General features: G+C 42.7%; 3 protein-coding genes across 6 annotated transcripts; 1 reads left to right on the forward strand and 2 right to left on the reverse strand.

Moving 5' to 3' along the window:
* Nucleotides 1–7,353: 7,353 nt before the first annotated feature.
* On the reverse strand, nucleotides 7,354–207,542 carry SPATA6L (spermatogenesis associated 6 like). Of its 4 annotated transcripts, XM_033925542.1 has the most exons (15): nucleotides 194,601–194,684; nucleotides 183,678–183,726; nucleotides 163,932–163,972; nucleotides 162,469–162,531; nucleotides 147,757–147,798; nucleotides 141,747–141,871; nucleotides 118,760–118,837; nucleotides 107,150–107,401; nucleotides 103,657–103,768; nucleotides 75,488–75,531; nucleotides 63,477–63,664; nucleotides 34,093–34,152; nucleotides 13,801–13,894; nucleotides 11,738–11,854; nucleotides 7,354–8,359 (listed from the first exon to the last, which is right to left on the reverse strand). In XM_033925542.1, exons 4-14 carry the CDS (start codon nucleotides 162,479–162,481, stop codon nucleotides 11,756–11,758), a joined length of 1,107 nt encoding a protein of 368 aa, XP_033781433.1. In that variant the 5' UTR covers nucleotides 162,482–162,531; nucleotides 163,932–163,972; nucleotides 183,678–183,726; nucleotides 194,601–194,684; the 3' UTR covers nucleotides 7,354–8,359; nucleotides 11,738–11,755. The 4 variants fall into 4 exon arrangements, with proteins under 4 accessions (XP_033781433.1, XP_033781406.1, XP_033781424.1 ...); XM_033925515.1 differs by lacking the exons at nucleotides 162,469–162,531; nucleotides 163,932–163,972 and adding an exon at nucleotides 206,900–207,067 and having other exon boundaries at nucleotides 194,601–194,738; XM_033925533.1 differs by lacking the exon at nucleotides 163,932–163,972 and having other exon boundaries at nucleotides 194,601–194,671.
* A 118-nt stretch (nucleotides 207,543–207,660) lies between these two features.
* Nucleotides 207,661–263,972, forward strand: CDC37L1 (cell division cycle 37 like 1). Its single transcript, XM_033925556.1, has 7 exons — nucleotides 207,661–207,813; nucleotides 221,000–221,281; nucleotides 228,638–228,728; nucleotides 240,975–241,090; nucleotides 247,768–247,890; nucleotides 249,562–249,726; nucleotides 262,835–263,972. The coding sequence occupies exons 2-7, from the start codon at nucleotides 221,000–221,002 to the stop codon at nucleotides 262,937–262,939; spliced, it is 882 nt and encodes a 293-aa protein (XP_033781447.1). The 5' UTR covers nucleotides 207,661–207,813; the 3' UTR covers nucleotides 262,940–263,972.
* Nucleotides 263,973–272,712: 8,740 nt separating this feature from the next.
* AK3 (adenylate kinase 3) lies at nucleotides 272,713–316,862 on the reverse strand. The gene is made up of 5 exons (XM_033925570.1): nucleotides 316,656–316,862; nucleotides 300,349–300,468; nucleotides 285,960–286,132; nucleotides 278,268–278,386; nucleotides 272,713–275,974 (listed from the first exon to the last, which is right to left on the reverse strand). The coding sequence occupies exons 1-5, from the start codon at nucleotides 316,801–316,803 to the stop codon at nucleotides 275,851–275,853; spliced, it is 684 nt and encodes a 227-aa protein (XP_033781461.1). The 5' UTR covers nucleotides 316,804–316,862; the 3' UTR covers nucleotides 272,713–275,850.
* Between the last annotated feature and the right edge of the window lie 259,854 nt (nucleotides 316,863–576,716).

The following is a 576,716-nucleotide window of genomic DNA, read 5'->3' on the forward strand; positions in this document are numbered from 1 at the left end:
TGGACTCCGGGGAGTCTCTGGACATAGTATACTTGGATTTTAGTAAAGCTTTTGACAGTGTCCCACACCGCAGGCTTTTAAGCAAGATGAAATCAATGGGGATAGGTGAGACGCTAACTACTTGGGTCAAAGATTGGCTGAGTGGTAGACTTCAAAGGGTGATGGTCAATGGCACCCTCTCTGAAACATCGGAAGTGGCCAGCGGAGTCCCGCAGGGCTCAGTCCTGGGTCCACTCCTTTTTAACATATTCATAGGGGACTTGACACGAGGGCTTCAGGGTAAAGTAACATTATTCGCCGATGACGCCAAAATATGCAATATAGTAAGGGAAAATGATTTGCAGGATTGTATGACGCAGGACCTGCTTACATTGGAGAACTGGTCCTCAACATGGCAGCTGGGCTTCAACGCCAAGAAATGTAAGGTCATGCACCTCGGTAGCAGGAATCCATGCAAAACCTACACCTTAAATGGAGAAACGTTGACCGAGACGATAGTTGAGCGAGACTTGGGAGTGATCATCAGTGCAGACATGAAGGTTGCAAATCAGGTGGAAAAAGCATCATCCAAGGCAAGACAAATGATGGGATGTATCAATAGAAGTTTCGTAAGCAGGAAACCTGAGGTCATATTGCCACTGTACAGAACCATGGTAAGACCTCACCTGGAGTACTGTGTGCAGTTCTGGAGGCCACATTACCGCAAAGATGTGCTTAGAGTCGAGTCGGTTCAGCGGATGGCCACTAGGAATATTTCGGGGCTCAAGGGTCTCTCGAATGAGGAGAGACTGAACAAACTGCAGCTCTACACTCTGGAGGAACGCAGGGAGAGGGGAGACATGATTGAAACGTTTAAATACATCACGGGTCGTGTCGAGGTAGAAGATGACAACTTTCTACTCAGGGGACCCTCGGCCACAAGAGGGCATCCGCTCAAACTCAGAGGAGGGAAATTTAAGGGTGACATTAGGAAGTATTTCTTCACGGAAAGAGTGGTAGGGCACTGGAATAAGCTTCCGGAGCAGGTGGCCAAGGCCAACAGCGTGCTTGACTTTAAGAATAAATGGGACATCTACGTGGGATCCCTACAGAGGCCTAGTAAGACACTCAGACTTGATAGGGCGGGTCAGTAGAGTGGGCAGACTTGGTGGGCTATAGCCCTTTTCTGCCGTCACCTTTCTATGTTTCTATGTTTCTATACTGTACATCTAGGCCACTAATGTTCATTGTTACAGATTAGCACTTTCACAGGTAAGTGTACACTTACCCACGAGTGCCAGAATTCTATATACTGTATACTGTATATACTGAATTCTATATACTCATATTTGTGCATACAAGGAGCATATAAATGCTGGTACTCAGTTACAGAATTACCTTTAATAAGTATATTTCATCTCTTTTTAGTTTGTTATATCAAATAAATATCAAAACAATGCAAATAATAAAAGTTGATTTAGTATTTTTGCTAGCTCTCAGAAGCAATGATTGACAGGTAATATGGAGTAATCTTCACTGACAATTCTTCCCCTCTTTTGTCCCTCCTCCATTATTGAGAAGACCATAGTGTAAGACATTAGAAAGGCTATTTACTGAAGACTGATTATTCAATGGAACTTATTTTCATGTACTTTTAAAGAGATGCAATAATTAGCTCTCCACAATAACTGAAAGGCAATTCTTTAATTTCCAGTCTCTTGAAACTGAATTTAAACTTTCATATTCTCTCATATATTGATTTCCTGCAGCCAAATTTAGACATGATTTAGTCAGCTTTTTTCTGCAAAGGCACAGAAAGGGAGACAAACCTTAGCAAATCAGGCCTTTAATGTCTATATTTTACACGCTCAGGCAGCTTTTGCATCTTATCTTTCTATTTATTACTTTATAATGGCAATGAGCTTGATTTAGTACACATTTTCCCCACAGCCATAAAATTGTAGAAACTACTTTATAACCTGGATTCAGTGTTTGCCAACAAATGTCTTCATCTTAAAATCTCACATATTCACCAGTTTTTAAAATTAAGATGAAATGGTTTCAAAGAACAGTGACATTTCTCTTTTTGACTGTTCTATTAAGAGAACAGAAGGAAAGAGAAGGAAGAAAGGGGCCTGGGAAGAATGGCACAGTAGACTAGGCCATGCATATAAGGAGCAGACTAGGCCCACCAGATGATGTGAATAGCAGAATGATTTATTGAAGAATAAATAATCAAAACTTGCCCAGGTTTCTTATTCTTTTTCTCCCAAATCTCAATGTCTTTCAGGATAAATTTTTCATACATTTGTATTACTGGATTTGTGCTACCCGGTGAGATCCATGTGCTTTCTTTCCTGACATTGGGTTGATTTATTGTAGTAGTTAGTTTCCTTGCAAAATAATCAATTATTTTCAAATTTCTGGTGAATTTGAACAGATCAGTTTGTCCATTGAAAGCATTATATTTAGGAGTGAGGACAAATGACATACCTTTTTGTAGGACTGAAACTTCCATATCAGTTAAAGGTCTTTTTGGTAGACTAAAAACCATTTCAACTCCCAATCTTAATTCTGATTCTCCCTCTGTTGCCATATCTTGCTCTGCAACCTGTCTCTGACCATTCCATTAAGAGAACAGAAGGAAATAGAGGGAGGAAAGTCCAGAATTAAGGCAAAGGTAAACTAGGCCCACGCCTAGGGACCAAATGTTTAGATTAGAGCTGCAAGTTAATCATAGTTAACTCTGCAATTGATGCATTAATTAGTAATGGTGATTTAAAAATGATTCGCAGTGCAATAGTAAAATCTAGTAACACTAGGCCAAGCAAGGGTCATGGAGTTGATGTGATTACAATCAAATTGGTTTACATATTATATACTTATTTTGTACCTGGGGCAATGGAAGGTTTTGTGACTTTTCCAGAGTCACAAGAAGCCACTGTAGGAAATAAATAAATACCATTAATACTGTGATTAACCATGATTATAAAATTTTATGTGTAATTTTGTTTATTGTCACAAAATATTGCCATACAAAAGCAACAGCCCCCTTTTATCAAGCCGCATTAGGATTTTTTTTTATCGCTGGCCACTACAGTATAAGTGAAAAACAAAAAAAACTCTGTGCAAATGCAAGCAGTGTCTCACTTCCGGCTCACACAATTGTTTCCCACATACTCACCTTTATAGGACCCCCAGGGACCCCTGAAGAAGACTTTTTGTCGAAACGCGGACTGTGTTGGGTCCTGTATCCCTAGCAGACTAGGTCCTTTAAGGCTCTTATGTGGATTATTTATTTTGATGTGGATGGAATTATTTTATGTGGATGATTTCAGTGTACCTTTGGAACTTTGACACTTTTAAATAAAGTCCATTTAGGAACATCGTCACTCTACAGAGTTTTTTTTGTTTTCTCTGGATTTTCTTCTTTGTGGATATTTTGGGGTCAATTCCTTTTGTTTTTTTGCTCACTGCAGTATAAGTTGCATCGCTCATAGAATGTCTATGAGCACTGGAGCTTTTACCGCAGTGGCCAGCAATAAAAAACCCTAATGCAGCTTGATAAAAGACGGCCACAGCTCTTTAAACAAGGTCCATTAATCTCATAAACTGGCTATAAGTCAAAAGTCAGTGTTAACCAGAAGACTAGCCAATAGAAGCATAAGAAAAAATATGGTATCCATCTGTGTTACTTGTGTATCTGAGCAAAATAAGCTATTATGATAAATTTTAAAAAATAAAAAATTAGAAGACCTTCAAAAGCAGCGCTCACATAGGAAAACTTACAGAGAATACAAAGAATATGCTGCCGACATGCATGTTTCACAAAAAATCTGCATGTTCTAAAAAAGACAACAACAAAAATGTTAAACATCATATCTTTTGGGCCTTATCAATAATAAATATACTCACGTTATGGCCCTTTTAGATTCAAACAATTTTTATTGATGCATACAATATCAAAAACAACATAAGAGTATCACATTATGTATAATACAACAATGCATCAAATAATATAAAATAAGAAGCATAAATACCCTCCACCTCCCCACCCAAAACCCTCCCTCCCTCCCCAATGGTATTCTCTAATTCACCTCACTATGGTATACTCTAATTCACCTCACTATGACACATCAATACACTCTAGGAAACCCATCTTAAGACCGCACTACGGCCCTTAGGATGCAAGGTTTGTAAGTAAGGTTCCCATATATTCATAAACATCAACTTTCGCTTCTCAGGACTTCCAGCATCTCTCGCCTTCCAGATGGCCAACTGATGTAATTGGTTTCGCCAATGCCAAAACTTTGGGGGGTCAGGGACCGTCCAATATTGTAAAATACATGTTTTGGCCAATAAACTCATCTTCCTACACAGCACCCGATGACCCCTAGGCAAATGTCTGAAAGCCTCTGGCAAATCTAAAACAAAATGGATCAGAAAACTACGTAAAGATCTCCCAATTATTTTTGACATATAGGATATTATTCTTTTCCAAAAATTTTGAATAATGGGACAAGTCCAAAATGCATGTCCCAAAGTATGACTCCCAATCCCACATTTATGACATAATGTTGTAGGGAGACCTCCACTATAATATAACTGTGTACGAGTATAATAAGTGCGTAATGTAACCCTATAGTATGTTTCTCTTAACCATGCACATGGTGTCGACCTCAGAGTTCGAGCTATATCCCGCCCTTTTTTACTAAGAGATTTTTACCACGGCCCAGAGCACTAAATGCTCTGATGCTCATAGAATTCTATGAGCGTCAGCACATTTGCGTTCATAGCTATACCAACATGGCAACACAGCATCAAAGATGCCTATTAAATCCACCTCCAGCTGACATCAGAGGAAATGAAATCGACACTCAACCAAGCTTATAGGTCATCTCATATTAGGGACATCCCAATCCAATTCTGCATTCAGTCCCCTGGGTTCAAGTGTAAATTAAAAATCCAACATTGCTCTTTACAATTTAGCAATGAAAGATTAGGTTCTTACCTGGATAATCTTGTTTCTATTAATATACACAGGATGGGTCCATACATTAGCTTGCCACACCAGGTAATGGCAAAGTCTGGCTGAGGAGGAGGGTATCTGCCTCCAACTGGTGCTGGAGGAAGTAGATTGTGTAGCAAGCGCTCTATATGACATCATTAGTGTCATGAGCAAGGTGTTGGCTTGAGCAGTTTCTGCCGAACACATGCTCTGGACCAGACAATGGACGAGCAACTCAGCCTCCAAAGTCACCTTAAGCAGACTAGGGTTACCAGATTTTCCTTCAGGACCCATAGCCCATGGCCCCCCAGGACCACCCAGTTCTGTCTTTTTCCCACCCTTTTGTCGCCCCCCTGCCTCGCCCCCAGATGGCAACCATGCATGTGCAGACATGGCACAATGACATCATGTGTGTGCGCATGACATCACCACATTGCATCCGCAGATGTCCCTTCCCAACACGATTATGTCGGCAAGCTTTTCAAAACTCGGACAAAGTGCTGGGTTTTGAAAAGCCGTCCGGAGGACATGTCCGGGGAAATCCAGACCTCTGGTAATCCTAAGACTGCCCTTCAAAGGGCAGATGCTATTTAGTAAGGGCCTCGAGGACCTTATTGCTTCCCTTGCATCCAGTATTATTCCTCTGCATCCTTGTCCCCCATGTTCAGCAATGCCCTTCTGTATTCTTGTCCCTATGTTCTCTCCCCATCTTTCTCTTTGCTGTGTCTTTTTCCCTCCCCAGGTTCTCCCCTCTCTTCAGGTTTTATTAAAATTAGACATACCACACATGGAAAGCCATCTAGGTGGTTTACAATTAATATTAATTACAATTATTAAGCAAAAGTCTAAAATCATGGAAAGGAACTACAAATTCAATAGGACAGAGGAATAGCAAGTATACAGTACTGGAAAAGGTAGTGCAATAATAGTAAGGATCAATTTTGTAAAATAGAGGGAGTGGGGAAAGAATAGAAGATTTCAGGCTACTGTGTACAATCCCATTTTGTGCTGTATAATATTAATGATTATCATATGCATCTGAAAAGAGAAGTGTTTTTAATATTATTTTAAACTGCAAATGGGAAGATAAACATATTTATAAGACCATTGGGTGGGTGGGAAGTAGGCAGATAGGCAGAGAGGGATGCCAGACTCACAAAGTGGGGAGCGAACAGAGAGTGAGGAAAGAGAAAGAAAGTTAGATTGGATCAGGCTGGGTTCTTCAATACAAAGCCTGTAGCCTATTTGCAACCGAAAAAAAAAAAAAAGAGAGAAGAACTACGTAGGCTGCCAAAGAGGTCATACAGGGTCGCCATTGGTTCGTGGGCCTTGCATTGAAGAACACTGAACTACACAATCTTATTGATCAATTGAGAACAGCAGTAGTTCTGATGATACTAAACAATAGATTATAGAAAACCTGCAAAGGATTCCAAAGAAAAACTTGCACCATGCATTGGTTTTGTTTTATTTTTTTTTATTTAAAGAGAACTTGTCAACTTTATAATGATATCAAGTACAATACGAGGAATTTTGTTTATTCTCACATTGATACAAAGAGAAAACAAATTGCATATTTGGAGTAGTTTTGATGGCATCTCATGATATAAAAGGAAAGAACTGCTATATTAAAGCTATCCTTATTCTTCAATAATCCAAAGAGAGCACCACATTTCTGTACTGAGGGTATAGAGTACCATATCAGACCTTTGATTACTGTCCACTTTAATGCTATATTATGCATGAAACCTGATTTAACAATGATTTGTAAAACTGTTGGCATCTTAGACACAATTACATAGTTCACTGCATTGCACTGACATAAGTCGATTCCAAAATGCACTACCAATTTTAGCAACTAGCACAGGTTGGCGCGTTCACAATGCATACGCTTTCAGCTGAATTACAAAGAGGCATTCCGGGGGGGGGGGGAGGTCAAGGAAGTGAACCCTATGTGTATATGTATACAACTCAAATATACACCTAGGGGGTAATTTTAGAAAGCATTTTATTCATGTTTAATCCATGGAAAACGGTACTAATAAAATTGTGTGAAGGTATACACATGCACAAGTATGTATGCCAAACAGAGCTATTGATCTGCATGCAGGCATTCCCAGGGGCATTGAGTGGAGCAGGGGAAGACTTGTGAGGTACTTCACATGATAAATGCAGAGCACACGCACATACTGTATGTGTACACACACATTTGCACCTGCTTTAGAGCACAAGTAAATTTGTGCAAGAGCATTTGTGTGCTAATGGTGATTACTGTACGAGCCTATTTTGTAGAGGCCCATAGATGCTTATGGCACCTTATAAAATAGACATAAACGATGTGTGGTTTTGAAAATATTACAGTTGCATTGTTATAAAATTACCCCCATATTGTTTTGTTTCCCGTTTCACTGCAAAATTTCTAGATACTTCTCCCCCCCCCCCCCCAATATTCAGCCAGCGGCAATCAGCACTGATCGACACCAGCTAAATTATCCGGTGATATTCAGTGCTAGGCCATGTCCGGGCACCAGCAATGAATATTGGGGCATAACTCTGGGCTGCAGGATGGGGGGGAGGGCAAGGGGGCATGGCCAGGGGGTCAGGTATTGACTTTTTAAAAAAAATGTTATGCATGTGCCGGCCCAATATTCAGTGCTGGCACCTACATAGCAAAGCGGCTGTTCTAAATCTGGATGCTTTGCTATGCAGGTGTCAGCACTGAATGTGTCATCACTCACATAACCTGGGACTCTCCCCGGTGATGCTCCCCCCCCCGCCTCAATGCTGTACCTGACATGCCCATTTTTTAGTTGGGTAGTCAGAGAGGATATTCAGAAGCACTCTCCAGTTGAGTGCTGTTGAATATCTCGCTAGATGGCCAGAAGCAATTTAAGCGGGTAGGAGAAATTCCTGTCCTCTTAAATTGCTCTGAATATTGGGCCCTTCTGTGTCCATGCAACTTGTAGGCAACTTTCAAAGGGAAACTACCTGAAAGATTTCCCTTTAAAAATTTGTTAGAAGGTGTGCTAGTAGGGAAGAAGGCCTGAACTTTGTAACTAACTAACCTACTGGAAATTGCTCCTCCCCGTATGCTGAGGCAGAAAAAGTTAAATATAAAGGGTTAAATTATATACCCTATAAGGTAAATTTAATTTTTCAAGTCTGTCTAATCAGCAATGCATTGGAAACGAAAATATTGAACTTGTAATCACTAAACATTTTAATCTGTAACTCTTATTCGGTACATTATCACACCAATTTCAGTATTTAATGTTTAACTTGCTTAATCACTTGTCTTTATGCATACATCTGTTCTACTGCAATACGTAGAGTTTGGATTTAATTGGCATAATATCCTTCTTCTATTTGTTCCTGTCAAAATAGAAAATGAGTTAAATCAGCCAAAAGAATTTTAAAATAAAATGAATTTTCATTTTAAAAAACCTTGAAGTTGATATTCAAAAGGCACTTATGTGGTCAGTGGTGGATATGAGAAGCCTAAGCACTTTGGATCTGATTCTATAAACGGCATGATTATCAATCAACCGCTAAGCGCCGTTTATAGAATCATGCCTAGCGGTGCCTAAGCAGACTTAGGGCCTGTTTGACAAAGCCGCGCAAGCGGCTGCCGTGCGGCAACAGCCCCGAAGCCCTTTAAATCTCTATGGGCTTCGGGGCTGTTACCGCAGCGGCCTGCGTTAAACGGCTTCGTAAAAGAGGCCCTTAGGTGTCGCCGGGAGTCCTAAAGGTAGGCACCGATCCTTTAGGCCAGGTTTCCACTGGCCTAATTTACCAGCGCCTACATCGGACACCTAACAACAATACTTGTTTAAATGAATAGTGCTGCGAACACCTTTCAGTGCTATAGAAATGATAAATAGTAGCAGTAGTACTAGTAGTAACTGAACCTTGTCTACTCTCCACACTAACCATGCCTACTTTTTCAGATAAGTGTCGTTAGGCATTCTTAGGTATGGGAGGGAGAGGCCACGTAGGTGTCCTAAGAGTTCAGCGCCAAACTCTTAAATTGTTTAATGTTGTTTTTTTGATTGGCTGAAAACCAGCGCAGTCAATTACTGTGTTGAATAAGCCAATTAATAAAAAAAAAGTTCCACGTGGATTCTGAACTTAGGCATCACTAGGCGATGCCTAATGTCGGCATCCTATATAGAATCAGGCCCTTTGAGACAGTTATTCATAAGCAGTTCACCTACTACATTCAGGTTCCTAAGTTAGGCTTCTCAATTTGTGATGAATTTTCAGCTGAAAATTCATCTTAATTTAGGAGCTTAAAAGTGATTATCAATTTATTTGCCTAGATTTATGAGCCAAGGGCTGAAAATCAGTGCTCCTAATCTTTATTCCCTCCCTAACTCTGCTCCAACTTTCACCCACTTTTTATGCTTGTAGATTTAGTTCAGTGAAGTCTTGAGGATATAAATTTAGGCACAAAGCCCCAGTAAATTTTCAAAGATGCCAATTTAGAAGCACAACTCTCAAAGTTAGGAGCACAAGTCCTTTGCCTATTTGGCCATTTGCTTTAAAAATTTGGTGCCAGTGAATAGATCAATTTTGTCTGCATAAGACAATATACAGTAAAAAAATTATGAGGTCAATATTCTAAGCCATTGAACAGGGGAGAAGAAATGTCTGTCTGTTTTATTTTTCTTTGTCTCTCTCTCCTTGGACGCTGTTCGTCTGGTTTTTTTTTGTTTTTTGTTTTTTTCTTTCTCTCTCTCTCTCTCCTTGGACGCTGGCTGTCTATCTGTCTGTCTGTCTGTCTCTCTGGCCCCCCGTTGGTCTGTTATTCTTTCTTTCTCTCTCTTTCCTTGGCTACTGTCTGTCTGTCTATATTTCTTTCTGTTTGTCATTCTTTCTTTCTCTCTCTCTCTCCTTGGCCGCTGTCTGTCTGGGTTTTTTTTCTTTTTCTCTCTCTCCTTGGACGCTGGCTGTCTGTATCTCTTTTTTTCTTTGCCTCTCTTTCCTTGGCTGCTGTGTGTCTGTCTTTCTTTTTGTATGTCTCTCTGGTCCTCTGCCTGCCTATATTTTTCTGTTGTGCCATCCCTGACTGTTTCTCCGTGGCACCCTTCTGTCTTCCCCCCCAGAGCAAAGCTGTCTACCCCCCAGCACACCCCTCCCCCCAAAGCAGCCCCCTTTCCCTCTCCCTGTCTCTCCGTGGCCCCCTTCTGTCTTTCCCCCAAGAGCAAAGCTGTCTGTACCCCAGCACCCCCCACCCCCCAAAGCAGCCCCCTTTCCATCTCCCTGACTGTCTATCCGTGGCACCCTTCTGTCTTCCCCCCCAGAGCAAATCTGTCTGTCCCCCAAAACACCCCTCCCCCCAAAGCAGCCCCCCTTTCACCTGTAGTACCGGCACGACACCCTCCAGCCGTTCCTAAACCACCAAATTCCTCCAGCGCCGACAGCCATCCAAGCCGGCGCACGCACCTCAAGCCGCCGCAAGTTGCCTCATGCGCCTCAAGCCGTTGCACGCGCCTCATCAAGCCACCCTGTTTGCGTCATCAAGCCGACGAATATGGCCACGGAGGGACACAGCACGAATCAGGTAGCACAGCCTCCTATGTGCACATGCGCGCTTAGAGAATTATTATAGAGGATATTCTAAGACCACTATCCACTGGATGATATATGTACCCCTGAAGCAGGCTTTCAAGCCAAAACACAGACCTTGTAGGGTCTGATCTAATAATTTAAGCATAGACTGTTTTAATTCACTATATTAAAATCTTCATATTAAAGCCTTATTTATAGAAACATAGAATATGACGGCAGAAAAAGGGCCTGCGGCCCAACAAGTCTGCCCACTCAAAGAACTCTCCCCACCTAGATAGAAACATAGAATATGACGGCAGAAAAAGGGCCTTCGGCCCAACAAGTCTGCCCATTCAAAGAACCCTCCCCCCTAGATAGAAACATAGAATATGGCAGGTGATGTACACAATTTCATTCCTGCTTTTTTTTGCCTTTGATTGCTTTTTGTGGGGTTTTTGTTTCCTTGTTCTTTTCTTTGCCAGTCATTTATTCATAGGGTTACCAGATTTTGGTACGGAGAAACCTGGACACATGGCCCCACCCTTTTCTTCCTTTAGCCCCACCCTGTTCTGCCTCCAGCACTGCCCCATTCTGCCTCTAACCCTGCCCCAGCAAAGCCTCATCTTTGGCTTTCGACCTCCGGCCCACGATTGGAGGATCTCCGCGCATGCGTGTATGTGTGTGACGTCATCCCATGCGTGTATGTGTGTGATGTCATCCGTGTATGCTCAGAGGCCCTCCAGATGTGGCAGGGAGGTTGGGTGCTTTCCAAAACCTGGATAAACTACGAGGTTTTGAAAAGTCCCACAGGGCACCCAGATAGCCCTTTAAAAAGAGGACATGCCCAGGTTTTCCCAGACATCTGATAACCCTATATATTCTCTATATATTCACCATGTACAGGTAGATTTGTAAACTAACCGCTCCCGTTGCAAATGTCAGTAAATACAGGTGCACTCCTGCAGATATTTAGAAAAGGCTCTAAGTCAGCAGATCCTATTCTAAAACATCACTGGAACTGAGCAGGTCCCAACCCAGTCTTTACGTTCTATGTAAAATGGGGTTCCATAGTTTACCTTGACACATATGCAACAAACTGTAATAATATAGATTTGAACTAGGTTTGTGTGAGATATTTCTACTCTATTCTCTCATTTTTACAACTGTGCTTTAGAGGGAAGAAGCATTTAAACTCCTGACCTTTTTGATTTTGACCTCTCAGCAATATCTTTGCTCCAGTAAATTGCTGTTTGGAGAATTCCTTAAAGAGATGGACTTCCTTTCTAGAACATCCTCAATTTCAGCATTAGTAGCTCCCTATAAAAAATCATACTGTATTAGTTTGAACTATTCAATTAAAGCATGTTTGTTCAGAAACTTAAACACATCTGGTAAAAGTTCCTTGGAGAGTTAGGGCTAGATTCGCTAAGGCCACGGATCCAATCCAATCCATGGCAGGGGGGCTGATTCACGAAGCGCCCTCAAGCAAATGAGGGCAGTTGTAATCACGCCCCCCACTGACCACATGGATTGCTCTCTAGCGATCCTGACGCATGCGCAGACCATCTCCTTTGCCTGTAGATGGTCTGCGCATGCTCACCGCCGAGCTTGAAACTTTTTGTTGTTGTTTTGTTAAGAGCTGGAAACTTTCACGAGCCCGTGGTTTTAACCTGTGGGTTGAAAGTGGGGCAGCACCACGGGTTAAAACCACGGAGTCGGGGTAGAGAGCAGGGTTTCTGCTCAAACGACTGGTCCTCATCAGTCACTTGTTTTTGGATCAGCCAGCCCAGTCGATGTGCCTTCTTCAGTTTAGTGAATCGCGTCCTTCCTACTTTGCATGCCGTTTCCCCTCATTTGCATGCACGGATCGGATCGGATCGGAGGATGATCGGTCACAAGGTTAGTGAATCGGGTCAGAGGAAAATCGAGTCGCAAAGTGGTCAGGACACGATCGGTTTCCTTAGTGAATTTAGCCCTTAGATGTCCTTGCTACATGTTCTACATCAGGGGTGCCCAATAGGTCGATCGCGATCGACCTGTAGCTCGCCAAGGCAAAGTGAGTCGATCCCAGGACTCACTTTGCCTTGGCGATCTATCGAGCCGATCAATCTTCCTCTCCACGACGTCAATTCTGCCGTCGGAGAGGAAGTTCGGGCCAGCCAATCACTGCCTGGCTGGGCGGAACTTCCTCTCCGACGGAAGAATTAACGTCGGGGAGAGGAAGATTGATCGGCCGAAGCAGAGAGAGCATGGTGCGGCGTCGGCGTCGGGGCCTGTTATCCATTGGTGGTGTTTGGGTCCCGTTCCCCGATGGCAGCGGCAGTGGCTTGGGGAAGGGCAGGCAGAAAGAAAGAAAGGGGGCAGGCATGGAGACAGAAGGAAAGAAGAGAAACAGAAAAAAAGAAAGGGGGCATGAAGAGAGAAAGAAAGAAAGGTCAGGGAGAGAGGAAGAAAAAGTTGGGGGAGGGAATGAGGTGTGGAGGAGAGGAAGCATACAGGCTGAAAGAAAGATTGGATGCACAGTCAGAAGAAGAAAGTGCAACCAGAGACTCATGAAATCACCAGACAAGGTAGGAAAAATGATTTTATTTTAAATTTAGTGATCAAAATGTGTCTGAATTTATATCTGCTGCCTATATTTTACAATATGGTCCCGTTTTACTAAACCGCAATAGTGGTTTTTAGCGCAGGGAGCCTATGTGCGTCGAGAGCAGCACTGGGCATTCAGCGCAGCTCCCTGCGCTAAAAACTGCTATTGTGGTTTAGTAAAAAGGGAGGGGGTGGGTATTTGTCTACTTTTATATGGTTGTTACTGAGGTGACAGTGCATAGAGTCATCTGCTTTGACCTCTTTGAAAAAACCCCGGAATAGGAATGATAATTAACAATTCTATGCGTACGGTGTCCGTTGTGTTTTTTTTTAATTTTATTGTTGGTAGATCATTTTGACTTGGTCATTTTAAAAGTAGCTCGCGAGTCAAAAAAGTGTGGGCACCCCTGTTCTACATCAAAGGTTCTAGAAACAAGTTTTTTTCACAATGCTGTCAGTTTGGATGAAATACCAATCATCATTAATGAACTTGTTACCAGAACTATTAGTGGTTCTGGGAAAAATATTTCATATTAGATAATATGAAACAAATTAATTTTAACTGATGGAGTTTTATGCACGAAAATAACAATGAAATCACAACAGAGAAAAACAATTCAGCAATAATAAAATAATACTTAAATCTTCACTGCCTGCTAAATATAAGAACTCACCAATGAAAGCCTCTGCCTGGCACCATGTGTGTTCAGAAGACTCCGCACTCTGTCATGAATTGACTTCCACGAATCTGACTGATATGAAGAAGGCCTAAAAAATTAAAAAAGTTTTGGTCCTGTTAATCATATTATCAGGGTAATTTTGTATATGTCATTTAGATGGAGGAGAAAAATATTTATAAATTGTTAAGAGTAAATTTTGATAAAATAAAAAATCTTCCTAAACAAAGATAAAAAAAGAAAAAAGATTAATAGTATTTAATTCTTTGGCCGATGATTGGAGCAAGGAGTAAAAACACTACACTGACTATTCCAGTTTGTGATATTATAACTGTGCATAGGCTCCGATTCTGAGGCCTATAATGTAAATAAGCTGAAAGACACTAGATGTACTTTCCAGAAGAAATGGTGTGTAATATATATTGTGTGTCTTGTATGATTTAGATGGAGGAAACAGACATTTAGGGGCAGATTCTATAAACGAGGTCCCAATTGTAGGCGTCCTACCGCTGTCTAGCCAGCCAATCATGATGCACATTAAAAAAAGAAAAAACACCCCGAGGCAAGCTGCCTACATTGTAGGTGCTTTTGCAAGCCTAGGGAGGCACTTAGGGCCGCTTAAGCTTGCCCAAGGCTAGGCTCTGTTTTTGGGCATCCAAGTCTTGGCATCCTGAGTTGGACTTACAATAAATGACCCATCGAAAATGGCCCTCCACATGTGAATTCTAGAATGGCAGTCCTGCAAGGAACTGCCATTATAGAATACTAGCATAAGTCTACAGTTTCCTGACCAACTATAGTCGTATAACATCACAGAAAGCTTCCCGTAATCATCAAATATATATTTGTTCTCAAACTCAATAAACTTCTTATGTTCTTATTCTTATGTTCTTATTTGTTCTCAAACTCAATAAACTTTTTAAATGGTAGGATTGTGCTCAGAGACCTGGAGGGGCTCAAGGAGGTAAAACCCCTAACCACCTCACCACCCTATCATTACATGATCCTCCATATTTTTAGTTATTGTGCAAATTTTCAATTTAAAAATGACGTGGAAATCTTGATTTCTTAAAGAAGTTTTTGAAAGTGAAAAACACTTATCTATTTGGTGGTTTTGATGTGACACGTTTCATTCACTGCTTCAGGAAACCATAAAGTGTATTTATTTAAAAAGATTATCGATCAGCATAGAAGGATGAGATTTCTGATAAGAGGAAACCTCTCATTTCTTCCAAGACACTCAGAAGCACTGCTGGAGGATCATGCAATGATTGGTTGATGAGGTGGTTGGGAGTTTTACCCCCTTGAGCCCCACCACATCTCTGAGCACAATCCTAACCACTGTGGCGCAGTGGTTAAAGCTACAGCCTCAGCACCTTGTGCTCCTTGTGACCCTGGGCAAGTTACTTAATCCCCCCATTGCCCCAGGTACATTGGATAGATTGTGAGCCTGCCGGGACAGACAGGGGAAAATGCTTGAGTACCTGAATAAATTAATGTAAAATGTTCTGAGTTCCCTTGAGAAAATGGTACAGAAAATTGTATAGATTGAGTTTGAGAACAAATATACATTTGATAATTATGGGAAGCTTTCTTTGATGTTATATGGTATTTTTAAACTTCCTTTATTGATACCTTGTATGGTATTTTTCCCTATGTGATTTTTGACTGAGTCTGTAACTATAGTCTTTAGCATTTATATCAGGTCAAATGCTGGTTTAAGTGGTTGTGCCAAACAGTTGGCAGTTTGGCACATAACTCCTAGTATTCTATAACCTGTGCACCTAATTCCTACATTTCCCCGGGAAGTTGCATGCAATTAAAATTTAGTATAGAACTTTTCAAATACCAGCTACAGAAATTTGTGCATGCCAACTACAGCCAGTTAACACCAATTTAAGTCAGTTCAAATTAATAGCCAATTATTAAATTAAGTTGCACACACCACTGACCTTATTCTATAAATTGTGTACACAAACTTGGGCTCCCGATGTTATAGAATTAGAGGATATGGAAAAAATTGGCCAGGAGTGCTATTCTCTAAATGATGCACTGTGTTGAGCGCTATTTATAGAATTTCATGCTGATTCCCATGCCTAAAGTTGAACACCAGTCTTTAGGCTAGCTAAAAGCTGGTGTAAATTCTGGTGCTCAACTCCTCGCACTTCAGTACAGAACTGGGGCTGTTCTTTAACCCCAAGTACAACTTTTTGGAAAGCCCCTGCCCCTTCCCCTTTCGAGTTGCTTGCTACAGTATTTAGCATGAGGGGTTATAGAACAGCACGCAGGCAGATGCATGTGCAAATTCCAATTATTGCCAATTAATTGCAATAGATTGTTACCATCAATGACTAGCTCATTAGCAAATTAGGATGTGCACCCCATTCAATTTTCAACATCAAAATCTCAGCGCTATATATAGGATCCAGGGGTTTATGTGTAAGTGGTAGCATGTACTGTAGATGAATATGTGGTACACTACTTATCCATAAACAATATGTGGAGGATTTTGTTAACTTGCATATTCAAGAAAAGTTAATTAGGGAGCAATCCTTTGAAGGTAAATCTTTGTCCCATGGGAGGTGGTTTTCAACATCAGACGTAGCAATATCTCCTTCCTCCTTCATCAAGCGCTCCTCCAAATTTGCAGGTCCTAAATTCAGGTTAGTTGGGCATTATGTGCAACTTGGAACAGATGTAAATAACAGGGGGGAAATTTTCCAAGATATACATGTTGTCACCAACACTCCTCAGCGCAGAGCTATCTTGTGACAAACACTGGAATTCTGGCGTGTCCCCTTTAACAAGGGTATCTTCAGGTCTTCTAGTTAGCCCTAGGTGCGTGCCTAGGCTTGGGAGGCAAGGGTCAATATAGGCTTCAAGTTATCACTCCTCAGACAGCATTCTTAAATAAAGAATCAAAGCTTTATTCTGACCTTGGTGGTCCCAAAAAGGTGAAACATAAAAGGCAAATATTGGCAAAATAAATTCAGCTGAACAAAAGGGAAAATCAAAATATACAAGCAAAAATCCCATACAGGTTATCTTGTCAGAGTTCTTGCACTCTGATTCAGCAATATGCTTTATAATGGTATTCAAACATGGCTCAAACTTCTTCTCAACAGTATTTGTTAGAAGCATAAAACATAAATAACTTCCAGCAGTCAAGACAGGGACTAAACAAACTTGTGTCACAGCAAAGGTTAGAAACTTTGTTTGGCAGTAAGCCCCAGCACTGCCTTGCAAAGAACCCCGGTCTCTTCAGCTACCTTCAGGAAGGCAAGGCAGCTGTGTGAGATCAGGTGATTAGCTGCCAGCAAACGGTAGCCACAGTATGTTTGCAAAATTCCAAACAAACTCATTCACACAGTTCACAGGTTCTATAATTTCAACCTTTACTTTTAGAAAAACATCAGGTGCCAGCATTCAAGTAAGTCAATTTCTGAAATCAAACTATTAGTTAGCTTCAAAAGCAAATGGCAAATTCTTCAGGCTTTCTGGCACAAAAGGAAAGGCAGAAGGGGGGAAAAAACAAACAAACCCCACATTCACTGCTTTCCAGCTACTCACTGCCTGGCTCAATTTGTGTTCATAAGATCTATCTGGTTCTCATGTACAGGACCAGCAACTTGTACCTCCATGCTTTCCACACAATCAGCAATCTGAAAGCTTGAGGTGGGGAGGATTTCTTCCTCCTCCTGCATAGGCCAATCTGGAACTTCTGGCTCTGCTGCCTGGCTCCCTGGCGGCTCCTGCCCTGCCTTGGGCTGTCGGAGTGCTCACCCTGGTCACTCGCTCCTCCCCTTGCTGCTTGCATCAGTCTGCTCTTAAGCAGCTCAGAGCCAATCCCCTTCAGCCTGTAGCGGGGGATGGGCTTTGGTTCTAAAGCAGCTTTTCTCTGCCTGGGTTTATTCAGAGCAGCTACATTCCTTGTAGCTTCTCTAGCTGCCCTATAGCCTGACGGCTGCTGTTGACAGTCTGCCTGCCTCTGTCCCATACCACTATCATTCTGAATATAGGGGCCAGAGAGATCAGCCTCAAGTTGACCGCCAGAATCAACCTGGTCAGCTCTTCTGCACCGGATCTTACCAGGGGCAAAACTAGAGCTGGTGCTGGGTTTGTCACAATGTATAGGGTTATCAGACATCCAGGAAAAACCGGACATGTCCCCTTTATAGAGGACTGCCGGGTGCCTGGATGTTTTTAAATGGGGGAGTCTGTCCGGGTTTAGCCAGCTCTCCTGACTCCCCCACCTACCTCCTTCCTGGGCCTGGCTGCTGTAATTTAATCTTTGGGTAGCTGGCAGCAGCAAGGTAAGCCTTCTGCCGCTAGCCTGCCCCACCTCTCTGAAGGTCCTGACTATGCAGGAACTAGACATTTTTGTAGAGAGACAGGTACTGCCTTCAAGGAAGCAGGAAGTAGATGGGACCAGCAGAGAGTATGGTAGAAGCCAGAATGAGCATGTGAAGTTGTGAAAGCTACCACTGCTGATGGTAAGAGAGAGAGAGGTACCCATCCCAGCAGGAAGGGGAAGTAATACTGCACCCAATTGAAGGAGGAGGGAGGGGTAAGAGAAAAAGCCATCCAATTGTGGAGAGGGAGAAGGAAGACCAGGGAATGGAAGGGAATGGAGAAATGCCAGACCATGGGAGAGGGAGGGGACCAGGGAATGGAAGGGAATGGAGAAATGCCAGACCATGGGAGAGGGAGGGGGGAGGAAGGAGAGGAAATGCCAAAGCATGGAGGGGGAAGGGAGGAGAGGTGGTGATAGAGCATGAAGGGGAAAAGGATACGGAGAGATGTAAGGGAAGGAGAGGAGAAAAATGCCAGAGCATAGGGGGAAGGAAGGGAATGAGACAGAGATGTCAGACCAAGGAGAAAGGAGGGAGGAAGAGAAAGGAAGAAGAAGAGTTGCCAGAGCATAGAGGAGGAGGGGAAGGGAGTGATAGAAGGAAAGGAAAGAAGAGATAAGAGATGCCAGTGCATGGGGGGAGGGAAGGGAAGGAGACAGATGCCAAACCTTGGAGTGGGGTGGAAAGGAAAAGAGAGAAATGCCAAAGCATGGGGGAGGGGGGAAGTTAAATGAATCATGAATAAATGAGAGAAGGGGCTCAGGATAGACGAAGGACCATTGAAAGAGGGAAGATGCCATATAGAAGGGGGAGAGGGAGTATGGTCAGTGGATGCAGAGGGCAGAGAGATAGAGTGGACAGTAAATGGAAGGGACAGAGAAAGAGGGCAGATGCTACATGGGAGACAGAGAACAGATGCAGGATGGAAAGAAGAGAGTGAAGAGAAGATGAGGAAAGCAGAAACCAGAGATGACAAAAAGTAGAAAAAATATTTTTTCTGTTGATTTAGAATAAAGTAATATTGTAGTTTTATTGATAAATGTTTATAAATAGAAAATGGAAATAAGGTAATCTTTTTATTGGACTACTAACTTTTGGAGACCAAAACCCCCCTTCCTTTGGGTCAGGACAGGATACCGTAACAGGTACTGACCTGAGGAAGGAGGTTTTGGCCTCTGAAAGCTAACTGAAAAATAGATTAGCCCATTAAAATGGTATTTTCTTATTTTCTATTTTATGTTTTATTTCTATTTGTTAATTTGTAAAGTGATGATTGTTATGTCAGTTTTTTCAAATTTACATCTGCTATCTTTATATTTTGCACAGTATTAGAAGACAAGTATCACTGATTCTGTGGTGTTACATTATATGCAAAGTCTGGTATAAGAACATAAAAACATAAGAATTGCCGCTGCTGGGTCAGACCAGTGGTCCATTGTGCCCAGCAGTACACTCATGCGGCGGCACTTAGGTCAAAAACCAGTGCCCTGCGTACATTCTCGTTTAGCAGGAACTTGTCTAACTTTGTCTTGAATTCCTGGAGGGTGTTTTCCCCTATAACAGCCTCTGGAAGAGCGTTCCAGTTTTCTACCACTTTCTGTGTGAAGAAGAACTTCCTTACGTTCCTTATGTCCTTCCCATTTGTGCTTTTACTTTAAACAATGTAGTTCTACCACTTTTCTTTTGTTCCAGTTTGTCTGTTCATCCTATGAAGTCTTTGTATGACTACTTAAAACTTAGTGTTCTGTATTTAAAAATATATGTCAGAACACTAAGTTTTAAGTAGTCATACAAAGACTTCATAGGATGAACAGACAAACTGGAACAAAAGAAAAGTGGTAGAACTACATTGTTTAAAGTAAAAGCATAGCACTGACTATGCTGGATCGATCTGTATTAATCTAACCTGGAGGACCACCAGGCCAATCGGGTTTTCAGGCTAGCCCTAATGAATATTCATGAGAGAGATTTGCATATAATGGAAGTGACAGGCTTGCAAATCTGCTCCATGAATATTCTTTAAGGCAAGCCTGAAAAGCTGATTGGCCTGGTGGTCCTCCAGGACAGGGTTGGGAACCACTGATCTAGCCTGTTTAGTTTTACAATGGGTGTATTCATGTTCTAGTGATCACTGCAGTATTTAAGATGCTGCCTTTTCCTAGGTGCACTCTTGTTGTATAACTCATGAATTATTACTAAAAAATAATTTTTTTGTATAGAGGAGGGGGGTGTTAAAAATGATCAGCCTTGAGTGTCAAATATACTAGATACACCATTGTTACATTGCCCTCAATCCCTTCTTTCTTCCACCAATGAAAGAATCCCCCTCTCAAACCCATGTGCTGGCAGCAGCCCTCTCCTGGGCCTATCATGTCACTGGTGGCTAGAGGGGGCAGGAGTGATCCCCACTTACTCTTGCCCATGGCTAGATTCTGCTCTAAATGGCTTCTGGTACTTCTGGTGGCAGTCTTGTGAGTTGCAGATATTCCTTTTTAGAGATATATACACAATTTTGTTCTTTTCTTTCTCCCGCGTCCCATGTCTCCTTTCTTTAGTTGGATTTGAAGGTTTACATAGCTATCCTTATGTTTTTCCCTCTCCCCCTTTCCTATCAGAAATTGTAGTGGCGTAGAGAGGGAGGTTGGCACCTGGGGTGGTGGCACCTGGCATCGCTGCACCGTGCATTCCCCACTTTCCTCTACTGCTTGAGCGCTGTGTACCCACCCCCAGCATACCTCTTGAGATATTTCCTGGCATGAACAGCATCTTCCGCCTGCTGCTCGTGCCAGCCTCAGCTCCCTTCTGACGTCCCGTCCTGGTCCTGTGAGGTACGCGAGTAGCGGGGGAGAAGTGCCAGTGCCCCCCCGCGAAGACTGCACCTGGGGCAGTTTTCCCCCCAGCAGCCCTCCCCTACCACGCCACTACTACCCTCTATTCCCACTCTAATATCCGGAATATTGCGATGCGCCCCCTTCCTGTTTTTAGATTGTAAGCTACTAAGAAGGTTTTTAACCAAAATGCAGGATAAGAAGACATAATAAAACTTGAATGATTCTCAGTCGGTTCTGCCTGCCTGTTCCAATTTCAAAATGATTACAAAGACTGCCATTGGAACAGAGCTTAAAATGGCTTACTGCTCAGGTATCCTGCAGTAAGTGCCAAACGTGTGCACACCAAGGAATGAATTCTATATATTGTGCCTAAAAAATCAGAACTGAAAAAAGTGCTATTCTGTAAATCACGCTTAAAGTTAGGTGCAGTTTATAGAATAGCATTTATACCTTGGAACCACAACTAAATTTAGGCATGGCCATTTGCAGCAACAAAAACATTGTGCAAATACTGGTACCTAAATTTGGCGAAACTGGACAACATTCTGGGGAAAAAGCAGGTACTTTAGAAAAGACGGTCTACACCTCACCAAGCAGGGAGCGAGAGTCCTAGCTGAGAACATGAAGAAGTTCATTGAGAAGGTTTTAAACTAAAGGTCAGGGGAGAGCCGACAGTCGACAACCAGTCGATGGCCCGGACACCAGGATATCCGGAAGATGAAACTTCAAAAAAACCACACAACTATAGGGGAAGAACAAGATGAAACTACGGGAGGCGATGAAAATGAAAAAGATCAAATGGATACAAAAAGTGGTGGGAGAACCACTAAATCCAGGAAATTAGCACGAACAGATCTTAAATGTATGTATACAAATGCTAGAAGCTTAAGAAACAAAATGGGCGAACTGGAAGAACTAGCAAGAAATAAACAACTGGATATCATAGGAATAACAGAAACGTGGTGGAATGAAGAAAATGTATGGGACACGGCATTGCAAGGATATAAACTATACAGAAGAGATAGGATTGGGCAAAAAGGGGGAGGCATTGCCCTGTACGTCCAGGAGGAAATAGAGTCTGTTAGAGAGGGGGAGATGGAACAAATGGTAAACTAGAGTCCCTCTGGATAAAGATTCCTGGACAAAAAGAAGCAGATATACAAATTGGCCTCTATTATCGACCACCAGGACAGACTGAAGAAACAGACAAAGAAATGATGGAGGAAATTCACAGTGGATGTAAATCAGGAAATGTAACGATCATGGGGGACTTCAACTTTCCGGGGATAGACTGGAAACTAGGAACGTCAAACTGCGGCAGAGAGACAAAATTCCTGGAGATGATAGGAGATTGTTTCCTTGAACAAATGGTGGGAGAACCGACAAGAGGAAACGCAATCCTGGACTTGGTTATAAATGGCATTACTGGAAGGACAGCAGATGTAGAAGTTACAGCCCCGCTGGGGACAAGTGATCACAATATGATCAATTTTACCATTGGCATCGGAAAGGGGAAGCCAATCAAGACTAAAACCACAACCTTTAACTTCAAAAAAGGAAATTACGACAGCATGAGAACCATGGTTAAAAAACGGCTCAAGAAGGGCAAAGCAGAAATCCATTCAGTTGAACAAGCATGGTCTCTACTGAAAAACACCATCATTGAAGCTCAGAATCTTTACATACCGAAGATATCCAAAGGAGGGCGAAAAAACAAAGGAGAACCAGCTTGGTTATCCAAAGAGGTGAAGGTTGCAGTAAGCGAGAAGAGGAACTCATTTAAAAAATGGAAACGGGAAAAAACGATGGAGGCCTGGAACTGTCACAAAATCGACCAGAAAAAGTGTCATAAAGCGGTAATACAAGCCAAAAAGGACTATGAAGAAAAGATAGCGCAAGAAAATAAAAACTTTAAGCCCTTTTTTAGATATATAAAAGGGAAGAAAACAACAAGAGAAACTGTGGGCCCTCTGAACGACCAAGGAATGATAGGGTCAATCAAAGAAGACAAACAGGTTGCTGATAGGTTAAATTCATTCTTTGCCTCTGTCTTCACAAACGAGGACATTACAACAATGCCAGACACTGGGAGGGTATTCACCAGAGGCATAGAGGAGAGCCTAACATCAATAAATGTGGAGTTGGACCAGATTTACTTTCAGATTGACAAACTAAAAAGTGATAAATCCCCTGGACCGGACGGGATTCACCCGAGAGTTTTAAAGGAACTTAAGATAGAAATTGGGGAACTACTACAATCCTTAGCTAACATGTCAATTAGAACCAGGCAAGTACCAGACGACTGGAGGATAGCAAATGTCATCCCAATTTTCAAAAAAGGATCAAGAGGTGAACCAGGAAACTACAGACCGGTGAGTCTCACATCGGTTCCTGGGAAGATAATCGAAACACTAATTAAAGACCGCATTGTACAACACTTGGATAAGCACAACCTAATGAGAGATAGTCAACACGGCTTCAGGAAAGGGAGGTCATGTTTGACAAATTTACTTCAATTCTTTGAGAAGGTTAACAAGCAAATAGATAGTGGAGATCCAGTGGACATAATTTACTTGGACTTCCAAAAAGCGTTTGACAAGGTTCCGCATGCAAGGCTTATGAGTAAACTATTAAGTCATGGAATAGGAGGAGAAGTGCACGGATGGATTGGAAATTGGTTAGAGAACAGAACGCAGAGGGTAACCATAAATGGGAAATTCTCGGAATGGGAAAAGGTGACCAGCGGTGTGCCCCAGGGCTCGGTTCTTGGTCCCATTTTGTTCAATATTTTTATAAATGACCTGGAAGAGGAAACAACTTGTAATATAATCAAGTTTGCGGATGATACAAAACTATGTCGGGCGGTTGGCTCTCAAAGGGACTGTGAGGATCTTCAGAAAGATCTAAATCAGCTGGAAACGTGGGCGATAAAGTGGCAGATGAGTTTTAACATAGACAAATGCAAGGTGATGCATCTGAGAAAGAAAAACAAAGAACATGAATACAAGATGTCGGGGGTGACATTAGCCAAATGCGAACAAGAAAGGGATTTGGGGGTGCTGATAGACAGAACCCTAAAACCATCGGCTCAATGTGCGGCGGCGGCGAAAAAAGCAAATAGGATGTTAGGCATGATTAAGAAGGGGATCACGAGTAGGTCGGAAGATGTTATAATGCAACTTTACAGAACAATGGTCAGACCACACTTAGAATACTGTGTCCAACACTGGTCTCCATACCTTAAGAAGGATAAAATTCTGTTGGAGAGGGTACAGAGGCGAGCCATGAAACTAGTCAAAGGCATGGAGAATTTAAGCTACATGGAACGCCTCGGAAAACTGGGACTGTTCACCCTCGAAAAGAGAAGACTGCGTGGGGATCTAATAGAGACTTTTAAAATATTAAAGGGATTTGATCAAATTGACCAGGAAGCAGCATTACTGACATTTTCAGATGTGACGCGGACAAGAGATCATAGCCTAAAACTGAATGGCAGCAGGTTCAGGACAAATGTCAGGAAGTTCTGTTTCACACAAAGAGTGGTGGGCGCTTGGAATGCTCTCCCGGAGGAGGTGGTGGTAGAAAATACTGTGCTGGGTTTCAAACGCATGTTAGATGCACACCTTCTTGCAGATCATATTGAGGGATACGGGAAAACCGGGTCTCCAAAAAGGAGCACCTAAATGGGCCTCCGTGTGTGCGGATCGCCGGACTAGATGGACCTTGGTCTGATCCGGTGAAGGCGTTTCTTATGTTCTTATACTAATTCTGTAATTACAAACGTAATTTATAGGGATGCCCCCAATCTGCACATGATCTACCCATTTCTGCACCCCTTTTTTTGACTGGTGTAAAATTTAAGCATGGATCTTGCGCCTAGGTTTATGCACATACTGTAACCCTTAAGTGATTTTAATTAACACCAATAATTGCTTGTTAGAATGCCAATTATTGGCTCTAATTAGCTAGTTATTTAATTAAATTGCATGCACAATTTGGGTATACACGATTTGGGTGCACACAATTTTTGACTTTTTAAATAGAATTAGGATGTAAATGTGCATGAAATTTTTTACAAAATTTTTTGAGGGGCATGTCTATGGTAGCAGTGAGTAAGTGTTCCCTTACTATACAGTGCAGCTATGTTACTGCATGCTAATTGATTAGCACAGAAATAGGGTGTGAGCCCTTACTGGTAAGTTCATATGCATTAATTGCAAAGATTAGTACATGTAGCATTCAAAACATTAAAAAAATTATCCCAGAGTCAGATGTCATCTTATAATAATGTCTTGCAATAATGACAATGTCCTTGAATTCGTGGTATGATATGTATGCTCAGAGACCTGGAAACCTATTGAAGGAACAAGTCCCCAAGTATTGGTCTCACCATCCAATCACTGCATATATTATTACTCTCATAAAGGCTAAGGGGCTCATAATCAAAAGAGAAAAATGTCCAAAAACTGGCCTGTCGGCACTTGGACGAACATTTCTCATAAACGTCCAAGTGCCGATAATAAAAACGGGTTTTGGACATATTTCTAAACGACTTAGGCCTTCATAGTGCCACTGAACGACCAAAGCTAAATGGGGCGTTTCGGGAGGCGTGTCAAGGGCGGGAGTTGGGCGGGACATGGGCTGGCTTAGACTTAGTCGTACCGCATGTATATCTGAAAGTTATACAGCCCACGATCGATGGAACTTGGACGTTGTGACTCAGACCATATAAAACATGGTCTAAGTCACAAAAACCCACCTAAAGTCACCAGATAAGCACTTTAAACACATAAAACAGACCCCCCCACACACTACCCCAGTGATCACCAATCCCCCCATCCCCATAAAAATTTTAATCATAACTTTAAAATTCTGCCTCCAGACCATCATCACCTGGCCGCCTAGCATAGGAAAGCCTAGTCGTGCTGCACAGAGGCGTCTTAAACCATCTTGGGAGTGGATTAGGGACCCATAGAGAGATAGACCCATGCCCATAAGCCCCTGTAATCACTGCATTGATATTGAAACATGTGCACTCCCCTATACACCCCCAAAACCCTTTTGTACTGGCATATAAGTGGCTCCTGCAGCCATAAGGGCTATTGGGGTGGTAGATAAGTGGGTCTAGGGGATTCTGGAGGTGGTTTGGGGGGCTCACCGTAACCTATAAGGGAGCTGTAGGGAGGAGAAGCCATGGTACCCTTTTTGTGAAGTTCACAGCAGTGCCCTGTAAGGTACCCCACTGTTTAGGTGGCATGTCTGGGTGTGCAGTCCATTACTTTGCAGACCCCTCCCACGTCCAACAGGTTTTGTTCTTGGCGTTTTGGACTTGGATGGAAGTTGGACGAAAATGTGGTATAAAGATGGACGATTTAGTGGCTTGGATGATCAGATCGGCAGGACGTATAGTTAAACGATTTTCTTAATAAAAAAAAAGTTAGACATATCTTTTGAAAATGTGTCTTAAGCTCTTTTTAACTTTGGATGACTTGCGAGACAGACGTAAACGGACTTAGATGTCCCTTTCGATTATGCCCCTCCACACATATACCGTATTTTCGCGGATATAACGCGCGCGTTATACGCGTTTTTACCTACCGCGCATACCCCTCGCGCGTTATATGCCTGAGCGCGGTATACAAAAGTTTTTAAACATAGTTCCCACCCCGCCCGACGCCCGATTCACCCCCCCAGCAGGACCGCTCGCACCCCCACCCCGAACGACCGCTCGCACGCGCTCCCACCCGCACCCGCATCCACGATCGGAGCAAGAGGGAGCCCAAGCCCTCTTGCCCGGCCGACTCCCCGACGTCCGATACATCCCCCCCCCCCCGGTAGGACCACTCGCACCCCCACCCCGAAGGACCGCCGACTTCCCGACAATATCGGGCCAGAAGGGAGCCCAAACCCTCCTGGCCACGGCGACCCCCTAACCCCACCCCGCACTACATTACGGGCAGGAGGGATCCCAGGCCCTCCTGCCCTCGACGCAAACCCTCCTCCCCCCCCAACGACCGCCCCCCCCAAGAACCTCCGACCGCCCCCCCAGCCGACCCGCGACCCCCCTGGCCGACCCCCACGACCCCCCCACCCCCCTTCCCCGTACCTTTGGTAGTTGGCCGGACAGACGGGAGCCAAACCCGCCTGTCCGGCAGGCAGCCAACGAGGAATGAGGCCGGATTGGCCCATCCGTCCTAAAGCTCCGCCTACTGGTGGGGCCTAAGGCGTGTGGGCCAATCAGAATAGGCCCTGGAGCCTTAGGTCCCACCTGGGGGCGCGGCCTGAGGCACATGGGCCCAACCCGACCATGTGCCTCAGGCCGCGCCCCCAGGTGGGACCTAAGGCTCCAGGGCCTATTCTGATTGGCCCACGCGCCTTAGGCCCCACCAGTAGGTGGAGCTTTAGGACGGATGGGCCAATCCGGCCTCATTCCTTCGTTGGCTGCCTGCCGGACAGGCGGGTTTGGCTCCCGTCTGTCCGGCCAACTACCAAAGGTACGGGGAAGGGGGGTGGGGGGTCGTGGGGGTCGCGGGTCGGCTGGGGGGGCGGTCGGAGGTTCTTGGGGGGGGCGGTCGTTGGGGGGGGAGGGGGGTTTGCGTCGAGGGCAGGAGGGCCTGGGATCCCTCCTGCCCGTAATGTAGTGCGGGGTGGGGTTAGGGGGTCGCCGTGGCCAGGAGGGTTTGGCTCCCTTCTGGCCCAACTACACAAAGGTACGGGGAAGGCGGGTGGGGGTGTCGTGGGGGTCGGCCAGGGGGGGTCGCGGGTCGGCTGGGGGACGGGCGGAGGTTCTTGGGGGGGGGCGGTCGTTGGGGGGAGGGGGTTTGTGTCGAGGGCAGGAGGGCCTGGGATCCCTCCTGCCCGTAATGTAGTGCGGGGTGGGGTTAGGGGGTCGCCGTGGCCAGGAGGGTTTGGGCTCCCTCCTGGCCCGATATTGTTGGGGAGTCGGCGGTCCTTCGGGGTGGGGGTGCGAGTGGTCCTGCCGGGGGGGGGATGTATCGGACGTCGGGGGGGGGGCATCAGGCTTTCAGGATGGGGACAGACCTTCAAGGGGGGACAGGACTTCAAGGGGGGACAGTGCACGGAAAGTCAGGGGGGGTGAACGGAGAGTCGGGACAGCGCACGGAAAGTCAGGGCAGTGCACGGAAGTCAGGGGGGGTGAACGGAGAGTTGGGACAGCGCACGGAAAGTCAGGGCAGTGCACGGAAGTCAGGAGGGGTGAACGGAGAGTCGGGACAGCGCACGGAAAGTCAGGGCGGGCGAAAGGAGCGTCGGGCATCATGCGCGGTATACCCGTGAGCGCGGTATACAAAAGTTTTTGTACATATCATCGTGGTTTCTGCGCGCTATACCCGTGTGCGCGTTTTACACGGGTGCGCGTTATATCCGCGAAAATACGGTAATTCAAATGGTTTTAAACTTGAAAATGATATGACATCTTCTGAGCTTATCTCTGACTTATCTCCAGGGTCCCAACATGGACTGTGTTTAATCTGCTGCCTCAGGGAACCCTCTGATAATAAATCCAAAGTTTGTTCAAAAAATGGGTTTCTTGTCTTCCAATCTTAACTGTTTTGCACCGAGCAAAAGAATCCCAAAGAAAAAAGTACTAAAAATACTGAATAAAGTGTGGAGAGCAGAGTGAACACAGTCCTGCAGGAACAAACTGAAGGTAGAGTTAGGAGCTCAGTGAAGTACAGAAGAAGCACAGAAAGAAAAAATCCACACAGGATTCTTTCAGCACATGGCACGAGGCCATGGGGACACTACCCATTGGTCTAGAACAGGGGTAGGCAATTCCAGTCCTCAAGAGCCACAGGCAGGTCAGGTTTTCAGGATATCCACAAATAAATATGTATGAAATGGATTTGCATGCACTGCCTCCTTGAGAAGTAAATCTATCTCAAGTATATTTATTGTGGATATCCTGAAAACCTGACCTGCCTGTGGCTCTCAAGGACCGGAATTGCCTACCCCTGGTCTAGAATATCTCACTTATTGCACTGGAATATATGTTAAAAGAGAAACCAAGAAAAATGATCCAGGAATTCCTGCCTAGATTTGCTCCTAGGGTGGCAAAAGTCTAAAGTCAAAGACATGACAAATTTTACAAAAATATTTTTAAAACGCAGTAACAAACTAGCATATAATCAATAAACTTTAAACACTGGACAACTATCTACTAGTCTTTCTCACAAAATGCTGTGATCAGCACAATACTTTAATTATCTAATGTCAATTCAGAATAATAGCATGCTAGGCTACGCTATCCCAACAGAAAGCAGCAGTATTTCAAAGCTAATCCACAAAGTCAAAGTCAAGAGAGAACAAGAAAAGTATACTGCTGATTACATTCCTGTACATAACTTTAATATTTTCCAGCTATCTAAATCAATGGTCTTCATTACACTTGGGCCACTTTGGATTCTAATGAGCTGAAGGAGATCCATCAAATATCTTCCCATGTGAGGCCATGACACTGCTGACCAATGTGTGTCAATAACATCCATGCCTACCAGACTACCTTCAAATTTCATTTGGGGATAACGTCAAGGTTGTGAGCATTTCCAAATGCATTCACTTTTGTCTACCAAGAAGTGCATTTACTTGGATCAAGGTGACATAGATAGGCTTTCCCTGCAGACGGACTGACATGACTCTATCAACTATCACAGATAACATTGTACTTTAGTACCGTCTTTGAAAGCTTATTATTGAGGATGAATACCACACCATTTTTCTTGTATGTTTCATGACCAGAGTAGCAGATCCAATGCTCGTTTGATAGAAAATGGCCCTGTCATTGTCATTTGAGCTCACTGATCCCTATCAAATCAATTTTGTTTTTTTCCAATTGATCTTTAACAATTTCCAGTTTTCCTTGATTCATGCTTCGTACGTTCCATGTTCCTATGTTGAGAATATCTTTACAGGTCCTGATCTCCCTTTTCTGTCCAACAACATCAGCATCATGACGTCCTGGTGGCTTTGATCCATCAGCTTCATAAACACTGGGCATAATCTGGGAGACAGTCAGCTCTTCCCTAATAGTATGGTGAGTGCCTTCTGACCTAGGGGACTATCTTCCAGCACTATATGTTGATTCTTTATGTCTCATCATCAAGTTTTCTTGGAAGAATTCATAATTAGATTGCCGGGCCTTTTTCTGTGCAGTATAAATTCAATGTTGTCGCCGTTGTCACATCAAGCGCGATCCTCCAACTCCAACACTGCCCATCTGCTGCTGCTCAGCATATGTGGGTACCAGTGCTGAATATCTGTGTATAATGCGGCCACCGACCCTTATCCCAGTACCAACAATATTTAGATCTGCCTTAATTTTGCCCTAACTTTATCTGGATAGTTTTCCATTTAGTGGATTGAATATTGCCATATACCTCCCAGCTCTGCCAGACTCTGTTCTCTGGACCACTCTGGCACTGCTTGGGCAGAGCCAAAGTAATCTGACCAGATTTTCAACAGTACTAATTGGTAAGTGCCACTGAAAATCTGGGCATGACCAGTGAATGGAACTTATGCGTATAGAAGCCTTTCCTATCCAGATTAGTCTCCCAAATTATTAATGCAATAAAATAGTAAAATGGAATAAAAACAAAAATCCATAAAACCGTTACCTGATTATACCCACTCCAAACCCAATCCAGCTCACTCTCTAATAATTAGAAATAGAATGGTTTACAAAAGTTTTCTAAATTTCAATAAATTAGTATCTTGCCATTCAAGCAATTTCATCTAACCTCTGTGCTCAAATTGAACTAACTTCAATTTTATTTGAGGCCAGTGAGTGTGGAACTCATCTGATTTATTCAGATTATGGAGTCTTTGACACTTCTTTTCGATTTAAAGCATCAGTCTTTGTGGACAGGCACCTTGCCTAGTTAGAGGTCACATCTTTGGTGAAACATAGAAAATGACAGCAGATAAAGACTATATGCACCTATCAAGCCTCCCCATATACATATCAACCACTAAGCTCTAAAATCCCTTCCTCTCCCTTATATATCTTTTGTGTTTGTCACATGCTTTCTTGAATTCAGATACAGTCCTCATCGCCACCATCTCAGTATTTTATTTTGAATTTATTGACTGAAATATGTTAGCTTCAAAAAATGTTTATAGCAGATGTCTTTGTACTGTGTTCAATAGAACAGTGGTTCCCAACCCTGTCCTGGAGGAACACCAGGCCAATTGGGTTTTCAGGCTAGCCCTAATGAATATGCATGAAGCAAATTTGCATGCCTATCGCTTCCATCATATGCAAATCTCTCTCATGCATATTCATTAGGGCTAGCCTGAAAATCCGATTGGCCTGGTGTTCCTCCAGGACAGGGTTGGGAATCACTGCAATAGAAAACAAAACACATTTATGTTTTTATTTCTCCAGTGTTGAAGTACCAGCTGAGTTTAACTTCTTGGGGTTCCCAGCTCAATTTTTTGTCTACTAATTTGTGATTCATTGTTCTGTATTTGGTGAGGGTCTGTCAGCATGATAAAAATGGCAGGTGAAACATGGAAACATGATGGCAGATAAAGGCCAAATGGCCCATCTAGTCTGCCCATCCACAGTAACCATTATCTCTTTCTCTCTCCGAGAGATCCCACCTGCCTATCCCAGCCCTTTTTGATAGAAACATGATGGCAGACAAAGGTGGGGAGCTTAGAGAGAAGGCAGGGAGGAAAAGGGATCAGGGGCCCTCCTTTATTTTATGTCTTGGGCACCAGCATGTCCAACACTGGCCCCAGCTCTGACCCTTCCTGTAACTGGTGGGGATCTCTAAGCACTGCCATCTGATCTCTTCCAAAGGTAGCTGGAATTCCCTTCTATCAGGCGTGGCAGTCATTGGCAGTATCCTTGAGCCACTGAAGTGTCATAATCTGTGGCTCAGAGATGTTGCTGCCTGCTAAGATTGGCAAAAGGGAGTTTTAGTCACCTTCTGAGGAAATCCTCATAAGCTAGAGTATTTATTTTTTATATTTATATGAGAGGCTCTGGCAGAGACCCATTTACATAGTAAGTATTCTTCCCAATTAATATTAGTGCCTTTGCTTATTTGGAAATGTAATTGGGAAGAATACATGCTTTATAAATGGGTCTCTGCCAGGGCCTCTAATGTACTTCAGTAGCATAATTAATTGATATAACTACTTCTGAAGGCTATGGGGCTCATAATCAAAAGAGAAAAACGTCCAAAAACCGGCCTAAGTTGGCACTTGGACGAACATTTCTCAAAAAAGTCCAAGTTCCGATAATAAAAACGGGTTTTGGACATATTTCTAAACGACCTAGGCCTTCATAGTGCCGCTCAACGTCCAAAGCTAAATGGGGCGGTTCGGGAGGCGTGTCGAGGGCGGGAGTTGGGCGGGACGTGGGCTGGCTTAGACTTAGTCATACAGTATGTAAAACCGAAAGTTTTACAACAGAGCTTAGACGGAACTTGGACGTTGTGACTTAGACCATGTAAAACATGGTCTAAATCACAAAAACCCACCTAAACTCACCAGATAAGCACTTAAAACATATAACACAGACCCCCATACACTACCCCAGTGATCACCAACCCCCCCACCCCATAAATATTTTATTCACAACTTTAAATTTCAGCCTCCAGACCATCATCACGTGGCTGCCTGGCATAGGAAAGCCTAGTCGTCCAGCCCAGAGGCAGCTTAAGTCATCTTGGGGGTGGGTTGAGGACCCATGCCCATAAGCCCCTGTAATGACTGCATTGATATTTAAACATGTGCACTCTCCTATACACCCCCAAAACCCTTTTTTACTTGCATATAAGTGGCTCCTGAAGCCATAAGGGCTATTAGGGTGGTAGATAAATGGGTCTAGGGGATTCTGGAGGTGGTTTGGGGGGCTCACCATGACCTATAAGGGAGCTGTAGTGAGGTGAAGACATGGTACCCTTTTTGTGAAGTTCACAGCAGTGCCCTGTAAGGTACCCCACTATTTAGGTGCCATTTCTGGGTGTGCAGTCCATCACTTTGCAGACCCCTCCCAAGTCCAACAGGGCTTGTTCTAGGCATTTTGGACTTGGAAGGAAAGTTGGACGGAAATGTGGTATAAAGATGGACGATTTAGTGGCTTGGACGATCAGATCGGCAGGACGTATAATTAGATGATTTTCGAAAGTAAAAAAAAGTTGGACGTCTCTTTCGAAAAAGTGTCTTAAAGGCTCTTTTTAACTTTGGACGACTTGCGAGATGGACGTAAATGGACTTAGACGTCCCTTTCGATTATGCCCCTCTATGGGTATAGGTGGGGGATTTTATAGAGACAAGCGGGGATGGGCTAGATTTCTGTCCCCATGCAACTCTCTATTTCAAAGTAAGCATATTTAGATCTTTAAGTCTGCCCTTGTGTGCTCTATGAGGACCACTGCCTTTTTTTAGTAGCCACTGTCTGGACTGACTCTATCCTGTTTTGGGGGGTGTGGTCTCCATAATTATACTCAGTACTCCAAATGAGGTCTGGCCAAAGACTTATCAAGAGGTACTATCACCTATTTTCTTGCTGGCCATTCTGCTTCCTATGCACCTAACCATCCTTCTGATGGTCAGTACCATCAGAAATCATTATATGACCTAGCAAATCTATCTGCTTTAGTCTCAGAACCTATGTCACTCTCTAGGTAAATGAATATAACCCAATATAGAAGTTTCTCATATAGGGAAAGGAGCTCCTTTCTATCTGTCAGTTCAACAGGTCCAAGTTCAAGTCTTACTCTAAGTTTCCCCAGAAAGAAAGAAGACTATTCCTGTTCAGCCCAAACAACCATTATCTCTTTGATTGAACCGTCCAAACAGTGTCGCTTTTTATCTACCTATAGGGGCTTGGATACAATTTTTTTCTACAGAAATGGAAAAAAATAACAGATTCCTGGGTACTCAGCATCATCAGGTCTGGATTTAACCTCAAGGTTTCTTTCCATTCTTCCCAAAAAACCTTCCAGTTGCTCTCACCTACCACATTCTCATACCAATTTCTTAAGAATGAGAATCATCTACATCAAGCCAGTGCAATAGAAACTGTTCCACTGTCAGAGAAATAATCAGGGGCTCTATTTCAAAAGCTTTCTCACCACAAAGAAGATGGGGAACTGGATCTCATCTTGGACCACAGGGACTTCAGCATTTTTTGCCTGAAAGAAAGGTTCAAAATGAACACTCTGCCCACCAAAATTCTTCCCTACATAACCAAATGCTGTTAGATCTCAATACTTTAACTCATATATCCTAACTGCAGAAGGTATCTTTGCTGCATCCTGTATTTATGTTTAGTTTGCAAATCCTCCATTTTAGACATTCCTCAGCTCCCAGGGTATTGACTTAGCAGCACACTCACAAGCAAAGTCTCCTGAATTTTTTTTTTTTTTTTTAACACTTTGAAGATTTGTTTCTAGCAGCACCATTTTCTTATCTGACCCTCTTCTTTACAGAGGGCTTTAAAGATCCTACAGTACTAGGGTTCCTCATAAATTCTGACAAGTCAACCTATTTAACAACAGAGATTTCCTTTATAGCATCACTTCTGGACTCATTCTAAGTGAAAGCCTGCCTTCTAAAGGACAAAGACTTATCCAATCTGTTCAAATAGTTTAATGTTTCCTTTGGTTCACAGTCAGAATCTACTTAAACATGTCAGCAAACTAAACTCCCCATTTGTCCCTCTTGTACACCGCAAAATAAAAAGGCCTCAATAGAACCTCAAGTTTCTATGGAATCAAAAGTTCTAGCCTTTATCTTCAAAGATATACCTGTCTGCCTCATTATATAACATGCTATAGTGGTGAACCTCAGAAAACAACCCAATCAAAGGACTCCCCTTTACAACTCAGGAGTATCTTTGTGTACTTATCACAGTGCTTCCAACAAGGGTTGATCCTCAGCCTATGCAGAGCCTCAGGTCAAAAGCTGCCAGCTTCTTCTAAAGTTAAGAGCAATATTTTATTCCAAGTATTTACTCGCCTCCTACATCAGTAATAATGATCCAGTCAGATAATCAGATGGCAACATGAATATAGAATTTTATAATCCTCACTAACATGTAGCAGTGTTTTAGAAAGGACTTTCAAATTGAAATGTATACATCCAAGACAAGATGTCTGTCTGAAGTTTTGCTAGTATCTCAGAATAGGAGCTACCAGCATAGAGTCTGTTCTAAAATACATGGTGAAATGGTATAGTGTCCTATTGTAGTGGAGGAGTGGCCTAGTGGTTAGAGCAGCAGTCTCTGTTCCCTGAGGTTGTAAGTTCAATTCTCACTGCAGCTCCTTGTGACTTGGAGCAAATCACTCAACACATTATTGCCCCAGATACAAATAAGTTCCTGTCTAAGATATGTAATATGCTTTGATTGTAACTACACAGGAAAAACAGTATATCAAGTCCCATCCCCTTTATCTCCTATTGTGGATTAAGAACTGGTTCAAAATAGGATTAAATGGCCAACACTCTCAATGGAGAAGGGTAGATAGCAGCATTCCCCAGGGGTCTTTGCAGTGATAGCTGCTTTATAACATATGTATAAATGATCTAGTGAGGGGAATAACTAGTGAGGTAATTAAATTTGCTATTGGTATAAAGGAGGGGGGGGGGGATTCACTAAACGGACCTACCGATCCGGGTCCAGGGGGGCTGATTCACGATGCATCCTCATGCAAATGAGGACGCTTGAAATCACGCCCCTAACCAACTGCATGGAACACTGAATAGCGATCCCGACACATGTGCAGACCATCTGTAGATGGTCTGCGCATGCTTACAGAGCAGCAACTTTTTTAAAAAACTTTTTTTGCTTCTTTTTTTCTTCATGAGCCCTTGGTTTTAATATACTTTAAACCCGCGGGCTAAAACCACAGGCTCGCAGTGCGGGGAAGGGCAGGAGAGTCAGGGTGGCAGGAGAGATTCGGGGCGAGAGCAGAGCAGCAAGTCGGGGCGGCAGGAGAGATTCGGGGCGAGAGCAGGGTGGCGAGTTGGGGCGGCAGGCAGGAGAGATTTGAGGCGAGAGCAGGGCAGCGAGTTGGGGCAGCAGGCAGGAGCTCGTGGGAGATAATAGATCTTGTTAACTGGAGGAATAAGGTCAGAGGAATACTTTAATATTTCCACCAAATATCCTTTAAACATATCATACAGGGAAATCCCAGAAGTTTGGGGAAAATTCAAAATTCGTACATTTTAATCAATTAAGAACATAAGAAATGCCTCTGCTGGGTCAGACCCGAGGTCCATCGTGCCCAGCAGTCCGCTCACGCGGTGGCCCAACAGATCCAGGACCTGTGCAGTAATCTTCTATCTATACCCTCTATCCCCTTTTCCAGTAGGAATTTGTCTAATCCTTTCTTGAACCCCAGTACCGTACTCTGCCCAATTACGTCCTCTGGAAGCGCATTCCAGGTGTCCACCATACGTTGGGTAAAAAAGAACTTCCTAGTATTTGTTTTGAATCTGTCTCCTATCAACTTTTCCGAGTGCCCTCTTGTTCTTTTATTATTCGAAAGTTTGAAGAATCTGTCCCTCTCTACTCTCTCTATGCCCTTCAGGAGGGAAGAAGAAAACAGAAAAGAGAGGGAGCAAACTTGGAAATGGGAAAGGTGACCTTCCCTAATCTCTCCAGTGGAGCACTGCTCAATAGGAACACTTTTCTGAAACCTGGACAATCCACTCCCATGTAGAAGGTCTAACTCCCAACGTCCATCTTTTTGGACACAGATGTTCATTCTCCTTCTGAAATGCCCTATTGCCCCCTTGCTATTTGGACATTTTTCAGTTTTAGACATCCACATCCCATTTTTGCAAAATCAGAACTTAAGATATCTAGTTTATTGATAACTAAATGTGAATGACACTTCTGAAATAAGCATCCAAGCCACCTACATTCTGGGGAAACAAATCTTTTTGGACGCAGACATTCATTCTCTTTCTGAAATGGGAAATAGCTATATTTTGGGCCCACCCTAGTCCCACCTAAAACACACACAGACCACGCATACAAGGTCTGACAATTAAGTTTGCAAACTCATCCTAGAAAAAGTGTTACATACCTCATTGCTGAATATCACTACGGTCACCTTCGAAGAACTCCCTCTTGGGAAGCTACGCACTGATGCCAGTATCTAGTCCATCCTTCAAAGAAATTTTGGAATTCTTTTCTGGAATGGCCATCAGAGCTGTTGTTGTATTACCCTTGATTTCTTGAATGTCATCAAAATGTCTTCCTTTCAATATTTCCTTTATCTTCTGGTAAAGAAAAAAGTCATTGGGGGCCAGATCAGTTGAGTAGGAAGGGTGTTCCAATACAGTTGTTTTCTGGCTAAAATCTTCCTCACAGACAGTGCCATATGAGCTGGTGAATTGTTGTGATGCAAGAGCCATGAGTGGTTGGCGAAAAGATCAGGTTGTTTTTATCTAACTTTTTCACACAGCCTTTCAGGCACTTCCAAACAGTAAACTTGGTTATCTGTTCGGCTGGTACAAATTCATAATGAAGTTTCAAGTTTTATTTAAAATTTGATTTACACGCTTATCAAATATTTCTAAGTGATTACAATTCTAAAATGAACAATCCCTCTGATATCAAAAAAGGTTAGCAACATCATTTTGACTCTTGATTTGGACAGGTGGATCTTTTCTAGTTGTGCACTTTGACACTTTGTTTCAGGGTCATATTGGTACACCTATGTTTCATCACCAGTGATAACATGGCCCAAAACATCTTCTTGCCTCTTCAAATGATCTTGGCAAACTTCGACTCTCCTTTGCTTATGTTCATTGGTGAGCTCATTCACACACATTTATCATGCCAGTATTTTCAGTTAAAATTTTCCTGTTTCTCTATCGATAATTACTTGGTCTGCTATGCTTCTCAGTCAGCTGATGTTTTTGATGTACAATTCAACAAATCTTTGCAATGTTTTCATCAGTTCTGTTCATTACTGGCTTCCCTGACCTTTCTTCATCAGTGACACTTTCTCTCCCCTCAGAAAAACGTTTAATCCATTTGTACACTGCTGTTTTCTTCATTGCATTATCCCCATAAACTTGGACTATCACGTCCATTATTTCACTTCCATTTGCTAAGTTTAACAAGAAATTTAATGTTTGTTCATTGCTCTAATTCAAGCTCCGACACAAAAACATGCACACAAAATCATGCAACAATAATAATGAATAGCACTCAAAAAGACACCGCCACATGTTGACACAAACACACCTGAGACACTGATATACCAAGGTTATGAAACCTTACCAAGTTGTTTGTATAGTGCTGCCAAAGTAAGTGCACGGAGGTAAGTTCATGAACTTAGACCTCATATAATAAATGTAAACAGAAAGGCAATATATCAAATCCCATTATCTTTCTTTACCTTACTATGCCCCATTGCCCCTTTGCTATTTGGACATTCTTTAGTTTTAGACATTCACATCCCAGCTTTGTAAAATCAGAACTTAAGATGTCTAGTTCATGGATATCCAAATGAAAATGGCACTTCTGAAATAAGCACAATAGCCATCCAAGCCACCTACATTCTGGGGAAACAAAACAACTTGGAGATCACCTCCGGGGTTGTGGGAATCCCGTGATGATGAAAGTAGTTCCTGTGGGGCTCTCACGGTGGCGTACCTGCCTCTCAGTGACCACCTACCAACTCAGGATCTTCCAAGAACTGCCTTCTCCTCCCCTCAATAATTTAGGGCAGTTGCACCTGCTTTCTGCCCTTAACAGACATCTCTCTTCAAAAGGTCTTGGGTAGTTTCACAAGTGGTTCCTGGAGCTCAAATTCTACAGTAAATATTCAATGATGGAGAATTCTTCAAATAGGCTTGTTTGCCCTGAGTGAAAACACAAAATGACCCATCTTGCACAAGATGCTCTAGCCAGAGACTGAATCAGTCTCTCTTCTACGCTTAGTCATCCATTTAAATACTAGCCAAAATCCTACACAAATTTCAATTTCAGTGAATCTCTCAGTATCCTATTACCTTAACAAAGCTGGTTTTCCTTTTTCAAAAGACTCTTTCGTATATGTTCTAAATCTTTCAAGTCTTAGTAACAGAAGATCAGGATGCTCACTTGCACTCCAACTTCAAATACTTACCTTTGAGTACATGTTGCCTACTTAACACATCCTTATAAATTGGGCTCTAGCATTCCAGTGTTTAATTGTAACCAAACTGATAAGAGGTTTTCTTCATGTAAAACCTTTAATTCAAAGCCTCAAGTCCCATAGGACCTGAATATTATGCTTTATTTCTCTCTTAAAGAGGCCAAGTCGATGAAATCCTCATCACTAAAGAACTTAACATAGGAAGATACTTTTTCTAACTGCAGACAATTTGATTAGTAAAATTAATGAGTTTCAGGCCTTCATCATCATATTTGCCTTATACACAATTTAATCTTAATAAGGTAGTCCTACATACCTATCCTACCAATTAGCTCACTTGAATTTAATAGAAGTGTTTACTATTTGTTGGAAGTAGAACTACATGCAGGAAAGCAGAACAGACAGTTAGATCTCACATAAAAGAGGCTAGCAGTTTTCTTCTGACTTTCAAGTTTTTATTAAAATTTGATTGAGTCGCTTATCCAATTTCTAAGCGAGATACAAATTAAAATATAATAGGAAAAACAAAAACATGACTAAAATAAAAACAATGACAATAACAGGACAATTAAAAGAATTTAAATGAAATATCAAATAAATGGTGTACTAATGGTAGACAGATTGAATGATAAACATGAGACAGAAAGGAAGCTTGTTTGAAGCTACAAGTTATATAGGAAAGAAAGACGAATAAGGAACAAACAAAAGGATGGGGAACATTGCTACTTGTTTCTGTAGAGGAATTTGAAAAATGAAAAGAGTAAAAAAATAAAATGTTGAAGGCTCGTGAGTAGGCCCTTGAAGGTTATTCTCCTCCCTTACGGGAGCTGGAAGGGTATTCCAAAATTATGGAACCACCACTGAAAAAAATGTCATGCCTTTTTGTTCCTATTATTCGGAGGGAAGGACTGTAAGCAATTTATGGTCGAATGATCTAAGAATCCGGGATTGCTCATATGGAATAAGATATTTATCGATGAATTGAGGTGATTTGGAATGTATTGTTTTAAATGTTAATAATGAAATTTTATAAGAAATTCTTTGATTGTTAACCAATGGGCATTCCGAAGTAATGGGATTACATGGTCATATTTCCTAGTTCTTGTTATTAGTTTGATTGCAGCGTTTGAATTATTTGAAGGTGTCTTAATTCTTTCTGAGTTATTCCTGTTGCAGTAATCCAGTTCTGCAATGATTAATGAGTGAACTAATATATTCAGAGATTTCGGTTCTAGGAATTTAGAGATTGACCGAATCATCCTGAGCTTAAAAAAAACAGGATTTAATTACAGAGCTTATGTGATTGTGGAATGTCTATTTTTTTTTTTTTATCAAAGATAACTCCTAAAATTCAGATTAACTGTGAGAAAGATGAAAATTTTAGTAGGTATTTTGCTCTCTTCTTTCAACAGGTGCAAAAACAAGGATCTCCAGCAGAGGGGGAGAAGAAGCTGTGCTGAAAGATGATGCCTGAAGTTACCAGATTCTGTTTAATGAACATCCAACTTCAATTTTTCCTCAAACTGAAGAACAAGTATAAATCCCTGAAAGTAGAGGAGGTAAGAATATACCAGAAAGAGAAACCAAACCTCAAAAAAATCTAAAGTTAGTGGATTAGTGACTAGTAGGAAGAGAAGGGAGAGGAAGGAAGAAGGTATAAGTACAAAAGGAGATCATCCATACTCTTGACTGTAACTACCTCTTGCTTATTGTCTCCCAAGAACAGTCCGTTACAATTTATACACATCTTTATGTCTCCTTCAACTATAACAGACTTGGCATTCCTGTAGCAAAGTATACAATAGCTAATTTCATAGTGTCTTGTATTCAGTTGGAATGCCTTTACCCAACAGAGTCAAGCCTCATCAATTCAGTCACTGCTGCTATTGTAGCTCTCTTGAAATTCTCTTCACTAGAGAGCAGCTACTTGGTATTCACTCTATTCCAGTGTCTCTCAAACTGTGTGCCAAGGCACAGTGGTGTGCCTCAAAGAGATTCCGGGTGTGCCATGAGAGATTCCAGAATTTTACTTTATTTATTAAAATTCCCTTCATAAGTATATACCAGATGGGATGACATGTATGTTGTGTACGCGAGAGTCTGTCAATGTTATGACTGTCTGTGTGTGCAAGGATATAACTGTTCAGACAAGCATCAGACAGGTATATCTTTGACGTGATTGGTCCTTGAAACCTAAAGGCAAGTAATTTTATTTTTTATGCAATAGTTATCCTAACTTGAGCAACAAAGCAATCAAGGCTTTGTTACTGTTTGGATCTTCTTATCTTTGCAAACTTGGATTTTCAGCTGACAGAAATTACTATTACTGCTACTATTTATCATAAGAACATAAGAATTGCCGCTGCTGGGTCAGACCAGTGGTTCATCATGCCCAGCAGTCCGCTCCAGTGGCAGCCCCTAGGTCAAGGACCTGAGCCCTGAGTCTAGCCTTACCTGCGTATGTTCTGGTCTAGCAGGAACTTGTCTAACTTTGTCTTGAATCCCTGGAGGGTGTTTTCCCTTCGACAGTCTCCGGAAGAGCTTTCTGGTTTTCCACCACTCTCTGGGTGAAAAAGAACTTCCTTACATTTGTATGGAATCTATCCCCTTTTAACTTCAGAGAGTGCCCTCTCATTCTCCCTACCTTGGAGAGGGTGAACAACCTGTCTTTACCTACTAAATCTATTCCCTTCATTATCTTGAACGTTTCAATCATGTCCCCTCTCAGTCTCCTTTTTTCAAGGGAGAAGAGGCCTAGTTTCTCTAATCTCTTACTGTATGACAACTCCTCCAGCCCCTTAACCATTTTATTCGCTCTTCTCTGGACCCTTTCGAGTAGTACCGTGTTCTTCTTAAAGTTCGGCGACCAGTGCTGGATGCAGTATTCCAGGTGGGGTCGTACCATGGCCCGGTACAGCGGCATGATAACCTATGATCTGTTCATGATCCCCTTCTTAATCATTCCAAGCATTCTGTTCGCCCTTTTCGCCGCCACCACGCATTGCGCGGACGGCTTCATCGACTTGTCGACCAATACTCCCAAGTCTCTTTCCTGGGGGGTCTCTCTGAGTACTGCACCAGACATCCTGTATTCGTGTACAAGATTTTTGTTACCGACATGCATCACCTTACACTTATCCATGTTAAACTTCATTTGCCATGTCACGGCCCATTTCTCGAGCGTAATTATGTCCTGTTGCAGGTCTTCGCAATCCTCCTGTGTCTTCACTACTCTGAATAACTTCATATCGTCTGCAAATTTAATCACCTAACTTGTCGTTCCAATTTCCAGGTCCTTTATAAATATGTTGAAGAGCATAGGCCCAAGCACCGAACCCTGCGGCACTCCACTGATGATGCTTTTCCAGTCCGAGTATTGTCTATTTACCCCCACTCTCTGTTTTCTATCCACCAACCAGTTTTTGATCCACGTATTTCACCCTCAATCCCATGGCTCACAATTTTTCAAAGTAGTCGTTCATGCGGGACCTCGTCAAACACCTTCTGAAAATCCAGATATACAATATCAACCGGATCACCTTTATCTATCTGCCTGTTAACTCCCTCAAAGAAGTGCAGCAAGTTTGTCAAGCAAGATCTTCCTTTGCTGAAGCCTGCTCAGAAGAGCTTACAATCTAACATGGACAGACAGACCTGACATGTAGGGTTGGAAATGCAGAACCCAAGGTGAGAGGAGTTAGGAGTCGAAAGAACTCTTAGAGGTGGGCTTTTAACTGGGCCTTGAACAGTGCCAGAGATGGAGCCCATTGTAGGGATTTGGGCAGCTTGTTCTATGCATACAGCGCAGCAAGGCAGAAGGGACAGAGTCTGGAGCTGGCAGTGGAAGACAAGGGCATAGATAGGAGGGACTTACCAACTGAGTGGACTTCACGGGGGGATAATAAGGGGAGATATGCGAAGAGAGATAGTAAGGGGCAGCCGAGTGAGTGCATTTGTAGGTCAGTAAGAGGAGTTTGAATTGTATTTGGAAACGGATGGGAAGCCAATGAAGTGATTTTAGGAGAGGGGTAACATGAGTAAAGCGACTCTCCTGGAATATGAGTCATGCAGCCAAATTCTGGATGAATTGGAGGGGAGCGAGATGTCTAAGCAGAAGGCCTGAGAATAGCGAGTTGCAGTAGTCTATGCACAAGGTGATGAGGGTGTGGATAAGTGTTTTGGCAGTATGCTCAGAGAGGAAGGGCCAGATTTTAGTAATATTATACAGGAAGAAATGGCAGGTTTTAGCGATATGTTGTATCTGGGCAGTGAAGGAGAGAGAGGAGTCAAAGATGACCTTGAGATTATGAGCAGACAAAACAGGAAGGATGAGAGTGTTGTCCACAGAGAAAGAGAATGAGGGAAATGGAGAGGTGGGTTTAGGCGGGAAGATGAGCAACTCTGTTTTAGCCATATTCAATTTTAGATGGCGATGAGACATCCAGGTTGCAATGTCAGACAGGCAGGCTGAGACTTTGGTCTGGGTTTCAGTAGAGATATTTGGCGCAGAGAGGTAGATCTTGGAGTCTTCAGCATAGACTGTGATACTGTGAGGAAGTGTAGATTGAGAAAAGGAGTGGTCCCAGGACAGAGCCCTGAGGTACACCAATCGATAGTGAGAAGTCTGTGGAGGAGGAACCACCATTGCATACACTGAAGGTGTGATGGAAGAGACAGGAAGAAAACTAACAGAGGGCAGAACCCTGGAATCCCATCAAGGACAGCGTATCAAGGAGTAGGCTGTGATTAACAGTATCAAAGGCAGCAGACAGATCAAGAAGGATGAGGATAGAGTAGAGGCCTTTCAATCTGGCCAAGAGCAGGTCATTGAAAACTTTAGTAAGGGCAGTTTCTGTGGAATGCAGGGGCGAAAACCTGACTGAAGCGGATCCAGAATAGCATGGGATCCAGGCAACAGTGTTAAACAGCATGTTCAAGTAACTTGAATAAGAAGGGGTGGAGGGAGATGGGGTGATAGTTGGAATCGAAAAAAAAGAGAACAACTGTAGATGGTGGATGAAGAAATGCGTGTTTGTCAACTATTGAGCTGAGTTTAGAGTTAATTTGCACTCAAAAACAAGCACATTTATCACATTGATTAGCAATTCTATTCTATATACTTTAGTTTTGCTGTTGTTCGTTACCCATGCATACTGTAGCTTAAAGACCTTTAAATAAAAAACTCTCAAATTTTTTGTTGGTTTTGCAATTTTATAATTTCAAATTTTAATGTGCCGCAAAAAGCTTTTGCTTTGTTTATTATGCCAGAGCTAAAAAAGTTTGAGAGATACTGCTTTATACCATCGCTTCATACTACTGCCTGGATCAGAGTTCGATCAGGGCAGTGCATTTAGCCAAGAGTACTGTATGCCTGATTCAATCCTGCTTATCTTCATAAATAGCAGAATTATCTGGTACACAAGTTCATTAACCTACCTATGAGTTAGATATGAGCTTTAAACTAACAGAAGACTGAAGAAACTATTGCATGCATGGTTGTGCATGCTCAGAACTTATTTTTGAACTCTAAGTAAACTGTCTCATCCCATAGCTGTCAGATGAAATCACCCCACTTGTATATTCTAATTAATCCTGCTATGTACAGAGAACCCCTATTACTGGTAAGCAATTTTAGTAGACTCAGGGACCCTTTTATCAAGCCGCGCTAGCGGTTTAACACATGTAATAGTGCGCGCTAATCCGCTGGCTACGCTAGCTGCTACCGCCTCCTCTTGAGCAGGCGGTAGTTTTTGGCCAGCGCAGGAGTTAACACGTGATGAAAAGTCACGCGCATTAACCTCGCTAGCGCGGCTTGATAAAAGGAGCCCTCAGTATATTCTCTCAATTTAAATATAGGGTTTGCAGTAGAAAAGCAGAATATTACCTCCTCTTTATCTGCAGGGGTCCGCATAATTGTAGTTATTCCTCAATTTTTTCATGAACTTTTGCAGTCTATCTCTTGCTGCAGCACATCCGTGAGCAAGTTAAACATGGCCTATATACAGGAGGGATGTTATCTTTATCTGCAGTGTCTGTACTATCATTACCATCATTAGTTTCAATGCTTAATCTATGTGTGAGCACCTTTTTATTTTGAGTGATGTGTGGCCAGTATGAATATTCCTTTTTTCTTCCTGTCATACTTGAATTGTAGTAGTCACCTTTACTGAGGGTCACCATGTGAAGGTACTCAGCAAGATTTGGTGAGAGCAATTTGTTCTCTCATCCTCAGAGATGCACAACAATTCACGAACATTACTGCTGAATTTTAGGTCGTGTTCTCTGTTGACCTCACAGTTTTGCTGAATGTGCTATCTAGTGTCTTGCTTTCTATCTCTTGAATTCTGCTTTGTCTGTAGAGAATTCTTTCACATTTCCTCTTCTTCTCTTAGTTTCACCATCACATGTTAGTTCTCAGGATGCATAACTAGTTGGCAAAAGTATTATAAACTTCAGAAGTGAAAAAAAAGATCTTCCAACCATCAAGATGCTGAGAAGGACCTAGCAGCTCCCATATTGTATATATTATGGATGTGTAATATGTTATTGACACATGAAAATGAGGAGACATTTCAAGTTTATTGTATATTTGATATCCCACCTATCATTACATCTAGGCAGTTTACAATAAAAATACAAGCTTAAAACCGAAGGGAGAACCCACCCCCTCCACACACACGAAATTTCATGCCTTTTCATTTTGCTGCCCATAGTGTACTACTGGTGGAATTCTGCGCAATTTCTCAGCACAGAATTTCAGTAGAATTCCTCATTCAGAATTCTGCACAGACCTTCAGTCCAGCTCCTGACCTGACAACCTCCCTCCACTGCACGAGTCTGACCTCTGACACACACCCCCACCATGTGATCCGAATATGTCCTATCTGCTGGCCTCCCAAAGCAGCAGCAGTGGGGTTGGTGGCAAGCTGGCAGAGGCAGTGCTGTGCCGCATTTCTTTCTGTACATGGATGGTGTGGCAGAAGGAAGACCTTGATGTGGCTGGATGCAAGTAGCCTGTTCCCAGCACTGCATCTGCTGGCTGGCCAGCCCGCTGCCATCACTACTGCTCCTTTGGGAGGTCCGCAGGTAGGACAGATGTTGGAGATGTCGGATCACTTGGGGAGTGGGAGGGATTGGATGGAGAGAGGCCACAATTGCACAGAGGAATGGAGGAGGAGGATGAGAGGACTACAAGTGGGGGTAGAGGAGAGAACATTGATGCTGGACCCACAGGGGAGAGGAGGGGAAGGAACATGGATGTTACACTGCCAGTGGAGGAGAGAGGAGGGGATATGGATGCTGGATTGCAAGTGGGGGGGGGGGAGGAAGAGGAGAGGACCCATGGGGGGAGAAGTGCAGGGGACTTGGATACTGGATGCTGGACCCATGGGGGGAGAAGTGCAGGGGACTTGGATACTTCATTACAAGTTAGGTTGAGAGGAGGGGATATGGATACTGGACCTATGGGGGGTTAGGAGAGGGGACATGGTTGTTGGACCCATGAGGGAAGGACAGGGGAGGGGACATGGATGCTGGACATGTAAGTAAGGGGGGGGAGAGGAGAGGACATGGATGCTGACCTATTGTTAGTGATCTGTAATCTGTCACTAAAATCATCTGTAGTACCTGAAGATTGGAGGGTAGCCAAAATTATGCCAATTTTTAAAAAGGGTTCCAGGGGAGATCTGGGAAATTACAGACCGGTAAGCCTGACTTCAGTCATGCAATAGGTGGCAAAGTTCAGTTGTGGATTAGGAATTGGATATGGGATAGAAAACAGAGGGTAGGGTTAAATGATCATTTTTCTCAATGGAGGAGAATAAACAGTGGAGTGCCACAGGGATCTGTACTGGGACTGGTGCTATTTAATTTATTTATAAATGATCTGGAAACTGGAATCACGACTGCGGAGATTAAATTTGCAGATGACACTAAACTGTTCAAAGTTGTTAAAACCCATGCAGATTGTGAAAAATTGCAGGCAGACCTTAGGAAATTGGAAGACTTGACGTCCAAGTGGCAGAGGAAGTTTAATGTGGACAAATGCAAAGTAATGCACATTGGGAGGAATAACCCAAATCACAGTTACTAGATGCTAGGGTCCACCTTGGGGGTTAGCACCCAAGAAAAGGATCTGGGTGTCATTGTAGACAATACGATGAAACCTTCCACCTAATGTGTGGCGGCGGCCAAAAAAGCAAACAAAATGCTTGGAAATATTTTAAAAGGGATGGTTAATAAGACTAAGAATGTTATAATGTCTCTGTATTGTCTATGGTGCGACCTCATCTGGAGTATTGTATTCAATTCTGGTCTCCTTAGCTACAGCAATACTAGAAAAGGTTAAAAGAAGAGCGACCAAGATGATAAAGGGGATGGAACTCCTCTTGTATGTGGAAAAACTATAAAAGGTTAGAATTCTTCAGCTTGTAAAAGAGATGGCTGAGGGGAGATATGATTGAAGTCTACAAAATCCTGAGTGGAGTACAATGGGTACAAGTGGATCGATTTTTCACTCCATCAAAAATTACAAAGATTATGGAACACTCGATTAAATTACAGGGAAATACTTTTAAAAACAATAGGAGAAAATATTTTTTCACTAGAGAATAGTTATGCTCTGGAACACATTGCCAGAGGTTGTGGTAAGAGCAGTTAATGTAACTGGTTTTAAGAAAGGCTTGGACAATTTCCTGGAGGAAAAGTCCATAGTCTGTTATTAAAACAGACATGGGGGGAAGCCACTGCTTGTCCTGAATCGGTAGCATGGAATGTTACTACTTTTTACGATTTTACCAGGTATTGGTGACCTGGATTGGCCATCAGGAGGACAGGCTATTGGGTTAGATAGACCATTGGCCTGAACCAGTAAAGCTACACTGGGTCAGGAAGCAGAGCTCAAGTTTCAACTACTCTAAAAGCCAAAGATCAGTTCTGCAGTCTTGGTGTGATACTGGATGGCCACCTTTCTCTCTCTGCCCACATCTCCCAAGGTCTCTACCTCATTCTATTACCTGTACCAATTACGGAGGATCTACCCTTACCTCTCTGAACCGGACTTTGCCCAGCTTCTCTACACCTAGGTGCTCTCACACATGGATTTTTGCAATACTCTCTTCAATGGCCTCACTGCAAAAAATCTGAACGGTCTACAGCGAGTACAGAATGCAGCAATCTGCCTCTTAAAAAATCTCAACTACCATGACCCTGCCTCACCTGAACCAAGAGCAGCGCACTAGTTACCTATCAACATGTGCTGTGCCTTCACTCCGAAACAGAAAAACAATTCAGCATTCCCCCAAGAAGAGCCCTTCAATTGGAAACTATACCTGAATGCTCCTATAGCCACTTCCTCTCTAAGCTATGGAATCATCTACCCACAGAAAGAGCTACAGGAATGGTGGGGATAAGTGAAGGTGTGTGCATGTGGCAAGGGGAGGAGTGGGAAGGAGCTGGGGGAGAGGATGGGTGCCAGCACCCCCACCAAGATGGCACCTGGGGCAGACCACCCCCATACCTCCCCCCCATTACTACGCCATTCCTATAGATACTTAACAGATGGCCCTCATTCTTTTCGAGCTGGATGGGCTGACTATGATCTATTAAAATAGTGTTAGTTCTAAAGGTCAATAATATATTGAGTAATGCTCTCAATGCAACTTCCTAGATCCTTTTATAGAAAGGTAGAAAGTAAGATTCCAACTTTTCAAGGAATAATAAGCTTCCAAGGATTGCCTTACATAAGTTAAAAGCTACTAAAGCACAGGGTAGGCTTAATTTTCCTGAATTTTTAAAAATACCACATGGATTTTCAATTGTGTCAAGGAGTGAGTGCTATAGTTTCAAAATTTATTGATTACTCATTGGTACAAACTGGAAAGAGACCATGTAGCACCCTTCCCCATGGAGTTGGTCCCTGTAGAATACCAAGATCTTTTGATGACAATCCCAGTACATACCATAATGACTCCAGCATTCCAGGAACTATCTATTATCCTATAAACTCAAGAGATGCAAGCTCCACAGATGCTATTGTGGCTGAATCAACTTGTAAGAATAAATAAAAATTCACTTAGCAGGCATATTTGACATAATTGGGTATTTGTTTTTAAGAACAGAAGAATAGCCATACTGGTCAGAACAATGGTCCATCTAGCTCAGTATCCTGTTTCTACTGTGGCCAATCCAGGTCACAAGTACCCAACATAAAACTAAATAGTTGCAATATTCCATGCTATCAATCCCATGGCAAGCAAGTCCTGGTAGAAAAACAGATCAAATCCTTGGGGAGTTAGAAAGGGAATTCAGCCTACTAGGTTAGACCTTATTTCATTGGTGTCAGTTCTCATATTGCTTATAATCCTGCATCAAATTGGAGGACTACTTTGATTATAACTGGAATATAAAAGATATTTGTAATAAATTGATAGCAATCAAGGGAGTAACACTGAAAGAGATAGTAACAATATTGTTGGTACTCACAATTTTAGGGAGAACTATGTAAAAGAAGATTTACCTACAGCAAAATGTCCATTTCTATAAGTGGTGTCTACTCTATTCTCTTTTTATGTCTTAGACATCTCTCTTTTAAAAATGGCCATAAATCGATCTCGAATGTTCCAAGTGGCTGGACCTCTACTATGGAATTCTGTTCCAGACTCAATTCATCTAATTTCTGATTTCTTGGAATTTCAGAAAAGCTTAAAAGCCTATTTCTTCAGACAGACCTTTTCAAATCTGGGCAGTTCATAGTTTAGCAATTATCCAACCTTATCTTGTTTAAGATATAGGTTCAAGACTGCATATTGTCATTTTTTCATGATTTGTTAGGTCTTGTTTTAATTATTTATGTATCACTGTTACCCACATAGATTTTGGATATGCAGGCTATAAATGTTTTAACTAAATATATTCTCTACTTATATTTTCACAGTTGTCATATATTAATATCGTATTGTTTATAAATTATGTTGTTTATAAAAAATATATTTTTAAATATTATGGTGAAGTGCTCAGACCATGTTACCCAAAATAAAGTGAAGTCACTGCAATGAGGATAACGAGGGGACCATCATCGCATTCACCTGTCCCCAAGCCTCCTAGATAACTTAAAACATATTCAGATATATTGATAGTACTTATCTGAATGAGGAGGTGGTTGATTGTATTCTCGATAATTCTCATTGGTGACTGTGTATTAATAAATCAAAGTGCTCTTTAAAATCCAGAAACCATTCTTTCATTCATCCGATTCCCATCCCCCCGACTCGAGTTTCACCTCTTCATCAGGGAGGGACACTAGAAATGAAATTAAACCTCATTTTAACTTGCACATACTACCATAATTCAACCTGAATTCTCTAAGCACTTACAGCTATGTGTCTATAAACTAATTCGTTCTAACATATTACTACAATCTTATGATACCTGATACTGGCTCACACTGTCCAGACTCCTTCAAAGCCGGCGGGCTATCACAAGCTTGCTGCTCTACATGTTTGCTTTTAAAAGAAAATACAGCGGAAGGGGGTGTCCGCTTTGAAGGCGGAAGTTGTCACTGCCGGGAAAATTCTCTTAAATCGCTAACCACTCAATTTCCACGTTCAGGCCCTTTGGTTGCAAGGTCTGCCAATTGTATATGAAACGTTGTTCCTTTTGAATTAATAGTTTGGATACATCACCCTCTGTAATATGTGTTTGGATCAAAACCGTGTATTTCAAATCTTCCAATGCATGTGATTGTTGCATCCAATGCGAAACCAAAGGGGCGGAGATACGACTTTTTCTGATATTACTTAAATGTTCTATGATTCGTGTTTTTATCATACGGATCGTTTGCCCTATGTATATTTTTTTGCATGGGCATTGTATGTAGTAAATCACCCCTTTGGATTCGCAATCGGTTCCTGTATTCAAAATGAAATGACGTCCTCCTGAGCCTGGGTGGTCTTCAACATGGGTGGTCTTCATTATATATTGGCAGACCTTGCATTTTCCGCAGGCCCCTCGTTATCCTCATTGCAGTGACTTCACTATATTTTGGGTAACATGGTCTGAGCACTTCACCATAATATTTAAAAATATATTTTTTATAAACAACATAATTTATAAACAATACGATATTAATATATGACAACTGTGAAAATATAAGTAGAGAGTAATAGAGTCACAGAATTATTTATCTTATCTCCCTATTCAGTAGAAAATTAACTAAATATATAAAATAAATAAATTGCCTGTGATGCTGGCCAGACAGCTTCCCCTCCTTTCCACCCATACCCTCTATCCTAACAAACATTGTAGTTTTCTCTCCAACCCCATCTTTTTTCACATTTTAACCCCACTAATATCTTCTCTTTAAACTTTACCTAAATTATATTATATTGTAAACTGCTCAGATGTACCTCTATGGGTGGTCTATCAAATCTCAATAAACTTGGAAACTTGGAAAATGGAAGCAGTTTTGAAGCAAATTAAGTAGGTGCTTATAGGCCTTTTTTGGCTATATGGTCACCAGTTAAAGTGGCAAAAGTTGTCAAACAGGGCATTGACCTTTGTTGTTCTTGTAAATTAGAGAAAGGAACCTTTTCCCATACTACAAAGCTCTAATTTGATGCTGTGCTGGGATTTAGGATAACACTAAATGTCTGCTTTTCTTCACTTAAAGGAAGCACAGGATAATGGTAGTGGTCTCCAATGTGCAGCCCCTGAAGTCCTCCATTGTAACCATCAGTTGGCTGAAATGCTCTTCAAATTTTTTAATGTGTTAATTTCAATCTTTCCCACTTGATAATAGTAACTGGAAACAATATCTTAAGTGTGTTACTCAGGTGTCATTTATGGAATTTGCTATTGACAATATAAATAAAGTGAATTTTAAAATATGTTCTTGAAAATATTATAGAATCAATATTCGTATTAATTTTTAATGTTTAATATCCTGTCTGAACAAGCAGGTTTACAAAATCAGTAATATGTGTAAGCTTGAAATCTTTTGCTGGCCCTCAGAGCTTTGTTATATTCACACTGCAGCTATTTACATGAAAAAGGTTAGGAGGTCACTGATAATGATAGAGAAATTTAGGACTGAAGACTTATTCAAGAAAAACTCACCTCTTTTTACTGCATTTCTTTCACTGGAAAGACAACCAAGAACTTGGATTTTATCTTCTGGTGGAACATGGTCTGCCTTATTCACAAGTTTGAATTAGTGGTAGAAGGTAATTGAATCTGTGGCCAAAATTTACCACTTGTTTCAGCTGAAGCCAAAATTGGCCACTACTGGCCCGAATTGGTGCTATGTCCTGGCTTAGCCCCTACTGTCTCCCCAAACATAACGCACTCCCTCTAAGAAAAGAAAGCCATTCCTTCCTCCTCTCTCCCCAAAGAGGAGGGACCATGCATCCATCTCTCTCTCCTTGTCCCTCCCCTTTGCACCCTGGAAGGACCATCCCTCCCTCACCCTTATGGACCCATTTGTAGATGCCCTCCCAAAACCTACCTTGGATCTTGGTGGTCTAGTGCCCATGATGTCTCCACCATCAAAATGGCTTCCATGACTTTTGGCTGCATTCTAAGATTGGACCCAGCATAGATAGGAGTAACTGTGAATCACTCTTGCCTATGCTGGCTCCAATTGCAAAATGGCTACATTTTACTCAGAAGAAATCTCACAATGTAGACATGCACATGCCCCTCCCATGCTCTGTATACATGAATACCTCTTGTAGTTAAATGTTATTTAAATTTTGACTTATTTTACTGTTTATATACAGTGCTCATAAGTGCCAATTATCTCAGCATATGGGCATGTGTAACTATATATGCACAGTTAAAGAACTGCTCTTCACATCCATAAATATGCGACAATAACCAGTGTTGTTTAAAGTACCAGGTCAAACTACTTAGGTAAAAGTAAAGGTAAATGCATATTTTGATATTTAAGTAAAAGTAAAAAGTATAATGAAAAACAAATTAAAAATTTACTCAGTTAAAAGTAAAAAGGTAAGGCCCATATTCTATAAATGGTACATTAACTTAGGCGCCTAAGTGTAAAACGCCATTTAAAAGTGGTTGGTTTTTTTTATTCAATTCATGGTCCCTACTAGGGCCTATAAAATGGTGCCTTCATCACATCTACAGAGGTGCTTTACAATGCTTAATGCCACTGTAGATGTGGCTAATGCCAGAAGTGGCTTAGGCGTTGAAAAGCACCTCTGTAGGCATGATTTACATGAAAGGTGGCACCGGAAATGTAGGCCTTAAAAACCTTGGCCTACATTTCCAGTGCCTACTTTTCCCGAAGGCACAATTCTATAAACAGCATCATCACATGATTGACACACTTGGCAACCGTTTTGAAGGCAGCCACCACCGATGGAGCTATTTATAGAATCTGAGCCTAAGTGCCTAAGATAATACTTTTTGAGTAAAAAGCAAAAGTACCGCAACTACAATGGTTCATCGAGAATTGCTATGAGCTTCAGCTTCATCTCCGCTTTAAAGTGACCCAACTCATCTAACCAGTTCAAACACAGGCACTCCACTGTTCTTATAGTCTATATTCACTGAACAGCAAAATTTAAGATGACTACTGTTTGCATGACAAAGTTTGCAATAGTAAAATCCTGTTCCCAGTTTTGTAGTTTCATTTAGTTTACTAAGGAATTGTCATTTATATTGCCCTTCAATTTTACTTTTAACTGCAAGCATCAAAACATACAGTCCGTTCTCTTTATTCACACATTCCTGATTCATAATTTCACTTATCCGCAGTTGTATGCAATGTGACTGCTATTTGCTATTCGTGCCATGTGTTTGCGTATTCGTAGACCTTCGACCATAGAAGAAAAGCTTTGTTTCCTTTCACATTCACTTCTAGTTTTGGCTTTGCTTCCAGAAATAGCCAAGTGTCAAGAGACTGAGTTAGAAGCATAAGAGAGTAAGTTAGAAGCATCTACAGGTACTGCTCCAAAGAGAATGGTCACCAAGCATCAAAAGAGTGAATTAGAAGCATCTGAAGGTACAGCTCCAAAGAGAAAGAAGCATGTCATGTGTCTGAGTGACAAAATACGTGTTTTAGACAGGCTTTGTTCTGATAAGTCTGCTTCTGCAGTCACCTGTGAGTTCAATGTGAATGAATCCACAATCCAATCCATCTGACAAAAAAAGGAAGATGTTCATCAGATCAATCTGTTCATGAAACTACACCGGAAAGTGTCTGTGGTTCATGACCAGTTAATGGAAAAGATGGAGAAGTGTCTAAATTTGTGGATAATGCAAATGGTGAATGAGAAAAAAAGCACAATGGACAGCATTGTTGTCAGGATGAAAGCCAGAGATATTTACAATGTGCCAATGCCAAGGGTGATTTCAAATGCAAGACTTTTATGGTCTACAAAGCCCAAAATCCTTATGCACTTAAAGGAAAGAACCTGAACTGCATGCCAGGATGGACATCAACATTGGAAAAACTCTTCAGTAACATGAAGGAAAGTTCAAGTGTCTGACAAACTCTGTGTTTGTCTCTTACACTGAAACATTTAAGGACTTGAGAAGGAAAGCCAAGCAGACTAGGCTGACAGTTTTTTCAGTCAACAAGTCATGAGACTCAGGAACCAGAAGTTGATGTGACAGCAGTTGACTTGCCTGCCTCGACTCATGAGCCAGAGGTTGATCAGGCTGAATTCAACTTACCAGTGCCGACAGCTCCATCTTCATAGTAACATACTAAATGATAGCAGAAAAAGACCAACGGTCCATCCAGTCCACCCATTGGTTATTCACATTAAAAATACATGATTAAATTAACTTGTCTCTTCTTTGATATTTCTGGGCCATAGACTAAAGTCCACCTGGTATTGTCCTAGGTTCCAGCTGCTGAAATTGCCATCTAAGTTCACTCTAATCTATCCAACCATCCCGTTGTTTGCAGGATATCTACCTTAAAGTCTGGCCAGTAATGTCCTCATGTTCCAAGTTAGTGGAGTTCCCATTGATGCTCTCCCCAGCCCATCCTACACTGAATCACCATATATGGGACACAAACCATACAAGTCTGTCCAATACCTTTCTTAGTTCTTTAATTTATACCATTTGTTTTCTAATTAGAGATCCTCTGTGTTTATCCCACACTTTTTTGAATTCCAGCACTGTTTTCCTTCTCTCCACTACCTTCCTTGGGAGGACATTCCAGGCATCCACCACCCTCTCCATGAAAATTTTTTTCCTAACATTACTCCTAAGTCTTCCTCCTTGCAACCTCAAGTTATGCCCTCTAATTTTACCATTTTCCCTTCTCTGGAAAAGATTTGGTTCTATATTAATACTTTCAAATATTTAAATGTCTGTATCATATCTCCCTTGTCCCTCCTCTCCTCTAGAGTATACATGTTTAGGTATTCCAGTCTCTTCTCGTACTTCTTTTGATTCAAACCCCTTACCATTTTCGTTGCCTTCCTCTGGACTGCTTCAAGCTTTTTATATCCTTCACCAGATATGGCCTCCAAAACTGAACTCATTGCTCCAAGTGTGGCCTCACCAATGACCTATAAAGGGGCATCAACACCTCCTTTCTTCTTCTGGTTATTCCTCTTTCTACACAGCCTAGAATCCTTCTGGCTATCTTCTACAGATACAGTCATTCTTGAGCTGCATGCCTGTCCCTCTCCAGAGGCTGATGTGACAGAAGTCAATATAAGACTTGCCAGCCTTGACCCATGCACCAGAGTTTGATCAGGATGAAGTTGGCCTACCAGCATCAACGGCTTTGTTTTCTACTGTCATTTTGGAGCTGCAAGCATTTTCCTCTCCAGTGGCTGATTTGAAAGAAGTTCACCTTGAGTGATACAGTACAGTACTGTATACCTGTATGTGTATAAAGTTGTTTTTTGTCAAGCAGTGTTTTCATAATGGTAGTGTACCATCTTTTTATATATGTCCATTTCCTAGTCTATGCTGTAACATCCTACAGTACCTCTGAACACACTAATGGTGAACACACTAATGGTCCCTTTTAGAAAGTCCAAAAGCATGTCCCAATGTAGCTAATGCAGTTCTTTTCTTGATGAATATGAATTATATATTGTAAACCGTTTAGATCCTTTTAGGCTGTTATGTGGTATATAAAGTTCCTAATACATATAAACATACTGTAATTGTTTACTGTGGTAGTGCAATACTGTACGAGACAGTACATTACTGTATTCATTTTTCAGCACTTTTGTGTGCAATTTTTTTAACAGTGTTACTGTGCTTCTAACAGTGAAAAATCCATAGTGCATGTGCCCAACCACTCCCTCCACTCCAAATCAGAGAGACAACTCAGCGTCCCCCCAGGAAGAGCCCTCCAACTGGAATCAGCTCCTATAGCCATTTTCTACCCAAGCTATGGAATCAGCTGCCCAAGCAAATCAGGTCGCTGGACGCTGGACCCTGGACACCCCCCCCATGGCCTTCTGGAGGGCAGTTGACTTTCCTCTTCTGTTAACAGCCTCTCTGGAACAATTTTCTAGACCAGAAAAAGAGCTGTGTGGAATTGAGTAGAAGGAACAGTTCACTCTATGAGGTGGAGTAAATGCTAAGACCTCAGCAGTCCTCAAGTTATAAGAATACAGTAAAACCTTAGATTGCAAGTAACTTGGTTTGCAAGACAAGCAAAACATTTTATTAAATTTTAACTTGATATACAAGCAATGTCTTGCAATACAAATACATACAGTATACACACATCACAACTGAGCCGATGGTTCTTTTCTCTCTGACGATGCAGGAGTGTAGTGACTGTTTTAAATGAGCGAGATCTTGCAATACAAGTACGCAAAGTATTTTGTATTAACGTTTTGGGTTGTGGAACGAATTGTCTGAGTTTCCATTATTTCCTACGGGGAAATTCGCTTTGATAGATGAGTGCTTTGGATTACAAGCCTGCTTCTGGAACGAATTATGCTCGCAAACAAAGGTTTTAGTGTATATGGTACCACTGTCTTGCTCTGCTTCTATATGCTACAAATATGTTCCTTCAGTTTTGAAACCTGGTATGCGCCCTATGTTGACTAAATTCCTGCTTCAAAAACTTGTGTTGTAAGTAGGTTTCCCTCTATATATGATACTATGTAGCCTACAGTATTGTACTTAGGCCCCCTCTATTTACTGAAACTGTGTATGTTCCACTGTAACCCGCCCTGAGCTTTCTGGGAGGATGGGATATAAATCAAAATAAATAAATAAATATGATGGTTGTGCAATACCGTACATTTATTTCTTTTCTAACGCTGTTCTGTGCAATTATTTTAAGAATGTTACAGTGCTTCTATAAACAATACTGCAAATTTTTTTTAAAAAAAATGTTTGCAACATTTTAAATGTTCTACTATGGTTTTTGTCAAATGCTGTCCCATGCGGGAACCTAATCCTATTCTTCCTATAGGATCCATTATTTACTTTACACAGTTTTAGGCCCTCTTTTACTATGGTTTGCTAACCGATTAGCACGCGCTAAATGCTAATGTGTGCATGTTAGTTTATGGACGCGTTAGCGTTTAGCGCACGCTAATCGGTTAGCGTATAAGAGGGGGTTAATGCGCAAAATGTACTGCTGGAATTTAATCTCTATTTTCCTACAGATGTAGAGTTTCATTATTCACGATTTCACAGTTCACGGGCTTTCCCAGGAACCATACTACCACAAATAACGAGAATGGATTGTGAGTAGGTAAAAGTAGTATGAATTTTCAAAATTATTACTTCAGTAAACGTAACATAATATTATCTTGTACTTCTTTACAAGTAAACATGTCAAAACCTTTAAGTACAGCAATTAGTAACATTTACCCCCTCTTTTACTAAGGCATGCTAGCTGATTTAGTGCACGCTAAATATTAGCGTACGCTAAATGCTAATTCATCCACAGAATACAATGGACGCGTTAGCATTTAGCGTGCGCTAAATCGGCGAGCACGCCTTAGTAAAAGGACCCCTTAGTTAGTTATTATACAACACTGGCAATAACCTGATGGATATATAAAAAAGAACTGTACTTAAAATTTGTTTTGATGCTTGTGACTTTTGTCTTTATGCAAGACAAAGAAGTTCTTCATCTTTTTTATAAGACCGAGAATGTTGAATTTTATGACCACAAGATTGCTATATTTCCTGACATCTCAAAGTGGACGCAGTCTAGGCGAAAGAAGTTCTTGACGTATCGTCAATCAGTTTTGAGTCTGGGTGCTACTTTCCAACTTCGATTTCCTTGCAAATGTTGCACTATCAGGCAAATAAATATATCTTCTATGACCCTGATCAACTGCAATTTTTCTTGGAAGACAAGGCTGCCAAACGGGCTCCAGGCTCCTCTGTGACTCTTGCTATCCAGGCTTAATTAATAATCCAAAAGCACTCTGTATTTCTTTAAGTCGTGCGTTTGCTTGACTGTAAATTGTTATAATTTCAAATTTCAACTTCCCTTGACTGGGTATGGCTTTTCTCTCCCTAATTTTGTGGACTATGTTCTTAGTATTAGTAGGTGTGAACGTTCCCACCTATTTTTTTTCTTTTATATTAATGTTTTTCATGAATGTATATTTTATTTCATTTGTCAAAGTATTTTGTTTTTTGATGTGAAAATGAATAAAAAAAATTTTGTTTTGATAAATGGAACTTTTGTTATAGGTTTATTTTGCAATATGTGGCTGGGGTATATTGTTGGATGTATATTCTATAATTCAATCAAATTAGAAGAGCAATAAAAAGAAAGATGGGAGAATAAAACTGTATCAGATAAATGGAATTACTGTATTTTCACGTAGATAACGTGCACCCGTGTAAAACGCGCACACGGATATAGCGCGTGGGAAACCGACATATATGTAAAAAAAAATTTATATACCACGCACACCCGTATACCGCGCATGCTGCCCCGACTCTCCTTTCGCCCGCCCCGACTCTCCTCTGGCCACCCCAACTCTCCTTTCCCCCGCCCCGACTCTCCTCTCCCCCTTGAAGTCCTGTCCCCACCCTGAAAGCCTGATGCCCCCCCCGACGTCCGATTCATCCCCCCCGCAGGACCGCTCGCACCCCCACCCCGAAGGACCACTTGTACGCACCCGCACCCCCACCCCGAAGGACATCAGAGAAAGGGCGGGACCGCCGGAAGACAAAGCAGCGCAGACGCAGGGCTCACAGAAGGGACGGGACCGCCAAGAGGAAGCAGCAGGACACCGGTAGGAGCTTCTACATGATGAGCGGGGGGAGGGGGGTCGGGAGGCTTTGGGGATGTGAGCGGTCCTTCAGGGTAGGGGTGCGGGTGGGAGTGCGTGCGAGCGGTCCTTCGGGGTGGGGATGCGAGCGGTCCTGCGGGGGGGGGGGGGGAATCGGACATCGGGGGGGGGAACTATGTAAAAAAAAATTAATAAAACGCGCTCACACGTATAACGCGCAAGGTTATGCACGGTTTGTAAAAACCGTGTATAACGCGCGCGCTATATGCGTGAAAATACGGTAAACTAATATACATGGTAGAATTCAAGACTCTTGTGTTACCAGTAATTGGTTATAATTTCTTCAACTCACAATTGGGATATTAATGATTCTCTGTATCTTATCATAAAAATTCTTATGTGGAATGCCCCACTACAGACCACTTAAATGATCTTAAATATTGACTTCAAAGAAAAGTGTGGAGGGGCATGATCAAAAGATATGTCTACGTCCGTTTTGGGCCTAAGTTGTTAGTCGCCCAAATTTGGACATGGGAAAAGGTCCATTTTCGAAAAATATGTCCAACATTTTTTTTTTTCTGCTAAGTCGTCCATATTTATACCCCATTTTCATCCAAAAATTCATCCAAGTCAAAAACGCCTAGAAAAAGATCTTTTGGACGTGGGTGGGGTCAGCAAAGTGATGGATTGGACACCCAAACATTGCACCAGAGTAGTTGGGTACCTTACAAGGCACTGCTGTGAACTTCACAAAAAGGGTGCCACATACACACCTCAGCACAACAACGTTTTAAGTCATGGTGAGCCCCTGAAAACACCCTCCAGAACCGACTAGACCCACCTGTCTCACCCCAATAGTCCTTATGGCTGCAGGTGCCACTTATATGGCAGTACATAAGAGTTTGGTTTTTTTGGGGGGGAGTGCACATGTTTCACCATGCATGCAGTAGATAGAGTGGCTTATGGGTTTGGGTCCTCCTCTCCATGGTTCACTAGGCCATCCCCCAGACCACTTAAGCCACCTCTGTGCAGTTCTACTAGGCTTTCTTATGCTAGGCTGCCAAATGCTGATGTTCTGGAGGCAGATATGTAAAGTTATTATAATTTTTATGGCAGTGTGGGGGAAGGGTCAGTGATCACTGGGGGAGTGTGTAGGGGTCTGTACTTTGTCCCTACAGTGGTTATCTGGTCACTTTGGATACCTTCTTATGACTTAGACCTGGTTTTAGACGGCCTAAGTCATAACATCCAAGTTCTGTCTAGGCAGTGTTGTAAAACTTTAGTTTATACATGCAGTATGACTAAATCTAGTACGGCCCACGTCCCGCCCAAATCCCGCCCTTACCACTCCTCCTAAAACACCACTGCAGCACTGTGAAAGCCTAAGTCATTTTTAGATACGTTCAAGTTTCAAGTTCAAATTTTATTAAAATTTGATGTGTATACAATGTCAAATATTTCAAAGCATATTACAGATTAAAATAGGAGAAAGACTTTACAACAATTTATTACCAAATAATATATACATACAAGATTCAATACTGACACAATAGGAAAGGGGGGTGAACTACAGTCATTAAAGTAAAAAGAAGACATATATAGGTAACACATTAGGGGGCAAAGAATGAAAAAGGAAGATTGAATTATAAAAGAAAATAAATAAATAAACAAACAAACAAAAAAAGAGAAAAATGAAAAGAAGAATAAGAGGAAGATTATCAGCACATGGACGACTTGTCTCACTGATCGTCTAAGTGCCGATTTAGGCCAGTTTTTAGATGTATTTCCGTTTCGATTATGAGCCCCTAAGCACTTAAATCATGTGGTCAGCCACTGATATGGCCCTTAACTGGGTAGTGCTGCTAAATCCTGGCAGTAATATTGGTAGATGCATAGAATAGTCTCCCGGTAGAATGGTAGCTTGATTCCCTTGCATCTGCATATCTGAGCTTTCTTGAAGAAAGGAGTCTTCACAAAATATGACAGAAAATCCTGATCCCCTGACAAAGCGACTTGTGAAACGGGACCCATCAGGATCATTTAAGATTAGTGATGTTTATTCCTGCATTTGCATGAAAGTGCACATAAGGATGGACATTGATTTTGCACAAAATAATATTGATAGATATATGAAGAAAATTCAGTTTAGGAGATTTTTGGCCAGCCTTCTGAGATCATTTCTTCCACAGTTTGGAAATATCAATTTGAATCAATGAGTAGTTAATCCCACAATCAGTGTTTGGCGCAGTTTTTGCATATTTATTTGTATGTTGTGGAATAGTTTTCCTTGTTTGAGGATTATGTTAAACTCTAATGAACACACAATTTTATTTTCTACATGCTTCTCAGATTTCTTAAGTAGCTCAATCCTATCTTTGCATCCTACTCTTCTCTAACAGTCATTAATATATTTATAGGAGTATCCTCTTTCAAGGAACCTAGATTTAATCCATAGCTCTTGTTTTATATGTAACATTCTCTGAACAAACCTTTTAGCTCTCAAAAATTGATTTTATGGTCAACTTTTTTTTTATATTCTGCTATGATAACAATCATAATGGAGCAATTTATTCTCATTAGTTGGTTTTCTATACAGGTCAGTAACAAATTTGTCATTCTTCTTAATAACGAAGAAATCAAGGAGTGCTATCTCTTTTCTGCTATAATTTAGTTAGAATTTCAAATTGCTGTCTAAACCAATGGTTCCCAACCCTGTCCTGGAGGACCACCAGGCCATTCGGGTTTTTGGGATAGCCCTAATGAATGCATGGGGCAGATTTGCATGCCTGTCACCTCCATTATATGCAAATCTCTCTCATGCATACTCACTTTTACAATCATTTTACTTAATTTTATACTTTGTTCTCAATTGTCCAAGTAATCAATATCAACTTCTGCAACTTGAAAAATATGGTTCTTTAGGAAGATGTTCTTGTAGGATTTCCTCCCTGTAGCTAAGGATGTTTTGCAAAGGGAAGAAAGACATCTGGCCTCAATCAACATCCCACATGGAACAGAGAGGCTACTCAGATCTGTGCCAAACCAATATAGAAAAAAGCAGATCTCAAACTAAAGGGTCCAAGGTATGAGAGTTCTTTATTTGCAATAAATACCTGACATGGTTCATATTTTGCCTACTCAGGTTTGCATCAGGGGTAAAGATTAAAACAATAACATAAATACACAAGTCATAAAAGTATGTAACTACAGTAGTATAACACATAAAGGGGCTCATTTTCAAAGCACTTAGACACACAAATAGGGGTATAATCAAAAAATTAAAACATCCCAAAAACCATTTAAGTTGGCACTTTGGACATCCTAATCACCGGGACATCCAAGTGTTGATAACTGAAACCATTTCCTGGACATCTAGTGAGATGTTAAATTTACTGTGCATCCAGAGCCCAAGGGGGAGTGTTAAGAGGCATGTCATGGGCGGCCTTTGGGTGTGCCAGACTTGGACGTCTTGCAGGGTAAGCAAACCTTTCCAAACATGTCCTGGATGGAACTTAGACGTTTTGGGCTAGACCTTTATTGGAAGCATCAAATTGTCAAAAAGGTACCCAAACTGACCAGATGACCACTAGGAGGATTAAATAATGACCTCCCCACACTCCCCTAATGGTCACTTATCCCCTCCCACCCACCAAAACAGTGAATGAAACAGTACAGACCTGTCTCTGGAAAAGCAGCATCTGGTTTGTGAAATCCTAGTAGAGCATCACACAGGTATCTTAAGTAGCCAGGTGGGTGGACTAGTGAACCATAGGGAGGAGAAGCCAGGCCCATAAGACACTCTAACCATAACATTTATGGTGTTAAATATGAGTCCATCAAACCCCACCAAAAACCTACTATACCGTCATATAGGTGCCACCTACAGCCATAAGGGCTATTGGAGTTATAGACAGGTGCATATAGTAAGTTTGTGGGAGGTTCGGAAATGGACGTTTCTGTGCTTCCAAATTTGAATGTTTAGCAGGAAACATTCAAGTCGGACTTAGACGTCTTTTTCAAAAATGGACCTCTATGTTCCTCTTTTTTTGCTTCCTCCTTTTACATTTCTTTCTTAATCCCATCCTTCAACAACTGTATTGAAACATAATAAAAATTGAATTCTTTACATATATCACTACTAACCTTCGACGGAGAGGAGAGTTATTCAAACTGCAACTTGAGGATTTGTAGTCCAGGTAGTTATGAACTGAAGATGTGCGGGGAAATGAAGAATCTCTCTCAGATTTAGAATAAGAAGTATATGTAGGTTCATTTATATCAAAGTATGATAGTCTGTGTTCTGATGAATTTAGATCCTCTGAATCCACGATCTATGCACAAGAATGACATCTTATTGTAAGTAAATGTGTAAGAAAAGAATTGCAGAGCAATTGTATGAGCACCTTTTTTGGGCAAAAAAAAAAAATGGAGACAGATTAATACGATTTTGGGATAGTGAAAATGCTTACCTGTAAGAGGCATTCTTTCAGGACAGCAAGATATCAGTCCTCACACACTGGTAATATCAACTGATGAAGCCAGGCCAGAAAATTATAAACAAAGCTCTTAGCTTTCTAAATGGGTGTATCATATTTCTGCTGGAATTCCCACACTTGTGTGAGACTTCCTGTGAATACAAGATTTTGGCAATTGTTCACCAGGTTATTTATGGGGAAACTCCTTTGTACCTGAGACAGCTCTTGACGCAGTATGCACCTTCTAGAATTTTGAGATCTCAATTCGCAATGATGTTTTTGACTGACGCATTAGGTGAAACACATTATAGAAGAACACAAGTAACAACTATTTTGGTCGTTGGTCCACATTTATGGAACACTTTGCCAGAGTGCTTAAGATAATGCAAAGAGAAAATATTATTTAAGAAGCAATTGAAAACCTTTTTTGTTAGCTCTGTATAATACTGCATTTTGTGGTTCATAGAGGATGAACATTTTTACGAGCATTATGCTAGTTTTAGCTATTATATGTGGACGAATAGGATAGGATGCATATATTATAACATGTTTGAGTATGTCCTGAATATGTACTGTATGCTTTCTACTGTTACCCGCTTAGGTGTTAAGTGGGGAAGAAAATTTTAAAATAAATAAATCATCATGCAGAACCACCTCAGTTCTATATAAATTATTATTATTATTAAAAGCTAATTCCTAGGAGATACATATGGATTGTTTTGTGAGGACTAGTATTCTGTAGTTCTCAGAGTACACCTCTTACAGATAAGCAGCTTTGCGTTCTCAAAAGACCAGTAGGATATCATTGTCTTCTTTTGTTATATATATATATATATATTTATTTATATTTTAACAAATTATCAAGAAATACACTTCTTGTACAGAAAATTGAGTAAGATATTCAATAATACAACAAAAGGAATTAAGTTGAAAGGGGAAATCATTCACTTAATCAATATTAAAGTCCCAAATAAAAGGATCCAAGATTCTAATGAGTAACAAAACTGAAAGAAAAAAGGACTCACGTCCTATTACAAAAAAGGCGGTCAGCTGTTAGTGATCACAAGAGCATTATTTTTCTTTTTTAAGTTGTTGTTACTATTTCCCTTTCAAGATGTTTCATGGTAAGAAATCCTGATAACTGCGAAGGTTCAAAGAATATATAATTACAAGACTTGAATTTTATAACACATTTAAATGGATATCGTAATAGAAAAACAGCACCCATTGCAGTACCTCTGGCTTAAGAAGCAAGAACTGTTTTCTATGTTTCTGGGTTTCTTTTGTCACATCTGTGAACATCTGAACTTTTTGAACAAGAAATTCCTTATGTTTATTATTGAAGTATAATTTTAATATCCAGTTCTTATCAGGTAACAAAACCACTGTGACCAACAAAGAAGCTGGTCTAGCTAATTCTTTCAATGATGTATCCAACATAGCTGTTATATCCATCTGTTGATTCTGATCTTGCTGTTGCAGGGATTGTCGTTCCTCTTGTTTTTTTTATTGGAAGATAATATATTTTTGAGAGAGGAGGAAAAGCTACTTCTGGGATATCCAATATCTCATGAAAATATTTTTTTAGCATTTCTTTAGCTGAAAGCATAGATATTTTGGGGAAATTCAAAATTCTAAGATTATTTAAATGAGCATTGTTCTCCAGAATTTCCATCTTTCTTCTCAAATTCAAACTATCTCTAATTAGAGTAGACTGAATCTGATTTACTTCCAATACATCTTTTTCAATTTTTTCCACTTTTGTTTTTACTACGATATTATCTTGTTTCAAACTTTTTAATTCCTCCTTTTGTTCCTGGAACTTCTTTTCTAAATCTTTAATTTGTGGTGACAAAGTCTGACTCAAAGTAATTACTAAGTCCCATATAGAGTCAAGGGTAATGTTAGTGGGTTTATTAACAGTGAATATACTTGCAGGCTTTGAATTATCTTCTTCAGTTCTCATGGCTCCCTCTTGACTGTCTTGCTCCACTGCTGGTTCTCCCGCAGTCAAGATTTCTTCAAGTGCTTGGCCCGATACAGCCTCCCGGGAGATAGAGTCTACTGCTTTGGATAGACTGTCCTCCCGTGGGGAGATAGTTCTCTGCTGTTGTGGAGGCGGAGTCCTGGCATCGGGGCCCAGCGTGGATTCCAGTCCGAGGAAACTCGCCACGGCTTCACTCATAGCCTGCGGTTCCAATGGGCGATTCCCTGATGTTAATGGCTCCTGTCGTAGATGCCTCAGAAAATCATCAATAGTTGCCTGAGATGGAGTCTCCAAATGCCAAAAGGCACTGGCATTTTAGAAGAATTAGGTAAGTTAAGAACCAAAATTTCTGAGAGCATCTTGCTCACTCTCAGCGGCAAGCGGCCATCTTGTAACTCCAATCTCGGATATCATTGTCTTCTAATATGGGAATCCATAGAAAATGTTCTCTGTAGACAACAAGATTCAAGTCCTCACAAGTAAGTGACACCAATCAACAAAGCTTGATTGGAAAAAACCCCAAGGTACCTACCTGTAGTATGTGTTCATGCATCATGGAGAGAATGTAAATGAGCTTTCGCCCATGGAACTACCTCTATGGTTGCTACCATTGACTCCCAGCACCTGCAGATAGTGCCAAGCTATGGGAGCTGTGGAGAACCACCACTTGGTTCTCCAAAATCTGGCATCTTAGTTTCAGTTTGTGTGTCTCTGGCAAAAAAGCACGGTGTTCTAGGGATTGTATGGGCTCCAAGTGACTCTTAAGAGACATTCCAGTTTCGATGGTTGATACCATCAAAGTACTAGGAATTATTCTAGATTCCAAATAACTTTTCTTCAACAAATAAGCTCTGTTGTGAAAAATGTTTTCACAAATTACGAATGATTATTGGAACCTTCATCTCTCAATATTTTGGTTCATCAATTTATTACTTCTCACTTAGACTACTGTAATGCTTTATATCAGGGAATCACTCAAAAGGAATTGCTTTAGAATTATTTAGAATTTGGGAAACAGTAGCTATTGAACGGAACTCCCCTGGAAGGAGCGGGGGGGGGGGTTTCCCCACTTATTCCCTCTGTGCTTTTGTACTCCCCAAATCCCAACTGTATAGGGAAACTGGCCACTGTAAACAATAACCAATTATTATTCCAGGACAAGCAGGCAGCATATTCTCATCATGTGGGTGATGTCACCAATAGAGCCCCGCAGCGGTCAGCCTCGCAAGCAGACTTGCTTGAAGATCTTTTAAGAGCTTATGAATGCTGCACCGCGCATACGCGAGTGCCTTCCCGCCCGAGTTAGGGTGCGCGTCTCCTGTGAGGTACCTCAGTTCAACGTTTCTGCGGAGCCGAGAAATCTTATTCATTTCAGCTCTGCAGCTCTTCATTGCCTTCTCGCATTGCGGCTTTATTTTTTTCAGTTGCTGTGCCAGCACTTTTTCTATCTTTTCTCCTTATTTAAAAAAAAGTTTTTATTTTGTCTTTTTTCGGTCGGCAGCCTTTGGGCCTAGGCCAGGCTACCAAATCTCGTTCCTTCGCGGGACTCTTTTTTTCTATGTCCCAGCCTTTTACCAGGTTTAAAAAGTGTAGCCAATGCGGCCGAGTTATTTCAATCACCGACCACAGATCATACAAAACACTGCAGCTAAACTTATTTTTAAGGCCAAAAAATATGACCACGTCACCCCACTATTACACAAGGTGCATTGGTTGCCCATTAAACACAGTGACTTTTAAAATTTTACTTCTGACATTTGAATTTATACAAAACAGTTCTCCAGGATTTATAGATTGTTTACTCATCCCATACATTCTGACTAGGACACTTGGTTCCAGTCAACAAAATCTATTAACCATTCCATCTTTAAGACATATAACTTATGACACAACATATAAGACCATTTTCTCCATCACCGCTCCCACTCTTTGGAATGCTCTTCCATTATACCTTCATCATCAAACCTCTTTAATCAAATTTAAGTCTAATCTTAAAACTTTTTATTTAATGATACCTATGATAAGGCATTTTAAGATGTGCTATATTTAAACTAAGACATACATACAAAATAAATCACAGAGGTATATGTAAAATTCCTTACCCTTATTTCCTTTTGTAATTTTCCCTTACCTTCTTTCCTATCAAGATACTGTAGTCCTTCCCGGGTCCCTCCACCTTTTTACCTTATTGTATCTTTGTCTTTGTTATTATTTCTAACTCTATGTATTTTTATATAATTTTATGTAATTCTTCTTCTTTTTACTCCCCATTATTTTTTTTTTTCTAAACTACTTAGTCTTACAATGAGCTGTATATCAAAACCTTAAAATTGAAAATCTTCCGAAAGTTGATAATCCAACCAAGGTCCTGCAGCAGCTGGACAATTTATGTCACTGTTATCTTTCCCTTATGCTTGGATAGAGCTTTGATCAGCCAGTTGTCCATGTACGAATGCACCCGGATCCCTGCCTTGTGCAGGTGTGCTGCAATAATAACCATAATTTGGTAAAGATGCGTGGCGCCATTGCCAACCCAAATGGGAGTGTAGAGAACAGGAAATGGCTTTCTAGTACATGGAATCTCAGGAACTTCCTGTGAGCCATAAATATGGGAATATATAAGTAAGCCTCTGACAAATCTAGAGAGGCCAGAAATTCCCCCAGTGCCACCGAAGCTATGACCAATTGCACGGTCTCCATTTGGAACTGATGCACCTTCAGTACTGCATTGACCAACTTCAGATCCAAGATTTTTTGGCTGGCATGGGTTCTATGTCCTGAATATTCAGAAGCTATGTCACTGTTGCTCAGACTGCTATCTCTGGCTGACCAGCTGGAGTCCACAAATACATTCCGTAGAAGATGAAAGAATTTGAGTTTGTATCCCAGTGGTCCGAGCAAATCCTCGCCCAAGCCTCACAATAGGCCTACAACCTCAGTCCAATCAGAGGGGGTTCGGTTACTGACCTGGCATCATTGGGACTTCTTGGAGACTGCTTGGGGTGTGCACTAGAGGTCTGAGCTCTCCTGGAGCTTCCAAACTTTGCCAGGATCCTTGAAATGATCTATGGGCATAGGACCTCACTGAGGACTAACGAGATCATCAAGAACCCTTAGGGGCCCACGGTCTGCTATCTGGTAAGGACTTTGGGCGACAATCTACAACACTGGCCATAAGATCATCCAGTCCGTTTCCAAAGAGCATTTGGCACTTGAACAGAAACCTGCTCAAAGTGGCCTTGGACACTGAATCTACCACACATTGTCTGATTCAAAGCATTCTATAGGCAGAGATCGAATAAGCAGAAACTTTGTTCATAACTCTGACATCATATAGATCATCTGCCACGTAATCCACTCCCTAAAGTAGAAAACTGGGAGCATGCGTCATCCTGCACCAAAGGGGCTTGACGCAATCTGTTATGGTAGGCATATGCAACAAAAGAAGCTACAGCTGCTGCCTTTAGACCTAAGGCCAAGGCCTCAAACTGCCTTTTGAGGACTAAATCCACTCTGTGGTCTTGCGCATCCTTTAAAGTTACTCTACCTTCGCTAGGCAGCAGAATAGGTTTAGTCACTTGCGCTACCAGCAAATCCACTTTAGGCAGGACAAACAGTTGCTGAAAATTCAGAGCCATCACTTTGTCATAGTCCTGGCAACCTGCAAGGAGCCTTCACGAGTCTCCCAAAGCTCTGTCAGCATCTTGGTAATACCTGAAAGCAAAAGAAAAATGTGGTCTGAGCTTTAGAGCTGCTTATACTCCTGGCAGAATTCTGTGCAAAAAAATCAAAATTCTGTGCACAAAATTAGCAAATTCTACAAGTTTATTTGCCAAAATGTAAACAATATTTTTACTAATTATTATCCATATTCTATTTAAAACATTTAAAATAAAATGTTTTTCTTCTACCTTTGGCCCCCTTTTATTAAGCCGCATTAGGGTTTATTATCACCAGCCACTGCAGTAAAACCTCTGAAGCTCATAGAATTCCTATGAGCATTGAAGCTTTTACTACAGCAGCCAGTGATAAAAAACAAACAAACACTAACACTGATTGATAAAAGGGGGCCTTTGTTGTCTAGATGTTTTATTTTTCCATCTTGTTGGTTCCAGTTTTTATTTTCTGCTTTCCTGTCATCTGCTAATTCTTATTCAAGTGGCTGCTATCCATTTGTCTTTTCTACTTTCTCCTGTCTATTCCCTCATTATACCTGCCTCAGACATATTGATCATTCCTTTTAAGCTCTTTTTTGCCTCTTTCTTACCTTTCTCCTCTTTTTCATTTTTCAGATACCTATCAAATTTTCATCTTTTTTCCCATTCCCCAGATCATTCCTTCCTCATCCCTCCATTCTGTTTCAACTTCAATCTACCTCTATTACCATATTTCTACCCTCTATTATATCTATCCTCTCATCCGTTTCCTAGCCACCCTCTCTTCCCCCTCGGGATTTTACAATTCAGTGTCTTCCTTCCTCTTCCCTTATAGCCCAACATCTGTTCCCTCTTCTTTCCCTCCCCAGCATCATAGCGTGACATCTCCCTCTCTCTTCCCTCCTGCACTCTCTGCCATGATCCAGCATTTCTCCCACTCTCTTCCCTCATTCCCATTGCCAGGCATTTCTCCATCACTCCATTCTGCTCCTGGATCCAACATCTCCCTCCTTCTCCCCCTCCAACTGTGCATCTATCTCTCCCTCCCATCCACCCCCACGCCCAACACCTCTCTCTTTCCCTCCCTTGCATCCCTCCCCCATGCAGCATTCTCTCCCTTTCTCCCACTGCCATATCCAACATTTCTGTTTCTTTCCCACTGTCTACCATATTTTGCTCCCCTTGCCTTGTGTCCTGGATCAACCTGCCCTATCCCCCTCCATGCACCAACTAACCCTTCCTCCTCTTCATTATCATGTGCAACATTTCACCCTCTTCCCTCATAATGCACATATCTCTCCCTTCCTCTTGTGCCAGTATCTTTCCTTCCTCTTACCCCTCTCTGTGCCAGCATGTTTCCTTCCTCTCCCCCTTCCCTTCCCCCATGCCATTATCTTTCTTTTCTCTCACACGTCCCCTCCCTTTGTGCTAGCATCTTTCCTTTCTTCATCTTTCCTTCCTCTCACCCCTCCTCTCCCCTGTGCCAGCAACTTTCCTTCCTCTCACCCCCTCTTCCCCCTGTGGTAAAAACTTTTCTTCCTCCACTTCTCCATACTCTCCCTAGTAGACGTGCTTCATTGGGTCACAGTTATCGGCAGCAATTCACATGTGCTGCCCGCCACTAACCCAGAAGCCTCCCCTCTTCTGTGGAGAGACTTCTGGGTTAGTGGCAGGAAGCATGTGAGAATCACTGCTGATACCACGACCCAACAGCTGACACCATCTGAGATTCTATACAGGAAAGGGGGATGTGCAATTCTGCTCAAATTCTGCATTGTGCAGTCGCACAGAATTTCACCAGGAGTATGCTTATAACTGAAAACTGAGCCTCAGATGTCTTAGGGGCTCAAGCTTTAATTCCATAAGGATTCTGTAATTATCTCTAGCAGTGCTACCTGCTTAATAAAGGCAGCACACCATCAGGTCTTCCCCCTCATCAGGGATGTCACAAACTCCTGGTTGGTGGTTCCTGTCTGATACCCTGCATTCTCCAAGATTGAGGATCGAGACTGGGGTATTAAGGGCATTGACTCTGATCACCAGATCACCATTCCTCTCAGTCCTTCACTGATTGGACCTGTGTGTCCTGTGGATAACTCTTAGGCAGGCAACCCCTCCCCCATGCAATTACAGACGTGACCCCAGGCAGTGCCTGGGTTTTAATATTTTTCTGTCCCCTTTACTGACTCTCAGTCAATCCACTGAATTCTCGGCTTATGCTTATGCAGGTGATATACAACTCCTGCACTCCTTGAACACGGAAGATCCTAATGACATAAGTAATATAAACACCAAACTAGAGCAAATTAGTCAGTGGTTCAAAGACAACATGTTGGCATTAAATATATCAAAATCAACGTCAATGCTGTTCCCATGGAAAGAAGATCTTACATTGTCATCTCAAATTCACCTAGACAATATTCCACTACAAACTGTTAAGTCCATAAAAATCCTAGGAGTAGTCCTTGATCATAAATTCTCTTACCACGACCAAATCAGCTCAATGGTTAAAAACTGCTTCTACAAATTATGCTTAATCAGATCTTTAACAAAAGTGTTGGAACCAGCAGCCTTAAACATTCTAATTCATTCACTCATAATATCAAGGCTGGATTACTGCAATTCATTATATAAAGAAAGAACTCCCACCGCGAGACAACCAAAAACCTCCCGACTCCAGCAGCGTCCGCAGCACTGTAAACATGCTGCTTCGTGGCCTTCTACTGATTTCCTCTGCCGCATCCCTGAGACACGGCAGAGGAAATCACGGGCAGTAGAAGGCCGCGAAGCAGCGTGTTTAGAGTGTTGCGGACGCTGCTGGAATCGGGAGGTTTGTATGTCGTCTCACGGTGGGAGGGTCAGATGGGAGGGCCAGGGGAGTCGGCTGCATGGCGGCGGTAGTGGAGAGGGGGGGGGAAACAATGGTTTTACTGCACAGGGGGATGGGAGGGATAGAAAAATGCCGGGTTCTACTGTACAGGGGGATGGGGGGTAGAAATGGAAAAATGCTGCTCAAGGGTTCTACTGCACAGGGGGATGGGAGGGAGGGAGGCAGGCAGGCTGGCTTCGGGAGTGGGGGTGGGACAAATTCTGGAAGGTAGTGAGGGGGACATAGGAAGGAGGCACTGGAGGCACTAAGGACATAGGAAGGAGAACTGAGGGCACTAAGGACACGGGAAGGAGGCACTGGGGGCACTAAGTATACAAGACCGAGGCAATGGGGGCACTAGGGACATGGAAAAGAGACACTGGGGGCACTAAGGACATAGGAAGGGGTACTAAGGACATGGGTAGGAGGCACTGGGGGCACTAAGGACATAGAAAAGAGCACCTAGCACCCGTTAATGTAACGGGCTAAAACACTAGTTATTAAATAAAAGCACAGAATATTCAACAAATGGGTATTTGGAGATAGGGAGCCCAAATACTAGCCCCAGAAACCTCTAAAATGTCAATATGTAAACCACCCTGTCTCCCACAGGCTACAATAGCCTGTACTCACTGTTGCGCTAGTGCTGTGCTTGCTTTTGCTCAAACTGTAGCTGGGCAATGAAGAAGAAAGCTGCCTCAGACAAGTATGAAATTCCACTCCAAGTGCTTGTTTCTTTGGGTTGCCAGTCAGACACTGAATGAACCTGAGACCCCAGACCCCCCCACAACTCCTCATGGGTCTTTGGTGGGAGGGGGGGGGGAACACAGCTGGCACCCGCTAAAGTCCTCGGGACCGATATGGGGCCACTCAGCCTGCACTTAAGCTCTGATAACAACCAGGAGTGAGCTGTGATTCCAGGGGAATGGTTCCCGTTCCACCAAAGTGTTAGGGCAAGTTGGCAAGGCAGGTTCCTGTAAAAGGGTTGCCCTCTCGGCTACAGACTTCTGGCCACAGAGTCTGTGTCTTTTCCCAGGCAGAGCTGTCCCAATCAAATTGAGGATCTCTGGAGCACCGCAAGCCTCAAGGTTCAAATGAAGACATGAAAATAAAAAAAATCTAAATCAGAGTAGATCAGAAAGACTTTCCAACTCACTTGTAGAAGGAAAAACTGAGAAGATGGGGCACAGCCCAGAGAAGCAGGAGGTGGAGCAGGGAGAAAAAGGTAGATGATACCTTATACAAACTCGCGAGTTCAAGACTCATATGCCTTTTGCACTAGAAAGAATCATTAGACATATAGATAGCTGGGTGGCTGGTAGACATGATGATTGCTTCGTTACTTGCCTGTCTGATGCAAAGGTGGAAGAACTCACATGTCACTTAGATAAGATTTTAGGCAGTGCTGGGGAGGAGCTGATTGTTTTGGTACATGAAAGTACCAATAACACAAGAGAATGTGGGAGGGAAGTTCTGAAAGCCAAATATAAGCTTTTAGGTATAAATCTGAACTCTAGAACCTTCTAGGGATGCATTTCCAGAAGTGCTCTCTGTTCCATAAGCAGGACCCATGAGACAGGCAGATCTCCAGAGTCTCAATGTATGGATAAGAAGATGGTGCAGAGAGGAGGGTTTTAAATTTGTTAGGAAATGGGCTGGCATCAACAGTTAAAAAGGAGATCAAGCAGTTTTTAAACTAGAAAGTGGGGGAAGACTGACAGTTGCTCAAAATTGCATGGATTGGAACAAGGCATCTTTGAAGGATATTGCCAAAACAGGGAAGATAGGACATCCCAATAGTGAAGTTACAATAAAGGCCATAATAGACCAGGCACTTTAAAATACAGAACAGACAGATTTCAAAGACTGCAAATTATCACTGTCAACTGCTGAGCAAATTGTAAATAGGAATAACAAACGTTGTTTCAAATGTCTGTATAGATCTCTAATTAGAAAAAGAATGGCATTAATTGAAGAATACGGGCCGGTTCTAGTCAGACTTGCATGGTCTGTGCCCCATATATAGCAATTCGGTTTAGGATGGGCTCGGGAGGGCTTTGATGGGAACGACAGTAATTTAGAACTTGAGAAAAGTGCTTGGCTGTCTTTTATGGTCTGTATCCTGCAAATGATGAGTTGGTTTGGATAGGGTGGAGTGAGCATCTGGCGACAACTTCAGTAGTTGGAACCCAAGGTATTGAGCTTCAACAGTAACTCCAGTAGTTCTGGGCAGACTTCTACGGTCTAGCACTCAGCACTATCAAATAAAACTGTTGGGAAGCCAGGTCTTTTATCTGCCATCATTTAATGTTACTATGAAAATGAAGAAGCCTAAGAAATAAGATGGGAGAATTAGAATATATTGCACTAAATGAAAAGGTAGATATAATAGGTGCCTCTTTGTGTACTAAATAATGAGTGTAATTTTCCAAATGTTTCTTTTTCTTGATATTTCATATTTTGTGAATTTTGAGTCTCTAAATCTTTATTCAAGTAAAGTATACTTGTTTGAAATTTGAAAATTTAATAAATAATAATTTTAAAAATAAATAAATAATAATTTTTTAAAAAGAAAAACCTAATTGACAACACGAAAGAAAAAAAATTAAACATCAATATGGCATACCAAAGTGTATGACAAAAATAGTTTGCTAGAAAAAATACATAAAATACTGCTGGCGGAAAAAAAAGTATTGCTGTCCATGAAAACAATGAGAAGAACTAAGACACAACTATTGTACATACATAACATAACAAAATTCCTTATATACCGCAGCTACCTTGCAGTTCTGTGTGGTTAACAAAAATTAAAATGCAGGTGTACATGGTATAAACACAGTTAATTAATCAAAATATTTCCTGAATAAAACATAAACAAAAAGGAGTGTCAAAAGTTCTCAAAAAAGCTCTGGAAACATGTTTTGTGTTGGTGCCATTGCATGATATCACCTTGTCTTCAAAGGAAATAACATATTTTTTTATATCTATTATTTGGAAGTAAGTATCACCTGTGATTACACTTCAGTGCACTTCTTTAATTTTTCAAGAAATGCATACACTTTAAACATAATAATCAAACCACCTTTATCTATGATTGAAAGAAAATGGAAGTTATTAGAAAAAAAAGCACATTCTTATGTTGCATAGACTTTATATTCTAAAAGTACCTTTTCTGAGGCCTTTGCAGCTTCATAGCTGTCAAATGATAAAGCTGGAAGAAAGTGAAGAAAAGAAGTATTTTTTTAGATTTAAATAGTTTTATTGATGATAACCACTGCATTTACAAAAAGTCGGAATGCAAAATGTAACAGACAATGCTATATATCAGAACTGTGCCCGAATAACAGTGAACTCAAAAGTCATCAAACATTTTCTCCCCTTTTCTCACCCCCACTTCCTCCCCCTCTCCCTTCTCTCCCAGTGATTCCGATCAAAAGAAAAGAAGTCTTTTTTTAAAAAAATTAATTCTTATGTTGTTAATTTTAGAATGCATTTAAAAAAAATTCATAATCCTTAGCTACTCCTACTTTTGGGTGCATCTTTCAAAGGGATTTTCAGCAAATAAACAGGTTATCCGCAATGAACATGCATGAGAGAGATTTGCATACCAAGAAGGCAGTGCAGGTAAATCTCTCTCATTCATATTCATTGCGGATATCCAGAAAACCTGTCCTGCCAGTACATCTCAAGGACTGGACTTGGGCAGCCCTGCTATAAAGTATCTGTAGGTCAAGTCCCGCAATATTTGGGTAAATCGTTTTATATTTCAGCACAAAGGTGCCCTCATAAAATACATCCTTTTTTTATATTTCCACCCGTTTCAGGTTGTAAATTTTAAAAATATCATGAGCACACACTTCGTATCAAGCTGCCACTCGGGATAAGGAGTTCAAACATCAATCCTCTGCTTCTTATTTACATTTTAGGAAACAGAAACTTATTTGTTCTCCAAATTTTTATGTAATTAACCGCAAACTTTCAAGTTCCTTCATCCATTTATAGCTTTATTATTTAATCTTTTGTTAACCGCATAGAACTTAACGGTTATGCGGTCTAGAAATTGCTTTTATGTTATGTTAAATATAATCTGTCAGCTAAAGTTTCAATGACCACCACAGACAGTGGCTCTAACTGTCAAAGTTTCAGTTTGTTTTTAGATGATTCAGCTGATTTGAATTGATCTGAGCAGGAGAGAGCAGGAGAAAAGCAGCTACAGAGAGAGGCAGAGGCAGAGAGAAGCCAATGGGGGAATAAAAGCAGATAAAAGAGCAGGAGAGAGAAGCAGAGGCAGGAGACCAAGAGGGGAATCGGTGAGAATTAGCTCTGCCCACCCCTCCTGACGTCGACCACCGAAGCTCCGCCTTAAAAAGGGAGGGGCCAATGGAGCAGAGTTGATCTGAGCAGGAGAAAAGCAGCTACAGAGAGAGGCAGAGGGAGAGAGAAGCCAAAGGGGGAAAAAAGCAGATAAAAGAGCAGGCACAACCACAGCAGACACAGAAGGCATCCGCAGCAGACCGGCAAGCAGGCAGCAATGGAAGCAGCAGACGGAAGCAAGATGTTGAGCTACCCAGTTTTCTGCATCTCCCTCCGGGTGGCGGTCTTACATATGCGCTCGATGAGGAGAACTGGAGAGCCTGAAGAGACAAGTCAGACTCCTGGAGGGTAGAATACTGGAACTGGAGGCACTTCATGCAACGGAGGAGGGAGACAGAGATGCAGAGAACGTCCAGGCAGAGGAAGCAGAGAACAAGACAAAGGACACCATCGAGGAAGAAGTCCGAGAGCTGGAGAAGTTCATAGAGGAGGCATACAGGGCGGCCATGTAAAATCACTAGCAACAGTGGAACTGCCGAAAGACACCTACAGAGAGTGTGGACCACCTGACGGACAACCACCATGAAGAAATGGGTGACACAGCAGCAAGAACGAAGGATAAGGCAGGAGAGATGGACATACACCAGGGACACGGACCTGCGGCTGGAGAATCAGGAGAAGATAGAGAGGACAGCAATTGTTGTAGGGAACTCCATCATCAGACAAGTTGATAGCTACATAGCGGGAGGAAGACTTGATCGGCTGGTGACCTGCCAACCAGGAGCCAAGGTAGAAGACATAGTGAGCCACATCGACAGGATCCTCAACAGTGTGGAAGAAGAAGATATGGCAGTGGTGGTCCATGTGGGGAAGAACAACGTGAGCAACAGGAACTACAACAGGGAAGTACTGAAGGACCAGTTCCGGATGTTAGGAAGGAAGCTGAAGACCAGAATACAGAGGATAGCATTCTCGGAGATCCTGCCGGTACCCAGGGCAGATGGAGCTGCAAGCAGTCAACGCATGAATGCTGGTGTGAGGAAGAAGGATTCAATTTCGTGCACAACTGGACAACGTTCTGGGGGAAGAGCAAGCTCTACAGGAAGGATGGACTCCACCTCAGCAGAGACGGAATGAGGCTACTTGCAAGCAACATCAAGAGAGAAGTGGACAAGTTTTTAAACTAGGAAGAAGAGGAAAGCCGACAGTCGACCAAGAGAGAGAGTCGATAGTTCAGGAACCGGTATACTAGGAGGATACCGTGCAAGAAGATAAAGGGAAAGACTCACCGGATTATAGGCAAGACAGATCGAAAAGGACATAAGAGGAAAGGAAATGCAAGAAAGGAATAGGCCGCAAACTCAAGTGTAAGTACACGAACGCAAGGAGCCTTAGAAATAAGATGGGTGAATTAGAAGCCATGGCACAAAAAGATAACGTTGACATCATAGGCATCACGGAAACATGGTGGACTGAGGAAAACGACTGGAACACTGTGCTACCGGGATACAAACTATACTGAAGAGACAGAGTGGCTCAAAAAGGTAGGGGTATTGCTATATACATCAAAGAGGAAATTGAATCTACTGGAGAGAACACGCCACAACTGACGGATAAGTTAGAGTCTCTATGGGTCAAAAGTCCAGGAACAAATGGCCTGGAAACGAAGATCAGTATCTACTATCGACCCCCTGGGCAGTCCAAAAAAATTGATGAAGAAATGACAGATGAGATTAAATGCAACTGCAAGGGAGGCAACATAGTTATCATGGGTGATTTCAACTATCCGGAAATAGACTGGAACCTAGGCACCTCCGGCTGCATTAGAGAGACCAAGTTCTTTAATGCTGTAGGTGATTGCTTCCTGGAACAATTTGTCAAGGAAAATACTAGAGGAAATGCAATTCTGGACTTAATTCTAAATGGCCTGCGAGGACCGGCACAAGATGTAGAAGTAGAAGGGACGCAGGGATGCAGCTATCACAATATGATCCGCTTTGATCTGGACGCAGGGGAGAAACATCGGTCCAAAATGACAGCCACGGCACTGAACTTCCGAAAAGGGAATTACGAAGGGATGAGACTCATGCTAGGGAAGAAGATTAAGAAGAGGATAAGCACTGTAAAAATGCTAGAGCAAGCTTGGTCCCTTTTTAAGGACACAGTCACCGAGGCGCAAAATCTATATATACCGCGTATCAACAAGGGATCCAAGAAAAAAAAGAACAAAGAACCGGCGTGGCTCACTGTAGAGGTGAAGGAAGCGATCAGAGACAAGAAAACTTTATTTAAGGAATGGAAAAGGTCAAAAATGGACAAAAACTGGAATAAGCACAAACAACATCAACTCAGGTGCCATAAGTTTCAAGTTTCAAGTTTTATTAAATTTTGATTTTACGCAATATCAAATATTTCAATGCGTATTACATAATTGAAATGTACAATAAAAAAAAACTGGGGTGACAAATACAAATACAAATAAGACAAAATTATACAAACTAATCCTTATGTATTATTAATACAAACTGAAACAAGTGGGTAAAGAAAAAATGGAATTACAATTTAAAAAAAAAAAAAAAAAAAATTTTAACAATTAAGGTTTATACATAAGGGTAGCGTAGGTGAGAAAAATGATGAAGGAAAGAAAGAGAGAAAAGAAAAAAAAAAAAAAATGTTTTGCATGTTTGATTCCTAAAGGATAAATATTGTGTTTATTATCATTATCTATTTATGTATTGAATGCATCTCTATAAAGAATGGTTTTCAAACCATGTTTAAATTTGTCTAGTGATGTTTCATTACGTAAATAAATAGGTAGATTATTCCACAGTTGAGGTGCTTGTACTGAAAATATAGTTGTTCTTCTTGTCCCAATTATTTTTAATGAAGGGATAGTTAGTAAATTTTGTTGTGTTGATCTTAGCGTCCTTAACGAAGAATAAGGGATTATTAGTCTATCTAGAAATAATGGCGCGTGTACTTGTTGGATTTTAAATGTTAGTAATGCAATTTTAAATGTAATTCTATGTATAATTGGTAACCAGTGTGCATCTTGTAAAAGCGGAGTAACATGGTCATATTTCTTTGAGTTTGTTATAATTTTAATGGCTGTATTTTGTATTATTTGTAATCTTCTTATTTCTTTATGAGTTATTCCACAATATAAAGAGTTACAATAGTCTAGCCTAGAAATAATCAGAGAGTGGATGAGAATATTAAGTGCTTCTGGTTTGAGAACTTTTGCAATTGATCTAATAAGTCGCAGTTTATTGAAACAGTTTTTGACAACCGTACTGATTTGATTATGATAATTTAGTTCTTGGTCCAAGGTTACTCCCAATATTTTTGTTTTATCTACATGTTGAAGGGGGATATTATTTAATAATATCTGAGATGAAAATTGTTCTTTTAAGTCCATAAGGCGGTAAAAGGGGCCAAAAGAGACTACGAGGAAAAAATAGCTAAGGAGGCAAAGAATTTCAAGCCATTCTTTCGATATATTAATGGGAAACGACCCGCGAAGGAAGCAGTGGAACTGTTGGATGACCATGGAATAAAGGGAGCACTAAAAGAGGACAAAGCATTTGCTGACAAACTGAACACATTTTTTGCGTCTGTATTTACCGAAGAAGATGTACACACCATACTGGAACCCATCAGGCTATATGCTGGAAACGAAGACAGAAAGCTGGCCGGAATTGATGGTCAGTCTAGAGGAGGTGTGTAGACAGATTGATAGGCTTAAGAGCGATAAATCCCCTCGGATGGCATCCATCCGAGGGTCATCAAGGAACTGAAAAGGACCATAGCTGAAATTTGACCATGTCACCCCTCTGTTGATAGACTCCCAATGGCTTCCTATCGCTCATCGAATCCCATATAAAATATTACTGCTAGTTTTTAAATCTTTGAACTATAATGAACCTCAGTTCATCACCAGACTGCTCATTCCTTATAACGCTTCACGAATCCTTAGATCAGCTTCAAAAAATTTGTTAACAGTTCCATCTTTAAAAATTATTGGTACTACAAGACAAGACATGTTTTCAATTATCGCCCCTACCTTATGGAACTCTATACCTCAGTATATTAGAGACATAAAGGACCTCATTTCTTTTAAAAGAGCTTTAAAAACCTATTTTTTTAAGGAAGCTTTTAACATATAAATCTTAGATTTATAAATGTTGTTTTATTAACGCTAGGCTTAATATCCCTTAATTTCGCTTTTTTCCCTTCCCTGAGTTATTTTTTCCCTTATATGTATATTTTCCTCTACAAATATATTGTAACTTTTCCCCTCTACCCGCTTGTTTCATGTGTGTTAACCCAGTATGGTTTTTTTTTGGGCTTTTTTTTTTTTTTAATTTAAAGGTCAATGTATTTGTATTTATATTTTACCTGAATTGTACATCGCTTAGGTATTTAATAAGCGATTTATCAAGCACTAATAAAACTTGGAAACTTGGAAACTTGCTTCAACTAATAGCCAATCTGTCGATCAAATCGGGAAAGATTCCAGAAGACTGGAAGGTGGCGAATGTTACGCCGATCTTCAAGAAAGTTTCAAGGGGAGATCCGGGAAACTACAGACCTGTGAGTCTGACCTCAGTACCGGGAAAGATGGTAGAGTCACTGATAAAGGACAGCATCATTGATCACCTTGACGGACACGGGCTGATGAGGACCAGTCAGCACAGTTTTAGCAAAGGCAGATCGTGTTTGACGAACTTGCTACACTTCTTTGAGGGAGTAAACAGACTGATAGACAAGGGCGATCCGGTCGACATTGTATATCTGGATTTTCAGAAGGCTATTGACAAGGTTCCGCATGAACGACTACTTCGGAAAATTACGAGCCATGGAATCGAGGGTGAATTATTCACGTGGATGAAAAACTGGCTGGAGCATAGGAAACAGAGAGGGGGAGTAAATGGACAATACTCGGACTGGAAGAGCGTCACCAGTGGGGTGCCGCAGGGCTCGGTGCTTAGACCCGTGCCCTTTAACTTCTTTATAAACGATCTGGACATAAGTACGACGAGCGAAGTGGTTAAATTTGCGGACAATACAAAGTTATTCAAAGTAGTGAAGACGCAGGGGGATTGCGATGATCTGCAACGTGACATAATCAGGCTCGAGGAATAGGTGTTGACATGGCAGATGAGGTTCAACGTGGATAAGTATAAAGTGATGCATGTCAGTAACAAAAATCTCATGCACAAATACAGGATGTCCAGGGCGGTACTTGGAGAGACCTCCCAGGAAAGGGACTTGGGAGTTAAGATCGACAAGTTCATGAAGCTGTCCACGCAATGTGCGGCGGCAGCAAAAAGGGCAAACAGAATGCTAGGAATGATAAAGAAGGGGATCACGAACAGATCAGAGAAGATTATCATGCCGCTGTATCGGGCCATGGTGTGCCCTCAGCTGGAGTACTGCGTCCAGCACTGGTCGCCATACATGAAGAAGGACACGGTACTACTTGAAAGGGTCCAGAAAAGAGCGACTAAGATGGTTAAGGGGTTGGAGGAGTTGCCGTACAGCGAAAGATTAGAGAAACTGGGCCTCTTCTCCCTCAAACAGAGGAGATTGAGAGGGGACATGATCGAAACATTCAAGGTACTGAAGGGGATAGATTTAGTAAATAAGGACAGGTTAGGGAGAACGAGAGGGCACTCTCTAAAGTTGAAAGGGGATAGATTCCGTACAAACGTAAGGAAGTTCTTCTTCACCCAGAGAGTGGTAGAAAGCTGGAACGCTCTTCTGGAGGCTGTTATAGGGGAAAACACCCTCCAGCTATTGAAGACAAAGTTAGACAAGTTCCTGCTGAACAAGAACATGCGCTGTTAGGACTAGTCTCAGTTAGGGTGCTGGTCTTTGACCAGAGGGCTGCCGCATGAGCGGACTGCTGGGCATGATGGACCACTGGTCTGACCCAGCAGCGGCAATTCTTATGTTCTTATGATCATGACATTTCTTAATCCTGAATCTGAATCAGAAGAGACTGGCTTTACAAATGTAGGCTAGGTCTTTTCTGATGGTTTCATTACAGCAGAAGAGCAGTATGCTTTGCCACTACACTGATGATGGGCTACACATACTCTAAACTTGATAGCTGTTAATGACTTGGAAGATGCTGGTAATGATACAGGGTAAAAGAAGATTTTTTTTTTTTTTTCGAAGCTCAGTGGCAAAGTTTTCAGCATTATGAAACAAGAAAAGTAGAAGTGCTCGGGCAGCTGATATTGTACAAGAAAATGCATTTGATCATTCCTAATGCAATGTGGTAGAATTCTTTCTTCTATGCCAGGGGTCTCCAAACTTTTTCTAGTAAAGAGTCACAAAGTGAATGTGAGAATGCTCCGATGGCCACCAAAAGATTTTTGGCTTATACATATAACTCTACATACAAATACCTGTAACTCAAATAGGCTCTTTTAAAATTGCCCAGGGATGTGCAGAAAAAGTAAATTCTAGAAATATAGGACCATTTTTACACAATTACACATACAGGCATTTCCAGGGGTTGTGAATAAGCAGAACAGGGATGAAGTTAGCATTTATATGCATATTACTTTGCCTGAAATAATTTTATAAAGACACTTAGGTACATATGTTGTCTTTATAAAACAAATGCAAGATATATGCTTATGTGTCCTTCCTGTGTGGTCACCCTATTATGAAATTACCCTCAGTGCATACCCAGTATATATCTACAAGCCCTGTGGCTGAAACAGTCAGGTATTACAAGCAGGAGAAGAGATACACAGAGAGAGTCTTGCATTGATGATATATAGGTTAGTCTCTGGAGATCCCAATCGCAGTCTGAAAGCAGGGAATACTGAAATATTGAGTTAGCATGGTGGAAGTATGAGGGCATACTGATAGCAGAAGATGATGAAAAGGGAGTTGTCATAATAGTTCTTGCTTACTCCTTGTATCAAGTCAGAGAGGAATGAGCTCTCTAGAGGCTCAAAACTGGCAGGTCTAGCCAATACAAAAAATGGTTTACTAAAAGAGCAGCTGCAGCATTTAAAAAGTCATGTAAACTCCACTAAGGAGGGGACCAGGAACTGAATGTGCACTGGCTTATGGGCCCCATTCTGACTGGCACTGCTGATGATATGAGTCCATTTGGATCCCCAACTACAGAAAGGCACCATTCTACATCTATTAATTATGACTGCAGAATTGCTATATTGCCAGTGACTCTGCTCTTCCTGTGGTTGTGAGTAGAGAGTTGCGCGGGGACAGAAATCCCACCCGTCCCCACCCGTCCCCGCCAAAATCCCACCCATCCCCACCCGTCCCCGTGAGGAATCCCTCCGTCCCCACCCGTCCCCGTGAGGAATCCCTCCGTCCCCACCCGTCCCCGCGAGGAATCCCCTCCGTCCCCACCCGTCCCCGCGAGGAATCCCCTCCGTCCCCACCCGTCCCCGCGAGGAATCCCCTCCGTCACCATTCTTCCCTATAAACTTCAGAAATAGTTATTTTATTTAATTATGCTACTGAATTAAAGGCTCTGGTAGAGACCCATTTACAAATAAGCAAAGAGACTATTAATTTGGAAATATTAATTGGGAAGAATACATACTTTGTAAATGGGTTTCTACCAGAACCTCTAATGTAAATATAAAATATAAATACTCAGCTGATGAGAACCCACAAACTGTCAGCTGAGGACTTCCTTTGCAGTTGGCCTGGGGTCCCTTTTGCCAAGCTTGGCAGGCAGCAGTAGCGTCCCTGAGTCACAGATGCTGGCACCTCAGTGGCTCATGGATGCTGCCAGCGACTGCTGCGCTTGGTGGAGGGGAGTTCTGACCATCTCTAGAGGAGGTCCTCTGCTGGCGGTGCTTGGGGATCCCCACCAGTCACAGCAAGGGCCAACAAGTACTTCAACACTGTAGAAATAAAACCAGAAATGCATTTCCTTTTCTTTTGAACACAAAACAAAGATATCTGCCATATACATTTCCCAAGGCAGATGACTCTATGCAATGTCACCTCGGTAACAAAATACAAAAATAGACAAATACACCCCCTCCCTTTTTACTAAACCACAATAGTAGGTTTTAGCACAGGGAGTTACGCTGAATGCCTCGCGCTGCTCTCAATGCTCATAGGCTCCCTGCGCTAAAAAACAATATTGCGGTTTAGTAAAAGGGAGCCATAGTGCAAAATATAGACAGCAGATATAAATTCTCAAAACAGACACATTTTGATCACTAAATTGAAAATAAAATCATTTTTCCTACCTTTGCTGTTTGGTGATTTCATGAGTCTCTGGTTGCACTTTCTTCTTCTGACTGTGCATCCAATCTTTCTTCCTTTCTTTCAGCCTCCTGTATGTTTCCTCTCCTCCAGACCTCATTCTCTCCCCCAACTTTTTCTTTCTGTCTCCCTGTTCCCCCTTCTTTCTGTCTCTCTGTCTGCCCCCTTTCTTTCTTTCTCCGTGCCCTCCCCCAAGCCACTCGGTTTGCTGCCACCGCCATCGGGGAATAGTCCCCAAGCCACCGCTGTCCCAAGCTTTCCCTGCAGAAGCGTCGCGCTGACCAGCATTCCGCTCCCTGACGTCAATTCTGACGTAGGAGAGGAAGTTCCGGGCCAACAAGGCATTTCTCCTCATTCCATCCAGCCTGAGCCCCATCTCTCCTTGATCCAGCATTTCCCTTCTGTGTCTGTCAGAATTACCATTCCACCTATTTTCCAGCATCACCCTTCTTTGTGTCCATCTCACCTATATCCCTATCTCACCACTTTTTCAGAATCTTCATTTGTCTCTGTCCTTGTCTTTACCCCATATTCACCATTTGCCCTTTCAATGTCTTTATCTCCCCCCCCACACACACTTTTTCAGCATTACTTCTATGTCTCTATTTCACCTCCTCTTCATGTCCCCTCTGTATCTCTATCCTTATTCAGAAGGTCCTGCTTACCCTTTCTCTTCTTTGTGTCACTATCTCCATTTTCAGCTTTCCCCCTTTTTCCTTTGTTAATGCACCCTGTAGCCAGAATCTTTCCACCCTCTCTCCACTCCGGCCCAGCCCAGTATGAAATATTTCCTTTTGTTTCTCTCCCCTCTCTCTTCTCCTCCCTCACCCACGAGTCCTGCATCTGGCCCTCTCCCTTCTACCTGCACCTGGCAACACCCCCCTGCTCCGCGGCTCTCTTAAGCAACTCGTCAGCAGCGGTGATCAAGACAAGCTGCCGACATCGAGGCCTTCCCTCTACGAGTCCCACCTTTGTGGAAAAAGGAAGTTGAAACAAGCGGGACTCGCAGAGGGTAGGCCCCGACGCCAGAAGCTTGTGTCGATCGTTGCTGCTAAGTTGCCGAAGAGAGCCGCAGGTAGAAGGGAGAGGGAGATAGGAAGGCTGTAGAAGCTCCGGAGCATGACACCGAACCCGGCCAGGATGATTTCTTTTTCAGGCTGCTGCTGCCGCTGCCATCCCCCACCCGAAATGACAAAAAACAGCCTAATGCCCGCGTCGGGAAATAGCCATGTTGAGCAGTGAGCTCAGCACGTACACAGATGAAAGCCTTGCTTGCTGATTGGTCCGGCGGCACGGTGGGGCGGGGCCGCCGGACCAATCAGCAAGCAAGGCTTTCATCTGTGTACGTGCTGAGCTCACTGCTCAACATGGCTATTTCCCGACGCGACGCCAGACTTGCATCGCCAGAATTTAGGTAGGTTGTTTTCATCCCCGTGGGAGTCCCGTGGGCAAGGGGGCGTCCCCGTGGGAGTCCCGTGGGTCAGGGGGGCATCCCCGTGGGAGTCCCGTGGGCCAGGGGGCGTCCCCGTGGGAGTCCCGTGGGCCAGGGGGGGAACCCGCGGGATCCCCGCGGGACCCGCGGGATCCCCGCGATCCCCGTTCCCGTGCAGACCTCTAGTTGTGAGCTGCTTGATGTTAAGAATAATTTCATTATACATGCGCTTAAGGGTACAATAACACATGATAGCAACAATGCTACTTCTTATAGCCGCATTGCCTATTTTCAAAAATTTCTTTCTGAATCTATTCTGTAGCTGTTTATATTATATGCGTATTTTACATGCTTTCAGTATAGCATTTACAATTCATGTTACATTTGTACGTTATGGACTAGATTTTATAAATGGCACCTAAAAAAGAACGCTGAGCGTTATTCTATAAATGTCACTCAAAGGTTATAAAATAGTGTTTAGCACCGGAAACCACACTTAACTTTAGAAGTGTTCATTACACCTACTGAAATGTGGGCTAAATCCTTGCATCTAAACTAGACACAGATAACCCTTTATTCTGTAACTGCATGCATAAATTGCAGGGAAGCCCCTGATCGGTCCATGACCCTCCCTTTTTTGGATTTCTCACCTAAATTTACACATGTAACTTTTACTTAATTCCAATTAGCCCCAATAATTGTTTGTTAAGATCCCAATTATTGGCACTTCTTTTTATAGAATTTAAACTCATTATTAGGTATGTAAGGCTACGTATGTGCATAAATGGGCTATTATAAAATTCTAGCCTGCATAAAAGTACAGCTCTCCCTCCGTATTCGCGGGGGTTAGGTGCAGAGCCGGCCCGCGAATAGGGAAAAATCGCGAATAAGTTTTTGGGCCGGCTGTGACCCACCCCCATTTCCCTCCTGTGTCCATGGGCCTTACCTGGTGGTCTAGCGGTCCATCAAAATGGCTGCCGTGAATTCCCGTTGTAGTCTGTTAAACATCCCTGTGGGAGACAGGGTGGTTTACATATTGACATTTTAGAGGTTTCTGGGGCTAGTATTTGGGTTCCATATCTCCAAATACCCATTTGTTGAATATTCTGTGCTTTTATTTAATAACTAGTGTTTTAGCCCCCTCCTATGTTCTTAGTGCCCCCAGTGCCTCCTACCCATGTCCTTAGTACCCCTTCCTATGTCCTTAGTGCCCCCAGTGTCTCTTTCCCATGTCCTTAGTGCCCCCAGTGCCTCTGTCCTGTGTCCTTAGTGCCCTCAGTGCCTCCTATGTCCTTAGTGCCCTCAGTTCTCCTTCCTATGTCCTTAGTGCCCCCAGTGCCTCCTTCCTATGTCCCCCCACTACCTTCCAGAATTTGTCCCACCCCCACCCCCGAAGCCAGCCTGCCTGCCTCCCTCCCTCCCATCCCCCTGTGCAGTGGAACCCTTGAGCAGCATCTTTCCATTTCTACCCCCCCAACCCCCCCGTACAGTAGAACCCGCCATTTTTCTATCCCTCCCTCCCATCCCCCTGTGCTGGAGCACGGGGATGGGCAGGAGCATAGGAAAATCGCTTCTGCCCTTTGTCACCGCTAGACCACCAGGTAAGGTCTGAGGAGGTTCGGGCAAACTGCAAATAGAAGAAAAAAAAAATTGCGAATAATCGAATTTGCAAATAGGGAAACCACGAATACTGAGGGAGAGCTGTATGTATGTTGACAAGATGGCAAGTATGTCCATAGATTATAAAATATGCTAATTTTATCCACATACTTAGGGGACATTTAGACCTCGTGTAGAATAGGTAAGAGTCTGCACCTACAACATAGGCACAATTTTGCTAGCATTTTATAAAGATACTTAGGGCTTCTTTTACTAAGCTGCGCTAGCGTTTTGTGCGTGCTGAAGATTAGCACGCGCTAATCCCCATGCTACACGGAAAATATTAACGGCAGCTCTATGGAGGCGTTAGCGTGTAGTGCGTGTGGCAATGTAATGTGCGCTTAGCGCGCGCTAAAACCACTAAAGCAGCTTAGTAAAAGGAGCCCTTAGACACCTATTTTTCCCTTTGTAAAAGGTTTTGCCCCATGGAAACACACAGAGTTTGCACAAGCAGACTCTCTGCTGGGAAGTATACTGTATATGCCAAGTTATAAATAAATTCTCACTCATGCTTTGCTAGGGTGTTCCCCTACCTGTCCATTTTTCTTGTGGGGAGAAAGTGTGTGCATTGTGGAATGCACATGTCTGTTTCCTTCTGTTGGGAAAAAGGGATAGCTTTGAAAGAGGATTTGAAATCTGGCCTGCCGGGAGATCTCGAGGACCTGACTTGGACAACCCTGCTTTATAGTAAATGCAGCCCAATTTAAATATGATATGTGCCTCTGCTGGCAACCAGTGCAAATCCTAGAAGTGGACAGTCTCAAGAGTAAATGACAGCAGATAAAGATTTAAATGATCCCTATTCAGTCTGCCCAGTCACATTATCAATTCATGATTAAACCAACAATAAATGTGATATAAATATGTGATCATTGTCTTTCTTAGGCATGTCCTACTGGACTTGCTGTTGAAGCCCACTGTAGCCTAGCCTGAAGGAAAAGGGGATTGAAAGGTATAGATAGAAGATTAATATGCAGGTCCTGGACCTAATGGGCCGCCGCGTGAGCAGACTGCTGGACATGATGGACCTCTGGTCTGACCCAGCAGAGGCACTGCTTATGCTCTTATGTTCTTATTTTGTCATTTGCAGGACGCAGGCTGTATAAGCCTGTCTAGCACTGTCGTCACATTCCAATTACTGGAGTTTCCTCTTCAATCCTAAACTGGATTGCCTTATAAGAACATAAGAATTGCCGCTGCTGGGTCAGACCAGTGGTCCATCATGCCCAGCAGTCCGCTCACGTGGCGGCCCTCTGGTCAAAGACCAGCACCCTAACCGAGACTAGCCCTACCAGCGCACGTTCTTGTTCAGCAGGAACTTGTCTAACATTGTCTTGAATCCCTGGAGGCTGTTTTCCTCTATAACAGCCTCCAGAATAGCAGGACACAAACCATGCCAGTCTGTCTTTTTTTTTTTTTTTTTAATTTATAAATTTTTCAAAATTTAACAAGCATACAATCTTGTACAGAAAAGTGCAATCAAGAAAACATATCATTAATTATTCTCAAACTTGAAAATAAATCAAAATTACATAAAAGGTAATAAATTTCAACTTAATCCCACATTAGTCCTCAACATTGGATCCAAGATTCAGGAATTAGGAGTAAGTATAATAAAATAACAAATTAAACCGAATCACGTCATCTGTTGCTGAAAGGGAGCTTAAATTAATTATTAGGACACTGATGTTTCTCCTTTTTCAAGGCGCTTCATGGAGAGGAAGGCCGTCAAATGAGAGGGTTCAAAGAAAATGTATTTAAGGAAATTATACCTAATTACACACTTACAAGGGTATCTAAGAAAAAATAATCCCCCTATCTGGGTCACACCTGCTTTTAATAATAAAAATTCCCTCCTTCTCTTTTGAGTTTCTCTCGAAACATCAGGAAAAATTTGAATATGGAAGCCAAGGAAGTCTCTAGATCTATTTTTAAAGAAAAGTTTAAGGATCCAATCTCTGTCCGGAGCCAAAGCCACAGTCAGTAGGAGAGTGGCTGGACTAGCCACCTCTCTATCAGATTGTTCCAATAAAGCAGTAACATCCAAAGAATTTTCCTGTGGTTTTCCATCCTCGTCTTTTTTTTGAGAGTCCTGATTTTTTTTATTAGGCAAATAGTACACTCTTGACAATGGTGGCAGAGAGTTCTCAGGAATTTTTAGGATTTCCAGAAAGTAACGTCTTATCATCTCTCCTGGAGAAATTGACAAGACCTTTGGAAAATTAATCAAACGCAAATTGTTAAACTGACTATTATTTTCTAGTACTTCTAATTTTCTTCTCATAATAAGATTATCTTTCACAATTAAATCTTGGTTACTCTTAAACATTTTTAAGTCCTTCTTTTCTTCCTGAATTTCAGTTTTTATTACTACAATGTCTTGTTTCACAGTTTTAATTTCTTCTCTCTGGAATTCTAATTCTTTTTCCAAGTTCTTTATCTGAGGATTGAGGGAATTTCCCAAACTGGAAACCAGATCCCATAGCGAATCCAGTGTAACCTCTGGGGGCCTAATAGGGGCAAAAGAAGGTACTTGTGCAATATTAATTAGTTCAGTTGAATGCTTTACCTCCCCTGTGCCTTGTTGTCCCTTAAGCACAGTTGTCCCGGTCGCTGGTTCTTTTAAAAGGAGAAATTCCCCTTGTGTTGTTCCCTGCAGCAAGCCCTCCAATTCACTGGCCTCTCGGGAAGAAAACTCTGCCTCTTCGGACATGCTCTCCTCCCGCGGAGAGCTAGCTCCCAGCGGCAACGGCTGTAGGGGAGGCGTCCTGACGTTGGGGCTCAGCGTGACGTCCAGCCCGGGGGCATCCGCCGCAGCACTCCTCTCAGCCGGCGCTCCCAACGGGCGATTCCCCGAACGACTCGACTCACTTTGAAGACGTCGGAAAATGTCGTCAACAGTAAGAACCATGGGGCTCGAGCGCTGGGAGGCTCCACCAACGCTCCTACCCCTTCTCTTCGGCATTTCCTAGCAGGTAAGAGAGACACTCTCCAGCGTCTTGCCAGCAATCAGATAGCAGCAGCCATCTTGGATCATGCCAGTCTGTCTTAGTTCTTCACAGTTGAAATTGTTATCTAAGCATCACTCAATACATCAAACACACACATTTAAGCTTGGGCTTTTATACCATTCATTTTCTAATTAGAGATACCACACAAGAAAACAGGAGATGCTACCTTCTCAAGGTAGAACAGCAAAGAAACAGTTAAGGTGACCTGAGGTGCTCAATTCCTTTATTTTATCAATTAAGACTCGACATGTATGTGTTTTGGACAAAGGCCTGCTTCAGGAGTCTTGTCATTAATATTCTAATTGAATAAAATGCATGTGAACACTATCGAAATGCGTGTGACAGCTACTGCCTTTGGCCAAAACCCATATGTGTCGAATCATAATTGATAGAATAAAGGAATCGAGCACCTCTCTTCACTGTTTCTTTGCTAATTAGAGATACTCCATATGTTCATTCCACATCTTCATTCCGTCACCATTTTTTGTTTCCACCAACTTCCTCGGGAGGGCATTCCAGGCATTAACCATGCTCTCCATGAAAAATAATCTATTGACATAACTTCTAAGTCTACTACCCCACAACCTCAATTCATGTCCTTTAGTTTTACCATTTTCCCTTTTCTGGAAAAGATCTATTTCTATATTTGTAGTCATATTAATAATCATATCATAAATGTATCGCCCCTTTATCCACTTGCATGTTTGAGAAAGGTATTAGTGGTACTATAGAAAGGTATTGTCTAACCAGTGAACAATCACACTGAAGAAACTGTGATTATGTCTTGTCCAGATAGCAGCACTTGTGCAAACATGACATTTTTCTCAACGAGCAGTCAACGTTTCCTTCATTTTGCCAAACTTATCCTCAAAACATCCAACCAGAGTTTTCTGACTCCTAACCAATAACGTTGGTTGCAACCTAGTGACAAGCTCGACAATGCTAAATGCATGAGTGCTGAAGTTCCCACACTAAAGAGTTACTTAGACAAGAAGTGTTGCTGGCTGTTTCAGGCGACCTATGGTATAGCATGAAGGCTCTGGGTAAGGCTGATGAGGTGATTTCAAGATGGGATTTACCCACCTTAGCTCCAGTCTATGGAAACCCACAATTTAAATTTGGCCCTGATGCTTAGAGCATACAGCATAATGCAAACATACTTACATGTAGCAGGTGTTCTCTGAGGACAGTAAGCAAATATTCTCATATGTGAGTGATGCCATCTCTGAAACCTGGTACGGACACTACCAAGTGCACTGTCACTTTAAATCTTTAGGCAGTCCCATACTGCGCACATGCTGGTGTCTTCCCACCTGATATCAGCTCATGGGACCATCAGTTCAGTAAGAAAGCTAAGAAGCCAACTAGGGGAGGTGGACAGATTGTGAGAGTATATGCCTGCTGTCTGGAGAACACCTGTTACAGGTAAGTATTTTTTGCTTTCTCTGAGAACAAGCAATTATAATATTCTTACATGTTGGACTCCCAAGCTGCCAGGATCATGCCTATGGATGATGATATATATACATGATGAGGCTTATATAAACATGAACCTGGTGAAACCCAAGAGGGTTGGAGGGAAAGTTGGTATCCAGGAAGTAAAAAGATTCTGCAGAACTGCTTGTCCAAACTGATCATCTCTTCTGGAGTTTTTTTCCAAACAGTAGAGAGAAGTAAAGGTATGAATTGAGGACAAAGTGTCCTCAATAGATGTACAGTGGAAATGAGCTACTGAAACAGCCATAGCTTGGACACTGTTGGCTGTTACATGGCCTTGTAGAATCAGCCCAGCCTGAGCATATGAAAAGGAGATACAGTCTGCTAGCCAAGTGGGATGGTTCTTTTGTAACAGGAACTCTGAGGCTGTTAGCATCAAAAGCCACAAAGAGTTGGGAAGATCCTCTATGAGGTTTAGTCCAGTCCAGGTAGCATGTCAGAGGATGTCTGCAGTCCAAGGTGTGAAGAACTAGCTGCTTATCCAGGATGGGAATGTGGCTTTGCAAAGAAAATGGGCAAAACTATGGATTGGTTAAGGTAGAATTCTGAGAGAACTTTGGGTAAGAATTGTGGATGAGTTTGAAGCACTACTCTGTAACGGTATAATTGTGTGTAGGGAAGGTTTGAAAAAAGAGTGTGAAGTTCACTCACACAGCGTACAGAAAAGAAGGCAATGAGTTAGAGAGTAGAGAAGGTATCCTAGAATGGATGGATATGGACATGTGGCGGGTTCCAGAGAATGCAATGTAAAGCATGAAGAAAATCTTCTCTATTTGAAGAGGTAACAGCAAGGAGTGGAATGTTTTCTAGATGCTTTAATATCAGCAGATACTGCAGCTGAGAAGATGAAAGGATTTACTTGATTGGTGAAAGAAACCACACTATTATTGTTAATGAGCGGGGATTGGGGATTCCTCATTCTGTGCCAGCAGCATTGGGAACAATTGCAACTTGCATTGTTTCTTGGTCCAGAGCTCTAGGAGGCAAGGTCAATGTGATGCTATGAATATCATTGGGCCTTAATCTTTGCAAAGCTAGAATAGAATTTTCCCGATGAGAGGTAGCAAAGTGTATACATACAGGAATTTGTCCTCCCAATGAAAGAGAAAGGCATCTGATGTAATGTGATTGGGAGTATAGAGTATGGAGGAAAACTGTGGAAGTTTGCTGTTGGGGGAAGCAAAGATGGGTTGTCTGGTGAACCCCTTTTAGGGAAAACATAAAGATGGTTGTGCTCAGAGACCCATTTGTGAGGCAGAACTGTGCTCAGTTTGTCTGCCAAGACATTCTGCTTCCCACTAAGTATGCCGGGAGCACTTGCTCAATTCCAAATGTCGATTGCTTCCATGCAAGGGGTGAGATCCTGTGTTTCCTTGTTTGTTCAGATAGGACATGACAACTTAATTGTCTGTACAAACAAGGATTACTTGGTGAAGGAGATGTTTCTGGAATGTACTGAGAGCATTCTTATTGTTTGCTGTTCTAGAAGATTGATATGAAGAGTTTGTTTGTGGTGAGACCATACTTATTGAGTGTGGAGGCCATCCACATGAGTACCCCATCCTAACATCAAAGCATCTGTTGTTAGAAGCTTTTGATGGCAGGAGAGCTAGAAGGGAAGACTTCTAGTAAGATTGTGAGGAGCCATCCACCACTGGAGAGAGTGACAGAGATCCGAAGTGATCCAAAGCGTGTAAATTGAGACAGATGTTCTGTGGTTTGAAACCATTGGGTCAACACGGTCCACTGTGGAACTCTAAGGTAAAGATGTGCAAAAAGAGTGACGTGCACCATCAACACCATGAGACAGAGATGGCATAACACCTAATGTGCAGAAGTGCGTTGAAGGGTGGAGACTGCTTGACATACAGTAGGTGAATGAAACTGTTGACTTCCTGCTCCAGTAGAAAAGCTCGACCCTGTGTAGTATCTGAGAGAGCTCCTATGAACTCCAGTGCTTGAGAAGGGTGTAGATGTGACATTTGGTAGTTAATGGCAAATTCGAGCAGCTCCAGTATATAAACTGTTGAGTTGATGGCATGCTGAGCTGATGATGAAGCCTTGATCAAGCAGTCATCCAAGCAGGGAAATACATGAAACCCCAAAGTGTGAAGAACTGCTGCTGCCACTACTACTAGGCATTTCATGAAGACAAGAGGGGCCGAAGCTAGTCCAAAGGCAAGCCTTTGTATTGGAAGTGTGACAAGACACAATAAGAAAAAGCAAAGATACTTTCTGTAAGCAGGTAGAATGGTTATGTAAGTATAGGTTTCTTTCAGATCTAGAAAGCAAAGCCAATTGCCTTTTTCCAGAAGTAGAAGGGCACTTCTTTGAGGGAGTAAACAGACAGATAGACAAGGGCGATCCAGTCGACATTGTATATCTGGATTTTCAGAAGGCGTTTGACAAGGTTCCGCATGAACGACTACTTCGGAAAATTGCAAGCCATGGAATTGAGGGTGAAATACTCACGTGGATTAAAAACTGGCTGGAGCATAGGAAACAGAGAGTGGGGGGTAAATGGACAATACTCGGACTGGAAGAGCGTCACCAGTGGGGTGCCGCAGGGCTCGGTGCTTGGACCCGTGTTCTTAACATCTTTATAAATGACCTGGACATAGGTATGACGAGCGAGGTGATTAAATTTGCGGATACGAAGTTATTCAGAGTAGTAAAGATGCAGGGGGATTGCGAAGATCTGCAACGTGACATAATCAAGCTCGAGGAATGGGCATCGACATGACAGATGAGGGTCAACGTGGATAAATGTAAAGTGATGCATGTCGGTAACAAAAATCTCATGCACGAATATTGGATGTCCGGGGCGGTACTTGGAGAGACCTCCCAGGAAAGGGACTTGGGAGTTCTGAACGACAAGTTGATGAAGCCGTCCACACAATGTGCGGCGGCAGCAAAAAGGGCAAACAGAATTCTAGGATTGATAAAGAAGGGGATCATGAACAGATCAGAGAAGGTTATCATGCCGCTGTACCGGGCCATGGTACGCCCTCACCTGGAGTACTGCGTCCAGCACTGGTTGCTGTACCTGAAGAAGGACACGGTACTACTCGAAAGGGTCCAGAGAAGAGCGACTAAGATGGTTAAGGGGCTGGAGGAGCTGCTGTACAGCGAAAGATTAGAAAAACTGGGCCTCTTCTCTCTCGAACAGAGGAGATTGAGAGGGGACATGATTGAAACACCACGGAACCTTGAGGAAGGCGTGTTGTCCGAAACATGGACCATGTCGGGTCCCCTGGTTGGCTTTAAGGTTGTATATGTTACTGCATTTTTTCTATTAATAAACAACGCCTGTATGTTGTACATCATCATCTGCAGTTTCTTTGTTTTTCTGCTTGCTGCTTGTTACACTGCAGACCACGTTGGATTTTTTCTTCTTTTTTGGCATTAGGAAATACTTGGAATAGAACCCATAACATGGAGGTACTCATCCAAATGCACTGGGAAGGCCGACTGGCCCAGGTGCCTAAGGTCCCTCCTGCCAGCTCAGCTGATTGGAGATTCTCCTGCCGCGATCAGCTGATGGTAAACTATGGTCAAGTTTATCAAGTTTCAACTTTGTTTAAAATTTGATTTTAACACTTATCGGCATTTCTAAGTGTTCTACAAAGATAAAAAATGTGGGATACAATTAAAATATTTACAACAGACTTAAATAGACGTAAATAGACTTACAAAAAAAACATAGAAAGGAGGGAGAATTACAATGTTTATAGTATGTAGAGACAATTAAGGTTTGAACAAAGGGGGGAGGAACATGAAATAAGAAATAGTACTAAAAAAGTGATGCTGAAAAGAGAAACTTTAAAAAAAAATTTATTTGGCAGAGCTCTAGTCATAAATTGATTGTGCTCTAGTCATAGATTGGCTAAGCTCTACTAATAAATGTCAAAAGCATTCTTAAAAAGAAACCTTTTAAAGAAACCTTTAAATCTTTCTAATATGGTCTCCTTCCTGAGATAAGATGGGTAGGGCGTTCCAAAGTTGGGGGGCTGTAACTCAGTTCTGAAAATCCAGTTCTAGGGTCCCCTGGCAAAGACAGACGACTAAAATGTAGGCCAGGGTTTTCCGTGCCTACATTTCAGCTGCCTATCTTTGTGTGAATTGTACCTATACAGGCACATTAGGTCTCCTAACGCCACTTCTGGCACTGGCAATGCCTACTTTGGCATTCAGCGTCCTAAAGCGCCTACTTAGGCATGATTCTGGCACCTTTTATTTAGGCACCAGTAGGCGCCTCAACCTTGCCGTTTCTAACAGCATTTTTCAATTAATTTAGGTGTTTTAATTAATTTAACATTCTTTTGTTAATGGTTTCGTGTAGAGAATGACACGGGGACAAATTTGTCCCCGTCCCCGCAGGAACTCAATTTCCCCATCTCGTCCCCATGAGTTTTGTCGCTCTCCCTGTTCCTGCCCCATTCTTGTAAGCTCTGTCTTAACTGCACAAGCCTCGAACACTTATGATTTTAAAGTGTTTGAGACTTGTGCAGATGAGGATAGAGCTTACAGGAATGGGGTAGGGACAGGAAAGTAACTTGATGGGATGGGAAAATGAGTTCCCATGGGAATGGGGAAAAATTTGTCCCTGTGTTATTCTCTAGTTCCGTGCTAATAGCAACATTAGCATATGGTCAATAATTTAGAAAATGGAAAATTGTTCATTTTCCAGCTGTGCTAAAAATAGCCTTAGCACATGGGAAAACCCCATCTAAGAGTGAGCTATGGCCATTTTTTAGCGCAGCTTAGTAAAAGGAACCTTAGATTGTTAAACCTTCCAAGGACAGAAGAGCACCTGAATATAACTTACCTAGAATTACTGAGAAAGGTGGAAACTAAACTCCAAAGTAGAGAATGACATGGGGAAAAAATCTGTCCCCGTCACCGCCCCGTCCCCGGCCCACCATCCTCTGCACCGCTCCGTCACCGCCATTCCCTTCACCGCCCCGTCACCGTCCCCGCAGCATCCATATAAGCCTAAGTACTGTAATATTTAGCTTATTCCTTTCTTATAAATCAAAGTTCCTGCTGCTGAACTAGAGAAAGAGATGTTCAGCTGGCAGGGCTTTGTTTATAAATTTTTATCAACACAACTAATATACTACTTTATCCTAAAGCAAAAAATAAATAGAATTTTTTTTCTACCTTTGTTGTCTGGTTTCTGCTTTCCACATCTTCTCATTCAATTCCTTCCATCCACTGTGTGTCTTCTCTCTGCGCCTTCCATTTGCTGTTATTGTGCCTCTCCTTTTACCCTCCACCAATTGGTCTAGCATCCATCTTCTTCCCTCCGCTCCCCCATAGTCTGGCATCTGTCTTCTTCCCTTCCAGCATCTTCTCCCCATTCTGTCTTCCACATTTCCTTTCAGGGTCTGTTCCTCTCTACCCTCTTTCAATGTCTGTTCTATTCCTTTCCACCACCACCTTTCCCTCCCTCCTTTACAATCTGTTCCTTTCTACCACCCTTCAGCTCCTCTCGCGTGGCCTATCTATCTACTTCCCTCCCTCTTATTTTCGTGGCACGTTACAATGTAATTTGTGCAAGCCACTGGAGCCTGCGAGCTCTGTCCCTGCCCCATTCCCACAAACTATCTTGCTTCTGTATTCCTATTTTCCCCATTTCTAATATCTCTCCTATGTATCTGCCATTTCCCCCCCCCTGTGTCCATATACCATCCCCATGGCATGTCCCCTTTATGTCTCTGTCCCTATGCCCCATGCACATAATTTCCCCTCTTTCTGTTACCTTCCTCTGTCCAGATTTCCCCTATCTTCCTCTTTCATACCAGCGTGCCTCTTCTTTTCAACCCCATCTAGCTTCTTTCCCTTTTCTCCCCCCCCCCTGCTTCCAGCATCTGGCTCACCTGCCTGGCTTCCCCTTTCTTTCCTGCTGTGGGTTTCTTTCTTTCCCTCTTCATCCCCTTGGCCCAGAATATTTTTTCCTTTAAGAACATAAGAAGTTGCTTCTGCTGGGGCAGACCAGAGGTCCATCCTGTCCAGCGGTCCGCTCTCGCAGAGGCCCATCAGGCCTAATTGCCTGAACAGTGTCCATAACTAATTTTGTAACTGCCTCTAATCCTATCCCTAATACCTACCTCTACTTCTATCTGTACCCCTCAATAAGACCCTCAATCTGTACCCCTCAATCAGAGCCTCTTTGAAGCCCTGTATCGTGCTCCTGCTTATCACATCCTCCGGTAGCACGTTCCATGTATCCACCACCCTCTGAGTGAAGAAGAACTTCCTGGCGTTTGTTCTAAACCTTTCCCCTTTCAATTTCTCTGAGTTCCCCCTTGTACTTGTGGTTCCCCGTAATTTAAAAAATCTGTCCCTGTCTACTCTTTCTATGCAGTGGCGTACCTAGGGTATGTGGCACCCGGGGCCCATCATTTTTTGACACCCCCCCCCCATGTAAAAAAATATTTTTTGTAATGACCATGAAATGGAATAAATGGTCAGAATAGAAACAGGCAGTGAAAATTTTCTTATATTCCAAACATAACATAACATAAATTATGTCTGAATTGTCATGACATCAGAAGTACATATGGAGTAGTTGCAGGTGATGCTTGGGACAGTTCTGATTGTGTTAGTTCGGTTTTATGTGTTTTTTGAATAGAAGGGTTTTTATTTCTTTTTGAAGGTTTTGCAGTATGTGGTCGATGTCAATTGGTTGTAGGGTTGGGGGTCGAGTGTTGCAGCTCGAATGGCTAGGAGGTTGTCGAACAGTTTTTTTTCTTTTGACGTTTTTGGTTGGAGGGTGTGTGAATGGTGCGTGAGTTCTCCTATGTCTGTTTGAAGTGGATTGAATTATTTAGCTGAAGAAATTAGTTACCCCCTCATCCCACACACATTAATTCTCTTCCATTTTTGTTCCCATTATAAAAAACACTGATAAGTTCCCAGAAAAAAAATACATTAAAATAAGAAGTGAAAACAAAGGCCCCTACAGATGAGAACATAACATAAGAATAGCCTAACTGGGTCAGACCAATGGTCCATCATGCCCAGTAGCCCATTCTCATGGTAGCCAATCCAGGATACTAATACCTGGTCAAAACCCAAAGAGTAGCAACATTCCATGCTACCGATCCAGGGCAAGCAGACACATCCCCCATGTCTTAATAACAGATTATGGACTTTTCCTCCAGGAATTTGTCCAAATCTTTCTTAAAACCAGCTACACTATCTGCTTTTACCATAACTTCTGGCCACTTCATTTTTAAGTTTAGATCTTTCCTTTCAAACAGAGACCTTGCTAGATGTCAAATACAGCACAAGGTAACTTCACATGGACTTAGCTGTGCAGGAAATGTGAATCTCCTCATACACCCACCATATAGTGCAAAAATGTGCAAAGGTCTGTTTTTTTCTTTCGATCACTACATAGCCTAATGCCACACAAGCAGCACTGTTACAAACATATTCTGTAGGTCAATGCTAAGGATAACAAAGTTTCCTTCCTTGGACCAGAAGGAGATACTGATAAACCACTGGAAGAGATCCCAACACAACACCCAAAGACCCACTCAGTGTGTGAACCAGTTGAGTGGAGTGGACTAACTGGGGGGTGGAAATGGGCCCGGAGTTTGCTCAGCAGAATTTCCCAGACCACCTCTTCCTCTCAACACATTGACATGCTGCCACCACCACCACTAGAAACACCTCACTGGGTAGGCCAGCTATGCTATAAACTTTATAAAACACATTATTATATTTTCTTATAAAGCACATATTTTAACTGAACTCTCTGACATCCTCAGCCTTTCCATTCACAAAAATAGAAGGAAGAAAAGTTCCCATTTCCTGCTGTTTCATGTCCCCGGCCTATACAATATTTTTTTTCTGCAGACCCTTCAAAAGTCTGACCAAATCCTCGTTTCACTTGCATTATAAAGTACTGAGGATGCCATCTCTCCCCAATCCCAGGTCCTAAAGTCTAAGACAGTAGCGCAAACTAATGCTGCCAGATTCAGGAAAAAAAATTTCGATTCGATTCAGCCTATTGAATTGGTTTTTCAATTCGATTTTCCTGCCCAGTTGGGTGATTTTTTTCAAAACTCCTGGTGGGTTTTATAGCTTTTTCACCCCCTTTGGCTTCTCCTAACCACACTGGCGCTGTGGTATAAATAAAATAAAGAAACAAAAAGGACTTTTCCTCTCTCTGTTAAATCCTAGCTCACGTTTGCAGTCCAACACCAGCTCTGTCAGGATACACATTTCAAATCTGACATATTATAATCACAAAACAGAAAATAAGATTAATTTTTCTACCTTTTGTTGTCTGGTTATATTTCAAATCTTGTTGGTCCAAGGCTCTGGTTTTCTTCTGATAACTTGCTTGCCAGGGTCTCCTTCTTTCTTCTTTCTGCGTGCTAACCATCCATCTGCCAACTCTGTCCTCCCTTTCCATTTCCCTTCCCTCCCCAGGAAGTCTGGTATCTTTCCTTTTTTTCATCTCCCTCCACAGATCCACCTTTTCTTAACTACCCTTTCATCCGGCATCTCTCCCTCCTTCCCCACCACCCCAGAGTCCACCATCTTTCCCTTTCTTTTCCCAATTACCCTCCTATCCAGTATCTCTATCCCTCCTCCACACCATCCCTTGTGTCCAATTTCTCTCCCTTTCAGTTCCTTCCCTCCCTAAATCCCATGGTCCATCATTTCTCTCCCTCTCCTCTATTTTCAGACCCATTATTTCTTCATCCCCCTCCCCAAAGTTTGGCATATGCACGTCTCTTTGAACACCCCCTTCCCACCATGTACTTCTAAACCAGGGTCCCCCCAAAGGCCTGTCCCCTCTTAAAGGTCTGCCTGTCCCCCCTTGAAGGCCTGTCCCACCCCCTTGTAGGCCTGTCCCCCCCTTGAAGGCCTGGCCCTCCCCCTTGTAGGCCTGTCCCCCCACCTTGAAGACCTGCCTGCCTGTCCCCCCCTTGAAGGCCTGTCTCCCCCCCTTGAAGGTCTGCACCCCCCCGAAGGCCTGCACCCCCCTGAAGACTTGTCCCCCCCTTGAAGGCCTGTCCCACCCCCTTGTAGGACTGTCCCCCCCCTTGTAGGCCTGTTCCCCCCCTTGAAGGCCTGTCCCCCCCTTAAAGGCCTGCACCCCCCCGAAGTCCTGCACCCCCCCTGAAGGCCTGCACCCCCCCTGAAGGCCTGCCCACCCCCTTGTAGACCTGTCCCCCCTTGTAGACCTGTCCCCCCTTGAAGGCCTGCCTGCCCCCCCCCCTTGAAGGCCTGTCCCTCCCCCTTGAAGGTATGTACACCCCCCGAAGGCCTGTCCCTCCCCTTGAAGGCCTGCCTGCCTGTTACCCCCCTCCCCCTTGAATGCCTGCCTGCCTGCCCACTCGCCCCACCCCGAAGGACCGCTCGTCCCCCTGGCCTCCCCGCACCACCTATGAAGCAGCACTACCTATGCTCCCGGCCTTGTCGTTCAGTCACCACCCCCGAAGGACCGCTCGCCCCACTGACCTTCCTGCACCACCTATGAAGCAGCCGCAGCAGGATCGCGACATCAGCTATCCCTGCGCTGCTTAGGCGCTGCTTCCTGCGCCGCGTTCCCGCCCCTCCTCTGACGTCAGAGGAGGGGCGGGACCGCTGCGCAGGAAGCAGCGCCCAAGCAGCTCAGGGATAGCTGACCTCGCGATCCTGCTGCTTGCTGCTTCACAGGTGGTGCAGGAAGGTCAGTGGGGCGAGCGGTCCTTCGGGGGTGTGGGGGGACTGAACGGCCAGGCCGGGAGCACCCCTTCAGGGCTGGCACCCGGGGCGGACCGCCCCTCCCGCCCCCCCCTTGGTACGCCACTGTTTCTATGCCCTTCATGATCTTGAAGGTTTCTATCATGTCTCCTCAAGTCTCCGCTTTTCCAGGGAGAAAAGCCCCAGCTTCTTCAGTCTGTCATTATATGAGAGGTCTTCCATACCCTTTATTAGCTTAGTTACTCTTCTCTGGACTCTCTCAAGTACCGCCATGTCCTTCTTGAGGTACGGCGACCAGTACTGGACACAGTACTCCAGGTGCGGGCGCACCATTACACGATACAGTGGCAGGATGACTTCCTTCGTCCTGGTCGTGATACCCTTCTTAATGATGCCCAACATTCTGTTTGCCTTCCTTGAGGCTGTGGCGTACTGCGCCGACGCCTTCAATGATGTGTCTACCATCACTCCCAGGTCTCTTTCAAGGTTACTCACCCCTAGTGGTGATCCCCCCATTTTGTAAGTGAACATCGGGTTCTTTTTCCCTACATGCATGACCTTGCATTTCCCTATGTTGAAGCTCATTTGCCACTTTTTGGCCCACTCCTCCAGCGCTGTCAGATCTTTTTGGAGATTTTCGCAGTCCTCCTTGCTTTCAACCCTGCTGTATAATTTGGTGTCATCCGCAAATTTAATAACCTCACATTTTGTTCCTGCTTCCAGGTCGTTAATGAATATATTGAACAGGAGTGGTCCCAGCACCGACCCCTGCGGAACTCCGCTCGTGACCCATTGCCAGTCTGAGTAATGGCCCTTTATTCCAACCCTCTGTTTCCTGTCCGCCAGCCAGTTTTTGATCCATCGGTGGACCTCCCCTTGCACTCCGTGGTTCCATAGCTTCCTTAGTAGTCTTCCTGTTTCCGGATGCGTCAGAGGAGAAGCTTGATGGACTCGCGCAGCCGCGCGTGCACGGCTTTTTGAACGCATGCGGCTCAGGAAAATGGAAGCCGGCAAACTCAAAATTTAAGGTGAGGTAGAGGGAGGGAGCTGGCTAAACGCTACGGGCGGGCGGTGGCTGCGGGGACCGCGCGATCCTAAATGCCTCACTGCGGAGACAAGACCATTCACCGTTCCACGGGCGGTGAATGGCCTTGTCCCTGTCCCCGCAGCGACTGTTATTTTTCATTCCCCATTCCGGCGGGTTATCCGCGGCTAAACGCGGCTAGCCCCGGGTAACCGCCACCGTGTCATTCTCTACTCCAAAGGTTGCAGATCTTTTTATTTTTCAAAATTTTGCTATGGCCTGACTGTATAAGGATCTGAGAGTGGTAACGTAAGAAGCTGGGGGGCAGTTTACCTGACGGAAGTAAGACACTTCTACATCCAATGTTTCAAGAGAGCTATGTTTAACAACAAAAGGAAAATATATTTTGTGCAGTACCTCTTCTTAACTGAGAAACGAGTGAGCTGTTTCTGAAACTTGAATTCTGTCTGATATTTCGAGCAAGCAGCTGTGACGAATTCTTCTCACCAACTGGTTTTGAATTGTCAACCTATAAATGAATAAAATATAGATTGGGTTTTTTTCTGTGTTGTAAATTTGAACTTTACCTCATGCATGTAAAATTCCATTCCACATTAAAAAATAATAGCAAAGTTATTTTAATAGACATCAGCAAACTTAAAAATATTTCAATATTGCACCACTAAGAGGTGCTTCTCTGTGCAGGTATGATATTTTAGGGACATAAGAATATCCATACCGGAACTTTACCTCACACATGTAAATTCCATTCCACAATCTTCTATCTAATATAATAAAACGCTAAGCCGCGCATGCGCACTTCCTCTGCGTGCGTCCATTTTCCGTGACCTGTAGCAACCCGCAGGTAGCAGTGTGCATGCGCGGCTTAGGGTTCTGTTTTTCGGTCTGACCTGCTCCCTGCTGCTCCTTGCCCTATTGTATTTTTTAGTTGAAAGACGCAGCGGTGGCTCCTCTCACGATCCCCGCCTGCGTCAGACTTCCGACGCAGGTGGGGATCATGAGGGGAGCCACCGCCGCGTCTTTCAACAAAAAAAAAAAAATACGGCAAGGCGAGCAGGAAGCAGGCCAGACCAGACCGAAGCTCAGAATTGAACTGCCAGTTGGCCGGCTCCCTTGCCAGAGTTATTTTTTCTGTTTAAAGGTGCCGCCGCGGCTCCTGTCACCAGCCACACCTGGCTAAACACTAACATGCCGCGTCTCACCCCCCCCCCCCGACGACCCTACCCGGCACAACTGAAACCCCCGTTGACCCTCCCACCGCTACAAGGCTGACAAACCCGGCAGGAGCAGCAGCGTCCCAGGCACACTAAACGCTGCTTCGAATCTTCTAATGGCCTAATTTCATCTGCCGCGTCCCTGATGATGTCATCAGGGATGCGGCAGAGGAAATTAGACCAGTGTAATTGTTTGATGAATGCTGAGATCGAATCATATTTCTTTAGATTGAAGATCAGTCTTACGGCTGTATTCTGGATGAGTTGCAGTCTGTGGATTAGAGTGTTGTTGATGCCCGAGTAAATGGAGTTGCAATAATTCAGTTGAGGCAGAACCATCATCTGGACGATCAGAGCAAAATGTTGTGGATGAAAGTATGGCCTAGTGAGTCTCTGTTGACGCATGGAGTAGATGGTCTTTTTCCGAAGGTTAGAGATTTGTGGTTCCATGGTGAGAGTGTCATCTAGGATGCAGCCTAGTACTTTAGAGGATTTCTCCATTGTGAGTGTGATGCCATGTTTTAAATGGCCTAAGTCACAACGTCCAAATTCCGTCTAGATTGTGTTGTAAAACTTTCGGTTATACATTCAGTACGACTAAGTCTAGCACGGCCCACATTCCGCCCAAATCCCGCCCTGGACACTCCTCCTGAAACGCCCCGTTTAGCTCTGGTCGTATAGTGGCACTGGGAAGGCCTAGGTAATTTGTAAACATATCCAAAACCCATTTCGATTATCGGCACTTGGACGTCTTTCGTTTATGATTGTCCAAGTGCCGACTTAGGCCGGTTTTTGGATGTTTTTCTCTTTCGATTATGAGCCCCTTATTCTCTAAATATACCTACTTTGCAGCTGTGAATTCTCACAAAAAATAATGCAGGTAGCTTTTGAAAGGTTGAATAAAGTACCCAGATTAAAATACTAGCTGAAAATAAGCCTCATCTTTGTGCACAAACTTAGGGGGTGCTTTACTAAAGGTCAGCATATATTATCTGTCACAAGACCCATTCATTCTATGGATTCTTTTGCAGATAACATGCACTAATCTTTAGTAAGAACCCTCCCCCCTGAGCAGTAGTGGCTCATGGCCAGTAGGGGGTGATGTCTATGGGACGGTAATGAAATGGACATGATGGTGCAGTATTTTGTGGAATTTTTCTACAAAAGCGCCTGCTTTTCGTATGATTCTGGGTAACTCTAGTCAGATACAAGCATATGTGTTAGTTAAGGCCACACCCAATAGAAGCGTATGAAAAATTGGTGAATAAAAATCTGAATATGGATGTAGCCAAGGCCAGAAAAACACACTACAGATTAATATTAAGGAAAAGCATAATATTATTTTTATGTACTTTGCTATTAGGCTAGATCATGAAGGAAATCAGGATATACCTGACCACCATTTTGAGGTGGTGACTCCATTTTGTTCTCTGTCTTTCTGTGTCTTCTGCTTGGCTGTACTCCATTTTGTGTTCAGCCTATGTCCCTTTTGTTTAGTTTCCCGCTTCTAGCCTCGTGGTTCTAATTGATACCAGATGTGCCTTAGGCTGGTTAGGAAGAGCATATTAGATTTCATATTCTAAACTGAGATATAATATGCATTAAATATGAATGAAATATATGGTCTGAATGAATGGAGGGGCCCCTGAATATGTAGTGATATGAATGATTTGTAAAAGAATTTGTACTTAAAATGAAATGGTTTATAAAAAGAATACTAAGGAAAAGTCCTGAACACAGCATCTGGAAATGGTTAAGTTAGAATCAGAGACTTGTAGTAGTTTCCAACATAGGAAGGGGGGCATTGGCAGCCCACGCTTAGCACTGTGTAGGTGTAACATGAAGCTATCAGTTCAGGGAGAGGGGGAAACAGCCCCTCCTTTTTCTCTGAGGCTGAGAATTTCTCAGCACTGTTTAACAAATGCAGGTTCTCTTAATATACCTTTTTGAAAAGGACAAAAAAGAATATTGGATATGTAATAAAATGTTAATGTATATTCAGAAATGAATGTAAACAAACAAATATGATTTCTGAAACTTTTAAACATGTAGAGGAATTTTCTTTGTCTAAATTTAAAGACCACCACCTCTGTTATTTGATTGCACCATGGCCAATGAAGTCACACTGGACTGAAGGTATATATTGGGGAGCTTCGAAGTATCGAGCTGAGTTCATTATCAGAAGGCCAGCATTTTGGCAACTATAGTGATAAAGCAACTAGCCTTTCGAGGTCCATGATGGAAAAATAAAAGCAATAAAATTATATTTTGGTAAATCTTGCGTTATGCGTCATTTCCATGTTTTTTGTTATTTTTCACACCTTGAGTGAAAGCTAGCAGCTTAATTGGCAGCTGTAGCTTTATGAGTGCGCTGGTGTCTCATGATCCATGCTTACCCTTTATAGCCTTATATGAACATAAGCAGATAGCTACTTTTCTTTGACAATTTACTTCCTAAAAATCTTAAGATCAGAATTTAATACAGATATTATGGTATTATCTCACCATCATAATGGAGGTTATGTTATTTAAGTGGTTTGAAATTTTTCCTTCACATTACCTGCAACTTTCTCCAATTGCATCTGGATAAAAATTTCATGGGTAACTCAATGGATTCTCATTTCCAAATCAGTTCTGCATAATACCGTAACCTGGAGAATCAAACCAATACTTACATGTCTGACTACAAATGGAGGCCTATTGTCAATTTCAGGTTTGAACTCAAAGTCTCCCAGGTTCAGCTGAGCCATGCGTTGCTGGTTTTCATTGTAAAGCTCACACATACGTCTCCTGGAATATGGAGATGGGGATCGGGATCTGGAAGACCGTGTAGGTTTCAGGTAATTCTTTTCTTTTATTTTTCTATTTCTCAAAGGAGATGAACTCGGCCTTACTGGAGATCTTCCATGCCTTTCGTAGATATCTCCCTGCAACATAAAGTAATTAAATATAGTATGACTATATTTGCTGTATAATCCACTTCTGATTCTCCTCACTGCCTCTATTCACTGGAACAAAAGTGCTAAAACTTTAATATCACAATCTATCCTACTTTTTCATCTATGCTAACATTTATGTCTCTGGTTAGATTTTGCCATGGTAAGATGGACTCACTTGAAACTGAACATAAACTCCAGTAGAAATGTTGGAAGGAGGGACACATGGAAAAATCTTCAAACTTATATTGCAGTATCTTAATTTTTTTTATCTTTACTCTTTCAGTCAGGTGTTCCAGGGAGGGAAATCAGAGTTGGAGACACCATCTTGGAGGAGGTGAGGCAGAGTTAGAGGGTCCATTGGGAAGGGGAGATCCGAGTTGGGGAAGCTATGAAGAGGGGAGCATTGTGTCATGGCTTTGTAGACCAAAGTTCCTGGAATAACATGTTTGCAGTGTTCACCGCAAGCTGCATTATTCACTTTACATACTAATGAACTGTTCTGCATGCTTTGCATCTGACTACAATTTATCTCGTGGTACCTAATATTAATATGCATTTTGGTAATATTACACAGATTATTATCCTTTAACATGCACTAAGGGGCATCAAATGCACATTAGGACAGTAGTGCATATTAATAACTACACCTTTTAATGTCTGTTATCTTCTAATTTTGTCTTTTACTCCTTGGGGATAGTTAAATGAGTGTTTCTTAACACGCAGTGCGCATTCCCTTAGGGCACTTCAGAAAGCCGCCGGGGAAATTGCCTGCCCGCCACCAGAGATCCCTCCTTTTTGCCTGCCCCCCTCCATCAGAGCCGCCGGAAGGGATCCCTCCTTCCTGCCTGCACCCCTCTGCCAAAGCTGACCCAGAAAGCTTCCTCCCCTTGTCAGAGCTGACATCGGAGGAAAGTCTTCTGGGTCAGCGGGGGTCCCAGTTACCTCCTGCTTTCTACGGCACTTGATGGAAGAACACGTCAGCAACTCTTTCACGCTGCACGTAGCTGACAAAGAAACCTTCTCCCCAGCGTCAGAGCTGACGTCAGAGGGAAGGCTTGTGGGTCAGCCACGTGCAGCCTGAAAGAGCCGCTGAAGGAAGATGGAGCAGCTCAGCTGGAGGCCCTGAAAGTGTGGCTTGAGCAAGTAAGGTAGAGAGAGGGGACATGATCTGGGACAAAGGGGGGGGAAGGAGCATGTTGGGACATGGGACGGACACGATTTTGGGACAAAGGCTGGAAGACAGGGAGAGGGGGCACAAACTCGGGACACAAAAGAGAGGGAGGAAGGGGCACTATCTTGGGACATAGGAGAGAAGGAGTAGAAAGGGAGAATTGTTGGGCATGACTGTGAGTGAGAGGGAAAGAGATGGTGCACATGGGGAAAGGAAGAAAAAGGAAATTTGGGCATAGAGAAAGAGGAGTGAGGTAGAGATGAATGGGGAACAGAAGGATGAGAGGAAGAAATGTTGGATATGGTGGTGGAGAGGGAACAGAGTGACAGAATGAAGGGGATGCAAGGGGGAGGAATGTTGGACATAGTGATGGAGGGAGAGATGTGGCATTTTGCTGGAGATGGGTTAGAGAAAGAGAAATGGGCATAGGACTGGTGGTGGGCAGTGGTGAAAAATGCTGCATATGATCTGAGGGATAAGAGAGGGAGAAATATTGGATGTGGCAGTAGAGGAGGTGGGAGAGATGCACCCTGAATTTCTATCTCTATTTTTTTCTTTCTCTCTTTCCCCACTCTCTTTGCAGCAAGTGAAGGAACGAGAGAAAGACAGATGGACAGTGAGAGAGGGGGAGACAAAATTGCCAATAGGGGTGAAGAAGAAAGGAAGAAAAGTAGTACTCATGGAGGAGAGATGTTGGTTGGGGAAGGGAATTAGATCTTTAGGAGAGGAAGCATGCAGGAGTCAGAAAGAAAGAAATATTGGATGCACATAAGAACATAAGAATTGCCACTGCTGGGTCAGACCAGATGTCCATCATGCCCAGCAATCCGCTCAAGCGGCGGCCTTCTGGTCAAAGACCAGCACCCTAACTGAGCCTAGTCCTACCTGCAAACGTTCTTGTTCAGAAGGAACTTGTCTAACTTTGTCTTGAATCCCTGGAGGGTGTTTTCCTCTATGACAGATTCCGGAAGAGCATTCCAGTTTTCTACCACTCTCTGGGTGAAGAACTTCCTCACTTTTGTACGGAATCTATCCCCTTTCAACTTTAGAGAGTGCCCTCTCGTTCTCCCTATCTTGGAGAGGGTGAATAACCTATCCTTATCTACTAAGTCTATCCCCTTCGGTACCTTGAATGTTTCGATCATATCCCCTCTCAATCTCCTCTGTTCGAGGGAGAAGAGGCCCAGTTTCTCTAATCTTTCACTGTACGGTAGCTCCTCCAACCCCTTAACTATCTTAGTCACTCTTCTCTGGACCCTTTCGAGTAGTACCGTGTCCTTCTTCATGTACGGCGACCAATGCTGTATGCAATACTCCAGGTGAGGGCACAACATGGCCCGGTACAGCGGCATGATAACCTTTTCCTATCTGTTAGTGATCCCCTTCTTTATCATTCCTAGTATTCTGTTCGTCCTTTTTGCCGCCGCTGCACATTGTGTGGATGGCTTCATCGACTTGTCGATCAGAACTCCCAAGTCCCTTTCCTGGGAGGTCTCTCCAAGTACCACCACGGACATTCCGTCAAGGTTATCAATGATGCGGTCCTTTATCAGTGCCTCTACCATCTTTCCCGGTACCGAGGTCAGACTCACCGGTCTGTAGTTTCCCGGGTCTCCCCTCGAACCTTTTTTGAAGATTGGCGTAACATCCGCTACCTTCCAGTCCTTCAATTGACGGATTGGCTATAAGTTGAAGCAGTTCAGCTATGGTCCCTGTCAGTTCCTTGATGATCCTCGAATGGATGCCATCCAGTCCCGGGGATTTATCGCACTTAAGCTGCTCCTTGTGACCCTGGGCAAGTCACTTAATCCTCCATAGCCCCAGGTACGTTAGATAGATTGTGAGCCCACCGGGACAGACAGAGAAAAATGCTTGAGTACCTGACTGTAAAACCGCTTAGATAACCTTGATAGGCGGTATATAAAATCTTAATAAACTTGAAACTTGAACTTAAGCCTATCAATCTTCTAGACTGACCGTTAACCCTGTCAGTTTCCCGGTTTCACTCCCAGCATATAGCCTGATGGGTTCCGGTATGCTGTGTATATCCTCTTTGGTAAATACAGACGCAAAAAACGTGTTCAGTCTGTCGGCGATTGCTTTGTCCTCCCTTTATTCCTTGGTCATTCAACGGTCCCACCGCTTCCTTCGCGGGTCGTTTCCCTTTAATATATCGATAAAGCGGCTTGAAGTTTTTTACCTCCTTGACTATTTTTTCCTCATACTCTCTTTTGGCCCCTTTTACCGACTTATGGCACTTGCATTAATGTTATCTGTGCTTATTCCAATTTTCATTCGTTTTTGATCTTTTCCATTCCTTAAACGAGTTTTTTTTTGTCTCTGATCGCTTCCTTTACCTTTACTGTGAGCCATGCTGGTTATTTTATTTGCAATTTAGTGATCGAAGTGTGTCCGTTTTGAGAATTTTTATCTGCTGTCTATATTTTGCACTATATTTGTCTATTTTTCTATAGTTATTACTGAGATGACATTGCATATTTAAAGTCAACTGCCTTAACCTCTTTGAAACCTCCCCCCAAATATAAATTATAATTAACATTTTCTCTGAACACAGTGTGCTCTGTGAGTTTTTTTAATTTTATGCTATATGGCCAAAGTCAGCCATTTTAATTTCGGGTGGGATTTGGAGCAAGTCAAGAATTTATATGGGTAACAGCAATTATATATATTATATTATACTAGTCTTATAGCCCATTACATTAACGGGTGCTAGAATATATGTGTGTGTCTGTCTTTATTTCTTTCTCTCTCTCTCTCTCCTTAGCCGCTTTCTGTATTTCTGTCTTTCTTTCTTTATTTTTCCTTGGCTGTCCACCACCACCCCTTGCTTGGTCCACCTGTCCATTCTCCCTTCTTTTTACCTCCCCTGTGTCCACCACCACCCCTTCACTGCTCTCCTTATCCAGCAGCAGCCCTTCTTCCTTTGTTTTACTTCCCCCCTGCTAGAATATATGTCTATCTGTCTTTCTTTCTGTCTCCCTCCCTCCCACTATCTGCCCCCTATGCAGCAGCATTTCTCTCCCCCCCTGCAACTTTAAAAAGGTCTTACTTCACCACCCTGGCACCAAGGGAGGGAACCGGGCAGCCTCACCTCCATGGTAGAAACGGTGCTAGGGCAAGGGAAGAGTTTAAAGGTTGTCAGCTTTTTTTTTTTATTGGCTTTAGCCAGGCTCTTTGCCGCTTTCTTGGCTTTAACCGCTTTCGCCTTTTGGAGGCTCTTGGCTGCTTTCTTGATGGCGGTTGCCAACGGCTTCTTGGCCCTCTTCGGACTCTTTCACTCCGGCCCCTGCCACCTTTTTTGCATTCTTCACTGCCGCTTTCTTGCTTTTCGGAGGGCTCTTCTTCCTCGCTTCCGGCTGCTTCCAGAGCCTTCTTCAGGGCTGCCAAGGACATGCCGATCAGCTCGGAGACGCTGGGGCCCGATGCCTTGCGCGCTTTCGCTGCTCCCGCCGGTTTCTTAGCCCTTTTTGGTATCTGCCCTCCGCCGACAGCCCTCCTCCCGGCAGCCGCCACTCTGCGCTTCCTGGAGTCCTGGTGACGTAGTAAGCGCACATGCACACTCTTGCCGGCACAGCACGACAGATCAGGGATCAGGGAAGCACGGGATAAGAGTGTGCATGCGCGCTTAGTGTTTTATTATATTAGATACTTATATTAATTGCTATTAATATAAGTGCCAATGCACAAATTGCACATAAATTTATATGAATAAGACATCCAAATATTTAGGAAATTTGTACTTTGAGTAGTTAAATATGGTTTTGATGGAATTCTTGACGGTTGTTCAGTCTTTCTTTTGTTAATCACTTTGAACTCTAATTGTTATAATGCAGTTTCTTTAATGTAATGTAAAGGAGTAGCCTACCCTGTTTCCCCGATGGTAAGACACTGTCTTATTTTTTTTGGAAGGCCAAAATATGCTCTAGGGCTTATTTTCGGGGGGATGCCTTATTTACCCATGAAGAAGACTACAGTACACAGTTATTGTTGAAAAAAAACAGAATTTTATTACCTGTATATGGTACAGTATAATGGTAATAACGGTAGTTGTCATTACAAACCAGCATAACCAGACAAATTGAGCATCCATAACTTGTAATGGTGTTATTGTTTCCATACAACAATCTATGGCATAGTACGGTACATTTACACATTTATTCAATGACAACCAAGTCATCATCTTCTGGAACATCATCGTAACAAACCCCACTCTGAATTTCCAGGTTAATTACTTCTGACTCGATTTCTTTTAGAATCTGGTGACCAAATCTCTCATGTTTAGCAACAGCACTGTCCTTAAAGGAGTACTTCTTATCAAGGTAGCCTGCTCGTAGCGCATGTTCAATGCAACTGTCAGTGATTTTCTCCCATGAATTCTTCACCCAAGTCACAACTCTTGCAGTTTAGGCTTCACAAAGTTTCCACGCTGATTTCTCTCCATTCTATTTTCAATGTAGTCGTTAATTTCCATGCGCAGATTGTCCTTGAATGGCTTGTTGATTGCAATATCCAAAGTCTGGAGATAGGCCGTCATTCCTGCGGGAATCATTACTTGATCTATTTTTCTTTCATGAAGAAATGACTTCATATCTTTAGCGCGATGAGTGCTGGCTGCATCCCAGACTAGCAGACCTCTTTGGCTCCCTCGCATAACAAGTGGCAGCATTAAATCGACCCATTTTCTTATGACTGCTTGTGTGGCCCAGGCTTTTTCAGTTTCAAGAACAAAAATTCCTGAAACACGTTCAATCTTTTCCTTCTTGCCCTTAGAAATGATTAGAGGTGTGACTTTGGTGCCATCCAGACGAATTGCCAAAATACAGGTAACACGTGCACTTTCGTATGCAGTGGAGGGAACGTACACTGAGGAGGCACCCCGCTGTTCAATTGTTGTTTGAGATGATTGGCCCATAAACACTGCAGTTTCATCCATAGCAATCATGTTGGAAAGATTGTATTTTGAGAAATCAATATCATCAATAAAGGACTTGAATGCAAGTGCTCTCTTAATAACTTGAGCATCTTCCAGCCTAAACAATGTTGTGGATCTTCTTAAAGACAGTTCGTTTCGCTGAAGGAAATTATCCAACCAGTGTTTTGATGCTTTGAAGTTTTCCGGGATGTCAAACTGTGGTGCTATTGCAAGCGCATATTCTTGAATCTGAGCCCTATTCACAACCAAGGCCTTTGCTCTCCTGTCAACAACCCATTCACAGATCAGATCTTCCAGCTCTGGAAATGTTGCTTGGCGACCTGATCCACTCTTGCGTTTGGTACCTCTTCCATTTTCCACTTGTTCCATGAGTTTACCATACTCTGCTCGCCACTTGCGGACCATTCGGATATTCAACATCTTTTCCTTGCAGAAAGCAGGAAGAGTTTGGCCCCAAGATTATTCCACAATTCTCATCTTGTACTCCATCGTTTAGCTTTTCCTTTTTGTGCTCATGTCTAAGGGTAAAAAAAAGATATGGCATTGAGGTATCCGAGTGGGGGGAGGACTTAAAACTTCAGGGGGGGGACCATTTTAGTAACCCCTTCTGATCCTCATGTGCCATTCCTGTCCCCTTCTGATCAATCATGTGCCATTCATGTCCACTTCTGATCACTATGTGCCAATCATTGTCCCCTTCTGATCAATCATGTGCCATTCATATCCAGTTCTGATCACTCTGTGACAATCATTGTCCCCTTCTGATTAATCTGATCCATTCATTGTCCCCTTCTACTGTAATCAATAATATACCGTACCATTAAATGTCCCATTGTAATTCATCATATACTGTACCATTTAATGTCCCATTCTAAAGCTGGCCATACACGGTACGATTTTTCTGCCGACCGTTTTTTCGACCGACCGATTTTTCATCCAACAAACTTAATACGAACCTGTCTGCGTGTCTCACTTGTGGATGTTCTGGCTGTGAACAAACTCCTGCAGTCTCCGTTAGGGAGGGATGAGGGAAGCTGCCTGTGTTTCCTGGCGCGGAGTCACGTGCGCGCGCTGCAGTCCTGTCACTTCCTCCTCTTCACTTCATGACGAGGTGCGGCACGCAGCCATGGAGGCAAATACGGTAGACGGAGGGACCACACGGAGTCACCCACCCAGTTCAGCATATGGGCAGACTAGATAGGCCATTTTGGCCTTTATGTGGCATCATGTTTCTATTTCTCTGTTTTTTCAAATTTACATCTGCTATCTTTATATTTTGCACAATATTAGGGGACATGTTTCTGTTTCTGTGGTGTTGCATTGTATGTAGAGTCCAGCTTCTTGGTGGTTCAATTTAACTTTTGTCTACATATTTCTATTTTATCCCCCCTTTTACAAAACCATAGAGTATTTTTAGCGCCGGGCGTGGTGGGAACAGCTCTGATGCTCAGAATTCTATGTCCGTCTGAGCTGTTACCTCCGTGGCTAAAAACCACACTACAGTTTTGTAAAAGGGGGAGAGGTTAGTTTGTGATTACATATTCCATACGATTCGGGTAAGCGCAGGTATCGGTGGGTGGCTTATTTGCGGGGGGGTGCCTTATTTTACATTTTTTTCTAAAAAGGGGGGGCTGTCTTATTTGATGGCCCTGCCTTATCATCGGGGAAACACGGTAGTAGTTAGACCTCAGGAAAGACCCCACACACAGATTCAGGACGCCTCTTTTCCATATTAGGCTGCAAAACACTGGAACCCTTTATGTTCAAATCTATTTTATTAAGCAACAGTAAATACAACAGCAATAACAAACATGGTATGCATTTTCATCAAACACCCGCGGAGGACTGGACTCTTATGTCCTCCCCGGACCCACCATACCCCCACCCTCCTACAAAGAAGCCCCTACCCCCCCCCCCCCCCACCCCACCCCATCCCCCCACGGACACCAAAAAACTCGTAAGCACTTTAGCTTCCATTTTGAGAACAGAACTCTTCTATGTCAGATTTATGAAGCTATTGAAATTTTATTTTTTAGAAAATATATTAAAGGTCTGAGTGAAGAATTTATAAATGGTAGGAATAGAATAGGCTAATTCTCCATTCTGTACTCTGTTGCAATTTATATTAAATTTAATTGTAACCAGAGATATTATGTTACCCTTTTCTATCTTTTGTAATCCGCACTAAGTCCAATGGGCAATATGGCGGAATAGAATTCTCTTATTGTATTAACAACTTTGACATCTCCTGCCGTCAGCATGCGTGGCTTCAGTAGCATCATGAGCTACTCCAGGCTTTTAAGTGGCTATGCCTTCATGACACAGTGTCAGTAGCTTCAGCTTCTTGCATCACTCTGCTTCAGTGATGTCATCTGTCTTCATGGCACAGTTTCAGTAGCATCCTCTTCCTGCATTTCAGAACCAGCTCCCTCCATGCTTTAGGATCTGAAGCACCAGATGTCTGCATGGCACAAGGCTTGCAGAAATGGCTCTTGGCTTGGCACAGTATCTGCAGCACTAGCTCCCTGCAGGGCACAGCTTCAACAGCTCTTGCTCCCTTCAGAGCTTAGTATCTGTGGGACACAATTTCTGCAATACCAGCTTCCTGATTGATGTGCTTTTAAACAACTCCAAATCTCTGCATGGCACAGCATCCAGCTCAAGGAGCAAAGTTGAGATCTGGGATGTGGTTGCAGAGTTTTACAAAGAGTAAAGAGTGGAGCTAGGATTCAGTAATTATGCAAGAAGAAAGCCAGGGAACCAAACCAGGAAACACACAGTTTGTGAGACAGCATGTCTAAGGTGATCATACGTCCCGTTGTGAACAGGATGGTCCCGTTTTCAGACCTCCTGTCCCGTTGTCCCCACAAACAGATTCAGGACACTGAAATGTCCCGTTTTCAGGGACAGCGTCCCAAAGCTGTGCTCCTTCCTTTCCCTCGATCCACTGCTATCTTACCGCCCTGCTGCTGCTGCTAAAGCTGACAGGAAGTCTTCTTTCCGATGCCAATTCTGATGTCAGAGAGGACGTTCTGGGCCAGTCAGACAGCCCAATGGATCCAGTATCACCCAGAATGTGGCCAAAGAGGAAGTATTTACAGCAACTGAATTAAAGGCATGGGAAGAATTAAAAAGGTGATATGGCGCAGTTAACTACCAAGCTGATAAAGATCAGTAACTTGAGAGACACTGAATTTCTGCTGAACGGGAAGCCAGCGACTAGAAAAGGTTGCTGCTGTACCGGTGAAAAGATAAGCTCTATCAAGCAGAGAGCCCGAGAAAAGTTCCACCAGAGAAGAAATTTCCACCATTCTCTCAACCAGTGGCATACCAGGGGAGGGGAGAGGGGAGTGCTCCAGTACCTTCCCCATGCTGCAGCCTGAAATCTTCGGAGCGCCAGCAGCTTTCCCTCTACAGAATCCTGCCTCTGCAGGGACAGGAAGTTGAAGCAGAGAGAAGGCTTCCAGAGCCACCGAAGGCAGCATGTTCAGCTGCTTGATACTACTGGCGGCCTAAAGACTGCAAGCGGCAACCTTGAGGAGAAAAGAGAGAAAGGTACCCATCCCACAGGGTAAAGAGGGGGAGAAATGTTGCAGTTGATTGGGGGAAGGGAAAAATAAAGGATAAATTGGGAGGGAGGAAGAAGGAAGACCAGGGAAGGGAAGGAAATGGACAGCAGAGAAGAGAGATGCCAGACCACAAGGGAGGGCGGGCAGGGAAGAAGAGGAGATGCCAAACCACAGGGGGAGGGAAAAAGAGATGGAAGGGAAGGAGGCAAAGATGCCAGACCATGGAGTGGGGTGGGATTGGGAGAGAAAGAAGGAAGAAAGAGGAAGAGAGAGATACCAGAGCACATGGTGGCGGGGAGGGGGACAAGGGAGGGAGAGATGGAAGGGAAGGAGACAGAGATGCCAGAACATGTGCCATTATGGTGACCTCGGGTGTACTTCCTGTCTGATCAATCTCCTCTGCATTTTGGGACACTTCAGGCTTGATGGTCGCCACTAGTACAATCCCTTCAGTTAAGAGATACTCAAAGTGAATGCACTTAAGAAGCAGTTGAAAGCATTTATTTGCACAAGCTCTTCATTGACTTGGATGGTTTCTGTATTATTAGGTGACTTTCTGGCACATTTGTCTTGTATATTGAAGGTTTGTTTTATTGTTTATGCATGCATTATTGTAATTCACTTAGGAATAAACAGTCATGTGAAAAAATTAGGACACCCCATGAAATATTCAGTTCTTTCTTAAGAAATGTTCACATATCGATGTCAAATCTTTTTTTTTTTTTTTTTAATCTCTGGAAAAGAAAGTGATGTAATTGCAGGTAAACAACAAAAACTTTTCTTGATTTACTCATGAAACAAAAGATATCCACAAAAATGTGTATTCTAACTGAGGAATAAATTAGAACAACCCCACATATCCTCCCACTTAAAGTGGCTCAAATCACACACAGGTGTATCACATCAGGTGTATGTGATTAGAACATCGTTACTCAGCATTTTGAAGGGGATTTGCCCTACTTAAACCTTTAGTTTGGTGTGCTCATGACTACTGCGGTGAGAGTGAACACCATGGTGAGATCAAAAGAGCTGTCTGAGGCCTTCAGAAAGAAAACTGTAGCAGCTTATAAGTCTGGTAAGGGATTTAAAAAGATCTCGAAAGAATTTGACACTAGCTATTCCATAGTCTGGAAAATAGTGTACAAGTTGAAGACTTTCCATACAACTGCCAACATGCTCAGGTCTGCCGTCCAAGCAAGTTGACCCTCAGAGCAGTCTGCAAAATGCTAAAAGAAGTCTCCAAAAACCCTAAAATGTAATTACGGGACCTATAGCAGGCTCTTGCTACTGTTGATGTGAAAGTGCATGCCTCTACAATCAGAAAGAGACTGCACAAATTTAACTTACATGGGAGGTGTGCAAGGAGGAAATCTTTGCTCTCTAAGAGAAATGTCAAGGCCAGACTGAAGTTTACCAGAGAGAACACAGACAAACACCAGGATTTCTGGAATAGTGTTCTATGGACAGTTGAGGCTAAAATTGAATTATTTGGACACTAGAAAAGAGGACATGTTTGGTGTACACAAAATACTACATTCAAATAACAGCTAATATTCTTCAGATTCTGAATCACATGCATAATCACAAGGGAAAATGATTTATACATGCAAACAGAAATTGTCAATAACAGTGAAATTTTAGTGTCAACTTACGCAGGTTCTGTGTCTTGAATCCACTGGAAGTTCCTTTATTGCTGTTCTTGTAGAAAACTCTAACTTTGGAGCAATTCCCTTAAAACAAGAAGCATGTAAGTCTACAAGAGATTAAGTATAATTATCCATCCACATACAACTCCACAAACTGAACACTGCAGTAGAGAATGACACGGTGAAAAAATTGGTCCCCGTCACCGCCCCGTCACCGTCTCACTATCCTCTGCACCGCCCCGTCACCGCCATTCCCTTCACCGCCCCGTCACTGCCACTGCCACCCCATTCACCGCCCCGTCACCGCCACTGCAACCCCATTCACCGCCCCGTCACCGTCACAGCTGCATACATAAAAGCCTCAAACGGGTACGATTTTAAATACTTTTCTTTATTTACGTATAAAGGAAACATTCTTTAAAACTTAGTTAAATATTAGTTAATAACTATACAAAAACAAACACGACATGTACTTTTAATGCTTACAATGTTAGCCTACATGGTAAGTAGACGCGGCCGCTGTACCTAATCGCGGCAAAGATCTCCCTGCCGTGATTAGCATAGTGACCGCGGCTACGGCTGCAAGTCTCCCCTCCCCCCAGCGATCACGGCAGGAGGGCACCCAACCCCTCCTGTAGACCCCCCCAACGGCCCTCCCGACAATCGCAGCAGAAGGGTACCCAACCCCTCCTGCCGGTCCTCCCAATGGCCTCCCCTAAGATCGCCGGCAGGAGGGTACCCAACCCCTCCTGCTGGACCCCCCCCCAACGAACCCTCCCACCCCGGAACCCCCTTAGTCTTACTTTCCAAGTTGGACCGGACGGCTCCTCACACGTATGGCCAGCAGGCTTGCCTCCGTCCAAATGAGGCGGGCCCGCCCCTACCCTGCCCAACCCACAGGATCCTAGGGCCTGATTGGTCTAGGCACCTAAAGCCACTCCCGCTATAGGAGGGGCCTTAGGTGCTTGGGCCAATCAGGCCCTAGGATCCTGTGGGTTAGGCAGGGGAGGGGAGGGGCAGGCCCGCCTCATTTGGACGGAGGCAGGCCTGCTGGCCAGACGAGCGAGGAGCTGTCCGGTCCAACTTGGAAAGTAAGACTAAGGGTGGTGTTTCGGGATGGCGGGGTTTGTTGGGGGAGGGTCCGGCAGGAGGGGTTGGGCACCCTCCTATTGGCGATATAGGGGGCCGTTGGGGGGGGCCGGCAGGAGGGGTTGGGCACCCTCCTACCAGTGATCATAGGGGGGCTGTTGGGGAGCTGGCAGGAGGGGTTGGATATCCTCCTGCTGCGATCGTCGTGGGGGCTGTTGGGGTAGGCAGGAGGGGATGGGTACCCTCCTGCCGCGATCGTTGGGGAGGGCTGGTTCTGTCGGCATGAAGGGCTGAGCACCTTCCTGCCGGCGATCGTCGGGGGGGGGGCGGGTTCTATTGGCAGGAAGGGTTGATCTGACAAATGAGGAGCCAGTATATTGGGGAGCGGAGTCAATGCGGCAACGTGCAAGTTGGATCGAGAGTTGGAGGAGACAGACAACATGGCGGAGACATCAAACACCCGGTCACGAACACGGTGAAACACAGGTAAATAGCGGTTCCTAGAAGGGGGTACATTGGCCTGCGGGGACAAATCTTTTCACCGTTTTTGCGGGCGGTGAAAACTTTTGTCCCCGTGTCTGCGGCGATTTGGCTTTGGAGTCTCCATAACCCGCAGCCAAACCGCAGCCACGCCGCAGCTCCCTGCGGGGATCGCTCCCCGTGTCATTCTCTACACTGCAGAGTGGCAGTTACATTCCTACCACCTTACTAGGTAGAATCGATTTGCCATTTTGGTCTTTCTCTGTAATCATCGACAGTGCTGGAAAGTGAAGTTACTCATCTGTAGCAGATTTCGCTGAGGACAGCAGGATAGATATTCATACTGAAGGGTGATGCCATCTGATTGAGTTTGGTGCAGGAACATTCAATAGTGTCCTTTTTAGAAGACTTTGGTAGTGATTCACCACACATGCTATCATCATGTGGGTCTAGCTCCATCTAATATAATAGCTATTAGAATTCAACTCCAAGGGAAAGTGGGTGGGACAGTAAAAATATGTATCCTACTGTCCTCAGAGATTATCTGCTACAGATGAGTAACTTCACTTTCCAGCACTGTCGATGATTGCAGAGTAACTTCATTTTCACCAATGATAAGCAGGATGAAGCATTCTTACTGATGGAAAACCTTCACTACCAGGCTCTTCAAAAGAAAAAAGGGGAATGCAAATGAGCCCCGTAACAGGCAGGGTCCTAAAGCAAACTAAGTGTTAATGGCATCTTTTTTTTTCCATACAAGTTGGAACTGAAACAAATAGGCCTAAGGAGTATAATTGGATTTTAGATCCCATATAGATTTTGAAAGACTGTTTCACCAAATCGTCTGTTGTGTTGGGAATCTTGTTCTAGACGGTAGTGAGATGTAAATATTTGGACTGAATCTACATTGCAATTCTGCAGATTTCCTCTATGGAGGATGACCTCAAGTGGCCTGCTAACACAGCCACGGCTCTGACAAGACCCTTCAGCCTGAACATAAGTACATTTCCCCCTTCGTATTCGCGAATTCTGTATCTATGGATTCATTTATTTGCGGTTTTAAATCAAAAAATACATTTTCATTTTTCAGGCTATTTTAAGCCCTGTAAGCACCTCTCCCCCCTTAAGCCTTATCTGGTGGTCTAGCTCGAGAGACTACGGGAGCTCAAGGCAGCCATTTCCTGTGAGCAATCTGCATGGGGCAGGAGCGTAGGAAGACTGCTCTTGCCCCGAAAACCCGCTAAACCACCAGGTAAGGCTTAAGGGGGGAGGGGGGCTTTCAGGGCTTAAAATAGCCAGGGGAAGCAGGGGTTAGGGGCAGAACCGGCCCAAATATTATTCGCATTTTTTTTTAATATTCGCAGGCCGGCTCTGCTCCAAACCCCCGCGAATACGGAGGGGGAAGTGTAAAGGAAGTGCAGTCTGCTAGACAATTCAAGACAGTGAGCCTGACAGTCAGACAGCGGGAAGTAGTCCAGCTACCTCCCACAGTCCATGGCAATCCCAGATATTCTTCTAGCGGAGTGTCACAGAACTCTGCTACACTGTGTACAATGTTCTGCAAGTGCCTGCACATTAACAGCTGGTAAGAAGCTATGTAGGAAGTGAGCAAAGCATTCTAGAAAAATTTCTTCCCAAAAGACTCCAATGTCCTAGTCTCCTGCCTAGGAGCACTAAGGAATGATTCTTAGAACTCTTTTTTTTTTTTTTTTCAATTCTTTATTCATTTTTTATCTTACATCAAGTGTACAATAATACATCAATTGGGTCATACACATCACTTGAAATTCTTTCCTAGTATCATCTACAATATATAAATTAATTCCCTTTCCCACCCACCCTTTCCACAAATATTATAAAACAAACATTTCTCATATATAATAAATTGAAAAAAACATTGATTTAACCAAAAATATAACTATACTAGTATTTTAGCCCGTTACATTAACAGGTCCTAGAATATATGTCTGTGTGTCTTTATTTCTGTCTCTCTCTCCCCCTTTGTCTGTCTTTCTGTGTCTCTCCCTGCCCCTGTGTCTTTCTTCTTTTCTTTCTATCTGTCTCTCTCCCTGCCTCCTATGCAGCAGCATTTCTCTCCCATCACTTCCCTGTATAGCAGCCATAGCAGGATTCCCTCCCCCTCCATTTCCCTCCCCCCACACCACTTCCCTGTGCAGCAGCCCTGTGTTTCCCCTACCCCCCACTTTCCCTTCCCGCAGTCTGGCCAGCTCCATTAGTCCCTTACTGCCCCCCCCTTCCCTTCCCGCAGTCCCGACTAACCTCTCGATTCCAGCAGCGTCTGCAGCACTCTACACATTGCTGCTTCGGGGCCTTCAGTAGAAGGCCCCGAAGCAGCGTGTGTAGAGTGATGCAGACGCTGCTGGAATCGAAAGGTTTCAGGACCCACAGCCCTTGCCGGACCCGAAGCGAGCTCTGGGTTTTTGTTTTTGTTTTTTTACGCGGGCACAGCTGGAGCAGGAGGAGAAGCCTGGGAGGCAGCAATTAAAGTCCGTTCCGGCCCAAACATTCTAATAATTTTTTATGATTGACCAACTCAAAAGCAGAGCTCATATCAAATTACATTACCAAAGCACTAAATTCCTTGCTGAACAAATTATATAAATTGTCTAAAAAAGCAGCAATCACTGTCTCAGTGCTGTACAATGGCCTAAAACATGATTGTGATTCATGTAAAAGAGAATGATGTTCCAAATATTCCAGCAGTTGAGACTGAACAAGACCTTCCATTATCTTAACAAAAAAAGGGATAGATGCAATTGGCCTATAATTTGCTGTTGTTGCTATTAACTCCTTAGGATTTTTAACAATGGGAGTGACTACAATATGTCTGTCCATGATAGGAAATTTACCAATTTCCAAACTGTATGCCAAATATTCCAGTAGTTCTAATTTAAATTCCAATGGGGCTGCTTTCATGGTTGCCAGAGGGCAAGGATCCAGTATACAGAATGATTTGATGTACTTATATCATTTTATGAAGTTATTCCAGTCTGGTTTACTGAGAGACCTCCAATCTAAGTCAGCATGATTTACATCTTCCTCAAAGGACAAAGTATGAGAATCTAAGTACACTTCTCCCTCCGTATTCGCGGTTTCAGCATTCACAGTTTCGATTATTCACGTTTTTTTAGCTTGCTGGCTCCTCCCCCCCCAATTACGGCAGCTTGCATAGAGAAATCGCTGATTCCAAGCATTTACAGAGAAAATTGCAGTTCATAGTTCATTGTCGAAAACGCGGACAATCGAGTGTCGACAATACAGAGCAGGACATCAGCGCGCCGGACTTAAATTTAATTTTAAAGTGCTCCGAGGTGGGGTTTGGGGAGGGAACCCCGCAGTTAAGTTAGTACTGTTTGCGCTGCCATTGGGTGGGGGTGTTATGGGGAACCCCCCCATTATAGAGGGGAGAGGCATTTTTCCCTTTTTATAGGGAAATGTGAGGGGGTTCCTCCCCACATACCCCCAACGGCAGTGGCAACAGTACTAACTTAAGGGGGGGTTCTCCCCACCCCCTCGGAGCACTTTAAAATTAAGTTTAAGTCTGGCACGCTGATGTCCTGCTCGCAATTGTCTCCTCGGTACTGTCGACGCTCGATTGTCTCACGCGCTTTTGTATCTTGGGTGAAGAATACCTCCATACTAAGTTAAAATAGTAAGTAAAATGTTCTGACCAAATATTTTGGCAAAAAATACCACCATCTAAGCGAATTGTTGGATATAAAACATTTTTAGACAAAGCTACTAAATCTAAGTGATGACCTTTCTCATGTGATTGTGTAAATTTTGGGAGAATATAGTCAAGTGTAGATAAAAAAAATTTGAGATCCTTAATTTCTACATTGTCATCCTCCTCAAGATGTAAATTAATGTCTCCCAACAGTATAATTACTGAATGGGGCAATAATAGAATTATTTACAACAAATTCATAAAAATCCTTCCTGGCCTTCATCCAACTCCCTGGTGGAATGTAAAACAGTATGCAAGAGAGAGGGTCCTCTAACTCTTTCACTAAGACTCTCTCACTCACTGACACTCTCTCACTCTCTTGCTCACACACTCTGGGGACCACTCTCTCAATCTGTCACACTTACACTAGTACTATCTCAGTCTCTCTCTCAAACTTTTTTTTTTTCAATAACTCTCTTCTCTCCATCACTAAACTCCTCACTACACCCACAAAGAATAATCATTCCACGTGCAGGGCTATATATAGACATGTAGGACATTGGGAATGTCCTGTTACTACCATGGTGACATTTTGACATCATCAGGGACAACTAATGGGACATCTTATTTAGACATCTTGCGGGTCATATAATCAAAATGCCTGGAAGTCCAGTAAAACGTGGTTTGGATGGCGATTTCTCATTTAACTAGTTCATTTTAGAAATGTCCTGCTCTTGGACGTCCAATTGTGAATGTCCTGGATCAGATTTAGTGCCATTTTCCTTTTGGAAATCAACTTGTCATAACGTAGTTCCCCTCTGAATTGGAGAAGTCTATGCTTCAGCTCCAGATAAAGGAGGTGGAGACTTTCCGAAACGGAGCCCCATAGAGCTTTTCACTTTGACTGGCATGGACAACACTGTGGCAGGAATGAATGGACTGCCAATGATTGTTAGATAAGTACTCTCTAAATTCTTTGAAGTTGGATACATCTCATGCAATTATTTCAAGTATCGGAGAAGGACACAACTTTGAAAGTTGAATATTGCCATTTGGACTTTGTAGCAATTTTTATTGCACAATACATCAGAGAGATTACAAAATTCACCACGGGTCCAGGGATGTTACACCAGTGAAAAAACCCTGTTGGGTTACACTCTTTCAACTCTACATTACAGGCTGTCCTGACTGTGAGTTGTGTAAACTGAGGACCTTACACAATTTCATTAATTCATTTAATTAATCACACACTTTATTATTTTCCCATCATGATAGTAATCTCCCAGTGTATTGGTCGCTTATAGGAGGAATTTTTTGTTGCACTATTTACTTTTTCCTTGTTATTGGGTTTAGTTTTTTGATCAAACAATTCTGGATAAGATTTAGACATCCTATTGAAAATGGCCTCCAGGTACCATCTCTTCCTAAGCTCTGCCCACTGACTGCCCTGGCATTAACTGGAGAGTACATGGATAGTTAGTTTTGATATTCAATGGCACTGTCCAGTTAAGTACCACTGGATTTCAGCAGTTAAGCAGGCACAAGCAATTTAACTGGTCAGGAGGCTCTTCTGTCTGGTTAAATCATTTTGAATATCAGAGGGGTTTTTTTGCTATTAGCAGAATGGGTGGGGATATACAAAAAAAAAAAGAGTCCAAGTTCAGGAAATTGCTAGTGCATCCAAAGCTAGAGTGGTTGAAGGGTAGAAGGATCAAGCAATACAGAAGTAGCTTTATTTTCTTGTTGCTGTAGAAGGAGCATCTAGGGACTACTCACCGCTGTCACCTACGCTATTTAACATCTATATATCATCCCTAAACCTAATCTACTACATATATGCAGATGACATTTCCATTTTAATCCCAGTAAACAGCATAACAAACGAGACCTCAGAATACATTTCTCATATTATGACCAAAATAGAACACTGGACAATAAACTTCAAGCTGAAACTAAACACAGAAAAAACAAAAGTCTTCCTTGCAAGCCCAACAGACAAAATTACCAATACAACGTTACATATAAAAGATCATGCATACCCGATTACTAAAACAATAAAAATATTGGGAGTCACACTAGGCACACACTTAGCAATGGTGGAACACACGAACATAGTAGTAAAAAAATATTTCCTGACACTGTGGAAATTAAGGTCCATCAAAAAATAATTTGACCCTCTATCATTTAGACTACTAGTGCAATCAACACTGGACTACTGCAATATTGTTTATATGGATATACCCAAAAAAACTGTAAGGAAACTTAGGATTGTCCAAAACACAGCAGTCCGCTTGATATTTGGATTAAAAAAGAGCGCCCATGTTAGCCCCTACTACAGACTGCTTCACTGGCTACCAATGGAGGCACAAATAATTTTCAAGTTCTCTTGCATATGTTTCAAGCTGGTTTGGGGACTAGCTCCTACCTACCTGCTACCTCACTTCATTCTATACAGCCCTACGAGACAAACCAGAAACAGCAACCTATTTGCATACCCAAGCATTACCGGCTGCAAATACAAAACCTTCCTGGATAGAACTTTTATGTACTAAGCAAACAAACAACAACACTGGTTAGACAGCTACATAAATGGAGCAAGACTGACATATAATGCCTTTAGAAAAGCCATAAAAACTGCCTTATTCAACAGAATTATCACCTAAAAAAGTATCTACACCTAACACTTCATATGTCCACTCCCGCTTTTAAGTCTGAAATGTCTAACATTATTTTTGCTGCCTTTTTAAGATTCTGTTTGCTGTATTTCACTGCCATTTGTAAGATTCTATGTGCTGTATCTCTCTGCCTTTTTGCAAGACTCTATATGCTCTTTGTAAGATTCTATATGCTGTATCCCGGACTTTTTGTAAGATTCTATATGCTTTTTGTAAGTTTCTATATACTGTATCCCGGACTTCAACATACTGTAACTCGCTGACTGTCCAGCGCTCTTCAGTGTGAACCACCTAGAAGTCTCACGACTATGGCGGTATAGAAGAATAAAGTTATTTTTATTATTTTTAACAGTTTCTGAATCTATTGGCTACGTGGTTCTTTCTGAAAATCGGGAATGTAAGCAGCAAATATTTGGACGTGATTGGCTATGACAAAGTCCCAGATCTTTGCTGCTTTTCAACAAGATGATCCCATTAACCCTTTCCTGTAGACATAAAACACTGCCACCTGTTTATATGTTTGAATCAAAACTGATGTGCCTTTTAACTGATGAACAAAGGCTCGAATGGCATATTAGATGGTTCAGAGCTTCAATTGATTGTTAAAGGAAAATAACATTTGACTATCTTCTTTGGCTGTTCAACTAACACTAGATGCATTATGGTAAAGACAAGATAAAATTCCAAATGGAGCAAAGGAAATGCCTGCTGTGAGACTGGCCTCGAATGTCTACTGTGACCCTAAACTTCAATGGCCATAAGTAACTCAAGAGTTAATTTCTGAAACAAAAGTGTAAGAAATGTTTTTCCACTTTGTCAAGGGCAAAGTCATAAAGAAGCATAAAGGAGGAAATCATGTATGTCATGGGAAGAATTTTTAAAAAGTGATAAGATAGGAATGTACAGTAACTGTAGCTAGTGGCGTACCTAGCGTATGTGGCACCCGGGGCCTATCGTTTTTTGACACCCCCCCATCTGCATGAAAAATATATATTTTAGTAACAATCCAAACGTCACACAAGAGTATACCTAGGAAAAGGCAGCATCTTACATACTGCAGTGAGCAGTACATCAATACACCCATTGCAAAACTAAACAAGCCAGACTAGTACAGATCAATCCTGAAGTTAATCCTAACAGAAAACTATGTCTTTCGAACACACAGAACAGAGAAAACACCTTCGCCTAGTATGGAATATTAATAACAAACTAACCCCTCCCCCTTTTACAAAACTGTAGTGTGGTTTTTAGCCATGGTGGTAGAATTCTGAACATCAGAGCTGCTACCATCACGGCTGGCGCCAAAAAACTCTCCACAGTTTTGTAAAAGGGGGGATAAAATAGAAATACATAGACAAAGGTTAAATTGAACCAGCAAGAAGCTGGACTCTGCATACAATGCAACACCACAGAAACAGTGACACATGTCTCCTAAAGCAATAAATAAATAGAAAATTTTTGTTCTACATTTGTCTTCTCTGGTTTCTGCTTTCCTTATCTTCTTGTTACTCTCTTCCTTCCATCTACTGTCTGCCGTCTCTCTGCCCCTATATGGCATCTTCTCTCCTTCCAGAAACTGTATGCCTCCCCCTTCCATCTCTCCTTTCACCCCCATTGGTCTGGCATCTCTCTCCTCTCCTTCCCTCTCCCACACCTCTCCTCTGCAATCTCTTTTTTCCCTCATTTTCCCTTTCAATTTATTTTCTGCATCTGTCTAGATTACATTCTTACTACCCTCTCATCAATTTCCTTTTTTACTGCCTACCTACAGCTCGCCACCTCTTTCCCTCACCCCCTCCAGGATTTCTCTAACTCAATCCTTTTCTCCCCATCATGTGCCCTCCTTTTATTTATCCCCTCCTTCCATCATGTGCCCTCTTTCTCTACCCCTTCCATCTAGTACCTTCTTCTCTCTCTGTCCACTGTCCATGCTCCCCTCTTTCTCTCCTCCCATTTCCTTCCTGCATTTACTCCCTTATCTCTCCCATCCGCACTTCCATCCAGCATAGGCTCCCCCTCTACCCTCCCCACTACCATCCAATGTCTGCCCTTTCTCTCTCCATCCACCCTTATTCAATTAGCATCCACCCCCTTTCTTTCCCTCCAATCCAATTCCATCCAGTATCCTATCCCCTTATGCCTCTCTCCCCTTTCCCTGCACACCAATTCCATCAGCACCAACCTTCCATACCACCCCACCCCCTTTCTCTCCATCCACCACTCTTCCATACCAGAAGACCTGCTCCCTTCTCTCCCTTCATGTAGCAAGGTCCCACGATGACTGTAGCTGCTGGCTGTCGGTCCACCCCACTCCAACGTACTTGCTCTGGAGCAGAGTCGGCAGCCGCACTGAGGTGCAAGAAGGACCCACGATGAGTACGTCTGCTGGCTCTTCTCGGGAAGAAGTAAGTTACGTCAGAGGGGGTGGACCCAGGAAACACAGTCATCGCAGTTAGTTGTCTCAACTCCCTGCGTCTGCCGGGTCCACCCCCTCTGACGTAACTTACTTCTTCCGGAGCAGAGCCATCAGACATACTCATCATGGGACCTTCCTGCACCTCAGCGCTGTTGCCGACTCTGCTCTAGAGAAAGTACATCGGATGGGGTGCACTGGCAGCCGCGCTGAGGTGCAGGTCTTTTTCAACAGTAAGGCAGGATGTTCAGGACCCAGACCCGGATGGCTATGCACCCCCCTAGGGTGTGCACCTGGAGCGGACCGCCCCCCCCCCCCCACTTGGTACGCCACTAATTGTAACCCATAGAAACATCATTGTGTAAAAATGCTATGAACACTGTTTCTTTGTCTAACCAGAGAGAATAACAGACTAATACTGTACTCCAGGGGTGCCCAAAAGGTCGATCGCGATCGACTAGTAGATCGCGAAGGCAATGCGAGCCGATCGCAGAGCCCATCCCGGGTTCCGTGATAGACTTGCGTTGCCTTCACATTTTACCTGCTTCCCGATGCCGTAAAGAGAACGCAGAAGCGCCGGGCCGAGCAGCCTTCCCCACCCAACATCAATTCTGATGTCGGAGAGGAAGTTCCAGGCCAGCCAATCACTGACTGGCTGGCCTGGAACTTCTTCTCCGACGTTAGAATTGATGTCGGGTGGGGAAGGCTGCTTGGCCCAGTGCTCCTGCGTCCTATTTATGGCATCGGGAAGCAGGGAGACCAGAACTCAGTTTTGGTGGCTTGGGGGCCTGTTCCCCGATGGCAGCGGCGGTGGCTTGGGGGAGGGAAGGGAGAAAGAAAGACAAAGAAAGAAAGGGGGCAGGCAGGGAGACAGAAAGAAAGCGGGGGAAGGGAGACAGAAAGAAAGAAGGGAAACAGAAAGAAAGGGGGGAGAGAGAAAGATAGACAGAAAGAAAGAAGGGGGCAGGGAAAAAGAAAAAAAGGGGAGGGGGCAAGGAGAGAGGAAGAAAAAGTTGGGGGAGGGAATGAGGTCTGGAGGAGAGGAAGCATACAGGAGGCTGAAAGAAGGGAAGAAATATTGGATGCACAGTCAGAAGAAGAAAGTGCAACCAGAGACTCATAAAATCACCAGACAACAAAGGTAGGAAAAATGATTTTATTTTCAATTTAGTGATCAATATGAGTCCGTTCTGAGAATTTATAACTGCTGTCTATATTTTTCACTATGGTCCCCTTTCACTAAACCACAATAGTGGTTTTTAGTGCAGGGAGCCTATGAGCATCGAGAGCAGCGCAGGACATTCAGTGCAGTTCCCTGCGCTAAAAACCGCTATCACGGTTTAGTAAAAAGGGAAGGGGTATATTTGTCTATTTTTGTATAGTTGTTACTGAGGTGGCATTGCATAAAGTCAACTGCCTTGACCTCTCTGAAAAAATCCCGGAATATAAATAATTAACATTTTCTCTGTGTACAGTATGCTTTGTGTTTTGTTAAATTTTATTGTTGGTAGATCATTTTGACTTGGTCATTTTAAAAGTAGCTCGCAAGTCCAAAAAGTGTTGGCACCCCTGCTGTACTCTGTTTTCTTTCTCATCTGCTTGAAGAAATTTTCACTGGCAATGATATGTTTACATTTTACTTCAGATTGGCAAACTGGAGACTCATCCAGGATACCAAGCATACCTTTGCTGGACAAATGGTCCCTTTCTCCTGGCACCAATAGAAGATTGGGAATTCCAAGTTTGGCTCGGGCTAAAAATATAGAAACATAGAAACATAGAAAAATGACGGCAGAAAAGGGCCAAAGCCCATCAAGTCTGCCCACTCCATTGACCCTTCTGTTTGATTTTGCTCACCACCCCCTGCCCTCACCTCATTAGAGATCCCACATGAATGTCCCATTTATTTTTGAAATCTGCCACGCTGTTGGCCTCAATCACCTGCCGTGGGAGTTCATTCCAATGATCGACCACCCTCTCAGTGAAGAAATACTTTCTGGAGTCTCCATGAAATTTCCCTCCCCTGATTTTCAGCGGATGCCCTCTGGTGGAAGAAGGTCCTATAAGACGGAAGATATCCTCTTCCACCTCGATACGACCCGTGATATATTTAAATGTCTCGATCATGTCCCCTCTCTCTCTTCGTTCTTCAAGTGAGTACAGCTGCAATTTATTCAGCCTTACTTCATACGGAAGATCTTTGAGCCCCGAGACCATCCTGGTGGCCATCCGCTGAACTGACTCCATTCTCAGCACATCTTTCCGGTAATGTGGTCTCCAGAATTGAACACAATATTCCAAATGTGGTCTCACCATGGATCTGTACAGTGGCATTATGACCTCTGGCATCCTGCTGATAAAACCTCTACGGATACAACCCATCATTTGCCTTGCCTTAGAGGAAGCCTTTTCCACCTGATTGGCAGTTTTCATGTCTTCACTAATGATTACTCCTAAATCCCGTTCTTCCGTGGTCCTAACTAAGGTCTCACCATTTAACGTGTAAGTCCTGCACAGATTTCTTTTACCCAGGTGCATCACTTTGCATTTTTTAGCATTGAAGTTAAGCTGCCAAGTCGATGACCATTGTTCTAATAGTAGTAGGTCCTGTGTCATATTGTCAGGCATAGTGCTTTTACCTACTATGTTGCACAGTTTGGCGTCGTCGGCGAACAATGATATTTTTCCTCTGATCCCTTGGGTCATATCGCTTATGAATATGTTGAATAGGATTGAATTTAAAAGTATGGGTTAGCTATATTTCAATTTGGCACAATGTACAGTTGTACACACTTGCACATTAAGGGGGTGGACCGCTCCGGGTGCCATATTCACAGGGGTGCCTGCGCCAGTGCCATTCCTCCTTTCTGCTCCCTCCTGTGCACCTCTTGAAATGTCTTCCGGCGTGAGCAGCATCTTCCACCCTCTGCTCAGGCTGGTCGCGGCTCTTTTCTGATGTCATGTCCTGGTCGCGGGACAAAAACGTAATGTCAGAAGGCAGCCGAAGCTGGTGCGAGCAGCAGATGGAAGATGCTGTTCATGCCAGCAAATATCTCAAGAGTAAAGCAGACAGAATAGATTGGTGGGAATATCAGAGATTAAAAAAAAAATTGAGGGGGATGGTTTTTCGGGTGAGGTTTTTCTTTTCCTGTGGTGAGACTGCTGCGGGATCGCACACCGGACACATATATATACTTGTTTGAATTGTATTCCCTCTTCTCTCTTCAAAATGACTTAAAAATCTAAAAACTTACAATCCCGAAGGTCTATGCGTGAGGAACACAGGAAATGGATTTTTTTCATACCGGAAACACAACATGAACATATAATATAAAATATAAGAAGAAAAAAGAAGAAAAAGAAATCAGAAAATGGATTACAAGAACTTTGGAAGATCGTAAAGAACTATTCAATATAATCTCCTTAGGAAAAGAAGAAGAAAGAAGACAAGGAAAAAGAAGAAAATAAAAATGAGAAGAGATAAAGAGAGAATCAGATAAGTGGAGAAACGATGTATGTGCCTGGTGTGTGATTTTAGCGGTGTTCTCTCATGGGGGGGGAGATTCTTTACTTGTGAAACTATTGTTCCTATATCATTATGTTCCCATATTAATGATATTACTATAATAAAATATAAGATGAGAGGAAAAAGTTTTTTGGGATATAATAAAAGATAAATACTATATTTATTTATTTATTAATGAATTAATGGTAATAAATATAGAATTTTTAAATATCCTAAGAAATGTATATGAAACTGACTGAATTCATAGATATATAATATATGAATTATTTACATTTTAATATTATTTAAATATTTAATGACTTAAACTGTATTTGGAAAGCTAAAGGGTCTTCTTGGAGTGTGTTATGGCTGATCTTGATATGCGTGTTGCCAAGTATACACTATTTTTGCTAAATGGGGAGGGAAGGGAGGGGGGTAGGAAAAGGGAGATGAAATTAATTAAAGAAAATCTTAAAAGTAAGGGTTTAATAATAAATAAAAGAATAAATATTAAACATGTGTGGATATCTGATCAAAAATATATTTATAGAATTTTACTTCAAATATTACTTATTAATTTAAATGGCTCTTAAAATTTATTCTCTTAATGTCAATGGTCTTAACCATCCAATCAAACGAAAGAAAATACTAGATTTTCTTCATAAGCAAAAAGCTGATATTTATTTCATACAAGAGACACACTTGTCAGGTATTGAATCTAATAAACTAAAAGAAGGTTGGGTGTCCAAATGTTTTTTTGCACCGGCTGTTGGAAAAAAAGCAGGAGTAGCTATTCTCATAAATAAAAAATGTATAGCAGATTTTAAGTTAATAAAATTTGATCCATTAGGAAGATGGGTACATATTAAAATGGATCTGAGGAATACAACCCTGGACTTATTTAATTTATATGCTCCTAATTCAAATCAAATGGAGTTTTTCAAAAATATTCAGCAGATATTACTACCACTGGCTGCTAATAATTTAATAGTAGCTGGAGATTTCAGTGCTGTAATGGATCCTATTCTGGATAAAAAAACCAAGTAAAATTATGAAATCATTAGGATTAGATAATTTGATACAAACTTGTGATTTAGTAGATATATGGCGTATCCTTCATTTTAATGATCAAGAATATTCTTTCTGTTCTCAGGTCCATAAATCCTTTTCAAGAATTGATTATATATTCGTTTCTAATAACATAGCACAAAAAGTGATGAAAGCAATTATTGATCCTATTATTATATCAGATCATGCTGGTGTGTGGATTGATCTGCAGAATGATATATCAGTTTATTCTAAACCAATTTGGAGATTTGATAATGCTTTACTTGCAGACATAAAATTTATAGAAAATATTAAAGAAAAAATGCATGAATTCTTTCAATTCAATAATTCGGATAACATAAACATTGAAATTTTATGGGACGCTTATAAAGCAACAATGAGAGGGAATATATCATATTCTGCATATATGAAAAAACAACTTAAAAAACAATTTATACAATTGGAACAAGAAATTAAATTATTAGAACAAAAATTAATTATTAAATGGGAACATGATACATTGCAGAAATTATTAAAAACAAAAGTTAAATATAATGAGATTTCTTCTCAATTTGTAAGGAAAGATATGTTCTGTCGGCAAGTACAGTATTATGGAAATTCAAATAAAAATGGAAGATTATTAGCAAATTTTATTAAAGCAAAAAAAAGAAAATCTAAGATTATTGCAATTAAGGATAAACGGGGCAATACACACACTAGTAATGAAGATATTATAAAACAGTTTCTTGATTTTTATAAGGATTTATATACTTCTGATACTTATGAAAATAAAGAACAAGATGGTATAGAATTTTTAAAGGCATTTATTGGACCAAATATTCCGGATCATATAAAAGGAAGTTTAGAAGAACATATATCTTTAAAAGAAGTAGAATCAGCATTGAAAGCTCTTAGAGTTGGATCCGCTCCAGGTGGAGATGGATATACTGTTGAATTTTACAAAACATTTCAAAATATTTTATTACCTTATCTATTAAATTTATATCAATATCAAATAAATAATGGAAATATATCAGGAACTATGGCTGATTCTGTTATAATTGTCTTACCAAAACCAAACAGGGATCCGACATTGATAACAAATTATAGGCCTATATCTTTGATGAATGTAGATGCTAAATTAATTGCTAAAGTGCTAGCTATAAGATTAGCAAAAACTCTTCCTTTTATTATTGATATACACCAAACAGGATTTGTTGCTAAAAGACACTCTTCACATAACACTAGATTAGCATTTCATTCTTTAAATTTAGCAAAAAATTTGAATGATCCAGCTTTTCTAATATCATTAGATGCAGAAAAAGCATTTGATAGAGTAGAATGGAAGTTTATGTATCAAGCTCTAGAATGGTTTGGTATAGGACCTGGTTTTATTAAAATGATTCAAACATTATATAGCTCCCCTGGAGCAAGATTAAATATAAACAATAACTTATCTGATAAATTTAACTTGCTAAGGGGAGTTAGACAAGGTTGTCCTTTATCTCCCTTACTTTTTGATATCGTTCTAGAACCCTTATTAATTGCAATAAATCAAACTAAGGGAATAAAGGGAATCACATTTTCTAATTGGGAATTTAAATTATCTGCATATGCAGATGATATATTATTATATTTAAGAGAACCAGAAGACACCATTCCACATCTACTTAATTTAATAGAAAAGTTTGGAAAGTTTTCTGGATATAAAATCAATTGGGAAAAATCTGAAGTTCTTCCAATTAATATACATTGCACCAAAGGATTATTTGATTCATATTCATTTAAATGGAAAGAGGAAGGACTAAAATATTTAGGTATTCTTATAAAAAATACAATTGATGACACAGTTAAAGAGAATGAAAAACTTTTATTAAAGAAAATAAGAGAAATGTGCGAGCAATGGAATCCTTTACATCTTTCTTGGTGGGGAAGAATCCAAACAATTAAAATGATGATTTTACCTGTGGTTTGTTATCAAATGAGTATGATTCCAATATTTTTTCAGGGGTCAATTTATAAAAAATTAAACAGTATACTAACAAAATTTGTTTGGTTTGGGAAAAGACCAAGAATCGCTTTAGCATCATTACAAAAAACAATTAAGGAAGGAGGGGTAAATTTTCCAAATTTCTATAGGCAGTGGCATACCTAGGGTATGTGGCACCCGGGGCCCATCATTTTTTGACACCCCCCCCCATCTATATGAAAAATATGATTTTTAGTACCAATCTACATATCGCACCACAAGAGTGTACCTAGGAAAAGGCTGCATCTTAAACATTGCAGTGAGCACTAGAACACCAACACATACATTGTAAAACTAAACAAGCCAGATCCCGCACAGTCAATTGGTCCTGTAGTCAATGCCAACTGAAAACTATGTCTTTTTCAGAACACACAGAACAGAGATACACCCTCGCCCAAAATGGAATAATCACAAACTAAAAATAGAAATATGTAGACAAAAGTTAAACTGATCCGCCAAGAAACCAGACCCTGGATACAATGCAACACCACAAAAAACAGTAACACATGTCCTCTAATACAGTGCAAAATATAAAGACAGTAGATGTAAATTTGAAAAACCTGATACATAACAATCACCACTTTATAAATTAACAAATAAAAATAAAACAAATAATGAGAAATAAAAAAATACCATTTTATTGGACTAATCCCCGTAAGCTCGGTCCCCATCCCCGCAAACCACCTGATTCCATCCACACAAGCCTTGAATTGTTTATATTAAAGTATAAAAAGAAACAATATTCTGTACAATTGTCAATTTATAAATCAGCGTCTTCTCCCCACTCTCTTCCCCATTTCCCTTCAGCATCCTCAGCCCACTCTCTCTCCACTTTCCTTCAGCGCACGCACATAAAAACAAGCAAGTAATTTTATATCATTTTCATTCTATTCATTCATAGAAATTAAAGTCTAGATAATGCCAGTCACATAACAAAACATGATTTTACAAAAATAATTCCCTGCAGTCAAGCCTGCAAGGATTACTAGATGTCTTTCAGCAGTTCCCCTCCCTCCCTCCCCCTTACCTTTGTGGCCAAGTCAAAATGATCTACCAACAATAAAATTTTAAAAACACAAAGCACGCTGTACGCAGAGAAAATGTTAATTATCATTTATATTCCGCGGGTTTTCAAAGAGGTCAAGGCAGATGACTTTATGCAATGTCACCTCAGTAACAACTATACAAAAATAGACAAATATTCCCCCTCCCTTTTTACTAAACTGCGATAGCGGTTTTTAGCGTAGGGAGCTGCGCTGAATGCCCCACGCTGCTCTCAACGCTCATAGGCTCCCTGCGCTAAAAAACTCTATTGCGGTTTAGTAAAAGGGGGCCATAGTGCAAAATATAGACAGCAGATATAAATTTTCAAAACGGACACATTTTGATCACTAAGTTGAAAATAAAATCATTTTTCCTACTTTTTTGTCTGGTGATTTCATGATTCTCTGGTCCTTCTTCTGGTCCTTCTTCTTTCTCTCTCCCCCTGGCTCCCCTCTTTATTTCTGCCTTTCTTTCTCTCTCCTCCTGGCCCCCCTCTTTATTTCTGCCTTTCTTTCTCTCCCCTTGGTCCCCCTCTTTCTTTCTGCCTTTCTTTCTCTCTCCCCCTGGCCCTCCTCTTTCTTTCTGCCTTTCTTTCTCTCCCCCTTGACCCCCTCTTTATTTCTGCCTTTCTTTCTCTCCCCTTGGTCCCCCTCTTTCTTTCTCTCTCCCCCTGACCCCTCTTTATTTCTGCCTTTCTTTCTCTCTCCCCCTGGCCCCCCCTCTTTATTTTTTCCTTTCTTTCTCTCTCCCCCTAGCCCGCACAAAGCCATCGTGCCGATTTCTCCACTTCCACGATTCTTTCCCTACCCTCACCCCCAAGCCAGCAGCCGATTTCTTCCTGCTCCTTCCCCGATGTCCTGATGTCCTGAACTTCATCGGGCAGCAGCAGCATTCACAATTCACTGCTGTTGCCCGCTTCAGGCCTTCCTCTCTGTCGGGTCCTGTCTTCATGAAAACTGGAAGTAGGCAGGACCCGGCAGAGAACAAGGCCTGAAGCCGGCAACAGCAGCGAATTGTAAACGCTGCTGCTGCCCGAAGAAGGTAATGGAGCACCGAGGCAGTCCGCTTCTCCCCCCTCCCAGCCGAACCCCCGCTGACCCTCCTATCTCCCCCCCCCCCGTGAACCTTTCCGACCTTCCCAGCGAGAGCAGCAAACCTCCTTCGCGGCTTTCTCCTCCCTCTGCCGCGTTACTGATGACGTCATCAGTGATGCGGCAGAGGGAGGATAAAGCCGACGCTACTGGAGGGAGGTTTGCTGCTTTCGCTGGGAGGGTCAGAAAGGTTCACTTGGGGGGGGGGAGAGAGATAGGATGGTCAGCGGGGGTTCGGCTGGGAGGGGGGAGAAGCGGTCTGCCTTGGTGCTCCAAGGCCTGGCGCCATTACCTTTTTCGATAATGGCGCCGATGCTGCTTTCGCTGGGAGGGTAGGAGCGCGATAGGGACCGGGCCAGCTGTGCACCCCCCCCCTAAGGCGGCACCCGGGATGGACCTCCCCCTCGCCCCCCTTGGTACGCTACTGCCCTGGGGAAACAGCCTGCAACAAGATCGCGCGATGCCAGAGATCTTTGCCTGCTTCGGCTGTTTCCTCCGCCGCGGTCCCGCCCCTCCTCTGACATCAGAGGAGGGGCAGGACCGTGGCGGAGGAAACAGTCGAAGCAGGCAAAGATCTCTGGCATCGCGATCTTGCTGCAGGCTGTTTCCAGACGCGACACCCGGCGCAGGGGGGGGAACTGGACCGGACCGGGAGCACCCCCTCAGGGCTTGGTACCCGGGGCGGACCGCCCCTCCCGCCCCCCCCTTGGTACGCCACTGTCTATAGGTACCATCAAGCCTATATTTTAAGACAGGGAATGTATTGGATCCTCCCAGATCTCATGGAAAATGTACCCGACTGGTTATATTTAGAATGGCGCCTCATGTTCCCTTTACATCCAGAACATTTCATTAGTATAACAATACCTAGGAGATATAAAGATCATAGAATTCTAATAGATACATGGAAAACATTAAGATTTATAAGCAATTTATCAACAGATCCATTGGCTAAATCTTTAAATCAATCTATTTGGGTAAACTCCAGGATCAAAATTGGTGGATTTAAAATAGTATGGAAACAATGGATAAAAGCAGGTATACGTACTTTAAAAGATGTAATAGTAAATGGATCACTGCTTAGTTTTTCACAATTGCAACAAAAATTTGGATTAGAAAAAACACAATATTTTAAATGGATGCAATTGAAGCAGGCCATTCAGGAAGGGTTCCCTGAATGGAAGAATCTTAACACTCAATATAGTTTACCAATCCTTTGTTTTCAAGCGGATTTTCTAGGACACCAAGCCGCAAAATGGTATAAGAAAATAAACGAATTTTTAAACAAAAAAAAGAGATCAGGACTTAGGGATATTTGGAGTATTGAGATAGGACAGATAATTTTTCCATCTCAATGGCAAAAATTTTGGTCCTGGAGAATACATACTACAAGATCAGCATCTATGAGTCAAACATGGTTGTTTTTATTACATAGAGTTTTATGGACCCCTACGAGATTACAAAAATTAGATAGTAATAGATCTAATAGATGCTGGCATTGTAGGATAGAAGTGGGGACATTGGACCATTTACTATTCTTTTGTCCCTGCATTAATTCCTTTTGGAAATTAATTTGGCCCCAAATTAATAATTTATTAGAAAATCATGTTGGACTATCATATGATACAATATTATTTGGAACAGCAATGAGAACACAAAGTCCGATTTCAGCTAATAATAATAAACTTTTATTAATTTTAACAGGGGTCGCCATACAGCAAATTACTCAGAACTGGAAGGATTACACTAAATTGAATTACACTTTTTGGTGGAATTCAATTTGTCATATATATAAAATGGAAAAAGTATTGGCATTACAACAAGGTTATATTAAAAAATTTAATAAAATATGGGGACCATTGACAAATTATTCTACTGATCAGATATAATAACACATGTATAGAACATATAGAAGGGGTAGGGAGGGAAAACTATTGTAATATTAATATGATATAAAATTCTGATAAAGGGTTTATTTAATTCACATTGTAAGAACATTTAATAATAATTTCAAGTGTTTTTTCATAATTGAATGTATTACATGTATTTCACTTGAGGTAAGAATTTAAAAAAAGAATAAAAAATATTTATTTTAAAAAAAAAAAGAGGAAAGCAAGGGGAGGTAAAGGGGGCAGCGGGTGCCAATGTGGTGAGAGGTGGGGGTGTAAGGTGCCACAGGAGGGTACACAACACGGCGATGCTGGGCGCACCTCCCCGGGCACCAACCTCCCTCACTATGACATTGGTTGTACAGTGTTATAGTCCTACCCATGACCTTCATTTTACAATCCTTCATTTTACACCCCCACCTCTCACCACATTGGCACCCGCTGCCCCCTTTACCCCCCCCTTGCTTTCCTCTTGAGATACCCTCTTGAGATACCCTCTTGAGATACCCTCCTCTTTTCCCTCATTAAGCGGAATTATGGGCTAGATTCACTAAGTAAACCGATCGTGTACCGATCAGTTTGCGAGCCCTTTGTGACCCGATTTCCCTCCTGCAGTATTCACTAACCTGTTTTGCGATCCGATTCAGATCCACGCATGCAAATGAGGGGAGCTGCATGCAAAGTAGGCCGGGATGCAATTCACTAAACAAATTTGCCGATTTGACTGTGCTGGCCGATGAACCCAAAAAGCGACTGCTGATGACCAGTCGCTGAAACCCTTTCTGACTGCCTTCTGCCGCCCTGCTCTCAACCCTGTCAGCCCCAATCTCCTGCTTCCTCGATCTGCCTGCCTGCCCCGACGCTGCCCTGATCACCTGCCTGCCCCATCTGCCTGCCTGCCTCGACGCTGCCCTGATTGCCTGCCTGCCCCCATCTGCCTGCCTGCCCCGAAGCTGCTCTGATCTCCTGCTTCCCTGATCTGCCTGCCTGCCCCAACTGTAGCTGCCCTGATAGCCTGCCTGCCCCAAGCTGCCTTGATCGCCTGCCTGCCCCAACTCTCCCACCCTTCCCCGCAGTGTAAGCCCGTGGTTTTAACCCGCAGGCTTTAAGCAGGTTATAACCACAGACTGTAAAAAAAGTTTTAAAAAGAAAAAAAAAAGTGCCGGGCCAGAGGTCCAGTGCATGCGCAGACCATCTAAAGATGCTATGAGCGATCCGTGCCGTCAGATGGGGGCGTTCCTCCGATTGCCCCCATCTGCATATTGGAGTTTGCTGAATTTGTCGGACATGCCCGGATCGGGCCCGATTGGGCAGGTTAATGAATCTGGCCCAAAGTTCATTAGCAAAAATTTCATACTCCTTTCCATACTTGCTAACTGCGATATGGGATGGACTACCTCCCAAAATTAGATCGGGTTTATCTCTTCAGATCTTTTGCAAAACCTTAAAAACTACCATGTTTCATCGCTTTCCAGGCAATAGCTCCAATGAATGTTAAGGGATCTTTGTTTGTGATCTAATTATGTAAACCAAATCGAGCTCCTATTTTTAGGAGATGATTTTGGTATATAAGACTAAATTAGATTAGATTAGATAAGATTAGTTGAACCCTCTGACTAATATGCATGTTAATAAGTTAATTTCATTGTGTTGCAGATATTAAATAGTATTCAATTAGCAAACAATTAATAAATAGAGGGTGAGCGTGCCACATTAAATTATATTCCTTCAGGTTACATGCAGAGACATGAAATTTTTTGCATGCAAAATAGTCTTAAGGTGTATAATAAAGTTTTCTGCAAAAAACCCCCACTTAATGGACCCATTCAATTTGCCTTTAAGATGGTTAACTGAAGGACGGGGTACCAGTTCCAATTCTATGTTCTATTGGATTTTTTGCATGCACCATGCTTCAAGATTTCAAAATAATTTGGTAAAATCAAAAATAAGGATCATTATTACATCTGCCTTTGCTTTGCTTTTTCTATTTTTTTTTTTAATGCTATGACAAAACTGAAACTATGTTCCACAGAGAAAACTTACTGGAAAGGTATATGCAGTCTTCATTAATATTTCTCTGTCCACCCCAGGTAATGAAGGAGTCAATCTAGGTTCAGGATACAGAAACTCCCGTGTGTTCTCTTCATAACAAGATAACATTTCCCCTACTGCAAAAGAGAAGACAATGAAAACAATTTCTGAAGTACATGGGGAGGGGGGGTTTCAGCAAAAAAAAAAGTATTCACCATACATTGTGTGGGGACTCTAGGATCCTGTTATATTGGACCTCGCAGTGACCTCTAATGACTACAAGAGTGCTGAAGGTTAACTTTATTTTTACCTTGCAGTATCCAGAAAATATTTCCCCTTATCCAGTATTATAATCAGGGGAGGAGATTTAATTTGGAGAGAATTTGCCAGGGTATAAAATCTTTGTCTTTGGCTTCTGCCTCCTTGGCCAGTGACCTGCATGTGAGGGGAGAAGCCATCCATCCCAACTAGCCAACTAGCCAGACCACAAATACAGAAGTGAGTTATGGTTACCTTAATCAGAGAATCTAATTAGAGTCTTTAGCAGTAACAGCAGCTGTTTTAACCTCTGTACTGAAACTGAGAGTGAAAACATGGAGCCTATTATACCTACTCTTTGGGTAAGGAGAAAAGGAAAAGTTTGGCACAGTCATGTATTTCCAGCAAGGTGCCTAGTACAACCGATGGGCAGGGATGGGCGGGTCTAGGGGTCTGGATGTTCCAATTGAAAAATCTGGCAACCCTATATGAGATGCTATTAAAGCTTGTATATACTAAATTGCACCCGAACATATCCAGTTTCTCTGGCTAGAAATTGAAAAGGAAACTGAAAGATATGAATGTGACCTGTATAGAATGCAGAGCAGAAACAGGTCTAGAATTATAATTGTATCTATTAGAACTTGGGTAGTATGCACTGATGTTTGAACATATAATGCTGTAATTTTAGACCGTGTACTGAAACCTTCGGCCCAGAGACTCTGTTTAAGATAAACTAGAGTAAAATGAAAAAAAACATCTTAAAAAGGATGTGGTGGAAAGATACTTCAAAGTAATTATATGAGCCTTCTGGAAAATACTGTTTGAACATTGATGGTACAGAGGAAGGCATGTTTCAGTAAAAAACCTGGTTGATCCTGCTTATAGGATAAAGCAGAGATTGCATTTTGCTTCAATGAATAAAATAGAGAAAGAGAATGTCCACTGATAGTGCATAAGCACAAAAGTAAACACTGCTTGTCATATTTATTTTTTTTAAACATGGTAAGGAAACTAATTTAACAGGCTCTATATCCATGTTAGATTTTGCCACTTGTCTTTGCATGTTTGTATCTAGAGAACAGGAAAAAGACCACCTTACAGGCTCTATACCCATGGTGGATTCCTGAAGTTGTATGGAAAGGCAGTTGCAACGTGGATCGATGCTGGTTGACCCTGGTATCTAACTTAACAGGTTCTACATCCATGTTAGATTCCCCCACTAGTCTGTGTGTGATTGAGTCCAAACAACAGGAAAAAAAATTGTGGATTCCTGTCACAGTAACCGATGAAAATCATTGATGTTGTTGTTTTGGACCCATACTGACTGACGCTTCAAGATATGCAGCTATGCCATCTGAGACAAAACATCAATTCCTTTTCTTATTCACTGTTTCATGACAATGTTTAGACAAAGAACGTTGATGCTCTGATGAAGAACGTCGATAGATTGATGAACTGACTCGATGATTCGAGGACGAACTTTGATGTATCGATGTAGTTTTTACAGACATATGACGATGTTTCGATGATGCTCTGATGCTCTGAAGATGAACATCGATGATGACTTTGAAGAACAGAGGCTGAGATGGAACTGATGTCTTCAGTACCCCTCTGATGAAATCCTCAAACAGCAACTAATGCTCTGTCAAAATGGGGATTGTGAAGATCTGCAACGTGACATAATTAAGCTCGAGAAATGGGCATCGACATGGCAAATGAGGTTCAACATAGATAAGTGTAAAGTGATGCATGTCAGTAACAAAAATCTCATGCACGAATATAGGATGTCTGGGGCGGTACTTGGGGAGACCTCTCAGGAAAGAGACTTGGGAGTACTGGTTGACAAGTCAATGAAGCTGTCTGCACAATGCGCAGCGGCGGCGTAAAGGGTGAACAGAATGCTAGGAATGATTAAAAAGGGGATTATGAACAGATCGGAGAGGGTTATCATGCCACTGTACTGGGCCATGGTGCACCCTCACCTGGAGTACTGCGTCCAGCACTGGTCGCCGTACATGAAGAAGGACACGGTACTACTCGAAAGGGTCCAGAGAAGAGCAACTAAAATGGTTAAGGGGCTGAAGGAGTTGCCGCACAATGAGAGATTGGAGAAACTGGGCCTCTTCTCCTTTGAAAAAAGGAGACTGAGAGGGGACTTGATTGAAACGTTCAAAATACTGAAGGGAATAGACTTAGTAGATAAAGACAGACTGTTCACCCTCTCCAAGGTAGGGAGAACAAGAGGGCACTCTAGTCTAAAGGTGAAAGGGGATAGATTCCGTACAAATGTAAGGAAATTCTTCTTCACTCAGAGAGTGGTGGAAAACTGGAACGCTCTTCCAGAGTCTGTTATAGGGGAAAACACCTTCTAGGGATTTAAGACAAAGTTGGACAAGTTCCTGCTAAACTGGAATGTACACAGGTGAGGCTGGACTCAATTAGAGCATTGGTCTTTGACCTGAGGGCCGCTGCGTGAGCAGACTGCTGGGCATGATGGACCACTGGTCTGACCCAGCAGCGGCAATTCTTATGTTCTTATAGTCTATGAAAACAATGTGGAGCAATGCACATAAAGTCATCGACCCTGGAACCAATATCCTGCACAGGTTGTTGAGGGGTAGTACAAATGGAGACACCAGTGTCGAAGTGGAGTTATTGCTCGATGATGGATTCCGGACAGGTACCATCGATATAGATGCCCCAGTATTGAAGAAAAATTGCTATATGCAAGGAAATACTACACAAAGGTTCGATGATCATCAATACTACTTTGCAAGAAGAACCTGGAGAAAGTACCGTTGTTGAACATGCTACACTTAGTATGGATCGGTACTGAGTGATGTACGGAGTGATGTATGAAGAGGAGGCACTGCACTTCAAAACAATAATCTGTATCGAGGTTCATTGATGAAGTGGAAGCACCATGACCATGTAGCATCAAGTGGTATCGAAGGCGCCACAGGCATCAAAGCGTGAGTGCCTGAAAATGCAATGCACTTCAGAATGACAACCTATATTGCCCAGAAAGCCATGCATCAAATGGACTCGATGCTTAATTGATAGGGCACCACTGCCCACTGCGATGCATCTTTGTCAATGTGGTGGAAACATCAGTATAAACAGGCATCCATCAAATAGACGCGATGCTAATATGCCACCGATGAAGGTATGGATGTCTACCGGTACTGGCAAGTCCCAGTCACTGGAAATCTGACTCCAGACCTATATGTGAAATAAGAAAGAAACAAAAGAAGAAAAACTTTAAACAATATAGCTTCTCTTCTCCTAAACCATAGCCCTGGAGTCTGATATAATCGAAGAGGGCAAGCCGGAGTAAATTAGAAATAAGGCTGAAAATCCATCAATGATCCCGGTATGAAGTATGGATGGAACTTTGCGTGAGGGCTGTTGAACTTTTAAAAAAGTTTGTTTTCAAATAAATAAAACCCAAAATTTCTGTCTACTATTCTTCTTCATTGATTTTCAAAAATAAATAACAGAAAAAGAAACTGAAATACTTGAAAAAGTTCACTTAAAATATTAAACGGGAAGGCAATTCGATGGAGAAAAAAGAGATGCGTCTTCTTCACTCTGCAGAAAACAAAAAACTGATGACCTCACGAGCTGGCGTCGAGTGGGGAGGCACTCACGCATGCGCGGTGTGGGCAGTCTCAAAGCTTGCTAAAGTTTAAAGTGATACTACGCTTTTCTCTGTCTGTACTGGGGCTCTGTAGATGACATCACCCACATGTGAGAATATGCTGCCTCTTTGTGGTCTAGTGGTGTAGTCAAGGTAGGAGCAATGCACCTTTCATGGCAGCCATTTTGAAGGCAGACCCAAAATGGGCAGGAATAACTCAGGATCCCGCTGAACATCAGGGATTATAAAATAGGCCCAGGGGGATCTCTGCGTAGGGGAGACACTTGAGGTGGTCTTGGAGGAGAGGCAGCACCTGTTCGGGAGGGGGCAGGAAGGAAGGAAGGAAGGAGACAAATAGAGTGTGATGCAGTGGTTAAAGCTACAGCCTCGGCATCCTGAGGTTATGGGTTCAAACCCATGCTGCTCCTTGTGACCCTGGGCAAGTCACTTAATCACCCCATTACATTAGATAGGCCGTGAGCTCACTAGGACAGACAGAAAAAATGCCTGAATAAATTCTGAGCTCCCTTGGGAGAACGGTATAGAAAATTAAATAAATAGAATAATGCACAAATTTTGGGCTTCCACCAAAATGCATGGTCATTTTTGGCTGAAACTGAAAACATGGCCAAAAATTAAAATAACTTTTCAGCTGAAACTAGACAGAAAAAAAGATTTGGGGTTGAAACCAAAATTCATTCAGCCTCTAGTTTGCACGCCTTCCCTTTGCAAATTATAGTAATTTATGTGTGTACGACCTGCACAAGTTAGATAAGCTGTTACAAAATGTATTTGGGGGGTGTAAATATTTAGAATCACTATATTAATAGTTATTCATTAAATGGAAGAAGAAAGAGAAAAATGACTGCACACGTTTCATGTCTATAAAGCCTAAGCTACAGGGTTATTCTGCCACCTTGTGTCCATCTCAGTATAATAAACTACTGTACATAAAGCAGTAAGCAATTGTAATTTTATCACCAATTCTGATAAAATGAAAGGGAGATGCTTTCTTGCTTAGCTGTTAATGCTATTAAAGTGAGCAACTAATATACAGTAATTTTCCACATTAACACCTAATGCTGAAAGGAGAACAAGATGGACAGAAATTGTGTCTTACAGTTAATGTAGAGGGTAGTTACTGTGTATTAACTGTTAAATGGCAGATGACACAGTTAAAGCCACCTGAATAGGAAAACACTCCTCCCTCCATATACGCGGGGGTTAGGGGCAGAGCCGGCCCGCAAATAACTTTTGGGGCGACTCCGACCCACCCCTGGACCTTACCTGGTGATCTAGCGATAACGCGGGGCACGAGCAATCTTCCTACGCTCCTGCCCCGTGCAGAGCCATCATCGAAAATGGCTGCCGTTAGTTCCCGTTGTAGTCTCGTGAGACCACGGGAACTCACGGCAGCCATTTTTGATGATGGCTCTGCACGGGGCAGGAGTGTAGGAAGATTGCTTCCATCCCGCGTCACCGCTAGACCACCAGGTAAGGTCCGTGCACGAAGTTGCCACCGAAGCTGCGTCCGTGGCTGAGAGCTGTGCTCCTGGGGCAGCTGCTCGCCTGCGATTGTCCCCTGCTCCTCCGTTCGCCTCCTCCTCCTTGCTCCGATACAATTCTGATCAATGCGGGCTACCTCCGATCGATTCTCTAAGGGGGGGGGAGGTACAGGCAAAAAAAATTACGAATAGTCGAAACCGCGATCGCTGAAACCATGAATAAGGAGGGAGAAGTGTAGTTAACTGTATCATGTAATCTGCAATGCAGTTAATATATACAGTATTAAAAGATGTTTTCTCTGTATTAACTGAAAAGGGTCTGCTAGGAATATTCCCAGCAGATAACACAGAGGTTTTACAATTATAGCATATTAATTCTATTGTACTGGCTACTAGCTTCAATTCCTCCCCAAGAACTGTAACTTGGAAATTGATTAAACTGTATTCATCATTTAGACCTCATTTACTTGCTCAGTTTGGTTAAATTAATTCTGGCATCCAATCAAAAGTGTGGAAAAATGCATTAATGTAACAGTGTAATAGTCAACTTGATCACATGAAGAAGTTTATATTACAAGTGAATGAAATGCTTATTAAAAGTGATCGTTAACAATACCTGGTGGTGTTAGTTGTGTTAATTCAAATCTGGTTTTATCACCTACAAAGAAAAACAATATGCGATTTACTGCAGTAATTCTAAAAATATATTTGAAACACTCTTTTTATGCTTACAGGATAAAGCTTCATTTGGCAGGATATGAAATTATGGCCATTAAATATAGAAAAGTAACAAAGAACCCTGGCTTTCCTGGTTTTCAGTCCACTGTTTTAATCCAAGACTACTCCTCAATTCCTAAACATAAGATATCTTATAGCTACAATAATATATTTGTCATTTTTCTTCCGTATTCTAATTTGCCTGCATGTTACCTCAGGTGAAAGAATGTCTTAAAAAATAACACATAGTGTTCCTTTTACTAAGCTGCGTTAGGGCTTTAACGCACGGAATAGCACGCGCTACAATGCCACGCACACTAGATGCTAACGCCAGCATTGAGCTGGCGTTAGTTCTAGCCATGTAGCGCGGGGTTAGCGTGCGCTAATCTGCTGCGTGCGCTAAAAACGCTAGCGCACCTTAGTAAAAGGAGCCCATAGACCAGGGGTGTCAAAGTCCCTCCTCGAGGGCCGCAATCCAGTCGGGTTTTCAGAATTTCCCCAATGAATACGCATGAGATCTATTTGCATGCACTGCTTTCATTGTATGCTAATAGATCTCATGCATATTCATTGGGGAAATCCTGAAAACCCGACTGGATTGCGGCCCTCGAGGAGGGACTTTGACACCCCTGCCATAGATTTTTTCTGCAGAAGACACACAAAAATGGCAAGGAAATAATCTCAGTTCATGCTGACTTATAGTATGTGTACTTAACCCTCCATTGCCCAAGGTACCATAGTTACATTGTAAGCCCTCCTGGACAGATAGGGACAATCCTTTAGCACCTGAACTTAAAACCTGCTGTAGACCACCTTGGGTGAATCTCTTCATAAAAAGACAGTTAATAAATCCCAATAAGCAAATATGCATCTTTTTCTTTCCTATCTTACCCTCCCCCCATCTTTTACAAAACCATGCTATGAGTGTCGGAGCTGTTACCGCCACAGCCGGCACTAAAAATGCTAGCGTGGTTTTGTAAAAGGGGATTTATTTTTTTTCTATATGTTTTAGCCTGTATACCGCTTTGAAATGTACTCAGGAAAAGTGGTATATAAAATGTAATAAGCTATAACCATAACAATTAAGCAATTAAGAAAACCTAAATCCTGTAGGGCAGGGGTGTCAAAGTCCCTCCTCGAGGGCCGCAATCCAGTCGGGTTTTCAGGATTTCCCCAATGAATACGCATGAGATCTGTTTGCATGCACTGCTTTCATTGTATGCTAATAGATCTCATGCATATTCATTGGGGAAATTCTGAAAACCCGACTAGATTGCGGCCCTCGAGGAGGGACTTTGACACCCCTGCTGTAGGGCAAGCTTTTGGGCCCAAATGACCACTTCGGGAAGCCAAAGGTAACAACTGGAAAGAGCAGACACAATTAGCTGGGAACTCTGGGCCGGATGCTCTAAAAATGGTCGATTCAGGTGAGTGGGTCGCTGTAAGCTGATTCATTGTCCAATTTTAGAACGATTGATGTATGACTTACTTTTGCATGCAAATTTTGCGAAGGTCGGCCATAATCCCACCCCACCAGTTGCTGGAAAAGTGACTTTCAAACATGTGCAGAGCTGATAGGGGAAGCCCAAAAAGCTGAGTGGCAAAGGAAGCCCCAAAAGGAGCCTCCTGCTGCGTAGCTGTTCGGGGCAGGAAGTCCGTTTTTTTTCTTTTTTATTTAATGGGACAAATGTGTGTGGAAACACACGCACAATTCCTGTCCCCATTAAAATAAAGTTGTGCTGGCCACCCCGACAACAGCTGCAGAAAAAAAAGAGAGAGACAGGAGGGATACCTACTCCCTTCTGCCTTGGCCACCTGGACCCACCACACTCACCCCACCCCCCTCAATAACGGCTACCCCCCACACCTGACGGCTGCCAAAAAAAAGAGAGGCAGTAGGGATGCTCACTCCCTCCTTCCTCGGCCACCTGGACAGACCACATTCACCCCGTCCCCCTCAACAACAACTATCCCCTACCCCTGATGGCTGCCAATAAAAGAGAGGCAGTAGGGATGCCCACTCCCTTCTGCCTCGGCCATCCAAACCCCCCCTACACACAGACCAATCCCCCCCAACAATGGCCCCCCTCTCCAACAGCCCAATATTCAATCTCTCCCACTGCCGTGCAACACCTCCCAACCCCCCTCAGCAGTGGGAGAGATGCCCATGCTCTCCTGCAGCCACACAACACCCCTCCCCTCTGTGCCTCCAATTACACCTGCCCTTTCCCCCTAACCTTACTTTCAGATGAATGGCCAGAGGGATGCCAACTCCCTCTGGTCAGCTGGCCAGCTTCTTCAAAATGTCAGGCCTTCCCCTCCCTGGTGCATCCTGGGATGCACCAGGGAGGGGCCTGAGGCTCTAATTGCCCAGGTTAAGGCCTCTTCTATGGGTGGAGCCTTATGCATCTGGACCAATCAGAGCCTTAGGTCCCTCCCCGGATGCATCCCAGGGCATCTCTCCTGTTGCTGGGGGAAGGGTGTTGGTTGGCGGCAGGAGAGATTGGGTATCTCTCCCTTTGCTGGGGGGGTGTTGGGTGTTTTGTTGCTTGGCGTTGGCGGCAGGAGAGATTGGGCATCTCTTCCGCTGACAGATGGAGGGTTACTTGTAGCTTGATTTTTTTGTTGTTGGTTCGGGGGGGTGGTTACTTTTATTCTACCCATGTGCCCATCGCTATTACCAGTGATAGGCACATGGAAATTTAGCAAATCTTTACTACTCTCCACCAATCTTATTTGAATGACCATTTTTGGGAGAATGACTCGCTTTTTTAAAATCGCTACTATAACACCTGCGACAATGGTCCATCGGTTTTTAAGGCAACTTTTAGAGAATCTAGGACCGGGGTAGGCAATAAGGATTGCAATCCAGTCGGGTTTTTAGGAGCTCCCCAATGAATATGCATGAGATCCATTTGCATACAATGGGAGGCAGTGCATTCAAATAGATCTCATGCATATTGATTGGAGAAATCCTGAAAACTCGATTGGATTGCGGCTCTCGATGCCCACCCCTGATCTAGGCCTTAATCTTTACAGTAGCTCACACAGTCAAGTGTGATAGTGGTTAGGTGATAAGGACAGATTGGCCAGCTCTGCTTTACCACAAACACTATCCTGTGCTGAAGTCTGGTCCAAACAGCAATATGCAGTGAAGGTATGAAGAGAGGACAAGGCAGCTGCCTTGCAGATTTTGGTCACTGACCTAGATTTCAAGAAAGCTACTGTAATTGCTATAGTTCTAATTGCAGATGAGTGGAATAAATACTTATTCAAAGTACAACTATAGCCAGTCAATTTGCTAAGGTTCTTTCCACAATGGGCCTTCTAGTTCTATTTGGATCAAATTAAATAAATAGATGAGTTGACTTCCTGAATGAAGCAGTTCTGTTCAAGTAGCAGACAATAAACAATTTACAGTCTAGAGCAGGGGTAGGCAATTCCGATCCTCGAGAGCCGGAGCTAGGTCAGGTTTTCAGGATATCCACAATAAATATACATGAGATCGATTTGCATCTCAAGGAGGCAGTGCATGCAAATCCATCTCATACATATCCATTGTGGAGATCCTGAAAACCTGACCTGGCTCCGGCTCTCGAGGACCAGAATTGCCTACCCCTGGTCTAGAGCATTCAAATGAGTTCTTGAGGGTTCAAATGAGACTTCGGACAGACAGTGGGAAGCACTATTTCTTTATTAAGATGGAAGGTGTTACAACTTTCATTAAAAACTTAGGATGTGGGCATGACAACTTTGTGCTGATGGATTTGGCAGCTCACTAACTCTCCTAACTGAAGTGATACTTATGAGGAAGAGTACTTCCCAAGTTAAGAACTTGAGAGATGTTGTTCCTAGAGGTTCAAAAGAAAACTTCATATATTTAGTTATTTACTCATTTCAGGTTTCAGGTTTATTAAAATTTGATATACAGCCTTATCAAATATCAAAGTGGTTTTACATAGTAATTTCCTGGAAATGTCCAGCAATCTTCCAATGTAATGTAACTTCCTGGAAATGTCCAGATATCTTCCAATGTAATCCGCTTAGAACCGCAAGGTACAAGCGGAATAGAAGTCAATAATGTAATGTAATGTAATAGTATAAAAAAACTATATAAAATACTGTAAATTTAAAACAGATTTCAATATGGCAATCATACACTGACAAACCATGACTTACTGATACAAAAGGTAACTGGGCAGAACTACAATATTTTGATAGAAAAGAACAGAGGAGGGGCCTAAAGCTAGGTGGATTATAAAATAACTTACATAATTTCCACAGTCATAAAATTCATAATTATCACAATCTACAATACAATATTAAAACACTACAATAAAATAAAATAACAGAACAATAAAACAAAAGCAACAACTAAATATTATTCCCCGTAAAAAAAAATCAAGCCTCCTTTTACTAAGGTGCGCTAGCGGTTTTAGCGCGCACTACAATGCCGCGTGCACTAGACGCTAATGGCTCCATAGAACTTGCATTAGTATTTTCCATTTAGCACGGGTTTTGCACACGCTAATCTTCAGTGCGCACTAAAAACTAGCGTGGGGTTTGCATGCGCTAATCTTTAGCGCACGCTAAAAATGCTAGCACACCTAGTAAAAGGAGCCCTCAGTCTGCCAAATGATGTTCAGTTCAATGCCATCAATTAAAGCACTTAAATCCCCAAGGCGTGTGTAAAAAGATAGGTTTTAGCAGATTCATAAAAGTTGTAGTGTTCATTCTCAGATTCAAGGATAGGTAATCTCAGCAGTAATTTCATCTAGTTTACACTTACATCATCAGCCTTCTTGAACTTTACGGTTATGTATGGCAGATTTATTAGATGTTCCATTTCATATAATATGGCTAGTTGAATACAGAGCATCTAATTTCTATGATGAAAGTCCTAAACTCTGGAATGAATTGCCAGCTCATATTCACACTCTAAGAAATTTTAACGAGTTTAAAATTGTGGTAAAAATAATCTTATTTCAATAAGCGTTTGGTGAAAATCTGAATGAATTAGGACAAATTTATTGATGTAGCAATTATCTCCTTTTAGTGTTGAGTTGCATGATGTCTAAAGCAGAAAGTTATCATAGCAGGATTAGGTTTGATTATAAATATATTGTTTCATTATTTTTATGTTTTTGTGTTTGTAATCCATTTCAGATTGATTATGTCTATGCATAACTTGCCTAGAGTTTTATGCCTAGATTCTCTAAAGTCACCATGCATTTAATGATTGTGTTAAACCATCATGAAATGCACATATTTTACCGCCCAATTATCAAAACGGCTCATCGTAGTCTTTTCTGTGCTTTCTAACAGTACTAAGCAAATGTAGTATTCAATTAGGTCATACAATTAAGTAGTATAATGAGGCCATTAATATCAAAATGAGCTCTCCGGGGGAGGGAGGGGGGTTCTCAAAAAGGAAAACTCCTCCATTTACGAGGAATCAAAGTCGATATTTACTGGCAGTGTCTAAGCTGTCATGGCCTTACTTTCCTGTCAGTGCATGAGTACTGACTGACTCAGTCACTGACAGGAAAATAAAGCAGCTCAGACCTGCCACCAAAATGGCTCCGATTCTCTCTCCTCCCCTTGCAGAGCCAAAAAACAAGCCCGGTGGTCTAGTGGACCACCTGTCATTGCTGACCCCACTCCCCCGAGCCTCAAGAATAGGCAGGAGAGATGTTGCGGTTTCAGGGAGTCATGCCAGCTCAGCTGATCAGGGATTCCTCTGATGCAATCAGCTGAAACAGGCTGTGGATTATCGTCGAGATCCCCCAGCAAAGATAGGTGCCAGAAATGCAGGCCCAGGTTTTCCAGGCCTACATTTCTGGCGCCTATCTTTGCATGAATTGTGCCTATGTAGGTGCTTTAGGCTGCCTACCGTCACTTCCGGTGTAGGCCATGCCTACTTTGGCATTCGGCAGCCTAACGCATCTAAGTAGGCTTGATTCCGGCTCCATTTATTTAGACGCCAGTAGGACACCTACTGCCACCTAAGTTTAGGTGCCAGTTTTAGAATTTTCCCCCAAGGTTCTTATTTTGTAGATGTGTCTAGTAGTCCTGAATGCTAGGGTTATGCATCTGAACCAGCAAGTTGCTTGCAGAATGCTGTAAATCAGTGTTCTTCAACCTTTTTACACCTAAGGACCGGCAGAAATAAAATAATTATTTTGTGGACCGGCATCGGTCTGCAGACCAGCGGTTGAAGAACACTGGGCTAAGTCGTGGGCCAGACTCTGCCCATCTCTACACAGTCTCCACCCCAGACCCTGCCCCCATAGTCCTAATTGTAACACTATTTTTTCCATTCATTTTTCATATATACACATAATATAATCTTATTAACAACGCATCGATCGCACCGTGGATCGGCAGTTGAAGAACACAGTTTTGGGCCTGATGCACATGCCGGCCCTATGGACCGGCAGGAAATTTCTGTGGACTGGCACCGGTCCATGGACCGGTGGTTGAAGAACACTGCTGTAAATCATCTTTTCAACCTCACCTCCTTTCCAGGAAGCTGCTCCTGCCCCCTCAGTTTGTACAAAAACAATCACGGAGCACTGTAATGGAAGACATAATTGGAAGGAAGGGAACGGGGGGAAAAAATCTGACACTACAATTCTGTTCTGCTCTTTAACAAACATATGAATTAACATTATAACATTCAAGTACCTGATTAAAACATATAAAAACATTGTGCAACCAGCTCATAGTTACTTGTATGTCTTGCTATTAAGCAGACTTAGATTTTATATTCTTGAGCGTTGTTTTTTCCCCCCCAGCTTATCTGTGAAATAGAGAATTCTCCAAATCCAGACTGATATAAAGGCAGAAGGCAGGTGAAGCACACTTACAGGGCAGGGCTTCAGGACTACTAGACACATCTACAAGAAAGAAGATTATCAAGGTAAGAACCTAATCTCTCTTTCTAGTGCAATTTGTCTATGCAGCAATTCTGAACACTAGGGATGTGCCATAATAGTCCCCTGAGTCTAGGGTAGGCCCACTGAGCCTGCCTTAAATATGGAGGACCTGAAAGCGGCATCTTTACTGGCTGCTACATCTACTCTATAGAACCTGGTCTTCCAAGGGAGCTCAGAACAGTTTACATGAATGTATTCAGCTACTCAAGCATTTTTCCTTGTGGGCTTACAATCTATCTATTGTACCTAGGGCAATGGGGGGGGGGGATTGAGTGACTTGCCCAGGATCAGAAGGAGCAGCATGGGTTTGAACCCACAACCTCAGGGTGCTGAGGCTGTAGCTTTAACCACTGTGCTACACTCCCCCCATATAGCTGCTCTACAGATTTCCTCAAATGAAACCACTTCCACTGTGATCGGTGGCTGCTTACTGCAGCCCATATACAAGGAGGTAATTGCCATTTTAATCCATCTGGAAATCAATTCCTTAGACACTGGCCTCCCTTTACACAAAACTCAAAACTTTGAAGTACCAGAGAAGCAGTTGCTTGACATCTAGCAAATGCAACGCTCCTGTAGGATGGAAAGTGGACTTCCTGAATGAATTTTGGCAAGAAGGACATAACCATACATAAGGAAAGCTTTGCTTCCGTAATCTTAAGGAACAGCTTCCTACAGCACAGAGCTTGTAACTTGGAGACTCTTCCCACCAAGGTACCATATATACTCGAATATAAGTCAATCCGAATATAAGTCGAGACCTCCATTTTCCCCCTAAAAAGGAGGAAAAATGGTTGACTTGAATATAAGTCGGGGGGCTTAATATTCAAGTGCCATGCTCTGCCAGGATCTGCATCCAGTGTCCCCTCCATCATGCCCTCCCCTGCAAGGTTCTGCACTCAGCCCCCTCCCTGCCAAGTTCTGCACCCAGCCCCCTTCTCTCCCTGCCCTGCACTCAGTCCAATTCCCTACCAGGCTGTGAACCAAGCCCCCTTCCCTGCCAGGCTCTGAATACTGTCCCCCCCCCCCTCTCTGCTAGGCTCTGAACACTGTCTCACCTTCCTTCCCTGTACAAGTTTCAAGTTTACAAGTTTATTAGTGCATTTGATTGATCGCCTATTAAAATTACTAAGTGATGTACATAATCTAATACAATTAATAAAAGAAGGCTGACATTTAACAAAATTGTTACATATTTACAAACATGACTCGGGAGGAAAAAGAATAAAGTTACATTTTAAGTTGTTGGTAGAAAAACAAAGGTAAAAACAAAAGGAAAGGGTTATATAAACCATAACATTATTAGGAGCATCCCCAAAAAAATAAAAATTTCAAGTATAAATAAGTCTCTAGGAGATATAAAAGTTTCAAGTATTAAACGCATCGTTAAATAAGTATGACTTCAATAATTTTTTAAATGTTATGATGTCTTTTTCTGTTCTAATGTATTGTGGTAAGGCATTCCACCATTGAGGCCCCATAACTGTGAACATATCTGATCTTCGTGTTCCAATAATTTTTAGAGAGGGCACTGAAAGAAGATTTTGTCCTGAAGAACGGAGTGGACGTTGGGTATTATGTGGGATTAAGTATCTGAGTATAAAAGAAGGTTCGTTTGCTGCTAATGTTTTAAAAATGAGTAGTATTATCTTGAAAGAGATCCTATGACTGATTGGTAGCCAGTGGGCATCTATTAGTAAAGGTGTAACGTGGTCATACTTTTTTGCGTTATATATCAGTTTGATGGCCGTATTTTGTATTAGTTGTAATCTCCTTTTTTCTTTTTGGGTAATATTGAGAAGAAGAGCGTTACAGTAATCGAGTTTTGATATTACTAAAGAATGTATAAGAATCTTAATTGAAGTTAGGCTAAGAAATTTTGCAATTGAACGGATAAGTCGTAATTTATAGAAACAGTTTTTTACTATAAGGGAGATATGTTCATGGTAAATCATTTTGTCATCAATTATTACTCCGAGAATTTTGACTGAGGAAACTAAGTTGAGAGGGGTATTATTAAGAATAAAAGGGTTTGACAGAGTCAAACCGTTTTTCCAAGCAAATAACATTGTTTTTGTTTTATTTATGTTTAACGCTAGTTTGTTTGTGTTAAGCCAGGTTTGTACTATTTCCAATTTGTGATTAATGGATGCAATTTCTGAGTTATTTCCTGGGTCCAAGGGATGAATGAGTTGTATATCATCTGCATACGAAAAAGGAATAAAACCTATGGACTGGCAGATACCTAGTAGGGGAGAGAGAAAGATGTTAAAAAGTAAAGGGGATAATATGGAACCTTGAGGGATTCCGAAAGAGGAGGAGTAAGTCGTGGATTCGTCATTATTAAACCTTACCCTCTTCCCCCTAAAAAGAGCCAACCTCATCAGTGATGTCACAATGGCTTGACTGTACCGTACTCCCCTCTGCCCTCTAACCCAGCCAGCAGATTACCGGTAACCATTCCCCTTAACTTAAACCATCTAGTGGTAGGCTGGGACAGGAGGGATCCCTCCCGTCTCCTTCCCCGACCAACACTAACAATTACCACCCTCCCTCTTTTCCTCCCTCGCGTACCTGTTTGTTCCCTGGTGATCCAGTGTGTATCCCGTGTTGAAATCCTCCAGAAAATTGTAAAGGTAAGTAGCCAGCGGTGCACCCAGGCCGGCATGCAGCAGCAAGCTTTTTGTGCTACCGGCTGGCCCTGCACCACTTCTTGATAGGCTGCCGCAAGTTCTTGCGGGATTCACGGTTCTCGCAGCAGCCTATCAAGGAGCGGTGCAGGGCCGGCCGCAGCACGAAAAGCTCGCTGCTGTGTGTCAGACTGGGTGCGCTGCTGGCTACTTACTTTTACAATCTTCTGGAGGATTTCAGTGCGAGATACACGCTGGACCACCAGGGAACAAACAGGTACGCACGCGAGGGAGGGAAGGAGGGAGGGATCCCTCCTGTCCTGGCCTAAGGGAGGCCTACAGGAAGTCCAGGAGGGTTTCGGGTGGTCACTGGGGGATGACCCGAATATAAACCAGGACACCCATTTTTGGGCCAATTTTTGGGTCCATAAATCCCATTTTATATTTGAGTACCGTATTTTCGCGGATATAACGCGCGCGTTATATGCGATTTTACCTACCGCGCATACCCCTCGCGCGTTATATGCCTGAGCGCGGTATAGAAAAGTTTTTAAACATAGTTCCCACCCCGCCCGACGCCCGATTCACCCCCCCAGCAGGACCGCTCGCACCCCCACCCCGAACGACCGCTCGCACGCGCTCCCACCCGCACTCGCATCCACGATCGGAGCAAGAGGGAGCCCAAGCCCTCTTGCCCGGCCGACTCCCCGACGTCCGATACATCCCCCCCCCCCGAAGGACCGCCGACTTCCCGACAATATCGGGCCAGGAGGGAGCCCAAACCCTCCTGGCCACGGCGACCCCCTACCCCCACCCCGCACTACATTACGGGCAGGAGGGATCCCAGGCCCTCCTGCCCTCGACGCAAACCCCCCTCCCTCCAACGACCGCCCCCCCCAAGAACCTCCGACCGCCCCCCCAGCCGACCCGCGACCCCCCTGGCCGACCCCCACGACCCCCCCACCCCCCTTCCCCGTACCTTTGGAAGTTGGCCGGACAGACGGGAGCCAAACCCGCCTGTCCGGCAGGCAGCCAACGAAGGAATGAGGCCGGATTGGCCCATCCGTCCTAAAGCTCCGCCTACTGGTGGGGCCTAAGGCGCGTGGGCCAATCAGAATAGGCCCTGGAGCCTTAGGTCCCACCTGTGGGCGCGGCCTGAGACACATGGTCGGGTTTGGCCCATGTGCCTCAGGCCGCGCCCCCAGGTGGGACCTAAGGCTCCAGGGCCTATTCTGATTGGCCCACACGCCTTAGGCCCCACCAGTAGGCGGAGCTTTAGGACGGATGGGCCAATCCGGCCTCATTCCTTCGTTGGCTGCCTGCCGGACAGGCGGGTTTGGCTCCCGTCTGTCCGGCCAACTTCCAAAGGTACGGGGAAGGGGGGTGGGGGGGTCGTGGGGGTCGGCCAGGGGGGTCGCGGGTCGGCTGGGGGATGGGCGGAGGTTCTTGGGGGGGGGGCGGTCGTTGGGGGGGGGGGGGGGTTTGCGGCGAGGGCAGGAGGGCCTGGGATCCCTCCTGCCCGTAATGTAGTGTGGGGTGGGGTTAGGGGGTCGCCGTGGCCAGGAGGGTTTGGGCTCCCTCCTGGCCCGATATTGTTGGGGAGTCGGCGGTCCTTCGGGGTGAGGGTGTGAGTGGTCCTGCCGGGGGGGGGATGTATCGGACGTCGGGGGGGGGGCATCAGGCTTTCAGGATGGGGACAGACCTTCAAGGGGGGACAGGACTTCAAGGGGGGACAGTGCACGGAAAGTCAGGGGGGGTGAACGGAGAGTCAGGACAGCGCACGGAAAGTCAGGGCAGTGCACGGAAGTCAGGGGGGGTGAACGGAGAGTCGGGACAGCGCACGGAAAGTCAGGGCGGGCGAAAGGAGCGTCGGGCATCATGCGCGTTATATGCCTGAGCGCGGTATAGAAAAGTTTTGGTACATATCATCGTGATTTCTGCGCGCTATACCCCTGTGCGCGTTTTACACAGGTGCGCGTTATATCCGCGAAAATACGGTATATACGGTAATCGCCACCAGAAATACCATTTTGACTGTAAGAAACAGAAGGGAAGCCTCCCAGAAGGGAGCTAAGAAACTGGGTCATTAGCACTCAGACTTGATGGGGTGGGTCAGAAGAGAGGGCAGACTTGATGGGCTGTAGCCCTTTTCTGCCGTCATCTTTCTATGTTTCTAAGGGTTCACATGGAGCTCTACTGAGATCTTGCAATATGGTGTTAAGATCATGAAAAAATCTAACAAAGTAGAAAAAAAATAAAGATTAAATAGAAAAGGAGATGGGGCTGAACCTGAGGCACACTAATAACTAGCATGTGTGCATCTGAGTATGTATAAAGTACGAGTTCATATACAAACAAGCAAAGTTTGTATACAATTTTTATACCAATCAGTTAAATAAAAAGAAAACCAGAAGAATACAGTCCCAGTGGACTCCATGGAACCAAGACATTTAAGTAAATCATGATTAATCATATCAAATGCACTGATAAGTTAAGTACAACAACAACAAAAATAGCATAAACAGGCTCAAAGTCTTATCACATACTAGCAAGTTCTATATAGTCCGCCTAAAGTTAGGCGACTACATCAGCGCGCCTAGCCAATGTAGCCACCTATCTTAATTAATAGGCTTAATAGGCACTGATAAGTGGCACTTAACACCTCATAATTGGCTTTAATTGGACTTAACTAAAAGTTAAGTGCCTAACTTGAAAAATACGATTCTATGAAAAGTAAGAGCCTAATCCAAAGTGCCTACCTAAAATTGGGCGTGGTTTTTGTTAGGCACCACTTTGTGAATTAGGTATTCTTAGGCGCAGGTATTTAGGTGAAGAAAACCCTGGGATAAATTGGGTGTGCCTAAGGTTAGGACACCTAGCAACATCTAAGCCCACTTGGGTGGCACTAAGCATGATTCTATACAGTGCCCCTAACTTTTATAGAATCGTGCTCAGCGCTGTTCTAGTCAGGTCCATAATATTTACAGTACATATCAGCAAGGTCTCTATATTCTAAGCCTTTCAAAAATGTATTTAAATATATCACAATTTACAGATTTCACTAATCTGTTGAAGGTCTACCTTGGCACATTGTGGAAGAGCAGACATATCTAAAGAATGCATCTTAAGAAATATCCTAACTATAACACTTTTTAAGTGATAAAGGCATTTTCCCAGGATTAAGGGAGTTCACTAGAATGATAAGCACAGGAGCCATATATTCATCCAATGGTCATAGGGATTAGTGACATCAAAACAGTACAAATTTTGGATTTAGTGGCTAGTCCTAAAACCAGACCAGCTATTTTCGGTATCAAGCAGTCTAATATGAGAAGGACAGACACCAACAAACTGCCAGGGAAAAAAAAGCTTGGAGCGAATTTCAGATGATCAACAAGGGCACTTCCGGTGTACCTGCTGTGTTTACTGCTTTGGAAACTAACAAGATATTATATCTCCAGATGTGAGACCAGCTTCCCTGATGCAAGCAAGCTAACAGGAGAATGTCCCCAATGTTATTTTCCTCCCTCACTTTGCTACAAATTTTTTGCATTTCTGTCCCCTGAACCTCAATTTTATATATTATGTTGGTTCTTATTTTTGTATTGTATTGTTATTATAATTTGTCTTAGATTGTAAGCCACCCTGAAGGCTCCCCCTAGGGTGGGATAGAAAATTTTAAATATACTTGGAAAAACATATACTTGCATGAACAGATACTCAATTCTGGCATTAAAAAAGTGCACAAAATTATTGGATATCAAGATCTCATCAACTGCTTCAGGTCTCTTTGCTTGTGTCAAAAATCAAATGATTTTGAAGAGTTCTTTCCATTTTTCCAAGCATTTTAAATCCTGAACAGATAAAAGCTGTTCCTAGTTCATTCACAAGTCTACTACATTCTAGTAAATGTACATTACAAAACTCATGATCTTCATCAAACTGGCACTTTCTAAAGACCCTCTCAGGATGCCTCAATTCCCTACTTGAAGTTTTCAGAGCAATATTCTTCTAGGGACAAGGATTAGATCAAGTACTACTGTAACTCTAACAGAGGTCATGGAGGAAAACTGATCCAGCGCCATGAGATGAGTATCTCTCCATAACTTAACTCCATCAACACCCAATAACCTTAAAGCAGAAAGACACAGGATCCATACATCAAACAATCGAGGTACATCAAACTGAGGCCTCACTTTTAACAAGTGATATGATTTTACAAAACATCTAACAACCAGAGCAGTGTAAGGCAAATTTAATTAATATGTGATCTGACCACATTACAGGAGAGATTACTGGAAAGGACAAACCTTGTTCTTCAATGCCTCCAGCAAGAAAACCAGATCTACTATATGACCAGCATTATGAGATTTTTTTTTCTCAAAATGAAAAATGGCTGATACAACAAACAACAACAAACAAAAAACCCAAATGGAGATGACAAATTGGTGAGTTCCAGAGTAACGTACTACATTCTTCACTGGCTCGATAAGGGCCTGTGTTTTGGTTGTATCAAGAGTTGAAAACTGGTAATGGTGAAGAATAAAAATGTTTAAATATTAAAAATATTGCAATAAATAACCAAAAACAACCATATCAAATAATTTTTATTCTTAAAAAGCAAACATTATCCCAATCATATTAATAATGTATAATATAAATGATATAATTGTAACAATCAAATCTAGATAAAAGTTAATAGAAAAACAAATACAAATTTATAAATAAATATGCAAATAATCAAATAATGTAAAAAATCTATGTGCCACTCAACTAAAAATTATGTTAAAAGCCAATACAAAATGGAAAATGAATTATCATCTAATGTCAAGACTAATCATAAACATGTATCAAAAAATTTTTTTTGCAGAAACAGTACATCTAAAGATAAATTAGGCAACGCTAACCTAAAATAGCATTATAACTAAAGAAAAGAAAGGAAAAGGAAAGGAGGGAAGGAAGGAAAAGGAAACAAAAACAAAGAGAATGACGAGAGAGATTTTTGCCTACAGTACTCATCAAGCATGTGTGATCAATATGTACCTGAAGTGCTCATGGACCACAATCAATTTATTCGGAATCCAAAAGCATTTGTGAACCACTTACCTAAAATATATACAAAAAAATCAGCAAATCAGATCATTCAAAAGCCATACTAAAACAACACAACAACAGAGTAAGCCAAATACGAGGGTAGTTCAAAAAGTATCAGACCTTTATTCATAAAAAATACTCGTATTCAGATACAACAATCTTATACTAATCACATTCAAAGTAGTCCCCTTGGGCTGCTACATACTTCTTCCAACGATTCTGCCACTGTCGGAAGCAGCGCTGGAACACCTCTTTTGAGATTGCTTGTAACTGGTCCTTCACATTGTACATGATGTCTTCTCTTGACTGAAATCTGGTCCTTTTCAGGGACATTTTCAGCTTGGGGAAAAGCCAGAAGTCACAAGGAGCCATGACGGGAGAGTAGGAAGCCTGAGGAACCACAGGTGTGTTGTGTTTGAATAGGAAACTCCGTCTCAAATGTGAAGAATGGGCAGGGCATTATCATGATAGAGCTGCCAATTGCCAATTGCATCTCACAGCATTACGAAGGCGACGCAAAACCTCTTGGTAGTACCCCTTGGTGTGGTGCGTACTTGTGATGAACCACGCTACTGGAGTCAAAGAAGACAGTCAGCATGACTATGACATTGCTGCAGACCTGCCTTGCTTTCTTCAGCCTCGGGGATGTTGAATGCTTCCATTGGTTTCTGTTGAAGGTCTACCTTCGCAATAATCTTGGCACATTGTGGAAGAGCAGACATATCTAAAGAATGCATCTTAAGAAGTATCCTAACTATAATACTTTTTAAGTGATAAAGGCATTTTCCCAGGATTAAGGGAGTTCACTAGAATGATAAGCACAGGAGCTATATATTCACCCAATCGTCTCTGAATAAGCAGAGAACAGTGGTTGTGAAAATGGTCATAGGGATTAGTGACATAAACCCAGGACTCATTGCCAGTTATCACTGTGCTGAGGAAGTTGGGATCACTGTTTACAGTCTCCAGCATGTCCTGTGCGATCTCCAAACGGAGTTGCTTCTGCTCGATCGTTAGCAGCTTTGGCACGAACTTCGCTGAAATTCTCCTAAAGTCCAAATCCTCAGTCAAAATAGAATGAACGGATCCAACGCTGATGCTCACCTCGTCTACAAGTTCTCTGATCGTGATTTGACGATCCTGCATCACCAGTCAATGACAATCTCACTTCTGGATGTTGAGGGCCTACCAGAACGTGCTTCACTCTCCACTTATGTGTGGCCATTTCTGAAGTGGTTGTACCACTCCTTTATCTGTGTGGTGCCCATTGCTTCGTCCCCAAGGGCCTGTTAAATCTTGCAGATCATTTCCATTTAGGAATCACAAAGCTTTACACAAAATTTAATGCAGTAGCATTGTTCAACTTTTTCTGTCATTTTGTCAAAAATGAAAATTGGACGGCGCTCACTTACACTTTCTCACTCATCGGCGGTCTGCTGGCGACTGACAGCTTCTGTAGGTGGGAAAAAATTCAAGCATGCACATTAGGGTCACCTACATATGTGCACCAAACCACGCCTCCCTAGCTTTATTTGTTTATGCAAGAAAAATTAAGGTCTGATACTTTTTGAACAGCCCTCGTACTTAGACAATCCAAAATAGAGTACACACTGTTAGTCATGAATAAAGCTAATAAATACGATGATACAACTTCGTTGTTCGCAACTTCAACAATTTGGTATTGAACCACTTGTAAACTCTGTTTAATTGATGTGAACCACCTAGAACTCTTCTGGGTATGGCGGTATATAAAAATAAAGTTATTATTATTATTTTAAATGCTAAGAAACAAATGTGTCATGAAGAAATATATACATACAACTGAGGTGCTAGTAAATGATATTATAAATGTATGAGTCTTATAATAGAATAAATTTAAAAATAGAACATGTGCATCAAATATAAAATTATGATAACTTGTGAATATGTTACAAGGATATAACCAAATATACATACACTCAGGAGGAATAAGTACCACACTCTTGTCTACTTAACATGTGCACCACTCAACAAACTTAACAGAAATTAAAAAAGATTATTCGAAATTAATGAGCACAACTCAATAATCAAAGATATCTGTCAATCATATGGAATAAAAAAAGGCTGTACTCCTACCTGATTGCCAGCTTGAAATCCTCATCTAGCAAAAAAAAAAAAAAAAAGCCACACAAGTTCTCTGGTGTCTAAAAACTATCAGCTAAACCAGAAATGAAAAAAGTGCACCAAAAACTAAAGGATATTAAATAAGTGTAGCGTTATATGTTAAGGAGGACCTTGAATCAAATGGACCTAAATGGTGTACATTCAGGTACTCCAGCATTTTTCCCTATCTGCCCTGGCAGGCTCACACTCTATCTAATGTACCTAAAATACTGTTTTACACTATTAGATCATTTCAATTGCAATGATATTTGCAACACACCAGCAGAATACTTATGGTTTGACTCCTGTTGTCGGGTGGTGTTCTGTTTCAGCTTTCATTTACAAAGTGTTTCCCTTTGTTTATAACAAATCACCCTTTACTATAAAATGAACTTAAGGGATGTATTCTTCCTTCTTGTATATTGTAGTTTATATTTATTTACTTCTTTCTTTATAAATCTTTAATGTTGCTTACTTAACGGTTTTTTAACCCATGATTTTGTGGGGAAAGATGACCTCAAGTGCTTGCAGTTGTGTGACTTTAGAACTAGTCTTGTCGAACCAACCACATGCGAGCTATCGTAGTCTTCTTTTCCCCCCTACTCAATCAATATTTTATTTAAAACTCTTATTTATGAAATATTTTAATTTTTCAAATGCTTAAAATTTCATTTATATTGATAGTAATGATGGTAGTAAAGTCTTTTGTTCCAATCAAAATAAAGCCTTGGTTATACTTAAGCTTCATTCCAAATGTATTGCAGGTACTTTCAATCCTTTGCTTCAGTGACTGGAATCGGTCAACTGTTTTTGTCGAGATGATACTATTGCTCAACGGAGCTTCACCGTTTCACTCAATTAAGAGCTTCCTCAGGAGATATTCAAAACCACATAAGATTCTACCCATCCGCACTATTTCAGACGCGATAACGTATTTTTCGCTGCTCCCTGAACTGTGGGACTGTATTTTTCTTCCCGTATCTGATTAATGGCGCTGATTTGTCCCTTTGTTTATAAGCATGATTTGTAAGTGATATTGCCAGCATCAAAGTCTAGCACAGTGTTCTTCAACCTTTTTACACCCGTGGACCGGCAGAAATAAAATAATTATTTTGTGGACCGGCAAACTACTAAGACCGAAATTTAAAAAACACATTTTCGCCCCATCTCTGCAAGCTTGGTCCCCACAAACCATCTGATCCCATCTGCACAAGCCTCAGTTATGATTTTATATTGAACGTATTTTATTAAAGTATAAAAAGAAACAATATTCTGTACAATTGTCATTTTATAAATATAAATATTCAGAGCAAGGACCAACAAAACCCCTGTCTCCCCTCCCCTTCACATATATCCCCTCTACTAGCAAGAAAACTGAACAAGCCAAATTATTACAGAATGCTACACAGAAATATCATGCTAACAGAATACTGCAGTCACACATGATAGGAATAGTGTTAGGCTTTGCAGTCCCCAGTTATGTCTCTATCAGGATATATATTTCAAATCTGATATATTGTAATGACAAAATAGAAATAAAATGATTTTTTTCTACCTTTTGTGGTCTCTGCTTTCATCTTCTTTCCACTCTTCCTTCCAGCGTCTGCCCGTTCCATCCACTGTCTGGCCTCTCCCCCTTCCATATGTATCTGACTTCTTTCTATGCCCCTCTCCCCTTTCCATCCAGCCTGTGCCTCCTCTCTCCGTTTTACATCATTCATTCCAGCTTTACTGCTTTCTTCATTTTTATCTCTCCTACACCAGATCTAGCATCTTTATCCATCTCTGATTTCTCTGCTGACCCCCTTTCCAGCATCAATCTCTCTCTACTTTCTCATTCCTCTCTCTCTCCCCTTTCCCTCATCTGATCTCTCCATTCCACCCGACCCCCTTCCCCTCCTGTAATCTCCCTGCCAGCTGTTTCTTTCCTTTTTCCCTTCTCCCTTCCCTCCTTCCCCCTATCCAACATTAACTCTCTTCCTATCCCTTTCCCTCCTCCCCTCCCAGTAGCATCTCTCCTTCTACCTCCCTCCAGGTCCAGTAGCAGCTCTCCCATTATCCAGCAGCTTCCCAGCCTCCAACAGTGGCTTCCTCTCCTTCCAACAGCTCTCAGTACTTGCCTGCAGCAGTGATTTCCTTAGGCAGCCTTGGGTCCGTTGCCGCCTCTGAGAAAAGGGGAAGTTGCCGAAGTGAATCACTGCCCTGGTAAGTACAGAGCTGCTAGGAGAGGAGACAGCCACTGTTGAAGGCTCCCCATGATCTTACTCCTGCTGTGCCCTGCACATTCGCGCCCCCCCCCCAAGCCGGCAAAAACAGCTTTACACCGCAGGCCCTGCCGCCCAAGACGAGCCGGAGGCCCCTACCCGCCGCATCCTGCATGTGGGCAGACTCTCAGCACAAACGCTGCTGATGGCCCCAATCGACACGCTGACCTTCCCGCGCACGCTGACCATCTCCTCTCTGCCTGCAGTTTCCCCGCGGCCCTCTTCGGCGACTCGGCAGGGGCAGCGATCAAGACAGGCTGCCAACGTCGGGACCTTCCCTCTCTGAGTCCCGCCTATTTTGTTTCAACTTCCTGTTTCTGCATAGGCGAGACTCAGAGAGGGAATGGCCGACGTCGGCAGCCTGTCTTGATCGCCCGATGCTTGGAGGAACAGAAGATTTCCGCGAACACCACTGGGGCAGGAAATTTAAGGGCATCCATCTCGCCGGTCCTACGTGGACCGGCAGGAATTTTCTGCGGACCGACACCGGTCCGCGGATCGGCACCGGTCCGCGGATCGGCGGTTGAAGAACTGTGGTCTAGCAGATTCAGCTTTTTTGTTACTGATTAATTACCTTCTTTTTGTTTATTGTAGTACATATGTTTTTTGATTAATTCATATTTTCTTTTTCTTAGTGAGCTCTCTGTTGAAGTTCTCTTTCTAAAGAATTTGTTTCACTCTGATTTTATTTATGGTTGCGACTTATTGTATAATAGGCAGTCATGCCCCTGTTAGCGATCGGCAGATTCAACCTTTTTTATGTATGAGAAATCATTATATAATGTTTTGTTGGAGTGCTTTTCTTTTTATCAAATACATTTCAAGTTCTATTTGGTTTATCACACAAATGGATTTAATTTAACATTCTTTAGTTTTTGGTGCGCTTTTTTCATTTCCAGTTTATCTGATAGTTTTAAACACCAGATAACATGTGAGGCTTTTTTTTCACTAGATGAGGATTACAACCTGGCAATCAGCCTTTTTTTATTCCGTATGGTTGACTCATCAATTCTGAATAATCCTTTTTTATTTCCATTTGTTAAATGGACAGGAGTGTGGTATTTATTCCTACTGAATGTATGTATATTTGGTTATATCCTTGTGATATATTCACAAGTTATCATAATTTTACATTTGATACGCATGTTCTAGTTTTACATTTTATTCTATTTTAAAGCTCATCCATTTATAATATTATGTTATAATCTGTTTATTGAAAATTAAAGTGCATCTAAAAATAAAGGCCCTCTATTACTAAGGTGCGCTAACCAATTAGTGCATGCTAATCAATTTAGCGTGCACTACATACTAACACATGCATGTTAGTCTATGGACATGTTAACGTTTAGCACGCACTAATTTGATTAGCACGTGCTAATCGGTTAGCGCACCTTAGTAAAAGAGGGGGTAAGAATCTCAACATTGACGGTGCAACAGATCCCCTCTCCCTACCCACCCAATACATATATTATATATACACATACAAATGAGGAGCTATTAAATATTTCTTCATGACACATTTGTTTCTTAGAATTTGTTCATTTCACCTATGATAAATCAAGTGCAATTAATCAGTATCACCATATTTATTAACTTTATTCATGATAGTGTGTACTTTATTTTGGATATTCTTTGACAAATCATGAGCATCTACTTTAGTTTTACATATTTTTTGATGTCTAAATATTTGGCTTACTCTGTTATTGTGTTGTCTTCTTATGGCTTTTGGAATAATCTGATTTGCTGATGTTCTTTGTATATATTTAAAGTAGGCAGTTCACTAATGCTCTTGGATAAATTGTCTGTGGTTCATGAGCACGTCAGATATGTATAATTAATATGCACCTGATGAATATTGCAGGCATAAATCTTTTGTTGTCTTTTTGCTTTTGGTTATTTTCTCCTTTTCCTTCTATCCCTCTTCCCTCCTTCCCTTTTCCCTTCTTCTCGTTTACTTTTTATTCTTTGGCTATAATGCTATTCTAGGTTAGTGATGTTTAATCCATCTTTAGATGTACTATTTCTGTAAAAAAAACAAAAAAACACATTTTTTGATTCCACTTGTTCACTATTAGGGGCTCCTTTTACGAAGCTGCTTTAGGGCATTAACGCGCAGAATAGTGCGCACTACACTGCCGCACGCGCTAGACGATAACACCAGCATCGAGCTGGTGTTAGTTCTAGCTGCGTACGCAGTGTAGCGTGCGGTAATATCCTGCGTACGCTAAAAACACTTGCGCACCTTAGTAAAAGGAGCCCTAGATGATGGTACCTTAGGAAACAGGAAAACTGGGCCTCCACATGGCAGATGAAATTTAATGTGGACAAATTCATAGTGATGCACAAGGGGAAGAATAATCCAATCAAAGCTGGAGCCGAGACTAGCATCATGAGCATTTATTGAGTGGAGGTATGGTCTAGTGGTTAGAACTGCTGCCTCATCACCTTATGAGTTCGAACTCAGCCTGCTCCTTGTGACTAGGCAAGCCACTCGAGCCCCCTTTTATCAAGCTGCCTAAGGGATTTTTATCGCAGACCACTGGTGCTCATACAATTCCTATGTGTGTCGGAGCTTTTACCACAGCGGTCTGCAATTAAAAAATACTCTTAGGCAGCTTCATAAAAGGGGGTGGGGGTGTTAATTCCTTCATTGCCCCACTTACCACAGTTGTGAGCCTGCTGAGACAGATATGGAAAATACTTAAGAGTACCTGATTATTATTCATTGTATTGTAAACTGCTTTGGGTGAATCTCTTTATGAAATAGGCGGTTAATAAATGTCAATAATAAATGGTTTTAAAATTTACAGGTTTTTATTCGTCATCGTTATCAGTTTTCAGACTCCTGATGCAGGAACTTCAGCCAAACTACAGGTAACTTATCGAGTCAGTGAAATATGCAATAAATTTCTCTGGAATGCACCAATTTGTCATCACCACTATTTGGGGTTTTTTTGTGGTGGTGTTTACTGTGGAGGTTTGTCCTTCTCCTTTTGTTCTTCTTGATACAGCAAACAAAACATGATCACGTGCCTTAAAAATGTTAGACGTGGGATCAATAGACACCAGTCAATATTCAGCCTATGGTAGTCATCTTTTTTTTTAATATGCTGACCACTGTGTATAGAATTAGCCCCAGATATTAGATTGCAGACCATGTCCAGGCACCAGCACTGAATATCCATTAATAATTCCCAGTGAGCTGGCCACTACAGCATATGCATGTCTCAGCTGATAATTCAGCCAGGACCCTCATAAGACAGTTATGCGGGCCCCAACTGAATATCAGTCAGGACCCTTATATGTAGAGTCCTCGTATTCTAATACCTACTCCAGCCTTCCCCCTGAGGACCTCCAATCACCCCTCCTGTCCCACATGGGCCTCCAATCTCCCCTACAACCCCCCACCTAGACCCAGAAGACCCCCTTGGGCCTACTTACTGTCCTAATGCTCTAATGGTCCTTGGGGCAGAAATAAAATCCCACTCATTCCTGTCCCTCACAGTTCCTCCTTGAAAATTACATTACGTTACATTAGTGATTTTTATTCTGCCATTACCTTGCGGTTCAAGGCTGATTACACAAGAGGTTATCCATTTCCAGGAGAGTTACAAAGTAGAACGGGTTGCCTGGACATTTCCAGGAGAGTTACAAAGTACAGCAGGTTATTTTGGGGGAGATCTGGATAGTGTAATTACAGGGTCATTACAAGATAGATAATTTAGTTAGAAGGTTGTGGGATCTGGAAGAGATTGAAATGCTTCCTGCAGTGTTAGTTTGTCTTGATGGATTTCTTAAATAACAGGCCTTTTATTTCTCTTTTGAAAGTTTTGTAGTTTGGTGTCATGATCAGTAGATTGGAGAGTTGATGGTCTAGTTTTGCTGCCTGCGTGGGTAGTAGGCCGTAGTACATTTTTTTGCATTTGATGCCTCTGATTGAAGGGTGATTGAATGGTGTCTGGGTTCTCCTTTGTCTGGTTGTGATAGTTCGGACAAGGCGGTTGTTCAAGTAGGCTGGGCTGTCTCCATTTACAGCTTTGAATAGTAGACAGTAAAATTTGAATAGAATTCTTGCTTGTATTGGGAGCCAGTGTGAATCGAAGTATACAGCTTTGATGTGGTCGTATTTATTCAGCAAACTGTGTTTTGTAGTTTGTAGTTGTTTTATCATGACTGCGGGGCAGGGAAGATAAGAGGATGTTGCAGTAGTCTAGAAGTACTAGGACTAGGGATTGGACCATGAGCTGGAATTGTTTTCTGTCGAAGAATTTTCTGATTTGCCTTACATTTTGCATGACCATGAATGATTTATGGTTTGTTGTGTTGATTTGTGGTTGCATGGTACAGCATCTGTCTATCATGGGTTGAATGGGGTATGTGATTGAGTTGATTACTAAGTTTGTTATGATTGGGGGTTTTGGTTTTTTTCGAGGAGTATAAATTTTGTTTTGTCTGGGTTCAGCTTTAGTTTGTGTTCTTTCATCCATGTTGCCACTGTTTCTAGTGTTTTATGTTATGTCTGTCATGGTGGGTGCTGGTTGATCAAAAGGAAGGATGATGGTGATATCGTCTGCATAGCTATAAGAGGTTAAGCCTAATTTGTCTAGGCAGGTGCTGAGGGATGTAATATAGAGATTGAAGAGTATTGGGGATAATGGCACCCCTTGGGGTACTCCACAGGGGATGGACCATGGTTTTGATTTTTCTTTGTTTGTCTTTACTCTGTAGGTCCTTGACTGTAGAAATCCTTGAAACCATGCACCTTTCCTGTGATTCCTTTTGTTTCTAGTATTTGTAGTAGGATGTAATGATCTACCAGGTCAAATGCTGCAGTGAGATCTAGTTGTATAAGGGAGGCTTTTTTTTTGCCTGTGCTGAGGTGTAGTCTGGCTATGTCCAGGAGGGAACCTAGTAGTGTCTCTGTGCTGTAGTTTGTTCTGAAATCAGATTGTGTAGGGTGGAGTAAGCTGTGGTATTCTAGATAGTTGGTGAGGTGTTTAGCTATGAGGTCTTCCATTAGCTTGACATATAATGGTATTGAGGCTGTAGGTCTGTAGTTGGATGGTAGATCTGTTGCTTCTTTTGGGTCTTTTATGATCGTGGTGATGATGATTTCACTTAGGTCTTATGGGAAGAGGCCATCTGAGAGCAGGGATTGTATCCATTGTAAGAGAAGAGTACAGAATTTTGGGCTGGAGGCTTTTAATAAGTATGGAGGGTAGTGCTGCCTGATTCAGGGGAAAAAGTTAAGATTCGATTCGATTCAGCCTATTGAATCGATTTTTTTATTCTATTTTCCTGCCCAATTGGGTGGTTTATTTATTTTTTTTTTTTTCAAACATCCTGGTGGATTTATTTTATAGCCTCTTCACCCCCTTTTCTCTCTCCTGCCTACACTGGCGCTGTGGTGTAAACAAAATAAACAAACAAAACTTTTCCTCTCTCTGTTAAATCCTAGCTCACGTTCGTGGTCTAACACCAGCTCTGGCAGGATACACATTTCAAATCTGATATATTGTAATCACAAAACAAAAAATAAAATTATTTTTTCTACCTTTTGTTGGCTGGTCATTATTCAAATCAGGTTGGTCCCAGGCTCTGGTTGTCTTGTGATAACTTGCTTGCCAGGGTCTCCTCCTTTCTTCTTTCTCCATGCTAACCATTCATCTTCCATCTCTGTCCTCCCCTTTCGTTTCCCTTCCCTTCCCTCCCCAGGAGGTCTGGCATCTTTCCTTTTTTCGTCTCCATCCCCGCAGCTGCAGCGATGGACCCCACCATCCTCAGATCCACCATTTCTCTTTTTCTCAACTAACCTTTCATCCAGCATCTCTCACTCCTTCCCCACCACCCTGGAATCTATGAGTTCTTTCTTTCTCTTCCCAATTACCCTCCTATCCAGTATCAATATCTCCCACCTTCCTTCACACCATCCCTTGTATCCAATTTCTCTCCCTTTCTGTTCCTTCTCTCCCTAAATCCCATTGTCCCTCTCTTCTGTTTTTAGACCCATTATTTCTTCCCTCCCCAGTCCGGCATTTTCACGTCTCTTTAAACCCTCCTTCCCTCCCTCCCTCTGTGTACTTCTCCAACAGGGCACCCCTCCCCTGAAGGCCTTCCCCCTTGAAGGCCTGCCCCCCCGTCCCAAAGGCCTGTCTCCTCCTTGAAAGCCTGTCCCCCCTTGAAAGCCTATCCCCCCTTTAAGGTCTGCACCCCCCCGAAGGCCTGTACCCCCTGAAGGCCTGCACCCACCCCCTGAAGGCCTATCCCCCCAAAGGACTGTCCCCCCCTTGGCCTGCCTCCTCTCGAAGGCCTGCACCCCCCTTTGAAGGCTTGCAACCCCCTGAAGGCCTGCATCTCCCTGAAGGCCTGCACCCACCACCTGAAAGCCTATCCCCCTGAAGGCCTACACCACCCCCCATGAAGGCCTGCGTGTTCCCCCCTGGCCTCCCACTCTTCCATTTATCTAATTCCAGCAGCAGAGAAGCCTGCAGAGAGGATCACCGGTGCTAGCGATCATTGCAATCTGCCATCGGCCTCCAGAGCTGTCTTCCCTCTGCTGAGGTCCCGACCCTCCTCTGACATCAGAGGCAGGATTGTGGCAGAGGAAACAACAGCTCTGGAGTCCGATGACAGCCTGCAAGGATCGCAAGCACCGGCGATCCTCTCTGCAGGCTGCTCCGCTACTGGAATTAGGTATATGGAAGAGCGTGAGGCCAGCAGCATTTCCCTTCTGACCCTTCCCCCTCACTCTCTAAAGCAGGAGTGGCAGCGGCAGGCCAGCAAGAGGCAGTGCTGCCGCTCCTGCTTTAGGGGGCGAGGGAGGAGGGTTAGTCACTGAATTGGGAGGCAGATATTTTTCTTAATCGATTCAAATCGATTCACCCTAAGTGAATCAGTGAATCGATTCAAATTGGAAATCGGGCAGCACTAATGGAGGGCAATGGTTGAGGTCACAAGCAACGTGGTTGTATTTTTTATAGAGACTGTTTAGGTCGGACCACTGTATTGTGGAGAAGTCGGACCAGGTCCTGTCTGCTGCAGAGGATTCTTTTTCTGTAGGGGGCATTGTAATCTCATCAAGGTGGTTTGGGGTTTCTGTGAAGGTGGTCCTGGCAGTTGTAATTTTGTTTCAAAAGAATTTGGCTAGAAGGGCGGCTGAGGGGGTGGAGTGTCGTTATTGGCCAGGAAGGGTTTGGTGTCTGTGCAGGGCAGGATTAACCAATGGGCCAAGTAGTCATGTGCCTAGGGCCCAAAATGGTCAGGGGGCCCGATGAAGGAGGGCATCAACATTGTTTTTTCCAAATGGTGATGGGTCCCTCCAGCATCGATCGGCAACGTGGCCCCACCCGATCGGCAAAGCGCTCCCCCCCCCCCCCCATCGACGGAAAGTAAGACAAGCAAGCAACGCGGGTAAGAAAGGCAATGGGAACTATAATTGTTTCCCCCTGGGCACATGGTGGGATGGGGCGGGACAGGGAGTCCAGTGTACTTGTATACCTAGGGGCTCTCAACGAATTAATCCTGCCCTGTGTCTGTGAGTTCCTTTAGTAATTGGAATAGTTTTTTAATGTATTTCTCTTTTCTTTTCTTTTATCTAATCTAATCTTTTATTTGTGTGTCGCATATACCTATTCAGGCTCTAGGTCACAGTTCTTCAACCGCCGGTCCGCGGACCGGTGTCGGTCCGCAGAAAATTCCTGCTGGTCCGCACAGGGCCGGCGAGATGGACGCCATTAAATTTCCTACCCTGGTGGTGTTTGCGGAAATCTTCTGTTCCTCCCAGCCTCGAGCGATCAAGACAGGCTGCCGACGTCAGCCATTTCCTCTGTGAGTCTCGCCTATGCAGAAACAGGAAGTTGAAACAAAATAGACGGGACTCAGAGAGGGAAAGTCCCGACGTTGGCAGCCTGTCTTGATCGCTGCCCCTGCTGAGTCGCCGAAGAGGGCCGCGGGTAAAGTGCAGGCAGAGAGGAGATGGTCAGCGTGCGCGGGGAGGTCAGCATGTCGATTGGGGCCATCAGCAGGTCTGTGCTGAGAGTCTGCCCACGTGCAGGATGCGGCGGGTAGGGGCCTCCGGCTCGTCTTGGGCGGCAGGGCCTGCGGTGCAAAGCTGTTTTTGCCGGCTTGGGGGGGGGGGCACAAATGTGCAGGGCACAGCAGGAGTAAGATCATGGGGAGCCTTCAACAGTAGCTGTCTCCTCTCCTAGCAGCTCTGCACTTACCAGGGCAGTGATTCACTTTGGCAACTTCCCTTTTCCTCAGAGGCGGCAACGGACCCAAGGCTTCCTAAGGAAATCACTGCTGCAGACAAGTACTGAGAGCTGCTGGAAGGAGAGGAAGCCACTGTTGGAGGCTGGGAAGCTGATGGATAAAGGGAGAGCTGCTACTGCACCTGGAGGGAGGTAGAAAGAGAGATGCTGCTGGGAGGGGAAGAGGGAAAGGGATGGGAAGAGAGCTACTGTTAGATAGGGGGGAGGAGGGAAGGGAGAAGGAAAAAAGGAAGGAAACAGCTGGCAGGGAGATTAGAGGAGGGAAAGGGGAGAGACAGGAAAGAGAAAGTAGAGAGAGATTGATGCTGGAAAGGGAAATGAGAGAGGGATAAAGATTCTAGATCTGGTGTAGGAGAGATAAAAATGAAGAAAGCAGTGAAGCTGGAATGAATGATGTAAAAAGGAGAGAGGAGGCACAGACTGGATGGAAAGGGGAGAGGGGCATAGAAAGAAGTCAGATACATATGGAAGGGGGAGAGGCCAGACAGTGGATGGAACGGGCAGACACTGGAAGGAAGAGTGGAAAGAAGATGAAAGCAGAGACCACAAAAGGTAGAAAAAAATCATTTTATTTCTATTTTGTCATTACAATATATCTGATTTGAAATATATATCCTGCTAGAGACATAACTGGGGACTGCAAAGCCTAACACTATTCCTATTATGTGTGACTACAGTATTCTGTTAGCATGATATTTCTGTGTAGCATTCTGTAATAATTTGGCTTGTTCAGTTTTCTTGATAGTAGAGGGGATATATGTAGAAGGGGAGGGGAGACAGGGGTTTTGTTGATCCTTGCTCTGAATATTTATATTTATAAAATGACAATTGTACAGAATATTGTTTCTTTTTATACTTTAATAAAATACGTTCAATATAAAATCATAACTGAGACTTGTGCAGATGGGATCAGATGGTTTGTGGGGACCGAGCTTGCGGAGACGGGGCGAAAATGTGTTTTTTTATTTCGGTCTTAGTAGTTTGCCAGTCCACAAAATAATTCTTTTATTTCTGCCGGTCCACGGATGTAAAAAGGTTGAAGAACACTGCTCTAGGTGACATTCAGAGAGGGGTTGAAAGGGGATCAAGAAGAGGGACTAAAAGGGGCCTTGAAAGGGGGGTAGGGTAAGAAGAGAGCAAGAAAATCATAGTTGTCTAGGAGCTCATCTAGAGAAAGAGGTGGAAAGATTCATTTCTGAGAAGTCAAGTAAATTCAGCTGTCAAAGAGGAAGGTTTTCAGTTTTTTCCGGAATATTGTATGTTTAGTTTCTTTTCTGATCATTTCTGGCATATTACATGTGTTTACTCCTATGAATGTAAGCATGGAGTGGAACAAACGTCTGTAATGGAGATTTTTCGTGGAAGGTAGATTCAACTAAGATATTGGGAGTATTATTGGACCATGAATTATCCTTCCATGATCAGATCAGTTCCGTAGTTAAAAACTGTTTCTATAAACTACGCCTCATTAGATCCCTAGCCAAAATCTTAGAACCCAAAGCTCTCAATGTCCTAATTCACTCTTTGGTTATTTCCAGGCTGGATTACTGTAATACATTATATCAAGGCATTACACAGAAAGAAATAAGAAGGTTACAAATCATTCAAACACAGCAATAAAAATTATTACTAATTCCAAAAAATACGATCATGTTACTCCCTTTTTGCAAAACGCACATTGGTTACCTATCTCACACAGAATAATATTTAAAATTGCATTGTTAACATTCAAAATTCAGCAAACTAATACTCCACTATTCTTACATCGATATTTAATACCATATTCCCCAGCTAGATCTCTAAGATCAACAGATCAGCATTTACTGACCATTCCGTCATTGAAAGTAATAGGCACCAGAAGAACTACAATCTTTTCTATCTTGGGACCTCAGCTTTGGAACAAGCTACCAATCTATTTACGCGCTGAAAGCTCTTTAGATAAATTTAAAAGCAAACTAAAAAGTTACCTATTCAAGGATGCATTTGAGTCTTAGATTAGATAATTTTCTTTTTAAATCAAGTCTTATCTTTAAATTTTCTAATAACCCGTCAGATGTTGTCCTTCCCTAAATGTTTTTCTAAATCCTTTTTTTTCTTTTTTTTTTTTTAACAATTGTAGTTTGTCCCTCCCTTTCTTATGTATCATTAATTAATTATGGATATGATTGTATGTTCATTGTTTTAAATGGTTTTATTTGTCTCCTCAATTTATTATTGTTATACGCATTGAATATATTTGATAATGCGTTTATATCAAAATTTTAATAAACTTGAAACTATTCAGTTTATGAGTCTCCTGGAGGTAGACCAGGCCGTTGAGAATAGTTGGGTGAATTAGTTAGTTAGTTTTTGCTTGTATTGTTGATTTAGTTTTCTCCATGCTGTTTTTGTGTGTTCTTGGTTACTTTTTCTCCATTTTCTTTCAAGTCGTCTGCATTGTCTTTTGAGTAATAATAATAATTTAATTTCTTATATACCGCTATACCATAAGTTCAAAGCGGTTTACAAAAAGATACATACAATGAGAGTATGAGACGTTTACAACAAGATACATACAATGAGGGTATGAGATGCAAGGGGAAAAGATACAAATTACAAATGTAAGAGAGCCAAGTTGGTTTGAATCAAAGGAAGTAACTAGTCAGAGATTGGGGTGCAGGGGGAACAATTTGGGTGGAATACATGGGAAGAGCATGAGTTAATCTAAAATCAAGAGAATTGGGGATTGGGATGGATATCTGAGGGGGATTGGACAAGAATTGGGATCAGAATTTGTTGAAGAGACGGGAGTAGTTGTCGAACCATTTGTCTGATCATCTGTTGATTCTGGTTTTTGTTTGTACTGGGACTAGATCATCAAGGATAGCTGTACTTAGTGTGCACCTTTGTGAGATGAATTCCATGGGGTTACATTCTTGGATTGGTGCATCTGCTTTATTTCAGAATTTGGAGGGGTTGATGTTTTGGCGTGATTTGTAGGTTAAGTTTTAGGTTTTTGGTTTGATTTTGCCTTTAGCACAGTTGATATTGAAGGTGTATATGTAGTGGTCTGACCAGAGGGAACGGGACCACATGCTGTTGAGGTGTGAATCTCTGGTAGAATAGGCTGTTGGGTCATGAAGGCTGCAATGTCAAGTTGGTGGCCTTTCTCATGTGTGATTTGTGGGTCTAAAATTTGTAGGCTAAGGCTTCAAGGTAAGATAGTAGGTTTTCTACTTGTTAAGAGGTCTGCAAGGTGGAGGTTTAAAATTGGATGTGTGTGTGTATGTATGTTCCAGCATAACTCTGAAACGCATGGACAGATTTCAACCAAACTTAGTATACATATCACTTATTATCTGGGAACAAACACTGTGTGGGTGGGAAGGGGGGTGATGTAAACAAATTTAGTGTCTACCCCATACTGTTTTCGGGCTCACTGAGATGAATAATCGGCATAACTCTGAAATGCACGGAGAGATTTTAACTAAACTTACTATCTGGGGAAAAATACTGTAAGGGTGGGAAGAGGGTGACGTAAAAATTATCGAAAATGACAGATATTAGTGCCTAATCCATAAACGCATGGACACATTTCAACCAAACTTGGTATACATATGACTTACTATCTGGGGAAAAATACTGTGGGAGTGAGAAGGGGGGTGACATGTAAAAATTATCATAAACGACAGATTTTAGTATCTACCCCATAGTTTTCAGGCTCACTGAGATGAATACTCAGCATAACTCTGAAACGCATGAAGAGATTTCAACCAAACTTAGTACATAAATGACTTACTATCTGGGGGGGCGGGGGTGACATATGGGTGGGGTAAGGGGGTGGGTAGGGAAAATGACAGATATTAGGACTCCTTTTACGAAGGCGCGCTAGCGGGTTTAACATGCGTGACTTTTCATCACACGCTAACCCCTGCGCTGGCCGAAAAACTACCGCCTGCTCAAGAGGAGGCGGTAGCGGCTAGCGCGTCCGGCAGTTTAGCGCGCGCTATTACGCATGTTAAACCGCTAATGCGCCTTCGTAAAAGGAGCCCTTAGTGTCTAATCCATAAACGCATGGACAAATTTTATCCAAACTTGGTATACATAAGACTTACTATCTGGGAATAAATACTGTGGGAAGGGAGGGGGAGGGAGTGACACATGGGTGAGGGAAGGGGGTAACATCGAAAACAACAGATATTAGTGTCTAATCCATAAATGCATGGAAGATTTCAACCAAACTTGGTATACATATGACTTACTATCTGGGAAAAAATACTGTGGGGGTGGGAAGGGGGTGATATTAGATACTGTATTAGTGTCTAACCCATACATTTCAGGCTCACTGAGATTAATGCCGACACTCCCAATGCCATTTAAGTCCAAGTTCCAGGCGTAATCACTGAATACAAGTCTATCGATACCAGAAGATTGGGATAAATAAATATCCAGGCAATGCTGGGTAATCAGCTAGTTAACTATATAACTAAGCAGCCAGGCTTGAGCTCTTAAATAAAGAAATGTTGCTATTTATCAAATGTGAAGTGAAAGGCCTTGTCCTTATAGTCTTTCACCCTATGAAGGCTGTCATTTTCCACTCCTACCCACCTAAATGCAACAAATCTCATCCCAAAGGAATGTAAGCCCAATCCCATCAAGCGAACAAATAGTGTGTCTTTCTTCAAGCACAATTTCATAACAAAATAAGTCTAAGGGAAGAATGCACAAAAACAAGCCATTGGAATGTCTGGCCACTCAGACATCCCAGCCTAGGAGGCAGTGCAGTGTGATGAGGCTCTTTTGAACCTGAGCGTGGCAGCCTATTAAAAATGGACAGCTATGTGGTAGAATGGGCAAGCATGAAAAATAAATTATATTGTCCTTCCATTGCTCTGGATTTACTACTCAGGGTTTGTTTATAAGATAAGGACCTATCCAAGGGTAAAGGAGGAGGGTTTAAATGGCTAGATAAAATTACAATTGCAGAAGCCAGAACACAAACCAGATAAGACAAACAGGGAATAATATATTGACCTAAATATGTGTTTTGTGCTGAGGTCACTGGAAACAGGAGTAGGCCTTCTCTCATGTCACTAGAATTAATATATAAGCTCTGTTGAAGACCAGAGAAGATACACACAGGCTGTAGCTTAGTTTTATGAAGTCCCATTGTTACAATGTGTGCCCAGTCTGGTCTTCAGAGACCTGCAGAACAGATAAGGTTTGGCTTTTGACCTGGTTGCTACAGAGATGGACTTTTCTTCTTACTACGGAGATTACATTCCAGGGGAGGGGGTTCCCTCTCCTTTTTTTGCAGGGTAAAGTTAGAAATGCTAATTGGATTACAAAATGATGAATTAAATTTTAATAAACTAATAACATAGGGACTTTCATATTTAAGGGTTCAATATGAAATATAAGGGTTCAAGACTGAAATATAATTGCCTCTAACAATTGTACTGGAGGACGCATATAGGAAAATGTAGGGTTTGTGGGAGTGGATTGGCCACTCCCCTTTTCTTTCACTGAGACACAAGATTTTCAGTGCATGCTCTTAAATGACTCAGTAACATGGGAGCAGTAGTTTGACTCTTAAAGAGAAATGATTTAAAGCTGTGTGAATGGATAATTTTTCCTCTGTAAGTATATTGTAATACTTTTTCCTGGTTTCTTTTGTACCTTTCTTTATTAGGTAAGCTAGTATTAAAATGTAACTTTTAAGAATCTTTGTGTGAGGGGGGCGGACACTCCCCCAATATGCATACAAGCGCCTTATATGGTATCAAGTATTCATGACCAATTTAGATGCAGGCAGTAAAATAGGTATATTTAAGTGAACCTAGCAGAACAGAATTTTGAGCGCATTATGTCAGGGAAGTTGCATTTACACTCTCTGACTTGTAATGTTCCTCCATTGTACAAATGAATGCCTTGAAACAGGACTGTCTGTAGAATTTTAATAAAACAATATTTTATCTGAAATATTTGTACAATTATCATCATGTCAGTGCACCTATGGGCTGGGTAGAACCAAAACTCTGCTCAAGTGGAACTTTACATAACTTTACATAACTAGAGGCCCCCCCTGACTTCAAAATGGAACTATTCATGTGGTTAACAACTGCCCTTACAAATGGAACATTAAACAAGGATATGGGACACATACTAATTACTCCTATCCCCAAAGATCAAAAAACCTCAACAGCACTAACATCCAATTACAGACCCATAGCAAGCATTCCCCTTTTCACAAAGCTACAGGAAGGATTGGTCAACCTATAACTAACAGACTACCTAGACAAATTTAACACCCTCAGTGAACACCAATCAGGCTTCAGGAAAGGATACAGCACAGAAACCGTCATAGCTTCCATACTAAACCACCTCTATGATCTTTTCAGCAAAGGCAAAAGCGCATTGATTCTGCAACTAGACCTTAGCAGTGCGTTCGATCTAGTAGACCTCAAAATCATGCTACTGTGCCTTGACACAATAGGAATCTCGGGAAAGGTAATGAAATGGTTCCAAGAATTCCTAACAAGCAGATCCTACCAAGTAACCAGCAACAGAAATTACTCCAACCCATGGAAAAACTCATCAGGGGTGCCCCCAGGCTCCCCTCTATCACCCACATTATTCAACATCTACCTCGCATCCTTAGGTCACCTACTACAAAAATTAAACTTAAAGCACTATATATACGCAGACGATATATCCATCCTAATCCCCTTAAATGACATCACAAATGAAACTATAGATAACCTCTCACACACAATGATAAAAATCGAAAAATGGACCACCAGCTTCAAACTAAAACTAAACACAGCAAAAACAAGTCTTTTTGGCAAGCCCCAACGACAAAATAACGAAAACATCGTTAAAAATAAACAGCCATGAATATCCAATCTCCAAAACCATAAAAATACTGGATATCACTCTAGATACTCACTTAACCATGGCTGACCACACAAACCTACTGGTGAAGAAATGCTTTCACATGCTGTGGAAGCTAAGGACTATTAAAAAATACTTTGACACAACATCCTTTAGATTACTGGTGCAGTCGCTGATCCTATCTACCCTAGATTACTGCAACATTGCCTACCCGGGTATCCCCCCAAAAAATAGTACAAAAATTAAGATTAGTGCAAAACACTGCAGTTCGCTTGATCTACGGACTGAGAAAAAAAGCCACATTAGCCCCTATTACAAAAAATTGCACTGGCTACCAGTGGAGGCGCGAATACAAAGTAACATAGTAACATAGTAGATGATGGCAGATAAAGACCCGAATGGTCCATCCAGTCTGTCCAACCTGATTAAATTAAATTTTTTTTTTTTTTTTTCTTCTTAGCTATTTCTGGGCAAGAATCCAAAGTTTTACCCGGTACTGTGCTTGGGTTCCAACTGCCGAAATCTCTTACTCCAGCCCATCTACACCCTCCCAGCCATTGAAGCCCTCCCCAGCCCATCCTCCAAATTTGCATGTATCTGTTTCAAACAAGTCTGGGGCCTAGCACCTTCCTACCTGCAAACACACTTCACTCTACACAACCCCACACGAACAACCAGAAACAAAAACATCTTTGCATACCCAAAGATCACAGGCTGCAAATACAAATCCTTCCTAGACAGAACCTTCATGTTCCAAACAAACAGACAGAAATCCTGGCTGGGAAACAACATAAATAAAGCCAGTCAGACCTACAACACATTCCAAAAATCATTTAAAACCGCTCTATTTGACAAATTCCTTGTCTAATCAGATGACCTCTCTCAGGTATTCTTTCCCCTTATAACCCCAATGTATTATTTAACATCTTTCTTTTCTCATGTATTCTTTCCCCATGTTTCTCCAATTTATTATGTAACATCTTTCTTCTTGCATTCTGTAATTCGCCGATTGTCCAGCCTTCTTTCTATGTGAATCGCCTAGAAGTCACTTTGACTATGGCGGTATAGAAAAATAAAGTTATTATTATTAAGTTATTATTATAAGTGTAAGCTAATTGTGCTGGTACTTACTTTTCCCTTGAAAATGTAAGCACATTCTTTTGCACTTGTGCCTTATTCTTAACTCTGTTCCATAAAATATCTGTAGTGACTTTTTTATTTAAATTTCAGGTTATTAGGAAGACTTTAATCAATTTTTGTGGACATATTAATATGATTTGTTTGAAGTAATACACTTTGAGTGGATCTATCATTCAGTAAGTGAGCTTCTGTTTCATCCAAGAAGGATTTACATCTGCTCACATAATGCTACTAAATATTTTCATAAAAGTAAAATTTCTAATAAAAGCGCAGTATAAAAAAAGTGCTATGCACAGAAAAATAGTCACAATATTCCAATATCCAATATTTAGCACCAGTCAGTCAGTCAGTCATATTTTTGTAACTGGTTTCTCTCATACATATATGGAAAAAAGAACATTTTAACTGTGGTAATTACTCATATGTTAATTCACACACTTTAAAGGATTTTTATCAGACTGATACATACTTTCCAGAAGTTGTGTAACATCCGCAGGATCAATGGCAGTTAGAAATACCTGCACAGAAGTAATATAGAAGTCAGAAATTAGAACAGATATTTTAACAATGTGGTAAACCAAAAATATCCAGATCAAAGTGAGAGACTATATAGCCTGGAAGGGCATAGGTTCATTCACTCTGGGAACCTATCAATTGCTGTTTTTTCCCATAGGCGCTTCTCCCTTCCCACACCCTGCAGATCCGTTATGGTCTTTCTCCCCGTCCGCCCTCCCATACACATTTCTTTTTCCATGCCACTCCCCCACAGCACAAGTCCAGCATATCTTTCTCCCTCTCCCCACTCCCCTTTCTCCATTCTTCTGGCGTAAATCCAACATCTCTTGCTTTTCCTTCAAACTTGCATGGTTTTTTCTATTTGACAGCAGCAATGAAGCCTAATAACCTTTGGCCAGCTTGGGAGCCTTCCCTGTGCTGCAACCCATCTTTTTGATGCAACTTCCTGTTGTTGTGTGTGTATGGGATACAGCAGAGGGAAAACCTCCGAACTGGCCAAAGGCAATCTGACTTCATCACTGTCAGTAAAAAACATGCAAGTTTGAAGGGTAAGGGGGAGATACTAAACCAGTTTTTGGGGGGGAGGGAGGAAGAATAGGAGAAAGTGATACCAGACCCATCCAAAGACAGTCTGACTTCATCACTGCCAGCATAAAACATGCAAGTTTGAAGGGTAAGGGGGCGGTACTGGACCAGTTGGGGGGGAAGGAGGAAGAATAGGAGAAAGTGTTACTGGACCCATCCTGGGTGAAGAGAGGTGAAGAGGCAGGAGAAAGAAATGCAAAACAAACCAGGGAGTGGGGTGGAGGGAAGGAGCTGCTAAGTTACCACCCAAGTTAATTCTAGGTCAGGGCCGGTGTTAGGCAGTGGCGTACCTAGCATATGTGACACCCGGGGCCCATCTTTTTTTGACACCCCCATCTATATAAAAAATATGATTTTTAGTAACAATCCACATATCGCACAACAAGAGTGTACCTAGGAAAAGGCAGCATCTTAAACACTGCAGTGCGCACTAGAACACCAACACATACATTATAAAACCAAACAAGCCAGATCCCGCACAGTCAATTGATCCTGTAGTCAATGCCAACTGAAAACCATGTCCTTTTCATACACACAGAACAGAGATACACCCTCTCCCAATACAGAATAATCACAAACTAAAAATAGAAATATGTAGACAAAAGTTAAACTGAACCGCCAAGAAACCAGACTCTGCATACAATGCAACACCACAACACCACAAAAACAATGACACATGTCCCCTAATACTGTGCAAAATATACAGTAGATGTAAATTTGAAAAAACTGATACATAACAATCACCACTTTACAAATTAACAAATAAAAATAAAACAAATAATGAGAAATAAGAAAATACCATTTTATTGGACTAATCCATTTTTCAATTAGCTTTCAGAGGCCAAATCTTTCTTCAGAACAGTTATGCTATTCTGTCCTGAGGAAAAGGGTGTAGTCCAAAAATTGCCTTATTTCCATTTCCTATTTATAAACTTTTATCAATACAGTTACAATACTACTTGATTCTAAGTAAAGCAACAAAAAAAAATATTTCTACCTTTTGTCGTTTCTGCTTTAATCATCTTCTCTTTGCTCTCTTCTTTCTATACAGCGCTTGTCCTCTCTCCCTTCCATGCAACATCTGCCCTCTCTTTGCCCCTTCCACCCAGCTTCTGCCCTCTCTCTCTCTATCCCTTCCATCTACTGCCCACACTCTCTCTGCCCCTTCCATCTACTGTCCACCCTCTCTCTCTTCCATATGGCATCTTCCCTCTTTCTATGTCCCTTCAATAAACTGTATATCTGGGGTCCCTTCTCTCCTTTGCACATGATTCATTTCAGCTTCACACCCTCTCCATTTTTCTGTCTCCATCCCTCCCCTATGCTTTGGCATCTCTCTCTTTCTCTTCTCCTTTCCTTCCTTCCTTCCCACTCCACACCATGGTGTGGTATCTCTATCTCTTTCCCTTCCCTCCCCCCATACCATGGCATCTCTTCCTCTCCCTCCATGGTCTGGTATCTCCTTTCCTTTCCATCCCTCCCATGGACTTGGCATCTCTGGTTCCTCTCCCTTGTCTTCCTTATCCCTTCTTCCCTCTCTCTCCCCAATTGGGTGCAGCAGCAGCAGCAGCATTTCTCTCACCCCCTTCCCTGTGCAGCAGCAGCATTTCTCACCCCCCACCTCTTCCCTGTGCAGCAGCAGCATTTCTTCCCCCTTGCCTGTGCAGCATTTCTTTCCCCCCTTTCCTGTGCAGCAGGAACATCTCTTCCCTGTCCAACATGTCTGGCCAGTTCCTCTGCTCAAAGCAGCGGGCATCTACACCTCACACGATCCACGGCTGCGTTGGAAGCCTTTTCTCTGACATCGTGACATCAGAGGGAATGCTTCCGATGCAGCCGCGGATTGCGTGAGGAGCCGAAACCTGCGGCTTTGAGCAGGGGAGCCGGCCAGAAGTGAAGCAACCACCGGAGGGAGCACAAGCTGGGACGGACACCACTATTTACAGAAGGGATGCCCACACTTTTTGGGCTTGCGAGCTACTTTTAAAATGACCAAGTCAAAATGATCTACCAACAATAAAATTTAAAAAAAACACAAAGCACACTGTACGCAGAGAAAATATTAATTATCATTTATATTCGGGGGGGGGGGGGTTTCAAAGAGGTCAAGGCAGATGACTCTATGCAATGTCACCTCAGTAACAACTATACAAAAATAGACAAATACCCCCGCCCTTTTTACTAAACCACGATAGTGGTTTTTAGTGCAGGGAGCTATGCTGAGTGCTCCACGCTGCTCTCGACGCTCATAGGCTCCCTGAGCTAAAAACCGCTATTACGGTTTAGTAAAAGGGGGCCATAGTGCAAAAATAGACAGCAGATATAAATTCTCAAAAAGGACACATTTTGATCACTAAATTGAAAATAAAATCATTTTTCCTACCTTTTTGTCTGGTGATTTCATGAGTCTCTGGTCCTTCTTCTGGTCCTTCTTCTTTCTCCTCCTGTCCCCCCCCCCTCTTTCTTTCTCTCTCCCCCTGGCCCCCCTCTTTAATTCTGCCTTTCTTTCTCTCTCCCCTTGGCCCCCCTCTTTAATTCTGCCTTTCTTTCTCTCTTCCCCTGGCCCCCCCTCTTTCTTTCTCTCTCCCCCTGGCCCCCCTCTTTCTTTCTGCCTTTCTTTCTCTCTCCCCCTAGTCCCCCTCTTTATTTTTGCCTTTCTTTCTCTCTCCCCCTGGTCCCCCTCTTTATTTTTACCTTTCTTTCTCTCTCCCCCTAGCCCCCACAAAGCCATTGTGCCGATTTCTCCACTTCCATGATTCTTTCCCTACCCTCACCCCCAAGCCAGCAGCCGATTTCTCCCTGCTCCTTCCCTGAGCCAGAGCCGGCGCGTACAAGCATCGGGCCCACAAAAGTCTTCACTTCCGGCGTCAGTTCTAACGGGGAGGAAGTTGCCGGCTGGCCCAGAACTTACCCTCCGACGTTAGAATTGACATTGGAGGTGAAGTCTTGTGGGCCCTGCACTTTTTCCCCGCCCACCAGCCCGCCTCACCTTTTGTCTCCACCTACCACGCAGTTGCCAGCTGGCTGGGTTAAGGAGTGACTCTGCGGGGAAGCCGGTGCCGGGATGCAGTGGTGAGACGGAGCAGCGGCAGAACAGGGAGGGTGGCCGGCTGTGCACCCCCTTGGGGCGTGCACCCGGGGCGGACCCCCCCCGCCCCTCCCTTGGTACGCCACTGGCATTAGGGGAGGGCAAACAGGGCAGCTGCCCTGGGCTCCACAGCTCCAGGGGGGCCCCTCAATCCAAGCAACTCTTCCCCTTGTCAAGGCATCTTTTCCCTTTGTTGGAGCATCTCCCTACCTTCCCCTCACCTTCGTGGCGCTTTCCAAACCAAAGCATCTGCTCCCCTCTCACCCCCCCCCACTTCCATTCAGCATCTATCCCCCTCTTTCTCCACACAATAAACCTAAAGTGCCACACAACCTTTTCCCCTTGTCAGGCCATTTTCCTCCCTTCCCCTCACCTTCGTGGATGCTTTTCCAAACCAAAGTTTTCTCTTTCAGAGGGGCCCTGACACGGCAGCTGTTCTCACCAGTTACATGCAGCTACCCCAAAGCTTCTCCTCTGACGTGACCTGGCAGAAACAGGAAGTTGTATCAGAGGAGAAGCTTTGGGGCAGCCACATGCAACTGGTAAGAACAGCTGCAGCGTCAGGGCCCCTCTGAAAGAGAAAACTTTGGTTTGGAAAAGCATCCACAAAGGTGAGGGTAAGGGAGGAAATGGCTTGACAAGGGGAAGAGGTTGTGTGGCACTTTAGGTTTATTGTGTGGAGAAAGAGGGGGATAGATGCTGAATGGAAGTGGGAGGGGTGAGAGGGGAGCAGATGCTGGAAGGAAGTGGGGAGGAGAGAGAGAGAGGGGAGCAGACGCTGAATGGAAGTGGGGAGGAGAAAGAAAAAAGAGCACATGCTGGATTGCAGGAAGAGGATAGAGTTAGATACTGGAAGGGGTGAGGGAAAGAGGTGGCAAGCTATAGGTAGACACAATGAATAAAGGGAAATTGAGGACTGGATAGCAAGAAAGAATTTAATCTAGACAGAGGCAGAAAATAAATTGAGACCAGGGAAGAAAAGGAGGAAGGGAGAGGAGAGAGAGATTTCAGAGCATAGGGGGAAGGGGAGGAGACAGATACCAGAGCTGAGGGGAGGAAAGGCGGAGAGAGGGATGCTAAAATCCACTGTGGAAGGAGGAGGGAGGGAGGAAGAGATGGGAGGTAAGTAGATGGATGCCAGACCAATGGGGGGGAGGGAGGGAAGGAAGGGAGAGGCAGTTGGTTTCTGGAAGAGGCATAGAAAGATAGCAGATGCCATATGGAAGAGGCAGAGATAGGGAAGATAGCGGATAGAAGGAAGAGAATGATGAGAAGGTAAGGAAAGCAGAAACCAGACAACAAAGGTAGAAAAAAAAATTATATTTATTATTTTTGCTTTGGGATAAAGTAGCATTGTAGCTGTATTGATAAAAGTTTATAAATAGAAAATGGAAATGTGATCCTTTTTAATAGATTTTTGACTAATTCAGAGACCAAAACCCCCTTCCTAAGGTCAGGACAGGGATACAGTAACAGCAGTATACTTTACTGACCTGAAGAAAAAGATTTTGACCTCTGAAAGCTAATTGAGAAATATATTAGTCCAATAAAATGGTGGGCACTAAATTTTCTTCCTGCCATGCCTCATGCCTCATGCCTCCTACCCAAATGCAAAATATAAACACCTAAGTTGGTGGGCTTCCCAAAGGCCTTCCGGATAAAGATTTCTTCCTCTACTTCAGTGGCCGGAACTCTTCAAGCTCTGCAACTGTGGCAGCTCAGAGACACTGGCGCTAGCTGCAGAGCTTGGAGATTACTGGTTGCCAGACTAGAGGAGATGGTTTTCAACTGGCAGGGTTTTGGGATCCCCATCAGCCACAGCAAGGGAAATGGATAATGTTTGGTGGACCTGGGCCTGGGATCCCTGCGTGCTCAGTACAGAAAGAAGTGCATATCTGTTTTTATTTCCAGTGTTGTAATACTTGTTGAGTTTAATTTCTTGGGGTTCCCAGTTCAATTTCTATTTGTGATCCTTTGGTAAAGGTCTGTCTGTGTTTTGTGTATAAAGAAGTCATTTAAAGTTGTTTTATGTGTGGTAGTAATGGGAGGTGGGGATACGGGGGTGGGGTGGGGGGTTATGTGTAGTAGTAATGGTAGGTGGGGATATTGGAGGTGGTGCAGAGAGGAGAGGATACAGGGATCCCCTCCTTAATTTCTGCCCTGGGTCTCAGCATGTCTAAAACCAGCCCTGGTCTGGCTATTCTACTAACTGTTTTAAGTGCTCTGTCAAGAATATGCTGTCTTTCTCTTAGCACAAACAAAATTTTGTTATACCCATTAGAAACTGTGGTATTACCAATAATCTGTATATTCTGAAGGTCAGAGATTCACTCTTTAGGCATACTATTGAAAACACAGATATACAAAATACTGGAAAACAGCAAATAGGCCTCAGGAATTGGTGTAGAGAGCAATCTTTTTTAGGAAAGACCCAACAAGGACTGTGTTTTGGCAAATGCCTGCTTTAGGGGTCAGCAGTGATTGTTATTTTAAAGAGTTCAGTCCAATACCGTATTTTCTCGCATATAACGCACGCGTTATACGTGGTTTTTACGTATCGCGCATACCCTTGCACGTTATACGCGTGAGCGCGTTGTACAAAATTTTTTTTACATAGTTCCCCCCCCCCGACGTCCGATTCACCCCCCCCACGCAGGACCGCTCGCACCCCCACCCCGAAGGACCGCTCGCACGCACCCGCACCCCCACCCCGAAGGACCGCTCGCATGCACTCCCACCCGCACCCACACCCCCACCCTGAAGGACCGCTCGCAACCCCACAGCCTTCCGACCCCCCCCCCATCATGTAGAAGCTCCTACCGGTGACCTGCTGCTTCCTCTTGGCGGTCCCGACACCCGACACGATCGGGGCAAGAGAGAGCTCAAGCCCTCTTGCCCCAGCCAACCGCGGCACCCCCGACACGATCGGGGCAAGAGGGAGCTCAAGCCCTCTTGCCCCAGCCAACCGCGGCACCCCCGACACGATCGGGGCAAGAGGGAGCTCAAGCCCTCTTGCCCCGCCGACTCCCCAACTCCCCGACAATATCGGGCCAGGAGGGAGCCCAAGTCCCCCTGGCCCTGGCGCCCCCCCCCCCCGCTAGTTGTTAGGGCCAGGAGGGAGCCCAAACCCTCCTGGCCACGGCGACCCCCTACCCCCACCCCGCCCTCCTGCCCTCGACGCAAACCCCCCACCCCCCAACGACCGCCCCCCCCCAAGAACCTCCGACCGCCCCCCAAGCCGACCCGCGACACCCTGGCCGACCCCACGACACCCCCACCCCCCTTCCCCGTACCTTTGTGTAGTTGGCCGGACAGACGGGAGTCAAACTCGCCTGTCCGGCAGGCAGCCAACGACGGAATGAAGCCGGATTGGCCCATCCGTCCCAAAGCTCCGCCTACTGGTGGGGCCTAAGGCGCCTGGGCCAATCAGAATAGGCCCGGGAGCCTTAGGTCCCACCTGGGGGCGGGGCCTGAGGCACATGGGCCCAACCCGACCATGTGCCCAAGGCCCCGCCCCCAGGAGGGAACTAAGGCTCCCGGGCCTATTCTGATTGGCCAAGGCGCCTTAGGCCCCACCAGTAGGCGGAGCTTTGGGACGGATGGGCCAATCCGGCCTCATTCCGTCATTGGCTGCCTGCCGGACAGGCGGGTTTGGCTCCCGTCTGTCCGGCCAACTACACAAAGGTACGGGGAAGGGGGGTGGGGGTGTCGTGGGGGTCGGCCAGGGGGGCGGTCGGAGGTTCTTGGGGGGGCGGTCGTTGGGGAGAGGGGGGTTTGCGTCGAGGGCAGGAGGGCCTGGGATCCCTCCTGCCCGTAATGTAGTGCGGGGTGGGGGTAGGGGGTCGCCGTGGCCAGGAGGGTTTGGGCTCCCTCCTGGCCCGAACAACTAGCGGGGGGGGGGTCGCCAGGGCCAGGAGGACTTGGGCTCCCTCCTGGCCCGATATTGTCGGGGAGTTGGGGAGTCGGCGGGGCAAGAGGGCTTGGGTGCCCTTTTGCCCCGATCGTGTCGGGGAGTCGGGGGGGCAAGAGAGCTTGAGCTCCCTCTTGCCCCGATCGTGTCGGGGGTGCCGCGGTTGGCTGGGGCAAGAGGGCTTGAGCTCCCTCTTGCCCCGATCGTGTCGGGGGTGCCGCGGTTGGCTGGGGCAAGAGGGCTTGAGCTCCATCTTGCCCCAATCGTGTCGGGGAGTCGGGACCGCCAAGAGGAAGCAGCAGGACACCGGTAGGAGCTTCTACATGATGGGGGGGTCGGGAGGCTGTGGGGGTGCGAGCGTTCCTTCAGGGTGGGGGTGCGGGTGGGAGTGCGTGCGAGCGGTCCTTCGGGGTGGGGGTGCGAGCGGTCCTGCGGGGGGGGGGGGTGAATCGGACATCGGGGGGCATCAGGCTTTCAGGGTGGGGACAGGACTTCAAGGGGGAGAGGAGAGTCGGGGCGGGTGAAAGGAGAGTCGGGGTGGCCAGAGGAGAGTCGGGGCGGGCGAAAGGAGAGTCGGGCAGCATGCGCGGTATATGGGTGTGCGCGGTATATAAAAATTTCTGTACATAAATTTGTGTTTTTCGCGTGCTATACCCGTGTGCGCGTTTTACACGGGTGCGCGTTATCTACGTGAAAATACGGTATATGTATGTCCAATAAACAATATATTAAACACTAATGCCAAACTTGGCAGTATTGAGGACCTTGAAAATCAATGGTATACACAGCTCAAAAAAGTACAAAGAATGTGCGAAACTCACACACATGGCAAAAAAATGTCAACTCAGATATACAAACAGGTTAAAGTTAAATGTGAAATATGCATATTTCAGCTTAGTTCAAGGGATGGAATTTTGAAAATTTCAACAAACCTACTGGAGAAATCCATTGGATTTTTACCTTCAGATGTAGGAAAACTTGAAATAAATGAGAAAAAAATAGAGTATAAAACTCTTAAGAAGACACCATGTCTGTGAATTTTTCATAACACTTTTTCTGAAAAGGTCTGACAGATATAGCAGTTAATCTGCAATGAATATTCATGAGAACAACTTGTATACAGTGAAGGCAGTGTTTGCAGATCTATCTCATGCATATTCATTATGGGTATCCTGAAACCCTGACTGGCTGTAAGATCCCAGTGGTGCAGTGGTTAAAGCTATAGCCTCAGCACCCTGAGGTTGTGGGTTCAAACCCACGCTGCTCATTGTGACTCTGGGCAAGTCACTTAATCCCCCCATTGCCCCAAGTATATTAGATAGATTGTGAGCCCACCGGGACAGACAGGGAAAAATGCTTGAGTACTTGAATAAATTCATGTAAACCATTCTGAGCTCCCCTGGGAGAACGGTATAGAAAAGTGAATAAAATAAATAAAGAACAGATTCTGGAAGCCCTTCCCTAAATCCCATTCTGGAGATTAAAAAAAAGCAATTCCATCACCATCTCTCCAATGAAGTGCACTCCTGACTCCCAATACAAGCTTGGAGTATTTTAAACCAATCATATCACTTAAGCAGTAAAACAGTATTTAATATTTTATTAAATAAATTAAATTAGATGAAACTTTGCAAAAATGTAAGTCAGTCTAATGGTTTACATTTGAATAGGGACTCAAGGTAAGGTCTCCTAGGTTCAATTTCGTTCTGAAATCAGTTAAAAAGGCAATGTTCTGAGATAATGCACATGAAAGACCACCTGCTGACATGTCAGAAAACCACACCCACAATGAAGCTTTTAACATACTGACAGGGGTAGATGAATAAAGCTCCGGCACTGTTCCTCTACAGCACCAGAGAAACACTGGTCTTTTCTTAGTGACCAATGCTGAAAACGAACAGCATGGAAATTATATAAACACTGTTGGTGCTGGAACATTAGTCGCTAAAGGTATTGGAACTTCCTGGGTCACGCTGAGTGGTAGGCACAGCTCTTGGGTGCATGTTCAGGGACCCCCCAACTTCCCCCGCTGACTAAAAAAAAGACCTTGGTAGACCCCTCCTGGCACCCCCTAAATTTAAAACACTCTGGTGGCCAAGCTCACCCCTTCCAACCCCTTACCGCCCCCCTCCCCCAAGGCTTATTCCAACCCCTTATTGCCCCCCCCCCAACAAGGCAGTCCCCTCCCATCCCCCACCCCCGAAGCTTAAAATAATCCCTTGTGGTCCAGTAGCCAGGCCAGGCCCCACGCGCACCTCACCACCAGCACAACCTTATTTCCTCTCCCGACACCACATATACCTCAGAACAGGAAGAAGGGATACCACACCCTCCTGTCTCAAGGCCCACCCTTTTCAAAATCCTGGTAGCACTACTTCTGATCAGTATATCCTGGAATGCACTGGGAGGGGTCTAAGTACCATTTAAGGAGTTTTTCTCCTTGAATGCACAGGGCAGAGGGCAGGCCCTGAGGCAGGAAGGAATAGGTATCCCTTCTTCGGTATGTGTGAGGTAGAAAGGTGAGGGGAGGGAAAGTGTATGGGAGCCCAACCCAGCCAATAGACCACCAGGGATTCTTTTAAACTTTGTGAGGGAGCTGGAGTGGCTGCTGGAACATCAGGATTTTTTAAAGCCTGGAGTTTGTCCGTGAGGGGTCTGCTGAACCACCATGGGATTCTTAATTACATTACATTAAAATACATTTCTAGACTGCAATATCTTCCAGATAGATGCGGTTTACATCATCAAGAGACTGTACACCATAATGAAATACAAAAAAAATATCATCTTCCTCAATTAAGCCTGGGGAGGGGGTCGGGATGGGTCTGCAGAATCACCAGGTTGCTTTTAAAATCTGGAGGGACGCGGAGGAGGTCTGCTGGATCACCTGGTGAGAAAGGTCCAGGGGTGTGATTGACTTCCTGTCAGTGGCTGAGCCAATCAGCACTTAGGCACTGGCAAGATAGTAAGGCAGTGGACTCTACTGACCATTCAGAGCTGTCAGTAGTTTTGCAGGGGGTTTTTTGTGTGTGGCCAGTTGCTCTGGGCATGCATGGATCTGCTAATGAACTCATTTTAATACTATTGTCATTGCGTCTGTGCACAGTAAAGCAGTGGCCAAAAGCCTCCATGCATTGGCCGCATAATAACATTTCATTTAGATTGGGTAAAACCAGTCTAAATGAAATGTTGCCAGCACAGTGAGCTTTGTGCATCTGCCTCTCAGTGGTAATTCAAACACCTCCAGGAAGCAATGTCAGAGAAAACAATACACTGAATAAAGTGAAACTCACCCTTTCAAACCTCATTTTTTCATGGAAGATTAGTGGAAATGTTGGTACAAGACATTTAGTCTCCTTCCACTGACCCAGAATACAGATACTGAGGTAAATATCCTCTCTCTCCGGCAGGAACACACCAGGACACGTGATCTGAGGAGGAAGAAATATCTCAAGTCAAAATTCAATAAGTCATGCTTAAGACTGACATTGTCTGCTTGAAAGGTACCAGCCCCTTAGACATCTAAAACCCAAAATACATAAACAACCACATCTTCTATTTTCTTTTATTATTTATCCCATTTCCCATCCTCCAAATTATCTTTTGGGCCTCCATGTACAGTATATTCAAATTAGACATAGATTTACTACTAATAGTATGAAGCTCCTTGTCTCCCCCAAATAGAGAAATCAAACTCCATGGATTTTTTGACCAACTTCTGTTCAAAGCCTTGTATTATATTATCAACTTCATTATCAAGTTTGGATTGCTTTTCTTATGTCTTGAACATCTGGAATTGGCAAGAGGAAGCACACTAAACATGCTTTCACCATAATGGTTGCTCAAACCAAGGACAAGAAGCACAAAATGCTTGCCTAATTATGAATATCAAAACCAAAACCGATCAAATAAGGTGTTCCACAGGGAGCTCTACTATCCCTCCTATTATTCAATATCTACATTAGACCTGTCCTTGACATAGCCCACAAATACCAAATACAGATTCACTCCTTCGCGGATGGCATCTACCTATATCTACCACTAGGAGAAACTCACGACGCCCAGATCACGGAAACTCTGTCTCTCAGAAATCACAAACTGGATGTCCCTCAACAAATTACAATGAAATGCCTCAGAAATAGAACTCCTTTGGATTTGTAAAGAGCACTGCAACTGCACCCATCCCTTCCTACACTGGGACTCAACTACCATCAATGCAAAGGACCAAGCGCTTAGCCTAGGAATACTCCTTGACTCCATCACTTTCCAACCATATCACTCAGATGGTATCTTTCTTAGAGATCAGACTCCACAAGTGACCCTTGAAGTTAATTCCCTTCCTCCCAACCCAAGGCAGAGCTTTTTTGGCTCTTCAGCCAACCAGGAACAGGGCATTGCTTTGGTAGGATTTTTCTTCCAAGTGTAAGTACTTCTGCAACCACAATATGGCTGGGAAACATCGTGTCACTAAAACTGCTGCTCAGGTTACAGCTTCTGTCTCTGTGCAGACAGAAAATGTTACCCAGGCAGAGGCAGTGGTTCCATGTGCAAGCTGTCTTCAGTTTGAATCCCTCATGAAGGAAGTAAAGGAACTTAGAGACTAAGTGGCAAGACTGAGAAGCATCCTTGAGATGAGAGGTACATCGATGAAATGGTTCATGAGATGTCAAAAATTTCCAGCATTGGAAAAGAACGGGCTGTGCTGAGGGAAGACTGCTGGACTCACATTAAGGAACCCTGCAAAATTGGTACTGTACCTCCATCTGCCCTTGAACTGAAGAACTGATATGCTGCCCTGGAAGTGGAAGAGATGAGAAGATCCCAGGGAGAGGAAGGACCAAAACTTGAAATCCCAAAAATTGCTGGATCCAAATGCAAATGGAAGAAAAAAATAGCTGACACGGTAAAACAGAGAAATAAGACATGTTTTGGATATATTAGTGATAGGAAGAAGTGCAAAAATGGCATTATGCGACTCAAAGGAGAAGGGGAGAAATATGTAGAAGCTGATAAAGAAAAGGCTGAATTACTTAACAAATATTTATGTTCTGTATTCACGGCTGAAGCGTGGGAGTGAGATCGCAGAAGCCAAACATGAATAGGGATGGAGGAGTGGTAGACCCTGATCAATTTTCAGAGTTGGATTTGTGAGGAGCTAGCTAAAATAAAGGTAGACAAAGTGATGGGGTTGGATGGTGTACATCCAAAGGTACTGAAGGAACTTAGGGAAGTTTTGATGGTTTCGCTGACTACCTTTTCAATGAGTCTCTAGAGTCTGGAGTGGTACTGGAGGACTGGAGAAGGGCAGATGTGGTCCCTCTCTACAAAAGTGGAAGTAAGGAAGAAGTAATAAATTACAGGCCAGTAAGTCTGACTTCTGTGGTAAGCAAATTAATGAAAACATTTTTAAAACAGAGAATGGCCAAGTTTTTGGAATACTGTGAATTACAGGACTGGAGGCAACATGGATTCACTAGAAGTAGGTCTTGTCAGACAAATCTGATCAATTTCTTTAACTGAATGACCAGAAAATTGGATAGAGGGAATGCGCTAGATGTGGTACATTTAGATTTTATCAAAGCCTTTGACAATGTTCCACACAGATGTCTAATAAATAAACTAAGCGCTCTCGGGATAGGTCCCAAAGTGACAGGCTAGGTCAAGAACCGGTTGAATGGAAGGCGACAGAGGGTAGTGATCAATGGAGATCGCTCTGAGGAATGGAATGTTACCAGCAGTGTGCCTCAAGGTTCTATTCTTGGGCCTGTTTTTTTTAACATTTTTATACACGATATTGCTAAAGGGATGTTGGGTAAGATTTGCCTCTTTGCAGATTATATATTTATTGGTACTAGATTCCTAGTATGTGTCAAGTTAGGATAAAAACCTGTATTGAAAAAAACTTGTACTTTAACTATGGCAAATTGTAATCCATTAACTATATATTATGTATGTTAACCTGTAACCTGTTCTGAGCTCGGTGGGGAGAACAGGATAGAAAATGAATTAAATAAATCAATCAATCAGTCAGTCAGAAAGCTGCTATTTCCATGTATAGATGACTGAGATGCAGACTTCCAAAGAGGCATGGTTTGTTATGTTTCAGACAATCAAATACTTGAAAGGTATTAACATAGAACAAAATATTTTCCAGAGAAAGGAAAATGGTAAAACCAGAGGACATAATTTGAGGTTGAGGGGTGGGAAACTCAAGAGCAACGGAAGGAAATTCTTATTTACGGAGCGGGTGGTGAATGCCTGGAATGCGCTCCCGAGAGAGGTGGTGGAGAGGAAAACGGTGATCGAGTTCAAAAAAGCATGGGATGAACACAGAGGATCTAGAATCGGAAAATAATGGTAAATATTGAAGAACTAAGGCCAGTACTGGGCAGACTTGCAGTCTCTGTATATGACCGTTTGTGGGGAGGATGGGCTGTGGAGGGCTTCAATGGCTGGGACGGTGTAGATGGACTGGAGTGAGCTTTGACAGAGACTTCAGTAGTTGGAACCTAAGAACAGTACCGGGCAGAGCTTTAGATCCTTGCTCAGAAATAGCTAAGGAGAAGAAGGAGGGGAAAAACCCCCATTTTTAAATTGAATCAGGTTGGGCAGACTAGATGGACCATTCGGGTCTTTATCTGCCATCATCTACTATGTTATGTTACTATGTTATACATATTAGTGTTACAAAAAGTTTATATACATACAGTAATTGATAAAACATGTACCTACAGTAAATGACAAGAAACTAAGTGCATCTTTAGACAGATATTTCAGTAAGCTTTGATTTACAAATAACATTTTCAGAGGTAATGGGTTGCAGGTATCAGTGTTGTACCTAGTAGTTTGGGCAAACTGAAAAAATATATGCACATTTCCCATTTTATAATAGGGATACACATAAGAGGAAAGTGTGGCATTGTGGTTAGAGCAACAGCCTCAGCACCCTAAGTTCAAACCCACTGCTGTTCTTTGTGACCCTGGGCAAATCACTTAGGGCTCCTTTTACTAAGCTGCGTTACAGGTTTTAGCACGTGCTACACGCTAACGCCTTCATAGAGCTGGCGTCAGTATTTTCCGCGTAGCGTGGGGGTTAGCGCGCGCTAATCTTCAGCACACACTAAAAACACTAGTGCAGCTTAGTAAAAGGAGCCCTTAATCTTTCATTGTCCCAGATACGCTAGGTAGATTGTGAGCCCACTGGGAAAGGAAGGGAAAAAATGCTTGAGCACCTGAATGTAAAAACTGCGTAGACAACCTCCATTGATAGGCAGTATATAAATAATGAACTTGGACCATATATACTCAAATATAAACCGAGGTAATCTTTTTCCCCTAAAAAGGAGAAAAAAAGGTTGACTCGAATCTATATATATAAAATCGGAGGTATGTATGTGTGTATGTATGTGTGTGTGTGTGTATGTGCCGCGATCACGCAAAAACGGCTTGACCGATTTGAACGAAACTTGGTATGCAGATCCCTCACTACCTGGGGTGACATGTTCTGGGGGTCTCACAGCCCACAACTCTATGTTGCTTGCTCAAGGGTGGGTTCACCCAAGAATTTATATGTTCTTGCTCCTGGAGGTGAAACTAAAAATGTTGTTTATAATCAAGTTTTGCTTTAGTTGTATTGTATTCATTTTGTCAAATATTTCACATTATAATTTGAATATATGTGTGTGTGTGTATGTATGTATGTTCCATCATAACTCTTCAATGCATGGACATATTTCAACCAAACTTGACATACACATTACTTACTATCTGAGGACAAACACTGTGGGGGTGGGAAGGGGGGGATATGTAAAAATGATTGAAAATGACAGATTTTAGTATCTACCCCATAGTGTTTTCGGGCTCACAGATGAATACTCAGCATAACTCTGAAACGCATGGAGAGATTTCAACCAAACTTGGTACACATATGACTTACTATCTGGGGAAAAATATTGTGCAGGTGGGACGGGGTAAAATACTGTGGGGGTGGGAAGGGGGTGATATGTTAAAATTATCAAAAGCTACAGATATTAATGTCCAACCCATAGTTTTCGGGCTCGCAGAGATGAATACCGACACTCCCGATGCCGTTTAAGTCTAAGTTCAGCCCCATAGAGAGGGACATTCCGTTGGGACATGGGGGTGGGGCATATGGGACATGTGGGGGGGGGGTAACGTGGGGGGTGGGACATGTGGGACATAGTGGGGTGGGACATGTAGGGGGTTGGACATTTTGGGATAAATAAATATCCGGGCAACGCCGGGTAATCAGCTAGTATAATAATAATAATAATAACTTTATTCTTTTATACCACCATAACCAAAAGTTCTAGGCGGTTTACACTAAAAAGAGCTGGACAATTAGCGAAATACAGTAAAAAATACAAATATTTGTAAAATAGAATATCAATAATAAAACTCACTAAGTAATAAACTTATCGAACAAAGTGGTCTTAATTAATGTCCATAAACTGCAATAGGATAACATAGCTTGCTGAATACATTCACCTAACCAAGATTGTTGCCTACCAGCTTAAAATGCTAGGGTCCTATCTAAGAAGGTCTTATATCTACACCCATTAATTTTTGGATAAGCAAATAAGTAGAAGTTTCTAGTTTCTCTTGATGGTCTATGCAACACAAAATGAGGAAAAAGGTAAGCTGGAGACAATCCCGATATTAGCTTAAAGCAGATACAGGAAAATTTGAAATACTCTTGCCTCCAAAGGCAGCCAATGAAGTAAACAATAATATGGACTAATATGGTCATTCTTTTTTGAACCAAAAATCAATCGAACAGCTGTATTCTGAATTATCCTTAATTTCCTTAGAATTTTTTGGGTGCTTCTAAATAGATGATGTTACAATAGTTTAAAATTGATAAAACTAATGCCTGCACCAATAGTCTGAATGATAAAGGATCAAAATATTTTTTTGTGATTCTTAATTTCCACAATGTAAAAAAACATTTTTGTACCACTAAGTTCATGTGTTCTGCTAGTATTAAATGTTGGTCTAATGCTACTCCCATAATTTTGATAGATTTAATAACTGGGTAGTCATGACCATTAAGATGAAGCAATGAGTTTGTTATTTTGTCATTGGGACTAGCCAAGAAAAGTTTGGTCTTTTCCGTATTGAGTTTCAGTTTGAAATTAATCGTCCACTGTTCTATCTGAGTCATAATAGAAGATATCTGGTTTAAAATTTCAGTGGTAAAATTATTTAGAGGGATTAAAATAGAAATGTCATCTACATATATATAAAATTTTACATTTAAATTCTGTAATAAATGTCCTAAAGGGGAAATGTAGATGTTGCATAACGTAGGCGATATCGGAGAACTTTGGGGCACACCAGATGGGTTGCTCCATGAATGAGAATAGTTACCGTCACAAATCACTTGATAAGATTTTTTCTTCAAAAAACCTTGAAACTAGTTCCAGACCCTTCCTGAAAGTCCTATTATGTCTAAACAACACAACAATATTTCATGATCTACTAGATCAAAGGCAGTACTAAAATCTAGCTGAAGAATTAAGGCACTAGTGCCTTTGCTAAATAGACCATGAAGATAATCAAGCATTGAAGTTAAGATGGGGCGGGTGTTATATTCAAGTTCTCTGTCTTGCACCCAAGCCTTCCTTTCCTCCCTCCTTCCTTCCCTTCCTACCCAGCCCCGATACCCACTACAGGCCTGCCTGAAGCCTTGGTGGCTCAGTGAGTTGGGACAGGAGAAATCACCATAGCCTTAGGCACCTGGGCCAATCAGGGCCTTAGACCTCCTTCGTGGTGCACCCTGTGATGGAATGGGAGTGGCCTAAGATTCAAATTGAGCCAATCAGAATCTTAGGCATCTGAGCCAATCAGGGCCTTAGGCCCCTCCCCAGTGCATCCCAGAATGCACCGGGAAGGGGAAGGTCCACCATTCTGAAGAGGCAGACCTGCCAGTTGGAAGGAGTGGGCATCCCTCCAGCCGGCCATCCTTCATCAAAGGTACAGGAAGTAGGGGGTGGTCTTAGCGGTGCAGGGTGGGTGTCTGGATGTTTGGGGAGGTTTAAGCTTCAGGGAGTGTCGCCAGTTGGTGGGGTATCAGGGGTTCCAGGGAGCTTTAGGGGATGGCAGCAGGAGGGAGTGGGGATCCATCCTGCTGAGCAACTGGGTGTCAAGGCTTCCGGGCGGGTGTCAAGGCTTCCGGGCGGGTGGCGGCAGGAGGGAGTGGGCGTATCTCTCCTGCCACGATACTTTCTGAGAGGGCATCGGGAGTTCAGGGGGATCCTTTGCTGCACCCACTCAGCTGATTGCAGTAGGTGTATCTTCCCCCCCCCTCCTAGATCAGCTGTGATTGCAGGACTGAGGCTTGCTGGCTCAGCTGATCAGGGATTCCTTTGCTGCAATCTGCTGAGGTGGCAACGTCTACTTTTAAGTTTTAGAAATGTAGGCCAACATTTTGATGGCCTACATTTCAGGTGTCTGTCGCGACCCTAGGGAGATGCCTAGGGCTACTTAAACTCACCCAAGGCTATTTCTGGGCAAAACCACACGCCCTGCCTTGGGCGAACTTTAAGTGTCCCTAGGTGTTTCTCTGCACCTGCGACAAACACCTACAGAATAGGCAGCCTGCCTTGTTTTTTGTTGGGTTTTTTTTACGTGCATCCCGAATGGATGCCATATGGTGGTAGAATGCCTACCAGCACTTACAATCAGGATGCTCATTTATAGAATGAGCTCCAAAAGGTCTAGAAAAAAGTTGGAACAACTGTATTGAGTTAAAAAGAGGCTATGTTGAAAAATAAATGAATTTTCACCAAAAAATGTTATTTTCTTGATCAGGCCTGAAACTTTTCAATTGACCCTATTATGACAGCAGCAGATATGTCAACAACCACTGAAATTTGTTAAATGTCTTTGTGATTTATAATTATCTGACAAGGAAAAGAGTGCTACTGGAGCTGTAGACTTCTTTGATTTTTTTGTCCACTGCAAAATGCCACTTTCTAGCAGCCAAATCTGAAACAAAGGATGCGGTTGAGCATTACCTGGAAAAAGGAGTGTCCCGAGCCAGAAATGCGCCCTGTGAAACATGCCCCCTTCAGTTCCTTTCCCACCCATTGATTCACAGCCAAGAAGGGAAGGCAATGGACAGGGCTCAATTTTGGAGCCGCTGCATTCCTTGCACCCTGAGCAGCCACACTGCCTGCACATAACTTGCTATGGCCCTGCCTGGAATGTTCAGACACTTCCATAAACAGCTTGCTTACATTTCCAAAAGTGGCAAAAGCTTTTATCAAGTTCAATGCTGCACTGTCCATTGGTGAAGTAGTAGACCAGTTATTTAGTTGCTCAGGACAAATTTTAAACCCATAACGGGTACTCTCTAATGATGTAGTGAGAGGAGAAGAGTGAGTACAAAAGAAAAGAAATGTGCACTGGGGATTAGATAAAAAATAGAAGACTCGGGAAAGAGTAAGATGGGAAAATGGGAGAGCTAGAAGAAGGTGGAAAGTTGATAGGTAGGTGAAAAGTAAAAAGAAGGAGCTTAAAGACTGGAGAGTGAGAAAAAAGGTAAAATTTTACTGGACATAGAGGCAGAATAGAAAGGGGGAAAAAAGGCTAAATATGTCAGAGGCAGAGGTAGTGAGGGAATCAAACAAACAAAAGGGTTAAAGAGAAATAACAAATGGATAGCAGATGCTGAAAAGAGCAGAAGACAGGCAGGAAAGCAGAAAAGAGAAACGTGTACTAACGACTGAAAAAATAAATTTTCCAGATAACAAAGGTAGAAAAAAGTACTGTGTTTTGAATTTAATGGCTGGAATATGTTACTTTTAGGAAATGTGCACCATGGATATCTTTATATTTCCAGTCCAAGAAGAAATGCATCTCTGTTTTTATTTCTCAAGTATTGCAGTACATAGGAGTCAGAAAGTGGGGGGAGCGGGCACAGGGTTCATGGCCTCAACAAAATTGGCAGAACTTTGGAAGAGTCATTTATAGCTCTCTGACTCCCCCACCTACTGCCTCCCCAGTTGCTGTAATTTCAAATCTTTAGGCAACTGGCGGCGGCAATGAAGGGAGCCTGCCGCCAATGACCTGCTCCTGAAGTCACCATTCTGCAGCGACTTCCTCTTTCCACATAGGTGGGAATGTGCAGAATGATGACTTTCTAACTTCATTGTTGCCATTGGTTGCCCAGAGTTTTGAAATTACAGCAGCCAGGGAGTCGGGGGCTGGAGGAGTCATGCCCCTAACCCCCCCTGCCGCAGACATTTGGGGGGATTCGGAGATTCCGACAGGAGGGAGTGGGCATCCCTCCTGGCCGAATTCGTGGTTGGGGGATGGGTTTCCTGCTGCGGCTGCTAAACTGATCGTGGCAAGGAGATTCCATTGCTGCGATCAGTTAAGTGGCAGCGTCTATTTGAAATGTAGACCAGCATTTTGCTGGCCTACATTTAAGGCACCTATCGTGGCCCTAGGGAGATGCCTAGGGTCACCTAAGCTCATCGCCTAAGGTCACTTCTGGGCAAAACCACACCCATGCCCAGCCTTGGGCGAGCTTAAGCAACCCTACTCGTTTCCCTTGGCTTGCGAAAATGCCTACAGTGTAGGCAACCTGACTCAGGGTTTTTAATGTGTGTCCCACTTGGCTGGTTAAACAGCGGTAGGACACCTACCACCACCTACAATTGGGATGCCGTTTATAGAATTTGGTCCAGTATAGCCCCATCCCGGGTTGGTTCCATTACTAACTGCTAGAACAGTTCTCCTTGTGGGGAATCCAGGATTTCCTTACTTCTAGGAGATCCCGCAATCAACATCTGGCATATTAAAATCTCCTCTTAGTAGTACTTCATTTTTTTACATCCCCCTCCAATAACTTTCATACCCCTAATCTGAACCCCCTCCCCAACGGTGCAGGGATGGGGACAGAGCTTGCAGGAATGGGGTAAGGACAGGGGCAGAGCCCATCATACACACTAATAATGACAATTTTTAATAGTCAGCAACAGACCACCTTTTTGGTTGGAGGGGCCAAACTAACCAATGCCCAGCCATGTCCCATGCTATTTAGTTGCTGATGCCATGTTGTGCACATATTGGCAGTGGTGGTGGCAACAGTGACCCACTTCACCCTGTTGTTTATGGCTGGACATGCTGAAACAAACAGATGCACTCCTTTATGTCCTTATACAGTACATATTTTACAAGAGGTTCTACACTTGGCAGAGCTATGAATGTTGCAACATGTATTATTTATTTATTTTTATAGCCTGTCCTCCCCAGGAGCCCAGAACGCATGTCTCAATTTCTACCACAATGTCTATGTAAAACACAAAGTCATACAATACTATTTGTGACATCATTCATGATTCAGCAACAAAAAGGGCCCACTTTCACAATGAAAACATTTCTTTACAGTAATATTTTTGGAGGGTTCGGTAGTTTTCTCTTCCTTCTTTACTGAGTTTCTATTTCAGTTGGAATCTGGTATCATGCAACTTTGCAAGTGCCCAGGATTTTTCACAACCAGGGCCAATCTGAGGATATATGATACCCTAGGTGAACCATCATCCATGCACCCTCCCCCAAGGGTGGCTCAAAGCCCTATCCCATAGTTCTGCATCTCTTTTCCCTTCCCTACTTTCCCCAGATAGCCAGCATCTCTCCTTCTCCTCTCTACTCACCATACAGTCCAGCATCTCGCCTTCCCTTCCTTAAGGGAAGATTATCTTATTTATAGATTTAAAAGCAAGTTGAAATGCTTTCTTTTAAAATATACTTTTAACTGCTAACTTTTTTAGAACTTCATTGCCATTTTAATCTCAGCCAGATTTTTAGTTGATGTTATTTCTTCCCCTATCGTTTTTTCCTTATTCGTCTCATTGACTGCCACATATTGTATTACCTCCCCCATTTCCCTTTTGGGTTTGTTTATGTCTAATAATTGGTCTATGTTAATGATGTTGTCTCCTCGTATTCAGAAATGTATTATGTGCTTTTAGACTTGTTCATCGCTTTGTATTAAGATTAAGCGATTTATCAAATTTTAATAAAACTTGATTCTCCAAAGTTGCTAGTGTCTCTTCCTTTCCCTATCCCCAAAGGTCTCCAGCTTGGTCCCTTTGTCCCCTTTGCCCCAAATGTTCAGCATCTCGCCTTCCCTACCACATCTCCGAAGTGTCCTGCATCTCCCCATTCCCTTATCACCACTCCAGAATCGAAGCCAAGTCTTCACATGAATCAACAGCCAGCCTTGGAAACATTTCTAAAGGTGTATTTTACATAAGTGTGGGATGAAAATAATGTTTACAGTGTGAACAATTATAGACAATGGAATATTGTCAGCTGTATCTGACTTTACCATACCAGAGTATGGCCCTCTTTTACAAAGGTGCACTAAGCGTTTTAGCGCTTGTTTAACGCGCACTAAATCAATGCATGCGCTAACCGCTAACACGCCCACAGGATAACATACATGCGTTAGTGTTTAGCACGTGATTAGTGCTCGCTAATATTTATCATGCGCTAAAAAGCATAGTGCACCTTTGTAAAAGAGGGCCAAGCTTATTTTCGCTAAAGGCAAGTTCGACCACGTCTCCCCACTCCTGTCCAAACTTCACTGGCTCCCAGTTCACTCCAGAGTCCTCTTTAAATATGCCTGTTTAGCTTTCAAGATCTTACATGGCATCCTCCCTCCCGTTATCCCACTCTTCTGGAACTCCTCTAACCCTAATTCCACTAGATCCTCCCAAAAACTGAAATTATCATTCCCCTCTGCAAAAGGTATATCCCGCGTAGGAAAACTTGGATCATCCCTCCCCTTTAGAACCACAGAACTCTGTAATAACCTCACATCCCCGCTCAGAAAATCAAGCTCCCTCCAATCCTTCCGCAAACACCTGAAAACTTGGCTCTTTTCAAAAATCTAACACCTCCCGCTCTTTGGTACCCTGTCCCTCTTTATCTTTTTCTAGCTCCTTTCCTATAACCCTTCATTGTAGCTCCTTTTCAACCTAATCCTGTAAACTGTGCCGAGCTCTACGCTTGTGGAGATGGTGCGGTATACAAACCTAAGGTTTAGTTTAGTTATGTTTTTTGTTTTTAAGTAAGTACTCTGTTTAAAAAAAATCTCATTTCTTTTTTTTTTTCTTTGAATATTTTTGAATATTTGAATATCTTTGAATATTTAATATCTTTGAATATTTTTTTCAGTTTTTCATAGTCTGGTAGCAGTATAGAAATTAATAGTAGAAGTAGTAGTGCATGTCATTATCTAGATGGCAGCCTTGTGATAAAAGTTCAAGTTGGTAGAACAATACATAAATTTTCTAATTTGCCAAACCTGGAACAACTATTCTGAATATTTTTTAGGAAAAAATATTTTATAAATACTAAGGTCTTCTCAGTAAATTTTTTTTTTAAATTGAGTTTAAAAGCAAATGCGATCTTAAGAATTGTGTTTAACTACACACTGACGTGTCCGACCTTCGCTGGTCTCACCAAAATGTAAATCCCGACCCTCAGCCAGGGTGGGTTACACAGGATGCGCAGGGAGATGGGGAGAGGGAGGGATGCAACAGGCGGCTCTTACCGCCTGAATGTGCAGATCCACCACCACTTTCAAAGGCATATCTGCAGCATCTCCCCGGCGCCCGCGCCGAGCCTCATAGGCAGGTTGGCGACTGCAGTCTCATCGGAGCTACCGGCGGCAGACTGCGCTCTCGGGCTCCTGGTGCCGCTCTGGGCTGTGGCGGGAGATGGGAAGCGTCACGTTGCCATGGAGAATCAAACATTCTAACCTTTGACACTTACGTGCGCGTCGTCGCGTGGGGGCGGTGTAGAGGCCCGATACATTCATCTCAGCTGGGGGCTTATGATGTGCCACGTGTCGTCACAGTTTGATAGTACAGTATAGTCTGATGCTACGTTAGCCATTTGAATGTGTGGATATAAAGAAAAATTATATAAGATGCTACTTTAAACACATTCATACTTTTTTTTTATTAACAAAGAAAGAAAAGTTACACAAAGCACAAAATTTATTGGACGAATAACACTTTCAGACCATGCCGCGAACTTGCAGACAGCTTTGTCTGGACGGATGGGTGAGATGGGAGACCGCACCCGTCCTCCTAAGGCAAGGCCTGAACGGGGGAGGGAGCAGGGCAATAACCCAGGGATCCCAATGCTACCACTAGAAGGCGCAAGTGTGCTTCAAGCTGGAGGAAAAACACAGCCAGCGTTATGCCTTCGAGTCCAATGCCCCAGCATGTTCAACTCAAGTGAAGTGACGGCACACATAAGAGCCAGTTGCAAAGCAACGGAAACATCCACTGCGCAGCTGCCGCCGGAAGCAGGAGGAAGGGAGGGCTGCGCACGCCAGGGCGTCAGTGTGCGACTCGTAGCCACGGGGGCGTGGCCGCGCGTGCGCCCCGTTCGTGAGGTCGGCAAAGTGGGGACACGGAGGGAGAGGCGACTCCGGAGCTCGTAGCGGGGAGCTTTCAGGTATCACCGGCCATGGGGGGGGGGGGGGGGGGGGATGGGAGAAAGTGACAGATGGGAGGGATCAGCGCAAGGTTTGGAGGACGGAAACATGGTCCGTCCTCGGTACTTTATGCTGTTTCTTTTTGTTATTTATTTATTTTTTATACATCGCCCTGTTCTTGCAGTTAGATAAAATAGGATGGGGGATCGGGCTGTGAGAGTTATCTGATGGGTGAGCTTTTAGTTTAGAACATGTCTGTCTGAAGGACGAATTTGTGTGACTTTTTTTTTTTATTATTAGTCTGGTTTATTACTGTCGATAACTGGGAGGGGGTTTTTCATTTGCTTTATGTTTAATTTATAGAATCTGCCGGAATGCATTCCTGTTTTCTTCCTTCGTTATTCTCGTTAGAGGGTTTCTTTGCTTCCCATAGTTCAGAATTTCTTGCTGGTGTTAAATCTTGCGATCTTGTTTAGCATTAAGGTCTTCCTCTTGGGTTTATATGCAGACCCCAATGTACCATTAGAATTGGTTTTAATTTTCAAAATTTTATATTTTTGCATTTTTTTAAATTATAATGTTGATATCTTTTCTATGTTCATTTATTGTATGAATGTAATTGTGTAACATATTCTGGGCATTATCGAGAGAGCGGTCTAAATACATGAATGAATAAATAAATAAACAAATCGTTTTCCTCAGTCTGAATTAGCTTTACCCAAAGTGTACATAAGCACTGGGAGCATCACATACAGGCAATCCCCGAATTACAGATGCCCAACTTAAGTACGACTCCTACTTAAGAACGCAGTCGTGGCTTTCATTTGATTTCGCTGAGCAGTATTTCCAGTGGCATAGACTCCCACACTTCTGTAGCAGATTCAGGAATGATGCATAACCACATTAACAGTGTGTGGTTGTGCATGCTGTATCTTAAAGGGAGCACTGGTAGGGATAAAGAAAAATCTATTATCTTTATACCGTTACCAAGTTTTCTAGTTGTTTTTATTTTTTTTTAAACAACAACCATTATAACCTCCCTATTTGTTTTTCCCTTTTATGTTTCTTCTTCTCTTCTATCAAAAATTGTAACTATTCCCCCTCTTAACCACACATGTCTTGTATGTTTTACCCACAAAATTATTTTCAACTTATGTTTACACTCAGTTTTTAAGTGTGTTAAATTTTAACTAACAACAAATTTGTTTTTATGTCACCATTAATATTGTGCTTGTTTCATTTATTAATATATGTTAATATTATTGTACATCGCCTAGCAATTTAAATAGGCGATTCATCAAGAATAAATAAACTTGAAACTTGAAACTTGACAGTTGGGCCTTTGGTCAGCTGGGGCAAAGATGAGCAGCAAGAATCTTAAAATCTACAAGTTCTGAGTTACATACAAATCCAACTTAAGAACAGCTTTAAAAACCTAACTTGTTCTTAACCCAGGAACTGCCTGTACCTATTTGAAAGTCCTGCTGAGACACTCTGATTTGGTATAGATTTTCCCCATTTAAAGTAGCGTGGTTCTTGTATTTTGTCCACTTGAATATAAAATTGAAGTGATCCAAGAAATAGCATTTTCCATTTAAAATGATTAGATGGATTAGAATTGATATGAAAGGAGCTATGGATTTCTTAACTCACTGCCAGCTGTAAAATTCCATGACCCATTACCTCCTGATCACTCTAACAAAGTAGTGGCTAAGTATTTTCAACAGTGGTCCATAGTAGATATTTATACTCAGCAATTTCTTCTTAAAATTGTGATGGTATACACCAAATAGTTCTCTAACAGTTCAAATAGATTTACACTAGCTAATTAGGAAAACTTTTTTTATCTAAAAAATCTCAAGTAGGCCACAATCCAATGTCAGGTGAACTGCATTGGGCTCACTTGCCACAAGTTGGATGCTCTAAAGGTTGCCACCCTCTGGGGGGGGGGGCACAAAACCTTTACAATGTAGAACTGGCAATTATAAGGATTAACATAAGTTGCCATACTGAATTGGACCAAAGTTCTATTTAGCCCCATATCCTAATTCTAATAGTGGCTAGTTCAGTTCACAAATACCAGGCAGAACCTTAAATAGCTGCAATAATCCATACTACTTAGGGTCTATTTTAATAACTGTTGATGGATTTTATCTCCAGGAATATAACTGCTTTACCACATTCTCTGGCATCAAGTTTGACAGCTTAACTATGCATTTTGTGCATTGTTATACAATTGGCCTATTAAGTCCAAACATGCCCCTACCTATATCTCAGGGTGCCTTCTTTTTATCGTGTGACTCCTAATTATTAGGTACACCATTACAGAATATACATAGACTGAAATGAGCATAATATTCAATTAGCATTGGTTATCAGCCCTGATTATTCAGTTAAGTTGTGCGCACAAGGTGCACACGATTTGGGTTCTATATATAGAATTTGGAAGTTAGTGAAAAAATGTTTTCTTTATTTTAAATCTATTACTGTGTAATTTCATAGTTTATGCCCTAGTCTTTGAATAGTTTGAATGAATAAACAATTCAGGATTTTATTGATCTCCTCTCAGATGTCTCTTCCAAGCAAGAAGAGCTCTGATCTCTTTAGCCTTTCATTATAAGAGAGTTGTTCCATCCACTTACTGATTTTGAACTCCTTTATCTGTACATTTTCTAATGTCACTGCATCTTTTGAGATGTGGTAACCAGAACTGCACACAGTTCTTCAAGATACGATTGTACTATGCAGTGATAGAGAGGCATTATGATATTCTTTGTTTTATTGCCCCCAGGTACAAAAACAGATTGTGAGCCTACTAGGGACAGAGAAAGTACCTGAATAAAGGGCCTGATTCTCTAAAGGACACCGGTCTCAGCGGCCATTGATTGCATGCCAATCATGCATCAGCATTCTGTAGAGAATCGTGTCTACTTTTACTAACAGATGCCTTTAAATGTAGGCCAGCATTTACAGGTCTACATTCAAGGCATCTGTCTTGAGCCTATGGAGATGCGTAGGGACGCTTACGGATGCCTAAGGCCACTACCAAAAGTTCTAGGCAGTTCACATTAAGAAGCCGCTGGACAATCAGCGGAATATATACAATCAATAAATCCATTCAGTTAGTTCTAAACAAGAATTATCTTAATTACATCAGACTACATCAGTTAAGTAATGAATTTACCAAAAAGGGTAGTTTTAACTAGTTTCTGAAAAGAACAATAAGACGTGGCCTGGTAAATACATTTACCCAACCAAGATTGTAGTTTACCTGCTTGAAATGCTAAAGTTTTATCTAAAAAAGTCTTGTATCCACAACCGTTTATCTTGGGATAGGTGAATGGATAGTTTTTTGTAACAGGTTATAAAGTTCAAAATGAGGTAAAAGGTAAGTTGGAGACAATCCTGATATCAGTTTAAAGCAGATACAGGAAAACTTAAACAGAACTCTTGCCTCCAATGGCACCCAGTGCAGAAGATGGTAGTGGGGACTGACATTTTCATTTTTATTTAAACCAAAGATTAGTTGGACTGCTGCATTTTGGACTATCCTAACTAAGTCTTCTCACGATTTTCTCGGGGGATCCCAAATAGATGATATTACAGTAATCCAAGATAGATAAAATCAATGATTGTACCAGTAATCTAAATGCTCCTTGGTCAAAATATTTTTTTATGGTTTGCAATTTCCATAGTACAAAAAAAACATTTTTTTCTCCACTAGACCTGTGTGTTTGTCCAAAGTTAATTGGTGGTCTAATGTAGCTCCCAAGATCTTGATGGAACTAGTTATTGGATGATCATATCCATTGAGGTGTAAAACCGTGTCGGTTATTTTATCATTGGGACTGTCCAGAAAGAATTTAGTCTTTTTTGTATTACGTTTCAGCCTAAATTTAGTAGTCCAATGTTCAATTTGGGTCATAATGAGCGAGATATGATTTATGACTTCATTGGTTAAATTATTTAGAGGGATCAGTATAGAAATATCGTCCGCGTAAATATAGAATTTGAGATTTAGCTTCCATAATAAGTGACCAAGTGAGGAAATATAGATGTTAAATAAAGTTGGTGACAGAGGGAAGCCCTGGGGTACACCACATGGATTATTCCATGAGTGAGAATATTTACTGTCGTTAACCACTTGGTAAGATCGCTGTGGCTAGGCTAGTTGCGGGTAAGTTGATCAGAGTTTATTCTTTCCACTCCTTCTTGGTTCATATAGGTGGAAGAGTGGACTGGAAGTTGGATCAGCTACCTCAGTGCCTGAGGTTGCCATGGTATCTCCTTGGGACTCTGGAGAAGACACTTGTCACTTCGTGGCATTCTTCTTGACTTTCGTCAGAAGTTTGCTTCCTGTGGGAGCCCTATGGACGTTGTGCTTTAAGAGGGCTGCAGTTAGAGGGGGAGTCTTCACTTGTCATGTTTCCAGGCTTGATGCCCTAGAACCTTGCTAGGAGAGGGGGGTCTGGTCTGCGGCGGTGCTCATGGGTTTTGCCATCAGCTAAGGACAATTGCTAGACATGATGATTTCATTCCACAGGAGGTTATTTGGGGCTTGGTGATCACGATAGGAGGCTGCTTTGCACTCATTCTATTCGTGGAGGGGCACTGTAGCTGAGACTTCCTCAGCGGGGTGCTCTAGGCGAGGATTGCTCCTGCTCATATGTGCTATGGGAGTTAGCCTCTGCATGATCATGGTATACATACTCTCTGGAATTTTGTATCTCCTTGGACGTGTGCTGCAGGGCAGGATTTGGGGATGGGGGATTTCAAGTTTGCTTGTTTATTTCCCTCCCTACGTTTGGGACTGCTTTGGTACATCCCACTAGTCTCTGGATAACAAGGAAGGTAAAATTATGTCCTTTCCTGATAATTTTCACTCCTTTAGTCACAGCAGGTGAATCCAGCTTCCCACCCTGTTGCGGCGTTTGTCACTCTCAGGTGCGGTTTGGGCATGCTTTTTGGCTGAAATTGTATTCTCGATTTTAAAACATCAATGGTTCGGGTAGCGCATGTGAGAGAAAGTTTAATATGTCTCAAATGTTTCATTCCTTTTATGTGCTTTATTTCAACTGCTTTGAATAGACCTATACTGGTTTGGAGTTAATATTCAACTGCCCTGCCATGATCTGCACCTAGTGCCCCCTCCTTCACTCCCTGCCCTGCCAGGCTCTGCACCCTGTCTTCCCTCCCTCACTGCCCTGTATCATCTCTCTCCCGTTGCTTTGAAGGCCTTCACTGGGCCTGCTGTAGGACCTGGTGGTCCAGTGGTAGGCCGAGATATGAGGGCATAAGAACATAACAATAGCCTTACTGGGTCAAACCAATGGTCCATGAAGCCCAGTAGCCCGTTCTCACAGTGGCCAATCCAGGTCACTAGTACCTGGCCAAAATCCATGGAGTACCTGGCCATCTCCTGTCCCAGCTGAATCCCCCAAAACCCCCGTGCATCCTCCGACTCCTCAGTGGCCTCGCAGTGGGCAGGACAAGAGGAATCCTGTCTGCATCCTGTGCCTGCCAAAATTGACAACCACACCTCCGTCCCACCTCCCCCATGTACTTTTCGGGTTCCTGGTAACCAGCTGGTGCACAGAGCAGGAGCGATCTTCCTGCCCTCTTGCTCCGTTCAAGCCCATTTGCTGCTTATGAGTTGAGCATCTGTAGAGATGTTACCATACAGAACTACAAAGAGCTTCTGTGAGGTGTTACAATACATGGGCTGTATACTGAAGGAGCTCTGTGGTGATGTTACAATACAGAATTATTAATAGCATCATAATTATGCCATAGTCAATCATCCTACTTATGTTACTGGCACATTGATCATTTTACTTATATGCACACGTTTATATCAAATCAATCGTCCTACATATATACACATATACCGTGTTTCCCCGAAAATAAGCCCTAGCATGATTTTTAAAGATGTTCCTAATATAAGCCCTACCCCAAAAATAAGCCCTAGTTAAGATTGACCCCTAAAGCTCCCCCCGAATGTCCCCAACACTCCCCAACCCCATCCCTGACACTAGTGCTGCCCATTTCACTGAAAAAATTGGACTCATTGATTCAACGACCCTCGCTCTGCTGAGATCTGATTTACCTCCACTCCGAGGCTTCCTAAAGCAGCAGCAGCGCTCTGAATGGGCTGCTTGATGGTCTTCCCCGCCAGGGCCTTCCCTCTGCCGTGTCACTGATGACACCATCAGTGATGTGGCAGAGAGAAGGCCCGTTGGGGAAGGCCGTGAAGCAGCCTGTTCAGAGCACTAGCGCTGCATCTGTTTTGGGAGGCCTCGGAGGTACAGTATATCAGTCTCATGGTGGGAGGATCAGTGGGGTTCTGCTGCACAGGGGAATGGGAGGGAGGGATAGAAAGATGCTGCACAAAGGGATGGGTGAGAGGGGAGGAAAGATGCTGCATGTTGGGGGGGGGAGAAAGGAAAGAAGAAGAATTGGGGTGGAGGAAAGGAAAGGAGAGATGATTGTTATACATGAAAAAAAATAAGACATCCCCCCCCAAAATAAGCCCTAATGCGTTTATTGGGGCAAAAATTAATGTATGACCCGGTCTTACTAGGTTTACTGTTGCAGCTAAATACACTATACTGTATTTACATACTTCCTAAGGTGCACAGGTTGACATCCCTTCACTTAGGTGTTTAGGGGTTCATGGTCCTTGTTGCCTGAGGGCCCAGAACACTGTCAGTCCACCCCTAGGTATTAGTGTTTATCCCAGGACAAGCAAGCAGCATATTCTCACATGTGGGTGACGTCATCCACGGAGCCCGGATGTGGACAGCTTCGCAAGCAGATTTGCTTGTAGAACTTCAGAAAGTTCACGACTGCCGCACTGCGCATGCACGAGTGCCTTCCCGCTCAGCGTAGAGCGCATCTCTCCTCAGTTTTCCGCGGAGCCGAGAAGTCCTATTTTGACGCTCTGCACTAGTTCTTGTAAACCGTGTCGAGCTCCATTCTCATGGAGATGATGCGGTATATAAACTTAAGGTTTAGATTAGATTAGATTAGATTGAGTTCTCTCACCGCGGCTCGTGTTTTATTTCTTTTCAGGATCACTGTGTATTTCTTGCGCGTTTTGTCAAAAAAAAAAAAACCCTTTATTTTTTTTTCTTTCAGTCATAGCGGGGCCTGCCTTTCGGCCTCAGCCAGCAGGTTTCGACTTAGCTGCGGCTATCTTTCCATTTATGTCCCGGCCAGTCACAAGCTTCAAGAAGTGTAGCTGGTGCCAGCGCGCGATCTCCCTCACTGACCCACATCGGTGGTGTATTCAGTGTTTGGGACCTGCAGTCCAGCCTGAGCACTTAGCAGTATCACAAGGAGTCGAGTCCTTGGCTGTATTCGAGCTGATCCTCCTCACTCTATACAAGGAGTCGAGTCCTTGGGAGTGCCTTGAGAGGATTCCTCACACTCTATGCAACGAGTCAAGTCTTTGTGAGTGTCTCGTCTGGAGCATAAGCACACTATTCAAGGAATCAAGTCCTTGTCAGTGCCTTGAGATGCCTCGACACCAGGTGTTCAATCCCTTTTAGTGTTTCAATCTCGATCTCCAGCTTCTAGCCCTCCCTCCTCGTATAAGGCATCGCCCTTCCCGAGGCATAGGGCAAAGAATCCTTGACTTTTTCAAGACCTGCCTGGTTCGAGGTACGGTTCTCCACATCAGTCAAGGCATTCATTGAGACATAGATTCTCTTCTCGAGACAAGACTCGTCTCTCCAGACTCTTTGAGACCTCCAACTCCGGAGTCGAGGACACCACTTCCAGATACTGCTGCTGCTGCTTCTCCTGCGAGAGATTCTATCTATTCTCTCAGTGAGTCATCTATAACTGCATATTCAGTCCTCAGATATCAGTACTCCAGAGAAGTTTCACCCTCGTTCTCTGCCTTGCAAGGCACCTCGAGGTCACCTTCTTCTTCTCGAGGTCAGCCATCCTTGGAGCAGATATCCTTTTCTTCTTTCCTACGTCAAATGAGTAAGGAACTCAATATTACTTTGGATTCTGATTCCAAATACTCTCAGGAGTATTTAGAAGAAATGGGTATGTCTCATCCTCCTGCGGAGTCTCTCAAATTACCCATTAATACACTTATTTCTCAAACCTTCAAGAAAAACCTGGAGATACCTTATTCCATTCCTGCTGTCCCAGGGAAGCTGGAGTCTTGTTATAGGATGGTCCACTGCAAGGGCTTCAAGAAATCTCAGTTATCCCATCAGTCCCTTCTTGTGGAGTCCTCGCTGAAAAAGACCAATCCTGCCAAAGTTTATGCCACTGTCACTCCTGGAAGAGAGGGCAGGACCATGGACAAATTTGGCCGCCGGTTGTATCAAAATTCTCTCATGGCAACTAGAGTTTTAAATTACAACTTTGTTTTCATTTCTTATTTCAAGCATTTGGTTGACACACTGCCTGAATATTTCAAATATATTCCTCAACATCATCTTCCAGGATTTCAGCAGACGATCACCACTTTGACTCAACTCCTCATGCATCTCCTTCAATCTTACTATGAAGCATATGAGCTTTCCTCAAGTGTCGCTGCCTTCTCAGTAGCGATGCGCAGGCTAGCCTGGCTCCACACTATAGATATGAACCCCACTCTTCAAGATTGCCTCACCAACATCCCTTGCCAGGGCAATGAATTGTTTGATGACTCCATAAAGGCAGCTACTAAACGATTGTCTGAACATGAAAAATCGTTTGCTTCCATCACTCGTCCTAAGCTGAAGCCTTCCACTTCTAAAGGCTTCAGACCTCGTCCATCTTATCAGAGGCGTTTTCCACAGAGAGCAGCTCCTTATACTAAACTAAACTAAACTAAGCCTTTGGTTTATATACCACATCTTCTCCACTGAAGTGGAGCTCGACACGGTTTACAGAGTTTAAAAAATATGGGAAGAGAGAAGAGAAAGAGCATAAAAAGAGGGGATGTAATCAGGAGAAGAGATTATTATATGCTAGAGAAAAGCCAGGTTTTCAGTTGTTTTTGGAATAGTTGGAGGGAGTCCAGGTTCCGCAGCGGGACAATGAGGTCGTTCCAGAGGCCGGTGATTTTGGAGAGGAGGGATCTACCCAGTTTACCTGCGTGGAGGATGCCGTGTAGAGAGGGGAAGGATAGTTTATGTCTGTGGGCAGATCTGGTGGTAGTTGGTGTCGGGGCGAGGAAGGATAGAGGGATTAGGGGCGGAAGGATGCCGTGAATGATCTTGAAAGCCAGGCAGGAGCATTTGAAATGAATTCTGGAAAGTACTGGGAGCCAGTGAAGATTGGTAAGTAGAGGGGAGACGTGGTCGTATTTGCGTTTAGCAAAAATCAGCTTAGCCGCAGTGTTCTGGATAAGCTGGAGTCTGCGAAGACTTTTTTTCGTTAGGCCTAAGTAGATGGCGTTACAATAATCGAGTTTGGATAGGATGATGGATTGTACAAGGACGGTGAAATGCTTTTGGTGAAAATAGGATCTAACTTTCCTCAGCATGTGGAGGTTGAAAAAACAAGATTTTACCAGGGAATTCAGGTGATCGTTGAGGGAAAGAGCACCTCCTAAGAAACAACCACAACAGCAGCAGAGGCAACAGAAACCTCAGACTCCTGCTGCGCCTAAGGCCTCTCAGCCTTTTTGAACATTTAATACAGAGCATAACCTCCATCGTTCTGCCTCTGTCCTCTCCCCTTCCCAGTGGAGGTTATCTCCATCATTTTTACCACCGCTTGGAGACCATTACATCAGATCTCTGGGTGCTGTCCATCATCAGGAAAGGATACTCTCTTCATTTCATCCAGGTTCCTCCAGATCTGCCTCCAAAAGAGTATCCTTCCAATCCATCCCAGACCGCACTTCTTCTTCAGGAAGCTCAAGCTCTGCTTCGTCTCCATGCCATCGAGGAGGTTCCGCTGGAACAGCAGAGCAGGGGGTTTTACTCCTGTTACTTCCTAGTTCCAAAGAAGACGGGCGACCTGCGGCCTGTTTTGGACCTCGGAGCCCTCAACAAATTTCTTGTCAGAGAGAAATTTTGGATGCTGTCTCTGGCATCTCTATACCCCCTTCTAAATCAGAACGATTGGTTATGTTCTCTAGATCTCAAAGAGGCTTACACTCACATTCCCATTCATCCAGCCTCTCGAGAATTCCTCAGATTTTGGGTGGGGAATCTGTATTTTCAGTACAGAGTGCTACCTTTCAGCCTTCAAGAGTGTTTACCAAGTGCCTCATGGTAATGGCAGCAGCTCTGTGGAACCATGGTCTCTAGGTGTTACCATACCTGGACGACTGGCTCATCAAGGATTCAACATCTCAAGGGGTTATTCTAGCGATTCAACGGACTACATGGTTCCTCCAAAGTTTGGGATTCAAAATCAAGTTTCCCAAATCCCAGCTACAGCCCTCTCTATCTTTGCACTTCATCGGAGCTGTTCTAGACACTGTCCGGCTCAAAGCATTCCTTCCTCAAAAACGTCAGGATGCTCTCATTCATCTCTGCCACAAAGGGTCTTCCTTGACTACAATTTCAGCAAGACACATGATGGTTCTCCCGGGTCACATGGCTTCTACAGTTCACGTGACTCCTTTTGCCAGACTTCACCTCAGAATTCCTCAATGGATCCTGGCATCTCAGTGGCGCAGGCTTACGACCCATTCTCTCAACGCATCAGAGTGACTCCTTCATTGAGACAATCTCTCCAATGGTGGATGCTCTCTTCCAATCTCTCCAGAGGTTTACTGTTTCAAACACCTCATCATCAGAAGGTCCTCACGACAGATTCTTCGACCTACGCATGGGGAGCTTATCTCGACAGTCTCCGTACTCAAGGCCATTGGTCCAGTACAAATCGTCAGTGTTGCATCAATTTGTTGGAACTCAGAACAATCTTCAATGCTCTCAAAGCTTTTCAGCATCTTCTTCACAACCAGGTAGTCCTCATTCGGACAGACAACCAAGTAGCCATGTACTATGTCAACAAGCAGGGAAGAATAGGATCTCTCCTGCTTTGCCAGGAAGCTCTACAGGTATGGGATTGGGCAATCCTTCACAATACCTTCCTCAAAGATGTCTACATTCAAGGAGAGAAAAACTGTCTGGTGGACAAATTGAGTCGTCTTCTACAACTTCACGAATGGACACTCAATTCCTCGCCTCTTCATCACATTTTTTCTCAGTGGGGGATTCCTCAGATAGATCTCTTCGTGTTTCCCCACAACAACAAACTGTCTCAGTTCTGCTCCAAGATATACTCTCTTCACCGACTGGAGGCAGATGCTTTTCTACTGGAATGGGTGAATCAGTTTCTCTGTGCGTTCCCTCCATTCCCTCTCATTCTCAAGACACTTGTCAAACTCAAACAGGAACATGCCACCATGATGCTGAAAGCTCCTCGGTGGCCCAGGCAACCTTGGTACTCCCTTCTACTTCAACTCAGCAGCAGGGAGCCACTGCTTCTACCAGTTTTTCCATCTGCTTACAGAGTCAGGGGTCTCTGCTTCATCCCAACGTAGTCTGTACACCTGACAGCTTGGTACTTCTCAACTTAACTGCCACTCTACAGTTTTCTCAATCTCGTACAGGACATTTTAGAGGCTTCTAGGAAGCCTAATATTAGACAATGCTACAATCAGAAATGGACTAGATTTTCTGCTTGGTGCATCATTCATCACAAGGAGCCTCAATCTACCTCCTTGTCTCCAGTTTTGGTTTACTTGTTCCATTTGTCTCAATCAGGCCTCAAATCCACATCCATTCGAGTCCATCTCAGTGCCATTGCTGCTTTCAACCTATCAAAGGGAAACCCCTCTCTGCGCATCCTGTGTTTCCAGATTTATGAAAGGACTTTTCAATTCAAACCACCTCTCAAACCGCCTCCAGTGGTTTGAGATCTCAATATTGTTCTTGCTCAATTGATGAAGCCTCCTTTCGAACCAATGGATTCGGCTCATCTTAAATATCTCACTTGGAAAGTGGTTTTTCTCATTGCTCTCACCTCCTCTTGCAGGGTCAGCGAGCTCCAAGCTTTAGTTGCAGACCCACCTTTCACAGTATTCCATCATGATAAGGTAGTCCTCCGTACTCATCCTAAATTCTTACGGTTTCAGAATTTCATCTCAATCATTCTATTGTACTTCCAGTGCTTCTTCCAAAGCCTCATTCTCACCCTGGAGAAACAGCTCTTCATACTCTGGACTGTAAGCGTGCTTTGGCTTTCTACTTGCAACACACTCAACCACATAGATCTACACCTCAACATTTTGTCTCCTTCGATCCAAACAAGTTGGGACATCTAATTTCCAAGTGCACCATCTCCAACTGGTTAGTTGCTTGCATCTCTTTCTGCTATGGCTCAGGCTGGACTGTATCTACAGAGACGAGTCACAGCCCACAAAGTCAGAGCCATGGCAGCATCAGTAGCTTTCCTCAGATCTACTCCTATTGAGGAAATCTGCAAAGCTGCCACTTGGTCCTCGGTTCATACCTTCACTTCTCATTATTGTCTGGTTACTTTTTCCAGACGGGATGGCCATTTCGGCCAGACAGTTTTACAAAATTTATTTTCCTAAGTTGCCAACACTTCCATCATCCCATTTTGGTTAGCTTGGAGGTCACCCACATGTGAGAATATGCTGTCTGCTTGTCCTGGGATAAAGCACAGTTACTTACCATAACAGGTGTTATCCAGGGACAGCAGGCAGATATTCTCACAACCCACCCACCTTCCCTGGTTGGCTTCTCTGCTAGCTATATGAACTGAGGAGAGACGTGCCCTATGCTGGGCGGGAAGGCACTCGCGCATGAGCGGTGCGGCATTCGCAAACTTTCTGAAGTTGTACAAGCAAATCTGCATGCAAAGCTGTCCGCATCCGGGCTCCTTGGATGATGTCACCCACATGTGAGAATATCTGCCTGCTGTCCCTGGATAACACTTGTTACGGTAAGTAACTGTGCTTTCTGTACTGTGTCCACTTTTACTTTTCCTGGGAATACATACTGTAGATTCTCAGTTTTGTTTGTAGCTCTCAGATGACACGTAAGTGTAAATGAGTAAAATCTTTTTATGCTTGAGCCTAAATAATAGACCTAAAGATAGAATAACGTGGTTTTGTTATGGTGCACTATTTAAACATGATTTAGGATTTTGGGCAGTGCCAAATTTCATGGTTAAGGTTGGGCTATGAAACTAAAAGGACTTTGTATTGTACAGATGTATGCTGACAAAATGGAAATGGCTTGCCAACAACAAGAAGAGAGTGTGAAGAGTTCTGTGGAGGGTAAATGGAATCTCGCCGAAGCCCAACAGAAACTGAACAGCTTAGCCTTGCATAACTCTGAGTCACTGGATCAGGAGCAGGCCAGAATACACGCCGCTCCTTCGGAGTTGAGGCAGAGGGAGGTTGAGTGGCGACAGAAAGAGGAGGCACTTTTCCAAGGAGAGAGAACACGGCTGTGCAACCCAGATACTGTAAACCAGGATGTGTTTAATAAGGTATTGTTATTGCTCAAGGGTGAGAAGAGTACCATATATACAGGCAGTCCCGGTTTAAGAACACCCGACTTGCGTCAAACTTGTACTTACGAACCAGGGTCATGTTTCTCCATTCCTGTGTCAATGCGCCCCTTCTTCCTCCCTTTTCCCTTCCTGTCAAAACGCGACCAACCTCCATTCCATGTCCCAACGCACCCCTTGTCATATTTCCCTCCGTTCTGCATCCCAGATTTGTGTCGTCCCTTGCTTGTGTTCACTTCTTCTGCCTGGCTATCTCTTCCCATCACAGTTCTCTTTGCAAAGCCACGGCTTGCAACTGACATGGCAGCCTGACCCTTCGTGCCTCCCGCGGGTGTTTACCACTTTGATCTTTTTTTGGCTAGTTAAGCAGTATATAAAGATTTTTAATAAACATAAACATACTTCCTCTGGCTGGCTCTCTCCTCCCAGTCTGTTAAAGAAGTCACGGCCGCTGGGTCCTGCACGAGTTTCACAGCTGATCTAGAAGCCTTCCCTTCCCTCAGAAGGCTTCTGGGTCAGCTGCGAGCCATGGCTTTGCGAACAAAAGTGTCACTGGGAGGAGGGAGCCAGCCAGAGGAGTTAAACACCTGCCAGAGGCACAAAGTTGGGACACAGAACCGAGGGAAAGATGATGAGGGGCATGTTAGGACACGGAAGAGAGGAGGAGGATTGTGTTTGGACAGAAAAGGAGGAAGAAGGGGCGCGTTGGCACAGGAAAGGGCAGGATCGCATTGGGACACAAAGAAGGGAGGGAGCACAAACTTTGGACAAAGGAAGGAAGAAAGAAGGGAGGGAGCACAAACTTTGGACAAAGGATGGAAGGAAGGAAGAAAGGAGGGAGGGAGCATGAACTTGGGACATAGGATGGAACAATGGAGAGAGTGAGGGAACGAGATGCTGAGGTGGGGATGAAATAGAAAGGGAGAATTGTTGGACATGGGTGTCTGAGTGAGAGAAAGAGAGTGCACATGGGGAAATGAAGAAAAATGAATTGGGCATAGGGAGGGAGAAAGAAATATTGAACATGGTGGTGGAAGAGGCGTGAGGTGCATATGCATGGGGATGAGAGGGAAAAATGTTGGATGTGGTAGTGGAGAGGGAACAGTGAAACAGATGAAGAACAAAAGTAAATGTAGATCTATCTTTTCTTTTTATTGGAACTACAGTACTTTGTTTTGAAGACTGTTTCTTTAATGTTTAATGTTTTTATAGACTGTATAGGTGATACAGGATCCAAGTTACATACAAATTCAACTTAAGAACGATTTAAAAAATGGAACTCGTTCTTAACCCAGGTACTCCTGTTCTTGAATATAAACTGAGATATAATTCCCCCACACACTGTATTTTTTAAGATAGCTAATATAAACCGAGGTTTTATATTCCACAATTCCTCCCCTTATATCTTTTCTTCTGTCCCCTATGGTGTCGGGCATTCCCCTCTCCTATGATGTCCACATTCCTACCACCCTCCCTCCTGCACCGCTGCTGCAATTGCTGTCAGCCTCTCTCCCAAACCAGCAGAGTTCTCCTGTCCTCATCGCCCCCCTATCCTCACCAAACTGGCAGAGTTCTCATCCCTCCCTTCCCTCCCAAACAAACATGGCTCACCCCTCAATGAACCCTGTTCCTGGATCCACCGGAAGGCTCCCTCCTAGGCCTACCATACTTTTCTGGTGGTCTAGGGGGAACATTGAGGCAGTGGCAATTACCACTCCTGCTCATGCTGTTTCTATGGTAAAAATGGCTGCTGGAAGTTGTAGCAGCCATTTTTACTGTAGAGATAGTGTGGGCAGGAGTGAGTGGCACTCATTCCTGCCCCAACACACTGCTAGACCACCAGAGAATTATGGTAGACCGGGGGGGGGGGGGTTCTGTTAGGTCTGGAAGGGGCTTTGTCGAGAGAGAGGGGAAGAGTGTGAGTCGTGCCTTTCAGAGGTTTGTGGGGGACTGATTGGGGGGCTGGCTAATGGTGGTAGAACTCTGCTGGTTCGAGGGGGGCTGACAACAGTGGAGGAGGGACAGTATCAGGAGGGAGGGTGGTAAGCATATAGACATCAGGAGGAAGGGAGGACGGGAGGACTCGAATATAATTGAGACACCCAGTTTTGGGTCATTTTTTTAGGACCAAAAATCTCGGTTTATATTCAAGTGTATACAGTAAGTGCTCTCATCTACAGGTCCCAATCGTTTGGAGTCTTCTAAACTGCATGAATGAAAAATGCTATCAGAGTAAGCTGAAATGTTTCTTGTAGGTGTGGTGGTTTGTTTTATATTTGTTACTGCCAACTAAACATCTTGAATTTGGTCTTTAGCTTGTGGAAGATGGGACTGAGAAGAGAATGCTGCTTCACAGGAAGCGGGGATTATGAGTACTATTGAAAGAGGAGTGAAGTATCTCATTAGAAGCTGGACATAGCATAGCTTCCATTTCCTGATTAGTTGGCTTCAGAATGCTATATGCTGCTCTGCCAAATGCGTGCCAGCCTCCTTGCTGTGCAGCAGTCATTTGTGTGTGTGGGGGGGGGTTTGCCCCTCCTGAAAACAGATTATGTACACGTATAATTATTTTGCCTATTGGTCCATTTTTAGGGGGGTTACCTATACTCTCAAAAGAGCCTTATCACCAAGATGCACTTTTGAACTTATTTGATACATTGGTCCAGTTTCAAGGAGGGTCCCAATTCAACATCTTCTACAGATACATAGAAGTAACCTAAATAAAGGGGGCCCCTAATTCTAGACCTAATTGAGATCATGTCCCAAAACTCGGGATATCTACATTAGGTGCCCCCAACATATCGCCTGGAAAAAATTTAATCAGTTTCTGAACTGGTTGAGTGGGGAGCTCTGGGCCACTTGACATGGAATGACCCAAATGCTATCTGACACTTCATAGCAACAATATGAATGAAGGTAGATAAAGACCTGCATGGTCTCAACAAGGTGACCAGAGCTATGTTGTTATGGCTGCAACATAGTCAAATTAATTTTCAATACATGATTAAACCAACTGTATTGTTAACAAGATTGTACATACAAATGTCAATCTTTTCCCCTCCCTCATTGAGAAACACAGCTCCATTCATACCATATAATATGAAAGTGATATAAAATGTCCATATTTGATCCTGGTTTGTCTTTGCTGTTTACAGGATACAGACCATAGAAGTCTACCCAGCCTCTTCAAAGAGCTCATAATGATATACAATCCCTAACAGTTTGTCAAATGCACAGTCATGCAGCATCACTCTAAAATCTACCCAGGCAACAAACCTTGCTATCAGATGCCAATAGCTAGTTGGGAGCCTTTTCCTCTCCCAATGCTTGGCATGGAAAAGTTACTAGAGCTGAAAGAGGTGAAGAGATAATAACGAAGATAGATGGAGGCTAAGAGGAAAAGGGAAGGGAGGTAGATCAGGTGCTCAATTTGGTCACTGGTAGGAACAGCACAAGATGCTCTCCAAGCTGCATACTTGCAGATTTTTGTGTACTACAGTATAACTAATTTTTATTTTCTTGAGTGTGTGTGGTGTTGTATTTTTTTTTAAACCATACTCTATAAAGTATGTAAACAGTTTGGGTACTTTTAAGTGTAGAACAAACTTTAGATAGCAACAGTGACTGAAATTTGGTGACCTATTTTAAAATGTCAGCTAGATACAAATAACTCGAGTAAAATGGTTTTGTATGTTCACTCCCTGCTCCTGCTCTTTCAGTGTTTTTCATGCACTTTTCACTTAATCTCATTCATGTCTACATGCTGTCCCTCACAGTCTTTGCTTTTATTTCTTCTTCCGTGAACTGGTAGAGAGATTTGACATAATGTGGCTCTCAACTATAACTCCTGGGAATTTCGGGGTAGGAAATAGGAAGAAAACCAGGTATGGTGAAACTTTAGAATTGAGCACTGGTAAAAGAGACCTATTGTGGTGTCTCTTTGTCTCTTGGGTGAATGTCAGTGAAAACTTTATTGGGACATGAGGGAATCATGTCCTCCCCATTCCAACCTCCTACCACATTGGTATCAAGTGATTCATTTTCAAGAGCAGTTTCACAGAGCCAACAGATGTACTGCAAAATCTTTCTGTGAGCTAAAGCTACTGGTAGAAAAAAATTAGGGGTGTACACTAGGCCACAGAAGTAAAACTTAACCAGCTGTAGCAGAGTTTCATTTCGGTCATTCCCCAACATTCTCTTGGCCTTGGGTGGAGGAAGCAAATGCCTTAGGATAGGAGTACAGACTTTGAGAACTTCACTATTGACTTTAAAGTAGAGAATGACACGGTGACAAAATTCATCACCGTTCCCGTCCCCGCGGATAATCGCGGGAAACCATCTTTATGTCATTCTTTAAAGAGAGAGGGAAGAATCAGAGTATGAATGGCCACAACCACTGACCCGCAAGCTTTGCTTTGAAGAATGCTGGTGTAGAAGGATTGAGATTGAAATAGACACTAGAAAATGACATGGGATTATTTCCCGCAGTTATCCACGGGGACGGGAACGGTGATGATTTTTGTCACCGTGTCATTCTCTACTTTAAAGCCTCATTGAAGAATAGTGAATTAGTTGTTTTCCTGGAGAATAAAGTCTGATACACTGTACTGTGTTCAGCAGGGGTAACTGAGGCTCAGGGACATAAAAAAAAATCTTGGCTTACAGTTTATCAACATCATTTCTGAGACTTGCATATGTAGGGTTTCCAGACGTCGGGATTTCCCCGGACATGTCCTTTTGAGCACATGTCCAGGGGTCCGGACGGCTTTTCGAAACCCGGCACTTTGTCCAGGTTTTGAAAAGCTTGGAACAAATCACCATCGGGCAGGAGGGCATCTGTGCATGGCAGCGGAGGGCGGGACTGGGGCGTAATGGGGCAGGGATAGGTGGAACTGGGCGAGCCTTAGGGCAGGTCTAGGGGTCCTAACCCTATGCATATGCCTTTTCTTCTTCCTCTAAATAGTATCCTCTGAAAAACTCCCCCACCCTGGATTTATCTAGCTTACATTTTCTCTCCTGAATAACTTCCAGCAGTGAATTGTGTCCTCTTAGTTTTGCAAATTTACAAAGTCAGCTGCTTAAGGCATGACTATGAGGCTCTATGAGGGAAGGGAGGGGGAGATTGTATATGTCTTGAATCTGTTCAGCTTGTTTTTCCTTTATGTTTTATTGGGATTTGTTAACCACCTTTTTATGAAGAGATTCACCCAAGGTACAGCTTAACATAAAACTTGTAATTTTGTTAACAACAGTAAAATGATCAAATATTGAATAAATCTAATCAATGAGATAAACTTTCAGATAGCAAATTGAATTTTAGTAATAGGACTAGCATGAAACAGGGTCATAAAGATAAACATTTACCAGCACAGTAGAACAGTGATATAACAGAATATGGAAGAACATAGATGTGCTACTTACCATGCCAGTAAAATACAACTGAAACAACTTGACAGATATGCATCAGAACATTCAAATATCAGAGAAATGATGCTAGTTGTTTGCACAATACATTGAAACATTTTAATAGGTAGCTGAGGGGACAAGAAGCAGCATTCAGGGCCTAAAAAGTCCCTAGATACATCCAGAAAATCAGTTTGATTATCGGCACTTTAGACATGTTTAAGTTTTGATTATGAGCCACTAAGTATCTCAGATTATTGTACTTTAATGTATCAGCAGCAAGCTGCAGACAGAACTGCTGCCTGGAAAATTAATCTCTGCAATTCTAACATAGAATGAGGTGCATGTTTTCATTTTTCAGAGAACAGCAGACTGTTTAATATTTAACACCGAAGCTGACATGTTCAAAACTGACAACAAAGATGATAAATATTGCTGTTTTTAAGACAGAGACTATTAGTCCATAGTACTGATCCCCTTAATTACCATGTTTATCAAAATTCTGTGCAGATAATAGATTTAGTCAAACCAATGTTTGCTTGAAATGTCTGTCTCCTGGATGCCATGGAAACTTCTAGAGGACTAAAGGGACAAATGTGACTTGTGCATGCGATCTGGAATGTTGCTCATGCTATCAAGATGTGCCCTCTCCCTCCCTAAGCTAGCATCTTGATTCTGGAGCAGTGCCTCCTAACCTGGTCTCTAGGCCCACTCTACAAGTTTAGGTTTCAAATATTTGTCATAAGAGATAATTGCATATATGAAGATCTGACTTAGACAAATCTGTCATGCTAATGCTTGTGTTTATCATGTTAGGTGAGCACTGGATTGGAAACCATTGCTTCAACCTGAGGCGTACTGATGCTACAGCTTGTCTAGCAGCACCCATCACAACCACTTAGTTTAGTAGAAAATAATTTATTTATTAAGATTTATTTAAAAACCTTTTTGAAGAAATTCACACAAGGCAGTATACAGCAAGAATAAGTCAAATGGAGACAATTATGGCACAAAAAATTTAAAATGAGAGTACATTTTAATATTGCTATTTTACAAATTAAGGGGTTATTTATCAGGGCTGTGGAATCAGAATCTGTAGAAATGTACCGACTCCAGCTTCAGAATAAAAAAAAATAATGATATATGGTAAATTTATAATTTCATATTTATAAATACATATCTTTGTCCTGGATGTATAGTTATAGTTATTTAGTACATTAGATCCAGAACAATAAATGTAAAGCCTAATATCAATAGAAGATAAAGTTTTCATATACAGACTCCACAACCCTATTATTTACTAGTGGATGGTGTATGCTGTCTACAAGAAGGCCCATTTTAGCCCAAGATACCACAAGCTAGCTTTTATTGAATAATCCTCTAAGGGCCCTTTTTTCAAAGCCCCAGTGCACCGAAGCCCATGGGAAATGAATGGGCTTCGGTGTATTTACCGCAGCAGCATCGCTGTTGCATCTTTGTAAAAAGACCTCTAAATTATTTAAATACTGTAGATGCATAATAATAACATAGAAGCTGTAACGTGTGCGGTATGACTCACTCTATTAATGAATTCTCTGTCCTCTACCTCTTAATTCTTTCTCATGTTCAGCTTTGTGTTCCTTTTAAAAATTGTTGTGGTAGCATGCTTAGCTGATTTTAAAAATACTTGGTAAATAATGATGACAGGGAATGCGGAAAATAAGTTATTTTTGTAGACAAATCATTTCTCCGTTTCCCACTGAACACATTTCTTTCCAGTACTAATGAATCCTTTGTAGTGCCCCGTTAAAGCTGAAGATATGTTGTCCGTCTTCCACGCTTGTGATACTAGGCTGGAACAGAAATGTCCATATAAGTTCTAATCATAAGACAGAATGTTATCACTGTAAGGCGTTGATCACACTGCTCACTGGGTTCTGTTTTCCCAAACAGAGCTTTATTAATCGAGGCAGGGAAAATGAAGACAGGAAAGATGCAGCACAGTCATTCATTCAGAACTATGAACCAAAGGTCAGACATTTTGGTAAGTTGATGTTCTGTGTCATCTCGTCAGGATTATGCTGTCTGTTTGTTTCTATAGCAATACTTAAACTCTATAAAAAGGGAAAATTATGAGCAACAAAAACATCTGCTGACAAAAACAAAATTGCAATCACTTATTGTCCCTCAAAATATCATATCTAAACAGTGGAGAAAAAGGCCTCGGACACCCAGGCCATTTTCAGAACCAACAATACTGCTTTAAACTATAATGTGAAATTTAAATGCATTAAGAATACATTATTTTGCAGGATAAAATAACGTTTACTTGAAGAAAGATCGCAACGTTTCACCTTAGGCTTCATCAGGGGATCAAAGTGTTCTTGTGCTGCAGCAAATCTGACGAAGCCTACAAGTTTCCAAGTTTATTAAAAATTTGATAAACCGCTTATAATATACCATTGCAATCTTTCTTCAAGTAAGTGCTGTTTTATCCCGTAAAATAATATATTTTGAATATATTTAAATTTTACATTATGGAGGCATTTTGAGCAGTGATTATGTATAGCCTGGTTTAAAGCAGTGATTGTCTGTTTTTCAGTTTTGTTGTTTCTGTAGAGATATGGTACAGCACATGTGCATGTATGTCTATGTGCACTTTTCTTGTACAATCCTGGACTAGTGGGTTATTTTCCTTTGGTCGCCAGACAGCTTGTAGGACGCCTTAAACAAACAATGCTTTGAGCCCTTCCCCTCTTACCTCAGCACAGCAACCCCAGTAATCCATTTTCTTTCCTACATGAGATAGGTGGCAAAGTTCAGTTGTGGATTAGGAATTGGTTATCAGATAGAAAACAGAGGGTAGGGTTAAATGGTAATTTTTCTCAATGGATGAGAGTAAACAGTGGAGTGCCGCAGGGGTCTGTACTAGGACCGGTGCTATTTAACTTAAATTTATAAATGATCTGGAAATTGGAACGACGAGTGAGGTGATTAAATTTTCAGATGACACTAAACTGTTCAAAGTTGTTAAAATGCATGCGGATTGTGAAAAATTGCAGGCAGACCTTAGGAAATTGGAAGACTGAGCATCCAAATGGCAGATGAAATTTAATGTGGACAATTGCAACGTGACGCACATTGGGAAGAATAACCTGAATCACAGTTACCGGATTCTAGAGTCCACCTTGGGGATTAGCGCCCAAGAAAAGGATCTGGGTATCTTATAATACGATGAAACCTTCCGCCCAATGTGCGGCGGTAGCCAAGAAAGCAAACAGGATGATGGGAATTATTAAAAAAGGGATGGTTAATAAGACTAAGAATGTTATAATGCCCCTGTATCACTCCATGGTACAACCTCATCTGAAGTATTGCGTTCAATTCTGGTCTCCTTATCTCAAGAAAGATATAGTGGCACTAGAAAAGGTTCAAAGAAAAACGACCAAAATGATAAAGGGGATGGAACGCCTTTCATATAAGGAAAGACTAAAACGGTTAGGGCTCTTCAGCTTGGAAAAGAGACGGCTGAGGGGAGATATGATTGAAGTCTACAAAATCCCGAGTGGAATAGAACAGGTAGAATTTTCTTCACACTTCTACCTCTAACCCTCTGTTGTAGTTCCTTCCTATTTCTCCTACTGTAAACCGCGTCGAGCTCTACGAACATGGAGATGATGCGGTATACAAACCTAAGGATTAGATTAGATTAAATTAGATTAGGTACAGGTGGATCAATTTTTCACTCCGTCAAAAATTATAAAGACTAGGGGACACTCAATGAAGTTACAGGGAAATACTTTTAAAGCCAATAGGAGGCTGTTTGTGTCAGGCTAGGGGGGGGCGGTAGTCAGAAGGCCAGAAGACCTGTTTGTATGCTTGTAGAGGCAGAGGATCTCCATGTAAGCTGCGGATCGGGGAGCGGCTCTCGACCTTTCATGTGGAATGACAGGCCATCATCTTGGACCATTGGAACCTGGAGGTTCTTCAGAATAGCTACAAGCTTGAGTTTAAATCGCCCCCTGGCAGATTATTTTCTGGTTTCCCGGACAGGGAGGCCAGAAAAGGCAGCCCAGGTGGAAGCCGCTGTCTGCAGGCTGTTGGACATTGCGGCCATAGAGCCCATTCCAGAGAAAGACTCAGCCTCAGGCAGATACTTGATATACTTCATCGTGTCAAAGAGGCTCTGATGACTGGAGGCCGATCCTCTACCTCAAAGCAGTCATTGTGGCACTCAGAGTACCTCATTTCTGGATGGAGACTGCGTTTGGTGATTGCCTCGGTGGTTCCGGGGGAATTCTTGCTTTCCTTGGATCTGACGGGAGGCATATCTCTATATTCCCATCTTTCTGGAACACAGGAAGTACCTGAGATTCTACATTCTGCAGCAGCACTTTCAGTTTGCAGTGTTGCCCTTCAGATGGCAATGGCGCCCAGGACCTTCACCAAGGTGATGGTGGCGGTGGCAGCTCATTTGCGCACCTTAGGAGTCCTAGTACACCCGTATCTGGAGGACTGGCTTTTTAGGGCCATGTCAGATTCCAGAGGGTGTCAGGCGTATTTCCAGGTCATTCAGCTGCTTCAGCGCCTGGGCTGTGTGATCAACTTCAAAAAGAGTCACTTTTTGCTGACGCAGGACTTAGAATACTTGGGGGTTCACTTCCACACGGGTCAGATCAAGGTGTTCCTGCTCAATTGGTCAGGGATGTTCTGGACACACCAGTCCCAATGGTCTGGCAGTATCTCCAGGTACTGGAGACCATGGTGGCAATGATCGATGTGGTCCCTTGGACCAGGGCACATTTGTGCTCGTTGCAGGATGTTCTGATTTTGTGCTGGAGTTCGCAAAGAGACCCTTGCATGCCCCACTACCCTGGATGATGGTGGCTCGGAGTAGGCTAACCTGGTGGCTGGGTCCTCTTGCCTAGTGAGTGATCTTGATGGACGCCAGTCTCAAGGGCTGGGGTGCTATTTGCATGGATGCTTCAGTTTAGGGCTGATGGCCCTCTCTCTGAATGGAAGTGGTCAATCAATCGCCTGAAGCTTAGAGTGATCTTGACTGGCTCTCCTCTACTTCGAGGGTTGTTTCCAGCATTGAGCTGTCCACAACGTCTTGGACAACGCCACGGTGGTGGCCTGCATCAATTGCCAGAGAGACACCAAAAGTGTCTCCCTGAGTGTGGAGGCCCAGCTTCTCTTCCAGTGGGTGGAGAGACACCTCAAGGCACTTTTGGCTACACATGTGACTGGAGTAGACAATGTCCAGGAGGATTATCTCTGTCATCAAGACTCTGGACCCTGACGTCTGAGAGAAGCAGCCAAGCAGCAACGTCAGAATTGGTTAGCACAAGGTTTGGAGGATGAAAACATAGTGTGAGGGTCTGGAAATAATTTGCATGCAAAAAAGATAGTGAATCAATCGCTGTTTTAAAATCAGCCAGGAATCGACCAACATCGATTGACTCCACTATGTTTAGTGAATCTGGGCCTTAGTCCAGTATGTCATAGGCCTCCTTAGGGCGATGGCTCCTGGGGTAACCTATGGCAGAATTTAATAGCCTATGGGATCAATTTGAGCCTCATAGGAATAGTCAGGAAAAAGGCACGTGAGCATGAAACCACACACCATCAGTATTTCAGTTCCCAGTTCTGGTCTCTTTATTATCCTAAGGGAAAACAAGGCTTATGGCTTCCAAGCCAAAAATATAATGTTCAACAGAAAAAAGACAGCTTCAGATTCAGCTCAGCAGGAAACAAATCAAATACAAAACTTCCCCAGTTCAAACTCCAACTCTCTCAGGAACAGTTCCCTTGGAAAGTTTTAAGACAGTTTTAGGCTCCAGCGAGCCTGCAATTCATAAGCTGAACAGTTTCATATGTAATAATGCAATAATCAATTCCTCCCTGATATGAGATAGGCTTATATGGCAGTTTGCCTAGCCCATTCCAGTGTTAGGACACTGGTTGCCAGCAGTTTAACTGCTGGTGAAAAGTGACTGCTGGATGGAAAAAGTTGTAACAAAAATATCCCACTTAAACCCATCACTGAAGCAAAGCAGAGTTCTCTCACTCTTCCTGCTGCAAACAGGCAGCATATGCCCCAGCCCCACTCATACGCAGTGGGAAAAAGCAAAACAGCATGGAAAATCAAAAGAGAAAACATTCTCTGTCTCTCTGAATCTTGGGGTCTTTGAAAAGGGTTAGCAATGCTTTCAAAAATAGTCCCACAACAAAACAGCTTGCGAAAGCTCTCTAATTTCTCATGGCTGTTAGCTGGCTCTAGTAGAGCAACATACCTCCATTTCAACAGATTCTCCAGCTGGCTCAACGTCCATATATTGCTCACTTTGAGCTCCCATCCGGAGCTCTCAACCCATCCAGCCTCTACATCTGCCTATCTCTCACCTTTTTCTGTTCAAAAACTGTGGCTTGGCTGGTCATCCACCTACAGGCACGCCTCTCCCTATCAGGTGTAGGGAACTCTCTAATTAAGTTAGTCCCTTCCCCCCACATGTGTAGAGGGAAAAGTTCTAGCAGGACGTGCTCTGAGAGGTGACGTTAGTGTTGTGTGTCTATTCCCTCTAGTGGTAGCTGCAGGTGCATCCACAGCCTGCTTAAAAGATGTTTTAAAGTCAGGAAAGGAATGAGTGTCAGGCTGCTCTGTGTATGCTTCTGGAGGGACATAGCTAGCAGACATAGTCTGAGTATCACAAATATGACCCCCATCCTGCATGGGTTCCATTATTAACTGCTAGAACAGTTCTTGTAGAGCAGGGATCTCAAAGTCCCTCCTTGAGGGCCGCAATCCAGTCGGGTTTTCAGGATTTCCCCAATGGATATGCATGAGATCTATGTGCATGCACTGCTTTCAATGCATATTCATTGGGGAAATCCTGAAAACCCAACTGGATTGCAGCCCTCAAGGAGGGACTTTGAGACCCCTGTTGTAGAGAATCCAAGATCTCCCTATTTCTAGTAGATTCTCCAATAATAATAACAGCTTATATACCGCAATACCGTGAAGTTCTATGCGGTTTACAAAGATTAAGCAAAGGTACAAATTGATTGGCTTTAAGAGGGGAGGAAGAAAGAGGGTTAATAGGACAGGAAATCCATTTTTGAGGAGAGAGTGATCAATAGAACCAGTTAAATCGCTATAGAGGGGAGAGATACCACAATCAACATCTGGTATATTAAAACCACCTATTAGTAGTACTTCTCCTTTTACAGCTATGTTTTGAATATCTTCATTTAAATCTGTGCACTTCTTCTGTCTGTGAAGAAGGCCTGTATATTGCACCAATGTAAATCCATTTTCCATGACCTCTTTCTAGTTTGACCCACAGTGCTTCTTTACCCTGTAGATCAGTATCTTTCAAACTTTTTCGAGCCGGGGCACACTAAAGGTAGTGACCATGGCTCAAGGCACCCAGACGTTGCCGTGATCATCATCACACTGACACCCACGCATGCGCAGAGACCCTCCAGACAGGCCCTAAAATGCCAGTAGGGCTTGCCAGCAGGGAAGTCTAACAAATATCAGCTGAGTACCCCCAACTACAGATCTCCCAAACTCCACCCTAGAATCATGCCTGATGAAACTGTGGCTAAACTAGTGCTAGCGGCAGCTGAGTGGTGAAGTGAAAAGCACACAGAGCTGCCGCTGCTGGTCTAGGGATGCGGAGAGAAGACGAGGAAGGCAGGAGTCCCAACAGATATGCGACCATAAAAGTCAGTCCCAGCATATGTGACGGAAAGAGCAAGTCAGCTGACACAGGCGCCGGAACCTCTCTTCCTATCCAGTGTGCTGTGGCACACTTAAAATCTCAAGGTACACGATACACTGCTGTAGATCATGCAATTGTATGACTTTAATATAATCTTTAACATATAACACAACTCCCCGTTTTCTTCCTACCCTGTATTTCCTGAACAGATTATAGCCCAGTATAACTATATCCCAGCCATGGGTCTCTATGAATCATATCTCCATGATCACCACTAAATCCAACTCAGCCTCTTCCACCACAGCCTTTAGATCCAGAACCTTGTTTCCCATACTTCAAGTATTTATATGTACTGCTTTCCAGTCATTGCCCCTTTTTCTCATTTGTGTAGAGATATTTAGTGGTTCACTTACCTGAGGGCTAATACTTCTGGGGGCATTTATTTATTTATTCAATTTTCTATACCGTTCTCCCAGGGGAGCTCAGAACGGTTTACATGAATTTATTCAGGTACTCAAGCATTTTCCCTTTTCTGTCCCAGTGGGCTCACAATCTATCTAATGTACTTGGGGCAATGGGGAGATTAAGTGACTTGCCCAGGGTCACAAGGAACAGCTGGGTTTGAACCCACATCTTATGGTGCTGAGCCTGTAACTTTAACAACTGTGCCACACTCACCCACTCTGCCCCATTGATTCTAGTTTAAAGCCCTTTTCAGTAGGTTAGCCTGTCTGCTACTGGAGACACTTCTTCCCTTCTTTGATAGATGCACACCATCCCTGCTCAGCAGCCCTTGGAAAATCATCCCATGGTCCAGAAAGCCAAAACACTCTTGACAGCACCATCCACGCATTCATCTCCAGAATGCGAGCTTCTCTGCTTTAGCCTTTACCCCTGACAGGGAGGATCGATGTATTTTTATGTCATTCTTTTCCTTTTTACTCCACACTAATTTTTTGTAAACTGCTTAGTCTTACAATGAGCTCTATATTAAAACCTTAATAAATTTGAAACGTGAGAACACCACCTGCACACCTGACTGCTTCACCTTCTCTCCCAGAGTCACAAAGTCATTTCTGATGCGTTCGGAGGGGTACCTAGGAGCATCATTAGTGCCAATATAGATGAGCAGCATCAGATAATAGTCATTAGGCTTGATGAGTCTCGGCAAGCTCTCCATAACATCTTGAATTTTGGCACCAGGCAGGCGGCACATCTCCCGGGACATCATGTCTGGTCTGCAGATGGACGCTTCTGTACCCCTCGGAAGGACATCGCCTCCTAGCAGTCACGGATTGAGCAACTTTGGGGATTTCAAGCTTTGGTCCTTCCTCTCCCTAGGATGCTCTCATCTCCACTTCAGGGTTGCATACAGATTCTTCAGTTCAAGGGTAGGTAGAGACACAGTATTTGAATTTGGTGGCTTATCTATGACAGATAGTCAGTAGCTGTGTGAGATATCCAAGGGGGCTCCTAATACAGTGACTATAGAAAGTATACAAGCATCCCCTGAACATTTTTTCACTCTTTTGTTGTATTGGTGTGTCAGACTTTCATGATTTAAATGGTGATTTTTTTGCCATTCAATAGGTTATAATTCATAGCTTTTGAAAAGAAAACTGAAATGCTTCACAAAGAGTAAAAGGTGAGAGAGCCAGCAGTAGCACTAAGGGGTGGGGAGTTCTGGCTTAGGAGGGGGGAGGACAATAAGACAGCTAAGTGCTAAACAGTCTTCAGCAGCCACCAGACAGATACAGGTGCAGGTAATTTTGGCAGCATCTGTGAGGAGAAGGGACAAGTGTGGGTGGCAACCCACAGGAGGCTTGAGAGGGGGGAGGGGGAGCTCCTTATTGGTGGTGTCATCAACTGCATATTTTGAATCTGGGAAGTGCAGTGGTCTGGTAGGAAATGCCACCTTTCCATGCAGACTATATATCAATCTTGGATGCAGCAGTCAGGCTGCCTTCTCTTTTCCCAGTCATAATCGGTAGGGGGGAGAGGGCAGGGAGGGAATGAAGAGGAGGTCTTTGTGCTGAGATGACATAGTAACTGGTGCTTTAAGTACTTCTTCCTTAGGGGATTTCTCCTTTTGAGTTAGCCTTGCTAATATACTAGACCTTCTGTTTTAAAGAAATGTGAGGCAGGTATCTCAGCCCTAGACATCCATATCTCAGGGACCAAGATGGTCTGTTATCTGGATGAGAGACTCCATGACTTCAGCCAAATTCATGGAGCTGATTTAGGAGACCTTTGAGGAGGATGGTGCAGGATTAGAGGATGGAGAGCTCCTGCTGGAGGAAGCAACTGTGGTGCACATCTTAAAAGATGAATTGCTTTCTCTGATTGTTCAGGTCCTTTGCAGTACTGAAGATTGAGGATAACCTAGCAATCCAGAGCTCTTGCACATTTCCACTTTTAGAAGTAATCCAGAATTCAGAGGTTTTTCAAGTCCACAGAGCAATTATAGACAGACATGATCACAGCACAATGGATGACTCCAGATATAGGCCTGAAGGTAGAGAGTTCTTTGCATAGGCTTTATTAAATTCCTATTGAGAAGAAGGAAAAACTACAGTTGTGCAAGGTAGATGCCCTGGTCTGGGTGACTGCTAGGAAGACTACTGGTTTTGGGGAGGCTAAAGTCCAAAGCTCCCAGAGGATAGGTCATGAGGGTGTCCGTTTGGCCTTTCCATCCAGGGAATGTCTTCAGAACCTTCACAAGCCTCATTCAAGAAAGCATACAGAATTGCAGAGAACTTGTTTTCAAGCTAAGGGCTAGTCCTTTTGCAGTGGAAGGAGAGGTTTTGGGATTTTATGGTCCAGGAAAACACAGAAGAGGGAAGCAAACTCGTTTCATCTGTACATAGACCCAAATTACCCTGTGCCATTGGGTCCTGGAGGTGATTAATTATAGTCGCATTCTTGAAACTGCATTTCTCCTGTTTTTAGTGCTTTTATGGTGTTCCCCCAGTCAAACCTAGCACAGTTGATTCACTTGAAGACTTTGGTACCAGAGTCTCTAGGGGAGTGGAATCGGGGAATAAACTCCCATCTGCTTCATGGCCCTCAAAAGGGATGGCTTGTTTCATCCCCTCCTGGACTTGAAAACAGGTCAACAGTTTTTATGCATTCCTCATTTTCATATGGAGTCTTTGCACACAGTAATAGTTGTGGTGAGGCAGGGGAAGTTCTTAACCTCCTTAGGTCTCTTAAGGTCTATCTTCACATTCCTATCATGTTTTACTGTTGCTTCCAAGGATGTTTTCAAAGGTGATCCCTGGTGTATCCCTGTTTTGATGATTGGCTGATCCAGGTGAAGTCCTTGGTGACGAGTGTGGCAACAGCTAGGGTGATTCACCTTCTGCAAACTGAGTAGGATAATCAATTTTTCCAAGAGCAAAGTGGGCCATTTGGCCTTTATCTGCCATCATGTTTCTATGGTTCACTTGTAGATCTCAGAGTACCTCGAGGCTCAGTTTATCACAAATAGGGGGAATATGTTTACCTTGACTGCGGGGGGTGCTCCGGGCCCTTCCCCATGCAGCCACCTGCAATCTTTGGGTTGCTGGAAGCATCAGTCAGTTAAACATGCTGCCTTTGGCATCCTTGGATGCTTTCCCTCTGCAGGACAGGAAGTTTGAAACAGAGGGAAAGCTGCTGGGGCCGCTGAAGGAAGCGTGTTCAGCTGATTAACGCTGCTGGTGGCCTGAAGATTGCAAACGGCAGCCTGGAGGAGAAAAGAGAGCAAGAGATACCCATCCCACAGTGGTAGACAGGGGAGAGAAATGTCATACCCGATTGGGGGGAGGGAGGGGTACAGGGGAGGGAAGAACAAAGATCATGGAAGGGAGAGAAGAGAGAGATGTCAGACCATGGGGGAGGGAGAAAAGGGAAAGGAAGCAGAGAGAGATGCCAAACCACAAGGGGAGAGGAGACAGATGCTAGACAGTGGGGTGGTGTTGGGAGGGAAAGGAGGAATGAAAGCAGGGGAGAGAAATGCCAAAGCTTGGTTGGGGGGGAAGAAGGGAGGGAGAGATGGAAGGGAAGGAGACAGATGCCAGACCATAGGATGGGGCAGTGGCATACCAAGGGTAGATACTGAATGGAAGGGGTCAAGAGAGAAAGGACAGATGCTTGATGGAAAGGAAGGACAGATAAAGAAGGCAAACACTGGATGGAAGGGCAGAGAAAGAGGGCAGATGCTGGATGATTTGGTCATTTTTTGCGCCTGAAGCAACCATCTGGCAAAATGTGGCCAAGTCAGATTCTGTGTTCAAAACCCTCCATTCCTTTTGTAAAATAAATATATTTTTATATTATTTTGGACTTCTGCGGTCTTTTTGTGGTTTGCTCACCATTTCCTTTGGTCTAGATTTTGCAGACTGCGTACCTACTTGTTTTTTAGGACAATATCATAGATTTTAAGGCCATTAGGTTGAAATCCGTCTTTGCGGATGAAGTTCCAACTATAGGACTACTTTAATCATGCTTCAGCTGCGCATACAAAAGAGATGATTTTGTGAAAAGAGCCAAATCCAGTTTTTTCCTCTTTTCATTGTTTGGAAGGTTGACCCCTAGTTCCATGAAAATACTGCTAGAAGTCTCTGGCCCCATTTTGAGAGCCAGAGCCACATGGCAAGGGAGTGGAAAGATAAATGTTGCCTTGGTCACCATGGCACCTGGTAGTGGCTACAAGGTTCATGGGGGATGGGCAGGAAGCGGTATTGGAAACGTACAATATTTGACTTTGCCACTTCTGAGGATGCCAAAGAGAATGCAATCCATTTTAATAGTATAATTTCATGAAACTCGACATTGCCATGTTTCAGCCATTAGACCTGCATCAGAAGTCTGTAATATGAAATGTGTATGTATTAATAAATCTAATAGAGTTGGGGAATGTGAAACCAATCTTGTGTCTAAGGAAGATTCTCGCAAAATGCAGGACAAGAAGTCAATCTCAGTATAATGACACACACAGAAAAATACTCCCAAAGTATCTCCTGCTGCAGTTACGATTAACATTTTTTTGAGTTTCAGGGGATCTCATGTTGATTCCTGCCCCCATCCCAATGAGATCTCCCCATTGCTAGGGATAAATGCTTCCTTGATTCCAAGCGTTGCCTCCATATCTAGGCTTTTAGAGTCCAAAGATAGCAGAACAAGTCTCTGCAAGGTAGGTTGGACCAATGAAGGGTTGAAAGTTCCCACCGAGGGGTAAGCACGAATCTTCCACTTTTGTTTTACCATAGTGATCAAGGGTCCAGTATTGCCAAGTAGTAATGCATCTTCAAGCCAGGAGCTCAAATCTGGTGGCTGCACATTCTGCTTTCTTGAACCCCTTGCCTCATCACACTCCATTCTTAACTAATCACAATAACTCCATGCTTGCCAAAGTTGAGGATTAGACACTTCAGCTTGTATGTGTGCTATGGAAAAGAGGAAAGTTTTACAGTAAAAATGATCCTTTGTTTTCTTTTCCAACAGACTGCATTTGAGACTTTATGAATACCATTTCGTTTTCTAATTTGTTGCTTGGTTTTGTTAAATGAGTATTTTGGCATAGGCTTTCAAGTTAAGTCAAAATACCTCTTTCACTGTAATTTAGAGGCAGGTACCGTAGACCATCTAATATTCTATTGTCCTTATATCATGGCATTTTGGAAATCAATCTAATTAATTTGTTAGAAAACCACGTAGCATTGTCATACGATACAATAATGTTTGGGATGTCAATGAGAACAAAAAGTCAAATTTCTTCAAGTAATAATAAACTTTTATTGACCATGACAGGGGTCGTCATATAACATATTACCAGCAATTGGTAAGATTGCAGTAGATTAAGTTATACATTCTGGTGGAATTCGCTATGCCATATTTATAAAATGGAAAGAGTTGCCACACAAAAGGGTAGTTATAATAATTTTAAAAGGGTTTGGGGGCCATTAACAAATTTTTGCAATGACTAGACACCTTTATTCATAGAAAATACATTTATGCATAGGGGGAAGGGGGGGTATCAAGTTATATTATGGATGATCAATTGTTAATATTGATATGAATCTTTTGATTATAATATTGGTGGGAAGGAGGGAGGGAGGGGAGGGTATAAATGTGTTTCTAGATGTGATTTAAAGAATTTTAAGAAATGTGTATATGATATCAATGTTACTATATTGTGATTTTAATATTGGATGGAGTGTTGAATAAAGATTTTCGTAATTCTTGGTGGGTAGGGGGGATGGGGGAATAAATTTTTCTTGTTGAGATTTTAATTGAAAGTTGTTTAAGTGACGTATAATTTTTAAATGTTGTAATATTGAACACTTTTTATAAGATGAAAAATGAATAAAGATCTTGAAAAAAAAAAGTACAGTTCAATCTGGCCCTGTTAGATAGTGAAAACCTATCATGACAACTCCTTGAGAATTATCAGATGTATTCACAGAAATCTATATACTGATGTAAAGTGAAATTCAGTCTCCTCTTTCATGCATAAGTATTCTTTAGCTGCTTCCTGTCAATTGAATCAATATGGAAAATGATCTTTCTTGTCTTACTAGGCATGCTTAGTCGATGGAATGACAGCCAGAAATATTTAGCTGACTGTCCAGACCTCGTGTGTGAGGAAACAGCAAAGTATCTCATCTTGTGGTGTTTCCATCTAGAGGCAGAACAGGTATGACATTACCTCGGATTAATACATCCTTTATCATATAGCCATTTGGTGGCTTTGCATCTCCGTACTCCTTGAAAATGCATGATTGGCATGTGGCAGTACAAAATGGCCCCACATGTTTTCTGTGATTCATTAATGTTGTGTTTATTATATTAAACTTTACTGAAAAGCCCTATTATAGTTAGTTTTGCATTTGATTGTTACAGGAAATGGCAGTCTATTCAGAAGATGGGACGTCTGCAAACCAAAAGCTTACAGGGAAATTCTTAAAAGCTTTTACTGCCCATCATTCAAAAAAAAAAAAATCACAATGAAAAAGTCTCTGTAGGAAATAGCTTATGATTAGTACATAAAATATTGTATATATTTTACAGATATCATCTAAAAGCTCTTATCTATTGTGTTTTAGCTTTTGTACACAGGTTAGCTTTGATGCAAGGAAACCAATTTACTTAACAGCTAGTAATTACTCCTGGGAGGAATTCTGTGTACATTTGAAAATTCTGCATTGGTTATTTGTAGTGCTTTTGCATAGAATTACCCATTCCTAAGGCCTTTTTCCCCCTTTAGGCTCCAGCCTTCCCTATTCCACCTTTATCTCCCAGCAAGACTCTCTTAATTCTGTCTGTCCCCAAAGTCTCCTCCTGCAATACTCTCACCTCTGTTCTCCCTTCCTCCAGGTGCACACACTCCACCTCTCCATTCTTTTTCCTTCTCCTCCCTATCATATCACTCCCCCATGGTACACCCTCAAACTTGAACTTGCACACTCTCTCTGTCCTCCTTTCCCTCTCCATGGTACACTTATGCCCCTTCCTTCCAAACCCCAGGGTATACACTCATCTTTCTCTATTGCTCTGCTCCCCTCCCACCCTCCCCATAACACACCTTGTTTTGCCCCCCTCTCCCCCTCCATCCGAAGGAGCAGCAGGAGAAGGGAGGAGGTGAATCACTTCACATCAAGTCATTTTCCCCTCTTCCTCCTCTGCCAGCTTACACTTGACAATTTAGGTGAACCATACGGCCCTCTCTATAGCACCATGGATCATCTAAACAGTTGGATGTAAGTCGGCAGAGGAGGAGGAAGTGACCCAATCTGCAGCGGTTTACTTTCTTCTTCTCTTGCCACACAGTCTCTCTGAGGGGAAGAGGAGAGAGACCAAGGACAGACCAGATGGTGGCTCCTTCGCAAAATTCTGTTACTGAGGGATGGGGAATTCTGAGCAAATTCTGTGCTGTGCAGTATTTCCCCAGGAATAAATGATTTTTTACACTATGGTGTCTCCTGTGCTTTTTAATATTTATCTTGCATCTTTAGCTCAGAGATTATCTTCATTTAACTTGAAAATATTCACCAATGTAGATGACCTTACCATTGCTATACCTATTAATTCTTGTCTCTCAGCTTCAGGAACACAATTCAGGAGATTTTCACAGTGAATAATTGGATGAGGGAATACAAATTAAAACTCAATACTGATAAAATGAAAATTTTTTTATGCTTCTCCTTCAAAAAAATTGATAGAAAAGGAATTGGTAGTAGATGGGATAAATTATACCATTGATCTAGAATTTAACCATGAAACCATTTACAAATGCTTTGGTCAAAAAACCTTTCTCACTCTTTGGAAGTTATGTACGATTAAGTCTTTTTTCAGTCCCATTGCATTTAGAATATTAGTCCAATCTCTGGTATTTAGTATACTGGATTATTGTAATTCAGTTCATTTGCAGGTCTACAGTCAAATTTACATTGATTGTACAAAATCTAGAATGTTGCAATGCGTCTAATTTTTTATTTAAGGAAATCAGATCATGTTACTCCATATTACAGTCAACTCTACTGGTTGCCTTTTGAGGCCAGGGTTTGATTTAAATTTGGGACTCTGTTACAAAGCTGTACATGGTCAGGCACCTGGTTATTTATTAAAGCAATTTACACTTTTTAAAGTAGATCGTCCACTAAGGATAACTTCGGTGTTTGTGTTCTCTCCAGTGCATGGATGTCTTTATAAGAAATTTTTGCATCAAACAATTGCATATCAGCCTGCTAGTTGGGATTAGGAACTGCATATTTTGTTTGCTTCTTCGATTTCATATATGCACTTCCAAAAATTATTGAAGATGTCCCTTTTTGTAAGATTTCTAGGAAAGTAAAGAAGATAATATTTCTTTTGTATTTCACTATGGTATACAGTCTCTTGATGTAAACTGCATCGATCTGAAAGGTATTGCGGTCTAGAACTGTAATGTAGTCTTTAGAGCGGAGATTTACATCACCTACCTAACTTAGGCCCAATGCAGGAAGGTTACATGGTGAATTCATATTGAGATATAATCAAAAAACAGCAAGGGAATATATTTATCCAAGGTGATACTTATAAATCACTGTTGTACTAATCACCTTTGTTTTACTTCAAACTAATTGCAGCACAAGCTGATGTGGTTAAGTGAACACTCAGACCCGCAGCTGAGGTCCGGTGAAACAAGTTCACGGAGCAGCTGTTAAGGAGACCATCATTGTTGTTCACAGTCTCCTCCACCAAACAAAGACTAAATAACAACACATAAACTTGAAGAAAATAAAATAATAAATTTAACAGCAACTTAACTTTGAATGGTGTGGATGATACACATAACTGCTCCGGGCTCCTCCGTTTATTCACAATACCGACCCCCCAACCTAGGTTTCACCCGCTGGCTTCTTCAGGAGGGGTACTACAATTACAAGATGACTCAAATCAGCACTGCACCACACAGCTTGCTAACTTAATAAGCAATACATTTTGAAATACTCAGTATAAGCACTCTCTCTGCAACTTACCGGCACAAACACTCCATACTGCACACACACGCACTGCTGACAAGAGGAACTTCCCAGCAGGCCACGCTTTAAATACACTCCCCTTTTGCTACCTGCTACGTCATCACTCCTTACATCATGAGTGAAAGATTATAGTTGAAACCATTCAATATCATTGTTTAATCCTGCGGGGGCCAAGGTATGCCATTGGAATATAAACTTCTGCTCTAAATGGAGAAGATGTTGAGTAATATTTCCGGATTTTTTATGAGCACACATAAGAACAGTATATTGTAATTCCTCAATGGAGTGCTGTTGTTCAATCCAATGGCTAACTAGGGGGGTAGTAACACGTTTGCATCTTATATTGCTCAAATGTTCGGCAATGCGAATTTTAATAGCACGCCGAGTATGTCCTATATAATATAGCCTACAAGGGCAAATAATACAATATATTACTGCAGATGACAAACAATTAGTGCCTGTTCTTAGATAGAATTTCTTGCCCCCTGTTTGGGGAATTATCACTCGGTCAGTGTTGAGGACATGAGGGCAGTACACACACTGATGACAACGTACGTGAGGACCCTCTCTGTTCTGTTGGACAGGGTCACGATGTTTCAAAATCTGACCTAAGTTCCGGCCCCTAGTGTGGGCAAATAAAGGGATATCATTCAAGCTCTCATGTACCTGCAGCACTGGCCAGTGTTTCAGAATGATTTTTCTAATTTGTTGACTTCGATTGGAATAAGGCAATACACATACCACGGCCCCACTATTCTCCCTTTGTTGGGGATGAAATAGCCACTCCCGCTGACAGTTGCAGGCTCTCTTCCATGCTCGTTTGACTACCCAGGGAGGGTAACCTCTCTCCATAAACTTTGTGTATAAAAGCGTGGCCTGCTGCTGAAAGTCCCACTCGTCAGAGCAGATCCTCCGCAACCTTAAAAATTGTCCCACCGGGATACTATCCCTGAGGGGTTTTGGATGATGACTATGATAGTGTAGGAGAGTGTTCCGATCGGACGGTTTCCTATACAAAGTAGTATCATAACACACTTGAGAGTTGATCTGAGATTTTACTACTTGGATATCCAAAAAGGATACCCTATCACTACTTACTTCATGAGTAAGGGTTATGTTAGGATCTGCCTGATTCAACTCTTTTAGGAATTCTTCCAATTCGTCACACTCCCCATTCCACAAAAAGAAGACATCGTCTATATACCTTCTCCATAGACCAACTTTACTAAACCATCTAGAAGTATAGACATGTTTGTCTTCATATTCAGACATGTAGAGGCAGGCGACGGACGGGGCCACCGTGGCCCCCATGGCCACCCCCTTGGTCTGAAAGCAGAACCTATTTGTGAATTGGAAATAGTTTTGACACACCACAAATTCAGCTAAAGTTCCTACTAGCTCCTTTTGAATTGAAATATTGGATTTACTAACTACCTGCTTGATAATTGCCAGGGCCGCCGATTGTGGCACGTTGGTATACAGGGCGGAAACATCTGCAGTTACTAACAGTTTACAATCTTGACCCTCACAACTCTGCAAACATTGCAGGAAGTGAGAAGAGTCCCGTACATAGGACTCTTCAAGTTTATGTGTTGTTATTTAGTCTTTGTTTGGTGGAGGAGACTGTGAACAACAATGATGGTCTCCTTAACAGCTGTTCTGTGAACTTGTTTCACCGGACCTCAGCTGCGGGTCTGAGTGTTCACTTAACCACATCAGCTTGTGTTGCAATTAGAGTTTGAAGTAAAACAAAGGCGATTAGTACAACAGGAATTCATATTGAGAACAAGATTAAAATATTGGAATAATATTGTATGTGTTATCACTTTCTAAATTCACAGCAGATTATTAGCTTTTTTTTTTTTTTTTTTTTTATAGAACCATCTGAAAATCTGGAGTTTATTTATAATAGCAATAATACAAAACTGTGATTAAAAAAAAAAAAAAGAACAGCATTGATGATTGGGTATCCTGGTTTTGAAACTGTTGGTAAATTTTTCCCCAAACTGAAAAGGACTGAAAATCTTGGCTTTAGAAGGTTTTTTTTTCTCCTCCAGAGACAAGCAGGGGTTATTTTTAAAAGTCACATCATGGTAATGTCTTTTTTCTTTTTTATATGCATATTGATTGTTTCTCATTAAGCTGAGTTTTATGCAAAAAGATCTTTCATCTGGTTATAGGGAGAGCATATTGCTTTGAAAGTCCTTGGATATCGTTAATGACTTTTTTCCTCCGAGTATGTACAAGGAGATTTGTACAAGGAGATTTTTTTTAAACCAAATATTTCTTTTCTGTTTTTACTTTTGTTATATATTGTGGGTACCAATTCCTTGGTTCGCAAAGTTTCCTTGACTCCTCCTGTGCCCTGGATTAACTTTGGGGGTAGCTCTTTGCCTCTGTTGGGTATTGCATAAATTGTGCTGTGCAAAGTTTAAGCAGAGTAGGAGCAATAGCAACATTTCTTTGGAAAATTGTATAGCCCAAGTGATTTTGGAATGGAGTACTTTTTCAAGGGGACATGTTTAATCAATGTCTTCGTGGCTAGGGCAACTTCAATAAAGGAATGAATAGGGAGTGGGCCTATATATGGGTTTTACAATCGAAACAGTGGGTGCGACTTCCTTACATGGGGCGGCCTATCTAACGACATCATAGATAAGCCGTCCTATTAGTAGACTCCCCCATACCTCTTAAAATAATGCAGCTCCCTTGCTGGCCTCCTGAAATGTTGCGGCCGTGGTGCTGTGCAGGAGCGATCTTTTCAGCATCCAGCCGCCACCATGCTGCTTCCTCAATGCCTGCGTCAGTTCTTGCGGGACTCGAGACTGATGCAGGCATTGAGGAAGCAGCGCGGTGGCGGCTGGATGCTGAAAAGATTGCTCCTGCCCTGCGCCCGCAGCATTGCAGGAGGTGGCCGGAGGAGGTACGATATTTACCTGGGGGGGGGAGGGATGTATAGGCCACCCCTATGTGGTTTTAAAATCCCTAGATAAGCCACAGTTTGTAAAATGGGGGTGGCTTATCTAGAGTTTTAAAACATCTATAGGCATTTTTTGCGGCCTATACACTGGGATGGCCTATATGTAGTGAAATACGGTAATCATTCTTCATGCAGCCTCTTTTCTTGCCTCCTGAAAAAAGTGCTTAAGCTCTTGTTGTGAAATGTTGCCCATCAGCAGGAAACAACGTGCTTAAGTGCTTCTAAGAACGTCAGGTAGATTCTGCCAATTTAATTGCATGCAAATGTTGGGAGATATTATTAAAGGTGAGTACAGTGTTTGTTTGCTGTGCACAACACCTGCTAAAATTGAGGATTTTGGAGTGCTAAAGAAGAGTCCCCACCCCTCCCTAGCAAAAATTTAATTACAGGGCCCAAATTTGGACTTGCACCACTAGTGTAGGCTCTGCATCACAGTTTCCCACCTCAGTACAGCCACCCAGCAGTGCACATTAATGAACAGCATAAGTTGACACGCTGACACGCTGCTGGTGTGTGGCGCAGTGGTTGGAGCTATGTCCTCAGCACCCTGGGGTTGTGGGTTCAAACCCCACGTTGCTCCTTGTAATCCTGGATAAGTCACTCAGTCCTCCATAGCCTCAGGTATGTTAGATAGATTGTGAGCCCACCGGGACAGATAGGGAAAATACTTGAGTACCTGATTGTAAAACAGCTTAGATAATCTTGATAGGCGGTATATAAAAACCTAATAAACTTGAAAAAAAAACCTCATAGCTTACTGGACCGGGACATGAAGTTTGCCGAGTACAGTGGTTCTCTGTTGACATGTAAATTTTAGTTTCATGGAATCCTCTGATATAATTATTTTTGAATTGTTTGCTTGCTTTCCAGAAAGGAGCATTGATGGAACAAGTGGCACATCAAGCAGTTGTGATGCAGTTCATTATAGAAATGGCTAAAAGCTGTAACATAGACCCAAGAGGGTGTTTCCGTTTGTTTTTTCAAAAAGCAAAGGCAAGTACTCGAAGTACACAGTTATTTTTCTGGTAACTATATGAAAAAAATACTTTTTTTTTTACATACATAGAAACATAAAAACATGACAGCAGATAAAGGCCAAATGGCCTATCCAGTCTACCCATCAGCAGCATCCACTATCTCTTCTTCCTAAAAGATCCCACATGCCTGTCCAGTGCTCCACCACCTCTACAAGTAGACTATTCCATGCATCTTCCACCCTACCTGTAAAAAAATATTTCTTTAGAGCCTATCACCTCTTAACTTTATCCTGGACTCTCTCATTCCAGAGCTTCCTTTCAAATGAAAGAGACTCACCTCAAGTGCATTTATGCCAAGTAGGTATTTAAACGTCTCTATCATATATCCCCTCTCCCACCTTTCCTCCAAAGTATACAGACTAAGATCGTTAAGTCTATCCCCTTACACCTTATGACGAAGACCACCAACAGTTTTAGCCTTCCTTTGGACCAACTCAATTCTATTTATATCTTTTTGAGGGTGCGGTCTCCAGAATTGTACACTGTATTCTAAATGAGATCTCACCAGAGTCTTATACAGAGGTATCAATACCTCCTATTTTTTTTTTTTCTATTAGCCATACCTCTCCCTATGCACCCTAGCATCCTTCTAGCATTTGCCGTCACCTTTTCAACCTGTTTGGCCAACTTAAGATCATCACATACTATCACACCCAAGTCCCTCTCCTCTTTCGCGCACAAAAGTTCTTCACCCCCTAAACTGTTCTTTTGGGTTTTTGCAGTGCAAATGCAAAAACTTTTTCTCCAAACAGCTAAACTGTACCAACTGTAGGATAGTGAAATTAAATAACAAAAGAGAGAGCCTTGTTAGTCATTACAGTCAAACCTCGGTTTACGAGTGGACCGGTTTGCAAGTGTTTTGCAAGACGAGCAAAACATTCGCAAAATTGGTGCCTCAGAAACCGAGCTTGACTCGATTTATGAGCGTCCCCCGCGATCCGGCATCCCTCCCCCCTCCGCTCGCATCGCATCCCCCCCCGCGATCCTATATCCCCCACCGAGCACCCAAATAACATCCCTTACCCCGATTTGGCACCAGCACCAACGCACAGGACATGCCGGTGCCCGAAGATCCTCCCTCTGGGCTGGGCTGGGCTGGACTGAGCATCGAAGATCCTCCCTCTTGGCTGGGCTGGACTGGACTGGGCCTTGAGCATTTGTGCATGCTCAAGGCCTTCTGATCTCGCTCTCTCCTAAATTCTCGGAGATCTCAATAAGGGTCATAGAAGCAATTGGGAAGTACTTCTGCATTAATCTCTCTTCCCTTTTTTATAGCTTTCTCACTGGGGCAACTGTTAATATTCAGGATTAGAATAATGATCTCATGGCATATGCTTTGTTCCTGATAAAATAGAAGTATAACCGCACATAAGAATGGTGTTCTTTCCCTGAAAAGTACAAGGAGCCCTTTTGTGATAAAAAACAACAACAACTGGATTTTAAATATCTCTTCCTCCAAGACTGGGGGGTTGGGGTGGAGGTGCATGTGCTTGTATGTAAGAATTAGTTTTGATGTATGCACTGCATGTAGAATGTTGGAATCCCATACACATCTCTGTTACTTTAAATGACCAGTAAAACTTTCCCTTCAATATCAGGAAAGCGCTTATGTATATTTCTTATACAGGAAGCAGAAGAGGGTTACTTAGAGGTTTTTAAAAGCGAATTGGAAGCATTCAAATCGAGGGTGAGGGCATACTCTAAATCAGGAAGCTTTGAAGCTATGGAAGCTCAAAATTTTGCCTTTCCCAAAAGGCTGTGGTCAGCATATTCGGTGGAATCCAAGCAGCAGGTAATTATAATGTTTCTCACCTTTATAAAGCACAAAAGCTATACTTTTAGTACTCATGAAGAGAAATCTTGTTGAGATTAAGTTCAGTTGGGAAACTTTGTTAATCTCCTCATTTCCAGTGCAATAGGGTTGGTATGCTAAACCAAAGGTCTTGCTTCCACTCCAGCGAGTCCGTTGCAGGAGATACTGATCACTGGTTTCAGTACCTCCTTCTTGCTGCTCTCTGCTGCCCCCAGTCAGTTATTTCTTCTGCAAGCGAGCCTGCAGGAGCAACTTTGATCTGCTCAGTTGTCTTTTTTTTGTTTTCATGGGATTTTGTGTTCCTGCATGAGAGGAGCAGACTTTAGTCTGCAGCTGACAGGTGGATCCTGAAAGGACCTGCTCAACCAGCCTGCTGGAACTATAGAGCTCAGGGGTTTCCCCTGCTGTTTGCTCACTCCTTGACTTCATCAAAAATGCAGTGCAGGTGTTTCTTCAGAGCACTTTCCTCCCCACCTCTTTGCGGTGTTTGGATCCTGGTCCTGGGGGTTGAGGCTCAGTCTAGCTGTGGCCCGACTGGCAGCTGAAGAGTTAGAAGAGTTAGCTTTCCTGGTGGCAGAGGTCCTCTCCTTATTCCAACTACCCTAAGAGGAGCTGTGGAAGGCTGCAGCACATCTTCCCAGTGACTGGGAGTAGGGCTGTCATAACCCACAGGGCAGTTCAAGGAGAGGAGGAGTCTGAAATTGTGTTTTTTGAGGTTATATATTGTTGTATCCTTGTTCCCCTACCCCAGAAATCCTAAAATTGCTGGGGGTTTTTTAGGTCATCTGGTGCAGTTATAGTTGGGTTTTTTCAGTGTGAAATCCTGGTGGTGGCCATCTTAGATTTCTTCCGATTTGAATTCTAAGTTCTCAAACTTCTTCAAAAAACCTCGTATTTTATTGTAATCACCAGGGATGGAGCCATCATGCTCCACTGATATGAATTCATGCCAAGTTTGTGCCAGATGGGCAACCAAAGAGCACCCTTGTGCCACATGTTCTGCTACACATGCTGGGAAATTTCCTTCAGAAATCTCAGGGGTATTTGGTAAGATACAATAGAAGCCAGAAAAGTGCTTAAATCCAAAAATATAAACTGACCTCACATTCAGACAGGAAACCCAAACATGGATTGTGACCAACAAATTATGAGTCACTCAGAGACGTGAAACTCTACAAGGAGAGAACGCTCACCCCTTGAAGATATACCAGAGTTTACCTTCCAGTCATTGCAACTGTTTCAATGCTGGTCACGCTCCATGTTGGATTCCAGAGTGAATGAATAAATAAATAAAGGTTACAATCTTGCAGTCTTCTGTGCAAATATACTTTCTTGCTATTTTCTTATTTCACAAACATCAAGAGCTATAAGGGTTTTGAAACTTAACTCAGCGTTCTCAGCCTAACGCTGAGCTAAGTTTCAAAACCCTTATAGCTCTTAATGTTTGTGAAATAAGAAATAAGAAAATAGCAAGAAAGTATATTTGCACAGAAGACTGCAAGATTGTAACCTTTATTTATTTATTCATTCACTCTGGAATCCAACATGGAGCGTGACCAGCATTGAAACAGTTGCAATGACTGGAAGGTAAACTCTGGTATATCTTCAAGGGGTGAGCGTTCTCTCCTTGTAGAGTTTCACGTCTCTGAGTGACTCATAATTTGTTGGTCACAATCCATGTTTGGGTTTCCTGTCTGAATGTGAGGTCAGTTTATATTTTTGGACACATGCTGGGAAGGCAGGAACTTTGGGTTTAGCCTCTGACCACCTTTATTAATACTGCCAAAAGACTGTTGGGATGAATAGGGGATGCTTTTACCTTCTTAGGGTCTCGTGATGCAGTGCCAGTGCCTAATAAAGATTCTGATTGTTCCAAAGTGAAAAGAAAGTGCTCTAACCTTCCTCCTTGAAGGTTTTTTTTTCTTCCTCTCTGTCCTTTATGCCTGACTTCGTGAACTTGCTCTGGCAAGCCTATGTTGGTGGCGCTGTGATGCCTTCTGGGTTAGATGGAGAGCAACCTCCTGTGCAGCCTCCCCGTATTCCTGCTTCTTTTTCTCCACGGAGACCTGTGGCTCATGTGGACACTGACAGCTGGTCGGACAGGGTTCCTGAGGATGATATCTGGATGCTTATCCTTTATTCCAAGGAGATGCCTTGGTCAGAGACATGCGACACTGGGCGATGTGGATCAAAGTTTGAGTGCTGCTGCGGACCAGGGTAAAGACTTCAGGCTATTTGTCTGCTGTTCTGACAGATCTGCTCATTGAGTCTCTGAAGGAGCTCAAAATTGATCCTCCTCAGCCTACTTCCCATTATTCTCTGTTCACCAGGGTCTGCTCTCAGCCTACTGCTTTTCTGAGCACTGAGAGACCCTGGAAAGTTCCCTTAAGGTGGCAAAAGCAATGTCTAAGCTATATCCTGTGGATCAGGAGTTCCAGCAAATGTTTCCTATGTCTAAAGTGGATTCTGGTGGCCCAGGTGACCAAGCGCACATCCTTTTCCAGTGAGGGGGGTGTAGTGCTTAAGGATCAACAGGATCATAGACTTGAACATGTTGCTTAAGAGGCAGTTTGAGGCCTTGTTTCTGGCAGTATGGGCTGCTGTGGAAGACTCCTTTGTGGCTCAAGTATGCCATTCTAGATTGTATGACCTGAGCAGGATGCATTCGGTTCCCCCTTCCCAGCTTGCAGGTACGAGTGGAGTATGTGACTGATGCCTTGTATGATGATCTGCTTCGGGTAGTGGGCAAAGTTTCAGCTTATTCTGTGTCTGCTCACAGAATCCTGTGCCTCAGACATTGGGCTGGAGATTCTACCTCCAAAGCCACGCTTAGCAGGCTTCCTTTCAGGGGCAATATGCTGTTTGGCCAGGAGTTGGATGACCTCATGGCTGGTGTCTAGGATCACCGCCCGAAGTCACTCCCAAACAGGCCTAGGACCTCTAAAGGACAAGTCTTTGGGTCCTTTTGCAGCTCTCACTGTTCCTGCCTTTTCTCCTCTGGGTCCTCGTCCCAGAGGTCCTTTCAGAGCCCAAGGCAAAGATTCTCCGGGAATAGAAAATCCCAGGGTTCCACCTCCCGCCCAGGGGGTTATTCCAAGAAGAGAAGTCACAATGATGCCAGGCTCCCAGCCTTTCTTAGCAAGATCATAGGCAGGCTGCAAGACTTCTTGGCAATTTGGGAAGCTATCATGACTGGCCAGTGGTTTCTGGAAGTCATCAGGGATTGCTGCAAGTTGGAGTTCGCCCATCCTCTCTTTGCCTAGTTCATGGACTCGCTTGTGGGCAGACTGGAGAAAGCAGCCAAGGTTCAGGTGACTGTCCAAAGGTTGCTGGACATTTAGGCAATCAGAGAATAGTTAATCTCTGGAACGCATTGCCAGAGGTTGTGAGAGTGGATAGCATAGCTGGTTTTAAGAAAGGTTTAGACAGTTTCCTGGAGGAAAAGTCCATAGTCTGTTATTGAGAAAGACATGGGGGAAACCATTGCTTGCCCTTGATCTGTAGCATGGAATATTGCTACTTCTTGCTGACCTGGATTGCCACCAGAATGATACTGGGCTTGATGGGACCATTGGTCTGACCCAGTGAGGCTAGTCTTATGTTCAGCCGCAGAATTAGGCTCCAGCAGATACTCCCATATACTTCATCATGCCCAAGAAAGGCTCAGAAAATTGGAGGCCCATCCTGGACCTCAAGTACATCAATGTGGCTCTCAAAGTGGCTCATTTTTGTATGGAGAAGACTCTCCAGTCGGTTATTGCCTCAGTGCAGCTGGGGTAGTTCCTGGCAGCACTGGACTTGATGGAGGCATATCTCCATATCCCAATATTTACGGATCACTTGCACTTCCTTCGGTTTCATGTCCTGGAGCAGCATTTTCAATTCAAGACTCTCCCATTCGGTCTGGCTACATCCCCGCAGTCCTTTACCAAGGTGATGGTTGTAGTGGTGGTTCATCTCCACAAACTGTGTTGGCTTGTCCACCCTTACTTGGACAACCGGCTCATCAGGGTGCCCTCTCAGGAGGAAGAGGAGAGAGTGGTTCAGACTGTCTTAACGACATTTCAAAGTCTGGGATGGATTGTCAACCTGAAGAAGAGCCAGCTGCAACCCATTCAGTCCCTGGAGTATCTGGAGGTTCATTTTGACATGGAGCGTGGCTAAGTGTTTCTTCGCGAGGCATGCAGACAAACTTAGGAGCCAAATTTCAGCTCTCCTGGCGCAGCTGTCTCCGTCGGCCTGGGATTATCTTCAAATCCTGGGCTTGATGGCAGCCATGATAGAAGTGGTCCCTTGGGCAAGAGCTCATATGTGCTCCCTGCAGAATTCTCTCCTCTCTCTCTGAGCTCCGCAGAGAGATCCTTTACATGATCAAGTGCCCTGGACAAAGGAGGCCCACAGCAGCATGTCCTGGTGGCTTTGCCCTCAGTCGCTATCCTCTATTATGCCTCTAAGCATCACCTATTGGGCCATGCTGACAATGGATGCAAGCCTACTGGGCTGGGGGGTGCTTTGTGAGGATTGACCAGAGCAGGGGCAATGGTACCCATCACAGCGCCGTTGTTCCATCAACAGGCTGGGACACCAAGCCATCTGGTTGGTGCTGATTCATTTTCAGCCCCAGTTGCCGAACAAAAGCGGTCAGGGTATTTTCTGACAACGCAACAGCAGTGGCTTACGTCAACAAGCATCATTGCGGCTCATGTCGCTGGAGTGCAAAATGTACAGGTAGACTCTCTCAACAGACAGACTCTGGACCCAGGACAGAGGTCCCTTTTGCCTTGAGCATTTCAGAGCATCATTGACCATTGGGGTAGCCCTACATACAGTCTCATGGCACCAGCAGGCAGCAAGAAAGCAGTGCAATTCTTCAGCCACAGATATGAGTGTGGAAGTGCTGGGATCAATGTGCTGGATCAGCCTTGGCTGGTGGACAAACTCCTGTACTTGTTCCCTCCCTGGCCCATGGTTGGGAGAGTCCTGAGACAAGTGGCCAGACATCGGGGACAGGTTATCCTAGTGGCCCCAGACTGGCCTCGACGACCCTGTTACGTGGAGCTAGTATCTCTTCAGATCAGCTGTCCTCTGAGATTTCAGCCATTCCTGGGACTCCTCTCTCAAGGTTTGTTCATCCTTCAAGATCCAGAGCGTTTTGGTCTCACAGCTTGGCTCTTGAGTGCTCCGTTTTGAGCCAGAAGGGCTACTCAGATCTGGTTGTATGCACTCTTTTGAAAATCAAGAAGCCTGACACATTCACATCATATGTCAACATTGGTGCCACCAGGAGCACCTGGATCCTGCCACGGCTTCTGTGTCAGCTATCCTGTCCTTTCTTCCTCTTTTTTTCAACTGCTGGTCCAATCTCTGATCTTAAGTTTCTTAGATTATTGCAATATTATATACTTGGGATCCTTTAAGAAAACCATCAAACGATTGAGAGTCATTCAGAATGCTGCCATCCATCTCATTTATGGTCTCAAAAAATCAGATCATGTAAGCAGTATTACAAAAAACTACACTGGCTGCTGATGGAAGCAAGGGTCATTTTCAAGTTTGCCTGCCTCTGCTTCAAAACCATAACAGGTTCATCCCCAATCTACCTATAGCACCATTTTGAATTTCCAGGCACCACTTGCACACGTAGTGCCTATCTGTTTGCTTTTCCATTCTTGAAGGGCTGTATCTACAAGAGATTCCTTGATAGATTATTATCATTCCAAGCAGGCAAATGGAATAAATGTCTAACCATCTTCATTTCAAATGCACCCTTCTACCAAACCTTCAGGAAATCAATTAAAACCTTATCTTTAAAATGCTTCCGAATAAATCTTGACTACCCTTAGCATGCTAATGTAATTTGAAAGCCTTTTTTTGTAACATCGCTGTCTGTATACAGTCTCTTCCTCTGTAAACTACTCGGAACTCCTTGTGGTATTGCGGTATACAAAAATAAGTTGTTATTATTATTATTATTATTCTTTAAGAAGGTCTGGATATGGGGATGGTGGTTTTCTCACTGAAGGTTCAAGTGGCTGAAATTTCCTGTTTCAGGTTCCAGGGTGCCAGATGTTTTCTCTGCACATCTGGATGTTGTCAGGTACTTCAAGGGCACTCTGAGGTTGCAGCCCCCAGTTCACCAGCCCTGTCTGTCCTAGAATCTGAACATTGTGATGGAAGGGCTTTTGAGGTCTCCGTTTGAGCCCTTGGAGGATGCTGCCCTAATGTACTTAACTATCAAGACAGTATTTCTGGTTGCCATCACTTCTGCAAGGCGTGTCCCTGAACTTCAAGCCTTGTCATGCAGATACCCTTACCTGCATATCACGGAAACTGGAGTCTCCTTGAAGACTGTTCCCTCTTTGTTGCCAAAGGTGGTCTCGGTGTTTCACATCAACCAGGAAGCTCATCTTCCAGCATTCCAGCCCTCGGGATCTAAGAAGACGGACAAAGTTTTAAAGGTGCTGGATGTCCAGAGGGCTATTTTGCATTACCTCTTCATGTTGATGAATCCATGAAGACCACCTCTTCATGTTGATGAATCTGGCTAAGAAAAAGAGGCCGACTTTCAAGGCTACCATAGCTGACCTGATTTATCTTGATATTTCATCCTGCTACATAGTCTGCTGTAGACAGCCTCCCTTCACGCTTAGAGCACATTTGATGAGAGGGATTGCCTCTCCCTGGGCTGAAACCAGGACAATTCCACTGGAAGAGATTTGCTGGATGGCAACTTGATTGTCCCTTCACACTTTCACCAAATTTTATAGGGTGAATGTAGCAACTCAAGAGGACTATTCCTTTGGAGCCTGTTTTGAAGGCAGGCTTATCTCTCTCACCCAGGGTTTCTGGGACTGCTTAGGTATGTCCCTTGATTTGGCATACCTTTCCTATTGCACAGGAAAAAGATTAGGTTCTTACCTTGCTAATTACTTTTCTAGTAAATAGGGATGGTATGCTGAATTCCCCCTCTCCTTCCCCCCATCATTGTCGATGCTCCTGCCTGGACTTTCTGTTACTTGAAGGCTGCCTCTCTGACTTTTCTGCCAGCTATCATAAATTGGAAGACATTGTATATTGTTAGTTGGGGGTTTCCCAGAGTTCCACAGTCTCATGGCTTTTTGCTAATAAAGATTGTTATTTGTTCCTTTCCTGTCCATGGTGTGTTTATGAGCTATGTCTTTATATTTATGAGCAGATCACTGTCTTATTGGGGGGTCTCCCTGTTTCTCCTTCTCCTGTTCTCTCCTGTAGGGCTGTTGCTGGCTTTGAAACTAACTGACTAGGGGCAGCAGAGAGCAGGGAGATGGAAGAGGTACTGAAAACAGTAATCCAGTATCTCCTGCAACAGATTCGCAGGAGCGAATGCAAGACCCTTGGTTCAGCATACCATCCCTATCTACTGGAAAAGATATTATCAAAGTAAGAACTTAAACTCTTCATCTGTTTGGAGATATGGTGACCAGAACTGAGCATAGTTCGCAAGGTAAGTTCACACTATGGAGCAATACAGAGGCATTATAGTATTCTTGATCTTATTTACTATCCCTTTCCTAATAATTCCTAGCATTGTTTACTTTTTTGATCACCACCGCACACAGGGCAGAAGATTTCAGTGTAGTGTCTACATTAACGCCCAGATCTTTTTCTTAGGTGCTGGCTCCTAAGGTGGACTCAAACATTCAGTAACTATGACTTGGATTATTCTTCCCAATGTGCATCACTTTGCATTTGTCTACATTAAATTTCATCCGCCATTTGGATGCCCAGTCTTTCAATTTCCTAATGTCTTCCTGCAATTTTTCACAGTCCACATGTGTTTTGGCAACTTTGAATAGTTTAGTATCATCTGCAGATTTAATTACCTCACTTTTTGTTCCAATTTCCAGATCATTTATAAATATGTTAAATAGCACCAGTCCAAGTACAGATCTCTGCGACACTCCACTATTCATCCTCCTCCATTGAGAAAAATGGCTATTTAACCCTACCCTCTGTTTTCTGTCCAATAACCAATTCCTAATCCACAACAAAACATTGCCTCCTATCCCATGACTTTTAATATTCTCAGGAGTCTCATAAGGAACTTTTTGTAAAAGCTTTCAGACAATCTAGATATACTATGGGGCTCATTTTTGAAAACAAAAAAATCCAAAAACCCTTCCAATTCACTATTTTCTAAACCCATTTTGAGTGTCTCCAGTGCATCTAAATTTGAAGGAGCTGTGTTGAAGGTGTAGTTTGGGCAGGCCTAGGGAGGGCTTATGATTTGGGCATTTTTCTGCAATAATTGAACATTTTAGAAAATGTCCAGGGCACAATTTGGACATTTGAGGCTAGACTTCTTAACAATGAATAAGTATCAAAAAGGTACCCAAACTGACCATATGACCACTGGAAGGATAAATGCATTATTCCCCACCCAGCCCACACACACACTCCCCTAGTGGTCACTGACCCCCCTACTACCCCGAAAGATGTAAAGATATAAATGAAACATGCCCATAGTAAGGAAAACAAAATTTCATATCTAGAGGCTCTAATGGTAGAAGCTGAATTAGATTTAGTGGCGTCAGAGACGTGGTTCAAAGAGAGCCATTATTGGGATATACCTGGCTATAATCTATTCAGGAAGGATAGGTAGTTAGAAAGGGTGACGGAGTGGCATTATATGTTAAGAATAATATTAAAGTGACACAATTGTGAGAGAGGGGGGTAAAGAAGAAGTACTGTGGGTTAATCTGGAAAGAGGGAATGGAAAATGTATTTATGTTGGTGTGATATTTATTTTTTTCATTCATTCAAATTTTTTAGCTCTTCCTCCCAAAAGAGCCCAGAACTGGTTACAAGTTTACATACCTAATATAAATTAGCGATATGATAGTTGGAGTAAGGACTTCAAAAAAGGATAAGACATACAATACAAGTTAGCAATATTCTTATAACTTATTTAAATTCTTTATATTTATTGCTGTAGTACAAAATATGGCATTACAGAATGAAAATATAGTCATTACTTATCACCACACAACAAATCATAAGCCACACATTTCATTCATACTTTTTGTAGCTGATATTTTAGGCAGTCAGGCTTAGGTAAGCATACCACCAGTATGAAGAGAGCAGCAGCCAACAGTACAGTAATCGCCACCCCCAGAACACCATTGAAGAATCGGCTGAAACATCTGTCACATTTAAAGTCTACAGGATCAGACCAGTCAGTATAAGCTTTTGGGCTAATGTAATCCACAAAAACAACCCCACGTAAGGTAAACCTGAACAATGCAACAAGTGAGGAACATGTCAGCCTTGGGAACAAGTAAAGTTTATTAAATGTAATTATATATTAAAATATATCACATATATAAATATCAGTACAATAAAAAATTTGTTTCCTTCGTTGCTGGACCCAACACGGTCTGTGTTTCAGCTTTAGAAAAGAAAGCCTTCCTCAGGGTTGACAATGTCAATCCAGTAGATGGCTCTGAAGTCATGAAAATCTTCTCGTCAAATTCAAGACCAAACTGAAAACATTCTTATTTCAAGATGCATATCATAACCTTTAAGGTACCTCCTTTCCCAAAGCCAGTAAAATCATCTCAACCGCTTTTACGAAGCGATCCCATTCCTGATGTCATATCCCCCCTCCTCCCTTCTCTTTAAATTTTGTTTTAATAATGTACTTATTGACCCTTCCTTTCCCTTATTACCCTCAAATTCATGTAAGTTCTTGTTAATCGTCTTTTTAATGTTCACTCCTCCCCCATATATATACAATTACTATTTTACCTTTTATTTTATTTTTTAGCATTGTAAACTGGCCAGATACATGTTGATGGTCGGTATATTAAAAACAATAAAACTTTAAACTTAAGAACAGCTTTAAAAACAAAATTTTTCCTTAAACCGGGGACTGCCTGTTCATAAAGGTAAAAGAGAAAAGAAGGTCGCTTTGGTTCTCAAATTCGCTGAATGTCCAGCCTTCTTATAATGTAAACCGCCTAGAAGTCGCCTGACTATGGCGGTATAGAAAAATAAAGTTATTATTATTATTATTAGTTGAAAAGGTAAGAAAAAAAGATTAGCCTTCATAAATTACAAGACGTCACAGAAAGAAGAAGACAGATAAAACTATGTGGCAAAACTACAAGAAATGGGAAAAACTGTCAGAGAAGCAAAGGAAGAAAAGATAGCCAATATGATAAAATATGAGAGCCCATTTTTTTTTTTTTTTTTTAAGATATGTAAGTGATAGGAAATGTCAAAATGGCATAGTGAAGCTCAAGAGTGAAGGGGCCAAATATGCAGAAATTGATAAGGCTGAACTGCTTAACAATCATTTCTGTTATGTATTCACAGATGGAAGACCGGGGATAGGAAAGCAGAAAATGAATAACAATGTGAATGGATGTGTGGTAGACCGGGAGAGATTCTCAGAAGACTATGTTTCTGAGGAGCTAACTAAATTAAAAACATACAAAGTGATGGAGCCTGATGGGATACAGCCAAGGGTAGTCAAGGAACTCAGAGAGGTTCTAGTGGTTCCATTGTCTCATCTTTTCAATGCTTCCTTAGAGTCTGGTGTGGTCCTGGAGGACTGGAGAAGGGTGGATGTGGTCCCTCTTTGGAAGTAAGAACAATAGCCTTACTGGGTCAAAGCAAAGGTCCATCCATCCCAGTAGCCCGTACTCACGATGACCAATCTAGATCACTAGTACCTGGCTAAAACCCAAAGAGTAGCAACATTACATGCTACCAATCCAGGGCAAGCAATGGCTTGCCCCATGTCTTTCTCAATAATAGACTATGGACTTTTCCTCAGGAAACTTTCCAAACCCTTCTTAAAACCAGCTACAGTATCTGCTCTTACCACAACCTCTGGCAATGCGTTCCAGAGCTTAGCTATTCTGAGTGAAAATAATTTCCTTCTATTGGTTTTAAAAATATTTCCCTGTAACTTTGAGTGTCCCCTAGTCTTTTTGTAATTTTTGACAGAGCGAAAAATCAATCCATTTGTACCCGTTCTACTCCACTCAGGATTTTGTAGACTTCAATCATATCTCCCCTCAGCTGTCTCTTTTCCAAGCTGAAGAGCCCTAACCTTTGTAGTATTTCCTAATATGAGAGGAATTCCATCCCCTTTATCATCTTGGTCGCTCTTCTTTGAACCTTTTCTAGTGCTACTATATCTTTTTTTGAGATAAGGAGACCAGAATTGAATGCAATACTCCAGGTGAAATCACACCATAGAGCGATACAGAGGCATTATAACATTGTTGGTCTTGTTAACCATCCCTTTATTAAAAATTCTTAGCACCTTGCTTACTTTTTTGGCTGCCACCACACATTGGACAGAAGGTTTCATCATATTGTCTACAATGACACCCAGATCCTTTTCTTGGGTGCGAATCCCAAGGTGAACCCTAGTATCTGGTAACCATGATTTGGGTTATTCTTCCCAATGTGCATCACTTTGCTGTTGTCCACATTTTCATCTGCCACTTGGACGCCCAGTCTTCCAATTTCCTAAGGTCTGCCTGCAATTTTTCACAATCTGCATTCATACAAGATCCCTGCGGCACTCCACGTTTACTGTCCTCCATTGAGAAAAATGACCATTTTACCCTATCCGATAACCAATTCCTAATCCACGACTGAACTTTGCCAGCTATCCTATGACTCTTTAATTTTCTCAGGAGCCTCTCAAGAAGAACTTTGTCAAAAGCTTTCTGAAAATCTAGATACACTACCATCCACTGGCTCACCTTTATCCACGTTTATTCACACCTTCATAGAAGTCACTGCCCACTGCTTTTATTTATTGTACACCACTTTGATTTGACTTTTTTGTTAAAAGTGGCATTATATGAAAATAACTAACTGTAAATTGGTGAGGCAAGATCTTCCTCGACTGACCCATCTCATTAAATCATATTTGCCTATGTATTCCATGATTTTATTTTTTATAATTGTTTTCACCATTTTGCCCAGCACTGAAGTCAGGTTTACTGGTCTATAATTTCCCGGATCTCCCCTGGAACCCTTTTTAAAAATCAGCGTTAACATTGACTACCCTTCAATCTTCAGGTGCTACAGACGATTTTAGCAACAGGTTACAGATCACTAACAGCAGGTCGGCAGTTTCATGTTTTGAGTTCTTTTAGTACCCTGGGATGTATACCATCCGGTCCAAGTGATTTGTCACTTTTTAACTTTGTCGATTTGGCTTAGTACATTTTCCAAATTCACCGAGATTTCTTTCAGTTCCTCCGCATCATCACCCTTGAAAACCATTTCCAGTTCAGGTAGATCTCTTGCATCATCTTCCATAAAGATCGAAGCAAAGAATTCATTCAGTCTCTGCTATGGCCTTATCTTCCCTTAGCGCGCCTTTTGCTCCTTGATTATTCAACGGTCTCACGGATTCCCTCACAGGTTTTCTGCTTCTGATGTACCTAAAAAAATTGAGTTTTTGCCTCTTTTGAAAGTTTCTCTTCATATTCTTTCTTAGTTTTCTTTATCTGCAGGGTTCCTTCCTTCCTTTTTGTTTCTGTAGGAGTTTTTAACCACCCAATGAGGTGCAGGGTTATTTTAGTTTCATGGTTTGAATTGTACAGAGCCACATAATCTCACGGGACATACTGGCTGTGGGCATGCCAAATTGTAAGATGGCATAGCACCAGAGGTCTCCACACAAATTCTATAGGAATACTGGTTGCCAAGGTACCACCCTTCTTTCCTTGTTTCTAACATATTGCCTCTGCAGCCCTGTTTAACCCCCTTTCTCCCTTGCCAGGAAAATAAAAATTAAGTTGGCTAATACCCGAGCCACACAGCCAGCCCCAAACACCTATTTCTTTTAATTACACTTTCTGAAATACTAAATGCTAACACAAATACAGCTTTGTTAAGAATTGTTTCATGCCTGCAGAGGAAGGGAAGGGATTAAATGAGGTTTTTGGGAAGTTGTTTTAAAATGCCCTGTTTTACTCCTTCACAGTACCAAGCATTATCCAAAGCAAATTGCCACAGTTTGTGTATTGCATATGTTTTCTGAACCAATATGGTCTTTTTTTCCTTCCTTCTGCAGAATGCTGATCATTCTTTCCATTGCTATCAGGGCACAGGCCTCTGCAACACAAGCCCAACAGATCACAGGGAGGATGATGAATCCAAAATGATGGACACACTATAGTTTGAAGAAACAAACTCAAGAAATATTTTACTACAAATAATGGCAGAGCGCGGCTATTTTCCTATTTGAAATGATATTGGTGCTGCACTTTATTTTTGCTATTTGTTGGAGAAGAAATGCCAGGAGCACTTTTTGTGGTGTCTCTGTTTGAACATTTTCTCCCATGGTTATAGGATATGAAACTGGATACAGAAGTATATATTTTTTTCTTTTAACACTATCTACCGGATTCGCTATATGATGCCAATAGCGGCGGCCGCTGATCGCTTGCCGTATACAGAATCGCGCCCCTGGGAAGGATAGGTGCTGGAAATGTAGGCCTGGGTTTTCTAGGCCTAAATTTACAGCACCTAACTTTGTTGCAAATCGCACCTTTGACGTTTTAGACCACCTAATGCCATGTCTGGCGTCAGCCATGCCCACAGTGGCATTAGGTGGCCTAAAGTGCCTACGGAGGTGCGATTCTGGTGCCTTTTATTTAGGCACTTTAATATTGTGGTTTTTGGCCATTTTAAACGGTGTTTCTTAACCTAGGCGTTGGTAGGGCACCTAAGTTTAAGCACCGTTTTTAGAATTTCCCCATGTTTGCTTGTATTCTGTTGTGTTTTTTTTAGGAATATAGAAACATTCAGTGCTCAAATATAATAGAAAACTAGTGTTTACAAGATTTGGTTGATTGTGTGTACAATATTCTGTGACCTTTTGTTATAAACCTTTGCTGCTTTTTGTATTAATAATAATTATGACTAAATGCCAAATATCTATGTGATTATCCTGTGTGCTCAGTCACTAAACCAAAAATAATCTGGTGTTGCATCACGTTAACAGCAATAAACACCTGACATTATCTTTGCTGATTCTTTTTCATTTAAATATATTTTTAGGTGTGGGGAGGGATTGGGGAGGCCTTCCCATTATGACGTGTCCTAAAGGACTGCAGCAACTCATGTGGCACAGGTTACATTTTTGTGGATGGCTCATCCCTGTAGTGGAGTATAGTTATTGATTTGAGTAAAAGTGATTCTAATTATGACTCTTGGTTTCTCAATAGCTTCATGTTTTTTTCCTTCTAAAACAAAAGGTGTCTGTAGTTTGGGACTTATTGCATGGTATATTTTTGTCTTCTGAAACTGTAGTACTGTTTTAAAGATTAGCATGGTTTCTGGATGGTTTGTTACCACCCCTGGCTCCCACAGGAAGCAGAAGGGCTACCTTCATGTTGCCCACAGATGTGACGTGCAATGTATTTTTAACTTTAGGCTCCTTCACTATTGCAAATACTGGGCCTCATTTCTACAGCAAAATAATGCAAGCTTTGAGTTAATACCACCATTTTGGATATTTATTACTTACTACTACTATTTATTATTTCTATAGCACTGAAAGGCGTACGCAGCGTTGTACAGGTTAACATGCAATAGACAGTCCCTGCTCAGAAGAGCTTATAATCTAATTTAGACAGGGCATTTCAGGGTTGGGGAGGTTTCTTGCAATGTGAAAACACCTAAATATGAAAGCAATGCTTATATGTTTTATTCATCAAAGAACCAGAAAGTTATACTGAACTTCTTTCAAAGAGAAATGGAGATGCAACGCTGCTTATATGCCAAAGGACCCAAGGGACAAATACTGGGGTCAAACAGTGATGGGGAGTTTTATGCATTATTAGCTTGATTAAGAGACTGCATTTTTTAATGGTTTTTTTATCATTGCAAACAAGAGCCTTCATATGAGTTTGGGTTTAAATAAGTAAGATCGATTTACTACAAAAAATTTGCTTTTGAAAGTGCTTGGAATCAGTTCATGTGTTGCTTGTATAGAGTCTGATCTATAATCGTATTTGTTATTGGGGACTTATAAAGCCTGATTGTGTAGAAGGGTAGAAATGGGAGCTCAGTGGTTCCTAAACCTGTCCTGGGGGAACCCCAGCCAATCAGGTTTTCAGGATATCCACAGTGAATTTGCATGAAAGGGGAAGTGCATGAAAATCTCTCATATGCATATTCATTATAGATATCCTGAAAACCTGATTGGCTCGATGGTTCCAACAGTTGGGAACCATTGCTCTACATAAGGTAGAGATTTCCTGTGAAAGAATGCATTGCAGAAATCTAGGTCTGGAGCTCCTGTAGATGTCACTACATCAGATATAATGGAAATAACCAGTTTTAACAAAAACTTATGGGTTTAGTAGAAAATAGGAAGATGAAGCCATGAGAACACAATGAAGATAGTCTGTCTTTTTTTTAAGGATGTAAGGACATGTTCATTGACCTAAACTTAATAGGAGTTAACTATTTTAGAGGCATAATACTTTAGGAAGTACGGTAAATAGAGAAATCCAGAGAGATGCAATGAATGCTGCATGATATTGGAAGCATCAGAACTGCTGCAAATTTTGTTCATGTATGATTATTGATTGAACTGCTAAGGATTGAAGCATTACATAATATATGGGTCCAACTTAAGTGGAAGAGAGACCTGGTTGCATTACTTGTAAAATGTAAAAGACTTGCAGAGAATTGTTGGGAAATGCAACATGCATCTATTAGTCCATGTATATCTTAACATCAAATGTTTTATGGAACTCTCTCTGCCCACTGCGTTAAGAGAAGAATTATCTTTTTCTAAAACGATGTAAAGTTTAAAATCCTGTTTCAGCAGGCTTATGCGATTATATTATTTATTTTAGGTATTTATATACCGCCTTTCAAAGTTATCTAAGCGATTTATAATCATGTACTAAAGCATTTTCCCTATCTGTCCTGGTGGGCTCACAGTCTTTCTAATGTACCTGGAGCAATGGAGGATTGAGTGACTTGCTTAGAGTCACAAGGAGCAGCATGGGATTTGAACTCACAACCTCAGGGTGCTGAGGCTGTTGCTCTAACCATTATTCCACTCCTTCCTATTAGTATTAGTAGAATAAGGTGGTTTTTGATTGAATGGGTATTATGTTGATAGGGTATGGGGGGGTTTGTACTTTGACTGTTTTTGATTTCCTTTCTGCTCATATTTTGTTTTATATAACTGCTGATTTGTACAGGTTGTAACTCAAAATAGTGTATAAAATATAATAAACCTGTAACTGCTTACTCCAAAGAGGGAGATACAGCTGTTTGTAAAATATATATTCTTGTCAGGAAATTGCTCCTACTTCCTTAAATCAGGATGCACAGGGACCACAAACTGTTTGCAACAATTGTCAAAATTTGAGAAACTTACTCAGTTTATTAATGTAAACTCACGCACTGGCTAATGTACCTCATCCCAAAAAACAAACTGGCCTTAATCCACAGTCTTACTACTCAAATAATGTGCAACAATTCTGGAGCATAAATTTTACTTCTTTACGAATGCAATTGCTGCCCATCACTTCTGATGGACTGGGAAAAGAAGTGCACCAGTGGTGTTGAAGATGAGGAGGCAACAGAGGGTAGGCACTTAAAGGATGGCATGAGAGACAAGGAGGAATCAAGGATAGAGAGCAGTGGGGTCAGAGGAGAGAGAGAGTGGGGACAGAGGGTGGTCAGGAATGGGTAAAACCATAGGTACTAGGGGACTAGATCAGTGGGAATGAATTACAGTTTTAGAGAAGAGATGTAGGAGTGTTGAGATTCAGGTATGGAGAAGGGTGAAGCCTTTTGAGTAAAGTTTCAAGAGTAGAGAAGACAGAATTCAGAAGCAAAAAAAAAAAAGTTTGGGCCGTTTTTACTTTGTAGTGCATCAAACCTACTCTTGGATAGATATGTAGATGAGAAATATTAAAGTATTGAATCAGGTGAAATTAACTCAAATATATTCATAGACTTGATCAGATCACTCCTGTGGTGATGATCTTATAGCCTTGGGTGATGAGAATGGGATTTAGATATTGGGAATTTCAAGATATTTTATTACAAGATCCATCTACTCGTAATGTTGAATTTATTGGGCAGCAAAATACTTCAGCATTTGGAACTAAATGATACACCTGAAGTTACAGTACATCTGTAATATGGGAAGGATTGAAGGTAGTCCTACATGGATAGATTATATCTTTTCAAGATCATATTTGAAAGACTGAGGCGCAGCAGAAATATCAGTTGCGTGAGGACTTAGATAAATTACAACAGGAGAAGAAACAAGGTAAAGGGTTACTCCATATAGATCAGATGTTACATGAAACTAAAATTAAATAAAATAAATTATATGATTTAGATTTAGCAGATATAAATGAAAAATTAGATTACACAACAATAATTTGAATCACATCGACTATGATGGAAAAGACTAAAATTATATCATTGAAATAGAAAGGCAAGTTTATATTGATGCTTATGAATACAAGCAACATTTTTTAAATTTTTGTAATAAGCTTTCTAGAGATGCTGCTCTTTTACAGTTTCTCAAAGGGATAAAATTACCACAGGTGACAGACACAGAAAGGCTAGCTCTTGACCATCCAATCTCTTTAGATGAGGTTTTGCAGGCTTAGATGGCTATATGAATAAATTCTGTAAGACATTTGGCTGTTGTTTGATTCTAGTATTGACCACTGTATGTATAATAATATTCATGAGAATAGAGTTTTACCACATTCTTGGAGTCTAGCTGGAGTTTCTCTTACCTTAAAACCAGGGAACGACCCAAGTAAATGTAAATCTTATTGACCTATTTCATTTTTGGACACTGATTACAAAATGTTGACTAAAATATTGGCAAATTACCTTCAAAAAGTTATACCTCAGTTTATACATGAAGACTAATCTGGCTTTGCTGGAAGATAGAAATATGATCATAATAGAAGAATATTACATGTTATTCAGGCAGCGGGAGATCTAGGGACCAAGCCTTCTTATTTTCCATTGGTGCAGGAAAAGCATTTGATGGGATTTCTTAGCCCTTTTTGCAGTTTTTTGAGAAAATGAAACTCCCTGAATTGATATATTGGATGGATTGTTTCTATATATAATAAACCTTTAGCTTGTCCATTTAATATTGATACATCATCGATAAGCATAGTTATCCTATTCAACCAACCATTAAGATACTAGGTGTTATATTGAGCTGGACTCTGAGGAATCAAGTGGACTCTGGTCAGGAAGGGATTTTTTTACCCGCTTGAAGCTTTGCTCTATCAGGGCTTACTTTGATACCTCATCATTCAGACTCCTGGTGTAATCCATGATCCTTAGTCAACTTGATTATTGCAACATTGTTTACCTGACGGTTTCTCAAAGATGTGCAGCGACTACTTATAGTTCAAAATGCCATGGTCAGATTGATTTTGGGGCTGAAGAAGTTTGACCATATAACACCTTTTTTTCGTGAGTTGCACTGGTTGCCAGTAGAGGCACGAGTGAAGTTCAAGCTTGGTTGCTTTTGCAACAAAGTTTTGTTTGGACTTACCCCTAAATATTTAACTGATCTCTCTTCTATTACCACTAATAAACACAAGAGATTCTTGCATTTGAATTTTATCTTCCTGCCTGTAAAAGGTTGCAAACTTAAAAAAAATAATCACCGTTTACTGTCCTATCGGGCAGCTTTATGGGGTAAGAATTTAGATCGATTGATTGTAACTTCTAGTACTTAGAATTTAGGGGGCATTTAGAAACATACCTGTTCACCAAGTATCTGGATAATTAATTTTGTTCTTGCAATTGTACATTTTATCTTTTGTAAACCGCATCGAGCTTCACGGTCCTGCGGTATATAAGCTGATCATTATGTTATTATACGGAAAAAACTGAATTGTTTAGAGGCACGAGACAGGGGTGTGCCTTAGCAAGGGAGACATTTGCCTTGTCCATTGAGTCTTTAGCACAACCAGTGAGAACCAATGAAGACATACAAGACATAACCTGTGGAGGGTATAACCATAAGATCATGTTATTTGCTGATGATGTCTTATTAATGCTAACAAATCCAGGTAAATATCTTCATAATTTCATGGACATAATACAATCATTTAGCCGGATATCAGGATTCCCACCAAAAAGTATAATTTAATTGATCCCAGTTTTTCCAGTTCCTCAAAATAAGTTTTATGGCAACCCCTCTCATTATAAAGAGAAGTTTGTTAGTTCGAGCAGATATTTGGCGTTTAGCCCTCATTAACGTGCCAAATAGGATGGGATTGTACATCAGTGCCACTGGATTTTCCAATATTTTGTTCACTTGATCCCAGATGGATTCCCAAAATTTAAGTATCAAGGGACAATAGTACAATAGATAAACCAATGTCCCAACTTCAAGATGACAGCGCCAGCATCTATTGGACTTAGAACTATCTAACTTCTGTAATCGAACAGGGGTCAAAAATGCTCTATGTAACAAGAAAAACCATGTTTGTCTCATAGATGCAGACACTGTGCATCTCATCCTCCAAGTCCAGATTTGTGGCCATTGAGATGCAGTAATTGATGCTTTATCTCAATGCTCCAAATGTCAAGAAGACCAGTCTTTTGTTTCTTATTCAAAAATTCAGATATTAATTTGTACCACTGAGCGGCCTGGTGTCCCAGGAAATCTGTCTGGAAGCATAGGACTGGCAATCTATACTGATTTTTAAGATTTTGCCAATCTCGCTCTGAAGGCCTTTTGTCACCTGCTTCGCAACTGGGTGATGCTGGTTCACACGGACAACCAGGTCGCCATGTATTATATCAACAAACGGGCGCACGGGGTCTAGGACCCTTTGCCTGGAGGTGGTGCAGCTCTGGGATTGGGCCATCCGCCGCAACATATTCATTCGAGCTGTCTACATTCAGGGCCAGCGGAACTGTCTGGCAAACAGGTTGAGTCTGCTGCACCCTCACAAGTGGTCGCTCCACTCCAGGACCCTGCGTCAGGTGTTTGCTCGTTGGGGGATTCCAGACGTCGATCTGTTCGCGTCCCCCCTCAATCACAAGTTGCTCCGCTTCTGCTCCAGGGTTTACACCCCTCTCGGGACCGAGGCAGATGCCTTCTTTCTGGATTGGACGAACGAGTTCCTGTATGCGTTCCTTCCATTCCCTCTGATTCTCAACACTCTCGTCACTCTCAAGTCCACGAGTGCCACCATGATTCTAATAGCTCCTCGGTGGCCCCAACAGCTGTGGTTCTCCCTTCTGTTGCAACTCAGTGCCAGGGAGCCTCTTCCTCTACCTATTTTTCCTTCTCTGCTTACACAGAGTCGAGGGTTCTCTGCTTCATCCCAACCTCCAGTCTCTGCACTGACATGTATAACCTGGACATACGGATGATTGAACTGGACTCTACAGACCTATATTTTCACTTGTGTATGCTGGACACTATGCTGGACACTACAGACATATTTTCCCATAGCCAGGCCCAGCCTGTACCTTGCTGTCTGTAATCATCTTCAGCCTTTGCAATGCTAACAATCATGTTCTTGTTTCCATTCCCTGCTGGGAAGATATCCCTTCAAGGTTCTGCTGAACTGTTATCAGTGCTCTGCTGAACTGTTATCAGTGCTGTATGACTTCATATGCCAGACACCCTAGAAAGCCATAAAACCTTTATAATGAGCAAGGAGCCCTGCTCATGTGGGTGTAACGAGATGAAAGAACTTGGTACCAAAACATTTGCTCTCTGTCTTTGAACCAAGCTATGGGAAACAGACAGTTGGATTGTTGAAAGGTCACCTTTGCCAACTTTTCATCTTACAAGGACAGCATCCCAAATATGCACAGAATTGTAAAACCACTAATTAGCATCTACAAAGTGATAAAGTGATCTCAGCGCTTGGGAAAGAAAGTTCACCAAGAGTTCTCTGTTTCTGCAAGGCCCCCCCCCCCCCCTTTACTGAGGGTGTGTGTGTGTGGAGGTGAGAGAGGCGTGGACGGAAGGGAGGAGTTAGCTATACATTATGAACCAATAGGGAATTACATAACCAGAATTCGGGGATGGACTTTCTTGGAACAAAGGAAGAATTTCTCTGTATAAAAATCACGTGCATTCTAGGTAAAGCCAGAGAGAGATTCACTTACTTATGCTACGGGGAACTGCTAGCCCCCCTGCTAAGCATATGGGTGCAAATTCTTCTCTCCATTGCATATTCTGAACTGACAATACATTTTTTATGATATGCCTTTGCTGCTGTAATACTTATAGTTTTTATACTAACAATAAATGAATATTGTCTGTTTTGGAAGATACAATGCCGTCTTGTAGTTATTCCAATGAGGTAAACAAAGCAGCTTTTACTTCAGCACTTAACAGCTTGGTTCCTCAAGACTTAATGCCCTCGTTCCAGTTCTCCCAGCCTGTGCTGGATGTTCTGGAGGCGTCTCGGAAGGAGTCCACTCGCCACTGTTACCATCAGAAGTGGACCTGCTTTTCTTCCTGGTGTGCTACTCGACAGCTGGAGCCTCTCTCTGCCTCCTTGTCTGCTGTCCTGGATTATCTGTTGCGCTTGTCTGGCGCTGGGCTCAAGTCCTCTTCGGTTCGAGTCCACCTTAGTGCCATTGCGGCTTTTCACCAGCCGATAAACGGGAAGCCTATCTCTGTTCATCCTGTGGTTTCCCGCTTCATGAAGGGTCTTTTCCACGTTCATCTGCCCCTTAAACCTCCTCCGGTGGTTTGGGATCTTAACGTGGTCCTTGCTCAATTGATGAAACCTCCGTTCGAACCGCTAGCGTGAGCTCACTTGAAATATCTTACTTGGAAAGTTGTGTTTCTTATTGCTCTCACTTCTGCCCGTCGAGTCAGTGAGCTTCAAGCCTTGATGGCAGACCCGTCTTTCACTGCCCTCCATGATGATAAGGTGGTCCTCCATACCCATCCTAAGTTCTTGCCCAAGATTGTTTCTGATTTTCACATCAACCAATCCATTGTTCTTCCTGTGATTTTTCTGAAGCCCCATTCTCACCCTGGAGAAGCGGCTCTGCATTCTCTTGATTGTAAGCGTGCATTGGCCTTCTACTTGAAGCGCACCGCTCCTCACCGTACTGCTCCCCAGCTGTTCATCTCCTTCGATCCCAATCGTTTGGGTCGCTCTGTTTCTAAGCGGACCATTCTAAGTGGTTGGCCGCTTGTATCTCTTTCTGTTACGCTCAGGCTGTCTCTCCCTGCCAGGTCGAGTCACAGGCCACAGGGTCAGAGTGATGGCGGCGTCCGTTGCTTTCCTCCGCTCAACTCCCATCGAGGAAATCTGTAAAGCTGCCACTTGATCCTCGGTTCATACGTTCACCTCGCACTACTGTCTTTATGCTTTTTCCAGGCGTGACTGCCACTTTGGCCAGTCTGTTTTACGGCATCTGTTCTCCTGAATTGCTAATTTTCCCTCCATCCCATTGTAGTTAGCTTGGAGGTCACCCACATGTTGAGAATATGCTGCCTGCTTGTCCTGGGATAAAGCACAGTTACTTACCATAAAAGATGTTATCCAGGGACAGCAGGCAGATATTCTTGCAACCCACCCACCTCCCCGTGGTTGGCTTCTTTGCTTGCTATCTGAACCGAGGATATGCTGAGGAGACGCATGCCCTAGGTAGGGCGGGAGGGGCACACGCACATGCACGGGCCAATCGCAAGCCTGAAGGTCTTCGAACAAGTCTGCTTGCGAAAACGTCCACTAGGGGGCTCCATCGGTGACGTCACCCACGTGTAGAGAATATCTGCCTGCTGTCCCTGGATAACGCCTGTTATAGTAAGTAACTGTACTTTATTGCATATGAAGCCCCTACATGTTTCTAAAGATCAACAAACTTTGGCATGTGTACTGTTTATAGCTGGAAAAACATTGATATCAGCAAATTGTAAGAAAAACAATGCACTGAGAATGATTCAAGTGTTAAAAGATACTTGATTTTATTAACCTTATGAAGCAGCTTACAGCATTGAAAAATGGACAGTTATGTACAATGAAAATACTCTTCTCAGCAACCATAAGTCTTTATAAATGTTGCTTCTATTCTGATGGAAATGAAAGGTATAGAGGGTAAAGGACCCAGGACTGATGATGAGCAGAGGATCAGTGGAGGGGGGTGTGAAGATCTTGTTACATTTAAATAGAAGATGGAGGGAAAAAATAAATTGGTCTGTATGAGATGATAAAAGAGAGGAGGCTTAAGGATGGGAAATGGCTTGCGAAACGGAGGAAGGAGGAGGAGAGCAGGTAAAAGACAGGTTTCAGGAATATAAGGCTGAAAAGGGGGGTGAACGATGGCACTAGTCTTGGTTCTATCTGCTGCTAATCTTGTCTCTCTTCAAATGCTGCCACTTTCCACCTGTCTGAACTTACAGCTGCTTTTCTTTGATACTGCCCTCTCTCTGCCTATTTTACCTAATGCTGACCCTCCCTTTCTCTTATTCTATCTTCTTAGGGCTCCTTCCCTCATCTTATTTTCTTCCAGCACTTCTTTATTTCTTCCAGTTGTACTTTTTTCATTTCTCCCTCTTGCCCAGGGCTGTTCTATTCTTGCCTTCCTGATGCTGCCTGCCTTCCTCTCTTGATTGCCCTGCTGGTCCCCTGCCCTTCACATGATGGAGGGAGAGATCAACAGAACAAGGTAGAAAAAAGGGAGGAGAAAGTACAAAAATCATACAACAAGGAAAGAGGAAGGGTTAAGAGAAGAGAGATAAAGGAATTAAACTTTAACTGAAAAGTCAAAGCAGAAACAACTGAAATGGAAAATTACAAAGGCAACATTGTCATTGAACCCAAAGAGAGAGAAGCAAAAAAAAAAAAAAAAGGCAATGAGAAGTGGTGTAAATACAAACTTTGATTTGCAAACCCCTCCCCCCAAAAAAAAACCAAAAACAAAACCACAATCATGGCTCCCCACTACCCAGGAAAAGAATTTAGGAGTCATTGTTAATGATACATTGAAAACCTCTGCTCAGTGTACAGCAGCAGTGAAGCAAACAAAGGAATGGAAAACAAAAATGAGAATGTGTACAATTCTGGTCAATGCATCTCAAAAAAGATATAGCCAAATTAAAAAAGGGTACAGAGAAGGGTGATGAAAACAATAAAGGGGATGAGATGACTTTCTGTATGAGGCAAGGCTACAGTGGCTAGGGCTCTTCAACTTGGAGAAGAGACAACTCAGGGGTGATATGCTAGAGGGCTATAAAATACTGATTGGAGTGGAACAGGTATCACATGTTTACTCTTTCCAAAAATACTAGGAACAAGTAACAATGAAGCTACTAAATAGTAAATTTAAAACAAATGGGGGAAAATATTTTGCTCAACATGTGGTTGAACTCTGGAATTTGCTGACAAAGAGTGGATAAAAGAAGTTAAACTTAGCAGGGTTTAAAAAAAGTTTGGATAATTTCCTAAAAGAAAAGTCCATAAGCCATTATTAAGATGGCCTTTGGAAAAGTCACTGTCTATTTCTAGGATACAAAGCATAAAACATGCTTTACTCTTTTGGGATCTGAATTGGCCACTGTTGGATACAGAATACTGGGCTTGATGGACCTTCAGTCTGTCCCAATATGGCAATTCTTATGCTCTTATGTATAATACATTTACCTATGCAAGTCTCCATGCCCTAATTGTTAGTTCAGTGGCATGAGAACGAGGGGAACTGAGTTCTTTCCCACTGCAACTCCTTGTGATCCTGGGCAAGTCACTTAACCCTCCAATCCCTTATGTTCTCTATTTCTGACTATAGGTTATGGCTGTGAACAGAGTAAAAGGCAAGAGAGATGTCCTAATCAACCACTCATGCCTTTTACTCTGTTCGCTCTTATGCTCTGAAGGTAAGTTCCCTCTCGTTTTGCTGATTGTGTATAGGTTATGATTGGACACTAATGCACTAATCTAAAACTTTATCTAAGATTATTATTTTTTTCCTATTTTAAATGATTTTATGTAAATGTAAAATTGCGCAGATGGTGTTACCAATTGAGTAATAAACTTTTTGACCATTCCATCTTTTAGACGGGTGTTCTTAGACATCCATAGCAATGCTTCCTTTTCTGTTGCTGCCTCTACTGTGTGGAATTCTTTCCCTTTTTATCTCAAGACTGAATAATCTGCAGCAAACTTCAAATCTCAACTAAAAGCTTAGAGGGGCATAATCAAAAAAACGTCTAAGTCCCATTTTGACCTAGGCCCTAAACGCTGAAAGTAGAAGCAGAAGTAGAGGCACGGGAAAGGCCTAAGCTGGTTTTAGATGTATCTAAAACCAGCTTTGGTTATGGGTACTTGGATGATCAGGCTTTTTAATCGTCCAAGTACCCATTTAGGCCACTTTGTAGATGTTTTTTTTTATTATTATTATGAGCCCCTTACTATTTTACTCTAGCATTTGACACTTTTCTCTGATATTTGACTAGCTCCAACCTGATCTATACCTTTATGGTACTTCATGAATTTTAACAAAATAAATTTACCTATCCATTTGTTTTATCCTTACTCAACTATCCTGGATAAATTTTAACACTTCCCTTTACCTTGTTCTTTCTTTCTGTACCAGTACATCTTGTTTCGATTCTGTGTTTTTGTACTGTTTTCTAGTTCCCTCCCTTGTATCTTCTTTTAAATTGTATACTGCATAGGTTTTACTCCTTTGTATATATTTGCGGTCTATCAAATAAACATAAACTAAACTTAGAACCCTGTACATCTGTGATCAACTCCTAATTCTAAATTAGTGAAGAAGTATAAAAAAATTTTATTTATTTAATTTGAATTAGATAAATCTAGTTGTGCAAAGTATGCTTTCGATGAGAATCAAAGATTAGTTAGAACTTGTCATTTATGCTTTCACATTATTTGAAAATGTAATTTGATGGCACAAAACAAACCTGATCTTAGCTACTGAACAATCCAATTCAAGCATAGCCAAAAATGTATTTTCACTCAGGATCATAATCTTTAAAATATTCACATTCATTTTTTGGCAGATACAGTCCTAAAAAGTCCTTTTTAAATTCAGCTGTTTCCTACTGTTCATGTCTAGTGTTCATCTTTGACTAGCAGCCTCCTTCTGGCTCATATCCGGTAGTTTGGTGCACAGGAAGGCATGCACATGAGGCCAAATCTTATTGGTCTCTGTTCCAGAGAATGTTTCCAGCACACCTTTGTTTCTAAAGGATAAAGAGGAAAAAAAAGTTAAATGAAAAATTCATGCAGTGCAAGTACAGGCCTCATACCAGTTTTCATTTCAGGAAGTCAGAAAAGTTCATGTATTTAATTTTTTTTTCCTTCTGAGAATTCCCAATATCTCTGTTTTGAGACAAAAATAGCCCCTGCATTCTCCCATTTCATAGCCTTGATTAGCCATAACCACACTCACTTCCCTATTTTCAATATTTCCAAGTTCCTAATAAAAGGAGAAATATTAGGTAACCCTTTTTGAATAATAAACCTCAACTCCATGGAAAGATTAACTGCTTTTCTATTTGTAGAGGTGTATAATAAGATGTCTATTAATCCAGTCTACAATAGTCTTAGGCCTGAAGCTATATGGTATAATCTCAGTTCTGACCCTCCCCAAACTCCCTTTATTCCTTGGAAGCATCAAAAATTTCATAGGGATCCATGCCTTTTTCCCTTGCCACAAGAATCTCCCCAAAATTGTACTTATTCTCATCAAATCTTTTTTTGCACTAAGATAATGGGAATTGTAATATGTAATGTTGCACGTTGCAATTAAAGTGGTAATTAAAAATATTAATTGTAGTTAATCAAATAAATTGCTCGAGTTATCTTTTCTACTCATCACATGACTGCTGCTGGAAGTCTTAGCAGCCATTTTTACCGTTGAGAGAGCCTGGGCAGGAGCGAGTGGGAATCGCAATTTGAATTGTATTCGGAAATGGATGGGGAGCCAATGAAATGACTTGAGAGGAGTAATGTGAGTATAGTGGTTCTCGTGGAATATAAGTCGTGCAGCAGAATTTTGCACGGATTGAAGGGGAGTGAGATGGTTGAGCGGAAGACATGAGAAAAGCAAGCTACAATAATCTACGCAAGAGGTGTTGAGAGTGTGGGTCAGGGTTTTGGTAGTGTGCTCAGAAAGGAAAGATCAGATTTTGGTAATATAGAGGAAGAAGCGACAGACTTTAGCATTTTCTTGAATCTGAGCGGAGGAGAGAGAGGAGTCAAAGTCAAGAGTGTGAGCTGATAAGACAGGGAGGAGGAGAGTGTTGTTCACAGAAATAGAAAGCGGGGGAGGGGGAAGTGGGTTTAGGCAGAAAGATGAGGCACTCAGTCTTGGCCATATTCAGTTTTAAATGGCGGTGAGACATCCAGGCAGCAATGTTGGACAGGTGGGTTGAGACTCGGGCCTGGATTGCTGTAGAAAGGTAAATTTGGGAATCATCACCATAGAGGCGATACTGAAAACCATGGGAGGAGATCAGTGCACTGAGGGAGTGAGTATACAGAGAAAAGGAGAGGTCTCAAGATAAAGCCTTGAGGTATACTGTTTGACAGTGGGATTGCAGCAGAGGAGGATCCACCTGAAGAGAACAGAACTCTGGAATCCCAGCCAGGACGACGTATCGAGGAGTAGGTGGTGATCAATAGTATCGAAAGTAGCAGGTAGATCGAGAAAGATGAGGATAGAATACAGGCCTTTTGGATCTGGCCAGGAACAGATCAACAGAGACTTTAGCCTGATTGAAGTGAATCAAGAATAGCTTGAGATAAAAGGAAGTCTAGCAGAGGACTATGACTGGATCTCTTGTATTTCAATAGTAACCTAATATACTCCAGTAATTAAATGGGTAGACTAAAGACCAAGATAAAATGTAACTGGTAAGCTGGAGGCCAGGTCAGCCCTTGATTAAACAATTTTCCAGGTATTGCTGAGATGAAAACCCTGGTGCCGAAAGCCATGCTAAGTAGAGAACCATGTATTACAGATGGCATTGATCCACCATAACCTGAGGAACCACTTGGTATCCTGAAGTATCAGGCCATAGGGATAGGACAGAGATCAAAGCCAATTCCCTTGCTGTAACAGAGACAGGATCTTTGGCAATATGACCATTTTTAATTTGTCTTTGCTTAGAAACTTCTTGCTCACAGGACCTGTCTTACTGGCCTGGCTTACATGAGGGATGAAATCTCTCAGCTTAGATGGCTCTAACCTAATTTTTTTTTATGGGGACTATCTGAAGAAGTGAAACCTGTAACTCTCTAACTATGCATGGAACCTAGAAATCTGAGGTGATCCAGGGCCCAACACAACCCCAAGATGGATTCATCCTGTTTTACTTTGGAGTTAGATCACTTCCATCTTCAGCACAATCAGATGTCACTCAAGCATGACTGATTTTTCTGTTTATCCATGAAGAATCTCACCTTTATAACAAGAGACTGGCCTGTTACACAGCTGAAGGAGAAACACCAGGTAAATGAACAATTACTTACTGATAATATTCGAGTACAGGTTTCGTGAGCACTTCGTATGCCTTCAGCCTCTTGGTGACAGTTTCTGGTCTGTCGTCCTCACGCTGAATAAGAGGCTCTCCAGTGAGGTCATCGATGCCCTTATTCATAAAGCATAGAGAAAAAAAAAAGAGAGACTACCCATTAATTAATTTTGTTTATTTTTAAAATTCCTATATCATTTAAAACTAAACGGTTTACATGATTTACATACATAAAATTGTAAAAAAACATAATTAAACAACAAATAATCCTCAGGAAACATATCCATAACATGCCCATATTTTAATTCCTGCAATGTTTATGCTTTCTTAATTAATATTAACATCTGATGTAGCATAGCTCTACCAGCTGCTGAGGTCACATCCTGAAAGAATCAGGGAGAGTAATTATGATGTTAACACTGGGATCAAGGAGGGAGAAGAACAGACACACCCTCCCATATTCAACATTCTACTCAATGTGCTACCCTGTACCACACATACTACATATATTATAAATAGGAAATCTGGGCATATTGTGCAGCCTGTTCTTACAGTTTCCCTTCAACTTTGCACACACACAATTCCTCATTGCCCTAATGTGCTGTCAACACGATTACACAGATGAACAAAGCCTACATGCTCTACACACACACACACACACACAGAGTATAGTCTCTCCCCAGTAAGTCTCTCCAGGTCATAAACCTTTGAGACAGGAAGTGAATAGGACTGAGTCAGATGGTTATCCTATTCGTCAGTCACACATTTGTGTTTCCTTTCAGCAGTGTAGTAGCTCTCTTTCTATACATTCAGCTTCTTGGATTGTGGGACCTCTACATCAATTCAGTGCGTGGGGAACTTTTGTTTAATAGCTGTGTGCAATGCCCCATGGAGGCTGCATGGGAGCTAAACTTGAAGTTCCTGCCTCCCCGTTTCACTTGGAGCAGCATGTGGTGTAAGGGCGCTCTTCAGCCGCCCCTCCTTTGCAAACGGCATAAAATAAGGGTATAGAGTCAGAGGACTCCATCCCTGGCACTTTAGAAGCAAAACAGAGGTGTTTTGGAGGAGTTCGAGACCTTAGGGGGGAAAATGGTTTTTTTGGGGGGATGGGGAATCCAAGATGGCCACCATAGGTAAATTTAAGGGCTATAAAAGCAGCTTAAAATCGTCTCAGGGCCAACCAAAAACCTCATAAAATAGAATTTTAGGGGAAAGGACCAATGCCCTAGCTGTAGAAACAATCAAAAACAGCTTTTGAAGAATGCCCCCTCCATCCCCATTTTTCCCACAGGCTGTCACAGCCTTACTCACAAACCATGTGCTGAGTAATGGTAATGCTACTGCCTGCTTCAGCTCCTCAGGTGTAGCTGTTCTAGGAGAGGCCCTCTGCTTCCAATCACTCGGCTGCTTTGCTGAGTTCAGACCTTCCTAGACAGACCCTCAACCCCCAAAAAGAAAAAAAAGATGGGGAGAGACGAACGTATCTGGCGCTCAGAAAAATGCTATTAGTGCCTGAACAGCCCATGCTCCAGCCCCTGACCAAGTCAAAGTAGGAACAGACCCTGAGCTCTTCAAGCAGGCTAGCTGAAACAGGTCCTGAAGGATACACCTGCCAGCTGCAAAATTAACATCTGCTCTTCCACGCAGATAGAGAAGACCCTTAACAGAAGAGAACTCTAACTTCACAAAAAAAAACAAAAACGTGATTTAGAGGGGAAAAAAAAAATTGCAAAACTAATGAATAAATAATGCAGAGCAGAGGAAAAGACACCTTCTCAACTCACTTGTAAAAGTTAAGACTGAAGAAAGAGGACACTGCTGAGGGAGACAAGGAGATAGAGCTGAGAAAAATGATTGATGCCTTCTATAACCCAATCTTGAGTTGGGGTACACAACCCATCCATAAGGAATCGTATGTTGTTTGCATAGGAAGGAATAGCTTATCTCAGGATATTCAAGCTATCTTTTCCCATTTGATCTTTAGGAGAGCAGTTAAAATGCATTTATTTCCTCAGTTTCAGACTTAAGTGTTTATTCTTAACTAGTCTTTAAGCCCGTTACATTAACAGGTGCTAGAATATGTGTGTCTGTATTTCTTTCTCTCTCCTTAGCCTATTTCTGTATTTCTTTCTTTCTGTCTTTCTTTTTCCTAAGCTGTTCACCACCACCCCTTGCCTGCTCCCCCTGTCCAATCTCCCTTCCTTTTTCTTCACTGCTCCCCTTATCCAGCAGCAGCACTTCTCCCTTTGTTTTAACTCCCCCCTGTCCAGCAGCACCTCTTTCCTGCTCCCATTGTCCAGCAGTAGGCCTCCCTTCCTTTTTCTGCCGCCCCTGTCCATCAGCACCTCTTTTCTACTCCCCCTGTCCAGCAGTAAGCCTTCCTTCCTTTTTTTGCCCCCCCCCCATCCATCAACACCTCTTCCCCTGTCCAGCAGTACCTCTTTTCTGTTCCCCCTGTCCAGCAGTAGGCCTCCCTTCCTTTTCCTGCCCCCCCCTGTCCAGCAGCACCTCTTTTCTACTCCCCCTGTCCAGCAGTAGGCCTCCTTTCCTTTTTTTTTTTTTTTGCCCCCCCTCCTCCTGTCCAGCACCTCTTCCCATGTCCAGCAGCAACCCTTACCTCCACCAACAACTGCCTGAAGCCGCTGCGGCCTGCAGGCACCAACAGCCTCTGCGGCCTGCTCAGACTTCCTCCTCGCCGTAGCTTACCGTTCCCCCGCTCAGACTCCCTCCTCGCCATCGCTTGCCATCCCCCGTCTCCCCCCCCCAACCGGGAAGCTTGGTGCGTTTCGGCAATCTGTCTGCGGGCCGCCCACCCGTGGTCCCCGGCCCGTTCGAGAGAGGAGCCGCAGCGGGCGGATGAACAGGCAAGAAGGAAGATGCTGGCAGGTGCGCCTGTGCCCCCCCCTCCGAATCAGCGGCAGCAGTGAGGCAGCACTCTGGTGGTGAGTGATGGCGAGGGGGGAGTTGCTCCGTGTTCTGGCCTGCCTCCGTTTTCGAAAATCGAATTCGGCACGGAGGCACACCTCACGGTGCCAGGACTCACTAAGTTTCAAGAGCGCATGCGCGCTCTAGAGTTTTATTATTATAGATGAACTACATGTGATTTAATTTCTTATAATTTGGAGGCCTGTCTCTCATTATTTGTAAGTCATTTTCTGACCAAAGCCTCAAACAGGAGAAAAGTGTGGCTAAAGCATGCCCCTGAAGAAAAGGAAGGGGTGAAACTTTGAAGTTACTATAGGCAAGAGGGCAATTAGAAATGGTAGTTGGTAAAGTAGCAGTGGAGAGGCAGCCGCTTGCCCTACCTCTGAAGTCATGGGCAAGTTTTGCTTTGCCCCTGAACAATGTAATCTAAAGAAGATATGGATTTTAGAGTACAAGAAATAATGGAGAGAAGAGATTTAAAAGTAAATTTTGTTTGCCTCAGCTCTGGGAAATGGTTATGTGAGAGGGTTCTTTTTGCCAATAAAATATCTTCTTCAGCCCTGGAAAACAGATGCCAGGGAAAGGGGCAGAAGCAGTTCAGTATTGAGATTTAAAAAAAAAAAAAAAGGCACTGGAGAATGGTGGAAGTATTTGGAGCCACATGCTGAGCTTTGAAGTAAAACTGTTAGGTAGATGCCTGAAAGCTGTGAGCCTCATTAAGGGTGGCTGTTAATTAATGCTGCTGGAAGTAGTGCTGGCTATGATGTTTAAAGGAATTACTGATATTGAAGGAAAAAAAGTGGCATGGAACAGAAGTTGCTGTGAAACCAGAGTGCTTGATAAGGAAACAAGGGATTCTGTGCAGGTGTTGTGAGATAACAGAAAAAAAAAGGAGAGAGACTAGATTCACAAAGCAAACCGATCGTGTACTGATCGGTTTGTGACCCCTTTGTGACCAGATTTCCCTCCGGCTCGATTCACTAACCTCTCCTGTGATCCACTTCCAATCTGTGCATGCAAATGAGGGGAAATGCATGCAAAGTAGACAGAGACGCGATTCACCAACGAAATTTTTAAAAAACGACTGGGTTGGCCGATCAACCCAAGAAGCGACTGCTGGGGACCAGTCACAAACGTCTTTCTGACTCTCCAGCTCCATTGATGATCTGCTCTCTGCTGCCCCGAATCTCTCCTGCCTGCTGCCCCAATGCTCTTCCCCGATCTCTCCTGCTTGCTCTGCCCCAAATCGCTGCCCTGCTCGTCCCCAGATCTCTCCTGCCTTTCCCCGCACTGCGAGCCCGTGGTTTTAACCCACGGGTTTAAAGCGGGTTAAAACCATGGGCTCGCTGGGCTAAAATGTTTTTTTTTAAAGTCGCAGCTCGGATGGGCATGCGCAGACCATCTACAGGTGGTCTGCGCATACGTCGGGATCGCACACTAGCAATCTGTGCCGGCAGATGGGGGCTTTCCTCCGATCACCCCCATCTGCATATTAGAGGTTGAAGAATCCATCGGACCTGCCCGGATCGAACATGGATCGGTCCCGATTGGGCAGGTTAGTGAATCTAGCCCTAAGGGCCGATCCGATTCCTATCTACACTTGCAAATGAGGGTAAGCAGCATGCAAAGCAGGAAGGACGCGATTCACTAAACTTTTTCAGCAACACCGACTGTGCTGGCTGATCCCAAAAGAAGTGACTGGTGGGGACCAGTCGCTCACAAACTTTCCTGCTCTCTGCCAACATCTCCTGCCTTTCTGCCCCAACTTTCCTGTTCAGCCAGACTCGCCTGCCCTGCTCAGCCCTGACTCTGTCGTCTCCTTCCTTCATGCCACCCTGCTCAGCCCCAATTCTCCTGCCTTCATGCAGCCCCTATACTCTCCTGCTTTGCCTCCCTTCCCTGTAGCGCGAGCCCGTGGTTTTAACCTGCTTTAAACTCGCGGGTTAAAACCACGGGCTCACACTGCAGGGAAGGGTGGCAGAGCGCAGGAGAGTTGGGGCCAGTAAAGTTAAAAAAAAAAACAACCAAAAAACCCCCAGACAGCAAACACAGACAGGAAAAGCAGATGGGCTGTGCATGCGTCAGGATCGCTCACTAGCGATCTGTGTAATCAGTGGGGGCATTCCTCTGATCACCCCCATTTGCATGCTGAGCCTTGGTGAATTGGTCGGCCTGCTGTGGATCGGGCACGGAGAGGCAGGTTAGTGAATGTAGCTGTAAGACCCAGATTCACTAAAGCAATTCACTAAAGCAATTCAATCGCTGTTGTCTGATTTTAAAACAGCGATTGACTCACTATCGTTCAGCAATGGCCAATCAGGGACTTCCTTAGGCTTCTCCCTAAGGAAGTCCTTAATTGGCTCAGGTGACTCAGGCCCCTCCTAAGGGAGGAGCCCAAGGCGCCTGAGCAAATCAGGGCCTTATGCCCCTCCCCATGCATCAAATGATACACCAGGGCGGGGTCTAAGACCTCAGATGCGTCACTGGAGTCATAGGAGCAGAAGGGACTGAGCACCCCTCCTGCTCCCTTACAGTTACAGGGAGAGGGGTGGCCGGTGGCAGGAGTGAGTCAGCATCTCTCCTGCCGTTTGTTGTTTTTTTGTGGGGAAGGGGGAAGTCGGGAGTGGGCCCGATGGCAGGAGGGAATGGGAAATGGCAGTGGCGGGGGGGATTAAAAATTTTTTTTTTAATGGCACTGATATTTTGCTTGTATTACACACACAATATATCAGCCCGATTTAAAAAAAAAAAAATTTTTAAACCAGGCAGACCTATCAGTAACACAGTTACCAACAGGTCTGCAGCAGTCGGATTTGACAATAGTAAAACCAATGCAAAAAAGCCAAGCAATTGTTAGTGAATCGATCGCTTGGCTATTTTGCATAGGGTTTTATTAATTTGCATGGGTTGGGTCGGATCGGATAGGAGATTGATCGGGCAGTAGTTTAGTGAATTGGGTCAGGGAACAATCGCAAAACCAGTGAAACTGGTTTTGCAATTGTCGGTACAGAATCGGAAGGTTTAGTGAATCTAGCCCTGTGTTTGCAGAGTTCAATGCGGACTGACTTCTAGATAGTTATATATACCCATCATATGAGAAGACATGCCAGAGCGAACTGTTTGAAATTTACTGTATGAAGTTTATTCTGGATTCAGACTGTACCCAAGCTAAGTGGAATATATAGGAAAGCCAGCTGGGTTAGATAGTTCCAAGCAATAGATAGGGGCCAGATGTACTCTGAGGCTTATCTGAAATATAAGTGGCAAATGTAAAGAGAGTGTTGGCTGTTCTCCTTTGAATAGGGTTACCAGATGTCTGGAAAAACCCGGACAAGTCCTCTTTTTTAGAAGACTGTTCAGACTCCCGGATAGACTTTCCAAAACCTGGCATTTGTCCAGGTTTTGGAAAGCTCTGAGTTCCAGCTGCGTCTGGAGGTTCTCTGAGCATGCACGGATGACGTCGCACATATCCGCGCATGCTCGACGCCCTCCAGACATGGCTGGAGCTTGTTCAGAAAAAGAGAGGAGGCTTTGTGGGGGCAGAATGGGGCGGAATCTTGTGTCCAGGGTTTCCCAGAGGAAAATATGGTAACTCTACCTTTGAATAACATGAGACTGCTGTAGAAATCTGTCTCGAGAGGCTGTTCTGCAATAGCAACAAACTAGACCCATTCTAGAAGGGGACTCCACCTATCCACCATGCCAAGTAAACAAAACCCATACATGCAGCCTGATCAGCAGGGGGCGACACTCTACACATCTCTCCCCAGAAAATAATTCCTTTAACTTTCTGAATGTATCAATCCCATGCCAAAACTAGCTCTCACACACAACTACACGATACAAGCCACATTATCCAATACCAGCGAACACCGAGTGAATTTCATTAGAGGTTGTTCCCCCATTGGGCCTCAACCAACCTTATCAACTGCAACCTTGCTATCCACCAGGATCCCCATTGGGCTGCAATGTCCACAATGCTTTGAAATACATGTGCACTGGCTTGCAGAGAGTGCCCCCTGTTGGCCACCTGCAAAACAGCAAGAAAACTTACAGCATCCTACCAGCAGTTCTCAATCCATTCCTCAACACACACCTAACCAGTCAGGTTTTCAGGATACCCATAATGACTATGCACGATATAAATTTCCATGTACTAACTACACTGTATGCAAATCTCTCTCATGTATATGCATTGTGAAAAGGGTTACCAGACGTCCAGGAAAATCTGGACATGTCCTCTTTTTAGAAGACTGTGACTTTCCAAAACCCGGCAGTTTGATCAGGTTTTGGAAAGCCCTGAGCTGCGGCCGCGTCTGGAGGACCTTCCACAAGCATGCATGGATAATGTCACACAGATCTGCGCCTCCTGGAGACCCTCCAGACGTGGCCTGGAGGTTGTAAAAAAAGAGACAAGGCTTTTTAAGGGTGGGGCAGAACAAGGCGGAGCCACACATCTGGGTTTTCCCATCCATAAATATGGTAACCCTAATTGTGAATAATCCAGAAAACCTGACTGGCTGGATGTGTCCCGAGCATTAGATTGAGAACCTCTTGTCCTAAGTATTTCATACTTCTCTGGCTATCATAAGGATGAACTGGAAGAAGCTGTAATGTTTCCAGATTGCTCTGTTTTGCATATGCAATGACAGAAATAAACCCCATTCTTATATGCAGGTCAAAGCTTCAGTGAAACACACAGATAAGTCAAATGCAGCAAATTAGCTGCTCATTTTTCACTGTTGGATTGGTAACAATCACTCACGGGGAGTTTGGGAGGATTAAATTCAGTGTTGTAGACTCTGCCAGTGGCAGGGTGGATCCAGCGAGCAGTTAGGCGGTTTTTGATGGTTTCAAATGGCACATTCAAGTCAATCACAGAATCAATTTTATAAACTTTATCCAGAGCTTCTGCTTGTGGGACAGTCCTTGGAAAACCTTGGAAAAGGGGACAGAAATGAACAGGAATTAATAGGACTGCACCAGGAAGGAGAAGACCCACCATTCAATGGAGACTGGCCTGCCGGCCAGAGGAGTAAGCATCCCTCTGGTCAGCCAACTAAAGAAGGGGTTCGGGTGGGCTTGGGGGAGGTTGGGGTGCCGGAGGATGTCTTGGGGGAGGGGACTGGGCATCCCTCCTGCCAATGATCTTTGGGGGGTGGGGGAGGTTCCAGCAGGAGGGGCTGGGCATCCCTCCTGCTGGGGGATGACAGAGGGGTGGGGAGGGGTTCTGGCAGGAGGGTTTGGGTATCCCTCCTGCCGGCGGATGTATCACAGTGGTGGCGGCAGGAGAATCTGGCACTCCTCCTGCTACGAGCATTTGGAGGGGGGGCTTAGGGGGTTCCAGCAGGAGGGAGTGGGCATCCCTCCTACTGGTCGTCTTCAAGGGGGAGGGATGGGTTCCCTGCCACGGCTGCTAAACTGATTGTGCCAGGGAGATTCCTTTGCCGCGATCAGTTTAGCGACCACATCTATTTGAAATGTAGGCCAGAATTTTGCTGGCCTACATTTCAGGCACTTATCATGACCCTAGGGAGATGCCTAGGGACGCCTAAGGTTGCCCAAGGCCACTTCTGGGTGAAACTATGCCCATGTCTAGCATCGGGTGAGCTTAGGCAGCCTTACACACCTCCCTAGGCTCTCGAAGACGTCAACAATGTAGGCAGCCTGCCTCAGGATGGGTTTTTTTTTTTTTTAACATGCATCCCGATTGGCTGGTTAGACAGCGGTAAGACACCTACCACCACCTACAATTTGGACGCCATTTATAGAATTGATCCCTATATGTCCTCGGGTTCTATGAAAGTAACAGATGTATGATCTCCGCTATATATATGCAACTTACAACAAATGTAACTTCTCTGCAATAGTAACCGACCTGAAAAATAACTTCACCGCAAATGTAGCGTCGCCGAAAATGTAAATGTAGCTATGCCAAAAAAAAAATATGTAACTTCGCTGTAATGTACAGTCTCTTCATCTGTTAACCGCATAGAACTTCCATGGTAATGCGGTATACAAAAATAAAGTTATTATTATCATTATATGTGATAATCATAGCATTCATACATTGAAATAAACCATAGTGGATATACATTTTAATGGAGTAGCACATAAAGTTGTTCCCCCTGCAAAAGAAACAGATTGTAGACAATAATAAGCAGGAAAATATGCAAATTTAAACAATAAATAAAACCCACTATGGTTACTAACTTATGGGAAAATGCTCGAGTACCTGATTGTAAAACCGCTTAGATAACCTTGATAGGCGGTATATAAAATCCTAATTAAAAAACTTGAAAAAAAAAAACAAAAACTTGAAACTTCAAAAGGCTCTCAATCAAATTATTAGTGTAACTTATTTCTGAACTAATTGTTCTTCATATTTAAATAAATATGATGAATTGGATAAAATATAAATTTTGAAACAATGTGACAAAGGAACCAATGCTCGTATGGAACTAATTATAAGGATGCCAAATCTAAATCTTGGTATAACCCATGTGGGCTCATTGTATTAAGTTCAAAAACAATTCTTTGTTCCATTTGTAATAATGTGAGATCTCAATTGCCTCCTCTCCATTTAGGTCTTAAGGTTTTAAAAACAAAGAATTTCAAATCTTGAATTTGATGTTGAAAAGTAATCCAATGATTAAGAAATGGCGCTGAAGTTACTTGCCTTAAAATACAACTCCTATTCATGTCCATATTTTTCTTTTAGCTTTACCAACAGAGCTTATTGCATGGGCATATGATTATGTAAATGGCATGATCTGTACTGCAATCATTAGTAAATTTAAAATGATATTGTTTATTTGTTTTCAGATGAACTTTGGTCCTTTTCCTGTGGGTTTTGGATCCGCCAATCTTGTAGCATACCCTTCTTGTGGATTTTAGATTTTTCTACTCTTCAGTTTGTCAAATTGCCCCATTCTCATATATCTTTTAGGAATACAGAGATTTCTTTTAGTTTTTTTGACTCATCAGCATTGAATACCATTTCTGGCACTGGTATCTCCCTGGAAAAAAGAAGGGTTGTAGTGGTAAAGCTCTAGGCAAAACCACACAATATATGAAAAACTCACTACTGGTAAGTATTGAAAGAACTACCACAGATGTTCAAACAAAAGCTCAAATAATAAATAATAAATTGTGGAGAAAAACAAACCTCAATACAGTGGTTCCTGGGCCGCAAGGTACTCAAAAGGAGCCTGTATCATCACTGGAATGAAAAAAAACTCCACATCAATATAACTAGCGAATGACACGGTGGCAGTTATCCACAGCTAAACCGCTGAAACGGTGGGAGGGAAAAAGTGCTCACTGCAGGCACAGGGACAAGGCCCTCTACCACCCCGTGGAGCAGTGAATGAATGGCCTTGTCCCCGCAGTTAAGGGAGGGAAGGCGCGTGGTCACTGATCGCACGCGGCCCCCTCCCTCCCTCCCCCTTACCTTCGCAGATCTTTAGTGAAACTTACTGAAGCCAGCGAAGCCTGCCTGCCTGCAGTTGCGTGTGGGGGCGGAAGCTTCTCTGATGCAACCGGAAGTTGCGTCAGAGGAGAAGCTTCCACCCACACACACACGACTGCAGGCACAGGCAGGCAGTCTGTTGGCTTCAGTAAGTTTCTTTACTAATGTGCCGTGAAGGTAAGGGGGAGGGAGGGAGATTCTCGGGCCGCTGAAGGGCGGTGAGGTGGCGAGAAGGAAGGGTGGATGCTGCGGAGACGGGGCGGTGAAGGGGACGGCGGGGATGGGGAGATGAAGGGGACGGGATGGTGAAGGGGACAGATTTTTTCCCCATGTCATTCTTTAAATATAACTCAATCCTATACATTGATATTAATCAAAATCTTCCTTATCACTGTGAGTCTGTTGAAATCAGGGCTCCACACCAATAAACTTCAAACTGAAAGCTACAATTGTGGGCATAAAGCGATGTTTTGAAAGTGCTCTTAATTAGCGTGTAACAGCAACTCTATCAAAAATAAGTGGAAACACTGTTCAGAGAAAAAGCGTATAAAGCCACTTATCTCAAATAACTGGAATCAGTCTTCTAGAGCACAGCCATTAAGTCCAACTTGCTTTTCTTATCCTGACAGGGGTCCACCTGTTTCGCCTCATAAAAAAGCTACATCGGGGGGGAAAAAAAGAAATCAAGCTGGTGTCAATAACACGCCTTTGATCCGCTAGCACAGTTCTCCAAAATGGCCGCACTGCTGAGAGATGCATTCAGCTTTTTCAAACTGAGAATGATGACATCACAAAAGGACATATTGTACTGACATCATCAATGACATGTCTCCAAATAAAGATGAACTTATCTGGCAATACTAAAATATCTTGCTGAATAGTAAAAATTATTTCAAAAACAAAGTTTCAAAACAATTAGAACACCCAAGACCTTCTTAATACATCCCAATAACATGATAAAAATGTATATATATAAAAAAACAACTGATGTGTAGACGCAGGCACTCACGACTCCCTAAAGAACCGCAAACTAAGATATTATCATCCGCATCTGGATACCCCCCAGATCAGGGTCAGGCAACACAAGCAAAGTGTCAGGGTGAATCTAAGACGTGTCCAAAGGAGTAATGCCACTGATAAACGCCATGTAGGCAAATTGGGAATGCGTAGGGGGAGAACACATTGGTCCAAAATCCAGAGAGCAAATATTTCAAAATTCAAAAAAGGTGTCCGGCTCTTGGGGCATAGGGCATCTTAAGGTGGCTGAACTGAGCTTTTCTGAGGCTGCACAGGGTCTGCAGCCCGGCAGACGGAATTACCAGCCGTTCCCCGAAAACCATGAAAGCCGCCCCGCCGGGCTAGCTGAGCGTTTGGTCATCTGCTTAAGCAGGGGAGAGGCTAAGCTCACCCCCCGCCCCCCCTGGCTGTGCCACACAGTACCTGGTGCCCAAACAGTATACACTGCTAAAGATAGCCACCATCATACAATTTACACCAAAATTGCAAATTTTTCATACTTTCCAAACACAAAAAACTGCAATTTTAGGATTTTCCAGAAAGGGGAACATTCAGAAACACTCAAAATCCCACTTTCCAAGCTCCCTTGATGTCTCTCACAGGCTATCAGCCTGAACTCACTGTGACCTGACAGGATCAGTGCTGGAAGCCTGTTTCAGCTCTTTCACAGTAGCTGGATGAGAATATTCACTGCCACAATGCTGGGAATTCTGCTGCAAAGCTGATCTTTGGGCTGCCAGTCAGACTCCAATATCTGACTACAACTCCACCCTTGCGGATCAACAGGCGTGCACCGGATAGGGTGGAGGCATGACGACGCAGCCGGCACCCTGCAAGACCCCACCGAGCCTCCTAAGGGTGCCAAACAGGCTGCGCTCGACCCCTGATTAACAGAAGATGAGACCACCTCAGGGACGGCCCTGTGTTCCAGAGAAAATTATGCAAGCTGGCTAACAGGTACCCTGTAGGATCAGCCTGTCAGCTACAGACCAAAGTCTATGAATTCTCACGCAGGCAGAGCTTTAAAATCATTCCAAGCACCAAATTACTCAAAATGGGTAAGATTAGAAGAAAAAATCTCTGTTAGTAATTCCCTCACTAAAAATCATCTATTCAAGGAGGGATATGATCTTTTCTGTTACAGCTCCTCAAATTTGGAACTTACTTCTTTTCAACATAAGAGAAGAAAAATTACTTAACAAGTTCAAAGGCCTACTAAAAAGTTGGTTGTTTAAGGACGCCTTTAACTGACCCAACTAAAATCACATGACCTCACTCTGGACTATATCTGAACAAGGAACACTGTTAAGTAGAAATTAAGTGGGTAACGTTCCGTAACCTTTTGTCTCTTTACCTATCCTTTTTCATTTATTTTGGAATTGTATTTACTCCAATTTTTTTTTAACCCCCCCCCTCAACTGCATCTTTATGTTAGAATTAGTTTTAGTGTCCTGTTTGAGTTTTTATTATTATTATTTTTTTTAAAATCTTTGTAAATCGCATTGGATTTGGATATTGCAATCATATCAAATATTTTAAATAAACTTGAAATTAAAAATAATAAAATGGGGAGAGCAGAACACACACACAACTGCAGCCATGCGTGTAGATGGAAAGAACTGTAGAGGGAGCTAAACAGCCCAGTGAAGTACTATAGAGGCAGAGTGGACTATCTGGAGTGAATTCCTTCACCATGCAGCTAAAGGGAAATAACCCTACTGCCTAAAATGTCTCACCTAATGCCCTTTATCAAACTGGCTGACAGACTGCATCTCCTTCACTTATGCCCAGATTAGACTGACTTCGGAAGGTCATGTGATAGCTCACAATGTCAGAGCCATGGCTGTCAGTAGCCCACTTAAGGTCAGCCTCTATTGATGACATGTGCAAAAAAAACCATGACATGGTCTTCATGCCACACATTCGCATTAGGGTTCCTAATGTGACGGTCAGTTTGGTCAGACAATTCTGCAGAATTTGTTTGGAGTCAACCCTTCTAGTCCCATTTTTGTTCTGTTCCAGGTGCACAAGCACAATAGGAATGTACATATGAGTTTAATTACTCTAATTGTTTACTGATTGACCTTGCCTAAATTGCTAGTTCCTATTGACCGCTATTTATTGTTTTCAGTAAGCCTGGTAGCTAGGGATTCCCATGGGTGGTAAATGATGTCCTACCTGTTCTTGGAGAAAGCAAAATTACTCACCTATAGTAGATGTTCTCTGAGGACAACAGGGCATATACATTACCACATACCTTCTCAACTTCCCTAGGAACTGTATTCCTTAAGCTTTTTACTTTACTTCCTGCCAAGCAAAGTGAGTTTCAAAACCAAAAAAAGGGGTAAATCAAAACCTACACATACCAAGGATAATGTAATGCAATATTCACTGTTGAAGACCCCATCCAAAAAATATATTCAGTTCTGTAAGTTTTATACATTATACTTAGTAAAGCTTATAAATGCTCATATAACAGTAGTTCATACTGGTACTTTAGTTCATTTGCTTTTCCAGTGTCCTTTACTTCGACATTACTGGACTAAAGTATGGTGTACCATCTCTGATATTTTTTCTATGCAAACTGATCTTGACTTTTTTCTCTTACTGTTTGGTAACTATGAAGGCACTCATATTCATGATTATTTTGAGGCCCAACTTTTCCACATGTTAACGGCATTAGCCCTTCAGAATGTTCTTCATAACTGGAAAAATTTGGCCAATGTTGAATATAATGTATGGTGGAGTTCTGTAGGTTTATCAGCTAAATATGAAAAAATTAATGCTGAACGACGCAATACATTCCATTCTTATTGGAAGATTTGGTCACCTATATTATCTTACTGTGACAGGGGTCTCAATACATAACACAGGCCCGCTTTGTGTGTTCTGTTTTTCTCATAACTCATGTATTTCTCATCACACTTATAAGTATTTTGACAGTGGCATCTTCACTATTCTTCGCTAATAGTTTACAGCTTCTTTATTGCATTTTGATGTATAATATTTAGTGGCGCTTTGTATACAATCCTCACTATTGTCTTCTGGTTGTTCTATTGTGACGTGACCAATTCTTGTTGTTTACTTATTCTTGAAAATAAATAAAACCCCATTGCTGAAACAAGGCTGCCCTGTGAACTTCTAAAAGCTAAGTTACTCAGCATTTCATATTCTGCTCTTTTCACTGGTTTTCAGCATTATATCTGCTTAATTTCTCTTCTCCTCCCTGTTTCTTATTAAAAAAAAATATAAAAAAGCACAAAAAAATAAATCCTTCTCTTTCCTCTGTTAAATCTTATTTCCTCTTCCTGCGTTTTTGTTTAAAATACTGTGTTTTAGGTGGTATAGAGCCTATATTTCTGGTGCCTGTGGCTCAGGGTGACTAAAGTAGGGAAAATCCTGTTATAAATCCTGTGTTTTAGGGTAGCACTGATAGAACCTGCATTTTTGTTTAAAATACTGTGTTTTAGGTGGTATAGAGCCTATATTTCTGGTGCCTGTGGCTCAGAGTGACTAAAGTAGGGAAAATCCTGTTATAAATCCTGTGTTTTAGGGTAGCACTGATAGAACCTGCATTTTTGTTTAAAATACTGTGTTTTAGGTGGTATAGAGCCTATATTTCTGGTGCCTGTGGCTCAGGGTGACTAAAGTAGGGAAAATCCTGTTATAAATCCTGTGTTTTAGGGTAGCACTGATAGAACCTGCATTTTTGTTTAAAATACTGTGTTTTAGGTGGTATAGAGCCTATATTTCTGGTGCCTGTGGCTCAGGGTGACTAAAGTAGGGAAAATCCTGTTATAAATCCTGTGTTTTAGGGTAGCACTGATAGAACCTGTATTTTTGTTTAAAATACTGTGTTTTAGGTGGTATAGAGCCTATATTTCTGACTCACTAGTTTTTAGCCATTGTGTCTGATTAGGTGGAGAAGGGAGGGACTCTGTTTTACTTCTAAGGTTAATTGCATTATCTTTGGGACATTGCTGAAACAAGGCTGCCCTGTGAACTTCTAAAAGCTAAGTTACTCAGCATTTCATATTCTGCTCTTTTCACTGGTTTTCAGCATTATATCTGCTTAATTTCTCTTCTCCTCCCTGTTTCTTACTAAAAAAAAATATAAAAAAGCACAAAAAAATAAATCCTTCTCTTTCCTCTGTTAAATCTTATTTCCTCTTCCTGCATTTTTGTTTAAAATACTGTGTTTTAGGTGGTATAGAGCCTATATTTCTGGTGCCTGTGGCTCAGGGTGACTAAAGTAGGGAAAATCCTGTTATAAATCCTGTGTTTTAGGGTAGCACTGATAGAACCTGCATTTTTGTTTAAAATACTGTGTTTTAGGTGGTATAGAGCCTATATTTCTGGTGCCTGTGGCTCAGGGTGACTAAAGTAGGGAAAATCCTGTTATAAATCCTGTGTTTTAGGGTAGCACTGATAGAACCTGCATTTTTGTTTAAAATACTGTGTTTTAGGTGGTATAGAACCTATATTTCTGGTCACTTCACAACCAATCAAGTCACTTCACAACCAATCAAGATGACCTTTATTCTATGCAATCACTGTGGTGCTTTAATTCCAAGACATACTATTTGGAGGCTTAAGGCTTGCCCCATCTGTCTTCAACTTGCCAGTATTAAGGAGGAGCTCTGCAAACTTAAACAGGAATTGAATACAATTAAAGCAGCTTCCATCACTCCACAAAATCATACCAACTTACCACCTCTACCTCAAAGAATAAACAGCCCAGGAATAAATGGGTCACGGTAGGCTCAGGAAGACTGCGACATGTAACACAGAAACATCCACCTTCACTAATATTACCTCTACAGAATTCCTTCGCTCCACTAGTGCACTGCGATACTCAGGAAAACAGAAGGGAGGTGGGACTGGAACCAATGAAGGAAACTCAAGAGAACAAGAGCACCCTAAGTACAAATAAAAAAGCCAAAAACAGAAAACTATTACTGTTGGGGGATTCCATCATCAGAGGCATTAACCTTGGAACACAGGGCGAGGAGACCAAAATAGTGAAATGTCTTCCAGGATCCTCAGCTACCAGGAGTTCCAGGCAAATACTGACTGAATGCGCTCCCGAGAGAGGTGGTGGAGAGTAAAACTGTGACTGAGTTCAAAGAAGCATGGGATGAACACAGAGGATCTAGAATCAGAAAATAATATTAAAATTTGAACTAAGGCCAGTACTGGGTAGACTTGCATGGTCTGTGTCTGTATATGGCCATTTGGTGGAGGATGGGCTGGGAGGGCTTCAATGGCTGGGAGGGTGTAGATGGGCTGGAGTAAGTCTTAACAGAGATTTCGGCAGTTGGAACCCAAGCACAGTACCGGGTAAAGCTTTGGATTCTCGCCCAGAAATAGCTAAGAAAAAAAAAAAAAAAAAAAAAAATTTAAATTGATTCAGGTTGGGCAGACTGGATGGACCATTCGGGTCTTTATCTGCCATCATCTACTATGTTACTATGTTACTATGAACTAAAAAAAAAACAGTAGTTCACAAGGTGCTAATGTGGTCAAAGCAATGTACCAGTGGTGCAGTTCTCTTTTTAAAATCACAGCACATAAGCTTTCTTGCTCAATACAAAAACTTTGATGCTAGTAATAAACGTTTCAAAAGAAAGCAAACAAAATGTCAAACATAGTCCACCCACAGGGGTTGAACCCTGAAGTAGAGTGGTGTGCTTTTCTGTGATCATGTTTCATTTCTCAGTTCTTCTTAGTTCCATCTCATTATTTCATCATTATGTATAGGGTAGGGGATTTTCACGTGTACATTCAAATCACAGATTTAGATTTCATATACAGTGGTACCTTGGATTATGAGCATAACCCGTTCCAGGAGCATGCTCGTAATCCAAAATGCTCGTTTATCAAAGCGAGTTTCCCCATAGGAAATAATGGAAACTCGCTTTGATACGTTCCCACCCCCAAGGCCAGCGGTGCTGCTCTATTCCCCCCCCCCCCGAGAACTGGCATTACCCCCCCCCCGAAGGCCCCCCAGCGATCTGGCACCCCCCCCCCCCGCCGCAATCGGGCACCCCCCCGCCCCCCGCCGCTTCTTACTTTCATCTGGGCCTGGGCACCGGCACCGGCATTTCCTGTGCGTTGGTGCTGGTGCACGAAGATCGGACTCCTCTTCTTGCTGGGCCTTGAGCATCTGCGCATGCTCAAGGCCTGCGAGTTCATGCTCTCTCCGAGATTCTCGGAGATCTCGGAGAGAACGTGAACTCGCAGGCCTTGAGCATGCGCAGATGCTCAAGGCCCAGCAAGAAGAGAAGTCTGATCTTCGGGCACCGGCACCAACGCACAGGACGTGCCGGTGCCCAGGCCCAGATGAAAATAAGAAGCGGCGGGGGAGGGGGTGCCCAATCGCGGCGAAGGGGTGCCCGATCGCAGCGGGGGGGGGGCCGGATCGCGGGGAGGAGGGTGCCGGATCGCGGGGGGCGCCACTTGCAAATCGAGGCACGCTCGGTTTCCGAGGTGCCGATTTTGCTAATGTTTTGCTCGTCTTGCAAAACACTCGCAAACCGGTGCACTCGTAAACCGAGGTACCACTGTATTTCCTATTTAACAATTCAGCAGTGTATATGTGTGTGCGGGGGGTGGTTCTCTTTATATCCACTTCAGGAAGGAAACACTACTGGACAGATTTAAAGACTCCTTGAAAAGTTTTCACTATAACAGTGTCTCTCAAATTTTCTCGAGCCGGGGCACACTAAAAGTAGTAGCCACAGCTCGAGGCACCCTGAAGTGCGCGGACATCACTGTGATGACATCACAAGCATGGGTGACATCATCACGTTGACATCCACGCATGCGCAGAGGCCCTCCACACAGGCCCTGAAATGCCAGTAGGGCGTGCCAGCAGGGAAGTCTAACAAATATCAACCGAATACCCCCAAACACAGACCTCCCAAACTCCACAACCCCTTATACTACGGGCCAGAAACCAGAGCGTCACCTCCTGAGGAAGCTATCATGTGAAATTTGAGTCGGGGGGGGGGGGGGCGGCTCTATTCACAAGGCATAGTGTTGGGGATTAACTGAGAAATTTTAGTCAAGCTCAGGTAAAGTGGACAATAACGAGAGCACCAGGACAAGTCTGTGAGATAAGTAATGAGGAAATATTCAATTGAAAGTATAATGGTTCTAGCATAAAATATCCTGGTGGCTAGGAACTGGTAGGTACCATGATGGCTCATGTACTGGCTTGTGCTCGTTTTTAATTGAGCACGTATGCTGGTGGTCTGAGCACCTCACTTCAAATCTAAAATTGAGCATTTATTGAAACGATTATTGTGATATATTTGTGAATAAGTTCATATGCGCCAAACATTTTGACTTCATAATTTCACAAGACAACTTAATTTTGAAGAAAGCCATTTATTAAGAAATGGTCTTTGGCAGTCCCCACCCACCCCCCATTCCTTCTCCTCTGACATAAGCATCTATTAGAAAGCATATCCTATATAGTAAATAGTAAAGCTAGAAAGTATATCACCTGGAAGCAAGAAAACAGGAATGCAAATGCACCTTACTATTTTCTCCCAAATATTGCTACAAAAGCTTTCCTCCTTTGAAAAAGATACATGGCACTCTTTAGGTGAAGCACCACATATACAAGTGATATATACAGTGGTACTAGTCAATGTCATACTTTTTTGCACCATAAATCTGACTTTTCACACCAGCAGCAAAATTGGGAGTTTGTTATTAGGTGAGTTTCAGTTTCAGAATGGAATCACCCAAGTTCACGCTGACAGAAGGCGCTATCCATGGTGCTACATTGTCTAAGCGGTGTTGCAATATGTGAGATGTTGACAATTACACTTCTCCCTCCGGATTCGCGGAGGATAGGGGCAGAGCCGGACCGCGAATGGTGAAATACCGTGAATATCTTCTGGTCCACCCCCGCCTCCCTCTTGCCTTCCCCCAGCATCCCGGCCTTACCTGGTAGTCTAGCGGGTTTTCGGGGCAGGAGCGATCTTCCCGTGCTCCTGCCCTTTGCAGATCGTTCACAGGAAATGGCTCGAGAGACTACAGGAGTTCAAGGCAGCCATTTCCTGTGAGCGATCTGCACGGGGCAGGAGCGTGGGAAGATAGCTCCTGCCCCAAAAAGCCCACTAGATCACCAGGTAAGACTTAAGGGGGGACTTACAGGGCTTAAAATAGCCTGGGGAAAGCGGGGTTTGGGGCAAAATCGTCCCGAATATTATTCACGGTTTTTTAATATTCGCGGGCCGGCTCTGCCCCTAATCCCCGTGGATACAGAGGGAGAAGTGTATTGTAAACCTGTACTGAAATTATGTATGTTTAACCTGTAACCCATTCTGACCTCTACGGGGACAACGGGATAGAAAATTAATTACATAACTACATAAAACACTCAGCCTGAAACGGTGTGTGAACTAGAGCTTAAGCTGATGGTTTTACAACCTAATTCTCTCTTGTAAGAGTAACCTCCTAACACATTTACAGCCATAAAACAATTCAACTCCATATATTCTTAGTTACGTGTGAAGCAGTATCCAAAACAGTCTCTCCCGCTGCAGGAGGGTGTTGTGTTGCAGTGGGAGAGAATGGGCATCTCTCCCGCTGCTGGGGGGGTGGGGGTCGCTTCTCAAAATGGCTTTTCTAGCAGTCTCCGACACTGCTATGCTGGAGTTTTAAACAGTGCCGTCACTACCAGTCGCTGATTTTTGTCGCCAACAGCCAGCGCCGCACATGGAGAATGGCTCAGCGATTTTAAAGAATCCATCAGAGTGCTCATTTTAAAGTTGAAGAGCTCATTTAAATGTCAATGTCGGAAACAGAGGTAAGCCGTTTGATAATCCGTCGCTAAAATGCGTGGAGGCTAAACCATCGGAAAACAGCTTAGCGATGGTGTTAAACTTTTGAAAATCTGGGCCTTAAGTCTCTGGTATCTCCTCAGGACCAGGATATATTAACTGGGTTTCCATGACTGAGCAAATGCTTTGTATAGGCCCATATTCCTGTATGCATGACTTCAGGTACACCTGTGCCAAGTAATTCCAAAGTTGTTGTTTTTTTTTTAAAGCTAGATTTTGAACTGTATTCACCATGTAACCAGAAGCTAACAGAGCTTAGGAAAACTAATCCTATTTCTGTATCCAGTCCTGGTACAAGCAACCATATGCTGATGTACACATGTAATAAAGTGGCAATACCCTACATAACAAATTACGACCTGGATGAGGGTACGAAAATCCAACTTTAACAGATTTGATTATTTATTGGGATTTTTTTTTTTTTTTTTTTTAATTTTATTTCTTATATACCGCTATACCGTGAGGTTCAAAGCGGTTTACAATGAAGATAGATATATTTATGAAGATGTACCCAAGACGGTGTACAGCAAATACAATTCAACATAATATCTTACAATTCTGTTAACAGCATAGCAGTGCAGTAGTAAAAAGATCAAATATAAACAATACAGCGAATGAGGATGGAGAAATCTCAGAATGTAGTTTAAGAATGTGTTCTGCACCATCATGATCACCTGTGCCTTAGTTTTAACTAGAGTCTAGGGACATCCCCAGGCTCAGAACCTCTAAAGACAGCAGTAGGTTAATAACACACAAGTCAGTTTTAGATTCATATCTGGAAGGGCCTCACCTACTTAGCTGGAGCACCTCTCTTTATTCCACTTCAATGTGCTTGTGTTGCTTTCAAGAGCCTATGGTATCTTTACTCTTCTTATTCCTTTATCTTGGAATGTCTACAAATTATCTTTTGCAAGAGGCATCCAACAATTTTCAAGTTTTCTTTCAAGTTTTTATTAGGATTTTATATACCGCCTATCAAGGTTATCTAAGCGGTTTTTACAATCAGGTACTCAAGCATTTTCACTCTCTGTGCCGGTGGGCTCACAATCTATCTAACGTACCTGGGGCTATGGAGGATTAAGTGACTTGCACAAGGAGCAGCGCGGGGTTTGAACCCACAACCCCAGAGTGCTGAGGAAAGGGACTAAAGGAGTCAAGATTTTTAGTCAATCTTTGATTTTTAAATTTTCTCAACTTTGGAATGATGTTCCGCTTATTTTAAGGAGTTCTGGTTCATTTCAATTTTTTCATAAATCTTTAAAAAACACTTTATTTGCTAAACATTTTGAAAATTAATTTTCTTGAAATTTTGTCATTATTCCTTATGGTTTTTTTTTCCATTAAGTTAACTATTGTAAACTATTGTAAACCAAGTCGAGCTTTCTTAGAATGATGACTCGGTATATAAAGCCAAGCCTTAGATTAGATTAGATTAGATTAGATTAAACCAAATTTTCACTGCTTCTAAACTGGAATTCAGGGTATATACTCCAAGGGTTTTTACGTCATAATCTAGTGGAAGAAAAATCATCATCATGTTCCATGATCTGTTCCCTCAAGCTGAAAGAGACATTATCCTGCAGATCAGCTTTGGAACCCCCATCCCCAGTTTCTACCCTAGACCCCTGCAAGTCTACCACCAGCAGTCTCAAGGTTGTCCCACACCATGGAGAGCAGGTCAAACCCTTACTTGCTTTAATCTCATAAATTCTGACATTCATTCCTGCTAATTATTTGGTTGTTTTCACCAAGCACAATGATCTCCACAGCTCGGAGTATGTTCTACATCTAAAATTTAATTGCCTTACCATCCAGCAGCCAATGCCTTTGATCCATGTTGTTCAGCTCACGCAGGATCAGCTGCATCATGACATCATCTGGAACCAGCTGACCTTGGTCAATGAAGGATTTGGCGACCAGGCCAATTTCTGGGAAAGCAGATAACCCAGCAATCATTAATGGCATGCTCACATAATACACAGGAGAATTTTTGTTTCTAGGTACAAAAGAAAAAAGGAGATAGGACGGAGGATGATCACTGCCTTAAAATCTACAATTTGGTAAGATGACATATTGCACTAAACTGTAACACTACTGATAGCCATATGGCCTGGTGCTCTGATCCTGCTATAGACCTGTGTGAGAAAAACGGTCTGAGAGGTAAGGGATGCAGCTGAATTATTATTTCACAAACTTATTTAGAATTCTGGAATTAAATGAATCCCCAGAATCCACATCAGAAAAATCGTAACAAACCAGTTAAGAAAAAGCACAAGAGGATTTTCAAAATCTTTTCATTTCTAAAAGAAACTAAAAACACAGTAAGAAACAAGGGATGGGAAAGAATCAGAGGGAAGGGAAAAATCAGCATAGAGCGGTCCCCTATTCAGCTGGCTGAAATTGTTTGGAAGAACATGACCACATATGTCACTTCAACAAGATACAAACTAACCAACACATCCCACTGCATGACAGTGCACATTCCAAACTAAAAGGTGATCATGTGATAAATTTAAATTAAAAAAAATAATCCCAAAACTATGGGCTTCTTTTACTAAGGTGCGCTAGTATTTTTAGCACACGCGAAAGATTAGCACGCGCAAACCACGCGCTAAATGACATAAACTAACGCAAGCTCTACGGAGGTGTTAGCGTTTAGCACGCGCGGCATTGTAGCGTGCGCTAAAACCGCTAGTGCACCTTAATAAAAGGAGCCCTATGTCAAGAGGACTCCAGTGTGGTGGATGAAGCAAAAGAAGGGATGGTTAAAACATGAAGGGAACATGGTGGAGCAAATAGAAGATTCCTAAACTGTTTGTCAAATTATTACGATACTGGAAGTTCCATTATCGTTGTCATATGATATAATATCACAGGTCATAGTCCTGATGGGCCGCCGCGGGAGCGGACCGCTGGGCACGATGGACCTCTGGTCTGACCCAGTGGAGGCAACTTCTTATGTTCTTAATATTGTTTGGAACTATATTATTCCACAAGAAAACAAATCAATGCAAATCAGAATAAATTGCTACTCATCATGACAGGAGTAACCATGCAGCTGATAATGAAAAATTGGAAAAGTTGGGATAACAAATTATAGTTTCTGGTGGGAATCATTATGCCAGATTTATAAGTTTGAAAACATTAACTCTTTACAGAGGGGACACCATAGCAAATTCAAGGAAATTTGGGGCCCGTTAACAAAGTATTGTAAGATATAATTGTGAACTATGAACAATATTTCCCTTTGATTCGTGAAAGATTGTTATACACATCCAGGAGGGGCAGGGGGAGGGTTAGGGCGGGAGGGGGGTTTAAATAGCTTTAAATTATTTGTTGGAATAAAGTGCAGTATGTTATATTACTTGATTGTTCAACTGTTTGCACTATGTACTTGATTTCAAAAACGAATAAAGAATTTAAAATAATAGTTTTCTTTCTTTGTAGTGTCCACTTTGTTAAAAATTCTAGGTGGATTTTTTTTTCCTGTTGCATGTATCACTTCTGCTTTACTAATAATTTGGAGTTTATTTAAATTTTAAAAAAAGTTTTATCCTGGGAGCCATTCTGGAATACTATGACTTCATTGGCGAGGAGTCGTATTTTGAATTAATGACTGGCTTTCCCCCTTTTGGGGTTTTACCATGGCTTTTAGTGTTACGCTAATATTTCTTTGCATAGGAGTTTTGTTTTCTGGTCCTGGGACTCCCGAAGGGAGTGGGAAGGGGAAGGGGGGGAGGGTATTCTGAGTTTGGTTTGAACTTCGTATATTGGCAACAGTTTGGTTTGAACTTTGCATATTGCAAAACTTTGAGTCTTGTATGATTTCAGTGTCTACTGTATTGGTGTGGAGGGGCATAATTGAAAGGGACGTCTAAGTCAGTTTTCGTCTAAGTCGCAAGTCGTCCAAAGTAAAACAGCCTAGGACACATTTTCGAAAAATACATCCAAAATATTTTTAGTTTTGAAAATCGTCTAACTATACGTCCTATCGATCTGATCGTCCAAGTCGCTAAAATGTCCATCTGTATACCACATTTTCGTCCAACTTTTCGTCCAAGTCCAAAATGCCTAGAACAAGCCATGTTGGACATGGGAGGGGTATGCAAAGTAATGGACTGAACACCCAGACATGCCACCTAAATAGTGGAGTACCTTACAGGGCACTGCTGTGAACTTCACAAAAAGGGTGCCATGTGTTCTCCTCACTACAGCTCGCTTATAGGTCATGTAAGCCCCCTAAACCACCTCCAGAATCCCCTAGACCCACTTATCTACCACCCCAATAGCCCTTATGTCTGCAGGAACCACTTATATGCCAGTATAAAAGGGTTTTGGGGGTGTATAGGGGAGTGCACATGTTTAAGTATCAAGGCAGTGATTACAGGGGCTTATGGGCATGGGTCCTCCTCTCTATAGGTCCCTAACCTCCTCCCCCCAAGACGACTTAAGCCGCCTCTGTGCTGGACGACTAGGCTTTCCTATGCCAGGCAGCCAGGTAATGATGGTCTGGAGGCTGCATTTTAAAGGTGTGCTTAATATTTTTATGGGGGTGGGGAGGTGGAGGGCGATGATCACTGGGGTAGTGTGTGGGGGTCTGTTTTATGTATTTGCAGTGCTTATCTGATGAGTTTAGGTGGTTTTTTTGTGACTTAGACCATGTTTTACATGGTCTAAGTCACAACGTCCAAGTTCCGTTGATCGTGGGCTGTATAACTTTCGGTTATACATGCTGAATGACTAAGTCTAAGCCGGCCCACGTCCCACCAAACTCCCACCCTCGACACTCCTCCCAAAACGCCCCGTTTAGCTTTGGTCGTTCAGAGGCACTATGTAGGCATAGGTCGTTTAGAAATACGTCCAAAACCCGTTTTTTATTATCGACACTTGGACGTATTTGGGAAATGTTGGTCCAAGTGCCGACTTAGGCCGGTTTTTGGACGTTTTTCTCTTTCGATTACGAGCCCTCAAAACAGAAGCAGAGATCATCAAATAAACTGCATCAGTTGCAAGTGTTAATTTTATACAGGGCATGTCTAGGTGTGGTACACTAAGCTTGATCCAACAGTGTGGGGCTCTTTTACTGTTGAGAGGAAAGAATGCAGTCAGCTTGCAGTGTGCCTTTGCATGGGTATTTTAGTCAATTACATTTAACCAGCCTGCAATGCCATTAGAGATTGTTAAATGATGCAACCAGAGTGAAAATGAGGGCTGAAGATCAAGTGAAGCTCAACAGATGACCCACGACTCATTCTCAGCACCAGCTTGAATTTTTCTACAGCAAAGGCAAAGGCTGCCTCGGGACTCCTTCTATTAGTAACATGGCTGATTCCTTAAGCCTAGCTACACACACACACACTTTCGCAACTCCTGCCATGACACGTTTGCCCGTTGCCACAGAAATTAATTTGTACCAGGAAACACAGAGCACTCTATTTTCAAAGTAGGTAGTCAGAATGCTTTTTGAAACACCTGCACCGAGGTGTTCATCGCCACAATACAGATAGCGACATTTGATGGCCCTATTAGGCCCCCCCCTTCAGAGAATATGTCCACAGATCTTTAAGGTATTTCTGTGACATGAGCTAGAGAATGACACAGAGACAAATTTCTCCCCATTCCCGCAGGAACTCAATTTCCCCCGTCCCGTAACCACAGGTTTTGTCGCTATCTCTGTCAGCTCTGCCTTAACCACACAAGCCTCAAATACTTTTGATTTTAAAGTGTTTGAGGCTTGTGCATACAAGGACAGAGATTGCAGGAATGGGATAAGGACAGGAAAAGAACTCGCGGGGACAGGATGGGAAAATTAGTTCTCGCAGGGACAGGGGAAAAATTTGTCCTCGTGCCAGTCTCTAAAATGAGCCATAAAAGCAGAGCTATGAAACTGAATTTTCTTTGTATGCTAAAATGATTAAATCTCTTGCAGCCTTACAGAAGACAGATTGCCCTTTGCCCTAGTGAAAGCTTAGTAAAAGCCTGAAAGTCTGCTTCTAAGTGAAATCCACATCCTGGACATCTGCAGGAAATTACAGGGGTGTGAAGTTAGTGCAGAGGGGGTATTAAGCAACATAAAAAGAACAAGGAACTGAGACACTGAGAAGGGCAATGTGCCCTTCAAGAGCATTAGGTTATACCATAGGGTTAATCAATCTAAGTGTCCACATGTTATGTGATCCACCAATGCTAACCTTTGTACACTTTCTTTGGGGGACAAGGGCCGACATTGCTGATTTTGATGATCAGGTCTGTACTTTCTGCAAGGTAGTGGATTTTTCTAATATGATTAATGTCATATGCAATTGACACATAAAGCATTACATACTTCAAAACCTAGTTACTTACAATCCATGACTATTTCCATACACTCCACATCCAACATCGAGATCTTTGCAGGACAATAGATTAGTCCTACTGCCTGTACATAGAACAAAGTGGGAATCAACACATAATGCTTTTTTTTTTCTTAGCAGCTAGTCATTAGAATTAACTTCTGAAAACTATCCGTACTGAACTTAAATCATAAAATGTTTAAAAAGCTGTTGAAGAAAACATACTTTTTTCAACAGGCATTTGTTATTGATTCCTTTCCGAATGAACATATTTATTACGATCAAACAATTTTTATTGATGCAAAAAACAAATAGGAGGTTGTCAGGCTCTGCTGCTTCGAGTATGGGAGGGAGAGAGTGAAACTGACCAAGAAAGAAGGGAAGAAGATGCTGGACCTACAAGGGGAGGAGGGGGGATGATAGAGTGAGGTGGGAAGGGAGACACAACTATTTTTACATTAACTTTCAAATAACCAGAAATTACAGTTATCTGGCATCCACCAATCCCCATAGGTGCTGGATAAGAGATTCTACTGTACTCTTTTCCCGTAAAATTAGAAACTCAAAACTAATTTCCTCCTTCACTACTAACTTCAACCTTAAAGTTCTTTAAAAAACAAAACAATGAACCTCCCCCCTTTGCACCCTGATAAGACCATTCACACTCATATCCCTCTGGACATAAGAACATAAGAATAGCCTTATTGGGTCAGACCAATGGTCCGTCAAACCCAGTAGCCCGTTCTCATGGTGGCCAATCCAGTCCCAGTCCAGTCCAAAACCCAAGGAGTAGCAATATTCCTTGCTACCGATATAGGGCAAGCAGTGGTTTCCCCCGTGTCTTTCTCTGAACTTGTCCAAACCTTTCTTAAAACCAGCTACGCTATCTGCTCTTACCACATCCTCTGGCAACACGTTCCAGAGCTTAACTATTCTCTAAGTGAAAAAAATTTCCTCCAAAGATTTTAAAAGTATTTTCCTGTAACTTCATCTAGTGTCCCCTAGTCTTTGTAATTTTTGACAAAGTGAAAAATCAATCCACTTGTACCCGTTCTACTCCACTCAGGATTTTGTAGACTTCAATCATATCTCCCATCAGCCGTCTGTTGTCCAAGCTGAAGAGCCCTAACCGTTTTAGTTTTTCCTCTCACAAAAGAAATTCCATCCCCTTTACCACCATTGTTTAGCACACATCCTATCAGAATTCTTCAGCCATGATTTTGTCACACACACACACAAAAAAAATCATATTTTTCACAGAATGTGCATTTAACAGCCCAATATGCACATATCTTGCATTCATCTCCCAATCGGATAAAACCTTAACCTTTGTTAAAACAAACCAATCTCTTCCTCTATCTTATTGACACCATTTCACTGATGAAAGTTGTCCATATTTACCCCTCTCCATCATAACTTCAATAGAGGCCATCATAAATAACAATCAAATAAGACCCTAATATGAGATCTCTCCCACAGTCCTTGGACTGGAAGAGCATCACCAGTGGGGTGCTACAGGGCTTGGTTCTTGGACCCGTGCTCTTTAACATTTTTATAAATGATCTGGACATAGGTACAACGAGCGAGGTGATTAAATTTGCGGATGATACAAAGTTATTCAGAGTAGTAAAGATGCAGGGGGATTGCGAAGATCTGCAACATGACATAATCAGGCTCGAGGAATGGGCATCGACATGGCAGATGAGGTTCAATGTGGATAAGTGTAAAATGATGCATGTCGGTAACAAAAATCTCATGCACGAATAAAGGATGTCCGGGGCGGTACTTGGAGAGACCTCCCAGGAAAGGGACTTGGGAGTTCTGATCGACAAGTCGATGAAGCCGTCCACACAATGTGCGGTGGCGGCAAAAAGGGCAAACAGAATGCTAGGAATGATAAAGAAGGGGATCACGAACAGATCAGAGAAGGTTATCATGCCGCTGTACCGGGCCATGGTACACCCTCACCTGGAGTATTGTGTCCAGCATTGGTCGCCATACATGAAGAAGGACACGGTACTACTCGAAAGGGTCCAGAGAAGAGTGACTAAGATGGTTAAGGGGCTGGAGGAGCTGCCGTACAGCAAAAGATTAGAGAAACTCGGCCTCTTCTCCCTCGAACAGAGGAGATTGAGAGGGGACATGATCGAAACATTCAAGGTACTGAAGGGGATAGACTTAGTAGATAAGGACAGGTTGTTCACACTCTTCAAGGTAGGGAGAGGCCACTCTCTAAAGTTGAAAGGGGTTAGATTCCGTACAAACGTAAGGAAGTTCTTCTTCACCCAGAGAGTGGTAGAAAGCTGGAATGCTCTTCCAGAGGCTGTTATAGGGGAAAACACCTCCAAGGATTCAAGACAAAGTTAGACAAGTTCCTGCTGAAAAAGAACGTGCGCTGGTAGGGCTAGTCTCAGTTAGGGTGCTGGTCTTTGACCAGAAGGCCGCCGCATGAGCGGACTGCTGGGCATGATAGACCACTGGTCTGACCCAGCAGCGGCAATTCTTATATTCTTATGTTTAAAGGAGCACCCTTTGTCATCTTGATGAAGGAGGCGCTCCTCTACCATTTGTCAACTCACGCCTCAAGTGATATCAACTGATGGGCAGGGCCAGCAATGCCCCAGGACAGAGGCGCTCATAGGATAATTGCTTCCCACAAAATGATTCTCAGAGTAGGTGGCAGGGCACATGATGTTCCAGCAGGACAGCAGTTAATTCTCTCTGCTCTCACTAAGCCAGTAACCGTTTTCTCTATACAAATAGTCTGGTGCCTCTCAGTGCACCTTCACAGGAACAGAACCACCTTCCTGAACTCATTCCAACAAGAACTGTGTCTAATTTTTCCACCAGGCCTTTAATTAATGAAATGGATTAACTGGTTATACCCATCCTAACCGAGATCAACTACGTGCTTATTATCTGTTCTTAACTCCTTAGTTTTACTCTTTTCTGTGCACATACATAAAGGACTTGATATTCAAAGGGAGTTACTTTTAAACCATTTTATTGATGATGCAAACAGTACAAGTAGAATACACGTGTAAAGGTATATTCTGCGTTACAATACAGTAGTAACTATCAAATACTAGGTGAAACAGCATCAACAAACTTTTTCTATGGTAATGAGCAACATCCCAACTAAGAATCCATCAAAGTGAAAATTCAACAATGTGAAATCTTTCCAGGTTTTAACTATTGACTGTAGTGCCACTCCAGATAGTATCAGGAACATTTTTTTTTTATTTGCTGACAGTAAGGTTATTGAAGATGACAATATTAAAATAGTCCATGCTAGATAATATATGTGGGGAGTGATTCTATAAAGTGACACTTATTTGGAGCTAATTTGTGATGGAATTCCTTATAGAATACCTGTGTAACAAATCAAAAATACACCTATATTTCAGGTAGGACAAAGCAGATATAAATGTTCACACCTACACTGTAAACAAAACATACATAAATCATCGGATTCTGTAATTTTCACGCTCTGGCCACCTCACCCTCACTCGGCCCAAATTCCACTAGTGACTTGTGCGGGTTTATTTATAAATGTACGCACAGCATACATGTTCAGAATTTTAAGAGCATGTGTAGGGGGCTTTTAAGTTAATATAACCTGCTGTCAAGAGTAAAGTCCCGGTGCATATGGTGCCAGCACACGTCTCAGAAAATTCCTCCCAAGCAAGTAGATTTCTGTATATTATATTATTCCTGTATTTTCTCATAGCATAATCTTTTGTTAACCGCATTGAAATTACGGCTATGCGGTCTAGAAATCTGCTATTATGTTATGTTATGTATCAGGAGGGAGTGGGCATCCCTCCTGATGATTTTGGTGGGACTTGTGAGGGGTCCCCTACTGCAGCCGCTCAGCTGATCGTGGCAGGGGAATTCCCTTGCCACAATCAGCTGATGGCAAAGGGATCAGGCACGATTCTCTAACTAGCACCTGTGACATGGACGCTGATTAAAGAATTGAGGTGGTTAAGCGGGGTTAGGCTTCTGGTGTGCGATTCTCAGCCGCTTCTTAGGCGGCAGCTGAGACTGGCGTCCTATACAGAATCTGCTCCTAAATATATTTATAAATCTATGCCTTGAAATAATCACAAACTGTATAGGATGCCGTCAGACTGCTGGTGAATGGATGCTCATGTTCCTTGTATCATGTGATACACAAGGCAGCCCTCCATCGTGAAAAAATAACAATAGTGATGACCATTTCAAATATTTTATATGGTCTACCCCTTCTCCAAACATTTCCCAACCAAAGTAGAAACATAGAAACATAGAAAAATGACGGCAGAAAAGGGCCAAAGCCCATCAAGTCTGCCCACTCCAGTGACCCTTCCCCCAACCTCCTGCCCTTACCTCATCAGAGATCCCACATGAATATCCCATTTATTTTTGAAATCTGCCACGCTGTTGGCCTCAATCACCTGCCGTGGGAGTTCATTCCAATGATCGACCACCCTCTCAGTGAAGAAATACTTTCTGGAGTCCCCATGAAATTTCCCTCCCCTGATTTTCAGCGGATGCTCTCTGGTGGACGAAGGTCCCATAAGACGAAAGATATCCTCTTCCACCTCGATACGACCCGTGATATATTTAAATGTCTCAATCATGTCTCCTCTCTCTCTTCGTTCTTCAAGTGAGTACAGCTGCAATTTATTCAGCCTTACTTCATACGGAAGATCCTTGAGCCCCGAGACCATCCTGGTGGCCATCCGCTGAACTGACTCAACTCTCAGCACATCTTTCTGGTAATGTGGTCTCCAGAATTGAACACAATATTCCAAATGAGGTCTCACCATGGACCTGTACAGTGGCATTATGACCTCTGGCATCCTGCTGATAAAACCTCTACGGATACAACCCATCATTTGCCTTGCCTTGGAGGAAGCCTTTTCCACTTGATTGGCAGTTTTCATGTCATCACTAATGATTACTAGTGGTAGCATGACAAAAAAAAAAAAAAAAGAAAGAGATCAAGTTCCTTTCTGTTCTTTATCCACCATCCACATCTATATTGATCCTCTGAAAGCAATTATGTAATTATAGGACACCTACCAACTACTCTCCCCCAGGAAGTCTCTACCTGTCTGTGCCATGAACAAAGTTTTGTTCATGCATTTCATCTCCTACTGGACTCAAAAAAGACCCTCAACAAGGGGAATTTCAACTTAAAATACACCTTAATTAACAATCAAAAATAGATCAAATAAGATCATAAAAATTGACGCTAAACATATAAAGATGATTGTTCTTAAATCTGTCCTGGGGGACCCCACCCCCCCCCCCCCCAGCCGGTCGTGTTTTCAAGATATCCCTAATGAAAATGCATGACGCAGATTTGCATGCTGGTCACCTCTAGTATATGCAAATCTACCTCATGCATATTCATTAGGGTATCTTGAAAACCCAACTGGCTGAAGGTCCCCCTGGGCAGGTTTAAGAACAACTGCTTTAAGAGGTTTCCAAAAAAAGAGAATGAGATTTGATCTAATACGGTGACAAGGAGATCCACAGTTTAGCACCCTGATATGCAAAAAGTAAATTCCAATAGTTTCTTCCTAGAGGCATTTTTCACAGACACTTCATAGTTCAAGATGAAGAGAGATTTTTAGGAAGATGTAAGGAATATACTAATTGATCAGAAGAAGTACCATAGATTGATTTAAAAAGCTAAATGTGTGACCCTGGGCAAAGCACTTAATCCCACCCCCCATTGCCTTAGGTACATTAGGTAGATTGTGAGCACTCCGGGACAGACAGGGAAAAATGCTTGAGTACCTGAATAAATTCATGTAAATCGTTCTGAGCTCTCCTGGGAGAACGGTATAGAAAAGTGAATGAACAAATAAATAAACAAACTAACAAGAATGTGTATTGTTCCTGACAACCTGATCTTGTGCTAGTCCAGGGGTGCCCACACGTTTTGGGCTTGTGAGCTACTTTTAAAATGACCAAGTCAAAATGATCTACCAACAATAAAATTTTTAACAAAGCACACAATACGCAGAGAAAATGTTAATTATCATTTATATTCCAGGTTTTTTTCTTTTTTTATATATAATTATTCATTTTGAAACTTTTTTTAAAATTCTTTATTCAGTTTAATATTTAAGTTTTTTATTGATTTTTTTTCATTTAACAACAAGTGTCATAAATTTTCATACAATTATCTTAACAATACACTTGATATTTCTATAATATATTTTATATATAACATTTCTTATCTTATTATTCTTATGGTTTTATATATCATATAATTGTAATTATTTTTCTTATAAAGTTATACAACATATATATTGTAATGATTTTATCAATTATTATTTAAATATGAACCTTTTCCCCCTCCCTTTATTACGTTATTTTCATGTAAGAATATCATCTATTATAATATTTTATTTATAATTTATGATAAAGAGAATAATTCCCTCCCCTTAACCCCTCCCCCCTCCTTTAACTATTTTCTTATCATTTCCTTGTGTGTCCAAGTTCTAGAATCTTCTTTATTCAGTTTAAAAACTAACAATAAGTGCAACATAATTAAAAACATTTTACACTTTAACAGCACTTAATATTCTATCAAATTATATTACATATCAATTATATATATCAACCCCCCCCCCCATTATACACCTAACAATTACTCTCAACCATAAAAAGATCAAAGTATCCCCCCCCCCCCCCCCCACCTTGGACGCGTATATTCAGAGGGAAAAAATAATAATCATGCCTTACAAAATTTTGTTAATGGCTCCCAAACATCCTTAAATTTTTTATAATGCCCCTGCTGTATGGCTATCATACACTCCATTTTAAAAAAATATGGCATAAAAAGAGTTCCACCAGAAGGTATAATTCAACCGGTCCCAATTTTTCCAGTTCTTCATAAGTTGTATGGCAACCCCTATTAAAATAGCGCATGCATGAATACATTACAGAATATATTAAAAAATAGCACTTACAACTTACAGCTTACAGTCCAATAGCAAGAGAATCCCACAGTCCCATAGCAATCCCTAGGTGTTCCGAGTAGCTGTTATTGGCAAAAGGGTGCACAAGCAGAAAAAAAAAGTGAGAACGAGAGGATAGTCCTTCCTTAGGCACACACAAACTTTACTGGAGAATCACATAGGATGGATTACAGCTCAGCTCGACATGGCCAGTGTTTTGACACATAAATAATGTGTCTTCATCAGGAGTCGTTATGAATCCTCTCAAAGGTGTGGGAATGATAGACAGTAGGCAGTAATCCACAAACTGAGCAATTCACCAGAGCAGCAAAAGGGTGTCATTTTCTCATCCATTCCTAGCACTCCTGTTCTTCAATACAGCTTTCTTCTGCTCCTTTGGGGTTTCCAGTTCCCTTTGGAACCAGAGCTGGGATCCGCCGCTGTGAGTCTTGTTTAAGATTTTCCAGGCAAGTTCCTCCTGTTTCACATCTTCTCACAACTCACCTAGCCCAGCCATAGCATATATGGTCTCTGTATGCCAGACATGCATGAAGACTCTTTTTGGGTCGCTGCCAACTACGGACTCTTATCTGCAACTGCTGCCTTGGCACACAAAGTCAAGGAGCAGAAACCAGACCCTGAAGTCAAACCCAGGTCCTCCATGCAGCAGCGGTGCCGTGCAGCACTACCACGGTCATTGTGTTAGCCCACAAACTGGATATTTTTATTCTTCCTGGTCAAACATATCGCAATATAACAGAAGATACATAAATAGTAAAAATGAATCATTAATACAGAGTTTACTTTTATAAAAATCCAGGGAACCTTTCCTTTCCTCATGCCTCACAGTCAAAGAGTTAATGTGTTAGTTATTGGTCTTTAAGCCTTAACAAGCCTCACATATTTGGTAGTATGATTAAACTCAGCCTGTTGAGAACGTGTTTGTGAATTGAGTAAATTCTGTACAAAATCTAGAGTTTATTCTATTTTATTCTTCATATGCCACCTTTCTGTGGTACAACCAAAGTGCTTTACATATTATATACAGGTAGTTTCAAGTTTATTATTATTTGATGAATCGCCTATACAAATGTTCTAAGCGATGAACAATTTTTTAAAAAAAACTTTTTAGAAGACAAACAGTTTTAAGACACAAGTAAAAAGTTAAAATACTTATAACACATTATAAATTTCTTCATACATGTAGCTTAAAGACAGACATGATATAGAAGGAAAAGGGGGGTAAAGTTACAATTGTCTCAGGTAGAAAAACATAAAGAGGAAAGAACACGGGGAAGGTTAAAAAAAAAAAAATTTTAAGTTCTGCATTTAATTAATAAAAGGTCTCGTAGTTTATTTGATAAAAGCATCGTTAAATAAAAAAGTTTTTAAAAAAGAGATAAGATCTTTTTCTTTTCTGATGTAAAGTGGCAATGCATTCCATGTTTATGGAGCTGTAACAGAAAACATGTCATTTTTAAGGAAGGGACAGTTAATAAGTCTTGTGATGATGATCATAGAGAACGAGGGGCATAATAAGGAATGAGCATTCTAGACATGAATTGTGGCTCATTGACAGCTAGAACGTTCTCTGTCCCTAATGGACTCACAATCTGAATTTTTGGCACTTCCTCTCCATGCTCAAAAGTAACATGACTTTCATAGGTCTTCTGCTGAAGGTCATACTACGCTCCCGACCTAGAATTATCTGGTAGTTTTGCAACAAGACCAGACTGGTTACTAAGTACTGGCCAATCGCCAGGAAGTTCAAAGACCATAATAAAAGCTGCAAGCAAGGAAAACTGACAGCAGCACCTGATACACTGGCAGTCACTGAAAGGCACTGAACTGAAGCCCTGTGCTCGCCTCCACACACTGAAATCCATACGTTTTATAGTACTAATAAACCCCACTTGGAAACCATATCACATGATACAAGGAACATGAGCATCCATTCACCAGCAGTCTGACGGCATCCTATACAGTTTGTGATTATTTCAAGGCATAGATTTATAAATATACTAGTTGTTTAGCCCGTTACATTAACGGGTGCTAGCAGCCCTTCTCCCTTACTTTTACCTCCTCCCTGTCCAGCAGCACCCCCACCCATTCCCTGCTCCCCCTATATAGCAGTAGCCCTTCTCCTTTTATCTCCCCCTGTTCAGCATCACCCCATTTCCAGCTCCCCATATCCAACAGTAGCTCTTCTCCTTTGCAGGAGCCCTTCTCCCTTCCTTTTTCCTCCCCCCTTTCCCCCCCCCATCTAGCAGCACCTCTTCCCTGCTTCCCCTATCCAGAAGTAGGCCTCCCTTCCTGTTACCTCCCCCCCCTGTCCAGAATCACCTCTTCCCTGCTCCTCCTGTACTGCAGCACCCCCTTACCTGCTCCCCCTCTCCAGTCCGGTGATCTCCAGCCATCAGGCGGGCTCCTGCAGGGAGTCTAGTTCCTGTCCGGTCCCCGCCAGGCGTGCGAGCCTGCTCCGCCCCCTCCCGACCTGCCAGGAGTATTTGAATTAGACCCGACGGTTCCTGTTGAGGGAAGCCGGTGAACTCCAGCCATCGGGCCGACATCCGCCTTGTTTTTTTTTTAGTTGAAAGACGCGGCGGTGGCTCCTCTCATGATCCCCGCCTGCGTCGGAAGTCCGACGCAGGCGGGGATCGTGAGAGTAGCCACCGCCGCATCTTTCAAAGAATCGTAAGTTGGGCATGCGCACTTCCTATGTGTCGCTACAGCTCACGGAAAAGCGGCACATACTTAGGAAGTGCGCATGCGCGGCTTACCATTTTATTATATTAGATTTAGGGGCAGATTTTGTATAGGACACCAGTTTCAGCCGCTGCCTAAGAAGCGGCTGAGAATTGCACACCAGTGTCCTCTACAGAATCATGTCTGCCCTAACGGACAGAAGCCTAACCCCACTTAACCACCTCAATGCTTTAATCAGCGTCCATGTCACAGGCGCCGGTTAGAGAATCGCGCCTGATCCCTTTGCCATCAGCTGATTGTGGCAAGGGAATTCCCCTGCCACGATCAGCTGAGCAGCTGCAGTAGGGGACCCCTCACAAGTCCCACCAAAATCATCAGGAGGGATGCCCACTCCCTCCTGATACATAACATAACATGATGGCAGATTTCTAGACCACATAGCCGTAATTTCAATGCGGTTCCTCAAATCTCAGGAGGCACACAGTTTGCAATACACTGTTCTAGATGCTGCAATAACTATTAACCACTAAAATACCCTGTCATGTAACAAAGGGCCAATATTAGACTTAAGGGAAGCGTTCTGTATATCATTTTTCTCTAACGGCCGAATACATTGAAACACAGAGATAAACCAAATTCTGCAGATCCTTTACGATCTGAAAACGAAAGATTATTAAATCCAAGAATGCAAGGCAACTATGCAGATACAAGAGCAATAACATTCTGAATTGCTGATTTTAAGATGTGGAATGCGTTGGTGGGTCAATTGCCACTGTGTGTTGATCTGCTCCAATTTAAGAAACAGCTAAAACCCCAGTTGTTTGTCACCGCATTTATGTGACTTATTAGAACATAAGAACATAAGTAGTGCCTCTGCTGGGCCAGACCAGAGGTCCATCGTGCCCATCAGGTCCAGGACCTGTATAGTAATCCTCTTCTATACCCTTCTATCCCCTTTTCCTTCAGGGAATTCTTCCAGTCCCTTCTTGAACCCCAATACCGTACTCTGTCGTATCACACCCTCTGGAAGCACATTCCAGGTGTCCACCACCCTTTGGGTGAAGAAGAACCTCCTCCCAGCATTGGTTCTGAATCTGTCCTCTCTCAATTTTTCTGAATGCCCTCTCTTTCTTATTTGAACAGAAGAGATCATTTACTTTTGAAGATTTTAAGATTTTGATTGTTATTTATATTATATTTGTTCTTAACTGATGTGAACCGTTTAATTCTTTAAACGGTATAGAAAACTTTTAAATAAATAAATAAAGACCCTGAGGCCCATCTAACCTTAATTCCTCCTACATAGTCATAGAGCCCAGTTAATATCTTGTTTTACCTTTGTTTCTTTGCATCTGTGGATCCTTTGTGTTTATCCTATGCTTTCTAAAACTCAGTTGTGGTTTTGGTCTCTAGCAATTCGCTTGAGAACTTATTCCATGCATCCACCACCTTTCCCTGATGAAATATTGCTCTCTAAAGTCAAAAAGCTACCCTTTTGCAGATTCCAGCAAGAAAATGGAAACTCCTGCTACCATCTCCTATTAATTCCATAAAAAAAAAAAAAATCTCAAATAAGAACTAGGGGTAGCATATCTGCATTGACATTTCATGGGAGCACTTACCGCCAGTTAGCACATGATAATGTAGATGCACTAATTGGTTAGTGTAGATACGCACACTTTCTACCCCTGACACACTCCTTCAAAAATATTAAGAATAATTGCAAAAGAATAATTACCACACAGATAGGTGATGCAACAAAAATAGCCTAAGCATGCCGTTAGCATTTAGGAAAATGACCCCTTTATTATATTTTTTTGGTTTATGTAAAAAAAAAAAAAAAAAAGTTTAGCACAGAGCTTACTAAATCTGTCCTAGGAGCCCTACAGTCAGGGTTTCAGGATATCTATAATGAATATGCATGGATCAATTTGCATGCATTGGAGACTCGGTCCAACAGATGCAAATTGATTGTTGTGGATATCCCAAGCAGGATAGGTTTGGGAAGCCCTGGTTTTAGCATATCGGACCCACTATGTGCTATAGTGCTGACAGGCAGCAGCTTTGGCGCTGTGTGTGTGTGTGTGTGCAGCGTGCCAACCTGGGCTCCCTTACCGCTTCCGCGCTGGATGTTCGCTCGGAGCAGATCTCCGCTGGAAAGATGCTTCAGCGCAAAATGTTTCACGATTCTGTCGGAGACGGTTCCTTTGCCGGAGCCCGGGGGGCCCATGATTACAGCCCGAAAAAGCACACGGAGAACCATAGCTCCAAAATGGGTGGGGGGGGGGAAAGTTACGTAAAAAAAACAACAACAAACAACCAAGAAAAAAAAAAAAAAAAAAATTAACCACCCCTTTCCCTCCCTTCGTCTAACTGTCAAATGAAAGCTCTCAGCGGAGAAAATGCAAAAGAGCAACAACAGTGCAGAAAAAAAAAAAAAAAAAAAAAAAGAGATCAGACCGCCCAGGAAGTGAAACCCCCAAATACTGATACCAAGCTCTCTCCGCAAGCCCCTCCTTTAGTCCCGCCCAAAGCCTCGCCTCTCGCTCCACCCTTTTATTCGCTCATCTGAGGCCTTAAAGGCGGCTCTGCTGGAGTTTCTGCAGGAAGTGCTGGAATACGGGAGAGGAAGAGAAAGACATTGCGAATGTGTTGCGCGTACATTTTGTGGATTACGTTTGATTTGTTAAGACGTGAAGGATCGATGCAGTTATTGTGTGGCTGAGGAATTTACCGCCCCCCCCCCCCCGCCACACACACACACTTTTACCACGATAGCGGTTATTAGCGCAGGGAGCTGCGCTGAATGTTCCTATGAGCGGCGCGGAGCATTCAGCGCGGCTCCCTGCGCTAATAACCACTATCGCGGTTTAGTTAAAAAAAAGGTGGGGTGGGGTGGGGTTAGTTTAGCTCGATATCTAGCTAGGTAATGTTAGTGTCTCGGAGATAACTTGAACGTGCCGTGCTTTACAAGAATGCCCTGTAAGGAATGTAACACAGAGGGTCAAATTTGCCCTAGAGCAGGGGTACCCACACTTTTTTGGCTTGCGAGCTACTTTTAAACTGACCAAGTCAAAATGATCTACCAACAATATAATTTAATTAAAAAAAAAAAAAACCCACACAAAGCATACTGTATGCAGAGACAATGTTAATTTATATTCGGGGTTTTTTTTCAAATAGGTCAAGGCAGATAACTTTAAAATATGCAATGTCACCTCAGTAACAACTATACAAAATAGACAAATATACCCCTCCCTTTTTACTAAACCGCGATAGCAGATTTAGCGCAGGGAGCTGCGCTGAATGCCCGGCAGTGCTCCCGATGCTCATAGGCTCCCTGCACTAAAAACTACTATTGCGGTTTAGTAAAAGGGGGCCATAGTGCAAAATATAGACAGCAGATATAAATTCTCAAAACGGAGACATTTTCATCACTAAATTGAAAATAAAATCATTTTTCCTACCTTTGGTGATTTCATGAGTCTCTGCACTTCCTTCTGACTGTGCATCCAATATTTATTCTGTTCTTTCTGCCTCCTGCATTCTTCCTCTCCTCCAGGCCTCATTCCATTCCCCAACCAACATCTCTCTTTTTCCCTTCATGAGTCCAACTTTTCTCTCCCTGGCTGTCACCCAACACACTCCATTCCCTCCCCCAACTTTAAACTTTTTATTTCTGCCACCTCCCCTTTCTTTCTCTCTCCCTGCCCCCTTCTTTCTTTCTCCCTTCCCCCTTTCTTTCTTTCTGTCCATCTCCCTGCCCCCCCAAACCACCGCTGCAGATTTCTCCCTGCTGCCCTGACGCTCCAAAAGCCAGGTCTGTAGTGCTGGGCCCACAAGCCTTCCCCCCAACCCCTCTCCCCTCCCCCCCCAATCAATTCTGACATTGGAGAGGAAGTTCTGAGCCAGCCAGGCAGCGATTGACTGGCCCGGAACTTCCTCTCCGGCATCAGAATTGACGGGGGGGGGGGGGAGGAAAGGCTTGTAGGCCCGGCGCTTGTACAGTGGCTGGCGCCTGGCTTTTATGGCGTCGGGGAAGTAGGGAGAATGCAAAGTCAACACAAGTCTATCGCAGAGCCCAGGATAGGCTCCACGATCGACTTGCTTTGCCCTTGCGATCTACTGGTCAATCACGATTGACCTTTTGGGCACCCCTGCCCTAAAGTCTCTATTTGCGAAGTTGTATGGGTACTTTGGAGCCCATGCAAAATAATCCAAAATGTTGAAACTCTGAAGTTATTCATACAGATTTTATATGAATGAATATTACATTACTAGTATTTTAGCCCGTTACATTAACGGGTGCTAGAATATATATCTGTCTGTCTGTTTTTATTTCTGTGTCTCTCTCTCTGTCCTACTGTCTTGCTTTCTGTCTGTCTCTGTCCCTGGCCCCCTTTGTCTGTCTGTCTTTCTGTGTCTCTCGCTGTCCCTGTGTCTTTCTTCTTTTATTTCTGTCTCCCTTCCTCCCGCTGGCGGTAGAATATATGTCTGTGTTTCTTTCTGTTTCTCTCCATACTCTCATTCATCTTGTCATCTCCCTTTTGACCTCATACAAATGGCTCACCACTTTCAGAATACCCCTCCCTCTCTCCACTGGTCAGTCTATATTTCCCTGTCCCTTTCTCTTCATCCCCTAGCATCTTCTTATCCCAGCTCTCTGCCCTCCCATGGATTCTTTTTTCCTCCATTTTCTGTTGTTCTTCTTCCTTCCCCCCTTGATGCTGAACAATAAGATGGAGGGAAAAAAGAGATGCTGCATCTCTCTCCCCTTTCCACCCCCAGACCTAACATTTCTCCCTCCCTTCAATCCCTAGGTCCAACTTCCCTCCCCCAGGTCCACCATCTCTCCCCAATAGTCCTCCCTTCAAGTATCTCTTTCCCCAGATCCAGCTTCTCTCCCTTCAGACCATTACCTACCATCTCTCTCTCTCCTCTGTTCCTGGCCCCGTAAGCTGTCCCCCATGCCCAGTCTGGCACTTCTTTTACTACTCTCCCCCTTTGCACTTTATAAAAATTAAAAAAAAGTTAATCCAGGGAATTTCCTAGGCCCAACATGTTCTCCCTCTTCTCTCCATTCCATTCCGATATTGCCTTCACCTTCTGTGTCGCTGAAAAATCCGCTGGCCTCAGCTGTGATTCAGGAACGTTGTCCGTGGCTCCCCTTCCTGCTTTCAATCTGCCGCGGTTCTCCCCCTCCCCCCCCCCGGAGGAATGTTTCTGAATCGCAGCCGAGGGTGGTGGATTTTTCAGCAAAACAGAAGGCGAGGGCGACATCAGACCGGTCCCTTTCTCTCTATCTCCTTCCCTGTGCAGCAGCCGCAGCATTCCCTCTCTCTCCATTAACTGCGAGAGGAGCCTGCACACGGACCTAACAGGCCGAGCCTCCAGCAGTCTAACTTCCCGGCGGCTCCTCTGACGATCGCCGCCTTCTCCAACGCAGGAGCGGCTCGTGAGAGGAGCCGCTGCAGCGTCTGTGAAGTTGAAAAAAACTGCGGCCCGTTTCCGTGCTTGGCCGCGGCGGGCTACAGGTGCAGCGGTCTGCAGCCGTCGACATCCGTTTTGTTTTTTTTTAGTTGAAAGACGCGGCGGTGGCTCCTCTCATGATCCCCACCTGCGTCGGAAGTCCGACGCAGGCGGGGATCGTGAAAGTAGCCACCGCCGCGTCTTTCAAAGAACCGTAAGCCGCGCATGCGCACTTCCTATGTGTCGCTACAGCTCACAGAAAAGCGGCGCACACTTAGGAACTGCGCATGCGCCGCTTACCATTTTATTATATTAGATGGAACCACAGGCACTTAGCATAGTAGATGAAGGCAATTAAAGAGCATCCAGTCTGCCCAAGATAAACTCATAGTACTGTATAAGGTATGTATGATACTACATATAAATACCTCTATCTCTTTGCCGGCATGAGCAGCAACTCCAATCTGCTGCTCGCACCAGCGTGGGCTCTCCTTCTAACGTCACTTCCAGGTTCTGCAACTGCTCGCACGAGATAGGGAAGTGAGTTAAAAACACTGTCACTTTTACTGGACCCTCTCCTTTTATGCCATTCTTTTCCTGCTACTATTTATTGATTGATTTCCTTCATTCTCTATCCCATGTTCCCCAAAGAACTCAGAACGGTATAGGTGGTATATTATGTCCAATAAATCTGTAAACTCTTTTGAATATCAACTTCTTTATTTTTTTTTCCTAAATTGGAATTTTTCAGCCTGCCCCTAAGAGGAGATGCAGCAGGACCTAGAGGATCTTTCCCATTCCTGGGTACAGCTTCTGGTTGCTACTGAAAAATTGTAAGACTTGTTGCATGCTGTGTGCAAACTACGCAGAGTTTTGGAACTTGGCCTCAAATTATCTCGGGGGAACAGGGACAACACGCACCAATAACTGTTCATTTAAGCTCCATCAAGTATTAAAAGAAGAGTTTTCAACCAGAAACAGATGTTATCAGAATGTTATGTACTATGCTGTCATCATCTTCTTTAAACGATGCTCTCGTTATGGATGGCAAAAAAAAATTTGGATTGGGTCATTTGGTTTGTTTTGGGGTTCAACTTATTCAGAACTTTTTAAATCATTCAAGTCCATTAAAGTCAATGGATAACAATTTACACTCTTAACAGTATGTGTGCATGCACACATGCACGTGTGTGTATGGGGAGGGGGGGTGTCAAGTTTTAAACCAAACTTGCTGGTGGACATCTGTTACAGAGGCAACAGCACTCTAAGATATCATGAGTTGAACTGTGGTCAAAAGAGGGGCAAAGTCTATTATGTGGCATGAGGACACCAAGGCTCTGGGAAAAGGGGTAAAGTAGTATACTATCCACATTGGCATAGAGAATGCAAACACTTTGTATGTGAGCAAAGAAGCACCGAGAAGGTAAGGTCAGGGTCAGTATTATGAGGGAAGATGAGAGGTACAGAGTAACATAGTAAATGACGGTTCATCCAGTACGCCCATTAGTTATTCTCATTAAAAATACATAAGAATCGCCGCTGCTGTGTCAGATCAGTGGTCCATCGTGCCCAGCAGTCCGCTCCCAAGGCGGCCCTTAAGTCAAAGACTATTGCCCTAACTGAGACTAGCCTTACCTGCATACATTCCGATTCAGCAGGAACTTGTCTAATTTTGTCTTGAATCCCTGGAGGGTGTTTTCCCCTATAACAGCCTCCAGAAGAGCGTTCCAGTTTTCTACCTCTCTGGGTGAAGAACTTCCTTACGTTTGTACGGAATCTGTCTCCTTTTAACTTTAGAGAGTGCCTTCTCATTCTCTCTACCTTGGAGAGGGTGAACAACTTGTCTCTATCTACTAAGTCTATTCCCTTCATTATTTTGAATGTTTCGATCATGTCCTCTCTTAATCTCCTCTTTTCAAGGGAGAAGAGGCCCAGTTTCTCTAACCTCTCACTATACGGCAACTCCTTCAGCCCCTTAACTTGTTTCTTCTTTGACTAAAGTCCACCTGGTTTTGTCCTAGGTTCCAGCTGCTGAAGTTGCCATCTAAGCTCACTCCAGTTGCAGGATATGTACTGTAAAGTCTGGCCAGTAACGTCCGCATGAAGGAGAATCTGAGGGCTAGATGCACTAAAGCCTCCAATCAGTTTGACTGGTTTAGCGACCGATCAAATTTGCCAATCTGATGCTCTAAACGGCTCACTGCGTGGTTTTCCTTGTGGTCCATAATTCTCTGATTCTGTCATGCAAATGAGGTAATTAATATTAAAACCAGGCATCCAATTGATGCCCTAAACTTGCATGCCAGAATCGGGTCAGTAGGACCAACCCAGAAAAGCCTCTTGCTGATTTTTTATTTTTTTTTAGGAAGAAGAGTGGGGGAGGGGAGGAGTCAATTAAGGGAGGATGCTGTCAGGGGGGTATCAGTTCAGCGGGGTGACATTTTGGTGGCAAGAGGGAGTGGGCATTCCTCCTACCAATTTTGATGTTGAGAGGGGCTAGGGGGGGTTAATGGTGGTGGCACCAGGAGGGAATGAACATCCCTTCTGATTTTTTTGGTACAGGGTCATCGTGGGAGGGTCATCGTGAGGGGGAGCATCGGGGGCTGCTCAGAAAGGTATGGAGGGTGTCGATGGTTGTGGGGGTGTCGGGGTTTGGAGATTATCAGGGGTTCAGGTGGGGTATCAGCTGTTTGGGGGGGCCATCAGTAGGAAGAAATAGGCATCCATCCTGCCAATCTTCAATGGGGGGGTGTCACGGTTCGGGGGTGTTAGCAGGAGGGACTGGGCATCCCTCCATCCAATCTTCAATGAGGGATGTTGGTGGTTCAGGATGTGTGTGGCAGAAGGGAATGGGCATCCCTCCTGCTGGGGGTCCTATGCCACAAGCAGCTCAGCTGATCATGGCAGGAGTATTTTCCCCCGATCAACTTAGAAGGCAGAACTATCCAAAGCCAAGGCTTTGGGCAGACCTGCCAGCTCAGCTGATTGGGGATTCATGCTGCAATCAGCTCAACCAGCCGGATCTACAAAGGTCTCTAACCAGCACTGGGTGCAAGTTAGAGAATCGGGAGGTTAGGTATTACATTACATTACATTAGGGATTTCTATTCCGCCTGTGCCTTGCGGTTCTAGGCGGATTACATTATGGAAGATATCTGGGCAGTTCCAGTAGAATTACATTTCAGGATAGGAGTATATTACAGTAACAGTAAAGAGTTATGATACTTCAAGTTCACAGAAGATAATACTTATCACAGAAGTTATTACATATAACAGAAGATAATGCATTTTGCAGAGGTAATACTTGGCAATTCGATCGTTTAAATCAGGTGTAATGTAGAAGAGTTACAGTACATTTTAGGTCACAGACAAAGAGATAGTATAGATGGGTGTTTCCGAAGTCGTTGGTTGGGAACTCATTGGGTGGTGGTTAGAGTGATGGGAGATATTTTTTGAACAGTAGTGTTTTTATTTCTTTGCGGAACTCTTTTATGTCTGTTGTTTTGGTCAGTAATTTTGAGATGTCAGAGTCTATTTTAGCTGCCTGTGTCCCCAGGAGGTTGTCGTAGAGTTTCTTTCGACAAGTACCGTTGAGTGGTGGATAGGTGAAAAGGTTCTGTGTTCTCCTTCTTGGTGGGTGGTAGTGATGAAAACGGTTGATTAGGTAACTGGGTGCCGTGCCATGGGTTACTTTGAAAATGAGACAGTAGAGTTTGAATTGTGTTCTTGCTTTTATTGGTAGCCAGTGAGATTCTAGGTATGCATTGGTGATGTGGTCGTATTTGCTGAGTGAGTATATGAGTCTGAGGGCTGTGTTCTGGATGGTCTGTAGTTTTTTTATTGTGTTGGTCGTGCAAGGTAAGTAGAGGCTGTTGCAATAGTCGACAATACTTAGCACAAGGGATTGGACAATGATCCTGAATTGGTCTTTGTTAAAGAATTTCCTGATTTTTCTTAAATTTCGCATTGTGAAGAATGCTTTTTGGGTGACCTTTAGGATTTGTGTTTGCATTGTGCAGCATCTGTCTAAATGTATTCCTAGGATTTTGAGGGAGTTCTGTATAGGGTACTTGATTGAGTTTACTTCCAGTTCTGTTAGGGAAGGTTTTTTGTCCTTCTCTAGTAATAAGAATTTGGTTTTGTCAGAGTTCAGCTTCAACTTGTGATCTGTCATCCATTTATCCACTGTTTCTAATGTAGTTTTCAGGCGTTCTGTGGAAATTGGGTTGTGTATGTCGAATGGAAGGAGGATGGTTATGTCGTCTGCGTAGCTGAAAGAAGTAATATTTTGGGTGTCTAGGGTGGTGCCTAGGGAGGATATGAATAGGTTGAAAAGTGTGGGAGAGAGGGGAGAGCCTTGTGGTACTCCACATGGGTTGGACCATGGTTCAGATAGAATTTCTTTAGATTTGACTCTGTATGTTCTAGTTTTAAGAAAGCCTTGGAACCAGTTATGAACTTTACCTGAAATTCCTATTTCGTCTAGTTTTTGGAGAAGTATGGAGTGGTCCACTAGATCGAATGCAGCTGAGAGATCAAATTGGATGATTAGCAGTCTGTTTCCTTGGCTGAGGTGACTTCGAGCTATGTCTAGTAGAGATACCAGGAGAGTTTCTGTACTGTAGTTGGTTCTGAATCCGGATTGGGATGGATGTAAGATATTGTGGGCTTCAAGGTAAGTGGTCATTTGTTGTGCAACTAGTCCTTCTATTATTTTGACGTATGTTGGGATAGAAGCGATTGGTCTGTAATTTGATGGGTTGTTTGTTAGACCTTTGGGATCCTTCAGTATAGGCGTGATTATAATTTCTCCGAGCTCTGGTGGGAACTGGCCTTCACTGAGTGTGGTTTGCAGCCATAATGTGTAGCTAGCTTTGAAGTTGGTGGAAGCTGTTGCTAGTAGGTATGATGGGCAGTTATTCAGATCACATTAGGGCAGATGCAATTCTGTTTAGGGGAAATAGGATGTATAAGTTCCACATGAAAAAGTCCACAAATTATTAGTCATTCAGATTTAGGAAAACCATCACTTATCTCTGAAGGTGAGCAATAATGAATGGATTTATCTTATGAGATCTTTCTGAGAAATGTGGCTTGGATTAGTGACTGTTGGAGATATGATGCATTGCTTGATCTTTGGTCTAATTCAGTATGGCACATCTTACAATTTTATGTTGTGTTCCTTGATTACAATTCTTCTTTCCATATAGACTGCATATTTTCCAATTTCTGCTACTTGTCCAATAAAGTTGTGGAAGTTAAAAAATTGAGCCTTACATATGAAGAATTTGGGTTTAGCTCTTTGTTTATTTTCATATAACACTGCTATAGTGCTATGATAGCAGGAGAGTAGCAAAGCAATCAATTTGAACACTTAAAAACTGATTGTACAAGTGATGTTTTCCATCTCTGACCTAAACAATCACAGGAATGGCTCTTTCTAATACAGCTACCTGGATGCATGTTTCGTAATGTGAACATACTTTTAGCCGCATTGGAAACTTGCAGTTAATACGTTTTGCCCATTTACAAGGTGAGTGCTGAAGAAATCTCAGCCCAACCAACCAACTTCCTAAATTTTGAGTATTATTTTGTCATTGTAGCTGAAAAGAGTGTTATCTTTTTTTTTTTTTAAGTTCCAATCTTTTTTATTGAAAATTAATATAAGAAAGTGAAACATTCAGTAACAGCAACAGTTCACAAAAGTTTGTGGTGCAAGGTAAAGCTCATACAGCATAAAAATAGAGAAATAAAAATTAAAGCAATTATAACGTGAGCAAGTAAATGTCAATGGGGGTCCAAAGAGATTGAACAGACATCGTGTTATCTTTTTTTTTAAACAAAAAACAATTTATATTCTACATAGCCTACAATTCTATGTGGATTACAAATTATTCAGGTTACAGGTACTCGAGCATTTTTCCCTAACTGTCCCAGTGGGCTCCCACTCTATCTAATGTACCTGTGGCAATGGGGATTAAGCGACTTGCCCAGGGTCACAAGCAGGGGTCTCCAAAGTCCCTCCTCGAGGGCCGAATCCAGTCAGGTTTTTGGGATTTCCCCAATGAATATGCATGATATCTATGTGCCTGTACTGCTTTCAATGCATATTCATTGGGGAAATCCCGAAAACCTAACTGGATTCGGCCCTCGAGGAGGGACTTTGGAGACCCCTGGAAGGAACACTGCGTGATTCAAACCCACAACCTCAGGATGCTGAGGCTGTAGCTCTAGCCACTGCATCACACACTCCCACTTATTTTGTTAAGTGTCAATTTGCAGAAATGAAATTCTGTTTTGACATAATTTCAGATCATTGACTGAACCATATCCACATCATTCTCTTCTTGGTTGGCCTGAAAACTTTTCAGCACCCCCGCGTACATACATGTCTTCCTAGACCAGGGGTAGGCAATTCCGGTCCTCGAGAGCCGCAGCCAGGTCAGGTTTTCTGGATATCCACAATAAATATGTATGAGATGAATTTGCATGCACTGCCTCCTTGAGATGCAAGTCTATCTCATGCATACTCATTGTGGCTATCCTGAAAACCTGACCTGGCTGCAACTCTCAAGGACCGGAATTGCCTACCCCTGACCCAGACAAATACCTTTAAAATTGCTCACTATAGTATTTTAAACTTAATAGGGATTTTGCAAAACAGAATGGTAAAGAAAAACAAAAACTAGAGGTTAACACATATTACCATGGAAAGGCTGAACACCATGACTAATTCCTGTCACAGGAGTAGCTGATGGAAGCATTATAGAGCAGCAATGGCTGTACTGAGGTCAAGAGGCACATTTGTGGCAACTGTTCTTTCTGCTTTTGGATTATTATGTACTTATTATGTACTTTGAATACATTTTGTTTTGCCAGCTGAGTGGACAGAGATATTTATCTTCACACATTAAAATTCAAAGAGGAATAGAAAAAGTCCCTGTTAAACAAAATAACTTGTCTTGCCACGTCATGCACTTCAGTGAGAACTGTTGGGTTTTGCTTCACCGAGATCTGTGAGTGATCATGAGGGGCATTTTCGATAGGATGTCTAAGTCCAACTTTGGACATTTTCCACAAGATGTCCGAAGTCAAGGATGCCCATTTTCAAAACCAGCAAAACCGATAGACGTCTACATTTTTTTTTAACATCGTCTATTTAGACGTCTTTGCCGACAGAACATCTGACCTTAAGATGCCTAAATTTATTTGCTATTTTTCACCACAGAAATGTCCAAGTGCAAAACATCCAAATCCAGGCTATTTGGATGTGGGAGGGGCCAGCATTGTAATGGGCTGACAACATGGGCATTCCAACAGAGCAGTGGGGCACCTTAGAGGGCGCTACTGTGAACTTCACATAAAGGGTGCCAGATGTACATCTCACCATATACCTTTTAAAATTTATGCTGAGCCCTCCAAAAATCCCCCAAAACCTACTACACCCACTTGTTGAACATCTAGCCCTAATGGCTGCAGGTGGTACCTCTATGGCATAGAGTAAGGTTATGGTGGACTCATACTTTCCACCATAAATATAGTAGGTAGAGTTGCTTCTGGGTCTGACTCCTCCTTTCTATGGTTCACTAGCCCAGTGTTTTTCAACCGCTGTTCCGCGGCACAGAGATGTTGCCTGGTGTGCCGTACGGTCAGGGCCGCCAACAGGGCAGTACCACCAGTCTAGGGAGAGGGGCGGTCCGCCCCACGTGGATAGGAGAGAGCTGGACGGGGGACCCGCGGAGTTCAATACATCTCGAGCCGCGAGGCTCGTCTTCTGTTCCTGCCTGCCCTGCAGCTAACATATAGCCGATCGCAAGCGTTCCCCGATGTCAGCGCTGACGTCGGAGGGAGGGCTTAAGCAAAGCCTGCCCTCCGACGTCAGCGCTGACGTCGGAGAATACTTCCGTTCGGCTATTTGTGCGTGGCAGGACAGGCAGGAAGCAGAAGACAAGCCTCGCGGCTTGAGCTTCGTTTTGCTGAGAAAGTTGCAAAGATTGGCTGGGAGGCAAACACGGAACACAAAAGGGGGGAGGGAGTGCGTTTTGGACACAAGGCATGAACTTGGGAGAGAGGAAGGGAGGGAAAGAGATGCTGAGGTGGGGGAGGGAATGGGTTTTTGGACACAGAAGGCATGGACTTGGGAGAGAGGAAGGGAGGGAAAGAGATGCTGAGGTGGGGGAGGGAATGGGTTTTTGGACACAGAAGAAATGGACTTGGGAGAGAGGAAGGGAGGGAAAGAGATGCTGAGGTGGGGGAGGGATTGCGTTTTTGGACACAGAAGAAATGGACTTGGGAGAGAGGAAGGGAGGGAAAGAGATGCTGAGGTGGGGGAGGGAATGAGTGTTTGGACACAGAAGGCATGGACTTTGGAGAGAGGAAGGGAGGGAAAGAGATGGTTGTGTACACGGGGAATAGAAGAAAGGAGAATTTTTGGTCATAGGGAGGGAGTGAGGTACAGATAGTGGCATACCAGGGTGGGGGGGGGGCGGTCTGCCCCACCCCGGGTTTACGTCCCAAGGAGGTGCACAGCTGGCCACCCTCCAGTGTTGTCCCTAGGCCGGCAAACTGTGGCTCTTTAGCCACTTGAGTGCCACCGCCGCCATCGGGAACAGGCCGGCGCCAAGTTCTCCCTGCTTTTTCCTGTGGGGCCGGCCAACTCTCGCCACTCGCGTCAATTCTGACGTCGGAGAGGACGTTCTGGGCCAGCCAATCGCTGCCTGGCTGGCCTAGAACGTCCTCTCCGACGTTAGAATTGACAACGGGTGGCGAGAGTTGGTCGGCCCCGCGGGGAAGAGAAGCAGGGAGAACTCGGTGCCGGCCTGTTCCCGATGGCGGCAGTGGCAGCCTATTCCCCAGTGGCGGTGGCAGCATTTTCCCAATGGTGTTGGCATAGGGGAGGGCAGGGAGAAAGAAAGAAAGGGGGGACAGGAAGCCAGAAAGAAAGAAAGGGGGCAGGGTGAAACAAAGAAAAATGGGGCACGGAAAGAGAGAGAGAGAAAGACAGACATACAGAACGAAAGAGGGTGTGGAGAGAGAAAGAAGGGGGCAGGGTGAGAGAGAGAAAAAGAGACATACAGAAAGGGGATATGGAGAGAGAGAAAAAGAAAGAAGGAGCAGGGTGAAACAAAGAAAAAGTTTGGGGAGGGAATGAGGTCTGGAGGAGAGGAAGCATACAGGAGGCTGAAAGAAGGGAAGAAATCTAAGAAATATTGGATGCACAGTCAGAAGAATAAAGTGCAACCAGAGACTGATGAAATTACCAAAGGTAGGAAAAATGGTTTTATTTTCAATTTAGTGATCAAAATGTGTCTGCTTTGAGAATTTATATATGCTGTCTATATTTTGCACTATGGCCCCCTTTTACTAAACCGCAATAGCGTTTTTTTAGCGCAGGGAGCCTATGAGCTTTCTTTGTGTTTATTTGATTCCTATTCAAGAGAATTACTTTATATATAGTCAATATAGGCACAGAGTTAAATTTTTTAACATTTTCTAATGGTGGTGTGCCTCGTGATTTTTTTTCATGAAACAAGTGTGCTTTTGCCCAAAAAAGGTTGAAAAACACTGCACTAGCCCACCCACCAGGTTACTTAAGACATCTGTGTGATGCTCTACTAGGCTTTCCCATACCAAGTGCTGCTATTCTAGAGACAGGTATGTACTGTTTCTTTGAGATCTCTGTGGGGTGGGAAGGAGTTAACACTGGGGAAGTGGGGAGAGGGGGACAGAGGTAATTATTTAATCCATCCAGTAGTCATCTGGTCAGTTTGGGTAACTTTGTGGCAGATAGATGGTTCTAAAACAGGTCTAGCTCAAAATGTCTAAGTTCCATCTAGGATGTCCTAGGAAAGGTACAATTATCACTGAAAGATGTCCACATTTAGTGAGCCCAAAGCACATCCCTAACATGCCTCCCAATGTACCCTATGGAACTCTGGATACACAGCAGACAAAATACCTTGCTAGGCATCCAGAAAAACAACTTCGAAAATCGGCATTTGAACATCCCAGTGATTAGGACATCCAAGTGCTGACTTATTTTTTGATTATGAACCCCAAAGCACTCAAAAATCAGCAGGAAACAGCTTTTGGAAAAAAAAAAAATGTTTTCAAGTTTATTTCCTATTTGATATACTGCCCATTGACAGCCATCTGTGCAGTTCACAAGGGTTCACAATCGAATCAGGTACTCTAAGTATTTTCTATATCTGTTCCAGCAGGCTCAAACTCTAACTATGGTAACATTTTTTACAAAGAAGACAGGAAAGATATGGAGCGCAGTGCCTCTGGCGGCTCCAACAATGTTATTCAGTACCTTCACAAACTAGAACAAGTTCACTTTTCTCCAAGACCATTACTCTGTAGCTGTTAGAACAGGAATCTCAAAGTCCCTCCTTGAGGGCCGCAATCCAGTCGGGTTTTCAGGATTTCCCCAATGAATATGCATTGAAAGCAGTGCATGCACAAAGATCTCATGCATATTCATTGGGGAAATCCTGAAAACTCGACTGGATTGGGGAGACCCCTGTGTTAGAATATTCATTATTATCTCCCTTTTACAGAAGGCTCACTTGTAGGGGAATTTTCCAAACACAAAGATATCCATAAAAGACATAAATTGGGACTTGGACGTCCTAATCGCCAGGAAGTCCAAGTGCTGGTTTTCAAAAAACGTCTTTCTGGACATCTTGCGACGCATCCGAGCTGCTGTGTGTCCAAGAGTAAAGAGGGCAAGTTGGAGTTGTGTTCTGGGTGAGCTTTGGGTATGTTTAGACTTGGACATCTTGTGGCAATAATTGAACATTTCCCAAGACGTCCTGGATGGAAATTGGTAGTTCTCTGCTAGACCTGTTTTAAAGCATTTAAGTGCCAAAAGTGTCCAAAGTGATCAGATGACCATTAGAGGGATTAAATAATGACCCCCCCTCCCCAAGTGGTCACTGACCCCCTCCCACCCCCCTAAAATCTGAATGAAACAGTGCATACCTGTCTTTAAAAAAGCAGCACCTAGTATGGGAAAGCTTAGTAGAGCAGCACACAGGTGTCTTAAGTAGCCTGATGGATAGGCTAGTGAGCCATAGATAACGTGACCATTAATTTTTTTTCTCAAAATGGGACATCTACTAATTTTTCAGTCCCGTCCCCAATCCCGCCCTAGCCCCACCCCAATCCTGCATAGCCACGCCCCCAATCCCACCCTAGCCCCGCCAATTTCTTCCATTCAAGTTTCAAGTTTATTAAAATTTTGATATAAACGCAATATCAAATATTTTGATATTGCGTCTATATCAAAATATTTATTCATTTTTCAGGTACAAACAATATTTTATTAATTCATAATGGTAACCATAAAATTTTAAAAAAACAAAGCACATTGGAAACAGAGAAAATGTTAATTATCATTTATATTTGTTTTATTTTTCAAAGAGACGGATGACTTTAAAATATGCAATGTCACCTCAGTAACAACTATATAAAAATAGACAAATATAGTGCAAAATATAGACAGCAGATATGGATTCTCAAAACTGCCCCCTCCCCCTCACTGCCTTCCAGCATTTGTCCCCCTTGTTGAACTGCTCCTTTGTCCCCAGCAACACTCTCCGCATCACTATGTCCAATATCCCCCATCCTGCATCCCCTCTGTTCCCTCTCCACCATCATATGAAACTCATCTCAGCCTTCTCCCCCTTCCTGCCTTCCAGCATTTGTCCCCAGCAGCACTCCCCGCATCACTATGTTCAATCCCCCACCTTGTATCCCCTCTCTTCTTACTTGTGGAACTGCTCCTCTTAGTCTTTCCAGTTCTTTGAACTGTTTCTTGCTCCAACACTCCTGAACGGTGGATGATGGCCCAGCACTCCTGGACGGCCCGGCCCAAGCATCTTCGAAACACTGCATGTGGTTGACCCACAAGTCTCTCTCCGACATGAACTCTGATGTTGGAGAGAAACAGTGGCGAACCTAGGATATGTGACACCCGGAGCACATCATTTTTTGACACCCCCGACCCCGCCCTTGGTACGCCACTGCCACAGGGTAACAGCAATTCTCCAAAACTTTACTACAAATGCTCTTTCATGAACAAGGATGTACAAAGGCCAGAGCAGAAGTGCTTACAGAATTTTCCCAATTTGCTTCGGAGAGTTTTTTTTATTTTTTATTCAGCATCCAGTACATAAAATCTCCCAGAAAGTAGGGATGTGAAAATACAGGTCAGTAACAACGCCCTCTGACAAACCCCCGAGTAAAATACCTAATATAGTATTAAAGCACAAGGCACAAAACCCCCAAGTCAACCACCAACAAATCTAAACTACCTCTTAAGTAGTACAGACTGATGCAAATGATACATTTGGTCTGTTTTTCACAAGCAGTGGCGTACCAAGGGGGGGCGGGGGGGAGATCCGCCCCGGGTGCAAGCCCTGAGGGGGTGCTCCCTATCCGGTTCCCCCCTGCGTCCGGTTTAGCCCCCGACGTCCGGGTGTCGTGTCTGGATTCCCCCCCCCCCCCGGCCTCCACGCACCATTTACCTGGGGAAACAGCCTAGTTTTGAGTAAATAAACAATAAAGTGGACTGATGAAGACAAGAGATTGCTGGGCATTACTCATGATCCAGTTGATATCCGAAGGTCCATACAAATGAAAAAATGAAGAATTAATATAAATATACATAAACACATATAATGAAGTGTATGTTAATAGTAGACCAATCTCTTTATAGTGTAAATGGTGCCGCAATATGTAAATAGGCACCATATAGCTTTATTAGATTAGAGATTTAAAAGAGTACAGAGAATAGTTAGTGATTCAGAGAGAAGTGACTAAGGACTACACTAACAATTGGTTAAGATTTATCAAGTGATTGCAAAAAATAATCTCTGATAATGACATCATCATACGCGAGTGCCTCCCACCTGGGTTCAAAATCATTTCATTGCCCATAAACAAGGGAAGAGGGGGAGTACTAGCCATCATTGTAAAAGACTCATTTGAATCCACCATCCTAACCTCGAAATCCTCTCTTATAAACTCTGGTCAGGCCAATTAGAAGAGAACTTAATCATCACGCTATTCTACATTCCTCCCAAGAAATGGTACATTGCCAAGGATACCTTCTTTGAATTCCTCCTTACAAACTCAACCGCTGGTCCCTACAACTTACTGACTGGTGATCTGAATATCCACCTACAGCAGGTAGAGCAGGGCGACGCCAAAGATTTATTATCCTTTATCGATTCGCTAGACTTCCTTGTGCCACTCCCAGAAAGAACCCATCAAAAAGGACATCAACTAGAATTAGTCACCTTTTCATCCAAAGATCTAATCCATCCCAAAATATCCTGGCACCAAACCACCTGGACTGATACTCTATCGTCGGACCACCGTCTATGCAATTTCCAATTCAACTGGCAATCCAAACGCTCCCCATCCAAACCCAAGGTAGCTAAAAGGATTAGGAAAATGACAGCCACCAGAGGCTTGGTAAACCCAGTGGAATTCTGGACACATTACGACATCTCTTCAGACTCAGACTCCCTCTCTGTAGACTCTTGGACCAAATAAGCACACAAATTTTAAACAAGTTGGCCCCCATCAAACTAAGAAAAATGAGAAACAAAAACCTGGACGGCTGGTTCAATGCCGAGCTAGGAACAGCGAAACGTGATTTAAGAAAACTGGAAAGACAATGGCTGAAATCAGGAGATAATATAAGAAGAACAAACTGGAGACTAAAACTAAAAGAATACAAAAAACTTATAACTACAAAACGCGCAAATAATAGACTTCACCAACACCAAGAACCTATTCAAACTTGTCAACAATCTTTACGATATACAGGCCTTTTCCCGCCCCACTACAGATCCTCCACCATCAGCCGATGCGCTGGCTGAATTTTTTAACCACAAAATCAACAACCTAAGATCCAACCTATTGATCTCCATAATCAACCATTTGAACTACCCAGTCACCCAACACATTGATGAACTCAGGGTAGACATGTACTGGAACAATTTTTCCACCCCCACCTGGATTCAATTCTGCAAACTCTACTCGAAATACGCCGATTCGTTCTGCAGATTGGACAGTTGCCCACCAAACATCATGAAAGCTGCTCCAGTCACCTTCAAAGCCAAGCTATACGATTGGCTCTCCACTCTACTATTGTCTGGTACATTTCCCGAGGAGTTAGGTCAGATACTAATCACACCGATTCTAAAAAAAAACCAAGGAATCTATCAAGTTGCCATCGAATTACAGACCCATTGCAAACATCCCCTTTTTTGTAAAGCTGATGGAAGGCTTGGTAAACCAGGACCTAGTAACGCACCTAGATAAATTCAGCATACTTCATGACAACCAATCGGGTTTTCGTTCCGGGTTCAGCACGGAAACAGTTGTTGCTTCATTACTGGATTCCCTCCTGAATCTATTCAGCCAAGGTTCTAGTGCACTAATCCTTCAGCTAGACCACAGTAGTGCTTTCGATTTAGTCGATCATGCCATCCTAATTGACTGCTTAGAGACAATTGGACTCTCAGGTAATGTATTAAAATGGTTCCAAGGATTCTTGACTAAACGATCGTACCGAGTCTATAGCGATGATAATCAATCTTCCAACTGGGTAAACCCATGTGGAGTCCCACAGGGTTCCCCCCTATCTCCCACTCTATTCAACATTTATCTTTCCCCACTGGTGAATCTACTGCAAAAACTATAAATCAAGTTCTACATCTACGCCAATGACATGACCATAATCCTTCCCCTAACAAGCCTGACTCCTGAGATAAAGAAACATCTAGAACTAACTTTAAAACAAATCGATTCATGGATGACTGAGTTCAAACTGAAACTCAACTCCGAAAAAACCAAATTCTTCCTGGCAAGCCCAAATGACAAAATCAAAGACACTTCAATTTCCCTGAATGGACAGAACTTCCCTTTTGTCGACACCATAAAAATCCTGGGAGTGACGCTGGACTGTCACCTCATTCTAGATTCTCACACAGAGCTACTGATCAAAAAGGCTTCTCAACACTATGGAAATTAAGAACCATCAGAAAGTTCTTCGACGCAACTTCATTTCGACTACTGGTGCAAGCCTCAATTTTAAGCCTGCTCGATTATTGTAATATCATTTATCTGTGGTCTCTCAAGAAAACCATTCAAAGACTCTGAATCATACAAAATTCAGCAGTGCGACTGATCTTTAATATAAAAAAAATGGAACCACATATCCCCCTACTACCAAAAATTCCACTGGCTTCCCCTAGAAGCAAGAGTGCTGTTCAAATTTGCCTGCCTTTGTTTCAAGTTTATTAAAAAAAATTTATACCTCTTATTCAAATATCTAAGCAGTGTACAGCAATAATAAAAGAGAAATCATTAAAAGAAACAAAACCAATTAATGTTAAAATATTATACAATACAGTATCAAGTTAGTAGACTTTAACATAATCACATATACTAACTGTACACAATTGGGAAAGTAGGACTGAACTACAATAATTTAAAATAAAGCACACTTAGGGATAAAACAATAGGTAGGGAAAGGGACTATAGTTGGTTTAGTCCTAAAAAGGACAGTTTTATCCAAAAGCATTCTCAAATAAAAATGTTTTGAGTTTTGCTTTAAACTGTTTTATCGAGGTTTCCACACGTAAGTGATTGGGCAATGAATTCCATAGGGTGGGTGCAGTGACAGCGAAATTATTAGATCTCAACTTATTAATTAATGTCAAAGACGGTACAACTAGGAGGTTTTGTGATATGGAGCGAAGAGATTTAGCAGTCTATCAATAAACTCTGGTTGGCTATATGAACGAGTAGTAAATGTTAATAGTAGAATTTTATAACTAATTCTATGTTCGACAGGCAGCCAATGAGCATCGATTAGAAGGGGAGAGACATGATCGTGTTTCTTTGTGCCATAAGTGATCTTAACAGCAGTATTCTGTACTATCTGAAGGCGTCTTATTTCCTTTTTAGTGATGCCCTTGTACAGGGCATTACAATAATCTATACAGGAAATAACCAGAGAGTGGATTAATGTATTTAAAGATGATGGATCAAGTAGTTTGGCTAGAGACTGTATCATTCTAAGACGGTGGAAACATTTCTGAACCACTGTACTGATGTGATTATGATAGGAGAATTTACAGTCAAGAGTAACTCCCAAAAGCTTTAGTGTAGGAACAACTTTAATTGGGAGGGATTCAAATTTCAAAGGGGCCTGAAGAGTTAGTCCCTATTTAAAGGGAAAAATCATTAATTTAGATTTATTAATGTTAAGTGCTAACCTATTTAAATCCAACCATGATTTGATTTGTTCAAGTTTTTGATTGATGGAAATGACGTCCCCAATGTTATTCAGATTGATAAGATGAATTAATTACACGTCATCGGCATATGGTGAAGCCGATAGATTGACCTACTGTCAAAAGAGGGGACAAAAAGATATTGAAAAGCAGTGATGATAAGATGGAACCTTGCGGGATTCCATATTTAGTGAAAAAAGATTCAGAAGATGAATTGTTAAAGTTCAAGTTTCAAGTTCAAGTTTCAAGTTTATTAGGATTTTATATACCGCCTATCAAGGTTATCTAAGCGGTTTTACAATCAGGTACTCAAGCATTTTCCCTATCTGTCCCGGCGGGCTCACAATCTATCCTGGGGCTCTGGAGGATTAAGTGACTTGCCCAGGGTCACAAGGAGCAGTGCGGGGTTTGAACCCACAACCCCAGGGTGCTGAGGCTATAGCTTCAACCACTTAGATGATCTGTCTGAGAAGTAAGAGGTGAATCAGTCCATGACTTGACTAGTAACACCTATTTCACGAAGACGGGATAATAATAAACTGTGATCAATGGTGTCGAAGGCGGAAGAAAGATCTAGGGAAATAAGCAGAACTGATTGGTGATGGTCGAGATGATAAAGTATTTTTGTGGTTAATCCTAGCAAGGAAAGTTCAGTAGAGAGGAGATGGCGAAAACCAGTTTGATTGGGATGCAGGACTTTTGTTTTCTCAATAAAGTCGGATATTTGGTGGAACACAATTTTTTCCATCAGTTTAGCTATGAATGGTATGTTAGCTATGGGACGATAATTGGACATGTCTTGAATACTAGAAATGTGGTCCTTAACAATTGGATAAATGATTGATTGTTTCCAAGATTTAGGTAGTGAGCCTGAGGATAGGCTGGCATTGACCAACTCTTTGATGTATGGACCGAAGATGGAGAAGAAACGTTTTTAAAAGAAAAGGAGGAATGGCTTCTGAACTGGTGCCTTTTATATTAAGAGAATTAAGATATCTTTGTATTTCCTGTAAGGTAGGGAGAGTGAAACTAGAACATTTGGAAAAAGGCAGATTGGTATCAGTAGAGTCGGTGAAGTCTTTGGCACTGCTGGGGGTAGGAATTTGTGAAAAGTTCTCTGATTCTTTGTACTTTATCTGTGAAGTAGATAGCAAGGGCTTGTGCTGACGGTGCTTGATTAATTATTTGTTTCTTTTTGTTTCTTTTTTCTTTGAAGTTAAATATTTGACTATTGCAAATAGTGCAGAAGTATTTTTTGCCTTTTTGATTAGTTTGGAATAATATTCTTTTTTAGCTTTATTGATTTCAGATTTGTAATATGCCACATGTTCCTTAAACTTATTAAGATTGATGAGAGTTTTGTTCCGTCTCCATTTACATTCAAGGGAGCGTAGCTGTTTTTTTGATTAGATTCAAATTGGCTGAATACCAGGGATTTTTCAATTTACGAGGGGAGATTGTAAAGGTGGTAACAGGTGAAAGTGAGTCTAGGAGCTTGGTAACAGAATTATTCCATTCTAGGATTTTGTCATCAATAGAGAGACTAGAAAGTTTATTTGGAGTAAGATCAAAATTAGACAGAATAGAGGCAGCTTCCAAATTATTATAGTTCCTAGAGGTAATTGTTTTAGGCTTTAATTTTGGACTGTAATCTAAGGTTTGTTGTTGAAAAGAGACTAGGAAATGATCTGACCAAGGAACTTGTATGGTGGAAAAAACTTGAAAGTTGTTATAAAGAAAGGCTTGGACTAGTACCATATCCAAGGTGTGACCAGCGATATGAGTGGAGTTGGTTATTAATGGCAGAAGATCAATGTCTCTTGAAAAGGTAAGGATTTCTAGATTAGAGGCATTGCTGGTGTCGTCAAAATGACACCTAAGATGATCGGATGGACAGAAGAAACACAAAATTCCAGAATAGTTGATTGAAGATATGTGAGAGACTGAACGCTGATTGGGGGAGGAAGGTATAAGAGCAAATAATCTAGTGGAGGAGATGTTTTAAGCCTAACCTCTAGATATTCCAGCGGGCTGTTACTTGAGGAGAATTCAAAATTAGCTTGTATGGTGGAACGATAAATAATAGCTAAGCCACCTCCTTTTTTTCCCTGGCGATGATTATATTGGTAAGTAGAACCTGATGGGCAAGAAAAAGTCAGGTAGCATTCTTCCCCCTTAGACAACCAGGACTCAGTAATGAAGAAAAGGTCAAATTTATGTTTTACTATGGTATCATGGATCAGATGGTATTTTGTTTTGAGGGATCTAGAATTGATGAGGCCTATTTGTAAAGTTTTCAAAGAGATAGACGAAAGTTTATCATTGGTTTGTACTGTAATTAAATTATTATATTGTTGTGGGGCTGAATTTGGGGTAGTGAAAGAAGTTGCCCCTGGGCGACGGCCCCAATGAACGGGGATTGGAAATTGAGGTAAAGACATTGCTACTGTTAGTTGGAGAAGTAATAACAAGCTAAGAAGGAATAACTTGCAATTTGAGAAAAGTAAAAAGGAGGCGCCCTTAGGAGGCACACAAAGGAGCGCATTAAGGAGCAGGATCTGAAGACGCGTGCCTTTGCAGCATGCACCGCAAATAGAGCCAATAAATAATGCATGTATCGGCACGCAAATAAGGTGGGCGGGGTCAGCAGAGGAAGGATATGTTGTCAGCCTGGAAATAAAATAAACAATTATACTTCACATACCAACGAAGATAGCAAGCAGCAGGTATAGATTGTGTCCCCATATACCTGGTTGCTCATTTTAAATTGGACTATTCCACCAGGCCAAAATGCAGAATACAAATATTTAGCCACCCAATAATAAAAAACTGCCGATACAAAAGATTCCTTGACAGAACTCTTGCTTTCCAAGCCATCAACAGAACAGCTGGCTAGGTAATCTCATCAAGCACTCCTCATCCTACCTTAACTTCAGAGAACTAGTTAAAACCAACCTGTTTAACTGATTTGTAACCAAGAACTCTTAAAGCCTTTCCCTTGTATTCTACTTACTTGTACTTGACGTCCCTACAATGTGACTTTCACTCTGTTTCTCTTCCTCCCCACAAATATGCATGTATTCAAAGACATCATTGTTATTCTAAGAATTCATTGTATCCATAGACTTCATTGTTATTTCTTCGCTGACTGTCCAGCTCTTCTTATTGTAAACCGCCTCGAACTACTTTGGCTTTGGCAGTACAGTATATTACATTACATTACATTACATTACATTACATTAGTGACTTATATTCCGCCTTTACCTTGCAGTTCTAAGCGGATTACAGTGTAAGACAGCTGGACATATCCAGGAAGTTACAATTCAGGGGATGTATACAGATCAGTCGAAGAATAGAGGGGGATTGCTGGGGTTTCCAGGGGATGTATACAGATCAGGCGTAGAATAGAGGGGGATAGGGGGGGTCACGTGATGGCTGGTTCCTGAGCGGACGTCTGTACACCGAGCTCCGCTCTGCTTCCCCTGACTTCCTCCCCTCCCGGCGCACTCCTGACCAGTACCAGCTTGAAAATATGCGGCGCAGCCGTTGCTAGGCGCAGGGAACCGGCGGAGGACTGAAAATGCGGCTTGCGCGCCTCGGCGGAGGAGTATGCCGCCAGCGATTTCGCGGCCGCCACAGTCCTTGGGGAGCCCGGCGCACAAGATGGCGGGGGACCACGTGCTGGCTGGTGAGCTTCAGGATTGAGATTCACTCTGCCTCCCTTGCATGTATTCAACTTACTCCCCTCCCGGTGTGCTTTTGATCGGCCCTTGTAAGACCTTTGAAGGCGCAGTTGTTGCTAAGCGCCGGGAACCGGCCGGGGACTGAGCACCACCAAGACTTGCATTCTCCAGCGGCGGAGTATGCCGACAAAGGTTTCGCGGCCGACAAAGACCTCTGGGAGCCCGGCGAGCAAGATGGCGGAGACCCAAACAGACGCCTTGACGGCCCACTCCCCGGACGAGGTGATGCAGGTCTCCATGAGGCACCTTTCGCAGCTGCTTGATGAAAAACTGGCCAAGCTGCATGCCTCTATGGATGACCTTAAAGATACCCTGGTGGGGCAGGCTGCTCAACTGCAACAAGTAGAGGAGCGACTATCGGCTCAAGAAGACAGGGCTGGCATAGCTGATGGCAGGCTTGCTTCTCTGGAAGCCCGGGTTTCCCAGCTGGAGGAGAAAGTGGAAGATCAGGAGAACCGGGCTCGCAGAAAGAATCTTAGATTTATTGGAATACCAGAGACTGTACAAGATTCTGAGCTTAAGCACTTGATTGAACATTGGCTGCCCAAGGAGCTCGGCTTCCCGGACGTTGAGGGACCTGTGGTAGTGGAGCGTGTTCACCGTGTGGGGCACCGGCGTGACTCGGATGGTAATAATAGACCTCGAGCTGTGCTGGCCCGCTTCCACAACTATGCTGTTAAGGCCCGCTTACTTGATCTGTTTAAGAGGGCGCGACATCTGCTATACGAGGGCACTAAGCTACTGATATTTCAGGATTTCTCTACTAAAGTGGCGGAGCTGAGAAGAACCTTCACGCCTTACTGCTCTCAACTGGTTTCCAGAGGAATTCGATTTGCCTTTCTCTACCCGGCTAAGGTGTGCTTGACCCATGAGAACCGCACCTTTACGGTATCTAAGGCAGAGGAGCTGAAGCGCTTCATTGAGAGTCTCCCTGCTCAGTAATGAGCTTGTTCTTCAGGGGGCATCCCTGCCAGAGGATTAGGAGAATTTTGCTTTGGGGGTGAGCCTTCGGGCCTACCATGCTTTCTCATGGACTCATCTAGGACGAGGACTATTCTTGCCTGTTTGGACTACTTTGCTGCCCTTTGGATGGAGCTTATTGGCTTGGATATAGTTGCGCTGCCACCGGATTCGTGCTGAGGGGCCATTGGCGGTTTGCTGGCAAGATACTTGGGGAGGGGATGCTCCTACCCCTTTCAGCCGGCTTTTGAGCAGGATTGGACTTCTGATAACTATATTCTGAATCCCTCTTTGACCTGCCCAGGAGAGCTAGCTGCCTTGTTTTGTTGTGCGGGGCTGGCTGTCTTGGATCTCCTTTACTATTTTGTGACCCTCTGTGTTTGGTCTTTATGTCCAGGGGCTGGGATATTTTCCTGTCCTCTGTTCTCCACTGTTTTATCTTATGTTGGTTTGGTCATGGCTGCGACCGGTACTTGTGGCGGGAGTTGCGTGGGGGGGGGGGGGGGGGGGGGAGGGGGTGGGGGGAGTGTGAGCATCTGTGTTTGAGTGCGGTGGGTGTTGGTGGCATGGGGGTGTGGTCGCCAGTGTGGATGGGGGACGAGGTGGTGGGTTTGCTGGAGGGGAGGGGGGTGGGTTATTTTGTCTGTAGGGGGGGGGGTTTGTTTGAAGACGTTGACAGTTGAGTTGGTGGGTAGTTTGGGGTATGGATTGCATCCTAGGAATCTGGCTCAGTCTGAATTATTGTCTGAGTGGACGGAGCGCCGGCTCGGCTGGGAGGCTGGTGCTGCCGTCCCGTATGATCTTTGGTCTTTTTTGTGTATTTTGGATATATTTGGTTCTTATGCCGGGGGTTAAGATTGCTAGCTTTAATGTAGATGGGTTGCACTCTCCTGTTAAGCGTAGTAAGGTACTTCAGTACTGTAGGAAACTACAGGTGGATGTCTTGCTTCTTCAAGAGACACTTCTCAACGCGTCTGAGCATGCTAAGCTCCGCAGGGATTGGGTGGGTGAGCTTGTCTTTGCTTCCTTTAATAACAGACAGAGGGGTGTAGCTGTGCTTTTCCACAAGAAACATACTTGTACTATGCACAAATTGATCTCGGACCCTGAGGGCCGGTATGTAATCTGGGCAGGGGTGTTTCAGGGAACGAAATATGTTTTTTGCTCTATATATGCCCCTAATGTGTATTCTCACCGTTTTTTCTCTGTTTTAGTTGCTGCCCTTGCTCCCTTTTCCGAGTACCAACTGGTGCTCGGTGGGGATTTCAATATTACTGCTGACCCCCTAATTGACTGTAAGCCTCCCAGGCCTCGTTTACCTCAAGGGGAACACAAGGGGATCAATTTTGTTACTTCGCAGTTGGGCCTTGTGGACCTTTGGCGCACGCTCCATCCAGACGAATCCGATTTTACTTTTTACTCCTCAGTGCATAAAGCACACAGTAGATTGGATTATTTGCTAGTTGCCCCACCCCTTTTGTCCGGAGTCCGGAGTGATGATTGAGGATGGAGTACTTTCCGATCATCACATGGTCTGGATGGAGTTTCTTGATCACCAGGCGCCCCAGAGGACCTTGTCGGGCTGGAGAATGAATCCCACTTTGTATGAGGATAAAGATTTCCGCACTTTCTTGGTAAACCAATGGGATTCTTATCTAGCCGATAACTCCTCTTCAGATGTTTCCGAGGTGGTATACTGGGAGGCTAGTAAAGCTGTTCTAAGGGGTAAAATTATAGCTTACACCTCCCATAAGCGGAAGGTACAGGATAAGGCACTGCTGGATCTGTCCCGTCAGTTGGGCCAGGTGCGGGGGGAGCTGCATAGAAAGAGTTCCATAGCCCTTAAGAGTCAATACATGGAGCTGCGACGTCAAATTAATGATTTGCTGGCGCAGAGGGCCCTAAGGGATATTCAGATGTATAAATACCGTTTGCATAGGTGGGGCAACAAGGCGGGGAAATTGTTGGCCTCCTTGGTTAACCACAGGGCCCGCAGGCAACATATTCCCAAAATCTGGGCTCCTGATGGCTCTGAGGCAACTTCGCCCGAGGCTATTCAACAGAGCTTTGTACAGTTTTATCAGGCTCTATATGATCGGGGGAGCTGTGACACTGAGCAGAGAGCAGAGTTTTTTCGTGGCCTTCCCCTTCCTGAGCTGTCCCAGGACCAGAGAGATGCACTTAACGCTCCAGTGCAGGGCATTGAGATCCAGAGAGCTATACGGGCTTTAAAGCTTGCGAAAGCTCCTGGCCCGGATGGACTGGGCCCCGAATACTACAAATTGCTGGGGGAGAGGATTATTGGTCCCTTTCAGGCTTTATGTCAGGCCATGTGTGAGGGGGGTTTGTCTCCACATAGGCTTACTCATGCTCATATTGTTGTATTACCGAAACCTGGAAGGGCGGAAGACCAGCTGGGGTCCTATCGGCCTATATCCCTGTTGAATCAAGATATTAAGCTCTTCGCGGCCATTATGGCTGTACGACTTGGCAAGGTCTTGCCCGGTCTGGTTCACCCGGACCAGGCCGGGTTTGTCCCAGGGCGGTATTCTTCTGCTAATGTTTTGCGAGCCCTATCTGTGCTTCAGAACCCGGCGCTGCTACGGAGACACCAGGATCAGGAGAATGCCCTTATTGTCAGCCTGGATGCGGAAAAGGCATTTGATAAAGTTCTCTGGGATTATCTATTCTGGATTTTACCACAGATGGGTATCATGGGGAGCTTTCTGGCCGGGGTTCGTTCACTATATGAGCAGCCGACTGCACAGATCTTGGTGAATGGGGCGCTCACCTCCTCCTTTTTCCTAGCTCGAGGCACGCGTCAGGGATGTCCGCTCTCTCCTATGCTGTTCGTATTGGCCCTTGAACCTCTAGCGATTAAGATCAGGCACTCTACAAAACTGCGGGGTATACATCTGGGGACGCAAGAATTTAAAATCAATTTGTTTGCTGATGATATGCTTATATTTTTGGGGGATGTTATTACGGGAGTGCCTGCACTAATTCAGATTATCCAACAATTTGGCATGTTTTCCGGTCTGAGTATTAATTTTGAAAAGTCGGAAGCTTTGGCGGTCCACTCGCACTGTGTGGCTCATCATGATCCTTCTTTCCCATTAAAATGGTCTGGGGGCACGCTTAAATACCTGGGAGTGTTTTTGCATGCGGACCCTCGGGTGGTATATAGAAAAAATGTGCTAGACAAACTAGATGCGGTTGGAGCGCTTTGCAAGCGGTGGATGGACTTTCCGATTTCTTTTCTCGGTCGCGTTGCTCTTTTTAAGATGGTCCTCTTGCCAAAGTTGCTCTATCCTTTGCAGATGGTGCCTCTGTGGGTCACATGTAGAGATATTAGGAAATATAAAGGCATTGTTTCATCTTTCATATGGCGCTCTAAACGGGCGCGAATTGGTTACCCAAAGCTTATTAGAGAGCGGTCTCAGGGAGGGGTAAATCTCCCGGATCTTCGTCTCTATAACGTGGCGGCTTTGCTTCGTTGGGTGCACGAAATCTACACGGGTGAGACTAAGTTTGCCCCGCGGGGATTTTGGTCCATGTTGGCGGACCCGGTATCAGTGTTCAATCTCTTGAGACCCGGGGCTGGCACTTGTGCTTCCTTGTTGCGACCTTTGCGGACCGCTTGGGGTTGGTGGCGCAGAGCAGTGGGGGGCTCGTCGGGCCCCTCCCCTTTCTTGGAGTTCGTGGCTAATCCTGCTTTCCCTGCGGGTACACATGTCTTCTTTGTGCGGGCTAGCCGATCCGGGTGCCGATTTGTTGGCCAGCTTGTGGAGCTGGGTTCGGGGCGACTGCCGGATTTTTTTGCATGTCAGGAGCACTGGGCGTGGAATGCAGGGTCCGTACTGTTCTATCTACAACTACGTAGTTATTGTTCTTCGCTTCGGCTGCCGTCCGGGGAGTTACCCACCTTTTCCCCGCTGGATAGGGCTTTCCTTTCCCTCTCTCTTGAATTTAACTCGCTATCGGCTTGGTACAAACTGGGGAGAGATTGGAGGCCTGCTGAGGTTTTTCTGTCCCGAATGGCAGATGGCTGGAGCTCTGAGTTGGGTGAAGAGGTTACGGTTGATGAGTTGTCACAATGCTTTGCGGATGGTGCGGGGGCGACTCCTAACGTTGCTTTACATGAAATTCATCTTAAGATCGTGCATAGGGCGTATGTAACCCGCTGCGTTGGATACACTATGGGCCTGTGGCCTGATGCCTTTTGTACCCGGTGTCCTGCTCTCAAGGGGACGCTAGTGCATCATTTTTTGGAATGCTCTTTGGTGGGACCGCTGTGGGTACGTGCACTTCAAGAGGTGGAGGATGTTTTGGGGTGCTCCCTGGACTGGTCGTACAAGACTCTGCTGCTTGGTGTCACGGATCCCCTAACTGAGGCTGGTATTTCTGCGCCTTTGCAACGCTTTGTGCTGGTGGCCCTAGGGCTCGTTAAGAAGCTAATTCTGCAGCACTGGGTGGGTAGTGTGTGCCCTACGTTTCAACAATGGAGAGCTAGTATGTCCCAGATGGCGGTCTGGGAGAGGCAACGCAAGAAGGATGCCACTAGCTGGCAATCAGTGGCCTATGTGGCGTGCTGGGACTCGTTCTAAGTTGGGTCGGTTCCTTGGGATGCAAGGGGAGGGGGGTGGGGGGATTTGGGGTGGGGGGAGGGAGGGAGGTTTGTTTTCCTGTTGTTCTGTTTCAAACATGAAAATTGTGAACTCTCATGAGAAGGTTATGTTTGAATGCCTGATCTCTGGCCTAGCTGTATTGTATACCTGATTATTGTATCTATGCTGTTATTCTCTTTTGGTTTGGTTGCTGATTGTACCTCTCGTGACTGGTTCCTTCAATAAAAATATTTTCAAAAAAAAAAGAATAGAGGGGGATAGCTGGGGTTTTCAAGAGGTTATAATTGGATGATGCTTACATTGTAGATGCCGGAAATTACAATTTAGGAGAAGGGTTTAGGCTTGGTTGCTTGTTAGTTTCGGTTGGGAGGTTGTATAGTTTTTTTGAAAAGTAGGGTTTTGATTTCCTTTCGGAATGATTTAAAGTCGATAGTTGATGACAGCAAATTGGAGATAAAGGAGTCCAGTTTCGCTGCCTGCGTTGCTAGGAGGCCGTCATACAACTTCTTTCGCTGAGTTCCCTTGAGTGGGGGATAGGTGAATAGGTTCTTGGTTCTTCTTGTTCTGGATGAGCAGTTGAAATTAAGGCAGTTGTTAAGGTAGGTGGGTGCGGATCCGTTTATTGCTTTGTATAGTAGACAATAAAATTTGAATTGGATTCGGGCACTTATTGGTAGCCAGTGAGAGGCTAGGTAGGCATTGGTGATATGGTCAAATTTTCCGAGGGAATAGATCAATCTGAGGGCTGTGTTTTGAATGGACTGCAATTGGTTTAGCAAGTTTGTGGGGCATGGAAGATAGAGGATGTTGCAATAGTCCACTAGTCCTAGGACTAGGGATTGAACTATGATCCTGTAGTGCTCTTTTTCGAAGAATTTTCTTATTTTTCGGAGGTTGCGCATGGTGAAAAATGCTTTTTGCGTAGTTTTATTGATTTGTGTCTGCATTGTGCAGCATCTATCTATCGTCACTCCAAGGATTTTGAGGGAAGGTTGTATGGGGTATTTGGTGGCGTTAATTACTAATTCTGTTGTGGATGGGGTTTTGTCTTTTTCGAGTAGTAGGAAATTAGTTTTGTCTGAATTCAGTTTCAATTTGTGTTTTAGCATCCAATCTTCCACTGCTTCTAGTGTTGTTATTATCTTGCTTAAAGAAGTGGAGTCTAGGGTATCGAAGGGGAAGAGTATGGTTATGTCGTCTGCGTAGCTGAAAGAAGTTGCGTTTAGGGTATCAAGAGTGAAGCCCAGGGAGGATATGAAGAGGTTGAAGAGCATTGGCAATAGTGGTGAGCCTTGTGGAACTCCACAGGGGTTGGACCAGGGTTCCGATTTAAGGTCGTTTGACTTGACTTTGTAGGATCTTGATTTCAGTAATCCTTGGAACCAGTTGTACACTGCTCCGGAGATCCCTATGGCGTCCAGAATCTGGAGTAGTATGGTGTGGTCTACTAGGTCGAATGCTGCTGAGAGATTGAGTTGGATTAGTAACATTCTTCCTCCTTTACTAAGGTGCTGTCTGGCTGTGTCCAGCAGCGTTGCTAATAGAGTCTCTGTACTATAGCTGGATCTGAATCCTGATTGAGAGGGGTGAAGTATGTTGTGGTTTTCTAGGTAGTTGGTGAGGTAATGCGCTACCAGTCCTTCTATTAATTTGCCATAAAGTGGGATTGATGCGATGGGTCTGTAGTTGGTGGGGGTATCTATTGGGCCTTTGAGATCTTTCAGTAGAGGAGTGATTATAATCTCACCTAGTTCGAGCGGGAATTGACCTTCCGTGAGTGTGAATTGAATCCAGTGAAAGGTTGGCTCTGAACTTCGGGGTAGCGTTTGTAAGGAGGTAAGAGGGGCAGTTATTTAGGTCGCATGATGCTTTGCTGTATTTTTTAAATAAACGGTCCATATCCGACCATTGGACCAGCGGGAAAGTGGTCCAAGTTCTGTCGGCTGCTGTAGGGTCTTCTGAAGTAGATGTTGTTTTAATCTCGTCGAGGTAGGCTGATGAATTGTTGAAGGTGGATCTGATTGTGGTGATCTTTCTTTTGTAGTGGTCTGCTAGCTGGGAAGCTGTTGGAGGGTGGATTCCTTGTGTGGCTAAGAGAGGCCTGGTGTCTGTGAGGTTTTTTACTAATTTGAAGAGCATTTTGGTGTCTGGGGATTCGGTACCAATTAGTTTGGAGTGGTAGGCTTTCCGTTTTTCATTGAGTTTAATCTTGTACTGTTTAATTAGTTTTCTCCATTCGGCTTTGTTTTGTTCAAGGTTCTGCTTTCTCCAGGCTCTTTCAAGTTGTCTGCAATGTCTTTTTAGTTGTAGCAGATCATTGTCGAACCATTTGTCGGATGGTCTGCAAATTCTGTTTTTGGGTTTTAGTAGGGCTAGATCATTCAGTGTAGTCTCGCTTAAGTTGTGCCAGTGGCGCATAAATTCCTTGGGATCTGTGGAGCCTATAGCGGAGTCTATTCTGTCCCAGAACGTGGTTGGGTCGATTTTTTAGCGAGTTGTAAAGGAGGTTTTTTGGGGTGCAGGTTTGTTGTTATTTTGTGCCCAGTTGATGTGGAAGGTGTATTTGTAGTGATCTGACCAGAGGGAGGGATGCCAGGTACCATTGGAGATGTGGATATCTGATGTGTGAGAATTTTGGGTTGTGTATGCTGCAATATCCAGTTGGTGGCCTTTTTCATGCATGGGTTGGGGGTTGAGAATTTGGAAGGAAAGTGCATTGAGATACGAGAGTAGTTCCTCGACTTGTTTTGAGGTATGGTCTTTTAAGTGTAGATTAATATCTCCAAGGAGTAAGTTATGAGGTGAGTTTAGTGAATTCTGGAAGATGAAGTCTTCGAGATCGTGTTTGGAGGTGTTCCATTTGCCTGGAGAGATGTAGCAGAGAAGGCAAGTTAAGGTACCTTTGAGTGTGTGATCGGATAGTTGGCAGGCCAGCAGGTCCATGTGGGGGGAGGAACGTTTGTCCAGGACTTTTAGGATGAGGTTGTTTTTTAGTAGTATAGCCAGTCCTCCACCTCGCTTATTTTACCGACAGACTAGTTCTAGTTTGTATCCTTTGGGGCAGAGTTCGGTTATGCGTGGGCCTGAGTCGGAGGTGAGCCAGGTTTCGGCTAGGAAGAGGCAGCCTAGTTGTTCTTTGGTTATCCAGTCCTTAATTAGGTCTGCCTTTGGGCTAATTGATCTTATGTTCATTTATGCACAGGCAAATGAGGTGAATTTTGTTTGGGGGGAGGTGATAATCTTTGGATGGAGGAGGTTTCTAGGGGGTGACCAAGGTTTTTGAGTTGTTGACTTGGGTTTGGAGGTGGTCTATTTCCCCAGGTGGGGGGAACGCTTTCGTGGGTAGCCAGTGGGCATGGTATCAGGTTTCTGGGGGGAAGAGGTTTCCTGGAGGATTGGATTTGTCTGTAGGATACTGTCAATATTGGGATAGGGGAAAAGTGGTAACCAATTATTATTATTATTATTAAACCCAACCAACAAACCAAAAATAGGAATGTAGGTCAATGGACGCTACATACCTTGTGTGATATCAGCTCTTTTCCCAGTTGTGACACCACAAAATAGACTCACAGGAACATGTCCTAGATGAAGAAAAAGAACAAAAAGATATTAGCTTCCCAAGACCCCCTAAATCCAAAAACTGAAACAATAAACCAAAGGATCGTAGGACATACAGAAGGATCATAAAGCATTGCCTAAAATTAAAAACTTAGGTATAGAAGCTACAATTCAATTCCAATTCTTGGGGGTTTGCACAATGAACAACACTTGTATACTAATTAGCTGGGTCCCACGCAACACTCTTTGGAAGGGTTGCAAGTCTGTGTCCTCGCCGTAGATAGCTGTGAGTGCTGAAGTAAAGAGGAAAAAATAGTGGATTAGGATAGCAAAAACCTATAGTTAAATGAAATAAAGTGGAGCTAATGAGCACCACTTACCTCGATACACAGCTTGCACAGTACTGCTAGGGGGCCTAGTGGGTTAAGAACATAAGAAGTTGCCTCCACTGGGTCAGACCGGAGGTCCATCTCGCCCAGTGGCCCACTCCCACGGCGGCCCACCAGGTCCTTGACCTGTGAAGTGAATTCTTGACCTTTATAATCTACCTCTACTTCTATAACCTACCTCTGCTGCTATCTGTACCCCTCAATCCCTTTATCCTTTAGGTACCTATCCAAACCTTCCTTAAACCCCTTTACTGTGCTCTCGCCTACTACAACCTTCGGAAGAGCATTCCATGCATCCACCACCCTCTGGGTAAAAAAGAACTTCCTAGCATTGGTTCTAAACCTGTCCCCTTTCAATTTCTCCGAGTGACCCCTGGTGCTCGTGGTTCCTCGCAGTTCGAAGAATCTGTCCTTATCCACTTTCTCTATGCCCTTCAGGATCTTGAAGGTTTCTATCATGTCTCCTCTAAGTCTCCTCTTCTCCAGGGAGAACAGCCCCAGCATTTTCAACCTGTCGGCGTATGTAAAGTTTTCCATACCTCTTATCAGCTTAGTCGCTCTTCTCTGGACTCCTTCGAGTAGTGCCATGTCTTTCTTGAGGTACGGCGACCAGTACTGGACATAGTACTCCAGGTGTGGGCGCACCATTGCACGATACAGCGGCATGATAACTTCCTTTGTCCTGGTTGTGATACCCTTTTTGATGATGCCCAGCATTCTGTTTGCTCTCTTTGAGGCTGTCGCACACTGCGCTGATGGTTTCAAAGTTGTGTCCACCATATGTTTTTATTATATTTTAAACTGGGTCATATTACTATGGGGTTAATTCTTGATATCTCATTATAGATTTCTTATGTGATTACATATATATATATATATATATTCTTTATATACGTTGTTGGAATATGATTGCCATATGAGAAACATAAGAGATTTCCATATGTATGTATTGATGATATGTCTTTTAAATATGATGACTTAACATATATTTGCTTGTGCGCATATAACAGTGGGTAATATAGTACCTCAATGTGGTTTTATTGAAAGGGTTTTATATGTGATGGCTATTTATGTGATGATTCAATATGTTAACTATATTTTTTTTATATAAAAAAAATTGGTGCATGTTGTGACTGATTTTAACTCTATACACTAATTGGTTTCTTCTTTTTTCCCTTCTTATATTTCTCTCTTCCTCTGCTTTATGATAGTTTGGTTTTATATTATCTTTTTCAATATTTGTTGTGACATATGTTTTTTCCTTTATCTACCATGGTATGTATTTTTACATTCATTCGTTTTTCTCTTTTCTCTTTCTCCATTTCGTTGCTCATATTTTCCTTTATTATTTAAATTTGATGCTATTATTTATGTATTATCATAACACTGGTTCTCCTTCTTTTTTTCTTTCTTTTCTTTGCACTACCTTATTGGCTTATGTTCCGTCACAGTTTGTTCATACTTAACACTAGCAGTCATTTATTATCAATTCTGTCTTTTCTGCACGCATTTCTATTGACAAGGCATGCGTACTTATCACCTTTTAAAACATATATTTGTACTCGTGCTTTTAAATTTTTTAATTTTTTAATATTATAGTCTATGGTCAAATTGATCATCTTGTTGTCTTATTCTTAATATTTGTTATCTTTTCATTTTTATTATTATTACAACTGTTTATATAATTGTATTTTTAATATTGTGTTTTATGTTATATCTGTACCTAATAGGACCCCTGATGAAGGTTGTCCGAAACACAGACCGTGTTGGGTCCCCCGTTTGGTAAAAAGGTTTTAATATATAGTTTGCTTGTCACAATAAAATTCGCCTACGTCGTTGTACATATCTGCAGTTTTGGTTTGTTTGTGTCCACCATCACCCCCAGGTCTCTTTCAAGGTTGCTCACCCCTAGCAATATTCCCCCCATTTTGTAGCTGAACATCGGGTTCTTTTTCCCTACATGCATGACCTTGCATTTCTCTATGTTGAAACTCATTTGCCACTTTTTTGCCCATTCCTCCATTCTCGTCAGGTCCCTTTGCAGGTCTTCACAATCCTCCATGGTTTTGACCCTGTTGCAGAGTTTGGTGTCATCAGCAAATTTGATGACCTCACATTTCGTCCCCGTCTCCAGGTCGTTGATAAACACGTTGAATAGGAGCGGTCCTAACACCGATCCCTGTGGAACTCCGCTCGTGACCCATCGCCAGTCTGAGTAGTGCCCTTTTACTCCAACCCTCTGTTTTCTGCCCTCCAGCCAGTGCCTAATCCATCAGTGGGTTGCACCGGCGTCGATGTTGCTGGTCCTAAGGTGTATACAACATACAACAATCAATTAGTGACAGACAGTGTGTGGCACCTTCAATATACAAGATATGAAAAATTGAAAAGTAACACATACAAATGAAAACTTACCCACGGATGATGGAGATGACCACCCATGCTACTTGTGTGCAGGCTGCCAAGAAGCACTGTTATCTTGGACACCTACAAAGGATAAATCACAATTAGTAATGTGGGACACTTAAGCTATAAGAGGGTAGGTGGTTTAAGATATCGCTCATTTATGGTTATTTACCTCATGTGATGGGGCTTGAAGAAACCGGAGGTTCCATAGTGGGTGGTGCATGTGGATCCATGGGTGGTTGTGCAGGTGGGCTCAAACTATAAACATGGTTTGAACCTGTGGAGAAAAAGAAATGGACCGATTAGTATATCGACGTACAGGAATGGAGAAACAACAATGAAGGAGTATGGGGTAAAAACATCTTGCACATAGATGTTACTTACCACGTATGATAGGGCTATAATATAAGGGTTGTGCCCTAGTGGTGGGCACCTGTGATGCCATCGGACTGAAACCTGTTGATAGAAATAAGCGGACAGATTAGCATGTTTCACACCTAAGGAGAAATTGAAATGAGGAACGGTATTGTGGCGTTATTGTGCTGATATTGTGGCGTTGCCGGTGACGGGCTCAGGCTTAGGCCCCGTTCACCGCACAGCCACGACCGATTCCTACGTGCCTCCAAGAGAAGTTGGAGGTCCTGCTGGCTTTTAATTAAAAAAAACACAATTAGTCAGGATCAATAAAGTTCTTTTATCAACTTGTGTCTCACTTTATTGGCTTATGTAACCCTTTGTCAGAAGTTAGCCTTGCAGCTTAAAAGAAACATTAAAAAAACCTGGGATTTTAAAGTATAGCCCACACCTTCTTGGTAGGTCCAAACAGGTAAGTCCCAAATAATCCTTAATAGCTCAGTCCTATCAGTTCCAGCGTCTGAGCAGGGTCAAAAATAAAGTTACAAACACTGTCCAGCTTCATCAGAGTCTTTAGCAAGGTTGCTCCAATACTTGAGGGCAATGCTGCCGAGGCCTGGCTTGTAACAGGCCTACCACACCAGCTGAGCATGCTGGTGGGGGAAGGGAGTAGCCGAATCCACTCTAAATCAGCTTTAAATCAGCTTGCCAAAATTGGCCCCACAATCCCAACCCGAGAATGGTTAGTGGATTCTTCCCACTACTAGTCCTTTCACACAATCAGCAAACAATCAGGCCCAAACATTCTGCAAAAAGGCAAAACTTCAAAATTGGCCCAAACAAAAATACACCTTGCTTTACAGTCCAAAAATCAGGTAACCTTGTAGCTGTGAGCTCAGCACAGCTCACTTAGCTTCACCTTGGAAGGTTGCAGGTATTCCCGAACCAAACCAAAAATCACCCAAAAGTTTAAACACAAAAACAAAAGTAAAGATATTGCACTTAACTTTCCTCCATCAATGTGTCTTCAAGTTCCATGGCCTCTTCTAGATCCAGCACAGTGAAGGGGAAGGGAGATCGAGTCGTCCCCCTTCACTGCACCGGAGGAGCCTGAGATCGGCGGTTGGCCCCGCCCCCAGCAGCCACTTCGGCACCGGCCTGCCGTTACAGCCCTCTTAAGGGCTTTGCAGACCGGGCCTCTTCTAGATCCAGCACAGTGAAGGGGAAGGGAGATCGAGTCGTCCCCCTTCACTGCACCGGAGGAGCCTGAGATCGGCGGTTGGCCCCGCCCCCAGCAGCCACTTCGGCACCGGCCTGCCGTTACAGCCCTCTTAAGGGCTTTGCAGACCGGGTCTCTTCTAGATCCAGCACAGTGAAGGGGAAGGGAGATCGAGTCGTCCCCCTTCACTGCACCGGAGGAGTCTGAGATCGGCGGTTGGCCCCGCCCCCAGCAGCCACTCCGGCACCTGGCCTGCCGTTCCAGCCCTCTTAAGCCCTCTTACAGTCCCTCCTTCCTCCGCCCGACGCCACTCGAGCAGGAGAGATCTGCCCTGCACTGCTCATTTGTGAGCCTTGCTCTCCTCAGCCCATTGCTAAAGACCAATCTTCCAGCCTGACCCGGCTTCTCTTCAGCCCACTGCGGGCCACCGAAAGTTTTTCTGTTCCTCTTCAGCGACTTCAAGACAGAGGAAGGAGGAAGCTCCCTCCATCCTGTCCCTCCTTCCTCCGCCCGACACCACTCAAACAGGAGTTAGCCCTGCTCCTGCTTTTCACCTGAAATCCGCTATTCATAGCCCACCCAGGAACTGCCGAAGTCGAGGGGGCGTGGCCTGATCGCCACGAAGAACACACGGATGGCGTAACGGCTTCTCCTGTACACGCCTAATTCAAATAAAACTGTGCTTTTATATTTAATTTTTTTTTACATAGTCTGTTAAATTTTTGCTGCCGGAACACTCAACTCCATTCAGACGGATGACCCAGACAACCGTTATCCCAGATGAAGGTGTCGCTCAAATCTTGAGTCACGCCGAGATCGCGGGTGCGCCAGTGATACGAGACCTTCGTTTGAATTCGGGCGAAACCGACACAAAACAAGGAGAAGAAGAGAAAGGAAATAAGATGGCCTGTATTTTTCTTGCTGCATCCTTTTGAACCTGTATATCCCTAGCGGCTATGGGTAGAAGAAAGTCTGCCTAACAAATAAATCTTTTTCAAGCTACTTCTGCCTCACCTACAGAGCTTTCTTGTATATGTGTAGCCGCTTAAAAGTGCGCATCAGATAGGAATGCCGATAAGATCGGTGAAAACGCCTAAACATAAATCATCCTGCTCAATACTTAAAATGGCGACGTCACCAACTCCAACTATAACCTCGGCACAATGGGGTGATTGGGCCCAAGAAATTACGAAAATGGTCACCGCGGCCTTGGAAGATAAATTTCTTAAATTACAATTGGCTGTAGACTGTATTAACGATCGTTTTGAAGCACATGCTGGGCGTATTGCAGCAGTGGAGCAAAGGGTGTCTGAAAATGAAGATGCAACATTGCAAGATCGCGAAAAAGTTATTGCCTTGCAAAATCAAGTGGCAACATTGACAATACGTTTGGATGACCAAGAGAACCGTCAACGCCGCAATAACCTACGAGTTGTAGGACTACCTAATCTCCGTGCTGATCAAGATCTCTACCGCTTTTTTCAGATTTGGCTCCCAAAACAACTTGGTCTGGTGACCCCTGAGACTGGTTTTCTTTGCGAGCGGGCACACCGTTTGGGCCAACGCATGGAGAATAACAACCGCTCGCGAGAGTAATCGCTAGATATATTAACTGGAAAGACAAAGAACTCATCATGCAAGCCTATCGGAAATATGGTCGTCTTGAATACGAAGGTCAAAAACTACTATTATTTAACGACTACTCCTTACATGTATCCACCCTTCGCAAGGCGATGGTGCCGCTATGTTCCACGCTTCATCGTCAAGGAGTGAAGTTTGCACTTGTGTACCCGGCGTCTCTACGCATATGGAGAGATGGAAAACCACATACATTCACAGACAAAGTAGCCGCACAACTATTTATAGACTCAATGCCTGAGACTATGATCAATAATACCCCAACAATCTAATTCTACTTGACATCAGCCGTGCAGGTCTTTGTTTGATCAAATCAATTCCAGTTTTGATATTTTAGACTGTGCCAATAAGCTCTTATCTCAATGTTCTATGTAATGAAATACATAATTTTTATAGTCTGCTAAGTTAAGCACACTAATCTCACATTTTATATTACTGATTAGGTGTGAATTCTGTTAGTTACTTCACATGTGTTATTCTTCTGTGCTCATAAGAGCACCCTTAAAATATTTTAAGATATACATGATAATATGGTTTATTTCTTTTCTGACCATATATTACGCTGACATTACTGACTTCTTCTTTCTTATTTTAATGCTCTCTCTATTTTTCTTCTTAGACAGGAGTGTCTACCTAACCTTACAAATATATCAGTTATTTTTTTTTTGACAGAGAGGATATACCTCATATTTCACCACTACATTTCATATATTATGGCTGACCTACATGTCTTTTCCTTTAATGTGAATGGCCTGAATCATCCCATTAAAAGAAAAAAGATATCTAATTATGTGTTTAACAAACATCCAGATATAATTTTCTTACAAGAAATCCACCTCCCACCCGCTGCCGCCACAAAATTTCAACTAAAGGGATATTCCGCTCACTTATAGTCTGGTCGGATAAGAACCGACTCTACAATAAATACAGCCATGCTTCCAGTGACCTAAATAATTGCCCCACCTACATATTATCAAACGCCTCCACTACATTCAAAACCAACTTCATGCTATGGATTCAAACCACATTGACAGAAGGCCAATTCCCACAGGACCTAGGAGAGATCTTAATCACTCCAATCATAAAGGATCACAAAGGCCCAATAGATAGCCCCTCCAACTACAGACCTATCGCTTCAATACCATTGTATGTTAAAATAATAGAAGGCCTAGTGGCACAATACCTCACCGAATATCTGGAAAAACATAACCTACTCCACCCCTCACAATCAGGATTCCGAACTAACCATAGCACAGAAATACTACTTGTCACATTACTAGATACAGCCCGACAACACATCAGTAAAGGAAAAAAAATGATATTAATACAATTAGACCTCTCCGCAGCATTTGACCTAGTTGACCACACCTTACTACTACAAATTCTCGACGCCATAGGAATCTCAGGCAAGGTCTACAAATGGTTTCAGGGGTTCCTCAAATCTAGAACCTACAGGGTAAAATACAATGATATAAAATCAGAACCATGGACAAATCCCTGCGGAGTTCCACAAGGATCACCTCTCTCACCTACGCTCTTCAACCTCTTTATCTCCTCCCTAGGAGCCACTTTAGATACCCTAGATGTCACATCTTTCAGCTATGCTGATGACATCACCATAATCCTCCCCTTCGACCCATCAGAGATCACCACCACAACAAAGCTAGAAACAACCTTAGACACAGTAGAAAAATGGATGATGGATCACAAACTAAAACTAAATTCTGAAAAAACAAAATTCCTTTTGCTCGAAAAAGCCCAAACTCCTACCATCACTGAACTGAAAATCAAAAATACCAAATACCCAATACAACCCGAACTAAAACTCCTAGGAGTTACGATAGACAGATGTTGCACAATGCAGCCCCAGATCAACAAAACAACCCAGAAAGCTTTTCTAACCATGAGAAATCTCCGTAAAATCAGAAAATTCTTTGACCAAGCACAATTTAGACTAATCGTCCAATCCCTAGTCTTAGGTCTGCTGGATTATTGCAACTCCCTATATCTTCCTTGTCCAGCCACTATGATAAAACAACTCCAGACCATACAAAACACCGCCCTCAGATTGATCTACTCACTCAAAAAATATGATCACATAACAACTGCCTTCTTAGACTCTCACTGGCTACCCATACAAGCACGAATCCAATTCAAATTCTACTGCCTGATATTCAAAGCATTACACGGCTCTTCCCCCTCCTATCTAAACAACCGCTTAAACCAAATCTCCACCTCAAGACACAGAAGAACCTCGAACCCTTTCGCCTTCCCCCCACTCAAAGGCACACATCGCAAGAAAATGTTTGACAACCTTCTGGCAACACAAGCAGCAAAAATCAACCATTCCATCTCCAATCTTATGACAATATCAGACAACTTCAAAACATTCAGAAAAGAAATCAAAACCCTGCTTTTCAAAAAATTCATCCAAATATCTTAACCCCTCCTCTTTAACCTCCAGAAGATTCACCTACCTTCAGATAACCTTCCCCCAAATTACCCCCTTAACACCGTCCAATTAAACAAATACCATAAATAGATTGTAACCTACCCTCTCTAACTGCATTCCATATGTATTTTTCATACAGTTCTTCACTGTCAGTTTAATTTCCATCCTATAAATTCACATATAATTTTTCTTTTTTCAACCATCTTTATTTTCTCTTCTTTATTAATTTCCAGGTACTTTAGTTAGATTGTGAGCCTTCGGGACAGTAAGGGAATTTTTAAGTACCTTCTTACTTCTCATTTATAATCTTAATGTATATTTTCTTCAAACCGCTTAGAACCTAACGGATGTAGCGGTATATCAGAAATAAATTACATTACATTACATTACTTATACTCCCCTGCAACCCATCAAAAGAAAAATGGTGTTTCAATATTTCTTAAAGATAAACTATCTCCCAATATTCATTCAATTAAAACAGACACGGAGGGAAGATGGTGTCTGGTACATGCTGCGCTGCACTCAGTGGATTTCGTTCTTCTAAATATATATGGCCCGGTTAAAGATCACCCGGATTTTTTTAGAGATATTCAGCTTGCGCTAATTGAATTCAGTTCTTGTTCTCTAATATTGGGAGGAGACTTTAATCAAATCCAAGACTTATATATTGATAGATCTTCTTCTTGTAAACCCTCCAAATCCAAGTCATTCACAGCTCTTCAGGCTCTAAATGATGCCTTCTCCCTTGTGGATCCTTGGCGATTACTTCACCCGAAAGGTAGAGAATACTCACATTTTTCACCACCTCATAATTCCTACTCGAGAATTGATTTCTTTCTCATATCCTCTTCTCTCATTCAGGATCTTACAAATGCTATTATACATCCAATCTCTCTTACGGACCATGCTGCCATTTCTTTATATATTTCTATCTCGGCTCCGCGTAAAGAATCTCCTTCTTGGCGCTTAAACAACGCCTTACTCTTAGATGAAGAAACTGTTGAAAAAATCAACTCGTTCACAGTGGAATTTTTTGAAAACAACTCTAAAGATCCTGAAATTTGTCCTTCCATAGTCTGGGAAGCTTACAAAGCAACCCTTAGAGGTGAATTGATAAAAATTGCTTCTTGGAAAAAAAAACAGTCCATGATAAAAGAAAAAGAATTAGAAAACTCTATTAAAACATTAGAATTACAACATATGTCTAATCACTTACAAGACCCAATTATTCTCCAAAATATCCAAAAACTTAAATATGAATATAATACTTTAGTTTCATGCACAGCCAGACGTGATATCTTCATCTCCAATTCTGGCCATTATATGGGAGATAATCTTATGGGTCGCCCATTGGCTAGATACCTTAAAATTAAATCCAAAAGACTACATATCACATCTATCCAAAACCCAGCAGACAATTAGTCAAAACCAGATCTTTAATTTCTTCTCAATTCGAAAATTTTTATGCTTCATTATACCAATCTGACTTTGCGGCTCCTGATTCAGATATAGACTCCTTTCTTTCCTCCTTATCTCTTCCGACCATATCGGACTCTGTTAAATTGGAACTAGATTCTCCGATAACTATAACAGAAATAGAAGCTGCCATATCTTCTCTACCGACTGGAAAAGCCCCTGGTCCGGACGGTTTTACTAACGAATTTTTTAAACAATTCCGAAACATCTTAGCTCCTCATCTCTTTTCATACTATGATTTCCTTCATTCCACTCCAGATAAACAATTTAATTTCACTGAAGCCACCATTGTAGTAATTCCTAAACCTGACAGGGACGCCACCTTGGTTAAAAACTTCCGTCCTATCTCTCTCCTTAATATAGATTACAAAATAATGGCAAAACTACTGGCACTTAGACTTACCAAAGTGATTCCACATCTTATACATAAAGATCAAACGGGGTTTATTAAACAAAGATATATAGGAGATAACCTGCGCCTCTTTCACCATATTAATGCTCACGCTAAAACATTGACAGACCCAATAATAGGCCTAGCTATAGACGCTGAAAAAGCCTTTGATCGAGTGGAGTGGCCTTTTCTTTTTTGTGTTCTGAAAGGGTATAATTTTGGCTCATTTTTCACGAAATGGATAGAAACATTATATCACAGTCCATCCGCTCGTATTCTAATTAACAATTCTCTATCCAATAAATTTCCCCTTCATAGAGGCACTAGACAGGGCTGTCCTCTCTCACCATTATTGTTCAATTTAGTGTTAGAGCCTCTTCTCTCTGCTATTCGACAAAGCCCCTTAATTAATGGTATTCCCTCCTCTGATCGAGAATTTAAATTAGCAGCCTATGCTGATGATGTCTTAATTTTTCTTAGGAACCCTCAATCTTCTCTTCCTCATCTTATACATATCATCAAACAATACTCTCGCTTTTCCGGATATTCTGTCAATTGGGAGAAATCAGAAATCTTTCCTCTGAATAATAACATTCTTCAATCAGATTTGGCTAAATTTCCATTCACATGGTCAAATGAAGCTGTGAAATACTTGGGGATTCTAATACACAAGGATCCGGTCCTTGCTCAAGATCTTAATATATCTAAAATCAAAAATTTAGTTCTTAACACTACATCTAGATGGTCTCCACTTTATTTGTCTTGGTGGGGTAGGATAGCATCCATCAAAATGACTCTAGCACCTCAAATTAATTACATTCTCTCTATGCTTCCTCTTCTATGCCGAAAATCATTCTTCTATTGGCTAAATAGGAAGCTATCTGAATTCATATGGAACAAGAAAAAACCTCGAATTGCTCTAGCCAAGCTGAAGGCCTCTAAAATTAACGGTGGTCTTAACATCCCGGATTTCTACCATTATTATATGGCTTCATTAACTAAATATGGAGCTTACTGGGTTAATGATTCCTTTTATCAAGACCCTCCTACTTGGTTTGAAATGGAATGTTTTCTATGCAAACCTTTACACATCTCCTGCTTACTAACGATATCAATACCCAGACATTTGAGAAAGTATTCTCTGTTGAGTTCAACGCAGCATGCTCTCCATTATTTAGATAATATAGCTGAGATCTCAATTAGTGTTAGCCCACTCATGTCTCTTTGGAATAATCCCAAAATCCAAAACCAAGGCAAATCCCTTTCATGGAAACGGTGGCAGCGGGCAGGTATATGGTTTGCTCATCAACTGTCTACTCTCACTACGTCAATTCCTTTTGATATACTTTGTTCCACATATATGTTGCCTTCTTCTGCTTATTCACAGTGGATCTCACTCATTGAAGTGCTGTCTTCTGTGCACATACGATATGACTTCATGTCTTCCAAAAATACTATCTGCCATTGGTCTTTATGGTCTCTAGCAAAAGGAAAAGGTATATCTTTTTTTTATAATATTCTGAGAGATCATTTCTTCACTTTTTCATATCATTCTATGAAACACTGGGATAATATACTCATCACTCCGCTTTCTGACATTGACTGGGAACTCTTTTGGTCTTCAACAAACCGCCCACTTTTATCTGCTAGAGTTTCACAATCAATATTCTTTATTATGTGGAACGCAATATGGACCCCATTTCGCATGTGGAAAGCCAAATTAAAACAAGACTCTGTTTGCTGGAATTGTTTGAAAGAGGAGGGAACTCTTGATCACATGTTTTTTCATTGTACTTTGGTCCGCTCTTTTTGGACCCAAATTTGGAACACCATACAATCTATCACTAACTGCTCAGAAGAGATTTCTATGGACATTATAATCCTTCGATCTCAACATCCCTGCTTTGCGCAATCAAATTGTCCTCCTAAACTCATTGATACCATGTTGGTAATTGCCCTCATGCACATTCTGAAAAATTGGAAATCATCTTCGTTATTAGATTATACGTTTTGGTGGAACTCTTTATGTATGTATCATAGATTTGAATCATATGCATATGAGAATAAAATTACACACCGAATCTCTAAGAATTTGAAAAGCAAAAAATCACCCTGGTCATTCTTAGATTCATATGTACGCTCTGACTTGTAGACACTCCTGTCTCCCTTTCCTTTTCTTCACTTTTCCTCTTTCTTTCCTTTTTCCTTAACTTTTATTCTGTTCTATCTCATCTTTTTCTCATACAGTCTTCACAAATAACTCCATTACTCTGAGCTTTTCTTAATACTGTGATCCTTTATAGTTTATTCTATATTTATAGACCCTATATATACAAAATGTTATATTATTTTTTATGTATTTGAATTGCTCTCTGTATTTTTCAAAATACTCAATAAAAATTTATTGAACTAAAAAAAAAAAAAAAAAGTTCCATGGCAGAATCCAGGAACTCAATGGGTTCAGGGCTGAATGTTTGGTTGGCTTCAGGAACAGCAGCTGCCTCTGGCATTTCAACGTCCTGACTGAGGGCTGAGTCATGAGCCCCGTCCTGGGAGCCTCCTTCCTGGTCAGTTCCAGGATAGACCGACTTAGTCTTCCTCAGTGCAGTCTCTAAAGCGTGCAGCTGACCACGCCCTAACCTGTAAGGGGGGAGGGCAGCTTGCTGTCTGCACTGGGTTTTCCTTGGGGTGTTAATTAGTCCCTGCAGCTGTGCTTTACCTGTCCTAGGAGCTTGTTTCCTAGGCTGTTCCTTTATGTGGCACACCTCCTGCTGCTCTGGGCTATTCTCAGATTCCTCCTCCCCTCCCCAGGGCTCAGTAACTTGGTGTCTCGATTGAAACTCTGATCCTAGGTGGGTATTAGAGTTTACCCGGTCACATTGGTTAGCCCTTTTGAGGGTAATGCTGGGGTTAGCCAATGACTTCCCTGGCACAAGCTTAGCTTTAGGGCTAGGATTGTGACAATATACTGAAGTGGAGATAGGGGATTGTTCTAGAATGTAGCATGATTGGGCTGGATGAAACATTAGGTGCCATATAAGGTGAAGCACGGGGAGCTATAGGGGGTTCCACTACTGGAGCTACAGTACAAAGCGTACGGTTCGAACCTGTGGAGATGAAGCATTGCACATATTGTCATCGCCTGGCACATAAAATCCCCATAAGATATACAAATAGACGCTTTGGAAGTACTAGTGAGGGGCACAGTGCCGGACTTCATCAAGGTTTGCCAAGCCTCATTTTGTTTTCCGAGCTACTTCAACATACCCTGGCTCAGCCTCTGTTGCTCCATGATGACATTTATCATGGCTTGATTCTGCCTCTGGAGATCCTGGTTCTGCCTGTGGAGATGAAGCATTTCATTATTATGTGCCTGCATCACAGCCTGATTCTGCCTCTGGAGATCAAGCATAGCATTTGTTTGAGCCTGCATCACAGCGGTAAGGCTAGCAATATTCTGAGACATTGCTTGCGCTCCCTCAGCAAGATTTCTTAAAACATTCTGCGCATCGTTATTCCACGTCTCCTGATCAGCCACAGCAGACTGCAGGATTCGAATAGGTGCGTCCCTACTTAGCCTGTCCACACAGGCCCTCGCACGCCCTCTCGCTAGGCCCTGCCTTGCCCTCGAGGGGACACTGGGCATGGCTGGCCGAGGAGATAAAGGGCATGATTGCTGGGTGAACACTGTATGGTCCACTGTTCTGTCTTCCTCATCATGCATGGTGGCCGGAACGTGATCCTCAAGGTTGGTCAATTGAGAATGTTCTATAAAGGGGGGAAAAAAGGTTTAAAAATAGAAATGGTAAAAATAACAAAATTAAGAAATATTAACACAACACTCACACTTTGAAAACAGCAGGCAAACAACTCACCTTCATCTGCATAGAGGTCAGGTGAAGATGTTCCCACGATGTTCCCCTCCTGTGTATGCTCTGAATTTTTTGGGGATATTATAATAGACATAAGTACCGTATAAGAGTGCATCACAACCTGCATTAATCAAAACTTACCATGTTGCAGATCCATATTCTGTGTTGCTGAAACTGGCACAATCGCTGTTAATCTTCCAACACCCGATGTCCTCGCCTGTGGCTCCTCTGAAGGAAGATACAGAAAGGTATTTCAGGGGACAGACATATATATGTAATTTAACATAAAAGATGCCAACCTCCATAGATCGATGCTCATCTTCCTCAGAATTCATAGATGTAGAGGCAACCAGTTCAGCTGGACACAATCTTCTTTTCTTGTCCTCTTCCCACAGGAAATGTAGAAGGGTGTAGGGTGGCCTCAGCCCCTGACTGGCCATCTTGCGCTGTAAGATAAAAGACAAATTATTTAGGAAAAAAAAATAACAGCATAAAACATGGGACATACAAATGTGAACTAACAGCAAAAAAGTACAACTAACTCACTGTTTTCATTATCGCTCACCGGCGCTGATGTGTCCACACCACCAGGGACACCCACTATCTGTTCAGACTGCAGGGTGTGAAGAACACGACGCTCCAGGTCACTCAGCTCTACAGCACATGGATGGCCACCACCGGTACCCTTGGCATGTCTGCATATCTTACTGTACTTGGCCTTTACCACAGCACGGATGTCCTGCCAACGGTGCTTGCATTGCAGGACACTGCGTTTATAAACACCCGAGGGCGCTAACATCACTTGCAATTTTCAACCAAATTGCAAGTTTCATCCCAGAAGAAAGCCTTGTGCTCTGAAATAGATCCTTAAACGTCGCCACAACACTATCCACAAGAACAGCAAGCTCTTCATTTGTGAATCTGCGTGCTCTGACCTTAGTGGTGAGGACTCCCTCTGCCTCCATATCTCCTGCAATAGAAAGTAACAGGCAGGTTAGAATAACGTCCCCCCCCTGCAAAAAATAGACTAATCTAAACATTTCAGATACGTAAAATGACTGTATGTCCTGGATTTTAAACGAAATGAAATGTTACAACAGACAAACCCCTAGCCTAGAAACGAACATCTTTCATAGCCAGCTAACAAACGGCACAAATCTATCCCGATAAGATGATAAAAATTTAGGTGAATGCGTTACAACGAATAAACCACCCACCCCATCTACCCGAGAGAAGTACAGTATCCCTGAAACCCTTGTGTCTCCTAACACCCTCCCCCGTTCCGCTAACAAACGGCAACTTACCAACAGAAGAAAATTAAAATAGATGAGTTTAGGTTTTTTGAAATGCGCAAACTTTGTGATCGATCCATAAAAAGAGAAGTAAAGTATCCCCGAAACCAACCCATCTCCTAACACCCTCCTTCCGTTCCTTTAACAAACAGCAACTTACCGACAGAAGAAAATTAAAAGAGATGAGTTTAAGCTTTTTGAAAGCATGCAAAACTCCGAGATCGATCCGTTAAAAAAGGACGAACTCGAAGAATTCAACAGCTCACTCACAAACCTCCAATGCTATTTCTCCTTAAACCTCTCCAAAAAATTTTCAAAAAGCTATGGTCACAGCTTGTACAGCTTGCAACAGTATTTCAGAAAAATAATGGTTGGTAAGAAGACTCTTACGACAACAATGCTTTGTGGTAGGCGCATTCGGAGTCCACTAATGACGTCCACGATTAAACCATGCCCCATTTCTATGCAGTGAAGTCCCCATAGGCAACATCTAATCTAGCTGCATCGGGCGTAAAGCCAATTCATATCTAGAAACACAGTCTCCCCAAATACCGAAAAAATCAGATATAGCAACCTAGGAACAGACGATTTTTTGGTAACATAAGATTATGCGTTATAATATTATGTAAAGTAACATAAGGTTATGCGTTGTAATATAACATAAGGTTATGCTTTGTAATATCATGTAATGTAAGTTATGCAATGTACTGGAATAATAAGGTAAAATAACATAAAATAACTCTACGTAAAGTCTTGTAAAGTTATGTAAGATAAATTATGTAAGATAAATTATGTAAACTTATGTAAAGTTATGTAAAGTAACACAAAGTAACTCCACGTAAAGTTATGTAAAGTTATGTACGTAAAGTTAAGTAAAGTTAGGTTTGCAAAGTTTGTAAAGTTATACAAATAATTGTATTGTCATCGCCTGGAAATGTCCAGCCATCTTCTAATGTAATCCGCTTAGAACCGCAAGGCACAAGCGGAATAGAAATCACTAATGTAATGTAATGTAAAGAGCTAGCATATGCATTATGTGCTTCAAAACCAACAAGGATACAAGGCGCCCGCGTGTCGATCGATGTTTCAGCGATAATAGCGGTGTGTTTACGATTGGATCATTTGCATGGACAAGCTTTACTGAATCGATCGGCTACAATGACTCGGAAACGGATAGGACACGAATCAGATAGATTTCGGGACTTTAGTGAATCCTGACCCAGGTTAGAGCAAACGGAGATAGCAGTAATCACACAGCTGGAACATTTTCCCTCAGCCCGTACTGCAGGGATATCAGTGCTTCTATCCCATCCCTACGCTCTAGGTAACAGCCACAGCTAGTCTTCACAGTACACAAACAATTCACTATATTTCTGGTGCCTGTGGCTCAGGGTGACTAAAGTAGGGAAAATCCTATTATAAATCCTGTGTTTTAGGGTAGCACTGATAGAACCTGCAGTTTTATTTAAAATACTGTGTTTTAGGTGGTATAGAGCCTATATTTCTGCCTTACTAGTAGTCTTACTTATAGTCCCACCAACCCCAGGGACCACTATTCATATATATAGACCCATATAATCAGGACTACTCAAATCAAGTCACTTCACAACCAATCAAGATGACCTTTATTCTATGCAATCACTGTGGTGCTTTAATTCCAAGACATACTATTTGGAGGCTTAAGGCTTGCCCCATCTGTCTTCAACTTGCCAGTATTAAGGAGGAGCTCTGCAAACTTAAACAGGAATTGAATACAATTAAAGCAGCTTCCATCACTCCACAAAATCATACCAACTTACCACCTCTACCTCAAAGAATAAAACAGCCCAGGAATAAATGGGTCACAGTAGGCTCAGGAAGACTGCGACATGTAACACAGAAACATCCACCTTCACTAATATTACCTCTACAGAATTCCTTCGCTCCACTAGTGCACTGCGATACTCAGGAAAACAGAAGGGAGGTGGGACTGGAACCAATGAAGGTAACTCAAGAGAACAAGCACACCTTAAGTACAAATAAAAAAGCCAAAAACAGAAAACTATTACTGTTGGGGGATTCCATCATCAGAGGCATTAACCTTGGAACACAGGGCGAGGAGACCAAAATAGTGAAATGTCTTCCAGGATCCTCAGCTACCAGGAGTTCCAGGCAAATACTGACTATAATTAAGGAAGAAACTAAGGATTTTAACACTGATGTTGTTATCCATCTGGGAACAAATGACCTGGCAAACAACTCCACACTTGTAGCACAGAAAGCTTTTCGGGAGCTTGGTGAGGGCGTGAAACCTTTTGTAAAGACTTTAGCTTTTTCTGAAATACTGCCTGCATATGGAAAAGGAGAGCAAAGAGTGAAAACCACAGAGGACTTTAATAGATGGCTCAGAGCCTGGTGTCATCAAGAAGGCTTCAGGTACATAGGAGGATGGGGAAATACATGGAAGGACAAGAAGCTATATTGCACTGATGGGCTACATATTACTACAGCAGGAAAAAGAAACCTTGCAGAGAAATTTAGACAATATTTTTCTAGGCATTTAAACTAGAAGGTGGGGGTGGTGTATGTACGAAGGACAATTATAGAGACCACCCCCGGCAAAAGAAAAGATGTGATAGTAGTAAAGGCTGCAACATAAGCAATATCAGCAACTCATTTCTTAGTATTACAACGGAAAGTGAAACGACACAAAAATCCATACAAAAAAGGAGATTATTGCTGAAAAATAGCTGGAAAGCGATGACCACAAATGCTCGCAGTCTAAGCAACAAAGTTCATGATCTGCAAGCCCTGATATTAGAGGCAGATCTAGATATTGTTGCTGTCAGTTTGAAAGTGGCCCCCACAATATTACGTGGTAGGGGTTAAGTGAAAGGCGTACTGACAAACGCCAGGTCCCAGGTTCAGTTCCTTCACAGAAGTTTCATTAGGGATAGAATCAAATAAGAAGCACAGCCAGGGGTGATTATATAAAGAATATATTATAGAAATAGTCTTACAGAAAAGTAATATTTATAAGCATTACAATTAAGCAGAGAGCATTACACTTAAGCAGAGAGCAAGCAGTCTCACTGCCTTACAGAGGTAAAGAGGGACATAGAAGCTTGTAGTTCTAGGAAGCTTCGTGTTAGATAAATAAAGGGAAGGATAGACCGAGAGAGGGGGAGCCAAGACAGAACCAGAGTGCCAAGCAAAGAGCCAAGAGGTAGTTAGATAGAAAGAGAGAGAGGTCACTTGATAGAGCAGAGAGCAGGCTTTTATACCTTGGAATCTTATTCTGAATAGAGAAAATATTGTATCTCCCAGTATCTTTCTGTTTAGAATTTGTAAACTGTTTGAGGCAATGGTTAATTTAATTAACAAAGGAGGGTGAGAAACCTGATGGGATTAAGTCTCTGGCTTGATCTGTGCACCCTTGTCCTAAGCACCCTCTTAATCAGGCATTAACACCTTTTAGCTAGCCATGATTCAATCAGGGCTACTTGAAACTTAAGATATATCAATCAGGGCTACTTAAAACAGTTTCCCTGCACTAAGGGTCTATCTGCATTCCCATGCCAGGGTCAGATTGATATAATCTCCCAGAAGCCTCTAGGCTGACATCTCCCATAATTTTTTTATTTTTATTCTTTGAAATGAGCAAAGTTCGTGGTACCCTCGCTTACCTCCAACAGTACGTCCCCTGTCTTGCAGAATCTCCAAGCTATGAAGATAGGTTGTAAACAGTTCCCATTACGAGTTCAAACCTCTGTCTTAGGTCGTATAGGCCATAATCTGGGCGGGGATACCAGTATGCCTATATCTTACCCGTCGTTGAGTGAGTGAACGTACATAAGGGGTGTAGCTTTTTCAGGAGGTTCAGGTATAAAGGTACCAAGATGTCATAAGAGAGAGTATCTAAGTATGGGATATGGGATAATATTATATCTGACCCTGGTAATGGTAATGCAATAGGCCATGCCAAATTAAAACCAAATTAGGACCAAATTAGCAAGTGTCAGAAAAGATACTGGAAATACATGTATAACTGCCTTAAAAGTTAGAAGGAAGCTTGTATGATAAGCGTTGTAAAGAAATGTACATGTGTTTCACTTTACAGCAAAGAAAAATCATAATAATACATAACAAAATTTGTACAATAATTAAGATAATGATAGGGTGAATTAAAACATTAAATACGTGGTTTGCAGTGGGCGAATACCCAAAGAAAAGTTCCCAAACTGAGACATGAGCGTCTTGTATTAAATTTTGTGCAATCTGTCCATTTTAAAAGTGATAGTATGAATCACTTCTTTGGAAGTTTTCTTAAGTTGTTCAATGTAAGTATGGAGTTCAGTAAAGTTCAGCAGCTTGTGAAATGTCTCATTCCCCATACCAAGAGGTAGTGGATACACAGCATATGAAGTAAAGTCTGGAATGTCCATAGAATAGGTTAAATAGGTGGAATTGTACAGCAAAGCGTTCTTAGGAAGGTGGCTATATCCGATGAACAGGAAACATTGTGTACAGCATGTGTGGAAAAGTCTTTGCAGTCAGGGTGCATGAAGATGAATTAGTCCAGCAGGAACCGGCAGTCTCTTTAAACTGATGAGGTTCACACTTGAAATGAAAGGATGTCTGTGCATACAGGGAGGGATTTGAAAAGAGTCCCGATATCATTCAGCAGCTGTACTCCAGTGTGATCCAAATAAGATAGAAAATGGAAGAGAAACCATTTTGCCTGTACTGAATGTATAGAGAGAAAGAGAGAGAGAGAGAGAGAGAGAGAGAGAGAGAGAGAGAGAGACCAGGTTGCCTGTACTGAATGTGGCAACATGTAACAATATTAATGCATTTACTTGTTTTAGTTATGGCAAAAGACAGACAATATTCAAGTACTTAAAGTTCTTAATCAGACATTCCAAAAATATATGTTTTTATGTGCTGCATATAACTATTATGGCACTTCAGAGAGACCATAATTCTGTACTGAATGTATATATAAAAAAATTATGTCAGAAATGTGTACTGAATCTAATGAGGAGCATAGAATAAACATGGTATAGATATAGAACAAAACCCTTTCTTAAAAATATAACCCCCAACCAAGCTACATCCAGCATATGCAAATTATAGGGAAAAAAGAACATTGCGCAATTGGGCCAGTTAAAAAAAAAAAAAATGGGGAAAAGAGCTCTAGAAATGGCCAATGTTATGTATCCTGGGGTACCCCCCTAAACAAATAGACAAAAGACAGACCACATAGCACAGACAACATAAAACACAAATTTTGAGGCGTCGGCATTATTCTTCCGTCTGTCAAGTGTTCAGGGCTGAATTTAACTCTGCAAATAAACACATTGTTATAGAAAAACACAGCAAAGATGAACACCTGAGTAGTACAAATAATGCATATCATAACCATCTCATATTCAGAAAAGGCATAAAGCTAATATCTTCTTTGGAACATCTTTATCTCTGCAGTGATAAAGAGGAACCTTGGAAAACACTAGAAATATCTTTGTGCCAAAATTGGTCTGGGATGGCTATGTCCGAACTGCTGCTAGGAAAAAGAAAAAAACATTTTAAATTAGCAGCAACCTCAAGGTCACTTAGAGCAAACTTTGTCCATGTTCCATTCAGGCCGACCTGGACCACATGTCTGCCACCTGGGTCCCACTGCACTCGGAGGAATGGGCACTGCGGTGCAGAAGTCAGGTGCAGGCTAGATTTGTCTTTTGTCTGCACTGTTGTGTCCTGGCATTCAGAGGCAAGGGGCAAATTCCGAAAATCATTAGTCATGTCTAGGACAGAGAAAAATGCACATTTAGGATTAAATTTCACAGTAATGTCAGAGTAAGAGGCAGCCACTGGCACTACAGGCTTTGAAATCTTAGTTAGGGCCTGAGAGTGTATAGTGAGCCTAACAGAGCCCTCTGATTTAGCAAATGACCCAGTTGGAGAGCCACATGCTAAAGAGATAGGTCCACTCCGACCCCTCTCCTCCATCTTAGGCACCAGTTCTGTTGCTGGAGGAAGTACTGGTTGCTGTGTTTGTGGTTCAGGATCTTTGCCCTCAAACAAAATTTCTGTGTACCTTTTCCCACAGTCTTGTGCCCAAAGTGAAACAGCTGCAACCTCTGAGTGAGTTATACTACGATCATGCTTCTGCATTAGCATACTACACTGTGTGGCTAACTGCACAGGAATAACCTCATGAACCAAAGGTTTAGAAGCATTTAGAATTCCTGTACCCAATGCAAGACCAGCCACTTCAACTATTTCTTTGCCTGTATTCTCACTCATGCTGGCAGTAGTTTCTACAATGTCTTTCATTTGTTCCTTTTGTGGGATAGACACACATTTTGAAGCTTTGTCAATTAGACCCTGAATCTCAAAAATTTCCATATTTTTCTGATCTCCAGTAGGAGGCGCTCTATCTGTGAAACTGATTCTAGCCCCTGTATCAATCAATTTTAATTTTTCCTGACTCTCTATGGTAGTATTAACATTGGGGCTGTCAGAAGTATCCAAAATCAAAGGTGCAACATACCTCAAGCTGAATTCTGAGTCTGACTTCTTTCCCTTATCCTGTGTCTCCAAAAGTGAGTCCACAGGTAAGTGAAAGGAGTCTGGCTGGGCTGTGAAGGCCTGAGTCACCTTGGCATTCGGACACAGAGAGTCAGGACATCCCTATGGACTAGCACTGTTGTTTCTAGCTGTCAAATCACTTTTTACTCTGTCCAATTCTATCTGCATTGTGTGACGATCCTGTTCCCATTTCATTTTCTCTTTTTCTAATGCTTCTGTCTGTGCTCTGAGCTCATGGAAAGGAATGTAAGTGGAGGCATTTCTGTAACTACCTCTGACATGACCTCTATTTCCTGTGTGTGGTGTGTTCTTGCATTGGGGTGCTCCCTCAGCATGCCACCTTCTAGCTTCTGAGACTGAAATAATTTGAGCTGGCTGGGTCTTCCACACAGACCCAATCCTGAGCAGTAAAGTGTCAAAAGGCGTAGTTTTAGGGTCCTCCGAGAACAACAGAAGGTGTTTAGTAATCTCGGGAGATAATAATTCTAATAGGAATTCTTTATGTTCTCTCTGACCGTAATCTGAGGAAATGGGCCAATGTTCATGTTCGTTAAGTACCGCGTTGATTACCCACACTCTATATGCAAACTGCTCTGGTGTATCACTTGGCAGGGGTGAAAGAGTTCTAAGTACTTGCAAAGAGGTGCAGCGAAAGAGTTTTTCGATGCCCATCTTTACAAATTGGTATGGATGAACAAGAGATCCAAATTTATAATAATGTGGACCCAGGGCTAGGTGCATAAGCTTATCAAAATCTGCATTGTTCCTTTTGTATTTCCCTAGACCCCAGTGAATCAGTATGTCAGTAGCTCATTTGCACCATTCATTTATGTTAAAAGGCATAGGGCCCACTTTCTCCACTATTCTTTCAATGTCACTATCTTTCATATGTCCCTGCAGCACTACAGTTACTGGAGCTGTGTCACTTATAGGGGTACTATTGGTATTGCTCTGGCCTGGTAATGAATTTTCCTCACTTTCGTTTGTCGGGTCTTCTTCCTGTTCTACATCTGTAGCTAGTTTACCCTTTCTCTGACCTGCTACAAAAATGGTTTTCTGTTTCTCTATAAACTGACTACATGGATTATATGGTGATGGTGGCACAGGTGCAGACGGCAGAATCTGTAAGGCACATTTTGACTTTAAATACTTTAATTCTGCCTTGGCCTCTTCTAATTGTTCATTTACAGTTAAAAAGGTATTTGTGGCCTGAACAATTTGGGTTCTTAGCATGGATATATTAATTTGTGCCTCATCTAAGTCTTTGGACAGCTGATGGCACTGAGTGTTCAAGTCAGTATTATCTTGTCTTAGGCTAATAAGTCCTCTACATAAGCCCTGAATGAAAAGGCATTTGCGTTTATCTGTTTTCTTTCTAAACTCCTGAGAATGAGAAACCATTTGTTTCTGAATATCGTGCCATGTGTTTTCTGGAAAATTACCCTCATATGGACCCCCTTTCTTGTCAAAATATTTGTGTACAATATCTGTGAGTTCTTGAAAATCAAAAGGGTTCATATTTGAGGCTGCAGAAGTCTGCCTTGGTTCGTGGGCCTTGCTCATATATTTCATGAGAGAGTATGGGCTTCTAAATGTCCCTGTCTGTGTGTAGCCTTTGAGATTGAAATGCTCCCACTTATGAAGGAGGGAGAGTTTAGTTAATAGGTGGAAAATCGAGGTAAAGCGTGTTAGGCAAGAGTCATTGGCATAAATAATACACTTATGCCCACACTTGCCCACACTGGTTACTACCTGAAATTTACAGGCAGAAGTTTAGCAGGATAAAATATAGAAGAGCAGAGGTGTCAGCTGCCAGTTCCAGTCCAGTGTGCACTGGGCCTTTCACCAGGGCAGAGACTGACAAGAAATAGAATTAAAAGCACAAGGTAAAAAAAGTAAAAGTTAGTACAGATGTGGCGTGTCTTAATTGAGTGACTGTTTTCACTTTGAACCCTGCTTTTCTTCAGAGCAGCTCAAATATTCTTACATGCAACAACCTAGCAAGCATATAATAGCAAATCATACAATGCAAACTGGCACAGGTAAACTACAAAGACTTTTGATAGTAAAATCTCACCAAATATAAAACCCAAAATATTACTGAAACTTTTCACAATTGTGTCATCCAGTCTAAAACAATTTAAGGGTTCCAAAAGGACTTTTGATTTCTATCTCACTCTGTCTATCAATCAAAAATTGAAATAAAATCTCACCAAGTATAAAACCCCACAATATTACTGGAACTTTTCAACAGTGTGTCATCCAGTCTAACGTACAATCAATCTAAGGGTTTTCCAAGGACTTTTGATTTCTATATCACTCTGTCTATACATAATCCTATTGCACAGTGCATAAAAAAAAAAACTTAAATTCTACTTACCCAAATGAAATCATCAGGAAGGACCGAGACAAAGCCCCCAAAATGTCAGTTTGAAAGTGGCCCCCACAATATTACGTGGTAGGGGTTAAGTGAAAGGCGTACTGACAAACGCCAGGTCCCAGGTTCAGTTCCTTCACAGAAGTTTCATTAGGGATAGAATCAAATAAGAAGCACAGCCAGGGGTGATTATATAAAGAATATATTATAGAAATAGTCTTACAGAAAAGTAATATTTATAAGCATTACAATTAAGCAGAGAGCATTACACTTAAGCAGAGAGCAAGCAGTCTCACTGCCTTACAGAGGTCAGAGGTAAAGAGGGACATAGAAGCTTGTAGTTCTAGGAAGCTTCGTGTTAGATAAATAAAGGGAAGGATAGACCGAGAGAGGGGGAGCCAAGACAGAACCAGAGTGCCAAGCAAAGAGCCAAGAGGTAGTTAGATAGAAAGAGAGAGAGGTCACTTGATAGAGCAGAGAGCAGGCTTTTATACCTTGGAATCTTATTCTGAATAGAGAAAATATTGTATCTCCCAGTATCTTTCTGTTTAGAATTTGTAAACTGTTTGAGGCAATGGTTAATTTAATTAACAAAGGAGGGTGAGAAACCTGATGGGATTAAGTCTCTGGCTTGATCTGTGCACCCTTGTCCTAAGCACCCTCTTAATCAGGCATTAACACCTTTTAGCTAGCCATGATTCAATCAGGGCTACTTGAAACTTAAGATATATCAATCAGGGCTACTTAAAACAGTTTCCCTGCACTAAGGGTCTATCTGCATTCCCATGCCAGGGTCAGATTGATATAATCTCCCAGAGGCCTCTAGGCTGACAGTTGCTATCACAGAGACATGGTTCAGTGAATCACATGGATGGGATGCAAACATACCGGGATATAATCTTTTTAAGAAGGACAGAGATGGTCATAAAGGTGGAGGAGTAGCTCTTTATGTAAAGATCAATATCCAAGCGACCGAAATGCAAGGGACCTGGGGAGAGGAAGAAGCGATATGGATCGCTCTGAAAAGAGAAGATGGAACTTCTATCTACGTGGGTGTAGTCTACAGACCTCCGACTCAATCGCAGCATATTGATAAGGATCTGATTGTGGATATCCAAAAGTTTGGAAGGAAAGAGGAGGTTCTGCTGTTGGGAGATTTCAACCTGCCGGATGCGGACTGGAATGTTCCGTCTGCGGAATCGGAAAGAAGTAGGGAGATTGTGGATGCCTTTCAAGAGGCTCTGCTCAGACAAATGGTGACGGAACCCACAAGGGAAAAAGCGATATTGGATCTGGTCCTCACAAATGGAGAGAGTATCTCTATTGTTCGAGTGGGTGCTCACCTGGGTAGTAGCGATCATCAAACGGTTTGGTTTGATATAACGGCTAAAGTGGAGAGCGGCCGCACGATACTTAAAGTCCTAGATTTCAAACGTACGGACTTTAATGCAATGGGAAAGTACCTGAAGAAAGAGCTGTTAGGATGGGAGGACATAAGAGAAGTGGAAAGACAGTGGTCTAAGCTGAAAGGAGTGATAAAAATGGCTACAGACCTTTATGTGAAGAAAATCAATAAAAACAAGAGAAAAAGGAAGCCGATATGGTTCTCCAACCTAGTAGCTGAGAAAATAAAGGCGAAAGAGTTGGCGTTCATGAAATATTAAAAAACCCAAGAAGAGGAGAGCAGAAAGGACTACAGGGTGAAACTGAAAGAAGCCAAGAGAGAGATACGTTTGGCGAAGGCACAGGCGGAAGAACAAATGGCTAAAAATGTAAAAAAGGGAGATAAAAATTTTTTCAGATATATTAGTGAAAGGAGGAAGATAAAAAATGGAATTGCTAGGCTAAAAGATGCTGGGAACAAATATGTGGAGAGTGATGAGGAGAAAGCAAATGTGCTAAACAAATACTTCTGTTCTGTGTTCACAGAAGAAAATCCTGGAGAAAGACCGAGATTGTCTGGCAAAGTTACACGAGAAAATGGAGTAGATTCTGCGCCGTTCACGGAGGAGGGTGTTTATGAGCAACTTGAAAAACTGAAGGTGGACAAAGCGATGGGACCAGACGGGATCCATCCCAGGATACTAAGGGAGCTCAGAGAGGTTCTGGCGAGTCCTATTAAAGACTTGTTCAACAAATCTCTGGAGACGGGAGTGATTCCTGGGGATTGGAGGAGAGCGGATGTGGTCCCTATTCATAAAAGTGGTCACAGGGATGAAGCAGGAAACTACAGGCCGGTGAGCCTCACTTCAGTTGTTGGAAAAATAATGGAAGTGTTGCTGAAAGAAAGGATAGTGTATTTCCTTGAATCTAATGGGTTACAGGATCCGAGGCAACATGGCTTTACAAAAGGTAAATCGTGCCAAACGAACCTGATTGAATTTTTTGATTGGGTAACCAGAGAGCTGGATCGAGGACATATGCTAGATGTAATTTACTTGGATTTCAGCAAAGCCTTTGATACAGTTCCTCATAGGAGGCTGTTGAACAAACTTGAAGGGCTGAAGTTAGGACCCAAAGTGGTGAACTGGGTCAGAAACTGGCTGTCGGACAGACGCCAGAGGGTGGTGGTTAATGGAAGTCGCTCGAAGGAAGGAAAGGTGACTAGTGGAGTCCCTCAGGGTTCGGTGCTGGGGCCAATCCTGTTCAATATGTATGTAAGTGACATTGCTGAAGGGTTAGAAGGAAAAGTGTGCCTTTTTGCAGATGATACCAAGATTTGTAACAGAGTAGACACCGAAGAGGGAGTGGAGAATATGAAAAAGGATCTGCAAAAGTTAGAGGAATGGTCTAATGCCTGGCAACTAAAATTCAATGCAAAGAAATGCAGAGTAATGCATTTGGGGATTAATAATAGGAAGGAACCATATATGCTGGGAGGAGAGAAGCTGATATGCACGGACGGGGAGAGGGACCTTGGGGTGATAGTGTCCGAAGATCTAAAGGCGAAAAAACAGTGTGACAAGGCAGTGGCTGCTGCCAGAAGGATTCTGGGCTGTATAAAGAGAGGCGTAGTCAGTAGAAGGAAGAAGGTGTTGATGCCCCTGTACAGGTCATTGGTGAGGCCCCACTTGGAGTATTGTGTTCAGTTTTGGAGACCGTATCTGGCGAAAGACGTAAGAAGACTTGAGGTGGTCCAGAGGAGGGCGACGAAAATGATAGGAGGCTTGCGCCAGAAGACGTATGAGGAGAGACTGGAAGCCCTGAATATGTATACCCTAGAGGAAAGGAGAGACAGGGGAGATATGATTCAGACGTTCAAATACTTAAAGGGTATTAACGTAGAACAAAATCTTTTCCAGAGAAAGGAAAATGGTAAAACCAGAGGACATAATTTGAGGTTGAGGGGTGGTAGATTCAGGGGCAATGTTAGGAAATTCTACTTTACGGAGAGGGTGGTGGATGCCTGGAATGCGCTCCCGAGAGAGGTGGTGGAGAGTAAAACTGTGACTGAGTTCAAAGAAGCGTGGGATGAACACAGAAGATTTAGAATCAGAAAATAATATTAAATATTGAACTAAGGCCAGTTACTGGGCAGACTTGCACGGTCTGTGTCTGTGTATGGCCGTTTGGTGGAGGATGGGCAGGGGAGGGCTTCAATGGCTGAGAGGGTGTAGATGGGCTGGAGTAACAGAGATTTCGGCAGTTGGAACCCAAGCACAGTACAAGGTAAAGCTTTGGATTCTTGCCCAGAAATAGCTAAGAAGAAAAAATTAAAAAAATTTAAATTGAATCAGGTTGGGCAGACTGGATGGACCATTCGGGTCTTTATCTGCCATCATCTACTATGTTACTATGTATGTTACTATGTTACTATATTACTTTTAAAGTTTAAAGAAAAACATTTACAGTTTCTGTAGTTCCCAACCTTTTTGCTTGGCTAACAGTACTTCCATGGCTACTTCCTCTCTAACCCCATTCTGGGGATTGCTTGCCCACTCAGGAGTGACTTCTTTGGGCTGCAGCTGTTTTAATGAGGACTCCCCATTACTCTCAGCAGCATCCAACATTTCTATGTCTGCTTTCTCCTGAAGGCTGGAGCTTTCCTCCAAGTCCTCCCTCTGGCAAGCCTGCTGCTTGAGTTTGGGTTCCTCTCCCTTTCCACTCTCCTCTCACTCTTCTTGATATAGCGGGGCACACCCTGATAAGGCCTGTTTTTCCTCACAGTTGCTTCCTCTGTGTATTTAGTATGGTCATTAATCTCCAGGGATCCTGGTGTTGCTCTGTTTTCCTTCCCCTGGGAAACTGCAACCCAAGGTCTGGTTTGACAACTAACCTCTTTCTTTCTTTCTTTTTTTTTTTTTTTAGAAAAAATAATTTTATTTTCTTTCTTTTTAAAAAAAATTCTTTATTGATTTTCAAACCTTCAACAGTGCAATAGGGGTCCAAAAAGATCTATGTAATAGAAAAAAAACATGTCTGTCTCATAGATGCTGACGCTGTACATTTCAATCTCCAAGTCCAAATTCATGGCCATCGAGACGCAGAAATATACTGCTTTATCTCGATGCTCCAAATGTCACGAAGACCATTTTTGGGTTTTTTATTCAAGTACTCTGATATTAATTTATACCACCTGGCAGCCTGATGTCCTAACTAATCTATCTGGAAGGAAAAGATCTGCAAACTATAATAATTTTTTAGATTTTGCCAATCAGGGAACCCCTTCTGAATGGCCTGCTTCAACTGCAACCACTTATAATTTTGAGAATTAGCAATACCAAATGTTTGTTGCAGTCGTGAAAACTCAAGCATTTTCCCATTTGAGATAACATCAAGTGTTTGAATCCCTGCTTTCATCCATTGCTTCCAGGCGATCCCAGATCCGCCTATTTGAAAATTGGAGTTTAACCACAAGGATTGATAAGTAGAATTCTCTACTGGAACATCTGTTCATTTATTAATAAATTTCAAAGTTTTCCAGGTGTCCAATGAAATGCTATTGTCCTTAACCCATCTGGGCAACTTGATACTTAACACATGAGACAATCGCATTGGGGATATCAATTTCCATTCCAAATATAACCAATCCGGGAGATTTTCCATGATTTCAGGGAGGATCCCATACATACCCTGGCGCATTATGTAAGCTTGATGGTACCTATAAAAGTTGGGAAAATTTACCTCACCCGCCGCAATTGGTTGTTGTAAAGATACTAAAGCAAATCTCGCAGTTTTCTCTAGCCAAATAAATTTGGCGAGTATACTATTTAACTTTTTATAAAATGACTGCTGAAAAAAAAACTGGCAACATACCCATTTGGTAGCAAATCAAGGCAAAATCATCATTTTGACCGTCTGAACTCTCCCCCACCAAGACAGATGTAATGGGTTCCATTGCTCACACATTTCTGTGACCTTCAGCAATAAGGATTTTTCATTTACCTTCATTGTTTCTTCCAACTTTTTCTGAATCCAAATGCCTAAATATTTTATACCCTCTTCTTTCCAAAGAAAAGGGAGCGTGACAAATAATCCTTTTGGACAGTGAACATTTAGCGTTAATGTGAAAGTTTTTAATTTTACCCACATCCCTGTCCTTCTAGTGGATTTGGGATGCCTTGGCACCTTCTGGGCAAGGAATATAGGTCCCTTTCTGGGTCTGCTTAGGGCACATGGGCGTTTTAGATGGCACAGTGCAGCCCTGCCCGTGACAAGATACAATATGAAACTATGAGACAGTCATCAGTCAAGTAATACGTTTTTTGAACAAATAGGTCTTAACCAGTTTTCTAAAGGTACAATAAGATACAGATTGTTGAATCAGACTGTCTAACCATTCTTGAACTTTGCCTGCTTGATAAGCCAAATATCGATCAAAATACTTTTTATAATGACAATTTTTGGGATTAGGAAAAGTAAATAAACCATTATGCCGATCAAACCTAGTTGAACGGTACAATTCAAAATGAGAAAAAAGATATAACGGAGCTAATCCAAATGACATCTTATAGCAAATACAAGCAAATTTAAAAAGTAGTCTTGCTTCCATTGGCAACCAGTACAGCTGACGCTAGGAAGGGCTGACATGTTCCTGCCCGCGTCATATCGGCCCTCCCTATGATGTCACTTCCTAGGCATGGGACCCGGAAGTGATGTCAGAGAAAGCCAACACCGATGTGGGCAGTAAGTCTGTAATACTGCTCATGCTAGGAAAATTAATGAGGTATGAGGGAAGGGGTGCATGCGTACAGCGGGGGGGGAAAGGAGCGGGGAAGTAGAGAGGAGGATGGGGGCTGGTGCCAGCACCAAGACGGTGCCCACGGTTGACTGCCCCCTCCCCTTACTATACCATTGCTCACCATATACTATAAGAACATAAGAATTGCCGCTGCTTGGTCAGACCAGTGGTCTATCATGTCCAGCAGTTTACTCACGTGGCGGCCCCCAGGTCAAAGACCAGTACTCTAAATGAGTCCAGCCTCACCTGCGTATGTTCCAGTTTAGCAGGAACTTGTCCAACATTGTCTTGAATCCCTAGAGGGTGTTTTCCCCTATAACAAACTCCGGAAGAGCGTTCCAGTTTTCCACCACTCTCGAAAACTGGAAAACTGGAACGCTCTTCTGGAGTCTGTTATAGGGGGTAATGGTGCGATGTTTACATAGCCCTTTTTAGGTGAAGTTCACTACAGTGCCTCCTAAGGTGCCCCACTGCTCTGCTGGAATGTCTGTGTGGCCTGTCTACACCCGCTCCTACATCCCAATGGCTTGTTTTGTGCATTTTTCTTGCAGATGTGTTTTTTCGAAAATGGTTTATAAAGATAGATGCACTGAGCAAAAGAATAATTAGGATATGGCCACTTTTGAAGCAAAAAGATATTTTTCTGTTTCAAAAATGGTCACGTTTGCTGCTGGATTTTTGTGCGTGTTCCACAAAACATCCAAACTCAATTTTGGACATCACATTGAAAATATCTATCATAGTCTTAGACAGAACCTCGTATATGGAAGGAAAACTGAAGTTTTAAAATGTCTTCAGAGGATTAAAAAAAATATTAATCAAATAATTAGGGCTTCTGATTTAGGGTTTATTGATAAACACCAATAAACCCTCTTGATGCAAAATACTAAGGGGTCTTTTTACTACAATTTGTCAGATTTTGGAGCTATTGTGACTTAACACAGAAAATTAATGCATGGTAGCTACAAATCTAAATTCTGAGCTTTATTTTGCCACTGTAGCTGAAAAGAGTATTCTCTTATTTTGTTAAGTGCCAATTTACAGAAATGAAATTCTATGGTTTTTTACTTTGTTTCAGATCATTGATTGAGCCATATCCACGTCATTCTCTTCTTGGTAGGGCTGAGAACTTTTCAGCACCCCCTCGTATGTTGAATGGTACTTGCTCTACATAGCATTGGGCGAATCTCTTCATAAAGGTGGTTAATAAATCAAAATAAATAAATACATATAATTAACTGAAGCAAATTCTATTTGGACTGTGACTTGATATACAAAAAAACAAAACAAAAAAAAGAAATGAAAAATGATCATAGGCTGAGAGAGGCGGGACTTGTTTTGATGAATCGGGACTAGTTGTAAAGTATAAAAGAGGAGGGTGATTTAGCACAGAACCAGAGGGAGTTACAGAGAGGCTGAGAGAGCAGTTAGGAACTAGTAGTGAAGTTATAAAAGGTTTTGGTGACTCAGAAACAAAACCTTTCAAATATTTAGAAGAGTGGTTCATATACAGATCAGAGTGAGACAAGTGTTACAGCAAGGATGCAGAAATTAGTGTTGTGCCAGATTTTGTGTGTTGGGTTCCTGCTGTTCCAGTTCCTGAGCGAGATAACTGCTGAACAATTATGTGGTTATCAGATCATTGTGCAATTGTACAAATTATGTCCACTTATATCGACTATGAAATTCAGGAGAAGTGGTAAGTATAAACTTAACAGAGCATAACATTTTATCCATATATCGCAAAAGCCTTTCAGTTCTATGTGGTTTACAAAAGAGGTGAACTGCCCATTGTCTGTGAGTTACAACAGAAAGAGCATAAACTCCAACTAGGTGCGACATCTGCTGTATCGACATATCTTGCAACTACATTTCACAGGGAAACTACACACATGGAAGGGCATGTTTGACATGATGTCTAAATCTGACTTCGTACGTTTTGAGAAAAATATCCATTTTTTTAAATCCGCAAGACGTCTATTTTTTTTGTTTTGTTTTCTAAAAATGGCCCACCTAGATGTTTTGTCCAGCTAGACATCTACATTTTTTCCAATTACAAAAAAATTGTCTAAATTAAAAACATCCAAAACAATCCATGTGCATGTAGGAGGAGCCAGCATTTTTAATGGACTGGCCACACAGACATGACAGCAGAACAGTGGGTTACCCTAGGGTATACTGCTGTGAACTTCACATTAATGGTGCCAGGTACATGTCTCATCATAATCCCCTTACATTAAAAGGGGAGCCATCAAAACCTCCCCCAAAAGTTACTGTACTCTCCTGACTTCCACCCCAATAGCTCTTAAGTCTACAGGCGTCACCTATATGGTACTAAATTGGAGATTTGGTGAGTTTTGGTATGTTCATACTTTCCACCAGAAGTGTGCTAGTTAAGGTGGCATATGGGCCCGGGTCCCCTTCTCTGCAGTTCACTGCACTGCCCATCAGGTTACTCCAGAGACCTGCTTACAGCTCTACTATGACTGGTCATAATGTCTGCAGCTGTTATAGAGACAGATACATACTGTCTCATGCAGATCTTTGGGAGGTGGAAGAGGGTCAGTGACCACTGGTAGAGTGTGTGGGGGCATATTTTTATCCTCCTAGTGGTCATCTGGTCAATTTGAGTACCTTCTTGGCTAGGGTACCAGACGTCTGGATTTCCTCAGACATGTCCTCCTTTTGAGGATGTGTCCCGGGATCCGGACGGCTTTTCAAAATTTGGCAATTTGTCCGGATTTTGAAAAGCGTCTAGCAAAGAGTGATGTTGGGATGGCATTCGCACATGTTCGGATGCAATGCGGTGATGTCACACGCATGTATTTATTTTCTATGTAAATTGTACATGGGGTATTACAACAATGGAACAACTCAATGCTATCCCTTCTGATTTTTGCAGGCTTACAAGGTTCCTTATCTCAACATTTGCAATGTAAATGTCCTCAGAAGTGCTTGCACAGTTCAAAAATGTCTAGCAATAAGGAGAATAGTTATCAATATGGGCGATCATTTGATTCTTAATTTTACTACTTTTTTATTATTTACTACTTTTTAATATTTAATACTACATTTTTTTTTTAAGTGCAATATCTTTATTAAGTATATTAAGTATACAAAGAGAGAACAAAATGAATACAAGCTGATTTCAGTATAAAGAAAAGTCAGTAACAGGAACAAACTGCATCATACAGAAGAATACTACATTTTAATATTTTTTTTGCAGGTCCCATTTACTGTTTAAATAGTTTATTGGTTTTACTCAAAGGAAAAAAGTACAAACATAACAGAAACATAAAATACAAAAATGGTAACTGGACATGTTACAGACAAGCTGCATTAAAAATCTTCAAATTCTGCATAAATAACCGTATCCTAAACTTTATACAACTAGCCGAAACATGTCAAACTCGTAGCACAAAATCAGCTTAAAATATTAGCAGAGATGTATCTGTTGTACAGACAGGAAGAAAAAGGAAAGAAAGAAAGAAGGAGTTCCCAGTGAGCACCACACAACAACCAACCAGGTCAGATTTTGGAGAGATAACATAGACAACAGTTTACACTCGTATATATCAGTGGTCTTTACTACAGTAAGACTTAACGGGGTCCCATACTTTGAGAAATGGACTGTTAGAATTATGTGTCTCAGCTATTACAATTTCAAATTTGGTAGTTATACAAACGGTGTTCCAGAAAACAATATATTCCAATTTAGATAAATCTTTCCAGCACTGTAAGATATTCTTAATAGCCAGAAACAGTAAAATGTTGAGCAGACGAAGATGTAAGAGACCATAATGACCCAGTATAATGATCTTAAGATGTAAAGGATCTTGTATATTCAAGATGGATGAAACAGTGTTCCAAACCTTATCCCAATATATAGAGAAGTGACAGCAATGATATATCATGTGGGATAATGTTCCTTCAGCTTTCTCACAAGACCAGTAAAGGCTAGAAGTGTGTTTTGAGAGTTTAGCTAATTTTTTTGGTGTCCAATGAGTTCTATGTAGAAGGAAGTATGTGGACTGCAATACCGCAGCTGATCGTATTGATTTAAACATTCGGGTCCAGACCTTTTGCCAAATATAATCATCTATATCTATTTCTAGCTCAGGATGCCATGCACTCATCAGTTGCAATATAGGAGTAGAAGAGGTCTGTTATAGTATTGCATACCATTTAAGAACATAAGAAACTGCCTCCGCTGAGTCAGACCAGAGGTCCATCGCGCCCAGCGGCCCGCTCCCGCGGTGGCCCATCAGGCCCATTGCCTGAGCAGTGGTTCTTGACTATTTCTATAACCTATCTCTACTCCTATCCCTATCCTTAATCCTTATCTGTACCCTTCAATTCCCTTGTTCTCTAGGAACCTATCCAAACCTTCTTTGAAGCCATGTAACTTGTTCTGGCCTATCACAGCTTCTGGAAGTGCGTTCCACATATCCACCACCCTCTGGGTGAAAAAGTACTTCCTAGCGTTTGTTCTAAACCTGTCCCCTTTCAATTTCTCCGAGTGCCCCCTTGTACTTGTGCTTCCCCATAATCTGAAAAATCTGTCCCTGTCCACTTTTTCTATGCCCTTCAGGATCTTGAAGGTTTCTATCATGTCTCCTCTAAGTCTCCGCTTCTCAAGGGAGAATAGCCCCAGCCTTTTTAGCCTGTCAGTATATGAGAGGTTTTCCATACCCTTTATCAGTTTAGTTGCTCTTCTCTGGACTCCCTCGAGTACTGCCATGTCTTTCTTGAGGTGCGGTGACCAATACTGGATACAGTACTCCAGATGCGGGCGCACCATTGCGCGATAAAATGGCAGGATGACTTCCTTCGTCCTGGCCGTGATGCCCTTCTTAATGATTCCAAGCATTTTGTTTGCTTTCCTTGAGGCTGTGGCGCATTGTGCCGATGCCTTCAGTGTTGTGTCCACCATTACTCCCAGGTCTCTTTCAAGGTTACTCACCCCCAACAGTGATCCCCCCATTTTGTAGCTGAACATCGGGTTCTTTTTTCCTACATGCATGACCTTACACTTCCCTATGTTAAAGCTCATTTGCCACTTTTTGGCCCACTCTTCCAGTGTCGTCAGATCCTTTTGGAGATTTTCGCAGTCTTCCGTTGTTTCAACCCTGCTGTATAGTTTGGTGTCGTCTGCAAATTTAATGACCTCGCATTTTGTTCCCGCCTCCAGGTCATTTATAAATATATTGAAAAGGAGCGGTCCCAACACCGACCCCTGTGTGGAAGAAGATCTGGTATAGCTTTCATTGTTGTTGGGTCTAGGTAGTTCACATGTATACTGTGTCACAATTGAAGCCATTTGTAGTGTTGGTTGGCTGGAAGACCATATGTGTCTTGTAGTTCCTCAAAAGACATCCATTTGCGGTGTTTCTTCAAATCTCACAGCATCCAGATTCCACATTTTTGCCATTGCACCCAATCTAAGACAACATCTTGAATTGTTATTTTATTATGCTAGAGACACTGGAAGAGTCTGACCATTTGTTCTTCATCAAGTTATCAAAATGTTTCAGGACTGTCACCGTGGATCGGTAAATAATTTCGGTATTTAGCTGTGTAGAGATTGATAAATTAAGGCCCAGTTTAGCGGTGCCACAAAAAGCTCATAGACTCGACACTGGCAGTGTTTCGGCATCTGTGCCTTTATCGAGTCTGTCTTACCAGCGATATACCAAAAGTGTCTGTGCGTATTGTGTCAGACATTCAAGAAAGACTCTTGATAAAGGCACAGATGCCAAAACACTGCCAGTGTCGACTCTATGAGCTTTTTGTGGCATATTTATCAATAAAGTGACTTTTGAACCATACACCCCTGGCTGATCATTAGACATCTTATCCTTTTTCTCTCATCGTTGAAGCCAGTCCTTGGCTTTTGATTCAATGCATTAACAGGAATACAACACACCCTCATACTCTTATCATTGCCCATTCATGCCGAGTCATATATCCATTACCCTGATCCATTCTTATGTGCTGTCATTTCTCATATGCAAGCCTAATCTAATCTTGACTTTTGTAACCCGCTTAATCCCTAAACAAACTGAGGGGAATATTCTCAAAACTTCACAGTAAAATCCGATGTGCTGTTGTCGTGGCCGTAAATATAATGGTTTGCAAAAGATGAGTCATTCTCAAAAACCCGTGCATGCAAAAGAGGTTCACGGAGGGCTGCTATATTTGTATGTGACGAGTTGCCGGTGATAGTAATCAGCACATGAGCAGAATACACCCACATATTAAAAAAAAAAAAAAATCCTTGAATTAAAGGACGGTAGGAGGGATCCCCACTCCCTCCTTTTTTATTTTTTTAAAAATTATTTATTTATTCAATTATATATATATATGCATCAAACATTATATATATGGGATAGAGCTGAGCCACATTTTAAAGAAAATGTACAAATTGAATCAAATCAATCCATAAAAAAGAAATCAACAATGCTCAGGATTCCTTGCTGATACGCGATATATATAGATTCTGTGCCTCGGTGACTGTGCATGCTTGCTCTAGCGTCTTTACCTCTTCTTATCCTCTTCTTAATCTTCTTCCCCACCACGAGTCTCATCCCTTCGTAATTTCCTTTTCGGAAGTTCAGCACCTTGGACGTCATTCTGGATCGATCTTTCGCCCCTGTGTCCAGGTCGAAGCAGATCATATTGTAATCATTGGTTCCCAGCGTCCCCTCTACTTCTACACCTTGTGCCGGTCCTTGTAGTCCATTTAGAATTAAGTCCAGAATTGCGTTTCCTCTCATATTTTCCTTGACAAGTTGTTCCAGGAAGCAATCGCCCACAGCATCCAGGAACTTGGTCTCCCTACCGCAGCATGAAGTGCATAGGTTCTAGTCTATCCCCGGATAATTGAAGTCATCCATGATAACTGCGTTGCCTCCTGTGCAAGTTGCGTTTAATCTCATCTGTCATTTCTCCATCAATTTCTTCGGAATGCCCTGGGTAGTAGATGCCGATCTTCATTTCCATTCCATTTGTCCCCGGAATTTTGACCCATAGAGACTCTAACTTATTCTTTGTGTTCTCTCTGGTAGACTCAATTTCCTCTTTGATGTATAGGGCAATGCCCCCATCTTTTTGAGCCATTCTGTATCTGCGGTATAGCTTGTATCCCGGTAGCACAGTGTCCCAGACGTTTTCCTCATTCCACCATGCTTCCATGATGCCGATGATGTCAAAGTTATCTTTTTGTGCCAAAGCTTCTAATTCACCCATCTTATTCTTTAGGCTCCTTGCGTTCTTGTACATACACTTTGAGTTTGCGGCTTTTTACTTTCTTGCAATTCCTTCCCTCTTGTGTCCCTTTTGATCCATGTCCTGCCCTTTTGATCCGTGTCCTGCCCATGATCTGGTGAGTCTTCCCCGCTGTCTTCCTGCACAGTATCCTCTGGGTATATCGATTCCTGAACCATCAACTCTCGGTAGACTGTCAGCTTTCCTCTTCTTCTTAGTTTAAAAACTTCTCAATTTCTCTCTTGATGTTGCTTGCAAGTAGCCTTGTTCCGTCTCCGCTAAGGTGGAGTCCATCCTTCCTGAATAGCTTGCTCTTCCCTCAGAACATCGTCTAGTTGCGCACGAAGTGGAATCCTTCTTCCTCACACCAGCGCCGCATCCATGGGTTGACTGCTTGCAACTCTGTCTGCCTCTTCACGTCGGCCCTGGGTACCTGCAGAATCTCTGAGAACGCGACTCTCTGCGTTCTGGTCTTCAGCTTCCTTCCTAGCATCCGTAAGTGGTCCTTCAGTACTTCCCTGTTGTAGTTCATGATGCTCACGTTGTTTGTTCCCACATGGATTACCACCGCCGTATCTTCCTCTTCCATGCTGTTGATAATCCTGTCGATGGCGGAGCTTGTCCGACATGGCGATCAGACGCACGGATTGAATGCTCTCCGAGGCAGCAGGTTATTAATAGAGTATTGTCTCTTTTCAGCTTTATCAAACAGCGTTGTCAGCTCCGAAATTAATCAGCTAACCCAGCATGTCACTTTCAAAGAGCAGCAAAGCGGAACAATCACCCACCGCAACCCCCAGTGGAAAACGGCCTAAGCACGAGGCCCCATCACCAGAAAAACAGGCGCCAAAGTCTGTGGACTCACAACTAGAGCTCCTTCTAACGGAGATGCGTGCTTTCAAAAATATAATGACAAAGCAAGTAGAGGAATCACAATTGATTCGTGTGGAATTCGAAGCTCTAAACTCACAGTTCACGGATGCGCGCCACAGATTGGACGCGCTTGAATCTTTTCAGGCAGCACATGTTCAAGATGTCTCCCTTATCCCTAAGCATGAACGGGATATTGCAGCCATAAAAACAGATCTGGAAGACCTTTTGAACAGAAGTCGTAGAAATAATATTAGAATCTTAGGGATTCCAGAATCGGCTGAAGGAAATGATACAATCGAATTTCTGACAAAATTGATTCCTTCCTTGTTAGATGTTAAATTTGATATGCCGCTTGAATTTGAGAGGGCACATCGTGTTCCATCTAAGATCAACCCTACTCATAAAGCGCCACGTCCTATAGTAGCTAAAGTTCTAAGATACCAACATGCGCTACAGATTCTGCTCGCTGGAAAGGAAAGAAAACAAATTTTATATCAAGGAAGAAAAATCCTCTTGGTGCCTGACCTGGCGAAGTCGACGGCGAACCGCAGGAAAACTTTCTTACAGCAAAGGCAAGATCTGAAAGATATTGGTGCCTGGTTTGGCCTCTTATATCCGGCCAAAATGCTGGTCACCCATCAAAATAAAACCATCACTTACTTAGATCTGGCTGAGCTGCAGTGCTATATTGACTCTATCAAGATGCAATGAATTTAATGCGTTGAATCACTTTTTTCCTGATACAGTTTATACTCTATGGAGACAGTCTTCACATACATCGGCATTCCTTAACATGGATCCTGCTGTTCTTGGAGGGCTTCGTGAGGTGCACTGATCGACCTCCTGAAGTCACAAATCCACCCAGATTCACAGTTGTTGTTCAAATGCCCTCTCTCTGGCACTGTTTGCCTTTTTTTTGAGATGGCATTTTTATTTGTTCATCAGTTCCAAAAGCCAAATGTACTTCTCATGTTTCTTGGCTCTATTATACTTCATTACTGCTCATTTGTATATTATTTATGTTTCAAAGAGTGTAATGTATGATAATATATGACTACTTTGCATATTCTGTCATTTAATGTCAATGGTTTGAATCACTGCATTAAAAGAAAAAAGGTGACCAATTATTTGCGTTCCCTTAAACCGGATATTATTATGTTTCAGGAAACGCACCTTAATCACACTGATAGTGCTAAAACGTTAATTCCTGGATATACTTCCCCTCACTTCTCTCCTGCTCTGAAAAAAAAGAACGGAGTCTCTACTTACTTTAAGTCTTCTCTTAAATGTTCAGTTATTACTACAGAATTTGATTCAGAAGGAAGATGGTGTTTGGTGTATGTTACTCTTGATAAAAAACCTATGATATTTCTCAATATATATGCTCCTGTTTCAGATAAGCCTGAATTTTACCGATCCATTCAGAATGTTTTACTAAAATTTCCAAATGTTCCACTTATCATAGGGGGAGATCATAACCAACCTTTAGATCTTGTATTAGATAGGACGTCCAAATGCAGATTGACTAAATCTAAGACCCTAGAAGAACTTAAAAGCCTTATGAAAAATTTTTTCCCTTATTGACCCTTGGAGAACTTTAAATCCTACTGAACGTGAATATACGCATTTTTCAGCTCCTCACAATATTTATACCAGATTAGATTATTTTTTGGTTTCCTCCTCTTTATCATCATACATTTCAAATGCTATTAATCACTCTATTATAATTTCTGATCATGCACCTATTTCACTTTTTCTTACAATTTCCTTCTCTCCTACTAATAAACAAAATTGGAGATTAAATAATAGTATTCTTTTAGATGACACCATTATTTCTCAATTGAGTTCTTTTACTACTAATTTTTTTGTCACTAATTCAGACCCTTCTCTAACATCGGCCACGATTTGGGCATCTTATAAAGCCACGTTACGAGGAGAAATTATCAGCCTGATGGCATGGAAGCGTAAACAATCCAATACAAAATTAAATAACTTAGAATCAGAAATAGCAACACTTGAAGCCCAATTCTTTTCTAATCCCGCAGATATGATAACACATACACAACTGCTTAAGAAAAAATATGAGTATAATGTTACTGCATCTGCACTTGCTAATAATGATATTTTTATTCTGAAATCTGGACATTATATTGGAGGAAATAAGATGGGTAAAAACTTAGCTCGTTATTTGAAAAAGAAAAATGAGACACATCATATATCCTCTATTATAAATTCCAAATATCAAATTATCACTGATCTGGCTGGTATTAGTTCTGAATTTGAGCAATTCTATACTGACCTATTTCAATCAGAATCAGACTCATCGCAAGATGAAATAAATAATTATTTAGAGACTATTTCCCGCCCAATCCTACCTTCCAATCTTAAAACAGATTTAGAGAATCCAATAACTACTCAAGAAATTCAAATTGGTACGGGTCCAGATTAAGGATACGAGAGAAGAAAATGGAACATAGGTTTTAATGTGAAGTATGGAAATAAGGACAAGTAGACTGAGATGCCTTTTTTGGAAAATTTCTAATTGTATATTTTTCTTGTGTTAGATCTCTTGGGAGATGCCTCTTTAACTGAAATCTCTCTCCTCAATATAGTGGGCTTATAGGGGAATTATAGCCATTTAATTGAAATTTAAGATGTTTTATTTATTAACTTTTGTTAAGTAACTTGTGATATGACTAATTGATTTCTATTACCGAATGCATGTAAGTGTTATATTTCAATTTAAAATTGAATAAAGAAATAATAATAAAAATTAAAAAATTTGCCACCTAGAATAAGCACCACTGGTTGAAACTACATTTCTGGAACATATGCTGATGGAATCCAGTATTGCCAGTTATAGAGGGAAAAAACAATTGACAACAGTTGTACAGCAAGGAAAATGTGCTCAGCCACAAGAAGCAGATAACATGCTTATTAAATGCGCTACCAAAAAGTTTAACGCGGTTTACAGAAGGTTATAACAGTAAACATGATCCATGGAATAAAGTTGTAGGAATGCCCCACAAAGGAAACACACACACGCAGTCTTAGAGTCGGGAGGAGGCGCTGGCAAGGGCTAGCTCCGAGTCCCTATTTATTATGCTTCTAAGCTAATGACATCATAGTAACTCCCTCGTTTACACATCTCATGATTGGTGGGTACAAAGGTACATGGTTTTACATTGGTGGATACAAAGATAGGTACATGCTTTTATCTCGTGATCACCCTCCCTTTACCTTGTGCTTTTACCTCGTGATCATCCTCCAACTCAGCACTTAGACAAGGGCCTGATTAACACGTAGACAGAGCCTGAGACTTTGCACATCCTCAAGGCCTGTCAGCTGATGTCCTTACCTGAGATGCTAAAGAGTGATTAAGGAATCTAGCTTTTACAGCCCTTTACAGAAGGAAAATTAAACAGAGCATGAGTTTTTCTGCTGTATTTATGCATAGCTATGGAGAAACTGTTAACCAGGTAGGTAGGGGCTGCGCCATATAGAGCCTTATAACAGAAACAGCCCAGCTTAAACAGTACCCCTCCACAGGCAGCCAATGTAGTTCACAGTAAAATAACTTAACGTGATCGTATTTGTTCAATCTGTAGATCGGTCTGCTGTATTTTGTATCAGTAGTAATCTCGACAATTCTTTCTTACTGGTTGACAGATAAATGATATTGCAATAATCAAGGAGACTCAAGAGTAATGATTGAACCAATAATTTAAAGGCAGAGAATTCAAAATAAGGTCTAATTGTGCATAATCTGGATTTTCAGGGTGAGATGTTGATCTAGGACAATTCCTAGTATTTTAATCGTTGGATGAATAATGTAAGATGTTGAATGTATATTGATGGAAGGTTCATAAGACATTTTACTAGGTGACGCTACAAAGAACTTTGTTTTATCAAAATTGAGCTTTAGTTTAAATTGCTGCTTCCAAAGATTCATCCTGTCCGTTATGGTCTCAATTTTAGTAGTACTCTGGGATAAAACCGAATTGCAAGGTATAACAATTGTGATGTCATTGGCGTAACTAAACAGTATTATATCCAGATTGCTTAGACATGAACCTAACGAAGAGAGATAGACATTAAATAATGTAGGAGATAATGGAGATCCTTGGGGCACGCCGCATGGGTTTTCCAGCTAAAGGAGAGTAGAGTCTGAAATCTAACTTGATAAGATCTGGATTCCATAAATTCCTTAAACCATGAGTAACATTGCCATGTAACGCAATAATTGAAGAATCCCCCTTGGGTAGGAGATGCAGGTGTCTTAAATTTTTTTTTTTTTTACCAAACTGCAGTACAAAGTGGCCTTAGCGCCCCCTTACACAGATCTTTCCCATGTATAAAGCCATTTTTCCACATTGCTCAAATGTCCAAATTTTTACATTAATCATCATGCACTGACTTTTCCAATAGCACATGGCTATTAGCGCATGAGCCCCTACCACCACCTACTTTGTAGGCAGTAGGAACTAAACCTGCAATAATTGGTTAGTGCACAGCAATTCTGCCCTGCGTTATGCCACATTAAGCTATGATATGCATACATTAGTGTTTACTCCAGCTTTGTAACAGGCAGTATTTATTAAGGACCTAACACAGCCTGGGTTTTGCAAAGTGTCTGCATCATGGGTCTAAAAAACATATAAACCACACATCACATTTAGGGCTTCTTTTATCAAGCCGCGCAAGACATTTCATCACGCGTTAACCCCCGCTCTGGCCTAGAAACTACCACCTGCTCAAGGGAGGCGGTAGTGGCTAGCGCGGCCGGCGGTTTAGCACACGGTATTACGCGCGTTAAACCGCTAGCGTGGCTTGATAAAAGGAGCCCTTAATCTGTGAACAATTTACAATTAAAATTAATAATTATAATAATTAAATTAAATTAAAAGTTATTGCAACCAAAGAATATAAATAATATAACGGAAGTGCTAAGAATCGCTGGCAGATATCATGTTAACAAATGACACCCCCACCACCACCATCACACATACACACTCACACACACGCAGCCATGAGTATTGCTGCCATGTCCAGTGGGAGCAGTGATTTGTTCACAATGTTGCACATTGAAAAAAATTAGAACGACCCAATCTCACAAATTCACATTGTTCCATCATTGGTTCCTGGTTGCAAAAACACAGACAGCCCATCCTAATTTGGTGACAAAAGTTAAGGAAACTCCATCCATCAAATCCTTATGGTAAAACTCTTAACCTCTATCCCCTGGCTTTCCCTCCCTTCCCTCCCCTGCACCTACCAGGGGTTTCCCAGCAAGTGGGGAAGGGGAAACACTCCTGCCCTGTTAGTGCCTGGATTCAAAATGGTGCTGTGGAGCACTTGATGTAGTTTGGTGGTACTGATGCTAGAGATCAAGCTACCATATAAGGGCATGGACTCCTTATTTGGCAGCTTGATTCCTAGCCCTAGTTTCACAAAACAACCATGCCATTTTGAACCCAGGCACCCACGGGGCATGAGCCTTTAGAGATTACTCCTTCCCCACCTCCCCAACTACCCACCTCTCTGAAAATTATCAGGTTCTTATAAAAAATTTCCGTATACCTTGCACCTACTATATGGGCAGGATGTGGTGGGTTAGAAACACAGTATGAGAAAATTAGCACACATATTTTTGAAGACTGAATGTACATGTGGTGTTTTTCATGAGTAAATGTCAGTGCACTTTAGATGCATTTGAGGTAAGCTATTTTCCCAGACTTTTCTGATAAATGCCTTTCAAAATTGTCCTCTTCCATGTAGATATTAATTTCTTCACAGAATGGATTTGAGGTTAGGTTGGCTTTAAGCCACTTGGTTCATGCTTCATTTAACCCACAAACAGGATTTATTTTAAAAAATCTTAAAAGGTACTGAGACTTGTCAAAATTACAGAATTAACAAAATTAAAACAAAAACAAAAACATCATATTAAGTAAAGCTTTTTATCACAAGATAGAGGGGATTTATGACTAAAAAGGTGATCCAAAATGTGGCATAAAGGGGCAGATGGACGTTCCTAGTCACTATTTTCAAAATGTATTTTGGAGAAGGACTTCTATAGTGGAAGGGGACATGTTGAGGGTGCAGTTTGGGTAGGACCAAGGTGGGCTTAGGATTTGGACTTTTTTTCTGCTATAATCATACATTTTAGAAAATGTCCAGGGCACAATTTGAATGTTTGGGCCCAGACCTGTTATAACAATGAATAAGTGCCAAAAAGGTGCCCAAACTGACCAGATAACCACTGGAGGGATGACGACATGACCTGCCCCCACACTCTCCCAGTGGTCACTAAACCCTCCCAACCCCCAAAAGATGTGAATGAAACAGTACAAACCTGCCTGTATGAGAGTAAAGCAGCAAGCAGGTGGTGGTGTAGTGAACTATAGAGATAGGGTCTCAGGCCCATATCCCTTTCTAACTGCTACACTTATAGTGGAATATGTGAGCCTTCTAAAACCCACCCAAATCCCACTGTACTTACACAGGTGACACCTGCAGGCATAAGGGCTATTGGTGTGGTGTACAATAGGGTCCAGTAGGTTTTGAGTGGGTTTTGTAGGGCTCACCATCAGCAGCGTAGCAAACATTTGGGCGGTGGCACCTCTCTCTGTCTCCCACTCCTTCCTGAACCCCTCGCATGCCCCCTTTCCTTCCCCCATAACTCTTTCATCTTCCAGGCTCGAGCAGCATCACGAACTTGCTGCCTGATTCATGTCCTCCCTCTGTCACTTCCTATTTGTTCAAAAAAGTTGTTACTTGATTGATGACTTTGTCATATTTTCTTATTGTATTTTTCACTATTGAAATATTGTACTGCTTTTCTGTGTGCTTTGTATCATCACTGGAATGTCCTGTTCTCTTTATTCTGTGAACCAACTAGATTTTTTTGGGTGTTGGCAGTATAGAAAAATAATGTTATTGTTATTTATTATTATTATCAGAGATAGCCAACACTGACACGGGCAGTAAGTCTGTAATATTGTTCGTGCCAGGAAAATTAATGAGGTATGAGGGAAGGGGTGCATGCGCACAGCGGGGAGAGGGGGGGGGGAAGGAGCAGGGAAGTAGAGTGGAGAATGGATGCTAGTGCCAGCACCAAGACGGTGCCCGGGATTGACTTCCCCCCCATTTCCCCCTTACTACACCACTGCTCACCATATATTATAAGGGGGTTATGGTGCGATATGTAACTAGGCCTTTTTAGGTGAAGTTTACTACAGTCCCTCCTAAGGTGCCCCACTGCTCTCTGGAATGTCTATGTGGCCTGTCTAATAAAACTATTGACCCGCTCCTACATCCCAATGGCTTGTTTTTGTGCATTTTTTGTGGATGTTTTTTTCGAAATAGTTCAAAAAGATAGATGTACTGTGCACAAGCATAATTAGGAAATGGCCATTTTTGAAGCAAAAAGACATTTTTCTGTTTCAAAATTGGTCACATTTGCTGCTGAATTTTTGGATGTGTTCCACAAAACGTCCAAACTCATTTTTGGACATCACATTGAAAATACCTATCAAAGTCTTAGACACAACCTCGTATATGGAAGGAAATCTGAAGTTTTAAATGTCTTCAGAGGATTAAAAAAATATTAATTCAAATAATTAGGGCTTCTGATTTAGGGTTTATTGATAAACACCAATAAACACTCTTGATGCAAAATACTAAGGGTCTTTTTACTACAGTTTGTCAGATTTTTGGAGTTATTGTGGCTTAACACCAAAAATTAATTCATAGTAGCTGCAAATCTAAGGGCTCCTTTTATTAAGCCAAACTAGCACGGTTAACGCGCGTGACTTTTTTATCACTAACCCCCGTGCTGACCTAAAAACTACGCCTGCTCAAGAGGAAGCGGTTAGCGGCTAGTGTGGCCGGCGGTTATTAGCGTGCGGTTTTACGCGCATTAACCTCTAGCGTGCCTTTGTAAAAGGAGCCCTAAATTCTGAATGTTATTTTGCCACTATAACTGAAAAGAGTATTCTCTTATTTCGTTAAGTGCCAATTTGCAGAAACAAAATTCTATGTTTTTTGACTTTGTTTCAGATCATTGATTGAGCCATATCCACATCATTCTCTTCTTGGTAGGGCTGAGAACTTTTCAGAATCTCTCAAAAATGTATGAAGATGAAAGTGAGGTTATTCAAACCTTGACAAATCCAAAACTTCACCTCACTCTAATAGGGGCATGCTAGTAACTCTGCACTATTAAAGAAAAATAAATGAATAAATTATCAGATGCCACTGGTTTGTCTTACTTCTGAAAAGATTAGAAGATGACGGAGTACAGCAAGTGTTAAAGACTTACAGCATATCAGAGGTGGCTTATCTCAGTTTTGAGATTTAGCCATATAACTGTGGATTTCCTCTTCTTTTAGAGTGAGGTGAAGTTTTGGATTTGTCAAACTTTTCAGAATCCCCTCATATGTTAAATTGTACTTGCTCTACATAGGTTTGGGTGATTTCTCTTCATAAAGGTGGTTAATAAATCAAAATAAATACATATAATTAACTAAAGGAAATTCTATTTGGACTGTGACAATGAAATGAAAATGATCATAGGCTGAGAGAGGCGGGACTTGTTTTGATGAATCAGGACTAGTTGGAAAGTATATAAGAGGAGGGGAACTTAGCACAGAACCAGAGGGAGTTACAGAGAGGCTGAGAGAGCAGTTAGGAACTAGTAGTGAAGTTATAAAATGTTTTGGAGACTCAGAAGCAATACCTTTCACATATTTAGAAGAGTGGTTCACACACAGATCTGGGTGAGACAAGTGTTACAGCAAGGATGCAGAAGTTAGCGTTGCGCCAGATTTTGTGTGTTGGGTTCCTGCTGTTCCAGTTCCTGAGCGAGATAACTGCTGAACCCTTATGTGGTTATCAGCTCCTTATTAAATTGGATGAAATCTGTGATTATGAAGCGACTATGAAATTCAGGAGAAGTGGTAAGTATAAACATAACAGAGCATTACTTTTTTATCTATATATCGCAAAGCCTTTCAGTTCTATGCGATATACAAAAGAGGTGAACTGGCAATTGTCAGTGAGCTACAATGGAAAGAGCATAAACTCCAACTAGGTGCGACATCTGCTGTATCGACATATCTTGCAACTACATTTCACAGGGAAACTGCACACATGGAAGGGCATTTTCGACATGATATCTAAATCTGACTTTGGACCATTTTGAAAAAAATGTCCATTTTTTGGAAATCTACAAAACGTCTATCTTTTTTTTGTTTCTTTGTTTACGAAAATGGCCCCAACCTAGATGTTTTGTCCTGCTAGACATCTAAATTTTTTTCCAATTATAAAAGAAATTGTCTAAATTAAAAACATCCAAAACAATCCATTTGCATTTAGGAGGAGCCAGCATTTTTTAATGGACTGGCCACACAGACATCCCAGCAAGAGCAGTGGGGTACCCTAGGACACAGTTCTTCAACCGCTGGTCCGCAGACCAGTGGCGGTCCGCAGAAAATTTCTGCTGGTCCGCACAGGGCCGGCGAGATCAAGTTGGCAGTTAAATTTTCCTGCCGACTGCGGTTCCTGCTCACTAATGTTCCTCCCAGCCTCAGGCGATTAAGACAGTCTGCCGACGTCGGGGCCTTCCCCTCTCTGAGTCTCGCCTGTTCGGAAACAGGAAGTTGAAACAAAATAGGCGGGACTCAGAGAGTGAAGGTTCCGACGTCGGCAGCCTGTCTTGATCGCCGCCCCTGCCGAGTTGCTGAAGAGGGCCGCGGGGAAGTTACAAGTAGAATGGAGAGAGCTGCAGATACTGGTGCAGGTGGAGGGAGATGGTCAGCGTGTGCGAGCAAGATCCTGGGGAGCCTTCACAGTGACTTCCTTCCCCTCCCACCAGCTCTCCTACTTGCCAGGGCAGTGATTTACCGGCAACTTCCTGCAGGCAAGTACTGAGAGCTGCTGGAAGGGGAGACAGCCACTGTAGGAGGCAGGGAAGCTGCTGGATAAATGGAGAGCTGTTACTGGACTTGGAGAGAGTTAGAAGGAGAGATGCTGCTGGGAGGGGAGGAGGGAAAGGGAGGGGAAGAGAAGAGAGTTAATGTAGGATAGAGGGAGGAGGGAAGGGAGAAAAAGGAGAGATGCTGCTGGGAGGGGAGGAGGGAAAGGGATGGGAAGAGAGTTAATGTTGGATAGAGGTAGGAGGGAAGGGAGAAGGAAAAAAGGAAGGAGGGAAGGGAGAAAGAAAAAAGGAAGGAAACAGCTGGCAGGGAGATTACAGGAGGGGAAGAGGGTCAGGGTGGAATGTAGAGATCAGATGAGGGAAAGGGGAGAGAGAGGAATGAGAAAGTAGAGAGACATTGATGCTGGAAAGGGGGTCAGCAGAGAAATGAAAGAGGGATAAAGATGCTAGATCTGGTGTAGGAGAGATAAAAATGAAGAAGGCAGTGAAGCTGGAATGAATGATGTAAAAAGGAGAGAGGAGGAACAGGCTGGATGGACAGGGAAGAGGGGCATAGAAAGAAGTCAGATACATATGGAAGGGGGAGAGGGCAGACATTGGATGGAACGGGCAGATGCTGAAAGGAAAGAGTGAAAAGAAGATGAAAGCAGAAAACCAGAGACAACAAAGGTAGATAAAAAAATAATTTTATTTCTATTTTGTCATTAGAATATATCAGATTTGAAATATATATCCTGCTAGAGACATAACTGAGGGACTGCAGTATTCTGTTAGCATGATATTTCTATGTAGCATTCTATAATAACTTGGCTTGTTCAGTTTTTCTTGATAGTAGAGGGGATATATGTGAAGGGGAGGGGAGACAGGGTTTTGCTGGTCCGTGCTCTGTATATTTGTATTTATAAAATCACAATTGTTCAGAATATTGTTTCTTTTTATACTTTAATAAAATACGTTCAATATAAAATCATAATTGCGGCTTGTGCAGATGGGATCAGATGGTTTGCGGGGACCGATCTCGCGGAGATGGGGCGTAAACGAGGTTTTTAAATTTTAGTCCTAGTAGTTTGCCGGTCCACAAAATAATTCTTTTATTTTTGCCGGTCCACGGGTGTAAAAAGGTTGAAGAACAGTGCCCTAGGGTATACTGCTATGAACTTTACATTAAGGGTGCCAGGTACATGTCTCATCATAATCCCCTTACATTAAAGGGGGAGCCTCCAAAACTCCCCCAACACTTACTGTACTCTCCTGACTTCCACTCCAATAGCCCTTATGCCTACAGGTGTCACCTATATCTCACTACATTGGGGATTTGGTGAGTTTTGGTAGACTCACACTTTCCACCACAAGTGTACTAGTTTAAGGTGGCATATGGGCCTGGGTCCCCTTCTCTGCAGTCCACTGCACTGCCCACCAGGCTAATTCCAGAGTCCTGCTTACAATTCTACTATGACTGGTCATAGTGTCTGCAGCTGTTATAGAGACAGATACATACTGCGTCATGCAGATCTTTGGGGGTGGAAGAGGGTCAGTGGTCATCTGATCAATTTGGGTACCTTCATGGCTAGGGATACCAGATGTCCAGATTTCTTCAGACATGTCCTCCCTTTTGAGGACATGTCTGGGGATCCAGATGGCTTTTCAAAACCGGCACTTTATCCGGATTTTGAAAAGCGTCTGGCAATGCAGTAATGTCGGGACGGCATTTCAACATGTGTGGATGCAACGCGGTGACATCACGCACATGTATTTATTTTCTATGTAAATGTACATAGAAATGTACATTACAATAATGGAACAACTCAATGCTAACCCTTCTGATTTTTGCAGGCTTACAAGGTTCCTTTATCTCAACATTTGCAATGTAAATGTCTTCAGAAGTGCTTGCACAGTTCAAAATATCTAGCAATAAGAAGAGTAGTTATCATTATGGGCTACCTTAGGATGCTTTATTTTACTATTTTTGATATTTTTTTTCACTGGTCCCATTTACTGTCTCAAATAGTTTATTGGTTTTAGTCAAAAGAAAAAAGTATAAACATAAGAGAAACATAAAATACAAAATGTTAACTGGACATGTTACAGACAAGCTGCATTAAAATCTTTAAATCCTGCATAAATAACCGTATCCTAAACTTTATATAACTAGCCGAAACATGTCAAACCTGTAGCACAAAACCAGCATAAAATATTAGCAGAGATGTATGTTGTACATACAGGAAGAAAAGGAAAGAAAGAAAGAAGGAGTTCTCAGTGAGCACCACACAACAATCAATAACCAACCAGGAAGATTTTGGAGAGATGACATAGACAACAATTTACATTCATATATATCAGTGGTCTTTTCTACAATAAGACTTAAAGGAGTCCCATACTTTGAGAAATGGACTGGTAGAATTATGCGTCTCAGCTATTACACTTTCAAATTTGAAGAGACCTTCTTGCAGCTTCATTTCATGTCCTCTAGTCTTTAAAAATAGATATGTTTGTTCATTAATATCTTTCAAGTATCTAAATGTCTGTATCATATCACACCAGTCTCTCCTTTCTTTGGGATTTGCATATTGAGGGGGTGCTGAAACGTTTTCAGCCCAACCAACCAACTCCCTAAATTCTGAGCATTATTTTGCCTGAAAAGCTATCTCTCCCGTACATTGTGGACTAATAAGAGAGCAATGGGAAAAATAGTTTATTTTCTTTGAAATTTATTGCTTTGTAACAATTTCAATATTATTGCTCATGTGGAATGATGTTTGTCATCATATAATAATTAAAATGCAATAAAGAAAAGTTATTTGAAAAAAAAATCATTGTTTCAGATCAATTGACTGAACCATATCCATGCCATTTTCTTCTTAATTGGGCTGAGACTTGTGAGCAACCCCTCGTACTCTTACATTTGCCCATTCATGCCGAGTCATATGTCCATTATCTCTGATCCATTCTCAAGTGCTGTCATTTCTCATAGGGAAAGCCCTACTCTAATCTAATCTTGACTTTTTTAATACCGCTTAATCCCCGAGACAAACTGAGGGAAGATTCTCAAAAGCGTCACGGTTAAAATCCAATGGGCTGCTGTCGTGGCCGTAAATATTTATTTATTTATTTAACCGTCCTCCCAAAGGAACCCAGAACGAGTTACAAGAGTACATTCATAGTAGGTTTGCAAAGATGAGTCATTCTCAAAAACCCACGCATGCAAAAGGGGTTCATGGAGGGTCTCTATATTTGCATGTGACGAGTTGCCGGTGATAGTAATCAGCACATGAGCAGAATACACTCACATATTAAAAAAAAAAAAAAAAAAAAGACCCCTGAATTAAAGGACGGCAGGAGAGAGCCCTACTCCCTCCTTTTTTATTTTTTAATTCTTTAAGCTCACTTAAAATTCACTTATTTAAACAATATAATATACATTATTGATTTTTATATTATCATGTAGTTATAATGTACTTTTAATCTTTTAATCTATACTAGTTATATTACTAGTTAATCTATACTTATTTTAGTTTATATTGTGTTTTCCTTATTCATTAGTTTTAATGCTTGTATTAGTTACTTAGAATTTTATTATGTATGATATTATTATATTTTATGCTGAGTACCTATTGTGTAAACCATTATAAACTGCTGGTTAGGCGGTATATAAAAATAAATTATTATTATTATTATTATTTAATGTAGTTTTCATAATTTTCTACCTTCCTTGCAAACAATAATCTATCCTGTATTAAAGAAGACTGAGAGGATTGTAACCCTTGGACCTGCTGTTTCCAATGATCAACTTTTTCCCATGGGCCTTGATTTGCTGCTCCATTTTTTCCAGTCTCTGAGTCTGAATAGCACAAAGTTTATGTAAGGAGTCTAATGCCAGCCAAATCGACTCCAGTGTAAATACAGCTGGTCTTACCAGTGGTGGGACAGATAAAATCTGTCCAGCACTTGCTGAAAGTTCCGAAACCTTCTCTGCATTTGATAATCTAACCGCAGTTTCAAGTGGAGTCAGCAAGCTATCAAGCTCCATGTTGCTTCACCTCCCTGTAAAGCTCCCGATACTCTCCAGTCTCACAGTTGCAGAGGACGGGCAGGTCCTGTGGGACTGAGCGAATCTTTGCTTCCGAGTGCCGAAATTTCGCTCTGATTTGGCAAAGCTGGTTTGCCCCTGAGAGAAGATATTAGGAAGCTCGTTATCACCTCCTGCCGCAACAAGGTAAGTTCCGTCTGCTGGGCTGAAGTAGCAACTCTTCCTCTTCGTTTTGGCATCTTTATTTCCAATTTTACCACCGAATAAACAGAGAGTGTAATAACCGGTAGGAAAATAGGGTATCAGCTGGAGGGAACTTATTGGCGTTCTCACTGCTCTACCAAGAATACCATACATAAAATTAATTAAATATTTAATTTATTGATTTCTTTAATTCAATTCATATCCTAAAAACTAACACAATTTATTTCATCTACATTTAAAATCTACATATAACATGTAATATAAAGTGCATGTAGTACAAAGTTCTCACTGCTCTGCCATCTTGTCTCAGTCTTCCTCCTGACACCAGGGTTCCCGTCACCCCAACACTCCCAGCAGGAGGGATGCTCACCCCCCTCCTGCCATTGGTGATTCCTATCCCCCAACAACCCTCCCCCTAGGCAGGAGGGATACCCACTCCTGCTGCCAGTGATTCCCACCCCTCACCCACCGGCAGGAGGGATCCCCACTCCCTCCTGCCTGCCTGTGATTCCCACCCCCAACAACCCTCCCCTGGCAGGAGGGATGCCCACTCCCTCCTGCCACCGGTGATGCTTACCTTTTCCCCCCGACACCCCATTTCTTTCAGTCCATGGCTGGCTGGAGAGATGCTTACTCACTCTGACTTGCAGGCCCACCTCATTATAATGGTAGGCCTTCCCCTCCACGGTGTATCCTGCGAGGCGCCAAAGGCTATGATTGTCCCAGGTGCTTAAGGCCCCTCCTTAAAACACCTGGGCCAATCAGAGCCTTAGGCCCTCCCTGGTGCATCCCAGGGATGCATCAGGGAGGGGAAGGCCCACCATTTTGATGAGGTGGGTCTGCTGGCCAGAGGGAGTAGGCATTCCTCTGGGCAGCCATGGACTGAAAGGTATGGGGGTTGGGAGTGGGCATCACCAAGTGGCAGGAGACATCCCTCCTGCTAGGGGGGGGGGGTGTTGGGGGTTGGGAATCACCAATGCCAGGAGAGTGTGGACATTCCATATGTCAGGGGTTTGTTGGGAGTGGGAATCACCGACAACAGAAGGGAGTGGGCATATCTTCTGCTGGGGGTGTCGGGGGTTGTTGGGGGGGACGGTTGAAAAATTTTCTGGCAGGTCTGAGCCTTACTTTTATGTCAATGCCTGAACCAATCAGTGCTCAGGCACTGACCAGAAAGTAAAGGCTACGACAGCTCAAACCTGCTGGAAAATTTTGCCTGCAAATATAGGAAAATAAGATAATAGAGGATCACCCATAGTGCTTGTTTAAATATTTAATGACCTTGTTGTAATACATTTGCATGGCAGAGTTGGAGTCTGTCAGGAAGCTCAGAAAAGACCACGCTGAGCCCTTTTGAGAATTGGCTGGTAAAATACTTCACGCTAAACCAGCTGGAACTGGTTTAGTGACCATCATTAAAGGCACAGTGGTTTCCGAGAATCTTCTCCTGAATCCTAAAATAATACAAAAAAAGTTAAAAATAAAATAAATGATCCCCCCCTCCCCCCCGACACTAAACATTTGTCAGGTATTTATCATACAGATAAATTTATGAACATGTAGGAAAATAAAAATAAAAGGATTGCTAACTTATATCTAATTAGATTATTCCAAAAGGAGGACCACTTGATATGAATAAGATCCCTCTAATACTTGCTTGACATGAATTTATTTGAAAGAAGGAATATCTAACTCAAGCTGATTCATTATTTGACTAGTTCTGGCAATAGAGAGAATGTGAGCTAGTTGAACGATATGAATAGAAGTTAAACCATTCAAGTCTTGTAGAAGGAAACAAGAACATTTGAAAAAGTTAACCCATGCATTTTCAACATAACAAGTGACACATTATCAAATCTGCTTGACAATACTTGATACACAGACTCCTAAATTCTGTATAGAACCCCAGAAAAAACCAAAATTTCTTTGCCAGTCCTAAACTACAAAGTTACAAAATAACGCCTTTTGAAATTAAAGGGTTAAATTACCCAATTAATTCCTCCTATCAAAATCCTTGGAGTCATCACTGGACTGATGCTGACATTTTGAAGACTATACTGATGCTCAGGTCAAAAAATGCTTTTGCACCCTTTGGAAACTTCATTCCATTCAAACACTATTTTGACTTCCTCTCTTTTCAACTGCTGGTTCAATCTCTAATCTTAAACATCTTAGATTACTGCAATATTATATACCTGGGATCCTTTAAGAAAACCATCAAATGATTGAGAGTCATTCAGAATGCTGCCGTCCGTCTAATTTATGGTCTCAAAAAGTCAGATTCACGTAAGCCCCAATTACAGAAAACTACACTGGCTGCCGATGGAGGCAAGAGTCATACTTCAAGTTTGCCTGCCTCTGCTTCAAAACCAAAACAGGTTCATCCCCAATCTACCTTTTGCACCATTTTTGAATTTCCAGGCACTTGCACACGTAATGCCTATCGGTTTGCCTTCCCAATCTTGAAGGGCTGTATCTACAAGAGATTCCTTGATAAATCACTGTCGTTTGAAGCAGGCAAATGGAAATAAATGTCTAACCACTCTCGTCTCAAATTCACCCTCCTACCAAACCTTCAGGAAATCAATTAAAACCTATCTCTTTGATAAATTTCTCTGACTCCTTTCCTGCCTTGTTGTATCTCTGAAATACTTCCGAATATACCTGACTACTCTTGGCTTACTAATGTAATTTGAAAGTCTCTTTCTGTAACATCGCTGTCTGTGTACAATCTCTTCCTCTGTAAACCGCTCTGGACTGATTGTGGTATTGCGGTATACAAAAATAAAGTTATTATTATTCTTATTAAATTATGCATGCACAATACTGCCAATTTGCATGCACCACTTAATTTATTAAGAAGCCTAATTGGTGCTAATTGACAATTAGCACCTCATAATTTCTGCTAATTGGAATTAATTAAAAAAGTTATGTACACTACTTAGGGCTAGATTCACTTAAGTCAACGATTTTCGCTAAACATGTTTTCACATATATAGCGACGATTGCTGCTAACTGAACGGTTCACTAAATGGCCTACCGCGTGTTTTTCCTCTCGATCACCCATTTTCCGATCCGATCCAACCCATGCAAAATAGTAAAACTCCTTGCAAAATAGCCAAGCGATTGATTTACTTGCATCGCTTGGCTATTTAGCATCGGGTTTACTGATCCTAAAACCCGATTGCTGTAGACCTGTTGGTTTTTGGACAAGGTAGGCCAGCTGGAAGGAGGGAATCCGTGTCCCTTAGGTCATCTACTTAGAAGACAGAGGTGTGATGTTTTAGAGTATCAGCCCCTGAGGAAACTTACCAGTGAAATGGCTGGGTAGCCGTCGGGCTAAAGTTAAGTGCTCTTCTATATATGAATTATTCTACCATATCAGATTAAAAACTTTTTGCCTGTACTAAATAATGAATCTAGGTACAAGACAGATTGATGAACACTTCACCCATTAAGGACACGAAGTACAATTTCAGTAGTGACTTGGGAGTTTGAGGTCTTGTGTATAATTGAAATACTGCACTGGTTTGTTCTTAGCCAGTTGGTAACTGAGTTACCGCCAGGTCTGCCTGGTTTTTTTTTTTTTCCAAAGGCACAGATATTTTGTGTGTATTACACACCAAAAATATCTGTCCCATAAAAAAATGAAAAAAATCGCCCACTGCTGCAGCATGCCCTCCCCTAATGACCCCAGACAATCGTATGCCTCCCCCCCAACAAACACGGTGACCCACCCAAACCTAAAACAAATGGCAGAAGGGATGCCCACTCCCTCCTGCCTCCGGAGGCCCCCCTCCCCCTCCAGACACCTAGTTGGGAGCAGGAGGTACTGAAAACACCTCCTGCTCCTCCTTTCTCGCTGATAACACTGGGCCTTAGTACCCTCCCTGGTGCATCATGTGATGCTCGGGGATGCCTTGGGCTCTTCCTCTCTCTGTTAAATCCTAGCTCACGTTCGTGGTCTAACACCAGCTCTGGCAGGATACACATTTCAAATCTGACATATTGTAATCACAAAATAGAAAATAAAATTATTTTCCTACCTTTTGTTGTTTAGTCATTATTCAAATCTTGTTGGTCCCAGGCTCTGGTTGTCTTCTGATAAGTTGCTTGCCAGGGTCTCCTTCACATTTGTCGTTTTCTGCTCTCTCCGTGCTAACCATCCATCTTCTATCTCTGTCCTTCCCGTCCATTTCCCTTCCCTACCCTGGAGGTCTGGCATATTTCATTTTTTCATCTCCATCTCCACAGCTGCAGCGATGGACCCCACCATCCCCAGATCCATCATCTCTCCTTTTCTCAACTACTCTTTCATCCAGGATCTACTCCTCCTTCCCCACCACCCCATGATCCACTACCTTTCTCTTTCTCTTCCCAACTACCCTCTTATCTATTATCTTTATCCTTCCCCCTCTACAACATCCCTTGTGTCCAACTTCTCTCCCTTTCTGTTCCTTCCCTCCCTCCCATTATTCCTTTTCCCCCCTCCCTCCAACTGAGTCTGGCATATGCATGGCTCTTTGGACCCCTCCTTGCCTCTCCCCTCTCTCTGTGTACTTCTACACCAGGGCTTCCTCAAAGAACTGCATATTTCCTCCCTCTTTCTAGCGTCCTCCAGCTTCCCTCCAGCCTCCCGGTCTCACCTTCAGCTAATTATAGGAACCTGCAGAAGATCACCAGTGCTGTAGTGATGCTAGCAGGCTGCAGTTGGCCTCCACAGTATTTCCCTTTGCCACGGTCCAACCCCTCCTCTGACGTCAGGCGAATCGGGCAGCACTAGTGGATAGATTTGGGAAGTCCAGAGCTGATGGTGCCGCAGGGTCCCGCTGGGGGAGGGAGGGAGGAAAGAAGAGGAGGTAAAGTTGGGGAACTTAAGCATTGGCAATTTGGGGGGAGGCCATGGCAATTGTGGCCCCCTCCCCCATTCTAATGCCTATGGCCAATCCCTAGCTACACAATCGCTCCCCCAAACAACTGATTTAAATTTTTTATTTGTATTCTGAGTTTCTTATAATCAGTGCAGGCAAATCATAGTGGAAATACAAGACAGTTAAAAATAATTCAAGCTAATATAAAGAAATAAAACAAATAACAATGGAAATAATGCGATACCTTTTTTATTGGACTAACTCAATGCATTTTATGATGAGCTTTTTAGCGTAACCTGTCTTCTTCAGAAATTACAAATAATATGTTTGGCTTTTTGCTGCCCCTCCATTATAAAACAGTTTTTCACTATTCACATAAAATAAACAACTACAGTATTTAAAAGATAAAACCCTCCAAACAACGAAATGAATACAAAATGAAATTTAAAAACCTCTGCATACTGCTAGGAGGGCTAGTGAAAATATCCCTCTAGATGACTGAACCTCAACTTCCTATCTATGTACCTCTCTGACAATACTTACAAAATCACTCTTTAATATCAGGTGACATTCTTGTATTTTTTTTTTCTATAGTAAAAGGAAACTTGTTGGTACCGAACGTGCAGAGTGAAACAGAAACCCTGCGTTTCATCAGGTCAGAAGTAGCGGAAATAGTGACAAAATGCTGCGAAGAAGGCTGTGAAATCAAGGAGATGGAACCAATCTGTTACCATTATCCTGAGAAATAAAGCATCTGATGGCTGTTAATCATATACAGTAGAAAGGGAATGCGAGTGCACTCAATGGATTTTGCAGTAGAAGATAGTATTCAAACCCAGTTACCCATGCAAGATGGACCCTCTGAAAGTTGCCCTTCTCAGAATGATTAAATAGTATATCTGGAGTTCACAAAATGCATATCTTTTATCCACAGTTTGTAAAAACATTCTTAATGGGTGGGTTGGAGGGTAAAGTACACATGCTGAATGTCATTTTCCAACCTGAATGTGAGTTTCCCATCATATCCTCTACTGCAGAATTAGGTATAAATCTCTGGGTTGTTTTGTCTATTAAAATTACCTGTCATGGTCTATGCATAGAAAACTGCACAAGTCTTTTCACCTACTTGGGCCTCTAAAAATTTCCCCTGGGATGATTATTCCACTGCTTCCTTTCTGTGCTAATTTAGTTAAAGGTAACTTTTAAAGTGATTAAGTCTGATCTACCAAGCTAGCATGAGTTGAAAAAATTTATCTTTATTTGGGGTTTCCATGTAGGTCTTTGAGAATGTAGCAGTGGTTATTACTATTTTCTTTAGACAATAAAAATCTTTCTCTTGCTGATGTAAAGTATACTTTTTTTCTCTAACCAGGATGGGGTAACTTTTCCTCATGTGCTTTAAAGCAATTGGCCCCCAACCTTTTTTGCACCGCGGACTGATTTCATGCAAGACAATTTTTCCAAAGACGGGAAGAGGGATTCAAGTGCATAATCAATAAAGTGTATATTATATCATTAATAATTATAATGTAAATATAATTATTACATTTTATATTATGTACTTTATTCCTATTATTATTACATAGTATTATATTAAAACAACTCACCATAATGCTCCATCATACGTTAGGGATTCATCACACATGATCTCGATTCTTGACGAATTTGATGCTAATTTAGAAGATTAAATCTTGGTCACTACGGGCTCCTTTTACTAAGGTGCGCTAGCGTTTTTAGCGCACGCGTGAAATTACTGTGCGCTAAACCACATGGTATGCTTCTAGAATAACGCCAGTTTAGTGCTGGCATTAAGGTCCAGTGCACGTGGCATTTTAGCGCACGCTAATCTGTGCATTTAGGCCCAAATGCACCTTAGCAAAATGAGCCCTATGGATATAGAATTCCTCTATACTAACATTCCACAGATGGAAGCAATAGAGGTCATTCAACAAACTTTACAAAATAGAGACAATCATAACCGGATTCCAAACAGATTCATTTTGACACTAGCCACCATAGCGCTTACTGAAAATTACTTCCGATTTGAAGATCAATTTTACCTACAAATCAAGGGAACCGTCATGGGCACATCTATGGTGCCAGATATCGCACCAGATACGTGGCTGTATTCGAGAGGAAATTTTTCCAGGAACATAATTTTGAAAATGAAGTGAGGATATACAAGCAATACATAGATGATGTTTTCATTCTTTGGAAAAGTGATATCAATAAATTACAAACAGTTTCACGAATGGCTGAACTCATGTGACACTAAACTTAAGTTTAAAATGGAATTTAATAAGGACCATATCCCTGTTTTGGATATTTTGATACAAAAGGACAGGTACTTTTTCAGACAACTATTTATAAAAAAAACTGACAAGAATAGTTACCTCCATTATTCCAGCTTCACCAAAATCAGCTCAAAATAAAATCTACTATACATGTCAGATGTTGAGATTGAAGAGATTATGCTCCAAATCAGAGGCTCTTATCATGTCTGACCGATTTATGCAAAGAGGGTACCCTTTATCAGACATTAACAATGGCTACAACTGCTCCACATTACATCTATAGAGAGGACTTACTCAAGACAGGTAACAAACCGTTCTAAAACTGAAAGTCTTGTATGATGTCATATAAACACTCACACCTCTCACAAGAAGTTAAAACATTATAATAGTTTATCGTTTATTAAAATTTGATAAAATGCTTAACATAACATTGCAAAGCATTGTACAATAAAAATTAAAAATAAATAAAAGACAAAAACAGAACAAAAATAGACTTACATGGGGGTAGGGGGAAGGGTAAAGGTTTTCAATCTCGGAGAGAGCGTGAACTTGCAGGCCTTGAGCAGGCCCAGCAAAGAAGAGGAGGCAGATCTTCGGGCACCGGCACCAACACACAGGACATGCCAGTGCTGGTGCCGGTGGCCAGATGGAAGTAAGAAGCGTGTTCGGATGGGTCTGGGGGATTTCAGATGCGGCGAGGGGGGATGCAGGATCGTGGGAGGGAGGGTGCCGGATCGCCGGGGGTGGGGGGGGAGTGCCGGATCACGCGGGGGGGGGGCTTTGGTGGGAGCAATGGCGGTTCTCGGGGGGAGGGGGGGGGGTTTAGAGCAGCGTCGCTGGCCTTGGGGGGTGGGGGGGGGGTGGGAACGTATCAAGCGAGTTTCCCTTAGTTTCTATGGGGAAACTCGCTTTTTGATATATGAATATTTTTGGTTTATGAGCATTGCTTCTGGAACGAATTATGCTCGTAAACCAAGGTTACATTAAAGTGGTATATGTATTATATACAATTACTGATTTTGCATCTGAGGCAATAGAAGGTTAAGTAACTTGGCCAGGGTCAACAAGGAGCTGCAGTGGGAACTGAATCCAGTTCTCCTAGCTCTCAGGCCACTGCAGAAGCCATTAGGCTACCTCCTCCACTCAAAACCATCTGATATGTGGTTGCATTTACTCGGTTAGAAGATGCCGCTTCTCAGAGACAGTGCACTGTCCAGGCATCCAAAGTGACCACCATCACTGCCTATCCTTGACTACTCAGATGCTATATGCAAGGGTGGTTTGAAAAGTTTTGTAAAAAAACAACAACAAGATAAACAAATATTTCCACCCCCTTTATTCTGACAATTTAAAATCGTGTCTAAGAGACGATCCTGCTAAAATTTGAATTTGTGGTAACAACAAACTTTTCCGCCAAAATTCAAATCTGAGACCACAAACTTCGCTGACACATTTCAAGTTTATGACCAATGAACTTTCCTGCCAAAATTCAAATTCTTGCCCAACGGTCATCCCTGTTCTCAATCAGGTCAGTGGACCCGCTATATATAAAGACAAACTGCAGACTTCACAACATACCCTGAAGAAAGCCACAGCATGATGGCTGAAATGTTGGCATCTACCTGACAAAATTCAGTGAGACCTGGAAACCAGCAACAAGCATGATGCCAGCTGTGGAAACCCTGAGAGAACATACAACCCAGCTTAATGGGAAGAACATCTCTAAACTGACCAGAGATTATTTCATTCTATGAGAAACCCAACCCGGCCCATATGCCTAAGGCCCCGCCCACAGGAGAAGCCTAAGCCTACTGGTCTTATTCCGGTTGGCCCAGGCGTTTCAGGCCCCGCCTGTGGGCGGGATTTGAGCCGCCTGGGCCAATCAGGCCCTAAGGCCAGCCATTCAACGGATGGCTGGCCTGTCGGATGGACGGGCTTGGCACCCGTCCATCCGACCAACAATTTAAAGGTAGGGGGGGATTGTGGGGGTTGTGGGGTTGGCAGGGGGGGTTCGTATTTTAGTGGGAGTGGAGGGTAGGGGGTGTCACCAGGCCAGGAGTGCTTGGGCTCCCTCCTGCCCAGATCATTGTAGGGGTGGGATTCTGTAACCAGTGTTGTTTTTGACAGACACCGGTTACAGAATCCAGCTTTTAGGCAAAGGACTGGCTCCTCCTTCGCCTAAAAGCTCTTGTTTTGGGCATTTGAGAGTTAGGCTTTTTTAGGTTGATTATATGGTGTTAGTGTAGACGTAGTGGTGGTCTGGGAATTTAAACAGCTGAATGTAGAGGCAGGCCATTATAAAAAAAAAAAAACCTCCTTTTGAATGTTTTTTTTGATAATGGACGTTTTCCCTGCTTCTACTTTCAACGTTTAAGGCCTTAGGCCAAAAGAGGACTTAGACAGTTTTTTTTATTTTGCCCCTCCATGTCTCTGAATTCTTTTTAATAACATTCTTATGCTGTTGCTAACCAATGATGAATAAAGTAAGAACATAAGAAGTTGCCTCCACCGGGATCAGACCAGAGGTCCATCGCGCCCGGCGGTCCGCACCCGCGGCGGCCCATCAGGTCCATGACCTGTCAGTGTTCCCTGCCTTAAAAAATCTATCCTTACTTCTATCCGTATCCCTCAATCCCCTTTTCCTTCAGGAATTTTATCCAAACCTTCTTTGAATCCCTGTAGTGTCTTTTGCCCCCACCACAACCTCCGGGAGTGCGTTCCATGTGTCCACCACTCTTTGGGTGAAGAAGAACTTCCTGGCATTGGTTCTAAACCTATCCCCTTTTCAGTTTCTCCGAGTGCCCCCTTGTAACTTGTTGTTCCCCACAGTCTGAAGAATATGTCCCTGTCTACCTTATCTATGCCTTTCAGGATCTTGAAAGTTTGTATCATGTCTCCTCTAAGTCTCCTCTTTTCCAGGGAGAACAGCCCCAGCTGTTCTAGCCTGTCGGCATACGAAAGGTTTTCCATACCTCTTACCATTTTCGTCGCTCTTCTCTGGACCCCCTCAAGCAATGCTATGTCCTTCTTGAGGTACGGCGACCAATACTGGACACAGTACTCCAGATGCGGGCGCACCATTGCACGGTACAGTGGCATGATGACTTCCTTTGTCCTGGTCGTAGATACCCTTCTTGATGATACCCAGCATTCTGTTTGCTTTCTTTGAGGCTGTCGCGCATTGTGCTGATGCTTTCATTGTTGTATCCACCAGCACACCCAGGTCTCTTTCAAGGGTACTTACATCTAGCAATGTTCCCCCCATTGTATAGCTGAACATCGGGTTCTTTTTCCCAACATGCATGACCTTGCATTTCTCTATATTAAAACGCATCTGCCACTTTTTGGCCCACTCTTCCAGCTTCATTAGGTCCCTTTGCAGGTTTTCACAGTCTTCTGTGGTTCTAACCCTGCTGCAGAGCTTGGTGTCATCTGCAAATTTGATAACCTCACATTTCGTCCCTGTCTCCAGATCGTTTATAAATATATTGAACAGGAGCGGTCCAACACCGACCCCTGCGGAACTCCGCTCGTGACCCGTTGCCAGTCTGAGTATTTGCCCTTCACTCCAACCCTCTGTTTTCTGCCCGCCAACCAGTGTTTAATCCATCGGTATACATCCCCCTCCACTCCGTGGTTCCACAGCTTCTTAAGCAGCCGTTCGTGGGGTACCTTGTCGAAAGCTTTTTGGAAGTCGAGGTAAATTATGTCTACGGGTTCCCCTTTGTCTATCTGGCTGTTTATTCCCTCAAAGAAATGTAATAAGTTTGTGAGGCAAGACCTTCCCTTGCAGAAGCCATGTTGGCTCTCCCTCAGCTGCCCATTTTTTTCCATGTGCTCGCAGATGCTGTCCTTAATAAGTGCTTCCATCATCTTACCCGGAACCGAAGTCAAGCTCACCGGCCTGTAGTTTCCCGGGTCTCCTCTTGATCCTTTCTTAAAGATAGGCGTGACATTTGCTATTTTCCAGTCCTCCGGGATCTCCCCAGTTTTCAATGATAGATTACATATTTGCCGGAGTGTTTCCGCTATTTCCTTTCTCAGTTCTTTTAGTACCCTTGGGTGGATTCCATCCGGGTCCGGTGATTTGTCGCTTTTTAATCTATCTATCTGTCGTAGGACGTCCTCATGGCTTACTTCTATTCGCTCCAGCTTTTCATCTAGATCCCCACTTATAATCTCCTAAAAGCTTTCCATTATCTCTACGCATATCTCTTATACCATGCACCCCTATCCTTCATGTCCTATCCCTTCCCTCTATCTCATTTCCTCTCATATTATGTAACTTTTTCCTTCCTTCCCATCTACCCTCACGATCATGTATGTCAGTATATGTCTAATATGTTTTCAATAATCGTTCTAATGCACAAATAACTAACTTTTACTATTCTAACTTTTTGTTTTTTGCAATTGTTAACCGGTCAGATATTTGTTTTTATGATCGGGATATCAAAAATCAATAAACTTGAAACTTCTGGTACATTGGATGTGTCCTCGCTCGTGAAGACCGACGAGAAAAACTTGTTTAACCTGTCTGCTACCTCTTTTTCCTCTCTTACCACTCCCTTTCTGTTTCCATCATCCAACGGTCCCACTTCCTCCCTTGCCGGTTGCCTCCCTTTCACGTACCTAAAGAACGGTTTGAAGTTTCTCGCCTCCCCAGCCAGCTTCTCTTCGTATTCTCTTTTTGCTTCCCTAACCACTCGGTGGCACTCTTTCTGGTGTTTTTTGTGTTCCTTCCGGTTTTCCTCAGTTTGGTCCCTTTTTCCATTTTTCTGAATGATGATTTCTTGTCGCTTATCGTCTTCTTCACTTCCTTTGTTATCCACACCTTGTTTTTTGTTTGATTCTGTTTGCGCCCTTTCCTAAACCTGGGGATGTACATGTTTTGTGCTTTTTGCACCGTGTTCTTGAGTAGGGACCAGGCTTTCTCTACGGTCTCCATCTTCCGTGAGCTGTTTCTGAGTTTATGTCTCACCATTTTCCTCATAGCTTCGTAGTTCCCTTTTCTGAAGTTGAGTGCCGTCGCTATGGTTCTCTTCATTTTTGATGTTCCCATTACTAGTTTGTACTGGATCATGTTGTGATCACTGTTTCCTAGTGGCCCTACTACTACCACCTCCTTTGCGGGTCCTCCTAGACCGTTGAGGATTAAGTCAAGAGTGGTTTCTCCTCGTGTCGGTTCCTGGACCAGCTGCTCCAAGAAGCAATCCCTCACAGCCTCCAGGAACTTTGTTTCCCTCGTGCTGCTGGAGTGTCCAATGCTCCAGTCTATCCCAGGGTGGTTGAAGTCTCCCATAACCGTCACCCTTCCGCTTTTGCATTCCTGCCTCAATTCTGCTTCTAGGTCATTGTCACTTGTTTCTGTCTGTCCAGGTGGGCGATAATAAAGTCCCAATTTTGTGTCGGCTCCCTTTCTTCCTGGTAACTTAACCCATAGCGATTCCAAACCTTCTGCCCTTGTTGCCGTATCCATCCTGGTCGAGTGAATGGAGTCCTTTATGTATAGCGCTATTCCTCCTCCCTTCTTACATGTCCTGTCTTTCCTATAGAGTTTATAACCTGGTAGTACTACGTCCCATTTGTTATCCTCAGACCACCATGTTTCTGTGATTCCAATTATGTCTAGGTCCTCTTTGTTGGCCATGACTTCCAGCTCTCCCATTTTGGATAAACTTATCCATCGGTAGATTTTGTTCTTTAGCGAGCTCAGTGAAAGACTTGAATAAATCCTCACCTCTTGATGTCCCTTTCATAGGCAAAACAGCAAGACTTTCCTCATGTAGTGTATCACCGACAGCATACCTTGCAATCACGCTGAACTGGGATAAATGGCTTCAATATGGGTTAACATACCAGGAAGAAAGGGAACTGAGATAAAGATGGGACTGTATTAGAGCCCACCTGGGCAAACAGAAGCAAAGGATGAAGAACTGAGAGCCGAGTTGAGGCGAGAATGTAAAAATGCAGACACCATAGTTATGGGAGATTTCAACTATCCTGGGATAGACTGGAGCCATGGAGTTTCAAAGTGTTCAAAGGAATCGGAGTTCCTAGAGGCTGTAAGGGACTGCTACTTGGAACAGCTTGTTAAGGAACCAACGAGAGGGACAGCTATTCTGGATTTAATCCTCAACGGGCTGAGAGGACCTGCCCAAGAAGTGGAAGTAGTGGGCCCTTTAGGAAACAGTGATCACAACATGATCCAATTCAAAGTGGAAATAGGTATGCCAAAGGGGAGGAGAACCATTGCAACAACGTTCAATTTCAGGAAAGGGAACTATGATGCCATGAGACAAATGGTAAAGAGAAAACTCAGGGACAGTTCCAGAAAGGCACAGACAGTGGAGCAAGCCTGGACCTTATTCAAGGACACGGTAAATGAAGCGCAAAACCAGTATATACCCAGATTCAGAAAAGGGTGCATAAAGAATTGAGCAAAAGACCCAGCATGGTTAACCAATGAAGTTAAGAAGGTGATAGGAGACAAGAAAAAAATCTTTCAGGATGTGGAAAAAGGATAAAACCGAGGAAAATTGGAAAGAGCACAGGAAGCATCAAAAAGAATGTCACCGCGTGGTCAGAACAGCAAAGAAAGAGTATGAAGAGAGACTTGCCAAGGAGGCATGGAATTTTAAACCATCCTTTCGATATGTGAAAGGAAAACAACCGGCGAGAGAGGAGGTGGGACCCCTGGATGAGGGAGACAGGAAGGGAGTGGTATTGGAGGAAAAGGAGGTGGCAGACAGATTAAATACGTTCTCGTCGGTCTTCACAAAAGAGGACACATCCAACGTGCCGGAACAGGAAAAATTCTTCAAGGGGGATCAAGAGGAAAAATTATCGTGCATGGAGGTAAGCCTTGAAGACGTACTCAAACAGATAGACTAAAAACTGACAAATCTCCGGGCCCAGACAGAATCCACCCGAGAATACTAAAGGAGCTTAGAGACGAAATAGCGGAGTTACTACAGCAGATTTGCAACATATCCTTGAAAACAGGGGTAATCCCGGAAGACTGGAGGATAGCGAATATTACACCTATCTTCATGAAAAGATCCAGAGGCGACCCAGGGAATTATAGACCAGTCAGCTTAACCTCAGTTCCGGGGAAGATGGCCGAATCATTAATCAAGGACAGTATCAATGAGCATATAGAAAGAAATAAGCTGATGAGAGCAAGCCAGCATGGTTTCTGTAATGGAAGATCATGCCAAATGAACCTACAGCACTTCTTTGAGGGGATAAGCGAACAATTAGTCAAAGGGGACCCCATAGACATAATATACCTGGACTTCCAGAAAGCCTTCGACAAAGTACCTCATGAGCACCTACTAAGGAAACTGTGGAACCACGGGGTGGAAGGGGAGATGCACAGATGGATCTGAAACTGGCTGGCAGACAGGAAACAGAGGGTAGGAGTAAAGGGACACTATTCTGACTGGAAAGGAGTCAAGAGTGGCGTCCCGCAAGGGTCAGTGCTGGGACCACTGTTGTTCAATATATTTATTAATGACCTGGAAACAGGGACGAAGTGCGAAGTTATAAAATTTGCGGATGACACAAAACTCTCCGGTACGGTTAGATCTGTTGAGGAATGTAAAAAACTTCAAAGGGACCTGAACAAACTGAATGAATGGGCAAATAAATGGCAGATGAGCTTCAATGTAGAGAAATTTAAAGTCATGCACATAGGGAAAGGAAACCCTATGTACAACTACACAATGGGGGGGATGATATTGGGGGATGGCAACCTAGAAAAGGACTTGGGAGTTTTGGTGGATAAAACAATGAAACCAGCGGCACAATGCGCAGCGGCCTCAAAAAAGGCGAACAGAATGTTGGGCATTATCAAAAAAGGTATCACTACCAGAACCAAGGAGGTTATCCTCCCGCTGTATAGGGCAATGGTGCGACCACATCTGGAGTACTGCGTTCAATACTGGTCACCGTACCTTAAAAAGGATATGGTGACACTCAAGAGGGTCCAGAGAAGAGCAACAAAAATGATAAAGGGCATGGAGAACCTTCCTTATGCTGAGAGGCTGGAGAAGCTGGGGCTCTTTTCCCTGGAAAAGCGGAGACTTAGAGGGGATATGAAAGAAAAATTACAAGATTATGACGGGTATAGAGAAGGTAGAGAGAGACAGATTCTTCAGACTGGTGGGGGCAACAAAAACTAGAGGGCACTCAAAAAAATTGAAGGGAGACAGATTTAGAACAAATGCTAGGAAGTTCTTCTTCACTCAGAGGGTGGTGGACACTGGAATTCGCTTCCAGAAGAGGTGGTAGAGCAGAGTACGATTTTGGGTTTCAAAATGGGATTGGACGAGTTCCTGAAGGAAAAGGGGTTTGAAGGGTACAATTAGAAGGTTACTATACAGTACAAAATGCTTTGAAGCATTAGATCACTTACTGGTCATTGACCTGGGGGGCCGCCGCGGGAGCGGACTGCTGGGCATGATGGACCTGTAGTCTGTCTCGGCAGAGGCGATGCTTATGTCTGTTGACTCATCCAAAGCAAGAAAAAAGAATGGTGCTGCATTTATATCCTTCACTTGTGTTGCCTCAATTTGATTTGCCATCATGATGGTACGATCATAAACTGTTCTTGCCAACAGAGGCATGTCTTTTATTCGTTTGATTATCTTGTCTTTATCCGAAAAGTCATCAAAAAGTTCATTGGCAACATCAAGCATGAATGTTTTTGCATACTCCCCATCTGTGAATGGCTTTCTGTTTCTCACAATTGCTAAAGCACCAGCAAAGCTAGCCGAATTCCAGTCACCTTGTTGGGTCCAAACACGGAGTTGCTGCTGACTAGCTTGCACTCTGCACAGTAGCTCTTGACATGCTTTCTTCCTGCTGTCTCCCACAGGATATTTCGATGCAAATGTAGTATGGTGTGTGTCGAAGTGCCGCTTTATATTTGACCGTTTCATTAATGCAATTTTATCATTGCATATTAGATACACTGCAGAATCTGCTCTCTCACAAAGGCAAATTCCTCTGTCCATTCCTGCTGAAAAGTATGATACTCCTCATCTTTTTTACTTTTAGCCATCTTCTTCAATAAAAGGGTTTCTGCAATTAGTTATCTGACTGAGGTACAGAGGATATCACCCCAGGTCTGTGAGGCAGGGCAGAGATAATGAAGGCAGGGTAGCCAATTGCAAGTGTAGCTGGTGGGATGGGAAGCCAAGGATCTTTTCCATGCATTCATATAGTCACAGAGGGACACTGGGGAGATTAGGGGGGTTCTGAAGCAATAACAAATGAAGTAGGCACACTCACAACTTGTCCCCTTCACTGGTATAGCTTGCTGCGGTCCAGGCTAGAATCTGCAGATGGGGAAGATGCCACACTGCGCAGAGCGTCAGAAGATGGCTGCCGCTGTCCCCGTCCTGGTTCAGATTTGATCTGGCTCTGTGTCGGCGTCTCCCGCTTCCGGGTGACCGGCAGAATGTCCCCGATGGTCTGGGTAGGTCTGCTCGGGTGTCCTTTGCTGCAGTGCACGTCTTGGAGAAGATTTTTCTCCATTGCAGCAGAGGAGCTCGTAGTGTGTGCTGCTGCTCTCCTTGGCTCCGCCCCCAGAAATCAGAGTGTCACGATGGCAGCGAGCCAGATGCAGACATCAAAAGAGCCACATCTGGCTTGCAAGCCATAGGTTCCTGACCCCTGATCTATAAAGACAAACTGCAGACCTCACAGCATACTCTGAAGAAATTTATGGCATGATGACTGAAAACGTTGGCTCTACCTACCCAGATGCAGTGAGACCTGGACAATAACAACAATCATGACAGCAGTCGTGGAAGTCTAAGTGAACATTTGACAAAATCTATTTTTCTGACTGGATGGCAAAACTAGACACTCACTGGACTAAGTGTACAACCCTTGATGGAGACTCTGTTAAGAAATATAACTGATTATTTTTAAATATGTTTAACATGATTTTTTGTTTTTACTGAATTTTTCAAGACACCCTCCTAATCCATTATTATATTGTCACCAGTTCTCCTACCCTTTACTTACCCCACTCAATCCTTCTTTACCAATTTAGGTACTATACTTTCCAATCTGCTAGATGACACTTTTATGCATTGTTATACAATGGAAGGCCCAGGAGCCAATAGTGACCTATCGCCATGGAGACCTTTACAGTGGCCTCCACTGGTATTTCTGGGGGGGTATTTTTCTGGTCCTCTGCCTCTCTACCCAACCTCAGGACAGGTGGGGAAAGTGGATGGGAGAAGAGCTGCATTCTTGAAGGATATAACATTTCTCAATAGACAAGAGGATGCATTTGGAAATGCCCACAACCTAAAGGATACCACCCCACACACACATGAAGTTTAAAAGTGGGCTGGGGCGGATGGATGTCATTGACAATACAATTGTCAGCAGTGTTGTAGCCCCACATGGGAAGATATTTGGTGGCTGTCCTTCATATTTTGATTATCAAGCTGCCAAAGATTTATAAGGACAATAGTATTCTAAATTCTACCTGGAATACATTAAGGTTGATTAATAATTTAACACCTATTCCGATACAACAATCCACGTGTCAATCTCTATGATTAAACTCCAGGATTCAAATTGGCGAATATAAAATCCTCTGGAATCATTGGCTGCAGGCAGGTATACATACTTTAGAGGATGTGTTCTCTAATGGGAAAATACTAAATTTATTACAATTGCAACAATCATTCGGCATTTCAAAATTTCAAGCTTATAAAGGTTTGCAGTTGAAACAGGCCATTCATAAGGGGTTCCCTTACTGGCGTTACTTAAAAGATCAGTATAGCTTGCCAGACCTATGCTTCCAGACAAATTTGCTAAGGCATCAGGCTGCCAAGTGGTATAAATTAATATCTGAATTTTTGAATAAAATGCCAAAAACTAGCTTGAAAGATATTTGGAGCATTGAGATAAAACAGCAGATTTCTGTATGTTGGTTTCAAATTACAGGCCTATTTCTTTGATTAATGTTGATGGGAAATTATTGGCCAAATTATTGGCTTTGAGATTGGCAAAGGCTCTCCCATATATTGTAGGTTTGCACAGTGGCGTACCTAGGGTATGTGACACCCGGGGCCCATCATTTTTTACACCCCCGACCCAACATTTTTTGACACCTCCCCCACCCTTAGTACGCCACTGCTACGGTTTGAAAAAGGCTACAAAGCCGGCGGGAGCAGCGAAAGTGTCCTTTAAGGAACACCCTCCCAATCTGTCTCTATCCCGCCCACTTTGTGACACCACCGGACAGCATTCTCAGCCATTGGTCGACCTTGCCTGGATCGCAGCGCTCAGGCATGGTCGACCAATGGCTGAGAACGCTGTCCAGTGGCATCACGAAGGGGGCAGGATAGAGCCAGATCAGGAGGGTGTTCCTTAAAGGACACTTTCGCTGCTCCCGCCAGCTTCTTAGCCTTCTTTTTGGCTGCGGGGGTGTACCGGCAGGCGCGCTGAAGTGCAGGTCCCAGGAGGTTCCAGACCCGGTCGGCTGTGCACCCCACTAGGGTGTGCACCCGGGGCGGTCCGCCCCCCACCCCGCCCTTGGTACACCACTGCAACTACTAAAAGCTGTCATCAAGCCCCACTCCAGCCAGAAGGGGAGGGGGGATTGAGAGGAGGCTTTTCAAAACCAGGGCAAAGTGACAGGTTTTGAAAAGTCATCCGGAGCCCCGGACATGGCCTCAAAAGGAGGACATGTCCGAGGAATTCTGGATGTCTGGTAACCCTAGGTAAGGGCGCTGGCACCCCTCTTCCTCTTCCACACCTCTGCTCCTTCCCACTCCTCCCTCCGCCACACACGTCTTCATCACCCCCCCACCCCCATACCTCTATCTCTTTGCCGGCATGAGCAGCAACTCCAATCTGCTGCTTGCACCAGCGTGGGCTCTCCTTCTAGCGTCACTTCCAGGTTCTGCAACTGCTCGCACGAGATAGGGAAGTGGGTTAAAAACACTGTCACTTTTACTGGACCCTCTCCTTTTATGCCGTTCTTTTCCTGCTACTATTTATTGATTGATTTCCTTCATTCTCTATCCCATGTTCCCCAAAGAACTCAGAATGGTATAGGCGGTATATTATGTCCAATAAATCTGTAAACTCTTTTGAATATCAACTTCTTTATTTTTTTTCCTAAATTGGAATTTTTCAACCTGCCCCTAAGGGGAGATGCAGCAGGACCTAGAGGATCTTTCCCATTCCTGGGTACAGCTTCGGGTAGCTACTGAAAAATTGTAAGACTTGTTGCATGCTGTGTGCAAACTACGCAGAGTTTTGGAATTTGGCCTCAAATTATCTCGGGGGAACAGGGACAACACGCACCAATGAACTGTTCATTTAAGCTCCATCAAGTATTAAAAGAAGAGTTTTCAACCAGAAACAGATGTTATCAGAATGTTATGTACTATGCTGTCATCATCTTCTCGTTACGGATGGCAAAAAAAAAAAATTTGGATTGGGTCATTTGGTTTGTTTTGGGGTTCAACTTATTCAGACTTTTAAAATCATTCAAGTCCATTAAAGTCAATGGATAACAATTTACACTCTTAACAGTTGTGTGTGCATGCACACATGCACGTGTGTGTATGGAGAGGGGGGGTGTCAAGTTTTAAACCAAACTTGCTGGTGGACATCTGTTACAGAGGCAACAGCACTCTAAGATATCATGAGTGGAACTGTGGTCAAAAGAGGGGCAAAGTATATTATGTGGCATGAGGACACCAAGGCTCTGGGAAAAGGGGTAAAGTAGTATACTATCCACATTGGCATAGAGAATGCAAACACTTTGTATGTGAGCAAAGAAGCACCGAGAAGGTAAGGTCAGGGTCAGTATTATGAGGGAAGATGAGAGGTACACAGTAACATAGTAAATGACGGTTCATCCAGTACGCCCATTAGTTATTCTCATTAAAAATACATAAGAATCGCCGCTGCTGTGTCAGATCAGTGGTCCATCGTGCCCAGCAGTCCGCTCCCAAGGCGGCCCTTAAGTCAAAGACTATTGCCCTAACTGAGACTAGCCTTACCTGCATACATTCCGATTCAGCAGGAACTTGTCTAATTTTGTCTTGAATCCCTGGAGGGTGTTTTCCCCTATAACAGCCTCCAGAAGAGCGTTCCAGTTTTCTACCTCTCTGGGTGAAGAACTTCCTTACGTTTGTATGGAATCTGTCTCCTTTTAATTTTAGAGAGTGCCCTCTCATTCTCTCTACCTTGGAGAGGGTGAACAACTTGTCTCTATCTACTAAGTCTATTCCCTTCATTATTTTGAATGTTTCGATCATGTCCTCTCTCAATCTCCTCTTTTCAAGGGAGAAGAGGCCCAGTTTCTCTAACCTCTCACTGTACGGCAACTCCTCCAGCCCCTTAACTTGTCTCTTCTTTGACTAAAGTCCACCTGGTTTTGTCCTAGGTTCCAGCTGCTGAAGTTGCCATCTAAGCTCACTCCAGTTGCAGGATATGTACTGTAAAGTCTGGCCAGTAATGTCCGCATGAAGGCTAGATGCACTAAAGCCTCCAATCAGTTTGACTGGTTTAGCAACCGATCAAATTTGCCAATCTGATGCTCTAAACGGCTCACTGCGTGGTTTTCCTTGTGGTCCATAATTCTCTGATTCTGCCATGCAAATGAGGTAATTAATATTAAAACCAGGCATCCAATTGATGCCCTAAACTTTCATGCCAGAATCGGGTCAGTAGGACCAACCCAGAAAAGCCTCTTGCTGATTTTTTTTTTTTTTAGGAAGAAGAGTGGGGGGAGGGGAGGAGTCAATTATGGGAGGATGCTGTCAGGGGGGTATCAGTTCAGCGGGGTGACATTTTGGTGGCAAGAGGGAGTGGGCATTCCTCCTGCCAATTTTGATGTTGAGAAGGGCTAGGGGGGTTAATGGTGGTGGCACCAGGAGGGAATGAACATCCCTTCTGATTTTTTTGGTACAGGGTCATCATGGGAGGGTCATCGTGAGGGGGAGCATCGGGGGCTGCTCAGAAAGGTATGGAGGGTGTCGATGGTTGTGGGGGTGTCGGGGTTTGGAGATTATCAGGGGTTCAGGTGGGGTATCAGCTGTTTGGGGGGGCCATCAGTAGGAAGAAATAGGCATCCATCCTGCCAATCTTCAATGGGGGGGTGTCACGGTTCGGGGGTGTTGGCAGGAGGGACTGGGCATCCCTCCATCCAATCTTCAATGAGGGATGTTGGTGGTTCAGGATGTGTGTGGCAGAAGGGAATGGGCATCCCTCCTGCTGGGGGTCCTATGCCACAAGCAGCTCAGCTGATCATGGCAGGAGTATTTTCCCCCGATCAACTTAGAAGGCAGAACTATCCAAAGCCAAGGCTTTGGGCAGACCTGCCAGCTCAGCTGATTGGGGATTCATGCTGCAATCAGCTCAACCAGCCGGATCTACAAAGGTCTCTAACCAGCACTGGGTGCAAGTTAGAGAATCGGGAGGTTAGGCATCTGTCCATTAGGGCAGATGCAATTCTGTTTAGGGGAAATAGGGTATACAAGTTCCACAAGAAAAAGTCCACAAATTATTAGTCATTCAGATTTAGGAAAACCATCACTTATCTCTGAAGGTGAGAAATAATAAATGGATTTATCATATGAGATCTTTCTGAGAAATATAGCTTGGATTAGTGACTATTGGAGATATGATGCATTGCTTGATTGATCTTTGATCTAATTCAGTATGGCACATCTTACATTTTTATGATGTGTTCCTATGAGAACCCCAAGACTATTGTACTTGATTACAATTCTTCTTTCCATATAGAATGCATATTTTCCAATTTCTGCTACTTGTCCAATAAAGTTGTGGAAGTTAAAAATTGAGCCTTATATATGAAGAATTTGGGTTTAGCTCTTTGTTTACTTTCATGTAACACTGCTATAGTGCTATGATAGCAGGAGAGTAGCAAAGCAATCAATTTGAACACTTAAAAACTGATTGTACAAGTGATGTTTTCCATCTCTGACCTAAACAATCACAGGAATGGCTCTTTCTAATACAGCTACCTGGATGCATGTTTCGTAATGTGAACATACTTTTAGCCGCATTGGAAACTTGCAGTTAATACGTTTTGCCCATTTACAAGGTGAGTGCTGAAGAAATCTCAGCCCAACCAACCAACTTCCTAAATTTTGAATATTATTTTGTCATTGTAGCTGAAAAGAGTGTTATCTTTATTTTTTTTTAAGTTCCAATCTTTTTTATTGAAAATTAATATGAGAAAGTGAAACATTCAGTAACAGCAACAGTTCACAAAAGTTTGTGGTGCAAGGTAAAGCTCATACAGCAGGGGTGTCCAATGTCGGTCTTCAAGGGCCGCAATCCAGTCGGGTTTTCAGGATTTCCCCAATGAATATGCATGAGATCTATTTGCATGCACTGCTTTCAATGCATATTCATTGGGGAAATCCTGAAAACCCGACTGGATTGCGGCCCTCGAGGACCGACATTGGACACCCCTGTCATACAGCATAAAAATAGAGAAATAAAAATTAAAGCAATTATAACGTGAGCAAGTAAACGTCAATGGGGGTCCAAAGAGATTGAACAGACATCGTGTTATCTTTTTTTTTTTAACAAAAAACAATTTATATTCTACATATCCTACAATTCTATGTGGATTACAAATTATTCAGGTTACAGGTACTCGAGCATTTTTCCCTAACTGTCCCAGTGGGCTCCCACTGTGGCAATGGGGATTAAGTGACTTGCCCAGGGTCACAAGCAGGGGTCTCCAAAGTCCCTCCTCGAGGGCCGAATCCAGTCAGGTTTTTGGGATTTCCCCAATGAATATGCATGATATCTATGTGCCTGTACTGCTTTCAATGCATATTCATTGGGGAAATCCCGAAAACCTAACTGGATTCGGCCCTCGAGGAGGGACTTTGGAGACCCCTGGAAGGAACAGTGCGTGATTCAAACCCACAGCCTCAGGATGCTGAGGCTGTTAGCTCTAGCCACTGCATCACACACTCCCACTTATTTTGTTAAGCGCCAATTTGCAGAAATGAAATTCTGTTTTTTGACATCATTTCAGATCATTGACTGAACCATATCCACATCATTCTCTTCTTGGTTGGGCTGAAAACATTTCAGCACCCCCACGTACATACATGTCTTCCTAGACCAGGGGTAGGCAATTCCGGTCCTCGAGAGCCGCAGCCAGGTCAGGTTTTCTGGATATCCACAATGAATATGTATGAGATGAATTTGCATGCACTGCCTCCTTGAGATGCAAGTCTATCTCATGCATACTCATTGTGGCTATCCTGAAAACCTGACCTGGCTGCAGCTCTCAAGGACCGGAATTGCCTACCCCTGACCCAGACAAATACCTTTAAAAATTGCTCACTATAGTACTTTAAACCTAATAGAGATTTTGCAAAACAGAATGGTAAAGAAAAACAAAAACTAGAGGTTAACACATATTACCATAGAAAGGCTAAACACCATGACTAATTCCTGTCACAGGAGTTGCTGATGGAAGCATTATAGAGCAGCAATGGCTGTACGAGGTCAAGAGACACATTTGTGGCAACTGTTCTTTCTGCTTTTGGATTATTATGTACTTATTATGTACTTTGAATACATTTTGTTTTGCCAGCTGAGTGGACAGAGATATTTATCTTCACACATTAAAATTCAAAGAGGAATAGAAAAAATCCCTGTTAAACAAAATAACTTGTCTTGCCACGTCATGCACTTCAGTGAGAACTGTTGGGTTTTGCTTCACCGAGATCTGTGAGTGATCATGAGGGGCATTTTCGATAGGATGTCTAAGTCCAACTTTGGACATTTTCCACAAGATGTCCGAAGTCAAGGATGCCCATTTTCAAAACCAGCAAAACCGATAGACGTCTACATTTTTTTTTAACATCGTCTATTTAGACGTCTTTGCCGACAGAACATCTGACCTTAAGATGCCTAAATTTATTTGCTATTTTTCACCACAGAAATGTCCAAGTGCAAAACGTCCAAATCCAGGCTATTTGGATGTGGGAGGGGCCAGCATTGTAATGGGCTGACAACATGGGCATTCCAACAGAGCAGTGGGGCACCTTAGAGGGCGCTACTGTGAACTTCACATAAAGGGTGCCAGATGTACATCTCACCATATACCTTTTAAAATTTATGCTGAGCCCTCCAAAAATCCCCCAAAACCTATTACACCCACTTGTTGAACATCTAGCCCTAATGGCTGCAGGTGGTACCTCTATGGTATAGAGTAAGGTTTTGGTTGGCTCATACTTTCCACCATAAATATAGTAGGTAGAGTTGCTTCTGGGTCTGACTCCTCCTTTCTATGGTTCACTAGCCCACCCACCAGGTTACTTAAGACATCTGTGTGATGCTCTAATAGGCTTTCCCATACCAAGTGCTGCTATTCTAGAGACAGGTATGTACTGTTTCTTTGAGATCTCTGTGGGGTGGGAAGGAGTTAACACTGGGGAAGTGGGGAGAGGGGGACAGAGGTAATTATTTAATCCATCCAGTAGTCATCTGGTCAGTTTGGGTAACTTTGTGGCAGATAGATGGTTCTAAAACAGGTCTAGCTCAAAATGTCTAAGTTCCATCTAGGATGTCCTAGGAAAGGTACAATTATCACTGAAAGATGTCCACATTTAGTGAGCCCAAAGCACATCCCTAACATGCCTCCCAATGTACCCCATGGAACTCTGGATACACAGCAGACAAAATACCTTGCTAGGCGTCCAGAAAAACAAGTTCGAAAATCGGCATTTGAACATCCCAGTGATTAGGACATCCAAGTGCTGACTTATTTTTTGATTATGAACCCCAAAGCACTCAAAAATCAGCAGGAAACAGCTTTTGGAAAAAAAAAAAATGTTTTGAAGTTTATTTCTTATTTGATATACTGCCCATTGACAGCCATCTGTGCAGTCCACAAGGGTTCACAATCGAATCAGGTACTCTAAATATTTTCTATATCTGTTCCAGCAGGCTCAAACTCTAACTATGGTAACATTTTTTACAAAAAAGACAGGAAAGATATGGAGCACAGTGCCTCTGGCGGCTACTTCCAACAATGTTATTCAGTACCATCACAAACTAGAACAAGTTCACTTTTCTCCAAGACCAATATTCTGTAGCTGTTAGAACAGGAATCTCAAAGTCCCTCCTTGAGGGCCGCAATCCAGTCAGGTTTTCAGGATTTCCCCAATGAATATGCATTGAAAGCAGTGCATGCACATAGATCTCATGCATATTCATTGGGGAAATCCTGAAAACCCGACTGGATTGCGGCCCTCAAGGAGGGACTTTGAGACCCCTGTGTTAGAATATTTATTATTATCTCCCTTTTACAGAAGACTCACTTGTAGGGGAATTTTCCAAACACAAAGATATCCATAAAAGACATAAATTGGGACTTGGATGTCCTAATCGCCAGGAAGTCCAAGTGCTGGATTTCAAAAAACGTCTTTCTGGACATCTTGCGACGCATCCCAGCTGCTGTGTGTCCAAGAGTAAAGAGGGCAAGTTGGAGTTGTGTTCTGGGTGAGCTTTGGGTATGCTTAGACTTGGACATCTTGTGGCAATAATCGAACGTTTCCCAAGACGTCCTGGATGGAAATTGAACGTTCTGAGCTAGACCTGTTTTCAAAGCATTTAAGTGCCAAAAAGTGCCCAAAGTGATCAGATGACCATTAGAGGGATTAAATAATGACCCCCCTCCCCAAGTGGTCACTGACCCCCTCCCACCCCCCTAAAATCTGAATGAAACAGTGCATACCTGTCTTTAAAAAAGCAGCACCTAGTATGGGAAAGTTTAGTAGAGCAGCACACAGGTGTCTTAAGTAGCCTGATGGATAGGCTAGTGAGCCATAGATAACGTGACCATTAATTTTTTTTCTCAAAATGGGACATCTAATTTTTCAGTCCCGTTCTCAATCCCGCCCTAGCCCCACCCCAATCCCGCCTAGCCACGCCCCCTATCCCATCCTAGCCACGCCAATTTCTTTCATTCAAGTTTCAAGTTTATTAAAATTTTGATATAAACGCAATATCAAATATTTTGATATTGCATCTATATCAAAATATTTATTCATTTTTCAGGTACACACAATATCTTATTAATTCATAATGGTAACCATAAAATTTTAAAAAACAAAGCACATTGGAAACAGAGAAAATGTTAATTATCATTTATATTTGTTTTATTTTTCAAAGAGACGGATGACTTTAAAATATGCAATGTCACCTCAGTAACAACTATATAAAAATAGACAAATATAGTGCAAAATATAGACAGCAGATATGGATTCTCAAAACTGCCCCCTCCCCCTCACTGCCTTCCAGCATTTGTCCCCCTTGTTGAACTGCTCCTTTGTCCCCAGCAACACTCCCCACATCACTATGTCCAATATCCCCCCATCCTGCATCCCCTCTGTTCCCTCTCCACCATCATATGAAACTCATCTCAGCCTTCTCCCCCTTCCTGCCTTCCAGCATTTGTCCCCAGCAGCACTCCCCGCATCATTATGTTCAATCCCCCACCTTGTATCCCCTCTCTTCTTACTTGTGGAACTGCTCCTCTTAGTCTTTCCAGTTCTTTGAACTGCTCCTTGCTCCAGCACTCCTGGATGGTAGATGAGTGCTTCCTGGACGGCCCGGCCCAAGCATCTTCGAAACACTGCATGTGGCTGACCCACAAGTCTCTCTCCGACGTGAACTCTGATGTTGGAGAGAAACAGTGGCGTACCTAGGATATGTGACACCCGGAGCACATCATTTTTTGACACCCCCCGACCCCGCCTTGGTACGCCGCTGCCACAGGGTAACAGCAACTCTCCAAAACTTTACTACAAATGCTCTTTCGTGAACAAGGATGTACAAAGGCAAGAGCAAAAGTGCTTACAGAATTTACCCAATTTGCTTCGGAGAGTTTTTTTTATTTTTTATTCAGCATCCAGTACATAAAATCTCCCAGAAAGGAGGGATGTGAAAATAAAGGTCAGTAACAACGCCCTCTGACAAACCCCTGAGTAAAATACCTAATACAGTATGAAAGCACAAGGCACAAAACCCCCAATTCAACCACCAACAAATCTAAACTACCTCTTAAGTAGTACAGACTGATGCAAATGATACATTTGCTCTGTTTGTCACAGGCAGTGGTGTACCAAGGAGGGGGGGAAAGTCTGCCCCGGGTGCAAGCCCTGAGGGGGTGCTCCCGGTCCGGTTTCCCCCTGAGTCCGGTTCAGCCCCCGACGTCCGGGTGTCGTGTCTGGATTCCCTCCCCCCCACCCCCCCGGCCTCCCCGCACTATTTACCTGGGGAAACAGCCAAGTTTTGAGTAAATAAACAATAAAGTGGACTGATGAAGACAAGAGATTGCTGGGCATTACTCATGATCCAGTTGATATCCGAAGGTCCATACAAATGAAAAAATGAAGAATTAATATAAATATACATAAACACATATAATGAAGTGTATGTTAATATTAGACCAATAATCTCTTTACAGTGTAAATGGTGCCGCAATATGTAAATAGGCACCATATAGCTTTATTAGATTAGAGATTTAAAAGAGTACAGAGAATAGTTAGTGATTCAGAGAGAAGTGACTAAGGACTACACTAACAATTGGTTAAGATTTATCAAGTGATTGCAAAAAATAATCTCTGATAATGACATCATCATACGCGAGTGCCTCCCACCTGGGTTCAAAATCATTTCATTGCGGTTTGGCTGTGGGCTATGGAGACTCCATAGCCAAATCGCCGCAGACATGGGGACAAAAGTTTTCACCTCCCGCAAAAACGGTGAAAAGATTTGTCCCTGCAGGCAAATGTACCCCCTTCTATTTACTGCGATTTACCGTGTCTTCACCGTGTGTCTTTGGTTCGGGACCGGGTGTCTGATTTTTTCCGGCGGCCATGTTTGTCTCCGCCATGTGGTCTGTCTCCTCCAACTCTCTACCCGACTTGCACGTTGCCGCATTGACTCCGCCCCCTAATATACTGGTTCCTCATTAGTCAGTTCTTTTTGCTCAAAGAAGGGGACCAATCGCTACTGCCACACATGATATTTAATGGGTTGTAGTGCAGCAGTAGCGATTGGGATTTCGGAGCTGAGCCCAGGATTTGAATTTTGGAGTCGCTGCCTGGATTGGATTCACTCATTTCACTGCATTCTTGGAGGAGCTGAAAGCTTGAAAACTTCGTCAGCTACAAGTAGAGGTAAGGAAAGGACTGTTTGGGTGACTAAAAGTCCTGCTTCAAAGTTCAAACTCCAAGAGTTACACTTAGCGGTCAGAGGGGCCTATCCCCATCTTTGCTGACCTCCTTCGCTGCTTGCTTCCTCACCTTTCACCTCTCCAAGGAGCCTGAGCCCATCCCCCGAGCCATATTCACATAAAACTGGGATGCGCTGCCCTTTTAAGGCAGATGGGAAAAGAGGACGGGTCTGCGTGCCACACCACTGAGGGCTGGTGGATGCTTAGAGTAGGGTCAGCGTCAGGCCAGACATGCAAGTTCTACCACCGGATTTAAAAAAGAACCAGCTCAGTGCTGCAAGAGCAGCTCAGCCAGAAGGAAAGGTACTGCTTGCCTGCCCAGGGTTCCCGGCGGCGGGAGGGGGGGATTCTTTGCTCCAGTGACCAGTTGGAGTCTGGCTGAGCTGCTCTTGCAGCACGGAGCTGGTTCTTTTTTTTTTTTTTTAATCTGAGTGCAAACCAAGAATAGTGAAACAAATAAATCTCATCAAATGTATTCTTCCAGCATTTCCCAGGTTACAAGTGGAAAAAGCATACAGAGCATGGCCAATGAGATTCTTTCCAACCCCTTTGCATGTAAGACTGTGTAATTTTATGTCTGTGCAGTTGTGTTGATGTGTGTTAAATATGCATGCTTGCTTGTGTGCTCAAGAGGAGATGAGAGGGGAAGGCAATTTGAAAAATAAAACTCCTTATCAGTATGTTATAGGGCACAATTCTTTAACCGCCAGTCCACAAAAAAATCTTGCCGGTCCGCAAAGGATTCGGGTTGCGCCGCAACGAAAGGTGCCGGCGTCAGCTGACTTGCAACTTCCTGTTGCAGTCGCTGTGCCGGGACTCCTGTCGCGTATGCTTCTAGCCTTGTCGCCGCACCTTCAGACCAGCAGTGGCATCTCTGTGTGCTTTTAACTTTGGCACAGAGCTGCCCCTAAGCAATAATTTAGCCGCGGTTTCATGAGGCAGCCTCGGGGCCTTTGCTAGGCCGGCCCACATCGCATCATTGAAGCGGGTCGGCCTAACAAAGGCCCCGAGGCTGCCTCATGAAACTGCGGCTAAATTATTGCTTAGGGGCAGCTCTGTGCCGAAGTTAAAAGCACACAGAGCTGCCGCTAGCCTAAAGACTCTTGGGCCGCTGAAGGAGGGCAAAGAGCAGCTGTCCTGGAGGTCTCCCTTCCTCTCACCTTTGCAGGTCCATTTTTTCCACTCAGCCAAAGCTTCCCTCTGACATGAGCCACCCTCAGGGGAAAGAAAGTGACCCGCAAAGGTGAGGGGAAGGGGGGCAGATGATGGAAGTTGTATGGGGAGAGAGAGAAGGGGGCAGATGATGGAAGTGAGGAGAGGAGAGAGCAGAAGGCAGATGGATGTCAGTTGAGAGGGGAGAGCAAATGCTGAATGGAAGTGGGGAAAGAACACATACTGGATGGAAGGAGAAGATAAATAAAGGGCATATGCTGGATAGAGGAAGAAGATAGAGTTAGTAAGACATTGAAGGGGTGAGGGAAAGGGGTGACAAGCTGTGGGTAGCCAGTGAAAAGAAAGAAACAGGACTAAATAGTAAGAAAATATTTAATTTAAATGGAGGCAGAAAATAGAGTAGGAAGACCAGGGAAGAAAAAGAAAGGGAAAAGAGAGGAGAGAACGATATCAGATCTGAGTGGAGGAAATGAGAAGAGAGAGATTCTAAAAACCAAAAGGGGGAGGGAAGGAGAGAGATGCCAGACCATGAAGGGAAAAGAAGGAAGATGATGGATGCCAGACCAAATTGGGGGGGTGGGGGGCAGGAGGAGAGATGGCAGGGAAAGACAGTGAATAGAAGGGCAGATGCTGGACTGAAGAGACAGAGGACAGACGCTGGATGGAAGAGAGTGAAAAGACAATGAAAGCAGAAACCAGAGACGACAAAAGGTAGAAAAAAATAATTTTATTTCTATCTTGTGATTAGAATATATCAGATTAGAAATATGTAATACTGTGCTAATGATAAAGCTTGTTTGAGGCTTTTATGCATGCTGCGATGACGGTGACGGGGCGGTGAATGGGATGGCAGTGGCGGTGACGGGGCGGTGAAAGGGATGGCGGTGACGGGGCGGAGAAGGGAACAGCGGTGATGGGGCGGTGCAGAGGATGGTGGGACGGGGACGGGGCGTTGACGGGGACAGATTTTTTCCCCGTGTCATTCTCTAATTTGAATCCATCATCCTAACCTCGAAATCATCTCTTGTAAACTCTGGTCAGACCAATTAGAAGAGAACTTAATCATCACGCTATTCTACATTCCTCCCAAGAAATGGTACATTGCCAAGGATACCTTCTTTGAATTCCTCCTTACAAACTCAACCGCTGGTCCCTACAACTTACTGACTGGTGACCTGAATATCCACCTACAGAAGGTAGAGCAGGGCGACGCCAAAGAATTATTATCCTTTATCGATTCGCTAGACTTCCTTGTGCCACTCCCAGAAAGAACCCATCAAAAAGGATATCAACTAGAATTAGTCACCTTTTCATCCAAAGACCTAATCTATCCCAAAATATCCTGGCACCAAACCACCTGGACTGATACTCTATGGTCGGACCACCGTCTATGCAATTTCCAATTCAACTGGCAATCCAAACGCTCCCCATCCAAACCCAAGGTAGCTAAAAGGATTAGGAAAATGACAGCCACCAGAGGCTTGGTAAACCCAGTGGAATTCTGGACACATTAAGATATCTCTTCAGACTCAGATTCCCTCTCTGTAGACTCTTGGACCAAAATGAGCACAGAAATTTTAAACAAGTTGGCCCCCATCAAACTAAGAAAAATGAGAAACAAAAACCTGTACGGCTGGTTCGATGCCGAGCTAGGAACAGCGAAACGTGAATTAAGAAAACTGGAAAGATAATGGCTGAAATCAGGAGATAATATAAGAAGAACAAACTGGAGACTAAAACTAAAAGAATACAAAAAACTTATAACTACAAAACACACAAATTTTTACGCGCAAATAATAGACTTCCTCAACACCAACACCAAGAACCTATTCAAACTTGTCAACAATCTTTACGATATACAGGCCTTTTCCTGCCCCACTACAGATCCTCCACCATCAGCCGATGCACTGGCTGAATTTTTTAACCATAAAATCAACAACCTAAGATCCAACCTATTGATCTCCACAACCAACCATTTGAACTATCCAGTCACCCAACACATTGACGAACTCAGGGTAAATATGTACTGGAACAATTTTTCCACCCCCACCTGGATTCAATTCTGCAAACTCTACTCGAAATACACCGATTCGTTCTGCAGATTGGACAGTTGCCCACCAAACATCATGAAAGCTGCTCCAGTCACCTTCAAAGCCAAGCTATACGATTGGCTCTCCACTCTACTATTGTCTGGTACATTTCCCAAGGAGTTAGGTCAGATACTAATCACACCGATTCTAAAAAAAAACCAAGGAATCTATCAAGTTGCCATCGAATTACAGACCCATTGCAAACATCCCCTTTTTTGTAAAGCTGATGGAAGGCTTGGTAAACCAGGACCTAGTAACGCACCTAGATAAATTCAGCATACTTCATGACAACCAATCGGGTTTTCGTTCCGGGTTCAGCACAGAAATAGTTGTTGCTTCATTACTGGATTCCCTCCTGAATCTATTCAGCCAAGGTTCTAGTGCACTAATCCTTCAGCTAGACCACAGTAGTGCTTTCTATTTAGTCGATCATGCTATCCTAATTGACTGCTTAGAGACAATTGGACTCTCAGGTAATGTATTAAAATGGTTCCAAGGATTCTTGACTAAACGATCGTACCGAGTTTATAGCGATGATAATCAATCTTCCAACTGGGTAAACCCATGTGGAGTCCCACAGGGTTCCCCCCTATCTCCCACTCTATTCAACATTTACCTTTCCCCACTGGTGAATCTACTGCAAAAACTATAAATCAAGTTCTACATCTACGCCAATGACATCACCATAATCCTTCCCCTATCAAGCCTGACTCCTGAGATAAAGAAACATCTAGAACTAACTTTAAAACAAATCGATTCATGGATGACTGAGTTCAAACTGAAACTCAACTCCGAAAAAACCAAATTCTTCCTGGCAAGCCCAAATGACAAAATCAAAGACACTTCAATTTCCCTGAACGGACTGAACTTCCCTTTTGTCGACACCATAAAAATCCTGGGAGTGACGCTGGACCGTCATCTCATTCTAGATTCTCACACAGAGCTACTGATCAAAAAGGCTTCTCAACACTATGGAAATTAAGAACCATCAGAAAGTTCTTCGACGCAGCTTCATTTCGACTACTGGTGCAAGCCTCAATTTTAAGCCTGCTCGACTATTGTAATATCATTTATCTGTGGTCTCTCAAGAAAACCATTCAAAGACTCTGAATCATACAAAATTCAGCAGTGCGACTGATCTTTAATATAAAAAAAATGGAACCACATAACCCCCTACTACCAAAAATTCCACTGGCTGCCCCAAGTTTGTTTCAAGTTTATTAAAAAAATTTTATACTGCTTATTCAAATTTCTAAGCAGTGTACAGCAATAATAAAAGAGAAATCATTAAAAGAAACAAAACCAATTAATGTTAAAATATTATACAATTCAGTATCAAGTTAGTAGACTTTAACATAAACACATATACTAACTGTACACAATTGGGAAAGTAGGACTGAACTACAATAATTTAAAATAAAGCACACTTAGGGATAAAACAATAGGTAGGGAAAGGGTCTATAGTTGGTTTAGTCCTAAAAAGGACAGTTTTATCCAAAAGCATCCTCAAATAAAAATGTTTTGAGTTTTGCTTTAAATGTTTTATCGAGGTTTCCACACGTAAGTGATTGGGCAATGAATTCCATAGGGTGGGTGCAGTGACAGCGAAATTATTAGATCTCAACGTATTAATTAATTTCAAAGACGGTACAACTAGGAGGTTTTGTGATATGGAGCGAAGAGATTTAGCGGGATGATAAGGAGTAAGCAGTCTATCAATAAACTCTGTTTGGCTGTATGAACGAGTAGTAAATGTTAATAGTAGAATTTTATAACTAATTCTATGTTCGACAGGCAGCCAATGAGCATCGATTAGAAGGGGAGAGACATGATCGTGTTTCTTTGCGCCATAAGTGATCTTAACAGCAGTATTCTGTACTATCTGAAGGCGTCTTATTTCCTTTTTAGTGATGCCCTTGTATAGGGTATTACAATAATCTATACAGGAAATAACCAGAGAGTGGATTAATGTATTTAAAGATGATGAATCTAGTAGTTTGGCTAGAGACCGTATCATTCTAAGAAGGTGGAAACATTTCTGAACCACTGTACTGATGTGATTATGATAGGAGAATTTACAGTCAAGAGTAACTCCCAAAAGCTTTAGTGTAGGAACAACTTTAATTGGGAAGGATTCAAATTTCAAAGGGGACTGAAGAGTTAGTCCCTCTTTAAAGGGAAAAATCATTAATTTAGATTTATTAATGTTAAGTGCTAACCTATTTAAATCCAACCATGATTTGATTTGTTCAAGTTTTTGATTGATAGAAATGACGTCCCCAATGTTATTCAGATCGATAGGATGAATTAGTTGCACGTCATCAGCATATGCGAAGGTGGCGAAGCCGATAGATTGACCTACTGTCAAAAGAGGGGACAAAAAGATATTGAAAAGCAGTAGTGATAAGATGGAACCTTGCGGGATTCCATATTTACTGAAAGAAGATTCAGAAGATGAATTGTTAAAGATGACCTTAGACGATCTGTCTGAGAAGTAAAAGGTGAAACAGTCCATGACTTGACTAGTAACACCTATTTCACGAAGACGGGATAATAATAAACTGTGATCAGTTTAGCTATGAATGGTATGTTAGCTATGGGATGATAATTGGACATGTCTTGAATACTAGAAGTGTGGTCCTTAACAAATGGATAAATGATTGATTGTTTCCAAGATTTAGGTAGTGAGCCTGAGGATAGGCTGGCATTGACCAACTCTTTGATGTATGGACCGAAGATGGAGAAGAAACATTTTAAAAGAAAAGGAGGAATGGCTTCTGAACTGGTGCCTTTTATATTAAGAGAATTAAGGCATCTTTGTATTTCCTGTAAGGTAAGGAGAGTGAAACTAGAACATTTGGAAAAAGGCAGATTGGTAGCAGTAGAGTCGGTGAAGTCTTTGACACTGCTGGGGGTAGGAATTTGTGAAAAGTTCTCTTTGATTCTTTGTACTTTATCTGTGAAGTAGGTAGCAAGGGCTTGTGCTGACGGTGCTTGATTAATTTTATTTGTTTCTTTTTTCTTTGAAGTTAAAGATTTGACTATTGCAAATAGTGCAGAAGTATTTTTTGCTTTCTTGATTAGTTTGGAATAATATTCTTTTTTAGCTTTATTGATTTCAGATTTGTAATATGACATATGTTCCTTAAACTTATTAAGATTGATGAGAGTTTTGTTCCATCTCCATTTACATTCAAGGGAGCGTAGCTGTTTTTTTGATTAGATTCAAATTGGCTGAATACCAGGGATTTTTCAATTTACGAGGGGAGATTGTAAAGGTGGTAATAGGTGCAATTGAGTCTAGGAGCTTGGTAACAGAATTATTCCATTCTAGGATTTTGTCATCAATAGAGAGACTAGAAAGTTTATTTGGAGTAAGATCAAAATTAGACAGAATAGAGGCAGCTTCCATATTATTATTGTTTTAGGCTTTAATTTTGGACTGTAATCTAAGGTTTGTTGTCGAAAAGGGACTAGGAAATGATCTGACCAAGGAACTTGTATGGTGGAAAAAACTTGAAAGATGTTATAAAGAGAGGCTTGGACTAGTACCATATCCAAGGTGTGACTAGCGATATGAGTGAAGTTGGTTATTAATGGCAGAAGATCAAGGTCTCTTGAAAAGGTAAGGATTTCTAGATTAGAGGCGTTGCTGGTGTAGTCAAAATGAATATTAAAGTCACCTAAGATGATCGGATGGACAGAAGAAACACAAAATTCCAGAATAGTTGATTGAAGATATGTGAGAGACTGAACGCTGATTGGGGGAGGAAGGTATAAGAGCAAATAATCTAGTGGAGGAGATGTTTTAAGCCTAACCTCTAGATATTTCAGTGGGCTGTTACTTGAGGAGAATTCAAAATTAGCTTGTATGGTGGAAAGATAAATAATAGCTAAGCCACCTCCCTTTTTTCCCTGGCGATGATTATATTGGTAAGTAAAACCTGATGGGCAAGAAAAAGTCAGGTAGCATTCTTCCCCCTTAGACAACCAGGACTCAGTAATGAAGAAAAGGTCAAATTTATGTTTTACTATGGTATCATGGATCAGATGGTATTTTGTTTTGAGGGATCTAGAATTGATGAGGCCTATTTGTAAAGTTTTCAAAGAGATAGACGAAAGTTTATCATTGGTTTGTACTGTAATTAAATTATTATATTGTTGTGGGGCTGAATTTGGGGTAGTGAAAGAAGTTGCCACTGGGCAACGGCCCCAATGAACGGGGATTGGAAATTGAGGTAAAGACATTGCTACTGTTAGTTGGAGAAGTAATAACAAGCTAAGAAGGAATAACTTGCAATTTGAGAAAAGTAAAAAGGAGGCGCCCTTAAGAGGCACACAAAGGAGCAGGAGCTGCACCTTAAGCGCGCTCCTTTGGTGCGCGCCAAAAACGCATGCCTTTGCGGCATGCGCCACAAATAGAGCCAATAAATAATGCATGTACTGGCACGCAAATAAGGTGGGCGGGGTCAGCAGAGGAAGGATATGTTGTCAGCCTGAAAATAAAATAAACAATTATACTTCACATACCAACGAGAACAAAACTAGACAAGCGAAGATAGCAAGCAGCAGGTATAGATTGTGTCCCCATATACCTGGTTGCCCATTTTAAATTGGACTATTCCATCAGGCCAAAATGCAGAATACAAATATTTAGCCACCCAATAATAAAAAACTGCCGATATAAAAGATTCCTTGACAGAACTCTTGCTTTCCAAGCCATCAACAGAACAGCTGGCTAGGTAATCTCATCAAGCACTCCTCATCCTACCTTAACTTCAGAGAACTAGTTAAAACCAACCTGTTTAACTGATTTGTAACCAAGAACTCTTAAAGCCTTTCCCCTGTATTCTACTTACTTGTACTTGACGTCCCTACAATGTGACTTTCACTCTGTTTCTCTTCCTCCCCACAAATATGTATGTATTCAAAGACATCATTGTTATTCTAAGAATTCATTGTATCCATAGATTTCATTGTTATTTCTTCGCTGACTGTCCAGCTCTTCTTATTGTAAACCGCCTCGAACTACTTTGGCTTTGGCAGTACAGTATATAAAAATAAAATTATTATTATTATTATTATTAAACCCAACCAACAAACCAAAAATAAGAATGTAGGCCAATGGACGCTACATACCTTGTGTGATATCAGCTCTTTTCCCAGTTGTGACACCACAAAATAGACTCACAGGAACATGTCCTAGATGAAGAAAAAGAACAAAAAGATATTAGCTTCCCAAGACCCCCTAAATCCAAAAACTGAAACAATAAACCAAAGGATCGTAGGACATACAGAAGGATCATAAAGCATTGCCCAAAATTAAAAACTTAGGTATAGAAGCTACAATTGAATTCCAATTCTTGGGGGTTTGCACAATGAACAACACTAGTATACTAATTAGCTGGATCCCACGTAAACACTCTTTGGAAGGGTTGCAAGTCTGTGTCCTTGCCATAGTTAGCTGTGAGTGCTGAAGTAAAGAGGAAAAAATAGTGGATTAGGATAGTAAAAACCTATAGTTAAATGAAATAAAGGGGAGCTAATGAGCACCACTTACCTCGATACTGCACAGTACTGCTAGGGGGCCTAGTGGGTTGCACCGGCGTCGATGTTGCTGGTCCTACGGTGTATACAACATACAACAATCAATTAGTGACAGACAGTGTGTGGCAGCTTCAATATACAAGATATGAAAAATGGAAAAGTAACACATACAAATGAAAACTTACCCGCGGATGATGGAGATGACCACCAATGCTACTTATGCGCAGGCTGCCAAGAAGCACTGTTATCTTGGACACCTACAAAGGATAAATCACAATTAGTAATGTGGGACACTTAAGCTATAAGAGGGTAGGTGGTTTAAGATATCGCTCATCTATGGTTATTTACCTCATGTGATGGGGCTTGAAGAACCCGGAGGTGCCATAGTGGGTGGTGCATGTGGATCCATGGGTGGTTGTGCAGGTGGGCTCAAACTATAAACATGGTTTGAACCTGTGGAGAAAAAGAAATGGACCGATTAGTATATCGACGTACAGGAATGGAGAAACAACAATGAAGGTGTATGGGGGTAAAAACATTTTGCACATGGATGTTACTTACCACGTATGATAGGGCTAGAATATAAGGGTTGTGCTCTAGTGGTGGGCGCCTGTGATGCCATCGGACTGAAACCTGTTGATAGAAATAAGCGGACAGATTAGCATATTTCACACCTAAGGAGAAATTGAAATGAGGAACGGTGTATGCAGATATACTGAAGTGGAGATAGGGGATTGTTCTAAAATGTAACATGATTGAGCTGGATGAAACATTAGGTGCCATATAATGTGAAGCACGGGGAGCTTTACGGGGTTCCACTACTGGAGCTACAGTACAAAGCGTACGGTTCGAACCTGTGGAGATGAAGCATTGCACATATTGTCATCGCCTGGCACATATACCGAAACAGTTAAAATCCCCAAAAGATATACAAATAGACGCTTTGGAAGTACTAGTGAGGGGCACAGTGCCGGACTTCATCAAGGTCTGCCAAGCCTCACTTTGTTTTCCGAGCTACTTCAACATACCCTGGCTCAGCCTCTGTTGCTCCATGACGACATTTATCATGGCTTGATTCTGCCTCTGGAGATCCTGGTTCTGCCTGTGGAGATAAAGCATTTCATTATTATGTGCCTGCATCACAGCCTGATTCTGCCTCTGGAGATCAAGCATAGCATTTGTTTGAGCCTGCATCACAGCGGTAAGGCTAGCAATATTCTGAGACATTGCTTGCGCACCCTCAGCAAGATTTCTTAAAACATTCTGCGCATCGTTATTCCACGTCTCCTGATCAGCCACAGCAGACTGCAGGATTCGAATATGTGCGTCCCTACTTAGCCTGTCCACAAAGGCCCTCTCGCTAGGCCCTGCCTTGCCCTCAAGGGGACACTGGGCATGGCTGGCCGAGGAGATAAAGGGCATGATTGCTGGGTGAACACTGTATGGTCCACTGTTCTGTCTTCCTCATCATGCATGGTGGCCGGAACTTGATCCTCAAGGTTGGTCAATTGAGAATGTTCTATAAAGGGGGGGAAAAAGGTTTAAAAATAGAAATGGTAAAAATAACAAAATTAAGAAATATTAACACAACACTCACACTTTGAAAACAGCAGGCAAACAACTCACCTTCATCTGCATAGAGGTCAGGTGAAGATGTTTCCATGATGTTCCCCTCCTGTGTATGCTCTGAAGACAGAAACAAAGGATTTTTTTTGGATATTATAATAGACATAAGTACCGTACGAGAGTACATCACAACCTGCATTAATCAAAACTTACCATGCTGCAGATCCATATTCTGCGTTGCTGAAACTGGCACAATCGCTGTTAATCTTCCAACACCCGATGTCCTCGCCTGTGGCTCCTCTGAAGGAAGATACAGAAAGGTATTTCAGGGGACAGACATATATATGTAATTTAACATAAAAGATGCCATCCTCCATAGATCGATGCTCATCTTCCTCAGAATTCATAGATGTAGAGGCAACCAGTTCAGCTGGACACAATCTTCTTTTCTTGTCCTCTTCCCACAGGAAATGTAGAAGGGTGTAGGGTGGCCTCAGCCCCTGACTGGCCATCTTGCGCTGTAAGATAAAAGACAAATTATTTAGGAAAAAAAAAATAACAGCATAAAACATGGGACATACAAATGTGAACTAACAGCAAAAAAGTACAACTAACTCACTGTTTTCATTATCGCTCACCGGCGCTGATGTGTCCACACCACCAGGGACACCCACTATCTGTTCAGACTGCAGGGTGTGAAGAACACGACGCTCCAGGTCACTCAGCTCTACAGCACATGGAGGGCCACCACCGGTACCCTTGGCATGTCTGCATATCTTGCTGTACTTGGCCTTTACCACAGCACGGATGTCCTGCCAACGGTGCTTGCATTGCAGGACACTGCGTTTACAAACACCGAGGGCGCTAACATCACTTGCAATTTTCAACCAAATTGCAAGTTTCATCCCAGAAGAAAGCCTTGTGCTCTGAAATAGATCCTTAAACGTCGCCACAACACTATCCACAAGAACAGCAAGCTCTTCATTTGTGAATCTGCGTGCTCTGACCTTAGTGGTGAGGACTCCCTCTGCCTCCATATCTCCTGCAATAGAAAGTAACAGGCAGGTTAGAATAACGTCCCCCCCCTGCAAAAAATAGACTAATCTAAACATTTCAGATACGTAAAATGACTGTATGTCCTAGATTTTAAACGAAATGAAATGTTACAAAAGACAAACCCCTAGCCTAGAAACGAACATCTTTCATAGCCAGCTAACAAACGGCACAAATCTATCCCGATAAGATGATAAAAATTTAGGTGAATGCGTTACAACGAATAAACCACCCACCCCATCTACCCGAGAGAAGTACAGTATCCCTGAAACCCTTGTGTCTCCTAACACCCTCCCCCGTTCCGCTAACAAACGGCAACTTACCAACAGAAGAAAATTAAAATAGATGAGTTTAGGTTTTTTGAAATGCGCAAACTTTGTGATCGATCCATAAAAAGAGAAGTAAAGTATCCCCGAAACCAACCCATCTCCTAACACCCTCCTTCCGTTCCTTTAACAAACAGCAACTTACCGACAGAAGAAAATTAAAAGAGATGAGTTTAAGCTTTTTGAAAGCATGCAAAACTCCGAGATCGATCCGTTAAAAAAGGACGAACTCGAAGAATTCAACAGCTCACTCACAAACCTCCAATGCTATTTCTCCTTAAACCTCTCCAAAAAATTTTCCAAAAAGCTATAGTCACAGCTTGTACAGCTTACAACAGTATTTCAGAAAAATAACGGATGGTAAGAAGACTCTTACGACAACAATGCTTTGTGGTAGGCGCATTCGGAGTCCACTAATGACGTCCACGATTAAACCACGCCCCATTTCTATGCAGTGAAGTCCTAAAGAGCTAGCACATGCATTATGTGCTTCAAAACCAACAAGGATACAAGGCACCTGCATGTCGATCGATGTTTCAGCGATAATAGCGGCGTGTTTACGATTGGATCATTTGCATGGACAAGCTTTACTGAATCGATCGGCTACAATGACTCGGAAACGGATAGGACACGAATCGGATAGATTTCGGGACTTTAGTGAATCCTGACCCAGGTTAGAGCAACAGAGATAGCAGTAATCACACAGCTGGAACATTTTCCCTCAGCCCGTACTGCAGGGATATCAGTGCTTCTATCCCATCCCTACGCTCTAGGTAACAGCCACAGCTAGTCTTCACAGTACACAAACAATTCACTTTTAAAGTTTAAAGAAAAACATTTACAGTTTCTGTAGTTCCCAACCTTTTTGCTTGGCTAACAGTACTTCCATGGCTACTTCCTCTCTAACCCCATTCTGGGGATTGCTTGCCCACTCAGGAGTGACTTCCATGGGCTGCAGCTGTTTTAATGAGGACTCCCCATTACTCTCAGCAGCATCCAACATTTCTTTGTCTGCTTTCTCCTGAAGGCTGGAGCTTTCCTCCAAGTCCTCCCTCTGGCAAGCCTGCTGCTTGGGTTTGAGTTCCTCTCCCTTTCCACTCTCCTCTCGCTCTTCCTGGTTTAGCGGGGCACAACCTGATAAGGCCTGTTTTTCCTCACAGTTGCTTCCTCTGTGTATTTAGTATGGTCATTAATCTCCTGGTGTTGCTCTGTTTTCCTTCCCCTGGGAAACTGCAACCCAAGGTCTGGTTTGACAACTAACCTCTTTCTTTCTTTTTTTTTTTTTTTTTTTAGAAAAAATAATTTTATTTTCTTTCTTTTTTAAAAAAATTCTTTATTGATTTTCAAACCTTCAACAGTGCAATATAACAAATGTAACGCATAATAATACAATAATAGCACAGTCCACTTTCACATGCTCATAATCAACCATTTTCCCCCACCCACCCAATAATCATTCAATAAAACACAGATACATATATTACCATAAAAACCTTACCCTATTTTAGATAATGATATCTTCCCACCCATCCCAAGTGTAAAAATTCAAAAATCAGATTATGACTTAAATAACCCTCTCCCACCCTATCCTGGTTATGTAGCAAAATAAACAAAAAACTGATTCATAGTAAATACTCAATTCTTATCAACTATAAAGAGGTAACATAAGAGACCAATGGGCCCCATATCAATTTATGTACATTACCATGGCTTCTAGAGCCTGGGCCAATCAGGCCTTAGATTTAGCGGGGATGGGCCGTGAAGGGGCAGGCCCGTCTCATTTCCATGAGGCGGGCCCGTCGGCTGGATGGCAGCAAGACCCGTCCAGCCGACCAACATGTAAAGGTTAGTTGGGGGAGGGAGGTTAGTTTGGGGGGGGGATCGTCGGGCTTTTTGGCAGGAGGATTGGGCATCCTCCTGCCCGCGATTACCAGTTTGGGGGGGAGGGGGGTTCCGGTAGGAGGACTGGGCATCCTCCTGCCTGCGATTACCAGTTTGGGGGGGAGGGGGGTTCCAGGGGGGTTCCGGCAGGAGGACTGGGCATCCTCCTGTCGGCAATGGGACAGGCGGCCGCGACTGCAGCCGCTATACTTATTGCAGCAGAGAGATCCCTTGCTGCCATAAGTATAGCGGCCGCGTCTACTTACAATGTAGACCAGCATTTTGCTGGCCTACATTTTAAGCGTCTCTTCCTCTACTAGGGAGATGCGTAGGGCCGCCTAGGTTCGCCTAAGGTCCGCCTAAGGCCCTTAGGCGAGCTTAGGCGTCTTGCGGGTTTCCCTAGGCTCCCGGAGGCGCCTTCAATATAGGCGGCCTGCCTGGGGAGCATTTTTTTTAAAAACGTGCATCTCGATTGGCTGATTAGACAGCTGTAGGACACCTACAGCTGCCTAAAATCGGGAAGCACTTTGAAGAATCAGGCCCTAAGTCTGTAATACTGCTCATGCTAGGAAAATTAATGAGGTATGATGGAAAGGGGTGCATGCGTACAGCGGGGGGGAAAGGAGCGGGGAAGTAGAGAGGAGGATGGGAGCTGGTGCCAGCACCAAGACGGTGCCCACGGTTGACTGCCCCCTCCCCTTACTATACCACTTCTCACCATATACTATAAGAACATAAGAATTGCCGCTGCTTGGTCAGACCAGTGGTCTATCATGTCCAGCAGTTTACTCAAGTGGTGGCCCCCAGGTCAAAGACCAGTACTCTAAATGAGTCCAGCCTCACCTGCATACGTTCCAGTTTAGCAGGAACTTGTCCAACATTGTCTTGAATCCCTAGAGGGTGTTTTCCCCTATAACAAACTCCGGAAGAGCGTTCCAGTTTTTCACCACTCTTGAAAACTGGAAAACTGGTACGCTCTTCTGGAGTCTGTTATAGGGGGTAATGGTGCAATGTTTACATAGCCCTTTTTAGGTGAAGTTCACTACAGTGCCTCCTAAGGTGCCCCACTGCTCTGCTGGAATGTCTGTGTGGCCTGTCTACACCCGCTCCTACATCCCAATGGCTTGTTCTGTGCATTTTTCTTGCGGATGTGTTTTTTCGAAAATGGTTTATAAAGATAGACGCACTGAGCAAAAGAATAATTAGGATATGGCCACTTTTGAAACAAAAAGATATTTTTCTGTTTCAAAAATGGTCACATTCGCTGCTGGATTTTTGGATGTGTTCCACAAAACATCCAAACTCAATTTTGGACATCACATTGAAAATATCTATCATAGTCTTAGACAGAACCTCGTATATGGAAGGAAAACTGAAGTTTTAAAATGTCTTCAGAGGATTAAAAAAATATTAATCAAATAATTAGGGCTTCTGATTTTAGGGTTTATTGATAAACACCAATAAAACCCTCTTGATGCAAAATACTAAGGGGTCTTTTTACTACAATTTGTCAGATTTTGGAGTTATTGTGACTTAACACAGAAAATTAATGCATGGTAGCTACAAATCTAAATTCTGAGCGTTATTTTGCCACTGTAGCTGAAAAGAGTATTCTCTTATTTTGTTAAGTGCCAATTTACAGAAATGAAATTCTATGGTTTTTTACTTTGTTTCAGATCATTGATTGAGCCATATCCACGTCATTCTCTTCTTGGTAGGGCTGAGAACTTTTCAGCACCCCCTCGTATGTTGAATGGTACTTGCTCTACATAGCATTGGGCGAATCTCTTCATAAAGGTGGTTAATAAATCAAAATAAATAAATACATATAATTAACTGAAGCAAATTCTATTTGGACTGTGACATGATATACAAAAAAACAAAACAAAAAAAAAGAAATGAAAAACGATCATAGGCTGAGAGAGGTGGGACTTGTTTTGATGAATCGGGACTAGTTGGAAAGTATAAAAGAGGAGGGGGACTTAGCACAGAACCAGAGGAAGTTACAGAGAGGCTGAGAGAGCAGTTAGAGACTAGTAGTGAAGTTATAAAAGGTTTTGGTGACTCAGAAGCAAAATCTTTCAAATATTTAGAAGAGTGGTTCACACACAGATCTGGGTGAGACAAGTGTTACAGCAAGGATGCAGAAATTAGCGTTGTGCCAGATTTTGTGTGTTGGGTTCCTGCTGTTCCAGTTCCTGAGCAAGCTAAGTGCTGAAATGTTATGTGGTTGTGAGCTCCTTGTGAAATTGTACAAATTGTGTCCATTTGAATCGACTATGGAATTCAGGAGAAGTGGTAAGTATAAACTTAACAGAGCATAACATTTTATCCATATATCGCAAAAGCCTTTCAGTTCTATGTGGTTTACAAAAGAGGTGAACTGCCCATTGTCTGTGAGTTACAACAGAAAGAGCATAAACTCCAACTAGGTGCGACATCTGCTGTATCGACATATCTTGCAACTACATTTCACAGGGAAACTACACACATGGAAGGGCATGTTTGACATGATGTCTAAATCTGACTTCGGACGTTTTGAGAAAAATATCCATTTTTTTAAATCCGCAAGACGTCTATTTTTTTTGTTTTGTTTTCTAAAAATGGCCCACCTAGATGTTTTGTCCAGCTAGACATCTACATTTTTTCCAATTACAAAAAAATTGTCTAAATTAAAAACATCCAAAACAATCCATGTGCATGTAGGAGGAGCCAGCATTTTTAATGGACTGGCCACACAGACATGACAGCAGAACAGTGGGTTACCCTAGGGTATACTGCTGTGAACTTCACATTAATGGTGCCAGGTACATGTCTCATCATAATCCCCTTACATTAAAAGGGGAGCCATCAAAAACTCCCCCAAAAGTTACTGTACTCTCCTGACTTCCACCCCAATAGCCCTTATGTCTACAGGCGTCACCTATATGGTACTAAATTGGAGATTTGGTGAGTTTTGGTATGTTCATACTTTCCACCAGAAGTGTGCTAGTTAAGGTGGCATATGGGCCCGGGTCCCCTTCTCTGCAGTCCACTGCACTGCCCATCAGGCTACTCCAGAGACCTGCTTACAGCTCTACTATGACTGGTCATAATGTCTGCAGCTGTTATAGAGACAGATACATACTGTCTCATGCAGATCTTTGGGAGGTGGAAGAGGGTCAGTGACCACTGGTAGAGTGTGTGGGGGCATATTTTTATCCTCCTAGTGGTCATCTGGTCAATTTGAGTACCTTCTTGGCTAGGGTACCAGACGTCTGGATTTCCTCAGACATGTCCTCCTTTTGAGGACGTGTCCCGGGATCCGGACGGCTTTTCAAAATTTGGCAATTTGTCCGGATTTTGAAAAGCGTCTAGCAAAGAGTGACGTCGGGAAGGCATTCGCACATGTGCGGATGCAATGCGGTGATGTCACACGCATGTATTTATTTTCTATGTAAATTGTACATGGGGTATTACAACAATGGAACAACTCAATGCTATCCCTTCTGATTTTTGCAGGCTTACAAGGTTCCTTATCTCAACATTTGCAATGTAAATGTCCTCAGAAGTGCTTGCACAGTTCAAAAATGTCTAGCAATAAGGAGAGTAGTTATCAATATGGGCGATCATTTGATGCTTAATTTTACTACTTTTTTAATATTTACTACTTTTTAATATTTAATACTACTTTTTAATATTTTTTTGCAGGTCCCATTTACTGTTCAAATAGTTTATTGGTTTTACTCAAAGGAAAAAAGTACAAACATAACAGAAACATAAAATACAAAAATGGTAACTGGACATGTTACAGACAAGCTGCATTAAAAATCTTCAAATTCTGCATAAATAACCGTATCCTAAACTTTATACAACTAGCCGAAACATGTCAAAACGCATAGCACAAAACCAGCTTAAAATATTAGCAGAGATGTATCTGTTGTACAGACAGGAAGAAAAAGGAAAGAAAGAAAGAAGGAGTTCCCAGTGAGCACCACACAACAACCAACCAGGTCAGATTTTGGAGAGATAACTTAGACAACAGTTTACACTCGTATATATCAGTGGTCTTTACTACAGTAAGACTTAACGGGGTCCCATACTTTGAGAAATGGACTGTTAGAATTATGTGTCTCAGCTATTACAATTTCAAATTTGGTAGTTATAGAAATGGTGTTCCAGAAAACAATATATTCCAATTTAGATAAATCTTTCCAGCACTGTAAGATATTCTTAATAGCCAGAAACAGTAAAATGTTCAGCAGACGAAGATGTAAGAGACCATAATGACCCAGTATAATGATCTTAAGATGTAAAGGATCTTGTATATTCAAGATGGATGAAACAGTGTTCCAAACCTTATCCCAATATATAGAGAAGTGACAGCAATGATATATCATGTGGGATAATGTTCCTTCAGCTTTCTCACAAGACCAGTAAAGGCTAGAAGTGTGTTTTGAGAGTTTAGCTAATTTTTTTGGTGTCCAATGAGTTCTATGTAGAAGGAAGTATGTGGACTGCAATACCGCAGCTGATCGTATTGATTTAAACATTCGGGTCCAGACCTTTTGCCAAATATAATCATCTATATCTATTTCTAGCTCAGGATGCCATGCACTCATCAGTTGCAATATAGGAGTAGAAGAGGTCTGTTATAGTATTGCATACCATTTAGAAGCAGTGTGAAAGAAGATCTGGTATAGCTTTCATTGTTGTTGGGTCTAGGTAGTTCACATGTATACTGTGTCGCAATTGAAGCCATTTGTAGTGTTGGTTGGCTGGAAGACCATATGTGTGTTGTAGTTCCTCAAAAGACATCCATTTGCGGTGTTTCTTCAAATCTCACAGCATCCAGATTCCACATTTTTGCCATTGCACCCAATCTAAGACAACATCTTGAATTGTTATTTTATTATGCTAGAGACACTGGAAGAGTCTGACCATTTGTTCTTCATCAAGTTATCAAAATGTTTCAGGACTGTCACCGTGGATCGGTAAATAATTTCGGTATTTAGCTGTGTAGAGATTGATAAATTAAGGCCCAGTTTAGCGGTGCCACAAAAAGCTCATAGACTCGACACTGGCAATGTTTCGGCATCTGTGCCTTTATCGAGTCTGTCTTACCAGCGATATACCAAAAGTGTCTGTGCGTATTGTGTCAGACATTCAAGAAAGACTCTTGATAAAGGCACAGATGCCAAAACACTGCCAGTGTCGACTCTATGAACTTTTTGTGGCATATTTATCAATAAAGTGACTTTTGAACCATACACCCCTGGCTGATCATTAGACATCTTATCCTTTTTCTCTCATCGTTGAAGCCTGTCCTTGGCTTCTGATTCAATGCATTAACAGGAATACAACACACCCTCGTACTCTTATCATTGCCCATTCATGCCGAGTCATATATCCATTACCCTGATCCATTCTTATGTGCTGTCATTTCTCAAATGCAAGCCCTACTCTAATCTAATCTTGACTTTTGTAACCCGCTTAATCCCTAGACAAACTGAGGGGAATATTCTCAAAACTTCACAGTAAAATCCGATGTGCTGTTGTCGTGGCCGTAAATATAATGGTTTGCAAAAGATGAGTCATTCTCAAAAACCCATGCATGCAAAAGAGGTTCACGGAGGGCTGCTATATTTGTATGTGACGAGTTGCCGGTGATAGTAATCAGCACATGAGCAGAATACACCCACATATTATTTTAAAAAAAATCCCTGAATTAAAGGACGGCAGGAAGGATCCCCACTCCCTCCTTTTTTCTTTTTTTAAAAATTATTTATTTATTCAATTATATATATATGCATCAAACATTATATATGGGATAGAGCTGAGACACATTTTAAAGAAAATGTACAAATTGAATCAAATTAATCCATAAAAAAGAAATCAACAATGCTCAGGATTCCTTGCTGATACGCGATAAATATAGATTCTGCGCCTCGGTGACTGTGCATGCTTGCTCTAGCGTCTTTACACTGCTTATCCTCTTCTTAATCTTCTTCCTCACCACAAGTCTCATCCCTTCGTAATTTCCTTTTCGGAAGTTCAGCACCGTGGAAGTCGTTCTGGATCGATCTTTCGCCCCTGTGTCCAGGTCGAAGTAGATCATGTGATCATTGGTTCCCAGCGTCCCCTCTACTTCTACACCTTGTGCCGGTCCTCGTAGTCCATTTAGAATTAAGTCCAGAATTGCGTTTCCTCTCATATTTTCCTTGACAAGTTGTTCCAGGAAGCAATCGCCCACAGCATCCAGGAACTTGGTCTCCCTACCGCAGCTGGAAGTGCCATAGGTTCTAGTCTATCCCCGGAAAATTGAAGTCACCCATGATAACTGCGTTGCCTCCTTTGCAAGTTGCATTTAATCTCGTCCGTCATTTCTCCATCAATTTCTTCGGAATGCCCTGTATGTAGATGCCGATCTTCATTTCCATTCCATTTGTTCCCGGAATTTTGACCCATAGAGACTCTAACTTATTCTTTGTGTTCTCTCTGGTAGACTCAATTTCCTCTTTGACATATAGGGCAATGCCCCCATCTTTTTGAGCCACTCTGTCTCTGCGGTATAGCTTGTATCCCGGTAGCACAGTGCCCAGACATTTTCCTCATTCCACCATGCTTCCATGATGCTGATGATGTCAAAGTTATCTTTTTGTGCCAAAGCTTCTAATTCACCCATCTTATTCTTTAGGCTCCTTGCGTTCGTGTACATTCACTTTGAGTTTGCAGCCTTTTACTTTCTTGCAATTCCTTCCCTCTTGTGTCCCTTTTGATCCATGTCCTGCCCATGATCCATGTCTTGCCCTTTTGATCCGTGTCCTGCCCATGATCTGATGAGTCTTCCCCGCTATCTTCCTCTGGGTATATCGGTTCCTGAACCATCAACTCTCGGTCGACTGTCAGCTTTCCTCTTCTTCTTAGTTTAAAAACTTCTCAATTTCTCTCTTGATGTTGCTTGCAAGTAGCCTTGTTCCGTCTCCGCTAAGGTAGAGTCCATCCTTCCTGAATAGCTTGCCCTTCCCTCAGAACATCGTCTAGTTGCGCACGAAGTGGAATCCTTCTTCCTCACATCAGCGCCGCATCCATGGGTTGGCTGCTTGCAACTCTGTCTGCCTCTTCATGTCGGCCCTGGGTACCTGCAGGATCTCTGAGAACGCTACCCTCTGCGTTCTGGTCTTCAGCTTCCTTCCTAGCATCCAAAACTGGTCCTTCAGTACTTCCCTGTTGTAGTTCATGATGCTCACGTTGTTTGTTCCTACATGGATTACCACCGCCGTATCTTCCTCTTTCACGCTGTTGATAATCCTGTCGATGTGGCTCACTATGTCATCTACCTTGGCTCCCAGTAGGCAAGTTACCAGCTGATCCTGTCTTCCTTCCGCTATGTGGCTGTCGACTTGTCTGATGATGGAGTCCCCCATGACGATTGCTGTCCTCACTAACTTCTCTCGCCTCTCCAGCTGTAGGTCTGTGTCCTCTGTGCACATCCATCTTCCCTCATCTTGGTATAGGCTTGCACCGGACTCGTCTTCTTGTGTGTTCCCTCCGCTGTTTCCAGATCTCGCTGCTGTGTCACCCTTTGCTTCCTTGTGGTTGTTCTCCAGGTGGTCCTCACTCTCTGTAGGTGTATCTCGGCAGTTCCATTGTTGCTGGTGATTTTCCATGACCTCCCTGTATGCATCCTCGATGAACTTATCTAATTCCCGGACTTCTTCCTCAATGGTTTTCTCTGTCTTGATGTTCTCTGCATCTCTGTCTTCTTCCTCCACTGCTCGAAGTGCTTCCAATTCCAGTATTCTGCCCACCAGGAGTCTGACTTGTTTCATCAGGCTTTCCAGTTCCCCACATCGAGTGCATACATAAGACCGCCTCCCAGAGAGGAGGTAGTCATACATATGGCAGACGGTGCAGAAAACTGGGTAGCTCAACATCCAGCTTCTGTCTGCTGTTTCCATTGCTGTCTGCTTGCCGGTCTGCTGTCTGAAGTGGCTTCTTCCTGTTTCTTTATGTAGTGTCCTTTAACAAAAAAAAAATCTTTATTAATTTTCAAATATTAACAGTGCAATACACAGGTATAAAAATTTATAACAAGTCAAGAAAAACACATTCAACTTTCAGATATTCAAATTCAATCATTTTATCCCACCCACCCACCCAATAATTAATCAATAACATAAATGTATATACTCTTCCAATAACATACACTTATTTAAAATAATACAATAGCACAATCCTTCCCCCTCCCCCCCTCCCACCCTGGATGTGTAAGGAAATGGCCCAGAAATTAAAGATGTTAACAGGCCCCACACCAATTTAAATACATGACTATGCCTCAGTATCTCAGCATTCATTTTTTCATACTTGTAGCTGGAGCATAAGTTCGATCACCAAATAGGAAAACTGAGGCGATCATAATTCTTCCAATTACATATTATCATCTGCATGGCTATCCCAGTCATAATTAGGAAAAGCTGGCATTTATAACGGTCCATAGGGGGCTTAACATGTAGCAACATTTCACATATTACTACTTCATAAGTCAATGGAATTGATGACTCCAGTATAACATTAATCTGTCCCAATATCGACTTCCAAAAGTTGAATATTAAAGGACAATAGAACAACAACCTCTAGAGTCTTATGTAGTGTCCTTGATGTTACTGTGAGGTCCCTCACCTGATTTTAGACCTGCTACCCTTGCTTGCTTGTGTGTCCGCTTTGTCTGCTGTGGTTGCCCTCTGCTACTGCTGTGTTTGTTAATCTACTGCTTGTCTGTCTTGTTGTCCTTATGGTACTTGCCTGTGTAGGTGTCCTTCCTTAGCGCTTCTTCTTTGCAGTGATGCGTCCCTTCTTAAGGCGCTCTCGCATAGACGAGCGCCTTTATCGCTTGCCTTCGATGTGCACTGAATGGGTAAGCGCCGTAGGCTCCTCCCCTTTTAAGGAGGAGTTCCGGATTGGCGTCTTGCTGACATCAGGGGTGGGCAGAGCTACCTCTCGCAACTGCCCCTCATTCTCTCCTGCCTCCTCCGACTCTTCTCCCCTCTTGTCTCCTGCCTGACTCTCTCTTGCCTCCCGACTCTCTTCTCTCCTGCCTACCTGCACTGCTCTCTGGGCTCAGCAGTTTCGAAGTGCCGTTGGCTCCCCCCCTTTTAAGGAGGAGTTCCGGATCGGTGCTTTGCTGACATTAGGGGTGGGCGGAGCTACCTCTCGCCGCTGCCCTCACTCTCTCCTGCCTCCTCCGACTCTTCTCCCCTCTTGTCTCCTGCCTCCTGACTCTCTCCTGCCTTCCGACTCTCTTCTCTCCTACCTGCCTGCCCTGCTCTCTGGGAACTGAAGCATCAGCAATTTTTGGGGAGGCCACGGACCCTGTGGCCACACACCCCCCGTTCCGATGCCTATGGCGAATCCCTAGCTAAACAATTGCTCCCCCAACCAACTGATTTTAATTTCTTATTTGTATTCTGAGTTTCTTATAATCAATGTGGGCAAATCATATTGAAAATACAAAACAGTTAAAAATAATTACAGACTAATATAAAGAAATAAAACAAACAACAATGGAAATAAGGTGATACCTATTTTATTGGACTAACTCAATGCATTTTATGATGAGATTTTTAGGATAACCCATCTTCTTCAGAAATTACAAATAATATGCATGGCTTTTTGATGCCACACCATTATAAAACACAGTTTTTCACTAGTCACATAAAATAAACAACTATTCAAAAGATAAAACCCTCCAAACAATGAAATGAATAAAAAATGAAATGTAAAATCCTCTGCATACCCCTAGGAGGGCTAGTGAAAATTTCCCTCTAGATGACTGAACCTCTGCTTCCTATCTGTGTACCTCTTTGCCAATGCTTACAAAACCACTCTTTGATATCAGGTGACATTCTTGTATTTTTTTTCTATAGTAAAAGGAAACTTGTTGGATTTTTGTTTCTAGGAGAAAATGATAAGGGCAATGACACACTCAAATACATTTTATGCACGTCTTGAATTACCAGGAGAAACACAAGGGAAGGAATAGAGACTATAATGGAATGAAGGGCTGACACAATGGAAAATGACCTGGATATATATGCTTATACACACATGACTCTCAAGGAAGCCTCAGCCCCACCACTCCACCGCTGTATAATCTTAGAACTGCGGGAAGCATTACGTGGTGCCTCATCATTGGCCATCCCCATCAAAATTATACTTTATGAACCATATTTAAAACTATATGTAATCTTCAATAAATATTTGCTTAGCAATTGTCAAACTTTGTGTCACTAGGTACTTAGCTTTATAACTCATTTAAACCTCGTTTTTGGTCAGCCAAGCCTGGTTATAGGACCCGACATGTTTCGCTCGAAGAGCTGTATCAAGGGTCACCCTACATAGAATAAACAAATTTTAAAGAAGAAGATAAAGCATCTGTAGATCCCCATCCCCCTCCTACAAACATTCCATATTGTATGATCCATACGTTCAAACATGCTATCAACAATATCTTACCAAGGCTGCCGCTGTCATCCGACTCCACTGTAAGTATGTGGGAAAGATGGCGGCGGCGTTCTTGCCTCGGGTTTAAATCCTCCCCCAACTTCCTACAACATACACACCCCCTCTATCTCATTGGTTCATCCTCTCAGCCTATCATTGTCATCCACTCTATCTCGATGTTCAACCCCCTTGGCACTACAGTATCCAGGTTAAAAATATACCACTGTTCGCTTTCATTAAGTCTTGTCGGATCTTTCCCTCCATCCCTCCCCTTAACCCTATCTATAACCCGCCAACGTAACTCGTCTACTTTATGTTGTTGTGACAACCAGTGGGCTACTAGAGACTTATTGATAATCCTAGATTTGTGTTCTGTAAGTCTCACCCGTACTTTCCTACTAGTCCTCCCAATGTATATCAAATTACATGGGCAGACAATCGCGTAAATGACATCCTCCGTAGAACAATCAGTGGGAGTCTTAGATCTCAAAATGATGTCTCTGCCAGGTACCTGCCAAGTATCCCCAGTAATAGTGCTCGAGCACCACTGGCACTTCCCACATGCATCGTGAGGACCCCTTTCCTCCCTTACTCTACAACCATACTTTTGAAAGTTGCATTTCTGCCCTACATAAAGTAGACGAGTTACGTTGGCGGGTTATAGATAGGGTTAAGGGGAGGGATGGAGGGAAAGATCCGACAAGACTTAATGAAAGCGAACAGCGGTATATTTTTAACCTGGATACTGTAGTGCCGAGGGGGTTGAACATCGAGATAGAGTGGATGACAATGATAGGCTGAGAGGATGAACCAATGAGATAGAGGGGGTGTGTATGTTGTAGGAAATTGGGGGAGGATTTAAACCCGAGGCAAGAACGCCGCCGCCATCTTTCCCACATACTTACAGTGGAGTTGGATGACAGCGGCAGCCTTGGTAAGATTTTGTTGATAGCATGTTTGAACGTATGGATCATACAATATGGAATGTTTGTAGGAGGGGGATGGGGATCTATAGATGCTTTATCTCCTTCTTTAAAATTTGTTTATTCTATGTAGGGTGACCCTTGATACAGCTCTTCAAGCGAAACATGTCGGGTCCTATTCCCAGGCTTGGCTGACCAAAAACGAAGTTTAAACGAGTTACAAAGCTTAGTACCTAGTGACACAAAGTTTGACAATTGCTAAGCAAATATTTATTGAAGATTACATATAGTTTTAAATATGGTTCATAAAGTATCATTTTGAATAGTTTGACGGGGATGGCCAATGATGAGGAACCACGTAATGCTTCCCGCAGTTCTAAGATTATACAGCGGTGGAGTGGTGGGGCTGAGGCTTCCTTGAGAGTCATGTGTGTATAAGCATATATATCCAGATTTTTTCTAAATAAAAGTTAGAACATAACGCAGCTGGATATAAGGAACTGTTTAAAAATTGCCAGTTTTGTGATACAATGGAAAATGAGACATTTCAAAGAAAGGGAAAGAAGTAAAAGGAGGAGAAAGGAAGAAAAAGTTAGAGGGAAGGAGGTGAAGAATAGATTGGGAAAACAGAGGTAGGCAGGAAGTAAATAGGAACCCTTGGAAGAGGTAGAATTGAATTTTAAATGGCCTGCTGCTTGCGCTGGCCTTGGCTTTCCCTCTGACCAGGAAGTGATTTCAGAGGGGAGCAAGGCCAGCGCAAGCAGCAAGCAAAGAAGTTACTCATGCTAGTGAAGATTTTAAAAGGTACGGTGGCGGAGAAATGCCAGAGCCCCCATCAAGATGGCGCCTGGGGAAGTCCGACCTCCCCTCCCCCCACTGTCTTCTTCATCATGGTACTTTGACAACTGTTTGTGATGTGTGTCAGTGGTAACTTTGCAGACTATCTTTATATTATGTGCATTTTCAATTTGCATTTTTGTTTTCTGTGTTCATTTTGCTATTGCTTTAACCAGCAGACTCTGTTGTGGAAGCTGTACAGAAATTGCAGAGTGAAACAGAAACCCTGCGTTTCACCAGGTCAAATGAATTAGTGGAACTAGTGAACAAGTGCTGCTATGAAGGCTGTGAAGAAGATGAGATGCTACCACTGTGTAGAATTGAACCTGAGTATTAAAACGTCTGATGGCAGTTAATCACATACAGTAGAAAGGGAATTCGAGTTCGCTCAATGGACTTTGCAGTAGAAGATAGTTTTCATACCCAGTTACCCATGCAAGATGGACCCTCTGAAAGTTGCCCTTCTCAGAATGACTAAATAGTATATCTGGAGTTCACAAAATGCACATCTTTATCCACAGTTTGTAAAAGCATTCTTGATGGGTGGAGTGGAGTAAAGTACACATGCTGAATGTCATTTTCCAACCTGAATGTGAATTCCCATCCTATCCTTTGCTGCAGAATTAGGTGTAAATCTCTGGGTTGTTTTGTCTATGAATAAAAAAATTCCCAGGTCTTTTCACCTACTTGGGCACCTGAAAATTTTGCCTGGCATGATTATACCGCTGCTTCCTTTCTGTGCTAATTTAGTTAAGATAACTTTTAGGGCTTCTTTTATGAAGGTGCGCTAGCAGTTTTAGCGGGTGCTAACCCTGTGCTACATGGAAAATACTAACGCCAGCTCTATGGAGGCGTTAGCGTCTAACGTGCGTGACATTGTAGCGCGTGCTAAAACCGCTAGCGCACCTTCATAAAAGGAGCCCTTAAAGTGATAAGTCTGATCTACCAAGCCTGCATGAGTCCAAAATAATTCATCTTTATTTGGGGTTTCCATGAATGTCTTTGAGAGTGTTATTACTATTTCTTTAGTACTGCCGGACAATAAAAATCTTTTCTTGCTGATGTAAAGAGTACTTTTTTTCTCAACAAGGATGGGGTAACTTTTCCTCATGTGCTGTAAAGCAACGGTCCCCAACCTTTTTTGCACCGTGGACTGATTTCATGCAAGACAATTTTTCCACAGACGGGAGGAGGGATTCAAGTGCATAATCAATAAAGTGCATAATATATCATTAATTATTATATATATATAACATAAATGTAATTATTACATTTTATATTATGCACTTTGGCCCTGATTCTACAAAGTGCGTCCCGATTTTAGGCAGCTGTAGGCGTCCTACAGCTGTCTAATCAGCCAATCGTGATGCCCGTTTTTTAAAAAAATGCTCCCCAGGCAGGCCGCCTATATTGAAGGTGCCTCCTGGAGCGTAGGGAGGCCTGCAAGACGCCTACGCTTGCCTAAGGGCCTTAGGCGAACCTAGGCGGCCCTACGCGTCTCCCTAGTAGAGGAAGAGACGCTTAAAATGTAGGCCAGCAAAATACTGGTCTACATTGTCAGTAGATGCGGCCGCTATACTTATCGCAGCAAGGGATCTCCCTGCTGCAATAAGTATAGCGGCCGCGGCCGCCGGTCCCATCACCGGCAGGAGGATGCCCAACTCCTCCTGCCGGAACCCTCCGGACCCCCTTCCCCCCAAAACTGGTAATCGCCGGCAGGAAGATGCCCAACTCCTCCTGCCGGAACCCCCCGGACCCCCCTCCAACCTAAACTGGTAATCGCTGGCAGGAGGATGCCCAACTCCTCCTGCCGGAAAGTCGGACCCCCTCCGGACCCCCCATGCTAACGCTCTCCCCCCAACTAACCTTTAAAAGTTGGTCGGCTGGATGGGTCTTGCTGCCGTCCAGCCGACAGGCATGCCTCGTGAAAATGAGACGGGCCCGCCCCTTCCCAGCCCATCCCCGCTAAATCTAAGGTTTTTAGCGCACGCATGAAATTACCGTGCTCTAAACCGCACGGTATGCTTCTAGAATAATGCCAGCTCAATGCTGGCATTAAGGTCCAGCGCATGCGGCATTTTAGCGCATGCTATTCTGCGCATTTAGGCCCAAACACACCTTAGTAAAAGGAGCCCTATGGATATAGAATCCCTCTATACTAACATTCCACAGATGGAAGCAATAGAGGTCATTCAACAAACTTTACAAAATAGAGACAATCATAACCGGATTCCAAACAGACTCATTTTGACACTAGCCACCATAGCGCTTACTGAAAATTACTTCCGATTTGAAGATCAATTTTATCTACAAATCAAGGGAACCACCATGGGCACATCTATGGTGCCAGATATTGCAAATCCTTAAGTGGCAGAGTTTGAGAAGAAATTTCTCCAGGAACATAATTTTAAAAATGAAGTGAGGATATACAAGCGATACATAGATGATGTTTTCATTCTTTGGAAGGTGATATCAATAAATTACAACAGTTTTACAATTATCTGAACTCATGTGACACTAATCTTAAGTTTAAAATGGAATTCAATAAGGACCATATCCCTTTTTTGGATATTTTGATACAGAAGGACAGGTACTTTTTTCATTCAACTATTTATAAAAAACAACCGACAAGAATAGTTATCTTCATTATTCCAGCTTTCACCAAAATCAACTCAAAAGAAATCTACCATACAGTCAGATATTGAGATTGAAGAGATTATGCTCCAAACCAGAGGATTTTGAAAAGCAGGCATCTTATCATGTCTGATCGATTTCTGCATTAACGGCTACCACTGCTCCACATTACATCATAAAGAGGACTTACTCAAGACAGGCAACAAATCTTCTAAAACTGATATTCTTGTTTGTGTCATAAAACACTCACACCTCTCACCAAGAAGTTAAAAACATTATAATGAAGAATTGCCACATTCTGGAACTTCACAATTAGATATAATTATTGTAGAATGGGCAGAACAGGATAGGGCCAGCGGTGGAACAGGGAGGGTCCCTGTGTCCAAATGTTTGCAGTGCAAAAATGGTAACCCTAATCTGGGGGTGATGAGAGACAGTGACACCTAAGGTGTGTTCTTCTCATGCTGTTTCTGTCCCTCCCCTCCCATCCAGCACTACCCTACTCCATGCTCTTTTCTCCAACACTCTCTCCTTTCCATAATGCTTGTCCTTCCTTCCCTCCATGCTATTTCTCCAGCCCCCTTCATGTTGTTTCTCTAGCCTACCTCCGTACTGTTTCTCCAGCCCCGTCCATGCTGTTTTCCCTGTCCACGCTGTTTCTCCAAGCCCCCTCCATGCTTTTTCTCCAGCCCCCTCCCTTCCTCCCTTCATGATGTTACTCCAGACCTCATCCCTCCCTCCTTCTATACTGTTTCTCCAGCCCTCTCTCTGCCTTCATGCTGTTTCTCCCCTCCCCTCATGACTTCTCTAGTCTGTCTGGCTTTAGTCGGCTCTCCTGACTCCCCCACATACCTCCTCCCTGGGCCCAGCTGTTATAATTGAATCTTTGGGCAGCTGGCAGCAGCAACGAGTTAAGCCTGCTAGCACTGGCCTGCCCTGGAAGTCGCCTCTCTGCTGCGACTTCCTGTTCCCGCATAGGTGGGACTTGCAAAGAGGCAGCTTCCAGGGCAGGCTGGCAATAACAAGCTTACCTTGTTGCTGCTGCCAGCTGCCTGAAGATTCAATTACAGTGACTGGGCCCAGGGAGGAGGTAGGTGGGAGAGTTAGGAGAGCCAGCTAAACCCGGAGAGACTCTCCCATTTTTCTAAAACTGTTCAGCCACCCGGACAGTGCTCGCAAAAGAGGACATGTCCGGGTTTTCCCAGAAGTCTGTGATCTGGTTCTGCATAGCCCGTGACCCAATACTGATCCACGACCCCTACTGTAAATTAAGAGAAAGAGGATGGAATTTGATATACTGCCTTTCTATGGTTACATCAAAGTGGTTTACATATTATATACAAGTGCTGATTTTGTATCTGGGGCAATGGAAGGTTAAGTGACTTGCCAGGGTCACAAGGAGCTGCAGTGGGAATTGAATTCAGTTTTCCCAGCTCTCAGACCACTGCACTAGCCATTAGGCTACTCCATAACCATCTGATATGCAGTGGCATTTACTAGGGTAGAAGATGCTGATTCTCAGAGAAGTGCCACTGACCAGGGCATCCAAAGTGACCACCATAACTGCCTATCCTTGACTACTCAGATGCTATATGCAAGGGTGGTTTGAAAAGTTTGGTAAAAAATAAGTTAAACATATATTTCCATCCCGTTTATTCTGACATAATTTAAAAATGTGACTACAAACTTCCCCCTCTGAATTTAAAATTATGTCCAAAAGATGATCCTGCCAAAATTCGAATTTGTGGTACCAATGAACTTTTCCACCAAAATTCAGATTCATGCCCAACGGTCCTCCCTGTTCTCAATCAGGTCAGTGGACCCGCTATATATAAAGACAAACTGCAGACTTCACAACATATCCTGAAGAAAGCCACAGCATGATGGCTGAAATGTTGGTATCTACCTGACAAAATGCAGCGAGACCTGGAAACCAGCAACAAGCATGATGCTAGCTGCGGAAACCCTGAGAGAACATACAACCCAGCTTAATAGGAAGAACATCTCTACACTTACCAGAGACTATTCCATTCTATAAGAAACCAAATATTTTTCCCACCAAAATTCTTTTTTATTTTTTAAATTCTTTACTAATTTTTATTACTAACAAAAAGTGCAACAGAATGTTCACATCAGTAATAATAAATAAGCACTTAAATACAATCAGTATTAGTACAACAATATATGCCCTCCCCCCCATTACCTTAAAGATCACCCTAAAGATATATCCCCACCCACCCACTCCGGATGTGTATGAATTACACCAATAAAAGAAGGCTAAAAGAACTATAACAATTGTACAAAAGATGTTAATGGACCCCCAAACTAAGTTAAATATCTTAGAATGCCCTAAAATGTCGGCATTCATCTTTCCATACCTATAACTTAAATATAAGCTCGCCCACAAAAAGGAAAAATTAAGACGATCACAGTTTTTCCAATTTCGAGTTATCTGTATGGCTACCCCAATCATAATCAGAAAAGGCCGGCATTTATAATGATCCATGGGGGCTTAACATACAGTAGTGTTCCTCATAAGTCATTGGGATTGCCGATTCCAATATGAGGTTAATCTGTCCTCATATTGACTTCCAAAAGTTGAGTATCAAGGGACAATAAAACAACAGATGATCCAATGTCCCGATGTCTAGATGACAGTGCCAGCATCTATTAGGTCTAGAACTGTCCAACTTTAGTAACCTAATAGAGGTCCAAAAAGATCTATGTAACAAGAAAAACCAGGTTTGTCTCATAAATGCTGATACTGTACATCTGATCCTCCAAGTCCAAATACGTGGTCATTGAGACACAGAAATATACTGCTTTATCTCGATGCTCCAAATTTCTCTAAGACTGGATTTTGGTTTTTTATTCAGGAATTCAGATAACAATTTATACCACCTGGCGGTCTGATGCCCTAAAAAAATGTCTAGAAGCAAAGGACCTGCAAGCTATAATGATTTTTTAAATTTCGCCATTCAGGGAACCCACTCTGAATGGCCCGCTTAAACTGAAACCACCTATAATTTTGTGACTTTGAAATACCAAATAACTGTTGCAGTCATGAAAAATCAAGCATGTTACCATTTGATAAAACATCCTCTAATGTATGTATACCTGCTTGCATCCAATGCTTCCAAAAGATTTCAGACCCACCAATTTGAATCTTGGGGTTTAACCATAGGGATTGATAAGTGGATTTCTTTAATGGAACATCTGTTAATTTGTTAACAATTTTCAAAATTTCCAGGTGTCAAATAAAATACTATTGTTCTTAGCGGATCTGGGTAACTTGATACTCAACACATGAAACAATCGTAATGGGGACATAATTTGCCACTCTAAGTACAACCAATCTCCATGAGTTCAGGAAGGCTCCAATACATACTCTGATGCAGTATATAGGCCTGATGATACCTATAAAAATTTGGATAGTTTATCCCACCCTCCGCAATTGGTTTTTATAAAGATACTAAAGCAATTCTTGCAGTTTTACCCAACCAAATAAATTTTGAAAGTATACTGTTCAACTTCTTATAAAAGGACCACTGAAAATAAACTGTCAACATTCCCATTTGGTAACAAATTACAGGCAGGACCGTTTAGACTCTCCCCCAACAAGACAAATGTAATGGGCTCCAATGCTCACACATTTCTGAGACCTTTTGCAGTAACACTTTTTCATTCACTTTCATTGTTTCCTCCACTGTCTTTTGTATCCAAATACCTAAATATTTTATACCTTACATTACATTACATTAGGGATTTCTATTCCGCCTGTGCCTTGCGGTTCTAGGCGGATTACAATAAAGATGAATCTGGACATTTCCAGTAGAATTACATTACAGGAGAAGAGTAGATTACAAGTAACTGTGAAGAGTTATAATACATTCAACATCGCAGCAGATATAACATAGCCTCGGATTACAATAAGGAAGATATCTGGGCATTTCCAGTAGAATTACATTACAGGGGAAGTGTTAATTACAGGTAATAGTGAAGAATTACAGTACATTCAATATCACAGGAGATGTTACATAGCAACTGAGTCAATTTATAACTGGTGGAGAATAAGAATTACAATATATTCTAGATTACAAAAGATGTTACATGAGATGAGTCAAGTTTCTTCGGATGGAGAGTAGCATCATATGCCTATAAGTGGAAGTGTATTTGTTGTTTTGATGATTGCATGATGTTGGTTAATTAATGTTGATGATATGGACAGAGGGGGTATTTAGTTTGGGTTGGATAAAGAGATTCTATTCCCAAGGAATTGGTTGGGAACTCACTAGATGGCGGTTTATATTGATGGGAGATATTTTTTGAACAGAAGTGTTTTTATTTCTTTTCGGAACTCTTTTATGTCTGTAATTTCGATCAGTAATTTTGAGATATCGGAGTCAATATTAGCTGCCTGTGTCCCTAGTAGGTTGTCATATAGTTTCTTACGTCGGGTACCATTGAGAGGAGGGTAGGTGAAAATGTTCTGTGTTCTCCTTCTTCTGGATAAGAGATAGTAGTGAAAGCGGTTGTTTAGGTAGCTGGGTGCCGCGCCGTGGGTTACTTTGAATAGGAGACAGTAGAATTTGAATTGTATTCTTGCTTTTATTGGTAGCCAGTGAGATTCTAAGTATGCATTGGTAATGTGGTCGTATTTGCTGAGTGAGTATATGAGTCTGAGGGCTGTGTTCTGGACGGTCTGTAGTTTTTTTATTGTGTTGATTGGGCAAGGTAGGTAAAGGCTGTTGCAGTAGTCTACCATACTTAGTACGAGGGATTGGACAATGATTCTGAATTGGTCTTTATTAAAGAATTTTCTTATTTTTCTCAGATTTCGCATTGTGAAGAATGCTTTTTGGATGGTTTTATGGATTTGTGTTTGCATAGTGCAGCATCTGTCTAGTTGTATTCCCAGGATTTTGAGGGAACTCTGTATTGGGTACTTGATTGAGTTTACTTCCAGTTCAGTTAGGGATGGTTTTTTGTCCTTCTCTAGTAGTAGGAATTTAGTTTTGTCCGTGTTCAGCTTCAACTTATGATTTGTCATCCATTTTTCTACTGTTTCCATTGTAGTTTTCAGGCGTCCTGTGGAGATGGGGTCGTGGATGTCGAATGGAAGGAGGATGGTTATGTCGTCCGCATAGCTGAATGATGTTATGTTTAGGGCATCTAGGGTGCTGCCTAGGGAAGCAATGAATAGGTTGAAAAGTGTGGGAGAGAGGGGAGAGCCTTGTGGCACTCCACAGGGGTTAGACCATGGTTCTGATAGTATTTCTTTTGACTTGACTCTATATGTTCTTGTTTTAAGGAAGCCTTGGAACCAGTTGTGCACTTTACCTGAGATTCCTATTGCGTCTAGAATCTGGAGAAGTATGGAGTGGTCCACTAGATCGAAAGCCGCTGAGAGATCAAGTTGGATGATTAGCAATCTGTTTCCTTGGCTGAGGTGTCTTCGGGCTATATCTAGTAAAGATACCAGGAGAGTTTCTGTACTGTGGTTAGTTCTGAATCCAGATTGGGATGGATGTAGGATGTTGTGGGCTTCTAGGTACATGGATAGCTGTTGTGCCACTAGACCTTCTATTATTTTGACGTATGTAGGGATAGAAGCGATTGGCCTGTAATTTGACGGGTTATTTATTAGACCTTTGGGGTCTTTCAGTATAGGGGTTATTATGATTTCTCCAAGGTCTCCAAGATCTCCAAAGAAAAGGTAATTTATCAAATAACCCTTTTGGACAACACACATTTAGCGGAAGAACCTCCGATTTACTCCAATTAATTTTGTATCCAAATTTTTTCCAAATTTCTTAATCAGATCCAATAAACAAGGAATGGTAATATCAGGATTCCTCAAATGAAGCAAAATATCATCTGCGTAAACAGAGACCTTGTATTCCTGACCTGCAAAAGGAATACCTTGAATCTCCTTTGCTTGTTGAATGGCCAATAATAAGCGTTCCAAAACAATATCAAACAGCAAAGGAGATAATGGACATCCTTGTCTAACTCCCCTCTCCAGACGGGAAGGCTCTAAAAAAATATTATTAATATATAATCCGGCTGTAGGGGAACTATACAAAGCTTGAATCATTTGAATAAATCCAGAACCAATACCAAACCAATCCACTGCTTGCTACATAAAGGTCCACTTTACATGCTCAAAAGCCTTTTCCACATCCAAAGACACAGAGAAGGCTGGATATTCCATGGCTTTTGTTAAATTTAACATGTGGAAAACCAGTCTGGTGTTATTATTATAGTCTGGTGTTATTATTATAGAAGAATGTCTATGAGCAACAAACCACGTTTGGTGCATACCAATGATATAAGGGAGAGCCTTAGCCAAGCATAAAGCCAATAACTTGGCCAAAAGTTTTCCATCTACATTAATCAAAGAAATAGGCCTGTAATTTGAAACCAATAAAGGATCTTTATTTGGCTTTGGTAAAACAATGGTTAAAGATTCTGCCATAGTACCTGTAATGCAACCTTAAGTTATTTGAGTCTGATATAGATTTAAAAGATGGGGTAGTAAAGTAATTTGGAATGATTTATAAAACTCCACAGTAAAACCATCACCACCTGGAGCGGATCCAACTCTAATGGACTTCAACGCTGCTTGAAGTTCTTTCAATGATATAGGCACCTCAAGACTTTCTTGGTCCCTTAATTAATTTAAAAAATTATATACCTTCTAATTCTTTATTTGAATAAAGCACAGAAGAATATAAAGCTTTATAAAAGTTCAAAAATTGTTTTACTATATCTCTAATTTGAGAATGAGTTTCTCCCTTCACATCTTTAATTCCTTGTTGTCAATCAGGTCAATGGACCCACTATCTATAAAGATAAACTGCAGGCTTCACAGCATACCCTGAAGAAAGTTACAGCATGATGACTGAAATGTTGGTTATACCTACCCAAATGCAGTGAGACCCAGACAACAACAATCATGACACCAGTCGTAGAAGTCTAAGTGAACATTTGACAAAACCTATTTTTCTGACTGGATGGCAAAACTAGATACTCACTGGACTAAGTGTACAACCCTTGATGGAGACTATGTTAAGAAATATAACTGATTATTTTTAACATGATTTTTTTAATAGAATTTTTCAAACCACCTTCGTAATCCATTATTATATTGTCACCAGTTCTCCTACCATTAACTTACCCCACACAATCCTTCTTTACCAATTAAGGTACTATACTTTCCAATCTGCTAGATGACACTTTTGTGCACTGTTATTCAATGGAAGGCCCAGGAGCCAATGGTGACCCATCGCCATGGAGACCTTTGCAGTGGCCTCCATTGCATTTCTGTTTTTAGTAATTTTTCTGATACTCTGCCTTTCTACTCAACCTCAGGACAGGTGGGGAAAGTGAATGGGGGAAGAGCTGCATGCTTGAAAGATAGTATGAATCAAGGACCTGAGCTATAATGTCCACAAGCTGTTTTTTTCAAAAGTAGCCTCAGCCCCACCACTCCACCGCTTTGTTACTTAGCCATTGCGGGAAGAATTACACGAGAGCTCATCATTGGCTGCTTATGCTACTATTTTAATACGTTTTGTTTTACTTTCAAAAAATTTTTTCTTTTCAAATGATTATTTAATCCTTTAATATACTAATGTACTTAGCTTTTTTTCTTTTTTTCTGCTGAGCCAACGTCCGAGAGTTAAATATACTCCCTCCCTTTTTACTAAACCGCGATAGCATTGTTTAGCGCAGGGAGCTGCGCTGAATGCCCTGTGCTGCTCTCGCTGCTCAAAGGCTCCCTGCACTAAAAACCACTATTGCGGTTTAGTAAAAGGGGGCCATAGTGCAAAATATAGACAGCAGATATAAATTCTCAAAACGGACACATATTGATCACTAAATTGAAAATAAATCATTTTTTCTATCTTTGTTGTCTGGAGAGTTCATGAGTCTTTGGTTGCACTTTTTTCTTCTGACTGTGCATCCACTATTTCTTCCCTTCTTTCAGCTTCCTGTATGCTTCCTCTCCTCCAAACTTTTTCTTCCTCTCTCCCTGCCCCCTCCCCTTTCTTTCTGTCCATCTTTCTGTCTGTCTCCCTGCCCCCCTTTCTTTCTGTTTCCCTGTCTTTCTCTGTCCATACCCCCTTTCTGTCTGTCTCCCTGTCTTTCTTTCTTTCTCCCTGCCCTTCCCCAAGCCACTGCTGCTGCCATCGCCATATAGAGGACGCTGAAGTGCCTGACCGACCAACCTTCACCACCCGACATCAATTTACAGGGTCGGGAAGCAGGTAGAATGGAAGGCAATGCGAGTCGATAACGGAGCCCAGGATGGGCTCCACGATTGACTAGTGTTGCCTTCGCGATCTACTGGTCAATTGCAATCTACTGGTCGATCGCAATTGACCTTTTGGGCACCCCTGATCTAAAAGATACCACCTCATACACCCATGTAGCCCCACATGGGAAGATATTTGGTGGCTGTCCTTCAGCTTAAAAATTAAAGAAGACCATTGCTTAAGTGTAAAACTGTGTTTCTGGATGAGTAGTTTTCAGTGTGACTGCAACTCTTTATGAATATCGTTTAACTAGGTATCAAAGAAGGATTGAAGGAGTTTGATTCTAATCCAATGTAATCTTATCTCTGCTGTTATACAGCTTTTTCTTACCGTTTGAACCCGAGAAGGTTTACAGGTAGGTACTGTAAAGTACAATTACAAAAAGAAGCAACAAAGGCTTGGTTTACGAGCATAATTCATTCCAGAAGCATGCTCGTAAACCAAAATACTTGTATATCAAAGCAAGTTTCCCCATTGGAAATAATGGAAACTTGCTATGATACGTTCCAACCCCCGGAGGCCAGCGGCGCTGCTCCCCCCAAGAACTGGCATTGCTCCCCCGCTCATGAAGGCCCCCCTTGTGATCCGCCACGTTTCGCCCCCCCCCATGATCCTGCGACCCCCCCCCCCGCTCGCGTCACACCCTCTCCCCGCCACGAGCCCGGCATCCCCCAGGCATCCACCCATCCACCCAATCACATTTCTTACCCCTGTTTGGCACCAGCACCAGCACCAACGCACAGGACATGCCAGTGCCGATGCCTGAAGATAAAAACATAGAAGCATAGAAAATGACGGCACAAAAGGTCCACGGCCCATCTAGTCTGCCCACACTAATGGCCCACCCCCTAACTACCTCCATGAAGAGAGCCCACATGCCAAACCCATCTTTTCTTACAATCTGGCACGCTGCTGGCCTCAATGACCTGTTGTGGAAGATTATTCCAGCGGTCAACCACCCTTTCAGTGAAGAAATATTTTCTGGTGTCGTCATGAAATTTCCCACCCCTGATTTTCAATGGATGCCCTCTTGTTGCCGTGGGTCCTTTAAGGAAAAAGAGATCCTCTTCCACCTCGATACGGCCCGTGACATATTTGAACATCTCGATCATGTCTCCCCTCTCTCTGCGTTCCTCGAGTGAGTACAGCTGCAACTTACCCAGTCGTTCCTCATACGGGAGATCCTTGAGTCTTGAGACCATTCTGGTGGCCATTTGCTGAACCGACTCAACTCTCCGCACATCTTTTTGATAATGCGGCCTCCAGAATTGTACAGATGGGGTCTCACCATGGATCTGTACAACGGCATTATGACCTCGGGCTTACGGCTGACAAAACTTCTACAGATATAGCCCATGATTTGTCTAGCCCTGAATGAAGCTTTCTCCACTTGATTGGCAGTCTTCATGTCTTCGCTAATAATCACCCCCAAGTCACATTATGCTACAGTCCTTGCTAGGATCTCACCATTTAGGGTGTAAGTCCTGCATGGATTTTTGCCGCCAAGGTGCATGACCTTGCATTTTTTGGCATTGAAACTTAGTTGCCAAGACTTTGACCAATGCTCCAGCAGGAGTAGGTCCTGCGTCATACTGTCAGGCATTGAACTTTTGTCGGGCACTGTGCTTTCATCTGTTGTGCGGTTGCCTACTATATTGCATAGTTTGGCATCATCAGCGAATAATGTAATTTTACCTCGAAGCCCCTCACCAAGTCTCTTATGAAGATGTTAAATAGGATCGGGCCCAAGACCGAGCCCTGCGGCACTCCACTGATCACCTCTGTCGTATCGGAGAGGGTACCGTTTACCACTATCCTCTGAAGTCTACCTCTAAGCCAGTCCCTAACCCATGCGGTTAATGTTTCACCCAGTCCCATCGAACCCATCTTGCTCAATAACCTGCGATGTGGGACGCTATCAAATGCTTTGCTGAAGTCCAAGTACACGACGTCCAGGGACTCCCCTATATCCAGCTTTCTTGTTACCCAGTCAAAGAAGCTGATCAGATTTGATTGGCAGGACCTTCCCTTCGTAAAACCATGTTGATGGGGATCTCGTAGATTCTCCTCGTTCAGGATCGTATCCAATTGGCGTTTGATTAGTGTTTCCATAAGTTTACTCACTATCGATGTGAGACTCACCGGTCTATAATTCTCAGCCTCCGTCCTGCATCCTTTTTTGTGGAGTGGAATGACGTTAGCCATTTTCCAATCCAACGGGACTCTTCCTGTACTTAGGGAAAGATTGAAGAGCGCGGATAACAGTTCCTCCAGGACGTCACTCAACTCCCTGAGCACCCTGGGGGTGTAGTTTGTCCGGTCCCATAGCTTTGTTCACCTTGAGTCTTGATAGCTCCTTGTAGACACAGCTAGGCGTAAACTTGAAATTTCGAAATGGGCCTTCCGAGTTTTCCCTTGTCGACAGCTGAGGACCCGATCCCGGCGCCTCACAAGTGAAGACCGAGCAGAAGTATTCATTTAAAAGTTTGGCTTTGTCGGAGTCCGATTCTACATAGTTCCCATCGGGTTTCCTAAGGCGTACTATCCCATCTGTGTTTCTTTTTCTGTCGCTAATATACCGGAAGAAGGATTTATCGCCCTTCTTGATGTTCTTCGCAAGGTTCTCCTCCATTCGGAGTTTGGCCTCTCTGACTGCCGTTTTGACCGCTTTTGACTTGGCCAGATAATCTTCCTTGGATTCTCGCTTCCCTGATAGTTTGTAGAGGATGAACGCTCTTTTCTTCTTTTTTATGAGATCTGAGATCTCCTCAGAGAACCACTGTGGTCTATTGTTTCTACGCCGTTTATTTACTGATTTGACGTAGCGGTTGGTTGCTTCGTGTAAGGTTGATTTCAGAGTTGACCACATTACCTCTACATTATCTGTTTCTGCATGGTTTTGCAGTGCCCGATGGACGAAATCTCCCATGCTTTCAAAGTTTGTGCCCTTAAAGTTGAGGACCTTGGTTGATGTGCTTGACTTAGTGAAACCTTTCCTGAGGTTGAACCATATCATGTTGTGGTCACTGGAGGCCAACATATCACTTACCGAGACCTCTGTGACACTTTCTCCTCGGAGAGAACGGGAATCCGAAGGCCTTGAGCATGCGCAGATGCTCAAAGCCCAGCGCGAAGGAGGCAGATCTTCAGGCACCAGCATGTCCTGTGCGTTGGTGCCGGTACCGGTGCCAAACGGGGGTAAGAAATGTGATCAGGTGGGTGGGTGGATGCCCAGGAGATGCCGGATCGCAGCGGGGAGGGGGTGCAACGTGAGCGGAGGGTGCCGGATTGTGGGGAGGAGGGTGCCGGATCGCGGAGGGGGGGGGGGTGCTCGTAAATCGAGACACACTTGGTTTCCAAGGCGCCAATTTTGCAAATGTTTTGCTCGTCTTGCAAAACACTCGCAAACCAGTGCACTCGCAAACTGAGGTACCACTGTATTAAAAACATATAAAAAGACTGACTGTAGTAAAAATGACTAAGAGGGATTCTTCCAGCACCACTGGAAAACATACTTAAGCACTGGGATCCAAATCTCTCCAGATGCCTTATAGAACACAGTCTCAAACCCATCCAACTCACAGGTGTTTTCCTCCAACAGCTGAATTGCCCTCAGAATTTCCATTCTTCGTCCGCTTCAACACTTCCAATCTCTCTTTTGACAATTTTGGTGGCCTCATCTTCTTAAAGATATCCTCCCCATCCAAACCACCCACCACTCTCTGGAATATCGGTAAGTACAGTTCTTGATATTAATCCTGAAAAATATCAGTTATCTCCATTGGGAACTTTAGCCTTTACCTGCCTTTCCTAATCATCTTAACTTCCTCCTCTAAATCTTGCTCCTCTAAGTTGCCTCAGTATCATAGTAACATAGTAAATGACAGCAGATAAAGACCTGAACAGTCCATCCAGGCTACCCTGTAACTACATGCATTACAATTTCATGACTGAATTATCTTTTTTTTTTTTTTTCTTTGTTTCTTCTGGACCACAAACCTTAGAAATCAACCCGGTGTTGTCCTTAGGTTCCAACTACTGGAGTTGCCATTGAAGCTCACTGCAGCCTTTCCAAACCTACTACTATTATTTATCACTTATATAGTGCTGAAAGGCGTATGCAGCGCTGTATATTTTGACATTTACTAAACGGTCCCTTCTCAGAAGCACTTACAATCTAGTGTTTACAATCTAGCCATCTCCTTTACGGGAAATGCCCAAGTCGGACTTGGACATCCTTTTCAAAAATGGCTGTCCACATGTTTATTTGTAATCTCGGCTTGTAAATACGTTACATCTGTCAGTGAGCCTGTGATCTGGAATCATGGGAAGTGGTTGACAAGCAATAATCTTCTTTTCTATCCTATTATGGAATAGAGTTCTTTTCTGCTTTTATTATTTTTATGTTTGTACTCCATCTGGGCAGATTTTAAAAAAAAACCTTGGATGGTTAATTGAATCTAATAAACCTGAACCTGAAGAAAAGGCATGTGAAATCCCAAAGCTTGTACACCCATTCACCATCACCTTCATCATCATTACCATCAAATGCAATCTTCAGTATGATGATTGATTTCCTCTGGTTCTCTCTGTGCTCAGCTTTCCTTTTTGCTTCTCTCGTATTCCCAGCTCTTGACCATTTCTTTTTATCTCATTGCTCCAGCTTACTCTTTACTTTTCTCTATCTTTAATTCTCCTTATCATGCCTTCCTATATTGAGGATCCAGTCTACTAAGATGTGCTAACATTAGTGCAAGTAGCAACATGTGCTAAGAACATTATAATGGGTATATTGTTGCAGTAATTAGTGTGTTAATCCATGTCACCAATAATGTTGACATAATATGAACTAAAGCAAAAAATGTGAGCTAAATCTATGATGGTTTTGTCCTATGAAGCCATGTCTATATGTTCAGTAATTTTAATCTTTACAATAATTTCTACCATTTTGTTCACTTTGGTCCAGTAAGCCTGACAATTAGTGCTAGGCAAAATGTCTAGGGCTTAATGGCCTCTATTTACAAGTATTGAATTGTAACTTTACCCCTCCATCCCTTGTGTTCCGATTAGTTTGTAAGTCTGTCAGTCTAACCCATCATTTTTAAATTTAAAATAGTATGTCTAAATGTATGCTTATCTTTCTTTTATTGTAACTCGCTTAGTAAATTTGAATAAGCAATTCATCAAATCAAAATAAAACTTGAAACTTGTGGGGAATGGCCCCTACCTGTCTCTTACCATATTTTGAGCTACACATTCCCAGTAGGACAACCAGAAACTCCAATCTTTTTGCCTACCCAAGAATCACTAATTGCAAATACAGGTCCTTTATGGAAAGAACTTTGAAGTCTCAAGCTAGCAAACAGCAGACCTGGCTAGGCAACTACATCAACAGAGCTAGGTTGACCTACGTCGCATTTTGGAAAAAAATTAAGACAGCACTATTCAACAGATTTATCTCCTAATCAGTTACCAGTTCTAAACTCCATGCTGATAACTTGAGAAATATGTGTACTGTACTAACTGTATTGTATCGTATTGTATTTTACTAATTGTAATCTGTAATTCACTGACTGTACTGTATCATCCTCACCATTTGTATTCTGTAATTCGCTGACTGTCCAGATCTCTTTGGAACCCGCCTAGAAGTCATAGATTATGGTGGTATAGAAGAAATAAAGTTATTACTATTATTATTATCATTATTCATTGTTGACATCTGCACTTTGGCAAGGAGGTGATGATGCACAGATGGACGACATGTGGGACTTATGGGTGCAATCTTTGCATTTGTGTGTTGCTGCCACTGTGCATATATCTTGCTAGGTACTTGAGACCTGCGTTGGCCACGGTTGGAAACAAGATACTGGGCTTCATGGACCTTCAGTCTGTCCCAGTATGGCAATTCTTATAGTCCTAAGTATAGGACAATCAAGTCATTGTTACATCACTGATGAAGTTGGCTCTTAGGCACTGGTGGAATGAGGCATTATAACATCACAATCTCAGCACTAGAATGTTGCTACTATTTGGGTTTCTGCCTTGTACTTGAGACCTGGGTTGGCCACTGTTGGAAACAGGATACTAGGCTTCATGGCCCTTCTGTCTGTCCAGGTATGGCAATTCTTATGTTCTGATGTAGGCATGGAGCAGCTGGCCTGATTTTGGGTGGTCTCAGAGATGCACAGCTCATCAGTTCAAACTTGCATGCTAGGGGGTACATAGATGGATTGCAAACATGTTCTGGCTTTCCTGCACATTGTGGGTCCATAGGTTCAGGGGAGGGGCCTAATGGAAATCCCACCAATTCAGAATATGCATATGATCTTGGAATGTATGGTGATTGTACATAATTAATCAAACAACATTCAATATCACAAAGTGCCAAAGAAGGACTTAATTCTATAATAAATAATCATATAGAAATGATGGAGAAAAGACCTCAGTATCACCAGGGATATATTAATATCCAAAGGACTAACCTATCTCCCCAAAAATATTGAAGCAGGAAACACATCCCAGGTCAGAAAAATACTCCATTCATAGTTTCTTTCTTTCTTTTTTTTTTTTTTTTGTAATATCATGTTTATTGAGGCAGAGAATGACCAGGTACAATGACAATAAAACAGTCGAGCAAGTGGACAAAATAATAAACAATGAACAAAACAGGTACAAAGTCTAAGGGAAGACATAAAGTGCGACCATATTGACAAAGGACCCCGTACAGTATAAAAGAAAATAAAATGAAAATGAAAATGAAAATGGGCGTCCGCATACCTTAAGCCCACAACCCAGAAGGAGAAAAAGATACTGTAAGGATTGTAGTGGCCCCTACAATGTGAGGTTGTAGGGGTTATGTTAGGCACCCTTACAAAACGCCAGGTCCCGAGTTCAATGCCGTCACTGAAGATTCACCAGGAAGTAGACTCAAATAAGAAGCACAGCCAGAGGTGATTGCATAAATAATATATTATAGAAATAGGCTTACAGAAAAGCAATATTCATAAGCATTACAATTAAGCATTACAATTAATGAGAGAGCAAAGCAGTTTCCCTGCCTTACAGAGTCCAGAAAGAAGCGTGAAGTTCCAGGGAGAGGCAGAGAGAGAAAAAAAGGGGGATGGGGAGATGATCTAAGCTTCGGGTTCCCGTGATAGAGAGAAGGGATAGAGAGATAGATAGAGAAAGAGATAGATCTATGTGTGTTGCAGAGAGGAGGCTTTTATAGCTTGGAATCTTATTCTGAATATAGAAACTATTGTATTTCCCAGTATCTTTCTGAAGCAAAATGTTATCTGTATAAGCAGAGACCTTGTATTCCCGACCTGCATAAGGAATACCCTGAATCTCCTTTGCCTGTTGAATAGCTAATAGCAAGAGTTCCAGAACAATGTCAAACAGCAAAGGAGATAATGGACATCCTTGTCTAACTCCCCTCTCCAGACAGAAACGTTCTGAAAAAGTATTATTAATATATAGTCTGGTAGAAGGGGAGCTGTACAAGGTTTGAATCATTTGTATGAATCCAGAACCAATACCAAGCCAATCCATTGCTTGATATATAAAGATCCATTCCACCCGGTCAAAAGCCTTTTCTGCATCCAAGGACACAGAGAAGGCTGGCTCATCCATGACTTTTGTTAAATTTAACATATGAAGAGCCAGTCTGATGTTATTTGAAGAATGTCTTTGAGCAACGAAACCCATTTGGTGCATACCGATAATATAAGGGAGAGCCTTGGTCAAGTGTAAAGCCAATAACTTAGCCAGAAGTTTTCCATCTAGATTGATCAAAGAAATAGGCCTGTAATTTGAAACCAATAAAGGATCTTTATTTGGCTTTGGTAGAACAATGGTTAAAGATTCTGCTATAGTACCTGTAATGCAACCTTAAGTTAGTTGAGTCTGATATAGATTTAAAAGATGGGGTAAGAGTATGATTTGGAATGATTTATAATACTCTACAGTAAATCCATCATCACCTGGAGTGGATCCAACTCTAAGGGACTTCAACGCTGTTTGAAGTTCTTTCAGTGATATAGGTGCCTCAAGACTTCTTTTTATATGCTCAGGAATTTTTTGACTCTGATTAATTTTAAAAACTCTAAACCCTCAAGTTCCTTGTTTGAATAAAGCTCAGAAAAATATAAAGCTTTATAAAAATTCAAAAATTGTTTTAAAATATCTCTAATTTGAGAATGAGTTTCACCCTTCTCAACTTTAACTGCCACAATCTTTACTTTTCATTTTATTTGCTTAAAGATAGTTAGCCAATAATTTTCCCACTTTATTCGAATTTCCATATTACAGAGCCTGTTGATAAAACAAATCTTTCATTGCCATTTGAGAGGAAATCTCATTGTATTTATATTTTGCTTTTAAGAGGGCCTATAAAGTAATTTGTTCCAATTTTAAGGCCAATTTTGACTCCAAATCCATAATAGTTTGTTCCAAATTAGCATATTCCATTTTAAGTTGTCTTCTAACATGTGCCGAATATGAAATGATTTGCCCTCTCATGGTAGCTTTGAAAGTGTCCCATAATATTTCTAAAGAGATTTCCTCTGAGACATTAGTTTGAAAATATTCATTCATTTTTAATTGAAATCCTGCAAGAAAGTTTGAATCTACAAGCAATGTATTATTGAATTTCTATACAGGTCTATTAGAATCGTATTCTCTTAAATTAAATTCGATCCAAACTCCAGCATGATCTGATAAAGTGATTGGATCTATGCTGGCTTTTGTAATCTGCTGAGTTAATTGATCTGAAATAAAAATATAATCTATTCTTGAAAATTATTTATGTACATTTGGAGCAGAATGAAAATTCTCAAGCATTAAAATGAAGAATCTGCCATATATCCTTCAAACAACAAGTCTGTACTAGATTATCTAAGCCCATTGATTTTATTTGCTTACTTGGTTGTTTGTCCAACATTGGATCCATAACAGCATTAAAGTCCCCAGCTATTATTAAAATAGAAGAAGCCAGTGGTAAAATTAACTGTTGAAGAGTCCTAAAAAAAATTCCGCTTGGTTTGAATTAGGGGCATATATATTAAAAAGTGTCAGGATATCTTTCCCTGAGCTCATGTGCACCTGTATCCATCATCCCATGGGATCTGCTGATAGTATTTTAAATGTTGCAAGGCATTTTCTATTTACCAGTATGGCCACCCCAGCCTTCTTTCCTACAGCAGGAATGAAAAAACAATGTTTAACCCATCCCCCTTCCAACTTCCTCAATTCAACGGCAGATAGGTGAGTTTCCTGTATAAAGTATATATCCGCTCCCTGCTGTTTTAAGAAATTAAGGGTTTTTTTTCCCCCTTTTAATTGGATGATTGAGCCCATTGACTTTTAAGGAAAATATTTTTTAAGCCATTTTAATTGGTTATACCATGTTGTTAAATGTTCTACTGTTTTCCCTTTAAGCATATAACAACATAAAAGTTTCCCACACATCCAAGGACCCAATATAAAACCCCTCTCCCTCCCATCCCAAACACTTCCCGTATAGTACCTCATAAACTTGGGTGCATTCATGATGGCTAGCGACCACCCTCCCTCCCTAAACACTCTATAAACTCCCCCAACAAAATTCCCTTAAGTAAGATATTTCATTAATAACTATCATAGTATTCTGATGACAATTCTATATCCCCTTCAGTAATTAAAAATTCATTAAACTATTTACTGCCTCAATATTAATCAATTGTCATATTATATTTTAATAGTGGTAAACATTTGAAATACATAGAATAAAATTAAAACTATGGTAGAAATAAATATTAATCAGACCTTAAGCATCCCTTTCATAAATGTAATCATAATACTATCATACCATTCATGCCTTTTTCTTTTTTTGTATCCTTTTAACTATCTAACTCTTATTAAGGGCTCCTTTTATGAAGGTGTGCTAGAGTTTTTAGCGCACGCATCAGATTAGCTCGCACTAGCCAAAAATCTACTGCCTGCTCAAAAAGAGGCGTAGCGGCTAGCGCGCACGGCAATTTAGCGAGCGCTATTCCACGCGTTAAGGCCCTAGCACACCTTCATAAAAGGAGCCCTAAGTATATCATTAAATTGTCAAAAGAATCAAAATTCATTAATACAGTAGAATTCTTATTTAAATTTATTTGAATTTATTCCCCATTCATTCTAAAAACTAAACATATTATCTTACCATTCTTACCCATCTGTGTATTAAATCATTTGCCACTCATACTTTCCCCTATATATAAACAAATATTTCCAATTATTCCACTTCAAAACTATTCCATACATAAATTTACATAACCAGACCCTAGGCTTCTCCTTTATATCTGAGATTAAACATGCTTCTTTATCATTCATAATATTGATATCATGAAAAATGTTGTAAATATTTCTATTTGTTTTCAGAATTACCCCAAAACCAATACACCTTCTTATCATTCATACACATTCATACAGTCTATTCATGTTATTTACGCATTTTCCCTCTTTTTGTATCTTTTTTTTAAATTATTTAACTCTTATCAAGTGTATATATAAGATAAATACTTCAGTTTCTATCATAGCTAAGTCAAACATTTAAATAAGTCAATTTATGCAGAACTTTACTCTATAAAGCATATTTTAAGGAAGATAAAATATCAATTAATACCAACGACTTATGTAAATCCACATATATTAGAATTCCTGACCTCAATCTTATTAAATAAGTTCATATATGCTATTAGTCTGATACAATTATACTTAATTACACTGAATCCTTTCTCATTACCATTCACCCTTATACTCTGGGTTCTGAATCATAGGAGGTTCCCACTCTCTGTCCATTTCCTCATCCCAGTCCTCTGGTTTCATAGCAATAGGATCAGGAATGTGCTCAGGCTTGTCCCAATCCTCTGGCTTTGTGTCCTCTGGATCATCAATCTTGGCCCGCTCATCCCAGTCCTCTGGCTTCTTGGCATCAGGATCCTTGATCTTCTTGGGAGGTAGGAAATCCCAATCATCTTCCAGGCTGCCTGACTCCACTTTGCTGTTGTCAATCTTCACCTCACATCCGGGTAATGAGAAAGTGACAGAGCTATCATGGCTCCTTTCTTCTGAGCCCGCTGCCCCGGGCACTCTGGCCAGCCGAGAGCTCTCTGCAGCTGCACCCATTGAGCCCGGCTTTCCCACTGTACTGGCCCGGCCGTGGGTTTCATACCAGAGTGGTCAATTCACTTCCATAGCCCGCCTCCGTAGCCCGCAAGTATGGCTCCTTTCTTTCCATAAACTGTGAGAAATTGTCCCAGTGGCTGAACTCCTTTTGCACTGTATAGCTGCATAGCTAGATTCCTTCCGGGTTTGTCTTAGGTCCTTATTTCTGCTGCACAGTGTCTGTCTACACACTGCTCCTCCAGGAAGTATCTACTCCTCAGCATGTTGATGCCACTTGGTCTGCACATCCGCCGGAGATCAAAAGTGCACCTGAAGCTTTCAGCGTTCAAAGCCTCATTTTGATGATGATCATTCTTCCTTCTTTAGAGTGTTCAGATTTACCAGTAAGAGACTAGAGAACTACAGTTCAAATTGTAACCGATTAAAGAGTTTGAGGCCAACAACAACAAAAAAACAACAACAACAAAAAAATTCTTTATATCTTTAACGTCTTAATAAAAAGTAAATCATAATATTATTAAATCACCTCTTCCACTTTTTAGGGACATTCTATTTAATTGTTGATCAATATATTCTAGCAGTTTCAGTGGATCTTCATATATTTTGTATTATTGCAGTGAGTCTTTCATTGTGGACAGAAAAAATAATCCATATAACACCCCCAATTGCTTTAATTGGGGGTGAAGTGCCAAAATTGCCTTCTTCTTGTCAGCGGTGGCCTTTGCATAGTCAGGAAAAATTGACAGCTTAACCTCTTGCCATTTTATATATTTTTTTTCTCTTTTGCTATCTTTAATATTTCTAGCACTTGTGTATATTGTAGAAGCTTTAAAATTATGGACCTGGGTCCAGTAGCAGTATTATTTTTTCCTGGAAGGGATTCTGTGAGCCCTTTCTATTTCCAGTGGTGGAGAAAAACTGACTTGCTAGCACTTTAGGAATAAGGTCTTTAAGAAACCTACCATGTCCTGTCCTTCAATATTTTCAGGCACTCCCAGAATCCAGAGATTATTACTTCTCTCCCGGTTTTCCAGATCTTCCAGTTTTGTTTTTTTTGTTAAATTAAGGATAGCATTATGGGGGCGCTAGAGGGCGCGATAAGGAATGGCGGCGTAGTCAGAGAGCTCCGACAATACAGTCTAAATAATCAATAAATAATCAGTGATATCCTCAACGGTATATCTAAATAATCAGACCTCTGTCTCCCTGATGGCTTCATCCAAGGTAGGCAAACGCCACAAGCCCGAGCCTACCTCACCACAAAAAGCAGCGGACGATAAAGCTGAACCGGAATCAACTCAGGCGCTCTTAGCCGAACTGCGGGCTATGAGGGAGGTTGTCAATGAGACCAAAGAAGACACCTCGGAAATCAAACAAGATTTAACATCGCTGAAACAAGACATGGTGCAGTTGTCAACTAGGCTGGATGGAGTCGAAACCGTTCAATCTTCTGCACAAGCTACCATCAAAAGCATGCAGGGTCAGTTGAAAAAAGTTCCGCAGCTGGAAAAAGATCTGGAGGATCTTCTAGCTTCGCTCACGCCGGAATAACCTGCATGTCCTTGGGGGTACCAGAGGGAAAAGAGGGAGCTGACATACTATCCTTCATGGAGAAATTAATTCCTGATATCCTCAACCTACAATTCACGAGAGAGTTCGAATTGGAAAGAGCTCACAGAGTACCTTCATTTAGACCAGCGCATGCCAGTATCCCAGGGCTATCATTGTTCGATTTCCTACGCTACACGCAGCTATCATGAGGTCATGCAGTGAGCGAAGTTGAAGTCGCTGATCAAACTGGACACTCATACCATCCTTTTCGTTCCGGATCTTACAAAAAATGCGGCACAAAGGAGGAAAACAAACTGCTTTCATACCGACCGAAGCTCAGAGAGCTCAAAGCGCAATTTCGGCATGCTTTTCCTGCCACGATGCGAGTTACAATCAACAATCAAACTAAAAACTTCACTGACTCTCAGCTTCTGTCGGATTTCCTTGAGGACCTTCAACCGACTAACATTGACAGAGTTTAAAGTGATTCACTAACCCCATGAGGATCATCTGTGACCTACCGTTATGTTAACAATATAATAGATGCGGCATGGCAGCCATATTTCTGTCGCCACGTGGAAGCTGGTTCTTCATCCTCTAGACTCTGCCTTGGCGGGAATTTTCACCGACGCATGTTTGCACTTGCCCTTTCTTGCCTTCTCCCCTGCCTTTTAACATTATGTATTTAATATCGGGTTACCCCATATTCCCTATACTACAGATTAATTGATGCTATCATGATCGTGATATTAATTTGTGTTTATTTCATGTTATATATGGATTTTATTAATTTCTTCCTGTCTCAGATGTTTTCCTCAGTTTCGGCACCAACAATCATTTTCTTTCTTCCCCTTATTATATATTTTCATGATTAGCCGACACCTCTCCAACTCATGTATTAGGTTATATCACTTGCTTCATCCTTTGCTGACTGTTTCATTCTACTGAATCCTTTATGTACGAGGTTATGAATTAAACAAACTCCTCACTAATATTTGAATCCCTCAATCTCATAGCGCTCTATTATAATTTCCCTTCCCCTTTACGCTGCATATTTGTATTGTCTTATTTGTCATTTTCTAACGTTATATCACTGTGTGATTTTTCCTTTACTATGCCTTTATCCTATATCAACGATGAATTGTCCTTTCTATTAATTTACTGAGTTTCATATATCTTGATGCAATCACTCTGCTGCACATGAATTACTGATGCTCGTACTTATCTGCATACTCTCCAGGGTTTGCATGATTGAATTCCTCTTCTTAAAATAACCTAACTTATTAAGTTTTGTTGATCGTACATTTGCTGCTGTTTCTATACCACTGTTAATCTTATACTGTTTGACTATGTCGTTCTGTTGTCCTCCTTTTATGAACTTCTTCACTCTCTCCCTTGTGCGGTGTGCTGCTCTTAATAGACTGTTTTTATGCTTTTATTAATCTTTTTAACTCGTCTTGTCTCATGTACGTCTGTAATTCTATGATGATTTTTATTAAATTTAGCTTGTTTGATATGCTGCTATGTATTCTCTAACCCCCTTATGTATTTTGTTCCTGCTTGGTTATATATAATGATCTTTTCTTGATTAATTACGGTGCTTCCCTTTATGAACTGGACACCCTAGACAACTTTGCTTTCCCATTTGTTGATCGTACATTCGCTGCTGTTTCTTTACCACTGTTAATCTTATACTGTCTACTATGTTGTTCTGTTGTCTCCTTTTATGAACTTCTTCACTCTCCCCTTGTGCGGTGTGCTGCTCTTAATAGACTGTTTTTATGCTCTTACTAATCTTTTTAACTCATCTTGTCTCATGTACGTCTGTATTTCTATGATGATTTTTATTAAATTTAGCTTGTTTGATATGCTGCTATGTATTCTCCAATCCCCTTATGTATTTTGCTCCTGCTTGACGCCTCACTTTATTCATGCTACTGTGTCTATCTAATGTACTGTATTAGTTTTCTCCCTTAAATGAACTTCTACATTATTCATTTCATGTATTGATTTACTTTCTATTTGCTCCTATTAACTTGCTGTAAAGTCCCGCAACATTATTCCCCTGCTTCCAGAGTACTTATCTTGGTATGTCTCATGTCCTCACTTTGTAAACCTCGATATTATGTCTGTTTGTTATACATTTACTTGCACTTTATTTAGACAGTCTTTTTCACAAGTAATGGGCTACCTGCGATTATGATACGCTTTATTTAATATGACAATAGTAAACCAAGCATCATCTAATTGTTTTCTGTATATGTGCTGCCATGCTGGCTTAGAACATGCTACCAACACTACATTTTGGTTTCTCTTTGCTGAGCTGACCACGGGTGGTCTCTCTTGGTCCTCCTACTGAGTTGGTCTTTGTGGCTGACACCCTCTTACTGTCATCCTATTGTACCATGTAGGTATTTACGTGTTATAGTTAGCACATGTGTGCTATCCTGCTGTTATTGAAGCACGGTATTTCTGATGTTTTTATGCTGTTATCATATGAACTGTTACTCAATCTTTATTAATACTATCATTTCACTTATTTGGGATGCTGCATTGTCTACACATGGCACCCTGGTTTTGATGTATGAGGTTATCATAATTATATTGTCGGTGCGCTGACTGTGTTACCCTTATTGTTCTCTCTACCCATAGGAGTCTCACTGTATATATGTCCTCTTCAGGACATAACAGTTTTTTGCGTGCTTCTGTACACTATACTGTTATCCATCCGATTCATATGTCACTATATACCACAACACATACATGATGTTATTTTCATCAGGTTTATCACTACCTTTGCTAATCACTTTTCTCCTGCTGAATGGTAAAAATCTTATCGTTGAATGTCAAGGGGTTTAATAATCCCATCAATCGAAAAAAGATCTTAGATTATGTCTCCAAGAAATCTCCGGATATAGTATGTTTCCAAGAAACCCACTTAAACCATGCTGGAGTCAGTTAAACTGAAAACCCCTGGTCATTGCCTGTTATTGCCTCTCCTGCTGCTCAAAAAAAGAACGGTACGGCTATGCTGATTAGAAAATGTGACCACATCAAACTACTATCTCATTCCACTGATACTGAAGGGCGTTGGATATCTGCTAAACTTCTCATTCATCAGAAAGAGCTGACATTGCTAAATATATATGCCCCCAACCAGGACAAGCCTGATTTCTTCGACAGTCTCTTGGCTACCATGCTTGAAGATAACTCTCAATCTCATATATTAACAGGTGATTTTAATTTAACACTTGACCCAGTGGTTGACAGAAAGTCAGCGGTTAATCACAAGCCTACTAAGTCTTGGCAATGTCTTCATAACTTGATCACACAATTGAAGCTTGTAGATATCTGGCGTCTCATGAATGGAGATGACAAACAATATACCTTTTACTCTGCGCCACACAATTCATATTCGAAAATTGACTACTTTTTGATCAGTAATAATCTCTTGAATAGTGTCTCTCACTCTACTATTCATGAGATCTCGGTGTCGGATCATGCTGCCATTGAGCTCTCTTTTGAAGGCACCACATTATCAAAAAAGGGAAAGGTTTGGCGGTTCAACAATGCACTGCTCCAAGATGTTGAATTTGTGAAGCTTCTCAGATCAGCGATAGTTGAGTACTTTACATTCATCTCTACTGACGATGTTGAGTGGCCGATCTTATGGGATGCGTTTAAGGCCACTATCAGAGGAACCATCATATCATACCAGGCCCGTCAATCTAAAGTACTATCCAAGCAACTTTCTGGTCATGAAAAGGCCATTAAAGATTTGGAAAAACGTCATCAAGCTAATCCTGCTGACATGTTCGCTTTGAAGCTATTACACCAAGAGAGATTAAGTTATAACTTACTACTCAGCAAACGGGCTGGGAATGCCATATTTATGCAAAAAGAAAACTATCATTGCAACTCTAACAAAGCTGGGAGTGCACTGGCTCAATATTTGAAGATACAGGAAGAACGATTAAATATTTCTGCTATCAATATGTCAGACGGAGGTCTTACAGCTGACCCTAACCTAATTTCGCAATTGTTCTGTCAATTCTACGAAAACTTATACACTTTGGAAATCTCCAATCCAGATCCTTCTAAGATACTAACTGATGCTCCGCATCCTACACTCACGCCAGAGGATAACATCATCCTATCATCAGATATCTCTGAATCTGACATATGCTCTGTATTACATCACATGGCGAAAAGGAAAGCTCCAGGACCGGATGGCTTCACTTCCGAATTTTACACAACTTTTCAAGAGGAGTTATCGCCACATCTAGTCAAACTATACGACTACTTTATAAGATCTGGTAATATAAGAGGCACATTCACAGAAGCAAGTATAATTGTATTACCCAAACCTGGCAAGGATCACCTTCACGTCTCCAACTACCGTCCACTGGCTTTAATTAATGTAGACGCAAAAATATATGCAAAAATACTAGCAACTCGATTGCAGACCCTGCTTCCTAAATTGATTGGACCTGATCAAAATGGCTTCATGTTGAATAGACTCTCGAGTGATAACTCCCGAATGTTTGCAAATGTTATCCTTCATGCTAATCTTCATAAGTCTCCGTTGCTTGCCTTAGTGCTTGATGCAGAAAAGGCGTTCGATAGGGTGGAATGGGACTATCTCTTTATGGCTCTACAATGGTTTGGATTTGATGATTCGTCCATACAAATAATCAAAGTACTTTACTCAGCTCCCACAACCAATGTACGTATTAATGGACTAACCTCTTCTCAATTTAAACCTACTAGAGGCACGAGGCAAGGGTGCCCACTCTCGCCACTGCTTTTCAACTTGGCATTGGAGCCCTTCCTGCATTCCATACGAGCCAATGTTAATATTCGTGGGGTGCGCTGTGGTGGTTCTGAAGTGAAATTCTCTGCATATGCAGATGATGTCCTACTGTACCTCACGCCTGATTCCATTCCTCCTCTGCTCTCTCTTATAGATGATTACGCTGCAGTTTCAGGATACAAACTTAATAATAGCAAAACGGAACTCATGCCCTTGAATTCCCATGTTCAACAATGCATGACTAAACAGCATGGATTCCGCTGGTCTGACTCCTCGTTGAAATATTTAGGCATTCCTTTTGGTAAGACGTTGGACTCCACCCTAGAGAATTGCTCGTCTCACCTACTAAAGACTATCAAGGATCAAATTAGTAAATGGAATCCTCTAAACCTTTCGTGGTGGGGGAGGTTAGAATCGATCAAGATGGTGTTAACACCTAAAATATTATATACCTTGAGTATGCTACCTGCCCTTTTACATCTATCAGTCTATAAAAAGTTGGAATCCATGTTAACTAAATACTTATGGAACAATAGCACGCCCAGGATTGCCTTGCATAAACTGAAACAATGCAGAAAATATGGAGGCGTGAATTTTCCTGATCTATTAGACTATCATTATGCTTTCCTGTCTCGTCAAGGTGTCCGATGGATGCTCCCTGATTCTATTCTTGCACAAAACAATCGCTGGCTTGCATTTGAAAAGGCTAGATACTCTCCGTATAATCTTCAACATCTTCCTTTCATGTCACCACCTGCATCTCCTGTCATTCGTGATCACTTATTACTATCCATGATACAGGTTTTTAAGTATCTGGAATCATCGCTTGCTATTCCCTGGTTGGACACAATTTATGCACCTATTTGGCGTAATAACTCACTTCGCATCCAAAATAACATCATTGATTGGAAAGCGTGGCAAAATGCTGGAGTGTGCCAGATCAATCAGTTGCATAATGGCTATGAATGGAAGACCTTTGACCAGTTATGTGCTGACAGTGGCTTACCAAAAACTCAGCACTATCACTAGCTACAACTTAAACATGCTTTGACAACACAGTTTAAGCACAAGCCTCTTCTCACTGATACTCCTGACTTAATGTCGCTCTGTGGCTCAATGTCTAGTCAAAGAAAAGAAGCATCAAGGTGGTATAAATATAATCGTCTACAAAAATTGATGCGCCCTCTTGAAACTGAACATAAGTGGTCACTTGAATTACAAATGAACTTGGATGATGACCAATGGGAATATTTATGGTCTCGTACCCCCATCATCAGCAGGTCTGCAACCTTTCTTCAAACATCTTTGTTTCTCACACACAGGGCTTACTGGACTCCTAGCCGTCTAGCTCAATTCCAGCATGGTACAACGGATAAATGTTGGTCCTGTGACTCTTCACAGGGGACACTTAGACATATGTTGTTTGATTGTCCGTTGCTTCAATCCTTTTGGACCAAAGTTATTGATGACATTAATAATCTACTTCAGACGTCCATATCACTAACATATCGCTCCATTCTTTTGGGAAGTATTGGTTCCTCTGACCTTTTCACCAAAGACACAGACTGCCTAATTCATATACTTCTTCTCATAGCTGTCAAGATCATTCTCTCTAATTGGAAGAATCTCGAAGTTGTGAGTTATGATAACTGGTGGAATTCTGTATGTCTGACAGTTAAATATGAGAAAATCGCTGCGGAAAGGTCAGGAGCTATGAATAAATTTGATAGGCTATGGGGCTCTCTTCTTCAGCATGCTGACTTACCATTTGTTGATAGCTCTCTGATTACATAATCTATAATTGCATTACACTCACACCCTCTTGACATTACTATATATGGATCAATGTTGAGATTTATCCATTGTTGTATTTTTCATTCGGTGGTAGTGATACACATCTGTCTTGTGTTTTCCCCTTTTGATCAGTGTTTTCCCCTTCTGATCAGTGTACAGATGTTACCTTATTAATTCTTTATAATGCATCAAGATCTGTTTATTTCTCCTTTTTTCTTTCTCCCTCTTCCCTTTCATTGTGGATTAACTGCTCATTATGGCCCTGTCTCGGGGCATTGGTTCTTGTATTTGTTACACTCCTATACTAGTATTAATGCGACGATCACATGTTATGTACATTTATGCTTTTGTTGTTTACAAAACCTTTAATAAAACTTATTGAACTTAAAAAAAAAAAAGGATAGCATTATGATCCTTTTGAGCATGGATCAGCTTTGCTTCACAGCTTGATATTCTCTGTTCACAATTTTCCAACCTATTATTAAATATTTGAATTTGCTGATTTAAATTTGTCACCTCTTCCTGAAGTGAGGTTAATTTTAAGGAGTTGTCATCAAGCTTTTTAAGTTATCTTGCATCATTACCTGTAAAGTTTTCATACCTTCCCTCAGCTGTTCAAGGATCTCCATAGAATATACAGGCAAAGGCACTTTAGATGGTGTTACTGGGTTTGGTTTAGATCTTTTACTTTTACCATCTGTAGCAAATGCAGTATCCAGTATAATTTGTTTTCTTGGTTAAACTGAAGGGATTCAAATAGTCATAAAATCTTTAGTGAGAATGTCCAGGGAGAGGAGTTCTGCACTCAAACTGCCATCCTACTCACCTCTAATTTCTGGAATCTTGCTCTTTGTTTCAACAAATCATTAATTTGAGTCTTTAAAAGGCCAACTGCATGCCTGGTAGCATCATCCATGCCTGCAACGTGGGTTCTGTGCAGTTTGTGTAGTTTTCTGGAAAGGGATAAAAGTTTCTAATCATGGCACTTCCATTGTGCTGTGGAATAGACAAGGATATGGCCCCGCATTACCACTTTAGCGGCATCCCAATAGATAACTGGGCCGACGTCTTTGACCGAGTTAGTCTGAACGTAGTCCTCCCATTTCTTTTGAAAGTAAGAGTGAAAGTGAACATCCCGATATAGTGGTGGAGACATCCTCCAAATATGGGTAGTGGGGGATGAGCTATATTGCAAGGATAAGCCTAAGAGAGCGTGATCAGACACCAAGGGCTCCAAAATCTGCGCCGCTGACAATTTGGGAAAAGCACTTCCGATATAAGGAGATAATCGATATGGGAGTATACTGTGTGGGAGTGCAAATAAAAGGAAAAACCATGCTCAGACGGGTGCAGAAGACACCAGGAATCCAAGAGACCCAGTTCTTTTATGAGAAAATTTACCCCTTTAGCAAAATGACCCTTTGATGGTGATTTAGTCGGTTTGCAATCCTTAGCAGGGCTGGCTACGACATTAAAATCCCCTCTCACTATAAGAGAATTGGAACCCAACAGTGCCAAAAGACCCACCAGAGAGGAGAAAAAGCTAAGAGAGTAGGTGTTAGGGACATAGACATTACAGAGTACAAGGGAGTGATCCCACAGCTCCCCTATCAAAATAATATACCGACTCTGAGGGTCCGCAATTTGCTGATGGATATGAAAAGGTATATTTTTATGCACAAGAATAGCTACTCCACATTTACGAGCTGCGAAAGAGGCATGGCCCACCTGCCCCACCCAGTCCCGCCTGAGCTTAGCATGTTCAAGGAGAGTTAAATGAGTCTTCTACATTATCTGTTTCTGCGCGGTTTAGCAGCGCCTGATGGATGAAAGTTGCATGCCCTCGAAGTTGCTGTCCTTGAAGCTGAGGACCTTGGTTAATGTGTTAGATTTGGCGAAACCTTTCCTTAGATTGAACCATACCATGTTGTGGTCACTGGAAGCCAACGTGTCGCCCACCGAGATCTCTGTGACACTTTCTTCATTGGTAAGTATCAGGTCCAGTATTGCCCGATCCCTTGTTGGCTCCAATACCAGTTGCCTGAGTCTTGCTCCCTGAATAGTCTAATAGCCTCCTGCTGCTGCTGGTCGCAGAGGAAAGTGTGGTCCAGTCCACATCAGGCATATTGAAGTCACCTAACAATACTGTGTCCCCACGCAAGGTGATATTCTCTATATCTCCGATTAATTCCATATCTAGGTCATCCAGTTGTCTTGGGGGTCTGTATACTACACCAAGATACAGGCATTTGTCCTTCCCTCTGGCCAAATTCACCCAAAGGGATTCCCCTGTGTACCTGACATCTGCGATTCTGGTGACTTTAATGTCATCTTTGGTATATAGTGCTACCCCTCCTCCCATTTTGCCCTCCCTGTCACGGCGAAGCAAGTTGTAACCCGGTATGACCATGTCCCAGCCGTGGGAGTCCGTGGTAGAGAGTTGCACAGGGACAGAAATCCCATCCATCCCCGCCCGTCCCCGCCAGGATCCTCTCCGTCCCCACCCGTCCCCGTCAGGATCCTTTCCATCCCCACCCATCCCCGCAAGGAATTAACTCCATCTCGCCCATCCCCATAAAAAGCAGCAATTACTTCTGACAGGATCATCAATTCCACAGTTTCTTTTGTGTTTGTGCTGCTGTTTTCCTTGTGGAATCTCTTTGGTGGAACCCTTTTTTTGTTTTCTGTTCAGGTAATTAACTTATAAACCTCCTCTTTTACTAAGGCTAATGAGTCCATTATATTATATGGACAAACCCTGCCTTCCATCTCCGTGGGAGTCCCGTTGGCTAGAGGGGGTCCCCGTGGGAGTTCCGTGGGCCAGAGGGGGATCCCCGTGGGAGTCCCATGGGTTAGGGAGGGATTCCCGCGGGACCCCAGCGGGACCCGCGGGATTCCCACGATCCCCATTCCCGTGCAGACTTCTAGTCCGTGAGCCAGGTCTCGGATATCGCCACCACATCCAGGTCGGCGTTCCTCATTTCTGTCTCTAATTCCAGGATTTTGTTTCCCAAACTGTGGGCGTTGACGTACATAGCCCTCCATGTTATATGTTTGCTTTGTCTCTGTGGGGATATTCCCGCTTGAGCTACTTGGACTCCTTTAGTGCAATTTGCAATGTATGTACTCCTCCTAGACTCAGAATTACAGCGTGAACTTGCCCCAGACTCGGAAGTGTGTACATTCTCCCCCGACCCAGAATTACAATGTGAACCTACCCCAGATTCGGAAATGTGTGTAACCATTCCAGACCCAAACCCAGAAATGGAATGATTACTTACCTCAGTCTCAACAAAGTATTGACAGCTTGGCTCGCCAGGTAGGTTAATTGTGCCTGTACCCTCCCCCAACTTACCTAGTTTAAAGTCCTGTGAAGTAGGTAGGCTAGTCGATGCTCAAAGATGTTCTTTCCTCTTCTGGTCAGGTATAGCCCATCCGGTCCCTGTAGTCCTTGTAATGCCTCTCCGTGGTGCAGGAACCCAAAGTTCATCTCCTTGCACCATCCGTGCAGCCAGTCGTTAGCCCTCTGGATGCGATCATCCCTGGCTCTACCCTTGCCCCTCACTGGGAGGATCGAGGAGAAGACCACCTGCACATCCATCCTTCTCAGCTTCTCACCCAGGGCTCTAAAGTCCTCAGGTATGTTCTCCGGGGTGTTCCTGGCAGTGTCGTTTGTTCCGACGTGGATGAGAAGCATGGGGAAGTGGTCTTGGGGCTTGATGAGTCTATCCAGGCAAGCGGTTACATTCTGGATCCTGGCCCCTGGCAAACAGCAAACCTCTCTCGATTGTAAATCTGGTCTACAGATTAGTCCCTCGGTGCTCCTCAGCAGCGAAACCCTAATAACCACCACTCTGCGCTTCCTAGGGCGGGCCGACCTGTTGTCACCGGAACTGGAACCTCCGGCTGAACAACTTCCTGTCCCTCATTGTCAGGTCCTTCCTGTAGCAGCTGGAATCTGTTCCTCAAGGTGATTTGTGGGGTCGATGCAGAGCTGCCCTGTATGTGAGAGAAGTTTGCCTGTGGAGGAAGTTACCAGCTGCCAGGAATCAGTGTCTCTAGCCTCTTCCTATATTCCGATGGTTGGTCCCAAGGTTGCAGGTTTGGTTGCTTTGGGCGTAACGAGGATGGTCTTGTCAGGTTTCCGTTCGGAGATCTGGGACAGCTCCTGGATGACTCCGTCGATGAAGACCTCGTCGTCTCGGATGCTTCTCAATCGCTGAACCTCCTCTCTCAGGCTCCTCAGCTCCAGCAAAAGGCTTCCATCTAGCTGATCCGTTGTTTCTGTCTGTGTGGAGACTGTGGTCATCTTCGTGGGGATGGCCTCGGTCTGAACAGAGACCTCTGTACTCCATACTGGCTCCCCGTCCGCCTGCACGAGGACCGTGGCCACCCTCTGGATCCCTTCGGTGACTGGACTGCCTGTCTTGAGTAAAGTCTTGTTGCTTCTAGTTCTATCTGCCATTTTCAAAAAATTTTATTATATCTTTTTGTTAGTTCTTTGTCAGATAGTGTTAAGGTAGTTAGTTATTGATCAGATAGTTTAAAGTTTGAGGGATAGAGGTATATAGAGGTAGGTGGGTTTTTTTTTTTAATTAGTAGTTAAGGCTGCCTGATAGTTGGTGGGCAAGAAAGGTCTGTCTGATTTAAATGGTTTGAGGATAGAGTGACTGGTGAGGTCTGCCTGTTGTTTAGTGTGAAAGGCCTGGTTGCTAGTTGGCTAGGTAGAAGGGTCTGCCTGGTTGAAAGTTTAGTAGAAAGTCTGCCCTTTGTTTAGTGTGAAAGGTCTGGTTGCTTGTGTGAAAAGGTCTGGTTGCTTGTGTGATAGGTCTGGTTGCTTGTTGGCTAGGTAGAAGGTCTGCCTGGTTGAAAGTTTGATAGAAAGTGGAAAGGAAGATAGAAGTTAATTAGTTAATTAGCTAGGTGATGAGAGTTAAAAGATAAACTAAAGTTAGACTGAAGTTGAAAGCCCTTCCTTGAGGCCCTTCGCAAAGGCCCTTCGCAAAGGCGCTCTCGCTAAGGCCTTTGCCGCTCACCTTTGCCGCGCGCCGAATGGCTGCGCGCCATTGGCTCGTCCCCTTTTATGGGGAGAGATCAGCTCTGACGTCGGGGGTGGGCGGAGTTCTACCCGACTCTTCCCCTCTTCGTGTCCCGTCTGCCTCTCTCTACGTCCTCCGATGGCAGTGCTCCTCTATCCGCTCACTTTCACCGCCTCTCTGATCACTTCTCCTGCCTTCTCTGCTCCTCTCCGCTCCCCTTTACTGCCTCCTCCGACTCTCTAGGCACTTCTCCTGCCTTCTCCGCTGCCCTTAACTCCTCCTCCGACTCTCCCTTCATTTCACTTCTCTGCTCCTGCTGTTAGACCTCCCGCCCTCACCGCTAAGTCAGCCTTCTCCGAACCTGCAATTGGAATCAAGCACACTCTCACCACTCTGCAGTTCCTCCAATCTGCTCTCTGCTCCACCACGTGCTTGCATCCCCTTGGTTGGCCTAGCGCTAAGGACCCTCCGTTGGCTCATCCCCTTTTATGGGGGGAGATCGGCTGTGACATCGGGGGTAGGTGGAGTTACCACCCACCTCTTCCCCTCTCCTTGTCCCGTCTGCCTCTCTCTACATCCTCCGTTAAACAGGTGAGTGGATTCCATCTACATTCAAAGATTTTACATTCAGCTGTGCCATAACAGAAAATCAGGTACAAATGTCAAAAGCCAGCAATAGGAACCATAGCATGGAGTGGAGGGGGCCGTCCCAGCCAGTGCCCTTCAAACTCACAAATAATCACTGCCAACCATATAGTGAAAAAGGCGGGAGCTACAGCAACACCCAGAGGCTCAATCATACACACAAGAACCACATACAAAACCCACACATACAACCACACATACCCCCATGCATTCTCCCCCACTCTCAGTCCCTCCCCCACCTTGAACCCAGCACGGTAAAACCATGCAAAACCCCAAATATGAAAAAGCAACAAACAGATCCGGGCCATGCCCAGAGGTACAATAAGATAGTATAAGAGTCCAGTAGCATAAACCTCCAGCAAAAGGAGGAGAGACCTGTCAGCTGTGGCCAAAATCTGCCAGTCAAATACCAGTACTGGACAGTGGCTGAGCAAGGTGAAACTTATGAGTGGTGTAGCAACTCGGGCGTACATGAGCAGCCAGTAGATGTGGCCCGGTTCAAGCCCAGGCACAGTATTCCAGCAAGTATGGAACTGTGAAGGCGCCATCAAGCATCCAGAAACAGACCGCATCCAAGAGTAACCAGCCACTGGAAAGTGGGAGAGGTCCCAATGGGGACCCCGCCAGCAATCTGTGACGCCCCCCCCCCCCTTGCAGCCACCAAAAAGACAGGGCGCAACAGCAAAAGCCGCTCCGGGGGCTCTGCTCTCAAGTAGTGCAGGAAGCTTTACTGCAGAAGGCACTGCTCCACAAGGTCCCATGAAGCCCGACAGATGGCAAAGCCATCAAGCCGGGAGTAGACATGTGAGGCACAGTACAAAAGAAGGCGATGTGTTCCCCAGATTTGGTGTTCAATTGCATACCGGTCTCCCCGCTCGCTCACAGAGGGTGGCACATCGAAGGCACGCAGCCCGAACTCAAATCTAGAAACACAGCTGGCAGTGAGGAGATTCAGGCATTGCCCAGGCCCTCACGCGGGGGTGCCAGTAAATCATGGATGAAGCGTTCCATATCCTGCGGCGTGTCGAGATAGAGGACCTTGTTGTTATAGGAGATCCGAGCCCTCGCGGGATACAAAAGTGAAACCCTGATGTTTCACTGAAATAGGATGTTGCAGTGAGGTGCCATCGCTCACTGTTGAGAGGTAACTTGAGGTGATAAATCCTGGAAAACAAGGATTTTATGCCCTTCATAAGTAAAGCCGTGCCCTCTGCGATATCGGGCGAGGACTCGCTCTTTGATAGCAAAGTTTAAAAATCGATGAAGACTGGGCACGACCACTGGTTGTTGTCCCTCCTGGAGCCCACACGATGTGCTCTCTCAATGTGGATATGCTCCCCCGTGTCTCAAAACTTCATGACCCCAGGCAGCCAACCCTCCAAATAGGAGCGGAGGGCGACATCCCAAATAGTGCTGGGCAGCCCAATGAAGCGTAGATTGTTTCTATGACTCTGGTTCTCTTGGTCATCGGGGCTGCTCCAAGAGGGTCATCTTAGCTGTTTCCAGGACCCGGATCTGCTCTTCAAATTGGCCGCACAATCCTCTTGTTGGGCAACTTGGTCTTCAGCCCTTTGGAGGCAGCCCACATGAGTCTCCAAAGTCTTCCTGAAATCCTCCATGAAGGTCTGAATTTTGGCTAATTTATCCTCCATAACAAGGGTAAGCGATTTAGTTAATTCTTGGATGGCAGCTTCCTTTATGGTGAACATGGGGACCTCGTGGCCCTCCACCATCTTGGAATCGATCTGCCGCACCTTCCTGCGGGTGTCCCACTGTGCTTTAGTAGTCATATTGATCGGCAAACACTCCAACAATGAGCTCCCCTCGTGCTGGTTAACACCAGAGAAACGCCAGGATATGGGATTGAGGTTCCCGAAAAGAAATCGGGGTAAGCATAAGAACATAAGAAGTCGCCTCCGCTGAGTCAGACCAGAGGTCCATCCTGCCCAGCGGTCCGCTCCCGCGGCGGCCCATCAGGCTTAATTGCCTGAACAGTGTCCATGACTAATTTTGTAACTGCCTCTAATCCTATCCCTATTACCTACCTCTACTCCTATCTGTACCCCTCAATCCCTTTGTCCTCCAGGTACCTGTCAAGACCCTCTTTGAAGCCCTGTAGTGTGCTTCTGCTTATCACATCCTCCGGTAGCACGTTCCATGTATCCACCACCCTCTGAGTGAAAAAGAACTTCCTGGCATTTGTTCTAAACCTTTCCCCTTTCAATTTCTCCGAGTGCCCTCTTGTGCTTGTGGTTCCCCGTAATTTGAAAAATCTGTCCCTGTCCACTCTTTCTATGCCCTTCATGATCTTGAAGGCTTCTATCATGTCTCCTCTAAGTCTCCGCTTGTCCAGGGAGAAAAGCCCCAACTTCTTCAGTCTGTCAGTATATGAGAGGTCTTCCATACCCTTTATTAGCTTAGTTGCTCTTCTCTGGACTCTCTCAAGTACCGCCATGTCCTTCTTGAGGTACGGCGACCAGTACTGGACACAGTACTCCAGCTGCGGGCGCACCATTGCACGATACAGTGGCAGGATTACTTCCTTCGTCCTGGTCGTGATACCCTTCCTAATGATGCCCAACATTCTGTTCGCCTTCCTTGAGGCTGTGGCGCACTGCTCTGACGCCTTCAATGATGTGTCTACCATCACTCCCAGGTCTCTTTCAAGGTTACTCACCCCTAGCGGTGATCCCCCCCATTTTGTAAGTGAACATTGTGACCAGTCAGGTAGGCTCCCTGCCCAGGTCCCAGTTAGAACAAGAAAAATTGAAGCAATAAAGGAAACCCGGAGTGGAATTGGGAAGGGACAGACAGTGGTTAAATGTAATAACGACCTTAACCACCGGGGGAGCCCAAGGGGTCCTTGGAACTCAGCCAGGGCTGACAAAGCAGGGTGTCGCCCTAAGGTACTTAAGCCCAGGAAGGAGAGCAGAGAGGGAAGCAAGATAGGGAGGAGATTTAATCCTTTCCTCCCTAGGGTGCCCTCGCAGCCAAGCAGGAGCAACGATCCAGTTCCTATGGAGGTGCTGGAGGAGGGGTCTACTGAAAAGCCTATGTTTTCTGGTGAGCTGCCCATGGAATTGGGAGAAGCGTTGGCAGAATGTGCTCCTGAAGTTATTGAGGACATGCAGGTGAACTTTGTTGCTGTCCACAAACAGTGAGTGTGATTTGTGGGTGTTGAACTGTTGGTGAAACATTTTTTTTTTCTTTTTCCCGGTGTACAAGCTGAGGAGTGATTTCTTTGAGGGAGAGGTTTTGCTGATATCTTGGGCGGGCATAGTGAGAGTCAAGTGAAAGACTTTTGTATGCAAAACCTATCACTCCCCTGTTTCCTAGCAGTGTAGGAAACTTGCCAGAGGCTTGTAGGAATTGTACAACTTTTGTGCTGAGAAGAAAAGTCTATGGAACTGTTTTGTTTTGTTTTTTTTTCTTGCTGAATTTTGGTACTGTCTGCATTGGCAGCAGTCAGAGTTTTGGCTCAGTGGGGTTGCAAACCAGAGGCACAGCTGAGGTGTCCTTACCACTGAGTGTAAGTCAAGGACTTGTGCTTTGCTACTGTTTTTTTTTGCTGACTTGTTTAAATTTACTATTTTTGTTTTAATGCTGCTGGACAAAGCTATTCTGACCTGCTTAGCAGCTTTATTGAAAAGACTATCTATCTGGATACAAACCGAATAAAAATAAGATTATTTGTTTGCACAGTAAAGGATAGTGATTTTGTTTTGATTTTTCTCTTTCTTGACATTATATTGGGAATAGAGTGAATCCGATCCTGCAGGGTGGCTCCGGTCCGGGCCACACGTCAAGGTGCTATCTTGTGGCAGTCACTGTGAGTGCTAGGGAATCCTATCCTGTGCTACAGTGGACCACAACATCGGGTTCTTTTTTCCTACATGCATGACCTTGCATTTCCCTATGTTGAAGCTCATTTGCCAATTTTTGGCCCACTCTTCCAGCGTTGTCAGATCTTTTTGGAGGTCTTCGCAGTCCTCCATGGTTTTGACCCTGCTGTATAGTTTAGTGTCATCTGCAAATTTAATAATCTCACATTTTGTTCCTGCCTCCAGGTCATTGATAAATATATTGAACAGGAGCGGTCCCAGCACCGACCCCTGCGGAACTCCGCTCGTGACCCTTTGCCAGTGTGAGTAATGGCCTTTTATTCCAACCCTCTGTTTCCTGTCCGCCAGCCAGTTTTTGATCCATCGGTGGACCTCCCCTTGCACCCCGTGGTTCCATAGCTTCCTTAGCAGTCTTTCATGTGGTACCTTGTCGAAGGCTTTTTGGAAGTCAAGGTAAATGATGTCTATAGATTCCCCTTTATCCACCTGGCTGCTTACCCCCTCAAAGAAGTATAATAAGTTAGTGAGGCATGACCTGCCCTTGCAGAAGCCATGCTGGCTCGGCTTTAGCTGCCCAGTGTTTTCGATGTGTTCCCAGATGCAGTCTTTAATCAGTGCTTCCATCATCTTTCCCGGGACCGAGGTCAAGCTCACCGGCCTGTAGTTTCCTGGGTCTCCCCTTGAGCCTTTCTTGAAGATGGGCGTGACATTTGCTATTTTCCAGTCTTCCAGAATCTCTCCAATTTTTAAGGATAGGTTGCATATTTGTCGAAGTGGCTCAGCTATTTCGTTCCTTAGGTCCTTGAGTACCCTTGGGTGAATGCCGTCCGGACCTGGCGATTTGTCGCTCTTTAGCCTCTCTATCTGCCTAAGGACATCCACTTTGCTCACCTCTAGTTGGACCAGGTTTTCATCATGATCTCCTTTTACGATCTCCTCGGGTTCCGGAATGTTGGTTGTGTCCTCTCTCGTGAAGACTGACGTGAAGAACTCGTTTAACCTGTCAGCTATCTCCTTTTCCTCTTTTACCATTCCCTTTCTGTCTCCATCATCCAAGGGTCCCACTTCCTCCCTTGCCGGTTGCTTCCCCTTGACGTACCTGAAGAACGATTTGAAGTTTGTTGCTTCCCCCGCCAGTCTCTCTTCATATTCTCTTTTTGCTTTCCTAACCACTCGGTGACACTCCTTTTGGTGTTTTTTATGTTCCTTTTGGCTGTCCTCTGATCTTTGGCTGTCTTTCCATTTTTTTGAAAGATGCCTTCTTGTCATTTATCGCCTTTTTCACTGCTTTTGTTATCCACACTGGGTTTTTAGTTCTATTCTTCTTGCACCCTTTCCTGAACTTGGGGACGCACAGGGTCTGTGCTTCGTGCACCATGTCCTTAAGTAGGGTCCAGGCTTTTTCTACAGACTCCATCTTCCTTGCGGTGTTGTTGAGTTTCTTTCCCACCATTTTCCTCATGGCATCATAATTCCCTTTTTTGAAGTTGAGTGCTGTCATTGTAGTTCTATTCACCTTTGTAGATCCAATTTCTAGCTTGTACTGGATCGTGTTGTGGTCACTGTTTCCTAGTGGGGCTAGTACCACCACCTCCTTGGCGGGTCCCCCTAGTCCGTTGAAGATTAGGTCAAGTGTTGCATCCCCCCATGTTGGTTCTGTAACCAGCTGTTCCATAAAACAGTCCCTTGTGACCTCCAGGAATGCGGTCTCCCTCATGCAGTTTGAGTGCCCGATACTCCAGTCTATTCCCGGGTAGTTGAAGTCCCCCATCACCACCACACTTCCGCTTTTGCATAATTGCCTCATTTCAGCCTCCAGATCCTGGTCGGTTTCTTCCGTTTGTCCAGGTGGGCGATAGTACAGACCCAATTTTATGTCTGCTCCAGAACTTCTGGATAGCTTAACCCATAGTGATTCCAAGCCATCCGCCCTTACTGCTGATTCCATCCTGGTTGAAGGTATGGAATCCCTTATATATAGCGCTATTCCTCTACCCTTTTTGTGTGGCCTATCTCTCCTGTAGAGTTTGAACCCTGGCAAAGCCACATCCCATTCATTCTCATCGGTCCACCATGTTTCTGTGACTCCAATTATGTCTAGGCCCTTTTTGCTGGCTAAGACTTCCAGCTCTCCCATTTTAGCCCTTAGGCTCCTAGCATTAGTGTATAGGCAGTGTATGTCCCGGTTGTTCGCCTTTCTTGCTGGTTTTCCTTGTGGTTTGGCACTCCCTATTTTTGGTTCAACATCCTTGGCCCTGGTGCTCTGCATTGCGTCCTTAGGTCCTTTCCCCAAAAATTCCCATTCAGTCCTCTGCATTGCGTCCTTAGGTCCTTTTCCCAAAAATTCTCACTCAGTCCCGATCCCTTCTTTACAATCTCCTTGCTCAGTGTCTTTGGCCCCCTGTATTGTATCCTTAGGTCCTTCTTCAAAAAATTCCCACTCAGTCCCGAGCCCTCTTTTACAATGTCCTTGCTCAGTATCTTTATTTGATACTTTTGTCCAATGTGTCAGATCGACTGTCGGCTTTCCCCTCCTCCTCAGTTTAAAGCCAAATCTATGACGTTCTGGACGTTGCGTGCCAGCATCCTCGTCCCAGTCGTGCTCAGATGCAGTCCGTCTCTCCTGTAGAGCTTATTTTTTCCCAAGAAAGTTGTCCAGTTCCGAATAAAAAGGAAACCCTCCTCTTCGCACCATCTCCTGAGCCAACCGTTTATTGCTTGTAGTTCACTCTGCCTCTTTGCATCCGCTCTCGGTACTGGCAGGATCTCCGAGAAGGCTATCTTCCTTGCCCTCAGTTTCAGTCTCCTCCCCAGGATCCTGAACAGTTGTACTGCAAGGAAAATGTGCTCAGCCACAAGAAGCAGATAACATGCTTATTAAATGTGTTACCAAAAGGTTTAACACGGTTTACAGAAGGTTATAACAGTAAACATGATCCATGGAATAAAGTTGTAGGAATGCCCCACAAAGGAAACACACACATGCAATCTTAGAGTCGGGAGGAGGCGCTGGCAAGGGCTAGCTCCGAGTCCCTATTTATTATGCTTCTAAGCTAATGACATCATAGTAACTCCCTCGTTTACACATCTCATGATTGGTAGGTACAAAGGTACATGGTTTTACATTGGTGGATACAAAGATAGGTACATGCTTTTATCTCGTGATCACCCTCCCTTTACCTTGTGCTTTTACCTCGTGATCATCCTCCAACTCAGCACTTAGACAAGGGCCTGATTAACACGTAGACAGAGCCTGAGACTTTGCACATCCTCAAGGCCTGTCAGCTGATGTCCTTACCAAATAAGGACAGCTCAAATAAGATAAGCATGTGACAGTCCAAAGGTTATAATGCATGCTCCTTAGCCTTAAGCTGTAGGCAAAGTCTGATTGTTGCCCATATAAGGGATAAGGTAAACCTGTGTCAGGTTAATATGTGACAAAGGTCTTGTGATAAGATGCTAGCATTTTCCTTTACTTAGAATGGCTGCATGGCAAGAAGGGAGAGGGAATGGGAATAATTCATAATTTTTTCACAGGGGCGGTGAAATCAGTGTGCCGATATCACCCTGTTTCAGAATGGCAGAATGACGTCCCTACATAAAGTGAGTTAAGTAGTCAAATATTTAGAAACACTGAAGGGATTCAAATAGTCATAAAACTGTTTTCTAAAGTGTTTGTAAGAGTCAGCTGTGAGCAACAATGATCAAAATTCTTTTTCATGGGAAGCTGCCTGAGATGCTAAAGAGTGATTAAGGAATTTCTAGCTTTTACAGCCCTTTACAGAAGGAAAATTAAACAGAGCATGAGTTTTTCTGCTGTATTTATGCATAGCTATGGATAAACTGTTAACCAGGTAGGTAGGGGCTGCGCCATATAGAGCCTTATAACAGAAACAGCCCAGCTTAAACAGTACCCGGGCCTCCACAGGCAGCCAATGTAGTTCACAATAAAATAACTTAACGTGATCATATTTGTTCAATCCGTAGATCAGTCTGCTGTATTTTGTATCAGTAGTAATCTCGACAATTCTTTTTTACTGGTTGACAGATAAATGATATTGCAATAATCAAGGAGACTCAAGAGTAATGGTTGAACCAATAATTTAAAGGCAGAGAATTCAAAATAAGGTCTAATTGTGCATAATCTGGATTTTCAGGGTGAGATGTTGATCTAGGACAATTCCTAGTATTTTAATCGTTGGATGAATAATGTAAGATGTTGAATGTATATTGATGGAAGGTTCATAAGACATTTTACTAGGTGATGCTACAAAGAACTTTGTTTTATCAGAATTGAGCTTTAGTTTAAATTGCTGCTTCCAAAGATTCATCCTGTCCGTTATGGTCTCAATTTTAGTAGTACTCTGGGATAAAACCGAATTGCAAGGTATAACAATTGTGATGTCATCGCGTAACTAAACAGTCTTATATCCAGATTGCTTAGACATGAACCTAACGAAGAAAGATAGACATTAAATAATGTAGGAGATAATGGAGATCCTTGGGGCACGCCGCATGGGTTTTCCAGCTAAAGGAGAGTAGAGTCTGAAATCTAACTTGATAAGATCTGGATTCCATAAATTCCTTAAACCATGAGTAACATTGCCATGTAACGCAATAATTGAAGAATCCCCCTTGGGTAGGAGATGCAGGTGTCTTAAATTTTTTTTTTTTAACCAAACTGCAGTACAAAGTGGCCTTAGCGCCCCCTTACACAGATCTTTCCCATGTATAAAGCCATTTTCCACATTGCTAAAATGTCCAAATTTTTACATTAATCATCATGCACTGACTTTTCCAATAGCACATGGCCATTAGCGCATGAGCCCCTACCACCACCTACTTTGTAGGCAGTAGGAACTAAACCTGCAATAATTGGTTAGTGCACAGCAATTCTGCCCTGCGTTATGCCACATTAAGCTATGATATGCATACATTAGTGTTTATTCCAGCTTTGTAACAGGCAGTATTTATTAAGGACCTAACACAGCCTGGGTTTTGCAAAGTGTCTGCATCATGGGTCTAAAAAACATATAAACCACACATCACATTTAGGGCTTCTTTTATCAAGCCGCGCTAGCGGGGTTAACGCGTGAGACATTTTATCACGCATTAACCCCCGCGCTGGCCTAGAAACTACCACCTGCTCAAGGGAGGCCTAGTGGCTAGCGCGGCCGGCGGTTTAGCGCACGGTATTATGCGCATTAAACCGCTAGCGTGGCTTGATAAAAGGAGCCCTTAATCTGTGAACAATTTACAATTAAAATAAAATTCATAATTATATTAATAAAATTAAATTAAAAGTTATTGCAACCTTATTGCAACCAAAGAATATAAATAATATAACGGAAGTGCTAAGAATAGCTGGCAGATGTCATGTTAACAAATAACACCCCCACCACCACCATCACACACTCACACACACGCAGCCATGAGTACTGCTGCCATGTCTAGTGGGAGCAGTGATTTGTTCACAATGCTGCACATTGAAAAAAATTAGAACGACCCAATCTCACAAATTCACATTGTTCCATCATTGGTTCCTGATTGCAAAAACACAGACAGCCCATCCTAATTTGGTGACAAAAGTTAAGGAAACTCCATCCATCAAATCCTTATGGTATAACTCTTAACCTCTATCCCCTGGCTTTCCCTCCCTTCCCTCCCTGCACCTACCAGGGGTTTCCCAGCAAGTGGAGAAGGGGAAACACTCCTGCCCTATTATTGCCTGGATTCAAAATGGTGCTGTGGAGCACTTGATGTAGTTTGGTGGTTCTGATGCTAGAGATCAAACTACCATATAAGGGCATGGACTCCTTATTTGGCAGCTTGATTCCTAACCCTAGTTTCCCAAAACAACCATGCCATTTTGAACCCAGGCACCCACGGGGCATGAGCCTTTAGGGATTACTCCTTCCCCACCTCCCCAACTATCCACCTCTCTGAAAATTATCAGGTTCTTATAAAAAATTTCCATATACCTTGCACCTGCTATATGGGCAGGATGGGGTGGGATGGGAACAGGGCATGAGAAAATTAGCACACATATTTTTGAAGACTGCATGTACATGTGGTGTTTTTCATGAGTAAATGTCAGTGCACTTTAGATGCATTTGAGGTAAGCTATTTTCCCAGACTTTTCTGATAAATGCCTTTCAAAATTGTCCTCTCCCATGTAGATATTAATTTCTTCACAGAATGGATTTGAGGTTAGGTTGGCTTTAAGCCACTTGGTTCATGCTTCATTTAACCCACAAACAGGATTTATTTAAAAAAATCTTAAAAGGTACTGAGACTTGTCAAAATTACAGAATTAACAAAATTAAAACAAAAACAAAAACATCATATTAAGTAAAGCTTTTTATTACAAGATAGAGGGGATTTATGACTAAAAAGGTGATCCAAAATGTGGCATAAAGGGGCAGATGGACGTTTATCTCACCAACCTTCCTAGTCACTATTTTCAAAATGTATTTTGGAGAAGGACTTCTATAGTGGAAGGGGACATGTTGAGGGTGCAGTTTGGGTAGGACCAAGGTGGGCTTAGGATTTGGACTTTTTTTCTGCTATAATCATACATTTTAGAAAATGTCCAGGGCACAATTTGAATGTTTGGGCCCAGACCTGTTATAACAATGAATAAGTGCCAAAAAGGTGCCCAAACTGACCAGATAACCACTGGAGGGATGACGACATGACCTGCCCCCCACACTCTCCCAGTTGTCACTAAACCCTCCCAACCCCCAAAGATGTGAATGAAACAGTACAAACCTGCCTGTATGAGAGTAAAGCAGCAAGCAGGTGGTGGTGTAGTGAACTATAGAGATAGGGTCTCAGGCCCATATCCCTTTCTAACTGCTACACTTATAGTGGAATATGTGAGCCTTCTAAAACCCACCCAAATCCCACTGTACTTACACAGGTGACACCTGCAGGCATAAGGGCTATTGGTGTGGTGTACAATAGGGTCCAGTAGGTTTTGAGTGGGTTTTGTAGGGCTCACCATCAGCAGCGTAGCAAACATTTGGGCGGTGGCACCTCTCTCTGTCTCCCACTCCTTCCTGAACCCCTCGCATGCCCCCTTTCCTTCCCCCATAACTCTTTCATCTTCCAGGCTCAAGCAGCATCACAAACTTGCTGCCTGATTCATGTCCTCCCTCTGTCACTTCCTATTTGTTCAAAAAAGTTGTTACTTGATTGATGACTTTGTCATATTTTCTTATTGTATTTTTCACTATTGAAATATTGTACTGCTTTTCTGTGTGCTTTGTATCATCACTGGAATGTCCTGTTCTCTTTATTCTGTGAACCAACTAGATTTTTTTGGGTGTTGGCAGTATAGAAAAATAATGTTATTGTTATTTATTATTATTATCAGAGATAGCCAACACTGACACGGGCAGTAAGTCTGTAATACTGCTCGTGCCAGGAAAATTAATGAGGTATGAGGGAAGGGGTGCATGCGCACAGCGGGGGGGAAGGAGCAGGGAAGTAGAGTGGAGAATGGATGCTAGTGCCATTCCCCTTTACTACACCACTGCTCACCATACACTATAAGGGGGTTATGGTGCGATATGTACCTAGGCCTTTTTAGGTGAAGTTTACTACAGTCCCTCCTAAGGTGCCCCACTGCTCTCTGGAATGTCTATGTGGCCTGTCTAATAAAACTATTGACCCGCTCCTACATCCCAATGGCTTGTTTTGTGCATTTTTTGTGGATGTTTTTTCGAAAATAGTTCAAAAAGATAGATGTACTGTGCACAAGCATAATTAGGAAATGGCCATTTTTGAAACAAAAAGACATTTTTCTGTTTCAAAAATGGTCACATTCGCTGCTGAATTTTTGGATGTGTTCCACAAAACGTCCAAACTCATTTTTGGACATCACATTGAAAATACCTATCAAAGTCTTAGACAGAACCTCGTATATGGAAGGAAATCTGAAGTTTTAAAATGTCTTCAGAGGATTAAAAAAAAATATTAATCAAATAATTAGGGCTTCTGATTTAGGGTTTATTGATAAACACCAATAAACACTCTTGATGCAAAATACTAAGGGTCTTTTTACTACAGTTTGTCAGATTTTGGAGTTATTGTGGCTTAACACCAAAAATTAATTCATAGTAGCTGCAAATCTAAGGGCTCCTTTTATTAAGCCAAACTAGCACGGTTAACGCGCGTGACTTTTCATCATGCACTAACCCCCGTGCTGACCTAAAAACTACCGCCTGCTCAAGAGGAAGCGGTAGCGGCTAGTGTGGCCGGCGGTATAGCGTGCGGTTTTACGCGCATTAAACCTCTAGCGTGCCTTTGTAAAAGGAGCCCTAAATTCTGAATGTTATTTTGCCACTATAACTGAAAAGAGTATTCTCCTATTTCGTCAAGTGCCAATTTGCAGAAACAAAATTCTATGTTTTTTGACTTTGTTTCAGATCATTGATTGAGCCATATCCACATCATTCTCTTCTTGGTAGGGCTGAGAACTTTTCAGAATCTCTCAAAAATGTATGAAGATGAAAGTGAGGTTATTCAAACCTTGACAAATCCAAAACTTCACCTCACTCTAATAGGGACATGCTAGTAACTCTGCACTATTAAAGAAAAATAAATGAATAAATTATCAGATGCCACTGGTTTGTCTTACTTCTGAAAAGATTAGAAGATGACGGAGTACAGCAAGTGTTAAAGACTTACAGCATATCAGAGGTGGCTTATCTCAGTTTTGAGATTTAGCCATATAACTGTGGATTTCCTCTTCTTTTAGAGTGAGGTGAAGTTTTGGATTTGTCAAACTTTTCAGAATCCCCTCATATGTTGAATTGTACTTGCTCTACATAGGTTTGGGTGATTCTCTTCATAAAGGTGGTTAATAAATCAAAATAAATAAATAAATAAATACATATAATTAACTAAAGGAAATTCTATTTGGACTGTGACAATGAAATGAAAAATGATCATAGGCTGAGAGAGGCGGGACTTGTTTTGATGAATCAGGACTAGTTGGAAAGTATATAAGAGGAGGGGAACTTAGCACAGAACCAGAGGGAGTTACAGAAAGGCTGAGAGAGCAGTTAGAGACTAGTAGTGAAGTTATAAAAGATTTTGGTGACTCAGAAACAAAACCTTTCAAATATTTAGAAGAGTGGTTCATATACAGATCAGAGTGAGACAAGTGTTACAGCAAGGATGCAGAAATTAGCGTTGTGCCAGATTTTGTGTGTTGGGTTCCTGCTGTTCCAGTTCCTGAGTGAGATAACTGCTGAACAATTATGTGGTTATGATATCTTTATTAAATTGGACGAAATCTGTGTTTATGAATCGACTATGAAATTCAGGAGAAATGGTAAGTATAAACATAACAGAGCATTACTTTTTATCTATATATCGCAAAAGCCTTTCAGTTCTATGCGATTTACAAAAGAGGTGAACTGGCAATTGTCAGTGAGCTACAATGGAAAGAGCATAAACTCCAACTAGGTGCGACATCTGTTGTATCGACATATCTTGCAACTACATTTCACAGGGAAACTGCACACATGGAAGGGCATTTTCGACATGATGTCTAAATCTGAATTTGGACATTTTGAGAAAAATGTCCATTTTTTGGAAATTTACAAGACGTCTATCTTTTTTTTTTGTTTTTGTTTCCGAAAATAGCCCACCTAGATGTTTTGTCCTGCTAGACATCTAAATTTTTTCCAATTATAAAAAAAATTGTCTAAATTAAAAACATCCAAAACAATCCATTTGCATTTAGGAGGAGCCAGCATTTTTAATGGACTGGCCACACAGACATCCCAGCAGAGCAGTGGGGTACCCTAGGGCACAGTTCTTCAACTGCCAGTCCGCGGACCGGTGGTGGTCCGCAGAAAATTTCTGCTGGTCCGCACAGGGCCGGCGAGATCAAGTCGGCAGTTAAATTTCCTGCCGACTGCGGTTGCTGCTCACTAATGTTCCTCCCAGCCTCAGGCAATTAAGACAGTCTGCCGACATCGGGGCCTTCCCTCTCTGAGTCTCGCCTGTTCGGAAACAGGAAGTTGAAACAAAATAGGCGGGACTCAGAGAGTGAAGGTTCCGACGTCGGCAGCCTGTCTTGATCGCCGCCCCTGCCGAGTTGCTGAAGAGGGCCGCGGGGAAGTTACAAGTAGAATGGAGAGAGCTGCAGATACTGGTGCAGGTGGAGGGAGATGGTCAGCGTGTGCGAGCAAGATCCTGGGGAGCCTTCACAGTGACTTCTTCCCCTCCCACCAACTCTCCTACTTGCCAGGGCAGTGATTTACCGGCAACTTCCTGCAGGCAAGTACTGAGAGCTGCTGGAAGGGGAGACAGCCACTGTAGGAGGCAGGGAAGCTGCTGGATAAAGGGAGAGCTGTTACTGGACTTGGAGAGAGTTATAAGGAGAGATGTTGCTGGGAGGGGAGGAGGGAAAGGGATGGGAAGAAAAGAGATAAAATATAATAATATCATACATAATAGAGGGAGGAGGGAAGGGAGAAGAAGGAGAGATGCTGCTGGGAGGGGAGGAGGGAAAGGGATGGGAAGAGAGTTAATGTTGGATAGAGGGAGGAGGGAAGGGAGAAGAAGGAGAGATGCTGCTGGGAGGGGAGGAGGGAAAGGGATGGGAAGAGAGTTAATGTTGGATAGAGGTAGGAGGGAAGGGAGAAGGAAAAAAAGGAAGGAGGGAAGGGAGAAAGAAAAAAAGGAAGAAAACAGCTGGGCAGGGAGATTACAGGAGGGGAAGAGAGTCAGGGTGGAATGGAGAGATCAGATGAGAGAAAGGGGAGAGAGAGGAATGAGAAAGTAGAGAGATATTGATGCTGGAAAGGGGGTCAGCAGAGAAATGAAAGAGGGATAAAGATGCTAGATCTGGTGTAGGAGAGATAAAAATGAAGAAGGCAGTGAAGCTGGAATGAATGATGTAAAAAGGAGAGAGGAGGAACAGGCTGGATGGACAGGGAAGAGGGGCATAGAAAGAAGTCAGATACATATGGAAAGGGGAGAGGGCAGACATTGGATGGAACTGGCAGATGCTGGAAGGAAAAGAGTGAAAAGAAGATGAAAGCAGAAACCAGAGACAACAAAAGGTAGAAAAAAATAATTTTATTTCTATTTTGTCATTAGAATATATCAGATTTGAAATATATATCCTGCTAGAGACATAACTGGGGACTGCAGTATTCTGTTAGCATGATATTTCTATGTAGCATTCTATAATAACTTGGCTTGTTCGGTTTTCTTGATAGTAGAGGGGATATATGTGAAGGGGAGGGGAGACAGGGGTTTTGCTGGTCCGTGCTCTGTATATTTGTATTTATAAAATCACAATTGTTCAGAATATTGTTTCTTTTTATACTTTAATAAAATACGTTCAATATAAAATCATAATTGCGGCTTGTGCAGATGGGATCAGTTGGTTTGCGGGAACCGAGCTCGCGGAGATGGGGCGTAAACGGGGTTTTTAAATTTTAGTCCTAGTAGTTTGCCGGTCCACAAAATAATTCTTTTATTTTTGCCGGTCCACGGGTGTAAAAAGGTTGAAGAACAGTGCCCTAGGGTATACTGCTATGAACTTTACATTAAGGGTGCCAGGTACATGTCTCATCATAATCCCCTTACATTAAAGGGGGAGCCCTCCAAAACTCCCCCAACACTTACTGTACTCTCCTGACTTCCACTCCAATAGCCCTTATGCCTACAGGTGTCACCTATATCTCACTACATTGGGGATTTGGTGAGTTTTGGTAGACTCACACTTTCCACCACAAGTGTACTAGTTAAGGTGGCATATGGGCCTGGGTCCCCTTCTCTGCAGTCCACTGCACTGCCCACCAGGCTATTCCAGAGTCCTGCTTACAATTCTACTATGACTGGTCATAGTGTCTGCAGCTGTTATAGAGACAGATACATACTGCGTCATGCAGATCTTTGGGGGGGTGGAAGAGGGTCAGTGGTCATCTGATCAATTTGGGTACCTTCATGGCTAGGGATACCAGATGTCCAGATTTCTTCAGACATGTCCTCCTTTTGAGGACATGTCTGGGGATCCAGATGGCTTTTCAAAACCCGGCACTTTATCCGGATTTTGAAAAGCGTCTGGCAATGAGTAATGTCGGGACGGCATTCAAACATGTGTGGATGCAAGGCGGTGACATCACGCACATGTATTTATTTTCTATGTAAAATGTACATGGGGCATTACAATAATGGAACAACTCAATGCTAACCCTTCTGATTTTTGCAGGCTTACAAGGTTCCTTATCTCAACATTTGCAATGTAAATGTCTTCAGAAGTGCTTGCACAGTTCAAAAATATCTAGCAATAAGAAGACTAGTTATCATTATGGGCTACCATTAGGATGCTTTATTTTACTATTTTTGATATTTTTTTTCACTGGTCCCATTTACTGTTCAAATAGTTTATTGGTTTTAGTCAAAAGAAAAAAGTATAAACATAAGAGAAACATAAAATACAAAAATGTTAACTGGACATGTTACAGACAAGCTGCATTAAAATCTTTAAATCCTGCATAAATAACCGTATCCTAAACTTTATACAACTAGCCGAAACATGTCAAACCTGTAGCACAAAACCAGCATAAAATATTAGCAGAGATGTATGTTGTACATACAGGAAGAAAAAGGAAAGAAAGAAGGAGTTCTCAGTGAGCACCACACAACAACAATAACCAACCAGGTCAGATTTTGGAGAGATGACATAGACAACAATTTACATTCATATATATCAGTGGTCTTTTCTACAATAAGACTTAAAGGAGTCTCATACTTTGAGAAATGGACTGGTAGAATTATGCGTCTCAGCTATTACACTTTCAAATTTGAAGAGACCTTCTTGCAGCTTCATTTCATGTCATCTAGTCTTTAAAAATAGATATGTTTGTTCATTAATATCTTTCAAGTATCTAAATGTCTGTATCATATCACACCAGTCTCTCCTTTCTTTGGGATTTACATATGAGGGGGTGCTGAAACGTTTTCAGCCCAACCAACCAACTCCCTAAATTCTGAGCATTATTTTGCCTGAAAAGCTATCTCTCCTGTACATTGTGGACTAATAAGAGAGCAATGGGAAAAATAGTTTATTTTCTTTGAAATTATTGCTTGTAACAATTTCAATATTATTGCTCATGTGGAATGATGTTTGTCATCATATAATAATTAAAATGCAATAAAGAAAAAATTATTTGAAAAAAAAAGTCATTGTTTCAGATCATTGACTGAACCATATCCATGCCATTTTCTTCTTAATTGGGCTGAGACCTTGTGAGCAACCCCTCGTACTCTTACATTTGCCCATTCATGCCGAGTCATATGTCCATTATCCTGATCCATTCTCAAGTGCTGTCATTTCTCATAGGGAAGCCCTACTCTAATCTAATCTTGACTTTTTTAATCCGCTTAATCCCTAGACAAACTGAGGGAAAGATTCTCAAAACGTCACAGTAAAATCCAACGGGCTGCTGTCATGGCCGTAAATATTTATTTATTTAACCCGTCCTCCCAAAGGAACCCAGAACAAGTTACAAGAGTACATTCATAGTACGGTTTGCAAAAGATGAGTCATTCTCAAAAACCCACGCATGCAAAAGGGGTTCATGGAGGGTCTCTATATTTGCATGTGACGAGTTGCCGGTGATAGTAATCAGCACATGAGCAGAATACACTCACATATTATTTTTTAATTCTTTAAACTCACTTAAAATTCACTTATTTAAACAATATAATATACATTATTGATTTTTATATTATCATGTAGTTATAATGTACTTTTAATCTTTTAATCTATACTTATTTTAGTTTATATTGTGTTTTCCTTATTCATTAGTTTTAATGCTTGTATTAGTTACTTAGAATTTTATTATGTATGATATTATTATATTTTATGCTGAGTACCTATTGTGTAAACCACTATAAACTGCTGGTTAGGTGGTATATAAAAATAAATTATTATTATTATTATTATTATTTAATGTAGTTTTCAAAATTTTCTACCTTCCTTGCAAACAATAATCTATCCTGTATTAAAGAAGACTGAGAGGATTGTAACCCTTGGACCTGCTGTTCCCAATGGTCAACTTTTTCCCCATGGGCCTTGATTTGCTGCTCCATTTTTTCCAGTCTCTGAGCCTGAATAGTGACCTAGGGAAGGGTTCCAGCACAAAGTTTATGTAAGGAGTCCAAATCGACTCCAGTGTAAATACAGCTGGTCTTACCAGTGGTGGGACAGATAAAATCTGTCCAGCACTTGCTGAAAGTTCCGAAACCTTCTCTGCATTTGATAATCTAACCGCAGTTTCAAGTGGAGTCAGCAAGCTCTCAAGCTCCATGTTGCTTCACCTCCCTGTAAAGCTCCTGATACTCTCCAGTCTTGCAGTTGAAGAGGACGGGCAGGTCCTGTGGGACTGAGCGAATCTTTGCTTCCGAGTGCCGAAATTTCGCTCTGATTTGGCAAAGCTGGTTTGCCCCTGAGAGAAGATATTAGGAAGCTCATTATCACCTCCTGCCGCAACAAGGTAAGTTCCGTCTGCTGGGCTGAAGTAGCAACTCTTCCTCTTCGTTTTGGCATCTTTATTTCCAATTTTACCACCGAAAAACAGTGAGTAAAACCGGTAGGAAATAGGGTATCAGCTGAAGGGAACTTATTGGCGTGCTCACTGCTCTACCAAGAATACCATAACATAAAATTAATTAAATATTTAATTTATTGATTTCTTTAATTCAATTCATATCCTAAAAACTAACACAATTTATTTCATCTAAATTTAAAATCTACAATAACATGGTTTGTTGTTTAATAAAAACAGATTTCAACATAAAGTGCATGTAGTACAAAGTTCTCACTGCTCTGCCATCTTGTCTCAGTCTTCCTCCTGACACCAGGGTTCCCGTCACCCCAACACTCCCAGCAGGAAGGATGCTCACCCCCCTCCTGCCATTGGTGATTCCTATCCCCCAACAACCCTCCCCCTGGCAGGAGGGATACCCACTCCTGCTGCCAGTGATTCCCACCCCCCACCCACCGGCAGGAGGGATCCCCACTCCCTCCTGCTGCCTGTGATTCCCACCCCCAACAACCTTCCCTGGCAGGAGGGATGCCCACTCCCTCCTGCCACCGATGATGCTTACCTTTTCCCCCCGACACCCCCGTTCCTTTCAGTCCATGGCTGGCTGGAGAGATGCTTACTCACTCTGCCTTGCAGGCCCACCTCATTATAATGGTAGGCCTTCCCCTCCACGGTGTATCCTGCGAGGCGCCAAAGGCTATGATTGTCCCAGGTGCTTAAGGCCCCTCCTTAAACACCTGGGCCAAACAGAGTCTTAGGCCCCTCCCTGGTGCATCCCAGGATGCATCAGGGAGGGGAAGACCCACCATTTTGATGAGGTGGGTCTGCTGGCCAGAGGGAGTAGGCATTCCTCTGGGCAGCCATGGACTGAAAGGTACGGGGGTGTTGGGAGTGGGCATCACCAGTGGCAGGAGACATCCCTCCTGCCAGGGGGTGTGTGTTGGGGGTTGGGAATCACCAATGCCAGGAGAGTGTGGACATTCCTTATGTCAGGGGGTTTGTTGGGAGTGGGAATCACCGGCAACAGAAGGGAGTGGGCATATCTTCTGCTGGGGGTGTCCGGGGTTGTTGGGGGGACGGTGAAAAATTTTCTGGCAGGTCTGAGCCTTACTTTTATGTCAATGCCTGAACCAATCAGTGCTCAGGCACTGACCAGAAAGTAAGGCTACGACAGCTCAAACTTGCTGGAAAATGTTGCCTGCAAATATAGGAAAATAAGATAATAGAGGATCACCCATAGTGCTTGTTTAAATATTAATGACCTTGTTGTAATACATTTGCATGGCAGAGTTGGAGTCTGTCAGGAAGCTCAGAAAAGACCACGCTGAGCCCTTTTGAGAATTGGCTGGTAAAATACTTCCACGCTAAACCAGCTGGAACTGGTTTAGTGACTATCATTAAAGGCACAGTGGTTTCCGAGAATCTTCTCCTGAATTCTAAAATAATACAAAAAAAGTTAAAAATAAAATAAGTGATCTCCCCCCCCCCCGACACTAAACATTTGTCAGGTATTTATCATAGAGATAAATTTATGAATATTTAGGAAAATAAAAATAAAGGATTGCTAACTTATATCTAATAGAAGATTATTCCAAAAGGAGACCACTTGATATGAATAAGATACCTCTAATACTTGCTCGACATGAATTTATTTGAAAGAAGGAATATCTAACTCAAGCTGATTCATTATTTGATTAGTTCTGGCAATAGAGAGAATGTGAGCTAGTTGAACGATATGAATAGAAGTTAAACCATTCAAAGTCTTGTAGAAGGAAACAAGAACATTTGAAAAAGTTAACCCGTGCATTTTCAACATAACAAGTGACACATTATCAAATCTGCTTGACAATACTTGATACACAGACTCCTTAATTCTGTATAGAACCCAGAAAAAAACAAAATTTTCTTGGCAAGTCCTAACTACAAGTTAACAAATACCTCTTTGAAATTAAACAGGTTAAATTACCCAATTAATTCCTCTATCAAAATCCTTGGAGTCATCCTGGACTGATGCCTGACTTTTGAAGACCATACTGATGCTCAGGTCAAAAAATGCTTTTGCACCCTTTGGAAATTTCATACTATCAAACACTATTTTGACTTCCTCTCTTTTCAACTGCTGGTTCAATCTCTAATCTTAAACATCTTAGATTACTGCAATATTATATACTTAGGATCCTTTAAGAAAACCATCAAATGATTGAGAGTCAATCAGAATGCTGCCGTCCGTCTAATTTATGGTCTCAAAAAGTCAGATCACGTAAGCCCCTATTACAGAAAACTACACTGGCTGCCGATGGAGGCAAGAATCATCTTCAAGTTTGCCTGCCTCTGCTTCAAAACCAAAACAGGTTCATCCCCAATCTACCTTTCGCACCATTTTGAATTTCCAGGTACCTCTTGCACACGTAATGCCTATCGGTTTGCCTTCCCAATCTTGAAGGGCTGTATTTACAAGAGATTCCTTGATAAATCACTGTCGTTTGAAGCAGGCAAATGGAATAAATGTCTAACCACTCTCGTCTCAAATTCACCCTCCTACCAAACCTTCAGGAAATCAATTAAAACCTATCTCTTTGATAAATTTCTCTGACTCCTTTCTTGCCTTGTATCTCTGAAATACTTCCGAATATACCTGACTACTCTTGGCTTGCTAATGTAATTTGAAAGTCTCTTTCTGTAACATCGCTGTCTGTGTACAATCTCTTCCTCTGTAAACTGCTCTGAACTGCTTGTGGTATTGCGGTATACAAAAATAAAGTTATTATTATTCTTATTAAATTATGCATGCACAATACTGCCAATTTGCATGTACCACTTAATTTATTAAGAAGCCTAATTGGTGCTAATTGACAATTAGCACTCATAATTTCTGCTAATTGGAATTAATTAAAATAGTTATGCGCACTACTTAGGGCTAGATTCACTAAAGTCAACGATTTTCGCTAAACATGTTTTCACATATATAGCGACGATTGCTGCTAACTGAACGGTTCACTAAATGGCCCACCGCGTGATTTTCCTCTTGATCACCCATTTTCCGATCCGATCCAACCCATGCAAAATAGTAAAACTCCTTGCAAAATAGCCAAGCGATTGATTCACTTGCATCGCTTGGCTATTTAGCTTCGGGTTTACTGATCCTAAAACCCAATTGTTGTAGACCTGTTGGTTTTTGGACAAGGTAGGCCAGCTGGAAGGAGGGAATCCGTGTCCCTTAGGTCATCTACTTAGAAGACAGAGGTGTGATGTTTTAGAGTATCAGCCCCTGAGGAAACTTACCAGTGAAATGGCTGGGTAGCCGTCGGGCTAAAGTTAAGTGCTCTTCTATATATGAATTATTCTACCATATCAGATTAAAAACTTTTTGCCTGTGCTAAATAATGAATCTAGGTACAAGACCGATGATGAACACTTCACCCCATTAAGGACACGAAGTACAATTTCAGTAGTGACTTGGGAGTTTGAGGTCTTGTGTATAATTGAAATACTGCACCGATTTGTTCTTAGCCAGTTGGTAACTGAGTTACCGCTAGGTCTGCCTGTTTTGTTTTTTTTCCAAAGGCACAGATATTTTGTGTGTATTACACACCAAAAATATCTGTCTCATAAAAAAATGAAAAAAATCGCCCACTGCTGCAGCATGCCCTCCCCTAATGACCCCAGACAATCGTGTGCCTCCCCCCCCGACAAACACGGTGACCCACCCAAACCTAAAACAAATGGCAGAAGGGATGCCCACTCCCTCCTGCCTCCGGAGGCCCCCCTCCCCCTCCAGACACCTAGTTGGGAGCAGGAGGTACTGAAAACACCTCCTGCTCCTCCTCTCTCACTGATAACACTGGGCCTTAGGACCCTCCCTGGTGCATCATGTGATGCACGGGGATGTCTTGGGCTCCTCCTCTCTCTGTTAAATCCTAGCTCACGTTCGTGGTCAAACACCAGCTCTGGCAGGATACACATTTCAAATCTGACATATTGTAATCACAAAATAGAAAATAAAATTATTTTTCTACCTTTTGTTGTTTAGTCATTATTCAAATCTTGTTGGTCCCAGGCTCTGGTTGTCTTCTGATAAGTCGCTTGCCAGGGTCTCCTTCACATTTGTCATTTTCTGCTCTCTCTGTGCTAACCATCCATCTTCTATCTCTGTCCTTCCCTTCCCTTCCATTTCCCTTCCCTATCCTGGAGGTCTGGCATATTTCCTTTTTTCGTCTCCATCTCCACAGCTGCAGCGATGGACCCCACCATCCCCAGATCCATCATCTCTCCTTTTCTCAACTACTCTTTCATCCAGCATCTACTCCTCCTTCCCCACCACCCCATGATCCACTATCTTTCTCTTTCTCTTCCCAACTACCCTCTTATCTATTATCTCTATCCTCCCCCCTCTACAAGATCCCTTGTGTCCAACTTCTCTCCCTTTCTGTTCCTTCCCTCCCTCCCATTATTCCTTTTCCCCCCTCCCTCCAACTGAGTCCGGCATATGCATGGCTCTTTGGACCCCCCCCCCTTGCCTCCCCCCCTCTCTCTGTGTACTTCTACACCAGGGCTTCCTCAAAGACCTGCATATTTCCTCCCTCTTTCTAGCGTCCTCTAGCTTCCCTCCGGCCTCCCGGTCTCACCTTCAGCTAATTATAGGAACCTGCAGAAGATCACCAGTGCTGTAGTGATGCTAGCAGGCTGCAGTCGGCCTCCACAGTATTTCCCTTTGCCACGGTCCAACCCCTCCTCTGATGTCAGGTGAATCGGGCAGCACTAGTGGGTAGATGTGGGGGTCCAGAGCTGATGGTGCCGCAGGGTCCCGCTGGGGGAGGGAGGGAGGAAAGAAGAGGAGGTAAATTTGGGGAACTTAAGCATTGGCAATTTGGGGGGAGGCCATGGCAATTGTGGCCCCCTCCCCCATTCTAATGCCTATGGCCAATCCCTAGCTACACAATCGCTCCCCCAACCAACTGATTAAAATTTTTTATTTGTATTCTGAGTTTCTTATAATCAGTGCGGGCAAATCATAGTGGAAATACAAGACAGTTAAAAATAATTCAAGCTAATATAAAGAAATAAAACAAATAACAATGGAAATAATGCGATACCTTTTTTATTGGACTAACTCAATGTATTTTATGATGAGCTTTTTAGCGTAACCTGTCTTCTTCAGAAATTACAAATAACATGTTTGGCTTTTTGCTGCCCCTCCATTATAAAACAGTTTTTCACTATTCACATAAAATAAACAACTACAGTATTTAAAAGATAAAACCCTCCAAACAACGAAATGAATACAAAATGAAATTTAAAAACCTCTGCATACTGCTAGGAGGGCTAGTGAAAATATCCCTCTAGATGACTGAACCTCAACTTCCTATCTATGTACCTCTCTGCCAATACTTACAAAATCACTCTTTAATATCAGGTGACATTCTTGTATTTTTTTTTTCTATAGTAAAAGGAAACTTGTTGGTACCGAACGTGCAGAGTGAAACAGAAACCCTGCGTTTCATCAGGTCAGAAGAAGTAACGGAACTAATGACAAAATGCTGCGACGAAGGCTGTGAAGACGATGAGTTGCAACCACTCTGTGACGCACCTGAGAAATAAAGCACCTGATGGCTGTTAATCATATACAGTAGAAAGGGAATGCGAGTGCACTCAATGGATTTTGCAGTAGAAGATAGTATTCAAACCCAGTTACCCATGCAAGATGGACCCTCTGAAAGTTGCCCTTCTCAGAATGATTAAATAGTATATCTGGAGTTCACAAAATGCATATCTTTATCCACAGTTTGTAAAAACATTCTTAATGGGTGGGTTGGAGGGTAAAGTACACATGCTGAATGTCATTTTCCAACCTGAATGTGAGTTCCCATCATATCCTCTACTGCAGAATTAGGTATAAATCTCTGGGTTGTTTTGTCTATTAAAATTACCTGTCAGGTCTATGCATAGAAAACTGCACAAGTCTTTTCACCTACTTGGGCCTCTAAAAATTTCCCCTGGGATGATTATTCCACTGCTTCCTTTCTGTGCTAATTTAGTTAAAGGTAACTTTTAAAGTGATAAGTCTGATCTACCAAGCTAGCATGAGTTGAAAAAATTTATCTTTATTTGGGGTTTCCATGTAGGTCTTTGAGAATGTAGCAGTGGTTATTACTATTTCTTTAGACAATAAAAATCTTTTCTTGCTGATGTAAAGTGTACTTTTTTCTCTAACCAGGATGGGGTAACTTTTCCTCATGTGCTTTAAAGCAATGGCCCCCAACCTTTTTTGCACCGCGGACTGATTTCATGCAAGACAATTTTTCCAAAGACAGGAAGAGGGATTCAAGTGCATAATCAATAAATTGTATATTATATCATTAATAATTATAATGTAAATATAATTATTACATTTTATATTATGCACTTTATTCCTATTATTATTACATAGTATTATATTAATACAACTCACCATAATGCTCCATCATACGTTAGGGACTCATCACACATGATCTCGATTCTTGACGAATTTGATGCTGATTTAGAAGATTAAATCTTGGTCACTATGGGCTCCTTTTACTAAGGTGCGCTAGCGTTTTTAGCGCAAGCGTGAAATTACTGTGCGCTAAACCACATGGTATGCTTCTAGAATAACGCCAGCTTAGTGCTGGCATTAAGGTCCAGTGCACATGGCATTTTAGCGCACGCTAATCTGTGCATTTAGGCCCAAATGCACCTTAGCAAAATGAGCCCTTCAAAACCTCCTTCAAAACACGCCAAAAAATCGAACCCTCCATATTCTGGGATAAAGCAGACCACGCCACCACCAACATAGCTCCCAACGAATTTATATCCCAATGGAGATCCATAAGCGAAACCATTCTAAATGAGCTAGCCCCAGAAAAACTAAAATTCAAAATATGCAGACCTTCTGATAAATGGTTCGACGCCGAACTTCTCCAATCTAAAAAGCTCTGCAGACAACTAGAAAGAATCTGGAAAAAAAACAAGAGTTTAGAACACACTAAAACTGCATGGAGATACCAAATTAATCAATACAAAACCAAACTCAAGGAAAAACGAAAAGCCTACTACTCCAAAATGATAGGCAAAAAAACCCCAGACACAAAAAAGCTATTTAATCTAGTAAAGAACCTCACAGATACCAAACCTTACCTCTCCACCCAAGGTATCCACCCACCAACAGCCATCCACCTAGCAGACCATTTCAAAAACAAGATCACCAATATCAGATCTACATTCATCAACACACACACCCATCTAGAAAAGATAACAACAAACCCATCAACTAGCGAAGCCATCATAGCAGACAGAAGCTGGTCCGATTTCCCAATTCTAGTCTGGTCGGATATGAACCGACTCTACAATAAATACAGCCATGCTTCCAGTGACCTAAATAATTGCCCCACCTACATATTATCAAACGCCTCCACCACATTCAAAACCAACTTCATGCTATGGATTCAAACCACATTGACAGAAGGCCAATTCCCACAGGACCTAGGAGAGATCTTAATCACTCCAATCATAAAGGATCACAAAGGCCCAATAGATAGCCCCTCCAACTACAGACCTATCGCTTCAATACCATTGTACGTTAAAATAATAGAAGGCCTAGTGGCACAATACCTCACCGAATATCTGGAAAAACATAACCTACTCCACCCCTCACAATCAGGATTCCGAACTAACCATAGTACAGAAACACTACTTGTCACATTACTAGATACAGCCCGACAACACATCAGTAAAGGAAAAAAAATGATATTAATACAATTAGACCTCTCCGCAGCATTTGACCTAGTTGACCACACCTTATTACTACAAATTATCGACACCATAGGAATCTCAGGCAAGATCTACAAATGGTTTCAGGGGTTCCTCAAATCTAGAACCTACAGGGTAAAATACAATGATATCAAATCAGAACCATGGACAAATCCCTGCGGAGTTCCACAAGGATCACCTCTCTCACCTACGCTCTTCAACCTCTTTATCTCCTCCCTAGGAGCCACTTTAGATACCCTAGATGTCACATCTTTCAGCTATGCTGATGACATCACCATAATCCTCCCCTTCGACCCATCAGAGACCACCACCACAACAAAGCTAGAAACAACCTTAGACACAGTAGAAAAATGGATGATGGATCACAAACTAAAACTAAATTCTGAAAAAACAAAATTCCTTTTGCTCGAAAAAGCTCAAACTCCTACCATCACTGAACTGAAAATCAAAAATACCAAATACCCAATACAACCCGAACTAAAACTCCTAGGAGTTACGATAGGCAGATGTTGCACAATGCAGCCCCAGATCAACAAAACAACCCAGAAAGCTTTTCTAACCATGAGAAATCTCCGTAAAATCAGAAAATTATTTGACCAAGCACAATTTAAACTAATCGTCCAATCCCTAGTCTTAGGTCTGCTGGATTATTGCAACTCCCTATATCTTCCTTGTCCAGCCACTATGATAAAACAACTCCAGACCATACAAAACACCGCCCTCAGATTGATCTACTCACTCAAAAAATATGATCACATAACAACTGCCTTCTTAGATTCTCACTGGCTACCCATACAAGCACGAATCCAATTCAAATTCCACTGCCTGATATTCAAAGCATTACACGGCTCTTCCCCCTCCTATCTAAACAACCGCTTAAACCAAATCTCCACCTCAAGACACAGAAGAACCTCGAACCCTTTCGCCTTCCCCCCACTCAAAGGCACACAACGCAAGAAAATGTTTGACAACCTTCTGGCAACACAAGCAGCAAAAATCAACCATTCCATCTCCAATCTTATGACAATATCAGACAACTTCAAAACATTCAGAAAAGAAATCAAAACCCTGCTTTTCAAAAAATTCATCCAAATATCTTAACCCCTCCTCTTTTACCTCCAGAAGATTCACCTACCTTCAGATAACCTTCCCCCAAATTACCCACCTTAACACCTTCCAATTAAACAAATACCATAAATAGATTGTAACCTACCCTCTCTAACTGCATTCCATATGTATTTTTCATACAGTTCTTCACTGTCAGTTTAATTTCCATCCTATAAGTTCACATAGAATTTTTCTTTTTTCAACCATCTTTATTTTCTCTTCTTTATTAATTTCCAGGTACTTTAGTTAGATTGTGAGCCTTCGGGACAGTAAGGGAATTTTTTAAGTACCTTCTTACTTCTCATTTATAATCTTAATGTATTTTTTCTTCAAACCGCTTAGAACCTAACGGATATAGCGGTATATAAGAAATAAATTACATTACATTACATTACATAGAATTCCTCTATACTAACATTCCACAGATGGAAGCAATAGAGGTCATACAACAAACTTTACAAAATAAAGACAATCATAACCGGATTCCAAACAGATTCATTTTGACACTAGCCACCATAGCGCTTACTGAAAATTACTTCCGATTTGAAGATCAATTTTACCTACAAATCAAGGGAACCGTCATGGGCACATCTATGGTGCCAGATATCGCACCAGATACGTGGCTGTATTCGAGAGGAAATTTTTCCAGGAACATAATTTTGAAAATGAAGTGAGGATATACAAGCAATACATAGATGATGTTTTCATTCTTTGGAAAAGTGATATCAATAAATTACAACAGTTTCACGAATGGCTGAACTCATGTGACACTAATCTTAAGTTTAAAATGGAATTTAATAAGGACCATATCCCTGTTTTGGATATTTTGATACAGAAAGACAGGTACTTTTTCAGACAACTATTTATAAAAAAAAAAAAAACAACTGACAAGAATAGTTACCTCCATTATTCCAGCTTTCACCAAAATCAGCTCAAAATAAATCTACTATACAGTCAGATGTTGAGATTGAAGAGATTATGCTCCAAACCAGAGGCTCTTATCATGTCTGACCAATTTATGCAAAGAGGGTACCCTTTATCAGACATTAACAATGGCTACAACTGCTCCACATTACATCATAGAGAGGACTTACTCAAGATAGGTAACAAACCTTCTAAAACTGTTAGTCTTGTTTGTGTCATAAAACACTCACACCTCTCACAAGAAGTTAAAAACATTATAATAGTTTATCGTTTATTAAAATTTGATAAAACGCTTAACATAACATTGCAAAGCATTGTACAATAAAAATTAAAAATAAACAAAAGACAAAAACAGAACAAAAATAGACTTACATGGGGTAGGGGGAAGGGTAAAGGTTTTCAATCTCGGAGAGAGCATGAACTCGCAGGCCTTGAGCAGGCCCAGCAAAGAAGAGGAGGCAGATCTTCGGGCACCGGCACCAACACACAGGACATGCCGGTGGCCAGATGGAAGTAAGAAGCATGTTCGGATGGGTCTGGGGGATTTCAGATTGCGGCGAGGGGGGGTGCAGGATCGCGGGAGGGAGGGTGCCGGATCGCGGGGGGGGGGGGGGGGGAGGGCTGGATCACGGGGGGGGGGGGGCCTTTGGTGGGAGCAATGCCGGTTCTCGGGGGGGGGGGTGGTAGAGCAGCGTCGCTGGCCTTGGGGGGTGAGGGTGGTGGGAACGTATCAAGCGAGTGTCCCTTAGTTTCTATGGGGAAACTCGCTTTGATATATGAATATTTTGGTTTACGAGCATGCTTCTGGAACGAATTATGCTCGTAAACCAAGGTTACATTAAAGTGGTATATGTATTATATACAATTACTGATTTTGCATCTAAGGCAATGGAAGGTTAAGTAACTTGGCCAGGGTCACAAGGAGCTGCAGTGGGAACTGAATCCAGTTCTCCTAGCTCTCAGGCCACTGCAGAAGCCATTAGGCTACTCCTCCACTCAAAACCATCTGATGTACGGTTGCATTTACTAGGGTAGAAGATGCCGCTTCTCAGAGAAGTGCCACTGTCCAGGGCATCCAAAGTGACCACCATCACTGCCTATCCTTGACTACTCAGATACTATATGCAAGGGTGGTTTGAAAAGTTTTGTAAAAAAACAACAACAACAACAACAAGATAAACAAATATTTCCACCCCCTTTATTCTGACAGAATTTAAAATCGTGTCTAAGAGACGATCCCGCTAAAATTCGAATTTGTGGTAACAACAAACTTTTCCGCCAAAATTCAAATCTGAGACCACAAACTTCGCTGCACATTTCAAATTTATAAGCAATGAACTTTCCTGCCAAAATTCAAATTCTTGCCCAACGGTCATCCCTGTTCTCAATCAGGTCAGTGGACCCGCTATATATAAAGACAAATTGCAGACTTCACAACATACCCTGAAGAAAGCCACAGCATGATAGCTGAAATGTTGGTATCTACCTGACAAAATTCAGTGAGACCTGGAAACCAGCAACAAGCATGATGCCAGCTGTGGAAACCCTGAGAGAACATACATCCCAGCTTAATGGGTAGAACATCTGTGAACTGACCAGAGACTATTCCATTCTATGAGAAACATAACCCGGCCCATATGCCTAAGGCCCCGCCCACAGGAGAAGCCTAAGCCTACTGGTCTTATTCCGGTTGGCCCAGGCGTCTCAGGCCCCGCCTGTGGGCGGTATTTGAGCCACCTGGGCCAATCAGGCCCTAAGGCCAGCCATTCAATGGATGACTGGCCTGTCGGACAGACGGGCTTGGCACCCGTCCGTCCGACCAACAATTTAAAGGTAGGGGGGATTGGGGGGGTTGTGAAGTTGGCAGGGGGGGGTTGTATTTTAGTGGCGGTGGAGGGTAGGGGGTGTTACCGGGCCAGGAGTGCTTGGGCTCCCTCCTGCCCAGATCATTGTAGGGGTGGGATTCTGTAACCAGTGTTGTTTTTGACAGACACCGGATACAGAATCCAGCTTTTAGGCAAAGGACTGGCTCCTCCTTCGCCTAAAAGCTCTTGTTTTGGGCGTTTGGGAGTTAGGCTTTTTTAGGTTGATTATATGGTGTTAGTGTAGACGTAGTGGTGGTCTGGGAATTTAAACAGCTGAATGTAGAGGCAGGCCATTATAAAAAAAAACCTCCTTTTGAATGTTTTTTTGATAATGGACGTTTTCCCTGCTTCTACTTTCAACGTTTAAGGCCTTAGGCCAAAAGAGGACTTAGACAGTTTTTTTTATTTTGCCCCTCCATGTCTCTGAATTCTTTTTAATAACGTTCTTATGCTGTTGCTAACCAATGATGAATAAAGTAGTTCTTACCATTAATGTGACTTCTGGTGCTGCATGGTTTTGCTAATGGCTTTGTAATCTGGTTGATACGTGGTGAGGTTGTTTCATTCAGGCTTTGAGACTTCCATCTGTTAAACATGATCATAGGTTGGTCTTAATGTTCTTTAGATGTGAGAAAGACTGCTCACATGCATACGTAGAGCCAAACATTGTCAGTACAGCAATACTCATACGCTGCAGTGTGTGGTATGTGACGGGAAGCGCGTTCCAATCAGCTGGTCAGCGGGTTGAAGCTTTTTCATTTCTCACCACTTGTGTTTGCTCGCCAACTCAGCTTGCTGTCGTGCAAGTCTTTCCAAATCTTCATTCAGAGACTTGAACTTATTAACTCACATGTCTGAGTCCTTCAGGTCAGCAGCTTGGAGCTCAAAATCTCTGACAGAGACATCGGGGATGTAACTCAGGTCGGCGCTGTCCACTGCACACTCGTGTGGATGGGTTATGAACTTAAAAAGACAAGCGCGCTCACGAAATTCTCCAAAATGCACTTTGAATGACTGTAGGAGATTAGATGTGAAGCCCGCTAGCTGCTGAAGATCAAGATGTTGAGCAGGGTCACTTGCTGTGCATGCATCTTTAAACTCTCCCAGTTTTTTAAAGTGTAGTAAACGACCTGTTTCAATGTTGGCGATGAAGAGTTCTAGCTTGTTTTCAAATGCAAACACTGCTTGTTGAAAGGATAAGACTGTATTTCCAACTCCTTGAATTTTCACATTGAACTGGTTCAGATGTTCAGTCATGTCCACGAGATAGTAGAACCTCAGGAGCCACTCAGTGTTAGTTAACTCAGGATGCTCGATGTTTTTCATTTCAAGAAAAGTCCGGATTTCGCTCAGTCAAGCCGCAAAATGGCTGAGGACCTTCCCTCTTGACAACTAATGCACATTGTTGTGCAGAAGCAGACCAGGTTAATTATTCTCAACTTCATCCAGCAGTGTTAAAAACTGGCGATCATTTAAAGCTCGGGCAACAATAAAGTTGACCACCTGAATGACCGGTGACATCACCTCACCAAGCTGCTCGCCACACATCTGAGCACAAAGTGCCTCCTGATGTAGGATGCAGTGAAAACTTAGGATGGGTTTCTTTTCATGTTCACGAAGAAGCGCTTCGAATCCTCTGTTTTTCCCCACCATGCACGGACCACCATCAGTACACACCGAAATAAGTTTATCCTTCGGTAGATTTTGTTCTTTAGCGAGCTCAGTGAAAGACTTGAATAAATCCTCCCCTCTTGATGTCCCTTTCATAGGCAAAACAGCAAGACTTTCTTCATGTAGTGTGTCACCGACAGCATACCTTGCAATCACGCTGAACTGGGATAAATCGCTTCAATATGGGTTAACTTACCAGGAAGAAAGGGGACCGAGATAAAGATGGGACTGTATTACAGCCCACCTGGGCAAACAGAAGCAAAGGATGAAGAACTGAGAGCCGAGTTGAGGCGAGAATATAAAAATGCAGACACCATAGTTATGGGAGATTTCAACTATCCTGGGATAGACTGGAGCCATGGAGTTTCAAAGTGTTCAAAGGAATCGGAGTTCCTAGAGGCTGTAAGGGACTGCTACTTGGAACAGCTTGTTAAGGAACCAACGAGAGGGACAGCTATTCTGGATTTAATCCTCAACGGGCTGAGAGGACCTGCCCAAGAAGTGGAAGTAGTGGGCCCATTAGGAAACAGTAATCACAACATGATCCAATTCAAAGTGGAAATAGGTATGCCAAAGGGGAGGAGAACCATTGCAACAAGACGAAATAGCGGAGTTACTACAGCAGATTTGCAACATCCTTGAAAACAGGGGTAATCCCGGAAGACTGGAGGATAGCGAATATTACACCTATCTTCATGAAAGGATCCAGAGGCGACCCAGGGAATTATAGACCAGTCAGCTTAACCTCAATTCCGGGGAAGATAGCCAAATCATTAATCAAGGACAGTATCAATGAGCATATAGAAAGAAATAAGCTGATGAGAGCAAGCCAGCATGGTTTCTGTAATGGAAGGTCATGCCAAACGAACCTGCAGCACTTCTTTGAGGGGATAAGCGAACAATTAGACAAAGGGGACCCCATAGACATAATATACCTGGACTTTCAGAAAGCCTTCGACAAGGTACCTCACGAGCACCTACTAAGGAAACTGTGGAACCACGGGCTGGAAGGGGAGATGCACAGATGGATTTGAAACTGGCTGGCGGACAGGAAACAGAGGGTAGGAGTAAAGGGACACTATTCTGACTGGAAAGGAGTCACGAGTGGCGTCCCGCAAGGGTCAGTGCTGGGACCACTGCTGTTCAATATATTTATTAATGACCTGAAAACAGGGACGAACTGCGAAGTTATAAAATTTGCGGATGACACAAAACTCTCCGGTACGGTTAGATCTGTTGAGGAATGTAAAAAACTTCAAAGGGACCTGAACAAACTGAGTGAATGGGCAAATAAATGGCAGATGAGCTTCAATGTAGAGAAATTTAAAGTCATGCACATAGGGAAAGGAAACCCTATGTACAACTACACAATGGGGGGGGGGATGATATTGGGGGATGGCAACCTAGAAAAGGACTTGGGAGTTTTGGTGGATAAAACAATGAAACCAGCGGCACAATGCGCAGCTGCCTAAAAAAAGGCGAACAGAATGTTGGGCATTATCAAAAAAGGTATCACTACCAGAACCAAGGAGGTTATCCTCCCGCTATATAGGGCAATGGTGCGACCACATCTGGAGTACTACGTTCAATACTGGTCACCGTACCTTAAAAAGGATATGGTGACACTCAAGAGGGTCCAGAGAAGAGCAACAAAAATGATAAAGGGCATGGAGAACCTTCCTTATGCTGAGAGGCTGGAGAAGCTGGGGCTCTTTTCCCTGGAAAAGCGGAGACTTAGAGGGGATATGAAAGAAAATTACAAGATTATGACGGGTATAGAGAAGGTAGAGAGAGACAGATTCTTCAGACTGGTGGGGGCAACAAAAACTAGAGGGCACTCAAAAAAATTGAAGGGAGACAGATTTAGAACAAATGCTAGGAAGTTCTTCTTCACTCAGAGGGTGGTGGACACTGGAATTCGCTTCCAGAAGAGGTGGTAGAGCAGAGTACGATTTTGGGTTTCAAAATGGGTTTGGACGAGTTCCTGAAGGAAAAGGGGATTGAAGGGTACAATTAGAAGGTTACTAAACAGTACAAAATGCTTTGGAGCATTAGATCACTTACAGGTCATTGACCTGGGGGGCCGCCGCGGGAGCGGACTGCTGGGCATGATGGACCTGTAGTCTGTCTCGGCAGAGGCAATGCTTATGTCTGTTGACTCATCCAAAGCAAGAGAAAAGAATGGTGCTGCATTTATATCCTTCACTTGTGTTGCCTCAATTTGATTTGCCATCATGATGGTACGATCATGAACAGTTCTTGCCAACAGAGGCATGTCTTTTATTCGTTTGATTATCTTGTCTTTATCCAAAAAGTCGTCAAAAAGTTCATTGGTAACATCAAGCATGAATGTTTTGGCATACTCCCCATCTGTGAATGGCTTTCCATTTCTCACAATTGCTAAAGCACCAGCAAAGCTAGCCGAATTCCAGTCACCTTGTTGGGTCCAAACACGGAGTTGCTGCTGACTAGCTTGCACTCTGCACAGTAGCTCTTGACATGCTTTCTTCCTGCTGTCCCCCGCAGGATATTTCGATGCAAATGTAGTATGGTGTGTGTCGAAGTACCGCTTTATATTTGACCGTTTCATTAATGCAATTTTATCATTGTATATTAGATACACTGCAGAACCTGCTCTCTCACAAAAGCAAATTCCTCTGTCCATTCCTGCTGAAAAGTACGATACTCCTCATCTTTTTTTCTTTTAGCCATCTTCTTCAATAAAAGGGTTTCTGCAATTAGTTATCTGACTGAGGTACAGAGGATATCACCCCAGGTCTGTGAGGCAGGGCAGAGATAATGAAGGCAGGGTAGCCAATTGCAAGTGTAGCTGGTGGGATGGGAAGCCAAGGATCTTTTCCATGCATTCATATAGTCACAGAGGGACACTGGGGAGATTAGGGGGGTTCTGAAGCAATAACAAATGAAGTAGGCACACTCACAACTTGTCCCCTTCACTGGTATAGCTTGCTGCGGTCCAGGCTAGAATCTGCAGATGGGGAAGATGCCACACTGCGCAGAGCGTCAGAAGATGGCTGCCGCTGTCCCCGTCCTGGTTCAGATTTGATCTGGCTCTGTGTCGGCGTCTCCCGCTTCCGGGTGACCGGCAGAATGTCCCCGATGGTCTGGGTAGGTCTGCTCGGGTGTCCTTTGCTGCAGTGCACGTCTTGGAGAAGATTTTTCTCCATTGCAGCAGAGGAGCTCGTAGTGTGTGCTGCTGCTCTCCTTGGCTCCGCCCCCAGAAATCAGAGTGTCACGATGGCAGTGAGCCAGATGCAGACATCAAAAGAGCCACATCTGGCTTGCAAGCCATAGGTTCCTGACCCCTGATCTATAAAGACAAACTGCAGACCTCACAGCATACTCTGAAGAAATTTATGGCATGATGACTGAAACGTTGGCTCTACCTACCCAGATGCAGTGAGACCTGGACAATAACAACAATCATGACAGCAGTCGTGGAAGTCTAAGTGAACATTTGACAAAATCTATTTTTCTGACTGGATGGCAAAACTAGACACTCACTGGACTAAGTGTACAACCCTTGATGGAGACTCTGTTAAGAAATATAACTGATTATTTTTAAATATGTTTAACATGATTTTTTGTTTTTACTGAATTTTTCAAGACACCCTCCTAATCCATTATTATATTGTCACCAGTTCTCCTACCCTTTACTTACCCCACTCAATCCTTCTTTACCAATTTAGGTACTATACTTTCCAATCTGCTAGATGACACTTTTATGCATTGTTATACAATGGAAGGCCCAGGAGCCAATAGTGACCTATCGCCATGGAGACCTTTACAGTGGCCTCCACTGGTATTTCTGGGGTTTTTTTTTTCTGGTCCTCTGCCTCTCTACCCAACCTCAGGACAGGTGGGGAAAGTGGATGGGAGAAGAGCTGCATTCTTGAAGGATATAACATTTCTCAATAGACAAGAGGATGCATTTGGAAATGCTCACAACCTAAAGGATACCACCCACACACACATGAAGTTTAAAAGTGGGCTGGGGCGGATGGATGTCATTGACAATACAATTGTCAGCAGTGTTGTAGCCCCACATGGGAAGATATTTGGTGGCTGTCCTTCATATTTTGATTATCAAGCTGCCAAAGATTTATAAGGACAATAGTATTCTAAATTCTACCTGGAATACATTAAGGTTGATTAATAATTTAACACCTATTCCGATACAACAATCCACGTGTCAATCTCTATGATTAAACTCCAGGATTCAAATTGGCGAATATAAAATCCTCTGGAATCATTGGCTGCAGGCAGGTATACATACTTTAGAGGATGTGTTCTCTAATGGGAAAATACTAAATTTATTACAATTGCAACAATCATTCGGCATTTCAAAATTTCAAGCTTATAAAGGTTTGCAGTTGAAACAGGCCATTCATAAGGGGTTCCCTTACTGGCGTTACTTAAAAGATCAGTATAGCTTGCCAGACCTATGCTTCCAGACAAATTTGCTAAGGCATCAGGCTGCCAAGTGGTATAAATTAATATCTGAATTTTTGAATAAAATGCCAAAAACTAGCTTGAAAGATATTTGGAGCATTGAGATAAAACAGCAGATTTCTGTATGTTGGTTTCAAATTACAGGCCTATTTCTTTGATTAATGTTGATGGGAAATTATTGGCCAAATTATTGGCTTTGAGATTGGCAAAGGCTCTTCCATATATTGTAGGTTTGCATCAAACAGGTTTCGTTGCTCAGAGACATTCATCAAACAATACTAGACTAGCTTTTCACATGCTAAATTTAGCGAAAGCCATTGAAGATCCTGCTTTCTCTGTGTCCTTGGATGCAGAGAAGGCCTTTGATCGTGAAGAATGGACCTTCATGTATCAAGTAATGGATTTGTTTGGTATTGGTTCCGGATTTATACAAATGATTCATACCTTGATTAGCTCCCCTTCTGCCAGATTATATATTAATAATAATATTTCAGAACGTTTTTGTCTGGAGAGGGGAGTTAGACAAGGATATCCATTATCCCCTCTTCTCTTTCACATTGTCTTGGAACCTTTGTTGTTGGCTATTCAACAGGCAGAGGGGACACAGGGTATTCCTTATGCAGGTCGGGAATATAAAGTTTCTGCGTATGCAGATGATATTTTGCTTCATTTGAGGAATCCTGAATCCACCATTCCACATTTATTGGATTTAATTGATAGATTTGATAAATTTTCTGGTTATAGGATAAATTGGAATAAATCAGAAATTCTTCCACTAAATGTACATTGCCTAAAAGGACTATTTGTTTTATTTCTTTTTATATGGAAGGATGAAGGCATAAAATACTTAGGGGTCCTTTTATCAAGCTGCGGTAGGAGTTTAATATGCGTAATACCGTGCGTTAAACCGCTTGCTGCGCTAGCCACTAATGCCTGTATTGAGCAGGCTTTAGTTTTGTAGCCAGCCACGGAGGTTAGCACGTGATGAAATGTCCGACGTGCTAACCCGGCTTGATAAAAGGACCCCTTAGGTATTTGGATACACAAAACTGGAAGAAACGATGAAAATAAATGAAAAATTGTTACTGGCAAAGGTTACAGAGATGTGTGAGCATTGGAATCCTTTACATTTGTCTTGGTGGGGGAGAGTTCAGACAGTTAAAATGATGATTTTGCCTGTGGTTTGTTACTAAATGAGTATGATGCCAGTGTTTTTTCAGGGGTTCTTTTATAAGAAATTAAATAGTATACTCACTAAATTTGTTTGGCTAGGGAAAAATGCTAGAATTGCTTTAGTATCTTTACAAAAACCAATCGCAGCGTGTGTGGTAAATTTTCCAAATATTTATAGGTATCATCAAGCCTATATTATGCGTCAGGGTATGTACTGGATCTTTCCAGAGCTCATGGAGCATCTTCCAGACTGGTTGTATTTAGAATGGCAGTTGATGGCCCCATTGAGATTGCCTCACGTATTGAGTATTAAGTTACCAAACTATGTTAAGGACAACATTATTTTATTAGATACATGGAAAACTATAAAATATATTAATAATTTGTCTGATATTCAAGTAGAGAAATCCACATGTCAGTCATTATGGGTAAACTCCAAGATACAAATTGGCGGGATGAAGATTGCCTGGAAGCATTGGATGCAAGCAGGCATACGTACTTTAGATGATGTTATATCTCATGGAAAATTGCTTGAGTTTTCACAATTGCAACAGTCCTTTGGTATCTCTAAGACTCAAATTTATAAATGGCTGCAATTGAAGCAAGCCATTCAGAAAGGGTTCCCTGAATGGAGAAATTTAAAAAATTACTTTAGTTTGCAAATCCTTTGCTTTCAGACAGATTCCTTAGGGCATCAGGCTTCCCGGTGGTATAAATTGATATCTGACTTATTGAATAAAAAACCGAAGACGAGTCCAAAGGACATTTGGAGCATTAAGATTAAACAGCATATTTAGCTCAATGGCCACGAATTTGGACTTGGAGGATGAAATGTACAATATTTGCATCTATGAGACAACCTTGGTTTTTTCTGTTACATAGAAGCTTTTGGACCCCTTTGCATTTACAAAAAATAGATAGTTCTAGTTCAGTGGCCTCAAACTCAAACCCTTTGCAGGGCGACATTTTGGATTTGTAGGTACTTGGAGGGCCTCAGAAAAAAATAGTTAATGTCTTATTAAAGAAATGACAATTTTTAATGAGGTAAAACTCTTTTATAGTTTATAAATCTTTCCTTTTGGCTAAGTCTTTCAAATAATATTGTAAATTATGGCTAAAGAGACATATGATCAAGAAACTGTTTTATTTTACTTGTGTGATTATGATAAACATACCGAGGGCCTCAAAATAGTTCCTGGCGGGCCGCATGTGGCCCCCGGGCCGCGAGTTTGAGACCACTGTTCTAGTTCCTATAGATGCTGGCATTGTCATACAGACATTGGGACATTGAATCATCTGCTGATTTTTTGTCCTCTGATACTCAGATTCTGGAAATTGATATGGGGACAGATCAATGAAATTCTTGATTCAACATTTCCGCTGACATATGAGATGATCATATGCGGTACCTTATTGCATGTTAATCCCCCATTAGATCATTATAAAAGCCGGCTTTTATTGATAATGACAGGGATAGCCATCCAAATGATAACGAGAAATTGGAAGAGTTCTGACAGGACTTCCGGTTGGTGCTTCAACAAGATGGCAGCGTGAGCTGTGAGCTCCTACCTCCTGTACTAGTAAATCGTTCTCAGTCGGGGTTTTTGTGCTGTCTTGATTATCTCTAAACCCATATCTAGTACTTAAATCTACTGCTCTACTCTGATGGCATCCAAAAAAGTTAAGGAAGACCTGGTTCCAGTTACTAAACGCCTTAAATCGGCACCACCATCGCCGGAAAAATCAAGCGGTAATAATGATATCGAGGCCGCAGAGGATCCGATTCTGGCTGAACTCAGGAATCTCAAAAATATGATGAAGTCTCATATTGACATCTCTAAAGACATGAGAATCGAACTCGAGACTATACACTCGCAACTAGCTACATCTCAACAGCTTTTCGAGCAACTTACCCATCGGGTCTCTGCTGTGGAAAAAGACATGCCGTCTGTTCGCACCAATTCTGCAGCCATATCAAAACTAACTGCAGATCTGGAAGATATGGCGAACCGCAGCCGGCGCTGCAATTTGCGTATACTTGGGATGCCAGAAGGGGCTGAGGGAAATGATGCCCTTGCGTTTATGGTGTCATGGCTCCCGACATTTTTAGGGCTTGATTTTTCCCCTGCTCTCGAGTTGGAACGTGCGTACCGTTCCCCTTCACACCAGATACAAGGGAATAAACATCCACGGTCTATTATAGTGAAGTCCTTCATTTTCAACATGCTCTCCAGCTCCTTACGGCTGCTAAGAGCAAAGCCTCTATGCTACATCAAGGCCGCAAGATTATTATCGTCCCTGATCTGGCGCCTTCTATTGCTGCAAGACACAAGGCTTTCTTAGCCCTCCGCCAAGAGCTCAAAGGCATCGGAGCTCAATACAGACTGTACTACCCTGCGAGATTTCGAGTCACCTATCACAACCGAACTGACAATTATTCTGATCCAGAGGTTCTCCGTAAATGGATCCACCAAACTAAAATGGGATAACTTACCTCCGCTTCTGCATCAAAATCTTCCCTCATATGGCTGGAAGCCTGCCTTGCGAAGAACAGCACGCACTGATTTCATCACCTCACTTTGGTCTGCTTTCCTCTTTTCCACTGAGACACCGCTATCTTACTGGACTCATTTTCACTATATGATACTGACTTAAATACCATTATTATTGTTTTTTTTAGTTTATGCATTTATCTGGTTTAACTTTCTTTGTGTCACGCGGTCTGCTATTTCCTGGTTTCCTCTAACGGATGTATGAATTGCCCGCTCCCATCATTTGGATGTCTTCCTACGAATTTATTATATTTATCTATTGTGGCTTTCATCCTTTGTTGTTCTCTTGTTATTCTTCTGTGGGGTAATGCTGCACTTTTTACATTGACTTTCCTGAGCTTTCTTACCCTCATGATTGATCTCTATTCCATCTAATGATTCTATTCATTGTTTGCTTTAATTAATTTTTTATCTCATCTCTGCTACTTTCATTTCTATTCTGCTGCTTTCTTCATTCGCTTTTCCTCTTTTCCTTTCCTTTTGGGTCACTACTTCACTCCTCGTCTTGACTGTAATGACTTTTATCAACTGCGTCACTGATAGCATTATTTCTGTGGTGTTTTAATTTATTAGATTAATTTCTATACTTCTTTGAATGTAAGTAGAGCTTGATATATATCTAGGTTCCCTTTTATAGTTCTATCGATAGTTTGCTATATTCTGTTTATTACTTGTTTGTCTCTATGAAATATTACTCTTTTGATCTTGATTAGTTATATACCATGTATTATTTTTAAGGACGTTTTGATACTCCAAATCCTCACCATTTTATATGCCTTGCTTTCTGTCTCTATACTTTACATGAAATTGCTCTCAATTTATTTTTGTAACTTGCTGCTATGAAATGATTGATTTGCCTCTATCTTCATTTTTTATTTTTTAACTGTTTATCGACTTGGACTGTATACGCTATGTTACCATGTTGGTTCTCTCTCTTTTAATTATTCCTAGGTCTTATTGATACCATTTCTAATTATTGTCAAGTGCCTTATATTAGCTTTTTGAGAAATATTGTCATGTACTGAATTGTATATATGTTTTGCCTCTTCCCATGCTACACCATCAAATGCATCAGCCTTGCCTTTATTCCTTCTCCTCTCCCCTGGTAGTGTCTGTATATGTTTTTTAGCTTTCATGTCCTTTGGTTGAGTCCTCTCTATCACATTGCTGCTTTTTCTATACTTTTCTGTATGTATGTTTATTCTGCATTCTACTTCTTTGCTTTTCACTCTATCTGCTCCTTTTCTTTCAGGTGCTCGGATATTGCATACTCTATGTATCTTCTGTTCTTAACTATTCTTTTATGCTGTGCTTCAATCGGTCTATATCACATATTATATAGGCACTTAGGCCCTGATTCTGTATAGGACGCCCAGGAGAGGTGTCCTATACAGAATCGGTCCTACACTAAACCCCGATTCTGTAACCGGCGTCCATGGTACAGACGCCGGTTAGAGAATCGGGTTAAATTAGACGCGGCCGCTATACTTATGGCAGCAAGGGATCTCCCTGCTGCAATATGTATAGCGGCCACGGTCGCGGCTGCCTGTCCCATTGCCGACAGGAGGATGCCCAATCCTCCTGCCGGAACCCCCCTGGAACCTCCCTCCCCCCCAAACTGGTAATCGCCAACAGGAGGATGCCCAATCCTCCTGCCGGAACCCCCCTGGAAACCCCCTCCCCCCAAACTGGTAATCGCGGGCAGGAGGATGCCCAATCCTCCTGCTGGAAAGCCTGGTGCCTAGCCTGGGTAATCAGGTCTTAGGATTAGTGGGGATGGGTGGACCTGCTATGCCTAAGGCCTGATTGGTCCAGGCTTCTAGATCCCTTGCTGCCATATGTATAGCGGCCGCGTCTACTTACAATGTAGACCAGCATTTTGCTGGCCTACATTTTAAGCGTCTCTTCCTCTACTAGGGAGATGCGTAGGGCCGCCTAGGTTCGCCTAAGGCCCGCCTAAGGCCCTTAGGCGAGCTTAGGCGTCTTGCGGGTCTCCCTAGGCTCCCGGAGGCGCTTTCAATATAGGCGGCCTGCCTGGGGAGCATTTTTTTTTAAAAACGTGCATCCCGATTGGCTGATTAGACAGCTGTAGGACGCCTACAGCTGCCTAAAATCGGGACGCACTTTGGAGAATCAGGGCCTTAGTGCTCCTTATATTGGATGAAGCAGTGTTGACACCTCATAATCGCAGGGTGGAATGTTGCTAATGGTTACTACATACTCTACTTTTTCAGATGTCTATACAATTTAAAATTGCTTCTTGTGCTTCTTCTTATACGCCTGTTGTGGTAGTTACCTGTTTTTCACTGACCATTTCCCACGATTGTTGCCTTCTATTGGTCGCTTACCATCTATTTTCATTTATTACATGTATGCATCGCTATGCCTCTGCCTTATACATGTCATATGTATCATGGTTCTCATATTACATTGCCTCTGCTATTTTGCCATCAGTGTAATGCAAGGCTTTTTTTGTTTATTGTAAAGCTATATGATATTATGGTCAACTCCCTATATAATATTTGTTAATATGTAATAAGATCCTGACAGGTTCTTCTATATTACTGTTTTGTTCTGACCATATTACGGTCCTGTATGATCTAGATCCTCAATCTGAGGTCTACTATTTCTATTTCCGTTACTTTTCCAGATTTATGTTGGTGGGTCTCTGGTTTGGCAAACTGTATAATGCTCCATTCTTCCCCTCTTCCTGGAGAGGGCTTTATATTCTCTTCCTCAGCCTGGACACCCAATACTCCTTTTTTTTCTTTCGTAGCTTTCTATTGGTTGGACATCCTATTGAAACCATTTTATTTGGCTCTCTCACTATCATACTATACTGACGTCACTTAAATTTGCCTCCTGGAATGTCAACGGTGTTAATCAATCCCTTAAATGTAAGAAAATAATGGACTATCTTCACTTAAAAGATTATGATATTCTTCTATTACAAGAGACCCATCTCAATCCCAGAGATTGCTCCCTTCTTAAAGTACCTGGATACAATCTACATTTCTTCTTTCCTGCTACACACAAGAAGAGAGGGGTCTCTATTCTGGTCAAAAATTCCATAAAGATCCAAGTTCTCCACCAATCCTCTGATCTGAAGGGTCGATGGATTGCTGTAACTGTTCTGCTGGGATCCATTCAATTTTCCATTGTAAATCTATATGCACCTAATTTGGATATACCCTCTTTTATGTCTTCTCTAAGAGAAACCCTATTGAATATGTTCGACCATCCTCTCTTGATTGGGGGTGATTTCAACCTTCCACTTGATGTCCTAAAAGACAGACAATCTTTTTCTCAATTCCGTATCTCCAACATGTGGACAGAACCAGGCGAGGAGGCAGGCAAACCAGGCGAGGAGGCAGGCAGGCGAGGGCGGATTCCACAGGGCTCGCTGCTGATTCCAGCGGCGGCGAGCAGGAGAGAAGGAAGGCGAGTGGGACGCGGTGAGCCAGGGGCGGGCGAGAGTTAGCTCCGCCCACCCACACCGCGTCAGCGGCCTCAGCCGGGCTCCCCCTTAAAAGGCAGGGAGCCACGGCCAGGAGACAAACCAGGTGAGGAGGCAGGCAGGCGAGGGCGAATTCCACAGGGCTCGCTGCTGATTCCAGCGGTGGCGAGCAGGAGAGAAGGAAGGCGAGGGGGACGCGGTGAGCCAGGGGCGGGCGAGAGTTAGCTCCGCCCACCCACACCGCGTCAGCGGCTTCAGCCGGGCTCCCCCTTAAAAGGCAGGGAGCCGCGGCCAGGAGACAAACCAGGCGAGGAGGCAGGCAGGCGAGGGCGGATTCCACAGGGCTCGCTGCTGATTCCAGCGGCGGCGAGTAGGAGAGAAGGAAGGCGAGGGGGACGCGGTGAGCCAGGGGCGGGCGAGAGTTAGCTCCGCCCACCCACACCGCGTCAGCGGCTTCAGCCGGGCTCCCCCTTAAAAGGCAGGGAGCCGCGGCCAGTAGACAAACCAGGCGAGGAGGCAGGCAGGCGAGGGCGGATTCCACAGGGCTCGCTGCTGATTCCAGCGGCGGCGAGCAGGAGAGAAGGAAGGCGAGTGGGACGCGGTGATCCAGGGGCGGGTGAGAGTTAGCTCCGCCCACCCACACCGCGTCAGCGGCTTCAGCCGGGCTCCCCCTTAAAAGGCAGGGAGCCAACGGCGCGCAGCCGTTCGGCGCGCGGCGAAGGCAAGCGGCAAAGGCGCTCGCCTTAGCGGGAGCGCCTTTGCGGAGGTGCCTTAGGGAGGAGTCAGGAGCACAGGCAGCCCAGTAGAGAAATTCCTGAGGTACATTTCCTCTAATTTATTCTCTATTCAATCTCATTCTCTTTCTCTCCCTTCTCTTACAGAACATAGGAAAGAGAACAGAGAAATGGAGGCTGCAGGTATCCAGCAGGGCTACCCAGTATACTGCATCGCATGTCATATGTATGACTACCTCCCCTCTGGGAGGCGGGCATACATATGCAATCGATGCCAGGAACTGGATAGCCTGAAGAGGGAGGTCGGAAGGCTGCAGGTTAGAGTCCAGGAGCTGGAGGGACTCTGCACCATAGAGAAACAGTGTGAGGAAACGGAGGATACTACCAGAGAGAGCCACATCACAGAACAAGTCAGAGAGCTCGAGAAGTTCATAGAGGAGGCCTGGCAGATGGCAGAGACACAGGACCACCAGCGTATCAGACGGGAACCGGAAGCTGGAGGTCAGGATCCACCAGACACCATGGGAGTGGGACCTTGCATAGGGTCTGAAAAAGCAAATGATGGTACCCAACAGGACCTGGCGGAAGGATCAGCGGAGATCCAGCAGAGCCCGGAGGACACGGACCTGAGACCAGAGAGACATCTGAGGAAGGGGAAATCTGCTGTTGTAGTGGGAGACTCAATCCTGCGAGAAGTGGACAGTCACATTGCCGGAGGAAGGGAGGACCGACTAGTGACATGTCTCCTGGGGGCAAGAACAACGGACGTCATCAGCAGAATTGAGAGAATCCTGGAGGGAGCCGAGACGGAGGAGACGGCAGTTGTAATCCACATTGGAACCAACGACGTCAGCAGGAAAAATTTCAACCGGACTACACTGACTGAGCAATTCAGGATCCTGGGGCGGAAACTGAAGCTGAGATCAAGGAGGATAGCCTTCTCGGAGATCCTGCCAGTACCGAGAGCAGACGCAAGGAGACAGAGCGAACTACAAGTAATGAACGGATGGCTGAGGAGATGGTGCGAGGAGGAGGGTTTCCACTTTGTTCGAAACTGGACGACCTTCTTGGGGAAGAACAAGCTCTACAGGAGAGACGGACTGCACCTGAGCACGGCTGGGACGAGGCTGCTGGCAAGAAACATCCAAAACGCCATAGACCTAGCTTTAAACTGAGGAGTAGGGGAAAGCCGGAAGTCGATCTGGCCTCGACACACCGGACATTGGTATCAAAAAATGATACTGAGCAAGGACATCGCAAAAGAGAGCTTGGGACCGAGTGGGATCTTTTGGACAAAGGGACTGAGAGGAAATTCTTGGGCAAAGGGACTATGAGGGGCTTCTTTGACAAAGGGACTGAGTGGACACTTTTGGGCAATGGGACTGAGTGGGAACTCTTGGACAAAGGGGCTGAGAGGGACTTTTTGGACAAAGGGACTGGGAAGGAACTTTTGGACAAAGGGGCTGAGTGGGAACCTTCAGAAAAGGGGCCCACAGATGGGACTGAGAGCAAAATCTTGGACAAAGGCACTGAGAGGAAACTTTTGGACAAAGGGATTGGGAGGGAACTTTTGGACAAAGGGACTGAGTGGAAATCTCTTGAAAAAGGACCCACAGATACACTACAGGGGCCCGGTGCCCAAATGAATCTAACAGGCAGGGTCGAGAGAGTAAAATGGGAGCCAGGGGACCATCCAAAAAAGGGGATACTGGCTGGGGGCAAAACGGACACGCCACGGGAGGTGGATGACCGAGTAAAGGCAAGCCAGGTGGGAGCGCCGAGCCTTGGAAAGAAAACAGCAGGGCGGCCGACAAATCAGGACCTATATTGCCTCTACACAAATGCGAGGAGCCTCAGGGCCAAAATGGGAGAGTTGGAAATTATAGCCAGTCAAAAAGCCCTAGACATAATTGGAATCACAGAAACATGGTGGGCTGATGACAATAAATGGGATGTAGTCATACCAGGGTACAAACTTTACAGGAGAGACAGGACGCACAAGAAGGGTGGAGGAATAGCGCTATACATAAAGGACTCCATACCCTCAACCAAAATGGAAACAGCAGTAAGGGTGGACGGCTTGGAATCAATATGGGTTAAGCTACCAGGAGGATCTGGAGCAGATGTCAAATTGGGTCTATACTATCGTCCGCCCGACCAATCAGAAGAAATCGACCGGGACCTGGAGACTGAACTGCGGCAGGTATGCAAAAATGGAAGTGTGGTGGTGATGGGGGACTTCAACTACCCTGGGATAGACTGGAGTATCGGGCACTCAAGTTGCGTGAGAGAGACTAAATTCCTGGAAGCCACGAGGGACTGTTTCCTGGAGCAGCTGGTCACAAAACCTACACGAGGAGAAGCTACTCTTGATCTAATCTTCAGTGGACTGGGGGGGACCTGCAAAGGAAGTAGCAGTATTAGACCCACTAGGGAACAGCGATCATAACATGATCCAGTGCAGACTAGAACTGGGATCATCCAGGGTGAAAAGAACCACAACAACAGCGCTCAACTTCAGAAAAGGGAATTATGATGCAATGAGGAAAATGGTGGGGAAGAAACTCAACGGCAGCACAAGGAAGATAGAGTCCATAGAAAGCGCCTGGACCCTGCTCAAGCGTACGGTGCACGAAGCACAGAACCTGTACGTCCCCAGGTTCAGAAAAGAGTGCAAGAAAAATCGAATAAAGAACCCAGCATGGATAACGGCTGCTGTAAAAAAGGCGATCAGTGACAAGAAAGCATCGTTCAAAAAGTGGAAACAGGATCAAACGCAGGCCAACCAAAAGGATCACAAGGAAAAACAGAAGGAGTGCCACCGAGTGGTTAGGAGAGCAAAGAGGGAATATGAAGAGAGACTAGCGGGAGAGGCAAAAAATTTCAAATCATTCTTCAGGTACGTAAAGGGAAAGCAACCAGCGAGGGAGGAAGTGGGGCCCTTGGATGATGGGGATAGAAAGGGAGTAGTGAGGGAGTAGTGAGGGAAGAAAAAGAAATAGCTGACAAGTTAAACGACTTCTTTACATCGGTCTTCACGAGGGAAGACACATCCAACATTCCGGAACCAGAGGAAATAGAAAATGGAGATCAAGATAGCAAGCTGGTCCAACTAGAGGTGAGCCAGGAGGATGTCCTCAGGCAGATAGACAAGCTAAAGAGCGACAAGTCACCAGGTCAAGACAGCATTCACCCAAGGGTGCTCAAGGAATTAAGAAATGAAATAGCAGAGACACTTCAGCAAATATGCAACCTATCCCTAAAAACTGGAGAGATCCCAGAGGACTGGAAAATAGCTAATGTCACGCCCATCTTCAAGAAGGGTTCAAGGGGCGACCCAGGAAACTATAGGCCGGTGAGCCTCACATCGGTCCCGGGAAAGATGATGGAGGCGCTGATTAAGGACGGCATCTGTGATCATATCGAAAAAAATGGACAGCTAAGGTCGAGCCAGCATGGGTTCTGCAAGGGTAGGTCGTGCCTCACAAACTTGTTGTACTTCTTTGAGGGGGTAAATAGCCAGGTGGACAAAGGTGAACCCATAGACATAATTTACCTAGACTTCCAGAAAGCCTTCGATAAGGTACCACATGAGCGGTTGCTCAGGAAACTATGGAATCACGGGGTGCAAGGGGAGGTCCACCGATGGATCAAAAACTGGCTGTCAGACAGGAAGCAGAGGGTTGGTGTAAAGGGCCACTACTCAGACTGGCAAGGGGTCACGAGCGGGGTTCCTCAAGGGTCAGTGCTGGGACCGCTCCTGTTTAACATATTCATCGACGACCTGGAGGCGGGAACAAAATGTGAGGTCATCAAATTCGCAGATGTCACCAAACTATTCAGCAAGGTTGAAACCACGGTAGATTGCGAGGATCTCCAAAGGGATCTTACGACACTGGAAGAATGGGCGAAAAAGTGGCAAATGAGCTTCAACGTGGGGAAATGCAAGGTCATGCATATAGGGAGAAGGAACCCGATGTTCACTTACAAAATGGGGGGATCAATGCTAGGGGTCAGTAAGCTGGAAAGAGACCTGGGAGTGATGGTAGACACGACATTGAAGGCGTCGGCACAGTGCGCCACAGCCTCGAGGAAAGCAAACCAAATGTTAGGTATCATTAAGAAGGGTATCTCGACCAGAACGAAGGAAGTCATCCTGCCACTGTACCGGGCTATGGTGCGCCCGCATATGGAATACTGTGTACAGTACTGGTCACCGTACCTCAAAAAGGACATGGCAATGCTTGAGGGAGTCCAGAGAAGAGCAACTAAACTGATTAAGGGTATGGAAAACCTTACATACACTGACAGACTGAAGAAGCTGGGGCTGTTCTCCCTGGAGAAGCGGAGACTCAGAGGAGATATGATAGAGACCTTCAAGATCCTGAGGGGCATCGAAAAAGGTTGACATGGACAGATTTTTCAATTTGAAAGAAACCACAAGAACAAGGGGTCACTCGATGAAATTGAAGGGGGACAGGTTAAGAACAAACGCAAGGAAATTCTTTTTCACACAGAGGGTGGTGGACACATGGAACACCCTTCCGGAAGCCGTGATAGGAAATAGCACAGTATAGGGTTTCAAGGAAGACCTGGATAGGTTCCTGGAGGACAAAGGGATTGAGGGGTACAGATAAGAGCAGTGGAAGGTTTAGAGATAAGTGTAGAGGTAGGCATAAAATTAGTCAGGGACTGCTGCTCAGGCAATATGCCTGATGGGCCGCCGCGTGAGCGGACCGCTGGGCAGGATGGACCTCTGGTCTGCCCCGGCGGAGGCGACTACTTATGTACTTATGTACTTAACTACACCATATTATTCAAGACGTGGGCCTATGTGATCCTTGGAGACTACTTCATATGGAGGAACACTCCTTTACTTTCTATTCAGCTCCTCACCGTTCTCCAGAATTGACTACTTCCTTATCTCTAAATCTTTACTTCCTTTGGTTCGTGCATCCCAAATACATCCAATCATTCTTTCGGATCACGCCCCTATTGGATTACACATTGAATTGAATCATTCATTATCCTAGACGCCAGTGGAAAATGAACACTTCCATTCTCTCTGACACCACTTTTTTAGATAAAATACGCGGTTTCATCTCTGATTTTTTTCTCACAACGCCAATTCTGTATCCTCATTTAACTCTATTTGGGAGGCTTTCAAGGTGAGTCTCCGAGGGGGAGATTTTTAGTCATGTATCATGGAAGAAGAAGACTGATTCTTCTAGACTAAATACTTTGGAACGTGAAATTTCCCTACTGGAGGCGAACCAGATTTCAGCTAATTCCATGCATATGTCTTCAGACTTGATAAACAAAAAGGTTGAATATAATTTACTCTCCCGTACTAAAGCACAGCAAGACTTTTTAATCTCAAAATCGGGTACATATGCTTCTGCTAATAAGTCCAGACGCTTTCTTGCTAGATATCTTGCTAACCGTAAACAATGTTCAAGGGTTGCTGCTATTATTGGAGACGATGGTAACCCCGCTACTGATGATGCTTCTATTTCTCAAATCTTTGCATCCTTTTATGAGAATCTGTATGCATCCTCGGCGGGCACCTCATCTCTATCTGATACGGAATTTTTTCATGATCTATCTCATCCTTCTTTATCGCCATCACAAACTGAAATATTGGAAGCAATTAAATCTTTAGCGTCGCATGAATCCCCTGGACCTGATGGTTACTCCACTGTATTCTATAAGGTACTGGCTACTGAATTTGTACTGTTACTGAAACAGCTATATGACTATCTTTTCTCCTCCCCTGATGATCAGGGTTGTTTTGCGGAAGCTCATATCATCGTATTGCCCAAACCCGGTAGAGATGATACTAGAGTAGCGAACTATAGACCCATCTCACTTCTTAATACGGATTGTAAAATATTAGCAAAAGTACTGTCTTCCAGACTGGACAATGTTCATGAGGGTTCATGAGAAATCGTTTTATTGGAGATAACGCTCATACCTTTCATGCAGTTATAGACGTTGCTCAGTCATCTGCCACACCGATGGTGGCCCTTTCTCTAGATGCGGAAAAGGCCTTTGATATGGTAGAATGGGCCCATTTGTATCATGCTCTTCAATGGTTTGGTTGTCATACTGACTTTGTACAATGGGTTCGCTTGCTGTACGCCAAACCCTTTTCTAAATTGCGAATTAATGACTCTATATCCACGCCTGTCTATCTTCACAGAGGCACATGACAAGGTTGCCCATTGTCTCCTCTCTTGTTTAACTTGGCCCTTGAGCCTCTTCTCCTAGCTATTCATCAACATCCGACTATTGTGGGTATTCCTGTCGAACCCTTCCAGGTCAAAACCCTGGTGTATGCCGATGATTTACTCTTATTTCTATCTAGTCCTGCCACCTCTATTCCTGTAATCTTACAACTGGTCTCGGAATTCTCTATGTGTTCTGGATATCGCATTAACTGGGACAAATCTGAAATTATGCCCCTTAATGATGTTACTTCCCTATCAGATTGTGACCCCATTTCTTTTAAATGGGCGCATTCCTCCTTAAAATAACTTGGGACCCTCTTCCATCACGATAAAGATATCATGATGTCTCTCAATCTGTCGACCATATCAGATAAAATCAATGTCCTGGTGAGGAGGTGGTCCCCGCTGTCCCTCTCATGGTGGGGCCGTCTAGAGGCAATTAAAATGATTATTACCCCAATTGTTAACTACAATATGTCTATGCTTCCCAATTTAGCACTGAGAACATTTTATAAATCTATCGAGAAAAAGTTAACTGAATATCTTTGGTGTAACCCCCCCCCCGTATTGCTTTGACTATACTCAAAGCCTCAAAAGAGGATGGGGGAATGGGTTTCCCCGACTTCTATCTTTATCATATTGCTACTTTCCTTTGCTACGGCTCCTTTTGGACTCAAGGTCCACACTCTGACACTCGTCATTCTGCTTGGTTTGAAATAGAACAACCCTTGACACATCCTATTCCTCTTTCTTGTTTGCCATACCTCCATGTCCATGACTTACCAGCTAGCCTCATTACTATTCGTGACACTATTCTTGCGATGCAGTACTTTGACTCTGCTCTCCAATTGAATCGTTGGCTTTCCACTTCTTCACCCCTATGGTACAATTCTCATTTCCGAATTGAAAATCATCCGATTCACTGGCAAACTTGGATTAATAAGGGAATATGGACACTTTCTCATGTCTTATCTGATGGTTCACTTTTATCATTTGCTCAGCTCATGGATACCTATACCCTACCCACATCGGAATGCTTTCACTGGATCCAACTCTCAAACTGTTTAAAACAATGCTCTCCCTCTATTTTCGAATACCCCCTTGTCTACCTTTCTCACCTCTGTTCGTTTAGGATTAGCCTCAGGACACACCATGTCCTTCTTCTACAAACAAATGAGATCCTATTTGTACCCCAGATGTAAGAAATCTACTGATATCTGGTCAACGGACACTTCCTGGCGGGGCTCTGACAGGAATTGGGATCACTACTTTTGCAAAATTGTTCGACCAACGGCTTCCTCTAGTCTTTCCCAGTCTCTGTATTTTTTGGCGTACAAGGTTTTTTGGATCCCTAATAAATTGTTTAGAGGATTATGGGATTCTAATTTGTGCTGGCATTGCTTGTCGGCTATGGGGGATCTTCGACACATGGTTTTTGATTGTCCACTTATTGTCCCCTTTTGGTCACAAGTATGGAATATTATCAAACTCATACTTCCGATCCGCTCTAATATATCTCTGGATGTTCTTGTATTTAGAGCCCTAGCTGTTGGTGATGCCCTTAATTCCAACCAAAAATCTCTACTGAATATCTTACTTGCTCTAACCATACAAATGATTTTACATAATTGGAAATCTGCAGATTCCCTAAATATCACTTTTTGGTGGAACACTGTACTTATGATTCACTTATATGAGTCCAAGGCAGCAGAATTCTCCAATAGATCTGCTACTGTCTCCAAGATTTGGGATCCTATAAAGTGTTTCCCTCATGGCTCCCTACCTAATCTAATTCGCTCACTCGATTTGTTCATCTTGAATATCCTGTCTGGTTTCAGATGTATCTCCGGATGTCTTGCCAATATCAGTCCACCTTATTCTTTATCCCTGTTACTTGTTCTGACTGTCCTACTGCTTTCTTATTCTTCTCTCTTCCCTTTCCAAGTTGCCCTTAGCCCTTTTTGGGGCGTCCTTGTACATATTAACTGATTTTTTGCACAGTTTATGGTTCAATGTACTGCTTTATACTGCTGACGGGTCCCTTCTGGACCTTTTATTATTGTCAATTGATATTTCCTTTCTCTGGTTTTTTGTTTATTTGTTTGAAAATTCTAATAAACATATTTGAAATCGAAATCAGAAGAGTTCTGACAGTCTCAACTTCCCTTTCTGGTGGGCAAGTTTATGCTCTATGTATAAATGTGAAAAGATGAATGCAGAATTATTAGGGAAGAATAAGGTATTTAAATTAGTGTGGGGCCCGTTAGCAGCTTTTGTTGCATCTATTTAAGTTATATCTCTTTTCAAGTTAAGTTAGGTTTGGTTCTATACACATCCGGGGAGGGAGGGGGGTATTTCATAGAAATGCATTGGATTATGCCTATATTTCAGGTCTGTAAAGGGTTGGGGGGATAATGATGATCTTTTAAAATTTGTTGTTCAAAGGTGTGTTTTTATGGTTGATATCTTTCAGATGTATACATTTGTATTGCACTGTTCATATTGGAAAATAATAAAAAAATTAAAAAAAAAAAAGATTTCTGTAACTCAATGGTCACGGATTTGGACTTGGAGGATGAGATGTACAGCGTCAGCATCGATGAAACAAACTTGGTTCTTTTTGTTACATAGAATTTTTTGGACCCCAGTTCATTTGCAAAAGTTAGATAGTTCAAAGTCTAATAGATGCTGACACTGTCATCTTGATGTAGGGAAACTGGATCATTTGTTGTTCTATTGTCCCTTGATACGCAACTTTTGGAAATTGATATGGGCACAAGTTAATTTGATACTGGGAACTAGGATTCCATTGTCCTATGAGGTGGTTATTTGTGGGACATTATTGTATGCTAAACCTCCGTTGGACAGATATAAATGCAGACTTTTGATTATTATGAAAGGGATTGCCTTACAGATGATTACTAAAAATTGGGACCGCCTTAATATTTCCTTTTGGTGGGAGTCCTTGTGTCTATGCTATAAATTTGGAAAAATGTATTCAAAAAGAGTGGGACATAACAAAAATTTTAAATTAATATAGAGCCCATTAATTGAGTTTATGAGATCTGATTAAGTGGAAGATATAATTTCTAATGGGAAAATGGTAAATTTATTACAATTGCAGCAATCATTTGGCATATCAAAGTCTCAAGGATTTAAATGGTTGCGGTTGAAAAAGTATATAACCACATAAAAATATTCATAAAATAAATCAACATCAAAGATTCTATATGGCACTTTTCAAAACTAATACGGAGAAAAGACCTCAGTGTTTCTCAGGAGCATACCCAGAAAACTTTCAATGGCAAGTAGTCAGTTGTCACAGAGAAATACATCCTCGATCAGAGAAAAACTCCATTGTAAGAGATAGTTCAGTTGAAAAAGGCCATTCAGAAAGGGTTCCTTGATTGGCACATCTTAAAAAAATCAGTATAGCTTGCTGGGCCTATGTTTTTAGACAGATTTGCAAGGGTACCAGGCTGCCAAGTGGTATAAATGAATATCGGAATATTTGAATAAAAAACCTAAAACAAGTCTAAAAGACATTTGGAGCATTGAGACAAAGCACCACAAACAAGAGAAAAAATCCAACAGGAACTACTGCAAAACCAAGCGAAAAGCAAAAAACAAAAAACAACTGTAGACTATGTACAAGATGAGGCACTGTTTATTTCAAACTCTAATGGTATATACAACCTTATTACCAACCGAGGGACCCGACACGGTCCGTGTTTCGGACAACAAACCTTCCTCGGGGGTCCGTGGTAGATAAGGTTATGCAACAAACAGCATTAAAGGAAAAAACAAGTGCCCGAACAAGGGTAGTGCTGGATTGTAAAAAGCATTGCAATCTCAATGGAAAAGCCCTTTTCCATTGAGATTACAATGCTTTTTACAATCCAGCACTTCACTCGTTCGGGCACTTGTTTTTTCCTTTAATGCTGTTTGTTGCAAAACCTTATCTACCACGGACCCCTGAGGAAGGTTTGTTGTCCGAAACACGGACTGTGTCGGGTTCCTCAGTTGGTAATAAGGTTGTATATACCATTAGAGTTTGAAATAAACAGTGCCTGCATCTTGTACATAGTCTACAGTTGTTTTTTGGTTTTTGCATTGAGACAAAGCAGCATATTTCTGCTACTCAATGGCCACAGATTTGGACTTGGAGAATAAGATATACAGCATCAGCATCTATGAGACAAACTTGTTTTTTTATGTTGTATAGAATATTTTGGACCCCAGTTTGTTTGCAAAAGTTAAACAGTTCAAAATCTAATAGATGCTGGCACTGTCATCTTGATATAGGGACATTAGATGACTCCTATTCTATTGTCCGTTGATACTCAATTTTTGGAAGTCTATTTGAGGCACAATCAACATGCTATTGGAAGCTTCGATTCCATTGTCCTATGACATAGGGCTCCTTTTATGAAGCCGTGTTAGTGGTTTAATGCGCTTTATAGTGTGCGCTAAACTGCCGGTCACGCTAGCCACTACTGCCTCCTCTTGAGCAGGCAGTAGTTTTTCGGCTAGCACAGGGGTTAGCGCATGATAAAAAGTCACATGCGATAAAGCCATTAACACGGCTTCATAAAATGAGCCCATAGTGTTATTTGGAACTTTATTAAAACCTAAGAGTCCAATTAATGCAAGCAAGAATAGACTTTTTCTTATAATGACAGGGATAGCTATGCAGTTGATAACAAAAAATTGGAAAAACTGGGGCATTTGGAATGCAGCAAGGGACCAAGCAGGCATACTAAAAGCACATGCCTGCCTCGTGCACCACTGTGCCGCTACCGCAAGAGAACAGGGGAACCGAGGCAGGAGCGCTGAAAGCGTTCTGGACCGTCGGGATGGGGAAAAAAAGGTACTGTTGTTTTTTTATTGGGGGGGGGGTGGGTTTACAATCGCTCCTTAAGACGCACCCTTATTTCCACCCCCTTTTTGAGGGTAGAAAAAGTGCGTCTTATGCAGCGAAAAATGCAGTAAATTAGGACTTGGATGTCCTAATCGTCAGGACGTCCAAGTGCTGATTTTCAAAAACCATATTTCTGGTCATCTTGCAATGTATCCTAGCTGCCATGTGTCCAAAAGTAAAGGGGGCAAGTTGGAGGTGTGTTATGAGTGAGCTTTGGGTGTGCTTAGACTTAGATATCTTGTGACAATAATCAAACGTTTCCCAAGACGTCCTGGATGGAACTTGGACGTTCTGAGCTAGACCTGTTTTCTTTTTTTTTTTAAATTCTTTATTCATTTTCAAATTTACAATAAGTGTAACAATATATCCAAACAAATTAACAATAAATATAACACTTAATAATCATCAATGGTACAAATAATATGCAATGAGCTAGACCTGTTTTCAAAGCATTTAAGTGCCAAAAAGTACCCAAACTGACCAGATGAGCATTGGAGGGATTAAATAATGCTCCCCCTCCCCAAGTGGTCACTGACCCCCCTCTCACTTCCCAAAAAAGCCTGAATGAAACAGTGCATACCTGTCTCTAAAACAGCAGCATCTAGTATGGGAAAGCACAGAGCAGCACAGAGGTGTCTTAATTAGCCTGGTGGATAAGCTAGTGAGCCATAGAGAGGAGGCCCACAAGCCACTCTAAGCATTACAATTATGGTGGAAAGTGTGATGCCACCAAACCCTTACTATACTGCCATATAGATGCTACCTGCAGCCATAAGGGCTATTGGGGTGGTAGACAGGTGAGTATAATAGGTTTTTGAGGATGTAAATAAATTATAAGGGGGTTATGGTGAGATGTAAATGAGGCACCCTTTATATGAAGTTCACAGCAGTGCCCTTTAAGGTGTACTACTGCTCTTCTGGCATGTCTATGTGGCAAGTCCATCATAATGATGGTCACTCCCAGGTGCAAATGGTCTGGATTTGGATGTTTTCAACTTGGACATTTCTGTGGTTGATAATGGGGTATAAAGTTAGGCATTCTAAGGATCTGGATGTCCTGTCAGCCAAGACATCCAACTAGGTGATTAAAAATAAAATAATAATAATAATTTTGGGATGACTAGAGGTTCGGTTTTTGTAAACGCCCAAGTTGGACTCAGACATACTTTTCAAAAATGGCCGTCCACATATTTATTCTTAATCTTGGCTTGTAAATACGTTATATCTGTCAGTGAGCCTGTGATCTGCAATCATGGGATGTGATTGGCAAGCAATAATCTTCTTTTCTATTCTATTATGGAATGAAGCTCTTTTCTGCTTTTATTATTTTTATGTTTGTACTCCATCTGGGCAAATTTTTTTTTTTTAAAATCCTTGGATGGTTAATTGAATCTAATAAACCTGAACCTTAACCTGAAGAAAAGGCATGTGAAATCCCAAAACTTGTTCACCCATTCACTATTACCATCATCATCATCACTAGTAGCGTACCAAGGGGGGGGCAGGGGGGTAGGTCCGCCCCGGGTGCAGCCTTAGGGGGGTGTGCACAGCTGCCCCTGTCCCTATCGCGCTCCCACCCTCCCAGCGAAAGCAGCATTGGCGCCATTACCGAAAAAGGTAATGGCGCCAGGCCTTGGAACACCGAGGCAGACCGCTTCCCCCCCCTCCCAGCCGAACCCCCGCTGACCCTCCTATCTCTCCCCCCCAAGTGAACCTTTCCAACCCTCCCAGCGAAAGCAGGAAACCTCCGTCCAGTAGCATCGGCTGCTTCTCTGCTTTCTCCTCCCTCTGCCGCATCACTGATGACGTAATCAGTGACGTGGCAGAGGGAGGAGAAAGCCGAGAAGCAGACAACGCTACTGGAAGGAGGTTTGCTGCTCTCACTGGGAGGGTTGGAAAGATTCACTGGGGGGGAGATAGGAGGGTCAGCGGGGGTTCGGCTGGGAGGGGGGAGAAGCGGTCTGCCTCGGTGCTCCATTACCTTCTTCGGGCAGCAGCAGCTTTTACAATTCGCTGCTGTTGCTGGCTTCAGGCTTTCCTCTCTTCCGGGTCCTGCCTACTTCCTGTTTTCATGAAGACAGGACCCGACAGAGAGGAAGGCCTGAAGCGGGCAACAGCAGTGAATTGTGAATGCTGCTGCTGCCCGATGAAGTTCAGGACATCAGGACATGGGGGAAGGAGCAGGGAGAAATTGGCTGCTGGCTTGGGGGTGAGGGTAGGGAAAGAATCGTGGAAGTGGAGAAATTGGCACCATGGCTTTGTGGGGGCTAGAGGGAGAGAGAAAGAAAGGCAAAAATAAAGAGGGAGGCCAGAGGGAAAGAGAAAGAAAGACAGAAATAAAGAGGGGGGCCAGGGGGAGAGAGAAAGAAAGGCAGAAATAAAGAGGGGGTCAGGGGGAGAGAGAAAGAAAGAGGGGGACCAGGGGGAGAGAGAAAGAAAGGCAGAAATAAAGAGGGGGTCAGGGGGGAGAAATAGAAAGGCAGAAAGAAAGAGGAGGGCCGGGGGAGAGAGAAATAAAGAGGGGGGGCCAGGTGAGAGAGAAAGAAAGGCAGAAATAAAGAGGGGAGCCAGGGGGAGAGAGAAAGAAAGAGGGGGGGAGGGCCAGTAGAAGAAAGAAGAAGGACCAGAAGAAGGACCAGAGACTCATGAAATCACCAGACAAAAAGGTAGGAAAAATGATTTTATTTTCAACTTAGTGATCAAAATGTGTCCGTTTTGAGAATTTGTATCTGCTGTCTATATTTTGCACTATGGCCCCCTTTTACTAAATCGCAATAGCGTTTTTTAGCGCAGGGAGCCTATGAGCGTCGAGAGCAGCGTGGGGCATTCAGCACAGCTCCCTGCGCTAAGAACCGCTATCGCGGTTTAGTAAAAAGGGAGGGGGAATATTTGTCTATTTTTGTATAGTTGTTACTGAGGTGACATTGCATAAAGTCATCTGCCTTGACCTCTTTGAAAACCCGCGGAATATAAATGATAATTAACATTTTCTCTGCGTACAGCGTGCTTTGTGTTTTTAAAATTTTATTGTTGGTAGATCATTTTGACTTGGCCACAAAGGTAATGGGGAGGGAGGGAGGGGAGCTGCTGAAAGACATCTAGTAATCCTTGCAGGCTTGACTGTGCAGGGAATTATTTTTGTAAAATCATGTTTTGTTACAAATCATGTTTTGTTATGTGACTGGCATTATCTAGACTTTAATTTCTATGAATGAATAGAATGAAAATGATATAAAATTACTTGCTTGTTTTTATGTGCGTGCGCTGAAGGAAAGTGGAGAGAGAGTGGGCTGAGGATGCTGAAGGGAAATGGGGAAGAGAGTGGGGAGAAGACGCTGATTTATAAATTGACAATTGTACAGAATATTGTTTCTTTTTATACTTTAATATAAACAATTCAAGGCTTGTGTGGATGGAATCAGGTGGTTTGCAGGGATGGGGACTGAGCTTACGGGGATTAGTCCAATAAAATGGTATTTTTTTATTTCTCATTATTTGTTTTATTTTTATTTGTTAATTTGTAAAGTGGTGATTGTTATGAATTAGTTTTTTCAAATTTACATTTATTGTCTTTATATTTTGCACTGTATTAGAGGACATGTGTTACTGTTTTTGTGGTGTTGCATTGTATCCAGGGTCTGGTTTCTTGGCGGTTCAGTTTAACTTTTGTCTACATATTTCTATTTTTAGTTTGTGATTATTCCATATTGGGCGAGAGTGTATCTCTGTTCTGGGTGTATGAAAAGAACATAGTTTTCAGTTGGCATTGATTACAGGATCAATTGACTGTGCGGGATCTGGCTTGTTTAGTTTTACAATGTATGTGTTGGTGTTCTAGTGCTCACTGCAGTGTTTAAGTTGCTGCCTTTTCCTAGGTACACTCTTGTTGTGCGATATGTGGATTGTTACTAAAAATCATATTTTTCATATAGATGGGGGGGGGGTGTAAAAAAATGATGGGCCACATACCCTAGGTACGCCACTGATCATCACCAGTATGATGATTGATCTCCTCTGGTTCTCTCTGTGCTCAGCTTTCCTTTTCACTTCTCTCGTGTTCCCAGCTCTTGACCATTTCTTTTCATCTCATTGCTCCAGCTTACTCTTTACTTTTCTCTATCTTTAATTCTCCTTATCATGCCTTCCTATATTGAGGATCCAATCTACTAAGATGTGCTAACATTAGTGCAGCAGTAACATGTGCTAAGAACATTATAATGTGTATATTCTTGCAATAGTTGGTGTGTTAATCCATGTCACCAATAATGTTGACATAATATGAACTAAAGCAAAAAAATGTGAGCTAAATCCATGATGGTTTTGTCCTATGAAGCCATGTCAGTAAGTATATGTTCAGTAATTTTAATGTTTATATTAATTTCTACCATTGTATTCACTTTGGTCCAGTGAGCCTGACATTAGTGCTAGGCAAAATGTCTAGGGCTATGGCCTCTAAATATAGGGGAAATGGGCTTGACTCACACAACAGATCCTTATGATTCCTGGTTCTTTTCCCTGCCATACTTTCTGCTAGGTGCTATGTAGCTGTATGCGACATGCAGGCTCTCTGATTTTGACCACAGAAGGGTGCTGGGCCACCTCCCAACCCTCACTCTTTCCATGTCTGATCAATGGTTTGATATTGGCTGGTTGGATGTTAGCTGCAACACAACAGGGAGAGTGTGGCACAGTGGTTAGAGCTACAGCATCAGCACCCTGCGATTGTGGATTCAAACCTGCACTGATCTTTGTTACCCTGAGCAAGTCACTTAATCCCTTCATTGCCCTAGTTTCTTTAGATAGATTGTGAGCCCACCAGAACAGACAAGGAGCAATGCTTGAAGTACCTGAATAAAGTAATGTAAACCATTCTGAACTCCCATGGGAGAACAGTATAGAAATTTAAATCAATAGATTGTATATGTGGGGGTTGTGGCCACACTGCATTGAAAGTTACTGCATACACATTCATTGCTCCAGCAGATGGCTAATATAGAGCTGCTATGATGTACCTCAGCTTCCTCTGCCAGGCACTACAAAACTTGTGTCTACATAACAGAAGTTTTGATAGGACAAGATTCATGTAGTGGCCCTTCTTTGCTTAACAGGCCAGGTTCCTGTATGAAATGTTTTGATATGCTCCTCAGACAGCTAGTGACAGCTGAGGTCATCCAGTTTGGGTGCTTTCTATGATGTGTGCAGTCATTGCATGGTCAGAGGTCCTGGCTGGCCTTAGGTGAGCATGCTTGGAGCACTTCATTGTTGACATCTGCACTTTGACAAGGAGGTGATGATGCACAGATGGACATGACATGTGCGACTTATGGGTGCAATCTTTGCATTTGTGTGTTGCTGCCACTGTGCATATGTCTTGCTAGATACTTGAGACCTGGGTTGGCCACTGTTGGAAACAGGATACTGGGCTTCATGGACTTTCGGTCTGTCCCAGTAAGGCAATTCTTATGTTCTCCTGTAGGTATGGAGCAGCTGACCTGATTTTGGGTGGGGAAGACTCAGAGATGCACAGCTCATCATTTCAAACTTACATGCTAGGGGTTACATAGATGGATGCAAGACATGTTCTGGCTTTCCTGCACATGTGGGCTATGGGTTCATGGGCAGGGCTTAATAGAAATCCCAACTCAGAATATGTATAAGATCTTGGAATGTATGGTGATTGTACATAACTAATCAAACAACATTCAATATCACAAAGTGCCAAAGAAGGACTTAATTCTAAAATAAATAATCATATAGAAATGATGGAGAAAAGACCTCCGTGTCACCAGAGATATATTAATATCCAAAGGACTAACCTGTCTCCCTAAAAATATTGAAGCAGGAAATACATTCCAGGTCAGAAAAAATACTCCATTCATAGTTTCATAGTTCAAACATTATCTCAACATCAAATCTAATCAAAAAAGAAAAATCTTATCTTTGAGTAAGTTGTCCACTTGATCATCGGCACACTGCAAGAAGAGCAGAACTCCAAAATTTTGAGGCTTGAATAATAATTCAAAGTTTCATGGTCAAACACCACTGATATCTCCAAATAACCAAGCTCCTCATAATAGGATTCCCAATAGGGCCCCTGTTTCACGCTTGCTTCGTCAGGGGAAACACTTTGCGGTCATCTTTCCAAATCAAAGTTTTCTTTTTAGGCGGCGATTGTACTTGGCAGATTCTGGGCTCATAGCTGCACTGCATGACAGTTACCTTGACAGGTTCCCCTTGATATGACTCCAGACCTACAAGGCTGTTTCACAGGTTGGCAGCCTCATGTGGCACCTAAAGAGATGTTTTCTATGAATAATGCAAAATGCTGCTAGAGGGGCTTCTCTCCACGCTGAAGTTCAACTCCCTCCTGTTCTATAGAGGACACTGTTCCACTTGCACAGGAATTGGATGTCCTGTTTTGTCACGGATAATGCCGTCCATCTGGTGGACATCTACTTCCATACTTTCCAGTTCTTGCTAGGTTATTTTAGACAAGTGGGAACAACTATCTTGCAACAACTATGTCTGTTTTTGGAACATCCCAATTATGGACATCTCTGTGACAATTTTGGGACACATAAGAATGTCCGTTGCTCTAATTCCATTATAGGGTTTCAAGTTTTATTTAAAATTTGATGAATCGCTTAATTGTAATACAAAGCCATGAACAAATCTAAAAAATATAATAATATGACTATAAACACAAATACAAAGGTTCAATATAAAAAAACATAGAACACTTAACATAAACAGGACCAAAAAGTAAACAGGGGAGGAAATACAATGAATGATAGTAAATGAGACGGATAAGGGATATAACAATAGGGAGGGATAAAAAGATGGAAACTTTAGATCAAGGCTATTCCGGTTGGCCCAGGCGCCTCAGGCCTACTCCTGTGGGCGGGGTTTGAGCTGCCTGGGACAATCATGCCCTAAACCAGCCATTCAAGGGATGGCTCACGGGGCAAGAGGGCTTGGTCTCCCTTTTACCCCGATCTTCTTGGGGTGGGTCATGGCTCACTGGGCAAGAGGGCTTGTGCTCCCTCTTGCCCTGATCTTTGTGGAGAGGGTCGCGGCTCACGGGGCAAGAGGGCAGTGCATGCACATAGATCTCATGCATATTCAGACCATGCAAGTCTGCCCAGTACTGGCCTTAGTTCTTCACTATTTACTATTATTTTCTGATTCTAGATCCTCTGTGTTCATCCCACTCTTTTTTTGAACTCCGTCACCGTTTTCATCTCCACCACCTCTCTCGGGAGCGCATTCCAGGCATCAGCCACCCTATGCGTAAAGAAGAATTTCCTTACATTGCTCTTGAGTCTACCACCTCTCAACCTCAAATTATATCCTTTGGTTTTACCATTTTCCTTTCTTTGGAAAAGATTATGTTCTACATTAATACCTTAATACGTATTAGATAAGGCTATTTCTGTAACATTTGCTCCATATTTTGTATATTTGCTATTTGAATTTCAATAACATCTAGTTTGCTTTTGTATAGCTATTGAACATTTGATACTATGTAGCAAGAAATGGAAATTTTGGATTGTATATAGGCAGTGAAATACTCTATCCTGAAAGGAATATTGTAGGTTGTAAGTGTATGAAGCTTAAAGTATATGCAATCATGATTTAAATTTTTTATAAATTTTACTTTTATATTTTTCATATATGCAGTAAGCCTGGCAGGGTGAGGCACCGATGAGCAATTGGAGGATGGGTTTTACCCCAGAAGGAAGTGTATGGAAATAATCATAGTATTTAATACAATGATGTTTGCCAGCTAGACTTGCAGGCCTCATTCTTTTTGAACTGTCTTATTTTCCTTGTGCCTATGATTTTAGTTCTGATTTGTTTTTGTTCCTTTTATTTTTCCCACCATAGTGCGTGTGATCCCCTGGGGTGATTAGAGGAGGGAAAAGCCCAAAGTAAATCTGATTCTGTAACCGATGTTCATATTGCAGACGCCAGTTACAGAATTGGGTTTGTTTAGACGTGGCCACTATACTTAATATACTTAGTATTGCGGCCGTGGCTACGGCCACCAGTCTCCTCTCCCCTCCCCAACCCCCCCCCCCCCCCCCCGACGATCATAGCAAGAGGGTGCCCAACCCCTCCTGCCAACAGATCCCGCCCCACCGAAGATCGCCGGCAGGAGGGTGCCCAACTCCTCCTGCCAGACCCCCCCCAACAACCCCCAAAACAAAATGCCCCTCCCCCCTCCCCGGACCCCCAAAGATCACCGGCAGGAGGGTGCCCAACCCCTCCTGCTGGACCATCCCAATGGCCCCCCAAAGATCGCCAGCAGGGGGTTGCCCAACCCCTCCTGCTGGACACCCCCCAATGAAACCCCCCACCCCAGAACCCCTCTCAGGCTTACCTTCAAGTTGGCATGATGGGTCCTCGCACCGTCTAGCCAGCAGGCCTGCCTCCATCCAAATGAGGTGGGCCTGCCCCTCCCCTGCCAACTCACAGGATCTTAGGACCTGCTGGTGATCATCGGGGGACAGGTTCTGTCGGCAGGAGGGGTTGGACACCCTCCTGCCGCGATCGTCTGGGGTGGGGTGGGCCTACTGGCAGAAAGAGCTGAGCACCTTCCTGCCGGCGATCGCAGGTTTTGTCGGTAGGAGGGGTTGGGCACTCTCCTGCCGCGATCGTCAGGGGGGGTTGGGGATGGGAGATTGGCGGCCATAGCCGTAGCGCCAGCTATATTAATTGCGGCAGGGAGATCCCTTGCCATGATTAAGTATAGCAGCCGCACCAGCATTTGCTAGCCTACATTGTAAGCATCTCCTGCTCTGCTGGGGAGACTCGTAAGGCCGCCTAGGTTTGCCTAAGGCTACCGCCTAGCCTTAGGTGAGCATAGGCAGTCTTGCGGGCCTCCCTAGGCTTCCTGAGGCGCCTTCAATATAGGCGGCCTGCCTGGGGAGCATTTTTTAGAAAACATGCCTTCCGATTGGCTGATTAGACTGCTGTAGGACGCCTACAGCTGCCTACAATTGGGACAACTTTGCAGCATCAGGGCCTATGTGTGGAGGACCTCACCCCAGAAAAGTACATCCTTGATTTTGTAAAGTACAAAATTGTTTTTTTACATTGATTGGGCATTTACTGAGGTTAAAGAGAATAAAGGTTATTAGTTATTAAAGCAGTGTAGAAAGAGACAAAGAATTAAGATGGGCCTTTAGAAATAGAGGCCTTTAGAAGCTTTTAGATACAGAGAACTAAGAAAGGACACAGTTTTTGGAAGCAGAGTACTGAATATCATCTAATTTTTCCTATGCTCTATATCTATCCCATCTAAGTAATTCCCAACCTGACTGTCTTTACTCATCCTGTTTTCTTAACACAGCCATATTTTTTTAATTGGGTCCTGGTATGGATAGACCCGAGGTCCTTAGCTATATTTTTGTTCCATCAGATAGCTGTTTCCTGGGCATGTGGCCTAGATGTGCTAAAATTATGGATATTTAGTTGAGTTTATTTTGCCCAACTGTCATGAAAGTGCTAGAACTGTGTTTTAAGTACTGTGCTTCTGCCTTCATTTAATTTTTTCCAGTCCTACATTTTCTATCTTTCACATATTCACTGTGAGAGCCTTATTTCTTTATGCCTGTGTATGTCCTTGGGCCTGAGACACTAACTCCTTCTTTTACTAAGTTGTGATAACGTTTTTAGCATGCGCAGAATATTAGCGTGCACAAAACCAATGCTACGTGGCTAGAACTAACGCCAGCTTAATGCTGGCATTAGCGTCTTGCATGCGCGGCAATTCTGCACGTGCTAAAACCGCTATTGCAGATTAGTAAAAGAAGCCCTAAGAGAAATTATTTATTCAATTTTCTATACTGTTCTCCCAGGAGAGCTCAGAACGGTTTACATGAATTTATTCAGGTACTCAAGCATTTTTCCCTTTCTGTCCCGGTGGGCTCACAATCTGTCTAGTGCACCTGAGGCAATGGGGGGATTAAGTGACTTGCCCAGGGTCACAAGGTGCAGTGTGGGTTTGAACCCACAACCTCAGGGTGCTGAGGCTGTAGCTTTAACCACTGCGCCACATTCTTCTTCCTATCCCTGCTTACTGATGCGAACATTTATTTTCCTGGTCTGTTCTATTCTTACGAGTCTCCCATATGTTTTGAAATTATCCCTCTATTGTATGTGTGTGATACATTTTTTTCCTTGTAAAGTTATTATTATTATTATTATCTGTTTGCAGCTTTTGAGATACAAGCATTCTCCCAGACTTTTCTCTGCTTTCTGAGATTTATACTATAGTGATGATACATAAATTAGATTATGTGATAGTTTCTTCTGTTGCATGTATGTAAGAGATGTGTTCTGTTTCCTATCTTAAGGATAGTTTAAGAGAGAAGAGATTTTTTTTTGGGGGGGGGGTATTGTCTAAAATAAATTAATACATAAATAAAATACTAGGAGCTTTTCCTGAAAACAAGTGAGGTTAAAGACAGAGAGAAGAAACGTATTACTGGGAAATGTGATTTATAGCATGACTCTAGTCCAATGCTAGATGTGTTTGTCAGTGGCGTACCTAGGGTATGTGGCACCCGGGGCCCATCATTTTTTGACACCCCCCCATGTAAAAAAATATTTTTTGTAATAACCATGAAAAATAAATGGTCATAATAGAAACAGGCACTGAAAATTTTCTTTTATTGAATCTCATATATGTAACCATTATTCCAAACATAACATAACATAAATTATGTCTAAATTGTCATGACATTAGAAGTACATATGGAGTAGTTGCAGGTGATGCTTGGGACAGTTCTGATTGTGTTAGTTCGGTTTTATGTGTTTTTTGAATAGAAGGGTTTTTATTTCTTTCTTGAAGGTTTTGTAGTTTGTGGTCAAGGTCAATAGGTTGTAGAGTTGGGGGTCGAGTGTTAGGAGGTTCTTGAACAGTTTTTTTCTTTTGACGATTTTGGTTGGAGGGTGTATGAATGGTGCGTGAGTTCTCCTATGTCTGGTTGAGGTGGATTTAATTATTTAGCTGAAGAAATTAGTAACCCCCCCCCCATTCCACACACATTAATTCTCTTCCATTTTTGTTCCCATTATAAAAAACACTGATAAGTTCCCAGAAAAAATACATTAAAATAAGAAGTGAAAACAAAGGCCCCTACAGATGAGAACATAACATAAGAATAGCCTAACTGGGTCAGACCAATGGTCCATCATGCCCAGTAGCCCATTCTCATGGTAACCAATCCAGGTTACTAGTACCTGGTCAAAACTCAAAGAATAGCAACATTCCATGCTACTGATCCAGGGCAAGCATACACTTCTCCCATGTCTTAATAACAGACTATGGACTTTTCCTCCAGGAATTTGTCCAAACCTTTCTTAAAATCAGCAACGCTATCTGCTTTTACCATAACTTCTGGCCACTTCATTTTTAAGCTTAGATCTTTCCTTCCAAACAGAGACCTTGCTAGATGTCAAATATAGAAAGAACATCTGGAATACTGCGTTCAGTATTGGTCGCCGCACCTCAAGAAGGACATGGCGGTACTTGAGAGAGTCCAAAGGAGAGCAACGAAACTGGTAAGAGGGCTGGAGCACTGCCCATACGCCGAGAGGTTGGATAGACTGGGGCTCTTCTCTCTGGAAAAAAGGAGGCTCAGGGGAGATATGATAGAGACCTTCAAGATCATGAGGGGCATAGAGAGGGTGGATAGGGACAGATTCTTCAGACTGAAGGGGACAACAAGTACGAGGGGGCATTCGGAGAAACTGAAGGGAGATAGGTTCAAAACAAATGCAAGGAAGTTTTTTTTCACCCAAAGGGTCGTGGACACTTGGAATGCGCTACCGGAGGAAGTGATCAGGCAGAGTACGGTACAGGGATTCAAATAGGGATTGGACGGATTCCTGAGGGATAAAGGGATCGTGGGATACTGAGGGAGGTGCTGGGAAGTAACACAAGTATAGAAAGCTAACCAGGTAATAAGTATAGAAACCCAACCAGGTCATGCATGTGCAAGACCGGAGGGTTAGGACTTCGATGGGAAGATAGGACTTCAATGAGAAACCAAGGTGGCAAGGGAGCCCCTTCTGGTGATTCAGACAGGTCGTGACCTGTTTGGGCCGCCGCGGGAGCGGACTGCTGGGCAGGATGGACCTATGGTCTGACCCGGCGGAGGCACTGCTTATGTTCTTATGTTATGTTCTTATGGATGATGAATATATGCCACTAGTGATATACACAGCCTTTGTAAATCGCATATGGCTGGTGGTGGCATGTCTGACGAGTCTGCTTACAATTGGAAAAGTATATACAGTCAAACCGTGGTTTGCGAGCATAATTTGTTCTACAAGAATGCTTGTAATCCAAAGCACTCGTATATCAAAGCGAATTTCCCCATAAGAAATAATGGAAACTCAGAAGATTCGTTCCCCAACCCAAAAACATTAATACAAAATACTATACTAACTTGTATTGCTTATTTAGAACAGTCACTACACTCCTGCAGCGTCAGAGAGAGAAGAACTATCGGCTCAGTTGTGATGTGTGTATACTGTATGTACTTGTATTACAAGACTTTGCTTGTATATCAAGTTAAAATTTAATAAAATGTTTTACTTGTCTTGCAAAACACTTGCAATCCGAGATTTTACTGTATATTTAAAAGATTTAAGGTGCTGCATTTTGGGACATTTGCTATACAAATGTGAGGCACATATTCAAATATGATGAAGATGGCTATGATGAATTAATTTTGCTGTTGGCACTTTGATAGAATCATCTTTTTAACATTTATTGAGGGCTTCCATTTATAGAGTATCCTGAGGAGTGATGAGTTCCCATTACAGAGAAAGAGACTTAACAAGTGCCTGATTTCTGGCAAAGACTGTCCGTAGCTGAATACTGCGGCCTAACATGGATCAAAACAATGCACCAGGACTTTTCTTCATTGGCCACTGCAAAAGAACTGATTGCCTGATTTACTATTGCCACCGGGATCATCGGCCTAAAATGGCAGAGTGAACTTCAAAAGACTGGACTTTAAAGTTTTAGTTTGATTTGTTTTGTTTTCTTTGTAACTATGGACTTGATTTAGATTTTTATGGAATTTTGAAGTACTGATTTACGTATGTAACTGAATATGTGCAATAACAAGATAGTGGGTTTTTTTCATCCTCTTTTGAATCTTGAACTATACCCTATCTTTCCCCACTTCATGGCCCTCTTCCTATGCCCTTCTTGCGGCTCTGCTGGAGTGAATTGCAGTGAAGAAAGGATGAAGATATCATTGGCTGATAAGGAATGGGGACCATGCCTGATGCCACAGATGCTGCCTCATGACTGAAACCCAACCATTTCTCTGATCCAGGGGTGGAGACTTCTTGACTGGAAAGTGGAATTGCTGAAAATGAGAACATGAGAGATGAGCGCATCGGAGATTCTAATGTGGTTGCCCAGATTTCAACACCTTAACCTGTGAACATGATCCAGAGTAACCAAGTCTACATAACTTTTCTTAGGAAAGCATGGAAACAGTCTAGTGTGAAGTGAAGAGTTTTGTTAACTTGCTTCTTTAGGTGTGGTCAGCTCATGACAGGATGAAATTATAAGGCCTATTTATAAGTACAATAGTATAACAACAATTTTCATGTGGACTGGATGTTTGAATAAGGATTTACTTTACCCATACAATGTTAGTTAGATATTGTACAGTTGTTAATATAGAGTACTGTACCCCACCTTAATGTAGGGGTGCAAGGGTGATTCATCCCCTGAATAAAATGGGGGAAGCTGATGATAATTGTATTGTGCAGAATATAAGGGGGGGCATAACTAATATGGTCTCCATAACCAATATATATATATATATATTTTAGATACACTTTTAGTTAGGGTTTTAAAAGACACTAATATTATAGCTGAATAATAGAAATCCTTCACACACAGCAAAGTATAAACAACAGAATTCACAGAGTACATATTTTTCCTTTATAGAACAAAATATTATGGTTTAATGTCAGAAACAAAATGCTGGAGCCATAACATAGCAGGTCCCTACAAATAAGCTAAAAGTCACACTGACATATTTGTCGCTTGAGGCGTTGGGGGAGGTCATGTGATTATACTATGTGATTGCAGAAATGTATTGTTTAGCAAATGAAAGTTTCTGGAAAACATATTTTTCTTCTAGTAGTTGTTTAGACGGTTTAGAGAGAAAAACACATCTGTGTATGAGAACATAGTTTTCTTCTACTTACATAGTTTGGGCAAATATTGATGAGCTGGTAGTTATAGAAAATCAAGTGATTGTTTCTGTAAACAAGATATTTGCAATAGAGAGCAAGGGTCAGCATGACCTCAGTCCACTTCCTTCTATGGCTGATAGAGGTGAGACAATAGCATGTGATGAGTTAGGCATTGTTGCTAAGGAACGAAGTAACCAATAGAATATTGCAATTTGTAAATGGATTGTAATTGGACGATGCATCAACTACGTATGTTTAATAATGAATTAATTCCTGTCATTATTACCAATAAAATGACCAATTACCTGTATTGGATAAGTCTTTCTGATGTCCCAATATTTGGAGGATGCAGAAACGCTTCTCAAAGCTTTGACTATTACCTACACTCTTGTGTGGATTTCTTCCTATGATCTTCCCAGAAATAGAATAAAGAACTGAGCAATATATGGAAGTTTAGGAGGCAGGTAGATAGCCTGTCTTGTGACAAACCTACTGCAGTCCTGAGATTCTTCACAGGAAAATATAAGAAAGCATACAAACCCCGGTGCATAAGGGCTGACCAGGTCAATGCCTAGAACAATAACATAGCTGACTACCCTGTGAGCTGTGTAGAAGAAATGGAGATAGAACAGGAAAGCTTTGACTTACCTAAAGCAGTCCCAAAGCCAAGCAAGAAGAATCTACCTTTCTATTATCCAGTGCCTGTAAGGCAGAAAGCTGACAAACAGTTTCCCCTCAGAGAAATGGCACAAGCTGAGAAGGGAATACCCTTCCCCCCACAGAAGCCAAGGGTGTGTGGTTTTTTCCTCAGCTTAAAGTGAGGCTCTTCAGAGAGCATGGGGAGGAGAGAAAGGAGTTGCAGGACAACAGGATGAGAATGGAGGCAGGATGTCCAGAACAGGGCTGAGCTTGCCTCAGACCCTGCAGGGCAGCTTAATAGCACTAACTGGGAAATGAAGGAAGAGCAGGCTGGTAACTTACCTTCAAAATTCTTCCCTCCAGAGCCGATGGTGGTGGAAGATAGTACTGCTGTAGTTGAAAGCTGGCCAGAGGAAATGGAAGTAGCTGGGTCAAACTTGAGTCTGTGAAAGAGGTTGTTTTTTTTTCTTGCTGTTTTTTATTTCTTTCTCTGGGAACTGATGGTGTGTGCTATCAGAAGAGTGTAATCCTGAACTGCAATGTTTTCACATAGTGTTCTACTATGCTCTAAGAAAAGGGGCAGTATTTTTCTCTGCATGAAACTGTGATTAACTGAGCCAAAACACTGGACAGTAATTTCAGCCTGGTGATTTCTAAGGCTCCCTGGTTTTAGGACTCCATGAAAGAGCCCAGCTGGGAACTGATTGCCATAGCAACTGTTTAGTGCAATTAGCCTGCATGCCTCCTAGAAACAGAGATAAAGATTCTGAGTGTAAACCTATTCCGTTTCTTTTGGTTAAAGTCCAGCCCAGCTGGAGAGTGATTTCATTGCTGGAAAATAGCATAGACTGTCTCTTGAGTACTGCCAAATGAACTGTGTAGCTTATTAAAGAACTGGCTCCACAACAATATTTCTGTCTCCTTCTTAAGGCTACTAGGACCAGTAGCTCAGCAATACTGCTTTATTCAGTACTGCTATAACTATCTCTCCTGTAAGCTCTGACTTGAAGTGCTGTTTATTCCAACTGTTTCACCACCGAAAATTATTAAAAACTAAAGGACTGTATTTTGTTCTGGCATCAGGTATGCCTAACTGTAAGACTCTGGTACAGAGGACTGTATATGATTTATCTAGCAAACCCAGAGCTGGTAATTGAGTTCAAGTGAATTAAATGAACCTTTTCCTTTTTTGTATTGTTTTCATGCTACCAGGGAATCCTGGGTTGCATTATGATCCTGCGGCCAGGGGCCGAATAAAGCTTATGTTTTGTACCAATGCCATTCTGACTACAGGGTGTACTTTAAAGACCTTGGAAATAAGCTAGGTTAGGCGTTTGCCTAGTGGTGGCCAACTTGAAAGGATACCCAGATTCTAAAGGGACCACAACAGAAGCAAGCAATGTGTCACTACCTGTCTGCTCAGGGTGTTCATTTAGAGCACGGGTGTGACAGTCTATATGGTTATTTCAACCACAGAATAGGATATAAATAAAGCTATTATTATTATCATTATTATTATTATTATTATTAATAATAAACCTGCAATAATTGGTTAGTGCACAGCAATTCTGACGTGCTAACCAATTTTCACAGTCTTGCCCACTCAATAAAAAAAGCTATTTTACCCCCTTTTACTAAGCTGTGATAGCGTTTTTAGTGCGTGCAGAATTTTAGCGCACGCTAAACCAGTGCTACGCAGCTAGAACTAATGCCAGCTCAATGATGCCATATAAGGACAATTCTGCGCACGCTATGTGCATGCTAAAACCGCTATCGCAGCTTAGTAAAAGGAGCCCTTAGTATACACTCTGAATGTACCCATGTAAAAATTACTATAGGATGCCTCAGCGTGCCCTGGGGTATGCCATGTTAAGCTATGGTATGCATACATTAGTGTTTACTGCAGTTTTGTAAAAGGGCCATGCAGTATTTATTAAGGACATAACACATCTTGGGTTTTTCAAAGTGTCTGCATCGTCGGTCTAAAAATCATATAAATCACACATCACATTTAAACTGTTAATAAATTTATAATTCAAATTAAATTCATAATTATGTTAATAAAATAAAATAAAAAGTTATAGCAACCAAAGAATATAAATAATATAATGGAAGTGCTAAGAATCACTGGCAGATGTCATGTTAACAAATAACACCCCCACCAATACACCTACCATCACACATAGACACACACACACAAGCAGCCATGAGTACTGCTGCTATGTACAGTGGGAGCAGTGATTTGTTCACAATGCTGCACATTGAGAAAAAATTAGAATGACCCAATCTCACAAATTCACATTGCTCCATCATTGGTTCCGGGTTGCAGAAATACAGACAGCGCACCCTAATTAGGGACAAAAGTTAAGGAAACCCCATCCATCAAATCTTTATGGTATAACTCTTAACCTTTAACCCCTGGCTCTCCCTCCCTTCCCTCCCCTGCATCTACTAGGGGTTTCCCAGCTAGTGGGGAAGGGGTAACACTCCTGCCCTGTTATTGCCTGGATTCAAAATGGTGCTGTGGAGCACTTGATGTAGTTTGGTGGTACTGATGCTAGAGATCAAGCTACCATATAAGGGTATGGACTCCTTATTTGGCAGCTTGATCCCTAGCTCTAGTTTCACAAAACTGCCAGAGAGTTGAGCAATGTCATTTTGAACCTAGGCACCCACAAACTTACTGCACTTTTTCGAGGGTGTAAACAGGCAGATAGACAAGGGTGACCCGTTCAAAATTGTATGTCTTGATTTTCAGAAGGCATTCGACAAGGTCCCGCATTAACGACTACTTTGAAAAATTGCGAGTCATGGAATTGAGGGTGAAATACTCACGTGGATTAAAAACTGGTTGGCAGATAGGAAACAGAGAATGGGAGTAAATGGACAATACTCGGACTGGAAAAGCATCTCGAGTGGAGTGCCGCAGGGTTCGGTGCTTGGACCTGTGCTCTTTAACATATTTATAAATGACCAGGAAATTGGTACAACGAGCGAGGTGATTAAATTTGCAGATGAAACAAAGTTATTTAGAGTGGTAAAGATGCAGAAGGATTGCGAAGACCTGCAACGTGACATAAACACGCTCGAGAAATGGGCCGCGACATGGCAAATGAGGTTTAACGTGGATAAGTGTAAGGTAATGTATGTCGGTAACAAAAATCTTGTACATGAATACAGGATGTCCGGTGCGGTACTCAAAGAGATCCCCCCAGGAAAGAGACTTGGGAGTACTTGTCAACAAGTCAATGAAGCCATCTGTGCAATGTGTAGCGGCTGTAAAAAGGGCAAACAGAATGCTAGGAATGATTAACAAAGGGGATCACGAACAGATCAGAGAAGGTTATCATGCCACTGTACCGGGCCATGGTACGCCCTAATCTGGAATACTGCGCCCAACACTGGTCGCCGTACATGAAGAAGGACATAGTACTGCTTGAAAGGCCTACAGAAGAACGACTAAAATGGTTAAGGGGCTGGAAGAGTTGCCGTACAGTGAGATATTAGAAAGAGGAGACTATGAGGGGACATGATTGAAACGTTCAATATAATGAAGGGAATAGACTTAGTAGCTAAAGACAAGTTGTTCACCTTCTCCAAGGTAGCGAGAATGAAAGGACATTCTCTAAAGTTAAAAGGGGATAGATTCCGTACAAATATAAGGAAGTTCTTCTTCACCCAGAGAGTGATAGAAAACTGGAACGCTCTTCTGGAGGCTGTTATAGGGAAAAACACCCTCCAGGAATTCAAGACAAAGTTAGACAAGTTCCTGCTGAACCTGAATGTACACAGGTAGGGCTGGACTCAGTTAGGACACTGGTCTTTGACCTAAGGGCCGACGCGGGAGCGGACTACTGGGCACGATGGACCACTGGTCTGATCCACCAGCAGGACTTCTTATGTTCTTATGATCATTCCTTCCCCACTTCCCCAACTATCCACCTCTTTGAAAATTATCAGGTTCTTATATAAAATTTCCACATACCTTGCACCTACTATATGGGCAGGATGTGGTGGGTTAGAAACACAGTATGAGAAAATTAGCACACATATTTTTGAAGACTGAATGTACATGTGGTGTTTTTCATGAGTAAATGTCAGTGCACTTTAAATGCATTTGAGGTAAGCTATTTTCCCAGACTTTTCTGATAAATGCCTTTCAAAATTGTCCTCTTCCATGTAGATATTAATTTCTTCACAGAATGGATTTGAGGTTAGGTTGGCTTTAAACCACATGGTTCATGCTTCATTTAACCCACAAACAGGATTTATTTAAAAAAATCTTAAAAGGTACTGAGACTTGTCAAAATTACAGAATTAACAAAATTAAAACAAAAACAAAAACATCATATTAAGTAAAGCTTTTTATCACAAGATAGAGGGGATTTATGACTAAAAAGGTGATCCAAAATGTGGCATAAAGGGGCAGATGGACGTTTATCTCACCAACTTTCCTAGTCACTATTTTCAAAATGTATTTTGGAGAAGGACTTCTATAGTGGAAGGGGACATGTTGAGGGTGCAGTTTGGGTAGGACCAAGGTGGGCTTAGGATTTGGACTTTTTTTCTGCAATAATCATACATTTTAGAAAATGTCCAGGGCACAATTTGAATGTTTGGGCCCAGACCTGTTATAACAATGAATAAGTGCCAAAAAGGTGCCCAAACTGACCAGATAACCACTGGAGGGATGACGACATGACTTGCCCCCCACACTCTCCCAGTGGTCACTAAACCCTCCCAACCCCCAAAGATGTGAATGAAACAGTACAAACCTGCCTGTATGATAGTAAAGCAGCAAGCAGGTGGTGGTGTAGTGAACTATAGAGATAGGGTCTCAGGCCCATATCCCTTTCTAACTGCTACACTTATAGTGGAATATGTGAGCCTTCTAAAACCCACCCAAATCCCACTGTACTTACACAGGTGACACCTGCAGGCATAAGGGCTATTGGTGTGGTGTATAATAGGGTCCAGTAGGTTTTGAGTGGGTTTTGTAGGGCTCACCATCAGCAGCGTAGCAAACATTTGGGCGGTGGCACCTCTCTGTCTCCCACTCCTTCCTGAACCCCTCGCATGCCCCCTTTCCTTCCCCCATAACTCTTTCATCTTCCAGGCTCGAGCAGCATCACGAACTTGCTGCCTGATTCATGTCCTCCCTCTGTCACTTCCTATTTGTTCAAAAAAGTTGTTACTTGATTGATGACTTTGTCATATTTTCTTATTGTATTTTTCACTATTGAAATATTGTACTGCTTTTCTGTGTGCTTTGTATCATCACTGGAATGTCCTGCCTCTTTATTCTGTGAACCAACTAGAGTTTTTTGGGTGTTGGCAGTATAGAAAAATAAAGTTATTGTTATTTATTATTATTATCAGAGATAGCCAACATTGACACGGGCAGTAAGTCTGTAATACTGCTCGTGCCAGGAAAATTAATGAGGTATGAGGGAAGGGGTGCATGCGCACAGCGGGGGGGAAGGAGCAGGGAAGTAGAGTGGAGAATGGATGCTAGTGCCATTCCCCTTTACTATACCACTGCTCACCATACACTATAAGGGGGTTATGGTGCGATATGTACATAGGCCTTTTTAGGTGAAGTTCGCTACAGTCCCTCCTAAGGTGCCCCACTGCTCTCTGGAATGTCTATGTGGCCTGTCTACTAAAACTATTGACCCGCCCCTACATCCCAATGGCTTGTTTTGTGCATTTTTCTTGTGGATGTTTTTTCGAAAATGGTTCAAAAAGATAGATGCACTGAGCACAAGCACAATTAGGAAATGGCCATTTTTGAAACAAAAAGACATTATTCTGTTTCAAAAATGGTCACGTTCGCTGCTGGATTTTTGGATGTGTTCCACAAAACGTCCAAACTCAGTTTTGGACATAACATTGAAAATACCTATCAATGTCTTAGACAGAACCTCGTATATGGAAGGAAATCTGAAGTTTTAAAATGTCTTCAGAGGATTAAAAAAAATATTAATCAAATAATTAGGGCTTCTGATTTTAGGGTTTATTGATAAACACCAATAAAACACTCTTGATGCAAAATACTAAGGGGTCTTTTTACTACAATTTGACAGATTTTGGAGTTATTGTGGCTTAACACCAAAAATTAATGCTTGGTAGCTGCAAATCTAAGGGCTCCTTTTATTAAGCCACACTAGCACGGTTAACGTGCGTGACTTTTCATCACGCGCTAACCCCCGTGCTGGCCTAAAAACTACCACCTGCTCAAGAGGAGGCGATAGCAGCTAGCGCGGCTGGCGGTTTAGTGTGTGGTTTGTGGTCCACTGTAGCACAAGATAGGATTCCCTAGTACTCACAGTGACTGCCACAAGATAGCACCTTGACGTGTGGCCCGGACCGGAGCCACCCTGCAGGATTGGATTCACACTCTTCCCAATACAATGGCCAGAAAGAGAAAAATCAAAACAAAATCACTACCATTACTGTGTAAACCAATAATCTTATTTTTATTTGGTTTGTCTCCAGGTAGATAGTCTTTTCAATAAAGCTGCTAAGCTGGTCAGGATAGCTTTGTCCAGCAGGACTAAAACAAAAAAATAATAAACTTAAACAAGTCAGCAAAAAATCAGTAGCAAAGCCACAAGTCCTTGACTTATATTCAGTGCTAAGGACACCTCAGCTGTGTCTCTGGTTTGCAACCCCACTGGGTCAAAACCCTGACTGCTGCAAATGCAGTCAGTATCAAAATTCAGAAGAAAAAACAAAAACAAAACAATTCCAGGTACTTTTCTTCTCAGCACAAAAGTTGTACAGTTCCTACAAGCCTCTGGCAAGTTTCCTACACTGCCAGGAAACAGGGGAGTGATAGGTTTTGCGCACAAAAGTCTTTCACTTGACTCTCACTATGCCCGCCCAAGATATCAGCAAAACCTCTCCCTCATAGAAATCACTCCTCAGCTTGCACACAGGGAAAACAGAAGAAAAATGTTTCACCAACAGTTCAACACTCCCAAATCACACTCACTGTTTGTGGACAGCAACAAAGTTCACCTGCATGTCCTCAATAACTTCAGGAGCACATTCTGCCAATGCTTCTCCCAGTTCCATGGGCAGCTCCCCGGAAAACATAGGCATTTCAGCAGACCCCTCCTCCAGCACCTCCATAGGAACTGGATCGTTGCTCCTGCTTGGCTGTGAGGGCACCCTAGGGAGGAAAGGATTAAATCTTCTCCCTATCTTGCTTCCTTCTCTGCTCTCCTTCCTGGGCTTAAGTACCTGAGGGCGACACCCTGCTTGGTCAGCCCTAGCTGAGTTCCAAGGACCCCTTGGGCTCCCCCGGTGGTTAAGGTCGTTATTACATTTAACCACTGTCTGTCCCTTCCCAATTCCACTCCGGGTTTCCTTTATTGCTTCAATTTTTCTTGTTCTAACTGGGACCTGGGCAGGGAGCCTACCTGACTGGTCACATACCCCCTCCCTTAAATCCTGCTTATCCTTATAAGCATAAGTATCCCCAGTGTTTTCGGGTATGCGGGAAAGTACATCAACATTGGTGTTTAAACTGCCTGGCCGGTGAACGACGGTGAATCTAAAGGTTTGCAGGGCTAAATACCAGCGTGTGAGCCGTGCATTATTATTTCTCATCGTCCCTAACCATTTCAAGGCTGCGTGATCCGTAACTAAGGTAAAAGGCCTTTCCTCTAGGTAGTGTATTAAGGTCTGCATCGCCCACTTAGCGGCCAGACACTCTAATTCCACTACCGCATAGTTACGCTCATTGGGGTGTAACTTCCTGCTCAGGTATAGAACTGGGTGTTCAACTCCCTGCATCTCCTGACTGAGGATAGCCCCCAAGCCACACCCTGAAGCATCAGTTTGTAGAATAAAAGGTTTGTCAAAATCAACAGCCGCCAAGACTGGTTGATGACAAAGACTTCCTTTCAAGTCCAAGAAGGCTTCCATACTACTAGACTCCCATAACAACCTGTCCGGCCCATTCTTTCTTAACATATTAGTTAATGGAGTAGCCCTAGTAGCAAAATCTGGAATAAATCTCCTATAATATCCTAGAAGACCCAGCAAACCCCGCAACTGTTTCTTGGAAGTTGGGCGAGGATAGTCCTGGATACACTGGACCTTATCCACCAGTGGTTTAATCTGACCCCGTCCTACCGTATATCCCAAGTATTTAACTTCCTTCTGCCCTAGAAAACATTTCTTCGGGTTTATGGTAAAGCCTGCCTTCCTGAGTGAAGTCAGTACTGCCGAGACGTGTCCCAGATGTTGATCCCATGTGGAGGAGTAGACGACAATATCATCGAGATAAGCCTCAGCATATGTATAATGCCCCCTTAAGACCTCATTAACTGCCAACTGACAAGTCGCGGCAGCCCCATGCAATCCGAACGGCATCCGTGTAAATTGATAGAGCCCATAGGGAGTGCTAAAGGCTGTCTTGGGTTTGGCAGTATCTGTTAAAGGGATCTGCCAATACCCCTTTGTCAGGTCAATGGTAGATAAATATTGGGCTTGACCAAGGCGATCCAAAAGCTCATCAACCCGTGGCATGGGAAAGGCATCAAATTCAGATATGTCGTTAACCTGACGAAAGTCAATACAAAACCGGGGAGATCCGTCCGCCTTAGGGACAATCACGATCGGGCTACACCATGGACTCTGAGAGGGTTCAATCACTCCCAGGGTCAACATTTCCTGTATTAACTTATTGATCAGATTTTTCTTCTCCTCCGACAACCGGTAGGGCCGAACCCTTACTATCTTCCCTGGGGGGGTTATAATATCGTGAGAAATCCCCCCTGGAACTAAGGCAACTGAAATCGGATATACCCTATCCCGGTATAGTACCGTAGTAGGCCTAAGAGCATACCTCACTTCATCGCCATGTATACATTTTATGACCACCTCCTTAGCATGGCAACCCTCTTTCTCTCCCGGGAATACTTCCCTCCAAAACTGCAAGGCCATTATGGACTGATCAGCTCCCGTATCTAGTAGGGCTATTGTGTCCTGCCCTCCCACCGAGACTTCAATGCTACATACATCCCGTGTTCCCCCTTCTAAACTGTCAGCCTTCAATGACCCAGAGGACGCCTCTCTAGAACCCCTACTGGAAAGATTTATCATCCTCTTGTTTCCCCAGGTGGATTCCAAACTCCTTCTTATATAACATTTCTTTCTTTGGTTAGGATAACTCGGCCTAGGGGGGTGAGTACGGGGCTCTTGTCGGGTATCCTTCCCAACCAAGCAGGGCGACATTTGCCGAGCTCCATGGTCGGAGTACACCTCAATAGGTTTCATGCTTACTCTCACATCAGTGTCTTTGGGATCACTTGAGGCTACCCCAACGTGTGAAAAGTCAAATAACCCTACAGGTCCTTCCAATAACACCTCCGAGAGTGAGGTGTGTGCTAGGCACCCAGCTCTTTCTTCCCATAAATGTTTGAGAACCTGATTTTGCTGTTGCATGGCCTGTAGGAGTGCTCCTTGTTGCTGCTTGAAGTGCTCCATATTCGCTTGCCGCACCTCGTCCCGGGCTTTCAAAAGGATATCCAGCTGCTCTCGCTGTTGACGATACTCCTCTGACAACTCCGCCCAAAACCGGTCTTGCTCCACAGCAGACCTAGAAGACACAAACAACAAGAGAGGGAACCCAAGTGTTCCTCCCCTTGTTAGCCTCCCCAGCCTAGGTACTCTTACCATCAGTACTGGAGAGTCTATGCCTTTGGGTTTCAGGCCTCCTTGGCCTCCAGTCGTTCTCCGCACGGCGTGCTCCTCTGGACACCTGTATCCCCGGGATCTGGTTCTGGTACTCCGCTCTGTGACTGGCCTCCGACTGGTTCTCTTCCTCCGGACTGGAACGCCGTTCCTGCCTGCACGCCGCCAACACCGAAATGCTGCTTCCTTTAGGCTGACGTCCTTCCGGAATTGTTTCCAACCGACTCCTCCCCTTGGACAAATCACCAACTCAGGAACCAATCCACAGTTAATTATTCAACAAAATAAGTCCGTTACGTATCACAAAAAAAAAAACAAAGTCCAGCACAAAACTTGAGCGTTTTTTTTTTTTTTTTCAATAGCAGTTTCTCAAAATGACCTGCAGGAGGTGCTAGATCCCACTCCTGATACCATTATGTGGTCCACTGTAGCACAAGATAGGATTCCCTAGTACTCACAGTGACTGCCACAAGATAGCACCTTGACGTGTGGCCCGGACCGGAGCCACCCTGCAGGATTGGATTCACACTCTTCCCAATACAATGGCCAGAAAGAGAAAAATCAAAACAAAATCACTACCATTACTGTGTAAACCAATAATCTTATTTTTATTTGGTTTGTCTCCAGGTAGATAGTCTTTTCAATAAAGCTGCTAAGCTGGTCAGGATAGCTTTGTCCAGCAGGACTAAAACAAAAAAATAATAAACTTAAACAAGTCAGCAAAAAATCAGTAGCAAAGCCACAAGTCCTTGACTTATATTCAGTGCTAAGGACACCTCAGCTGTGTCTCTGGTTTGCAACCCCACTGGGTCAAAACCCTGACTGCTGCAAATGCAGTCAGTATCAAAATTCAGAAGAAAAAAAAAAAACAAAACAATTCCAGGTACTTTTCTTCTCAGCACAAAAGTTGTACAGTTCCTACAAGCCTCTGGCAAGTTTCCTACACTGCCAGGAAACAGGGGAGTGATAGGTTTTGCGCACAAAAGTCTTTCACTTGACTCTCACTATGCCCGCCCAAGATATCAGCAAAACCTCTCCCTCATAGAAATCACTCCTCAGCTTGCACACAGGGAAAACAGAAGAAAAATGTTTCACCAACAGTTCAACACTCCCAAATCACACTCACTGTTTGTGGACAGCAACAAAGTTCACCTGCATGTCCTCAATAACTTCAGGAGCACATTCTGCCAATGCTTCTCCCAGTTCCATGGGCAGCTCCCCGGAAAACATAGGCATTTCAGCAGACCCCTCCTCCAGCACCTCCATAGGAACTGGATCGTTGCTCCTGCTTGGCTGTGAGGGCACCCTAGGGAGGAAAGGATTAAATCTTCTCCCTATCTTGCTTCCTTCTCTGCTCTCCTTCCTGGGCTTAAGTACCTGAGGGCGACACCCTGCTTGGTCAGCCCTAGCTGAGTTCCAAGGACCCCTTGGGCTCCCCTGGTGGTTAAGGTCGTTATTACATTTAACCACTGTCTGTCCCTTCCCAATTCCACTCCGGGTTTCCTTTATTGCTTCAATTTTTCTTGTTCTAACTGGGACCTGGGCAGGGAGCCTACCTGACTGGTCACAGGTTTTACGCGCGTTAAACCGCTAGCGCGCCTTTGTAAAAGGAGCCCTAACTTAGAAACATAGAAAGATGACGGCAGATAAGGGCTACAGCCCATCAAGTCTGCCCATACCATTGACCCCCTTTTAAGTCTACTGGACCCTTAACTCTACTGACCTGCTCTATTAGGTCTATATCCTAGCGACCCTATTCATTGGTATGACCCTCGCAGTGATCCCACATAGGTATCCCGTTTATTCTTGAAGTCTGGGATACTGCGGGCCTCGATCACCTGTACCTGAAGCTTGTTCCAATGCTCTATCACTCGTTCCGTGAAGAAGTACTTCCTGACGTCTCCACGAAACTTCCCTCCCCTGAGTTTGAGCGGATGTCCTCTTGTGTTCGAGGGTCCTTTGAGAAGAAAGATATCATCTTCCACCTCGACCCGTCCCATGATGTACTTAAATGTCTCAATCATGTCTCCCCTTTCCCTATGCTCCTCGAGAATATAGAGCTGCAATTTGTTCAGTCTTTCTTCGTACGAGAGACCCTTTAGCCCCGAGACCATCATGGTGGCCATCCGCTGAACCGACTCAATTCTGAGCACATCTTTACGGTAATGTGGCCTCCAAAATTGCACACAGTATTCTAGATGAGGTCTCACCATGGCTCTGTATAATGGCATCATGACCTCAGGCTTCCTGTTGACGAAACTTCTCTTGATACAACCCATCATCTGCCGTGCCTTAGATGAAGCCTTCTCCACTTGAGTAGCAGTCTTCATGTCTGCACTGATGATCACTCCCAAGTCTCGTTCTGCCGTAGTCTTGGTCAAAGTTTCTCCATTCAAGGTGTAAGCTCTGCATGGATTTCCATTTCCGAGATGCATGACCTTACATTTCTTGGCGTTGAAGCCCAGCTGCCAGACAGAGGACCAACTTTCTAAAGTACGGAGGTCCTGTTCCATAGTATCCTGCAGATTGTAGCCGTTTACGATATTGCATAGTTTGGCATCATCAGCGAATAAGGTTACCTTACCTTGAAGCCCTTGAGTCAAATCCCTAATGAATATGTTGAAGAGGAGTGGATCCAGGACTGAGCCCTGCGGCACTCCACTGGTCACTTCCGACGTTTTGGAGAGGGTACCGTTAACCATCACCCTCTGAAGTCTGCCACTTAGCCAATCTTTAACCCATGCAGTTAGTGTTACTCCTAACCCCATCGATTCCATCTTGTTCAGCAGTCTGCGGTGTGGGACGCTGTCAAAAGCCTTGCTGAATTCAAGGTATACGACGTGTAAGGACTCTCCCGAGTCCAGCTTTCTTGTTACCCAGTCAAAGAAGCTGATAAGATTGGACTGGCAGGACCTACCCTTGGTGAATCCATGTTAACTGGGGTCCCGGAGATTCCCCTCATTCAAGACCGTATCTAATTTATGCTTAATTAGTGTTTCCATGAGTTTACTCACTATTGAAGTGAGACTCATAGAAGATGAAACATAGAAGATGATGGCAGAAAAGGGCTACAGCCCATCAAGTCTGCCCACTCTGCTTACCCACCCCTGTCTATGCCCTAATGACCCAATTTCCTTATCTTGACCCTCGTAGGGATCCCACATGGGTATCCCATTTATTCTTAAAGTCTGTCACGCTGTCTGCCTCGATCACCTGCACTGGAAGCTTGTTCCAATGATCAACCACTCTCTCTGTGAAGAAATACTTTCTGGTGTCGCCATGAAATTTTCCGCCCCTGAGTTTGAGCGGGTGCCCTCTTGTGGCCGAGGGTCCCTTGAGAAAGAAAATATCATCTTCCACTTCGACACTCACCGGTCTATAGTTCGCAGCCTCAGCCTTGCAACCGTTTTTATGCAGAGGAATGACGTTGGCTGTTTTCCAGTCCAACGGAACTTTCCCCGTGCTTAGTGAGAGATTGAAGAGCACGGCCAACGGTTCCGCCAGAACATCTCTCAATTCTCTAAGCACTCTTGGGTGTAAATTGTCCGGTCCCATGGCCTTGTTCTCCTTGAGCCTTGTCAGCTTGCTGTAGACGTCTTCAGGTGTGAACTCAAAATTCTGAAACGGGTCTTCCGCAATTTGTTTTGCCTTTAACTGTGGTCCGTGTCCCGGTGCCTCACAGGTGAAGACTGAGCAGAAATATTCATTTAGTATTTCAGCTTTTTCAGAATCCGCCACTGCGTAGTTTCCGTCCGGTCTTCTAAGGCGTACTATGCTGTCTGTGTTCCTTTTCCTATCACTGAATGTTATTTTGCCACTGTAACTGAAAAGAGTATTCTCTTATTTCGTTAAGTGCCAATTTGCAGAAACAAAATTCTATGTTTTTTGACTTTTTTTCAGATCATTGATTGAGCCATATCCACATCATTCTCTTCTTGTAGGGCTGAGAACTTTTCAGCACCCCTCGTATGTTGATTTGTACTTGCTCTACATAGCTTTGGGCAAATCTTTTCATAAATGTGGTTAATAAATCAAAATAAATAAATGCATATAATTAACTGAAGGTTAAAAGTGACAATGAAATGAAAAATGATCATAGGCCGAGAGAGGAGGGACTTGTTTTGATGATTCGGGACTAGTTGGAAAGTATAAAAGAGGAGGTGGACTAAGCACAGAACCAGAGGGAGTTACAGAGAGGCTGAGAGAGCAGTTAGGAATTAGTAGTGAAGTTATAAAAGGTTTTGATTACTCAGAAGCAAAACCTTTCAAAGATTTAGAAGAGTGGTTCACAGACAGATCAGGGTGAGACAAGTGTTACAGCAAGGATGCAGAAGTTAGCGTTGTGCCAGATTTTGTGTGTTGGGTTCCTGCTGTTCCAGCTCCTGAGCGAG

This window comes from Geotrypetes seraphini, chromosome 1 (assembly GCF_902459505.1).
Source record: "Geotrypetes seraphini chromosome 1, aGeoSer1.1, whole genome shotgun sequence".
In the NCBI taxonomy this organism is placed as follows: domain Eukaryota; kingdom Metazoa; phylum Chordata; class Amphibia; order Gymnophiona; family Dermophiidae; genus Geotrypetes; species Geotrypetes seraphini.

What these genes read in the sequence shown, in the direction of transcription:
- SPATA6L (XM_033925515.1), bottom strand. Translation starts at nt 206,938, where the DNA reads ATGCCTTTGAAAGTGGTGGTGGATCTGCACATTCAGGCG. An exon ending in ATTCAAGACACAGAACCTGC is followed by an intron (nt 107,402 to 118,759) that starts GTAAGTTGACAC and finishes TTTATGTTGCAG; the next exon opens with GGAGATATCTACGAAAGGCA. An exon ending in AACTCTCCTCTCCGTCGAAG is followed by an intron (nt 34,153 to 63,476) that starts GTTAGTAGTGAT and finishes CCTTTCTTTCAG; the next exon opens with GCAAAAAATGCTGAAGTCCC.
- CDC37L1 (XM_033925556.1), top strand. Translation starts at nt 221,000, where the DNA reads ATGTATGCTGACAAAATGGAAATGGCTTGCCAACAACAAGAAGAGAGT. An exon ending in TGTTTTTTCAAAAAGCAAAG is followed by an intron (nt 247,891 to 249,561) that starts GCAAGTACTCGA and finishes TTTCTTATACAG; the next exon opens with GAAGCAGAAGAGGGTTACTT. An exon ending in CGGTGGAATCCAAGCAGCAG is followed by an intron (nt 249,727 to 262,834) that starts GTAATTATAATG and finishes TTCCTTCTGCAG; the next exon opens with AATGCTGATCATTCTTTCCA.
- AK3 (XM_033925570.1), bottom strand. Translation starts at nt 316,803, where the DNA reads ATGGTTCTCCGTGTGCTTTTTCGGGCTGTAATCATGGGCCCCCCGGGC. An exon ending in GAACATCCAGCGCGGAAGCG is followed by an intron (nt 300,469 to 316,655) that starts GTAAGGGAGCCC and finishes CTGCTTTCCCAG; the next exon opens with AAATTGGCCTGGTCGCCAAA. An exon ending in AAGGCATTGGCTGCTGGATG is followed by an intron (nt 286,133 to 300,348) that starts GTAAGGCAATTA and finishes CCCTTTTCCAAG; the next exon opens with GTTTTCCAAGGACTGTCCCA.